This window comes from Orcinus orca, chromosome 5 (genome assembly GCF_937001465.1).
Source record: "Orcinus orca chromosome 5, mOrcOrc1.1, whole genome shotgun sequence".
NCBI classification, from domain to species: domain Eukaryota; kingdom Metazoa; phylum Chordata; class Mammalia; order Artiodactyla; family Delphinidae; genus Orcinus; species Orcinus orca.
Window position 1 is genome coordinate 33,457,815 of NC_064563.1, and position 576,716 is coordinate 34,034,530.

Genomic DNA, 576,716 nt, shown 5'->3' on the forward strand with positions numbered 1-576,716 from the left:
CTCTCTTTTTTTCTTGATGAGTCTGGCTAATGGTTTATCAATTTTGTTTATCTTCTCAAAGAAAAAGGTTTTAGTTTTATTGATCGTTGCTATCATTTCCTTCTTTTCTTTTTCATTTATTTCTGATCTGATATTTATGATTTCTTTCCTTCTGCTAACTTTGGGGTTTCTTTGTTCTTCTTAATTGCACTAGGTGTAATGTTAGGTTGTTTATTCGAGATGTCTCCTGTTTCTTAAGGTAGGATTGTATTGCTATAAACTTCCCTCTTAGAACTGCTTTTGCTGCATCCCATAGGTTTTGGGTCATCGTGTCTCCATTGTCATTTGTTTCTAGGTATTTTTTGATTTCCTCTTTGATTTCTTCAGTGATCACTTCGTTATTAAGTAGTGTATTGTTTAGCCTCCATGTGTTTGTATTTTTTACAGGTCTTTTCCGGTAATTGATATCTAGTCTCATAGCGTTGTGGTCGGAAAAGATACTTGGTACAATTTCAATTTTCTTAAATTTATCAAGTCTTGATTTGTGACCCAAGATATGATCTATCCTGGAGAATATTCCATGAGCACTTGAGAAAAAATATGTATTCTGTTGTTTTTGGATGGAATGTCCTATAAATATCAATTAAGTCCATCTTGTTTAATGGGTTATTTAAAGCTTGTGTTCCTTATTTACTTTCATTTTAGATGATCTGTCCATTGGTTTAAGTGGGGTGTTAAAGTCCCCTACTATGATTGTGTTACTGTCTTTTCCCCTTTTATGGTTGTTAGTATTTGCCTTATGTATTGAGGTGCTCCTAGGTTGGGTGCATAAATATTTACAATTGTTATATCTTCTTGGATTGATGCCTTGATCATTATGTAGTGTCCTTCTTTGTCTCTTCTAATAGTCTTTATTTTAAAGTCTATTTTGTCTGATATGTGGATTGCTACTCCAGCTTTCTTTTGATTTCCATTTGCATGGAATATCTTTTTACATCACCTCACTTTCAGTCTGTATGTGTCCCTAGGTCTGTAGTGGGTCTCTTGTAGACAGCATATATATGGGTCTTGTTTTTGTATCCACTCAGCCAGTCTGTGTCTTTTGGTGGGAGCATTTAATCCATTTACATTTAAGGTAATTATTGATATGTATGTTCCTATTCCCATTTTCTTAATTGTTTTGGGTTTGTTATTGTAGGTCTTTTCCTTCTCTTGTGTTTCTTGCCTAGAGAAGTTCCTTTAGCATTTGTTGTAAAGCTGGTTTGGTGGTGCTCAACTCTCTCTGCTTTTGCTTGTCTGTAAAGGTTTTAATTTCTCCACCAAATCTGAATGAGATCCTTGCTGGGTAGAATAATCTTGGTTGTAGGTTTTTCTCCTTCATCACTTTAAATATGTCTTGCCAGTCCCTTCTGGCTTGCAGAGTTTCTGCTGAAAGATCACCTGTTAACCTTATGGGGATTCCCTTGTGTGTTTCTTGTTGTTTTTCCCTTGCTGCTTTTAATATGTTTTCTTTGTATTTAATTTTTGATAGTTTGCTTAATATGTGTCTTGGCATGTTTCTCCTTGGATTTATCCTGTATGGGACTCTCTGTGCTTCCTGGAGTTGATTAACTATTTCCTTTCCCATATTAGGGAAGTTTTCAACTATAATCTCTTCAAATATTTTCTCAGTCCCTTTCTTTTCCTCTTCTTCTTCTGGAGCCCCTATAATTCGAATGTTGGTTTATTTAATGTTGTCCCAGAGGTCTCTGAGACTGTCCTCAGTTCTTTTCATTCTTTTTTCTTTATTCTGCTCTGCTGTAGTTCTTGCCACTATTTTATCTTCCAGGCCACTTATCCATTCTTCTACCTCAATTATTCTGCTATTGATCCTTTCTAGAGTATTTTTAATTTCATTTATTGTGTTGTTCCTCGTTGCTTATTTCCTCTTTAGTTCTTCTAGGTCCTTGTTAAATGTTTCTTGCATTTTGTCTATTCTATTTCCAAGATTTTGGATCATCTTTACTATCATTATTCTGAATTTTTTTTCAGGTAGATGCCTATTTCCTCTTCCTTTGTTAGGTCTGGTGGGTTTTTACCTTGCTCCTTCATCTGCTGTGTGTTTTTCTGTCTTCTAATTTTGCTTATCTTACTGTGTTTGGGGTCTCCTTTTTGCAGGCTGCAGGTTCATAGTTCCTGTTGTTTTTGGTGTCTGTCCCCAGTGGCTAAAGTTGGTTCAGTGGGTTATGTAGGCTTTCTGGTGGAGGGGACTAGTGCCTGTGTTCTGGTGGATGAGGCTGGAGCTTGTCTCTCTGTTGGGCAGGTCCACGTCTGGTGGTGTGTTTTGGGGTGTCTGTGGCCTTATTATGATTTTAGGCAGCCTCTCTTCTAGTGGGTGGTGTTGTGTTCCTGTCTTGCTAGCTGTTTGGCATAGGTGTCGAGCACTGTAGCTTGCTGGTCATTGAGTGAAGATGTTGTTGAGATGGAGATCTGTGGGAGATTTTTGCCGTTTGATATTACATGGTGTTGGGAGGTCTCTTGTGCACCAGTGTCCTGAAGTTGGCTCTCCCACCTCAGAGGCACAGCACTGACTCTGGCTGGAGCACGAAGAGCCTTTCATCCACACGGCTCAGAATTAAAGGGAGAAAAACTAGAAAGAAAGAAAGAAAGAAAGAAAGAAAGAAAGAAAGAAAGAAAGAAAGAAAGAAAGGAAGAAAGAAAGGAAGGGAGGAAGGAAGGAAGGAAGGAAGGAAGGAAGGCAGATAAAATAAAATAAGATAAAGTAAGATAAAATATAATAAAGTTATTAAAATAAATAATAATTATTAAGAAAAAGCTTTTTAAAAAGTAAAAAACAAACAAACAAACAAAACGGACGGACAGAACCCTAGGACAAATGGTGAAAGCAAAGCTATACAGACAGAATCTCACACAGAAGCATACACGTACACACTCACAAAAAGAGGAAAAGGGGAAAAAATAATATGTCTTGCTCTCAAAGTCCACCTCCTCAATTTAGGATGATTCGTTGTCTATTCATGTATTCCACAGATGCAGGGTACATCAAGTTGATTGTGGAGATTTAATCTGCTGCTCCTGAGGTTGCTGGGAGAGATTTCCCTTTCTCTTCTTTGTTCGCACAGCTCCTGGGGTTCAGCTTTGGATTTGGCCCCGCCTCTGCATATAGGTCGTCTGAGGGCGTCTGTTCTTCGCTCAGGATGGGGTTAAAGGAGCCACTGATTCGGGGGCTCTGGCTCACTCAGCCTGGGGGTAGGGAGGGGCACGGAGTGCGGGGTGAGCCTGCGGCGGCAGAGGCCGGCATGACATTGCACCAGCCCTAGGCGCGTCGTGCGTTCTCCCGGGGAAGTTGTCCCTGGATCCCGGAACCCTGGCAGTGGCGGGCTGCACAGACTCCCCGGAAGGGGGGTGTGGATAGTGACCTGTGCTTGCACACAGGCTTCTTGGTGGCGGCAGCAGCAGCCTTAGCATCTCATGCCCGTCTCTGTGGTCCGCGCTTTTAGCCGTGGCTCGCGCCGTCTCTGGAGCTCCTTTAAGCAGCGCGCTCTTAATCCCCTCTCCTCGCACACCAGGAAACAAGGAGGCAAGAAAAAGTCTCTTGCCTCTTCGGCAGCTCCAGACTTTTTCCCGGACTCCCTCCCGGCTAGCCTTGGTGCACTCACCCGCTGCAGGCTGTGTTCACGCCGCCAACCCCAGTCCTCTCCCTGCGCTCCGACCGAAGCCCAAGCCTCAGCTCCCAGGCCTGCCCGCCCCGGCGGGTGAGCAGACAAGCCTCTTGGGCTGGTGAGTGCCGATCGGCACCGATCCTCTGTGCGGGAATCTCTCTGCTTTGCCTTCCGCACGCCTAATTGCTGTGCTCTCCTCCGTGGGTCCGAAGCTTTTCCCCTCCGCCACCCGCAGTCTCCACCCGCCAAGGGGCTTCCTAGTGTGTGGAAACCTTTCCTCCTTCACAGCTGCCTCCCACTGGTGTAGGTCCCGTCCCTATCCTTTTGTCTCTGTTTATTGTTTTTCTTTTGCCCTACCCAGGTACGTGGGGAGTTTCTTGCCTTTTGGGAGGTCTGAGGTCTTATGCCAGCGTTCAGTGGGTGTTCTATAGGAGCAGATCCATGTGTAGATGTATTTCTGGTGTATCTGCGGGGAGGAAGGTGATCTCCGCGTCTTACTCTACCGCCATCTTCCTCAACTCCCTGTAGTATGTATTTTATGCACTATATATTTTTTCTCTAGTATACATTAAGATAAATGTATAACTTTTATGGCTTTAAAGAATTTGGACATGTACATCCTAAAACCCTCTTGCCAATTGATGCATTCTTGGAAACCCAGCAGGTTGACCCCAAGGACAGCATTTCAGTCACAAGAAAATCTCGGAATAGTTATTAGCTGAAGAAAGCCCCTCATATGGACCAATAGGCCCAGAAATTGGGTTTTAATCCAATGAAGAGGTTTGGTTTAGCACCAGAAAGGACGAGAGCAGGCAGCATGCCTAGGCAGCATATTGAAGACGTTTCCAGAATCCAACCCTTGGTCCAGGATGACAGGCAGCCTGGGAACCCACTCAGGAGCAAGGCAAAGCTCAGTTCCAACCTCGGCAAACAGGCAAGGTGAAGGCAGAAATGAGCAAGATGACAGATAACACGCAACTGTGAAGTTCACACAAACCCCACATCCACAGATGTTAAGGATTGACCTTATCAGATGCAAGAAGGCTTTTTACAGCAAACCCCGGGCACTGATTAGCCTTCTATTTTTAGGTCATGTTTCCAAATCTCTAGAAGCAAAACAAACTAACTGATACCAGGCAACATTTATGGAGCACTCCCTATAAACAGAAACTAGCCTGGGTGATATATAAGGGCCCCTCTTTTCCCCTCACAAAAACCTCGTGGGGTAGATAGTATTATCCCCATTTTACAGACACAAAGCCTTGGAGTGTTAATAATGTCACCAGTGCTGAGTGACAGGACTGGGATGGCCAGCAGAAATTCCTGCGAGAGTCCTCGTTCTAGTGACAGTATACTTGGTGATTCAGGGAACACACTTCAGACAAACAAGCTGGGTTCAAATCCTCACTCTTCACTGTGATGTAGAACAAGCTGCTTGAACTTGAGCCTCGCTAGTTAATTCATTTGTGAAATGGGTATACTAATACCAGCTGTATAAATACTCGGCGTGCCTGGCTCATAGCAAGTGCTCAAAAAAAAAAAAAAAAGTAGGAATTGCTATTACCAATTATATAATTGAATTTGTGATTATTATTTTTGAGAACTTCTCAAGTGGCCATAATTCCGACCTCACCCCAGGAATACCTCCTCTAATTAGCTGATAGAAAGACTCACTTTAAATTCTAAATGTAGCATACTCCTAGCTCTTATTCAGACCAAAACCTGGTATAGGAGCCCTAATTAGCTTATCTGCCTTGGAAAATCTCTTGGCTGTGATCAGAGGTCCTGGAGACGTCTGTGGTCACACAGAAAGCCCAGTTGGTGCACCAAACCCCACCAGCCTTAAGTGCTGTGCACTCTACTCCCAGACCTCTCCTAATGCCTCTCCTAATAGGACTTGGCTGTCACCAAGTCCTATTGCCCCAGCAGCATGGAGGGGACTCTGTCAACACAGAACCACAGCAATCCAGCAAAGGTGGGCTAAGTGCTCGGTCGGACTTGGAAGCAGCATCTTCTATTTGTACAGCTTAGACACTGGACAGTTTCTGAGGAGGTCTTCATTTCCTGCCGCCGCCCCTGACATGGGCAGATAGAGCCCTGAGCTCACACATCACCGCCCACCTGTTCATTCAACAGAAGCCACAGCACCTGGACAGGGAAACATCGCTGTGCACACTCAGGATCGTGTTCCACAGCAGTAAAGCTCCTGGGAGAACAGCCCCGCCCCACCCCGCCCCCCCCAGTTTTGTTGTGTTCCTCCTGTGTGAGCGCTGGGGAAGCCACAGTTGAGGAGGCTGGTGACCTGCCCAAACACACACCAAGCTTGAGCGAAAAAGCCAAGGGTCCTCCCCGATCCGTCTGACCTGAGGTCCTGGCCTGTCTGTGGATGGTCAGTGCTGTCTCCTACCTTCCCTTGTCTGCTGGCTGCCTGGCTCTCCCTGTGGCTGAAGCCTTGGTCCCCAAGCAGGTTTCTCCTTGCCCTGAGCTGTAGTTTTCCCTTTACATAGCTCACAAGGCTATGCTAACTTTATGACTTCATGGTATCCACCCACCACTCTGCAAAGCCCCCAGAGCCCAGCAGCAGTCTCATGCATGTTGGTTGAATAAATGAGCAGAATCCTTGCTTTGCTATTACCAGTTTCTACTCTCCAACCCCCCCCCCCACCCTAGTTCCTGGAAGTCTGGGGTCCTGACCCTGGACTCTGCCCTCTGGTGAAGACCGTCTAACCCTGAAGCATAGATAGCCCAACCCCACTGCCTGCCTGTTGTTCAGCCCTTCCACTCATTAGGATGTCCATGAACTTCTCCTGGACTTCCGAGTCCTGACCCGATGTGCCAGAGTGACCACCTGTGGCCTCTTACTACCATCCTAGCTGAGCCTGTTCCCCTGGACAGTTCCCCTGTTCCCCTAGGCCTGTTCCCCTTCCATTCTCTGTGTCTGATGCTCTCTTGTCCAATGCCCAGAGGTTATCTATTTCTTGACCCCAGGGCACCCAGACAGCCCCTTCCTCCTGGGCTTAGTTTCCCTGAGCCTGGCCATGCCTCTCCTCCCATAAGTATTTATTATACGTGGTCCCTGGGCAGGATGCTGGAGACACACAGATGAATACAGTCCATTCCCTGCCCTCAGGGAGATCACAGACTAGAAGGTGAGCCATAGGAGATGAGAAGGAGGCTAGTGACCAGGCAGATGGGGCCACCCTCACAAGACCTGTGATGTTTGAGCTGGGGCCTGGTGGGCTTACAGGCAAGGAAGTGGAAGGGATCCTAGCACAAGGACAGCCATGAGTACAGAAACAGAGGTGGAAAGGGCAAGGCAGGCAGCAGGTGCTGTGGTGGGAAGTTTGGACTTTATACCTTTGGTGGTGAGTGGCCACTGAATCGGAGTGGGAGAGGGGCCTGGGAGGCTCCACATGCATTCCTCACCATCCTCTCACTGTCCGCTTATCCATTTCATCACAAATGGGCCTGCTTACCTGTTGCTCTAGCATTGTGGTGGCGAGGCCCATGGGTTCAGTCACGGCTCTGGAGGTCTGCACAAGGGGCTGTGGGAGCCATGTGATTAAGTTGGGAGGAGCTGGGAAGGTGAGCTCAAGGAGTTCTGCTAGGAACTCATGTCATTCTTCATTTCACCCTCCAAACCAATTACAGTGATTGCATTTTCAGCCATAGCACCCATCCGGCCACACCCCTTGCCTTCTCGGGGCTTGACCCTCTCCATGAGCCTCCTCCTCTACTTCTCTCCCCATGGACTCCTTTACATTGGCCTTTTTTTTTTTTTTTTTTTCTGGCAACACTGAACTAAGATGCGAGATCTTAGTTCTCTGACCAGGGATCAAACCCATGCCCCCTGCAGTGGAAGCGGGGAGTCTTAACCACTGGACCGCCAGGGAAGTCCCGATTCCTTTTCATCAGCTTTTAACATGCTCAAGTCTTTCCCACTAAAAAATAACGACCAAAGGAAGACTCATCCAGCTACTTCCTTCTTTTTCTTCTTCCCTTAGAAGTCGAGCTTCTTGAAAGATTGTGATGGCCTCCCTGTCGTCAATCCAGCCAGTGTCTTCTGCTACCACTTCTGCTGAAACTGCCCTTACCAAGGTCACCCACGGCCTCCTGTGGCCAAGCCCATGGGCGGTTTTCAACCCTTGCCTCGTATTAGCCCTGCTTGGTGGCACTGAACCCTGGTGCTGCTGCTCTCTCCCTGAAAGGCTTTCCTTTGGCTCCACAGACACAGCACACTCTGGCTTTTCCTTGTTCCCTGCAGTGGCCCCATCCCCACTCTTCTGTGGGTCTCCCTTTGCTGGGGCATCTTTTAAATATGGCTGCTCTTAGGATTCTGTGTCCTCTCTCCACCCTCACATTCTCATGCAGGACACTATTCCACTCCTGTGGCTTTGATGACCACGGAAGTGGAAGAGTGTCATGACGAAAAAGATGGCTCCCAAGTCTATATCATCAGCCCAAATCTCTTTGCTGAATTATGAACTTCTGTGTCCAATGGGCCATGGGCAAATCAAATTCATATTGTTACCCCCCTCCCCCATTTCTTCCTCCTTTTGTATCCCTTTTTTTCAGTGAATGGTATCAAAACCCACTCAGTTGCCCAAGCCAGAAATGGAGTGTCATCCTCAACTCCTCCCTCCCTCACCCCTGTCAGCGAATCCACCTCTGCCTTCTGCTGGTCTTACCTCCTTCATGTTTCTTGAATGGGTCCACTTTTCTCCATTCCCAATGTTACTTCACACCCCCACCCAGGCCACCATCATCTCTTGCCTACTTTATGGCCTACTAGCCTTTTAACCAGGCTCCCAGACTTGAGTCTAGTTCCTCCACTCCATTTTCAATTTTGCGGCCAGAGTGATTTATAGAAAATATAATTCCCTTGCTTCAACCCACTTTCCACCAATTGCATTCAGAATAGTATCCAGATTACTTATGCCATATAAGACCCTTCATGATCTAGCCACTGCCTCCCCCTCCGGGTATCCATATCCAGAATCTTATTTTACAGCCTTGCTGAATAGCCCATGATCCCACACACATGCCACCTACTCTATGGTTTTTGAACTTTTGTCCATGCTGCTGCGTCCTCCTCCTACAATACAAGTTCCATCACTAACATCTTCCTCGTCCCAATTTGATAAGTCCTTTCACTCCTCAGTGAACTCCCTCAAGAATGCCTTCTTTGACCCCCTAGGACAATGACAGTGCCCTTCTCTGGCTCCTATGGCCATGTTTATTTCCCCATTGAAGTTATTTACGAAGTTGAGTTGTGCAATAAAGAAGGTAGCTGAGACTTGCCATCGTATTCTGCGTCTGAAAGCCATTTCCAGAGCTACATTTGTTCATAATGTACTTGCCAATATGAATTTAAAGATCAGAAAAGGAAATTGAAGTCTTACTGGAGTGAAGAGAACCTCTCTCTTTTAGGAGAACAGCATAGCATGGGCTCAGCATCTCAGTAGCTTAGAAGTGGCTTATTTGCCCATCATTTTGTTTGCTTATTTTAACTTCTTCTGGTGAATGTGTGGCTACAGGAAATCTACAGGAGTAAGGGTGTCTTTAGAAAGGTAAAACAACTCTTAGAAGAAAGTCTTACTGGACAGGGAGTGGCAAAGATGCAAATAAAGTTTCCCTGGCCAGGAAAGTCCTGCCTATCCTCTTTGCCCAGCTGGACATCTTCCTGGAGGGACAAGGGCCTGGTTCTGCTTTCAGAAGGCTGGGCCACTCACTGTGCTTAATTGCCCTTCCAGTTTGCCTCTATTGTCCCAGGGATGGTGCCGATTTCATTTCTGCATCTCAGGAACTTTGCACAGTGACTGACACTCAGTGGGAGGCTGCTCTCCCAGGCTGGTGCTCTGGGGAAGTTCATGACATTGTATCAAAGATGCAGGGTTGAAAAGGAGTGTGTTTAACTTCACAAAACTAAAATTAGAATAGCCTACAATTGATTGTAGTTAAGAGTAATGAGAAAGATTCCAACGAAATACCTAGGGATTCACTTCTTTAAAAGCCTGTTGTTAAGGTCATGGACCAATGCAGGTGATGTAGGACATGTTAGACTTTCTCAACTCAAACTTGTTTAAGCCACCAAATATGTATGGAGCACCTTCCTTGTGGCAGGCGGTGTGCCAGGTACAGAAGTGAATAGGACGTGCCCTGTGTCCACTCTCACTCTGGGGATCACCAGAAGGTTCTGTCTGGGAACGCTGTGTGCCAATCATGACTCCCAGCAACATGAGACCCATCAAGGGCCTGTGATAACATGGTCAGCCCAGGAGGGATGCAAGCATGGAGAGAAAGGCGTGGAGGGCTCTTCTTTTCTCTCAGGTGGGTGATACAGGTCCATCTACCACTGCCCGTGGGTCTGTCCAGCCCATCCACCCTGAAGTGGGGTCTGCAGAGTGCATTGTCCCCCATCCTTACCCCCACCCCCAGGACTGTTGCTCTCTGAGAGGGACAGAGAGTTTGTCCTCAGACCTCTGTGCTCCTGTTCTATTCTCAATTGGAAATTGCTGATCTCAAAAGACTCCCAGTGGTGAATAATTCACCTTTTGACCCCAATCAGCTTGAATGACCTTCCTCCATTTGATAACCTTTCTGTGACCTCAGTGACTGCCCTGTATAGCCCGCAGCCCTCAGGCCCATTGATAATTTGGACGATACAAAACCTCTGGCTACTTTTGAAAATGACCCTGTGACTTCTATATGAACTTCAAGGTGTGGCCATGAACACGGAGCTCACTCTGAGGGATCTTAAGTGTCCTTTGAGCCTTCCTGGTGGCAGTGAACCCTGGATGGTGCCTGTCTGCTGCTGGTACCCCATCACGCTGTGCTTCTCCCTTGCTTCACTTTCTGGGGGAGGAACTCATCATGCTTAATCAGTTGGTGCCAGAGCCACCATTGTTTCAGAAATGATAATGAAAGTTCCAGGCCAGCCCACAAAGGCTTTCCTGGAATGAAACATAGCTGGTGGCATCTTTGTTAACTGATGTGTTGAAGATTCTCACCTTCCTTCCTGTCTCATCCTTCCTGCCCTCCAGTGTTCTTGGAGTCCTATAGGCTTCAGTCCTCACTGGTTTCTGTTCCTGCTCGCAAATGGATGGTCAAGGGTAACTTCTAATCCTCATTGGATTTAAATTATCCTAGGGGTCCTCGGTGTGAGCCCAGTGACCTGGTTCTACACATAACTTGGGGAGGGGGTTACAGGGAGGTGGAAGGAGACACATGATCTTAGAAGTACGTATACCTATTCAACATCTAAGAACTTCAATGCTTTTCAGATGATGCAATAAACACGTGTCTGTAGATTTATCTACTCTATTCTTCATTCCTATCTTCGAGTATTAGAGAGGGGCAGGGAGGGGCCACAAGGAGGTGAGTCATAATCTCCAAGGCTTTCCCACAAATTGCCTCCATTCCCATAACTCCTGACCCAGGAACATTAATTAAGCATCTCCCACCTGCCTCCTATGTCGTCCCCACCCCTGTGACTCCTGGTGGCTGCAGGTGGTTCCCCTGGGAGCCATACCCTGGGCTGCACTGCATGGCTGTAGGTTCCATTTCTAACCTGGCTCTCAGGGCCACAGGCCACTGACCACTGTGCAAAGTGTGTTTTTAAGAAAGGATCTGAATTAGAATTAATTCTCTACCACATGGTGAGGCAGCCTGTCTAACTGAAATTCAGAGGACTGGGGTCTTGCTGCCACTAGCCTTCTCCCCAGGGAATTCTTTTCATGGTGTGAGTAAAGTCCCTTGGTGCTAAAGTGCAGGTGGGCACTGAAATCTGGTGCAGGAGACCAGCCTCTCCCATCCTCACGCCCAAGAGTGTGAGGGTTCATTTCCCTCTTCCTGGGCAGCCCAAGAACCTCGATGCCTATCATTGCCTGAGTCAAGGGCTTTATGTCTATTATTACTAATTGTTAGGAAGGTAGGTTTGTGCAGTGCAGTGCTTCTCCAAGTGTGATCCCCGGACCAGCAGCATCAGTACCACCTGACAACTTGTGAGAAATGCACATTCTTGGGTTTCCCTCCTGAGATCTACCGAATCAGAAAACTCGGAGGTGGGGCCCAGTGACTTGTGTTTTATTTAACACACCCTCCAGGTGACGCTGATGCAGACTTAGGGGTAAGCTCTGCTGGGACGGAGAGTAAGAGCACGGAGTCAGACAGCCTGAGCCACATCCTGGCTCCACCATTGTGTGATCTAAGATAGGTCTTTGTATTTCAGTGTCCTCACCTGAAAATGGGGAACAATAAAGCATCTGCTGAGAGTTAATACATGTAAAGTCCTTAGAAACGTGCCTGGCACGGAGGGCCTGCCCCGGAGTGTTAGCTAGGCTTCCTCCAAGGTAGTTATCACCAGCTGACTATGCACCTGAGGAAACTGATGTCAGAGAGGTTAGAGACCTGCCCTTGCCCAGAGGGAGTACACAGGGTTTCACTCTCCGGAGAGACACTGCCTTTCGGGCTATGGAGGGGGCGATCTTGGCCTGTGAAGCCGTGCTGGGCATCTACAGGGAGGGGCCGTGTCCAGACTTGGTGACAATCTTCCCACTGGGAACTATGCCTTGAGGTGCCCAGGCCTTGGCTCTGCTGACCCCTCATGCTTTCCCCTTGTGTATGTTGGGTTCTTTCTCTTTCTCTCTTTTGTGGGATCTTATAGACAAAACTAACTAAAGGGCATGACATGACCTTCACCTTGACCTTGCTTTGTCCACAGCCAGGAGATGGGCTGGCCTTGGTGGAGGCACAGTGAGGATTTCAGGCTCAGGAGGCTGCCTGAGGAATTTGGTGACAAATTAGAATTCATTCCTGTGGAGAACTGAGAGTAGATTAGCTGAATTGCTTAGGCTTGTAAGACATGGCATGGATTGAGGTCATGGGGGTAATTAGCAAATTGTGCATGGAATTGGTAAGCTATTAATAAGGGAAGTTTTCTCTTCTACCGGCTATATGGCTGGATGGGGGCCCCTTGCAGCCATATGCCAATCTGCTGAGACAGTTCTCTCCATCTTCTCCCAGCCCACTAAGCAAAGGGTGGAGCTTTAAGATGGGGCTTCTCTGCATCAGAGCTGTACCCCCAGGCCTAAGAGCCTCTTTGAAGGGGCCTCAGAAGGTAAGGATCTCTCCAAGTACAAAGTTACCTCGGAATAGGGAAAAAGGCTCATCTCACCTTAAATATGTTTGAAACAAGCTACGTGGGAAACCTAGCTGCTTTCGCTGCCGCATCCCCCCACCCCCGTAACTGTACATTCACGGACCCCACAAGGAAGCAGTCTGGAATAGTCTTCAGTGGCTTTTACAAATTTGGCCTGGATGTGAACTTCTCAAATGCAGTGTGTAAACCGAGCTCAGGGCAGATCGTGCGTTATCGCTGATTGTTTATGTTTATTTGCCAGTGACTTCTTACGCTGCATATTTGAGGCTTCAGAGCCTCCTATTTATTTAGTTCTTCCTTTGGGTCACTCCCGTGAGAGTGATTCTCACAAACTCTGCTTCTCGGGAGTCCCTGTGTCCGGTATGTGTTTCCCTCCCTCCCTCCCCTATTAGGAGAAGAAGGGCAGTTATAAAGGATTCTCCTATAACATGGCGTCTGGGAACACACACTCCGACACCATTCTATGTAAACCCAGACATGCTTCTGCTCATTTTAATTAGACAGATAAAATTAGCAAGGAGATTAAGGTAGAAGGAGAAATTAAAAATATTTAAATGTTAGGTGGAATTTACAAAAGTGAATTGAACACTGTGGTACAGGAAGGAATACAGAGAAACACAGACACATCTGAAACATTCCTCGGATGTCACACAGCTTAAGCCAGTCCCCAGACAAGGGAAGAAGGACTTGCCCTCGCCATCTTGAATTGTAGATTCCAGGGATGTGGAAGAACATTCTCCAGAAACACCTTCCTTCTCCTTCTCTTCAGATGTCACCAAGAATAGTGAATCAGTCAGTCTCATGCTCGAATGTCCCACACTGCATCCAATTCAAACCCACTCACCTGTTTCCTGTCTGAATTTGCAAACCCTCTGGAGTCTTTTTTCCCCCTTTTCATTTTATTTTTCTCCCTACCCTGTCTCCTCATTGAGCCAATAGGCCAATGGAGCCAATCAGAAAACCAGACCAACAGCATGCCCTGGCCCCTTTGGATCTTCCAGGGTCGAAGACTTCCCAGTTCTTTCTTGTTTGCATCTGTTACGAACAAGCGGTCATTTTATAACACAGACATACATAGGCGTGCCCTTGAACACGGAAACAGGTTTTTCTTTTTTTTTTTCTTTTTCCAATTTGTGGTTTCTTTTTTCCTTTTTGCAGAAAATGCAAACAAAAGAAAAACAAGGTTTCAATTGAAGGTACATCTCTTCTTCAATATGAAGACATTAATTGAATTGGTTGGATTCCCCATGCAGTGGTCAGCAAGGTCCTTTGGCAACTGACAGAACATCTGGAGACTCAGGAGCTGGGGTTTGTTTGAAGAAACTTCCCTACACGAGTCATGAGCAAAGGGAGATGGATGTGGGGGGAGGGTGAGGACTCAGGGAGGAGGACAAAAGGAGAAAAGAAAAGAATGTCATTGGTGAGGAAGAAAATGGGAAATTGCTTCTGTTTCTTCCCTCTACCTCCTTCCCTTTCTTGTTGTAGATGGATGACTCCAGCCCACCCAGGGTGGGAGCTGTGTTCACACTTGGTGCCCCAGACACATATTGTTTTGTCTTCACTTCCGTCGAACATCACCTTTGTGTATTTTTATTCTTACATATTTGGTTTCCCACAGCATCTTAAACCTGCGTCTGTCACTGAGAAATGAAGGTTGCCTATTAGGAATAGGTCCAGTTTATTCTTCGTTGATGAGAATGCATTTCTCAGCTGAAAAGCCAGTCTCTCCAGGACATTCCACAGTGGTCAACCTCTGGTTCCCCCCGAGCCTGGTCCTTTTCCTTCCTCTCCTCCCCACAGAAAACGAGAGTTCTCATGCCATTGCCGTTGGTGATTGACTCATCTGGACTCTCATAGACAGAATGCTGTTCAGGATCTTCTTCTGATGACCTGCCAAGGTGACGCCTATTCTCAGGAGGTCTCTAGGTGGGAAAAAGCCACAAAAGAAGGCACGTTAGTGCTTTTCACAGATCAAAACTCATCACGGAAGGCAAGCTCCTGGTAATAGTGGGGTAGGCAAATAAAAGTGTTTAAACTCTAATGAGCCCAAGTTTACCCGAGTCTGAAAAACACCTAACTAGATATTCTCTTGCTCTATCTCACTTCCTCCAAGCAGTGGTCCCCACCTCCAATGCCCCCTCCAACTTAGATGACCCTGGAAGTGCTGTGCTTTGTTGCTTGCCTGCGGGTTCTGGAGCAGCCCTTCCTTGTGTCCAGGACCCTAGGTGGGCTAGAACTTTCCTCTGCTATTTTTTTTTTTAACAATGCAAGCACACACTGTATGGGGCTTCAGTTATTCTGTGAGGTTTCTGCCTAAATTAGTGATCGCCCACTGTGATTGAAAAGATGTGAGGCTTGCCTGGTTTTCTGATGTTTTCCCCTGAGTTTCCATTTTCTGCCTCTGTTTGAATTTTAACGTCATGAATTTTTAAGAAGGGTGATCTCAAAATAACTTTCAAATATCTGCCCGAGCAGGAATCCAAGGAAGATGTTTAGGGTAGGGATTTGCACTGGATTCATCTCTGAACTGTGAATCTTAATGTGAACAAGTTCATGGCTTATATTTGTCTTTGGGGAGACCCATACATCTTTTTTTAGTTAATAATATTACAGTACTTGAGTGCTTCCCATGTGCCATATACTAACTTATTTATACCTATGGAAGCATTTCATAAAAACTGTCAAACCACTCAGAGTCAATGATAATAATTTACCAGCCATCATTTCTCATGTGTGTCCTGCAGGCAGACAATAGGCCAGTTGCCTTGTATGTACTATTCCACTTACCTCTTAGCACAAACCAAGAGGTGGGCACTATTATTATTTGCCCCTTTCTAGAGTAGGGCTCAGAGAAGTTAAGTAACATGCTCAAGATCACACAGCAGGTAAGCAGTGGAGGAGCTGGGCTTCAAATTCAGGATGACCTGGCTCTCAGCCACCCTGCAGGGCTGCTCTCAGAATTCTTCTAACGTCCTGACTGTATTCCCTGAGGACCCCCCCTGCCGCAGCCGAGCAGATCGCTCTGTGCACTGTGCACAAGGTGTATGAGGAGGCCCCTGTGCTGGGCCCCCGTCCACAATGCCTGGGCTCTCCTGACCCCTCCTTTCAGCTGGCTCTCAGTCCCCCGAGGGCTGTCACTGGTCTAGATTGTCAAATTGCCCACGTCTTTTCAGCACACAAGTTTGAGAGGTATGCTTGGATTTTGAATTCACAAATGGTCCCTCAATCTACTTTATTTACGTACACATATTCTTTTCCTGCCTTTTTTCTCTCAAGTAGCAAACGAGAGTGCTCCAATAGTGTGTGGACATTTTTTACTTTGAAGTAAATCCCTTACTTTTCAGTTTCACTTTCCTTTTATTTTTCCTCTAGCTCTTCTTCATGTGGCTATTCCCAGATTGAGGGAATTACTCCATTTGACTCCTTCAGTTTGTGGGGGATCGGGTGATGATGGTCCCCGTACGCAGCCCCATGACAGTGGGAAAGCAGGCGCAGCCCTGCCTTCATGGACGCCCACTCTGCCCCTGAGCCCAGGCATGCTTTTCAGCTCTGTGGGCTGGGAAAGCTGGTTTTCCACTGGGAAGGGGTTAGTGTTTATTTTTGGTGTCTGACGATAACTCATAATGGTAAGGACGTTTTTAGGCATCACCAGGAAATGAACTCAGGTTTGAAAAAGTGAATTCTGGTGTTGAGTGGATCCAAGGCTAGAGGCACATCCAAGTCATTTCCTGGGAGAAACTGGAGGTTCCATCATTTCAGGCAAGAATAAGCTTGAGAGACATGAAGCTGGACTCTATGAAGACTGACTGCAGAGCAGGAATCTGGGTTGGAAGGCTGAGTTTCAATAAGCCATCCCCCTGGGGCTCAACTGCTCAGGATGGATGACCCCCGCCTCTCCCCTGGGACTCAGCAACGGGCCTGCCCCAGCAGGGAATCCCAGCACACAGCACTGAACGTGACACAGAACAGGTGATCAATAAGTGTTTCTCAACTGCCTGGCGGACTGATTTATCCTCTGTCAGGGAAAATGTGTGTCATAGGCTACCAACCCTGGTGCTGTTAGTGCACGTCACAGCCGGGCAGCTGGTGAGGTGCCTGCTCTGTGTGTGTGTGTGTGTGTGTGTGTGTGTGTGTGTGTATTCAAAATTCGACTTGCCCACTCTAGTCCAGTGGTTCCCAAGCTTTGCTGCACATTAGAATCACCTGGGGAGTTTTAACATCCTGATGCCCAGGTCTCACCATGTACCAAATGAATCAGAAGATCTACATTGGGTGTAGGAATCAGACATCAGTAGTTAAAGACGCCCAGGTGACTCCAGGGTGTGTAGAGCCAAGTATGGCCCCATGTGGCCCTGGATGGACAGGCTGGAACATATGGACCCGGCAGTCAGGAAAGCAGGCTTCTGTTCCCGCTTTGTCACTCCTGATGGCCGAGTCTTCAGGCACTAACATCACCTCCTTTCTGAATCGCTGAATAGAAGGGGTGGAACTAGATAGAGATTTCCCAAAATGCAGGCCCAGAAAACCCCACCCCTCCGAAATACGCTTCCATGGTATTTAATAATTTTACGTGGGTTTCTTTACTTCGGGGTTTCTTATGGCCTTTACAATGCTAATATGTGGAGTGACTCTCCAAGAGAGTGCTAAAGTGCTCAGTATTTCCCAAATTTATTTGACCATGGGACCTTTTTTCCAAGGAGAACCTATTAACATTTCCCAGAGCGGGTACCGCTCAGAACATTCTTGGGGAAATGATGGACTCCGTGGGCCTTTAAGACCCTTTCTGGCTCTCACCTGATTTGAATAATTTTAGTTTTTGTATTCTTCCACACTCTTATGGGGGTTGCAGCCTAGAAAATAACTAGTGGGGGATGGAAACGTCGGCTTATTTACAAGCGCTGTCTAAGCACGAAGACAGGCTCCCAGTACATCGGAGATTGCTGCTGAATCAGGCTCTGCCTCTTCCTGCTATGCTGTTTAAAGTGCTGGCTGGCTGTGTTCTTTCCAGCTGGATGCTCTCTTTGATGGGCTGAGTTTAAAAACTTAAACAGAGGAGAGACTCTCAGTGATTAGGCAAATGACATATGGCTGTGACTTTGAAGAACTCTCATTTGGGACCCAGAATAGATCTGGGCCTCCCCACCCCAGCCCTCCGTCTTCCCAAGGAGCTTCCCCACCAGGTCCGATTCTGCACTGAGGTGGAGCCCTGAGGATGAGGCCAGAAGGCATGACTTGCACCACGGGTGATTGCAGGCAGGGAGCCTTGACCCCACCCACGGGCCGGACAGAGGTGATTCCCGTCACTCACTCCGACGTCATCTGGGTGACCAGCTGGAGGGAGGTGAAGCCGGCGGTGAGGAAGCTGTCCCTGTACTGGACCATTTTGATGGCACTGAGCCAGTCATCCACGGTGGTAAAGGCAGTGAAGTCTGGGATGGAACGGTCGAGCAGGGGCTGGGAAGGCCTGGAAGACAGAGGGGAGCAGGTGACCCCACAGCTGCAGGGGCGCATGGGCAGAGGCACACTCTGGGTGGACGGCAGACTTCATGGAGGTTCAGCACCCCTGGTGGGATGAGGATTATGCAGGAAACCCAGGCTGACCCTTCCTTCCCTACACAATCCTGAGCTTGCATGGTTTCTCAAGGCCGGGTGGCCAGTCCCCCTGGCTCTGGGCTCTGTCCCATGCCGGTCAGCCCAGACGGGCAGACTGGCACAGCAGGCAGTCTGAGGGGAAGAGAAGGACCATAACTCCTTTGTAAACTGAAATCTAAGAGCTTCACCAACCAAAGATATGCTCCTTTAACAAATATATAAAGTTCACTGCAACCTCTCCAAATCTATCAGTAACATTTTTTCCTCCGGGTTCCATCCTCAGCTAACTGAAAGAAATGGAACAGAGCAGCCCACCACTGACCTTCTCGGGCATGTTCTCAAAGCAGAACCCCCCACCCCAGGTACCCAGTCCAGAAATCAGGGTACCATCTTCACATCGCCCTCACTTTCAGCACCCATGCCCAACCCTTCACCAAGTCATAAAGATTTGACCTTCAAAATCTCTCAAACTCAACGCTTCTTTCCACATCATTAGCCTGACTTAAGATGCTCTCTTCTCTACCATGGTTACTACTGCCATGTCCTCCTACCAACTCTGTCTTCATGGTCACCTCAACAACAGGTCCATGTTATAGCCTGGTGCTCTTTAAAATATGGAGATGTGATTCTGACAATAACCCAACTCCTGACCTGATTCATGTCAAACCCTTCAGTGGGTGATCATGGCTCTGAAAACCAAGCTCCGAAGTCTTAGCAGGGCCTAAAGGCTCCGAGTGTCTGGCTCTCGCCCAACTCACCAGCCCCAGTCCCCACCTGGTCCCCCCACAAACTGCACTCCCAACACACTGGCCCTGTCCTTCGCACACTCGGGCCTCTGCACATGCTGTACCCTTGATCTGGAACCCTGACTCTCTACTCCCATCTTCCTTTCATTCAGTTAACGCACCCTCCCTCCTCAGCTTGCAACCAAAATAACAGGCATCAGGGTCGCCTCCCTGACGCCAGACCAAGGTGTATGCTCTCCAAGCATCAGGCACTTCCCTGCCGCACTGGCCAGTGAAGTCTCAATTTGTATTTCTTTGGGCAATCATCTGATTAATGTTCGCTGCTCCTAAATGATTCTAAGCTCCATGAGGGCATGTCTATCTTGCTTATTCTATACAGCCAGCAAGGGCACAGTGCTCAGCACATAAGCACCCAATAAACTCTGGTCGAAAGGATGAATTAATAAATGAGTTCACTCTGCAAATGTAAAGGAGTGATGTACAGCTGACTGTGGCTGACAGCTGACAGTTCCGTGCATTTGCTTATAACAAATCCAACTGCTCTGAATTTCTTTGTCCCACATCAATCAGGGCCTTTACCTGTTAATAGGTTGGCCAAGGTTCCAAGTCTGCAGCTCCACCTGCCTCATGCGCTGGTGTGGTTAACAGAAAGGGTGCCTTCCTGAAACAGGATTGCCCACAAGTGGGGTCTCATACCAGTCAGACCAGATACACTCAACTACTACAGAGCCCAGTGCCCAGCCCATCTGAGGCCAATGGAAGGTAGAGATACAGATATGTTATCTTTTCATCTGTCTACAGCCCATGCTGGAGGCAGGGAATATTTCAGAGAGATAGAAGAGAAAAAGGAAGGGAAGAGTCTTGGAACTTCTTCCATCCGCGGATAAGCTCAGCTGTCTCCCCCTTGCTCTCAGTAGACTGAAGGCTAGGAGCCTCGCTCTGGGCCCTGCCTGACTGTGAGACCACTCACCCCTAGGAGCCACCCGGTTCCACTAGACTCACACGGCGGTGATGGTTGCCACAGTCTTGAGACTTGCTGGGTTCCGGATCATCTTGTCCAGGGTGTTGACAATCTCTGCAAATCGGGGCCGGCTGTTACGGTCTTTTTGCCAGCAGTCCAGCATGAGCTGGTGTAGAGCAGCTGGGCAGTCCATGGGTGGGGGCAGCCTGTAGTCCTGCTCAATGGCATTGATGACCTGCAGTGACACACATGGGAACAAGTGTGATTGGGGATGAGCCACCAGCCAGCCATTCACAAATTAGCTTCCGAGGATGGAGCCTCCTTACCCCAGGTGCCCCGCCTTCTGTGCTCCTATACCTCCCACAGTAAGAGATCTTACATGTACTTGGCTTTTCCCCCTACACTGTGAGTTCCCAGAAAGCAGGGCCCACCTCTTCTTGTGCCTTTGTGTCCCCAGCACCTGGCACAGGGCCTGACACGCACTAGATGGCTGTAAATGTTTACTGAAGAATGGTTTGAGCTTCTCCCTGAGAGGACGTCAGGCCCAATTCTGCCTTATTGGCAGCTGGTGGCACCAGGACAGATGAAACAATGGCACATGGGAAACGTGCCAACTATTTGCAAAGGACACCCACCAAAGCCCATCGTGACCTCATCCTTTCACTGCTACGGGAAAAGAAAGTGGGAGAAGGGATCACAATTTGATCGAGAGCCTACTCCATGCCAGGGACCCTCTAGATGCTTCCTAGGCACTTTCTGCCTTAACCTTCATGAGGCAGCGACAGGAATTGGGCAGAAGATAATCTAGTTAAACAAATTGGTTCGGTACAATGACAACAGTGGAAATAACAAGGTGATCCAACATGAATATCTCCAATCAGGTTTTGTTAATTTTCGCAGACTCCAGGGGACAGTTTTGCAAAGATTTTAGGATCTTTAAGTCCTTTTTCTGTCCTTCAGATTGTTGTGTTTTTCACCCTTTACTTCTTAATTTCCAATTCATTTAAAACAATTATGCCTGCTCTGTAATTTATTATAACACAATGGAAGGCCAGGAATACAATGCAGCCTTAAGATGTTACAAAAATGTGCCTATTGAAATGGAAATATACTCACATTGTAATATTAGGCAAAACAGCAGGCTGCGTAAGTGCAGGTATGGTATAAAGCTGGTATGGTATAAGCTTGCTTTTGTAAAAAAGCAAGAATCAAAACAAAACAAAAACTAATAATTACACACATGCATAGAAAAGTCCTTGGAAGGATCTGTATCATGGAACTAACGGTGGTTGCCTCTGGGCAGGTAGAAACATTAATGCCCTTTGTGTTTTTCTTTTTGTTTCTTTGTATGTTTATTTTCTATAATAATTAGGCATTGACTTTACATTAATATAAACAGTTAAAGCACCTTTAACAACATAGGGAATAATTTGGAGTTCAGGGATTTTCAGGTATTTTTGCCTCTACTTTAAAAAATGTCAGATTCATTTCAACTGATTATTCTTTTTTTTTTACTTTGTAAATTGGTCAGAAAGTGAACATTCTCAATCAGTTTATAGTTTTACAAATTCTATGCACAGGATACAGGGCATGAGACGGGGCATGAGATAATATAATAACCTGAAGTCATTAGAGATAATCAAGGTGTATTATTCCTTCTATTCGATGTGGCAGAAAAACAAACAAGCATACAAGCCACACCAATGTGACCACTTTATAAAAAAACAGCAACTGGGAATATGCACTTTTGAATAATATTTTATACCACTAACAAATGTTTATCTTAGCCAGACTGTTGTCAGTCAAATTACCTGTTATCCTCTGAGGAGGGCATTTTAGCCCTATTTTCCCCATGAGGAAATGAATGCACAAAGAGGGAAGTCATTTGCCTGAGGGCACGAAGCTAGTAAGGGATAGGGTTGGGAAAAAATCACAGGGGTATCTGAGTTTAATTTTTTTTAATATTTATTTATTTATTTATCTGTGCCGAGTCTTAGTTGCAGTATGCAGGAGGATCTTTGTTGTGACATGTTTAGTTGCAGCGTGTGGGCTCTTAGTTGCGGCATGCTGACTCTTAGTTGCAGCATGCATGTGGGATCTAGTTCCCCGACCAGGGATTGAACCTGGGCCCCTTGCATTGGGAGCGTGGAGTCTTACCCACTGGACCACCAGGGAAGTCCCTGAGTTTAAGTTTTGAATACCTTGAAACCAACTCTTCCTAGGCTCTGTGGGGATGCCACAGGAATCTCAGCCTGGAGAACAGTCCTTGGAGCTATTTGATGTCTTCACGGTAGGAAACAGGGGTATGGAGCTAAACCAAGTAATCCATGAGGATGAATAGCCTTGCTTAAAACTGGCATCCTTTCCAGCTCCTTCCAAGCAGCCAGATTAAGGGGCCCTGTCACAGAGTCCCCACTCACCAAGGGGACAAGTGGGATTACCCACTGAATGGCCCCACGAGCTCTTTCTGGGCTGCCTAAGGACAAGCTAGGTGGGACCAGCAGGAAGGGCTGGTGTCCAAATTCAACTTCTTTGGGGGGTTAGGGGCCCCCAAAGTCTTCCAGTGTAGGGCAGCTCCTGTTCCCCTTAAACCGCTGGCATTGCTGCCCAAATTATTTGATGACCAGATTCCCAAACACAGATGTTCCCCCCAACAAGATTACTCTCCCATCTGCCCGTAAGAGGAAGGAGCCCGCTAAGGGGGCGCAACTCAGAGGTGTGACCAGCTGACCCGAGCACTCCTGGCAGAGCATCGAGAGACTGGGAACCCAGGCACGTGCTGACTCTTCCGTCTGTGAGCTTTCGACTGGACGCCACTAAGCTGCTTTTCCCCCAGCTCTTCTGCAGGTCACCTTGGTGGAATTTTTGGAATACCATCCTGGCGTGTGTCTTTGTACTTCCTCTGTTTGTTTGATGTGCTGACTTTCCTTTTAAGAGGACATCAGAGAGTCACTGATTCCTCCTCCCTGCAGGTCCACAGGAGTGTAGCCCCACGCACTGTGTTAGTGATGCTGTGGCATTGCCATCAGGGGCATAGACCTTGGAGGTCTGGGTTCAGATCCTAATTCCATTTCTTATTAGCTCCAGAAACTTGGGAGAGTCAGTTGACTTCCTGAAACTGCACAGATGGGGGTGTTAGAAGGATTAAATGACACAGTGAGGTGATGCGCATTGAGCACCACACATATGAGTAGAAAGAATCCCATCATCACATGGAGGCTGTCACTGCAGCCACGTCTATTACAGTGGAGGTCTTCTCTTCAAAGAGGGTTGCTGTTCTGCTGCCGGCCAACTGGAGGTCCAGGAAGATGGTGTTTGGGAAGCACCAAGCATGTAGTGTGGACTTGGTAAATTCCACCTCCCTCTCTGTATCTCACCTTTCAGGACAGAGGATAGAGGAGCCCCCTTCCCATGCTCTTGTTTACAAATGGGACTTTATTCCATTTGCTATTTCTTTTTTTTTTTAATGTTTGGCCCCGCCTCGCAGCTTGAGGGATGTTAGTTCCTGACCAGGGATCGAACCCATGCCCTTGGGAGTGAAAAATCGGAAAGCACAGAGTCCTAACCACTGGACCACCAGGGAATTCCTATTTGCTATTTCTTCTAGATAACTTTGTTGTTATTACTCGAATAGATGCTCTGGGAGCATTGACGCTTCTTGCACATACGAAAAAAATAAAAGCTTTACCTTCCACTCCAAAGAAAAAGTACTACGTCATTAATTGCTGTATGGGTAATATTTATCTAGTCAAGTCTTTCTTTGAAGCACTATGCCTTTGGAGATTTTTGTTCTTTTTAAGGATCTGGGTGTTTTCTAAATTTTCCAAATACATATAACTTACAATCGAATTAAAACATCGTTATTTTGAAAAAGGAATTGTAGTCCTCTAATGGGGCTTTGGGATCACTCCCTGTCATGCCTGCTTCACTGGCAGGTATGGAGAAAACAGGTAGGAGGCAGGAGAACCACTTTCAGTCCAAACGCCAGTGACTGCGTCTGCATTGTGAAGAAAGATATGGCCCAAGCTTGGGGGCAGAGGGGGTCCTGCTGAGCAGAATAGAAAAATCAGAGCGAGTCCTGGGCCCCTTTCCTTGGTCCACAACAGGATGAGATAAATGGATGCTGAAAAGACTGGAGATTGAAATGAGATCAGATGGCGTCTCCAGACAGAAGGTGATGGCGAGTGTGGCAGCGAGAACCAGTCTCGGCAGCTGTCACGGAGCAGGGCTGACTTGCTTTGAATGGTCTGCAGCAACGGGATGGGGTGAGGGCTGCCTTTGCTCACCTGTACCCCGAGATGGCAGGTGCGGGTATTAGGTGGGGACCAGGGACAGGTGGTCTGGACTGGGGACCAGGGCTGGAGCTCCTCTGGGAAAGGAACAGGGCCCCTCCCCTTGCTCTCCTGTCCCCAGAGGGGCTCCTGGCTGCCCCCAGACGTGCACTTTTCATTAGTGAAGTTGGGCGGTGGGCGGGCTTCCTCGACCTTCCATGCGGAGGGAGAAAAGTGGAGGAGCTCAGAGCAGTGGAGGATCCAGGGCAGAGGGGGTTAAGATGAGCTCTGATGTTTCAATAAAACCACAGCTTCTCCCCACAGACACTGCCACTCTCATTATCTCTGTCAATCAGATCCAAGCCGTAGAACTTCCAAGTTCTCTCTCTGGCTGACAAACTCTGTACATGTTCAAAGACCTTCCTGGGCTCCGGAAGCCCAATTACCAGCACTCTGACTTGCCTCTGCAATTCTCTTTCGTAAAGCCTTTCAATTGTCATCTGTAAAATCCTTTATTGCCACCACCTCAGTGGTTTCTGATGAGTCGGGCTGCAGCCCGAGCTGCTGGGAGCCCCTCCTGCCTCTCTCCCAGGCTGGGTCAGAAGATACCTTCTGAATGGGCAAAAGTCACCCTCCGCCTTCCACAGAGAGTGGAATGGTACTTGGAACAATGCTGAGAGGCTTTATTTTGGAGAAATACAATAAAATTAGAATAAACAGCTACTTTGTAGATGTCCTTATTCCCTTTGAGGCCCAGCTCAAGTGTCAAATATCTGGAAACCTTCCTTACCTCCCCCCAGAATGTTCCCACAGCCCTGTGTATGTGCCACTGGGCTATAAACCCCCCCAAGAACAGAGCCGACAAGCACAATGCTTAGTCACAGTTAGCATACCCTGAGTGTTCGTTGAATGAATGATTTGGGAATTCTGGAAGTCTACTATCAGAAACTTCACTTGTTTTCAGCAGAGGTGAATGCATTTGCTGAGAATATCTTGAATGTCAAATCTTGCCTGTCAGAGTTTCATAATCCGTTCCATGTGTGCTGAATTGAGCTTAATCGGATTACAGTCTCCGGGCAGGACAAAATGGGTCTGCGTTTTCCGGCTAACGTTTATTACTCATCTAGCTGACAGTATGGACAAAACCAGGGTGCACTTGATTTCATGAAAGCAGCCTTGGCATCAATTCCAACACTTACCGATTTGACATGCTACAGGAGCAGAGACAAAGCATGGATAATCAGAGATAATAGAGGACCTAGATGCCACACATGGTCGGCAGCAGGACCTGGTTAAGGACGCAGCCATTTCACCTGCTCTGGGCTGAAGCCACTCTACCCACTGTCACGGCAGCACCCAGCTCCCATTTTGGCTCATTGGAAAGTGTTTCCTGGACTCCCAGATGGCCACCTTTCTCAACCTTATGAGCGACAGCCATGGCTCGGAACGTCTGTCTGGATAGAGGGCTGGCTGGGGGCAGACTTCTCCAGTTTACGAGTAACGAAGAGCCTACCCACTCTGTAGGTGCTAATGGGGTGGCTGGTTTCCCCATCTGGACTGGGCCAGCTCTGCCTCTTCTTGCTTGGAAGTTGGGAAAGATAATAACTGTCCCCCGAGGTGATGGGAAGAGCAAGCAGAGAACAGAGGTAACACGGACACTGCAGACTCTCCAAGGGGAGGGCATGTATTCAGAACACAAAGGAGGAGTGGCCCTGGGGAACAGCCCAGGGCCCAAGGCAGTGGGGGAATCCAGATAGGATTTTGACTGGGACCTTACCAAAGCAAATCATCCTCAAAGTCTTCCTACCTTTTAGTAATTATGTAGCAAAGGGTCCCCTCTGGAACACCTCCCCAAAATGCCTCTGCTTAAAGCATCTCAGATGGCCCTTTCCTTTCCCCCTGTCCCTTGTGAGTGGCCTGGAGGGTTGTTGCTGACCTCCACTCAGACAGGTCCCCTCCTGAGGCCCATCTGAAGCTGACCAGCCTTGGGACTCTCACTCAGCACCTCCTTCACTGACAGGTGACACAGACTCCCAGAAGAGCGGATTCTCAGGAAAGAAGGGCTTTTACGATTAATTTCTCTCTTTAAAGCGGAGAGGTGTGAGTCCCAGACAGAAGCTGCAGCTGGCTCAACACAGCACATCTGTCAGAGCAGAGCAGCCTGGAAGCCAGGCCCGCCCTCCCACCAGCATGGCTTCCCTTCCTTTACACGTGATGATGGAGCTCTGAAGTGGGGTAGAATTTCCTGATTAACTTGGGGCCTGATCTATTCATGGTTCCTGGCCATTCGGAACCAGCCCATTGTCTCCTGCGTTGCCCTGGGCATCTTTACAGGCTTTGGGGTCATGCTGGGCTCTTTGATTAGTTCAAATATTGGTGCCAAGGGGATCCAATATCCCCTGCCCTGGACACCTCACGTTCACGTTCTGAGGCCCCAAGCAGAAAACAGATAGGTGGGCTTGGCATGCCATGGCCTGTGGGACCCCTGGGTAAGGGTTGTAGCAGCCAGGTGCCACTGACACTCACATCTTGGTTGGACATATCCCAGTAGGGTCTCTCTCCAAACGACATGACTTCCCACATGACGATCCCGTAGCTCCAGACGTCGCTGGCAGACGTGAACTTGCGGTAGGCGATGGCCTCTGGAGCCGTCCATCTCACGGGGATCTTGCCTCCCTGTGGGAAGAAGAAACCTGGTCAGCCCAACCGTAGGGTTCCTAGCTGAAGGTGCGTGAGAATAAAGTGGGCACACGTGTCCTCCATTCCACCCCCGCCCCGACATTTTGTGAATTAGGATAGCTGGTGCCCCCAGGCAGGGGGACCTGCGGGGCTGGGCCATCTCACGCTGCATGTGGGCACATCGCACCACACGAGAGGTGGTAACTGGGGCTGCGGCTGCACTTACCTCCCCATTCCCTATGTCCTGACTCTAACGTCACCGTGGGTGGGAGGAGCGAGTGAAACTGGCAGAAAAGCACTACCGCACGATACTGCGTGAGATGGGCCACGTGAGCCGTGACAGGCAGGTGATGCTCTGCTGTCCCACAGCATGTATGAGTCACAACACTTGGGCCAGAAGGAAGCAAAACAAGCAAACGCGAAGGTAGTGATTGGTAATACCTCCTGGGACACCCCTGACTACAAGATCACGCTGCGCCGCCCCTCTGCCCCACTTGCCTTGTGCTCCAGCCCTGGGGGACAGGTTTTCCTCACTCTGCAGCCTGCAGGCAGCCCCAGCTGCACTGGGTTTACCGGGCCCAGGGCGGATAGATGCTGGCTCTCCTCCCTGCCCTTCTGTGCAGGTCGACATGCAGAGCTGCAGACACATTTTTCTAAAGGGCCACTCTTAGGTTTGTTTCTCCATTTTACCCTCCGATCCCACCCTGGGAGTTTCCACTTTGGCTCTCTGCTTGGCCCTTGGTTTGTCCACCAGAACTTGGTCTGTTTTGTTTACCTAAGGCGTTGCTATCCATCCATCCATCCATGCACCCCGTCAACAAATAGGCAAGAAGCACTGCTTTGTGCCAGGCCCTTTCTGAGGAGCTGGTGTCCCAGGGCTGAGCCAGCCAGGGGCCCTGCCCTCAAGCTGGGCAGGCATGGGGAGGCAGACAAGAAAACAGAAACTTAATACATATTGTTAACAAGGTGGAAAGTGATGAGGGTGAGGCCGAGGCAGATACGGGGTGTTCTGAGAACCAGAGGAAACTCCCTAACATAGGAAGCGGTCAGGGAAGGTGGACAGGAGCAGTCAGAAGGGCAGTTTCCTGAAGCCTTTGGCCAGGTGTGGATACCAGTATTGTCCCTTTCTACCTGTGTGACCTAGGGCAAGTTACCTAACCTCTCTGTGCCTCTGTATCTCATTGCCAAAATGGGGGTAGTGATCACACTTACACAGTCAGGTCATCGTGAGGATAAGTGGATTACGCTCCATCTAGTGCTGGGGCAGGGCCTGGCATAGAGGGTCCACGCTATACACGTGGTAACTAGTTAATCAGGCAGAGTGTGGGGAGGAGGGAAGTCCAGGCAGAGAGCAGCCTGTGCAGATGCTGGGGTAACAGAGAAGATGGTAACTGCCAGCAATGCAGGATGGCTAGAGCACGGAACTCTCACGGGGGAAATAGAGGGGAGCAGAGAGCAGAGCAGCTCTGTAGGGCACTGATACCACTTACGAGGGTGGAGTTCATCATTCTCTAGAGCAAATGGTCCTCATTTTCAATTCTCCAGGCCAAATATTGGACTTCACTCCCACGGCCCCGTTGCGATGCCTGGGCTATGAGACCTGAAGCTCCCTATCTCCTCCCCCTTCTCATCTGCCTCCTGCCTCGGCTGAAGGAGGTTATTTTTATACTGACCATTCCCCACAATCTGTTCAAATCACCAGAAACATGTGTTGGACTTTAGCAAAAATACCTTAAAAATGTATAAGTGGAGGGCTTCCCTGGTGGCGCAGTGGTTGAGAGTCTGCCTGCCAATGCAGGGGACACGGGTTCGTGCCCCAGTCTGGGAAGATCCCACATGCCGTGGAGCGGCTGGGTCCCTGAGCCATGGCCGCTGAGCCTGCGCGTCCGGAGCCTGTGCTCCGCAACAGGAGAGGCCACAACAGTGAGAGGCCCGCATACCGCAAAAAAAAAAAAAAAAAAAAAAATGTATAAGTGGTTAATCTGAGCACAAGTGAGAGAAAAAGGAGCAAACTGCAAAGTATATTTTTACCTGGTTTCCTACCCGGGGTCTGGGAGGAATAAAGGCTGTCTGGCCCCGACCTCCCCAGGCACACATCCAGCTTTCTGCCAAGAAGACAGCCCTGATTTCCCCCAGGAGATGGCAGGCTTTTGTGGTGGGAGACATTCTCAGCTCAAATGCCAGCAACGTGACAAATGCCTGGAGGGCAGGCTTGGGCTGCGAGGCAACAGGAGGCTCTGTTCTCACCATTCCCCAAAACATGAATGAATTTACTGGCTTTATCTCCTCGGTATGGCTGGGAAGAGAGGTAGAAAACTCAGCCAGCGAACAGGGAGTTGTCAGACACCTGAGGCAGGTGTCTGACAGCGCAGGGACCCCATGCTGTGTGTCCCCATTAGGGGAGGTGGTATTGCCAAACCTGGAGGGCGCCTGGGGCTCCCCCAGAGGGGAGCAGTTTCTGGTCTCTCAATACACCTGGGTTACTTGAGGTAGGAGAGAGCAGTGTGAGTGTGAGTGTGTGTGTGTGTGTGTGTGTGTGTGTGAGAGAGAGAGAGAGAGAGAGAGAGAGAGAGAGGGAGAGAGAGGGAATGAGACTCTGTGAGTGAGAACTTACCAGTGTGTGTGACAGAGAGACAGAGAGAAAACTTGGCCGTGTAGGTCTGTGGGTAAAAGAGAGTTAGGGCTTATCTTTTATGCATCTGTTTGTGTCAGAGAGAGGAGGGAGGGGAGACGAAAGTGTGATTCTTCTGAACTTCAAAGAGGAAATGTGGGAGTCTGAAGGTGTCCTCTCTCCCGAGTCTGGAGCAGACCCCAGGGGCCACCAGTGACAGCTGTTGAGCCCTCCCTCCTGCATGTCAAGTAGCAGTGCCAGGCCCACTGACGCGCCTCAGCCCTCCTGCCACCTTGCGCTGTTGGGCCTCACTGAACACGGAGTTTGGCCTGTCACTACCCCGCCCCATCCCAGCAGGTGGCAGAGGCTTTGAGAAGAGTGGCTGGACAGGCAGGTGACAGTTTGTCACCACCGGCCCTCTGCCACGAGAGCAGGGGGCGCTGACCTCCAAGGCAGCCAGGGGAGCATGGGGATGGGTGTTTTCCTTCTGGGAGTTTTCGATTTCCTCTCAGCCTTTCAAACATCATGTCATCAGCGTTGCCTTCTGATGCTCAGAGGTAATTATGGTGATGATTATTTAACCTATCTTCAATGACATGAAAGGAAATCTATTAATGTAGATGATGGTGACCAGCTCCATGCAGGGGACTAGGAGAAAAGGAAGTGGGATAGTGTTGCAGCCACCAGGGCTTCTGTTAGTGAGGGAAGTCTTCTTGCCTGAAGAGGAGTCTGGACTGGAAAGTCCAAGGCCAAGGCATTCCTGTGACTGCAAAGTTCTCTGAGGGTCCCAGTTATTACCAATGCAGGCATGAGGAAGGAGCATAAGGAAGGAGTGGTTTGCTCTGTTGGATGGGAAGAAGCATGAGGGAAGAATTCTCAGGGGATGGAGAACAGGCGAGACTCTCTGGAAGGAATCTGTGCCCACGTGGGCAAGAGGGGACAACACCGAGCTTGCAGAGAGCATTGTCCCCTGCAGAGGTTCCTCAAAGCACCAGATGACTCGATGCCCCCAGGGATGCTGAAGTCGCAGGTGTGCATTCGGCAGGGACCTGGTTCCCCCAGAGCTGCATCAGGGGGGCACTGTTGGCATGTGGGGGAGGGAGAAGAGGCGTGGAGGGAGAGGCATCTCACCGCTATCAGTGTACTTCCTACACTGAACTTCCAGGTAAAGCTTGGCATTGAATGGTTGTGCTGCCCAGAAATTCTTCAAAAGTTTAACATCTCTAAAAGTTTGCTTCAGGATAATCATGCCTTAATTCAGGTATGAGACAAACTATAAAGATCGTGTGTGTGTTTTGTGTGTGTGTGATTTGATAAAGTAGGAGATGATGTCTGGCAGCAGATGAATTTTAACCTAGCCATCTGCAGGGGCACCTGCTGATAACTTACATCTACACCTGCCACCAGGAGTGACGCCAACAGGTAGAAGTTTCCAGCATAGAGGTACTTTAGTCCCTCAGCCTCAGCCAGCCTGCAACAAGCATCTATGCAGCACCCAATCTGCCTGGCACCCGGCTGGGAACCTGGCAGTGACGAGACTCAACCCTACTCTCAAGGAGTGAAGGATATCTCCAGTGCCACCCAGACAGCTCACTGCCTTGCCACAGTGACATTAGGCACAGCTCGTAGCTTTCATTTCTAGAACCCACCTAATTGTGGAGTTTTCCAGGCTAAAGTCTGAGCATAAGACTGATTTCCCTTGCTAGTTACTTATCCTAGAGATGCCCATAAGGGTAATGCTTCTGTGTGTCTGGGCGTTGCTACAGTACTTTTCTCCCCCATCATGTGTGAGAGGAAGTCTCAGCAGGGATATAACAGGAATCCAGACACTCATGCATATTGAGTATCATGATCATGGAATCATTGGAATCGTGCCTCATGAGGAATCCCCTTGGAGTGATAGGTTTATGACCGAGATCATCACACAATGGTCCTGAATTTCACAATGCTCACTCTTGAATAGGTTTGTAATATATAAAACATATTAGGGTTGTTGTGAAGATCCAACATTGTATATACGTAAATCACCCAGTATATTATTGTTACCATTAAACGAGAATTTATTGAGTGTTGTGAGTAGATTTATGCACCCCCCCTAACAAAGATACGTTCAACTTTTAAACTCCTGACTTTATTTGGAAATCTGGTCTTTGGGGATGTAACTGTAACCAAAGAACCAGCCCCAAACTGGCCCCATTCTGTTTCTAGCAATATACTGAGTTGTTTTTCAGAGACAACAGAACAAAACTGCAACTTGCGCAGCTGAAGCATACACAGAGGAGAAATTTTCGATCTCAAATAACACCCGGAACCGAAGTTTCTCCACCCCACAGAACCAAAGAACTGGGACATGACTGGAACCTGAATGCTGGAACCCTTTCAGATACTAAGGGTGCGCTGTCCATGAAGACCGGTGCTGAAGCCCCTTTACCATACCTTACCATAAATGGCCAAGTTCAAAAGCCCTCCAATCAAAACCTGCCCCACCAGTGCTTCCGTTTACCAACCATCCTCCCCTAATTCGAAGAACTGTGACCCAACCCTGGATCAGGGAGACAGATTTGAGAGCCTTGCCTCCTGTCTCCTTGCTGATCAACCTCACAATAAAGCCTTTTCTTTTCTCAAAGGCTGGTTCCATGGTATTGGCTTCTATGCGTGTCAGGCAGCAAGCCCTTTGCTCGGTAACATAAAGTAAAAGATGAGGTCATACCAGATTCGAGTGGTCCCTAAATCCAGCCAGTGGTGTCCTTATAAGGAGGCCATGTGAAAACACAGAGATGTAGGAGAGAATACCAAGTGAAGATGCAGGCAGTGGTGGGAGTGATGCACCTACAAGCCAAGCAACTGCAAAGACTGATAGTAACAGCCACCACCAGAAACGAGGAGAGAGAGGCAGGGACCAGACTCCTCCCTGCAGAATTTGGAGGGAATATGACCCAGCCAACACCTTGATTTTGGACTTCTAGGCTCCAGAACTGGGAGAGGAAAAAAAAAAAATCCTGCTGCTTAAAGTCACCCAATTTGTGGTACTTTGTTACAGCAGCCCTAGGAATGAATACATTGAGTATATACCATTTTATGAGGCACTAGTTTAAAAATACTGTTGTTAAATTCCCAGGTGGCAGATCCACCATGGGCTACTATTGGGGGTGAGGGAAACCTCTAACCTTTAGGTGGAAGCCCAGAGGACCACAGGGTCCTCTGTAACACTTCCTCAGCGCTGTTGCTCAGACCCGGCCAGTCTACTCCTTGAAGGACTGCCCTTTGCTGAGCAATGTGAGTGCTGTGGGGTGAGGGCTTCGAGGGACAGATCCTTGGCATCTCCACTGATGTGGGCAACAGTCAGAAGGCAGCTCTGGAGCCACATCACTACCCCTACTCACTGGAGAGGCGTGACATGCCTAAGGGAGAACCACCCTCACTCCACCAGCAGTGTCCACAGACCCAGGTGGCCACTCCAGGCCTGGGGAGCTTTACCTTAATTGCACAACAGTAGCTGAAGGCCATGTCAATATCCCTTTTCCTGACATACCCATAAATACTAGCGTGTGCTTCTCAAGCTTGGTTACTCATTGGGAATCACTCTGGGGAAGGTTATTATTATTATTATTATTTAATGCCAGTGGGTGTTCTAATTTCTTCAGAATCTCTGGGAGTGGTGCTCAAGCATTGTTAAGTTTTAACATGCTCCAGGTGATTCTAATGAGCAGTCATTAGTCACAAGCACTGGCCTGCAGCAGTGGTTCTCAAATTTGAGTGTGCATCAGACTCTCCTGGAAGCCTTGTTAAAACACACATCACAAGGGCCCTAACCTGGACTTTCAAATGTACTAGTCCTGGGATTGGCTTTGAGAATTTACATTTCTAACAAATTCTCAGTGTGGTTCCTATACTTTAAGAACCACTGGCATAGATCAATCCAGCATAAGTCATGGACTGAGTGAAGTCTCATCTCATATACCAACTCTGGTCGTTGTTAATGGCTGGGTTGAGAAGGATTCTGAGGCTTCATCTGGGCTCAGCATGGAATGCTGCCATGACTAATGAGTGATGCCTGCTACAGGTGAGAGAATAAGTAGCCTATATTTGGCAAGTATTTGCCTTACTGCGCTGAACTGCAAAAGATCTTAAAATGATGGGGAAAAAGGCAATGAGCTGGCTTCCTCAAAGTTTCTGTCCAGTGTATCTATGACTCAAGGGGAATGGAGGGTGAACTGGGGTGAAGTTCACATCACATAGAGCAAGTGGCCCTCTGGAGTGGCAGGTTGAACACTCCCCCTTGAAGCGGTGACCATCCTGACCATGTGGCTGATCAGCCTTGGCTCTGTGCAGCCCTCTGTACACAGTTCAGACACAGATGGCCCTGCCCTAGGGTGCATCCATGGGACACGCACTCCTCCTGCCCTGCAGTCACTGTGCGCTGCTCCCCAGTCACCGTCCACTGCTACCCAGTCACCGTCCACTGCTTTGGACCCAGAGATCTAACGTGATTCTAAGTGTTAAATTAAGAAGGTATTTTAGAATGAATGTCTCTATTTAAAAGCACTCTGGAAAGTACACTGACCCATTATGCCCAACCTAATGAGCAAAGTGATGTTTCCAGATAAGACCCGTATCAGCCAAGAAGAAAAAGAAGTTTCTGCCAAAAAGGTTATCTTTCTCTAGCATTACCGGCTTCTAAGAGCCAGTGGAAATGGCTTCTGGCTGCTGGATTGCAACTGAGTCTATATAATAAAGAGGCTGTTTCTAGTTCCCCAGGATGCCAGGAATTTGCATGAAAACAGTCTCTCAATCTTCTGAGAGAGTTCATCTGGCCCCGCTGCTTATTTCTTTCCAGAAGCCACGATCTTGATGGTGACACTGTAATTTATTACCATGCTAAGGATTATGATGCAACATACAGAGAATTAGAACTTTAGGTGGGAAACCGGCTGCATGGACAGGTGAGCTTTTGGAGAGAAGATGATCTCATTTGTCATGCAAGTGGCACACAGAACAGAGAAAAGGGCTGGGAGAAAAGACAACCCCAAAAGACACAATGCATTGGCTGCAGACAAAATTGTTTCTAAATAGAATGTTTTTCAAAGCTTTTCTTGAAGCATTAGCTGCTCCTCCAAAATGAATGACACAACGTATTTTGTACTCGTAATAAAATATGTGATTTGAATAGCTACAAATGGAGAGATTTACAGTCGGTGGGGTACGTGCTGCCTCTCCGCTGAGCTTTGTGAGCGCTGAAACCCTTCTGTGTGATGCTGGAAAGGTAATTGCAGCCCAAACATCATTTTCCAGCAGCGAGAGAAAGGCCTATTTGGACATAAATTAACTAAAAATATGCGGATGATAGTGTGTGTTTCATGTGTGAAGAACAGAAAGGCCACTTGGTGACGTTTCCCAGCTGGAAAAAAAAAATAATAAAAAAACCCTGTTCTTCAACCAAACAGACGTTGTTTCTCTGTACTATACTGTCAGGGCAAACAGCTGTCTCTTACTATCCACCCCCAAAATAGCCCCCGATGGCTGAGATGTGGGCATTTCACTATATATTTTTTTATCACACAGCATTTCTCGAGGTTATAATTAAAAAGAAAGGGCGGAGAGACAAGGGCTAAAAATTCACATGCTGCCTTCATTCATTCCACAAGCCTCTCCGGGCAAGGTCAGGGTCAGTAGAGGGAAAGAGAACAAAACCACTTCTGCCCTGAGGAGGGCACTGTGTGGGGAATTCCACAGTGGTAACTGGCAGGGATGATGGGGCTTAGTCTCCCCTGGTGCAACCCCCAAGCCTGGGCCCCAAGAGGGTGGGGTGGGAGGGTGAACCTCTATGTGACCTCGGAATGGCCAGGTTGGCGGGGAGGGCCAGCAAACGGGATGGTCAGGCTTGAGGACGAGGGTGGCCAGTCACCGTGCTCTCTACCCTTCCCCGCCCGGGCTGGTCCAGGGTGTATTGGCTGCTTTTCTGAACATGGAAGGAATTGTGCTTTTCCCTGGAGCTGCCATCGCCACAGCTTCACTGTTGCCTGTCTGCCTCACCCTGAGAGACCACAGTTCTCCTCTCCTTTTCTAGTGCATCTGTTTGCCTCACTAGTGACACCTGGCACCAGGTCTCTGTGGCTCCTGTCTCTGTCAACAGGCCGTGATGGCTTCCCCACCTTTGTCCCAAGTGTCTCCCCTGTGACCCTCAGGCAGGCACCCACTCTTCTCCCATTCTATTCCCACCTCTGTGTATGGAGACACTCGGGGCTTCCTGCCACTCTGAGGTAGTGCTACACCTCCTAGGGCAACGCGGCAGCGCTCCAGATGCTGAGCCGTGAGGGGAGGGCGCCGGTAGGGTGGATGCTCTGTCTACACGCCCATCCTGGGGGCCTCTGTCCAGCTCTGCGGGAAGCTGAGGGGTTTATTCCTTGTCCTCACAGAGCTGACTAAGCCTTCAGTGTTTTCCCTCCTCTTCTGTAAGCATCTGACAGACTGTGGCAACCCATTTTCTCAGGAATACTAGGTCTATTCCTCGTCCGCAGGGTAATTTCTGGTGCCTCCCCGACGTCCACTGGCCATGCCTCTAGCCCCTCTTCCGGCCCCCACCCTCCAGCAGCTATTTTAAAATCATCAGTCACATTAAATAGCTTAAGTTCTTCTAGTTTCCTGAACTGCACTCCCTTCTTGGCACGGCTTCTCCCTCAAACAATCCCGGCAGTTATAACCAAGTCACTGAACCACTGTCTCACTGTCTCCACCTGCCAATAGGGATAATAATGCTTAATTATCTCAGAGGGGCATACGAGGTGCTGCTGGCTGATGCTGGCAGCGTGTGAGATGCGTGAGTGAGGCTGCTCCGCCTGTCTCCCGGCAGGAGCCCTGTTCCCCGGGCTGCCTGTCCTCTCTGGTGGCAGTGAGGGAGGCCAGGGAGGGCAGGGCCAGCCCCAAAGACCATTCGGGGAGGCCAGCTCCTCCTGAGTCCCTTACTCATCAGGTATGTGAACCGGGGGAGGCGAGGAGGGTGGCCATGAGTCCACACCTGATAGAAAGTGGAGGGGACACTTGAAACCGATCCTTCAACTCCCAATCCCATGCTTCCTTTTCCTCATAGCAGATAATAGGAAAGAAGATGGAAGCATAAATGGAGATAAATGTCCCTGCATATGGAGGGCAGGGGCATCTTTTCTCTCCCAAAGTGGGGGATAAAAAGACTCGTTTCTGTTTTGCTTTTACAGAGCGTGGAGCCCCAAACTCTCAGCCAAGGGTCCCATCCCGCCTGTGCCGTCATCACACTCACACTGTCCAAGTCCCAGTGAGTTTGGGGCTACAAAAGACCATGGGAGTCTACTGCATTTCTGATGTTTGGGGAACCTTTGTTGAGGCATAAGAATACTAAAGAGTATCTCAAAATGAAATGAGAAAAAAAAATGTATTGCTTTCTTTTTAAAATAAAGCATTAACAAGCACAGTGTACTGACCGGGGCATATGTTGAGAAGACTGGTGGTGGTGCCTGCGTAAGGAAAGGGATAGGGTTGTGCAGAAATCTCACAAACTGTGGCAGGAGTATACACGGGGAAAAACGTTTTGGGAAATGAACTTTTTTCCTACCAGAATTTAAAATATGCAGTTCTTAACATCACCATGAGGAGCCAATGAACATCACGTGCTTAGATGTGGTACCCTGAGAAGCACACACCATCATTTATGTAATGCATGATGCAGAGCCTGGGTCTAATCGTGAGGAAAGATCAGACAAACCCCCAAAGAGGAAGCTACTATTACAAATAGGGGCAGTATTCTTTAACAATGTCAATATCATAAAAAATAAAGTAAGGCTGTGAAAATGTTCCAGATTAAAAGAGGCTTTAACAACATGACAACGAAATGCAATATCTGATCCTGGACTGGATCTTGTACTAGGAGGAAAAAGTGCTAAAAAGGACTTTTGGGGGTCAGTTAACAGTATTAGAATACAGACAGTAGATTTGATAAAAAGTATTTTATCCATGTTAAATTAAATTAAGTTGACAACTGTACTATTACAGTTATTAAGAGAATATCCTTTTTCTTAGGAAGTACAGAAATACACACTGAAGTATGTGTTACCTTATGGGGATAAAAGCCATGATGCATGTAGCGTGTCTTCCAAGAGTTTAGGAAAAAAAAAAAATTGGTCAGGAGCAGGCAAATAACAAAGAAATGGTGTGAAATGATAAGAATAGGTAAAGAATCTGGGCAAAGGTTATGTGGGTATTGTTTGTATTATTCTTGGAACTTTTCTTTAAGTTTGACGTTACTTTAAATTTTTTTAAATGTGCAAATTCTTTGGCCCAGTAATTTTTTTCTCGAAATTAATTTTATAGAACTATCTATATAAGTGTGCAGAGGCATCTCCTTAAGAATATTCACTGAAGTGTTGTTTGAAATAATACATCAGAAGCTACCTAGATGGCTGTCAAAGAGAGCTTGTTTAAAAAGAGAGCTTGTTAAATAGTTTCTACAGCTCATTCATACAAAGGATGCCTGAGAAAGAATCTAAGAAACCTACAGGAGCAGCAGCAAAATGTTTCCAAAGGCGGGAAGTAAGGTACTAAGAGGGGAAAAGTTCATGTTCATGATGCATTGTTAAGTGACAAAGCAAGGTGATGAATGGATTGGTATGTATATTGAGACCATTTTTGAGACCATTAAAAATATAAGTACACACACACACACACACACACACACACACACACACACACACACACAAGCTGGGAAGGAAACACACCAAACTATTCATGACTGACTTCTGGGGATTGGGAAGGGAAAGTCTTTTTCACTTTTTACTTTAAATATACTTTTTCTTTTGATGTTTTTAAGCATTGCTTTTAAAAATAAAACCATAATATTTTAAAATACAGCATTCTAGAGACTTCTTTGGGTCCCTTTCTTCAGATGGGCTGACGTTTCAAGTTGGACCAATGAGTCCCTTCTCTCTGCCTGGTCTGGGATCAGTCCTCCCCAGATGTGGGGAGAGGGAGTGGGGGTTATGACAGGCGTAAGTCTGGTGAGGGGGGCCAGTGATAACAGCCACTAAGAGCCTCTGGGGAAGCGTCAAGTCCAGCCTGGAAGAGCAGGAACTGAAGGGTATCTTCTTCCCGCTGTGTAGAGCCCAGCTGTCTTGGGACAGCCATCTCTCTCCCTGGGTACACAGGCTTCTGCTCTAGTCAACACTGACCAGTCTCCTGCTTGGTATCTCAGATCTCCAGGCATATGTGTGTCACTCATTAATTAATTTCTTAATTCACTCCACGAACACTTACTGAGCAGCACACGAAAGCTCGGGGATGCTGTGATGAAAGAGGAAGCCAAACCAGCTGCTGGGAGAGAAGGATGCAGGGCTGGGTGACACCACGAGGCATGTGGCAGAGGCTTTGAAGAGCCACTGAACAGCCTGGACAAGGGCACTGATGTGAAAGCTGGTACAGGCTGTACGAGTAGCATTGAGAGCACGGCGGGGGCTGGACCGTGGGCTGAGCTGCCCAAGGTTGTTCCCAAACTCTCATTCTTTTGGCCTCAGATTCTGTTGTCCTACCTCGGCCTGCACTACAGAACTTGCTTGAGGTGTACTGGGACCCCAGCTTGATTTAGACTTTAGCCAATGCTGCTTGCATCTTATCTGTTCCTTCTCTTGACTAATCTGTTTTCTGATCTACTTTAGAATTATGCTGTTTTCCCATTCTTTAGAAAAACCAACTCCTGGAGATCCCCCTGCATTCCCAGACTTAGCTTTCTCCCAACTTGGTGGGTCTAAACCCCTGGTCTGCCTCCCTGCCTGACCTGCTTGGGCCCATGGGAGCCCAGAGATGGGCTGACCATATGGTGGTCCCAAAGGCAGCTGGGTTCTTCACAGTGGGAAGGAGAGACCCATCAGTGTCTGCCCCTCCAACCCTGAACGTGACTTTTTTGCTGTGGCACTTAGTGGCTGTTATCACCAGCCCCGTTCACTAGGGCCTTCCTAATCTCACCATAGCCTTGAAGCTCTGTCTAGAACTGCCAGGCCTCTGTTCCAGAATTTTCTGGAATTGTGAGAGTCATGGAAGCATCCCCTGCTGAAGTCTAAGACTCTCTCTTCAGAGAGTTCAGAACCCATTTTATCTGGGGCTGGTGAACTGTGAGCCCCTCCAAAATAATTCCCATTTCTACCAGATCCATGGTCTCCCAAGGCTTGGGAACCCAGTGTTTTATAGGAGCCTAAAAGTTTCAGGTGATAATCCTCAACCACAAGTCAAGAGAAGCTCTCACAACTTCCCAAGATCTGTGGCCTCTGCACGTGGTAAGCAGAGACTGCTCCTCTGGGCTTGCTGGAGAGCCTCCCAGTGGCTCTATATCCTCTAGGAACATTTCAGTATCTCTTGAGGCCTCTCAGACTTTCACATTTCTGAGCCCTCCAGGTCTGTATTTTACTACCTGTGGCAAAGGATGGGTGAGGTTAGGACACGAGGAGGTAGAGGGCAGGGCATCCTAGCTCTGGAGCAGAGCAGCCACAAGGCAGAGAACCAGGAATTAATGAGCCAGCATATTTGTGCGACAGATTGGAGCTTGTCTGCCTAACTTCCTCATCTGACCTCCCTTCAAGTAAATCAGACTATTTAGATCAAAGGTGTGGGCACAGTGATGGGACAAGACCAGCCTGAAAGGTCATAACCTAAAACAGAGATTGGCAGCCTGGGGACAGATGAGAATCTTAATGTTTTTAGCCAAAGGTCATTCCAAAAGTTCTCAAATAAAAATCATAGAGAGTGTGATCTTCAGAATGTTATTAGGTTGAATTTCCAAGCAAGACAAAAAAACATTTTATTGGGTTATGGAACTACCATCCAAAATATTCTCTTGTCAATGACAAGTGCTGGCCTGCTGGCTGGAGTTGGAAAAGGTCATTTGGCAGCCATGGTAGTACTGACTGGTTCAGATAAGAATCATCAGTGGATGCTAAAACTGGGGAAGGGGGAGGAGGGATTTTGATGAAGAACAGGATATTTACATAGCCTAACTGTCTTCCCAGAGACTGCTTATCAGTTACAAGAGAAAACAATATGTAATATATATTACGTGTAAATATACACTGGAGAAGTTGGAGCAAACCTTGATTGGGTGATCAAGATCAGTACGTCCATTGAGGGGGCATATGGACATCCTGTGTCTTGAGATATGATACCTTAGGAAGGACACATATCACTTAATGTAAGACTGTGGCCAAGAATGTAGAACATGAATCTAATTATGAAGAATACCAGAAAACCTCAAAGGAAGAATGTTCTATTAATGAAAAAAAAAATGTACTCTTAAAAAAAAAAAATGTGAATGTCATCAAAGACAAAGAAAGACAGTGGAAATATTCCAGACTGAAGGAGACTGAAGAGACATGAGGATTAAGACTAGACCCTGGACCGCAGGTCCTGGAAGGCAGTCACTCCTCCTAGAGATTGGTTTGGACAAAATTAAAAATCTTACCATAGTGTAGATGTCTTCATTAACATTTGGGGGGGAAATTTTATCCAAATAAAAAGTTCTTAAAAATCTCCTTTTCAAATGATCAGGTATCTAAAGGAATTCTCTGACCAAGCAATGGCATTTCCTTTTGAAGTTGTTCTTACAGAGAAGCCAGTGAGGAGAGGAGTGCCCCAAGCATTTTTTTTTTTTTTTGGAAAGCATTTTTACCATAACTTCAAATGCAGGCAGTGAAGAAAGTGCAATATGGACAATATCCTAGCTTTGAAGTTCTTGAAATGTAATAAAATTTTTCTGAATCTTCCTTAAAGACCAACATTGGTCATGATCTGTAGAGTCTCTTCTAGGCCTGGATAAAGGACGATTGGTAGGACAGAAATATTGACCGCAAATGACCCACTGTCATCACATTTAATGACTTATAGTCTTCAAAAACCCTTGTCTGAAAGGAAACCTCAGTGTAAGTTCAATCTAAAACAGAGGAGAGAGGAGCTTCTGTGATTGAAGCTGGGTGGTGGTCTGGAGCCTGGCTAGGTTTCCCCATCACCCCAGCAGGGCCCTGACCCAGTTCCTATAAACTCTGGGATGTGAAGTTGACGTTATCAATCACATGAGTTGAAAGGCATTCTAGTGACTCACATTTTTTCCTTTCCTTTGACTCACATATATATTCTAACATAATTGCTTTCATTTTGATCTTATTAAAAATTCTAAAAATATTCCCTGTCTCAAATGGTTAGGCCTAGTGATGGTTCAACTATTTATTATACTTAAATGGAGCATATGCTTCCTGTAGGTGACTGAATGGACTCTAATTTCCTAATACAGGCTTTCTGCTATAATGCTATATATTTTAAAAACCTCACATTCTGCAAAATTGCACAATAAAATAACAGAGACTAAGGGACAAAATTACATTTGGAGAAGACCACTCAAAATGTAACAAAAACACAACAATCCTAATAAAAATAGCAACACAGGTAAATTAAAACCTGCCTTTACGTAAGTCAGTCAATCCTTTGCAACCAAAACCCTGGATTTTGTGCTTCCTCCTTGGAGAAATAGGTCCTGGGTGGGGGTCAGAGGGGGCGGCATTCCCATCTCACAGAGATCAGATTCATTAAAATTAAAAACCTGACCCAGAGTATAGACTTCTTTGTCCAAAAAATTATAATTTAACATAAAGGACATGCTTTCATAGTCTCCTCCATTTTTTATCTCAGCTTTACCAGGTAACAGAGTGGAAAATATAGTGGTTCTGGAAACCACTAAACTAGCCACTACTTGCACTAAAGAAAGGCTTTTCTGTCAATTCCAACTTTTTCCTTAAGGTCTTCTTATGATGCTAAGGCTTTCTCTTTAATTGTAAGAAATCTTGCCCCTTATTGCTTTAGGACATAAATATCCCAGAAAAAGGTTATATGAGAACCATTATACCAATGTCATTCCCCAATTTATCAACCACATATTGAGTGAGTTCACCTTGAAGAAGTAGGCACTGTAAGAGAACAGGCTCTATTTCCATTCCCATTTTTATGAGGAATCTCAGAGAAGGCTAGAGCAAATGGACATTTATCAAGGATCCACTGGGTGCCAGCTGCTCTGCTGGGCACTTGACATATTTAATATCACCTAATTTTCACAGTCATACTAAGAGGTAGGTTCTTATCCCTGTTTTACAGGTTAGAAAACTGAGGCTCACGAAGTAAAGACCTCACCCGGTTTACATAATATATTAGTAGCAGAGCCAGGGTTTGTAGTTCAGTCTCATTGCCATCCAAGTTTGTACTCTTTATATTACATTGGTTAGAGTTCAAAGCAAGCTACTACCACTTGCATTATTAACTGAATGGAATTGTATTGGAACAGATCTTTCCCCCCAAATCAGGTAAAAGTATTTCACTAAGATCCAGAATAATTTATTCTATTGCATCAGCTTTTATAGTAACTTTTATTTTGTTACATTTTACAGGACTTCAGAAATTTATTAAAGCACTTTCAATACAATATTTTTCCTTTGATCTCTACAATAGCCATGTGATACAGACCGAGTATAATATCCTATTCCCATTTGACAAATAATGGAATGGAGCCTCAGAGAGGTAAAGTGACTTTCACCCTAAGTTAATAATTGGCCAGGACTCAAGTCATGTTTTCTGGCTGAAAATCCAGCCTTGTCCTTATAAATGCTGAGGGGACCACCCTTCAGAATTATCTACTGTGAAGTTCTATGCATTGAATTGTTTGTCATTAGAGCTATTGGACCGAGTTTGCTACATTTTTTGAAATGCGATGAAAACATTGAAAAATGAAGGAAAGAATGAGTTTAGTGTGTTTGTCATTGAAGATAATGATTACTGGTAGAATAATGCGTATCAAAAGCCAATACAAATAAACAACAACAAATTGAATAACGGGTTTTAAATGATGTCTTTTTTTTTTTTTTTTTTTTTTCGGTATGTGGGTCTCTCACTGCTGTGGCCTCTCCCGCCGTGGAGCACAGGCCCCGGACACGCAGGCCCAGTGGCCATGGCCCACGGGCCCAGCCGCCCCGTGGCATGCGGGATCCCCCCCGCATTGGGGCACGAACCCGCGTCCCCTGCATCGGCAGGTGGACTCCCAACCACTGCACCACCAGGGAAGCCCTAAATGATGTCTTATTAACTAAAATAATTTTCTAATAGAGAGCTATTGTAGAATACTAATCATTATTTTAGAATAATAGAGCTATAGCTTGTGTAATAGGAAAAAAAGTAATTTAGGAGGAACATAAACTATCTTAAGGTGATGCTAAGGAACCAGCCCCTCCTGTCCAGGCTTTTGCCCCAAACTTTCACCCCATTCTACCCCCTCCTGCCACAGCATTTCCTGACAAAACCTTTGCCCTTCTAATTTCTCCAGGTAGAATATCTAACTACAAAGCTGCTTCATACCGTTTTATCAGTGATGTTGGTTTAAAAGCGTATGAACTTACATTGCTTGGTAACTGGAGACGGAGCCTCCCTGGATTTTCTGTCATCCTCTGCGATCCCTGGAGGATGCCAAATTCCCTTCCAAAGGAGAAGTTTTAAAAAATGATGGGGCCTAAAATCAAGGTCCCATGGCCACTCCTGGCTAAGTCATAGGCCAGAGCCCTGGGGCATGTTCCCAAAATATACACCTCTAACAGACAAGAGGTAAAAAATTGTGCATGGATCGAGGCAGGTGTCTTGTCCCATCTGGCATGGAGTAGCAAGATGTGAAGCTGCTGGGTCAGGCCCAGGCACAAGTGGGCTGAGGCTTTGTATTTCAATAGAAAATTCTCAGAAGGTTAATGAATAGAAGGTCAGCCTTGCTCTTGTCACCTGGGTCACCTCCTCTCGCTTCTCCCCACTGCTCAGCTCCTTGGCCAACAAGAGAAGAAAGGAATGAAAATCTGACAGGTCACTTTGAAAAGCTAGTCATTGCTGACCAAGACAGAAAAGTATCTGCCAGGAGGAGAGGCGAGCAGCTTGCAACTCACAAGCTGAATCCATGGGCTTTGAACTTTTCTTTATGCCTTTTTTTTTCTTTTTATCAAGCACCCAGATGGCATGTGTTCTCTAAGTGAGCAGTATTAGTAGAAGTCTACATGGATCTTTTCACTGAGAATCTTCTCTTCCTGTTTTATACTCTCTCGCTTTCTCACAGGGAAAGGGTTTACTTGAATGCTTTTGTGGGAGGATTAAAATAAAACCTTCCCCTTTAAAGTCCTCCCCGCATATCCCCCCCGCCCCAAGCAGCTAGAGTATCTGCAGAATGAGTGGGAGCAGAGTAGCCTTTGATCAGCTCTCCCCCTGCCTCACTCTGCTCTCTCTTTCTCTCTTGCTTACACTCTGACTCTTTCTTTTACCTCTGGATCTGTAAACTACACTGGAAGAGACTTTCTTGGCTGCCTTCACATTTTTAAATTCAGCTTTCCCAGAGGAGGTGTAATATGCTCAGCCTCGATAGGGCCGGTTTTGAGCTACTGGGGTCTTTAAAAAGTCGCTTTTGTTTCCGTGTGCTCTCGGAGGACTGGATTGAAGGGCCTGGTGTCGCTTCCTTGGATAAACACCTTGCCTTCTAGAGATTTGCTAGACCCAGAGGCCTCTTTTCATGAAGAGGCTCAGCCCTGTGCAGGGCTCACAGGTCAAGCCCTATCAGGTCTTTAAGGCCCTATTAAGCTAGGTGCAGGGGATGAGCACCTCCACCCCCTGGCACCAACTTCTCTAATGATGCAGAGGAGGCCCGCAGAACTAGAGGGAGATTTGCAAAGACTCCAGGATCTCCTTCTTAAAAGGACACCAGTCAATGGATTTAGGGCCCACCTTAATCCACCTCATCTTAACCTGAATTATATCTGCAAAGACCCTATTTCCAAATGAGGTCACACTCACAGATACAGGGGTTAGAACTTCAAGTAAATTTTTTGGGGGGAACACGATGCAGCCGATAACAGGGCCCTTCAAGGGCTAGCACACCTTGATTTTATTGGCCTGTACACCCTCTTCCCAAAACCAGCCAGATGAGCCTGTTTACAACCTGGGAGTGCAGCAGCAAGCACACTACTTTGTGACCTCCTGACCTGTTCCATCCTGATGTTACCTCTTTCTGGAAAACCCTCAGCCTCTGAGCCCTTATAACCTTATTCATTTACCCATCCATCCTATAAACGGTTACTGAGTACCTTTAATGTGCCCAGTTTTACTGCCTAGTTCACCTCCAATTCATCTGGGAATCTACTCCACCCCCTTCTCTCATCTCAGCTGAAAGCCATCTCTCTTTTCTCTAAGCCATGGCTCCAAACTTTTATTTACTAAGCACCCAATCAGGAAAGTGAGCTTAAATCTTAGTGAGTGATTTACAGATACTACTGCCAATCAACATATTAAATAACGACCTTCTCTAGCAGAGGTCTTGCAAGGAATCAATGATCCTTGATTGATTGGTTCACTGACTTCTTGACTGACTCTTTGGGACCTCAGCTAGAAGGTAAAATCTCTCCACCATCTGCTGGGTGTGCTTCAATCCAGGTGCCCTCACAGTTCAAGCCTCCATGTCTGCACAGGGCTCCCAGGCCTATTCCCTGAGGACCTGGGTCAGGGTCTCATTTCTGGTTCTTCCTCTTTTCCTACCTCCCCTGGCCAACAGCCCCCTCCCGCCCCGCCCTCGAAGTTCACAGCTTGGAGCAAAGCTACTGTGAGCCCACGTGGGCTGCTCACACAGTCCTACCCCACGATCCTGACTCATCTCTACTCGCCATTTCCTGCAACTTCTCTTTTGAAAGCCTTTTCCACTGGGCAGCTGCTTCTCCCCAATCTGTGCTTGTGCACAAGTGTCCCCAGCACCCTCCTCTCCTCCACGCCCTGTCCTTGCTGAGGAAGCAGAGTCTGCCTCCAGCTCTGGGACTCTTCCCATGGATTCCTGGCTGTACTCTTGCCCTAATGAACACCTCTGAGTTTCGGCCCAGATGTTCCTTCCTCAGGGTATGCAATACATGCTTGATATATGCTTCTCCATGGCACCTAACAATTGTAATTATAGCACCTAACAATTGTAATTACATAGTTAATTGCATCAGCTGTTTAATGTCCATCTTTTTTGCTAGGAAGGAACTTCAAAGAGCTCAGGAAGCGTCTGTTTTGTTCATTGCTGGGCTTTGCACACAGTAGGTGTTTAATAAATATGCATTGGCTGAGAATGGCTGGTAGAGGCATTGCATGCACTTGCATGCTCCTGCAGGTGGCTGGCCCCTCCTGCATGATGACAGGCACACAGGGAGGAGGGCTTTGCCTGATTGACCCCACACACCACACTCAGAGCAGAGAGATGTGCTGGCCGGGAAAACTGACCCTGATCTTGCGCCAGTCACCAGGGTACGAGCTAGCTCAGGCTCTGAAATCCCATCCGATCCCACTCATGCTAATAATACACTGGCCTCACTAATCATAATTATGCTGAGTCTTTTTCAAAAGGGCGTTTCAGTCAGGGCTTGATATCCCTAACTGAGCATCTGGTGACAAAGTGATCCAGGGAGAGATATCGGTGGAAGGGGAGGGCAGGGCTGCCTGAAGAAGAGTGATGTGAGCGGCAGAGTGGGGTGACTGGAGTGGAATTTGAGTGATTCTGCCCTCAGCTTAATTAATGCTGGGGGAGAATGTCCGGGGGACTGGGCCTCGGTTTTATTCCAGCTGCAGTTAAAGGGGCTCCCCTCTTTTCTTTGCTTGTCTTCATCCCTCTAAACTTTCCCATCCACCCAAGAGAGAACCTGTCACCCTAGCTCAGTGACTGAAAGAAGAGTGAGAAATCACAATTTGAAAACGGCCTCCTGAGGGAAGCCAGGGATCAGACCGGGAGGAGAAGTATGATTTAAACGTAAAAACCGCCAAGAATGGTGGGGAGAAGTGAAACTGGGCCTGGGGTCACTGGACAGAAAGCCAGCAAACCTTTCTCATTTGGAAGGACCAAGTTCCTAGCCTGAGCCCAAACCATCAAGCAGAGGGATGAACCTTCTCAGCAGCGACTTCTGCAAAGTGCAGACAGAGGGGGCTTTTTCCCAAAGGCTTGCAGGAAGGATTATCTCAGATAATGTTCTGCTTTCTTTGCACATTTTAAGCATTAAGTACATTATAAGAAAAACAAAACAAAACAAAACAAAAAAACAGTGCTCTAGCAGTCGAACTCACTTCTCAGTGGTAAGGATAGGAAAAGCCTAGCCCTTGCCCCACAGCAACTGGGAAGGCACGTGCCTGTCTCAAGGTAGCCCCGGGTGCCTGTGTGTTTCTCTGTCCGTCTCTGTGCTTGGGTATCCACGTGTGTGTACTGCACTGTACCTGTGTGTATGCCCGTGCATGCCATGTGTGTGATGCTGGTGGGAGCCACTCACCATAGGCTTTAAAGAAAGTTCACAGAGGCTTCCTACCTTCATCACAGAGTCCCCCTAACCATCTGTCACCCACAAGGGCTAGGGACAGCATTGTTGGCTCCTGGTGGAACAGAAAGTCTGGGCAGCCTGGACGGGGAGATGGTTACGCTCCCTGCTCTGCCCTCGGTCCCCAGCTGGTTCAGAGAACAGGGATGCAGGTCGGCCACTCCTCCGAGACGTGTCAAAGCAAAGGGGTTCTCAGACTGGGGCACCCACTTCCCCTGTGCAGGTCGGGGTCAGGACCTGGCACGGGGAAGGGGGAGGGCCCCTAAGGCTGAGGCTTTGACTCTCTTGGTCTTTTCTCGGTGGATCCCCTCTTTGAGTCACCCAAGTAAAAGTTCCTGGAGAAAAAAGATTCTCCATCCCAAACATGGGTGAGCCCCTCCGGCACCCTGGATGACCTTCCTTCCTTAAGCCCTTATTTACGTGTAGAAGATGGAGGGTAGACAAACACAATGCCAGATACCCTCTCTGAGTTGAACTCCAGTTTACTGGGCAGCCACTTCACTGGTAACCATGTCAATGAAAATGACTGAGGTGTTAATTCATGTGTGTTTGGTGCTATGGCACTGAAGAACCTCAAGACTGAGGATGATCATCGATATGTCCCCAGCTCCTCAAAAAACAACCCTGGGATCTTCAGGGCTGATTTAATCAACTTTGCTTTTTTTTTTACTTTTTCCAAAAGAGCTGATGAATGGGGCAGGACGGGGATTCAGATTCTGAGAAATGGGTTATTGGGGGAGCTAAGTGGCAGGGTCAGATGGACGTTCCAAGACCTGCAGACAGATGCTGGTTTGGGGCTCTGTGGTGGGGACACCTATGGGCGCTGTGCCCTCCCTGCCTCATCAGACACAGGTGATGCTGGGCCAGAGGCGGAGGGGCTCTAGTTCCTGCAAAGACATGGTGCCCCAGTGTGGCCCCAGGACCTGCATAATCCCTCGGGCTTGGGGAGAGAGGAAACGCTCCAGGATGCCTGAAAATCCATTTTCCTTTCTAGTCTGACAGGATGGGGACTCAGTGTCAGATTTACTTTGATTTTTGAAAAATAACTGACCTTTCTTGCAATGCAGGTTTGTGAGTGAATTATGCTCCCTAAAATAGTTTCAGTGCAGTCAAGCTAAAAGTGCAGTCCAGCACTAGTGGTATCAGCATTATCTGGGTTCTTGTATGAAATGCATATTCCTGGGCCCCACCTTAGACCTACTGATCAGAAACTCTGAGGGCAGGGCCCAGAAACCTCCCCTTTCCTAGCTCTCCAGGGGATCCTGGGGCACAGGGAAGTGTGAGAACCACGGGTTTCAGTGGACACAATAATCCTTTATTTTTTTTTTTTTGTCCGTGCCTTGCAGCTTGTGGGATCTTACTTCCCTGGTCCAGGGATCGAACCCGACCCACTGCAGTGAAAGCACTGAATCTTAACCACTGGACCACCAGGGAATTCCCTAGACACAATAATCTTAACTGCCTTTTCCCCTCTTCTCTCCTGAGAAGTCTTCTTCAAAATTCTTCCATGGGGATCCTGTCACGAGGGCCCTGTTCTCCTTTGTGAATATCAAAATATTCACAAAATATCCTGGGCTTCTGGAAGCTCTCTGCTTTATTGTTTTCTGTTTTGGAGTGAGTAGGAAGAGGGAAAGTCACAATCTTTTTTATCAGTTAGCCTTGAAAATGTATACCTGGTGTCTGTCGCCATGGGGTATAGATTCTGAGAGCCCGGGATGCACTGGTGGCAGCACCCACAATAATCACAGACGCTGTGACCAGGGCAGGACCTACATTAGGGGTTGTTTCCAGTTTATCACAGGGGGTCATATGAATCTGACAATTCTTCCAAATCCCATCTTATGGATGAGGAGACCAAAGGACAAATTTATAGAGCATAGTTTGAAACTAAATCCTGCATCTTCCTACCATAGAAGTATTTTGCTACCCCAGAGTGGGAGAGACTTCTAGAAGGGATATTTTGCCACCTTCCCAGCCCACATTGTTGAAGACATGGGCAGCATAATATCATGGAATAAAGGTCAATTTTTTTGTGAAAGGAAAGGCCCTGGAGACTTCAGCAGGGAATCGATTGTGGCTAGAATGGATGCTCCCTCCCAGAAACATGGTGAAATTGGAGGCTGCAGCTGAGACAATAATTCATGGGAATAATGGGGGAGGATGAGACAGGGTCCTGCCTCCATGGTGACAGGGTGACTGAAATTCATCACAGGGGAACAAGAACCTCTGTAGAGCACGTGCGGGGCAGGCCTGGTTTCCCCGGCAGGTTCAGGACGAGCCAGTGGGACAGGTGCTCGCAGAGATGTCCCTGCGGGACAGTCTGACCCTTGTCCCATGGGGAGGATGGACCCTCCGTGTCCAGTGCCCCTGGGGCAGCTCAAGAAATGAGTCTAATGCAGATGGGGCAGCTTCTAGAGGAAAGACCAGCTGAGCTCTCCTGGAGCTGGTCCAGGCAGTCATTGAGGGAAGTGAGGGCAGTATGTGAGGGAGAGCTGGGCAGGCACGGAGATCAAGGCAGGACAAGGAGCGGCTGGTGAATCGCCTGAGAAAATGGCTTCTGCTTCCCGCCAGGAGGGGCAGATGCCCAAGAAGCAGCTCTATTTGAGGTTCCCCAGAGGGAGACAGAGGGGGCAGGGAACATCAGCAGACATTAGAACAGAGAAAGCAAAGAGGAGGGAGGCACAGGCAGGCTTGGAAGGAAGGGAGCCTCAGAAGTGCAAAAACACCGGGTGTGGGAGGAGCCGGGGACTGAGACAGGAGGGCTGAGAGTCAGGAGGAGCAAAGGGGAAGGGGCTGGGGGAGATCAGAGGTGCCTTGAAGACAGAGTGCACTTCAGGATAAAATACGGAGGTCTGCCGGGAGCAGCGTTGAGGGAAGGCATGGGCAAGGCCAGAGACTTCTCAGAGAGACAGCCTGGGGCTTTGAAGGATGGGAAAGTTAACACTACTTTAGCAGAAGGAACCTGGCTGAATAGGAAGAAGCAAAGATTTTGCTCACAAAGGGACCGGATGGGGCCTCTTCCTACTGATCAGAAAAGAAAGCAAGGCATGCTGGAGCAGAGCTTTTGACTTAACCAGCAGAAAGCTGCCATGCAGAGAGGGCTTGTGGGACCCTGTTGGGGCTCTCTCCACCAGTGTGAGCTGAGAAAGGGCTAAGGTCAGTTTTGTGAATGTGTATGTGAGCCCCAAATGCAGAGTTAAACAAAGATGTGAATGTGTATGTGAGCCCCAAATGCAGAGTTAAACAAAGATGTGGCACTTTCCCTGATATGTGTGCCTTTTTTTCCCTTGGTAACAGGAGACAGGACCAGTAATAACCAGAATGTTACCTGTGAAGTCAAACACTGAGCACTGGTCTTTAACACAAGCACGGTGTTATGGATTGAATGAGTGTGTCCTTTCAAAATTCATATGTTGAAGCCCTAACCCCCAGTTTGGAGGTTGGGCCTTTTGGGAGGTAATTGGGTTTAGAGGAGGTCATGAGGGTGGGGCCCCCGTGATGGGATTAGTGTCTTTACAGGAAGAGGAAAAGAGACCAGAGCTGTTGCTCTCTCTGTTTCTGTCTCTGTCTCTATCTCTCTCTGCCATGTGAGCACCCAACAAGAAGGCGACCATCTGCAAGCCAGTAAGAGGGCTCCAACCAGGAACTAAATTTGCCAGCACATTGATCTTGGACTTCCCAGCCTCCAGTTTCTCCAGAACTGTGAGAAAGAAATGTCTGTTATTTAAGCCACGTAGCCTATGATATTTTGTTAGAGCAGCCTGAGCAGACTAAGACACGTAGAAATGTTATTTTGAACACCCATAACAGTATTCAGAAATACACCTGCCAAAAAGAAAGTTATATAAATTGTACAGGTATTAGAGCCCAGCCCAGCTCACTGATCTGTCTCTCTGGAATGTTAGGAGCAGTACAGAACTCCTCCTTATTTTAGTGGGTTTATTCCAGTCATAGAAAAGCACAAAGGAGCAAATTCTATCTGTTCATTATTCCAGGAGCCTGATGGGAAGGAAATGCTCTTGGGGCTAGAAATAGCAATTTAAAATAGAGAAGGAAGACCTGGGGGAAACATGTTGGAGAATTAAGACAGAATAAGAGATGAAAACTGAGGGCCTAGTAGGAAAAACTAGAAAACTTTAATAGCTACGACTGAGGTCTCCACCTATAAAGTAAAACAAGATGTATTAGAAGGTGATGATGATGTTTAAAAGATCTTGAAAGAACTGCATGAATAAGGAACTTAAGATAGAGTAAAGCAGGCTTAAGGGCTGTCTTACAGACCTGCTGATTATGGCAATAAGCTGAAGGTTCCACTTTTGATGTGGAGGAGTATGCTTCTAACAAACAGACTCTCCAGCAAATAACAACAAAGTACAAGAGAAGAGAAAAGGAAAGAAGAAAGAAACGAAAGGAAAGCTACCTGAAGGTTCCAGAAACTGAGCAGCATGAGGTGAGTTTTACTTTTTGCAGTTTTGCCCTGGGGGCAGCTGTCCACCCAATGGCTAAAACTCTAGTGGAAAAACCTACCATCTTTCTGGCTGGAGAAACCAAGTGAAGGAGTCCTGGATAATCAGGGATGCTAGAGAGTTGGGAAAGAATCCCTGGACACAAGAGAACCAGGGAAATGGGATTCCAAGTTCTGGGTATAAACTTTTGCCAGTTCTCTGGCTGACTCCTAAACCATGCAAGTATAAGACAGATTGAAAACCACAGGAACTGAAATCTGAGCTGTTGCCCACTGCAGACATGACAGAGTCTGCAGGTTGAGTATAACATGTTAATTTCCTGCTAAATCAAAAAGAGCAACACTCTTTGGATGAGTGTAATAGAATTCAGAGTCTCTACATCACATATACAACACTCACAACACATGTAATACAAAACTACTAGACATACAAAGAGCCAGAGAAATGTGATCCATTTTCATTGGAAAAAAAAGATGCCAATCCCAGGATGACCCAGACTTACAAGAGCAGCTATTATGGCTATGATCAACGGGGTAAAGAAAAATATGCTTATGATGAATAAAAAAAATTAGACATCTCAGCTGAGAATTGGAAAGTATAAAAGAAAGATTCATAAGAAAGTATAGAGCTAAAAAATACAATATCAAAAAAAAAGTCTCTTGAGGGACTTTTCTTAGAAGAATGGAGATAGCAAATGAAAGAATCAATGAATTTAAAGATAGATCTGAGAAAGGGAGAAGAAAAAATGGGGAAAGTAATGAACAGAGCCTCAGGAACATGTGGGACAATTTCACAAGTTTTACACATAAGTAATTGTAGTCCTAGAAGGAGGGAAAAGGGGACAGGAAATAATATTTGAAGAATTGTGGCTGAAAAATTCCCCAATAATAGTAAAAGACATAAATTTACAGATTTAAGAAGCTGATAGGATTTCAAACAAGATAAATTAGGGGAGAAAAGTATGACCAGCTTGACCATAGTCGAGCTAAAAACCAAAGATAATGAGAAAATCTTGAAAGCAAACAGAGAAAAAGTCACTATTTATATTTATATTTGTGTTTATATATATAAATCCTAGAGTAACCATAAAAAAAATGTAAAGAAGTAGAGCTGAAAAGAAATCAATAGATAAATGAAAGTTAACAGACATCCACCTCTGCCTGAAGGTGGGGTGAGGGCAATGCAATATGGCCTGACCTCTGTGTGTATTGCCAAAAGGCCAGCAGAGCCATTTGGCAAAGATGACAATCCTTTGCTGGAGTTTTGGGAAGAAAAGGGGAAAGAAAGAAAGAGAAATAGGCTTTCTGGGATATCACAAATGACCCAAGTTGAGCAGGGAGTCTGGCACACTGTGGGGCCAGAGAGGAAGCCATGGTGTCCCAAGCACTGGATTCAGAGTCCGGAAACTGAACTGAAGGGCCAAAGCTGCACTGACAACCTATGTGACTGAGTAACTCATTTGACCACTCTGGGCCTCGATCCCTCCTCTGCAAAGTGAGGGGGTAGGATTTACAGCAAATTCTTAGTAATTGCCTCTCTGGAGGAAAGGGACAGTTGGACATCCATGTTTCCTGCTTTACAGACATCTGTATTGGTCAATGTTGGGCTTCTTCATGCTCAGAATGAGGTCCTTTGCCCACTCTATCTCTTCCAAGTCAAGTGCATTTACACCCCCTATTTTGATTCTTGTCTTTATGCTGATGACTCCTAAATACACATCGTCATTTGGACTTCTCCTCCATGTTCCAAACCCAGATTTCCAGCTGCCTGTTCAGCAGCTCTACTTAGATATCCTACCAGCACATAAAAGTCAAAATATTCTAAACAAGTGTCTTACAAATTTTGTAACAGAATCATCTGGGAAATATTGGTGAAAATGCCAAGGCCCAGACTCTATTCAACTTCATGAGTCTGTTCCTCTGCTTTCCTTATTAGCTCTCCAGGTAAACCTGATACTCACCAAAATTTGAGAGACTCTGCTTTAAACTAAACCCACAATTTACTCTCAATCCTTCTATTCCTCCAACCAGTTCCTTTCCAGAATCCCCATTCTCAGGGAATGGCACCATCATCCATCCAAAGACACAGTCCAGATACCAGGTATCATCCTTGGACCTCTGTTACCCTCACCCCTAAGCATCACCCACTCTCAAGTCTTTTCCATGTTTCTCCCCTGATCTCCCTGAGCTTCATTCACTCCACTGACCATCTTGCTTCTACTGTTGCCTCCCCCATCTGTCCTCTACACTTCAGCCAGGGTAAATGTTTTTAAAAAATATTTTATTCTGAGACAGTTTCAATGTCTAGAAAAGTTTCAAGAATACTACAAAGAATGCCTATACACTCCTCATCCAGATACTCCATTCAAATTCTTAACAACTGTCACAGAAATGCCCTCTTAGGGATCATATGTAAATATTACCTGCTTATCATACCTCTCTAATGCCCTTCAATCTGGAACAGTTGGTAGTCTGCTTAACTTTCATGACCTTGAAATTTTAAGATCATAGGTTAGACATTTAATAGAATGTATCTCAATTTTAATTAGTCTGATTTTTCCTTATGATAAGATCCAAGTTATACATTTTGAACAGAGTATCTGAAATGCTATATTCTTTCACTGCATACTCTCAGTGGCACACAATGTCTGTTATTGGTGGTGTGAACTCTAATCTTTGATTCAGATGGTATTACCAGACTTCTCTATAAACTTACTTTCTCCCTTTATGTTATTAATATTTGGGGGGAAATACTTTGCGGCTATGTAAAGTCCCCATTCTCTCTCGTTTCACCCCATGTATCAACATGTTTCTTAACTATTAATCTTATGGTCACCAAATAGTGATTTTTCTAATAACACCATTCTTTCCACTATTGGGAAAAGCTTTATCTTCTCTTATTTACTCATTCATATTCATATCAGTGTGGACTCCATAGTTACTATCTTATTCAATAGGTTATAATCTGTTACCATCAGTATATATTTTGAAGTTCATTTTATACTATATTTGGATATTGAAGCCCTTTAAGCTGGGTATTGTGTACTTTTGACATATTCCCATCATTCTTTGAGTACTTTCTTACTTTCTGGCACATAAAGACGTACTGGGCTCATCTAATACTCCTACCCAGGCCCTTGGAAGGGACCATTTCTCTAATGAGTCCTGGGTGCTTTTAGTATAGAAGAGAATACAGAATCCAAGATATGAGTGCCAGGTGTACTTTTTGCTCCACAGGTACCATTGTGTACAGGCACTCTCAGCTCTTATTTATTTCTCTATCTCCTTATATATTGAAAACCACAAGTTCTCACAGATACCTCCAATTCCAATTCAACATCACATAATTCATTCTAGCTTTCATGCTTTCCATATTTGTACCTCCTTTACCAAAAGGTCCCATTGTCTCCAATATATTTCTCAATATCCCTGTCTATAGCTAATCTTCCAATAGTGCTGGCCTTCTAGCCCCCTCACCCGTGGGTCCTGATCCCTGCTAGGGCTTGCCTCTCTAGATCAGTACATCTACCTTGACTGGGCTTGCCAAATGACTTTTAGATGAAAGAAAGAAGGAAGAAAGCCAAGAAAGTTTTTTTGTTTGTTTTGTTTATAAAGAAGGGAGGGAAAATATTGGAAAGGAAAAGCAAGAGAAAAACCAGGTTATTTTTCTAAAATGCAAATTCATCACCTTTGGGTCATGTGTGTGCATCTGTGTACACCCCTCCCACCACCCACCCCCACCCCACACAGAGCCCTTGAATGAATTCTCATTGCTCTAAGGAGGTAAATTCCATCACAAGCGTCTAGGAGACCCTGTCCTATGTAACTACTGCTGACCTCCTTGGTCACTTTCCCTTCTTTCTCCAAATGCCAAGCACAGGAGTCCTCTCTCAGCTCCTCTAAAATTCCACCTTCCCTCTTGACACAGAGCCTTGACACATACACAGAGCCTGTGTATGTTTCTCAGTGCTCTAACCTGCCCCATTCATTTGGGTGACTTATTCTTCAAATCTCTGCTGGAGCACCATCTCCTCCTCTGGAAGCCCTTAATTCCCCTAGATCTAGTCAGGCTATTTTTCTTATTTATTATTTTCTTCATGCTCTCACAGAACACAGTGGCTCTTATCTCAACTGGCAATTATGCACTTATTTGTGTATGTGTCTGATTAATCTTCCTTTTCCTCATTCGAATGTGGGAATAGTAATGCTGCCTCTTTTCAATCCTAATTGTGCCTCTAGCTTGTAGCCCAGGATTGGCACATAGCAGATGATCAATAAATATTTTTCATGTGAATAAATTGCATATTTAGAAATTTTAGAAATATCAGTAGTTTAATCAGCAAACGTGATAATTTTCTCTATTTTGAATAAAAGGCAAAACATGGAAGAATAATATGATAAAATGTGAAGGATCCTGAAAGCTGTTAGGTTTAGTTTATAAGCTTCATCATTTAGAAGAAACACAAAATCACAGCAAATGATCTAAATAATGTGTGCAGGAAAGTAATGTGGAGAATATTTCACTTAAGAAACTTTCAATGTAAGACATATAGAGATTGTATGTTTGACTCACATTATAATTTAGGTGACTCAGGGTCATTAAAATGTTAGTCCTTCCAAATGTAGAGTAGAATTGCATTCAAAATCCATATGTGAGTGTACATGTAACACTGCATGTTTTGGAACCAGACAGAGTGATCTTAAATTGAAAAAAAAAAAAAGATATTTGAAAAGAGCCAAGAATTTTTATTAAAAGAAGAATGAAGAATAACTTACTTTATCTAAACAGTAAAACTCTTGCTAAAATTCTTGTAATCATATAGTAAAACTTCTGATAAAGTTACTATAATTAGAACAATATGGTTGGGAATAAGAATTTAAGTTGATTAATGGAGCAGATTTGAGAATCAAAACATAGTTTATGTAAGGAACTTAACATATGACAAGGATGACATGTGATTCAATAAAATATGGAAAATATCTTCAATAAATGGTGTTGGTATAATTATCTATCCACCTGTATGAAAACAGGGTAAGAATATACGTCCTAACACATATTCAGAAACATATTTGAGAATAGCCCTGGTGTCTATCAACAAGAGAATGGATAAATAAACAGTGGAATGCTACAGTAAATAAGAACAAACTACTTCTGCACACAACAATAGGAATGAATCGTATACACAGAATGCTAAGAGAAAGCAGCCAGACACAAAGAACATCCTGATTCCACTTATGTGAAGTTCAAGAACAGGCAAAACAAACCTATGGTAGAAAAAAAATCAGAACAGTGGGTGCCTCTGGGTGTGGGGCAGGGGAGGGACATGAGGAAACTTCCTGGTATGATGACAATGTTCTTTATCTTGATAGGATTTTGGGTCACACAGTTGCATGCATTTGTTAAAACTCTGTAAGTATACACTTATGATTTGTGTACTTCTTTATATGCAAATTTTACCCTAATTAAGGAAAGAACTATAAACAAATATTTAACTCTTATTAAAGATGTGTATGCTGAAGCATTTAGGGGTGATGTGTACTAATATCTGCAACTTATCTGGAAATGCATCAACAAAATAGGATGGAGTGATGAATAGACAGAGGGATGGATTAAATAGTTATATGATAAAGCAAACATAGCAAGATAATAATTCTAGAATCTATGTGGTGAGAATATGGCTGTCTTTTGCAAAATTCTATCAAGTTCTCTGTACACTTGAAATTTTTCAAACTAAAAACTTGGGAAAAATAAATACATTTCAGATGTACTAACTATTTAGATATAGGACAACCCACTTCAAAAGGCATTTTATAACCCTGAGAACTTTAAGAATAAACCAGAAAATCCAATTAGTAGAGGAAAAGATCGATATTTTTGACTAAATGAATATGAACCACTTTTGCAAGCCAAAGCATATCATAAACACTATCAAAAGGACAATTGTATTCTTTTGAATAAAAAAAAAAAGAACTGTATTTTTTTGTACAGAAAAAGGTGAAGGAACTAATTGTATCATATATGGCAGAAAAGGGGTTAACATCTCTTACATAAAAAGAATTCTTATAAATTTCTAAGAAACAAGAAAATAACCCAATAGAAAAATAGGTAAATACATGTACAGATAATTAACAAAAGAAGAAACATGAATCCCAGTCACTGTGCAAAAAGACAGTAATGTCTCCAGCAGTCAGTTGAAAATGCAAATTAAAACAAAATGAGGTGTGATTTTTCACCTTTGGATTAGCAACTTTTAAAATATTGATTACTTTCAATGCTGGTGAGGATGTTGGAAGATGGGCACTGTATATCCCTAATGGAGTGTGAATGTTTACAGACTTTCAAAGCAGCAACCTGTTGTAAGAATCCCCAAGAGACAAACAAGACACAGAGAAATAGGCATAGTATGATCCCATTTTTATAAAATAAAAGTTTTCAAATTTTTGAACAAAGAGAAAAGTGTGAAAGCAGGCACACCCAATTGTTGGAACTGATGCTTCAGGACAGGGCTTGGTAAACTATGGCCTAAGTACCAAATCTGGCAGGTCACCCGGTTTCTTACAGCCCATGGGCTAAAGGTGGTGTTCATACATTTTTAAAGGGTTACATTTTAAATGGTTATATAATCATGTGCATAATATACTCATTTGGCCTCTTGGCCAACAAAGTCTAAAATATTTACTATATGGCCCTTTAGGAAAAATTTACCAACCCTTGCTTCAAGGAAATTGTAGGTTCTGAGTTAGTCTTTCCTCTCCTCTGTCTTGTTTTGATTTTTATGATAATTATGTATTGCTTCTGCAAGCTTAAGGAATATAGGTAGGTAGTTAAGTAGGAAGATCTATCACTTTGGATGTTGCTGGGAATAGATGTAAGAAGACAAAAGGAAACCAGGGAGACTAACTAGGAAGCCACTGTAACAGTCCAGGTGAAAGAGAATGGTGCTTAGAAACAGGGTGGGTGCACAGCAAAGGTGGGAAGAAAGGGACAGACTTTATAGAAACCTATAGGAGTAGCTGAGGGATTGGACACGGATGGGGAGGCACAGAGAGAACTCAAGACTGATTCCTAGGTTTCAGTCATTAGTTGAATGGTGCAACCACTGAGTTGAAGAGATGGGGGAGGGGAAATTAGAGAGTAAATCAAGAGCTCTATTTTGGACCTGTGAAAGTTCTAAAGGGAATTGTGTGAGCTAGGCAGCTGGACACAGATGATTAAGCTGCTTGGGCTGTAGAGAGGGAGGCTGAGCAAGAAATACAAATTTGAGAGTACTCATCATGTAGATGGTACTTAAGGCTTTCTGGAAGTGATAGGGAAAGAGAAGAGGGCCAGGAGTCTACCTGGTATCACAGTGCTCAACACAACTGCAGCCCACTCCCTGCTGACAGCTGTCTCCAATGCCACTGTCCAAATGTTTGGATTCCCTCAAATTGTCCTTTCCAAAATGTCCTCTTCATGGGCCAGGAACAGCATGGCTTCAGAGGAGACACCGACCCTTTCTCACAGCCTATGCCCCAATGCTTGCCTGGACAAACAGCTACTGTAATTTCTCCTGGTTGAATGGTTCGCCCAGCACCTGGCTCCCCTCAGTGGATAGATGAGTTCTGGTCCCAGTCCCTCCCAGTATGGTCCGTCATGGGTCCCTGCCATGAGCAGCCACATTTCACCCCTGTCGTACTTTGACCTGAGAAGACACAGAAGGACTCACCAAGGAGCTGGTGTAGGTGGGGTCTGAGGTGTCATCCTGGAGGTAGCGGGAAAGGCCAAAGTCAGACACCTTGCACACCAGGTTACTGTTGACCAGAATGTTCCTCGCAGCCAGATCCCGGTGCACGTAGTTCATCTCGGCCAGGTACTTCATGCCGGCGGCAATGCCCCTCAGCATCCCCACCAGCTGGATCACCGTGAACTGTCCATCATTTTGCTGTAATAAGACACCAAGGGCAACCAGATCAAGATGGGCTTCAGTGGTCAAGCAGAAGCTGAGGTGCCAGGGCCCCACTGCCTTCTCCCTTCCGACTCCCATTCTCCTCCCTCTCCTTGAACACTCTGCCTTCTCCTTGCCGTCTTGCGGATTTCATCTTCAAATTACATCTCAGAGCCATCCGGTCCTCTCCACCTTCACTGACACCATTCTAACCAACTCATCATCATCCATCACCTGTAACAGCCTCCCTACACCTTCCCCCGTCCCAATCCATTCTCTAAGGGCAGCTAGAGCCATCCTCGTAAGACAGAAATCAGATCACGTCACCGAAGCGCTCTAATGGCCTCCCACTGTGTTAAGGGAAAGTGCCAAACTCTTCAGCGTGGCCCACGGGGCTCCATGGGATCAGCTACTGCCTCACCTTATGTCACTTTGTCCTGCACTCCTGTGCTAAAGACAGAGTGACTGGTGACTTTTCAATCCTCTCCCTGGCCAAGCCCTTCCTGCCTCAGGGCCCTTACACATGCTGTTCCCTCTGTCTTTTCCCCACAATCAACACCTACTTGCTTCAGGTCTCCACTTAAATGTCACTCCCTCAGAGAGGATGTCTCTCTAGCCAGTCCCCTCCCCCACACATAAGTAGCACTTTCTTACTACTATCCTTCAGTGTATGCTCTTATTTTCCTTCTTAGCATGTTTCACAAGGTTTAGTTGTGTGTGTGTGTGTGTGCCTGTCTGTCTGTCTCTGCTACTTGACTCTAAGCTCTTTGAGACAAGAACCCTCCCTCTTGCAGTCACCATAGCATTCCCAGTGCTGAGAACGTTTGAGTAGACAGATGTAGCTCGATAAACATATGCTGAATGAATGGCTGGTACATCTCTTCTTGTCTCCAGAATTAAATGTTTATGGTGTCTTGGTCGACAGTGGATAACACACCTGCCTCAGAGGGCTGGATGGTCAGCAGGAGCACACACACCGTGTCTGGCTCGTGGACTCTCCCAGTGAATGGGAACTGTTGCTGCCCCTCCTCCTGCCAACCTGAAGTGCTGCCTTCTCTCCAATCACAGTTTCTTACCTGGGTGGCCTCCCTCCTCCATGGTTAGAGGACAGGCTCTTCTGTGAGTGAATGTATGCCTTCCTCCACCTCCCCAAAGCCCCTGAGTCTGGGCTCTGCACACACTGGTTACATCAGTGGACCTTGGGCCATGCTGCCAAGAACACATTTTCCCAACTAGTCCAGCCCCAGCTGCTCCCTAAAGGGTTATGAGTTGTATTGTGTAAGCAGAGCATGGCCCAGACATTGAGATGCTCTGAGTGGGGGAGAGGGAGGAGGAGGCGGGGCACCCTGGGCTAGTCCAGTTACTGCTGAACACAGACCTTGGGCAAGGCAGTCCCTCCCTCTGCCCCAGGATCCTCCTGTGAAAGGCAGGAAGCATAAACAGTGTGAGGAGTTCCCATTTATTGAGCACCTACTGTCTGTGAGATGGTGCCCAATGCACTCACATGCATTATCTCACTAATATGTATGGACACATCATTTATGCATGAGCTCCTGCAAAAGTAATTTTCTATGCAAAAATAAGTAAAGAAAAATAAAAGAGTTGTTGTAAAAATACACTATTTATTAGGGAAAATATTCCAACAATTGAAAAGTCTAACAACGGTAGCATGAATTGTTGAAGACTTTGTTCCTCATGAGAGATTGCAAGCCCGAGGGTTGGTTATACCCCTCGCTCAGTTGAAGGACTGGAGCAAACTGGCACTCCTTGCACTCCTTCCTGAGCCCCCAACCCCCACCAGAAGGAGGACCCCCCAAACACACTGAGTTTGACATACTCCAAGTTCCAAGTTCTCACTCAAACCTTAACCACCTCCCAATCTGCCCAGAATGCTTCCTCTGCAATATTTGCTTCTAACCAACTCCAAAATAAAGTGCAGAGCTGCTTTTTGGAAACTGATTGGTTTTCAGCACATGGTGCCCATCTGCCAGAGCTGGATGTGCCGTGAGTGATGCAAATCTTGCTCACTAATGAACTTCACTCCACACTTCCTTGAGAAGCTAGCCCAGATTTCCCCAGCACCATCATTTCTCTAAGTAGGTCTCTGGGGATCTGCCTCTCCAGAAAGTTGTCATGCGACTTCCGCATATTAGAAAATATATTTCAGCCACAAGTCCCAAGGGTCAGATTTTTTCAATTCAGTTTGTTTCTTCTCCTCTGTAAGTGGAGACAACAATGTGGTTAAAAATAAATGTCTCCCTACAGAAGCCCACTTGTAGACAGATGTTGGGAAGGGCACCGGTGCTGGTTGGAAGCAGCTTTGCCAAGAGCAGTGTTGAAATCTTTTGCAGATTTGTGTCTATGTTTCTACTTTAAGTCATTAAAGACTTCACTGAGCTGCTTCATTTTCTGATTTGTTTAAATGTTTAGATCAGTCATCTTATAGATTCTGGTGTTGACAAAGGGCAAAAAGTGATTAAAAGTTCAGGCTTTGGAGCCAGACAGACCATGGTGGGTCCGGGCTCTCTCTCTCACTGGCTGCATGCTCTTGGGCAAGTTATTTAACCTCCAGAGCAGTGATTCCCACATCTGTAAAATAAGAAGAGAGTGCCCATTCTTCCTGAGATTTGAGATTCAAGGTTAAATGAGACAATACATGTGGAGGGCTCAGCTCAGTGCCCCATGAATACTAAGACAGCAGCAATGACTGCTGGAATTATCAGCAAGGCCATAATGTCTCACAAATCCTCTCTCCCATGACCCCCAGATGCCTGGTGAGAGAGACTGAGGACACCTTGGATGAGGACTGCAGGTTCCTTCTGGCTTCCTGGGCGTGTGGGGCAGACATCCTAGGATCAGTGCCCTCAGAGAGCCTAGTTCACAGCGCATTCTGAGCTCAGCAGTTTGGCATCTGTAATAATCATTCCCACCCTAACTGTAGTAGGAACTAATAATGTAGGCCTGAAATTAGGATCAATTAATCTACAAACTCTGATTTCTTCCCTTCTTAGCCTTTGAATGGCAAGTCATACTTCATGGAATATGTTTTCATCCTTAACTCCAGTCCTGTGGAGTAGGCAAGGCAGGCAATATTACATTGTTTTTATAGAGAAGATAAAGGAAGTCCAGAAAGTTTAAGTGATCAGCCTTAAATCACTCTGTGTGATTTTGACTTATAACAAGAATCTAAGCCCAAACAGCAAATTGCTTCTCCATTTACATTTCATCTTTTATCAGTTGGTAATGGCTGCCTCCAATGTTGTGTGGAGAAGTCTGTGTATAAGCTTTGTAGGAAGAAGATCTATGATTGATTAATGATGTCTGCCATGGCCATAGAAAGAGAAAGTAGAAACATGTACCACAAATATGCTACTTTATCTGAATCTTTTATAATTCCTGTCCAGTGCCTTTTCCACTGGAAAATGCTGACTCTACACACATTTTCTTTAGAATCTGCAGGAGAATCAGGTATCATGATAAGACAGTCATACCTGTTGTGTCCATAATCTTGGAAACTTAGAGACATAAACATATTAAGATTTTCTGACATGTCCAGCTGTTTTATGTTCACTTCATTGATATAAACTCCCAAAAAAGAACTTTCAGAGATATGAGCATCAGCATACAAAGATAAACAAGACAGAAAAAGAAAAACAGATTTCTTAGAACTTTGGGAAAGATGTGATTCTGTGCTGAGCACATGGTAAAAACACAGTTTGTAGTAGAAATACAGGCTGGGTGAAGTGATTTAAACTTTCTTCCTTTCATGAAGTGCTTTCTGCTGAAATTGCTTTTCTGCAAATTCACTGAAGCCACTTGCTGGCCCTTTTATTAGCCAGGAAGGATTTAGGTATTTCAACTTACATTGACAAACCCACTTCAGGAAATGAAACCTTTATTTGATTTGTTTGAAGAAAATGAATCATAGATTTTTTTTTTTTTAACCTGAAAGAGCCCTTTCAAGATCATCCAGCTCAATGCCTTTAGTTTATAGATTGGGAAATTGAGTTAACGGATTTGCTCAAGGCCACAGGGTGACTCATAGCAGAGCCCAAAGCTGGGCCTCAGTCTCAGAACTTGCAACCTGGTGTTCTCTTTCTGACAACTGGCTTGCTGTCCTCTAGCTCCAGGCCATGAATGAGCACCCCATGAATGATAAATGTCCCCATTTGACATTGCTCAGTGACTTCCAAGAGTCTTCCAGTTACAACCATCTGTGAATGAACCAGCAGTAACCACAAGGCCAAGCTTTAGCCACGAAGGCCGTATGGAGCAGGTCGACCCTCTTGGCTGAGGCATGAGGCATTGAGGAGGGCTTCAGGGCTTGTGCCTAAGATTATGGAAGAGCTACCAGGTTGAATCCCCTGAATCTGAGTGCCAAGAAGGAAATATTTAATTATGGATTTGCAGTCTACCTAACCCATGGCACAGACATTTTTTTAAAAAATGGATAATTATGAACCTACAGAATGTGTGGTTAAAGAATAATGGTGTTTCTAATCCCTCCAGAATGTGAAGAATCCTGAGTCCTGAAATGAGTGGGGAGCAGTGAGCAGACTGTGAGAAGCCCTTTCCGATGTGCTCCCTGGACCCTCGATGCCCAGAGCCTCTGAGACACCCATCCAGAGCTGGAGTTGTGGTCACTCTCCAAAGCCACCACGTCTGGTATGAAAGGACCAGTGGGGGGTTGGGGAGGAAGCAGGTGCACAAATTGAAGACTAACCCTTTTCCTTTCTTCTCTGAATGGTGATCTTAAAAGTATACTACCTCCCAGAAGATGGACCCTGCAGGACGGAACTGATGACCGACTATTCAATTTTATCAAGCAGCAAATACATCAATTAATGCTGCTATGCTCCAGGGTTTGGTAGTGAGGCTGAAATTAGATTTATAGATTACCTGTCTCTGTGCCGGGTGGGGAGTCGGACATGCTTCATTTCCCGCAGCTCCCAGCACCGCCTGCTCTGGCCGCTCCCTTCTGGCCATCCTTTCCCCTCTTTTTCCCTGTGCTCCTCTCTCGCCCCTAGCTTTTCTCCCACTGCCTGGGCCACATTGTCATGAAAAATAACTGGCATCCAACCTGCCCCCATGTCCTGCACCCCCAAAATGGAACAGGTGTGTGCAGAGCAGTGGTGCAGGGTTCTGATTTTCCGCAGGCTCCTGAGAAGGAACCTTCCTGTTCGCCTGTGCGTTCCAGGGAAAGAGTCTCATCACAGTCTCCAGATCGCGTTGAGAGTCTCTGTGAAGCACAGACAGGTGACTTGCAGGAAGTAAATGACTCCTGATAGGTCCAGAGGCTGGTTCCGGAAAATACTTTTTCTCCTAACATTACCTCCTATTCACGTTTCTTTGGCTGACACGAGAGGTCTGGCTACAAGGACAAGAGACCGTGTACACTCAGCAAGCTCCATCTCTCCTGACCAAACTCTTTTGCTCCAGAAACTGTTCTTCATTCAACTAGCCTCGATCCGGTGCTCAGTGTGCTAGGCACTGGGGTTTCAAAATACAAAGCATAACCCACACCCTCAAGGAGGCTGTACCAGGCAAAGTATGTGGGGCCCATCACCTACATCAGCTGTCCCCCACCCCACCAAACAAAAGCCACTACTGCCTAATGACTCAGACGAGGCATAAAGTGTGTGCTTCCCCTGCAAAGGTAGGTTCAGTATGTACAAATGCAGCTTCTAGACAAGTCCTCAGCTCCCTTTCCACACTGCAGCCCCTAAGCTCTGCTTCTGAGCTTTGGAGCCACCAGGCCGCTGATGACAGATTACCAAATAGGCCACGCTGACTTTGACCTATGAACACACAGCTCCACTGTTCTGTGAGCCTACCTGCCCATTCCTGACCTGTCTGGCAAATTCCTCCTTCTCCCATATCAGAGAAATTCTCTCTCTTCCTTGAAGCCTTCCCTGGCTTCCTCAGGAAGGTTTCAGTTCTTCTTTATGTGATACCTCTGTACTTCATGTACGGAAACAAAAAGTATAATCCAGGCAGATGATTGCTGGAAGCTTTGGGCACTAAGGTCCTGGGGGGTCAGAGGCATTTATGCAGGTTGTATTCTCTAAAATGGATATAACAGGACCTCCCATCCCTTATGTGTAAGAAGGCTGCTGTCCCCCATCAAGATGTGGGACATGTTTCTTCCCCTTGAATCTGGGTGGGTCCATCAATGTGGTTGAAGGATGCTTTGTGACATTTCAGGCTAGGTTTCAAAACTGATACAGCCTCTGCCTTCTACTCTTGGGTTGCTTGTTCTTGGGACCCAGCTTGCTGTGAGGAAGCCCTAGTCAGCCAGGTGGAGAGATGCCGGCTGATACCCAGCATCAACCCTGGGACAGATGAATGAATGAGGCTTCTGACGATTCCAGGCCTTAACCCTTGAGCTTCTCCTGCTGACAACACATGAAACAGAGAGGTCTCCACCGAGGCCTACCCAAATTGCAGATTTGTGAGGAAACCAAATTGTTGTTGGGCTAAGTCACTAAAATCTTGGGGTGATTTGTTCCACAGCATTAGAGCAATGTCTTTCTCATCCCAGCACAGGGCACCTCATGACTGTTTCAATGAGACTCTACGAATGGTCCTTTGATCTTCAGCCATAGCTACTGTTTGGTAGCTTTGGTGACATGCATAGCTGGCTACTTAGTATTACTCTGAAGCCCTTGCTCAGAAGGTCCTGCCCCATTCTTTGATGCCACTCCCTGCACTCTCTTGCTCCCAGGCTGCCCAGCTGTCCCTTTGGTCCGAGGCAGGCCTTGCTCCGTGGCCTGTGGTCAGACAGCTTCTACCTTCCAGACATGAGCACCTCGGCCATGCTCACTCGCCCCTTCTCTGAATAGCTCTGGAATACCCCACAGTAGTGAAAATGCTTCCTTTGTGGCTGCGTGGGCATGCTCTGACAACGGTCCTTTGCAGATCTCCTGGCCATAGGCCTTCAGGGACCCGCACCTCTGCTGCAGGTGGTTGGGAGCCACAGTTCTCCATCAACTCCAGGAAAGACTTGTGGACGCCTGCAACACATTCTTCCCCTGACCTGCCCAGAAGCGCCTCCTCAGAGGCCGGGATGCCCAGGCATCAGAAAAGGGCAACCTGTTTTATCTCTGAACTGTGAACAAAGGGAGCTGTCTGGGAGGGCGGCTATGCTGGGTAAGAGGCAGAGATAGCCACTGGCATCTGTGTGAATCACGCAGGACAGCATAGCGGCTGGAAGTCTCTTCAGTCTCTTCAGTGACACCGACGGCCATTCTCCATCCTCCTCTACTCACTCTTACTCATCCAGCAAGCACTTATCCAGGCCTGGCTCGATGCTGTCCTCCTACAGAGGGGTCCACATGCTCTGCTTTGTTCTTTCCTTTCAGCAGCAAATCTGTTAACCTCACTAACATCTTCAACGCCCACCCGCATTTCATCAGGGATTCCTGAGCGACAGGCTGTCCTCACACGGACACTTCTCCCCAGCCCACGACGGTCTGCCAGCGTCCACCAGCGCCAGCATCATCCATGCTTTTGCCCTGAGGAGTAAAGGTGAGCTGAGCTGCTCTTACCCTGAGGAAAGAATCCAAAGCGCCATTCTCCATGAACTCCGTGATGATCATGACCGGCCGACTCTTGGTGACCACGCCCTCCAGGCGAATGATGTTGGGATGGTCGAACTGGCCCATGATGCTCGCCTCGCTCAGAAAGTCCCGTCGCTGCTTCTCCGAGTACCCAGCCTTCAGTGTCTTGATGGCCACATTGATTTCCCTCTTGCCTGGAAGTTTCAAACGCCCCTTGTACACCTCTCCAAACTCTCCTGCAACAAGAATGCAATTATTACTCACTTCCTTCTGTCTGTGGAACCACGAGGGGAGGCAGCTTATCAAGAACAATGGTGCTCCAAGTGGAACGGAGATTAAGGTGGCAGAAAGGAAATAGTGTCCTCTCACTGTAATTGTGACATCCCAGCACTATGCAGTTCACGGCAAACACAGAAGGAATACCCAAATATGTTCTTTACCTCGGATCTCTTGGGTAACTAAAGTGAAATTTCAGACTCTGTATGGGTTTGTTTTTCCTCATTTGTTTTTTCATTTGTATCCCAGATGAACAATTGAAATGGAATGGTCAGTTTCACTGTGGCAGAATCATAATTCATTTTTAGCAGAGCCTAGTGCAAGAATGTCCAGGGGTTATGGGATACGTTCAGGTACTTTAGTCCTCTGAATGAGATGTATAGTGTTTATGTTCCTACCTTGCCCTGAAAGTGTTTGTGTCTATTGGGTCCCTCAGAAAACAGAAACTGAGGAATAAGGAAGGTAAGTTAGCAGACACTGCAGGATAAAGGGGAGAGAGGTAGGATTGCCAGAGTCCCAGATCATGGTGCAGACCTGACTTTATGAAAAGAGGGGGGAAGCGGGAGTGGGCAAGGAGAGGCCCAGATTGCAGTGCAGACCTGGTTGATGCAGACCTGACAGTCTCATCTAACCCAATGAGGAGCTTCAGAATAAAGAGTGCCCATTCCAGAAAGGCCCAGGCCCTAGCATCCCACTGTGCTCAGTCACTGACTGGGGCTGCCAGAAAGAGCTGGGTCCCTGCGAGAAAGCCGAGGCAGATCTTGAAGGCGCTGCAGCAGGAGGCTGGCAGCTACCTGCACTCCTGGCAGCTGAACAGTGGCTTTTTCAAGCAGACACGAGCTGCACACCTCCATGGGTGCCACAGCATTTAAACATTTTTGCAGTAAAATCACCAAGAGTAAAAACAATTCTGGTGACACTATTTCACAGCTGCTTAAAAAATCTGTTGAATCCCATTCAACGTGCTTTCAAAAGTTATCCTATGATTTAACTTGGTTTTGTAACTTCAGTTCTTTCATGTGAAGCAATTTAGAATCTACTTGTAAGTGCATCGCAGAAACGGGTGTCAAAGGCCTGATAGGAGAAACATGGATTTCTGCTGGCAAAACTTTCTTTCTCACTTTCAGCTTCTGCAAGGCGATGATGGAGCAAACTGTGAGCAATCAGATACGTTACTGGCCGAATTAGAAAAGCAAGTTAACATCTGTGATTTAGTTGGGAACTTCTTATATTTTCTGCTGCATAGGTTGGAAGGAAGCTGCATGAAAGGCCTGTGGATGCAGAACTGCTCCAGAGTCTATGCAACTTGTTAGAATCTAAGGCTGGAGTAGAGGTTGGCTTAAGCACCATTAGGAAGGTTTCAGCATGGACCTAAGATAGACAGCATGTGTAATACTGGTTTTGACATGAGATCACAACTGTTTGAGGTCAGACCAAGTCTCATTCATGTCCGTAACTTGTGCACACCACTGAGGTGTCTGGTACGTGGTAGGTATGCCAATAAAAGTTGGGCTATCTTATTTATTATTATTTGTTTGGCTTTGCCCATTCTTGGGTTACAAACTGCTGGAGGCTCCAAAAGAAGTGGAGGTACCACTATTTACATTTTTACAAAAGGCTGTTTATGGCAGCATCTCCTTCAACAGCCAAATACCATATGACCATAACCAGGGGGATGGCTGGAAAGGGACAGCCATCCTGCAGAATGCTATGAGCTTCTGAAAACTAATAGAGGAGTGAGATGTATTGGCTTCAAAAATGTCTGCATTACATTGCTAAGTGAAGCAGAAAAGAAGAGAAAGTTATATTAATAGAATGTGGTCTGTAGAATATGCCTGTAGGGGGGTGGTGAATGCCCAAAAAAAACATTATGGAAAAAATTCATAGCAAATTTACTTTCAACTTCAAATTATTTTAAAAATTGGTTACACTAGAATGGTGGGAATAAGAGTGGGGAAGTATGGATTAGTAAACTTTAGTTACTTTTTCGTTTAAATTGTTACAATAAGCATTGTCTTTGCAGTTCAAATGAGTAAAATTTAAAGAAAAGTACTGAATAACAACCACCTGTCATATATGTGTGCTTCTCTATGTATATATATTTGTGTAGAGTATGTATATGTATGTATGTATACATACTTGTGTATATATGTGCATATATGTATGTGTCGGTACGCATTTGTGCATATATTGTATATATGGATGTGTCTCTATACATTTTTGTAAGTATATATATGTGTCTGTGTATAGAGATATATGGAATCCATCTCTCTGACACCTGCACCTAGTAGTTATTCAATAACTATGAGCTGAATGAATACAGCTTGCATATTTAATAAGCATACTAATTGAAGAATATCAGTATTTTTTCCCTATTTTCATACTAATGAGTTCTATTTTCTTTCAGTAAAAAGACACAGTTGAGAGTGAGGGGAAGTATGCTAATATTTCTTCTTGGGGGAGATAGCACACCAAAACGTCTTGACTACCTGCTCTGTGCCAGGTACCGTGCTGGGCTCTTTGCATGTCTTAATTCTCACAGCACCTTCATGAGCTGGGTATTATTATGCCCATTTTACTAATAAGGAAACTGAGGCACGAGGAAAACATGCCTCAAACCCCACATCTGTGAGGCAGAGCCAGGGATGCTCCCTGGGCCTATCCCTTTTCCTGCCATACCGCCTCTCAGAAGGTGTGTTCGGTTAGCAGTGCCACAGGGAAGAGAGCTGGGTGGATGTGAAGTCGCAATGCAGGGCCCACTGTGCTCCAACTGTGCAAGTCCTAACCATTCATATGCAGTTACTGTTATAGTGACTCAGTAACCAGGGAACAGCAAACACAGTGTGACTGAGACAGGCTGGGATCTGGGACCCTTTGCTGCAGTGCTGCAGTGCTTGCACCTGGACACACCTCTCCTCAAGCAACAAAATACAAAGAAACTGTATGGGACTAAAAATAACTGCATGCATGCGCAGTTTGGGCAAAATTATAGACAAAAGATACAAAGAGACCAAGAAACCCAACTGCCACTTTTGCAGAGCCCGGAGCAAGAGCAAGGAGTCAGGAGCAAAAGCAGGGCACTGCGCATGCCCCCTGCACACCACACCTCCTAAGGGGTGGGCAAAACACCAAAGCCACCCCTTCAGACTGACCCCTGCACACACACCATATAAGAAGCAAGCTCGTCCCTCCTGAGGGAGCTAGCAAGCAGGGAAACTGTTGTTTGTTCCCACTCCCCTCTGCTGTAGCAGGGGTCACAGTAAAGCCTTGCCTGAATTTCTCGTCTGACCTCTAGTCAATTTTTATTGATTGGGGAAGGCCAAGAACCCTGGTTGGCATCAGGACTACCTTATAGACAAATATCATATTCATGGAAAGTTCCTGCCCGGCTAGTCAGATGAGATCAGAATATTTAGGAATCAGAATATTTATGAATTTCTACACATCAGTCTGGGGAGTGTGTAAAAGTGCCCCAGGTGAATCTGCTATTCCCCACAACATACACATAAACTCCCCAGTTGAGGACTTCTGTTATATACCAGCGTTCCCAAAGTTGGCTGCCCACTGCAATCCCCTGGGAAGCTTACAAAGCACAGAGGCCTGGGTCCCACCTCCAGGAATTCTGTTTAGTTGGTCTGGGTGCAGCCTGGGCACGGACATAGTTAAAAGCTGCTCGCAGGAGCAGCTACATAATTTGCAGGGCCTGGTACAAAATGAAAATGCAGGACTCCCTGTTCAAAATTTATTAAGAATTTCAACACGGTGACAGCAGAGCATTAAACTAAGTGTGGGCCCTGCTGAGCATGGGACTCCGTGCGACCATACAGGTCCCATGAGGCCAGGCCTAGCTGCCCAGGTGGTTCTGAGGAACAGCCAACGTTGAGAGCCAGGGGTCTAAACCACCCAAGCATATTTCAAACGGATTAGGGAACTGCTAAAGGCCCTGGAGTACCGGGAATTCATCCCTACACCTTTGAATTCATTTGAAAGCAGTGCTTGCCTACAAGCTGCCTTTCACTGTACAGGGCCTGACACATAGTGTGGGCTTTGTAGCTGTGAGCGGAGAGAAAGAAGAGAAGGAAGCAAGAAATCAATGAAGGTGTGGCTTTGCAAAGTCCTATCTGTATAGAGCAGTGTGGGCTACGTATATTCGTTTCCTAATTGACAAATGTCATGTCATTGTTTAATCTTTGTGGCTGACTGGTCTTCAGGTTCAGTGTTCCTAATACTTTAGCTCCAAATTATATTCTCTGTAGGGGTCTCATCATATAGATTTTTGAAATTATAAAATAAAAACGTGCTCTCCTGAGAGGATTTTTAGGGCAGTGAAATTACTCTATATGAAATTAAATGGTGGATACACGTCATTATACATTTGTTTAAATCCATAGAATGTACAACATCAAGAGTGAACCTTGGGCTTCCCTGGTGGCGCAGCGGTTGGGAGTCCGCCTGCCGATGCAGGGGACACGGGTTCGTGCCCCGGTCCGGAAAGATCCCACATGCCGCGGAGCGGCTGGGCCCGTGAGCCATGGCCGCTAAGCCTGCGCGTCCGGAGCCTGTGCTCCGCAACAGAAGAGGCCACAACAGTGAGAGGCCCGCATACCGCAAAAAAAAACCAACAATAAAAGAGTGAACCTTCACTGTGGACCTTGGGTGATAATGATGTATCAGTGTAGGTTTATCAATTGTAACCAATGTACCACTCTGCGGGGGGATGTTGATAATGGAAGAGGCTATGCATGTGTGGGGCAGGGCGTATATGGGAAATCTCTGTACCTTCCACTCAATTTTGCTGTGAACCTAAAACTGCTCCAGAAAATAAAGTCTTTTTTTTTTTTTTTTTTTTTTTTTGTGGTACACGGGCCTCTCACTGTTGTGGCCTCTCCCATTGTGGAGCACAGGCTCCAGACGCGCAGGCTCAGCAGCCATGACTCACGGGCCCAGCCGCTCCGTGGCATGTGGGATCTTCCCGGACCGGGGCACGAACCCGTGTCCCCTGCATCGGCAGGCGGACTCTCAACCACTGCGCCACCAGGGAAGCCCATAAAGTCTTTTTAAAAAAAGAAAGTGCTCTCCTTGGGTTGGGAGAGATGGGTTCTGTATCGTTACTGCTCTTGGAAATCTGCTCTATAATCACTGGAAAGCAGTGGCTTAAAGGATGGTGATTCTGTAAAAATAGCTCTTTTTCTGTGTCTGACAAAGAAATGACTTCATGTTCCCCAAGCCCGGAGGTTTTCCAACCACCAACTGCAAAGGAAGTCACTTAATCCACAGTCCTTACGCAGAGGCTGTGCTCCACCCTGTAATTAAGTGGCCCTCATTGCAGCTGGGGCAAACTCTGGCCAGAAGAAGAAACTCTGGGGGAAGAAGCTTGAGTCTACACCATCCTCCCTTCCTTCCCCGCCCACTGGACCTGGGGCAGGGTGCTTCCCTTGTTCAGCCTCAGCTTTCTCAGCTCTGTTGGACAAAAGGACCTGATCAACTGTGGGGCCTTCCTAACAGGGCGTGGGGTCTCTGAAAAAGTGCTTTGTAAACTACACACTGTTGGAGACACAGGAAAAGACAATCCAGGGGTAGAGAGTGGGGTGGGAAGTGAGGGTAGGGTCATGGGGTAGGGAGTGGGGATGGGTAGTGGAAGAGAAAAGGTAGCAAACATAGGTTTCTGTAGCCTAGCGGGACTTGAAGGAGGCTGATCCAAGACACAGCAGAGCATCTTGCCAGGGGTGCTGGGAAGTCCCCCTGCCAGGTATCTGGGCATGGAGGGTGTCTTCAGGTAAGCCCGGGGCGTTAAAGTCTGGGGTCTCTGGCCCCCTAGCACCGCCACAGACTCCTAGGGAGTGGGAGTCGACGGGCCCTTTTTAGTAGCAAACAGAAAACCAAGACCTTGTGTCACTTGCAATCTGACTGCTGTCACCTGTGATCTTTGACATCAGGTTCACACACTTTGCTCAGGGAACTATTTTTGCTTTTGGGACACCTTTCCTGTCATTAGGGCCAGAACTTGAGGTCTGTGGTGCTTCGATTTGCCATGATCTGAACTCTATAGAGCTTGCTTTCATATGAGCTCCAAAACATGGCCATCCATTTTCCATCTTTTCAAGAAAAATTCTTAATGCCTAAAAAATATTTTCAACAAATGAAGCATTAGTATTATATTTATTTATTTTTATTTTGGCCGCACTGTGAGGCTTGTGGGATCTTAGTTCCCCAACCGGGGATTGAACCCAGGGCCACGACAGTAAAAGCACTGAGTCCTAACCACTGGACCACCAGGGAACTCCCCAGCATTATATTTAAAATAGATACTCACAGGAAATGACTGGGTAGTGGTTATGGTTAGTTCTTTCTGTACAGCTTGCTTACTGATAGTAATTGCAGCCAACCTAACTTTGGTCTGGCTGGACTCTGATTGGCACACATCTTTGCAGCTGACCTTGGACCCTCTCCTACAGCCAAACAACCTCTTGGCTAGGACTGGCACTAAACTAGCTCCAGCTTCGTGCCAGTGATTCTTAGCAGTTGTTCTCAAAGTGTGGCTCCTGTCCAACAGCATCAGCATCACCTGGAAACCTGTTAGGAAATGCAGACTTTCAAGCCCCATTTATATCCAACGGGATCAAAAGTTTAGTACAGGACCCTGTGACTTGGGTTTCAACTTGCCTCCAGGCGATTCTGATGCCTGGCTCCGGTTTGAGAACCGTGGCCCTCAGGGCTGTCAGCTGAGTGTCATTTTGCCAGTTCCTGTCACTGCCCTCCCAGACAGCTGCTGAAATTATTCCCTAGAAGTTTCAGCTCCTTGACAAAGTGAGGAAGAGAGAAAAAGTGGCTCAGCAGCGTTAAATGCCTCAACTATTATATGTAAAATCAGAAGGAAAGAATTTTCAATTTTTGAAAATGAAACATCCAACCTGCCAGCAGACATTTCAAGCACTAGCTGTTGGCTATGTGTCATGTGGCTCTACACACAATTTCAGTCTTTTTTTTTTTTTTTTTTTTTTAGCAGCATTGTGAAGTCACACACTGCCTTAGGGAGGGAAAAAGGAAAGCAGAGCTTCTCACTACTAGTTCAAGCTTCCACCGGAAAAGAAACTTTTAAAGAATTAATTTAAACTAGGTTTTTAAAGTATGATTTCCAGCAAGTTTTCACACTGTCCTGTGCAAGATAGGTTATGCTAAACCAGGGATAGTAAAACCATGACAGGCATTCCACCACCTCCTGTCCTTGCACCCAGGACAGACATTACTAATTGATCACAACCCTATTTCTCCTCAGCAGAGTTCCCCAGGTACCCATTACCAGGCTACTGGGGTTGGCAAATGAGATGGAATCTAATTAATAGCCACGGTGCCCACAATACCTAATATGTAGATGGCGAGAGTAAACCTAGCTTTCTCTTTTCTCATAGCTTCTTGTATTCATTAGACAACCACATACTTAGATATTACTTATTTTCTTAATATAAGCAAGCACACATAATTAAAAATGGTAAATATCTTGGCCCTCATTGTTATCCTTCTTAAGGAAATAACTGATCATACTAGAATAGGAGGACCAGAGGATGGGACAAGGATATTCTAGGAAGAACATGCTCTCCCCAGGGCATCTTTGTGGCACCACCATATGGGAATACTGAATTCTAGGAGAGTCCCGTCATTTCCAGCCAAGAGGCTTGGGTATTCCAAACTGCTAGCTAGAGTTTGCCATCAGAAACAATGTCTCTATACTTAGCTGCCATTTTCCAGAACAGTGACAAAAGTGGCAGGTAGTGTGGGAGTTACGTTCACCAGACTAAGATCAACCTTATCTGGGTTTCAGTTTTTGCTCTACCGTTAACTCAGTCCAACCAGTAGCATGGCCTTTGGCAAGCTGTTCACTGAATGTGGATATCCTTACCAGCCTACAAATGCATGCATGCACACAGATGTGCACGCACACACACACACACACACACACACACACACACACACACTAACACACAGGGCTAACAGGGCCATTATGAGAGTTGAATGAGACAATGCTTGTAAAGTATGTACATGTTGAGTGCATGCCAGTTATATTAATCATATTTACAGGCAATATCTATTTGATTTGCTCCTCTGGAAACCCTTCCTGCTGTGATTCTTATCCAGTATGAGGCTACCCTCATCCTGCCCATCCTCGGTCTGAGTGAGCCCACGAGAGTCAGGCTGGCAGGTGACTTTCTACCAAATCATCCCCAAGAAACACATCCTCTTCTTCAAAGAGAAATGGTGGGCCTTGCTGGCCCCATTCCATCCATATACATCACAAATTCCCTCTCCCCAGCTCTCCTTACCCAGCCCTCTCACCTCAAGCCTCTTTCTCCTTCACAGTAAGCCATCCATGGACATGCTGGATCAGCAGCTGCTGCGTCAGGGGAGGATGTGTTTACTAATTAAAATACAACTGGCATGTCTCCCCTTGGATGACCCCTTATGGTGACACCTCTATTTTCATGCATTTGTCATGCTCAGGGCTGCTACATACAGTTATGCAGGTTGCACACTGCATGACCCAGGAGCACCATTCATGCTATGGAGCCCAATTAGACATGGCAGCTCTGCTTTATGCTCTGGGCATGTCTGCAGATCAAACCGATCAGAATTAAGCATTGGGGCTTCCCTGGTGGTGCAGTGGTTGGGAGTCCACCTGCCGATTCAGGGGACGTGGGTTCGTGCCCCAGTCCGGGAGGATCCCACCCGCGGCTGGGCCCATGAGCCATGGCCGCTGAGCCTGCGTGTCCGGAGCCTGTGCAACGGGAGAGGCCACAACAGTGAGAGGCTTGCGTACCGCAAAAAAACAAACAAAAAAAGAATTAAGCATTGGATCAGAACTCCACAGGTCAATTGAAGCTGACCTGTGAGTGACTCCTATGAGTCAGATTCATGGTTATAAAAAGCTGACATTCTCCAAAGATACCAGATGGCCATCTGCCCTCTCTAAAGGGACTTCAATCATTCCCATCATCTGCAGGGAAAAGAGGAAGGATCAGCCTTCCTCATTCCAGTAGGCTTCTTTCAGAGCACTGAACGACTCATAACCTCACTCAACCTCTCTCTAGTCTCTCTGCATTCTCCCAAACTCCACCCAGTTCTCCAAATTCTTATCCCTGTTATGGTTTTCCCCCAAAGACATTCAACCCTACACAACAAATGTTTAACTGAGTACCTGAGTGCCACACCAGGCCAAGCATGGGACTCACAGAAGTACTTAAGTTTCATCACTCCCATGGAATTTTAAGCACGGTGATAAAAGAAGGTCACTAAACAAATAATTACATAATGATTAATGAGCTAATTATACAGTTGGCCCTTGAGCAACATGGGTTTGAACTGCACAGGTCCACTTATACGCAGAATTCTTTTCAATAGGTACTACAGTACTAGGCTATCCACAGCTGGTTGATTCCAGGGATGTGGACCCATGGATACAGAGGGCTGCCTGTCAAGTTATACACGCGGATTTTCAACAGCTCATGGGGGTCGATGCGCCTAACCCCTGTGTTGTTCTAGGGTCAAATGTAATTCAGTCCTCTTGACTGGTGTCACACCTGGCTCACAGTGATTTGTTATTTATTCCTTTGTTCAATATCCTCAACAACTGTAGAAGAAACTTTGGAGGTTGGTGCCATTCTTCAACCTTATGGTTTTTAGATTTTACTCTATCGGCCTTTACTTGCAAGCACAACCTCCAGTCCCACACCCTGGGGGCCAGGCAGCCCCCCTCTCCCTTCAAGGTGTTTAACCTGATGGCCCTCGCTTCTGGTCACAACCTCCATGCCACCAAGCCCACTGGTCACTCCGTTTGCCGTGTGTGGGTACATTCCGGTTTAGATGAGTTTACTCACTGCAAAGCAGCCTTCCTTACCACCCTTGATCCCAGCACCGGCCATCTCAAAACTTCTCCACGTTTCCAAGCCCCATAACTGGTCTGCATGCCTCTGAGTCCTTACCTACCATTTCTCAGCACCCCTTCCAGTCCATTCGAAACACATGTTCCTCAGGTTCTTCTCCCCCCTCACTCCTACCACCCACCCTGCTCAGAAAGCACCCTACTCGCCATTTTCTACAGGATAAAATCCATACTGCAGTCTCTGGATTGCTAAGCCTCAGCCTGATTCCAGACTTAATGCTTGATTCCTACCTTCAGGAACCCCCTCCCTAGCAGCCTCCTCTCAGCCTTGTTCTCAGAATGTGCCGCACAGAGTGTCAGCCCATCCACAGCCTCCAAGCCCTCGGGGGACTCTTCCCTGAGTCCTCTCCGGCCATCAAGCCTCTCCTCCTCCCACCTCCGGGGCTGCGTGTTCTCTGGTCCCTTGTCTTAGCTCTCAGTCTCCTCCCCTCCTCTCGTGGAGCGGGACTGCATCTGTGTTAGACACTAACATATCAGCTGGGATTATTAGGCACTGAGTGTGTTTTCCAGAATCCACCACAGTCACAGGCTGTGATCTTTTGAATTCTCAACCTAATCCCTCCTGCAACAAACATAGCCCTCTCCTCTGGATCTGTTCTCAGCAGGAATGGTCCAGTTTTTCTGCAACCTCTTTGAAATTATCTTGCACCTTCTGGAAGGCCGGAGTGTGCTGGTAAGCATTCAACTACCAGCTCTCCAGAAAACGAAGAAACAAAGACCCCTGATTTGTAGCATTTGCTAATTCTCACGGTGTAAATATTCCTTCCATGGCTAATGTCAAACTACCAACATGATGCCACCAAACACAGGGCTGGAAAAAGATGCACACAGTTGGCTCCTGCGAAGTAGTGCAAGCTGGCTCCAGCACACCACTGCTGGAAAGTCATGGTCATTCCCCTCCTTTTGTCATTTAATTTTCCTCTTCTGTCTCATCCTCTCATGAGTTTCACAGAAACTTACTTTCTCTACTAGCTTCCATGCTTGAAAGCTCAGGCCACAGGTGATCTCCTTTGTGAAGTCTTCCTGATGCCCCAACTCACTCCCAGAACAGGGAGCTAAACACTCCTCTATGTTGGTCACAACCTTTGCACATACCTGTGTTGTGGGTTGTGTGAAATAGTGAGCATGTTACTGGCCTGTTTCTCCCCAAGACTGTCAGACCTCTGAACAGGAGAGTGTCTGTTCTTCTCCACACCCACATGCAAAAATTATTCAATAAGAGCTTATTGAGGGAAGGTGGGAAAGAATAGAAGGAAGGAAGGAGAAATGATTTCTGATTCTTCTTCTCATGTTGTGTTACCATTTTGCATCCCAGATTTGGTCCCCCGAGCCGAATCTGCCAGGTGGCTAAGGGAAATATTGCCAATTACACTGCATAAATGTTACCTTACAAATCTTTTTTTTTAAACTCAACCTTCACACCAGCTCTTTTAGCACAATGTGAAGTCAGTCTCAGTAAGGCAGGGCGTGGGAGAAGCAGGGGTGGTGACAGAGAGAAAGAACCGGAGAGTGGAGAGAGGTTGACACCAGCCAGGAGTGTCTCCTGTTGAAACTGCATCAAGTTACACATAGTGAATTCATATCCGCAGGGATTAGCTCTGTGATTTCTGAATCGTGAGCAGATGGGTGTCAGGTAGAGGGCAGTCAGCAGCACCTGGGTGGAAGTCTTTATCCCAAGCTGCTGGCCATCTTATAAACTGCTGCATGTATCAACCCTCCCCGGGATCAGGTGAGCCATGGCGGGGACTGAGCCTTCTTTGAGCAGAATGCACAAAAACGGCAGCATCAGCAAATGCTACCCAGCATCCAGCAGTTGGTGGGCTCACTCCAAGTTGCCACTCCCCAGCAGGGTCATAAAGTGAGAAGGCTCTTTACTCCTCCCCTGACAAAGTCGGGAGGGGGGCTGACATGTGCTCTCTGGGATGAAATGCAGTCCAGAACACATTGCTCTAAGCACATGACATAAATAACAACATTAAAATTGTTATCACCATTGCCACATAACAACAATGAACAACGTGGAGGAATAGCATGTCAGACTGAACGCCTTCCCACCCTGCCCAACGCTCTTTCAAGTTTACTGGAGAAGTCTGAGCCCCTATGAGTCATCAAATTTAGCTGGGATCCAGCCTTCCAAGGCATGATCCTTAGGTCTGTCAGTGTCTAAGGGGGAATAGAAAATTATCTGCACAGAAGTGAATGTCGTGGTTCAGTATTTAATGAAAGTCAATGGGAAATATATATAGACTCATGTGGATCAGATTATGGTCAGCCGGCTGGAACATGTGAGGGGTTGGTAGGAAGAGAGTTGTGTGTCCTGATAGGGAGAGTCCCAGCACCCACCACAGGGATGCCATGAGTTTGGAGCTCTTTAAGAGGGAAATCAGAGCATGAGAATGGTGGCTTAATGAGGCAAGCTTTCAAATGTGACTTTCAATTTCACAGATGGATTTTTGAACCCTCAGTGCATTAAGAGAGGCAATGAATGGAAAGAGTGTGACTTTCCCCCTAAAGACAATATATGGAGTGGCTGTCTGGAAGACTTTGACTAAACATATTTTATGGAGTTTAAAATATTATTCGGAGAGACAACCCCATGGCTCTCCAAATACTGACGTGAGAAAAAGCACTTCCATACATATGAACTACAAAGAAGAATACAACATATGAGTGAAGAGAGATTGAATAGTGGCTAATACAATTTAAAGAAGAAGAGAAGACAAAGAATGTCGTAGAAACAAAAGTAGGAAAGAAGACACAAAGCAAACACATCTTTGAGAAGATTCAGAAAAGATAGCAGAGGGGGCAGTAAAGAGATTACTTCCAAAGGAATGATATTTTGGGATATTTTACTCATTTATATCAATAAGGCTGTATCCATTGCCCAACTGACTCAACTACTGATCCATTAAAGGAAGATGAAAGTTTTAGATCAGTCTTTAGGTAGAATTTCCTAAGAGCATCTCAGGCAGTTAGTTCTCTGCGGGCTGGGTTTCTGTTCCAATGCAGGGAGCTGGATGAGAGCACACGTTTTGGGGACAGAAATTTGTCTTGTATTACCATCCATATCATAGATCTTTTGTTTAAAAATACGGATATGGGTTCGCGTTCTTCTGGAAATAGTGGTCCCTCTTCAGTTTATCATGGTCTGCCTCCAAATCCATGTACATCAGAAAAGGAGAACTGAAAGTGTGGGAAGAAATCTTGGCCCAAAGCCATGGAGATATGAGAGTCAGTGAAGGGGATACTAGGTCCAGCTTCTAGAAGTGTATATTTCTCAGTTGGTTACCCTATTTCTCTCTCTTTATCTGCATTTGGTGGTCCATTTCCAAAGCTATTTCTGAATCTTTTTAGACTAGAGTTGACTTCTCTGCAATACCAAATAAGCTTGGACACCACAAACAAGCTCCCCAAACAATTCTTAGACACACATTGTAGATGGCTTAGACGTATCTTCTGGGGAAAAAGATGGTAAAGAACACCCAGAGCGGTGGGAAGAGGTTGTTTGGACACCAAGAGAAAAGAAAGGAGGGGAGGGGAGAGCCATACCTGCTCCGATGACCTCTTCGATTTTCACAAAAGAGACATCAATCTCCTTGGCAAACTCCCGGACAGCTTCGTTGGGGTCCTCATAAGTGAAGGGGTCAATGTAGATCTTCATCCCTGGGGAGCCTTTTTAGAGGAGATAAGCAGGGTTAACATCCCAAAGAGGACACGGTTGTCATTAAGCACTGGCTGATGTCCCCAGCTGTAAGGGTATGATCGGGACAGGGGTGTCTCTCCTACACATAGGGCTGCCTCTCTTTTCCTTGCTGGGCCTCCCCATCTCCCTTCCCTCTGGGCCACGCTAGCCTGGTTCTCTGTCCTCTACTTCTCCTCTGTATTTTCTTCTGTTTTTGAGCTCTTGATGAAATGTGGAGCAGATTACTTATAAATGACAGATTGGGACCAGTTCCCACACCGGGCACTCACAGAAGGCAAAGAAGCTGATTGATGCCAACCAAATGCATTAGCAGAAAAGTGGTGATAAAATGGTAGGGCAGATATCAATATTATCAACTTGACAACTTTCCTGAGTGGAGGCTGCCATTAAGGTTATAACTGACGGCTGTGTCCAGGGCTGGAAGAGGGATGAGGATGGATTTAAAAAAAAAAAAAGGAAGAAATTGTTATTAGAAAAACCTCAAGATAGGAGTGCTAAGCCAGTATACCAGAAGAGAAAATGGGAAGAGAAAAGCATAGAAAACACTGGGAGAGGAAAGAGCAAAGTCTACATAGAAAAAAATGAGGTGGAATGAAAGAAAAATGGTGATTGAACCCCCATGCCCTCAGACACAGTGAAGTATGAAAAGTGAATAAAATGGTGAATGAGAAATACATAAAGGAATATGGACTTTGTCACTGATGTTTACAGTGGCAAGATAAATAGGTGTGCACGGGGACAAAATAGAGAATCGTCATTGCAGGAAAAATACATTCAAAAAGTGGAGGAGAGGGGACAAAAGAAAGGAAATGGAACCCAAAAACAAATGGATTCATCACAATGTCGTTTTTCACCGTGTTGGATGTGTCATTAGGCAAGAATGGAGATGGTTTTCCTGGCGGTGATGTAGTGGGAGCTGAGCTTCGAAAGCTGCTCAGCACGGTCTGGCATCGCATTCTTGGGAAGAGCAGCCATTTTCCCTGCCCGTCGCTGCTGTCTGGTTCGTGGAAGAGTCAGGTCAGCAGGGCAGGCAGGTGTGCAAAAGCCCAAGTGCTGTGCCCGCGGTGGAGGCTGGATCTCAGGTTCCCCGAGCTGAGCTCCTCTCAGCGCACACTTCCCACCCGGCCACCGTGGCTTCTTCTCAGTGAGTCCCAGCCCTGAGCGCGTGGTCTAATTTTGACATCTTTCATCCAAAAAACTTCTGGTGACTCTACAGATCCCCCAGATTAATGTTGCCCTGATCACCAGTTCAGGCCAGAGTACAATCCAGAGGGAGGAGGAAGATGCAGCAAACAATTAAAGGGGGATATGTTTTGAAAGCCAAAGAGAGCCAGGTGCTCTGACCAGAGGAACTGCTTCTTTTGAAAGCTGGGTTATTCCCAGTCATGAAATGAAAGCACTCCAAGCACGCTAGGCGGCTTGCTTTAGGGTGGTCGACGTCACTCTAGAATGCTCTTTGAAAACTTGGGGATGACAACATTGACTTTGGAATCTGCTGATTGAACTTTGGACAAAGCAAATCCTCATCTTTATAATAGAGCGTTCTAATCCCTCGGGGGATGGAGGGAGGGAGAGAGGGGAGAGAGAGAGAGAGAGAGAGAGAGAGAGAGAGAGAGAGAGAGAGAGAGAGAGAGTTTACTTTAATAACAGTGGACAAAGGGGAAAACAGAATCGGAGGTTCATCCCTTTCTCCTTTGGTGTGGAGAACAAGTGAAGTGCAGGAAGGATTGAAACCACACAGAAAGTCTAACAACCCAGACAAGTATCTCCAGGCAGTCTCACTTTGGGTTTCTCCAGAAGCAACAACTTGAGACAAAGTTTCGAAAGCAAGTGGCTCATCTGGGAGGTGATCCGAAGAAGTAGCCGTAGGCAAGTGTGACAGGTAGGTAGGAAAGGAAGGCAGCCTATGAAAGGTGTGCTCTCAAGGCACTTACTGCCTTGGGACTGTGAGTAACTGACACAGGCTTAACTCCCCAGCCCCTAGGAATCTCTGAGACCATATGCTTCAGAGTTGGCCCACCCTAGGGTGGAGGGAGCTGGCGAAGCTCCACAGGACTCCCGTCAGTCATTGGTTGAGGGCTGGCTGCCCTGCTGGGCAGGTGGGCGGGGAGACTCCAGGGCCTGAGAGGCGCTTAGGTGAAGAAACACAGATGCTTCAGGTGGAAGCTGGCTAGTGTGCGCTGGAGGGGTGAGCTCAGGAGACGAGGTCACCACAAAAGACCCACTCAAAATGCCACAGGGGCAGCAGGCCAGTGTCAACAACCTGTGACTTCTTCCCAGTTCTGGGCTGAAATGAGAGAAGGCTCAGAGCCCAGAAGCTGGGCTCTAGAGGTGAGGTCACAACACCAAAGCCTCTCACTAGCTGGGCATTCTGAGCCAAGACCACATACATCTCTTATAACGTCGTTTTCCTCTGCTGACGGAGGAGGGAACACCTTCCTCCTGGGGTGGCTGTGATATTAAGGACCATGTTGCAAGTAATATGCCTAACACGGTGCCTGATGTACAGGGAGGGCTCACAAGCTGATATGCTCGTGATTATTACCAGTAAATTGTTCTAGGAAGTGTTTGGGGCGGTAGGAAGAGGAAGCGGGGGGTGGGGCGGGCATGGGAGCTGAGCATTGGGGGGCTGTAAACCGCATAGGGTTATATTAGTTACTTTAAAAATACCACCTTGTTATTTTGGATCAAGGGCTTTTAAACGATGTATGCTAAGCTGTCCTACAGGAACTCTTCCATGGAAACTAATTAAATAATCTAGAATGTGCTGTAATGAATGGTTTGCAAGTAAAGACATATGTAAGGATGAATGAGAGAGGGTTATGAGTTAATGAGCTCCACAGATACTGGCCCCAATCAATTCTGGGAAGGAGCTATTCCAAGAAGGTAGAGCTCATCTCTTGATGGTGCCAGGATTCATTTAGGCCAGTGGCGTCCAAGCAAGGGCATCTGCATGGGAGAAAGTTCACATTCTAATCACTGTGTGGTTTATTCACGGGCAGCTGTGCTACCGCACTGGCTTGTGGAATTAAGGAGTGTGTGTGTGTGAGTGCGTGTGTGTGTATGTATGTATGTGAGTGTGTGTGAGTGTACAAATGTGCGTGTATATGAGTATGTGCGTGTGTGAGCACACACGATGTCTCAGCTGCTGCTCTGGGCCAGGCAGAGGCTTTGGTCACCACTGAAGCTTTTCACAAGAAGCCGAGGAGGTGGCACGGAGCCTAGACCTGGTGATGCAAAGTCAATTTAGAGCATCCTGCACCTATGCAGGGTAGGAATCAGTTCTTGTTTTCCCTGAAATTGAGGATACCTTTGTTAGACTGAAGAAGGAAAACTGAAATCAGAAGTCTAACAAATGGTTCAAACTCAGTGCTTTTCCTCTGATGAGGGTCAGATAGGGCCAGTCTAGGAATGGCTGTGGGCAGGGTCCCTAGGTCCTAAGTCTGAAGAGTGCTTTGGCGGAACACGTGCACTAATGACTCTCCCTGCATCCACCTCGTCTCGGGATGACACATCTCTCCAGACCTCTTTCCCACATCACAGCTAACCTTTTTCTAGTCCCAGAAGATGATGAGGAAAAGTAAAATGTCTTCAGCTAGGCAGAACCGGTCATTTGTCTTTTGGCTCATTTTGTGTTTCTGCATAAATCCTGCATCAGCCTGTTTCTGCTCCCACTTGCCAGTGAGCAGTTTTTAATTATCAGGGAAATGGTATTTAGTGCAATGAATCACCAGACAGTGAACAAGGAATTCGAGTCAGCTGTGGAGTCGGGCACAGCCAAACGTTTAGAGACAGGGCTCAGAAAATATTCTCAGATGGTGACTGTTGGGGAAATATTATTAATGGCAGTTATAATAATATCAGATGTAATATAGCTCTATAATGTAAGACATTTTAGAATGCTCTGTCCAATGCTTCATATTATTGTTAGTGTTAGTATTTATAATATCTTATAGTTTCTGATTATTTTCATCATTTTTAACATAGGTTACATACCTTTGGCACAAAAGTGGTATGTACAGATCTAAACTGGTTGATGGTGTCGAGAGAGAGAAAAGAAAAACTTCAATTTTATGATCTTCTAGTTTACTAATCTCTATTAAAGATCTGATTTGCAGATATGTTTATTCTTTGATCTCAAAACCCATTTATGCTATGAGTGGGGTCACAGCCTGGACTGTTAAAGCTTTAAAGGACCATAGTCCCAGGAGATCTGCAAAATCTCAAACATGAACCAAGGCTTTAAAGATATTAACTTTGGGGAGAAATGACTTCGCCATTATCCAGAGCCTTCCTGCATGGCAGGGAGCAGTCCCTGAAGCACAAGAAACTCCTGAGTATTGTTGGAGATCCTGTAGCAGGAGATTAGTGTGCTCTCAAAAGGGAAGAGGCTGGGATAAATTTGGGGGATGCTGGCAGATTGTGGGGTGTAGCTAAAAAGTCAGCTCGAAGTGTTTACAACTGCCAGGGTCTCAGGGCAGGATAGCGTGGGCTGGTAAAGGGCCAGTTCTAAACAGTAAGTGACATTTAGGTATTAAAAGTGGAAGAAGAAGATGGAATACTGCCATTCAGCCCTCTTGCGCATTCAGAAAGGACAAAATCAGTACCACGGACAGCTTGCGGGTCCCATGAGGGAGGCTTCAGGGTGCCAGGAAGAGCCCAGTGCCCTCCTGCTAGTGGAGGATTCCTAGAATCCCACAGTAGAGTCCGGAAAGCTAGTGCATAAATTAGGTTGTTTTCAGTCGTTGATATCTTGTGTCCCAGCAGGTTTGATGGAGCCATAGGAAAGGGGAACATCTGCCTCCTCATTCCCCATTCTGGATCCAAGGCAGACTTTGTCATATTCATGACTCACCTAAATTTGGTCCAGATATCTAAGCACAAGAGGGAAGCTGTTTAGGGATCTGCACGTAAACTCCGGTTCCTGGGAGGGACCTCGTCCAGTCCTCTGCCTCAGAACGTTGATTGCCCCTCTTTTTCTCAATGCTGACCAGACACGCAACTAGCCCTGTGCCAGGGACTGTGGGATCTACAGGGAAAACAGAGCTCGTGGAGTTCTCAGGTCACTGAGATGTGAACAAACTGGGGAGCAGTGCCAGAGAGTCTAAAATCAGGATCCCACACCCGGAAACAAGCTGTAAGTGCTGCAGAAACCAGAGAAGGTGGAGGACTGTGGATGCTAGCCTTCAAGGTCAGAGTTCTAGAAGGACAGGTCATGTGGTCCTTCACTGAAGAGGGAGAAGCTTGAAGTGTCATGAGGCACAGCTCAGAGAGAGACCTGCCATTGCGTGAGCAGGGACAGTGTGGTCAGCTTGAGTGTGGAAGGAAGGGGGTGTCTGAGGCGGAACAGTGTTAATGCACTAGTGGGAGGGCCTTGACTACCATCAAAGGCATCTGGATTGCTGCCATTGGACACACAGAGCTGACAACTGTACCAGCAGCAGGGAAGGGATGTACTGAGAGCAAGGCATCAGGGAGTTCACTTTACTGACAGCCCGCAGCATTCCCTTGCATTGTTGCGGGGAAGGGGCTGGAGGCTGAGAAAACAGCTCTGAGGTTGCTGCTGTAATTACGGTACAAGATAACAGTTTTTAAGCAGAGCATCGCAATGACAACAGCAGAAGAGGCAAAAGAAATTTCAAAGGAATAACTGACAGCACTTGGTGAGCAATTAAAGATGAGGAAGGAAGGAAGGACCAGAAGAATGCGAATCAATGCCAAGGCTTCCAGAATCAAGTGGTCCTATTAACCAGGTGATGGACTTTGGGAAGGAAACCCTATTGTTAGGGAAGTTTGCACACGTGGCTTTAGACTTTGAATGCATGGATGAAATATGCAAGGCCTAGAAGTCAGTCAGAAAACTCAGAATGGAAACAGAGCTGAAAGGCTGGATGTGGAGTGGTGGATGTGGTGGACACATGAGTTACCCAGAGCTTCACACAGTTGAAGCTGTTCATGTGAAAGGCTGAGGACGGGTAGTTTCTCAGAGCAAATCTACCAGGAAAGGTTGATGGACACTAGAAACACTTTGCTCCGCCTGCTTGGGGTCAAGACCAGGATGATGGGTGGTTGTCTTTTTCCCTGAAAGAGTGGAGGTCATGGGTGTCCAGCCAAGGCTAGAGGGAGAATCCAAGAGAGGGAGCCCCAGGGTGGGCAACAAGGCTGGTGGAAAAGCACCGAATCTGAGGAAGCTCTTCCTTCCACCTTCTGTTTGGGGGTTTCACCACATTTCAAGATTTGTTCTTAAAACCACAGTTATTGCCTAATATGTGTCTCCAAGAGAAGGAAAGTGGACCACAGGCTACTTGCTATTGAGGAAGGTATTTCAGGAAAAATAGTTTCAGGAAAAAACATCTCCCTGCTTCTTGGGTATCAATGACCAGGACAGGCAGGTCCTTCCAGGCAAGGCCCACTGTCTCTGGGCCACTGAAGTCCTGCCAGGAACCTGAGGGCAACAGCCCAGGAGCTGGGGACTCAAAGGGTTACCCTGGTTTCTAGAGGCTCTGGCTTTGAGCCAGCAGCAGACAAATGGGTGAAGCTAGCTCGTTAAATTTATTTGACATTTAATAAACACTCACTGAACACTCAGCCACCTTTTGCACCTGGGGGCCTTTCCTCCTCTTCCCATAGGCCCTCATTTACTCATGTTCAGGTGCTAATGCTCCTGTTAGCTTCAGGAGAGGCAGCCAAAATATCCATGGTCTGTGTCCCTCCTCCAGCTACACCTGACCTTCACCCTGGTGTCCAAAGGCGATTTCCAGTGCGCTGGATGCTGTGTCCTGAACGGTTCAGATACGTCCCTCCCACCCAGAGTCAAGAAAGCTGGGTGCAGAATCTTGGGTCGAATCAAGTCCAGTGTCCTACCTAAAGCAGGAATCCTCTCTACAACATCCTCTACAGCAGCCTTTACTGATATCTGTCTCTGCAAGACCAGAGAGCTTACCTCCCTCCCCACAAAGCAGCCTGGCTCTGTGTGTACACTTCCAGTTTGGGGGGCTGTTCATATATTGAATCAAAGTCTGCCTACTTGGATCTCTCACCGATGGTTCCATTTAACACAACAGAGCACAACAGTATCACCTTTCTTTTGCTGTGATAGTGTCATGCTTTTGACCCCCAGGTTCCTGCCTGCACTTCTCCAGCACCAAATCAGTTGGTGTCTCTGAGGTGACAGGTCAGGACTTGGCACCCTCCATGGGTCAGCTGCTTTGTTGACAAAGTCCTTCTTGACACATGGGGCCCCCAGAACCAAGAACGTCCTTCTAGATGTGTTCTCACCAGCACAGAGGACAGCATTTCTGTGTATCACCTCCTCTGATCCCAACTTTAATTGTGACCACAGAGTCATAAAACTCTGGACAGGCTACTTGACTTCTCTGAGGCTCTGTTTCTTCACATGCCAAATCTACCTCATGGGACGGTTATGAGGCTGAAATTAGTTAATTTAAAGTTACTGTGCTCAACATAGTAAGTGCTCAAATTGGAGGCTTTTAGTAGTAGTATTCTGCATTAGTAACAGTGCTTAGCCTTTTTTATTAGCTTTTTCTCACTCCTATTAGGCATGTGATCAACTAAGTACTGAAACTTTTCCATACAAACAGATAGCAAGTCAGGTCTCCTCCTTTTTGTAGTGCTTTATTTTTGTTTTAACCAACACTAGCTTCTAGATTTATCCCTCTAACATTTTGTCTTGCAGATTTCAAATTAGCATTCAAAGCTGTTGTGTAGTTCTGAATTATGATTCTGTCTTCTGTGGAGTTCCTTGAGCCACCCGACTGTTACCTACAGACTTGATAAGCATCCCTAGGCTTGCACCTGACTCATTAATTTAAAAAACAATCAAACAAACAAGAGATTGAATAGGACGAGAACTAGAATAAAACTGGTGACTTCCTTCCTGGCTGACAGACTCACTAACCCACTATCTTTTCGTATGATGACCAGCTCTGTACCCACTTTACAATGCTTTCCCATGGGAGATCATAAAATATTTTTGCCAAAATAAAAATCCACTACGTATACAATTCCTCTTGAATTTACTAAATGCGTAACCCTAGTAAATGAGATGAGGTCCCCATAACTTTTCTTAACAATCCTGTGTTCGTTCCCAATGATTTAGTTTTAGAACCCATCTGCTTCCCAGTCTCTGGAGCATTTGGCAGGGATCAAGCTCACCCTCCTGTTCTGTGGTCCCTGTGTTCTGTCCTCTTGTCCTGTGTGAAAATTAGTGTGTTTGCCAGTCTTATGGTCTTTAGACACATATCTTATCTGTTTTTGCTTTTCTCAAAGCTTAACAAAAGTAGCTCGGTGATTATATCTGCAGTTGCCTGTAACAAGGAGATGATTCTGTTAGGGTTGCTTTCTGAAAGCCCTTGACCCCTTACCAAGCCCTTACCTTCTTCTCTCCCCACCCCTGCACACTCCATCCATCTCAGAAATCAGTGCAGTGTCAATCACCATCAAGTGTATAGTTGTCCATCCAAGCCCCATAAGTACCTGGTAACACTTCCAAAATGTAGCAACAACTGGAAGTTTTCTAAAGATAGATTACCCAGCCTACCCTAGCCCACCTGGATCATCCCAGCCAGGTAATTTTTAGGCAGCCAGCACCTTCTGCGGACTGGCCCACGGAAACCACGAGAACACTCCGTCTGTCTGCCTCTTCCCCGACATGGGAAACCCACACTCCCACCCACCCTTGAACATGAACCACAGGTTCCCAGGCTCTTCAGTCCAGCATCCATGCACTTTCACTTCCCTACCTGCCTTCCCTCTAGTCTCTTTCACCCAAATCAAATCCCCCCTTACAAGTCTGTTCTCTGTGCTGCAGGCTCAGAGCGGGGATGTAAGCCAGTGCCTTAGGGAGCACTTGGCATTCTCAAATTGACCAGATCTGCCAGGGCTTCACGGACTAGAGAAGGTATTATGTTTGCCAACATTTTTGTTATGTCTCCTTCAGCCTTTGCATCAGCTTGAAAGGTAGGTCTGGCAAGGCAGGGGCCGCTGACCTCTGTATGTGGCCCTATGCCCTCCCTGCCTGCGGGGAAGAGAGGCAGGGGCCCTCTCGGGTACTGATGAGTGAGGCTGGGGAACTGCTGCAGGTTTTCTGTCCCTCTCAGGGCAGGAAGCACTTAGATGTCCAGGTTACCATCCGCGTCCCACAGTGAGGTACGTGCATGTGGATGGCCCAGGAATGGTTATGTGCACACATTCACATCAGGTGCGTCCACCTTTCTGCCTCCTGCAGTGGGACCCAGAGAGAGGACCAACAAGCCACCAACCAGGGCTTCTGAGATTAGTCCTCACCCCATTTTGACTTGCTTCTGACCTCCAGCCGCCTTGCACCTCTGCAATATGGTAAGATCATGGGCTCTGCAGCCAGGTTTAGAGGGTGTGCAGTCCACCTTGGCCACCCATGAGTGGTGAGACCAGGCAAAGTCATGTCATTAATGTCTGCCACCTAGAGTGGTTGTCAGAGTCAGAGGGATGGACACGAGCCTCCAGAATAAAGTTCCCAACGCACCGAGTAGGCTTTCCATAACTAATTACTCCTACCCTCCCCCGTCTCGGGCCAGGCCTATTCTCCACCAGAGCCTCGAGTTTCCTCTTCTGCTATATGTGTGCTGAGTTTTCTCCCAGCTCCACAGCTCTTAGACTGTCATTCTCCAACAGTAATAGCTTTAGTCAGAATGATGGATGTCCGTGGGAGAAAATGCACTAATGCAGCTCAAAGCATGAGGCTATGAGTTTAGAGAACCAGAGTGCAAAGAGGAGCCAGGTTTCGGGGACTGGATAAAAAGAGAACAGTTATGAATAGGAGGAAAGAGCATTTATAAAAAGGAGAATGGATTTTAAAAGAAGACAGACTTCTAAGGCCAAGGAGGGAGCGAACTCTGGTCCGTGAAGAACTCTGCGTTCCCGGGTCCCACCCTCACTGGTTGCAGCAAGGCCTCTGCTACTGCAGACTGGGTGGTGGGTTTTCTGTGGACCCTGAGAACCAGGGAAGCCTCCTTCTGTTGGTCTTAGAGGGGACAGAGTTCCCCAGAAGCGGGCTGTGAGCACTTTGGGAGCAGACCTCTGTGCACGTGGGTGCCATGTGGCGGCCCGGCCAAGCCGGCCACTTCAGAGCAGAATGGTCAGGTCTGAGGTTGAAGTGCCCAAAAAGGCAGCAAGATGCACCCCAGCTTGATGCTTAGGGACTTTCTGTACCCCGACTAAGGGGTGGTGACAAGACTTAACTTACATGCCTTTAAAAAGGGACATTCTCACCTTTGGGCGTCTCTAGTCTTCAAAATGGCACTCTTCCTTTTGAACCCAATTTTGTGTCCTCTGCTTTCAAGCCCACATGGCCATCTTTAAATGTTTCATCCAGAGTTCAAAGGATGCCAAATCTGAAATAGACTTTATAGTGGCTCTCAACATGGCCAGGAGTCAGCCCAGAGCAGGGAGGCGGGGCGATGTCAGAATCCCGAGAGGCAGAGGTAGGGAGGCAGGGCAGTGGAGAAAGCCCTCCAGGTAATTCTGAGGCACCCTGGAAGGGGGCACGTTAACTTAAGAATCACAGATAAATCAAAGTCTCTGTTCTTAGGAAGGTAAGGCCCTTCCTAGAAGGGAAATGCCCCGGTTACTATAAGAAAAATCATCTGTAGATTTTGCCGTGAGGTGCAGAGTCAGGATGTGAGGAAAGGAGAGAGAACACATTCTAGTTTCCCCTCTAAAACCAGTGATGTCTGGTTAAAATGGAGGCCCAACTGGCCTGCTGGGGGAAAGAAAGAGGGGTAAATGGGACTCTGAGTGTTGCAGGAGCTGTGCCTATCGCCTTAGAAGGGGGTTGCTCTCCCAAACCCTCACTCCCCATTTGTGCTCCTGGTCATGGGGGCTGCCTGGACCACCGTGGGAGCCTCAGCCGGTGCCCAGCCCACAGACCTCTCCCAGCCATGACTGTGGAACAGCAGCCCAGCTGCCAGGGGTTTGGTCCTCTACAGACCCTTGGCAGGTTCTTGTTCTTGGATTGAAAGCCCTCCGGGAAACAAAGCCATATCTACAGAGTGGCCTTTGTGCAGCTCCAGCCAGCATCGACCTTGGCCACGCCCGAACACGAGCCCCTCCGCAGTGAAGCTGCCATGGGAGCAACCTGGCATCACTCTCCTGCCTTGGGTGACCTCAGGTGAAAACTTTTGCCTTGGAGCCCATTTCCACTCCCAGAACCGCCCAGTGAAAGCCAGCTTAGGATGTGTGTAGACGGAGCCTGTTTTGCATGCTCACTGCCCAGCAGGACTCAGGTGAGATGCAGCTCACAGCAGAAGCCTGGGACAGAGAGTGCACAGCACACAGTGCTGGGGCAGGTTTCTGAGGGTGTCTGTGGAATTCAAAAGGAGTTATTTAGAATCAGAGCTTGTCTGCTGTAAAGATCTAAGCATTCTGCTTTCTGGACTGAGTGGGACTTGTGCAGATCCTGCAACGTTGTCATTACACAGATCAAAGAATAATCCTGACACAGGCCTTTACGTTGCACGCTGGCGAGGGGAAATTTTAGTTATAAAATATTACATTTAGGTTTTGAAAAAAAAGAGAGTAGATAATGAGTGAGAAAAACTTTTAAAGGCACTGCTTAAAAGAAAACACTTGGGAGATATCCCAACACTTTGGCCTCTTGGGCTCTGCTATCTTTTTAATTCCCTACATTCGTGTTCTCTGACTTATCTGTGAATTTGGTTAACACATTCCCCAGCCGCTCCATTGGATAAGATAAGGCAGAAGATGTTAATAGAGAACCCTCTGTCTTTTCCCACTGGGTCTGATTTCAGGATTCACTGGCTTGCTAAACCCAATCTTCTCCCTGCATCCCATGTCCTCTATGGGCTTGTCAATGCAGAAGATAATCTACCCACCAGGCATCCAATGAGTGCCCATGAAGGGTGGACACAGATGGGGTGGGCAGCCTCAGTCCCTGGGGACCCAGCCGCTGGGCGCTGGGGGCCGGGAGGGGGCTTGTGATTGGGACCGGCCAGTCTGGCTATAAGGAGCCCTCCAAGCACTCGCCTGTTCGACTCAGTGGTTTTCCGGGGCTCAGGTGGTAGGTGTCTACTTTCTACTCACCTCGGCCTGTACTGTAATGCTGGAGCTTATCACTGTACACAGCTTCTTTGCTGTAAGCCCGTTTCCTGTGGACACAAGGGAGAGGAGCGCTCTCAGCTGGGGTGCACCCCGACCACCCTGCTCCCGGGCCTCCTGTCCTGATGGGGGCTCACCCAGGCATCTCGTGGGATTGGGTACTGCAACTCTCACTTTAAGTGGAGCTACAGTCGTGGCCAGCATTCTGGCTTGACCACCACCTTGGGCAGCTGGGTGGAGGTCTTTCAAGTCAACGTCTGTCAGAGGCCGGGCAGGGCTGTGCGTCTCCATCAGAGCTTGGTGCAGAGGCTCTGGATGATGCCTATTAGCACTCTGGCCGCACTGCAGAACTTCTCGGGAGGGGCCAGCTGAATCTGGGCTAACCACCCAAGGCAGCAGCAACAGTATTAAAAATTCACAAGGCCTTCGGGGCCTGCCCTCCTGAAGGACACAGAGCTCCTCGTTTCCTCCTTGGCTCCCCTACTGCCCCACTGTGCCCTGTGCCGAGGGCCCTATAGCTCTGTAGCCAGAGGATGGGCTGCTGCACATGGTGTGATGCTCCAGTGGGTCAAGTGCAATTTTGTAACTGTCACTCCAGGAAAACCATGTGTGTAGGTGGGCTAAGCGTCTTGGCTAAAATGAGGTTTGAGGATGAATGCTCAGAGGCTGGCCCAGCTCTTAACAGAAGATTTTATCCCAGGCACAGAGAAAATAAATAATCTGGAGAATTCTAGGCTGCCTGTGGATGGAGATGGGATGATGACTGTGGTGAGTTTGGCCCTGTCCAGTCTGCATGGCATGGGAGGGGTCCACAAGCGGGGCTTCCTGGGTCTAAGGAGAGCAGGTGAGGGCAGGAGCGGGGGGCCTACCTGCTGCAGACGATGGAGATGGCCACCAAGGACACGACGAACACGACCCCAGCTGCCGCCGAGCCAGCGATCAGGGGCAGCTGCTCACGCAGCTCAGACTTGTAATCGTCTAGGTGAGAAAGAGGCATTAGAAGCTTCCTGTATGCCCTTTGCATAGGGCTGGTACTCAGTGATGACAACAAAGACATTAGACGATAGATAGATAGATAGATAGATAGATAGATAGATAGATGATAGGTTCTATGCTTCAGAGCTGTAAGCCTGACCCAAACCAAGAGTAATCTTTGTCCCAAATAAACAAAAACAACGAAAACCAAATCACAGTGTCAACAATAAAGGCAAAACAGCAGTGACAGAGGACCTCAGAACTAAATTGATGACACTGGTCCCAGAGCAGAGGTGACTCCGATCTACACGCCCTCATTCGGAAGGTCTCTCAAAGGTCTGTCAGCCACCTTAAGGGTACGTCTAATGGGGGGAATGGGAAGCACTGCTGAAGTACCTTCTAAAACACAAAGTCGCTGAGATGCAGCCCAGTCAACAGCTTCGCTGAGCAGAGATTTAAGAGTATCTGCAGCCAGCCAGCACCGCACCCAGTACTGCAGAGGATGGAGGAAATGCCAAGAAAACAGCCCAGCACTCTCAAGCTCACACTCAAGAGAATGGGTCCAGGCTTCCGCTGGTGTTAGAACCAGGCTGTATCACGCGGGGGAGCGGTTGCCCGCCAGTCACAGAGACAGACAGAGCTCGCCCAAACCCTGGCTTTACCACGGGGAAGCTTGGTGATCTCGGACAAAGCATTTAGCCTCTCTGACCCTCAGACTTCTTATCTGTTAAAATAAATTTTTTAATCAGATCATGTGACATATTTCACAGTGTGTGATCTATCACAGATGTCCTTAATACGAATTCTCTTTTCCTTAAGCCATATAGACCACTTGGCCCAGTGGGCTATTATTATTATTGTGGTTATTCTCTCACTTGGTGTCAAGTAGCCATTATCGAATGTTCGGGACTGAGGCAGACGGAGGTCAACCTAAGTATGTGCTATTACAAGTAGGGTAGGCGGATATAGTGAATAAAAGTATGTGCTGGCCGGTTAAATGTGAATTTCAGATAAACAACAAATAATGTTTTAGTCTAAGTAGGACCCAAATATTACATGGGAGATACTTAGACTAAAACATTATTTGTTGTTTATCTGAAATTCACAACATTTAACTGACCATCCTGTATTTTATCTGGCCCCCCTAACAATAATTCCTCTTGAAGTGGGGTTCTCAGGCCCTGCATCAGAATCACCCGAGCCCGACTGTTAGACCTATTTCCAGGCCCCTCAGACCTACTGAATCAGAACCTGTGAGTGAAAGGCAGGGTATCTGCGTGTTTACCAAGCACTCCAGGTGGTTCTTATGAACCCTGACGTTTGGGAACCATGCTTCAACTCTGCGGGTGGAGGATGAGATTTCAAAAGACAAGGATGGGGCTTCCCTGGTGGCTCAGTGGTTGCGAGTCTGCCTGCCGATGCAGGGGACACGGGTTCGTGCCCTGGTCTGGGAAGATCCCACATGCCGCGGAGCGGCTGGGCCCGTGAGCCATGGCCGCTGGGCCTGCGCGTCCGGAGCCTGTGCTCCACAATGGGATGAGGCCATAACAGTGAGAGGCCTGCGTGCCCTAAAAAAAAAAAAAAAAAAAGACAAGGATGTTGTTCTTGAAGTCTCCCACTCTCTAGAAATCAATTTAAAAGACTGAAGGTAGAGTTTGTTTCCCTCTGCTGCGAGCTTTTTGTAATATGTGTGTTTAAAGAAAAAATAATTTGGCAAAAAATAAAATAAAATTCATGTTAATTAAAAAATTCCTAAGCCATGTGACCTTCACCCTTTCCCACTAATTTCTAGAGAGTCAGAGGCTTCGAGAACCAATATCCTTGGGTTTAGAAGTCTCCTTCGCCACGCACAGAGCTGAAGGATGGTTCTCAAACACTGGGGTGCATAAGAATCACCCAGAATACGTGGTAAACATGTAGATACCCTGCTGTATAAATGGGTTTAAAAAAAAAAATGAGGTGAGCAAGTAAAAAGTTAGCAGGCTGTAGCTAAGAGCAGCCAGGACCACAGCGGCTCTGCCCCACGTGGACATCACCTGCCCAAAGCAGGGTCACTGACCCTGGGCGGGATCCCACAGGTCCTGCCCGCCCCAGTGACCCTATCACTGACAACCTTCAGACTCACCTTTGTGCTGCAGGGAGGCCTGAAGCCTCAGTGAACATAATTACTACCGATGTGTGAACCTCAGTCATTACGATAAATACTCTCGAATTTGGCCACTTACCAGAACTCTCCTACATCCAACCTCTGTTGGGTTTACAAAACTTAACTGCCAAATGTAAAAGGAATAGCCTTCTTGGGAGAAATTTTTACTTCTTGATTTGTCTAGCAGAACTGCCAAGGGACCAGTACTCAGAGCATTTTGAGTTTGGGCTTTTAATCCTGTGTACCTCCTGATGCCAAAGTGCCCATAAATCTAGATGGTAAGTGAGGTGCAAAGAGGGGAACAGAATCCTTAAGGAACCGAAGACAGCCTGTGTTCTTTCATACCAGCAGTATTATTCATCTGGATAAAGTGGCTCACCTTTCTACCCTAGCTCACTATCCTCAAAATATGAACCAAAACTCACCTAAAATAAACTCAGAGCTGGCTGCAAACTCTCATCCTACAAAGGCCAGACAGCTCACATCAAAGCATCCAAGTACAGATCACTGGGAAGTGGGGGGAAAGCCCCCAGCTCAAGGCAGAGTCCTCACACTAGGATGCCCACCAGCATTGGCTTCTCTTACAATTTTTCATAAGAAAATGGATAGTATAATTTTTATATAAAATCATTTGATTTTTAAATCTTTCTGATGACTCTTTAAATTGTTTCAAAATATAATATGGGTCAGTAGAAAACCTCAAGCCCTCTTAAGGGCCTCATCAGAGAGTGCTGGCCTAAAATAAAATGTTATGTAAGGGCAGAGTGTTTTCTATATAATTTAAGTAATGAAGGAAAAATTAAAGGCTTTCAATTTGTGACGCTGGGAATAGAGTGACACCTGGGAAACTATCAGGAAACAGCTCATCAGTGAATAAATAAATAGAGAGAGATAGGTGGAGAGATAGTAGATAGGTAAATGAATACATACACTACAGTAAGTGGCTAATGTAGAGACAGACACCCATACACAAGGCTGAGGTTACAGGGAATTGGATTTTCATAACAATTAAATGAGGAGATCTCAGAGGACTAGGGGCAATTGTTAAAACAGAGAACTAATAAAGCTCAAAGGTGAAAGTATTTTTGGTGACAGATTGTGTGGCCTTGGGGACATTTCGGAAACCAGTGGCCATGCTCTCTGGAGACGCCTCAGCAGGACCTACTGAGGGCCACACATGAAGCTGCTTCAAATGGTCTAAGACACGTGGGACAGCCACTTCCCAAATTGTGTCCCTCTGTTTTCTTTCTGGAGTCCTCAGCTCATACAAGGAGGCTGCGCGTTCAGCTCCCAGCCTCCAGAACAGAGGAGTGAAGTGGGAGTGAGGGTGAAACAACACAGGCACCAACAGAGGCATATTCTTGAGTTCTGTGTGTGTCTCACTGCTGTGCAAACACAGGCCAACACGTGGGGGCCTCTGCGCATGTGGGGTACATAGACATTTCCAAGGCAAATCCACTAGATATTGAGAAACGGGCCAGACTCAGACAGATGCCCTGCCTAGTGAATCGAGGCGTCTACACGGCCCTACTGGGGACAAACACTTCCTTGGGGATTCCACTGGAATCCAGTTAGCAGTTAGCATTTTGGCTGCGAGTACAGCCTTGCGGGGGGCTCTTCCCTCCTCCAGCGGCCTGCCCTGTCTCCAGGTCACCGGCCTGCTTCTTACCATCCGTCAGAGTCTGGAAGCACATCTTGCCACTGAACTTGCCATAGCCGGCCACGGTGCGGGCGCGCACCTGGACCACGTACACCATGCCGGGCCGCAGGCCATCGATCCGTGCAGTGTTGGTCTGGCTCCTGGCCATGGAGGAGTTGAACTCGTTGTGTTCCTGCAGAAAAGCAAGGGGAAGAGGTGGGCAGCCTGCTCCTAAGCATGCGGGCCCCTCAGTTCTTGGTCCTGCAGACCTGCTAGAAGTTGTCCCCAGCCCCAAGCCATCCCTCGAAACAGGGACAGGCTGGCCTGGACCTAAAGAATGCCAAATCAGCTCTGGACCATGTGGTGGTGATGCTCTGAAGAGAGGGGTCTGAGCAAATGGCTGAGCTCTCATGGACTGGCAAGGGGGACACAGCCATTTTCTACTCCTTCCCCTCCGGGGTTCAGAGACAGAATCACAAAGCACATCCAGGTTTGCAAACCCACTCTGGTCTCTGACCTCAGCCGAAGCAAACTGGGTCACGTTCACACCTTACCTGCCTCTCTCTGTGTTGCTTCTGCTGAGTCCTGGTCTTTCCTCTCCTCACTCAAGATCTTCTAAGTCACCCCGCACAGTGGCTATTCTAGATCACTCCGTAAGGGCCCTCAAGTCCTTAGACAAATGGATTTGTGTCCACTCACTCCACTGAAAACTTGAGGCCGTTCTGGACTACCTGCTTCTGCCTTCGCTTTGGTGTGTGTCCATCTGGGTCCCCATAGTCTGAGTTCCTCTCCACCAGCATCTAGGGAGGACATGTCCCTTCTCCTGGAGAGCAGGGCCTGTGTCCTCACCTCTCCCACTATCCAGGGGGTCAGCCCCATCCTCCTGTGTGTCACTGTCTCCAGCACCTTCTGCCCTGCCCTCTGCAGTCCCTGTTACCTGCACACGTGTGTCCTCTGGCGTGCACAGACCTTGCTTGGGTCTCTTCCTTCTGACCCTCCCATCCACCGTGAGTGCCCTTAAAGGGTCCTTGCTTTTGCTCTCCTTGCTGCTGATCTTGTGTAATATATGGTTTGCACCTGGACTTTTGTAGCCTCCCATCTTTTCTGCCACTCCCTCCCCACCCAAACTAAACTTCGTTTGTAAAAAAGATCTCTGGGGCTTCCCTGGTGGCACAGTGGTTGAGAATCTGCCTGCCAATGCAGGGGACATGGGTTCGAGCCCTGGTCTGGGAGGATCCCACATGCCTCAGAGCAACTAGGCCCGTGAGCCACAACTACTGAGCCTGCGCATCTGGAGCCTGTGCTCCGCAACAAGGGAGGCCGCAATAGTGAGAGGCCCACGCACCACGATGAAGAGTGGCCCCCGCTTGCCACAACTGGAGAAAGCCCTCACACAGAAACGAAGACCCAACACAGCAAAAATAAATTAATTAATTAATAAACTCCTACCCCCAACATCTAAAAAAAAACTCTAAGGGATACACATTAATTAAAAAAAAAAAAAAAAAAAGAAAAAAAGATCTCTGACTCCCTAAAGCTATTATCAGATAAAGACAAAACTCCTCAATCTCAGTCCACGGGTCTTTCATAACAAAGTCAATTCCAATCTCTCACATCCCCCTAAATCGCCAGCTTGCTGCCCCTCCAGGTACCACAGCCCTGGCCCCCAGGCCTTCGCTTAGGCTGTTTTCCCAGTTTGAAATGCCTCTCTCCAGGCCTCCTCTGCAGTCTCCAGCTTCCTTACGCCTATACCCCTCAAGTCCTCCTCTCCTAGGAAAGCACCCCTCACTATTCCAGCCCATGGACTCTCTTCACTGCTGCCCTTCATCCTTCCACCTAACCCTCAGCACTTTCGTGAACACCATTCCTGGTCTCTAATCATTCCCACGTGAGCATTGTGAAGATGGTGGCTTATCCTCCAGTGTGCAGGCACAGAAGTCTAGAGTCTGGGTCTGCCCCTGTTTTGCACCATGAATCTTAGAGCAAAATGGCAACGTTAGTGAAAATGAAGATCTTGGGTCACTGAGAAGGAGGTCCCGAGTCCCACATACAGATGTAGGGCACTGTGACGAGTTCTAGGCACAGCAGTCCAAGAGGCATGATGACAAATGAGAGGAAAGCTGATGACCAGAGGTCTGTAAGCCACATCCTTAGTCAAAGGACAGAAGAAACATGGGGAGTTGAACCAGGACAAGAGAATACAGCCCCATGATAAGAAATTACCGTGGTCTTAAAATATGAAGAAATTCTACTTTGCAGAGGCAGAGATGACTGGATGTGTAATCATTCATTCATTTGTCCAGGCAGTCATATTAATGACACACTACCATGTGCTGGGCACAATACAAGGGCTGCAGGAACCAAGGCATGGTCCCTGCCCTTGGGTATGTGACATCGTGTGGTATGGGGCCAAAAGCAAACAGAAGATGACAGCAGTGCTGAGTGAGTGACTTGGCAGAGGGCAGCTCAGGAGGTCCCCCAGCCTAGAGTGACAAGGCGGTTGAGAGGGGCTCCGAGAAAGGGTGACATGAGTAAGTCATGGAAGAGGAAAGAAATTAGCCCCATGGATGAGTGAGGAGAGTGAGAACTGAATAGAATATCCCCTGAGAACAGGATAAAACAGGATTGAAAAAAAAAGCCTTAAAGGGCTTCAGGAGCCTGCAAGTGAGTGGGCATCTCTGGAGCATAAGTGGCATGGGGGTGGTGATGAGTGGCTTGGGAGCAGTTGTAAGGGACTCCAGGTTAGAGGCCAGAGCAAAGAGACATGTGAACGTTACAAAGAGGCCCACGCTCACACTAAGTGAGGTGATATCCATTGGCCTCTGGGAGAGACGGCCTGGGGAGGGACCACCTGTCCATCATTTGATCTACTTAAAAAGTAGGTGGATGCCCCCCCTCCCCAACCCAGCCCCCACCAATCAGGGATTCAGCAGAAAGAAGGTCGTCCACTCTAGAAGGGATGCCATCTAGAACTTTGGTCATTACTATCTTGACACGCTGGAGATCTGAAACTATGAAAATCTTAGTTCACCTTACGAATTAGGACAAAATCCCATTGCTACAAAATCCAGGTGACTGCCTGAATTCTCTGGTTTTACTGGAATCAGATGCAAGTGTGCACTGCTTGAAATAAGTGAAGCATTGGCTGGGCAGCTCTTTTACTGAAAAATGTGTTCTGATATATTGGCATTTGGATTGTGAGGACCAAACATTAACCCATAATCACTTTATCATCTATGCATCCTTCGAGAAGTTCAATGATTAAAATGAGTATCAGTCCTTGTTCTCTCAGAACCATTAATCAACCTCAGGCAAACAAGTGAGAGTGAAGAGCAGGGTTGCTTTTTGTTGTTGTTTTTCTTTCTTTTTTTTTTTTTTTGGTTGCTTATGACTGATTTCACAAGTGTATGGGAGACAGAGGCTGAAGCTGTTGAGGGCAGAGACCACATCTTTCTCCATCCCCAATGCATAGCACAGGGCTTGCCCTGCCTGAGTGCCCAACACCTCAGTGCTAAATGAAGGAATAAACAGCACACTTTGGACCAGTCATTTTAACCTGTCGATGGAGCACAAGACATTGCCAGAGTCTGTAAGAGTTCCTATGAGAAAATGATCTTAAATTTGAAGGGTAGAAATTCCCAAGGCCTAAAGCAGCCCCTTCTCACCTAGACAGTTAATATGAAGGGCGAGTACATGTCTACACACTTAGTCATTAAGACAGCCGAGGGCAGCTGTAGATGCTCCTCCCTTGGTTTGCCTACAAATGCTGATGCCAGGAGTGAAAAGTGCTACAAGACAGTAAACAAGAGGGAATGATGAATGGAAACGTATTAAAATGGGGAAGAAGATGAACATGGGAGAGACCCTGGAAGTGTCATCAGCTCGATGGCATCTGAGCTCTCTATTAACGAGCTGTTGCAGGAGATAAAAACCTCATTGATTCTACTCACAGCACTGAGATTGAAAGGTGTACCAAGCACAAACCATGAGTGTGATATGGAGCAGGAGACCTGGGCTTGGAGAACTACAGCCTATGGCCAGCTACCTGTTTTTGTAAATAAAGTTTTATTGGATCCCAGCCATGCCCATCTATTGACATCTATTGCCCATGGCTGCTTTCCTGCTACAAAGGCAGAGTTGAGTAGTCGGGCTAGAGACTCTATGGCCCACAAGCCTAAAATATTTACTACCTGGTTCTCACAGAAAAATGGTGCTGATTCCTGGTTTAGAAGAAGTAGTGCAGGATGGAGGAATGATGAGTTCAGTTTCTTTGGACTGAACACAGGACATGTACTGGGCTGAGTTCTACTTGTGTTTGCATCTTCTTAAGACCAGGATTCCACAGCCTTGTGGAGCAGGGAGGGAAACCATTCTGGTTACAAGCATTTGGATTGAAAATTAAGATACAATCTCTTATTTCAGGGGGCCATGATAATTTTCAGATCCTCAGCATCAGCACAATTGCATCCAGTCCTACACTGAGCTCAGAAATATACTGAAATATAGTAAAAATATCTATAGTTCTAGTTCTGTGGTTCTCTAGCTGCGACCTGTGAGGTCATGGGTAAGTCATTTAACCTTTCTGTGACTTAGTTCCATCATCCATAAATTGGTTATACCTGGCTTTCAAGTAACTTTATTTCTTTTAAGGATCAGAAGTAATATATTTGGCATATAATAGGCACTCAACATATGATGAATTATTATCATTGGGACTATTATTTCAAAATGCCCTCACAAGGCAATGTCCTTCCTTTAGACATATTAGAAATGGTCAAGGCATGTAATGTATTTTATAGTCAAGCACTTTATAAGTGAGGAAGAGTTCTATCGTAATATACCAAATGGCAACCAGTGCTTAGGTGAAGAATCTTCTGCGTTCCTAAAAAAAGCATTCTATCTTCTGGGACAATGACATCCTTCACTGAGGTGTGGAAGCCCCCTCAGGTCTTGAGCTACTGTGCATGTGTTCTGTTAATAATTGGTATAAATTACTGAGAAGTAGGGACAGGGCCTAAGATGGGAGAATAATCTTCCTTCATAGTGTCAGAAGTTGAGGTCAACTACAGTTTGTACAGGGAAAGGCCATGGAGGACTCGGGTGTGGGCTGGGGAATGAGGAGTCAGGGGACACAGGCATGAGCCTCATGGTTTCGGTTCTGCGCCTTTCACCCCCGTCCCAGGGTGAATGCCCTTGGCACGGCAGGTGAGGAGAAGGGCCGGTGGTTTCCCATGCGTCCAACCCCTTCCCAGCACCGCCCCGGGCTGCAGGGCAAAGAACTCAGGCTATAGACTCCCTTTCTAGCTGTGTGACCTGAGCAACTGGGCTTTGTTTTTTTCAACTTCTTTGTGCATTTGTTTCTTTTACCCAAAACAACGATACTAAGATTTACTACACTGAGTTGTGAAAGGGGAGAGGAGATGATGTTTAGAAAGCCTCTGACACCCAACAGGGGCACGCTAGGGAGAAAGTATTATTATTTATCTGAGATGAGCCATAAGGCTCAAGTTCACGTGTGTGTGGGAAGGGGGGCTGGGTGGGACCTTACTGGTGACTCTGACATCACACCATATATGGCCAAGCATAATATCCTACTGGACTTGGTCAATAGAACTAGGTCTAGGTCAACTTGAACTTGGTCTAGGTCAACTTTGGTGATGAAACGAGGCCATGTAATCAATAGGTCCAAATAGGTCCAAAACATTTTTGGATTGGTCCAACATTTACTTTACTTAATGATAAAAAATATCTAGTAAATAAGGGTCCCCAATTCAAAGTTGAATGGATATAATGGCTGCTTATGAATCCATACCATTTGAGTTACCCCCAACTCCCTGAATTATCAGAATCAACTGTCTACAAAACCCAGTTTCCTCTAAATGAGTAGAAAGCCGCCAAACCCTCACCTTGCTTGCAAGTTCGGCTGTAATGGCTGAAGGGCACACCTCCTTGCAGGCTAGACTGGTGATCCATCTGAGCTTCTGCTTTCAGGGAGGTAAATTGGTACCATTTTACAAGTGTGAAAACCAATCTAGAGTAAGTGGTTCAGTAATGGGACCATGGCTGTGTGTCTGTCAGTTATGGACGGCCCTGGAATCCAGGGCTCCCTTCCCAGTGCAGTCATGCTCCACTTTCAACACTGCCTCCATGTTGGAGGCTGCAGGTCTTCATCCCTGTTCCTCTTCGTATCCCCACTGACGCACTGGATGATCTCACCCATACCATCCACACACTGGCAACTTCCAAATGGTCATCTCCAGCCCGTCCTCTCCCCTGAACTCCAGATGTGCACATTTAGCTGCCTGCTCCACATCTACACTTGGCTATCTCAGGGGAATTTTAGACACGGAGCTGAACTTTGGTCCCTTCCCTCACCCCAGACAGGCTCTGCCTACAGTGATCCTCTTCTCAGCCACTGGTGTTGCCATTTTTCTAGTGACTCAGGCCCAAACCCTCCCACATCCCAAACCCAACCTGTTGGAAATCCCATTGGTTTGTCTTTAGTTTATACCCCTGGAAATCAACTATGTTTCATCAGCCATCTGCTTCCACTTTGATTCAAGCCACCATCATCCTTGTCTTAGATGATTATAATCTAACAGGTCTATTTTCAGTGGAAAAGCCTGAATGACCCTTTTAAAATGTAAGTCAGATTTTGTTTCTCCTCTGCACCAAACCCTGCTATGGATTCCCATCTTATTCAGAGGAAAGGCTCAAGTTCTTAAGGACTAACATGAGCACCTCCTCTGATTACCTCTCCCCTGACTACTATTTTCCCATTGCTCGTATGACTCCAGTCATGCCAGTCTCCTTCCTGCTCCTTGAACCAACAGTCATGATCTCACCTCAGGGCCTTTGCACAGGCTCTTTATTCCCCAGATGCCTGCTTCACAACACCCTTATCTCCTGCAGGTCTTTACTTAGAACTTACCTTCTCCAAGAGGCCCACCTTTACCATTCTATTTATTTCTGCAACCTACTCCTCCCCCAAACCTGACCCTCCTGACCCCATTTACCTTGATCTGCTTCCCCCCCAATTTACACTCATTTTCTAACACACTATATGAGATCTTTATTTGTTATATTCATTATTCATTGTCTCTCTCTTTCTGTTGGAAAGTAAGCTTCTTGAGGGCAGGAATCCTTGTTTTGATCACAAATGTATCTTAGAATAGTAACTGCCAAATAGCAGGCACTCAATAAATAACTTGCCAAATAATAAAGGAATAAATCTGGTATTTGCAAAAATATTGTGTTGGGTCAGTATAGAAAGCACTCTATTTTCCTGGGATTTTGCAAATGCTATAGATCACCATGGTGGAAGGAAAGCCCTGCTTCCCCCACAGATAGGCCAGGGGTCAACTCCACAGGGCACCATTTCCCTCTTCTTGGCAGGGCAGGCCCTGCTGTAGCCCCCAGCAGCAACTGTGAGAGAGCAGTCAAGGGAAATAACATATTATTCAAAATGTATTCGAAATTTCTATCTATCCTTTTACATTTCCATTAAATATTTGAAACCTCCATACATAGATCAGCACAGTAGTATCTGCACATAATTTATAAATAAACAATCTTATATTGGAGGTATATGATGAAAAACTTTAAAAAACACCAGTTTAGGTAATTTCCTGGTGGTACATTGGTTAGGACTCCGTGCTTTCACTGCCATGGGCCCAGGTTCAATCCCTGGTTGGGGAACTAAGATCCTGCAAGCCGTGTGGCACGGCCATAAAAGAAAAAGAAAAAGACTAGTTTTCAAAACCACAGAATCTTCAGAAAGTTCAAGGGACACCTGGTGGGTGTGTAGCATCTGCATTAGTATAGCAAGCATGTGACTGGGAGAATGGGATTGGTCCTGCCCATCCATGACAGCCCAGTGAGTGGTGCAGACAGTGGGGTTGGAAGGTTCTCTCCTGAGTTGGTACAGAAAGTGCCTGGGCTTTGGAGGCCTTTTCTGGGGCAGAGCTGGGAGCACTCTCAGGGAGCCTCTGATCTGCGTTACCAGATTCCTCCCCAACTCAGGACTCCCTCCAACCTGTCTCCCTGGGACCTCAGCTGACCACCACCCATGGAAAAGTGGCTGGCCCTGGGTCTTGCAAGCCTGCAGGCAGGGCTGGCTCACCTTCTCATAGTACCGGATCTCATAGTCCAGGATGATGCCATTGGGCTGCTCCGGCTGCGGCCATGACAAGGTGATGCTCCTCATGGTGGCACTGACCTGGTGCATGATGGGGACAGTGGAAGGGGCTGCAGAGAGAGGAAGAGACAGGGCAGATGAACAGACCCTCGATTGTACGAGAAGTGCTGTCTTTCAGAGACAAAGAGGCAGAGAAATGTCATTGGACATTTCTCATCAACTAAGCTGGATCTATAGAACTTTCTGTGGGTTTTGCAGAACAAATGGAGTTTGGGTACCAAAGGAGAGAACAGGTAACAATTTAGGACAGGAGAACATGTGTGAGGGTAGGGAACAGAGTGGACAGGAAGAAAAAAGGTTTGACCAAAACAAGAGATGGCTGGAGAAATCACAGGAAAACAGTGTGGGTGGGGAAAGTTGGAGACAGGCATGGAGGATGTGACCAGCAGGACAAGTCCAGGCTTCAGGCAGTGGGACAAGAGGTGCGATGGAATGTCTTTGAGCAGATGGTGTTGAAGGAACCTCAGTCTTGCAGGAATGTGCTGAGCCATCACAGAGAAGAGGATCTAGAGGCAAGAACTGACAGAGAGAGAGTCGAGCTGGTCAGTACAGAATTGCTGTGCAGTGAAAAGGAACATTCTAGCAAACATCTCCTTCTGAGACTGCATGGAAGATTTTGCTGCATTTCCAGAGGAAGAGAGGTGGCATCTCTCAAGAAGACATGAACACAGACCAAAAACAGAGTTCTTGTAGACTTCTGTCAGAGTTTTCCAAATGAGGACATTTGCTGTTGAGAGCTCACAAATATAAATGAAGAAATGATACACAAACCAAACATTTGGAAACAGAATAATAATTCCAAAATCTGTGAAGTGCTTCCGAAATCTCTCTTTAAAAAGAATAATATTTATTTCCCAATTCAACATTTTTCACACAGTGTAAGTAAAATGAAAACAGTCTGGAGATAATAAATGAGGGTCGTCTGTCTAGGAGAAGAGGCGGGTGATGGATGAGGCTGCGGTCTGTGCTCTGCTCAGGGGCTGTTCCATTTAGTCCTGGCACTTCTGCAGTGATGAAGGTCGCTTCCTCACACGAACTCCACTTTACAAGGCTTTCTCTGGGGACCATGGCTGAGTGACAGTTACTATCCTGGATTTAAGTTAACAGATTCCCCTGCAAGACCTGAAATTACAGAGCACGGGTACCGGATCACGGGCGGTTCCTCATTCTCCACGATCCACGGACTCTCAGTGAGAACCTATTGCGTGAGGCCCCTGGGTCGGGGTGGAGACGCAGAGCTGTGAAGATACCCACGGTCCAGGGGAGCCGTAAGGAGAGCACAGAGTGAGAGGTGCTGTGATGAGCCCTTAGAATTGCAGTGTCTGCCTGGGACTTTGCCCAGTTCCCATTAGAGACCTCATCATGGCCGTGAAAACGTGCCCCTCAGAGCTCCTACCCCTGGGAGCATAATTGCCTAATGACCCCAGCTGCTGCATTCTGTGATCCATCACTGCATCCACGCAGAGCCCACTTCCCACATGCTGCTCCCAGCCAATGACTGAGAATGGCGGGGATGCTAAGGCAGGTCCGTTTCTGACTCTTCTGATGGGCAACTTCTGCCCACTGGATATGCCCTCTTCTGCCCTCTTCTGATGGGCAACTTCTGCCCACTGGATATCCCAACACTTCCCTGTAACTCGCGGCAGTCTAAGACTCTTCCCACTCAATCCTCCTTCCTTCTCTCTCTCCTTCAGAGGGATCAGACCTTCATTGTGGTCTGATAGCTCTCCCAGCCTCCTCTGGCCTCCACCCCATTTCCCTAGTAAATCTGATCCCATCCGATCCCATCTTGGTGTCTGCTTCGTGGAGGACCTGAGTTGATGCAGTCCTGAATCCCCCTATCAAGTGTTCCCTGCCCCGCCCTGCTGAGTTCCCAGGGATGGGAAGCTCACTGCCTCCAGAAGCTGCCGCTCCATACCTGTATACCTCTCACCAATTTGCATGTCTTCCTTATTCTTATCTGAAATATGTCTTCTTCCTACCGGTCTCAGTTCTGCCAAGTGAAGTAATATAGAATGTTCCCTCTTCCACAGAATGCCTTGTTAAATAGTGAAAGAAACTATTGAGGTCTCCCCTGAGTTTTTCCTGCTGAAAAGAATGGCCAGATACTATGAACATTTCTCCCATGATATGCCGGCACCTGAGGAGGCTTTTTTCCACACGGGGCTCATGTTACCTAAATCTCTTTAGGCATAAGGCCCAGAGGTGAACCCAGTTCTCTCACTGCTGTTTGAACAGCAAAGATTAGAGTAAAACTAATATCCACCATGATCTGTGTACTATACATCTATTAATATTACCATTAGCCTTTGCTTCAAAAACATGTCCCTGCTATTTGATTTTTTTTTTTTTTTTTTTTGCTGTACGCGGGCCTCTCACTGCCGTGGCCTCTCCCGTTGCGGAGCACAGGCTCCGGACGCGCAGGCTCAGCGGCCATGGCTCACGGGTCCAGCCGCTCCGCAGCATGTGGGATCTTCCCAGACCGGGGCACGAACCTGCGTCCCCTGCATCGGCAGGCGGACTCCCAACCACTGCGCCACCAGGGAGGCCCCTGCTACTTGATTTTGAAACCACAGTAAGAATAACCTTTAGGTTTTCCCATGGTATGCTCCTCACCTTTTGTCTGTAGAGCTGGCTTTTAGCTTTGACTACAGGGATTTACATGCGCCTTTATGGTGCTAATTTGGCCTATGAGTCTGGTAAGTTGAAATAATTTTTGATCCTGACTCAACCATCAAATGCATCTTCTCTTCCAACTTAGGATCATGGCCCAGATCCATTAATCAGCTATTTAAACACATATTTATTGAGCATCTGTCATGTGCCAGTAATCGTTCTAGGTTGTAGAGATTCCCTAGTGAACAAATTAACATTTCTTGCCTTCATAGAGCTTCTTTTCTAGTGGAGGGATTCAGAGACTAGACACAATAAATAAATACATGACAAGGTATGTTAAAAATATTAAGTACAATGGGAAAAAATGGAGCAGAGGGGAAGGGATACAGAATGCCAAAATATAGAAGGCCGGCCAGGGGAAGACTGCAATTCTGAATCTTGTGTTCGGCCAGGCCTTGTCTGAGAAGTAGACGCAGGAGCACAGAGATGAAAGAGGGCAAAGAGGGAGCCAGGCGGATGCCTGGGAGAAGAGCATGTGAGAGGGAGAGGCCAGGGCAAAGTTTCTGATCTGGGAGCATCCTGGTGTTTCAGGGAAACAGAAAAGAGCCAGTGGGACTGATGCAGAAATGAGGTCACAGATGGTAGGGCCCCCAGAGACACTAAAAGCGGATGTTGGCTTGTACTGAGAGACATGGGGACCCATGGGAGGGTCGCAAACAGGGGAATGACATCATGTGAGTTACATGTTACCAGTATCACCCTGTGCTATATTGCTAATGGAGTGCAGGGGCCGTGTGAAAGCTGAAAGAATAATCCAGTTGGAAGATCATGGTGACTTGGACCAGGCTTGGAGTGGTGGAGGTGGTGAGAGAGGAGATGGTCAGATTCTGAATATATTTAGAATATATCTCAATGGCTGTGTTTCTGGTCTGAGCAGCTGGAAAAGTGGGGCAGCCATCGACTGAGATCAGGGACGACATCGGTACAAACAGTTTGGGAGGAAAGCACAGGTGATCCACTTCGGACCTGCTGGCTTTAAGACATCCAGGATGTCCCAGAGGAGATGCTGAGTAGGCAAATGCATGTCGAAGAGGTCCAGACTGAAGTTATAAATGTGAAGTCATCATATTTCAAAGATATTGAAAGCACTGGAAATGACAGAAATCACCAAGAGAAGGAGCAGAAGAGGATATATAGTCTAAGATTCAGGAGGTGATGGGAAAGCCATCAAGGGGCCTGAGAAAGAAGACCAGTGATGTGGAAGGAGAACCAGAGAGTGTGATCACCTAGAAATCAAGTGACAGCCAGCCTTCCCCGGAGGACAGGATGTGTGAGATGCCACTGCCGAGTCACCACAGTGAAACTAGGCAGTGAGTGTGGATTTACAGGCTGAATGGTTAACGGGGTGCTTGGGATTTCTCTTCCCAAGGCCTGTGTGCGCTGTGCAGAGCCCCAGGAGAGGATGAAGGAGCTTCAGGAAAGTGAGACAGTGTTCTGGAGTCAGTCTGGATGGTTTGGGATCCTGCTGGGCCCACCAGGATGGATGGGAACGGCCCCTATTAATCCTCCCCTCTCTACACTATCCCCGGCCACTGCCCACCACACTGAAAGGGCTGCCCTTTCAGGCCTCTGTGGAAACACGATTCAGTTGACATGTTTTTTATCATGTCAGTGTCATGTAGGTTTTCAGGATCCTTCTGCCTCAAAAGCTGAAGCGTCCTGAATTAAAAATTAGAAAGTTTAATCCCAGTGGCCTGAGGATTTTTGATGGGCTTGGTTCTTTATTTTGCTCCTAATCCCTGGAAAGCCATCATTCAAAACTCAGCATATATGCCAACCATTGTGCCACGCCCCTGCTCTAATCACTCAAGACAGAAGGACAAGTAAGAAAGTCACAGCCCTGCTTGAAGGTCCCATTTGGGGTCAAATGGCAAAGAGGTAAGGTGATCCAGACGCAATGGATAGTCAAATCCACTGAGAGGAGTGTCCCTGTTATACAGGTGGCAAGGACCTCCCAGCAGGCCAGCAGCAGCACACAGATCCAGGAGAAGCTGCCGGAGGGTGACAGTCACCTCCGCCAGCATTTCTCAGATTTATGGTGATGATACCACCGTCACAGGCCCCCTGGCAGGCCATCTATTCTCATACAGGTCACTCTAAATGTCTTACCTTTTAACTGAGATGGGATTTTGCACAGGGGAGAAAGTAAGAAAGTATCACGCCTCCTCCCTGAAGATCAGAACAGCTTACATTTAGTACTCTGCCATCAGTGATCACCTACGGTGACAAATGCTTTTTTCCAAGTGCAAATGCCACCTCTAAATCTGGTGTTTCACATGCAATAAAACCTTCAGACAAAACAAAATAAAAAAGAGCTCAGGTATCCACTCAAACACCAACTTCTTTTAGCAAAATGAAGGCAGACTAAGACAGGAAGGGAAAATTAATTCAAAGCAGCAGCTCCTGGGACCCCTGAATACAGTAGTTTGAACAGTATGTCCTGGCCAGCTGTCTTTTCTCCATAAACCAACCTGCGTCCTAAGATGAAGGGACAGTTTCACTGAATGCTTGAAAGAGTCTCTCCCTCACAAGCACACAGAATGTTTTTGACTAAATTAAACATTTTACAGAGAGAAGGAAATGAAAATTATTAAACTTTAGCAAATAAGCAGATATAGACCTTTCTTTAGAAAAAGTACGGACAAAGGATTAGTTTAGGGGCTATTTGGAAAGAAGGTACTGAAGGATCAAGAAAGATGTGTTTGCAGACATAGAGACCACACTGGTGGTTGCCAAGGGAGAGGGAGGGGAGGGGAGGGTTGGACTGGGAGTTTGGGATTAGCAAAGTATTCACATAGGATGGATAAACAACAAGGTTCTACTGTATAGCACAGGGCAACTATATTTAATATCCTGTGATAAACCATAATGGAAAAGAATATGAAAAAGAATATATATATGAAAAGAATATGTAAGAAATATAGATATGAATATGAAAGAATATATATGAAAATAATATATATATGTATAACTGAGTCACTTTGCTGTACAGCAGAAATTAATGCAACATTGTAAATCAACTGTACTTCAAAAACTTTTTAAAATGAAAGAAAGAAAGATTTGTTTGGCCTAAAGAGGCAGTGCTCAAAAAATCCAAACATAATCAAAATTGCCCTGCACTTCTTTTCAGCAAAATAAAGAGGCTGGCCCAACAGGAAGCCAGAATCCAAAGAGGACAGTGGAGAAGCAATGACAAGTGTCCTGTCAGGCACTGAGGAAAATCTGTTTGAGCGTTCAACCAGAATCAAAACCAGGAGTGTGTAAAAGTCACACACCTGTATTGTTCACAGCCAATAATAAGAAGCCCTTTAAATGTGTCAGAAGCAGAAAGAGACTTAAACGCCATTGGTCAAAGGGCTTAGGGATGAAGAAACTGCAAATGCAGGTGGAGTGAGTCCTTTGTCTCTGTTTTTACCAAGGAAGACTTTGGGGAGAACTTCCTCCCAAAGTGCTTTTTTTTTTTAACATCTTTATTGGAGTATAATTGCTTTACAATGGTGTGTTAACTTCTGCTTTATAACAAAGTGAATCAGTTATATATATACATATGTTCCCATATCTCTTCCCTCTTGCGTCTCCCTCCCTCCCACCCTCCCTATCCCACCCCTCTAGGTGGTCACAAAGCACAGAGCTGATCTCCCTGTGCTATGCGGCTGCTTCCCACTAGCTATCTACCTTACGTTTGGTAGTGTATATATGTCCATGCCACTCTCTCACTTTGTTCCATCTTACCCTTCCCCCTCCCCATATCCTCAAGTCCATTGTTTTGAAGCAGACAGATCTAAGATAGTATATCACATACAGCAGCGAGAGTGCACAGAACGTTCTTGTCTGAACTGACAAGGGAGATGTGGATAAATTGCAGGGACGGGATGGCCCCAGCTGTAAGTTATGAAACAACTCACCAGTGACATGGGACAAGTATCAGCCCAAACTAGTCACAGGTCACTGCCAGTGGCATCACGGATGCAGCCTGGTGGACCACGATCAGCCCTCCATTTGTAAGAAGGGCTCCAAAAGAGATCATAGGGCCTGCACTCCTGTCAGAGTCAGGCTGGGTCTTGGGAGGGTGGCATGAATCTGTCTGCAAGTTAATAACCCCAAATCTGGACCCTGGCTTTTAATGTGTGGAGGCTTGATTTCCTATCTCAGGTTCTCCTGGACCATACAGTTTATGTTTATGACATTCCTTGACCTTTTAATTTAGTTACTGACTCAGTCATATTCAAAGTTTTCTCTTACTCATTTTGTTTTCCTTATCTGATAGGGGCATTTTCCCCCAGTGATTAAGCATCTCAGATTCCAAAATGTGAGAACGAACTGATGCTTTTTTCCTAGGACAATTACTAAGTTCTAAAGCATTATCTTTGCTTATTCAAAATTACTTCCTAATGTCTTCGTTGATTTTTGTGTCAAAAGAATTCTTGCAACAGTTATCACCATAATCCATTTTGGGATATAATAAATGATGTTAAAATATTTTATTTAAGACGTCAAAAGTATTATCAGTAGTTTTGAAGAAAAATAATAGCAAAACACACATACATTCAAAATTAAGTTGACCTATTGGAGAAAAAAGTTTGAAGAGGCTATAAAAATATGGAACTTGGATTTTCAGAGTTCAGAAAATCTCATCTAAAGGGGAAAACAGTGTTGCTTCTGCAGGTGGAAATCATGCCAGGGACAGCCTTGCTGTGAGGCTACCCCTTACCTGCCCTAGAGCAGGGGTGAGAGTCACAGCTGAGTCCCCTCTGCCTGGGCTCAGGTAACAAGCCTAGCAAGTGTCCTGGAAGACAAACGGTGTCTCCACTTAGGAAGCTTTCCTGTCTGAACTTCCCTAGGAGGCCCATGGAAAGGGCAGCCCACTGCCTCCCTCACAATAACTCATGCTGGGTCGGGTTGGGGAGCTTTCCCCTGTCCTTCCATGGGGAAAGGTTTGTGGGGTGGGGGGAGGTCCCCACAGTGACCCCTCAGAGTGATACAGCTGCCCCAGCCAGAACAGTGAGCATCTGAGTGTTATCGTCACTTCCGCCATCTGGGGCATTGCTGTTTCTCGGACAAACATCCATCATTTGATGAACATTTGGGATGTTTCCACATTTTGACTATTGTGAATAATGCAGCTAAGAACATTCATGTACAAGTTTCTGCATGGACCTATATTTGCATTTCTCTTGGGTATATACTGAGGAGTGGAATTGCTGGATCATATGGTAATGCTAACCTCTCTTACTCTTTCTAGAATAGCATTTCCCAGCTAAATCATCCTTGGACTAACCACCTGCAATCTACACCATAGATCCCAGCTGTGAGGAAAACAAGGTGGGTGGTAAGGAATAGTAAGGAGCCAAGGGCCCCAGTCTAGGGAAGTAGAAATTAGCAAAAATAGAGACGGACTGTGCTCAGGGCTCTAGAGATGTTGCAGAGAGAGGAGGGCTCCTATTCTGGCTCTGCCATCTGCTTACTCTGTGATCTTGGGTTAAGGTTACTTAACTACTTTGGGCCTCAAATTCTTCAACTGTAAAACAAGAATATTAACCCTGATGTCATGAGGTTTTCAAATGTTCTGAGGATGTGCCCTGTGGGGTCCATTGTTTCTTCCAACTAGATCCAGTCTGCTAGCCCAGGGGACTTGGCAACCAGCCCAAAGTCTCCTTCTGGGTCCACCAGTGTTCACAGATGCAAATCAATCCCTGGGCATCCTTCCCCCAGGTAAATGTGAAGAGCACAATCCAGTGACAAGCCTTGGGTATTCGTATGATAAACAGCTTTGAGGAGATAAATAAACATGTCAACCCAGTCAGAGTGGAGTGATGAATAAGAACGGGCTTGGAGAAAGGGAAGGCTAACAGCGGGTTTCCCGGAGGTGGGTGTGATAAATGCTCCAGAAGGAAGATGGTTTCCTGTAACATCTGGAGATGACCTGAAGTTTCTCTGGGACGTAATCTAGGAAGTAAACAATGGGGTGCCTTGTCCTTGAGGACAAGGAAAGCTTGTGACTGTGGGGAGGGGCTGAGGCATGGCCCACCCATCCCATGGTGTGACTCAGGTCCAGGAGTCACAATGTTCCCTCGGCTCTGTGCCCACCTTTCTCTTGGTCTGGTCACTGGCATTGCCTTACACCTAATATCCTGTCCCAGATCCCTTGTCCACCTCTGGGCTTCTTCAGTTTAAAGTATAATGCAGCCAGATTAACTGTCCCAAAGCTCATTCTACTCACTTCCTCTGATGCTCAAAAATGGCATCCCCATTGGAAAAAAATCTCAACTCCTTCTCTAACATTTTACGATGTGGCAGCCGCTGGCCAGTCCAGGTGCCTCCCATGGTTCCCTCTAAGGAGCCCGCTGCTCTCATCTCACTGTTCCACTCATTGAGTCTCAGCAGAGCTCAGCTTCAGGGATCTCCCACTACGGCCACCTCTCTTCATAACCCCACCAGCCTTAAAGGTCCTGATCAGTCCACACACTGCCCTGGCTTAGCCACGCCAGACCATGCCCACCAAAGTGTCCCTTCTCTCCTCCCAACTCAAAGTCCTTACTTTTAATAACTCTCATGGGGCTCTAATTACCACCTTGGGACACAGCGCACTGGGATCTAACTTTCCAGGTGATCATCTCTGGTCTCCATCACTGGAATAAACTCTTTAGGGCACAAGTCCTATTTTTAGCTTCTTCCCACTGTGTTAGCCCCTAATCGATGTTCAGTAAAAGTTTGCCTTTACTGGAATGGCTGTGGGCTCTTCCCCAAAGGCGCTGGAAGTAAGAGGGGTCGGAAAATTACACAGTTGCACCAAACATGGACATAGGCCTTTAAAGGAGAAGGGTGTTGGGGGAGGGGAGGCAGTGTTGTGATTCTGCAGCCTGTACCTGGGAAGGAACACGGAGTGGGTCTGAACACAGCGGTCCCAGGGCAGTGGGGACAGGAGTGCTTCTAGATAGCAGAGGCAGAAACTGGGGAGGCTGGGGCCATTCCCATCTCACTGAGATGTTTCAACTGAAAGGTTACCTTAACGTGAGTGGTTTTCTAACTTTTCTTTTTAAGCTGTAAAATCCTTTCTACCAAGAAAAGATTCCCTGAAGTATAAAGTGTGAAGCAGAACAATGCAATGTTGCTCTGGATGAATCAGAAGCAGGGGTCCCAGAGTCCCGAGGCTGGTCCATTTCCTATCTCCCCAGCCCAGACTCTGAAGGTTTCATGGAAAAATCCAAAACTGCTAGGCAGCCTCCAAAAGTCCCCTTGAGACCTCAGATTAAATTACGTGAGTTCCTAAAAGGCATGGGTCTCGAGGTTGGATATGAGGAGTTAAGGGCTGTGGGTTATCTTTTTCCTTATATGAAATACACCCTTAGGAAAAAACTAAAATCTGTATTTAAATGTCAGGTAAAGACATCAGGCCCAATAGTACTGATGACAAAGAAGAATAATTTGCACACAGATGAATTGTGCAAATGATGAACTGTGCATAGAAGAATCTTGTCTCTTCTGACATCCGTATTCTAGGAGAGAACTTTGTTGAGAAGGTACTGCTTAGATAACAGGTTCCGCCTCTGTTGATGGAAACTCATTTCATTGCACAAATATGCTTGAATTTTACATCAGGAAGCCTGACTCATTAAATATTTTTGGTGCAGTAACACTTCTGGTCAAAGTAGATTAAACAAATAAGTAATTAGTTTGGAGACTGGGTATGACTACAAAAGCAGAATTCATTATTTTTCTAATTGTTTTCCCCTAGTGTGGACATTGGCTTCTTTGCTTTTGCTCTGGGCTGTGCCTTGAGATGGCCCTGACAAGCCTTTCCAATCTCCTTCTCTACCTTGAGTCCCCTGGGGACAGAGGACTGCTCTGGGTGGGCGGCATCAGTTCGATGCTGTTGTAGAATATTGGCTGAGTCTCGTCACGGGCTCAACCAAGTGTGAGTGGGAGAGAAAGTGAGGGCTTCCAGCCTGGGTGGCTGAGTCAACCCCACCCCCCCAGAGGGGCTCCTCCCTCACTGGTCCATCCACTAAGGGTTTTGTTCTAAAAGCCAAGCTGTGACATTGGGCGTTGGGGGCTGGGGGCTGCTCTGGGTTTGTGGGTTTACAGCAGAGGCCCTCGTTTTTGATATTGTCTCTGATTGGGCGTGGGTTCTTTCTTGGGATCATCTATCTGACGCTGCTAGTTCTTAAAACATACTCCCAGATCAACATCACCTGAGAACTGATAAGAAAGGCAGAACCTTCCCACTACCTTGAGCCCCATCTCAGATCTCCTGAATCAGAAACCCTGGAGGTGTGGCCCAACCATCTGAGTTTTAACAAGCCCTCCAGGGGATTCTGAGGCAAGTTCAAGTTTGAAAACTTTGTCTAGAAATCAGAACGTTACATTTTATTTTTTAATTTAATTTTATTTAATTAATTTTATTTCTTTTTTTATAAATTTTAACTTTATTTCTTTTTAATTTCGTTGCTGCATGCAAGCTTTCTCTAGGTGCGGTGATTGGGGGCTACTCTTCATAGTGGTGCGTGGGCTTCTCACTGCGGTGGCTTCTCTTTTTGCGGAGCACGGGCTCTAGGCGCACGGGCTTCAGTAGTTGTGGTATGCGGGTTCAGTTGTTGTGGCTCGTGGGCTTAGTCTCTCTGCGGCATGTGGGATCTTCCCGGACCAAGGCTCGAACCCGTGTCCCCTGCATTGGCAGGTGGATTCTTAACCACTGCGCCACCAGGGAAGTCCAGAATGTTACATTTTAAAAGGACATCTGATGTTATTCAGTTTTCTGTCAGTTCTTACTATCTATGGATTACAGTACTGAGGGTAAGAGAGAGAAACTGTTTCCCTATGTCCCCAGCAGGCTAGAGCAGAGCCCAAATCAACCTGGCTCCTGTCCCTGAGATGGACGCTGGCTCTCTCTCCCTTCCCCCTACACTCAAACACCCTGCATTTTCAGAGCCCCTGGAGGATGCCCAGCATGTGGAGGGGTGTGGTCAGGGTCACATCGTTCACGGGTGGGTGCTGCCCTCTGGGACCCTTGATCCCTTGGAGAGATCAGGGGTCCCAGCAGAGGTGGATGTGAGCAGAGCTCTGTGCCAGGAGGATGAGGCATCCTCAGTAGTGTGTTCCTAGGGCCCCTCTGCCCCCGAGTCACCCCTGCCTGGCACTTTTCCTCTGTTCCTTCTTCTTCCTGGGGAAACCAGAAGATGCGCCAGTTAAAGGGAGCAAACCTGAATGCTGTGCCCTGTGGCAGCAGGAGGCTATGCAGGGGTGTGTGAGAGACGGGAATTCTTGTCAGGTGATGCCAGTCCTAGGCAGGCACCCCAGAGTGGCTTTGAGGGTGCCTGGGGCAGGCCCGTCAGACTTCCTTGTGTGGGACCAGAGCAATGGCAGCTCTGGTTTATTGAGTGTTTGAGCACAGAAGGCAGTACTGGGGAAGCCACAGGAGTGAGCAGAGGACACCCTGTGTGCCCCATTACTCCTGGCTCTCACCCACAGGGGTTCAGTAGGGCACCCACCACCACCTAAAGCCTGACATCACTGCCACTGCCACCAGGCAGGGGAGCCGCGCCTGCAGCCACTGTGACTGTCCTCCCTGGGCCCGGAGGTCAAAGTCTTCTGGCCTCAGGGACGAGAGCCCGCCTCCTGCAGGGCACTGCCCAGCTGGAGCCCTCCCTGCACCCCCGTCCCCACTACGTCCGGGGCCTCCTTCTTCCTCCACCACCCCACACACCGCTGCCCCAGGCCCTCCAAAACGGCTGCTCAGGAGCCCAAAACTCCCCCATGGCCTCCACCTGGCTCTTCCCAGAACACTCCCTCCATGCCCTCCGCCCTGCAGCTCTCTCCAGCGTGGCAGTGTATGACTTTACGCCCGGCACATCTCAGGATCAGGAGGCGGGCTGTGTTCTCCACTGTTGCTCACCACCTCCCCCTCTGTCCACATGCCGGCCGGGCTGCTGCTCCCTGAGCCTGGGACCGCGGGGCACTCCTTCCCACATCACTCCCTGACTCACTGAAGCCTTGGGCTTCCACCTCTATCTTCTTCTCAATCCCAGCCTCGCCCTCCTGTGGGTGATTCTGACGCCCACCTGAACAGCACACGCTCACAGCCCCACTACTCCTCCATGTCTGACCCTCCCCACCGGACAGTTGGACTTGGCCTCATCTGAAGGTGCTCCAGTTTCAAAGCCACACGTTCAAGTATTCTTGAATGCAAGCATCCTGCCTGGGGCAACCTCTGATAACTCCCCCCAGCCGCTGCAGCCTCATCTGGCTCTCTCTGCCTTTGTCTCTGCATAGCCCTCTCCCAATTCATACCCCGCATCATCCAGCTTGGGTTCCATTTTGCAATAGTGTAATTGACGATACTCCCCAAAGCCTCAGGCGTGAGTTGCCTTTATCTTTCCATAGGATACAAGCAGCAAAACTCAACCCGCGAGAGACCCACCATCCTCTTCCTGTAGGGTCTGCTCTGAGCAGCCAGGCACTGCTGAGAAAGCCACAAAACAGGGCAAATGGGCAGCTTTGTAAATAAAAGATCACCAACTTCAAATAAGCCTTCAAAACACTTTCTGGAAATGTGAATTTCTCTGGTCAATTCCATCTCCCATTCTCTGGAGTGGACTGCCTAACTTTTTTCATTCTCCTTAACCCTTCAACCCCAGTGTCTCCTCTTTCACTCTCAGCAACCAAGCTTACCACCCACCTACAGAGAAAATAGATGCCTGAACGTCCAACTGCATCAATAATATCGCGGCTCGGGTACTCAAAGTCTCCTCAAATTGCGCATGCGCAAAACCGAACCCACGGTCCCTGTGCACTTCTGGGAGCCCGCGGCACATCTCCCACGTATCTGCAAACCATCCGCTTATTCTCCTGCTTTGGTTTCTTTGTTTTCCATGTCGGCTGCCTGCAAGAACCCCCTGGGAAACCTGCTCCCTGAGCCAGACTTCCAGGGCCCTCCCTGGGGAGCTGTGGGCCTGTGGGGACACGGTTCCCCTGTGCTCCCTGAGGCAGCACCCACTCAGCCTCCCAAGCCCACCTCCCCGCTGAGCTGCAGCTCCTCCTCAGGAGCCTGGGGGCTGCCTATTTGGGCCTCAAACCTCGGCGACCCTCCTGCAAAGCCTCCTTCCTTGCCCTCGTCCTCACTCCTTCTAGGGCATCAGATGAGAAAACAGACACCAGGAGGCCCTGTTTCCAACCAGCCCTCCACATACACACCTCCTCACAAGCTTCCCTACCCACATGCAAACCCGTTCCTGCGAACAAATGCCAGCCCACTGGGTTATGAGGTGCCACCAGACTGTGAACATTATGTCAGGCCTAACAGAACTTCCTGGGACACATAGGACACCGCACTGAGGTGCAAGGGTTACTGGAGCAGTGAGACCTGGTGTTTTCCCTCGGGAGCCCTCAGTCTATCAGGAGACATATGGCCCATGCACACAAAAAACTCCTACACATTCAAGAACTCATGCGCCATCCTTATAACTAGTACCACTCAGAGAAGGACAAGAAACACATCAGGGGTTTCTATGGGGCAGACGGGCTCACAGAGGCATGCTTCTTCCCCTGAGGTCTTCTGGATACATAAAGCATTTGTTCTGTCCAGAAAAAAAGAAAGAAAGAAAGAAAGAAAGAAAAAAAGAAAGAAAGAAAGAAAGAAAGAAAGAAAGAAAGAAAGAAAGAAAAAAAAAAGAAAGGAAGGAAGGAAGGAAGGAAGGAAGGAAGGAAAGAAAGAAAAGAAAAGAAAAGAAAAGAAAAAGAAAGGAAGCAAAAGAGACACACACACACTTCAAATTCCCAGGGCTCATTCCTATAGCTGAGGTTGTGCTGCGGCTCGGCTCTCAGAAGGAAACTGATCCCAGGGCCTGGAGGGTTGGCAAAAAGTCCCTCTTGCACTGGAAAATATTTGTAGTCCGGCTTTGCCTTTATTTACCCAGAACATTTAATGTGCCTTTTTTCCTCATCTTTCACATCCGCTCAGAGAAGATGTTAATTTTCTGAAATTAAACACTTAGCTTGATTACTGTTTTGTTAATTGCTGCATTCAAAAACCTCTGGTGCTCCTGCCTGTTTAACATGGATGGTGCTGTGAAAATGATAGGCGCAGAGTTGGCGTGCAGGTGGATGGACAGCAGCGTCGGAATTGCCAACCCGACACCCCCACTGGTGCCTGCTGGAGCAGCTGGGGCCCTGCCTATGCGGGAGGGGGCAGCCCAGCCTGGGCATAGCAGAGTGTCTCCCGCAGGGCCGTGTTTTGGGAGGACAGTGCACCCGGGAAGTCCAGGTCTCACCAACATCTGGGAGAATGTGGGGTCTTAACTGCAATCACAGTGCCCGCACAGAGATGCCAGAGGAAGGAAAGATCACAGAGAAAGCTCAAGCCACACCATTTGCTGATGTCTGTGATGAGTTTAAGAAGGATCGAGGCATCCATTCATACATTTATTTGATAATTTATTAAATCATTCAATGAACATTTCTCAAATGCTGTCATTAGAGGAATAATAGCACCTAGCTAGACACTGGGGAACAGTAGCCACTCAGGAACTGACATTTGCCAGAGGAGCGAGGACAGACCCATCACCAGTCTCCTCCTCCCTCCTGCCCCCTGTGCCTTGGCCACAAGGCGAACAGAAGCTATCTCGTAATCCAACTAGAGGCTCCCTCTGTAATGAGGGTGATGACAATCTCATTTGGACTTTGAACAGGGGAAGGAACTTAATACATCTCACTGCCTGGCAGTCCCATTTTCACTGAACAAGCCGTGTATTTAGAGCGCCCAAGAGGTAGTAAAATGAGCAAATAGTTCCCTGGGGCCCGTGGGGCCCTCTAGTCATCCTCAGAGCCACACAGCTGTTCTCCAGCTTTTAGCAGCATCTTAGGCACTGCTCAGGACCTGGAACAGGGAGCTTTCCTATGCCCAACCACCGCGTGGCCCAGCATGTGAAATCTGTCCGCAAGAAGTTCAAATTGGTCAGATAGTAAGTAATAAAATATCCCACCCTGTACTGTCACTGTATAGCAACAACCTCCTCGGATTGAAATGCTTTCTAGCAATGGCATGTGATCACATCCTCACTTTTGCAAAGTGAGAGCTGGCACCTCAGTGGGCTGTGGTACCCATAGCCCGGCTGAGATCCCCCTTGGTGACTTTCTAGGCATCTGAGCCCAGTCTCAACGAGTGCTGGGGATCAGAATGGGAGCTCCCCAAGGCACAGACGCTTGTCTGTGCTGTTTGCTCCTGTGTTCCTCAGGCCTGGAGCCGTGAATGACACACAGAAGACATCAATAAATATCTGTTGAGTAAGTGAATGGGAGCCCCTAGAAGCAGAAGCCAAGGAGTCAGCATGTGGAAGGCAGTCACAAAGATTGTGGTGAATGAATGAATGCATTTCCAAAGTTAATGCGCTTAAACAAACCCCCCTTTGAATCTCACTGTTTTCCTCTGAGTACATCAGGGCTTCTGGTAACATCCTAAGGTCATTCCCCTTAAGTTTTCCTTCTAAGAGCCAAAGGAGAGGAAGATACCTTGTCCCCTGGCTGACCTGGAGGGAGCACCTGCCCACCCGTGGACTACCAGGATATATTCTGATCACTACACATCAACCAAACATTTATATACCAAAGCTCATATGTAGGGATTAAAGGAGCCTGGCAAATATTTATCAAGGTTCTATGCCTAGTGCTGTGGGTCCCTCCCTCATGACAGTGGGGTAGGTTGGAAAGTCTGATTCTCTGCGGAGCTCACCACCTAGTGGAGAACCCAAGGCTGCTGGGAGTGGAAGGCCATGACTTTGGTCAAGGGCAATGCTATGTGGCGACCTGTTCCACTCAAGAGACAACAACCCCTGTTTGCAGAGGGCAGGACCTTTCTGAGGCCACTTGGAAGTTCCTCCTCAATGCCAGGCCTTAAGAAACAATAAAAACAGCCTTTTGGAGATTAACAATGAGAAGAAAGCAATAAAATGAACTATGAAATTGAATTAAGAACAGTGAAATTGTCATCAACTTAAGTTTGTTTTTAACTTTTCCTTATTAAGTTCAATGAAAGTTTTCCTTAAAGTCATTCCCATCTTTTTGATGTTCTGACTCAATCTTTTTCTCTGCTCTGGAACAAATTTCACCTGTTAATTTCCAGGGAAACCAGCCCTTAAAAATGGACTAGATTCAGCATATGGACCTTAACACTCTAAATTTTTACAGGCAGCAGTATAATATTGTTTTAATATTTAATTTTGAGATTTACATAATATCTTCCCTCCAAAGAGCTCAATATATTGCAATATCATAAAAGTCCTTTTCATATTCAAAGATTATTCTTTATGCATGCAAATACTATACTTAACCAAGGAATAATGCAAATTAGGTGATGTGTTCAGAGAAATTGGTGGGCTGGGTAATTCATGTGTGGGAAAAGTAGCATCTCTGAGTGAGTTTAATTGTCTAGGAACTTTGAAAATGCCTTAAAAATGGGCAAACTATAGGGGCTTGTGATGACTGACAGAGTAGTGTAGTATTTTTTAAATAAAATTAAGTAACGGCTTGTGTCTGTGTTGTGGGCACAGTGTATATGTTAGTGTTTCACATGCAGTTGGCACCACAGGCCATACATGAACTGTGCGCAATATAAATGCTGCTGATGCATCATACAGGGAAGGGAAAAGTGCTGCATCTCCAAACACATGATGAGGAAAGACAGTCAGGCTCCTCTGAGCGGCAGGTTGATCCTATGTCAGGTATACAGGTTCTGTTCCTTCCCTGCCGTCTTCATTAACCCCTGGAACACAGATTTCACTGCTCCCCTTTCTGGTGCCTACTCCTTCCTTGAAGAGTGGCCAAACCAATATCTGTCATTTATCTGATCTAGATGACATCAGTCCCAAACAAAGGGACCAGGGGCCTTGGAAGGAAACAGCCTAGGGGGGGAAAAAAAAAGCCCAGCAAATTGCTGTCTGGCTCAGGACATATTCTCAGAAATTATGCTCATCTCCCAGTCCATCACATGGTTTGCAAAGTGATTTTCTCTCCTCTGTCTCATTTGCTTGTCACACAGCACTAGGAAGCAGGTGCCAGTCCTCCCATCTTACTGTGGAGAAAGGAGGGATCACGGCAATTCAATGAACTTGCATGAGTCATGTGAGGAGCAGAGAGAGGGGTCAACCCCACATCTCCCCTCCCCACTGCACAGCTGCCACCATGAGCCCAGGGGTCAGGGAAGGTGACTGCCCCGAGGGGGGATGAGATGGTACCACACAGCACACTCACCCTTCAAGCTGGGTAAGTCAGATTAGCCCTCTGAATCAGAGGCTGCAAGCCACAGCCAAAAGGCCAAATCCAGAATTGGATTTGTTTGCCTCTCAAGTGTTTTAAAATTTTCTAATTAGTTGTCAACATTTTTAATCTGGATTTTCAGCTTATAACATCTGGCAGCGCTGGGTATGACGCCACTTGCTGGAGCTGAGTAGGGGCTGCCCCTGTTCTTCTCTTCAACTCCCTATATAGTCCCCACCACTCCCTCTTGTGTGACTCCTGGCTCCGTGTCGCTCCTGCCATTACCTGCCTGGCCTCATGGGTCTTTGAGTGTGTTCTCTCTGGCTCAGAGGCTCCCAAATTTACTGACTTTATTTGACCACACTACAAGTTGATTTTATAGATGTGCTGGTCTGATTTGTCTTATGTATTTTTTCCAAGATTTCCTCTGAGGTTGTCTTCCCCAACTCTGACACTCAGAGTCTAGTTGGCAGAAAAGAGAAGTAAAGTTTGTCATTCACTTTAATTCTCTCTGACAGCCAGATGATCCGGCCATCAGTCTGAACCTGGGGCCAGGTGCCGGAGAGTGATCGCAGAAGTTACTGGTGATAACAACCTCTCTGCAGATCGCTTGGCCACTGGAACAGAGAGAGTTCCACCTGATCTGGCCTAGTTTAAACTCAAGGCAGCTGTATTCAGCGCAAGGCTGCACCCCTAAAGACCTCACGTAAATCTGAGCTTGCATAATTCATGACCAACCCTGACCAAAGGTGATGGACATTTTTTTGACACCTAAAGTGGCCCAGCTACGTGGCAATAGCTTAGAGGGAGCTTACAACCTACACAGCTCACCATAATGCAACTTTTGATCAGTCTGAGGATAAAATGGCCACAAAACTGAGTATGAAACCCAGAAACATCATTTGCTGGCTGTGAGATGCTGAGCAAATTCCAAAAGCATTCTGACCTCGGTTTCTTCATATGACCCACATCAGTTTTGTAAAGAACTTGGTAGGGGCTTGGCACACTGGAGGTGCTCAAAAATGGTAGTCCTCTGCCTCAGCCTATGGGCTGCATGAGAATCCCATCCTGATACTCTCCGAGTGATACAAGATCCTTGAGTAGTCTGACTATATACTTGACTGGGGTCATCACAGAAGGAAATGAAGGCTTGTTGGATCTCAGGATGCAATAGACCCTGTGGTGTCCCCCAGTCATGCTGGTTCCGAGGGAAGAACTGTACCTAATATGTATCCAATGGACAAAAAGATGACTACAAAATCTCCTTAGATCAAAACCCTAGGGTCAAGAGAAGCCTACTGGCTTTGTGACCACCTAGAGGGCTGGGATAGGGAGAGTGGGAGGGAAATGCAAGAGGGAGGGGATATGGGGATATATGTATACATATAGCTGATACACTTTGTTATAAAGCAGAAACTAACACAACATTGTAAAGCAATTGTACTCCAATAAAGATGTTAAAAAAAAAAAAAAAGAAAGAGAAGCCTACTGGTGACTTTCTCTGATAGACTGATACCAACCATGACTCTTTTTGTCGGGTAGCTAAATCAGCTAAGATGAGCTGCCTGCCTCCGCTGGGCAGGGCTTATGAGAGCAACACGATGCAGCACCAACGTGGCACATCTGGGCAGCCCCAAGGAAGGAGAGCATGACAATCCTGCCTCTACTGGACAGTAAGAATGGCACACACAGCCACAGATGCTGTCCACAGCTCCTAAACAAAGGAGGAACCAGCCCAGAGCAGTGAGCAGCCTCCCAAAATAGAGTCTCACATTCAGATCAAGCCCAAAACCCTTGGCAGACAACTTGTCCAAACCCTTCTCTCATGTGACCCTGATATCCATCATCAGGATCCAATTCACCTTGGAACAACTTGTACCCCTCAACAAACACACGCCTATCTCCCATTTTCACCCAGAGGCAGGGGGAAGCCTTTCATGGCTCAGCGTCACAGAGAAAATTGTGGAAGGGTAATCAGCCTGAACACTGAGATGCCATCCACTCAGCCGGATGGCACTGGCTGTCTCTGAAGAACCCCTCTGTGCTTGGAGGCTATGATATGGGGAGCCCAGAGGGACTGCCCACCTTTTAGGGCAGGAAACAGAATGGATGCCCTGCTGACCCTCCTTCTAATCCCAGATTTCCCAAGCCCCTCAAGTCTCTGCTTCCTTATAGGAAAAATGGGAACAATAATGTACGAGTCACAGGATAATTATGAAGATCAAATGAGTCTGTATATTCCAAAATTGTCAACTCAAAAGAGACACAAACTATGAATAATAACTATTACTCAATCAGGACCCACTCAATAGTCCCCCCACCATTTCAGTTTGGGCTGTTCCAGGCAGGGAATATATACGCAGTAAACACTTAACAGTTGATTTAATGATTGATTCCAGGACGGCTCTTGGTCAACTTCTTTACCTGCCGTCATGACCCAAACAGTAGGACAAACTCATGACCCAAACAGTAGGACAAATGTGGCCACAGGTACTGACAAGGGTCGCACCATACCTGGAGGTCCAAGGGGGAAGGCTGACCTGGATCTTGCCCAGAGTGGAAGAGCCCAGGGCTGCTCTGGAAAGGGGACAGGCATATCATGACTTCTTGGTGATACAGGGGTTCATCCACCTTGTCTCTTAATGGATCTGAGTGAGTCACTAGGGATTTTATGATGCCTGTTATTTAGTCTCTCTTTCATCCCTTATAAAATCTGGGGCTTCCATTCATGTTTCTAAACTCTTCTTGCAGAGGTACAGGCTCGAGTGTTTATTTTGAAATTTCTCATCTTTTTAAACAAATATCTGTTTGTGGAAAGTAACTTGCATTCACATGTGGACTCACCAAACAGCACCGTGCTCCTCAGAGCCCCACAGCCCACGGATGAGAAACCACTGGTTAACTTGACCTTTATTTTATAATAACCATATGCCACCAAGAAGCACTTGCAACCTTACCTTGTTGATTGTAAACTTTTCTGACACCCAAATTCCAGAATTTCCAAAGAGAAATCATAGATTGGACAGTGACAATGGGGCTGGGACTACAAAATCAGGGAAGGTTAAGAATAAAGGGCCCATGAGAGGGCGAACAAAGGGCATGAGAAATGCTCCTGGAGGGGCCAACGGGTAAGGACAGAAATAAATATTTTGAATATTGGTAACACAGGGTCCCTTGTAGAAGCCCTGGTCCCTCAGCTCCACGGCAGCCTGAGAAGGTGCAGATGGCAAGACAAGCAGATGGGCAGGTTCGGGAATAGCAGGGGAAGGGAAGGGAGGGGCAGAAATCAAAGCAAACCAATATAAGTGGCAGGTTTGTTCACACATGCTTAGAGAGAGGGAAAAGACAGCCAAGCCCAGCGTAACATGACAGACTGGAAGGATTATTATTCCCAGAAGCTGGGACACTAAAATATTTCAGCCAGTTTTCTGCCTTAAACTCTCCAAGGGAAATACTGCTAACAAAGGCTGCTCATGTTATGTGCTCATCATGATGCAGAAATTACCGTTCTCTTCTCTTTGAGTAAGACGGGCTGTCACAACCTTTGTCTCCATGGCACTGGGGCTGTGGTCACCAGCTGGAGGCTTCCACACTTTCACTCTTATTTTCTCACTACACACGTATGCATGTAAACACGTGACCATACGCATACATACAAACACGCACACACGAACACACACACGCTCACAGCAACAACGCAGCCATCTGGATAGCCATGCTCTCCGACGACACCTTTTTTTCTTCTCAGTTCTGACAGCTTAAACCCAAGAATCATCTGTCATCAAAGATGCCTGGTGTTAAAAGAGGTAGAATGAGTCTCGGGATGGGGAGAGGAGGAGTAGGAAAAGATGGAGAAGAATAGAAGAGGTCAAGAATTGGGGGCTATGTGGAGGGAGAGGGAGCAAAAAGAAATGCTCGGGTCCTGCTATTCCGCTAACAAGCTGTCCTTTTAGAATTTGTTGATTGAGAAAAATCCATAATCCCAAGGAAGATCATGGTCCACTGCCCACGACCCCCATCGTTGCCTGTAGACGTGATCTTCATGTCCCCTCTGCAGCCTTGCACCTTCCCTTCAAGGGGGAGATTGCTCATTTCTCTCTAGCTCCTTTGGTATTTACTGCATGTTTACAGCACACAATACTTAGCTCTGTACTTTGTGTCTATGTCCTGGAAATTCTTCAGTGATTGAGTTTCACGGGAGGAACGATGGTGTCCGAGTATCATTGTATCCCTCACAGTGTCTAATCCATAGCTTGGCACACAGTAAATGCTGAATAACTGTCTCAATAATTGAGTGAATAAATAAACAAATGCGTGAGTGCATGAATGGACTGGTTAAATGGATATAAAAAGAAATGGATTATTGCAAGGGGTGTGAAAAGTAATAAAAGGAAAAGGTCAGAAGAGCAAAAGATACAGAAATAAAGAGAAGAGAAGAAAATGTGTTCTGAGCTATGCATGCCACAGGGATGTACCAGCCATCAGGAGTGATCTACTGCCAACTATCTGAAGTCTCTATAACAGTTTAGCATTCATCTGACCAAGTTGTAAAGGAGAACGTACTGCTGAATTACATGGGTTTAATTGAAAAATAATCTATGAAGGCAGCACTGACTATCACATGATTTCTGGGAAGTTTCTTTCGCCGGGCTGGCTAATAAAGCCACACTGGCGTTCTCAAGATCGTTCAGTGTTTCTGCCCATCCACCCACCTACCCATCCATCCATCTGTCCATCCACCCTTCCAAGGACATTCGTTGAGCCCCAGCTGGTTGCAGAGCACTGGGTCGTACTCTGGCTTGGATGTACATCTTTGCTTTTGAACTGGGCACAAGAAAACCCCTCAGAATCCAGTTCATTCTCAGAGGTGAAACACTACAGCCTTTTCCTCCATGGCCACAAATGCCCATCGCCTAATACTTTCACTCCTGGGAGGAGGCCTGAGGGCAGACAAACGGGATATGTGTGGCCGAAGCTTTGTTCCTGCACAGAAGTGGCAAAGAGCCAGCCCCGCAGACAGACAGACAGGAGCACAGATGCCTGCAGACTTACCAGCTTGGTTTGTGGTGATGTTGACGGAGACGTGCTGGGGGGGGAAGGGACTTTTGCTGGAGACCCCATTGACGGCCTGGATGTCAAAGGTGTAGGGGGTGTGGGCCCACAGGCTGCTGATGGAGACACGGCACTCAGTCAGGCCCAGCTGCCTGGGCACGAACTCTACGTTGTCATCGCAGCGGGAGCAGCTCCGGCGGTCTGCCCGGCACTTCTTACAGATGATGTTGTAGGTGACATCATCCCGCCCACCCGTCTCCCGAGGAGGGTGCCACTCCAAAATGATGGATGTCTCATTGACGATGGATATGACATTGCGGGGACCTGATGGCACACCTATAGGGAGACAACGAAAGGACAGTGAGGTTGGATAGAAGTTTCCCCAGCATCTCTCCATTTGTCTTTGGTGTGTTCCTACTCTCATCACATACACACATCCCTTCTCCTCCCTCAGCCCCCAATCTCCATGCCTCAATCCATTCTGAGAAAAAATGACAGAGATGACAATCTGTCTCCCACTCCCCTTTTAGTCATCCCCACTGGGGTTTTCCTTCTTTGAATCATGTGTGCCAAGGGAGAGGAGGATGGAGGACTTGGGTACAAGCCCTTCTGTTCGAAGGACCAAGCTACATCCTCCAGGCAACTTTAGTATCAATAACATGTATGTATATTGGACTCTTATTGGATTCCTTGTCTTTTCTTAATTGGTGTAGAACTCAAGGGTTGAGGGATAGGAGTGACCCCTCATAAGACCCAACATATCCAGGCATCCTGCATAAAATCTCATACAATCTGGGATCTATGTGGCGTGTGCATGGCATTGGGAGTGTTTTTCTGTAGGATGGGCTGTCAGAAGACCTGGAGAGGTGAATATTCACATTGCACAAGTTTTGGTGCATGAAGTCAGGAAATTCACGCAGCCACCATTTTTGACTCCATGACACTAGAAGAACACAGGGGTTTGTCCCAGACCCTCTGCTAGCTACTTTGCATGCATTTAACATGCCCCCCCACCCCAAGAACGCTATTGGGAAGGTACAATAATTAATTCAATTTTATTGAAAGGGAAACTAATGCTGAGAATGGGGACTGGCTATAGATCATTTGGTCTATGAGAACTAAAATTGGCATGGACACCACATCTGCCTGATTCCAAAGCTCACGTTCTTAGCTATAGCCCTGTGCTGCCTGTTAGTGAAACTATCTTTTCCTACTAAGGGAAGAGCTGGCCTTACTCTGATATGACACTCCAAGAGTTGGCAGTCAAATCTATAAACGGACAACAGGACATTTGAACAGACTGCCTCTCCTACAAATCAGCCTGGCTCACAGGGACTCAAGGAGGGCAGCCTCTTCCCTCTGGGAAGTTCTGCCCATGGCTGCTGGTCACACTCTGGCAAAGGCGGAAATGCCTTGTTGCAAAACTCTAGAAAGCCTGGTCCCTAGTAGGAGGGCAAAAATGCTGCCGAATTAATGGCCGGCCGCAGTCCTGAGCATTTGGAGATTAAGTTGGAGAATCTCCTGCCCAAGAACAGAGCAGATCACAGCCTCTGGCTCCCAGGCTGAGCTCTGCTTATCTTCAGTATCCACCTGATGGAAATGGATTCCTCCTGGAAGCACGCCCCCCCGCCCCTGCCACGAATGGTGGGCCGGCTGGAGCCACCGCTCTGGATAGTAATGCTTTCAGAATTCACGCACGTGACTGTCGCCAGCTGAACGAAGACTTGTAGGGCAATTCATGCTGGAGACAGGAATCAAATGCCAACACACAGAATGAGGAAATAACAACAAGGTCAGGGGGCATCAGGGAAGGATTCTGTGTTGAATCAGTCAACAGCAAGCAGCTAGAGCAGAAAGCAAATATTAAATCGGATTGTATGAAAACATGAAAGAAAATCAGTACTGTACTATATAAAGCCCATTAGGCCTGAGCTAAAGCACGACTTTCATGCATGCTTGTGACAGGGCAGGATTCATGAAGCATTTTTACTAAAGTCTTGCAAATAGTGTCCAAGAATTCCCCACCCATGTGCCCAGGGATGAACATCCACCTCTTTGGGAATCAGCACACAACTAGTACTGGGCGGGCAGTTGGGACCACGCTAGGTGGGCTTCTACAGGTCGTGGCCAGCCTCATCTCACACTGCACTAGTCACTAAATGGCCATATCGGCGGGTGCCTGTCTTAGACATGTCTGTTTGCTTGCACCGATGACACTCAGACCACAAGCTCCCAGTGGTCAGTGGCATCCCTGCCTGTCTCATTGTTACAGCAGACAGCCTAGCTTCAGCCACAGGCCACTGTTTCTCATGATCATAATAATTACGTTCACCAAGCGCGTGCTCTATGCCAGGCATGGGGTAAATCCTTTAACCATGTTATCTTGCTGCATCCTTAGGATATCTTGAGGCTATCACTCAGAAAGCAGCCTTGGGCGGAGGAGCAGAGACAGGTACCGACAGGGAGAGTGACCACTCACCCTTGCCACCCTTTGGAGACCTCCCCACTTCAGTTACCTCCTCTCTCCCTTGAACTTCAACTTCACCCTCTCCCCTAACTCCACCTTATCCCCTTAAATGTGAATAAGTCATTGCCATTTTTTTTTTTTTTTTTTTTTTTTTTGTGGTACGCTGGCCTCTCACTGTTGTGGCCTCTCCCGTTGCAGAGCACAGGCTCCGGACGCGCAGGCCCAGCAGCCATGGCTCACGGGCCCAGCCACTCCGCGGCATGTGGGATCTTCCCAGACCGGGGCACAAACCCACGTCCCCTGCACTGGCAGGCAGACTCTCAACCACTGTGCCACCAGGGAAGCCCAGTCATTGCCATTTTAAAACCAAAATATGGTCACCTGGCGTTTCTTTCTCTATATTACATGTCCTCTATCTACTCTCCAGCCAATCTTTCCCAAAGCGGAGTCACCCTTTTGGGCCTCCCTCTCTCCCTGCTCAGCCAGCTGCAGCCTGGTTGCTCTCCCACCCCACCACCATGCCTGCCTTTTTTGGCAGGGGGGCCCCTACTTGAAAAATCCAGGGAACACAATTCAGTCCTTACCTTCCTGACAACTCCCTGTGTGGTCACCACATGTGGGAGCCCAACACACAGTCTGTCCGCTTATCTCTTTTCCTCTGATCTTTCCCTTCCTCTATAGCTCCACTGCCTCACAGTGATGGGCCTCGTCAATTTTCCTGCCCTATTGCAAAGACTCCTAACAATTCTTTAACATCACTTTCCATCTCTCCTATCCATTCTCTCCTGCCAGGGTGTAAGTTCCAAACGTACATGGGATCATACTGTTTTCTACTCAAACCCCAATTATTCAAAAGTTCAGCCTCCTTTCCAAGTCCTTCAGGTCCCCATGTGGTCTTGCTGTTTTTGATCTCATCTCTGGCCCCTTGGACCTTAACCCTCATATTGTAACGAACAGGAAGATTCCTGTGATGTCCTGTGCACACTAAGCTCTCTTTACTTCCGCCAAGCCTTTGCACTGTGCTTTCTCCTCTGTCTGGAATTCTTTTCCTCCTATCTACTTGAAGAACTCCTGCTCACCCTCCAGATCCAGCACATTCCACCAGGAGTCATGCATCTCCACGCTGGGCTTCCATAAGCCCATTTCTGGATGCCTAACTCAGAATCCACCATTGCACTGTGATGGGCTCTTCTTATATGTCCTCACCATGCTGTGGCCTCCTGGTGAGCAGGGGCTGGTGGCTGGTTAGTCTCCATGATTCTTACGCTCAGCATTTTGCCTGGGAGAGGCCCCATTCCACCAGTCTTCAACCTCTACGCAGTGTGCAAGGCTTCAGGTCACACGTGTGCACCCCTCTCCAGCATGAGACATGATGCCCTGTGGTGGGGCCGAGAGAGGATGCAGCAGCAGCAGCAGGGAGGACCCCGCTTGTGCCCCTGAATGGTAGAGGCTTTGGTGAGATAAAGTGGCAGGTAAGGAGCTGCCCCGTCCCTGATCCATTGGTGCCCATGGCAGCTGGGGGAGAACAACCCTGGTCAATACTTTCTCCATGTCTGTTCATTTGCTTCCCACTCAAGAAGAAAAGCAGTGGGTTTCCAAGAAGAATTTTTCAAGTTTATTTAAAAACAGGCTTCATATGAAGCAACCACCCCTCATTCATGGCTGCACTCCAGAGCAAATGCATCTGTGGGGCATGAACAGGGCTCTGTGGGAGCCGTGGTTGCCGAGTCCAAGGCTGCATAAATCTGAATCCTTTCCTTCCAAGGAGCAGGAACAGACATTAAGAGCCTTCCCTGGAGAGCAGACTCAGAGAGCTCGGAGAACCTGCACGGTGCCTGGGCTCCCAGCACATACTTGTGGAAGTGACCCAAGTCTGGGCCACAAACGATGGCTAGAACCCAATTCATTATTCATTTGTTCACTCACTCACTCTTTTAATAAATACTCTTGCATTGTTCCGGGCACTTGGGAAATAGGAAAAAGCAAGCCAGACAAGCTCCTACTCCCATGGAGCTTACATGGAGAGGGAAAACTGACAGGAAAAAAGGAAACACAGAGATAAAGGAGATGGTTCCAGATGAGAATAAGTGTCAGGAAATAAAGCCATCCCCAGGCTCAGATTGCCTCCCCACAATGCTTGCTCCTGTCCCTTTTCCCACGAGGCTTCTTCCAGGCCAGGCAAGCCAGGCCCAGTGTCTGGGCAGCTAAAACAATGATTGTCCTCAAGTTTGTGCTCCATTGTCCTGATGACAAGGATGCATTCCTGCAAGTAGGCAGCCTAGTCTCTCCTGTGCCTGAACAAAGAGTCTAACCAGAGAGCAGATCTGGCCTCCAAATAAATCTCCCTAGAGGAAGTGCTAGGGCCATTTCCTACCCATCTAGGCTGCATCCCCTGGGTTTGGGGCCCTCCCCCTGCAGAGAGTATTTGGCCAGCACTGGGGTCCCCAGCAACATCCTCAGGAAGGAGGCCAATTGAGACCAGCAAACCAAAACTTTAAAGGGGGAGTGGAGAAGGAGGCCAGAGGGAGAAGAAAATCTGCTTTCTCTGTCCTCAGAAGCCCTCGGGAAGTACACTGGCAGGGCTCAGAGCCAGGGTCTCCTTGTCTAAACTCCCTGCTCTCTCGTCCGTGTCCTCGTTTTTCTTAATTACATACAGACAGGCTTTTTGAAGCCTCTCTGATCTGTTGCCACGGTTACTACTGATGAAAGCTTCCTGATGAAAGGGCTAGGAAAACTCAGTCCTTTTAAAGGATGGGAAAACTGCTGAGCTGTGATCCTCTGTCTGGGTGGAAGGAACAGGGTGGATTCTGGGTTGTAGGGATGGGTCTCCAGGGTCTTCCAGGATGTGCCTGAGAGGTTGGCTCAGACTGCATGGAGCATGGATGGCATTGGGACTTCAAAGAGTTAAGCAGAAATGATCCTTCTAGAGCCATAGGGCTAGCCCAAGTGTTGTCACATTGAGATAGAATCTCCTGCTTCTTAATGTGCTTTGGGCCAGATGATTTTCTTTTAAAGAATCGAGAGACAGGGTGGGTGGGAGAGAGTAGTTGAGTTTATTTGTAGGCATAAAGCTGGAAATAAGAGCACTCTTGAGTAATCAAAGGGAAAATCTGCTGAAGACAGGGAAGCCCCAGAAGCCAATTTCTTTATTAGGAATCTTAATAAAGCCAACATCCTGGTTTGAGAATTTAGATGTGAATTTCTGGCTGGTCCGAGGTATAGAGCAGGCAGTGTCCAGCTAACTGTGCATTGCTGCTGCCAGGGTCTGTGTCCTTGTACCCCTCCCCATGGGGAGCAGGTGAGGGTGACAATCACAGCGAGGCAATGCTCTCCTGGGAGGCTCCTCGTGCAGGCTGGAATTGAACTGCTCTGCATAAGGCCACAGATGAGGCCATCCCTTTTGTGTGCATGACCCATTGAAGAATCTGATGAGAGCAACAAAGATTTTCCTGAGAAAAATGAACATGTACTTGAACATATACTTGTTTCCAGAGACTCTGAGAGGTCTCTGAAACCAACCAACGAACCTCCTAAGTGTTCACAGCAACAAAGTTAAAAAAATATTCTCTTGTTGGCAAAACTTAGGGATGTGAACTTCTAAGCCTTAATTTTCTCATCTGAAAAATGGTAGTTTTGAGGATTTAATGAGATAGTAAGTCCAAGGAGTTTAGCTATATGGTTGGTACCCAGAAAAACTCAGTTAATGTCAGCTGCTATTATTATTAGTATTGTCATTATTGGATGATCTGGTTGACCCACTCGTTGAACTAAGATTAATCTAATTCAGCCACTTGTTCCTTGAGCAGAAACCCTGATGCCCAGACCTATGCTGACATCCATGAAGGTAAGAGGAACCCATATGTTTATTAATGAGGCAAGAACCCTTACCTACAGAGTACTGGGAATTGTGGGCACATACAGTTAAGTGTCAAAGCAAAGTGATACAGACACAAAGAGTTACAAACGGATGTTTGAGGAATGATAAGATCAATGAAGAAAAAAATTTTTAGAGATGGTGTCTGGGCATCCTGCCTACAAGATTGGAGTTGTACTTGGGGAGAAACACCCTGAAGGCTTTCCGCTCTAGTCTATACCCTCTGGGACACCTAACCCTTGCAAGCACATCCTAGGTAGAGCCCTAGTCTTGAGTATAGGGCTGTGTCTCCAGAATGGTTCCAGCTCTTTTTACCTCCTGGGCTCAGAACCTCTGTGTACATCTATACATCTGCTTTCTGGCCTTCTGAGAGGCTGTCTGGCTTTGACCAGTATCCGGTCTTGCTTATTCTCCTTCCTCCTGGCAGGGAAACCCCACCTTTATACTCCTACAGCAAACTGTGTTCTCTATGCAATCTTCCTTTAGGAGAAAGGGTTGAGATAGGATTTGTGAATGAGCCAAAAAGGACATTTGATACTCAAGACTCTTGAATGCAGAAACAGTGTTCTCATGGCTGAGAAGAGTCAAGATTTTAGTTTGGAAATATGTGGTTTGCATATTTTAATGTGGGCTGAGGATTAAGAAGGGAGAGAAAGGGAGATCAGAAAATAATATCAGGGATAGGGATGGCAAAAAAAAGTGTGTTGTGAGGGGCAAGGAAGACATGTGAGGAGTGGTCCAGGACTGGTTATCAAAAGTGATAGTACTATCAGGACATCTCTTTACTCACTGCTCACTGTGACATAGCTACTTTAAGGAACCATGTCTGAGTGATTGGAAGTCTTCCTAGGGAAGAATAAAGGTCTTTGAGATTTTATAGAGAAATAGATAGGAATCAGGGAGAAGAGGCAGACATGGAAATGGGGGCTATGAAGGTCTGAAGAGGTTTTATATATAGGCAAAGTATGCAGGAAACTAAGTCAGGCTGGTGGTTACACCTTTGCCCTCAATACAGCATACAGGGCTGAAAGCAGGATGGGTTGGAGGGTAACATAAGCCAAAAAGGGGAAAGTTTGTGAATGTCAGAAAGGCGTAGAGTTACCAAATAAACATGAGGTCAACTTCATGTTCAGCTGTGGTTCCTTCTTTGGTAACTTGTTTATTGAAAACAATGTCAAAACAAAGAACGTCTCTTTATTCTCTCTGGCTGCCACGTGTAGCTTTGACACTCTTCAGACTAAGTTCAGCTCTCTCTCTCTCTCTCTCTCTCTCTCTGTCTCTCTCTCCATTTCTCTTTCCCTCCTGAGACACCAATTCCTCTTCCACCATTCCTTCACTTGCTGTAGACTTCCTGGGAGAGATTCGACAAGAGTGACCGCTATGCTAGTGGAAAGGTTTGTGACGTGGTGTGTCATGCAGGTTCAGCACCTTGGAGAGGAGCATATGAGCCTGAGCACCCCCACTTTCACTGGGGTTCCCTGGATGGCAGTGGGCAGTTCCCAAAGGTTCTCTGTCAGGCACCAATAACACCACAATAACAAGGGTGTTCGACAGCAGGGGTTGTAAAGTTTTGTCATTAAGGGGGTGGGGTGTATACTTGCCATATCAGGAAACCAAGAGTAAGTTATCAGGGACCTGGTGGAAAGCAGTGGCATCAAATGAACAGACCGCTGAGGTACCCTCCATTCACTAGTGGAAGCTTGGAGGGGCTTGGGATCTTTGGGAAAAACTGATCAAGGATTATCTATAATTTGTGAGGGATGAGCACCAGACAATTAGAACACTGTTTTGCTCAATGTGAAAATGGTAGTGTCTGAAGTCCTGAGGTGTCTTTTCCAAAGAAGGAGCTGTGCTGGGGGCCTGAGGCACAGGACCGGAAAACTGAGTCATGTCTGTCCCTTTGTAAGCTCAGGTACGCCGGTTACGCCTCTCAAAATGTAGGCTGTCCCCCCCTGGAGAGAGGAGGAGAGGACATTGAAACCTGGAGCAGTCATGTTGCTTTACTTTTCCTAACTGCCCTCAGATCTCAATGTTCCCAGAGACAACTTTATGTCACCTTTTGAACCAGTTTAAAATGAACCCCAGGGACATAGTCTTCCTGGGGGTAGACACCTGTGCCATCTGCATGGATGTCAGGAGGACAAGGCTTTGACTGGGTGGAACTCGTTTGCTTCATGCCACTGAGTGAGTGAGTAATTTTGGTAGTTTGCCTAGAATAGATTTCTACAAAGATCATCTAAAAGATCAGAGAGATGGCTGTGGTTTCCTTTTCAGTGGAGATCTAGATGGAATTGTGAATTTCATTTTAACAACAAACCCTCTATGCAAAGTACTATCATAGGCATTTTGTTACATAACTTAATGAAATCTCATTTTCCCAACATCCCATGGTGTAGGAACTATTATCCCCATTTTACATATAAGGAAACTGTAGCTCAGAGCCATTAAATAACTTGCCTAAATCATGTGGTGGGTGAATGCTGGAATCAAGACTTGAGTACAGGCTTGAATGGTTCCAAAGTGCACTCTTAATAACTCTTCCCCCTAGGGTGGAGGCACCTAAGGGTGCAAGGTGCAAGTGTGATGCAAATGTAGCCAGGTGCTGGGGGGTAGGGGGTAGGTCCCTTGTGGAGGCAGGAAGCTCTTGTTCCTGAACCGTTTCAGTAGTTTCCCTATAGAAACAGGGCAACCGTGGTTCCAGGGCCTTGCTGAGCACGTCTGAGTCTGTTGCTCTTTAGGGTCTTGGAAACACTGGTCTTGTACTCAGGCAATTCTCCTAATCATAACAGTTAGTAATAAGAAGAAATGACTAGTCAAAACAAGGAGAGACCCCGCTGAGAGGGATTTCAGGAGCATCAAAGAACCCAGTGTTACACATTTCACCAAACACCAATGTTTGTAGAAAATAATTCTTGTTTCTCCTGCTTCTATGGAGCTAATTGCCTGGGAGAGAAGGGGGTGAGTTTCACTTTGTGGGAAAAGAGACAGCCCCTCTACCTGGCCTAAGCCAAAGCCTGAGCATGTAGGTTTCCCCAGGGCTGCAGGAGCCCTTGGAGGATGGCTGAGGGCCCTGCACCCCAAGAGGCAGTGTATCTCAGCAGGAATGGCTGACAGCCATCTTGCGTCACTGTCTGTGTGAGGGAGGGATAGAAGGTGGAATCTTCTATTTGTGGCCCAAAGTGAAGCCAGAGAGAGGGGAGCTTGGACATGACACCCCCTGCAGATTCCTTGGGGACACATCAAGTCAAGGAAAGCTAGAGGTCATGTCCTCTTAAAGACCTGCCCATCAAGACCTCCTTCCTGGCCCTGAAATGTGGCCTCCAGGGCTTTCAGAAGTGGTGAAATATCCACTGGACTCACAAAGAAAATCGGGCTGAGTGCCAGTTTTGTGACTTTAGGCAGGTCACTCATGCTCTCTGAGCCTAATCTTTCATGGATTCTTGACTGATCAATCCATCTGTGTTGCTGAGACCCTACAGTGTGCTAAGCCCCGTATGTAAGATTATGGTATGAAAAATTCCCTGGCGTCTACCCTGAGGAGCTCAAAGTCTGCAGGGGAGGTGGGCACCTGCACAGCTGTCACACAAGCCACTGACTGACAAGACTGGTGGAGACGCATCCCCGGGCCCTGAGCAGGCCAGGCACCATGCTGCAGGGACATGCAGGGTCTCTGCCTTCTTCCTACTTATGGGAGAATCAAATGGCAGAATATACGTTGAAGCCTTAGTGTATCTTAGTATGATCCACATGCATTAAAGACTATTCAGTATAGTTACCCAGGAATCCCTGCCCATCCATGCACCTTCCAGCAGAGAAAGAATGACCACGTGCACACCTGTACAGTGAATAAAAGACACTGTCCAGAACATTTGACCTGAAGGCCCTCTGACGACATCTTCCTGCCTAAGGCTTTTGAGGCCCCAGGCAGATCTTCTCTATGGGATCTACCAGGCTTCTACACAGGGCTCCCACCCCAGACTGGGATTCTTTCTCTGCGGGATTCAGGTAGTCCCTGAGAGAAAGAATCCCCATAGATCATCCTGCTGAAAGATCCATACACTAGGTCACAACCTGCCAGGCAGGCTCTAAGGTGTTTGCTGCCACCAGAGGCAACAGTATAAGCCAGTCAGATTCTTCTTGAAGTCAAAGGACTTTGGGACACACTTCAGTCTTTGGCACAACAGAAGGATAGACCGTTCTTGGGCAGGGTCTCCCACAGAGCAACTTGTTTTGGAATATCATTCTTACTTGATGCAAACTCAAACGCTGAATCACCCCAAACAACTCATTTGATTTAGCATGTCCTGACTCAACCCAGAGCTTGGTAATTTCCCCCAGGCTGGTGCCAGTGTGGAGACTGAGATCAGGAAAGAAATCTAGAACAAGGAAACTGATCCTATGTGTCTTGAGGTACAGTTGGCAGTCACTGGGCCAAGGCCTGTCAAGGATGAGGGTCACACACTTGATGGAAGCTTTGCAGGTAAAGCATCTCAACTCCTCTGAACTCCTCTCGGCACACAGCCTACTCTGAACTCTCAGATACTAGGTACTAAAGAGAGAAGGGCAAGGATCTTCCAAGGTAGTTTTTAAAAGAAAATAACCATCTGGGCCAGACTGGAGAAGCCCCTACAGCATGCAGGGGTGGTAGCTGGGATAAGGCCTCAAGGCTACTGCAGGATAAGCAGTCCTCTTTCCACCATCCACAGAGAGAGTGTGGTGCCCATAAAGGACTCCTGCATCTCCACAGTTCTTCACAAATGACAAAACGCCCCTCACCGTGTGGCAGAATTTTTCCAGTTGTCATAATTCTCCATCTTTTTTAGAGGCTGTATAACAGAATGGCATCAAGAAAACAGCTGGGAAGAGACTATGGGTTACATAGTCATGGATTATTCATTTAATTTTCCCTGGGAATACACAGAAGAGTCTCCCAGCACTGCTGTATGTGGTTCTAAAAGAGACTTGTACTGTCTTTTTCCAGGTGTACAGAAAAGGCCCAGAATCCAAAGATAACAATTTAAGGTTAAGGGAACAAAAAGAGAAATTGAAAAGGCAGGTATACCTCCCAGAAAGGTTTGGGTCATCAAAAGCAAGTCCTGATTCTGACACTTCATAGACACACTCATTCTTGGCACGGGAAGGAACCTTGGAGGTCAGAGTGTGTCCCTGGTGGTGAATGCCCTCTACAGTCCCTACCTGGTTGGCCAGCCTCTGTTTGATTCCTCCAGTGATGGGAAGCTCACTACTCCCACCACCAGGAAGTCATCTGCTAACAATAATCATAACCTCTTTGAAAATACAATGAAAAAAGTTACCTATTCTCAATACCACAAAACCCATAAAATAGGTAGAATTAAATCTCACCAGACCTGCGTAACACTTGTATGGAGACAACTATAAAACTTTACTTAAGGTCACAAAAGAAGACTTGAACACATGCTCCTGGATGAAGAGGTGCACATCATAAATATGATAGTCATCTCCAAAGTAATCTCTCTAGTCAATGCTATCCCAATCCCAATGTAGTAGGATTGATTAATGAGCTGTGCCAAGCTGATTTCAAAGCTCATCTTGAAGATAAAAATGTTTCAGAATTGGCAAGATATTTTGACAATGAATAATATGTACAGACTTGGTTTACAGTTATTGAAACATACAATAAAGCTACTATCTTTAGAACAGCTTAGAACTGGTGCCAGTAAAGACTAAACAATCAATGGGAAAGAATAAAGATAAGTCTGTACAGTCACTTAGTAGGTAATAAAAGAGATATCTCACTAACATTTTGGACAATTCAGATGGAGCTCACAGGATGTTAATTTTTTAATATATTTATTTATTTATTTTTGGCTGCGCTGGGTCTTCATTGCTGTGTGTGGACTTTCTCTAGTTGTGGTGAGTGGGGGCTACTCTTCGTTGTGTGCAGGCTTCTCATTGCGGTGGCTTCTCTTGTTGCGGAACACGGGCCCTAGGCACACAGGCTTCAGTAGTTGACGCACGCGGGGTCAGTAGTTGTGGCGCATGGGCTTAGTTACTCCATGGCGTGTGGGATCTTCCCAGACCAGGGCTCAAACCCATGTCCCCTGCATTGGCAGGCAGATTCTTAACTACTGCGCCACCAGGGAAGCCCCGGGATGTTATTTTTAATAAGAGAAATAAGAATACCAATATCACATCTTACACAAAAATAAATTTTAGATGGAGGAAGGGGCTAAAAATAAACTCTATATAAAGATTTAAAATAAAATATGAGAGTGTTTTTATACCTTAGAGTGGGGAGGACATATACAAAACCCAGGCAAAAAGTCAAGACACAAATCCTCGAAACCAGAAAGAGAAAGATGGTCAGGTATGAGCTCAAAAATTAAAAACCTCGATAATGCCAACAAATACACTTATAAATAGAGTTAAAAATAAGTACAGGGCTGGGGGGCAAGATGTCACATATAATGAATAGGCATCTAGAAATCAATTTTTAAAAATAGAAAAAGGGCAAATGTTATGAACAGTCAATTCCCAGAAGACAAAATAAATTGGTCAATATATGAAAAACACTAATTTATAATGAGGGAAATACCAGTCAAATGAGGTCAGTCAAATGGGCAAAAGCCAGAAGTCTTGATAACATCCAGCTGGGCCTGCCAGTGGGGAAGCAAGATGTACACCACTGGTAGGCGTGTCACTTGGTCGAGTCTTCTGGGGAAGCACTTTGGTGGTATTGATTGGCTTTCTGAGTGTATGTGCCCAGTAACCCAGCAATTCTATTTCTAGGTGAATTTCCTCCACAAATACAGGCTTATGTGCCCCCAAGGTATGTCTGAGCGTTTTCATGGCAGTATTGTTCGTATTAGTGAAACACTGTGTTGGCCCAAATGCCCACCTATGGGGAACTGTATAACACAGCAGAGGTTGCTCTTCCCCTCCCTGCCCCCATCCCCCTGCTCCCCCCTCTGCCATCTCCCCTCCACCACCACACCAACTCTCCTCTCTTCCCCAGTCTCACTGAAGACACATTTCCCAACCACTTCCACAGAGATCACATGAGGAATCTTGACCAATGAAATGCAATCCTTCACTGTCTCAAGCAGACATCAGCATTACTGTGCTGTCGGGCCAGCTCAGAGGCAACCGTACTCCTTCCTGAGGGATACAGTCCAGCACTGCGGGTAGGGAGCCCTGAACCCATCAGTTCTGGGCAGAAATCGGGCCCTGACACTCTCGAATGTGTGAGCTAGGGTACTAGCCCTGCCGGGCCTCAGTTCTCTCATCTATAAATTAGGAATAACAGAGGTAGCTATCTTATATTCTGTGAGGTTAACTGAGAAACTCCATGTCAGGGGCTTAATCAACATCAGCTATTATGTTAGGCGCTTATGTTCCTGTTCCAGTTGGTTGTGGGCTGTATCGGGGAGCACCAGGCACACAGCACTTGGGGTTCACTCGGAAGAGGCCTCTGCCCTAGGCCGTGGTGGTGCACAGCCTTCCCCATGCTGGGGGTACAGGTACGGGCATGGCTAACCTCATCAGAGCTGCCTACAGCCCTGGAAGGACCAGGAAGCCCTTGTCCTTCCACAGTTGACAGGCACTGGCACAAAGCCTGCCCTTTGCTCACAGGGAGAGTGAATTCTCACCTCATAAGCAAGTTCCCCTGTGCTGGCCAGCAAACAGCACCCTCTCTGGAGTAACAGAGTTGCTCTCCATCTCTGCTCACTGAGCACTGTTAGGGCTTGGTGGTGACCATGGCTTTCCATGGCCCACCTGCCCCCCCGGCCCCCAATCACCCACCAACAGAGACAGCCTGCACCAAGGCGCATCTCACTGCACAGCTGTCATGCTGGCCTCACTTCACACTGCAATGTGGAGCTTCCTTTATTGCCATTTCCAAGATGAACAGAGCTTGTGAGATGAGCCCCAGAGGGGCTGCTCAAAAGGCCACCTTGGGCATCTCTTGGCAAGTCTAAGCCCTCAGTCACGAGAGGCGGGTAGGAAGACACACACCAAGACTACCATTACGCCAACCTTCTCTCTACAGAATGGGGAGGGAGGACAGAGCCACCTCTGTGTCCAAGTGGCTTCTGGCCCTCTACCCATCAACCCCTGAGACAAGCCCCCCTTCTTAATGTGGTTTCAGGGTCAGAGCACCTTGATTGAGTGGGGCAGAGGTGGTCTCTGGCACAAGCTGGAGGGAATCCTGGTCCTTCCACAGTTGACTTCAGACTGCAGCCTGCTCTCTCTCTGCAAAGTCATCCGTGATCTTTTACCCATTGGGGAGTTGAGACTTTAAGCCCACAGCCAACCCCCTGTCATAACAGTTCTCAGTTGTCTGGCTCCAGCTGGACACTTTACAGTCAATTGTGTGGAAAGTTTCTCAGAAGACCAACACAGAGTTTCAAAATAAATTACTCTAAAATGCTATTGTCCTGGGGCTTCCCTGGTGGCGCAGTGGTTGAGAGTCCGCCTGCCGATGCAGGGGACACGGGTTCGTGCCCCGGTCTGGGAAGAACACACATGCCGTGGAGCGGCTGGGCCCGTGAGCCATGGCCACTGAGCCTGCGCGTCTGGAGCCTGTGCTCTGCAACAGGAGAGGCCACAGCAGCGAGAGCCCCGCGTACCGGAAAAATAAATAAATAAATAAATAAAATAAAATGCTATTGTCCTGGTCCGATGCCACACATAATTCAGACAGCATGGACATGCCCAACACTGACTATGAGACTCATTTCTTTCCACTTCACCCAACCTCCCGCACAATTCAGAAGGCATCACCAGTACCTCTTTGTACACTTCCAGTTGGGAGTAGATCACTAATCACTCAGGGGGCTTCACTCTCTTGGACGGTGTTCAGAATCTACCCTTAGACTAAGTTGAAAGTGGCTTCCTTCTAAATCTCTGATGAGAGTCAAAGATACCTGGGGCTCTTGGTCTTTGTCACACCCAAGTGAAGCCATCAGGGACATCTGTGGGTCTCTGGCTCTAACTGCCTTGCTGCATTCACATGTTTTAGCCAACTGGGGCATACAGAAGATCACAGTCCTGGTCTGGGAAAGGGTTGGCTAGTGCCACGTTTCCAATATGGCAGCTGGAGGTCCAGAGAATGAAAACAGGGGTGGAGCCAGTGATTCCACCCAGTGTAATATAGTTTGAGGGTAGGTTCTGAACTCGTTCCCTGGACAGGGTCAATGATCAGTAACAGAGGGGTGCAGTGGGTCCATATCGGTTCCAGGACTGATTGGCAGTGGTGACTTTGAAAGGTGATTGCAAAGAAGAAACTGGTTGGAGGTCTAGGAGGGAGTCCCAGACCTGACCCCCTCCCCATGGGACTTGGGCTTGGCCTCTGGTGTCAGAACTGGATCAGGATCTGATTCTGGGTTACATGGATGGAAGAAGGCGGACTTGGGGAACCAGGACCTTAGTCACAGCTGGGGACCACCTATGAGGAGCTGGGGACCAAGGTGGTCTGCACACATAACACACAGATCTGTGATCACATCGTGATAGGGTGGAGATAGGGGTGATGGTGTAAGATTCCCGCCAACCTAGGATGACTCTCCAGAAGCAACTGCCCTAAAATGCCCATTTTCCCCACACTTTTTTTTCTGTTCTTATTTTGGACCGTGCAATTCAGATTTGACTCAAACCTTATTCATAACAACCAAAACAAAGACAATTTTTGAGCCCTTACCATACGTCTGACACTGAGTTAGGTATACACATCATCACAACTTGGCACAATAATAAACAATATCCTCATTTTATGGAAAAGAACAGAGGTTCAGAGAGGTTAAGTAACCATGGCAAAGGAGCCAAGAGTCCAGTCTGGTCTACCTGATCCCAAGAGCAGGGCTCTTACCACCTGGCTATGTTGGGCACCTACCACGTAAGGCCACAGAGGGGATAAAAAATCAGATCAGCATGTCGACAGCTTCCAGTCCAGTGGACAGAGAAAGCCCTGCACCTGAATAGATCTGAATAGAATATTCAGAGCGTGCATCTCCTTTCCTGGGGATGAGGTAAGATGCTGGCAGAACACAGAGGTTGCACAGCCACCTGCCTCCGACCGTCTCCTCCTTTGAGGAGGAGAATTGGAGCAGAGAAGATTTAAGGACCCTGAGCTACAGCTGCCATCAAATTCCAGCATCCCTCCGAGACCAGCCCACCTGGGATCAGAGCCTGCAAATTAGACATCAGAGCCATTGCCTGAAGGCCAGCAAGGAACATTCAGGACAACAGAGGGTCCTAGAGCCATGGGGTAGACAGTTTTGTTCCGATTTTCAAAATAGAGAAGAAAGTAGATTAAATAAATAAATTTTACCTCAATCCCCTCCTACTTCTGAAACTTCATAGTTAAATCAGTGCATGGTGAGCCTCGAGGAAACAATGACAAAAACCAGCACGGGTCTCTAAATATGGCCACATGACACTGTTTCTTTTTAAAATGTATGAGCCTTTAGAGAAAAATAATATAAAGAGTATACCTAGGTTTTAAGAATGGAAACTGAAAAAAGTACACAGATACTTGTGTACTGAAGGAAGAAATGTTAGCAAAATGTTAATTCCAGCGCTTGGATTTTAGCTGCTTTGAAAATAGCACAAAAGTAGGGTAAGCAACTCCAATAATAGTAGTAAAATAAAATATCTTACTTTCATTGAATGCTTCCTGTTTGAACAATGCCAAACACTGTTCTAAATAGCATTACTCCATTTATACCCTTGACGACACAGTGAGGCAGACACTAATACTATACCCACTTTTTGAATGAGAAAGTAGAGGCACATAGCCCTGTCACTTGCCCCTCATCACACAGCTGGCAAACGTCAGAGCAGTGTTTGAACCCAGACACCAGAGCGCACACTCCTAACAATTGTGTTAATACTTGTCCATTGAAATCAGTTTTCAAAATGGTCTACACTTGAAAGAGCATGGTGCCCAAATCCACAAGGCAAAATGTCTGAAGTTACATGTGTAAGTGCAGAAAAGGGGAGACCCAAATGGGCAGCATTTCCTATAGGGACAAACAAAAACTTTGAATGTTCAGTGGTCAAAAAGTATGGTCGGAGCCCACGATGCGAGAGGCTGCAACCAAAGTGGACAATCACCGGTATCCCAGTCACAGGAGAAAATCCACCAAGTTTCCACTGGATTTTCGGGAGCGAGGGTCATATGTTTCAATCTGGCTGCCATGTTTTAAGAGTTGTATTGATAAATGTGAGATTCAGAAAAGGCTGCCAGGACACTGGGGTTCAGGAGATCATACGTGTGGGGGAGTAGATAACTTAACCAATGCTTTGCCTACAGTAGGTGATTAAGGAAGGATAAGGAAATTCTTCGTAAGCACTGGAACCACTGGTTCCACCTGCAGGACTCTGGTCCTCAAAGGTGGACCAGTGGTGAGGCTGGGAGGAAGGCAGTGCCTGATCCAAGGTCCAGAAAATCTCTCTTACAGTGATGGGTGATGGGTGCCTAACAGTGGAGTGGAGCTGCCCTGCAAAATATATCAGCTGTCCGTCACCACAAATATTCAGAAAACTAAAAATGGAATGACTACCTCTCAGGGTTGTTGGAGAGACAAGGCTGGCACTCGGGAGGGGTTTGGGTGGCAGGGCCTAGAAGGCTGCTCAGAGTGTTAATAATCTGTGACTCCAAATGCCCATTAGATGAAATGCTCTTAAGAGGAAACGCTGAAGCAGAAACAGCGGAGCCTGTGCCCGGCTATGAGCTTAAAACTTAGAGCTATAGGATGCCTCCTAAGAGTTATACCCACTTGGGTCCACCAACTGTGAAAAGAAATTGTAGATGATAGGAGTGTGAAAGTCCATGTACACAGGTAGTGCTGACCCTTCTTGAAACAGCACTGACAGTTCTAAATAGCTTTCAGATTGCTGTCACACTCCCTCAATTCTGCATCTACATGTATACACTACCCAGATCCAGGCGCTCCGAGAAGCAGCTTACCCTATGACTCTTGCTTATCTGTGACCCCTGTTGGAATCTCATCTCAAGGAACACACAGATTACCTCCCCCTCAAAAACACAAATGATGTATTTTTATACTCAGTGTGGATCACAAACCAGGGTAAAATCAAGCAGCACCTTTGCCTATAGAAAGGGGCACATGGTGGACATATTACTAAAACCCTGATCAGCAATGAATGAGTGAAACTAACCTTGACTAAAGCAGCCCTCTTTTAATAGGTTGCAACTCCTAGATGAGGAGGTAAGTGCTTTTGAAAAGGCTGGGTTTTGAAAAGTATTTAAAATCATCCCTAATGTGAAGGCATGTGGACTAACGAGCAAACAGTCCTCAATTTATAACACTGGATTCCTGTGTCCTGTGGAGTGTTTGTCGCCTTGGGGGAACCTTCCTGCCCTACTGGACTGAAGGGCCCCTCCCTGAAGCAGTGGCCCCCAGAGGTCACCTGAGGGGTGAGGCCCATCACCCATCACCCTGCTCACCTGATCCTCCATCTGAGCTCAGGACAACGGTCCCCACCAGTCACTTTGTTTCTGCTTTAGTTTCCCCCCCAGCTCTCCCTGAGCCCACTCCAGCCAGGTCGTGCTCTATGGTCTCCACTCTCTCTCCCACCACTGCTCCCACCACCCAAGACTGAGAATGAAATGGAAACTGGGCCAGAGAAGATGGGTGGTTCTGAGAACTAGTGAGAGCCTCCCTGAAACACTCAAACACAGACACACACTCACATCACAACATACACCTCTTCTCTTCGTCCTCAGGCATGTATTCATAGCCTCTCTCTCTCTCTCTCTCTCTCTCTCTCTCTCTCTCTCTCTCCCTCTCTCTCTCTCTGTCTCTCCAGCCTGCTACACAAGACATTGACGGGGAGGGGCAGACCTGTGGTTCCAGTCTGCAGGAATTCACTCAATGGCCTTTCTCCCCAGGAGTCATAAGGCAAAGGACAGAGAAATATGACCTAATTCTAAAGCAACGTTCTCAAATTTAGCGAGCTTCAGAATCAACTGGAGGTTTTGTTAAAACTCAGATCTCTGCCCCCTCCCCTCCCCACTCCCCATCCCCAGAGTACATCATCCAGGAGGTCTAGAGAGGGGCTGAGAATTTGTATTCCCACCAAGTTCCCTGGTGACACTGAGGCTGTTCGTCCAAGCACTGCATCTAAAAACCACTGCTGCAAAGGAAACCATCACTGGCCAACTTGTCAAGCATAAGCCATCAGGACCCAGGACTGGCAGGAGGAGGTTATGATCTGATGTCCTTACAGACTTTTCACAACACCACGAAGGCCATGAGACCTGGCTGCAGAGGACTCCCTTCTTTCTCTGTCATCCCAAGGTTCTTTCCATCTTCTGGGCCCTCTTCTCCATTCCACCCACCCTGCCTGCAAAGACCAGGTTCTGGGCAGTGCCACACTCCTGGGCAGTCCATCCAAGGAGTGTGTTCCCTGAATCATAGGGACCACCCTGCTGCCCTGGGGCAATTGGGATGAATGAGGGAAACAGCTGCCAGCCCCATAAAGGATGAAACATGAGCTTAAAAGAGAGAAACGGGAGTAGGCAGAGATGGGGGAGGGAAGTTTGGATTCTTATCCTTCTCTGTGGGAGGTGCAGATTCAAGAGTGAGAGTAACAGCAAATCCCTATCCCTGCCATGACCATCTACAACATGCTCCTAAGAGCTACCAAACTGTAGCTCTAACTGTGTATGAGGTCGTGGCATTGGAAGCAGACAGGCCTGAGTTTCCATCCTGGGGCTTGCCTGACATCCTGTCATTTAATTCCCACGACCTCCTAATTTGAGTTCCATCATGCCCAATTCTGCTGATGAGAAGCCCCTGCTCACAGAGGCAGTCCCATGCCCCAGGTCACACACCTTTGGGATCCACACCCAAAGTGCCTGCCTTGCTACTTAGCTTCCCAGCCACTTCTCTGAATCAGCAGGGAGGTCAGGGGTGGTCTCTGGGGGACCCTGGAGGGCTGGCCGCCAATGTGCCCCCCATGGGAGGGGATGGCAGGCGGGGCCAGGGGACAAGACAATGATCTCTGGAGCCCCTTTTCACTCCACCTCTATAATCAAAACTGCAGAGGGAAACCCATTGTATTTGAAGAAGAAATAAAGAAACAAGACAAGCACTAGCTTGTCTCTGTGATCCGTCAAAGTTTCTCCCATGTGGATGCAGAAAAAAGGGTTTCTGTGGTCGGAAACATAACAAGGTAATTATTTTTACACCAGTCCTTTTGCATAGTTTTTCACAGACAGCAATTTTATAAGGCATAATTATCTATTTTCACCTGCTTCATAAATTCCTCCTTTCCATTTCTTCCCCCCGTAAATAGAAATTACTTAAAACTGAAGACATGCATTTCAGTGCTTGGTTTCACATTGTCATGCACTTCCTCATATGTTCCTGGCTGCCACTTCTCTCCTGATGTCCCGCCCGTCACGCTTCCAGGGCCATCAGACCCTCCTGTGAAAGTAGCGGGTCTAAGCCTGAGGAGTCACTGAGCCCCTGCTCCCTGAGAACTGAGAGCCCACCTCCTCAGTGGCCACTCCTGCCCAGCTTCTCAGCACATCTCAGTCGTGGAGGAGAGGGCTCAGCAGTGTCTGCAGTTCTCTGATGCTCTATCTGCACCTCCCCCCCCCACAGCCCGTCAGCTCCCAGTGGCTGTCACCTTCTGGCTGGTTTTCATCAGGATCTCCAGGCTAAGGTGAATAGTGACTGTGATCTGAGCCACACGATGGATTCTGCTGTGACACGTGGGGCTGGCGTCAAACCTGTACTCTCCCTAAGGACGTCACTTTTATATTTAGATCTCCTATCATGCTGGAAGCTTCCATATCTGCTGCAATCTTCACACTTTCCAGGGATATAACCAAAGCAAGTTCTACCACTGACTGAGAGTTTACTATGCACCAGGCACTGCGCCAAAGACTCCATAATATGATTTTGCTTAATCCTCATAACAACCAGAAAGGCATACATTATTATGAGGTCATGAGAAGAAAATGACAGAATGTAAAAAAGTTAAGACATTAGCTCAAGGTCACGGAGATGGTAAGAGACAGAGTCAGGATTCAAACTTTTGTCTGTGAAGTGCCAAGCCTACCTTCTCAGTGCTACGTGCAAATCGATGATTCAATACGCTTTCCTAGGACCCACTCAAAGTTGGGGCTGTTTGGGGTGCCAGGACTCCCCAGGGGGCCTCAGGGCCTCTTGTGCAGTGGCCCAGGGAGACAGCAGGAGGAGGAAAGCTGCAACTTCCTCAGCTGAAGCTCAGAAAACCTTCAGGGTCTCAGCTCCCCAGCCTACAACCTCTGCAACCCCTCTGGCGGGTGGGGCTGCACCTTCCCCTTGACGTCTCCCCCTGCCCCCTGCTGTAAGTGGCCCTTTGGTAACTCCTCATTAAAGCTGGTCCCCACTGTCCACTCTGTGTAGCCTGGCTTCTTTCAGAGGGTTTTGCTAGCGGGGAGGGGTGAGGTCGCCTGTGACCTGCCTCTAGCCATCCCCGAAGCTCCCACCTCATCCCATCCATGGCTTAGGTTGTCCGTCTGTCTCTGAGGGCAGCCCTGACATGATGCAGCGTGCACCCTAAACCCTGACATCAGCCTCCCGGTACTCCCTTCCCTCCCTCCAGAGCCTGTCAGGGACAAGGCCTCCTCCTGAACATGAGCACATGGGACCATGGCTGTACCAGGAGGCAGTCGGCCAGATACTGATGCAACAGATCCAGAATGCCAGGCCTGGCAGAGGTGCAAGGAGGATGAGGAAGGAAGAAGAAGGGAGCTGGGGGTCCAAGACCAGCAGAAATACATCATCACAGACTCATTCTCCGAGTTCCCTAAGGCCCCTCGTCTCACTTCACTTGAAGCCCACACCAGCCCTTTTGACACCTTAGCTTGGGGTGTACTCAAATCCCTGCTGAATCTATGAACATTGTCAAGGACAGGGCTGGACACACAGGGATGCCAGAGCCTCTCAGAAGTCAAGGAGATGACAGGCTCTCCCAGGAGATTAAAAAGAAAATGAAGAAATGTCCACACAGGGCTACAAAAGTTGTCATGCATTCTAAATGTTTAGATTAATTTAGAATAAATTAACACTTTGAACACAATAAAAAAATACAATGAATATATATGTGCTCATTTCATGAGAGTAACATGATTCATTAAAAACATTCATTTTTAGCACACTATAGATATTTTTAGCCTTGTAAAAGAGTACATTTTAAATCATAGGATTCTCTGTAACCTTTTCAATATTGTCAGTGAATGACTCTTGATACAACCTCATTTAAAGACGGTGGCAACAGGTGACACCTGAGGCCTAGGATCTTGGAAGCTTCTGACACTGTGTCCCCTTTCCCTGACACCCACGGGACCTGAACACTGTAGATGCCCGCTGTCCTGTATATTTTAGAACAGACCTTTGCCTGGGTCCTCCCAGCGTCTGACCGGGCCATCACCGTCTCCTGCTTGGATGGACAGAGGGATGCACTTGCAATGTGAGCAAGCACCTGGGCTCTTTCTGCCCCCCCTCCCACCCTCTGTCAGATGGCTGGGCCCATGCTGGCCACCTTGCTCCACCTGCAGAACCAACTGAGCCCCAGGCCATGGTGCAGGGCTGTGCCTGACCTCCACAGCTCCAGATATGCTCCTTGTATCTGAAAAATTATTTACTGTGGTGATGTGTGATGCCTTTTTAAGAGAACAGATGGCACCTCCAAATAGAATGCTTTAAAAGGAAAGCCTAATGAGATTATAAAAGCCAACAAATTGACTTTTTCATACAGTACTTCCCTGGCACACAATAAATCAAATATATAATGAGTCTCAATAAAGTAATAGGTTTATTTACACTTGTTTTGCCTAGCATTGTGCTGCTGCCCAGCCTGGCCTCTGTGTCCTCTCACCCAGTACTGGCCCCTGCTGGCCAGGGCAGGGAGCCAGACAATGTGTCCCTGATCAGCTCTTGGCCTGACCTTCACAGGCAAGTGTGGCTCTGATTTGGTGATTTCTGGTCTGACCCTAGAGCTCTCCTCTGGGGGGAAAAGAGCACAGGGCTGTGTACAGCATGTGGTGACACCCCCAGGCATGTCCAGCATTCACCCCCACTCTGGGAAAGATGCGGAGATTTTGGTGGGACATAGTGGGTGGGAAGGTGTCCCTAACTCAGTGTTGGCTGGACCAGGACAGGAGAGAAAAGCCTGGGAGGTCTGATTTTAATGAGCTGGACTCAGAATATGGGTAAGCAGCACAGAGTAAGGTTCTGCAATGTGCAGAGTGAAGGCTCTGGGATGCTCCTGTTTATACCAGGAATCAGTCCTGTTGGTTCAAGCACATCAAGTCAGGTGATAGAAGGTAGATGGGAGATGTCAGGTGAGAGGTAGATGGGAGAGGCATTGTATAGCAAGGAGCTCCACATCAGTATTCTGCCTCTGGTTATTGGTCTACCTTCTCTCTAGGTGACCTTGTCCAGGGGCTGGATGCGTTTACAGGGTGTGTCTGCTGAACTTCCTTAGGTGGGAAGCTGGGGACCCAGAATTTTATTTGCATGAATTTATCTGCAGGAGCCTGGCCAATCAGAGAGGGTCCATGAGCAGAGTGGAGGGGAATGTTTCCAGAAGGGAAGATGTGAGACCTGGGCTTTGGCAATCATGGGGACTGGTCCTTGGTCTGGACATCCAGGCAGCAGAGATTCAGCATCCTTAAGTGGCTTCTAAAGAAGTACATTAAACAATGCTTCTCAAGCCTACAGAGACACACAGGGGAACCTCCGAAATCAGTAGATGGGATAACACAACAGAAAGACAGGGACTCCAGTCAGCAGAAATGGAATCATTTTTGTTCATACCAACCCAGGGAGGTCTGGGGAAAAATCAGTTTATAAGAGGATGCGCTTTTCCTCAGTTCAAATCTATAAGCATTGATTGACCTTAGGACCTTGATCTAGAAGACACTTTCATTCTTCTTTTTTATCCAGCCAAGATTATGTAAACTGCAAGGCCAGAATTAAGAAATTATTCTACTTGGAGCTCAGTCATATCTTTTCTGTTCATCAAACTGCAAATAGGCATGAAATGCTCTGTCTGTGCCTTTCTATGCTGGGGGTGGGCGGAAGGAGTTTGGTCAGAGGAGGCGAAGGGAAGATTCTTGCTCAGAGGGATCCAGGCAACAGCATCCAACCCAGAAGAAAGTTCTAGAATAATTAGAGGTTAACCTGGAGCACTGACTTCTGAACGCAACAGGAATACCGAGAAGAAAAAGCGTCCCTATTTCAGGGCTGCTACACTTAGGAGAGGAGGAACAAGTTCTTGAAAGTGTTGTGCAGGGAGAGTAGTGCTTCCTGACTCCCCACGATTGTGGATCATACAGGAGAAGATTGTGAGGAAATTCTCCCCTCATCCATCCCTCCCCAGGGAGTGGAGTTGCTGCCTCCACTTTGGGCAGGATGACTGCCTTTCCCTCTACAGCAGAGAGTGGGAGAGTGGTGGAGCTCACGCTCTGGACCCAGCCCCTAGAAGTTCTGCCTCAGTGCACACAGGCCAGAACTCTGGTCTTGTCATTTGGCAGAGGCATGGATGCACCACACTAGGCACTGGAAGGGACACAGGGAGATGAATACATGGAGCTGGCACACAAGGACCTTCATTGGGTAACCAAGAAGGCAAGTGCAGAATGATTGGACAAGTAATGAAAGCAGGAGAGTTTTGAGGGAGGCTGGTCACAGAGATACAGGAAGCCCAGTGAAAAGAGAGGATATTCTCATCTGTCAAGACCAAGGGGGCTTCTTGGAGGAGGTGACTGGAAGAGTTACTAGGAATTGTTGCAACATCCTGGTGCATCTTGATTTTGCACTCAAAGAACTCTCCAGTTGAGATTTTTTAACCATCTGGTGGGCATAAGTTGTCTTCTTTGGGTGGGAGGAAGGCCCTCCCATCTGAGAGGAGGGGGCCAAGAAAAAAGTCTTGACCCGGTACTACTGAAAGAGGGGCGCTGCTTGCCCAGCGAGGAGCTGTCCGTTTCAGCACCACAGCCAACGTCTCCGCTTTGTACTATGCAATTGGAGGATGATGTCTTAAGTCTTCCCTGCCCTAGGCCCACCACTTGCACTATTAGACAACCAAACTCCCCACCCCAGAGCCCCGGCTAGATACTTACTAGTGCATGCCACTTCTGGGGGGTCAAAATCTGCCCGGTAATAGCCAGTCCGGCAGGTGCAGATGGGAGATGCCTCTGAAGGGGATCTGCTGTTGGAGGGACAGTGGGAGCAGCCCTCAGCTTCCTGGTTGGCCTTGAACATCCCGGCAGGGCAGGCTGTAACACAAAGAGACCATCTTAGAATTAATGGAAGAGTGGCAGTCAGAGGCCCTTCCCTGGAACTGGAAAATGAAACATTCTGTCACCTTAAAAAGGACATTGAGATACCCCCCTTGCACAAAGTGAGCATTTCGGATTGAGGCAACCCCTACTTAACACTTCCAAGCCTTCAAACATCCTTAGTGAAATATACCTTCCTGGTACCAATGGCTTCTCTCACTTGAACAATATGAATAATGATTCTTCCCTTTCAGGTGCGTCAAGAGATTTAATTGAGAAAATGATTTAATGTGTAGCGCAGTGTCTGAGGCATAAGTGCTCTATAAATGGTTATTCCCTCCCTCTTCCACCTGTTAACAGTCATGGCCTTAACCTGATTCACTCAGTGAAGAAATTTCACCTGGGCCTCGGATGGAAAGAGGTCCTGGTTGACAATGAACTGGACCCATGGTTCTTAAATCCCATGTTTCAACACACATGAGGGAAACTGTGAGCTGTGTTAACACTTATTATGAATGGTGGTAAAGGGCTGAAATTCATGAGTGATTCTTTAAGAAGAAATTAAAGTGATTTCAAGGTTACTGGCTTAACAACAACATTCTCCCTTAATTGCATTTTGAAATGCTTTGGGGGGGGGCAAAGCAGGATGCCTTTGTAGGCAGTGCACCAGGGAATGTGTCATGCACTTGGTGTCATCTATCATGTACATGTCAGTGGGGAAGATTGGGAACACCTGGTATAACCTGATGCCCACTGGAGCTTTTCTCAGATATGAAGCACTTATTCTCCTTGCTCCATGGGTCAGCCTGTGAAGAGCCATGCCCCAAAATGTCTGGCTCTAGGCCATCCCTCAAGCTTTTACCATGCCTCATCTACAGAGACCTTTGACTCCAGACATCTGGTCTCTGCCTTGCTGATTCCACAGAAAATTGCCCCTGCCTGCCCTGCTTCCCTGAGGCCCTTCCTCACTATCTCAGCTCCTGACTCTTCTGGTCCCCAAGAAACCTGCTCTGGCTTATCCTCCTTTGAGACCAGGTAAAACTAATTTCATGGTCAACTCATTTGGCTTTCTTACATACTTCACTAATTCATTCAACAGACATTTACTGTGACCCTGCTGAGAACCTGATCCAGGGAATTTTGAGAACAGAGCCTGCCCTCAAGGAGTTCTTGATCCAATGAGGTCATACAGTTGCAATACAATGTGATCGTTGCCATAGTAGACGTACCATTATAAAGGTTTCTACTTATACAAAGCTCATCTTCCCAAATATACTGTTCCCTCCTGGAAAGTGCAGAGTATTCTTTAACAGGAGCAGTAGTCACCATCTGTTAACATTCTTGTTAAGTGCTTTGCATGCATTCCTCTATGGGGTAGCTATGATTAGCTCCATTTTGGGACACTGAAAGGTTAAAAGAGTTGCCCAGAATCACACAGTGGGAGAAGTAATAGCGATGATATACATATAAACTATGTGAATAATATCCACAGCTTTTCTACTAAGACAAGAAAGAAGAACCGTTTCCTATGCTGGGTAAGTTTTCTCACTCCTTTGCTCACTTGACGTGAGGTATAGGGTTTCAGTCACTCTGGAAGCATGAGCAGAAGCTCATCTTGAATGGGAAGGAATTTCTGAAATGGAATGTCCTGGAATGGCATAACCCAAGAGTGTTCAACGGAGTCCATGTCCTTAGGATTGTTAACACCTGTTACTTACAAAAGGGGTCTGTGGTCAGATATTTTGAATCTGTGGGTTTAAAAAGTTCATCTCATCTTTTATTACAGAATTTTTCAGAATTTCCCCAAATGGGATACAGAATGCTGTGTTTTCTCACCAAGAAGCCCTATACTGTAGAGCATCTCCTGGGATTCAAGTTCCATGGAACGTACTGGGGTAAATGTTGTCTAGGCGCTACAATAAGGTTCTTAAGGATTTCTGTTGTAACCCATGTAAAAATGGGCCACTTGCTACCCATCTCAGTACATTCAAATAAACTTCTTAGTAGAAAGAAAAAAAAAATTCAATCTCTACGAAAGGCTCAACAAATAAAACACCAAAAGGAAAACTCTGAATGGTACACCTAGTATCCTAGAATTTGGCTTGCTGATCTATCTTTCCAAGACCACTCAGTAAAGTCTCTCCCCCTATTTCTTTCCTCCTCTCTCCCTTTCTTCTTTCTACATCTCTTCCTTATCACCCATGAGAAGCACTTGGTCCTTTCTATTGTAAATCTCCCGGCGTTTCTGCACCCCATTCAGTTCTGGAGCTGGAGAACACAGAGAAATCCCAGGCCTGTGCTGCCCAAACCCAGTGGAAGCTCTTTCCCTGGAAAGTGGGGGAGAGGAATGTGGAGACTCATGCATTCACTGGAGCCCTGCCACATGTAATTTTCTTAATGTATCAATCCAAGAGACACAAGGTGTTTTCACTTTCTTTCCAGCATTTAAAAGCCTCCTTGCTTTACATTTAATAAGTTAACAGCATAAACAACCATCCTGATGTCCACAAGTAGCAGAGGGATTTAGAAAGTGTCTTCCTCTGAGATTCCTGATGAAGGAAGGCAGAACTGGGTGGCTCTAGACTCTGACAGCCACAGAGGGAGGCAATGAAGGAGAGGGAGGCCAAGCTGAGCTTTAAGAGAGAGAAGCTCAGAGAAGGGTTAGGGTGAAAGGCCCTGGGAGGGGGTATGACTCCATCTTCCCCAGGGCAGTGAGCACCAGGTAGTGATCAAACAGTCCCGGGTCCAATTCCTGGCTCTGCTGGATCCTAGCTGGGTGATCACTGGCAAGCTATGTAATCCTCACTTCCTCATCTGTATAAAGTATCCATAAAAAAGAAATTTAACACTTCTCACAACAACTCCCACAGGTCATTAGAATTTATTAAACTCAAATATGAAAATTTACCTATGCGCAGTAAGTGTTAAATAGTGCTAATTCCTCTTTACCTCCATTTATCCAGTCCCTTTTGAAAAACAAGTTTTCTTTCAACAAACTTTTAGAATTGAGGGTTAGAATATAAACTTAGAGTCCCAAAGTCGGCAAATAAATCCTGGAACCAAATGGAAGAATGTGTTTCTATACAGATTATTTTTGTTTGGTATAATGGGAGGATCATTATATCTGTAAAATATATTTGATCGATAATTACAAAATGGATGAAACTCATTAATATTCACATTTCATAAGTTAATATTTTATTAAAATCTATGTGTAGGCATTCCCTAATTTATAAAGAAACAGTATGCCTAGGTTCATTTATTGAACATTTGGCCTATAACTCTTTTTTTAACATCTTTATTGGAGTATAATTGCTTTACAATCGTGTTTTAATTTCTGCTTTATAATAAAGTGAATCAGTTATACACATACATATGTTCCCATATCTCCTCCCTCTTGCATCTCCCTCCCTCCCACCCTCCCTATCCCACCCCCTAGGTGGTCACAAAGCACCGAGCTGATCTCCCTGTGCTATGCGGCTGCTTCCCACTAGCTGTCTATTTTACGTTTGGTAGTGTATATATGTCCATGCCACTCTCTCGCTTTGTGGCACATATATATGATGGAATATTACTCAGCCATAAAAAGAAATGAAATTGAGTTATTTGTAGTGAGGTGGATGTACCCAGAGTCTGTCATACAGAGTGAAGTAAGTCAGAAACAGAAAAACAAATACCGTATGCTCACACATATATATGGAATTTAAGAAAAAAAAAAAGGTCATGAAAAACATAGGGACAAGATGGGAATAAAGACACAGACCCGACTAGAGAATGGACTTGAGGATATGGGGAGGGGGAAGGGGAAGCTGTGACAAAGTGAGAGAGTGACAAAGTGGACTGTAAGTTGTAAGCACACCTGGACTATATTTTCTCATAGAATTAATGCTTTAAATAATGCTTAAAGTGCCAGGCTAGTCCACAAAGCCTTTTTTAACTCACCTTGTACCAGACGCCACTAATGAGAAATAGAAGTGAATAAGATTGTTATTTTACTACAAATTTGCATAGAAAAATAAATAAGAAAATTGTGCTGCTCCTTGAGGAAAAGCAGCTTTAATTAGAGGTGATACGTGGAGCTGCTGGGTAGAGTGTAACAAAGAATATTTAGACCAAGGGAGGTAAAAGCAATCACCTCAGCCCAGAGAAATCACCTGAATATATAAAGTGGTTGGGAGTAACACAGCGGAGAATGGTGGGGACCCCAGCAGCCTGCAGACCTCACATCTGCCTGCAGGCTCAAAAAATAACAATTAAATACTGTGATCATCTAATCAAGCACATATCGACACTGTCAAGAAATTTCGAAGTGGATAGCACAGCTACTTGCTTTAATATCATTTCAAAACTCAGGGGTTGCCTTTCTCTTGATTTAAAATTATGGTCAGCATTGTCACTACAGTCATGAACCTCTCATTTAACTAAATTTTACAGAAGATCTAGGTGAGCTTGGCACCTTGCTAGAGGAAAAGAGCAGAGCACAGAGGGTGAGGGACAGACCCTGGGAAGTGCCCCCCTTCCTTGGGGGGTGAGGAAGGAGGCAGACGATAGAACGCTGGCTGATTCCCACACAGCGTCGTCTGTGTTATGCTTATGTGTGCACAGGGTTGGGGTGGGGGACCCGTCAGGCAGGAAGTGGCTGACTTGGAGGCTCCATCGCTATGAGACGAGGATCAGAAAAAGCATTTTCTTGTGGGGACTACGAGGTGAGATTCAAGAGAGGCAAAGACAAAGCTAGAAAGAAAGAGGTGGAAGAACAGGAGAGGTAGGAAGGGGAATTAGGTCAGACAGTGCTCAGCTCCATCTCAGCCAGGAGGGTTTCATCACTGTTCCAGGAGGTGGGTGGGAAAGGAAGAGTCGCTGTGTAGTCCCACAAGACCTTTGTCCATGGAACACCTGTGAGTTGGAGGGCTGTACATTTCTGACACCAGCGCAGCCCGGATGGCTTCGTTTCCTTAAGAAAAGGGGGTTGACTTCCCTCCATTGTAGGGGATCACAGTTCTGACAAGGTGATAGATGCAGCTTTTAGGTGGCACCCCACATACACACCTCTTTCCCCACCTCTGACTTTGGCAGAGAGGAAGAGATAAGACGTGAGGTCCCTAAGCATGTGTGCATTTTCCATTCCCCAAGCAAAACATGCAGCACTTCCCTCCCCCTTCAAGCAAGAAGGGACTGGTATGCGTGACCTCCAGCTGATATCCAGAAGATCACCTTGAAACGCCCACCCAACTTCTCAGAGTCTCGAGATGTAACAAATTACCTAGTGTTTACGGTGCTCTTGAGAACCCCGTCCCCTGCCATCCCTGCACACAGCCTTCCAGTGACACTAAATCCATCACCTACAGTACTATTACTTTATAAAGAAACAGATTGTCTCATAAACAGTGCAGTGATTGAGATAATGGAAAGCACCTCTCGTCCCCATCTGCAACATCAGGTTATGAAGCATTTCCAAGCAGCCAGGAAGAGGAAATTAATAGAAGCAAGAGGGAATAACCACTTTTATGCAATTTCCTCAGGAGATAGTGGACCATCTAATCTTTATTGGAGCCCTTTAACCTGTCACTCAGCACTCGCCAGAGCCTCTTTAGCTCTCACAATTTTTCCTGATATCCAAGGAAGATAAAATGAAAACCTCATAACATTATTTTATAATTTTTGTACGTGGAGGGTGCACACTGCCTCTGCCCCTGCCCCCTCCACAGAAGCCTCGCAAAACAACATTTTTATGCAGCAGGAATGCGGGAGAGCTTAACTATTCCCGGTGCATGGTCCAGGGGTGGGTCCCAGCTTCTCTGCAGGAAGGAAGTCTCTCCTTGCATTTTAAATGTGATGCTTCCCTCCACCGCTGTCTTCTGTCCTTGCTTTTTCTTTTTAATAATCTGATTACTGCTCCTGATCTAATTTTTTTTTCCCCAAATGAGTTTGCAAAGGTTCATGCCAATGAATATTCATCCCCTGCTTAAGAACCGGGTGCCTTTTTCTCAAGGCAGGTGCAGCCTAGCAGCTGGCTCGGGCGGTGTGCCTGCCTCGAGAGGTGACAGTGAGAGGGGCAAGGCTCGTGTTCCTGGTGGGGGAGAAAGAGGTAAACAGCCCTGAGCTCACTGTCTCTCAAGCTCCCCTTGGTCTCCAGGCTCTGCTGCTGCTCTGGAAGACAAGCAAAGAGCCAGCCGCTCTGGGCAGATGCTGAGATCCCTGGGATGGGCGTGGCGGGTGGGGCAGGGGATGGGGACAAGAGCTTCCTGCAGAGCATGCGCACAGCTCTGCAGGGCTCTACTCACAGGTCTTGTGACCTCTCATTGGGCCCCGTACAGTATTTAGAGTCACACCTGCAGCTCAATGCCTCCCTCATCTTCACATTATGGGGGCTGACCCCAGGGGTTCTTGACTCTGGAACTCCAGGTGTGAAACTCCAGGGAAGGATGTGTGCCGGGGTTCCTTGTCTATGCTTATAAACAGTCTTTGCGTTTCCCAGAAATGGGTCTCCCTGAAGAACCCCAGGCCATCCCAGTGGGACCCAGGATCTGGTGAAACCCCCATTTCCCCTTATAGTCAGGGCAATGTGTTGAGAAAACCACTAGCACAGAAGTAGTTCCCAGGCATCCAGCCAGCCAGCCAGCCAGCACTCCAGCTACTGCCCTAGATTGAAAGTTCTCTGAAGGCTGATGCTAGGTGTCGCCATCTTTGTATTGTCCTCTCCCTGGTACTGAGCACAGGCCTTACACGTAGGCACATGCATTCTGCGGCTGGTTGAACTGTAAGTTCACTGAAGGCCTGCTGTGATAAGACCCCAAGATAAAAGCTGTGATTAAAAAAATAATAACAACAACAATAATGACAAGATCTTAACATTACAGGGTAAGAGGTGACTGGCACTCTCCTACAAAGTGTGGATTCTTAAAACTTTTCTCCATTAAGACCTTCAAAATGTCCAGAGTTTTGATCCAACAATTCTACTTCTGAAGAAAAAGCAAGGAGATGTGGAAAAAGATTTATGTTAACGGATGCTTACGCCACTGCTATTTATAATGCAGAAGAAAGGAAGGAGGGAAAAAAAGAACTTAAAAGTCAAATAATAGGGTATTCACTAAATAAATTATGGAACATCTGTATAGTGTGATACTACACAGTCATTAAAATTATGTCATGGAAAAATTTTTTAAGTCATTTTAAACTATAGAGTATGAACATCATTATACATACACACACAAGCATATACATATATATGCAAACATATATATATATAAACCATAAGCAGTAAAATAAAAACTGGGAGTGGTAGCAATGGTGATGATTTTGTGCTTTTCCATAATTTCCCAGTGTTTTGCATTGTATACACAGGACTCAAGTAATCAAAGAAAATCTCAATCACTACATTTTTAAATTTGGCCGAGGACACAAAAGTATGGACAGCAACCTCCAACCCCAAGGAGCTGAGATGAGCAGGGCAGGTCAGAGTGGGCTGCTTACCGAGGAAAGCTCTACACCAGAGGCGGAGGTGCCCTGTGCCAGAGGTCTTTGGAGGAAGGGGAAAGTAAAGGAGAGCTGGGAAAGCTGCCTGGAGATGGTGGCACATGCACAGGCCTTGAAGGACAGGTAAAAGTTGATGCAGAAATGGGAGGGTGAGGCCAAGGGAAAAGAGTGCCCCAAGCATCAGAGAGAACAGGACCCACACTTGCCTGTAGGGAGAGGGAACCTGTAGGGAGAGGGAACCTGGCAGTAGAGACTGCCAGGCACACACAGCATTCAAGGGGCCACAGCAGGAGGTGACCCGTGGCGCTCGTGTCTATGTCAGCCTGCACACACGAGGCCAAATTGGTCTCCAGTCCCTGTCTCCATGGGCCCACTTCCAACTGTAATGGCCTGCGCAGAGGGAACACTTAGCTGTGTCATACACTCGTATCACTCTCGGTGACGCTTGCTGAAATTGACGAATGCTGCAGGCACCTTGACACAGATGAGACTGTAACTTCCCGTGCTATTAAGCTGCTCCAGCAGCAGCAGCAGCGAGCCTAGCATGCATCAATCAGCATGGAAGTTGTTAAAGACGTGGGGTCAGGGTCAGGGGCACTTAGCCTTGGTGGAATGGGGAGATCACTGGTCAGGACTGAAACACGACCAACAGAAGGGCAGTGTCCCAAGGGGGAGGGGCAGGCCCTTAAGTCCTGATGGCGCCTGTCCCTAGGGAACAGCTGGGCACAGCACAGCCAAGGCCAGGTTCAGGGAGGGAGGCTGGGCTGGGCATCAGAGCCTCTCAGCAGGGAATTCAGGGCTGCATCCTGCAATCCTGGCCCAAGGTCAGTGTGGTTGGGTAGTGGGATAGCATAAAGCAAACCCAGGGGTTTTCTGTGACCTACGCCAGAGATTCTCAAACTGTGGTCTCCAGACCGACAGCAGAAGCAGTATCACCTGGGAAGTTGTAGAAACTCAGAATCTGAGACCCCACTCCAAACCTACTGAACCAGAAACTCGGGGGTGAGGCCCAGAAATCTGAGTGTCTGCAAGCCCTCCAGGAGATTCTGATGCAGCTCCGGTTTGAGAACCGCTGCTCTAGACCTCCAGGTAGAGAGGAAACATCCTGGCCTTGGTGTCCGTGAAAACTGCCACTTACTGGTTATGTGATCTTATGAAAGTTACTTAACCCTCAACCTCAGCCCCGTCCTCTGTAAAAAGGGGTACTAGGGTAACTTCCTTCTTATTGCTTTGTGAAGGTCAGTACAAACTTTCTGGAATGTAGCATCTCCTCAGTAAATAGCAGCTGGGTGTTTCCCGCAAGGAGCCAGGCTGAATGTTTTCATCAATTATTCATTTTAAAGTATTTAAATTGGCCACTTAATGTCAACTTGGAGCTGTGCTCGGCACTGGGATCCACCAATGGATGAAACACGCAAAGAGCTCTCCCCCATGGAGCTGACATCCTAGTGGAGGGAGACAGACTCTAAACTGGAAATTCCAGCAGAGGTAATCAGTGTAGGAGGCCGGATCAGAGACCTCTCTGAGTCTGGGAGGGTCTTGGGCAAGTGAGGTCTAAGTCAAGTCATACAGAATGAGTAGGAGCCATATGGGTTGGCAGAGGTAAGGTGGGTGAGTGAGGGGAAACAGAGAACCCTCCATGTGGAGAGAGAAGCATGTGCAAAGGCCCTGGAGAAAAAGTACGACTCAGTCAATAAACTGAGAGCAGTGTTTCCATGATCGATCAACGTGTAGTGTGAGTGCCACGGGCTCAGGCAGACAGTTGTTCGAGGGCTGGGCAGGGGTCAGTTGGCAAGGGGGAGGCTGAGTCTGGAGAGGTAACCTGAGCTCATGGCAGCCCCTGGACTTTATCCTTAGGTCATGAAAGCCACAGTTGGGTTTAACATGGGGAAAACACACGCATCAGATTTTTGTGTCTGAAAGATCACACTGGCTTCTGGGAAGACAAGGGAGCAGAGGAGTGGGGACAGCTAGGGGGAGACACAGGAGTCCAGAAAGAGTGATAATCACCAGGGTAGTGGGAACAGTCCAGAGTCATTTAGAAGAAGAGGATCTGGTGATTACTGGGGATCACTCATTCATTCAGCAGAGCCCCTACTGGGTGCCAGGCACTGGGCCAGGTGACCCCTTGTCTGGCTTGTACCCCTACTTTCCTACCAATGCCAGAAAGCCCTCCCTCCACACTTCAACCACTTGGGCCAGGCATTTTTCTCTTCCTGGAGCTCTCTTTTAAAAATCCTATACCCTGGCAGTGGGTTCACTGTCCCGATGACTTTGAGGGGGTTGAGAGTGACATTAGGAGAGGGGAGAGTAGGGAAGGTGGGGGGCGGCTCCTCTGGGAACTGGCTAGGTCTGCTCCCCAAGTCTGCCCCCTCCCCACCAGCCTGCAAATGGGGCTGGAGGAGCCCACCCACCGAGGAGGGTCCTTCAGACTCAGGAACCCTTCGGGACTTTGGTAGGGGAGGGGCCTCTAGCTGAGACCCACCCCCGACATCTACTTGAGGTCACTGGACCTTGAAGGTGCAGTGCTACCAGCGCGCCTTCCCAGCGGGCCACCTGGACAGCCTTGGAGCCGCTTCCTAACCTTTAGCCCAGCAGAGCCCTTTCCCTTTTATACACTTGTCTTATTTGGGGAACATTTCCTACGTGCCCTGAGTTCGATATAAGAGAGTCACTTTCTTTACCTTGGGAAAGAAGAAGGCTATTGTTGAGGAGTGAGGGCAGATGTGCAGGGAATCAGAAGTGGAAGGGGGCCTGGAGGAGCCCTCAATCCAGAGGGAGCAGTTGGCCAGGGAGGGTGGAATTCTTTAGATGTGGGGCTCCAGGGGCAGAGGAAAGCCTCCTGGAGAAGAGCTGATGTCACAGCCAGGTGGTGAAGGAGGTGGGTGAACCCATGCTGGGGGGACACTGCGAGAGGGGTCTGTCCTTGAGAAGAGAGCAGAAGCACCCTGCCAGCAGCAGGACAGATTCCTTTAAGGGAATATGGGCTTCCCGTTTCCTTCTCCACCACCAGAGAGATGCTTCCCGGGGACCCTGGGACTCAGCAAAGAGGAAGTGAGGGTCAGATCGCTTTGGCTACTCCAAAGGGCCCCAAGGTTCTCTATCTTGATCCGACCCATTAGGTCACAGGGCTGCCGGGCCTAGACCCCCCACTGCTATGCCAGGGGAAGGGGAGGGCAGGGAATCCCCACATGTCCCCTCCCCAGGCCCTGTCTCCACCCACGTCAGAGCCCGGCTGCCAGCGTTCTAAAAGCGCCGTCAATCTGGTAGCTCTGGGCAGCAGGCAAGGGGACATATGCTGGCAGTCAGGCTGCTTCCCACATTTTCGAACTGAAGTGCTTATTTTACCCTTTGAGAAAAGCCTTATTTTTAAGTATTCCCCTGACACAGACCTTGATGGATTCCCTTTAAAATATAGTTTATAGCAAGTCTTTAAGATAAATGAAGGTGACTTCTTACTGCATTTCTCAAGGCTAGACAATGACGAAAAGCCACCCAGGGCTCCTCGCTCTTTCCTGTGGCCGGGGCAGGGCCGGCCACCTGCACGCACATAGACAGCCAGGTCTGGGGAGTCATCACACCCGGAGAAAGCACTGCTGTCCCCTAGTCTCTCCGCTTCTCACAGAGCCGATGTGAAAAATACTAAAAAAAGAACCGTGTTTGGATGCATCACACAAATCTCATTTCCGCTCCAAAATCTGACAAGGCAAATAGTACTCTTCTCTCAGGGAAGGTTGTTACTGTTTCCCCTTTTCTAAGCTTCCTCACCCCAGGGCTTTGGTGAGTCCACAAATCACATGCGGTCAGGCTGGAAAAAGACTTAAGAAACACCCTAGAACAGGGTTAGCCCATGTAGCTATGATCACCAAGCCTCAACGCTGCCCATGACAGACATCACTAATCAATCATGGCACTCATTCCCACTCAACCCGGACCAGAGCTTAGAACCTTTAACACAATGTCCCAGGCAGCCACTACCCACAGATCAAAGCTGGCACATCCCAGATCTATGATGGGGAAACTAACGACCAGAGAAGGCAATGAATATCTTGGCCAGAGATGCACAGTCAGTGGGGGAACCAGAAAAAGCCACAGAGTCCGCTCCACTTGCCTCATCAGGACAAGCCCGCTGCAGCCCTGGGGTGCTCACTCCATCCCTGTCCCTACCTACCTCGACTCCTTTTCCTTTTCATCTTTGAGGTCAGCCCCACAGCACAGACTCCTCTCCAGCCGGAATGCCATGGCACCTAATTATTCTCTCTGTGTGCATCCGGGGAAGAGCTGCATTATGTTTAAGTAAGTGTAGCTAAGAGGTGCCACATCTCAAGAGAAGGTCAAGTGCTGCATATGTATAATATAAGATTAAGATTTTCCCCTTCTGCGGTGTACTTGATAGAATAATTTCACTGTGACCTTTACAGAAACCCAGGAGTAGAAATGGGCACAGTGGAATTTCCAGCTTCTCCCTAGGTCACAAAGTCATAAACACCATCAATCTATGGCACTATTACACACCATTCAAGTGGGATAAGTGAGCAAAATAGATGATTTTTATTTTTTGGTAATGACAAAGCAAAAGCATTGAGGCTGAGATTCTCAAGCTGGATTACCAGAGCTGTCTTGACAGATAAAGGACAGGAATCCTTCCCTCATGCTGCCCTGGCCTGGCCTGGTGGCACAAAGAGTGTGGCATGGGCCTTCCTGCAGAGTGTCAGAGAAAAGGGGCCTGTCCAAGGTCACAGAGGAAACAGTTGGGTCCCCTGCCAGGAGGGTGTGTTGGGCCCTGTCTCAGCTCCTCAACTGCAGTGGCAGTGGGTGTACCACTCAGCAAGTCCCAGTGTCAACTCCAAAAAACAGGAAATAGCTGTGAGTAATAATCAGTATTGAAATAATAAGGTTATACTCATCCCAAAAGATTCTCCAAGTAGGAGTGAACATGACATTTATCCAAAAGGCTGAAGGACGACAAAGTTGGAGGAATATGTTTTGTCTGACCCATGACTTTGCTCAGGAACCTCACCAAATCTGAACAGGGAAACAGGGCTCATGGATTCTGGAATAGAGAGGATGCCATCCTTGGGCGCAGCTGAGCAGGGCCGCCCAAGGCACTGGACCCCTGGAGGCCGTGTGAGTGGCCCAGCAGCTGTTGTAAATCAGAGCAGTTGGGAGAGGGCTCCTGCTGCAGGAAGGGCAGAAAAGGGTTGAAGAGTTGTAGTCTCTCGAGTGACCATTTATTCCCAGGTGCTGAGAGGTAATTTCCAAAGTGCTCTGCGTCCTCCCTATTTGCAGTTCCTGGATATACATTAGCATCACCGGCTGCCTTCAGATTTGTCAGTTAAACATGATTAAGGGGGAAGCTTCCAGCAAAGATCAGAGGTGTGAAGGGTGCACTTAGCACTTAGATCTTGGTGCATACCTAGGGGAGGCCAAGAGAACCATCCCTCTGAAGACACCACATGAGGGAGGGCCTAAGGAAGGAGCGGCAGGTGCAGACCTCCAGGAGAGCCAGGAGGAAGGAGTGCGGAGAGCGGGCACAGGCCCTCCTGGGCAGCTTGGGAGAGTACCTCCCCAAACAAAACAAGTCTGGGGCTGAAGGGCTCACAGGAGCCTAGCTGGACAGGAGACTACTACCCTAACCCTCCACTGCAGAGGAAGGGGCCTGCTTTTCCTTGCCCACCCACTCCCCGCCAGCCTTTGGGTCAGGCCAGCAGAGGCCTCTTATTAAATGAGAGACTAGCCTTTCCTGCAGAGCACAGTTGGGGCGTAATGCTGGGCCCTCTCCTCCCACCCTCAGGAGCCTTCGAAGGCAAGTTCTGTGGGTTGCCAAGCTGACCTCCACTGGCTAAAATTGGTTACAAAATTGTGTCAATATTATTAATAATAACAACAATCGGTATTTAAATAGCACTTATCAAGGGCCAGGTACTCGGGTGCTCAGCATGACCTCACTTCATACTCATAACAGCCCTAAGAGACATATGCTACAATTATTCCCATTTTGCACATCAGGAAACTGAGGCTCAAACAAGATCAGCAGCTTGTCTGAGGCTCCACAGTCAGTGGTGGAGCCAGGAATTGAACACAGCCTGCCTGACTCATTGGTTGGAATGTTTTAAAATCAAATAAATTTCCTTGCAACCAATAAAAACTAGTGTATATCATGTTAAATGCAAACTATGCCAACATAACTTCATGGGGAAGGAATACCAGCTTCTGAGTTACAGACTCCACTACTCCAGAGCCATAGGAAGCAAGTTCTGTCATCTTTTTGAGCCTTGGTTTCCTCATCTGTAAAAATGGAATAACTGTCCCTATCTAATAAGAGTTGTTTTGATCATTGAATGAGATAATAAATATAAAATGTTGGGTGCAGTTCCTGGCATGTATTAACTACTCAATTAAAAGTAGCTGTTAATATTATTCTGTTATAAAATTGTAATGTGTTCACTATAGGCAGTGTGTTATCACCTTGCTAATGTTCTACATTTTTTATAGTCAACATTTGTCCCACCACATGGAACATTCTCATCAAGGTTTAATAATGCATGAGCCTCGGCTTGAATTGCTAAGATTTAGGGATGTAAACAGAAGCATATGTGACTTCTGGGCAGTGACTGTCAAGAGAGAAAGCTAGTTGGAAAGTAGACATGATGGCTGACACTCAGGCAGCCATCTTGGGCTGTGAAGATATCAGAGCAACAAGTTTGAATATACTTGGGTCTCTAACACCAGGCTATGGAGTGCTCTACCAGCCTGTATATATTTTCCATGACAGAAAACAAATCTCTATATTTTAAAAACCGAATTATCTTACATGTTTTCCCTTTCTCATAGACAACTGTAATCCTAACATACCATTTCTTTTCAATGAAACTTTGTAAGAAAGATAGTATCATTCCCATTTCACTGGCAACGACATTAAGGCTCAGAGAGGTAAAACAACTTGCCTGGTATTTCACAGCTAATCTGTGGCAGAGGCAGAATTCAAAACCAGATCTGCTTGGCTTCAAAGCTGATACCCTTCCCGGTTATATTTACTAAGATAACTTATTCATGGGGGTGGCAGCATTCTGTATTTATGGGCCTGTGCACTTAGGCTTGAGAGTGACGTGTTCAAATGCACATGAGTTTGGATGAGAGGCTTGGGAAAGGGACAAGATGTATTGCTTTCCTGCTCACTGAAGTTATCTTGCCCTACTTTCCCTGCTTCCAAGGGGAGGGAGGAAAACCAGCTATGGTCTATGTCATATACTGGCTCTGAGCCCTCTGAGTCCCCCTGCCTGCCTGGACTCCTGACCACGTGTAAAAAGGTGATGTCTGGTTGCTGGGCATTCTGCACAGGCCTGCTCTGAAAGGCAAATTCATCCTCCCTGTGGCTTCCGGTGGGCAGAGGGAAAGGAAGGCAGCGTCAATGGTGAGACAGGCTGATTTTCCAGAGGACACGTGGGCAGCCCAGCAGCAGGTGGGGGCTGAGTATTCACTGGCAGTCACTGCTCCCACCTCCAGTGGGTGCCAGCTTCCTAGAACATAAGATGTTTGCTATAGACATGACATATGGGCACTTGAATTATTATTGTTTACTACATCTCAGTCCAAATATGCCAGAAGAGGCTATTACCTTTATGCCAACTTCCCAGATAACTTCAGAATGGAACAGAGGACAGCCTGCTGTCCTCCAGCATCGGGGGCACAGAGCAGTGAGGGCCAAGGAAACCACATGCATTGAAGTCTGGATTTCCTCGTCATCAGACTAATAATCATTATAATCCTATGAAACTTCATTACTGAATTCCCCCTTCACCATTTCTACACGTAACACTCATTTGTTAATAACCAAGATAAAGGTCCATAAAACAATATTGCTCCCGTGTAACATGTCTTTCTCCTTGCTCTCAATAAGATTCCAGAATTTCATCAGAGGAATATAAGCGCTTCACCAAGATGTGTCAATTATTTCAAGATGACAGGTATTCGATTCCCAAATTCATCAGTGGGGGCTGAGAATGTATTGGTTCATCAAGCAAAGCACATCTCTGGAAGCACTCTCACCATTTGGGAATCAAATAATAATTGCAATACGAACACCTTGACTTCTTAATGGATTTTTTCGAGCTAAAGGGTTCCGACACATTCCCCACCAACCCGCTCTCAGATTCATCTTCTTTGCAGACTTCTGAAATAGTGAAGCCACTGGTTTTATCCCTCCCATTTTGCAGAGGAAGAAACTTGGATTTTCAACTCAGAAGCTGAGTGACTTACATAAACAAACCATATTGGAGGCAAAGGAAAGATAGGCAGCAGCTCTTTCAATTTGAGGCTCCAATCACTTGACTACACAGCTCAAGAAATATCATTCCTTGGATCCAGGCGCTAGGCAGGCTGCCGGAGATACAGAGCAGAGTAAGCTAAGGTCCCCATTCTCAAGGAACACAGGCCTAATGAAAGAACAACATACTAACAGTAATTACAAAATAGCATGATTAATGGGAAAAGAGAACCATGTATAAGAGTGGGGAGAAAAGAGGCAATCCCCTCTCTGTATTAGTTGGGAGAGAGGAGAACTCTCTTGGAGAAGACAGCTGATCTGGGTTTTGAAGCATGAATAGGAGTTTACTAAGTAGATAAAATGAAGGAAGGCATTCAGGCAAAGAAAATGGCATGTGCAAAGGCAAGGTGATTGGGAAAGAGTCAAGGATGTTTAGTAGTTTGCTAGTGTCCTTGCTGTAAGCCCATCACCAACCTAATCAACGAGAAGACTTTGTCTTCATGGGGAGAGATATCAGCTGTTTCAAATAGGCTGGAATTAGTCTTGAATGGAGGCAGAATGTTGCACTGAGTCTTGAAATAAGTAGGAATCATGGATGTTTCAGGAACACACACTGGCATCTCCCAATGCTGAGTCTCTCTTGATGAGCGCCTGCCTCACTCTCCCACCTCCTTCCAACCTCCCAGAGCTAATTAAAGAAACTCTTGGACCTGGCTGATTCCGAATAGCAGGATATGGGTGTCTCAGCCCTGGATGGGGCTGCCCAGCCTTCCTAACCCTGAGATAAGCACATTTCTAATGCCCTGAACCCACTTGTCTGCATTCTCTGGGACCTCTTTTGTCCAGAGCAGAATAACAGAAGTACAAAAGGGCCCTTCTGAAGAAGGAGAGTTAGTAGGTGCAATGGACTGAATGTTTGTCCCTAACCTACCCCATCAAATTCATATGTTGAAGTCCTAACCGCCAATGTGATAGGTATTTGGAGGTGGTGCCTTTCAGAGGTAATGGAGGTTAGACTACATCATGAGAGTGGGGCCCCCATGATGGGATTCATGCCCTTATTTTAAAAAAAAGAGACATGAGACCCACCTCCCACCCCACCCCCGCAAGCAACAAAGAAAGGGCATGTGAGGATTTAATGGGAAAACGGCCTACAAGCCAGGAAGCGGGCCCTCACCAGACACCGAATCTGCTGGCGCCTTGATCTTGGACTTCCCAGCCTCCAGAACTGAGAGAAATACATGTGTGTTGTTTAAACCCCTCAGTCTGGGGTATTTTGTTAGAGCAGTTCCCGCTCAGTTGGTAGGACGTGTCTTCCTTTTCTCCCAGGCCCTGGCCTTCCCTCCAGGCGCAGGCTGATTCCTGTCTCCTACGGAGGCCTCCTCCCTGCTCCAAATCAGGCTGTACTTCCGTCCTTCTCAGGCAGGGCCCCGTGTGGATTTATGATTTAATTTGTGTGTATGGCACTAAGAAATGATTTCTGGGCTGGTCACTTAAGAAATGATTAAAGACCATCATTTCAAACCCACAGCACTCCCTGGGGGAAGGGAAGCGGCATGAGGCAGAGGAGGTGTCGGTAAAGCACGGAGATGGACGCGTGAGAGGGGAGGCCGGTTGCCTGGGGGAGACGGATGCAGGAAGGCAGTGCCTGGATGCCTTGTTTCTGCTGCTGGGAGGGATGTGCTGGGGACCTCTGACCCACGCCCTCAGGACAGGGCGAGCTCTGTCCCCCGTCAGACATCCGTGATGCTATCTTTGTCCAGGCCAGCAGGTGCCTTCTGAGGCAGTCGCGGGCAAAATCAGGCCCAGGCTCCCTTCCTCGGCATCTTTACAACCTCAGAGCAGTAAACCTGGGCCTGAAAGTGGCTGAGCGTGAAGGCAAAAAACAATTCATAAAGGCCTCCGTCCTCCAGAAGCTTTCCGTGCGCTGACACAGCACAGAAACCCGCATGCAGGAGCTCTAAATCACCCTGCCATCTCTTCCCTGGAAACAGCCACATGTTACACTGTAGCAATTTATGAGGTGTGGCTGTAAAGTTCTGAGACCAGGTAATAAGCTTGGGAAGATGCAGTCAGCTCCCCTCGAGGAATTCCTCAAAGTCAGGGCTGTTCTCAGCACCTCCTGTGTTAATCAACCGGCTCAGCCGCCAGAAGACCCAGCTGAGCCCTGGCCCCGACTGCTCATGGCTGCACATTCAACACGTGGCCCAGCATGTCACAGGACGTGGCAACGGACGAGCAAAATTCACCCTGAGTGTTGATTCCAGACGCCGGGGCTCCAGAACCAGTTCCTAAGCCTTTGCTGCCTGTGAGGTCCTGGGTAAGACCCATTGTCGCCTCTCTGAGCCATAGTGGGCTCATCTGTGAGATGGGAATGGGGGGAGTAAGACCAGTTCTGCACCTTTGCTGTTGACTGGTGGACACACACAAGGCTTGATTTTCATGTGAATTACAGCTCCCACGGTTGCTAACCTGAGCCTCTGAGACATCCGTCATGGTAAATGACACTTTGATTGTTGTAAACTCCTTTTATTCTGAGTAGCAAAAATAGCTGCAAGAGCACGTTCTCATTTATATCTTACAACATCTCTCAGCAGAAGGGACAGGGACAGAGAAGTCCCTGGGAAGGAAGGGGCTCAACCTCAGTTCAGCTGTGCCGCTGATGGGTGTGAGCCCCCTCTCTGGACCACGCTGACCCCTTTGATGAAATGAATGGTTAAACTGGATTCAGTGACCCGCCTATCCCTTTAGCACACGCTCGCTCTCACGGTCATCCATCCATCCTCCAGCCATTCAGTACACACCTTTATTAAGCAGGGGCCCCGCATAATACAAAGGCAAGCAAGAAGCAGTCCCAGCCACAAGGAGCTCACTCCCTGATATGGAGGACCTCTCCCACTTCTATGCGGCTAACCCAACCACGAGCACTGTCCTTTCCGGCTGTACCCGTGGGTCAGCTGGGGGCACCCAGAAATTAAAGGCCGTGCTCAGCCAGAATGTTGAAGGCAAGGTGAAGACTCAGCTCATCTGGATTCAGGCCTCCTACAGAGATTTCCCCACTAGTCTGTAGGGCTTCTCCATCAATAATGATACCAGCCGTGATGAAGATAAATATTTTGCAATGAACTGTCGCTTTTTCACATGGGAAAAAGCTATTCAAATTGAAAGCACTTTGGTCTCTCTCTCCCTCCTTTACTTTATTTCATTTTCTTGGCATATCTCTGAGCTAAAAAAGAAAGAAAGAAAGAGAGGGAGGGAGGGAGGGAGGGAGGGAGGAAGGAAGGAAGGAAGGAAGGAAGGAAGGAAGGAAGGAAGGAAGGAAGAAAGAAAGAAGAAAGAAAGAAAGAAAGAAAGAAAGAAAGAAAGAAAGAAAGAAAGAAAGAAAGAAAGAAAGGGAAAAATCTGTCCTGAAAAGGAGAGAGTAAAATCCAGCAAAGATTTTACTCACCTCCTAGATTCACTATTTCACGGTTCTGCTGCCACAAATGTGCCCTGTGCAGGTGCTCATTGAACTGCTATCATCACCTGCTCTTCAGAGGTGAGGGGCCCCAGGATGGGACTAGGGACCATGGAGACCAGGTCTACACGGGCTACTCCAGGCTTCCCAGGAAGCTGGGGATGGAGCCAGCGGGACAGATGTGATGAACGCACTTGGCCTTTATTATCATTTCTCATTTTTCAATGTGCAGGCTTTAATTAAGTTGACCCACACAGCACTAACTTGCCTACTACACACAATTAAAAGCTCCAGTTAGATTCCTTCTCTCTTTTTTTTTTTTTTGGCACATATATACAATGGAATATTACTCAGCCATAAAAAGAAACGAAACTGAGCTATTTGTAATGAGGTGGATGGACCTAGAGTCTGTCATACAGAGTGAAGTAAGTCAGCGAGAGAAAGACAAATACCATATGCTAACACATATATATGGAATTAAAGAAAAAAAATGTCATGAAGAACCTAGGGGTAAGACAGGAATAAAGACACAGACCTACTAGAGAATGGACTTGAGGATATGGGGAGGGGGAAGGGTAAGCTGTGACAAAGTGAGAGAGTGGCATGGACATATATACACTACCAAACATAAAATAGATAGCTAGTGGGAAGCAGCTGCATAGCACAGGGAGATCAGCTCTGTGCTTTGTGACCACCTAGAGGGGTGGGATAGGGAGGGTGGGAGGGAGGGAGACACAAGAGGGAAGAGATATGGGAACATATGTATATGTTTAACTGATTCACTTTGTTATAAAGCAGAAACTAACACCACTGTAAAGCAATTATACTCCAATAAAGATGTAAAAAAAAATCTCCAGTTAGAGACACAGGAGAACAGCAGGAGAGAGGCTCACCACCTCCCCCCTGCCCCTCCCCAGGCTCCAGAGAAGATGTTCCTTGTGATGGAGATGAACCCCACGCCACCCCCACTCACTCTCAGCCCCATTTCTGCTGGGATTGGAGCCTTGCCCTAATGGTCTCATCCTCTCTTCTGTATTTTCGGCCTCTGCCTCTAGGACGCATCCTGTGGATGGTCCACCAGCAGATGTCCCACACCTGTTACTTCCCTAACCTCCCCCCCACTCCCCGCATCCACTTGTCTCCACATCCTGTCATCTGTCCGCGCTGTTGTCAAATCTCCTGATTTCTGTCTCTACCTTGGTTCAGGCCCTTGTCTTGTCACCAGCTCCCTGATTTCCCTGACTGCTTCTTGCCTCCCCTGTACACCTGCCAGAGAAATCTTCCAATAACAGGGATCTGAATCGATGCCACTTTCCTGTCTAAAGGCTCCGAAGGCGCCTCTGACTTGGCAATGAAGTCCTATGCCTGGTTTGTGTCTTTTCCAAGCCCCTTGGGATCAGTGGTCCTACTCACCCTTCCAGCCTCTTCATCAGCCTCTCCCTGCCCCTAAACACCCATGTCCGGCTGCCTGAGGCGCTCCATCCATGTGTCAGAACCGCTCAGGGCCCCCTCATCCTGGAGGCACTGCGGCTTCTGTACCTGTTCTAGACTTCTGTGTGCCCACACCGGGTGTGACTGTTTACCGGCCTGCCTCCCCCCTAAGCTGCTCCCAGTACCCTGTGCGCCTCTGCCAGCACTCATGTACTCGTGTTGAATGGGCAAAAGAATGGGTACAAGCCAGATAAACATTGAAGAGCTCAGACCTCTTGTTTACTTTTCCGTACTATATGACTTGTCACCTTCTAAGACGTCGCTAACATGAATCCCACTCTCTGCAGGCCCTTCTCACCCAGCTCTGCACCTGAAATGTGCCCATTCCCTCCAGCTTAGCTCATGCCACCCTACCCATGCCAGTGCCCCTCAATTCCCGGCTGGTGAGAATGTCTCCTCCCTGAATTCCCCCTTAGCACACTGCCCATGCATTTGTGTCCTGTCTGCCTGCGTTACAGTGCAGCCTATGGAGTCAGGGGGCCCAGGGAGGGAAAGTGGACCCACCTCCTATAAGCTGTGTGACCAGAGTCACTAGCTTCTCGAAGCCTCAGGCTCCCCACCTGTAAACTAGGAATACAGTAGTTCCTACCTGCTAGAAGAATAATAGTACATAAGGACAGTGCATAACATTAATAGTGCCTACCTGTACTGTTGGAGAGTAGATGTGACAATCAATGTAAAACAACTGTTTGTATACTAAGTAGTCAACAGTTAGTTAGTTAGTTAGCTCATCACCATCAACCTCACCAGAATCTTCACCACCACCGTCACCATCATCGTTCGGCCTCTTTCACGAAACAGTACATTGCTGAGGCTGTATCCAGGTCACGTTTGTACCCTTCTATGTCAAAGTCCTGTAAAGCCCAGACGGTGGCTTCAGGTACTTGTTGAATTAAATTCACTACAATACTGTCCTTATATCCCCATTGGCTCTTGGGCTCTCGTGTTTGTCCACGGTGGTCCTGCAGTCTTTCCACGGAAACCCCTGGCTTTCCCCAAGCTCTTGTCTTGGCCCTGACCCAGTTTTAGGGGGCCTCTGGGGCGATACAGGATTTGCTGTAGCTCTGAGTTTATCCCTCCTACACTGCCCATCACCTGTGCTAGGGAGAGCCTTAATTTAGCACCTCCTAGACTGGGCATCCTGCTCCGATCACCCCACTCCTGCTGCTGCTTCATCCGCCTCACGGGGAGGCGCCCAGGCCTCACCTCTCCTTCCCCTCCCTCCCCCAGAAGTTGTGCAGCTCTGAGCTCTCTGCGCACACCCACCCTGTTGGTGCCTTCTGTGCTCTCCTGCCTCCCTGATGTGGGTCCCACCTCTGCACATGTGACCGCTGCCTTCTCAACGCATTGTCTGTTAGACAATCAGCCCCCATCCACCTCCTACCTTTTCTGCTCCCCTCAGGCTCCCCTCAGGGGCTGGAAGCAGGAGAACTACATTTCCCAGAATGCTGTCCTGTGGGGTCTGGACTAGAGCCCACCAAGGAGAGGCCCTCCCACCAGAGGGGGAGGGGGACAGGAGGCAGCAGCTGGGATGCCTCTTGGGCAGGCGTGGGAAGCAGCCACCCTTTGTTTAGGCAGATGTGAAGCGTCACGGTGACCTCCACGTGTTGTCCCTGCATTTGCCTCTGTGCTGGGGGCAGCTATGACCATTGGAACACCACCTTCCGGCTACTGAGCCCCTGGATATTAGTGTCCAACCTGAGAGCGCTCAGGGGCCTGACTGACCTCTGTCTCCTGTCTCTTTCAAGGGTTTTGTAGGCATCTAAGTTCCTATATCTAGTATAGGAATATACCTAATCTGATTCCACTTGAAATACTGGGATATTTCTATATCAACTCCCTTCTCCTCTCCATACACAGCTTTTTTTTCTAAAATATGCTGAAATAATTCTTCCCAAAGCCCTAGTTTTATGCTACACACTCTGAGAACTTGTGAGAAGGTATTCAAAGGTACCAGGAATATGAAATTCCTCAAGGACTTCGTGTGCTTTGCTGATGATGGAGGAGGGGGTGGGGCGGAACCCTGGGCACTCCCCCGCCCCTCTCCCCTCCACCTGATACTTCCCCTCACTTCTCTGGAGGGAGAGAGGATGGAGATTTGGAGCGGGAGATGTCTGACTGAACTGAAAGAGGTTGGATGTAAAGGCAATAGTCAACACAATAAACAGTGGTTACGTACCAGGCACTGTGCTGATGCTGTACAGAAATTACATAATTATGACAGTTAATCCTCAAAACAGCACAACCACCATGCACAATAACAACAGCAAATGGCCATTGCAGGCAAGGACTCCCTCTGGGAGAGTGTTGCACTCAGGGCTCAGCTACCTTGTCATGTTCACTTCTCCCCCCAGCTCACAAAGGAGGTGCTGTCATTACACCTTTTAATAGATGTGGAAACCAAGGTACAGAGAGATTAAGTAGCTCCACCCAGGTCCTACAGCTGCAAGAGACAGAATCAAAATTCAACCCAGGTCTGTGTCACTCCTGCACCTGATTGAAGTTGAGGCAAGGTGAAATTTGAAGCTTCAGACCACGACCTACAGCCATTTTCACTGGCCCTCGAATCCTAGAGATGCCAAGTTGTCCTGCCAGTGCTCACCTCTTTGAGTCCTTCTCACACTTGCTGCCCCTTCCCCTTCCCCAGAACCACACTCTCCTCAAACAGTTCAAGCAGGGTGGGTGTTCTGAAGGCTCTGCCCCAGGCCAAATGTTCCCAGGGGTAATTTGATGAAAGCAATTTACCTTTTCTTGCAAAGAAAGTTTGAGTTTCCCCAGAAACAATTTCCTTTAGAAAGAATCTGATTAAGCTTGTAAGTACAAGCAACAGGAGTTTGGGGTTTGGGGCAGGTTGTTTCTGCTCACCTCTCGCCCTGCCGCCCTCTCTGCTCTCTTCCTTGGCCCTAGCTTGCCCTTCTGAAATCCAACTGAGGGCCACTCCTCCTCCATGAAGCCCTCCTCTGAGCCCAAGATCTCTCCTGCTCAGGGCACCACGCCTGGACCAGGATTTGCAGTAACACCCCCATCTGCCATGAGCTTCCTCTCTCCCACCCTTCCCTTTCCCAACCCTGCAAGTAACTTCCCAACCTGCAAGGATTGTGCAAACCAGGAGGCGGGGCTGCCACAGTGACAGTGCCAAGGGACAGTGTGCCTCATTATCTCTACCAGCCCCCCAGAGTCACCCCCAAATCAACAGGATCTCTGTTAAAACAGTGGGCATGCTTCATAGATCTTGAAGCCAGGAGGCATCTCTACATCCCTTGTGTGCCCTGGACCCCTTTAGATATATGTAGGTGGGCTTGGGGTGGCCATTTCTACCCAGACACTCACTTTATCCCGGCACCCTGGAGAAAGGAGATAGCTGGGGTGACAGGTGACAGGAGTGGGAGGCAAAGCTGCAGTGAAGAGTGATTCGCGTCGGTTGCTGCTGCAGTGCCTCCTAGAGAGGGTACACAGGGATGGCAATTACTGTGCACATAGCCATACAGGCACAAATTGCAGAACCATTATTTTGTAATTTCCATAACGAGGCCTTTGGAATAACAATCAAAGTGAAGGGAAAGGGAAGAAGAACCGCCCTGAGGGAGCTCAGGACTGCTCTGCCAAGGGCCTCCCCGCCCAGCTCCCCAGCATTACTATCTAAATGAATGGCTGGGCTCCGGGAGCTGGGAAGCAGATTGAGGCCTGCTCTCTCTCATGGGCTTTGTGGAGTACTTGCTCTAATGGAATTAGGGAATTTGTGGCAGCAGCAGCAGCAGCAGACAGAAGTCTCACCTAGCACCGATTAATTGGAGGCAGAGGCCCATTATGATGGAGACATGGGTGCCCTTTGGAGAGAGACATAGGCTTTGGGATGGAAGTTTGGGTGCCAACTGAACGGAGGAGCATGAGTTTCATTTGGATGGAGGCATGGATCCCAAGTGGATGGAAGCATGGGTCCCAACTGGTTGGAGGGGCATGAGTTTCATTTGGATGGAGGCATGGGTTCCGATTGGATGGAAGCATGGGTCGCAAATGGATGGAGGCCTGGGTCCCATGGAAGTATGGGTCCCAGTTGGATGGAGGGGCATGAGTTTCATTTGAATGGAGGCATGGGTCCCAGTTGGATGGAGGGAAAGGTCCCAGCTGGTTGGAGGCATGGGTCCATACGCAGGTTACCACCGTTCTGTAGGCTGAGAGCTCTATGATCAACTCATTCTAGCCTTCTGAGCCCAAGCCCAAGAGAGGCATCGATTTTCTAAGAAGATGTTGTGGAGGGTAAGTCTTTAGTGGTTGGTTGGTTGGTTGGTTTTTAAATTTATGTCTATAGCTCCCCACCCACTTCCTAACCCAGGCACTGTTTTGGGCTCAGCATTGTGGTGTTGGATATCTGTGGCACCTGCTCACAAATACTGTTACCCCAAGGACCCTCTCTGTGAGTACAGAAATCAAAGAAAAGGAAAAAGGATGCAAAGAAGGGAATGAGCCTGCCCAGATCTATGAGAAGGCCTCTATCCTAGAAGCCAAGCACATAGTAAGGCTCAGAAAGTACAGGTTGAATCTAGAAGCCACGATTCAACATGTACTTAGATTCAATCTAGGTTGAATCTCCTAGAAGCCACGCTAGGAGAAGGTAAAAATTCTCTTGAATTTCAAGACTCTTCTGTCACTGGGTTCTTCGAGGCTTAGCCCCTTGCTGCTGTGAGCCCCTACTCTCCCTAAGAAAGATGCAAGATCAGGTTTCTCTTGGCACAACACATCCCAGCTCCCCAAACTCCCTCTGCTTCCCTCTGCCTTCCTCTCATGCAGGCAGTGCCATCTCTGCCCACACTGGCCTTATGGGCTGCTCTTTTGGAAGACCTCAGCTGGCTGTGGCCAGAGAAGGTGCTGGTTTTGCGGTGCCCAGGCCACAGGGTTCTACTTTTCTGTACCTTACAGATGTAAGAGCTGGTCTTGTGTGTGGCTGGTCTTTCCTGCCACCTTGAGCCAGGGAGCTGGGCTTAGGGTGCCTTGCCCAACCAGCTCCTCTCCCCCCAGGAGACAGGCAGCCTCAGGCCCCTTGGGTTCCCAGGACACCTCCCTGGGGGGACCCGTGCTATCCTCCAACCCAGAGCATGTCAGCTTCTTCTCTTACTTCTTTCCTTCTTCCCTGTCTTGCTGGGCCCAGTAGATGAACTTGTCCTGAAGGCCTCCAGCCTTCTCATACTGGGCCTTTAAGAGTCTGGCTTCTTACCCCATCAAACCCACTCTTGGCAGGGACCTGGTGGGATGCAGGAATTAGAGACCCATTGTTTGGGCTCCAATCCAGGCTCTGCTGCTCATTGCTTTCCAAAGCTTGGACCTCAGTTCCATTCATTTGCAAAATGGAGTGATAATAATAGCACCTACTTCAAAGAGTTTTGTGAGGATTAAATAAATTGATGCTGACTACATACTTTCAATAGAATCTACCAGGTATTAAGGGCTCCAAAACTGGGCTTAAAGTTCTGAGGGGCTGGTTCATACTCTGAAGTAAGTGACTAAACCAGTGGCAAGGGCTGACCTTCCAGGGGGCCTCAATTCTTGAAATTCAGCAAAGTCAACCCCAGAAGGCCTTAGCTGCTCCAAAGCATCCTACCTCGAGTTGTCCCGCCCCTCCTGTGTGCAGACATCCGATGCTCTTTATGTTTGCCCACATCCCATGCGATGTTCCTTCAGCTCCCTCTCAATCCAGTCTGCTTCTTCTACTATGTCTTCCCCTTCCCTAGATTTGGGACCATTTCCCAGCAAGTCTACACCCAGCCATCTCATGACCCAGTGACGTACACTAGAAAACAAGCATGCCCGTTAGAGGAAACTTTTTGCAGGACAATGGAGAAGGTGGAAGGAATGGCAGACTCCAGAAGTGGGACGGGGCAGGACCGTGATGGCTGAGCGGGTGCAGAGAGCAGGAAGGCACCCATGCTGTCTGCTGGAGGAAGGGAGAACAAGCTTGGGAGACGGGGTGGTGAGCTGAGGCCTCACGGTTGAGCTGCAGAGCCGCCAATGGCTGCCCCTCCTGCAGGGGGCAGTAGAAGGTCCTCAGGACTCAGCTCAGTGGGCTGGACCGGGTGGGGTCTGCACCCTACCTGGAGGCTGGGGCTTGTTTATGAGGTCCTGCACCCACTCTCCCCTTCTCTCCCTGGATGAGGTGGTCCCTTTGGCAAAGCACATTTTGGAGTCTACCTCTCTCCCTTCTTCCTTTTTTTTTCCTTAAGCAGTTTTATGGAGGTATAATTAACATACCATAAAAAATTAATTGTAAGTGTACATTTCAATGATTTTTAGTGAATTTATAGAGTTGTGCAACAATTACCCCAATCCAATTTTACAACATGTCCATCACCCCCTGAAAGTTCCCTCATGCCCTATAGCCAATAACTGCTGTCACCCCCCAACCCCAGGCAACGACTGATCTACTTTCTGTCTACAGATTCCCTTTTCCAGATATTTCATGGACTTGTTCTATATTTTCTTTGGATCTGGCTTCTTTCACTTAGCATAATGGTTTTGAATTTCATCCATATTGTAGCATATGTGAGTACTTCATTCCCTTTTATTGATGAATAATATTCCACTGTATGGATATATCACATTTTGTTTACCCACTCACCAGTTAATAGACATTTGTATAATTTCCACTTTTTGGCTGTTATAAATAATGCTGCTGTGAACATGTACATACAAGTCATTGTGTGGACATATGTTTCCATTCTCTTGGGTAGAAACCTAGGAATGGAATTTTGGGGTCGTATGGTAAATTTACGTTTAACTTAAGAGAATGAGGAAATTGTTCTCCAAAGGGGCTGTGTAATTTATATTTCCACCATTTGTAATGTACAAGGGACACATTCTTTAAATTTAAATTTTAGAATTATAGCCATGCTAGTGGGCGTGAAGTGGTAGCCCATTGTGGGTTTTTTTTTTTTTTTTTTGCGGTACGTGGGCCTCTCACTGTTGTGGCCTCTCCTGTTGCGGAGCACAGGCTCCGGACGCACAGGCTCAGCGGCCATGGCTCACGGGCCCAGGTGCTCCGTGGCACGTGGGATCCTCCCGGACTGGGGCACGAACCCGTGTCCCCTGCATAGGCAGGCGGATTCTCAACCACTGCGTTACCAGGGAAGCCCCTCATTGTGGTTTTGATTTGTATTTCCCTGCTGACTGATGATGTTGGGCATATTTTCATGTACATATTAGTCATTTTTATATCTTTTTTTGCTGAAATGCCTATTCAAATCTTTTGCTCATTTTTAACTGAGTTGCTTTACTCTTTACTATTGAGTTTTAAGAGTTCTATATATTCTGAATATAAGTCCCTTATCAGATATATGATATACATATATTTTCTCCCAGTCTGTGCCATGTCTTCTAATTTTCTTAATGGTATCTTCTGAAGAGCAAAAGTTTGAATTTTGATGAAATCCAATTTATTGATTTTCTCTCCTATGGATTGTGTTTTTAGAATCATATCAAAGAAATATTTGCCCTAAGGTCACAAAATATTTTCCTAGAAGTTTTATACTTTTGGTTTATCCATTTAGGTCTATGATGCATTTTGAGTTGATATTTGTGTATGGGGTGATAAGAGTCTGTGTTTGTTTCTCTTGAGTATGGATATCCAACTGTCCCAACCACTGTGCCTTCTTTCTAAACGAACACCAGGAACCCACCTCTTGGGATGCTTTCCAGCCACCAATGTGACTCTGACCATCCAATCATCCCCAGATGCCTCAAATAGAAAGTAACACTGCCTACAAGGTGCTGAGGAGAAAGGCCCAGGAGCTCCTCCTTGCAGGGTGCAGAGCTTACCTCTCCCCTCTTAGGGTGACCTGCCCACTGTTCACACTCAGGCTGATGGCAGTGATGGAGGAGAACTGTGAAGGTGATGGGGGCGGGGGCAGGATAGCAGCCTTCCTACCACAGAGGGCAGGAAGCCACCATATGCCCTTATCAGCCAAATGTTTGTCCTTGGTTAATAAAAAAAACCCTCACCAGCCCCTGGCTATTGCAGCTAGTATCAGGAAGCAGGAGAGAGAGACAGTGCATCATCTCTAGATACCTTGTCAGGTCCACGTGAGCATCAGATAAACTGATCTCTATGGGGGCCTGTGTTGCACATCGCTGATGGAGATGGGGAAATGTGGGCCCTGTGACTGGAGGGTGGGGACACAGACAACAACTCAGCAGCAGGCCTGCTCCTCAGAAAGCTCCCAGAATGCAGGCTATCGAGGCCCACGCAACGCAAACCTGTGGCAGACAAAAGGAAAATGCCAGCAGACCCTCTGGCACTCCAAATGTCTGAATTCCCAGACGGGCAGAGCTGCCAGGGCAGCTGGCAAGGCTGCCTCTGCCTCCAGGAGGGCGGCAGGGACAGCGGGAGATGGGCTGAGGGTTTGGAGCAGCTCCAGCAGGAAATGTGGGGCGGAGCAGGGGGATGGCTCAGGCCTCAGATCCCGTGCTCCAGGGACCATACTACGAAAACAGCTTTCTGCATCCAGCACCTAGCTTCTCTTCCTCCAGAGGCCACCAAACACTTTCAGAAATCTTTCCTAACCTGGTAGGCACCTGCTGCTCCCACCACATGCCAGAAAGCTTTTAAAGACAGCACGCAGAATTGCACATGTATTTCAGCCATGGCGCCTTCTAAGCCGCTGGTTGAATTGTGTGTGGGAGGCTCTCCCTCCTGGCCGGTGGGTCCCATTCCTCCCTCCCCACCCCCACTCCACTGCTGCCTCGCTCACCCCATCTGACGCCATTCACATGGCCTCTACCAAGAGGTCACACACACTGAGGAGGAGGGGCCTTGGTAATGACTTGGTACCTTCCCTACATGTTCCGATGCAGAAGCTGAGATCCAAAGGGGAGGTGATTGGTCCAAGCCCACAGCAGAGGAGCCTGGACCAGGCCTGATCAGTGCCACTGCCTCTGGGTCAGTGACCAGTACTTTCCCAAGTGGGAAGCACATCAGTGAGTTTTGATAATGAACTGATTCAGGATCTAACTGAAGGCATTTTGTCTAGTAGCAGATGGATCAACATATTTCTAAAAACAGGGACTGTGTGGTACCTACTCAATTAAACCCTAGAGGACTAAGTAAACAGTTAAGGAACAGAATTAACCCTAAAGGAAAATCACCCAGTGGCTTTGCATATAAAATCTAGGACTATAAAGTCTGGAAAGAAAGAACTGAAAGCCTACAGAAAGTTCTAAACTTGCATTTGCTCAATTATTCATGCATCAATTCAACAAATATCTATTGATTGAAATGCATCACTTTTGTTTAAGTTTATGAACTCATGATGATACTTAAAATGAAAATCCTCACTGGTAAACTTTGGAGGATGTAGGGACCAACTCATTATTTTGGAAATGGACAAAGAGAGAGGATCAAGCATTTATCTGCCTTTCCTATATAAACTATATCTCAAGGTAACCAAATCATAATCAGGGTAAGTTTCTCCTTATAAAAGTATTTCAGCTAATATATGTAGAAGGAAAGACAGAAGAATATTAACATTTTGTCAAGTCTAATGAAATACTGGATCTGGGCAATGATAACCAACCCCTCTGACATCACCGGGAGACAAGCAGACATGATGTGCCTCCTGATGGAAGAATATGAGGCAGAAGCATTCTTTCCAAAGAAACAAACCTGAATCTTATCAAGCCTCTTAAGTCCAATTTACAGAAAATGCAGGGAACAGAGGAACCGTGTTAAACAACATCACTGGAATGCAATTAGCAAACCTAGATTATGGGATACTCTGCTGGACAAATTATCTAGTTTCTTCAATAAATAGATTGCAAGAACAAAGCAAGAGAGTTGGAGGGATTAAAACAGACTGAAAGACATTATAAACAATTGCAATTTAAAGACCTTCTTTAGAGCCTAATTCAAACAACAACAACCTGTAAAAAAAAAAGTGAGACATTCAGAGAACTTTGAAAACTCACTGGATATTTGATGATATTAAGGGATTATTGTAAATTTGTGTAGATATGATAATGGCATTTTTTTTTCTGAAGAACTCTTATCTTTTGGAGATACACACTGAAATATTTATAGATGAACTTACATGATATCTTGGATTTGCTTCAATATAGGGGGATAGATGAAAACAGATTGGCCTTGGGCTGATAATTGTTGAAGCTGAGTGATGAGAAGTGGGTTCATTATCCTATTGTCTCTACTTCTGTGCATGTAGGAAACTTTTCATTATAAATAAGTTAAAAATATATCTTTGAGCTTCTAGGTGACAGTGCAGAGGATGCAACAGTGAATTAGACGGGAAATATAAACATTCTCATGGCACTCATGGGGCTTCCATTCTACTGAGGGTAGAGCAGGAGGAAGAGACAGATAATAAATAAACTAATGCGTAAGACAAGGTCATACAATGATAAATGCCTTGAAGACAATAGAACAGGGAAAATGTGAGTGATAGGGATGGGGCATGAAGGATCTCTTAGACTTTAAAGTCAGGGAAGGTCAGAGTCAGCCACACACAAGATCAGGGAAGTAACTTTCTAGGCAGAAGTGGCAAGTACCAAAAGCCTCAGAATGATCATGGGCTGTTTGGGTCTGACGTGGCTGCATCTCAGTGGACCTGGGCGGGGCGGAAGGAGACATGTCAGAGAGTAGAGAGGGGTCATGTCACAGAAGGCTGGTAAGGAATTTAGTTTTATTGAGAAAGACAATGATGGTTTTATTAAGGGAAAGACAATGGCAGTCTGGGCTGGACTCTACAGCTGAGATGAAGCAAAGGCTGGAACATATCCTCGAGGTAGAGCTGATAGAACTTACTGGTGGACTGCAAGCAGGGTTGGGAAAGCTTCTGAGAAGCAGAATCAAGAATGTCCTAACTTATTCAATTCAACAGCTGGATCTGTGCTCATGCCATTTATTGAGATGTTGAAAAGTGGGGAGCAGCTGATGTGAAAGAGAAACGCGGGAGTTCTGTGTGGGTGGCATTGAGTTTGAAATGCCTATTAGCCATCCAGGGGGAGATGTCAAGTCAGCAGGTGAATATATGACTCTGGAGCTCAGGTCTGGCTGGAGATGTAAATTTTGGAGTCATTAGCATATAGATGGTATTTAGAGCTATGAGCTTTTGCACTCATTACCAAAATAAAACACTAAGGGGAGGCCCCACTTCATTTCCCAAGACATCTCTAACTTCAAATGAAATGGTGCTGGAAGAGAAAGAGGGGTCAAACAGCTTTAAATTGTCAACCTCCAGAGCCCAGCATGTAAGACTCCACACATTCTGGTCCAGCACATTCTCTCTTCGTATCCGTGTAGTTCCTCTGCATGAACTCTTGGAAGAAGCCACAAAAACCCTTCCTCTGACTCGGCATATGCAACTCCAACCCTCTTTGAGGACTCTTAAAAAGTCATGTTATTCTCATGAAGGCTTCCTGTCCCTCAGGCTGGGTGGAAATGATCTTTCTTTCTCTGACTCCCATTGACCTGCATCTGCCTTTCTCTGAGATTGCCTGCTGTCAGCCTAGTGCTGTGAATACGTGGGCACCGTCAGCCTCAGCCAGACTGTGATGTCCCCAGGAGCAGAGGCTGTGTCAGCCTCACCTATGCATCCCAGCACAAAGTGGATGGATGTTTGGAACCAGGGTCTCCTTAGTGGTTCTTTCAGTGAAGGATCATCTATTGTTGAAGGTTTACAAAATCTTGTGCCAAGGCAGAGCCAGGTCAGGTCAACAGAGGAAGTGCAGCTGGGAGCAGGTCTCCTTGGCCCTTGAGGAGGACTATATACAAGGAAGTGGCCTTGCTCACTCCCCAAGCTCCCAGCTGTGTGGAAGGAAAGAAGACATGGACCAGACACACCACCCTCTGACCCTACAGGCCACACTTCTGGGATACAATGAACACCTGGCCACGTGCATCATTTTTGATTACGTGCAGAATCAGAGCTTACAGCCTGGTGTCCCTGTCTACCTGTCTCAGGTGTAGAACTCCCTCTCCCATGTCCCAATCCCACCTCCCACCCTGCCATCCATCCTGCAACTCTCAATGTGTACTTTAGGGGTGCAAAATAATGCAAACATTTGTCTAAAACTGCAAAACCATGGAGTTAAATTGAATACAAAAAGGATCTAACATCAAATTATTATTGAATAAATTAATCAATTACATTCCTGTGTAGAGTTTTTCCTTCATTACTATCTCCACCCACCCCACCCCAAACTCCTCACAGTAACAATAAGCAAATGACCTGGGCTGATGAAAAGAGGGAAGTCACCTGGGACATTGGCCTTGTCAGACCCTTCTTCTCCTCCCTGGGCCTGGGACTCTTTCCCAAATTCTAGGGCTCAGCGTCTTGGTGGCCTGGCCAGTTCTACTGCCAGTAATGCTTGTGGATGAGCCCAAGACACCTGGCTTTCCATCTCGGACATAATCAAAGGTCAAAGCCTCACTGGTCCAGGACAGCTCAGGTGAATTATGGGGTTCCTTGGCTGCCAATTCCAAGAGGAATGCAGGCAGCCCTGAATGTCAGACCAGCTGGGAGTGAAGACCAGCCTTTACAGGCTACCCAGAGTCCCTCTCCATAACCAGTCCAGCTTGATGGATTGTTTTCGGTACCCCAGAGGGGAAAGCGTACTCTGGGTGGCAAAAATATGCTGTGCTAGGTTGGACAGAGTGGCACCTGACCCAACAGCATCACATACAGGCAGACGTCCAGCTCCATGACTGTCGTTTCATTTACATGATGTGAAACAGGCAGCGTTCACTTTTTTTCAATAGCCTTTTCATAGTTAAACTAATTTGGGAAATCCTGCATGGCACACCTCCCTCCTACAGATTCAGGCTCGATGTTCCCAGAAAAACTCTGGAAAGTGCCATGGTAAAGAGACTTATTTGTGTTTAATTTAGTGTTTCTCAGTCATTTGTGCACACAGCCATTGTCTCTCACATTTCTGTGGTATGCCCTTCAGGAAACGCTACTCAGCATCTACACGATCAAACCTTTCTGTTTTGAAAACATCATATGTCAGTGGGACTCAAGCAGCCATCAGAATCTTTAATACAAGGTCACCAATGTCATGTTTCAAGCAAAAACTGGAGGCTCAGAGTGGTTCAGTGAGTGGCCTAGGAACACGCAGCAGGTTGTAGGAGAAATAGTAAGGGGACCCAGAGCTCCAGAAACCAGGCCAGTGCTTGAGCTCTGTGAGGACACGTATAAGCAAGCACACCAGGCCTAAGCCAACGGAACTTGGGTCAGCCTCAATCTAACCTGGCAAGGCCTTACCCAGCTCTGGGGCCCGCTGAGCAGCACATCTGTGTCCATCTGGCCTTCCTCGTCAGAAGACCCGATACACTTCCCTGTCCCAGGACGGCCCCATTGGCCTCTACTGCTGCTGGAGATCCTGCTCTAAACTGTCTTCCCTGGGGTTCTAGGTTCTTCCCCAGTAACTCATTAAAGGAGGGCAGCCTGACAGAGAAGTAGCAGAGATCCCTTAGAAAACCCTTGCTCAGAACTTGCAAAACTAGTGACCCACAGGAAGGCTTGGCTTGGCCCAACAAAACACAAGAAGGTTTTGTTTGTTTTCAATTGCATAGATTGTCTTAAAATAGGGTGCTACAAAAATTAACTCAAATGAATAAAAGACCTAAATTAAGAGCTAAAACTATAAAATTCTTAGAAGAAAGCATAGATATAAATCTTTATGATCTTGAATTTAGGTAATGGTTTCTTAACTGTGACACCAAACACACAAGCAGCAAAAAAGAAATAATAGGGAAATTGAATTTCACCAAAATTAAACTTCTGTGCTTCAAAGGATACTATTAAAAAAGTAAAGGACAACCAACAGAATGGGAGGAAGTATTTGCAAATCATATATCTGAGAAGGGACTAGTATCCAGAATATATAAAAACTCTTATGACTCAACAATAAAAAGGCAAATAACTCAATTTAAAAATGGGCAAATGAGTTGAACAGATATTTGTCTGAAAATGTACCAATGGCCCCAATGAGCATATGAAAAGGTACTCAACAACATTAGTCATTAGGGAAATGCAAATTAAAACTACAATGAGGTACCACTTCATACCCACTAGGATGGCTATAGTCAAAAAGATGGACAATAACAAGTATTGGTGAGGACGCGGGGAAGTTGGAATGCTCACACGTTGTTGGTGGGAACGTAAAATGGTGCAACTACTTTGTAAAACAGTTCTGCAGTTCTTCTAAAAGTTAAACATAGAGTTAGCATATGATCCAGAATTTCTAATCCCAAACCCAGGAGAATCGAAAACATATGTCCATGCAAAAGCTTGTACACAAATCTTATTATTATTCGTAATAGCTAAAAGTAGAAACAATCCAATGTTCATCAACTGATGAATAGAGAAAGAAAATGTGGGATATCTATACAATGGTATATTATTCAGTCATAAAGAGGAAAGATACAAGCTGGAGAACTTTGAAAACATTAAGCTGAGTGAAATAAGCCAGTTACAAAAGACCACATATTACATGATTCCATTCACGTGAAATGTCCAGAATAGGCAAACCCACAGAGATAGCAAGTAGATGAGTGGTTGCCTCACTCCTGATGGACTTATTTCTAGGGTGATGAAAATCCTATGGAATAAGATAGTGGTGATGGTTGCACAACTTTGTGAATATACTAAAAGCCATTTTAAAGGGTGAATTTTATGATACGGGAACTATCTCAATATTGAAAGAGAGAGAGAGAACACATGCACACTGGCGCTCCCGTCCCTGCCTGTGGCCTTGTCCCTGGATTGGCCCTTCTAGACACTGCCTCTGGGAACTGTGGCCCAAAATGATTCTCATCTTATGCATGAGCATACTTAGGCCACAGGGACCTGTCCAAAGTCACATGTTAGCAGTGGCGGAGCTGGAACCAGAGCCCATGTCCCCATACCTCAGAGCCTCTAAGGACCTACTCAGCTGCCCTAGGAATTTGAGGCCTTGTGGGATGTTATTTGGAGTAAAATATATACTTTGCTTTTTTATGTCTATGTTATCACCACCCCCATCCACTCCCATTAGGAAGCAAATATCCATCACACCTAAAACAGATAAAAACCCCATGCCTCTCACCTAACAGACACTGACAGTGAATCCGGGAGGCTTGGCAACTTTTGCTCCCCCAAAACCCCCACTGGCTGGGCCTCACCTCCTTCTCTGCCACAAACCTCCACCTTTCCTCCCCTCTCCGCCCCCCTTTTCGAGTTGTTTCAAGCAGGTGGGAGTTCGCGCCTCAAGTAATGGCAAATTGGAAGACCTCCCTGTAATGGGGTGAGCTGTCAAGGATCAGCCTATAGAGGAAGAGTGACCCATGTCATAATATCTAGATAACCTGCTAGTTCAGACACTCTCGGGTGACACCTGAATTCTAAATGTCAAATTAGGAGCTGTGAAGCAGAAAATGATTGTGTTCACTCCGAGAGGGCTCCTTCTGTAATAAAATTCTTCCTGCTTCAGAAGTAAACCTTGTAGAGAAGCTGAGCCTAAGCCCCCCAGTTTTATCACAGAACGGAATTTGGACAGAAGAATCTGCTGCTGTAGGGACCAACTTGATACACTGCACGTAGAAGGGGCATGAAAAATCTTTGTTGATACGATTTGTTTGATATTATCCATTAAGGATCACTTCAGGAACTTGAACGAGGAGTCAACCTTAAAAATAAATTGCTTCTCCCAAACTGTATTCTGGGAGGTATCATAAGGTGTTCTGAGAAGAGAAGTTTCCTGTGCTCAAATAAGTTTAGTAGAAGGTTCATACTATACCTCCCTGTGGAGTCTTAAGAAGCACCCCAGAATATGAGAGATCTAGGGGGTCTGCAGAGAAGAGCCCTCCCATGTGCCCCGCATCCTTCTGACTGTGGACCCTTTTCCACAGACCCCCATGTTAGCTGAAGGAACAGGAGCTCTGTGGACGTAGGTAGGAGATGCCATGGTTGAGCCAAGGATGCTGCAGGACAGCCAGGGCTGAAGGAGCAGATTGAGCTTCCGATGCTGGGTATGGGCGAGCAGCAGAAGCAGGTAAGGTGTTTTGGAGCCTGGGTTGATACTAAGGATGGGATGAGTGGGTTGGTGTGAGGACCCTCCGGGCTATGGACTAATGCATTCCTCCAGGAGCTTTATGCGGGCAGATGCCCAGAGATGCTGCTCGGACTATGTTTATACATCAGCAGGAGAGCTTTGCCCACGAGATCTGGAATAGCGGTGAAGACAGGCCTGCAAGGAAGCCCCTATTGTGGCTGGCCCTCTTCCTCTCCGGGGCATGGAGTGGCCACAGGCAGCGGGGGAAGGGATGGGGAGCAGAGGAGGGCTGAGCCCACTGTCTTGCCAGGTGCCCACCCCACCATTCCTATGCACGGAATGTCCCAGCAGCAGAGGAGTGGACATAGGTGCTGCCACGAAGTCACTTCATTCACCTTTTGTCACGTTCATCAAGTGAGATTAAGAGCAGAAGCATGAGAGCGAGAGCGAGGCTGACAGAAGGCACCAGCCCAAACTCAGAAGCTTGGGGCTCCAGAGCTCAGCACAGTATAGCTTTTTGGCTGCTTCATTTCTGTCTCTCTCAGTCTGCACCCATCCGCCGTCTGCCTGACTCCCTGTTCCTGAAGCTTGGGTGTGTTTCCCATGAGTCCCATCTCACCCCAGAGAATGCATACCAGCTTTGGAGGAGCCACCTCCTGGGCAAAATCCCAACGTTTCGGTATCTGATTGCTCTCTACAGCTGATTGGATGTGATTTTCCAGTTGAGAGAGAAAAATAAACCCACTAAAGCAAGGGAGCTAGACGTGAAGCAACCTGAAAGACAAAGCCCGAGCACAACGCCCGAGCAGGTAGAGGCTCAGCACCACAGCCAAGCCTGTCCCGGGCTTTCAGTAAAGGCAGAAAAGCACAGGATTTGGAGCATCCCTACCGACATGTGTATACTGACAAATACAGTATGTGTGTGTGTACAGACACACGCATACGTATGACATGGTGTACATATGTCAAGGAGTCTGATTAGATTGGAAAATGTGGTCACTACACTCAGAAAACCTGCAAGGAAGAAAGAGTGACCAAAGCCTTGGGAAGTTGGGAGCAGAACACCTCTGAAGAGCTGGACAAGGGATCCAGCCCATGCCCAGACTGCCCAGTCCTGTGGACAGAAGGCAGGACAGGGGGCGCTGGTAAGCATCACGGATGGAATGACACAGCAGGGACCGCAGTCCTCCGTGGGTCCAGGAGGGTGGTTTAAGGAACGCGTGGGGCTGGGGTTTGGGGGATTTGGGGTCTGGAGGACTTGATAACCCCATTAGTAGGCCATACAAGAACCTGCCCAAAGGGGAAGAGAATAATAGAGCGGGAAGAGAAGGAACAGAGGAAGAGGACGGGAGAGACAAGTGGTACTGTCCCCGGGGCAGGATGGGAATGAGCCCAGTGGCCTCAGCACCGGACGCTAGGGGTTCACAGGCAGCCCCTACGTTTCCTGTTCTCCATCCCTTTCATCTGCCCCCAAAGCCCTCCAGCCTGTGACTTCCTGCTTTTTGGCCCCCCTCTCATATAAGCCTTCCTTATCCAGGGACTCCTGCCGGGAAGGGCTCTCCCAAGATAATCTGGGTGGCATGTGGTCCCTGGAGCCCGTCTGTGTAGGCAGGACACCTCTGAGCCTGTGTCTGATCGTTCCCCCACCCCTGCCTCACCTGCTCCTGGATCAGAGGCAGCAGGAGGGATGTGGTTGTGATGTGCGTGGGGTCTGATGGTTTCTCCAGGGTACCCAGTAACTGCTATCCTGGGGGTCACTGAGCCGGCCCAGAGGGGACTCCCAATCTCAGTGCTCTGCATACATGGATGTCCTCTCAGCCCATGCAGGAGGGGCAGGTCACCCTGAGTGACTTTGGCAGGAATCTTCTCCCACCCTGGTCACAGCTCTTGGGGCTCATGTCCTCTAGCCCCGCCCATACTCCTCAGGCCCCCTGCTTGTCAGCAGCCCTGCCCCCGGGGCCGAGCTTCCTCTCTCCCCACCTGCCTGTCTGCAAAGCCTCCGAGAAACCTCAAGCACCTCTGTGTGGCAAATGCATTTGGAAGCATGAAATCCGTTGGGAAACTAATGAGACCAGAGGATAATAGAAAAACAGAATTTAACTTCTCTCTCCCAGTCCTGGATTTGATGTTGTCATCTCATGTGTCCCTGGATGTGGCCCTGCCTTTGTTCAGAAGCGCCCTGGGATACCATCAGCACACCTGAGTTAGTCTCCATGACAGCTCTGGCCCTTCTGGGGAAATCTGCTGCTTCTGGGGTAGAACACAGAGTATCAAATTGGCTCTGCCTATGACAGGCCCTTCCAGAGACTCCAGGGAGTCCATAAGCCTGCTGACGCGGTGCATTCTGGGAAGAGCAGGGCTCCTAGCAGTGCTGCTCCATCTAAAGAGAAGGAGGGGTGTGTGAAATGTCTGCGGAGCCTCTGCAGCCTGGGGGTGAGCATCCCTGCAGGACAGAGCCTTGCCCCTACTGTGTTCAGTGTGCCCTGTATGAGCTTTAGAGGCAGAAGGCTCCAGACCAATGCTCCACAGTGATGTGCAGGTTTCCGGGTACCACGGTCACCAGGCCAGGGCTTGGATGTGAAGAGCACTCTTTCTCCAGGGAATGAGCATCTGACGGGTGGGCTATCAGTGCTAGGACACAGGACACAGGGAAGAGTGCTGTCCAGGGAGACGCCGGGTGGAAGAGCTCTGGGGGAATGCTGTGTTTCCTGCTTCTCTGTCTTCTAGGCCACAGGTCAGGAAGATGCATGGATGGAGAGAGTAGGAGCCTCCCCACAGGTGGGGAAGAAGGGCCCATTCATAGACCTATGCTATGGAGGTCTCACCATAGAGATGACGCAGCCATCCCTCTGGGCACCGACCAAGTGTGGGCTGGTGCCAGGCCTTGGCTGCATGACCCCATTCACCTTCAAAGGGGGCTCTGCCGCTTGCTGACTGAGCAGTGATCGTGGACAAGTCCCAGTCACCTCATCTCCTTACACTTTGGTGTTCTCCTCCTTAAAAAATGGGAGTAGTGGTAGCAATTCCATAAGGCTGCTTCACAAGCAACCAGGCAGCACCCGCAGGAGTGCACGGTAGGTGGGAGCCAGCAGTATGATGGGATCTTCCCTAAATATGTACCCCCAAAGACAGAGAGCTAGGTACAATATGTTCTTTGAAGTGTTATGCATCATCATTTTATGAAAAGCAGATACAAACCAAATATCCAACATTATAGGAATTGTTTTCTAGATGATATTATACCTAAAGGTAGACAGCCAAATGGACAGCCATTAAAAAGGAGGTTCATGATGTTTTATATCAAATATTTGGACTAGACTGTTAGGTACCAAATGATAATAAAGCAGGTAATGAGGCTACAAGTTAAAGTAAACATACCAAAATATTAATAGAATTATGGGTACTGTGTTGCCTACTTCTTTATTATGTTCAACTTCTCCACTTTTTGACAGTAGGCATCTGTTAATTATATAGTCATCCTTCAGTATCTGCAAGGGATTGGTTCCCCCTGCAGAATCTAAAATCTTCAGATTTTCAAGTTCCTTATATAAAATGATGTAGTATTCACATATAACCAACGCACATCTTCCCATACAGTTTAAATCATCTCCAGATTACATGTAACACTTAGTACAATGTAAATGCTATGTAAATACAATGCAAATTCTATGTAAATAGTTGTAAATACAATGTAAATGCTATGTAAATATCTGCCAGTGCGTGGCAAATTCAAGTTTTGCCTTTTGAAACTTTCTGGAATTTTTTTTTCCGGATATTTTTGATCCATGGTTGATTGAATCCATGGATGTGGAACCTGCAGATACAAAGGGCCAACTGTGTATTAAAATATTTAATTTACTTGAACAAAAATGAAAAATGAGAGCCAGAGGAATATAATGTAGGATGTAAGGCATCAAGAGGCATAAGGGAATGAGATGCATCAGGACAAATGGACGCCTTTGGAAGAAGCAGCTCTAAAATCAGGAAAACACCCAGAAAGGGAAGGATGAAACCCATGCCGAGAAAAAGAAAATTGAATCTATCATAAATTCGAGTTTATAAGGAATAAACATGCAGTGTTTGTGGAAATTGTGTTGTGGTTGGAAAAAAGATATGTATATAATGTAAATGTATATAATGTAATATGTATATAATGTAAATCTTTTATAATAAATCTGTGAAGATCCGTTGAGCTAATGTCCATGCCAGCTAGCACTGTGAGAAGTCTCAGGCTCCCCACAGACGACTGGGGGCCTTGGTACAACAATGGTGGGTTTAGCTGGCTATGCTCTGAGGCCGTCGCCCTCCCTCACCTGTGTGGGATGCCATCTGATGCCCTCCAGGACAGGGTAAAGCAAGACGTGCAGCATATATCACGCCCATCCAGACCCTTTCTAGCATCTACCCGGAGCTCCCTGAATTTTCCTCTCTGCACCTGGCTTCCCAGGGCTCTGAAGACGTTGTATCCCATCTTTCAATCCACTTTCTTCTGCTCCAGTTCCAAGCCAAGCCCCACTCCTCTGGATCAGACCCCAAATTTAAGGGCCCAAAAAGAAAAAGAATGATCATTTGATAGGAATACATTGTGTGCTAAGTGCTGTGCAGGGAACTTGGAGCCTAGAGGTGAATGAGTCAGTTGTGGTCTCCTAGAGGTTAAATTATTGTCAAGGTACCTTGTGCTGGGTCAGACCCAGAGTAGATGCCTCAAGCCTTGAATGAGTAAGTGGGATAACTTAAAAATAATTTTATCCACTGTACTAGTCAGAGTTGTCCAGAGAAACAGAACAAATAAGAGGTGTGTGTGTGTGTGTGTGTGTGTGTGTGTGTGTGTGTGTGTGTGTTTGGAGAGAGAGAGAGAAAGACAGAGATTTTAAGGAATTGGCTGACACAACTATGGGATCTGGCAAGTCCAAATTATGCAGGTCATATTTTAGGTCAGCTGTCTGAGCACCCAGGGAGGAGCTACAGTTCAAGTCCAAGGGAGTCTACTGGCAAAATTCCCTCTTTCTTGGGGGATGTCCATCTTTTTTTTTTCTTTTTTTTAATGTAGGCCTTCAGCTGATTAGATGAGGCCTACCCATGTGTGGAGAGTAATCTGCCGTACTCAAAGTCTACCGATTTACATGTTAATCTCATCTAAAACAAATCTTCACAGAGACATCTCGAATACTGTTTAACCAACTATCTGGATACCATGGCCCAGCCAAGTTGACATAGTAAATTAACCATCACACTAATCTTATAGTTTTATAGATGAGAAAAAAGCCAATCCTTGGAGACACCATGACTTGGCCACAGAGCTGACAGAGCTTAAACTCATAGTCAATCTGGTGTCTATGCAACTTCCCTCCTCCACTCTACACCTCTTAAATCAATAGCAAACATATTTTTTTCCTTTGCTATTTTCTATTCAGCCTTTTCCTTAAACCCAGAAGCCTGATTTCCAGAGCTTATTCAAACTCAGAGGCCATCTTAAAGGTACTATCATTCTGATCAATTTTCCAGAACTTCCAAAAATATTCAATCAGCACACACCAGAGATGCATGCACTGTCCAATTGGGCTCATCCCGTGGGTCCAGTTCAGCCTCTGACCTGCCATCTTTTTACATAACCTCAGTTTGATGTCTGCCGTGACCAGGGCTGAATACTGACCAGCTCTCTCGGCAAGGATTGGGAATTTTTTCCTAAATGCTCACATAGGACCTATTCCTCCCTTCCCAGTACAGATGAACTCTATCCTGGCAAAGGCATGTGTTAAACTATTAGGTCGATCCATAGGAAATTGCTGATATTTGACCTAGGAAACAGCATTTTCATGGAGTTCAAGGAAAAATGAGCTCATCTTTTCCTGGTCGGACCTCACCTTCCTCAGCATCCTGTTCTCTGTTCAGAGAGAATCTCCACTCCCTCCATGGACCGGAATGAAAGATGCTGTTATTAAAAACAATCTAAAGTGATTTACGAAGTGACAGCATCTCTTAGAGCAATGAGGTAATGCATCCAGCCTGCCTTCTCTGCTGTTTAACTTCCTGACAGGAGGCACAGAATGTGAACAAATTGATTGTCCTGTACAAAGTCAAGTAAATAAATAGCAGTGCTTAATGCAATCATTTTCCATATTGCCTCATCAAAACCCACGCAGTCAAAGCCATTTATGGATTACGTAGGTCCCTACCGTTGTCGTCTTTTCAGTGTGTTGCTCTCAAAAATGCCTGCAGGTGGGGAGAAATAGGAGAGCAGGTGCTAATCAATCTTGAAGCTCTGATCAGAAATGATTTAGAAAGATGAAGGCTTTTGCTCGAGCCATCCCTAAATTTCCAAGAGGAAACCTCCAAGGGACTAAGTCATTAATGGAATGATAGAAAAGAGGCTGGTGGTGGAGGTGGGCAGTTATTGTTAGAGAATAACCACCTCGGTGCCTTTGTCTATCTTAGTTTTCAAAGCAAAATAAATTAACTTTGGGAAGAAGTAAAGGTGGTTAGTATCCAAGCCCAGAGTAAGGGTGGGCTAGAATAAAATAAACTTCCACATACACACTCTAGTTTGTTGGATTTCTTATTTCCTGTCCTTTTGTCCATTCTCAAAGTTAACAAAGGCCCAGAAAATCAAGGATAAAAAGACCCAACTATGACTGGTGGTTGGATATTGGAGTTATTCCATCAGCAACTGCAAGTGGATCAGAGGTTCTGAGGCAAATACTCATGAATGAGGTGAGGCCCAAAGCTACAAGAAGCAGAAACCATGCCTAGTAATCAAAAGTCACTCACTTTCCCATGCAGAAAGAATGGGCCCCAGGAAGACAACGCCCACAACATTGATTATTAATCTGCAGTATGATGACAAAAATATGAAAAATGCAATATGCTTTCATAAAGATAAATTCATTTTAATTGAAAGCACTGCCCTTTATTATTATGTGTTTGCCACTTTGGGGGTTGGGTTAAGGTGTCTTCTCTTTTATGGAATTAACAATGGCTGTAGGTGGTCATTACATTTTCGGTGGTTTCACAGAAGAAGCGCATACCAACTCAAAGGTTAGGCTATAAAGTCAGCACATAAGACAAAAGCCTTAAAGTCTAATCCCCAAAAAGCCTCTCCATTAGCCTTCCATGGCAGTCATACATACTTGATGGCATGCATGCATCCCTGTATCATTCCCCCTAATTCATTCTTAGTCAATGCTCTATATCAGTTTGAATGCAAGTAACAGAATACCCATTGCACATGAGCTTAAACTCCAAAGGGAACACACTGGCTGTGAAGGTTAAAATGGAAGAGGGAAGCAGGCTTCACTCCCCGAGGTGAGTCTCCTTGGAGTGCTTCTCCTGGGAGACCAATGGAAGCTCACAGAAGAAAGACATTGTGAACTCAGGGACCAGCCAGCTTTTGTCCCATCTCAGGTCACCAAGCAGGAAGAACACTCAGAGCACAGAGTTCAAAAGTCCAGAAGTTAAGCCCGAGAGCCCTGAATTCCTCACAGGCAGGAGGCATGGCTTGCCTCTTTCCCCACAGAGAACTTGGCACAAAGCTGGCGCTCAGGACCATTTGGTCAGTGAATGAATGCATAAAGAGCCTATTCACTCCTCTCTAATCACACACTGTGAAGGGTTTTAAAACATGGTCCCCAAAGTACCTGACACTCCTCTGATTCAGAGGTGGGGTCTATGTCTCCACCCTTAAATCTGGACTCTTGTGACTGAGGAGTTGACAATGATGGAAGCTCTGCCAGTTTCCATGCAGAGGCATTAAGAAACTCCTGGCAGCTTTCAATTCCTATCTCTTGGGACACTCCCTCTTAGAACCCAGCCACCATGCTGTGTGGAAGCCCAAGGCACATGAGGAGGAAAGGTGTTTTCTGGACCACAGCTGCAGATGAGTTCTCAGTGACAGCTACCATCAACCATCAAACCTGTAAGAGCAGAAGCCTTTTCAATGATCCCAGCCCAGCATCATCTGATTGCAAACGCACAAGAGAAGATGAGGAAGATGTGTCCAGCTAAGCCCAGCAAAGTCTTAGAACTGTGAGAAATGGTAGTAAAATGGTGGTTGTTGTTTTTAGCCAATACATTTGTTACACAATAGACAAAACCACATTAAGTGGCTTAAAGATGTAGTCTGAGCCAAATACTTAAGCAAGGAGATACTTTTCAAGATATGCAAAGATATCAGTGAGGAGGATCCTCTCTCGCTCAGCTGCCGAAAGCTGAGTGCAGTCCAGTGGTGGAGCAGGAGGAACCAGAAGGAGGTGCTTATAGATCAGACTGCTCCATTTAGATCCCAGAAGAGCCAGTGGACCACGATGGCCAGAGGCACCTTCTCCAGAGTAGTAGAAGATGGCCCACTTCCGAGCCTGTAAGGATGCATCCACAGGGGTGGAACTCTAGCTTGACTGGTCCCCACACCTTCTAGAAATGTGTGCTTAGCAACCAAGCCCACAGAGGAAGGAAGCAGGAGTGAACTGGCTATTGGTTGGGCATTTGAGCTATTCTACCATCTCCTGAGACAGACACTCATGTGAGGAGACACAAAGTTGGAAGGAGCAGAAGCAACAGTGGCCTCATGTTCAAGAGCCCTGCAGTCCTGGTATGGAGGCCCAGGTGTGCAGAAACACAGTGTTTGCTGTCCAGCAGGTGTGACTAGCCCCCTCTGTGTGCAGGGAGTGGTGGATGCGGTGACAGCTTAGCTACTCTGCTCCCCTATGTTCCATGACACCAGCTTCAAACCTAAGGTCATGGGCCCTTGGCAAGAGGAGAGACTTGCTGAGACTCAGAGGACAGACTAAAGGAGGCTTCTTTCCCTCCCTCCCTGAGACCTCAATCTGTAGTCATGCCACTCTGCCCAGCACCCTTGCCCTTGTCCTCTACTGACCCATTTAGAGAGAAAAATCTTCAGCTTCCCCAGGCTCCCTCTTCAAGCCATCACTCCACAGTCTCGTTCTTCACCTTGACAACGTGGTTGCTATCTGCTCTCTCCATTGCCTGTTCACTCCCTGGATAACCCTCAAATATTCATCTTCCATCTAGCACAGGGTTCTCCATCTCAGCACTATGGACATGGGGTGCCAAATAATTCTTTTTTGTGCGGGGAGCTGCCCTGTGCATTACAGCATCATCTTTACCTACTGTTTGTCCAATACACCCTCCAGCTTTGAAAGTCAAAAGCCAAATATTCTACAGAAGGGAAGAGGGGAAAAAAATGCCTCTTCTGTTTAAGAACCCCTGAGTCTAGAGTAAAGAGGGGCTGCCAGAAGGGTGTGAATAAATGTTTGTTAAGGGAAGGAACAAGAGAAATGAATGAATGAATGAATGAGTTAGTGAATCAGTGTACTGGAGAGGAAGCATTCTGCCCCTGGAGAGTCCTGGGTACAGAAAGCTGAGAGCTGTAGGCAGAGAAGAGTTAAAGAGTCAGCGGGTCCTACTGAGGCCCTGCATCCTCAATGGGCTTTTGCTGGCTATGCAGTTCAATGCGTTTTCAATTAACGAGAAGACTTGCAGATGCCAATGGCTTTAATAGGGCCACAGGAATGGGGCCTCTGATAAGCCAGGCTGAATTCAGAGAGTGACACGGGAAGCTCAGGTACCTGTCTGCCGAGGAGCTGATTCATCCCTTTGTCAAGCTGTAGTTTGGAATGACAGCTTCTCACCTTCTGCTTCCCCAACTGCCATCTGCAAAGGTTACCTGCTCTAATTTGCCTGGCATTTCTCCTCCCTTAACCTCTCTCTGAGCTGTCACTTCTCTCCCTCCATCAGGGCCTCTTTTGCGGTTCACTGGACTGCTGTGTGCTGTCCCTCATTGCAGGGTTAAAAGTCGGCACACTTTCATCAGGAAGGAGAAGGAGACAGAGGGCTCAGGGGCTGGGCTGCATGCCATCCTTCCTCAGCCTCCTGGGCCTCTCTTCTCGCTCTCCAACTCAGCCACACTCCTTATCCTTACCCCGAGCTCGGGGCCCCAGAATGTGAGCGAGGGCTGGGCTGTGGGCAAGGAAACAGTCCAGTAGGGTATAAAATAGTCTAGGCATCCTTGGCCTTTTTTGGGGTTTTTTTGTTTTTTTTGTTTTGTTTTTTTTTGCGTTACGCGGGCCTCTCACTGTTGTGGCCTCTGCCGTTGTGGAGCACAGGCTCCGGACGCGCAGGCTCAGCGGCCATGGCTCACGGGCCCAGCCGCTCCGCGGCATGTGGGATCCTCCTGGACCGGGGCACGAACCCGTGTCCCCTGCATCGGCAGGTGGACTCTCAACCACTGCGCCACCAGGGAAGCCCTTTGTTCCTTTAATACATTTATTTATTCTTTTTTTTTTGGCTGTGTTGGGTCTTCATTGCTGTGCATGGGCTTTCTCTGGTTGAGGCAAGCAGTGGCTACTCTTCATGCGGTGCACAGGTTTCTCATTGTCATGGCTTCTCTTGTTGCAGAGCACGGGCTCTAGAGCGCAGGCTCAGTGGTTGTGGCGCACGGGCTTAGTTGATCCGCAGCATGTGGGATCTTCCCGGGCCAGGGATTGAACCCGTGTCCCCTCCATTGGCAGGCAGATTCTTAACCACTGCGCCACCAGGGAAGCCCCATCTTTGGGCCTTTAAAATGAGAATAAGTCCTTTTTTTCACTCACTGTAATTCTCTGAAGATTCATCCAAGTCCTTCTCTCTAAAGAGAGATGATAGATAGATAGATAGATGATAGATAGATAGAATATATAATACAATTTGTTCCTTTTTGATGCATTCCTGGAATAAACCCTATGTGGTTGCTCTTTTTTTTATTAATTTTTATTGTAGTGGTCATTCTTCTTATAGACTGCTGAATTTATTTGTTAAATTTTGTTAGGGATTTTTGCCTGTATATTCATTATGGATATTGATCTCTAGTTTATTTTTGTACTGTTTTTGGTTTTTGTGTCAGTGTAATAGTAGCTTCATAAAGTAAATTGAGAAGTGTTACATCCTATATCTCTTGGAAGAGATTGTTTAGGCTTCTTCTTTATATATTTTGTAGAAAGCCAGTCCCATGTTCCATTTGTTGAACATGACTGAAATGACAAGATTATTGAAATAGAGAACAGATTATTGGTTGTTAGGGGTTAAGGTGGGAGAGAAGTGAATGTGGCTATAAAGGGCAACATAAGGGTTCCTTGTGATGATGGAAATGTTTTGTATCTTAATCGTTTCAATGTCAATATGCTGGTTGTGATATTGCATTGCAGTTTTGCAAGATGTTACCATTGGGGTAAAAGTTACCTGGGATCTCTCTGGCTTATTTCTTATAACTGCATATAAATCTATAATTATCTTAAAATCAAAAGTTTAACAATAAAAATAATAAAGTCCATGGAAATGGAAGACATGGATGCACGAAAAAGTGGATATAGCCCAGGAATACAATAAAAAGGAATCCCGGGATGATTAAAAAAAAATGAGACTAGGTCCTGCTTATCGAGTATCTAGGCATTGCTGCTAAGAGTCTTAGGACTATCACCTCATGGAATCTGTCAGCAAGCCCCAGGAGTGAGACTCCTTGTCTCCATTTTACAGGAAAATAAAAGGTGTTTAGAAGTCCTCAAATTTTAAGGTACATCAGAATCACCTGGAGGGCCTGTTAAAACCCAGATGGCTGGGCCCCATTTCCAGAGTTTCTATTCAGTAGGTCTGGACTGGGGCCAGGGAATTTGTATTTCTCAACTAGAGTATGAATGCCTTAGACTAGAAACCAAATAACTTACTCAAGTTACTACACAGATGCCGAGGCGGCAGGTATGGATGGGAACCAGGTCTCTTGGATAGTAGAGTCTGAAGTCATAACTTGACATCACTTCAGGTAACTCTGTGGACCAACAGATCCCATTTTTATAGATGGAGAGACAATCCAACAGCCATTATCCCACTCTTCAGATATTTACCAAACATCTGCCATGCGCTAGTTGCTGGGGATGCAAACAAAAATAGTAAGTTGTTCTCCGTGAGCTTATACCACCATTGAGGGAGAGAGAGGCACACATACCAATAATTACAATAAAATGCCAGTAGAACTACGGTTCAGAAAGAACAAAGCATTTGCTAGAGCAGCAGTCCTTAAATTTTTTTGGTCTTGGTGTCCTTTTATAATCTTAAAAATTATTGAGAACGCCAATAATAGAATCGTTACATTGTAAACACAAATACCATATTTTATGAAAAATAACTATACGTTTAACAAAAGTGATATTAGCATTGCTTTACAGTTTTTCAAATCTCTTTATATTTGGTTCAATACAAGACAAATGGACCCACACTTGTGCTTCTGCATTCAACCAGATGTTATATGTTACTTTGGTTGAAGTATACGAAGAAAAGCCATCTCACGCAGATATGTAGTTGGAAAAGAGAAAGGCATTGTAGTAGCCTTTTCAGATGACTGAGGCTATTCTTCTCTAATACTACACCAAAACTCAGTAGACTTGGTTGCAATGTGGAAACTTAAACCTAAACAATGAAAATGTTGCATTCATGTTGCTTTACAAATGTATTCATCTATTTTGAATTTTTCATGGAACTTTTACTTATGTTTGATTTAGTCACATCATGCAGAGGTCGTGTGGCAAATATCAATAAAATGAGTTATGCAGGACTTCCAGATGTTGGCACATCATACAGTACCAAAAAAAACCGATATTCATTAAAATATAATCTCTAAAATAATGGGAAACTTTCAAATGTCCCAAAGCTCTAATTTTCACTTGAAACCTCACATTTTATCATCATCATTAGCAACCAAAATTTTCAGGTGTTTTCCTTCGAATGATAAGCTCACTCCTTGTATTTTCAAGAAAACATCTGCCAAATATCCAAGTCTGAGTAGCCATAATTTGTATGTCTGCTGTTCTTTCAAGTAAAAAATGATGTTCCATTTAAAAAATGGCTAGTTCAGCTTGCAACTCAAACAATCACAAGCGTGCTTTTCCTTGAGACAACCATGACACATCAGCGTGCAGCAGAAGTTTTTTATCTGAACCTGGCATTTCATCACATGTTAAAAGGACATGTACTCAAGGATCAAGACTTTTAAAAATATTGTTAACTTGTGCTGCTTCATCAAGGACATTCTTAAGTGAAAATGACATATTCTGTTTGTTTTTTTGACTCTTAGTAAAGGACAGAATGACAACTAGTACACTTTGGTGCTTTAATCTTAGATAAGGTAAGAATTAAGAATACCAGCTTCAAAGTCAGGTAGATCCAAGTTTTACCCACCATCTGTGCAAATATCAACACAGGGAAATAGGCAAATGGCATATAAGTTTTATTATGAAAACAGTTCTGACCTTGAAGACCCCATAAAAGGAACACTCAGGGGTCCATGGAGCACACATTAAGAACCCCTGTGCTACAGTAGCACTAAATTCCATTTCTGAGGCACCTCCTGAACAACTAACTATCCAGTTCATACTCAGCCTTGCTTCTGAGATGCCTTAAGAGATTAGACACATCAAGAAAAGAAAACACAAAAGGTGAAAATGTAAGGAGGAAACATTTCAGGAAAGTTAATAGTCTCTACTGCAGTGCATGAGCTAATATAGTTGAATTAAGCAGGCAGCTTAATTTAGCTTAAAAGGCATCACTTTAAAAACAACCAAATGTGTTAAGATACTACAGACCTAATTAATAAGTTTTCTAATAATAATCAGTACCATTTATTAAACATTTACTAAGGGATAGACATTGTGCTGAGACTTTTGCCTATGTTATCTTGTTTGCTCTTTCCAACAACCTATGTAACAAATATAATTACCTCCATTTACAGGCCAGGAAACTAAGACTCAGAGAGGTGAAGTAATGTGCCCCATATCAAAGAACAGTAAAGAAGTAAGCAGAACTGTGATCACAAACTTGGTTCCGTCTGACCAGGAAGCTGGTGGTCTCAGCCTCTCTGCTCTGCAGCACCTTGAGCATGGCTGCCCATAGGCTGGGCTGACGTTACTCTGCTGCTTGCCGAGGGCTCGATGCTGACCTGCATCCATGGGGACTGGTCCCTCAGGGCAGATGCAGGCACAGCTGCTGTCCTCCAGGAGAGCGTGTCTCTGCCACATTTGCAAACCTTCAAGAGGTGTGGTCTTGCCTTCCCATCATTTCCATCGTCTTCATTACAGTGGCCATGGCAGCACCAAACTGCCCACACATACTTGTGACATATACAGAAACATCCACCCCCTCCCCGACATCCTGGGGAGCTGCCATAACTATAGGCAGAACACGCTTTTTTTTAAAAAAAATTAGTGGTTTGAAAGTGAGATAGATTCCGTTTTAATTAGAATCCATTTCCTGATAAATTCACTACTCAGGACATTCATTTTACAATCTACCTTGTGAATCTGTGACTGTCCTACCTGCTCTAGGACAAGCCCAGCCCTGACAGTCAGCCTGGGAAGAGTGGAGTGCTGGGGAGACTCCAGAGCAGAGCTGGAGTGGTATCATCAGGCGGCCAGCCGACAAGCCACGTCCTCGATGCTCCCTCCTCACTGGCCCCCTCCCACCACCGGCTTTGGGGACTTATGCAGGTCAGCCTCTCCCACTTCTTCTTCTCCAGGCACTAACTCAGGAAAGGACCTGTGTAGCACAATCTGAGGTATTAGGGACCAATCAGCCTCAAGGCACCATGGGCGCCGGAAGCAGCTGCATCTCTATGGATGCAAAAGGCTTCCACCCAAGGAATGCATCTTGAGAATTCTTAGTAGGGAGCCGGAGCAGGACCTTACATGGGAGAGGGCAGGGAGGCGGACACGGGACATGGAAAAGATGCCTCCCCTGACGGGGAGGTCAGCGAGACCCTCTCCTAACAGGCAAGTCAGGGGAACTGGTGTGGAGGGGGAGGGGGAGGCGGAGGGGAGGGACGATGGGAGAACTGTTGCTGGGGAGAGTCTTTACTCCCAGCTTTGGCCTCATGGAGGGGTTTACTTTCTGAGATGGATATTTGGGCACAAGACAGCCCCGTTCTCGCCTTGATTAAGCCTGAACCTGGTTGACTAACAGTTAAAAGATTAGAGAGAAAAGTTTAGGGGCTCAGATACTCCACATTATTTTTGATACGAGAATAGGAGGTAAACAAGAATGTAATTTCCTAGCAGTTACCCTCTTTAATTCAATGGTCTACCATTTGCTGTTTGGTGTGGGGAGATGGTCATATGCTTAAAGAAGGGGCATGAGGGGATGAGTCATGAGGTCTCTCTAGATCAGATGAAGAATGCACTTGCTGTTTGGACAGACCAGATAACAAAGCAGCATCTTGCCTACCTGGGGCCACCGACCTTGGAGCAAGTGAATTCCTTGAGAGGAAATAATCAGCTGAGGCTGCCTTGCAAACTCAGCGTACTCAGCAAAGACTCAGCTCAGTACGCAAGACCCAACCACCACCGAAGGAGAGCAGCCTCCTGAGGCAGGCTCGGGGGATTTAGCAAATGAAACGCAAGATGCCCACCCAGCGGGCTCTGAATTTCAGACAAACAACAAGTCATTTTCTTTTAGCATAAGTGGGTCCCAAATATTGCATGGGATATACTTATACTGAAAACTCATTCTTTGTGAGAAGTCCATTTGGGGCATACTAAAAAGTTATTTACTGTTTCTCTGAAATTCGAACGTAACTGGGCCTTCTATATTTTATCTGGCCACCCCATCCTCATGGTCTCAAATCTTGGGCTTCACATTTTCACCTCCTTGCCCAGGGACTGTGGACCTTTCTTAATCTTTTCAGGGCATAGGCCTGCTCGGGCTATCATGGTGGGGGGGATAAGACCATAGGATTCCTTATGAAAGACTAGTTGGAATGCATTTGAGAAACCCCACTTGAGGAAGTAGCTCTACAGGAAGGCCAAGAACCCCAGCATCACAGCTAGCACTTCTGCAGCCACAGAAGTCTCCCCAGGCATTTCGTGGGAACAAGCCAGCAGTTCTGGCCCACACAAGTAAACTCCAGGGGGACCACATTATGGTGTGTGGGGAATGAGGAATGATAGGTCTGGGAGCTATTCTCTCCAGGGCAGAGACAAGGAGGGAGGAAATTAGAATGGCTATGGAGTTCTAAGTAGTTCAACCAACGCACCCACCACTACATCCTGGAGAGTGGGCTCATCCCTGCCCTCCTGGATTACAGAGACCCAAGGAACGGGCCCCAGGCTGTGGAAAACATCCCTTACCAGCAGGGAATATATCCACACAATAGAAAATCTCTTCTGAGGGGATTCATTAAATAAAGTCCTAGCTGAGCCTTTCCTAAGAGGCTTCGGCCCTTCTTCAGCTGGATGCTCACTAATCCCATAAAATTCCAATGTAAAATTGTTATCAGGAGGACACAGGTGGATTTCTACTTGTCCACTTCTTCTAACTTCTCTTCCTCCTTGTCATGCTATTAAGAATAGTGCCTTGTGCACAGAGAGCGCTTTACAGTTTAGGAAGAGCTTTCCGTGCATTGTCTTTGAGCCAAGCAGACCGGTGACCCTCCCGGGCTGGGACATTTGCTCTGAGCCTTCGCAGCTCCTGCTTCAGCGGTTCTCACAGCCACGCTCACTGGACTGAACACCTTCAACCTCAGTTCCTTCTCCCCTTTGACACACGCACATGTGTGCACAGGCACATAGACATGCCTTGTAGATACAGGTGTGTCTCAACCATAAACCCAACTCCTGCATTCCTGGCAAGTTGGGACATGGGCCTCCAGCTCACCAAATGCCCCCAGACCCAGGGCTCAGCATCTTTGGGTGGCCCTTCCCTATCAATACCTCAGGTCCCCAAGAGGACAAGCAGGGAAGCTCTTGGGACATCACACTGCATGTGGGGAGCTATTCCCAAGATCCCACTGCCTGAGGGAATTCTGATTTGCTGACAAAATGTTCAAAGGATAGCTTGGACTTATTGTACACCTACTATATGCCAAGCCCTTCACACCATACTATGGTGTATACTATTCCTCTGAAAGGAAAGTAGTGTTATCCAATTTTATAGGTACTGGAACTAAGGTTTCAGAGAGGATCAGTATTTGCTTCTAGTCACACAGCCAGAAACTGGCAGAACTGGGATTCAAGCCCAGGAAGTCAGACTCCAAACTCGTATTTTTATTATCTGTAGAGTTTGTGTGGGTCAGGAATTCAAACAGAGGTTGATGGGGTAATTCTCGGGCTCCAAGTGGCATTAAGCTGTGTCCCTCAGTTGGTGGCTGAACTGGGCAAGAGGGTCCAAGATGGCCTCACTTACCTGCCTGGAACCATGGCAGGGCCAGCGGGGCTGAGCTGGGCCCATCTCCCTCACCCTCACCCTGCAGTGTCCTCTCTCTAGCAGGGCACCAAGAGACCAGGGAAAGAGCAGCACACATGCTTATAGGCAAGGCCTGGAAGTGGCAAAGTGTCACTCTTACCACACTCTGTTTGTCAAAGTAGTCACAGGCCAGAGCAGATTCAGGGGGAGAGTAAATGGATCCCATCTCTCCATGGGATGAGTGTCAAAGAATTTGCTGTCGTCTCTATTCCCCCGCAGGGGATAAGTAACCCCACAGACAGACTTGGCCAGGCTGCCCCACTGGAGCTACACATGGCCAACTTGCCCCTCACACCTTATTCTGCTAAAGGTGTTGGGAGTAGCATGCTTGCAGCCAGGGGGACACCAGAGCCCTGTGGCAGGAGCAACGGTTCTGGGGCTTGTAGACTGGGAGATCTTAGGCTGCTGGGTGTAAACAATGATCATAATTTAAAAAAAAAAAGAAGGATAGGGACTGACAAAGGGCATACCAGAAAAGTATTCTAACACTAACTGCAGAATTCCTGTAACTTTTCTTCATAAATCGCTGCAATAGTCAAAGGCCAAGGAGGCAGAGCACATGTGGCCTGATGAAATCCACCATTCAAGCAACACAGATGAATTAGTACCCACTCCAGGCAGACATGGTGGAACCTCCAGGACATATGAAATCCACACTGCAACTTTGTACCTCTTGGCTTGCTCTGTAATGAGACTGTAATCCCAAATGGACCTGAGGTACAATGCAAATTTTTAGCTTGTTCATTCACTCTTTTTCAACCATCAAGTGCGACACCCACCCCCTCGCCCCCCTGCTATTTTAGATGGGGGTTGGGCATAGAATAGAAATAGATGCTGTGCCTGGCCACAGGCAAGTCACCTAAGCTCTCTGAACCTCAGTCTCCCCTTATGTAAAAGGGACTTGGTCTACTTGATTTCTAAATCTCTTCCAATATTTTTATGTCGGGAACTACTGCCAATGACCTTTAAAAGCCAAATCCACGCAAAACTAGTCATTTTCTCCCTCACATACCTAACGAGTGCTTTTCTTCACAGAACATTTATCCTCAAGGGACACCACCCTGAGGGTTTGAACTCTCTCCAGTTTTCAAGGCCAAGACCACAGAAAATTCTATCAAATCCTTCCCAGAGGCCAGAGACTCATCCCATTAGGACTTCTGTCTCATGGAGATTTGAAACAAAGAGTAGACTTTTCATTTTCAGTGTGCATCTGGGGTGAGGAGATTGATTGAGTTCGGAGTGATTCCCTGCACTGAAAACCCTCATCTCGCTTCCGGACCTGAGCAGCGACTTGGGGTCCTCGGCACACGCTAATTCTCTTATTACCGGGCCTGGTGTGACGGTGGCAGCATCCTAGGTCAGGATGCTGCCCACGTCTCAGAAAGTCTGATTCCAGAATAGCAACCCATTCATTTCTCCGTGGTCCAGTTACCAACCCAGAGCCCTGGTCCCGCCCACTTCACCTGACGTTCCACTCCCCAAATCAACCAGGGCAGCAGAACGCTGTCCTTATGGTTACTGCTTGTCAAGCCCCAATGCTCACCCTGTAAACCTCTACAGCCCTGGATCCTGGCCACTCCAGCCCATTGCTGGGTAGATCCTAACTGTGGCTTCCAAATTTTGGTTTCCTAACCTGGCTGCCTGTCGTCTACACAACCTGCTATTTTAGAAGTTTCCTAAATAGGCACAAGGACCCTACTGACCAGAGAAGTGAAGGCACCAATCCCAAGTTCAGACAGCTCTTCAGGGTAAGGCGAGGGCTGGGACACCCCCCCAGTTACACTGTCACGGTGGCTGAGCTGAAAGGACCCCACATAGGTCTGAAGGTGAAAAGAATGGTGAAGATAGCACTGTGAAAGGCTGCAGGGCACACACCTCTCTCCATCTCAGGGTGTGGTAATCTGTGCACTGCAGGGTCCCCATGCGGTAGAGACGGCACAGAACGGTAAAGTAGTGAGGGGCCTTCTGACCCATCGAGGCCTGCCCCCTGCATCCTGGCCAGTTTGGACAGGTGTGTGCCAATTCCACCACTGCCTTGATGAAGTCTCTCCCTGTCCAATTCAAGCACAGTCTAGCATCTTGGTCAGACTGGCCCCAGCCCTCCCTTGAACTACCTGTCCCCTTTAGGTATGATGTGAGTCTGAGGCTCTGGTCCTCCAGAGGCCGTGCTACATCAGCCTTGCCGTGCTGTTTATGCTGTTGGCCTTGTCAGCCTTCCCCACCCAACCATGGACTCCCAGGGATCAGAAGTAGCTTCTCACCTGTCCTCAGCCTTTATCCCAGAGCCTGGCAGCCACTCTGTGGGTGTACGTGGCATCCGTGAATGGGTGGAGACATGGGTGGATGGAAGGGAGGATGGATGGAGGGAGAAGTAAATGAACGTTAGCACCTAAAGGGATTCCCAAGCCCTCATGCCCCTCCTTTCCTCATACCTGTGGACCTGCCCAGACCAGAAACTTTGACAAGTCCCATGAGCCGACCTCCCTAGGGACCAATCTTCTCTTCTTGGTGGTACAGCAGACGGCTGGCATATTACACACAGGCCTCCAGTGGGCCAGTCATCTGACACCTGCCACAGGCTCAAAAGCTTTGGATAGGCCTATGCCTCATGTATCAGGCAAGGATGTCTGTGGTGGCAGGAGACGCTGAAATAGTGACTCAAGGCCAACAGACTCCAGGTCTCCAGCCAGCCCAGCTTCCCCCAGCAATAGGAACCAGATCCATGCAAATGGTGTGAGAGGGGTTGTGCTGGTGAGCAGCGGGGTTGTCCTGAGCGGTGAGGCCATGCCCCAAACACAGAAACTGCTGGATTTCAACCTCCTTCTCTAATTACCCAAGGAAGTGCTCTCTAGGATGTACTTTAAGAATAAAAGACCCTCTAATTAAAGCTAATTCACTTTTCCCAATTCCATTTATCACTGCGTGTAATTATTGTAAATAGTGGCCTGGAATAAGAAAGTTAGTTTTTCCCTGTGCGATTCTAGCTTCAGCATCTGTGGAACTGGGTGGCAAAATTCCCACTTGGCGGGTAAGAAGCCAGGCCCTGTCAGTGGGAAAGGGCAGCAGACAAGGCCTGTGGATAAGACACCCCTGCCAAGGATGACGGCGGGTATCTCTGCAGCCTCCCCGAGGGGAGATGGATGCAGGAGGGCAGGGGCTAGATGCAATCGGGGCTGTTGGCACAGCGCATGCCCACTCCATGTGAACAGCAGAAGCCACGTGGCTCCAAACCCCAGTGGGATTAGAAGAATGAGCTCCGAACGTGGCCATGGCAATGGTTGTGAGCCGGCAGCAGGCGGGCGTGTGCCCGCAGAAGATTGCTCCAGCCGGAAGAGTGTGTGAGCGCTTGGCCTCCTCAGCCTCCGATATGCAGGGGGCCTCTCTGTCCCTCCTCAGCTCCACTCGGCAGCCTCCCCGTCCGTTGTCCCCCTTCCTTCTGGCTCTACGTCCTACTCAGGTCATCCAGGCAGGGTCCATCCTGCAGGGCTCCCTGCAGGAGGGGTTCCAAAGGCTCCCAGGCGACGAGAGGTTGCACTTACACACCAGCTACAGGGCTGGGGTCCCCCACCTGCTTAAATAGTCACCAGCCCCCTCTAGTGACCTTCAAAAGCGCGCGCTGTCAGGACCTCCGACAGTTGCTTTGACAGGATCACCTGAGCTCACATGCAGGGATTTTCTGGGGAAAGCCACCTGGCAGGACCTGCCCAGGGCCTCCGTGGCTGTGACTGGGGCCGAGCCTTGTCCAGGCAGTAGAGCTATCACTTCAGCACAGCCCACCTCCACCAGGGTCCCACATGGGGTTCCAGCCTCCAGCTCTCCCCTAAGCAGACAGTGCCTGCCTCTCACGGCCCCTGACCTGGCTGCAAACGCACAGTCAGGAGCCTGCGGCCAACACCAGCCCCACAACCACCACACATACAGGATTCCCAGGCTGAGCTTCTGGGCCACACAGGAGCCTCCCGTGTGAGACCCTTCCAGGCAGACGTGGCCGTACTTCCCAGCCTGCCTGCCCCCTGCCCCTCCCCAGACAGGAGGTGCATATTTTATGTCCAGTGGACCATGAAGGTCTGCAGGTGGCAGGCTGATTTATCAAAGACATAACCATACAGTGGAAATTGTGTCAGTATGTCTTTGCATAATGGATTCTGAAGGATGCCCCCTATTTCTCTGGTAAATCATATACATTTAAAGTTCCCAAATGCCTAAATATATATTTATCCAGTAAATCAACTCAGCTTTGAAGTGGCTCATTTCTTTCCTGCAGAAATACAGGATATAGTTGCTAACCTTGTTTTTCTTTCCTTCTCCAAATTAAAAAAAAAAAAAATGAGGAGCGGAGAAATGAAATTCTGAATAATGAATGTTTAAATATTGACGAGGGTTTGACACTAATGGTGTGAGGGAGAGCGTGCAGCACAACAGCTTTGCCGCAGCAGGATCTACAAAAGGGAAGCATTTTGCTAGAACCTTTCAGGCCCCTTCCAGCAACTTAACTCTCTGAATCTGTGACACATTATTGAGCACACTCAGGGGGCCAAGGCAGAGCACACTGGACTTGGATAGAACCTTCCTGATGCAACAGGAGAGGGCTGGTGATTTATTCACCTTCATATCCTGATTCCCATTCTCAACATATTTGCAAACAATTATTCAGAAACAGCGATTTCTTGTTTTTTTAAGGATACTACCCCGACTCTAGCTATCTTCCATCTTCCTAGGAGGACGTGTGTAAAATCCCTAACGCTGGCTCTGGTGTAAAGCAAGCTCTCAATCAATGGTGGTTCCCTTCCTAGAGCCTCCAGACCCTTGTGTAGATTGTGATTTCACAGCTACATGCCCCAGGAGGTTAGAAACAATCTCTTCACTTTAGAGTCAGGAGGGAGGAGGCCTAGTGAGTCAATGTAACAGAGAGAGCAGCTGTCCTGCGTGATTCCTGCAGGCTTAGGTTGGCCTTGATTCTAGGGACTCCAGTGGCTGTAACGATGGAAGGTCCCAAGGGGAGCTGACCTTCCCTGCAGGACACATGCTGCCTTGTCCTCAAGATGAGCTTTGGCCTTGAGTTCTCTGAGTCTATCCCTCTGTCTTTAAGCTAAAGACAGTAAACGATTTAAGCTAAATCAACAGTAAACAATTCCAGAATCTACCCTGATTGTCACATTGTAGGAAAGGAATTCCCCTGCAATACCCTATCCCAACACAGACTGAATCCTGTATCAAAGCCCAGGGGCTCTTATTCCCGCCTGGTGATCCCTTCAGGTTCTTCTTCCCTGCCCCATTGTGCTAGACAGTCACATGGACTTTACTACTAATGTCATCCACAGTCAAACCTCTAATTTAAACACATGCTTCTCTTTGCTACCTCTTGCAACCCGGGAAATGACAATAAACAGTAGAAAATGTGTAAACTCCCAAAGAACAGGGAGACTCAGCACACAAAGGTCTGTGTATTTTTTTTTTAATTTTAATTATTTTTTTATTTTTTGCGGTATGCGGGCCTCTCACTGTTGTGACCTCTCGTGTTGCAGAGCACAGGCTCAGGATGCGCAGGCTCAGCGGCCATGGCTCACGGGCCCAGCCGCTCCGCAGCATGTGGGATCTTCCTGGACCAGGGCACGAACCCGTGTCCCCTGCATTGGCAGGCGGACTCTCAACCACTGCGCCACCAGGGAAGTCCAGGACTGTGTATATTTTTGAAGAGAGGAGTTGACACTGACTTTGAGGAATGGCCACAGTGTCCAGGCCTCGAGTGGGGCCATATGAGCTATTGGGTCACTGGAACTCCTCAGAGGCACAGGCCTCAGAGGGTAAGAGTGGGACATGCAGGCAGAGATGTCTCTGCTGCAAACAAACAGATAAATAACAGATCAGGGTACTGGAGAAACCATCTCTTGAGAAATTGGAGGGCATCTGGGAAAAGATCTCTGGATACTGACCCCAGTGAATTGGTCACCTTTGCCATCTGACTACCTGACAGTTTTATCCATCCACCAACAAGCCCCAGCCACTCATGTGGAATGTCTGACCATCTTTCAGTGCCATACATTAAAATACGAACAGATTGCCTGAATACTCAGATATGATTTTTAAGCCTGCAACATGAGAAAGCAAAACCTACAAACAGAAAGTGCATCCAGAAGAAAAAGAAGGAAAGCAGAGAATTGAAGAAAATGCCTAAGATTAATGTAAATATCCTCAGAGAGATGGAAAGGTATTACACTCGTGAAAAAAGAATAGGATGCTATGAAAAGAAACAGGTCTTAGAAAATAAAAGTAAAAGAAAAAAATCAGTAAAATGATGGCATGATGAAATTAAGGAAATCACCTACACAGGAGAACAAAAAAATTAGAGATGAAAAATAGGAAAAAGATTTAGAAAAAAAAATCAAGCTAGTAAGTCTCATTCATATCTGACTAATGAGAGTTTAGGAAAAAGATAACTGATAAAATGGACAGAAAGAAATGATTTTTAAAAAATAGTAGCATAAATTTTACCAGAACAAAAAGCAGCAGACTCCAGATTAAAATATTCATGGAGTGCCCGGCAATGAGTGTTTACAAAATAAAAAAAAAAAAGGTTGAAATGTCAGAATCCCAAGGATACAAGAAGATATTAAAAACTTCCAATGAAGAAAAGCAAACAAAATACCAAATATAAAATAAGGAAAATCAGAATGTCACTGGACATCCCAACAGCAGCACTGACATGTAGAAGAAGCCAATTAAGTGTCTTCAAATGATTTTTTAACCTAGAATTCATACCCAGCCAATCAATCAAGTACAAGAGTAAAATAATCTTCTCAGACATGGTGAGAATACAAAACATTTATCTCCCAAGCACACTTTTTTTTTAACAAAATTTCCAAAAGATGCGCTCAAGCTAAACAAGAGAGTAAACCAATACAGGTGAAGACATAAGACTCAGGAAACACAAGAAGCAATGTATGAAAGTAGCAAAGAAAAGTCCTAAAATGCCAAGTGGGCAGCAGGACTGGAGAGCAAGGTTTAAGCAGGTTGATAGAGGATTTCAGGAAGGACTTGGGAGATCATTTGAATTTTCTGAGCTTTGGGAAAATAATATTGATTATTATTGGATCGATTTGATTTTTTGAAAAACATAGATACTATATAGAAAATTAAATAAGTGAAAAAATTATTAACTTTTATTAATTCCAAATTTTATAAAAAGAATACAAGAAAGAAAATAACCATGTAACTCGACTCAGCACTGAAAAATGGTTGCATAGATATAATAATGTAAACGTGATATGGATTTAACCAAAAAGTTATCAGTATAAATTAACAAAATATATAAATGTATTCTGCATTACACACAGGTGGGTATCCCAAAGTCAGATATATATAACCAAAACATTATATAATTATATATAAGCGATAAAAGTGATGGATATTAACAAACTGAGGGAAGAGGAGGGCTGTGGAGAAGGACGAAATAGGAGAGGTAAATCCTCAGCAACCATGGGGAGGAGTCAAAAGACAATGTCTAAACTGATATCAATAAATAGCATTAGGAGTATATAATTCAAAAAATGGAAGTAAATATAAGAAACAGATCAAAGTGTTAGGGAACAGGATGGGGTGCGGGGGAGGTAGATGGTCAGGAAACTGATATTTTTTCGCTTTGGTACTAATTGAACTTTTTAATCCATTTACTTTGATAAAAATTAAAATTAATTGAAAAAATGAAAAGCTGCTTTTTCCACAGGTGGGCCCACTACAACGAGGGGGAGAAGGTGCTGGTCCCCCCCCCTGGTGTGGGGTAGGGAGGGGGCAAATGACAAGGGAGTCCCCGAAACACGTGTTCCACTCTGAATGGGACTGACACTCTTCTTAAATTCTGGTGACATCCAGCTTTGTTTCTAAACCATGAGTTGAAAGGTTTCAAAGAAGGTGGCTTTAGCAGATTAGTTGGAATTTTCCCTTTGCAGGATTAAAATAGAAGTAAAACTCGAATTTTCACAACTAGAGCCACACTAGGGCACTGTTTTCATTCCACCGCACAGTGTGTGACATGAAAATAAACAATCCTGGAAAGGAGGTGCTTCTGTGTTTCTCCCGAGTCTCTTGAGATGAAGCTGGGCAGAGGGGGCGCAGCCAAACTATTTTCACACCAAGCCTCGACTGAGTCTCACACATCTTTGCATTTAGAGGGGATTTTCATCACTGCCTGGTTTCAGAACCGACTAGGTGTAGACCGCAAGCTGATAGCTCAGCCCAGCAATCCCAGCCAGCACGTGTGGTCTGAACCAAGCTGTCTGCGGGTCTGGAATCGCTGATCGAGGTCTGAAGCTTGCAGAGGGGCCGTTTTTCAGTGTGGCCCAGAATAAACGACTTCACTGGGCATCCCAAATTACAACCTGAACCAGTGACATAGTCACCCGAAACACCAACATATGTATTCAAAACAATTCCTCTAAGAAACAAAAATTATTTTTTAAAGTCTGAGTATAAAAATGCAGAGTGAGAAAATTCACAAGGGAGAATGGTGTTAAATAGTCACTGGCCAGAAATGCCTGACAGTTTCTCTCAAATTCCCACTAAAACACCGGTAAAAACTAGACAAGTAAAAACTCAAAAGCCACTACATAAACTACATTTGATCTGGTGCTAAAACCTTGAGGGATTTCCACCAATTATAAAGCCATGGGAGCAGGACTGAAAAACACAAACACAATATATATATATTTGCTTGACTTACAGACCAATTAAAGTAAGATGGGGAAGACGTTCTGTTCCTGAACCCAAGTTCAAAACACAAGTTCATGCCACCCTCTCTCCAGAGATTCTCCACAGGGGTGACTTTGCCCCCTAGGAAACATTTCACAACGTTTGGGGACATTTGGAGCTGTTGCAACTTGAAGAGAGGGGATGCTCCTGGCCTCTAGTGGGCAGAGGCCAAGAAGGCTGCTCAACATCTTACAGATGGCTCCCCAAACAATGATCTGAACCACAATGTCAGTAGTTTCAATGATGAGAAAAACTGCTGTACCTTGTGGAGTGTGTATATATATATATATATATATATATATATATATATATATATATATATATGTTTTTGGTAGCACCACACGGCTTGTGGGATCTTAGTTCCCCGACCAGGGATGGAACCCGGGCCCACGGCAGTGAAAGCAACAAGTCTTAACCACTGTACCACCAGGGAATACCCATGTGGGGTATATATTTTAAGGCAATGAGAATATCTATTTTCCCATCATAACACACACACACACACACACACACATACACACACACACACACACATGCTCACACTCTCTCTCTCTCTCTCTCTCTCACAATACACCATAATACATTAGGCTTGAAGCCCCTAATATTGTTATCTAAAAGGACTTTTTAAAAATATACAAGTATTCAGGCAGGAGAAAAAGCAAAACAAAACAAAACAAAAATGAAATAACAATAAAGGACTAGCCTCAGATCACCTCTGCAATATCACAAAGGCAAGAACAGAAGACTTCAGACAACAACACCCATTGAGTTTTGCAGAAAATGGTTGTGACCATGAAATTTTATACTCAACCAATACATTGTCTAAATGTGGAGCAACAGACATTTCAAGATAAAGCATGAACTCTGAAATTTTAACATGTATTGTGTAGAAAAGAAAATATTACTTGAAAATACACTTCACCCGACTGAGTGATGAATCAAAATGAAGAATTCAAGAATGGGAAAGCTGGAAGTAAGCGATAAACCCATTCAAATGTAAACTTCTGTATATTATTATTGTAAATGAGAATGAGAGGAAACAAATAGCATAACTAATAAGGGACAGACACAGTGGTTTCTTGTAGTTCAAAAAAATCTGTGTATAGCACTGTGCTAATGAATTGAAAAATCTCAACGAATTGAATAGTTTTCCTGAAAAATGTTAATTATCAAAATATGATACAGGAAAAAATAAAAACCTTAAGCGATCGGTTAGTTATCAGGGTAGAATGAAAAAACTACCAATGTTTACATCAGAGAAATATTCCAAGACTAAATACTTTTACAAGGGGGGGGGTTCTTTCAAACTTTTAAGAAAAAGATAACTGCATGCTGTATTACCTGTCCCATGCATTAAAAATATATAAAGCTCTATCTAGCTCATTTTATGAAGTTAGTAAAACCTTGTATCCAAATGTGCCAATATAACTAAAAAAAATAAAGAATAATTCACTGAATTGGTTCAGCCACTATGGAGAACAGTATGGAGGTTCCTTAAAAAACTACAAATAGAACTACCATATGACCCAGCAATCCCACTACTGGGCATATACCCTGAGAAAACCAAAATTCAAAAAGAGTCATGTACCAAAATGTTCATCGCAGCTCTATTTACAATAGCCCGGAGATGGAAACAACCTAAGTGCCCATCATCGGATGAATGGATAAAGAAGATGTGGCACATATATACAATGGAATATTACTCAGCCATAAAAAGAAACGAAATTGAGCTATTTGTAATGAGGTGGATAGACCTAGAGTCTGTCATACACAGTGAAGTAAGTCAGAAAGAAAAAGACAAATACAGTATGCTAACACATATATATGGAATTTAAGAAAAAAAAATGTCATGAAGAACCTAGGGGTAAGGCAGGAATAAAGACTCAGACCTCCTAGAGAACGGACTTGAGGTTATGGGGAGGGGGAAGGGTGAGCTGTGACGGGGCGAGAGAGAGTCATGGACATATACACACTAACAAACGTAGTAAGGTAGATAGCTAGTGGGAAGCAGCCGCATGGCACAGGGATATTGGCTTGGTGCTTTGTGACAGCCTGGAGGGGTGGGATAGGGAGGGTGGGAGGGAGGGAGACGCAAGAGGGAGGAGATATGGGAACATATGTATATGTATAACTGATTCACTTTGTTATAAAGCAGAAACTAACACACCATTGTAAAGTAATTATACCCCAATAAAGATGTTTAAAAAAAAAAAAAAAAGAATAATTCACTTATGAATACAGATGCGAGCATCCAAATAAAAGCACTATAAATCAAATACAACATTCACCATGGCCAACTAAGTTTTATTTTAAAAAATGAAAATATAGTTTTATATATTTTTATTAATATTAATCAAAACCCCATGTCAACTGAGCAACAGAGAAAACAATATGCTTATCTCAAAACATACTGACTATATTCTTTATTATTTTTTCAAATAAATGTACTCTATTTTTCTCCCTAGCTTTCTACTTTAAACCTACATTATTTTAATAATGAAACAACTAAAGTCAGTTCCAGTAAAGAAAATGAGCTTGTTCCCTCTCACTAATGCTTTACACTTTTCTGGAAGATCAAGCCAAGACAATAAGAAATGAAACAGAAATAGAGATGTAACTATTAGAAAGGAAGAAAGAAACCATCGTGGCTTTGGACAGTATGATTAGAGACAGAGAAATTGCAAAAGAAACAACTGGAAAATATCCTATAATTAGAAAAGAGAGTTCAGAAAAGTAGACCATTACAAACAGGGGGAAAAAAGAGCCTCCTTTAATAAAAGAAATAACCAGTTTTAAAAATCCACTCACAAGAGCAATAAAAAATATCAAAAGCAATCAAAGAGATCAGAATAGCCCTAAATTGTGACACCAAAATGAGGAAAATTAAAAGCATTACTAAAATATATAAAATAAGATTCGACAAAATGGGGAGACGTGCTCCTGGATAAAAGACTGAATATAATCAATTCTCAAAATAACATGGAAGTTTAAAGCATGACCAATGAAATTACCAGCAGCTGTTTGGTGGGGAGAAGGCATTGTTCCAGAGAAGGGAAGGAAATTTGACCAAAAAAATTCTCAGATCTTTGGGTGAAATGAATGGGCAAAGGAATTAAGAAAGTCCGTAAAAAGAAGAATAAAGAGAGGTGTACAAGTCTAACCAGACTGTACTTTATTTTACAACTGTTAGAATTAGAAAGCCCAGCTCTGGTGCAGTGGTGGATAAACAGAGCACTGCCACAGTACTAAAATAAACCAAAGTACATTTGAGAACTTAATAAATTACAAAGGAAGCAGCACAAGTAAATGGGGTAGAAATGCACTGGGACAATTGACTATTGGAAAAAAAAAAATTAAATTAGACTCTCACCCTATTACTATTTACTAAAATACATGCCAGGTGGATTGAAGAGTGCATATAAAAATTAAAGCCATTTAAAACAGGGCTATATCCGTGTATTACGTTGAGATTAATCATTCTAATGTGTTTTTTTTTTTGTTTTTTTGGCGGTATGCAGGCCTCTCACCATTGTGGCCTCTCCTGTTGCGGAGCACAGGCTCTGGACGCGCAGGCTCAGTGGCCATGGCTCACGGGCCCAGCCGCTCTGCAGCATGTGAGATCTTCCCGGACCGGGGCACAAACCTGTGAGCCCTGCATCGGCAGGTGGACTCTCAACCACCGCGCCACCAGGGAAGCCCTCATTCTAATGTTTTAATGAAGCAGTTAAAAAAAAAAAACCTAACAGAAAATACAGTTGTAAATTTAACTGAAGGACATTTTAAGCATAAAAGCCTTGAGAGAGAGAAGGTAGACCACAGAAAGAAAGCTCAAAACATTCACTACATAAAAATTTAGAACTTGTACTATTAAAAATCATAAGCAAAATTTAATGGCACATTGAGGTACTGAGACATGATGCAACCTTGAAAACATCCTGTTAAATGAAAGAAGCTGGTTACAAAAGCCCATGTATTGTATGCTTCCCATTATATGGAATGTCCAGAATAGGCAAGTCCATAGAAACAGAAAGTAGATTAGTGGTCGCCAGGAGCTGGGGGCAAGGGGAGGGGAGGTGAAATGGGGAGTGACTGCTGGTGGGTATGGGGTTTCTTTTTAGGATGTTAAAAATGTTCTAAAATTGATCGTGGTGATGGTTGCACAATTCTATGAATATTCTAAAGACCAGTGAATCGTACACTTTAATGGGGTGAATTATATGGTATGTGAATTGTATCTCAGTAAAGCTGTTATGAAAAACGCAATGGCAAATAACCAACTGGGAGAAAGATTTGTAACATATTTGAGAAAAGATTAATAATCTTGAGATAATATATGGGGGACTCTTTAATAAGTAAAAGACCCTATTGGAAAACTGGACAAAATCGATGAACAGACGGTAAATGACTAAGAAACCAATGTATCTATTCCACCAAGTTAGCAGAGATTTGAGGAACAGTAATGCTCAATGCAGAAGAAGGTGCCAGAGCAAGGACATTCTCATCTATTGTGGCAAAGCCTTCATCTGGAGACCTTGCTGGAAAGCAACTTGTAAGTAAGCACCCAGACCCATCACCAAATCACACACCTTTTATTCCATGTCTAGAATTCTGTCCTCCGTCCTTAAGCACAGTGTCCAAGGATTCATGTATGAGGATGTTCACAGCATCATTATTTTGTGGGTATTCATAATATCCACAAATTAGAATGAGCATAAGTGTTCAGGAAAAAAAAGGGAGAAATGGTTAAATAAATTATGTATCAGCCACAAGACTGAATATTATGCAGCCATTAAAAATAATGTTTTCAAATAAATTTAATGACAGGGAAAATGATCACAGTGTAATGTTCAGTGGATGAAAGATATAAAATTGCTTACAATATGACCCCATACACACAAAATGCTGGGATGAAATACACCAAAAGGCTGCAGAAATGATCTCTAGGTGGTATTTTGGGTGATTTTCATTTTTCTTTTTATTTCCCATATCTGCCACATTTCCTACAATAGGCATATTTTATTACTGTAATTCAAAAACAAAAAATTGATATTTTTCTGGAATATTCATCTACAGACAAGTATTTGGACAGAAGTATGAAAAACCAATTTCTTTGAAATCTGGTACCTGCTTTGCACACCCCCCGCCCCCGGCTGCCCTCCCTCCTCCCAGAGTCCTGGGGTGGAGTCCGTTTTAAAGGCCCACCCACTCTCCTGGGGGCAGCTCCATCCTGCTAGACCTGCCTGGCCGTCTTAGACTATACAGGCTGCTATAACAAAATGCCACACACTGAGTGGCTTATAAACAACAGAAATTTATTTGTCACAGTTCTGGAGCCTAGAATTCTGAGATTAGGGTGCCAGCATGGTCGGGTAAAAGCTCTCTTCCAGGTTGCAGACTTCTCAGTGTATGCTCACATGGCCAAAAGGGCAAAGGAACTTTCTGGACCCACTTTTATAAAGCCACTAATCCCATTTGTGAGGGTCCCACCCTTGTGATCTAATCACCTCCCAAAGGCGCCACCTCCTAATTCCATCCCCTTAGGGGTTAGGATTTCAACATATGAACTTGGTTGGGGTGGGGGGGACACAAACATTCAGACCACAGCACTGACTGTGAAGCACTCCTATGCTCCAGCTCACCTAGGCTCTTATCTCTGGGAGCTGAGAACCTCAGAGAATAATAAAGCTGGCAATATTGATGCATCTAAAGGTCTTTTCCCCCAAAGTAGTATTTATTCTAACAAAGAACATATTAAAGGCTAAAGAACCTTTAAAACTCAGTGAAAAGTATGTCTCATAAGTAAATAAAATGTGGTATATATGTACTCATATATATGTATATATTCCATTGTGTACTGTGATATGTGTGTATACATGAGTGTGTGTGTTTGTGTGTGTGTGTGTATATATATTCTATCATATAATGGAATATTATTCAGCCTTAAAAAAGAAGGAAATTCTGCCATTTGGGACAACATGGATGAACCTGGAGGACATTGTGCTAAGTGAAGTAAGCCAGACACAGAAAGACAAAGAGTGAATAATCTCACTTACCTATAAGTGGAATATAGATTAAAAGCCAAACTCATAGTAACAGAGAGTAGAATGGTAGTCACCAGAGGCTGAGGTATGGGGGAAATAGGGAGATAAAAGATAAAAGTAAGATGGTAGTTGCCAACGGCTGGGGGCAGGGGTTCATGGGGAGCTATTGCTCAACCGGCAAGATGTTAACTGTGCAAAATGAAAAGAGTCCTGGAGATGGAGGGTGGTGATGGCTGCACCACAATATGAATGAACTTAGTACCAATGAACTTTATACTTCAAAATGGTTTAGACAGTAAGATGTGTTTCAATATTTTACCACAGTTTATCCAAAGGATGTCTCATGGTGGAAACTCGGGCCTGTGGAAGAGATGAGGAAGAGTCTCCACTCAGCCCCCAAGGCTGTCGCTGTGGGCAGCCCCTCCTGTGTTGGAGCCGAAGGCTGGAGCACGGGGCACGCCAGATGGGGCCTCTAGGTATTTTGCAGCATGGCACACAGAGCTCGGCTGGGCCGTCTGTTGTGGTTAAACCTTGGTAGAAAGGCAAGAGCACTCTGAACACACAGGTTCTCAGGCAGACTTTACCCCAAACGGTCTCGGTCCCCCGTCCCCATAGTCCTCTCCAAGGCATAGCCCCAGCCCAGAATTTCTATCCCTCGGTCCCCGTCAGCTGGCAAGACTCACTCCTGCTCAGTGTTGAGGAGGAAATGAGAGCACCACCAAAGCCCATGGATAATCCCTGTCATACAGTGTCACTCAAAAAGCATTAGGAAATTGGTCTGTCAAGGAAACAAGCCCTGCATTTATTCAGCAGCTACCAAGCCAACTGAACGGGATGCTATTCGTGTCCTGTGCAGCTCGTGGACGGGCACATCACAGGAAAAGACAGCGCGGCAGCAGCCAAGACACAGGGCTGACAGTGGTCACAGTGTAAGCAGAGGTTTCAAGAATCTACTAAGGGGAAGAAGGTGACACCTGAGCTGCTCATTGAGGAAGGGGAAGAAGGCCACAACAGAGGGAACTCACAGCATCAGCAAGGTCCCCTAGGTGGGAGGCGTGTCAGATGGCCTGTGTAGACTACACCCCCAGTGAGCCTCCCCAGGAGGTTGGTCCTTGCTCAGCATCCCATCAAAGCAGCTGAAAGGCCTTGCTGGCCACTCACCAGCACTGTTTCTCAGAGGACCCATGTCCACGGGTCTAAGTTGAGCAGAGTGTGGGGAGGATGAGGGAGACTGCTGCTTGCCTGGAAGTACCAGCATCCCTTATGATGGGGGCTTCACAGAACCTGTCCATCTGTCCAGGCCCAGTTTAAGCACCACCTCCTACCTCATAGCTTCTCCTCCCTCCTCTGTCCCCCCCGGGAGTCCCGTCACACCCCACCTCACAGCTCAGGCACGGTGGATGCACCTGTCAAAGATGGCAGCGAGATGACCTCAATGTGTCTGAAATGTCTGCAGGTCCCTTCTGTGCCCAGTCATCCATTCATTCATTTATTCATTCAACAAACACATACAGACTGACCACAGTAAGCCAGGCCCTGCGGTGGACTCCTGGGAATGCCACAATAAAAGACCATGAAAGACTCAGTCTTTGACCCCAAACTATTCAGCTTCTAGTAGATGACACAGACAAGAGAAAAGTCCAAGGTCCCTGAGCTCAGACAGGGAAGGTCAGTTCTGCAGGACAGTGAGAGCAGAAGGCTGCCAGGAAAGGCAGTGGCTGGTTTTCCACCTGAGGTTCTGTGGGGTGCCCCGGGGCACTGACGGCATCTGTGCAGGTGCTGGGACACCTGAGCGGGTGGCCTCTCTGGCTGACGCCACCTCAGAGACGCCTGAACCTAAGATTAATCAGAAGGCTCTGGCTGTCTGGGAAATAATGATTCATTCTCTTACTCTTACACACAGACACACATGCACACTATTTGCAATCCTTTGTTCTGGGTTTTCTACACATTTAATTACCTCAGGATAAATCTGATTTCTCCTCTTGGAAAATCTCTCTTTTGTTTCCTTTTACTTTCACGTTACATTTGACAAAGTTGGGAGAGACACCGAAACGGATGAGCAATGGTAGGGGGTGGGAAAGATGCTGTGAAGGCAGCATGGCCATAAAGGGGGCACCCGGTGACGCAGGCCACCTCAGCTCTGTACCCACAGCCGTAAATTAGGAGAAGTGCCCTGGACTTATATTTAATTCAATAACAAATACTTACTCACATAAAAATAACTTATTTTCATTCTGGGAGGAGAGGGCCTAAATTTAAACAATCTTTCCCAGACTGCCTGAGGAAAATGTCTGCCAATTCTGCATCCTCTGCCCCCTCAGGCTCCAGGCCTTCGGCCACCGCTTGGAGAGGAGGGAAGGGAGTCGTGTGCTGGCCACAGCCCAGGCCGGGGAGGGCCGTCTGGGCATCTCTGCAGTGAGAACACACTCCTGGCCAGCGTCCTGAGAAGTAAGCACGGCAGACATTCTGAAGGGAAACACATCAAGTGGATGGGATGACGGCCATGCTTCTCTGGTGAAGTTCCTATTCTAATCTTGAGAGAAGAGGAGAAAATCTCTTAGTTTTCCTGGAAGGGAGGACACTGCCCCCCCAGGATTCTGGGTCTGGGCCTGAGCGGGAGGGCAGGGCCCCCGCCTGGCTGCCAGACCCTGGGCAGGGCAGGACTGGGCTTGGTTCCCCCTTGAAGGCTTATCCCACAACAAAGGACCTCAAACAGTGCTTTTAAACACTGGCACCTCGTGGAATCACCTGGGAAGATTTTAAAGATACTACAGCCCATCCCCATGGGGGCCAATTCAGTCAGATGGCAGGGGAGGGGCAGGGACTGGTATCAGTGTTGCTTTAAAAGTTCCCCAGGCCTTTCTTAAGTTCAGCCAGGTTAAGAAGCCCTGGATCAGCGCTTAGGGACGTGTGCTACCTGCCCCTGGAGGTATGCAAAGGCCACTGGGTCAGTGGTGAGCAGCCAGAAGTCCAAGGCTCCAGCTGATGGGCACTGAGATGCCCAGTGACTCCAGGAATGAGGAAGCAGGCAGAGGGCAGCAGCAAGAACAGCATAGAAACTGGCGGACGGGAGCCACGACCCTGCTTGCAGAAGGCTGCAGTCAGGCTCTGGGCCCAAATGGGATGGCTGTGCAAAGTAAGAGTCAGGACCGGAGCCTGGGGTGCCGCATGGGAGCTCCTAACACCCCCAAACATATAAGCACCTGGTAGTCCAGTGTCCCTTCAACCCTAAAGACAGAGGGTAAATCTGGATTGGTTGTGACCAGTAATTCTCTCCCTCTTGAAGTCTAAATAAGAAGAAAGAAAAATAAAACCAGAAAGAAAAACTAGAAGAAATAGCTATAACAACCCATGAAAGACTGGGCGATTTGTGCGTGCATGAACACTGGGCTCTAGGCGACTTGCCACGGATGAACGCCAGGACCTTACCTGACCCTCCACACAGGCCTGCTGGGCACCTGCTGTGCGAGTGGATGGCACAGCCTCCCACCAGGCAGGCAGCCTTCCAGACGGGGCCCACCTGGGGCCGTGATCCGGAAGCTGGACAGGCACGTCTCCTCCACTCATGCGAAAGCTCCATGAAGGCATGCTTCCTACTGTTGAGCACAGTGCCTGCCACCGGCACCCACTCGATAGCCCTTTACTAAATTAGGAATGGGCATTCCTGCATCTCCTCCACAGGTACGGTCTTCCTGCTAGGCGCAGCCTTCCTCTAAGAAATAACTGGCAAACTCAAAACTCGGCACCACTCTTGTATCAGTGAGGATTCCTGGTTTCAAGCAATGGAAATTGACTGTGGTTAAACGAAAGAAACAGAAAAGGGAGGCAGCCTTTTGGAAAGCAATGGAGCAGTGCTCAGAATCATTGGAGAAGCTGGGTAGCAGACAAAGCAGCCTGGGCTGCACCTAGACCCTAGAGGGTCTGGACCTGCCTAGACACTCCTGATGGCCCCTCTGCCCTGCCCACCCTCCAAACACCCGATGCAGATGCAGCTGCTGGGACTTAATGCTGCTGCAAATGTCCCAAGTCTCCTAAACCTTCGAGTCGCTCCCTCAAAAGTCAAAGCCTGGGCTTCCCTGGTGGCGCAGTGGTTGAGAGTCCACCTGCCGATGCAGGGGACACGGGTTCGTGCCCTGGTCCGGGAAGATCCCACATGCCGCGGAGTGGCTAGGCCCGTGAGCCATGGCCGCTGAGCCTGCGCGTCCAGGGCCTGTGCTCCGCAACGGGAGAGGCCACAACAGTGAGAGGCCCACGTACCGCAAAAACAAACAAACAAAAAAGTCAAAGCCTTAGTGAGGCGCATCCAGGTGTCTGAGCCGAGGCCCAGTGCCCAGGCCCTAGCTCCCTGAGGTGGGAGGAATACCATCTGGGCCCCCCAGAGCTCCTGAGGCTTTCCAGGTAGACGCCCCCAGCCCCGTTCAAGCAGGAAGGAGTGTTCTAAGTGGTGCCCCTAGCCCACCAGACATGTGTCCACTACAACATGGAATCCCATCTTCAATTTCCAGAATGACTTCATTCCAGCAGACTTTTAAAACTAGCTGAATTGAAGCAGCTCTCTTGCTTGATGTGTAATGGACTCAGTTTTACAATCTAGTGTTTACAACACGCTTAAGCCACAGCCACGGGGAAAAGGTGGCAGTTGTAACTTTAGCCTCTGGTTACAAAAGGAGGCTCGGAACACTGTCTGGGGTAGACACTTGGGAAGAAGATAATGTTCCCTTAGAGAACTAGGTTGTTTTCAAGCTATGGGCTGGGGCTGGGGGGAGGAGGGGTCGCAACCTTGGCAGGAAGCAGAGGTCTGAACAAAACTACTTTTCTCTCTTAGTGGAGCTTAGCCCCAGGATTTTCAGCCTGACGGCTGACACCTCCTCCTTTTCCCCTGCCCGATCTTACCCTAAAAGCATCTCTCCATCCGCTGCCAGCTCTCCCAGATGTGTCCTCTGACACATGGCACGCTGTGGTGAGGCGGTGGGTCGGGCTGCCCCTCCCAGTGCCTGCAATCTGCTTCGTTGTCCATCCTCCCCGAAGGCAGCTGACTTCTCAGCTGTCCCAATAAGGAGGGTGAGCATCCCTAGGTGTGGGAGCAGTGGGGGAACCACAGGAATGGACCACACGTGAGTTTGCATCAGGGGTAAACTTTTGCACCTTCCTCAATTCCCTAATAACTGTCACTAAGGTCCTGAGGTGGGGGGCTATCGTCATCTGTTTCATCGTTTTAGGTAGAAACAAGGTTGGGTCTGTGACTCCCACTTCTGTTCCCTCAACTTTCCTTTCTCGAAAGTGGAGATGATGGCCCTCCTGTTTGGCACCATCCTAAATGGGTAAAGGTGGGGATGATTTGAGAGACTGCAGGGCCTTCACTCTGAAGTGGTCAGGTGCCACATCTTTTAGGTTTTGGTCACCCTGAAGTACCTCCAGTCAGCCTTCCCTGTTTCCCAGTAAAGCCTAGATATGCAAATAATAGCACAAGTAATGATGGTGCAAGTGTCTTTCAACCAAGGAGCTGGGTCAGTGGGTTCGGTGGTTTCAGACTTTCTCCTGGTTCACCATTTGCCAATAAAACAGGCCTTGCAGGGCTTCCCTGGTGGCACAGTGGTTGAGATTCTGCCTGCCGATGCAGGGGACACGGGTTCGTGCCACGGTCCGGGAAGATCCCACATGTCGCAGAGCGGCTGGGCCCGTGAGCCATGGACGCTGAGCCTGTGCGTCCAGAGCCTGTGCTCCGCAATGGGAGAGGCCACAACAGTGAGAGGCCCGCGTACCAAAAAAAAACAGGCCTTGCAGAGAAAAGAGCTGAGGATACACCTGGGCTGAAGTATATTCCCCTTGAGAGGGAGTTGGCTTGGGGCTGCCCCAGCACTGAGCAGCTTCAGAGGCAGGAACCCCGGCAGCAGGGACAGAGGGCCAGGCCCCTGTTGGTCAGGTGTCCCGCCATTAGCCATTGCAAGATCCAATTGCAAAAAAAGCAAAAAACAAAAAAAGGAGAAGAAAAAACCCAGTTAAATGTGAAACAGGTTGAACCTCATCCTGGCCTTGGCTTAGAAAGGTGGAGGAAAGCAAAGTTGGAAAGCTGAAGCCTTCTATCTCCTCCCATGTATCTCTAGCTAAATGCACAAAGGAAAAGGGTTTTTTCTTATAGGAAGGGAAGAAAGACCAACCTTTACTAAAAGAAACAGCCACTACTACAAACTGCATAGTAGAAAATGCAGAGAAATTTGGAAGAATATTGAAAGCTGGCCCAAATCTCCTCAGACTTTGGGCAAGATTTGTATTTCTCCAAAGGAAATGTTGCATCCTGAAAGGCCCTCCAGCGATATGAGAGCCAAGGTGCAGGGGAGGTGTGGGAATCTGTGAAATAGCCCGAGGGTGTTCCTCTCTCTCTCCTGTGTCTCTGCCTCTTCCTGTCCCCAACTCCAGCGCTACCAGGACAAGGATTCCTGGCCGAGAGCAGCTTCCAGAGAGAGTGTGGAGGAGGCAGGGAAACAGCCTCAGTGGGTCCCAGCCCACAGCCCCAGTGACAAACGGCACACCCCGGTGCATCCACCGACAGTGCTTCATCAGTGTTCTGCGTAAGACTCCAGAAGCACAGTGCAGATGGTTCGAGGGCAGATGGGGCAAAGGCTTCCTGAATTAAAGGCTTGACACTGCCCTCTGAAAAAGTCAAAATACATCCCAAGATCAAATCAAGACACATCCTTGTGAATTACCAAACCTCAAGGATAAAGAAGGAATCCTCTGGCTATCCAAGTGGAAAAAGGCAAATCATCTTAAAAAGGTAAAAATCAGGCTTGTCCTAAACTGACCACAGCAATGTTCAATGCCAGAAGACACTGAAAAATGTCCACAATTCTGAGCAAAGGAATGTATGTCACCCAGGTATTTTAAAGCCAGGCAGGTTGCTCCCCACCCCATGCATACAAACAGGCAAGAAGATCCAAGCATTCTAAAGAATGCCACATTTCAGGGAACACAGCACCAATGAGCTATGGGGAGAGGGGTGGGTGGGTAGGGGTCAGAGGATAGAGTCTGATCATCTAAGAAGTAAAACATTTTAGAACCTGTCATCAAAGTGTGGTTCTTGCAGCAGCAGCGTGAGTATCGTAAGGGAGACTGTAAGAAATACAGACCCCCACCTCAGACCTAGGGCACCAAAATCCGCATTTTAACCAGATCCCCGAGTGATTCATATACACTTTAAAGTTTGAGAATCATTGCCCTGGAATACAGAAGTGCTGGTGAAGGTCAGGCAAACAGCAGGTGAGCAGAGGGGAGTACGGTAAACACCTGGGCGTGACAGCAGACAACAGAATGCAAATGCTGCAAACCTTGTTGATGTAAAAATAGTAGCAAGAGAAATCCAGAGTTGGAGGGATGGTGGAAAGTGGCAGGAGTCACTGTGCCATTTTAAAACTGGGACTAAAACTCTTCTTCCTTCCCCAAAATAAATAACTTCAGAAAATTCTTTCCGAAATTGAAATAACTTGGAAGGAACTTCAGCAATTTTTGAAGTTTCATTTTAATTTATTTGGCTATTAAATTTGAATCAAACTAAACATAATGCTTTTAATTTAAAAATGTGTACAGTAAGATTCTATTTTTGTAAAAGTGTTTCAATTTACCTAATTAGCTATCACTCTATCAGAGAGAGAGAGCTGTGATAATGTTCACCAAATGTTAATTTCTTCTCCATGGCAGAATTTGAAGTAATTTCTTCTGTTTCTCTTTTTGGGTACTTTTGTATATTAGTTGATTGAAAAAACAAATAATGGGTTTGTATCAATTTCACAAAAAAAAAATTCTTAAAAAACATGATCAGAAAGATCTGTCTTTGTTTTAAATAACAGATTTATGTGATGTTCTAATTAGAACTTGTATAAATCCTAAGGGAAAATAATTAAAATGAGGCTAAAAGAAGTCAAATTGGGAGATAAGCTGGCTAAAAATTTAATTACCCTAGGTCCACTAAACACTGTTTTTCCATTATGTTCCAGGACGTTAGAAAAACCTCGCAGTGCTTTCTGTTTTAAGAAGCTTCTCCGGCAGTTTGCAAATGCACTGGATCTCTCCAGGGCTCTGTCCCTCTCCAGGGCTCTGTCCCTCCATGCCATGCCGGTGCCTGCAGCTTCAGCTGTGGCCTGTCCTGGTGTCACCAGTCCCTGATTGAGCTCACTGAGGTCTGCCTTTGCTTTCCTGCCCTCTGCTGCTCTCTGCACCTCTCACAGCCAAATACAGGAGAGCCCCACAGACTGTATCACCTTACCTGCACAATAGAACACCCAGGACTTTAAGCAATGACTGTGAGCCACACCCCAGACCACTAGTTCTCAAATTTTGATGATGATCAGAATCCGTCCAGGAAAACTTGGTAAAAATGTAACAGCCTGGGCTCTATCCTCCCTCACGGCTCCCATGTGTGCTTCAGCATCTCTGCAGGTGATCCAACGGCAGCCAGGGCTGAGAACCACTGCCCTCACATCTGTTCTGGGATCTAATGAAGGATGTGGGTTTATTCTGCTTCCCTTCCCCAGGCAACACAGGACTCTGTCACTTCCGAGCGTGACAGAAGGCAAGTCTATCCCTGTGTTGACCACACCTGTCCAGTGAAGAGGCTGCCTGCACTGAATGCACTCATCCAGGTATATAACTAAAGTTCCCCCATCTTAAGACATACTAAACTTTTACATAAGAAAGTAACTACACTAAAGTTATCTTTTAGCTCAGCTTTGTTTATTCACAGAAGAGACAACTGGGGACCAAGGAGTCAGGTGATGGCAAAGCCCTACCTTGACCCAGACCTTCTCCCACTGGCCCTGTACCATTCCCACTCAGCTAGGAAATGCCACCGCACATTCAGAACATGATAAGACATCTTCTGAGGCAGATTATTTAACAACTCCTCACAGCAGTCACTTTCACCTCTCCCACTTGGTTGAGAGAAGATTCCTCAGGGACTGCTGGCCCTGGAGAGACTGCCCTGAGGTCTGGAGTCCCTGGGGTTAGCCACGTCCTCTTTCTAGAAGCTGAACATGCCAGCAGACTCTGAAATCCATTCAGTAATATGATGGAGGCTGAGCTTTCCAAGGCCATAGAGTGAAGTGGTTAAGAGCACACACCCTGGAGCCAGCAGGCTTGGCTTTAAACCCTGCAGGTATGATTCAGGGTAAATTATTTAACCATTCTCTGTGCTTCCGTGTCCTCATCTGTAAAATGGAGATAATAACTGCACCTGCCTCCTAGGATGTGTAAGAATGAAATGGGTTCGTATGTGCATAGGACAGTGTCTGACACACAGTAAGCCCTACGCATAGATTTGTTATTCCGAGGCTCGAATTATACCTACGCGTCTGAATGCAAGCACCCTACTCTCCTCCCGCAGTTCCACATACCAAGCCAATGATCTGGTCCAAGTTCCCTGCCCCCACCCCACCCCCACTTCCACTGCACAACCTGCTTGTTCCTTGGTAGTCAGAACTCAAGCACTAACAGTAACTTTCCTGTTTTGTCTCCCACCTCTTCCCACTGTCCCCAGCATCCTGATATCAGCAGAGCGTCTGAGCCCCTCATGATTTCACCATAAATGTGATAGTTGGCTGAGACCTCAGCCATCCCATTAGGAATAGTTCTGTTAAATAACTGTATCCCGTCAGGCTTGAGAAATGGGATGTCATTACCTGACACTGCCCTTGGTCCTGACCTAATCAACATTGTAATCCATAGAGTGGAGGAAGAATATTTAACGGAATATATATCAAATCAGGAAGTGACAAAAAGCTGGAAGAAATTACTAAAATGCTGGTGAGTGAGTTAAGATTCACTCAGACTGATCATGGGGGTTTGGAATTCTGGATTGAAGCCAAGAGAAGGTGGTCCTTAGACAGGACACATGTACATTATAAATCAAGGTGCCTTGGCTCTGTAGCTCACTATGTGAAGGAGGCCAAAGCATGCCAGGTGGCTACATGCTTCCTGCATTGACTCAGCGCAGGCTGTACCCCAGACAGGGCCAGCCCACTGTCCTCTGAATTGAGGAAGTTCCTTTCTAAGAACTCTATACTGTTATGGAAGCCGCAGGATAATAATATTAGTGATTGAAATTTGCAGATAATGCATGTATTCAGGGATCCATTCACCATCATTTATTTCAGGCTTTATCTTTGCAAGTGACTGGCCCAAGAGCTGCTCAGAGAAGGACTACACTTGTTCTGGTTCTTCAGAGGGTCTACGATCATGGGGTGGAAAACCAGGAGGAGGTACATTTGATGGAGAATAACCTTCCTAGGAATCAGGAAGAAGTGAGGTTGCTGTCACGAGCAGTGTGCAGAGACTCTCAAAGCTGGGAAGGGAGCACACCAAGGACTCGCTGTGCTGGGCATCTGGACCTGTTAGGTCCTCTTCCAAGGTGCCATTCTGCGGTTCCATGAACCACATAATAAAGCTGAGGCAGCCAGTAGAGGGAGGCTGCAGAGGGGGTAAAGGAGCCAGAAATTCTTCTTTCACGCCCAGCCAGCCAGCCCGCCCTTGTGCCTCCAGGCTGCTCCTGACCTATTTCCATCTTGACCTGGCCCCAAGGTGACTCCTGATCAGGGGAGTCTGTGACACTCACCACATATATGGCTTAACCCCCTCAGAGAAATGTGAATTAAATCGACAAGGGGTCCATGTTTCAGCTGTCAGGGTGGCAAAGATCAAACTGTTTGATGTGAGACTGTGGTTGGTATCAAACCAACCTCATATCTCATGAGTCAGAGCATTACCTAGTCCAATATTCTGAAGAAAATTTGGCATTGTATATCAAAATTTAAAATGTACACACTCCTTCTCCATTTCTGGGAATGTATCATACAGATACACTTGTGTTCCTACAGAGCGCCCTATTGTACAAGGATGTTCCCTGCAGCATTCTTTTCTTTCTAAGGCTTCAGCAGCATATTATTATCTTTCCTATCTTTCTATCGTCATCTCTTTTTATTGTGATAAAATGTACATGGCATGATAATTTTCATTTTTAACTATTTGCAAGTGTATAATTCAGTGACATTAAATACATTCACACGCACAAAAAGAAAACAAATACCTTTGCAATATTGCACAACCATCACTACTATCTATACCTAAAACATTTTCATCATCCCCAACATAAAACTTTGTATCCATTAAACAATAACTCCCCATTCCCCTTCGCCTCCACCCCAAAACCTCCATTTACTTTTATCTCTATGAATTTGCCTATTCTATGTACCTCATACATATAAATAGAATCATAAACATTTGTCCTTCTGTGTGCTACTCCTTTCACTTGGCATACTGTTTTCATGTTGTCCTATATATCAGCATTTCATTCCTTTCTGTGCCTGGACAATAGTCCATTGTATGGATATACCACATTTTGTTTATCCATTCGTCTCCTGATGGACAGTTGGGTTGTTTCTGCTTTTTAGCTACTGTGGCCGTGAACAATACTGCTATAAACATCTTCGTACAAATATCACTTTGAGTCCCTGCTTTCAATTCTTTTGTGCGGCATTCTTTTTAATGGTTAAAAAAAAAATGAGTGGAAACAACCAAAATAACTGTTACTAGGGGATTAGATAAAAAACTTATTATATTTCCACACGGTAGAATACTATGCAACCCTTTAGAATGAGGCAGGTTTATGAGTCTTGGTATGGAACCATCTACAAGATAAATTATTATATCAAAGAAGGAAAAGAAGTGGGGGGGAAGGAGAGGGAGGAGAGAGCGGAAGAGGAGGAAAGGAAATGAAGCAGAAAAGGACAGCAGAAGCGTGGACAGTGATGTGGCAGGAGGAATTGAGGGCATGCCTTATTTATAGACTGTCCCTGGAAGGTTCCACGGAGCCACTAAGAGCAGTACTCTGGGAGGCCACTGGGCCCAGGGTTAGCAGTGAAGGAAGACTTACTCTTTCTTATATGCCCTCAGCCCTGTTAGAAATATCTTAATGAACTGAATGGTTTGCCTTCTGAAAATTAATCAGTACGTTTTTTAATTGGCGCGTGATCTCTTCAGATCCTGAGTGTGGTCCCGGGTCCAGCAGAAGGTGGGGATGTGTGACAGCCGGGAGGCTGCAGAACAGCCCTGGGAAACGGAAGGAAAGGGCCACCTGACATCTATCACTTCAAACCCTGGGAACATGGCGGCAGCTGCCCTAACTTCCAACACTGAGCTCACTATCAAAACCCTCCCCAGTGCCTGTAGCCTCTCAATTCCACTCCCCGTTTCTTCTTTTCTTCCTCCTCTCCCTAGAAAAGTAACTTTGAGAGCTACAAGGTGAAGGTTGTGGGCTCACCCGGCCAGAAGGGGAGGCCATGGGGTGAGGCTTCAAAGCTGCAGGGACACCCTGCCCTGAGGAGGGTCACCCTCACCAAGAGAGGCCCCTGTCACCCTCCTGCAAGCTGCATATGGCGAAAAGGTGTCTGCTCAGAGCCAGCGGAACAGACCTCACGGGATGATAATCAAATCATACTTGAAAATGAGATGTGAGGAGGGGAGTCAGAACAAAAGCCCATGAAAAGAAAATTAAGGTGAAAGTTGCCGAAATTGGCGCTCTGAATTCTAAGGCCTTCCTGGCTCCTAGCAGGGTTTGAGATTAGTGTTGGTAATAGCCTCACCATAGGACCACAGGAAAATCAATGGAACTGGGACTGAGGCAGGATCCATTTATCTTCTTGGGGTGAAATAGAAGGTGTGATTTTAAAAAGACAAATTATCCTGAATGCATGTAATTGATGTGCGTACACAGAACCACGCAAGGAAGGCCAACCGCACACAATTGCACAGTATCAGGCATTATTCTCATCAAGAGTTCCTTGTAACAATGCCAGCTTCGGGGCACGGTTCAAGTGCTCTGGAGAGTAGTACTAGGAATTGAGTTCTAGAATTTTTGCATGGTTAATTATTTGTTTCAAAGGGTGTTGAAGAATACCAAAAGGAAAAGTTAATTTGCAAGTCCTGCTTTAAAATGAAACGGTTTGGTTGAGACGGGACTCCAGACTCACTTCATCCACCCCTCTGCCTCTCCTTTAAATGGACTGTCTACCCCTCAGACCTCAGATGAATTGTCCCCCTTAGTTTAAAGGCTTTTATTTCTGTGACTTTCTTTCACTGAGGTACGTGTACACTCTCATGGGCATGGATGATGGCCTGATTGCCTCTAGGGTATCAGACGTACACAAGGCTCTTGGACATGTTTTATTTATTAATTGATGAATTCGTTAATTGAGATCTTGTTTTTCAACCCAAGAAGGCTATCTTAAGCACAAGTTCAGAGCTGCGTATTTCACAACCAGCTTTCTGGTCCAGCTGACAGTGCTAAGCCAGACCACTTGAGGGGCTCAGGTTAGTCCTCGGAGAGGTAAATTAGCAGAGAGGGGGTGGGCAGGGGCACAGAGGGTGTGAGGGGAGCCACTGCCGGTGTCTGGAGATCAGAGGATCCAGGACAGGGACATCTCTACAGAGGTTTACTGTGTGTCCTCAGCCCATGTATTTCATATCTCTGGAGACAAGTATGAAGCAATCCCCCAAAACATCTGAAAGGTGAGGAAAAAAGGGCTGTAGTCCAGGGAGTGCCTCCCTGCTGGCTTGAAGCCACTTCCTAAAACCTTTCCTCAAGCCTCCTAGAAAGGCAATCAATGTTAGCACAGTGCACAAGGCCACCTGAAGCGAGAGGCTTTCAGGTCTCTTGTGGTGCCACCCAACATCAGATCTAGAGGCTTCTTCTGCCCCTAGGCTGGACCTGCAGGCTGCCGGGTAACCCTTTCATCTTTCCGCATTTTGCTACACCAGGCCTTCTGTGCCTCTCGTCCTCCCCTCCCCCGCCCAACCCCTACCCTTGTACTAGGAGCAGGGAGAAGAGGGCGCCCCTCCCCTCTGTCCTTGCCACCTAAGGTATCTCCACCACCGCCCTGGGCTGCCTTCCCCACCCAACAAGCCCCGCACCTCTCTCGCCCAGGGACCTCCTGCACAGGGAGCTCAGCCCTCATCATCCAGTTCTCAGACCAGCCTTCCCTCCACTCGTTCACTCCTTTGATTCCTTCCTCCTCAGATCAGACTCAGACTGGCTTTGGCCCATATTCCTCCTCTGTCTTGCAAATTGCTCTTTCTAGTCACAATCTCCTTCCCTCTGGATATTAAGCTGATCAGATCTTCCCCATTCCAACAACAGCAACAGCAGTAACCAAAACAAAAATCCCTTCTGGCATGCCGATTTCCCCTCAAGACCTCTTTTTTCTCTGTTTCACTTTTTCTTTTAAAATCTGTTCTGAACTCCTTCCTCAACCTACACAGCCTTTCAACTAGGGAGGGAATTGTCTCCATCATGTTTTGGAAACTAAAGGTCACCAGAGACTGACCGGGCATCACCTCTTCACTCATCGCCCTTCTCAGCCACACGGCCGACCCTGTCAGCCCTGACCAGTCCACCTGCCCAGCCCCCTCCCACCCACACTCCTGCCTGCTCTGCTGTCTCCTTTGCTGGTGTATCTTCCCCCTGCTGCTGCCTTGTCTCTCAAAGGCCAGTGTTGTCTCTCTCCCCAGTCTCTTCCTTGGCAATCATATCCCAGTTTAATTCAAAAAAAAAATTCTATTAAACACTACGCACAAGACTCTGTTAGATACTGTTGATGTAGTGGTGAATTATAATTCTTACCAAAAGCTGACAGACAAATGAGGGGAGGAAGGTGTAGACAGATAAATAAATGATTGAACACACTATATTAAGAAGACGTTCTGGTTCAAAATGGGGAGAGCAGCCCAAGGCATGCCCAATTTTTCAGTAAAATTATTATCATGTCAGAGGAATGTTGAAAGCTCACAACAACATTTCTTCATTCTAATACTGACAGATAATCAGATAATCCGGTGTCAGGATGGGGGAAGGGAGGCTCTGCATCAGGGCTGGGTTGAGAAAATGCGCTGGGGCTTGGGACAGGCACACCCTGACTCTGCTGCCTGAAACAGAGGACTGCCTGAGAAAAAAAGTAATAAGATCCACTCGCTGTTCCTGCCCCAGAGATCCAAGGCTACTTACTACTGGTGAGAAACTGGGCTATGCTGGGAGTCAAGGAAGTTTCCATTTCACCACCCTGCTCCCCACACTCTCTTCTCTTCCCAGAAAACAGCCAGATACAACATAGCTATCCAAGGTCTACAAGTAACATCATGCATCTAAGTGCTGTGGTCTGAGGGGAAGAGCACTTTGGGGAAAGGGTAAGGAGAGTAATGCCCAGAAGCGATGCAGGCAGGAAATCATACTTTTCACCTATCACATCAGACTAGAACAACCAAAGAACCAGATGCTGCAGGCCAAAGGAATGTGCCAGCTGAGCAGGGGAGAAATGCATCATGGAAGAATTTTAGATGTGAGAAAGTGGACACATCCATCTCCCCAGCTGGTGCTGAGAGGGGAATGAAGTCACCCTGGAAGTGGGCAGACACGGAGTCCCAGAGCAGGCCTCCCCCAGAATCGAATGGATATAGGTTTTCAGGACAGGCCTCTCACCCAGTTTGTGGAACCTCACCAAGTTTCACCAAAGTCTATCATGCTTTCAATTACAAGGGAAAACACCACATACCACAAGAATGGGAATATCATTCTGTGCAGCCAGAGGAAGAGCATGCCTCTAAAAGTGAGATACTGCAGAATTCAGAAGAAAAGTTCAGGAAACTGTTTACTTTTTTCAGGAGTGTACAAGAAGCTTGGCTTCTAAGACAGAGGAACAGAAAGTCACAAGATGGGGCTATCAGCACGATGAGATGAAAAGGAGGATGCATTCAAAATGAGAGGATAGCAAGGAAACTGAAAATGCAATAGCGGAAACACAGCCACTTTGTAGGCAGGGAAGAGTAGCAGTCAAGCTTCAGGATATCAAGTCAATAACACAGAAAACAAATGTGAAAGAAATTCAGACAATATGGCCGAAGGTGAAAGATTTGGCAAATAGAAAATGAAGAACACATGTAGATAATGAGGATTCTTAAAATAGAATCCACAACAAATGACGCAGAAGAGAAATGAAAGATATAATGCAATAAAATGTTACCGAGCTGAAGATAAAGACCTGTGTGTACAGACCGATGGGCTCAACAGGTAAAGTCAGCAAAAAGAGACCCTAGATGCATCATGGAAAATAATAAAGATAATGTTGAAGAGAGGTTGCTCGCAGGTTGAATAAGGTGGCTTCAGACATCTTGGTGACACAGAACAGACCTGAGGGCAGAGAAGGATGTGGGCCATGATGAAGATGACCTTTCCAGTTGGGGGAAAGAGTGAATTACTCAGGGAACCAGGCAGAGACACAAGTTAGCTACAGGAAAACAAGTTAAATCCCTACTTTATACCAAATCCTCCAAATGAATCCCTGCTGGATTCAATATTTAAATGAAAAATTGAGCCATAGGGCTTCCCTGGTGGTGCAGTGGTTGAGAGTCCACCTGCTGATGCAGGGGACACGGGTTCGTGCCACGGTCTGGGAAGATCCCACGTGCCGTGGAGCGGCTGGGCCCGTGAGCCATGGCCACTGAGCCTACGCGTCCGGAGCCTGTGCTCTGCAACGGAAGAAGCCACAACAGTGAGAGGCCCGCGTACTGAAAAAAAAAAAAAAAAAAAAAATGAGCCATAAAAGTGATTTGGTAAAGCACAGATGAATATTTATATAACTTTAGAGTGAGGAAGAACTTTCAAAGAAGGAACCGAAGGGAAAAGCACTTAGAAGAAAAACTGATAGACTGAACTACATAAAATTTTTAAGGTTTGCTGAAAATATACTGTTCTAAATCTAATTACAAATTTAGGAAAAATGAAATACAGATGACCAAGGTCATATCCTTCCAATCAATAGATAAATGGATAAAAAATAAAAGCGGGCGATTCACAATAGAAGAAATCTAAGCAAAAATTTAGTCCTTCTGGCAGTCAAATTTAAAAATCTAAAATAAAATAGCTAAGACATCATTTTCAGCTGTCAGACTAACATAGAATAAGAAAAATTACAATGGCCGTTGCTGGAGACAGTCAGGGCTCACTCATGAGCAGCTAGGATATGAAGGGTACATCAGTGCAGCCTGCCTGAATGGCAGTTGGGAATTTTATCAAAAACCTTAGGGCTTCCCTGGTGGCTCAGTGGTTGAGAGTCCGCCTGCTGATGCAGGGGACACGAGTTCGTGCACCCGTCTGGGAAGATCCTACATGCCACAGAGCGGCTGAGCCCGTGAGCCATGACCGCTGAGCCTGCGCGTCTGGAGTCTGTGCTCCACAGCGGGAGAGGCCACAACAGTGAGAGACCCGCATACCTCAAAAAAAAAAAAAACACTTAAAAATGGGAAAAAGTTTGATCCAAAAATTCTACATATTGAAACTTATCTTGAGAATATCATCTATTAAGTTATCAAAAATATGTGAATAAGGAATTTCATTAGGTATTGTTTATAACAGCAGGAGAAAAAAATTAAAATAACCTAGATGTCTCAGTTTAGTGAAATAAGTCACCAAACTTAATATAAGGCAAGTGTTAACATGATAACATAGGCATCCATTGATATGGGGGGGGGGAAACACTATATTGTTAAAAAAAAAAAAAAGAAGTCAGAAAAGTGTACACCACCATTTTTGATGAAAGAACTACACACATACACAGAGTACATCAAAATATTATCAGTAGGGCTTCCCTGGTGGCGCAGTGATTGAGAGTCTGCCTGCCGATGCAGGGGACACGGGTTCGTGCCCCAGTCTGGGAAGATCCCACATGCCGCGGAGCGGCTGGGCCCGTGAGCCATGGCCGCTGAGCCTGCGCGTCTGGAGCTGCAACGGGAGAGGCCACAGCAGTGAGAGGACCGCATACCGCAAAAAAAAAAAAAAAAAAAAAAAAAAAAAAATATTATCAGTAAATATGTCAAGTAGTTACGGCAAGATTACAGGAGATTATTTCCTTTATGTTTATTCATATTTCTACTTTTTTTATTATGGATATGAATTATGTATTTTTTCAAACTTGCTTTAATATACAGTTAAAATGCCCAAGAGTGCAATTGCTGGGTCATATGATAAGCACATGCACAGTTTTGTAAGAACCTGTGATATTCTTTGCCAGAGTGACTGTACCATTTTACATTCCCACTGGCAATGTATGATGCAGTTTCTCCACGTCCTTGCCAGCATTTGGTGTTGTCACTATTTTTTTATTTTAGCCATTTTGAGAGGTGTATAGTGGTATCTCATTGTGGTTTTTATTGGTATGTCCCTAATGGCTAATGATGTCAAACACCTTTTCATGTGCTTGTCAGCCATCTGTAGAAAAATGAAAACTTATGGTTACACAAAAACCTGTACATGAATGTTCACAGCAGCTTTATTCATAATTGCCCCAAACTGGAAAAAACCCAGATCTCTCTCAATGGGTGAATGGTTAAACAAACTACAGTGTGGTCAACCCTCAGAGGATTGGTTCCAGGACCCCCAAGGATAGAAAAATGTGTGGATGCTCAAGTCCCTTATATAAAATGGCCTAGTATTTGCATATAACCTACATACATCCTCTTATATACTTTAAATTATCTCTAGTTACTTATAATACCTAATACGATGTAAATGTTATGTAAATAGTTGCTGGTACATGGAAAATTCAAGTTTTTCTTTTGGGAACTTCCTGGAATTTTTTTCCAAATATTTTTGATCCATAATTGGTTGAACCTGCATATGTGGAATCCATAGATACGGAGAGCTGACTGTACATCAACACCATGGAACACTAATCAGCAATAAAAAGAAATATCTGATACACAAAACTTGGATGAATCTCAATGGAATAATGCTGAGTGAAAAAAAAGCCAGTCTCTAAAGGTTACATACTACATAATTCCATTTATATGGCATTCTTGAAAAGACAAAATTATAAGGATGGAGAACAGGTTGGTTGCCAATGATGCAGGAAGAAGAGAAAAGGAGTTGGCTACGGTTCCAAAAGGGTATCTCTAGGGACGCCTGTGATAAACTATCCACATATTGACTATGGTGATGGTCATACAATTCTATACGTGTGATTAAAATGAATAGATCTAATCACACACACACACACAGTGAGTGCGTGTAAAACTGGTGAAATCTGAATAAAGTCAATGGACTGTATCAGTGTCGACCTCCTCATTGTGATATTGCACTATAGTTATGCATATAACTATACCATAACTATACCATATAACTATACCATAACTATACCCCTTGGCGGAACTGGATGAAGGGCACATGGGTCTCTCTGTATCATTTCTTACAAGTGCCTAAGAATCTGTAATTATCTCAAAATTAAAAAAAAATTAAATATGGGACAAAAAAATATATGAAAATGCAACAAGATACAGGCTAAGACAGAACTATGCAAAGAGCAATGTGAACACCAGAGGTTGGGGGAGGCCCACGAGAGATTCAGCGAGGCCTTCCTGGAGGAAGGTGACTGAGAAGTCTGAAAGGACTGTAAGCAGCAAGCACATTCCCAGGCATGAAACAGCAGTAGTTGAAGACGCAGCTTAAGATCCTGTGATGACCGTATCTCTGAAGCCTCAGAAGCCTGCTGTAGAGGCGTAAGAAGCAGGGCAGACAGGGAGAGAGGATGTCCCAGGAGGGCCAACATTTTTCCCCCCTTTGTCATGTTATTTCATTTATTTGTATATCTTTCATTTATTTATTCATTCATTCATTTGTTCAACAAATATCCTCCATGTGCTAGACACTGCACCATGCCCTAGGGATAAAATGATAAATAAGAAACTATCCTTGTCCAACCCCCCCACCCCCAGCCAAGGTTTTGGTGGGGATATGGACAAGCAAACAGAGAAAAATGCAAAAACGTTATTCTTTGAAAAGTCCTATGACAGAGTATGCACAGACTGCATATGGAAGGGCCACCTAAACCTGGAGGGCTTCATGGAAGAGGTGGCATCTGGACTAAAACCTGAAGCATCAGTGACAGAAATCCAAATGAGCAGAAGGTGGGGAAGGATGGCCTTCAAGGTAAAAGGAATCAATGGCTTGTACAAAGGCCCAGAGATGAAAATGTGTGTCACAGCTGGGGGGACCCAAGACATCAAATGTGGCTGGAAAGGTAATCAAACCCAGGATCTCACAGCACCCTGAACGGCGGGGTGTGGAGGAGTCCCTGAAGTCTTTTATTTTACAGGAGAGTCTCATGATCAGAACTTAGCTGGAGGGAGATCACGCTGTGAGCAATGAGGGAAATCAACTGGGGCGATGCAGGGAACCCAGCCCCATCTGTGCTCTAGGTTCCCACCACACAGCCCTTCAGAGCCCTCTCACAGCTCCCCAGGCCCCCTGTGCTGTGGTCAGTGCACGTCCCCTCGGGAAGCACTGAGCTCCGTGGTTTATGGAGTTCCAAGCTCCCAGGCCAAGCTCTCTCCCATTCCCAATCAATTGCTCCCTGTCACGAGCTGATCTTGTCCTAGTTCTTTATTTTCTGGATCATAAAGTTGTCCTCTGTGTGACTTAGGAGGCTCTCTGGTGATGGGCATTTATAACCCAGAGATACCTGTGCAGTCAGCAGTCCCCATTAGTGTGCTGCTTGACAATTTAGCTGTCCCCTCCCAGGCCAGGATTAGATCTATCTGTTTCCTCAGGTCTTACTCGCCTGGCATCCGGATGAGGCTGGATGGCTTCCCAGCAAGTGCTTTGGCAGCAAGGGCAGCCAGTAGCCTATGCTGCTGTAGCTTCCAAAGAGTCAGAGCAAGAACTGCAGATAGGCACCCTGGCCGTGGAGGGCAGGGGACAGCACCCTTCTGGCCAGGCAGGCATCGTTCTGGACCTCGAGATGCCTGTCAGAAACAAGTACAATCTGGGGAAAGGCTTTCAGGAAAGGACATGGGGCCAAGGGCTAGGGGAACAAGGGAGGGGGGACCCCACCGGTCAGCTCCAAATCCGGGTGAGAAACAAGAGGCAGAAATCCCCAGATAGGGCCGGAAGCACACCTCTCAACAGTGGTACTCAGGGGCCACAACAGCAGGGCCAGGGTGATGTAGGTGAGGAGGGATGGGATTGGAGTGTTCGGGGAAGAGAAGGGAAGAAGAAGTTCTGTGAGATTCCCTTCCATCCGCTGTCTCATTGCAGGTGGGGGTGAAAAGACAGGTCTTTCCTCCAGGAGCTCCCAGTGCAGACAGGGAGGGACAAGGCTCCACATTGTCCCCACCTGACCCTAGACACTGTTTCCTATAGGAAGCGACTGCGGAGGGCATTTACTTGGCAGCCCTAGTGCGACTAAAGATCCCTCCACTGGGGCAGGACCATTCTGTGCTTGTGCTCAAAGCCTCAGACACTGCCTGGCACCAAGTAGATGCTCAGTCAACACTTGAGGGATGTCTGTCTTGATTTAACTAAGAACACAAACAAACTTTCATCCAGAACACTGGTCAGAAGTTTGGGCAACGTAGTCCTGGAACCAAAGGGAAGTTTGGAGCCCAGCGTGCTTCATGGGGCTGCCTCTCTCAAAGGCATTACCAAGCTCCCACAAGCTTACAGCTCAAAAAGAGAGATTCCGTGGAGCCCGGGCCCGAGAGCAGCTTCCAACCTTCATTTTCACTGCGGGGCCGCCCCTCATCCCCCAGACCAGCCCTCTGGTGCTGCGCTAATGTCCCGGCACCATAAATCACAGGTTTCTAAAGCCACAGTATCTCATGTGAGGTCCCAACATTGAGCTCATTTATTGTGTGACCTTTAAAAAAAACAAATGAAAAAGGACAGGCGGTTTTCTCTCACAGGTGACCTGAGATTAAAGTTTCCAAAATGCAGCTAGAAAAAGTGGAGGCTGAGGGAATCATGGGGAGAAATGGATAACTAAGATAAACAGCCCTGGAAAGGGGCCATCTTCCAGACTTACCCACCAGTAGAAGTCCTGAGGGAGTTTAACCTCTTGACTCAGAGAAGAAGAGGGATTCTCACCAATGGGAATGGAGAACTGTGTGAACAACAGAAGCATGGCCTGTGTGAGAGGTCCCTGAGGGCTCCTTGAGGTTGGGACATCTGAGCTGAGGTCTGACTTAGAGAATGAGGCAGGGCAAGGAACAAAAGCAGGCCAGCAGGAGGGGTGGTCGGCAAGGGTGAAGTTGGTTTGCACAGGGGTGAGGGGTGAGTCAGGCAGACCACGCAGGTCTCTGGGGCCAGTTCAGTACAACTGGTGAGTTAGAGTTCTGAGAATTCTCTCCAGACCTCCTCATGTGTAGAGTTGGAAAGGAACAGTCTAAAAGGGTATTTAATTTTTTTTTTTCTTTTCAGGGCTTATACCCTTACAGAAGGAGAAACTTCAGGGCTCCACCCTGAAACAGGGTGCCAAGGCTCTACCCACCACCCCAAAGCTGAGGAAGACCAACCCTAGTTAGAAGCACTGATAGAGAGTAGATATTGTGCCTCTATCAAAGATGGTGCACAGACCTGGCTGAGCTTTCCTCCTCCCACAGGGACAGAAAGGTGGAGGGAGGAATAACCAGGCACTTAAACTGTGGCTCAGGTGTGAAGACAAACGGGCCTAAAGCCAAGGGCGCAGAAAGTCAAGTGGGGAAGAGAAACAGGAGGTCCGCCCAGAGCTGCCCTTGGGGACTGTGAACAATATGAAAAGAAATGAAGGGCAAGGCAAATATGCAAACTCATTACCAACTGTATAAAAAATACGAAATAAATATAGAAACACAGCATGAAAAGAAAACAGGAATAGAACTCAGTATGGAAGAAAATACAGTCCAAGAACTAGAAGAAAAGTATCCATAAGGATTCATTTCCAGAAGAACTCAGTAACACAAAGCTCAAAACCAGACGATAAAACAACTGAAAACAATTAGAAAGGGAGATGGCAGAATGAAAGACACAAGTTATGGATGAAAGTAACATTATAAAGCAAATAAATAAAGCAGAAAAGGCTACAGAACTGATATAGTTTAAGACTGAACTACTGACAGAGTAAATACATAAAAAATAAGTGCTGAGCAAAAAAAAGGCTCAAAATAATCTATGGAGGATAATTGGTATTCCTAAATTAGAAGCCTGAGACAAAAAAAAAGAAAAAAAGAAAAAGGTATTCAGTATTCAGAGACCCAACAGAAAGAAATTTCCTAAAAGTGAAGGAATTATCAGCAGAGTCAAAGGCATAGTCTGGTGAAGTTGCTGAACTTCAAAGGGAAGGAAATGCTCAGCAGGTCACCTCTCAGGGGAGGCCTAGGTGAGCCCCAGGCCTGTCTATAGAGACCTTCCATTTGCAGGCAGATGTTCTCAGAGATGTAGAACCTCAGGTAACAGACAGTCCTTCTAGGGGGAAAAGCTACTTGGTAATGAAATTCGATCAACCAAGAGATAAACCAAAATGATAAATTCAGTACAGAGTAATTGTGATGAAGCAACTGGGAGTTGTTATAGTCTTTTAAATATAGAATAAAATGAAAACATTCTGAAGTTGTTATAAACCCTAATATTAAAAAAAATTAATTAATGAAAATTAGGAGGCAGGGAAAGGGAAAGAAATACTATATATACAATATATATACCAACCTTATAACAGAACGAGGTTAATAGTTACTATTTAAAATTGAAATATGAAGTTTAGAATAATGAGTCAAATCACATTTTTTTGATAATATTCTTTCTTGATCTTAAGAGAATATTTCAGGAAATATATTTTCTGGTGAAGAAACATTTATCAAATGTAGCAATTTCCTCCATTTTACATGAGTTTCTTTTTCTTCAGTTACATTTAAACAAAATTAATGTTTTCAAGATTACCATTATCACATTTTTCTAAAATTAGTTCTGACTCTTCATCTATCTTTCTAGCTATAGTGAAGATAGATTATAGAGGTATGTCTAAAGTGCTGTTGACCTAACGTTAGCAATTATAGTTTCTGACTTTTTTGAGTCATTTTTTCTTTCCTCATTATACTTTTTTTTCTTCTGTGAAATGTTAGTAGAAATGTGTACCTTTAATAAAAACAAAAAGTCACTTTTCTTAAAATAAAAATGTCAGACACAAAAAGAATATCAATAACCTGCTGTATAAATTAAAGTAATAATTTATGATTTCCATGTTAGTAATTCCCATTTACTAGCTCCCATTTGCTAAAAACACTTTCAGAATCTCCCTCTCCACAGTTTTGAAAAGGCATTTGTAATTTTCTCACTCTGGGGCAGTAAATGCACACACTGATTCACTTTTATGGCCCTATCTTGTCCTCTAATCAAATATTCAGAGCCTTTCTGATTTATGTGATTTATGTCACCTGCTACTTGGACCCTGACTCAGAAGACCTCCGTAGGTGTCTAATTCCTCAGCCTGCCTGCAAACATGGTGGGAGAGACAGCCAGAGCTCCTCAGCCCCCGGCCTCAAACTCTGATCCAAGGGAAGGCACATCACAATACCCTTCCCAGAGCAGACTGGGACATAGGAGGGCACCCAGGTCTGCCTCCAAGACAGCTTTGTGAGCACTGCCCACTGCTCTGCCTTGCACTCAGCCTCTTTTCTCCTACCGCCAATTCCTCTATTTCTAAAGTATTCCCAACAGCAGTGACTCAAAACCTGAGTAGCCTGGAACAGAAATTCTCAAAGTATACAGAAGTAAATCCAGGGATACCAGAATTCCATAAAAAGAGAATCTGTGTTTGGGGAGGGATTATTGTACACACAAAACCCTGTAAAGTACAAATCACATGAATCTGGACACCTGACCCCTTGTACCACGTATCTGTCATGGTCACCCCAGCCAGTATCCATTAGCAATAAGGGGGGTGGGGGCAGGCGTCTTCTGGTATGAACAGTTCTGTTTTCAGCCTAATGGTACATTCATTTACTGTGGTTGCTCTTGTTAGGGCTGTTAGCACTTTAAGACGCAATTTATAGAAACTCACAGTGATTCATTCTGCTCATGTTTACTCATTTGATTAGGCTAACTGCTCCTCTTTGAAAAAAAATATACTTAAGCTGTTCTAGGAACATGGTTACACACATTAAGCTGAAGACAAAGAGATGCCAATGTGCTCTTTGTGTGTTTGTTCATCAGATCCCATTAGCATCTCTTGAGCTCTTGCCTACTTTGTGCCCAGAGCTGAGCCCAGGACTTTATATTCATTCTCTTTCTACCATAACAGCCCCACTGGGCTGTCGGGCATTTCTCAACACAGACCCTTGTGCCCTGGCTCAGAGGGACAGACTGACTGGTTTAGATTGAAGAGCAGCGACTTGGGCCTCCCTCCATTCTCAGTGTAAGACAGGTGCCTTAATGGATACCAGCTTGGACTCTGGAACAAGGCCAAGCGCCACAATTTCTGCTCCACCTTGGACAAGCTGGTCACAATTCCGGGATTTAAGGTCTTCCTTGGCAAAAAGGAGCTGACAAAAGTACATACCCCAAAGGGTTGCTGTTGTATTCATGTGCCTGGGCTGACATAACAGAATACCACAGACTGGTCACCTAAACATCAAACATTTGATCTCTCACAGTTCTGGAGGCTGGAAGTCTAAGTTAAGGTGCCAGCAGGGCTGGTTTCTGGTGAGAGATCAGCTTGCCAATGGCACCTTCGTACTGTGTCCTCAGGCGGCCTTTTCTCTGTGCATATGTGGAGCGAGAGCTCTGGTGTTCCTTCCTCTTCTTTTGAGAGCCCCACCCTTATGACTTATTTAACCTTCCTCACCTTGTTAAAGGCCCTTCCTCCAAATACTGTCACAATGGAGGTTAGAGCTTCAACACTAGAATTTTGTGGGGATACAATCCAGTCCCTAACAGTTGTGGGGATGATTAGATGAGTTAATGCATGTGAAGCACTTAGGTAGGACAGTGCCTGTATGTACTACATGCTTAATAAATGTTAGCAATTATTATTGATATAGTTATCAAAAGATTGAGTCATCATAGACTAATGTTTGAAAAATAGTGAGTGTCCAATCTTTCACAGTTCTCTCTAGGTGAGTGTCTTGATGAGTTGTACAAGATAAGAAGGGGAATGTCCTTCACCTTTAGAGCAGATTAGATCAGTTATTCCCACACCTGGATCAGGCAAAGGTGAAAGAGCTGTGTGAACATGAGAGAGATAAATGTAATGTAGTGAGATTTTCACAAAGATGAAATTTTCATAAAGATTAAATTCTTAAGTGTTTAAATTCTGAGATTATGTCCCCCTCCCCTTTTTGGAAAACATATAATTACACTGTTCCAGGACTGTGATGACAAACACATTATGCTGAAAAGAAAGGGATCCCTTTTTATCCCTTTTCTGGTGTTAAACTGACCTTCTTTAAGAAATGATGCTCCTGTGATGGAAAGCGGCTCTCTTGCTTTTGTTCAGGCAGTGTGTGTGTGTGTGTGTGTGTGTGTGTGTGTGTGTGTGCGCGTGTGTGTTTTAATATCCTTAATGGGGAGCTTATATTAGTAACCTGTATTTTGGGGATCATTTTTGGTCCAAAAGTCTGGAATCCATGGACTGGACTGTGGTACAACATGAACTGAAAAATCAGAGCTCTCTGTCCCAGGCCCCCACTTTCCAGATGGATAAGTTGGATCATGACCTCACTTGGTTTCCAAGTGCCCTGGCTGATGCTGAACCTCAGCCGGCCCCTCAGGCTAACGTCCAGAATCAGCCCCACATTGGCCAGGATGATAACTGCCAGGCACACAGACACTTATCAATGCACATGCTTCTTGGTGAGTACTGGCAATTAAGAAAGCCTCATTTAAGCTGCACTGCATCTGACAGGAATGAGTTAAAAGGAACCAACTGAAAGATAAAGCACCCCAAGTCAGCTGAACTCTGGCTAAATTTACTGAACACTCTGTCACCACTTTTCTCAAAGGAAAAAGATGGTTTTGTGGAATAATCATGCAGGATCCTCCCAGCACTCACATTCTTTAATTATCTAGAATACGGTCACTCCCCAGGATCTTGGGATGAAGCTGAGGAGTCGGCATTTGAATGATCACATCCTGAACTGATTGTGTTAAGTTTGAGTTTATGATCTAAAGCAATGGGTGAAATAAAATCTTTATTTGTGCCTCACCCCCGAGTTGTTGCGAATGAAATCCCTTGTCCAAGGGCCATGATCTGGGCAAGCACATCTTCTTCTTGGCTGGAACCATTCATGACTCCTAGCCAGACATTGCCCAGCGACCACACGGCCATTGGCTCTCATGACTGGGCCAATAACTCAGGCTCAGACCACACTGATCTCAGAATTATGGGGTCTTGGCAGCCAAAGCCAACAGGCAACACTGACTAAGCCATCCTGGGTGAGGGGCAGGTGTTCTGGGAAGGAAGTAGTCTCAGTAAAGTAAAAGTAAGAACAGTAATAACAACGTGAGTAACCTGAGTACTAACATTTAGTGTGGGTTTGCTCTGTTCTACCTAAAATGAACATTTTACTCATCTCATTTAATCCTCCCTACAACCCTAACAAATAGGTTCTAATATTATCCCATTTTAAGAATGAAATAGTGCCATTTGCAGCAACATGGATGGACCTGGAGATGATCATACTAAGTGAAGTAAGTCAGTCAGAGAAAGACAAATAACATATGATACTGCTTATATGTGGAATCTGAAAAAAAAAATGAAACAAATGAACTTATTTACAAAATAGAAACAGACTCACAGACATAGAAAACAAACTTAAGGTAACCGAAGGGGAAAGTTGGGGGGAGGGATAAATTAGGAGATTGGGATTGACATGTACACACTACTATATTTAAAATAGATAACCAGCAAGGACCTACTGTATAGCACAGGGAACTCTGCTCGATATTCTGTAATAACCTAAATGGGAGAAGAATTTGAAAAAGAATAGATACATGTATATGTATAACTGAATCACTTTGCTGGACACCTGAAACTAACATGACTTGTTAATCAACTATGCTCCAATATAAAATAAAAATTAAAAAAATATATATTATCACATTTTATAGACAAGAAATCTGAGGCACAAGTAGCAAGTGGTAAAGTAGATGGAAAAGTCCTCATCTCTGTTCCAAGGAATCAGAATCTCTGCAGAAATAAGGCAAAACGAACCAGTCAACTCAATCCCAACTGAAAGCCATCTTTAATTGCTCCAGCGCACACCATTGAATCCCTCCAAGGGGCAGGCCGAGGGTCGCAGGGTCGAGCTAAGTCCTGTAGGGTAGTTACTAAAAGTGGCCCAGAGTGGAAACCCAAGGCTCAGGACTGGGAAGCCAGGTTTAATCCTGCAATAAAAAGGACTCAGCTGGGGCTTCCCTGGTGGTGCAGTGGTTAAGAGTCCGCCTGCCGATGCAGGGGACATGGGTTCGTGCCCCGGTCTAGGAAGATCCCACATGCCGCGGATCAGCTGGGCCCGTGAGCCATGGCCGCTGAGCCTGCGCGTCTGGAGCCTGTGCTCCGCAACGGGAGAGGCCACAACAGTGAGAGGCCCGCATACCGCAAAAAAAAAAAAAAAAAAAAAAAAAAAAGGACTCTGTGGAGTAAACTCTGGGAATCACAAATTCCACGAGGTCTCTGCCAGGCTCCATGCTCTTCCGTTGAGGCCACCCTAGCTCCCCGACCCTGGCCACAAGGTAGAGTATGACATGACTGTTCTCGCCCTGTGCCACCCCATCTCCCCTGGCCTCAGGCCCCACCCTTGCACACTCCTCTTTGGCCTCTTCTAGCACATCTCACCCCATAGGACACTGAGCTGTCACTCTCTGAGGCTTTCTCCCCACGACTCCCTGAGTCTCCCTTCACCCCGGGAATGCATGTCTGGACCTTAACATGGCAAGAGGGGCTCCATGCACGCCCTTAGTCTGGGCACTCCGAACTCTCTGGAGCTCCCAGGGCGACGGCTCTTCCCTCTCCAATCCAATCAGCCAATCCCCCCAGACTTTCCAGAGAGTCCTCTTGGAGAGCTTAATACTCCACCTTGTGCTTGCTCGCCACATGGCACTGTCCTGGCCACCTCCTGGCCTTCATTCTTCCCTGGGGCTCTGCCTCATCCCATTTCTCCACTCCCTGAAGCCCCATGCCACCCAGGCCTGAGCTGTGCAGAGGAGCTCTCTGAAGGCCATGGTCAGGGCCACTGTCATCAAGGTAGGTGTGCCTCGGTGGGTAGGGGAAGGAGGCCCAGCTGCAGGGCGCTCACAGGGCCCCCACTGGGAGGACCACCCATGTCCTGAGGAGGGTCATCTCAGGCTGCTCTCAGGCCCTCACTTTCAACTGGTGGTGAGACAGGGGCTCAGATGCAGGGCGGAGAGCTCAGGGCCAAGAGTTCTGCTCTCACTCCTGCTTCTTCAGCCCCTTGACCCCTTTGGAGATTTTTACCATGAACACATTACAGGTAAGAAACTGCCCATGGCCACCCAAGAGTCACCTGCTCCCTTGCAGGGCACAGAATGTATTCTTCACCAGGCAAGTCCACAACTGAAATCACAGTCGCCTAACCCTCAGGACACCCTGGGGGCCCACCAGGAAGGTGAGGGAGGGGGTCACTCCCACTTTGCAGATGAGCTGCTAAGGCCAAGGGTGCAGCTGTCACACAGTGCGGGGGGTGATACTGTGGAAGGGCCCCAGCTTCCGGAACACTTGTCCAGACTTCCACCCACCACCTCTGTCCCTGAGGGTTTGGGTCACTGCCTGGGTCCAGGAGAGGGAGCCACCCTCTGCAGGCCATTCAGAAAACCAAAGTCCTTCACAGAGGAGATGCAAGGCCCTGGTTGTGGAGGTTCTGCCATCCAGACAGAGTTAATCCTCTGCGTGGCATGGGTGGCACGGCAGAGAAGCAGCTCACCGGCTAAGCTTCCGACTCCCTGCAGAGGCTCCCAGGAACTCTGCCCTTCACCTCCCTTCCCCTTCTTGCTCTGAAGCAGCTATCCCACCTCTCCCCTTGGGCCCCTCTCCCAAGGAGATGCTCTGGCCAGAGGAGGTGCCTGAACCCAGATGGTGAGGGGGATTTAGCGCTGAGCCCCACTGAGCCATGAAGGGAACTCAAGAGGTGAGCACTTGACACCTGCAATTAGTCACACACACAGAACTGTGCTCATAACTAGTTGCACCTGCAAGTGGTTAATTGCTAAAGAGCAAATGAAATTAGTGCCTACACATCATCTCCAATCCACAAGCTGCCAACACAGTAGTCACTAGTGTATGCATGGTCACACATGGGCGTGCGTGCACACGCACAGTATACAAAGGGGTGCACACACTTATACAGGGGCACACCCACATGCACAGGGGTACACACACACGAAGGAGTGAACACAGAAGAAAGAAATTTGACCCTCGAGGTTGGAGTCTGAAAGACACTAAGGGGGGCCTTTTTATTAAATGCCAACAAGCTGCATTAGAAAAATCTAGGTTAACTCAAGCCTTGTATCGATATATAGGACACAGTCTAAGGCTCCGGCACCAGATGAGAGCAGCCCAGGACTGCAGATTGTTCTTTTGATAACGCCTGAGCAATCGTGGAAAACAAATTGGACCTAGCACACAGTGCCAAGCTGCAGAAAGGCCGATGCTTTCAGGCCTCACCAACCGCTGTTGATTCCCATGTAAACTATTATTTAACTGCAGAGGATGGAGGAGAGCCATATTGTTATAGTCGCAGGTTTGTTTTTCTTTTTTAATCTCAAAATATCACTTTGGAAAGTAACACACAAAATCAGAGTGACCTTTAAAAATTCTGTTTAATGCCTCCTTTGTAGCCTTTTCTTCCTTCCTCCAGTTTCTCCAAGCTGTGATACTGAGTTTCATGTTTTTCAAAAATATTTCCTTTTCAGGATCTGAGTGAGGAGGGATACATCTGTGTATTTAATTGTAGTCAGTTTAGACGTAGTAGACGGATGATCCTCTTCAGCGGTAATGAGACGCGCCAAGGCACGGAACTGGGAGGCTGATGGACAGAGCTGTTGATCAGTGATGATCCGGTTATAAAAGCAGCACTGCCGACTTACAGGACACCTTCCGAAAGGGTCCGTGCTGCCCTCGCCTGCCTGCAGCCCGGAGAGCCACGCCACCTCACAGGCAAGACTTTCACTCTATGTCAAGAGCATCAACCCCTCTCCCTCCTCCCCCTCCTTTGTTCCTTTCTTCCCTCTTTCCTTCTTCCCTTCCTTTCTTCTTTCCCTCCCTCTCTTTCTCCCTCCTTCATTCGTTCATCAAAAAGGACTCGAATGATCAGAAATCACTGGAAATGATCCTTTTTAAGTGCTCCTAGTACAACGGCAGGAAAATAATCTTTGTTGTTTCCAGGTCTCTGATTCAGAGAAAAAGATTGCATGAGCATTAAAAATAAGTGTGATGTAGCCATCAAAGAGTAAGAATTTGGACTTGGCCCAGATTTAAACCTCAACTCTGCTACAGCCTGAAAAAGTTGGATAGATTTTGAACAACCCCAGTTAAGACTAGGAACTTCTCCAGGGAACCTTTTCATCTCCATATGCTTAGAGCCATAGCTGGCACAGGACAGGTGCTCACTAAACATTAGATGGGCAGATGGATGGTTGCATGCAGGAATGTAGGCATGAATGCAAATGTGAAGAAGAGGGAAAGGATATTGTGAAGAGAGAGCAAAGATAATGATTTGAGGAGACCATTGTTGTATTTACGTTGCAATCAATGCAATTTGCCATGTTTTCCAGCTCCCTGTGTTGCAGGTACATGGTAAGATTGTGCTTCCTGGCCCTTTTGGGGGCAGAGTGGTGGTGGTGAGGCCACGGATGTAGTTCTGGTCACTGAGTTGTAAATGGAAGTGACGTGTGTCACTTCTAAGCCAGGGCATGATTGTCAATGCAAGACCCACCAGAGTCCCCTTTCCCTCTCACAGATGACTTTTGATGGCATGAAACACAGCCCTTGCCAACCCATGATGAACATACACTATGAAGGGGGAATAAACAGGTGTTGTTTTAAGCCACTAAGACTTGGGGGGGGGTGGTATTTGTTACTGCAATATAACCCAGCCTATGCTGACTGGTACAGGCATGATGGCTCCTGAAAATTTAATGCAAAATCTGGTGTGACTGGAGTGCTGGTGAGGGGACCACCATGTGGGAAATAAGGTAAGAAGGCTCACTTGGGCCCACCTTTGACTACCAAGAATGAAGCAGTTGGTCAACATGTGTTCCAGGAAACCCTAATGTGCCGGGCATGCCTCGGCAGGACAAGGATGACCCTGTGAGGTCCCATATCCTGCAGGTCCTGTGCTTATCTCCTTGCTCCAGTGTTGAGGGGGGGAACCCTTGGAGCTCATGGATAAAGTGCTTTGAATTTCCAGGAAGACATCTCTTTGTCTGCTCCTCTCTTTGAAAGGTTCTCAATCCCTTCACCCCCGAGGACTTTGCCAGATGAAATATCTTCCCTCCAAGATGATACAGGGTTATGGCTTAGCAGCAGCAGGCAGAAAAACCACAAACCACACAATACTTAAGCCCCTGGCCTAGCATGGTGCCCAGTGATCCACCTGACATGCACTGAGCATCTATCCCAGCAGAGTGTGGCAGGGTCCACCTCTTCTCTGACCTGGTCCTGCCCAGGAGAACCAACTGGGACAATCTGGAAGGCCTGTCTTCTCATGTGGTTGGAGAAATCTAAGGTATCACTAAAGGTCCACTGCTAGCAAATCTCTCTAGAGGCGACCTTCTTCCTCCCCTTCCTTCCAGATAACACTGAATCCAGATCAATTCAGGCAGAAGAGAAATGATCTGTTGTGGTTTTAAAAACATGGCTGTGAATTCTTGACAACCCTCCCACTGAGATCTACATTCATTGGGATCTATGTTGCCTCTTCTTACATCTGGGTGAGCGTACCACTACTTTGACCAGTGGGGTAGAGCAGAAGCAATGATGTGTGACTCCTGAGACTAGGTCCTGAAAGCCAAGGAGCTTCTGCCTTCTTCACTCAAATACTCTCTCTAATAACCTTGAACCACCTTGTAAAATGTCTAATTGCCTTGAGGCCGCCATGCTATGAGGAAGCCCAAGCCATATGCAGAGGGCACCTGTAAGGGTCCAGTCCAGTTCTAGAAGCTGAGTTCTGCCTTTTAGTCACCCCAGCCCAGGTGCCAGACATGTGAGTGAAGAAGCCTCTAGAAGATTCCATCTCTCAGCTGCTCAAGTCTCCCAGCTGAGGCCCCAGCCATGGTGGAGCAGAGGCAACCCATCCCTGTTGTGCTCTGTCCACATTTCCGATCCAGAGGATCTGAGAACATAATAAAATTGGTCACTGTTTTACCCAACCATTGAGGTTGGTTAGTTATGTAGTAAGATGTAAGCAAAACAAAATTCTGCACATTAAGTTTCCAGCAATGCAATGTGGGGATAACCCAAATAACTTCTGCATTCAGACATCAAAATAACTGTGAAAAAATACATGATTTAGGGAAAGAGGGTCTGGGCTCAAACACCATCTATAACCATGTGTTGACAGAATGGTCTCGTGTGGGTCATTCAAACACCCTTGTTTGCACCTTTTTCCTTCTACAAAATGGGAATAATAATGATCACAGTAATAACCTCTTCACAAGCACTCACTGTTGCTGTTAACAAAGTGAAAAAGGCCCCTTCTAAAATGTTTTCTTGAGGGAAGAATGTAATCTTAAGCTATTTATGGAGAATGATGTGAATACACACACACACACACACACACACACACACACACACACACACACTCACACACTGCTAGTTGCCCCTTTCTGAAGAAAATGGATGCCTTTCAAACAAAAGTCTAAAGTTACGGAGAGAACTAAACCACATCAATCTGGTTGGGTTGTTTTTTTGTTTTTTTGTTTTTTTTCTCTCTCTTTTTTAAACATACTCCTTTACCAAAGTTTTAAAATTATACAATAGCTTCCAAAGATCTAATCACTAGATTTCTTCTTCAGATTCCAGGTTAAAAATACCTTTAAACACACTTCTTCTGTCAGTCAAATCACCATGCAGAAGATACTGTACCATTCTAAATATAAGTTGAGAATATTTATTTCCCTAAGGAAAAATCCTCCAACATCTTGATTTTGTTTCCTTGGTGGCTTCAACAAGTTACATCGTGGGGCCAGAAATCCTGAGTGTTTGTCTAGCTTCCAGATCCATGACCAAGGCCCACAGCCCTGCCCTCCATGGGGACAGCACATTGTGGGAGGAAGCCCAAGAAGGCTGGTTCTATTTTACTCCTCCGAAGCCAGGTGGCAGCGGCATCCACCAACTGGCACATCACTGTGTAGATCCCACACTATTCTCTCATTCATTCATTCATGCACTCATTCAACACATGTACAATGAGTCCTTATAATACCTGCACTGGGCCAGGTGAGGAGCCACAGAAGTGACCTGGAGGTTGTCCTGCCCTCAGGGAGCTCACAATCTCCTGGGAGGACCAGGAGAGAGCACACGCTGTGGTACCGTGTGATGCATGCCACCAGAGTCAATGCTTACAACGCACTGGGGACACAGAAGCAAGAGCTGCTGACAAGCTTTTGTGGGGGAGACAGGGGAGGCTTACTAAGGAGGAGCCATCTGAGCAGACTTAAGCTGTACCAATCGAAGAGAGAGAAGGGAAATCCAGGAAGAAGAAAGAGCATGTAAGTTACACTGAAAACCAGACTCAATGCTGGGCACCCCTGAGCACTGTTCGGCCAGAAGCTTGAGGTGGGGTCACGGGAGATAGTCTGGAGATAAGTCAGGGGTCAAATTACTAAATGCCCAGGTGCTAAGGGGTTGGGGTGCATCAGATTTTATCCAACAGAAGTCATGGAGAGATCTAAAGAGTTTTGCATAGGTGGTCAAGACCAGCTTTACCTTTTGGGAAGACCCTTGGGGCAGCTGTGTGGAAGATGCACTAAGGGGCCAGGACAAGAGTCAGGATGAGCAGAGAGGGCCCAAATGCAGTAGAATAGGAGCAACAGACGGAAAGGGAAGGTTCCAGAGAGCTTTAGTAGTAGAATGGACAGAACTTGGTAACTCAATGGCTTGGGGAGATGGGAAGATTCTGTGGGAGGAGGAGGGAAAAGCTTGGACCTCCAATTTTTGAAGTTCTAGAAGCAAGCCCCTGCCTCCTCAGAGGGGGTTTAAGTCAGCCACGGGCCAATGTGTAAGTATGGCAGAGACAGCAGTTTCCTTCATTATCCATCACACTGTCTGCGGATCGTCTAAACAGGCCTGGACACTGCAGAAAGTAAAACGGAGGATGGAGAAGATGTGGGAAAGTCTCTTTTGATTCCTTTCTCCACAAGTAAAGCCTTCCCACCAGCCTGCCCTGGGGAGGCCAGAGGCTCGGTTCCCGTCCTGAAGATTTCCCGTGTTCAGTGGGGTTAGGCCTCTATCCTTACACCTCCTGTGGATGACCCAGGGAGCATCTTGGGAGAGTGGAAAACTCATCCCGCCCATGGTGGGGATGGGAGGGGAAGCAGCTGAGGTGAAGTTGGGGGGTGTAGAGCGAGCAGGGGGAGTCACAGAGAATGACTCTGGTGGGGAGCACCCCCGACTCTAAACAAACCAGGGCATCTCACCCCAAGAGCAAATTGGGGGCCTCTAACTCTAGGAAGACTGAATGTGCCAAGGGTGATGATGAGAAACTGGGGTGGGGGACATAGGAGGGAAAGGGACCAGAGGGTGTCTGGTCACAGAGGGAGAGATTTTGAGCCTCACTATCTTTCTTGAAAGGAAAGCCTAAAAATGAAGGAACAGGTATTTGGGGGTGTCAGCATGGTATGGGCCCCGGAGGGATGATGGACAGGACACGGACCCCGGGCATCCGCTGGGCCCAGGATGAATTTCCAGCAGCTCCCGCCCCTCCTCCTGTCCAGGAGCTGGGGATTTTCTGAGTCTCTCTCCTCCACACCCCAGACCACTATGTGGCAGTGCCTGTGACACTCGGCACAAGCTGAAAGTCTACACACGTGCTTCCTTTAGTGTAAGTTGTGGCCGTTTAGTGGCTTCAAGCACCTCCCCTCCTGCCCTCCGTTAAGCCATGAAGGTGGGAATGCAGATGCAACAGCCTCAAAGACATGGCTGTCTGTCTTGAAACACCCACAAGGAAGCTTCTGATTTTTAATTTTGACAAATTGGGTCTCAACTAGAAGTGAACATCCTCCAGGGACCTACATTTCCAAGAAGAAGGCAGGGCGCCAGCCTTCAAGGCTACAAAGCCTCTACCTATGGGGAGGAAGAGATTTACCTGGGCTGCTGTTTCCTTAGGGCTTTGGCTACAGAGTTCCAACATGTTGAAGGACAAGCCCCAGCCTTTCTTTCCCCAGAAGCCATGGCACTGTAGGGTGCAAATTTAGGGAATTATGTGCTGCGTTACAGAAGAATGCCTGGGCCATGGAGAGTATCCTAGGCATCCGGGAGGAGATGGCACGAATTCTGGATAAAGTGACCCCTAAGCTGAAATCCAAAACCTGGGGAGAAGTTAGCCTGGTGAAAAAAAGGGCAAAATTGTTCCACAACGAAATCTAGACAATATCTAAAAGTTGGCAAACAGGCTAAAATTCTGTATCATCTCAGGATGATTTGATCACCTTTCAACGTCCCTGTGAATTGTTCCTGTGCCATGTTTACTGAGCCAGGTGGGGAAGCTGTTCTGCATTTGCCAGGGGCTGCCAGGCTGCAGTGCCCAGAGGGGCTGTTGCATGGACCCGGCCATGCCCTTGACCCTTCCTCCCTGCGCCTGCCCAGGAGCCCGGGTCAGATGAGATGTGGTTAGGCTACTGCTCTTCTGGCTGCTTCCATAGAGCTTTGAAGTCACATGGGGAGGGGTGGTCACAGCTCATGGCTGCAGAACCCAAGCCAGGGGATAGGAGGGAGAAGCAGCACAAATCTGGTGACAAGCAAGCAGTCCATCCAGAGGACCCACCTCTGACCATGGGCGTCAGGACTTTCAGCTACAGATCATCTTCCTTCCCTGCCTTTATTTTCCCTTCATCCAATATCTTCACTATTCTCTTGATTCTGTTTGTGTATATGTATATATATATATATATATATATATATATACATAATATATATATGTATATATATATATGTGTGTGTATATATATATATATATACAGCGTCATTCCCAAAAAGATGTATTGCAGCCTGCATGTGTGAACATACACGTCCGCCAGGAGGTAGGATGCTGCCATTCCCCCCCTCACAGCCCACTTAGCTGTTTCGATTACTTCATCTTTACAGATCGTGTTTTCGAACCCACTGCCCTTCCCTAGCTTTATTCCTGTAATGTCGTCTTACCCATAAAGCAAGATGTAAATAATGTGACCTGCCCCTAAGGTTACTGAAGGATTAGATGGGATGAGGCAGGTGGGGGCCCTCAGCACAGGGGCTGGATCACTACATGCTTTGTGTGGGAAGAGATGAAACCAGCCTGTCTCTGATGCCAAAGCAGTGGGAGCCGGGGCCTCACCAACGAATCCCCACCACGGTCCCCCTCTCCTCCGCCCTCACCCCAGCGGCCGACAGTCCGTCGGCTTGGTCTTCATCCAGCTCTACACCTGCCCTTTACCCTTATCCTCAAGTCCAGGCCAGTGTGCAAGGCCTCCCCTGCCCAAGGCTCTCTGCCCCCAGACTCGGGCCCCAGCTCATGAGATGTGGCGTCTGAGGTCCCCGAGTTCTCAGAGTCTCCAGAAAAGAGTTTCCAACCTCAACTCCTAACTCAACAGAACAAAGTCAATGGCTTTTGAAATAGCTTTCTTCCTACATTTAAAAGTAAGATCATGAAAAGTGCCCCAGGAAAATCGAAGCTGGCTTTTTAAAACTCCAAATCAATATGACGTGTGAAAGTTCTCATTAAGAGAGAGGTGCGGGAGGTCAGAGAAACAAGGAGAATCAAGAAGGAAGAGATGGCAAGAGGGGAGGACTAAAAGAAACAGAGGGAGGTGGGTGGGGTCCAGGGAGAGGAGGAAGACGGGCAAGGAGGTGCCAGTGCTGAAGCAGCTCAGCCAGAAGAAACAGTGAGAGCCCGTCCCCTGCAAGAAACAGGGACATGAGGACAAGAAACGGGACCCCTCAGGGGCTTACAGTCTGCCTCTGGCACTTGGGGGACAAAGGGGCAAATAGGCAATGTGCTGGCAGATACGTATGGACAGAAAAGTCAATTATTATGTCCAGCTGACAATTGGAGCAAGAAATCAAAAACTGTTTAAGAAGAGGCAGAAGTTCAGTCAGGCCTTGGGGGGGGTTGATGAGATTTAAAATGTGAACTCTTGGAATTGAATGGGGAGGGGTGCCAGCAGGCTACCTGTGAGAGTTGGAAAACAATAACAATGATTCATATATACTGAATGCTCTCTGAGAGCCACCCTAGGAAGTAGGTTACTATTATGCCCATTTTACAGCTGAGAAAACCAAGGCATGGAGAAGTAAAGTAACCTACCCAAGGTCATACAGCTAGTAGGTGGTGGAGACAGAGTTAAGCCAGGCAGTCTGATCCCAGAGTCTACACTCTTAACCAGGCTTTGGGGCCTGCAGTATTTGTGGGTATGTGTGCACTTTTGAATGCTTGCCTGAGACGTGCTCTTAGAGCAATGAGGAGCTGTAAGAGTTTGTGAGCAGATGGATGACAGCCAGTCTGGGATTTAGGAAGATGAATCTGGAGATGGGGTGAACGTGGAGTACTGGGGCAGGGTTTGGTTAGAGGCCATTGCATTAGGCAGGGTCTCCAACAAGAAGGCAGAGGATTGGGATACACCCTCCATCCCAGGGGCAGCTCTAAATCACTCCACCGTACTCTCTGAAGACTATCCCCTCAGCCAAATCACCAACTTCCCACTGGCCTTGGGATCATCCCTCCTGCAGACATGTGTCTCTGTGTTGTTCCAGGTCAGATAACACTTCTCAGGGTCGCCCTGAAGAGATAAGGCACACCCTTCCACTCAGGCCTTGGAGCCAGGAACCAGCCTCAGTGTTTTCCTCTAAGATTAAGCATTCCACAAATGTTTTCTCCCCAGGTCCTTTGACCACCCCTACACCAACCCACCCCATCATTCCTGGGCATTTTAATTCTACTTAGTTGATTCCTTTTGAAAGACCAGAATACAGACAAGGAGAGCTTCTTCTTGGCTTTTCCCCTACTGCCAGACCTACAGTGGGATCCCCCAGAATAAAGAAGCAGGGAGCATTCCCATCAGGCTCCCCTGCCTGGCTCCCCAGGAAAGACAGAGGGCCCATCAAGATAGCCAGAGAAGCAGTCCCTTTGGGCACCTGCCCTTGGAACGGGCTGCAGACCTGGGTGTCAGGGCACACAGATGCCCACATACATCTAGACCACAGGGGGAGCCACAGGGCGGGGCTCCTGCAGGATGATGCGTGCCCCACATCCAAGGAAGGAGAGTGACTGCACCGGCAACCCCCAGCTTGGTCAGCCGTCAGATTTACCTGTCCTCTGAATCAGACTCCAAATGGTTCTGTCCATGGAGCCCCCAGCGGGGCTGTAGAGGGAGGAAGAATAGGGGTCAGACTCCCAGAGACGAGGATGCTGCTGAGGACCGGCTGGGATGCACAGGTGGGCAAGGGACCCATCTCTGTCAGAGCTGCCCATCCCCCAGACTCAGGGGCCAAGCCGGGCTGTCATGGGCAAGGTAGGAGGGCCACCTGGCCTCACTCCCGTTTGGGAAAGGCCTCAAATTCACACTTGATGAGAGAGTCACAGGACTGAGATGAGGAGTCCATCACAACTTCAAACACATCACATTATCCAACCAGCCTGCCTCTAAGGGGCTGCACGTGTACACATCTCATAAACCTGCAAGTATCTTCTTGTAGCATAACATCAAGTATTGCAATTTTTGTGTTCAAAGCATTTATTTGTTGAATGCAAACACTTAAATCATACCACAATTTTTGTAACCCTGTTTTGGCATTACCACACATAGATTCTCAGAGAAAGACCAAAGATCCAGGCACTCTCTATACAGCTAAGGAGCCCTGCACCCAGTGCTGGCTCACAGCAAGGATGCTTCAAAGGGGGAGGAAGGGAAGGGGGCCCAAGGTGGAGAAGCAGCCTCTCCTGGGTGGGTCTTCCCCCTGAGGAGCCACGGGAGACAGGTGTGGCCAAGGGAACAGGCGAGAAGCAAGTCTCAGACACTGCAAGTTTTTGTTTCTGATCTGTAATTAAGACCTCTGTTTAAGCTGGTTACACTTCTTTAAAAACAAAAACCACAAAGGAAGACATTTCAACCAGATCTGCTTGAGCTTCTTTTCTGTGAATTATTACAAGTGTTATTGGGCGTCTTCATTAAAGTGTAATTTAAGAAATATTACAAGTAGGGTTCCCCCATCCTCATAGGTCTGATGACTCAAAAGCAGCAGCGCCTCCCACTGAACTAAAGCAAATTTATCAAAAGGGAAAATTAGCCGACTTGGTGTCTCCAGTGGTGGAAATGAGACAGAAATAGGAGACAACGTGGGTTTGCTTTTCTGGGAACAAATATAGTATGTGACCAGATTCTAAACAGGCCAGGAGCCTTAGCTGTTCAGAGATCATCAGAGAGCAGGGTTCCACCTTGGGGCGGGAGATGGGTGGTATCTATGGGGCAGATTCCTCTGCAGTGAGGCAAAGACCAGCTCCTTCTGCAGCCAGGTCCCCACAGACGCTCCCTCCCTTCCTGTTCCCATCAGCATCCTGCACTCCAAATTAACATTCCCTTTAAGAACAGTGAGACTGCTGTACAAACGCAGCCTTCAAGTGCCCAGCCAGCTCCCTCCCCTCCCATCCAACCAAGCCATGGCCCCAAACCCCTCCTATATAGAAATTCCAGAGCCGACCCCAGGGAGACACAGCATCATACACTCCTTCCACCTGCCAGTGGAGAGAGTGAGTGATGCTGGGACTCAAGGTGAGGACAGCATGGAGAGGGGCTCCATTACGGAGGACAGGAACCCATTAAGTCCCCCACCCCAGTTCATCTAAGCTGCCCTCTTTTCTTCTGCCATCTCCATATCTTCGTACTGTTTGCTTCTCGGATTCCCTGGGCCTCTGCCTTGATAAGTTAAGCCTCTTCGCTGGAACGGAAGACTGTCCGGCCAGGTGAAACCTGCACCTTAGCCGACTCTGCCTCCTATATAGCTTTCCCCGTGCACCCCTGCCCTGCCAACGCCTCATCGCTGAGTGGCTTCCAACCCCCAGGATTGAGGGCTGATTAGAATTTAAGATCACTTTCCCAGGGCATTAGAGCACTTTCTTTTTTTCAAGGGGTATAAGGGTGAAAAAGGGATAAAGCTTAAGTTTCAAGGAACAAATACTTTAAGACATAGAAAAAAATGGTTTAATTGCTTAAGTTCTTGCTGGCCTCAAATAATACACTGGGCGGGTGGGTGAGAGGAGAGCTCAGCGTGGAGTGTTTGACAAACCTGTTTTGCCTGATGAACGTGGGAGGCAGGGCTCCGGACAGCTCACTTGAGATCTGACCTGGCCTGGGAGCTTCCACCAGCCACCCCTGCTCCTTCACCCTCTGCAGCCGTGTGCCCTGAGGGAGCCCAGCCTCTCCATGCATCCAGTTCTTATTAAGCACTCAGGACACATCAGTTAACAAGCAGACCTTCACACACCCTCAAAGTATCCCTGCCCTCATGTGGCCCACGTTCTACTGAGGAGAGACAGATAATACACATAAACAATAAGTTATACACTATTTAGAGATGATGAGTGTGAGGTAGGAGAGACAGAAGGGCTGCTGAGGGTGGTCTACACTGTGAGTAGGGTGGTCAGGGTGGGGGGCACTGAGAAGATAATATTCAAGTAAAGCCTTGGAGGAGGTGAAGGAGTCATCTCTGGTACTGGAACAACTAGACATCACAGGCAAAGTAATAATAAAATGACCTTCAACCTGAACCTCCAACAAATACTTCCAACAAATGCTAACTCAAAACAGATCATAGACCTAAAAACACAAAACTATAAAACTTTCAGAAGATAACATTTGGAGAAAACCTTTGTGAATTGGGGTTGGGCAAAGAATTACAGGACATGACACCAAAAATATGATTCTTGTCCTGGAACAATTGAAAAAATAATTGGTTGGATAAATTGGAAAAAAAGGGATAAATTCTCCAGACAATGGAGTATCACTCAGCTCTCAAAAGAAATGAGCTGTCAAACCATGAAAAGGACCTGGAGAAAACTTAAATGTATATTACTAAGAGAAAGAAGACAATTAAAAAAGGCTATATACTGCATGATTACAACTGTATGACATTCTGGAAAAGGCAAAATTATGGAGACAGTAAAATGATCAGAGGTTGCCAGGGGATGGATGTGGGGAGGGATGAACAGGCAGAGCACAGATGATTTTTAGGGCAGTGAAAGTACTCTGTATGATACTATGATGATGGACATGTCATTATACATTTGTCCAAATCCACAGAATGTACAACACCAAGAGTGAATTTTAATGTAAACTATGGACTTTGAATGAGTATGATGTGTTCGTGTAGATTCATCAGTTGTAACAAATATGCCACTCTGTCGGGGGATGTTGATAATGGGGGAGGCTATGCCCATGTGGGGCAGGGGGTATATGGGAAAAACCTGTACCTTTCTCTCAATTTTGCTCTGAAACTAAAATTGCTCTAAAAATACAATCTTTAATAAAAAAATTTTAATGGATAAATTGGATTTCATCAATATTAAAAATGTTTGCTTTGTAAAAGACATTGTTAAGAGAAAGAAGAGACAAGTTACAAACAAGAAAATATTTTTAAATGGCACTTTCAACAGAACTACTTGTACCCAAAATATACAAAGAAATCTCAAAACTCAATAGTAAGAAAACAAATAACCTACTTAAAACTTGGGCAAAAATGTTGAATAGACACTTCACCAAAGAGTATAAAGAGATCACGAATAAGCACATGACAGATATTCAACATCATTATTCACTAGAGAAATGAAAATTAAAACCACCATGAAATAACCATGACATACCAATTAGAATGACTAAAATAAAAAATACTGATAATACCAAGAGCTGACAAGGATGCAGAGCAATTGTTGGTAATGCAGAATGGTACAGCCACTCTGAAAATCGGCCTGGCAGTAAAACATCCCATTTTAATATGACCTAATAATCCCTCTCCTGGGTATTAACCTTAGAGAAATGAAAATGTATGTCTACACAAAAACGTGTACCTGAACGTTTATAGCAACTATATGTAATCACCAAAAATTGGAAACAATCCAAATGCTCTTCAGCAGGTGAATAGGTACACAAAACTATGGTGCATCCATAAAATGGGCTATTACTCAGCAATGAAAAGGAACAAATTACCGACACAAACAGCAGCTAAGATGAATCTCACAGGCGTTATGCTGAGTGAAAGACGCCAGTCTAAAAAAGTTGGCACAGTGTATCATTCCATTTTAAAAGGCAAAATAATGGTGATGAAGAACAGATCCCTGATTGCCAGGGGTGGGGGATGGGAGGAGGCAATGGAGATAAAGGGAAAGCATAAGGCAGCTCTTCTGTTACCTAATTTTTATGGAGGTTACACAAATCTAAACATGTGTTAAAGTTCATAAAACGGTCCACCAAAATAAGTTAACTTTTCTGTATGATAATTTTTTTAAATAAAATTTAAAGTTACTGAAAAATGAAAAAAAGAATTAAAAAAAATTAATTTTGCAATGAGAAACTGGACAAACTCATGTCCACTTATGACTAGATGGGTGGCTTCCACTATCTCCAGAGACTCTAAACTCGTTTATGTACCCCAGATCATGTTATCTAAGCCTTCTTAATATTTACCAGATCTCTGTAAATGTACCACATGCTTTCCACAATTCTCATACCCCTCAAGAGAACCAACCCCACAGATAGATAGAAAATTATCCTCTGGCTTATTTAATAATAAAATGTTGATAATAATCAGCATCCGTTTCTGAACCCTTGCAACATGCCAAGATCTTGGCTGAACTCTACCCAGGCAGAGATTCTCATGGTGTCTTCACTGCCAGCCCAAGCCCAGTGTTATAAGACCACTTAACACAGTGTTATAAAACCACTTAACACGATACTGAGCCCAGAGAGGTCATTCTGCCCATAAACACAGAGCCAGGACAGAACAACCCAAGCTTTCCTGCCGCCTGCTCTTGACAACTACCCATCGATGGCTGTTTTCTCAACAGCTTTGTGGTCTGGCTAGTTGCATGGGATATGGATTCAAGCCCTTATTTTCCAGAGGAGTCCTTGGGCAGGGTTAAGACGAGCTACACTGAGCTGTGTGCTACAGACAGTCCACTGTGTATGGACTCCGGAAAAGCTCATTTTGAGACCTCATCCCAGAACTGGAGGATGTTCCCAATAGATTCCAGTGGGGTCTCTCTTCTCACACGTAGCCATCACCTGAAACAGCCACCAGTGGAAGAAAATGAGCTAGTTATAGTCTTTGCTTTCCAGGTTCTATTTCCTTTTCCTTTCTTCCTTCCTGACTAGTTAGTACCAATGTGTATCACGATGAGGCTTCCACTGTTCTCCTTTTCAGAAAATTACCTCATTTTTTTTCAACGCACAGGGCACTGACGTCAAAACCTTTATAGATCTGCATCATCAGTTCATTCACCATATGCCTGGAGAAACTGCATCTCTAGACAGGCCGAGTCACCAGGTAACCCTTCCTCCCTGTGACTGCCAGCTCTCCAAAGCCAGTGCCCCCGGGCACCTCCCAGCCTTCAGAGTGATCCTGGCCCCATGAAGCACGGGGTCATTCTAAGCCACATAACTGCCAGGTAGGTGCCCCCAGGCCCTGACTGCTGTGGTATCTGGAACCTTCTGTGAGCCTGCAATGGGTTCAAAGATCTCCGGTCGGAGTCGGTTCCTGTCCTGACACTGGCTGCTGTTCCCCAGCCATCCACCGGGCCTCCAGCCCTTCAGCCCCGGGCATCAGGGCTGCTTTTGCTTTTGGCGAACTTAATGACATGGGGTTGGGAAAAGAAATTGCCTGGCGAACCAAGAATAGGACTGGGTGAGAAAAAAGCCCTGACGGAGAGCCTTGATTTGTCAGAGGATGTTTTCCAAGCGGCACTTCCTGATGCCTCAGCGGCTCCTCCGTAAGGGGGCTCCCCTCTCAGCCAGTGATCCTGCATTCTCTATCAGCCAGAACAAAAATGACCAATAAAAGGATACACTTAAGTGTCCCCCAAATAGATACTATTGTTTACGGGGCTACTGAGAGAGGGACAAAGATGAGAAGGTAGATGGACACCAGCAGTGGGAGTTTACAAGAAACTCTGTCATTTCTGCTTTCCTCCCCTTTTAGGACAGGAGGTTAAGACAAGATCCCTCTTTGCCATTCCGAAGAAGCATTGTTGCTTATTTTGACCAACTATCCCTCCCAAGCCCCACAGGGGCCCCTCTGCCCTTCCTCCCTGGTTGATTTGCACGGGAGCTGGCCCCTCCACTACCTCCCTCTTCCAGGCTCGCTCTCATTCTCTGGCTCTAATTAGCAACTGCTTTTTTTATTTTTGTATGCACGTTCAAAGACAGAGAGCCAGGGGGAGACTGAAAGGGAGAAAGCAAAGGTCTGTGTGAAAAGAGAGAGCAGCTGGCCTCTCCCTCGCCCCCTCTGTGTACCCGGGCCCCCGTGTTGGCAAACAGCACACAATGTCTGTCTAGAGAGCTTTTGTGGCCCAGAAGGAAGGGCCGGCACACAGCTACGGGCGGGAAAGGAGACTGGGGGCATGGGGGGGGGGTGATGGCCAGAAGATACCTGGCCATCAGGGGGAGCCAGGGCAGGGAGAGGACCCGGGGGGTCAGGATGTCCGGCCACCTCTACCTCCTCCTGGTCAGGAAGACGTGGGGGTGTGGATGTCCAACTGGCTAGTGTGCTGATGCTGTCAGCTCTCTGGGGAGACGTCCATTGCCTCCAAGGCTGCAGCAAGTCCTCAGATGGGAGGGGGCTGCTGCCCGCGTTGGGACTGTGAGTTCACATTTAGACTCTACAAATGTGCAAGGAGGGGCGGTAAGTGCCCCCTGATGGGGTTCAGAGCAAAGGGGAGTGGAAAGTCCAATCCCCAAAGATGAAACACTCTCCCAAATAACTGAGTTTGCATGAGGAAATTCTGAGGTAAGTGGGCTAGGTAAGCGGGTTAGAGCTACCTACAAGAGGGGAGGGGAAGCTGTCAGCCTGAAAGGTTGCATCTGTCACTCTGATTGGGTACGCAAGAGGGAAGAGTTATGGGAACATATGTATATATATAACTGATTCATTTTGTTGTAAAGCAGAAACTAACACACCATTGTAAAGCAATTATACTCCAATAAAGATGTTAAAAAAAAAAAACACAAACGTCTGTGGTAACTGGTTCTTAACTAGTAGCTGGACTGAAAGATTTGAAAGATGTTAGGAAAAAAAGGAAGTTTGAAAGAATTCTCATAAGCCAGGAATAATCAAGAATGGGGCTGAAGAAGCTGAAAGCAGTAGAGTATGTTCCAGAAAAATAAAGAAATGAGCATGGAGAAGCAGGGCATTCTACAAAGACATTTTTTTAAAAGCTATGCTCTTTTTAAAAAATAACCTTATTATCAACACGTGTGATTACATATTAATAATTTTGAGAAAAAAGTTACTCGTAATATTTGCAATTGATTTCACTGATGAACATTGATTTCCTATATTTTCCTATGTGAAAAAATGCATTTGTCCTTGCAATTTGCATCTAAACAGTTTCCTAGAGGAAAAAAAAATAAAATGAATGGAATTAGCCATCCATTCATTAAAATTCTACCAGTGGAATGTGTTTTCTCTTTTCTCTCTTTTCGAATCAACTCCAGAGAGAAGACAGACAAAAGAATAGAATAAATGGAGGAAAAAAAAAAAGGAAAACAGAGGAGAGACAAATTTGGCCAAAGATGCAGAGGGGAAGACAAACAGAACCAGTGAGAGAAGAGAAGCCCAAGCCACAAGGGCCTCCACATTCAGATCAACACAGACATGTGTGTGACAGACCCAAAAACCCAACAGAAACCCTCCAATTGCCTAATTCGCAGAACAGGTACATTTTTGCCAAGTTCATGATTTGGCAGAGTTCTTGCATATTCCATACAATTTCAATGAGAAGCTGTATCCATCTTGTGCAAAGAGCAGATTGTCATTTTCTGCTTGAAGCACACACGTTACACTGACCTTATGTCCTCTGTCAAACTGACACATTATCACCAACTTTTAGCAAAAGGGTTTCATGACGTATGGGCTTGCAACCGCTCTGTTGATTTTCTTCTGTGTGTGCCTGTGTGTACAACGTGTCACTCTATTGGACAACAGACAAGGCCTCTGTCATCACTGGTTACTTCCTCCATCTGGTTCTGCCATCGTCACCTCTCCGAGTGCACGCCTTGTCATCGGACTCGCGCTCTGTTCCTGCCTGGTTTGTTCGGAGTTTACACTGCCTGGTTCAGCTGAGATGTTTTCTTTTTTTTTTTTTTTTTTTTTTTTTTTTAAGCAACAGATATTTATTTCTCACAGTTTTGGATACTGAAGTCCAAGATCAAGGTGCCGGCTGATTCGGTTTCTGGTGAGAGCTCTCTTCCTGACTTGGAGACGGTCACCTTCTTGCTGTGTCCTCACATGGTGTGGAGAGAAAGATCTCTCCTGTTCCTCTTCTTACAAGGCCACAGTCCTATTGGATTGGGGCCCTGCTTATGAACTTATTTAATCTTTTTTTTTTTTTAATATTCATTTATTTTTAATGACTTATTAGAACAAATACCTATAGATATCATTATATATATGATATATAAATTAATTATACAATATATCATGTATTAATTATTAAAACATACTCTGGTAAATATTATATATTCAATATGAAACAGGAGGAAAGGGGGCAGGGCACAACCTTTAAAAGAATTACATAGCCCGAGGACACAACATAAACTGATTAGAACAAAATAGGTCCAAGATGGCGGACGAGTCTACTTCCACTAGACCTTGAGCCTCAGTATACACTCATTGTAACACATCAGCAAGCTAAGCGACACACCCACAGGTGCCACGACAGTTCCAAGGATGACCATAAAGGTCAAAAAGTGGGCGGTGGCTCAATTCCTAGCAATCCCCACCCCTTCCCCAAAATAGCTGGAATACTCCTCCCGCTCATCAGCGTATGAAATTACTCACCCCTATAAAACTAACAACCCCATACCCTGGTGCTGCCCTCGCCTTCTTTTTTTTTTTTTTATTTTTTTATTTTTTTATTTTTTTTTATAGGTATACCTGGATTTAATTCTCACTTCTACCGCTTGGTAGCTGGATAGCCTTAGGCAAGTTTCATACCTCCCTGAAATTCACTTAATTCAGTCTGTAAAATGGCATAATAACTTATTATAGCATCCTTTTAGGAATTTTAAATCAGTTCTTGAAATAAAAGTACACAATATATAGACAAGTATGGATTCCTCAATAGATGTTTGACCTTTCATTTCTCCAGTATCCCACCCGCATCAAATAAAGAAAAATACTTTTTAAAATTTACGAATATTTCATTGTTGTAAAGTTAAAGCCATAAAAATAATCAAATGGCCTACTATCATACCGTTAGAAGAAAAAAAAAGGTGTTCATGAGAGTTCCATATTAGAATACAAGTTTTCCTTAGGCACCTGTTTATGTATGCTATTCTGCTCTTTACAATAAATAATTAAATTTAAAAGACTTAATTCCTCACTTTTAAGACCTTATTAGTTTACAAATTACATATTGACCTATGCTAAATTTTATACCGACCCATGCTAATGAATTCAGTACAGAAAACAAAAAACACTGCACTCAAGCAAACTACATATATATATATATATATATATATATATATAACTTATATGAGAATTGCTACTCCAGCTTTCTTTTGGTTTCCATTTGCATGAAATACCTTTTTCCATCCCCTTACTTTCAGTCTGTATGTGTCTCTAGGTCTGAAGTGGGTCTCTTGTAGACAGCAAATATATGGGTCTTGTTTTTGTATCCATTCAGCCAATCTGTGTCTTTTGGTGGGAGCATTTAGTCCATTTACATTTAAGGTAATTATCGATATGTGTGTTCCCATTCCCATTTTCTTAATTGTCTGGGGTTTGTTATTGTAGGTCTTTTCCTTCTTTTGTGTTTCTTGCCTAGAGAAGTTCCTTTAGCAGTTGTTGTGGAGCTGGTTTGGTGGTGCTGAACTCTCTCAGCTTTTGCTTGTCTGTAAAGGTTTTAATTTCTCCATCAAATCTGAATGAGATCCTTGCTGGGTAGAGTAATCTTGGTTGCAGGTTTTTCTCCTTCAACACTTTCAATATGTCCTGCCACTCCCTTCTGGCTTGCAGAGTTTCTGCTGAAAGATCAGCTGTTAACCTTATGGGGATTCCCTTGTGTGTTATTTGTTGTTTTTCCCTTGCTGCTTTTAATATGTTTTCTTTGTATTTAACTTTTGACAGTTTGATTAATATGTGTCTTGGCGTATTTCTCCTTGGATTTATCCTGTATGGGACTCTCTGTGCTTCCTGGACTTGATTAACTATTTCCTTTCCCATATTAGGGAAGTTTTCAACTATAATCTCTTCAAATATTTTCTCAGTCCCTTTCTTTTTCTCTTCTTCTTCTGGAACCCCTATAATTCGAATGTTGGTGCGTTTAATGTTGTCCCAGAGGTCTCTGAGACTGTCCTCAGTTCTTTTCATTCTTTTTTCTTTATTCTGCTCTGCAGTAGTTATTTCCACTATTTTATCTTCCAGGTCACTTATCCGTTCTTCTGCCTCAGTTATTCTGCTATTGATCCCATCTAGAGTACTTTTAATTTCATTTATTGTGTTGTTCATCGTTGCCTGTTTCATCTTTAGTTCTTCTAGGTCCTTGTTAACTGATTCTTGCATTTTGTCCATTCTATTGTCCATTCTATCTCCAAGATTTCGGATCAACCTTACTATCATTATTCTGAATTCTTTTTCCGGTAGACTGCCTATTTCCTCTTCATTTGTTAGGTCTGGTGGGTTTTTATCTTGCTCCTTCATCTGCTGTGTGTTTTTCTGTCTTTTCATTTTGCTTATCTTACTGTGTTTGTGGTCTCCTTTTTTGCAGGCTGAAGGTTCGTAGTTCCTGTTGTTTTTTGTGTCTGTCCCCAGTGGCTAAGGTTGGTTCAGTGGGTTGTGTCGGTTTCCTGGTGGAGGGTACTAGTGCCTGTGTTCTGGTGGATGAGGCTGGATCTTGTCTTTCTGGTGGGCAGGTCCACGTCTGGTGGTGTGTTTTGGGGTGTCTGTAGACTTATTATGATTTTGGGCAGCCTCTCTGCTAATGGGTGGGGTTGTGTTCCTGTCTTGCTAGTTGTTTGGCATAGGATGTCCAGCACTGTAGCTTGCTGGTCGTTGAGTGAAGCTGGGTGCTGGCGTTGAGATGGAGATCTCTCGGAGATTTTTGCTGTTTGATATTATGTGCAGCTGGGAGGCCTCTTGTGGACCAGTGTCCTGAAGTTGGCTCTCCCACCTCAGAGGCACAGCACTGAGTCCTGGCTGCAGCACCAAGAGCCTTTCATCCACAGGGCTCCTTAATTTGGGATGATTCGTTGACTATTCAGGTATTCCACAGATGCAGGGTATATCAAGTTGATTGTGGAGCTTTAATCCGCTGCTTCTGAGGCTGCTGGGAGAGATTTCCCTTTCTCTTCTTTGTTCTCACAGCTCCCAGGGGCTCAGCTTTGGATTTGGCCCCGCCTGTGCATGTAGGTCGCCGGAGGGCGTCTGTTCTTTGCTCAGACAGGACGGGGTTAAAGGAGCCGCTGATTCGGAGGCTCTGGCTCACTCAGGCCGGGGGGTAGGGAGGGTCACGGAGTGTGGGGTGGGCCTGCAGCGGCAGAGGCCGGCGTGACGTTGCAGCCTGAGGCGCGCCGTGCGAGTTCCCGGGCGAGTTGTCCCTGGATCCTGGGACCCTGGCAATGGCGGGCTGCACAGGCTCCCCGGAAGGGCGTGTGGCTAGTGACCTGTGTTCGCACACAGGCCTCCTGGTGGCGGCAGCAGCGGCCTTAGCGTCCCATGTCCGTCTCTGGGCTCCGCACTTCCAGCCGCGGCCCGCGCCCGTCCCTGGAGCTCCCCCAAGCAGCGTTCCCAATCCCCTCTCCTCGTGCACCAGGAAACAAAGAGGGACGTAAAAGTCTCTTGCCTCTTCGGCAGGTCCAGACTTTTCCCCGGACTCTCTCCCGGCTAGCCGCGGTGCACTAACGCCCTGCAGGCTGTGTTCACGCCGCCAACCTCAGTCCTCTCCCGGCGCTCCGACAAAAGCCGGAGCCTCAGCTCCCAGTCCCGCCCGCCCCGGCGGGCGAGCAGAAAAGCCTCTCGGCTGGTGAGTTCCGGTCGGCCCGATCCTCTGCGCTGGAATCTGTCCGCTTTGCCCTCCGCACCCCTGTTGCTGTGCTCTCCTCCGCGGCTCCCAAGCTCCCCCACTCCGCCTCCCGAAGTCTCCACCCGCGAAGGGGCTTCCTAGTGTGTGGACACTTTTCCTCCTTCACAGCTCTCTCCCGCTGGTGCAGGACCCGTCCCTATCCTTTTGTCTCTGTTTAGTTTTTTCTTTTGCCCTAACCAGGTACGTGGGGGGTTCCTTGCCTTTTGGGAGGTCTGAGGTCTTCTGCCAGCGTTCAGTAGGTGCTCCGTAGGAGTTGTTCCACGCGTAGATGTATTTCTGGTGTATCTGTGGGGAGAAAGGTGATCTCCGCGTCTTACTCTTCCGCCATCTTCCCGGAAGTCCACCGAACTTCGAGATGTTTTCTTAAACATCTTTTTTTTTTTTTAATTTTTATTTTATATTGGAGTAGAGTCGATTAACAATGTTGTGTTAGTTTCAGCGTCCAGCAAAGTGATTCAGTTATACATATACATGTATCTATTCTTTTTCAAGTTCTTTTCCCATTTAGGTTCTTACACAATATTGAGCCCTGTGCTATACAGTAGGTCCTTGTTGGTTATCTCTTTTAAATGTAGTAGTGTGTACATGTCAATTCCAAACTCCCAATTTATCTCTGCCCACTCCGCCCAGTATCTTTCCCCTTTGTATCCATACGTTTGTTTTCTAAGTCTGTGAGTCTGCTTTTGTTTTGTAAAGAAGTTCATTTGTATCACTTTTTTTTTTTTTAGATTCCACATATAAGCGCTATCATATGATATTTGTCTTTCTCTGTCTGACTTACTTGCAAAGCTTTTCTTCCTCCTCAGCTCACATCCTGTTTCCACCAATTTTGTTTTCAATGTGTTTTGTTTGGTTCTCATTTCACAGATGGCACAGTGTAGGCATTTGGGACACAGAGGCTCATCAGGGGTGGCCCTGCCCGTAGGGAGCTTGGGGAGGAGAAGGGTGAGAGCTGGGCTGACCATGGAGCCGGAGGGGTGTGTCTTTGATTCATTCTTGCCATGAGCATGGTCCCTCCATGAACCTCCTGGTTCATCCCTAGCCAATGGAAAATGCTGATTAAACTCTGATGGCTTTTCTTTGGGTACCTTAAGGAAGGCTTATATCTCAGTCCACGTGGGACACTGAAGCCCTAGCTCCCCTCACAAAACACAGGTCTGCCCCTAAGCAAATCTTGCCCTTCTCCAGCTGTCAGAGGAATATAGAATAAGAGTTATCAGCCAGGCCTCAGAGTCCTATGTTGCATGACCTCGGCAAAGCTACTTAGCTTCTCTGGGCCTCAGTATCTTCAACTGAAAAGCGAGCATGATGATTGTATGTACTTCATAGGGCTACAGTGAGGATTTATGAGATAATGCAGGAGAGGAATTTGGCAGAGCAGTCGGTACATATGAGTGCTCTATAAAGGATAGCCACGCTGCACTAGTGCCTCAATGCAAGCTGAAAGCCAGTCCAGAGAAGTTTGCTCTGTACCCGAATCAGAGCCGTCAGCATGATCTGACAATGGAGTGTGGGACTGCCCTGCAGAGCACACAGGCTGCTTTCTTAACCTAGGTAAACGGGGCAAGTCAGCAGTTTTTTTGTTGTTGTTGTTTTCGTTTTTGTTTTTGTTTTTTTGCAGTACGCAGGCCTCTCACTGTTGTGGCCTCTCCCGTTGCGGAGCACAGGCTCCGGACGCGCAGGCTCAGCGGCCATGGCTCACGGGCCCAGCCGCTCCGCGGCATGTGGGATCCTCCCGGACCGGGGCATGAACCCATGTCCCCTGCATCGGCAGGCGGACTCTCAACAACTGCGCCACCAGGGAAGCCCAAGTCAGCAGTTTTTTAAACATCAGTCACTTGCATATTATCTTGATTGCTTTTTGCCATATCTACATGCCAGATTTTAAAATTTATTATTTAACTTATTATTTTTAAGCTGACTCACCTTTTAACCTGAATATATTTAAACAGAAAAGTAGTGAAGGAAGGGAGGGAGGAAGATGGAAAGGAGGGGGAGAGGGGAGAGGAGTGGAGAGGAGAGGAGAGGGGAGAGGGAGGCTGAGGCTAGTAAGAGAGGTGGGAAGTCCATGGCCCCAGAGAGAAAGAACTGCTGCAGAGTTGAAGACAAAACCAAGAAGAGAATGAGGCAGTGAGCCGCAGGCCAGGGCTAAGACAACGCCCACTGGCAGAAGTAGACCTGGGGCTTCTGCAGGCTGGGCAAGGATACCTGGTCAGGGATGGGACTGAGCCAGATTCAGGGCTGCCGCGGAAGGGGTGGCAGGTCTAGTGAGGGTGAGAGGCTGCAGAAGAAATGTAGAGGAGGCTGGAGGAGGCACCGGCTGAGGGCTGGTGATTTAGGAAGGGGCAGTGGAGTGGGAGTCACCAGGGTGAGCTGAGCCCCGAGGCCCCAGAGGTAAGCTGAGAGAGTAAAAGGAAGCGATGCCAGGTGGAGGCACTGGGCAAAGGGTGAGAGCTGAGGGATGCGTGGGGCAGAGCAGGACTGCAAGAAGGGGAGCATGGAGCCCAGAACAGGCCCTGGGCAGGAGAAGGATGGGAAAAATGAGGTGTGTTTCCCCCCAAACCGGGCTTGGCCAGCCTTCCTGAGACTGGCCAGAAGGGTGGCATGGCGCTTTTGCAACAGCACCGGCTCTTGTCCTGTCCCACCTGTTCTCCTTTTCTTTACCACAGTCGGGAAACACTGAAATAGGTGCACAGCACGTGCCCAAATGTCCTGAGGCTAGAGATGGGCGAAGAATGCATGAAGGGTGGGATGAAGGGCAGGAGGGAAGGGACCAGAGGAGAGTGAAGGGTAGACTACATCGTGGAGTGAGCACACTCCAAACTGACTGCCAAGTGCAAACCCACCTAATGTAATGATGCATTACATAGGAACACTTGCGTCTCGACCCACAAACAGGGCAATTTATGGATCTTTGCCATGTTTAGTGCCCCTCATGGCAAGACAAATGGAAACTGAAACCACAGTGGGAGGCCAGTTTTCATCTCTCAGATTGGCAAAGCTAAAAACAATTGATATTTTATTATCTTGGCAAAGGTATGGGGAAGAGGAACCCTCATACATTGTTGGTGGGAGCAAAAGTTGGAAGAAAATGTCCTTTTTTTGGAGGACTATTTGGGAATATCTATCAAAATTAAAAATTTATATTCTGATTCAGCAATTTTACTTCTAAGAACTTGCTACATCTTAGCTCTTAGAAAAGTCCATGGCACACCAGAAAGTCCTCAATAAATATTCATTGAATAAATTAATTAATTAATTAATCTCACAGATATGCTCACTCCTAAGTGCAAAGATGAAGCACAAGGATGTTTGCTGAAATGGTTTAGAAATAGCAAAACACAAGATGCAACCTACATGTATATAAATGAAGGACCAATTAAATAAAGGTACAACCATCCAGTGGAATATTACACAATCATTGGAAGGAAAAAGGCCAGATTTCTAGGTAACACAACCAACCAAACTACTGCTAACTTTCCTTGTTAAGCAAGAAAGTGGGGGGGTGTGGAACTAGGTGAAAAACCTTGTGCAGTAAGCCCTGTGTAGATGAGGAAAGGGCTTGTCTACATTCTGGGTGTGCAAATGCATGGATCCTATTGGCAAGAGAATATCAGAAACTAAAACAGTGAGGGACCTGATCAGGACCAGAGTCAAAGGGAAACTTCATTTCATATGTCCTACCTGTTCAAAGCATTTAAAAAATAACAACAACAAAAGGTAACTTGGGATAAGGGAGATTTGCTTAAAAGTTCCAACCCAGGAACAACAGCAGTGGGCCCCTAATTCATTTCAGTCCTAAAAAGAAGGGCTCCGTGATGAACCAGGCTGCCTCAGGAAGTCAGAGTGTCCCACCCCTGGTGGTGTGTAAGAGCAGGCTGGGGGACCACTGTGGGAAAGCAAAGTATGTGTCATCTGGTGGGCTTAGAGGCCTTACCTAGCTGGGAGGGGCCACCCTCCATAGGCCACTTGTGGTCCCCTTGCCCTCTGGTTATTGCAAGTGCTTTCTAAGAGCTAAGAATCTAGCAGATTCTCAGAAGCATAATCGCTTCATCTGAGTGTATAAGTGTAAAGGGCCTGGCAACAGTAGGTGTCCAATAAGAACCTAGAGAAAGAATGAGCATAGAGACACTCCATCCACGGGAACTCACAAGTGGAATCCAGCTATACTGAGGGATGGGAGGCCAGAAGTGCCAAGGCCTGCAAGGAGGTGACCCGAGCAGGCCCCAGGGTCATACCTGAAGACCAAGTAACTCCAGCCCCCACTAGGGGCACTATGTGCCCACGGCATTGGTGGGCTATTCCAGACAGACGCCAGGGACAAGCTAGAAGCTGAAGGGCCTGGTCCAGCCCTCCTCCTGAACCGGTCCCACCCTCAATAAAAACCCTTGTCAGAGCTGCTCCTGGCCCTCCCTGGCCCTAAATTTCTGTCCTGTGATTCCAAGAAGCCTCCTGAGGTTTCCCACAGTGCCTCCTAACCCTCACCAACCTCTCCAGGGCCTGACGCAGCCGAGCTGATTTCCTCCCGACCTCTTGGGCCATGAGTGTGCCCGCGCGCATGCACACACACACACACAAACACACACGAGAGGGTGAACCCAGTACACCTGCAGCTGCACAGACTCCTCGTGCAGCAGGCTGGGTGGGCACACTAGAAGGCAAGATGCTCTCTGTCATACAGGATAGCTCTCGGGGCCCCAAGCAGATCGAGACATACTCCTCTGTCCTAAGCCACATCTCCCTGGGGTTTTCCTGCCCTGCCTCATTAACTGACCGTTAAAACAAAAGTGGAAGGCTCAGCTGCAGCTGCCTGACCAGGTAACTGGTACTCCAGCTCTTAGCCAGCAAGGACAGTACAGACAGGACATCTGCAGACAGAGACCCCACCCCTAGGGAAAGGCCAGGGTGTCCCTCTCTCAGTGTCCCTGCCATGGCCCTGTTGGCAAAATAAGGCTTGCTCCTGGCGGTGTGCAAACAGGATGCATTCCTTCACCATTTGCAGCTGCCCTGAGCTGACTCTTCTCGGGATCTTCACCCCGCTGCCTTGAGAGAGAACTGAGGCCCAGAAGCATCAGGGCACTGTCAGCACAGCTTGTCAACGGGCCAAAGCAGTGGAAACAGAGCTCAGATCATCAGAGCTCCTGTGGTCCAGAACGGAGGGTCCCAGCTCCAGGCAAGCTCAGATCCAGTGGGAGTTTTCATCTCCATGCTTCAAACTCAAAAGTGGTGATTCACCCTCCAGGCAAGGAAGTTTGTGCAGATGGGTGTGCTCAAGTTCTGCATATACAGGGGCTGTCCGGCTCCAGAGAGAGAGTTGGGGACAGGAAGCAAAGGGGGTAAGTCTGACCCCAGCCCTGCCTGAGCCCGGGTTCAGCCCTCGGGACCCATGCTGTTCCTTGATGCCGATTACAGAGCCACAATCAGGCCTCCAGCCCACAGCCCTGCCATTCCCCCTGTCCTCTTCTGAAAGCACAAAGCCTTAGACCTCACCTTTTTCAGGGAGCTTGGTGTCACCACCCTCCCACCCCACCCCCACCCAGATGCCATGCCCCTCTGGATGGCTCACAGGCACGTCAACATGTCAGAACATCTGGAGGGATGGTACTGCTCCCAGAAAGATTAAAAAGAAGATGGGGGTAGTCAACGTGGAGCCCTGTGCTGTATGGTGCGGAAATGTATGACTGTAGAGCACAGCTCCACGGAGCGCCTGGACCCAAGATAAAACAAGGGACAACACAGACACAGAGAAAGTGTTCATGGGAAAACAGCTGAGAGGGGGTGGATATTCCTGGAAACAGATGTTGTGTGTCCAAGGACGGTTAATTTCAACAAAAACCAGACTCAGAAGCAGAGGCAGATGGTGGCCTCCCAGACCTGGGTCCTGATCCCAGCTCTGACATTACCCAACAGGGCTCCCTGGATTGGTATCCAGAGATGCTCTCTGGCCGCCCTCTCTCCATGGATAAATGAGGCAGTCAGAATAGATGGTCTCTCCATATCCTGCCCACTCCCACCCCCACCCTCACCGCCACCCACCCGCTTGGGCTGTTTCAGGCTCAATGGTTCTTCATGGTGCAATAGTGGTGGGCCCAGAGCCCCAGCTCAACTGCTCACCCCATGATGTCTCCACTGCCCACACCGACTCAGTAATGACCGTATGGTGCCTTCATCATCATCTTTGATAATATTTACTAAGTCATGGACTTCTACCCAGGACAGCTATCATGCCCAGAACATTCTCTTTACACTAGCACTGACCTGGAAGAATCATGATTGCTTGTATTGGGTGCTTCTACCCCTGTCCTTCAAAGGCAGAAGGGGCGATGCAGAGCACAAGGGGGTTTGGAACCCAGAGCTGCCCCTCTCCCCTGTTCTCCTTGCTGTCCCCTGCCACCACCAGAGTCTGGGACCATGCACCCTGCCCAGCGTGCTGGAGTCGGTGAGGCAGGGGGCATCCTTCCAGCTCTGTTTCCTGCTGCTTATGCGGGTGTCCATTACATCCAGCCAATTACATAGGAGGCCTCTCTGGAGGGAGCTGGGCAGGGCCACCGTGGAGGCCCGAGAGGTTTCTCAATGAAGTAGCCCGTTGGGCAATCCCATTATGAAGCTCATCTTACCAGGCTGCGGTGTTAATGACCCTGGCCTCCACAGAGCAGGTCTCCCTGGGGCTTGAGAGGAGGCGTCTAGGTTGTGGCCTTCCTCTCAGTCACCAGCCAACAGCTGATGGGCCAGAGAGCAGAGCAGAAAAGGTTCCTCAGTGCCCCTGAATGCAGCCACCAGCACAGCACCATACACACACACACACACACACACACACACACACACACACACACACACGCTCTGTCAGGCCCCCAGTTTCTCTTTCAACATCCAGGATGAAGGGAGGTGGAAATAGGTCCCAGAAACTTCTTTTTTTCCAAGAGGAGCTAAATTAAACACATTTTTCTCCTCCTTCGAATCCTGCAGATTTTTTGTCTCAACTCCCCCAGGCTTATAGATTGGCTCATCTCGGCTGCTCAGGTTGACAAAGGTGCTGAAACTGTTGAAAGCTTCAAAATGTCCCTTGGGTTTCCAGGCATGAAGGAATTTACATGTAGGTGGAAAATTACCAAGGAAAACAGTCCCCGTTTGGAGGGAGGGAAGGAGGGAAGAAGAGACCTTGGGGAGGAGCGGGGCAGCGGGGGGCGGGGGCAAAGGGCTGCACAGACAGTGCCCATGAGGTTGTAGGGCCCAAGGCAGGCCTTTGATGGATGCTAAGGAGCAGAAGAGACACAAAACGAGGGACAGAGAACAGCTGAGAACAGCTCTGTTCTTCCTCAGGAGCTGCCAAGGCCCTGCTAACATCCAGAGCTGGAATGATCTTAGCTGACCCCTGAGACCAACTTTAGCTGATGCAACATTTTAGGCGTCACAGCACAGAGGGAGCTTGCCAAGCACCAGCTCTTGGCCTCCCTGGCCCAGGGACAGTTAGGCTACAGGGACTCACAAAGAGAATGGACTTAGCCATCAACCTGAGCAGGGAAGGCATGCAGGTGGGGAAAGACAAAGCCATGATTTCTCATTAATCTGCTAAACTAAGAGCATAAAACTTGAAAGTGGGGCATATAGGTCGTTTTCCTAGTAATTAACAATTTCACAGAGATAAATGCATGATGGGGTCAGAGTCACTGGTGGGGTCAACAGGCTGCTGTGATTCTGCCTGATCAATCCAACCTACGTGTGCAGAAAGGATGAGTCCGGAACAGGCCTTGGGCCATGGAGACCTCTAGAGAGTGTGCTCGCTGCACAGCCTGATGTGCAAGCTCCTCCCACGGCTTCCTCTGCTTGCCACCCCTTCCTTCCAGCACCCTCCCTCCTCACAACAGGAACAGCTCTAGGCCAGGACCACTCTTTGCTGGTTGAGCTACCTAATTGGTCCCCAAATGCTTCTGCAAACCAAGAAATTGGTCACCATGTCTTTGACAGGAGAGGGTTTAGCAGATGCAAAGGCAAAAGTCAGAATAAGATTCTTGTCTGTGATGAAAGTCTGAACTGCCAGAAAAACAATATAAAAGATATTCTTTCTGTCAGCCCATAGATTCGACACATGCAGAGGCTCAGATTCAAATATCTGGAAAAGAAAGTTAATCAGATCAACATAACCATGAATCACAGAACCATCCAGGTTTCTCCCAGCCGGGCTCCAAGACATCAGTTCTCAGGGCTGTACTGAGAGAGAGCAGCTTGCCTTCATTCTCCAGTCCTACCGGGACAGCTGATGGAGACTCGCAAGACTTTCTCACCTACAGGTCTCTATTGCATCCACCAATCTCCATGCTTCTTGCCTCAGGAGAATTGCCTGTACTAGGCAGGCCACCCCAGAACTGCTGTGAAGGGCCACAGTGCCCACCTGACACCCCCCCAGCATGAGCATCCAAAATGAATTGAGCACCTTCTCTTGAAGAAACACCCCAAGGACTAGTTACAAGTACCTTTCCATGCACTGCCCATCCCTATGCAAAGGGTGCAGAATCCTCCTAAGATCACCATCTATGCCCCAGGCCCCTTTACCTCCCCGGGCAGTCCCTTGCTATGAGCCCTGGGAAGGGAGGTCAGGCTCAGCCATCAAGCCCGGGTTACTAGCAGAGCCAAGGTCAAAGAATTTGGAAGATTCAGCTTAAAGTTCTTGAGACAGAGGAAAGGTGCTTTTCTGCCTTTCTAGGGCACTGAGCTCAGCCAGGCCGCTGGGCTGCAGGACCCATGATGCCACCTGGCTTGCCACTCTCTGCTCTTAGAGATGCCACCAAAATGTGGCTGCCTGTGCCTCTGAAATGGCAAAGTGATGATGTCCTGGTCTCCCCATCTCCTCCAGCTTCCAGTGAGTTTGCAACAAGTAGTTTGTGAAGTCAGGTCAGGTTCATGACAGCCCTAGATCAGGAACATCCACCAAAAGTCAGGAGGAGGGTGGGGCTGAGTAGGGAGGATGGAAAGTAACCACTTGGATTTACATATTTGTCTCCATAGGCCCTCCCATGACAACCACAGGAGGTGACGGACAAGCAACAGGGACACAAGAACCCCCCAAAAGAGAACATTTCCAGTTAGCCCAGAGAAATGAGAGCCTGTTCCCAGAGTCCCAATTAAATCAGAACCAATCAATGCTTGCTCTGGTTCCTGCCGTTCTGCTCAGGAAATAATGGGAAACAAGAGGACCCCAGCCAGCAAGTGCAGTGTGGCCACCCTTTGAAGCCTGGAGAAATCACCCATGCTATTGCAAGCATGCCTGGCAGCTGCCGCACCTGCGCCTTTAAGAACTCAGCCTGGGGCCTGGGTCTCCACTCAGACCCTGACACATGCCCAAGAGGGCACCTCCCTCCCACCCCCAAACAATGGGACAAAGAGGAGCGCTGTGGGACCAGGCTGGGTTGGTTTTAAACCTGTCTGCGTTGATTCATCACTTGATCTGGCACTCTCTCCCTCCAGTTTCCACATCATCCATCATGGGTACCATAACTAAGAAACCCAATCAAGACACAAAGGCACAGCTCTCTGCTCTCAGCAGGCCTCAGAAAGGCTGTGTGTGTGCCCCAGCCCAGGCAATTAGCTGAGTCCAGAGGATCGCAGAGCAGGTGGGCATCAGCAATCCTGTGCCTGGTGCTTTGTGCAGGTGTTTGGTGAGCAAGGTAAGTGGGGAAGGAGACACGCAAGGGATGTTCTGATGCTCAGGCAGGGTGGGGATGATGACGGGGGACAGCTGGAATGAAGCTTATGATGGAGAAGAAGGAGCAACCACAGCCCCCTCCACCTCCAACTCGTCCCCAAAGGACTGGGGCAACCCTAGTAAGGAGTCAGGGTCAAGGTGGTTTCTGAGGTCCATATGGGAAGCCTTGCTCTTGAAAGAATCTGAAACTTTGAAAGCCACAAGCAAAAGATAAAGGAAAACAGTCTTCTCTTCCCCAACTTTGGATTCCCTTCTGTTCAGCTTCCACGTACTCAGGCAACAGATGAGCCATGGACCCTCTAGACCCCTCTATTAACTCCCAGAGAAGATGGAGTCTCAAGCCAGTTCAGCACGTTTATTGCCATGTATTGCACACGTGCTCTCCTGGACTGAGGAGGGTCAGTGTGAGCACAGGGTACCCTGATGCCCCCATCTGCACAGTCACCATCACACTGTATCATCCCAAAGCACAGGTAGTAGAACACACAGTACTGTCCCACCCCGATTCCAACAGCTTCACCTCCTTTCAGGACCTACTAATGCTAGACCCCATTCCTACCCCAGGGCCTGGCACTGAGACCCTGGAGGAAGACAGCCAAGCCAGGGGGTTTTGAGTTAATGAGCTACATGAGTTCGGTACCAAGCTAAGTGCTGTGGGAGCTGTACTGAAATGAACAAAAATATTTTCCAACTTCAGTCATTTCTCAGTTATCTTTGAGTGACTTGTCTATGACAACCCAAATAGTCCACACCTCAGAGCACGGGGCTGGACTGGATGCAGGTGTGTGGGTCTCTGTGTGTGTGTGTGTCTGAAAGAGGGAGAAAGAGAGAGAGAAGGAGAATATGAGTGCCAGTGTCCCCAAAACTAAATATACCTGAGTGGTTATTAAGTTATTATCCACCGTTTGGAATTCTCCCCATCTCTTCCCCCCACCATAATACAGATATCCAGTTGAACACAACTGGAAAATCATCAGGCCTAGCACTGGAGATGGAGGTTCCCCCCAGAAATTTAGAAGAAGCCATTAGGCTCTTCTGTTCCTTTATGATCCCGAGCTAGAGGCAGGGACCTTTGCTGACTCGGCCCTGCCCCAGAAGGGCAGGAAGTAGAGGCCTCAAGAGCCTCAGGGCTTACCCTTGCAGGCCACGCTGTTCTCAGGCTCATAGCCAGGCTTACAGGTGCAGCGCCCGATGGGCACCATCCACTCCCCGTCCCCGTTGCAGTAGAGTTTGATGGGCACGTCCACTTCCTCTGCATTGGGGATGCATATGCCCCGAGCAATCACCAAAGATGTGCTTTCCGCCCCAGTCATGGTCTCTGGGAACACTGCAAAATTTTGCACAATGCTAGGACACTTTTTGAAGAAGACACGGACAGAAAGGAGAGACATACAGGCTCCATAATCCTGGAAAGCAAGATAAAAACCATTCCGCGTAAGAGGCCCAAAGCTCCTGACTTCTGTGTTGACCTTCATCAACCTTCCCCCGAAGTCCACCTGGGAGAAGCTCTCATCTGCAGCAATGGTGTCCACTTTGAGGTAAGGGGCTTCGGACCAGAAGGCCGACTTCTTGGTGGCAATGACAGAGTCAGTCTCGTAGTAGTACAAGTTGAAGGTCTCCTTGCAGGAGCCTGGAACGTTGGGGAGGCTGCTGCAGTCCCTCACAGTGAAGCGCATCTCCGTGTAGATGCGATGGGCCCCCCGCCGGTTGATGAAGGTGGTGAGCAGCCAGTTGTTCTGGTTGGGCTCGAAGACATTGCACACCTGGTAGGTTCGGATGGTGTTCAGGTTTTCATCATAGCCACTGACTTCTTCCCACTGTACCAAGCAGGCCAGGCACACACATGAAAAACACAAAATAGAGAGTAAGAAGACAAGGAGAGGCAGAGCAGAGGAGAAGCCTGGCACTGGAGGGGGCCTTACGAGCTCACCAGTCTGGCTGCTTGACTTGAGAAATGAACGCACCTAATTTGAACTTGCTTTTAAAGGTCTCCTTATAAGCAGACTTCGGAAGACTTCTCTGCAGCCCATCCCAAAATACAACAGACTTCACCCTAGAAAGCCTCCCTTCATCTAACCCACAGCTCTCATTGTGACAATGACTCATCACATCCAAGGGACCACCTGCAGCTCTTAGCCCCGTGCAATGGTAGGCACTTTCATCTTCAATGCCACTGCCTCTGCTCTCAGCAGTCACTCTGTGTATTATGGGTCTGACCACATGACACCCCCACCTGGGAAATTCTCATTTCTGAACCTAATTTCTTTATTGTGGTGAAACTCTTTTATATCTCCAAAAAGCATATGAGTATAAAGCTTTTCAGAATTGTTCAATAAACTTAGATTCGCATAAACTTTTGTTTTATAACATCAATCTCTGAAAAAGTTAGACTGAAGTGGATAAGAGTAGAGATACTAAGAGAGATCCTTAATGAAGCAAATTAAGCATCATCTGCACACACGTCAAACAAAGATGTGATGGAAGAGAATGTTGGAGGGGGTTACTTAGGGAATAAGGAAAGCTTCTTAATAAGGGAGAGACTATTGTGATTCATGTTGGAAAAGAGAGCTCTCACTTTTAGCAGTCCTGTAGATTGGAAGGAGAGGAGGAAAAATGTATTTAGTAAGTGATGTCTCTCAATAGTCTCAACAGTTCCCCATACAACTAGATTATCATCCTCAATTTACATGTGAAAAGACATCATGCAATTTCATCCATGGTCCCATGGCCATAAAGGAGATGGGAAAGAGAGGAAATAGAAACAAGTGCTTTGAATGGCCAAAGAAATTCACCTAGTAACTTATTTCAGTAACAGGCAATAAGGGGAGGGGCTCCATAAAGACACAGCTTCCTTAATGAGCCACTCTTGGGCAGGGGTCAAAGAAGAGTTGCTGGGTCATTCTTTCTTCCTTATGCCGGGAGAGGAAGCAGCTGCCCATACCGAGGAGCTCTCAGGACGCTGACCTCAAGAACTGGGGGTCTTCCCAGGAGGTTCCAATGTGTTTGCTAAAGAAGTAAATAAGGGGTAGAAGAAATCCAACTTCTAAAGTGAAAAGAGAAAATAGATCAAGGTCCTTGACTATTTAGCAGTGGTGACAAAAAAACCCCAAACAACTGCCATTTCTTTAAATATTGTATTAATTGCTGGGCTTCCCTGGTGGCGCAGTGGTTGAGAGTCCGCCTGCCGATGCAGGGGACGCAGGTTCGTGCCCCGGTCCGGGAAGATCCCGTGTGCTGTGGAGCGGCTGGGACCGTGAGCCATGGACGCTGGGCCTGCGCGTCTGGAGCCTGTGCTCCGCAACGGGAGAGGCCACAACAGTGAGAGGCCCGCGTACCGCAAAAAAAAGAGCTAAAAGCTAATCAAGTGTACATGGAAAATATACCAGAATTTCTTCTTGCACAGAATTAATTATCTGTAGGAGCAGGAGGGCAAAGCAAGGCTGTCCTTTAAACTTGTACCAGGGCTTCTGATGACTAGGCATGGTGCAGAGGAAAGATGGGTACGTGGAGAGCGGGCCCCACCCACCCAGGCCTGTACAGTGACCCCCATGGCCACTCCTTCTCCCCAGGCCCCTTCCACACTCTCAGGGGGCCCCGTTCCCTCTCTAGCTGGTGGCCTCCTTCTAGGATCCTCGCACACAGCCAACTGCACCTAGATCTTGCTTCATTTCTTATTGAATCTCTAGATGTTGAGGAACTGCTTTTTATTCCTTCTTTAGATTGTGTTATGTTCTATTTAAACGTGTTCATTATAGTTATGTTCTGCTTGCCTGGTTTTTTGGAACCAGAAAGCAAATACATTAGGGAGAAGTCATCGCTGACAGTTGTTTCAGTTCAAATTTTCAGGCCTCTCTCCCATGGCTGTTTTGAAATTACATTTTCCCAGTTGACCCTACATGACTTCTGAGGGAAGGAAAGGATTTTTCTTTTGCTGTTCTGCAACTGTTTAAACTCACGATCCATCATTTCATTGGGCTGTATGAGGTCTCAGCACAAACATGGGGCTCCTTTGTCAAAGCACAGGTGAAGCTTGAGGCTCCAATTAGGGTGGGGACCTTGACCCACCCAAGACTAATGCAGCTTTGCTGTGTGGGAGCAGGACAGGAAGCCCACCTTTGGGGGCTCACCTTAGCACTGAGACTATCACCACCAGTACACCCTTAAACAGACAGAATGAGGATTTACGCTCCTGTGGAGCTGGGATATTGAGAACATTTGTCTTAGAAAATGACACTGATTGGTATTTTAAGACCCAACAGAAGTAACTGTTTCAAACATTAACCTCTCTGAGCCTCAGTTTTCTCATCTGTAAAATGAGGAATCATACTGGGTGACCTGGAGTCATAAAAATCTACGGGTCTAATTGATTCCATGACAACTCCTAAGGGAGTGATCAAAGCAAATTAGGGGGAATACAGCTGTATATTCAAAGGGAAAGAGTAGAGAGAAATTGAGAGAAGGGAAAATAACTCCTCGTTGTTCCGGAAAAGGCCATGACGGAGTCTTTTTCTTTCCTTTTTTCATTCTTCTCCTGCCCGCGGGTGGTACGGGGGTTGGAAATATAGCAATCAGAGGGGGCTGGAGGAGGCACAAATGCTCTCCAAATTAGTGGCAATTAGGATTGGGGGCCTGGAAAGAGAAGGTTTGGGGAAATTGAGATGAGGGTAGAATAGCATTCCCAGCAGCGAGGACAGACATTATTATTTGTTTATGATACTTGGAATCAGTGTCATTGCTTTATAGTTCTACCTTATTCATCCATCAATGAAAAAATAATTACTGAATGCCAACTTTATGCCAGACATTCTGTTAGCCACTGGGGATGCAGAAATATGAAGCTTATAATCTAGTGAGAGAAACAGAAATTAGACAAATGGTTATTAAAATAACTAAATTATTACAATTGTGCTAACTGCTGTGAGGAAAAATTTCAGGATGACAAGTGACGGGGGGTGTACTTGATATACAGAGGTCTGGCAGAGAAGACCCTCCAAGCTGAGAGGGACGGATGGATAGAAGTTAGCCAGGAAAAGTGTGCATCTGCTGGGGGCAGAGAGGGGCAGAGAAGGGGCAGAGCATCGAGGCCCAGGAACAGCAAGTGCAAAGGCCCTGTGGTGGGGAAAAGTGTCCTGGCACCATTGAGGAATGAAGAGTCATAAAAAGCTGGAGGTGGCAGGAAGAAGACTGGGGAGAGGATGAGTCTGGTAGAGAACTTCGAATTTCATCCTGAGGGTAACTAGAAGGTATTGATGAGTTTTAAGGAGGAAAATCAGGTGATCAGAGCTGAGTTTTTAAAAGATTTCTCTGATGCAAAGTAGAAACTGGGTTGGACGAGTGTACAGCGGGACATGTACATCACTGTCCTAATCCAGGTGAGAGATGATGGTGGGTTGGACCAGACCAGTGGACACTGAAAATATATCTTGGTGTAGCAGAAGCTCTAGGCTCTCATCAGCCGAGGTGGGCAGGGTGGGGGTGGGGGCGGAGGGACAGAGAGAGGCTGCTTTAACCAGACCCAACGGGCAGTGTGCTCCCTTAACACCCTTTCATGCATCAGGCCTGCTTCCCCAGCCAGGCTTTGAGGTACCCTGTGTCCCCGGGCACACCGCTTCCCAGATCCTTAAAAAGGGGGAGTTTCACCAGTAATGGATATATGACCCCAGTGATATTCAGACCCAATTTCTTCTACCCAAGACCTGTGCTGGCTCCAGTCTCTGTGACGCATTCTCACCGCCTGTTCCAAAGCTAATTTCCTACTAAAGGTCTCCGTTCAGTGGCAGCTTCTCAGCCTCCACTTCTAGGCATTTGACACACTGCCTCCTGTGTTCCTTTCTATAATTATCTCCTCCCAGTAAAACAACAAAACACAGTGATTTGCTTATCAGATTGGCACAAAATTAAAAAGATAAAATATCAAGTCTCCGTAAGAATGAAGAGAAAAGGCCACTCCCAAGCCTATTGGTGGCAGTGTAACTGGTGGAATTTTTTAGATGTCAAATCAATAGTTTCTCTCAACATTTAAAAGGTTGGCCACAACTCAAATCAGTGGGGAAAAGGTGAATCATTTTTTAAAATCGTTGTAATAGCTGGGTAGCCATCTGGAAAAGAACACATAATTTTCATCCATATTTCCCACCTTACTCCAGAAAAGAATTCTCAGTGAATCAAAGATTTAAACATTAAAAATGAAACCATAAAAATACTAAAAGAAACTATGGAGACAATGTAAGCACAGTAATTATGACATGAAACTCAGGAGCCATAAATGAACACATTGATCAATTCAGCTCCATACATTTTTAATTGGCATGACAGAAATGACGTGATGTAGCCATACGATGGAGTACTATTTGGAAATAAAAAAGAAGGAAGCACTGGTACATGCAACAACCTCTAAAACGTGATGCCCAGTGAAAGAAACCAGACACAAAAGACCGCATATTGCAGGGTCCCATTTACATGAAATGTCCCGAAAAGGCAAATCTATAGACAGAAAAGTGTTAGTATTTCCCTGAGATCGTGGATGGGAAAGGAGAGTGATTGCAAATAGGCATGAAAAATCTTTTTGGGGGTGATGGAAATGTTCTAAAATGGGATTGTGGTGATGATTACACAATTCTGTAAATGTACTGAAAATCACTGAATTGTACCCTTAAAATGAGTAAATTTTATGACATGTAACTAATAACTAACATAGCTTTTTCTGAAAAACACTCTTTGTTTTCTGGTCCAGCCTACACCTCAACACCCAACAATGCTGGCCTGGTCTCTATTATACACAAACAGTATGCCCCTGGCAACTTCATGCCCAATTTGTCACCACAATTTGCCATTTCTTCCAGAACAAAGTTCTTCCTATCTGGCTTCTTTCTTGCTTTCCGTGGCCATGCCCTAGGGCTAGCATTACCTCACGCCTGGATTCATGCCCTGGCTTGCTGTTTGGTCAAAGAGTAATGACAGCAGACCAGGCAAGAGACAGCCAGGGCTCAAGCTAGGGCCACATCCTCTCCCATCACTCAGAGACGGTGCCCATTTTTGTCTCCTGATAATGTTGCTAATGTTCTGAAGCTTTTCTTCTACCCCATCCTCATCCCATCTCAACTCCTCCATGACACAGAACCGGAGAATAACAGCCTGGCTGGAAACCACTCTAGGTCGTGTTGACCAAGACCTTTTGTTGACAAATGGGCATACTGAGGCGCAGAGACACAATAGTGGCCCGGAGTCAGGCAGCTGGTGGGTGGCAGAGCCTAGCTCTCTCAGCAGCCTTTCCTTTGAGGGGCCTCAAGTCTTATTTCTCCCATGAGGCCTTCCCAGCTTATATTCAGCTACCATCTTCCCAAATGCTTAGAGTATGGTTGAGCTATTCCACACAATTTAGCATTTGATAATACACTGCTTTGAACGATTCGTTAATTGCTTTTGTTTCCGCTACCAGGATGTGAGCTCCTTGAGGACAGGGAATTATGTTTTGACTAAGTTATTAGTTCTGTCGACAGCGAAATAATTCTGTGCATTTAGCTTTGCAACACTGGTATTACATGATGACGTTGTTATTCAGCGATGTCTGGGACCAGTGAAATCCACAGGTTTCTTAGGGCTCTACCCTTACTCCCTTCTCCTCTCACCTTTTATCCTGGGTGATCTCAGCCACACACAAGGCCGCAACCACCATGCGCTACATCACCGACCTCTTCCCAGTGCCCAGACTTGTTTATCCAGCTGCCTGCTGGATATCTCCTGGTAACCTCCTGGAACTCACCTCCTTGCTCTCTGCAGTCCTGCTGCAGTCTCAAAAATCCAACCTCCACCCACCCTCCCCAATGTGGACTTGCCCCCTAGAAGGTTGGACTGTGTTAGGGACCTCCTGATATACCCAGTGCCTAACCCTCCATACATACTGACAAATTGAGGGAATGAGCAAGTTCCTGGTCTGTTCCTCAGCCCCTGGTCCTTGCCTGGGGACTTATAGCAGGTGCCACCAGGCTAACTTGTCCCTGGGAGAAGAAGAAGCAAAGCAGCCTTGCACAACCAGCAGAATATTAACAACCTCTGAAAGGGCATTATTATTGATGCCAATGGACCACCTGTCCTTGAGATAAACATAATGAAGAAAACAATGACACCCACTAGAAAGTACTTGTTCAGGCTTTCAGATCAGGACTTTGATGTATGATAAAGACCCCTGTAGGTTCCTCCAAGATCTCGGTTTCTCAGACTGGCTTGTTGGAATCAGAACCTGCAGGTCTGTTGCTCTGGAGTAGCCCCCGAGTGCCTGCTGGCATTTGCTGTCTCGCCGATTGTGTCCGTATGTGTGTATAGAACACACTGTTCTCCTTCAAAACCACTGCCATGAACTCTACCCACTGGTCCATCGACACTGCCCTTCTAGAACAACCTTCAGAAACACTAACACATTCTTTATCCTCCAAGGGTGGGTTTGGATTTCGGAAACAGGCAAAGGTCCTCTGGAGCCCAGTCTGATGAGTCAGATGGATGAGCAAGCTAAGAAACACTAGTTCTTGGTCGAAAATGAAGAACCACTATAAAATGAAGTTAAGAAGAGGGAGCTGATGCTACTTATGCCTCTGAAGACAGTTCCAAGCATGGAGTTCTGCAAAGATCTATGATCGCTGGCCCTTCCTTGGACTGCTGCACCTCCCTGGGCCGGCCCTGCCCGCCCCAGAGTGCCCAGTGGCTGCCGTGGTGCTGCATCATAGCAATTGCCGAGAATAAGCCGCCTCTACAGGGCCCGTCCAGGAAGGGGTGCTCCTCTGGACACTGCTATTTAAGATGAGGACAGAAATCATCAAAATTGGCATTTTGGCCTCTATTAGTCTAACAAGAGGCTATTCTGATTTGTTTCCAACCCAGTTTATTTAACTCATTTTTAAAATAAAGAATTGAGCACCTACTACATCCCCAAGTAGTGGTCTTAGGTGTTGGTGACACAGCAGTGACTAAGAGACAAAGCCCTGCTCCCATGGGCCTGATAACCTAAGGGAACAAACCAGTAGATGAACAAGCAAACAAATTAATAACATAAAGTTGAACAGTGTTAAATACTACTGAGGAGCAGGTAAGGGGTTAGCAAGTGACAGCTGGCAGTGGGGTCGTCAGAGGTCTCCTTTTGGGTAGAGATGGGAATGACACTCAGGGGCCCCCAGCCTGGAGGGCACATGTGGGAGCAGCACCCCAGGCTCAGGGAAGAAGAACAGACTTCTCTGGAGCAAGAGTGTTGCTGGCATGTTGCCGAGAAAGCCAGGGTGCCGGGCTGGCTGCCAAGTGGCATAGGGCAGGGGGAAAGTGGGAGGAGGGGAGGCAGGAGAGGTTGCCGGGCGCAGGCGGACCCCACCCTTGCCAGTTACAGCTCTGCAACCACACACAGCTTTCTGAGCTTCAGTTTCCTCATCTGCAAAACACTCTTTACCCTGCAGGGTGTCACAAGGACTCAAAGATCATCACCTAGGTAAGAAATCACCTAGCACTGAGCCTACAAGTAACTACCATTCACTAAGTACCAACTATTATCATTACTATCCACAGCAGCATCGCTGTTATGTTAACCTGAGCATCAGGGTGTGGAAATCATCTCCTCCATTTTAGATAAATAATCCTACCCTTCCGTCAGCAGAAAATGCAGGGACTAAAGGGCTGAACTCAGTCTCCTTACGGACCCAGAGGGACAGCCAGCAGCCTTCTCCCCATGCCTCCCGGGATCTCCAGGGCTGCCTCTGGGCAGATTTCAGCATGGGCCCCCTTCCCTCAGCCAGGCAATCCCTGGGCCACTGTCAGCCACCAGACCACAAGGAGACAAGATTGGACACACATCACAGGCTTTGCTCCCATTCAGCTTGCATTTGGGCGCAAACCTTTGTTTGGAGGAACCTGCTATTCTGCAAACAGTTGCCATCACCACACCCCGTTAGGACCCTGACTCCCATGGCACTGCTCAATCAGGGGAAATCCAAAGACCTGCTTTCAGGCTCCCAGTAAGAGATGGCTGCTCTCTGAACAGGAAGAGAAGCCCACTGAGGCCTGAGCCACACGCAACTTCACAGAGCCCACAGGAAGCCAGAGGTTCTTCAGGACAGCAGATGGCTCGGGCAGGGCTGGAGACACCACCGCCAATCAACCTGGATCCCAAGAACACAGCTCCAGTGTAGACAGTAAACTAAGCCTGAAAGAGTTTGGATATTAGACAAGCTTGAGGGCTAATTAAAATGTAAAATGTGGTCCGTGGGGCATAAATTCCTACAAGCCCATAGGGATCTACCATTTAGTACACCAACCAAGCAAGGCAGCCACGTAGTCAGTGGCTCCCCCGAGGGCTGCGAGCCCCAGCTCACCTCCCGATATGCTTCATTTACCTCCCTGATGGACTGGGCTGGGAGGACCCTTTGGCCCCTGTTCATTACCATGGCCCTATGCGGTGTGCCAAGGAGCTGGGCCCCTGGCTTGGGGCAGCCACTGCTTCTGAGAGTCCAGAGCCTTGAAAGGGCACAAAGCGATGCATTTTCCAAAGGGTGCGTAAGATGCAGAAGAGCAGGGGATAGGGGTGGCAGACACAATTAGAATATGGAAAGAATTAGAGTATGGAAAACATACTTATTATTTCCTAAGGCAGTCTCTATAAATCTCCACAGAATCCTTCTGAAAACTTGGATGGTGGAAAAATGCAAGAAATACTGTGTCGAGGTGGGAGTGAGAGAAATGGCCCCAAGCATAACATACCCAGGTTGTTCGGAAGGAGATTTTTGTGCTGAGCAACAAAGGGTTGGGATGAAGAAGCACTGCTGTCACCCTGCCTAACCCTGAACCCCAGAGGTCATGGTGACCCCTGGCTTTTAGCTCAGGAGTTCAGTGCACAGACTCTGGAGTCAGCCAGACCCAGCCCCGTGACCATGGACATGTCTTTAAACCTCCCTGAGCCTCGGTTTCCTTCTCTAACACAGGGATACTCAGGGTACCCACCTCACCAGATGGCTGTGAGGATTAAACGTGGTGATGCGCCTGAAGTACTTCAGCCTGAATAAGAGGCCCCTGCGAGTCGCGGCTATCAGCCCTCTGAGCACCTCTCTCTCAGCACCAGGCATTTTCCCTTGAAAGTCTTGCTCTCCCTCCGTGATGTGTATGAACTCTGACTCTCTCCTGTCTGTCTAGTTGTCTGCACCTGTGCATCATCTCTGGCATGTGCTCGGGTGCATATGTGTGCATGCATATGTACATGTGTGCATGCATGCCTGGGTGTGCATGTGTGTGTGTGTGTAGTTGGGGGTGCTGGCTGTGGCCCAGGTGGGGCCCGTGTGCCCTCCCTCGGGTATAGGCCCACCCATCAAATGCCGTATAAGCATTTGTGAGTGAGTGGGTCAGCCCACTCCCAGCCAGGGAGCGCCCCTCGCTACACAGAGACGCCATGGCTATGGGTCATGGGAGCCGCACTAACAGAGGGCAAGGCCAGCCGGCCTGAGGTCCAGATGGCTTGCATCTCGGCATCCTGGCACATTTCACAGCCCAGTCTCTGTCAGCACGCCAGGAGAAACACTGAAGGCTTGTGCCTCGGGTGGGGGCTCCCTGTCCACAGCACCGGGGCCGCTGTAACTTCCAGCAGGAAGCAGCATTTGGTACCAGGCCCTGCCTGGAGTGGGGTCCTCGGCCATTATGACAGCTGCTGCTGCTGTTGACACTGAAACAGTGACAAATTCATCCTTCTGACAAGATCCCTTTTAAATAATTCACAGGGAGCTGGGGATTAAGACACTGTTTCTCTCTGTCTCTGTTGAGATTTAAAACACCTCCAGCTGGGGTATTTAAAGAGCATATAATGGGCTGCCCCTCTTGGGTCTCCCCTCCCCCTTTCCTCCTCTTTCCCATTTCCCAAACTCACCCCCCCCCGCCCACCAGCCAGCACTATAACAAGGAGGCCCAGAAAATAAGAAAGAAAAAAAAAGGAGGGAACCAGTGCTTGGCTGGTCACTATGGCAACGGTGGCAGGGTATTCAGCTGTCATTATCCCAGCGCCTCACACATGTGATTATCTTAAGCTGTCGGTTGAATGCAGTCCCCACTGCTGTCCAACAAGGCCTTGTCGAACAAGGCAGGGGCGGGAGATGCGGGCCCCAGGCCCTAGTGGCCTGGAACTGCTCTGCCGGGCCTGGGCTCCATTGATGAAGAGCAGTTACCCCTGGGAGAGACTGATGGCATTTTCCTTCAGCCTGGAGGGATTTCCGCTCAGCACGCGTAGCCAAGGCCAGCACGCTGGGTTACAGGCCAGGGAGATGGGCTCCTCATTCCATGAGTGCAGAGAGTTTTGACTGAGTGTGGGCAGGCTGGCCGTAGCAAGCTGGAGCTGTCCTGGAGACAAGGCAGCAAGCCACGGGGGAGGAAGAGACTGGCCTTCCTGGAGGAGCTCCTGGCATCATTCCCATTCTCAGGGTGCAGGAAAATCAAATCTGACCTGGGAAGGGGACACACTCCCCTCCATCCTGTCCCCTCCCCAACTCTGGGAATGTGGTCACTGTGTGTGATCCACTTTGAGGGACTGTGGCTGCTGGAGCTTGGTCCTGGGAAGCCTGGGGAGGACTTTGATCTCGTGCTTCTGCCTTCTGGACTTTGCTTCAGACTGCTTCTGGGCTGAGGTTCCCAGGTCCACCAACATTCTCTGAATGACACGATCACTGGTCACCCCCCACTAGGCATCACCCCCCACTAGGTACCACCCTCCTCTAGGCCATACCCCCAATAGGATCCCCCACTAGGTATCACCCCCCACTCGGCACCACCCCCGACTAGGCACCACTTCGGGTCCATTGTCCCTTTCAAAACTCTGCTCCCAGAATAAGCCAATTTCTGAAGATGTCCTCAGGCCGGCACAGCATACAATGGGACCACCATCACCTGTGACTTGCAGCTGCCTTTCCTGCACCCGCGTCTTGCAGTCAGTCCCTGTGAATATGTGGCCAGCCACACGGAAGTTCCCACCACATGAGGCACTGCCCACCTGGGTCACCCCTGGCTTGTTTCTCACAGTGGCCCATTTACACCTAAACGCAAGTGTGGACCATTACCACTGACCATGTCAGTTTGAAGACAGAGCTCTCACTGAGAAGATAAGGCTGAATCTTGACTGTGACATCTTTCATGTGGTTGTCCTTTGTGACACTGGGAAATGTGTTGGGCATGCCTCTCTCCACCAGGAAGAGTGGTGAGTGGGACAGTACGTATGGAGATGAGGGTGTGCCACGACTAGACGCCCCCCCCCCCCCATTCTATTAGCAGAGGAGCACCTCAAATGCAGGAGGGGCTGGTTCAGCTGAACTGACACGGGGGCCACTGGATGGGAAACAGCAGCTCACGGAGACCCCTCACCTCTCTCCCTTCCCAGGAGTCCTCACTTCCTGAGCATTTGCCAAGGCCTGGGGGCGGGAGCTGACCACACGCTCCTCCATCACTATCTGGAACCAGCCATCCCCAGGGACCACCTGTGTCCTCCTCTGGCTCCCTGGCCAGGCCTCACCTGCCCTGGGAACAGGGCTGCTCCCTCAAGGCTCTTCCTGGACTTGCTACTCTACCCCCAAACCCCACACATCACACAGCGCTTGCGCCACCCCTCCCCAAACAGCTTGCCTTAAAAAGCGATTCATGGGTGTTTAACATGTGTACGTTTCACTCTCAAACCTACCCTTTCCCTTTGTAGAAAACTGGGAAACTTTTCCTCTCCTTGCCCCCCTGTTCTCTGGTTTCTCAACAATGTATGACTCACCCTTCCTCACTCTCATCCAGGGGCAGAAGTACAAGTACAGGAGTGAGCTCTGTGGCCAGACAGGCCTGGGGTCAGTCTCGGCAAAACCCCTAAGCAGTCCTGTGACTTTGGACCATTGCCCCGAGCCTCAGTGTCTGCTCTGTAAAATGGGAGAAATACCCCCCTGGCTTGCGGGGTCCTGGTGAGAATTCAGCGAAGTGATACAAGTGATGTTCAGTGCCTGGTACACAGCTGGTAGTTAATTCACAGTAACTAGTGGTAGCAGTAGTTATCACTATTCCTAATAAAAGTGCTATGAGTAATAACAGGGTGCACCCTCTGATGGTATTCTCACAACAGCCACAACCTGACAGAAAGGCTGGAAATCTGATCTTGCATCTCAGGGCCCCCTCACCCATCAATTCCTACCCTCATCCCATGCAAGTTAAGTCCCTCAGACAAGAATCACTGAGACCACTAGCACTAGTCAGGGCAAGTGGTACTGACTAAGCTTTGGTGTTTCCAAAGAAGGTAAAGCCAATTTATACTGTCAACCACTCTGTAAATAAGATCTTACATTACCCATGTGACAGAGGGGGAAGATGGGCTCAGAGGAGTGAAAGAACTCAGAGGAAAATGGAAATAAACCCAGAATATTAGATTGCAAATCCTGGGTTTGCTCCTTGATGCTACGGGAAGTACAGTGGGATTCAGGCCAAAGGATTCTTCTCCCTCGGGCCGTAGCTGGAGGTAAGGCCAAGGGTGCACCCCCAGGGCTTCCCTGTTCCCGCATAAGCTCGGCTTGTCCTTCCAGAGCCAGAAGATCCATGTCTTTTGCCCACCCTGACGCCCCTTCTCCATCCGTTTTCCTCCTGTCCATCTTCTCCAGGCCTCTTAACTCTGCCTCACCTTCCTTCTAATGCTTCATCCTCCCCTGTAATATATTTCTTTCCTTCACCTATGAGACCAGTGAGGAGCTGCGAGTTCAGGCTGTCAGGGCAATGAGCCCCTGCGGAACCCCTTCAGCTGCATCCTAGTGCCTGTGTCAGGAGCCCCATTTCCTTCCAGGGCCCTGAGGGCTGCTCCAGCCTTCAACCTGAGAAAAGCTGTCACCAGGCAGCTGGTCCTAAGCCTCACATGTTGGTGGGAGAAAGGTTTCCAGGGTTGGGACAAGGGGTGTGCCAGGGATTTGCCGTTCTAGGGAAGGTTTTAGAGAAAAGACCCCTATCTGTCCGGACAAATGAGGGTTAAGCCTGCCTCTGAGAGGGGGAGGGGGGCTGGGTGACCTCTGTGGTTCCCTCCCAGAGTTTGCGGACAGAGATATCTCCTGCTCTGCTGATGAATGAGTCTGCAAGGCATTTCCAAGAGCAAGAAAATCAATCTGCCAGACAGTAAGGTTCTGGTAAACCACCACAACTCCCAAAGTTCTTTAACACGGCAAGTTGGAGAAGCATCTCTCCCTCAGTCAGTCTCTCTCTCCACTCCACCCACACACACATATACGCAGTCATATCCGATGTATTTCTGTTGCAGGAAGGGGGACCCCTTCCAGGGCCCAAGAGTGGGCTCTTGTCTAACACTCGTAAATGAATTGTCCAAGGAGACACACGTACTGACAAAGCAAAAGACTTTATTGGGAATGGGCGCCTGGGCTGAGAGCAGCAGGGTAAGGGAAGCCAGAACTGCTCTGCCACGTGGCTGGCTGTCTCCAGTTCTATGGTAATGGGGTTAGTTTCCAGCTTGTCTCTGGCCAGTCATCTTGCGTGGCCCATATTTGGTCTGACTCAGTGTCCTTCCCCTGGTGCGCACATCTCTCAGACAAGATAGATTCCAAAGCGAAGGATTCTGGGAGGTTAGAGCAGGACATAGGGACTGGCGTCTCCTCCCTCCTTTCGGCCCCTCCCAAATTATCATCATGCCTGGCCAAGGCAGGCAGTTTCGGTCAACGGTTCCCTAGCATTTCTGCAACCAGTTGCAATGATTAATATTCTACTCAATGTAATCATTCATATTCTAACCAATGACACTGGTCATCTGTAACATTCTAGTCACCTCTCTGTCAAAGGCACACACGTGCCCACAGAAAAGAGCTCATATAAAAGCCCTGTGACAGACAGCAACCACGCAAGATGAAACAGAGCAGAACTGTGCCCTTGTCCAGCCCACCTCTCCTCCCCTGGGATCCACCAGCCTCGGCCAACCCACCCCAGGGCTGTCACACTTCCCAGGGCAGCGTCTGAACCCCGTGGAGCACCTTCCACCTCCCCAGGGTCCCGCCCCCGTGGCTCTGTCCTGAGCCCCCAGGCCTTTTCTATCACTCTCTCTGTCAAGCAGGTGATTTTAAACTTCCATTCCTAAAAGACACATATTATATAAAAAAAAAATGTTTTAAGTGCCTTGGGGTGTTTTGTTCCTCATTGTTTCATAAAAGTGACATTAATAGCCAGAGAAGAGCACTGCTGAGTGCAATTACAGAGGACGTTTCAGGTATGAAAGCTGTTTTGAGCCTGCTAATGTTTCCTAATTACAGGCCTTTTGGTAGCGAGAGAAAAAGATAAAGAGTGGGTGGGAGGCCCAGGGTGGGAGCTCTGACTTATCTCAGGGGGTTACCTGAAGAGGGCAGGGGAGGGGTGGGAAGGGGAGAGGGAGTAGGGAGGGCAGAGGCCCACCTGCTGGGAGGCAGGGCCCCTCCCAGAGGAGAAAGCGGTACTAATTCCTGGGTAACAGCTCAGGGAAAGGATACCACCCATGTCCCGAACTGTGAGAAAAACCTTTTGGATACTGAACCTGAATTCAAGGAACCCCCAGCAACTCGAGCTGGGAGTTCCTTTGGAAGCCACCCTCTGGAGACACTGTAGCATTTCACTGGGAAAGAGGGTACAGCCTGGTTGTCAGCAGGAGAGCAGGCTGGATGTTATTAGCACTGGTGCTTTCTAGCCATGTGACCAGAGGCAATTTAACAGCTGTTCCGTGCCTCAGTCTCCTCATCTGTAAAACGGGGCTGTTGTGACGATTAATGCACGCCTGGCTGTAAAGCACATGGGGCCTGTGATACAGTGTTAGGTTTCCTCTTTCTCTGCTGAGCACCTACCCAGTTCTTGGGTACCCACATCCCGATTCCTTCTGGGGAATTACTCCCGCCAGCCTGTCAGTCCAAGGCTTCCGGTGGGCTCAGCACAACACGGGGTTGGAACACAAGACCTGGGAGTACCACTCAGTACTTCCTGAATGAAGGGACTGGATCAGGGCAGGCACGGGAGTCAAACTGATCCAGTCAGGCCCATTCAGGGCTAATTCCAGGGCTTCTGCTGGGGGGACCAGGAGGAAGTGCTTGCGCTTCCCCACGGGACATGGATGGATATGGTTGTAGGGGCGGGAGCCTCTGCAGACTTCTTATTACCAAGAGGAGGCCCAGCATGGAGCCAACACCAGGGGAGTAGAGAGAGGAAAAAGTGGGTGGGAAGAGAGAGAGAGATTGATCTAAGGAAGTGGACCAGCCACCCATGAAGCCACATCAGCCACTGGACCATTCATTTACATGAGCCAAGATACCTTCCTTAAGACTGACTTACTCTTTGCTGTTCCTGGCCACCAGGAAGCCCTGACTGACACAAAAGTGTGGCTCTCAGCAGTCAGCAACCAGGTCCAACACCCCCAAGTCCCAGGCAGGGGTACCAGTCTGAGAAAGGATGACCAACTCTGTCCAGCTCTGCCTGCCTGCCACTGGCATGGCTGGAAATTCAAAAACCGTACAACTCCATTCACAGAATCATTTTGCCCAGAGTTAAATGTCTCTTGGATTTGCCTAATTTAGCTCAGACTTTTCTGTCTTAATTAGCATGATTGAGTCATCAGAGGAAGAAAAGAGAAAATCCAGACCTCCAGAGGGTGCGTACTATGCTAACACTTCCTGAGTGTTTACCCAGGAAAACTTTTTACCGACATGGTTTCATATATGGAACATTTCCCATCCTCACTCTGCTGAGCAGAGGAGGAAACCAGGACTGAAGGAGTCTGCATGACGGGCCCAAGATCACACAGCCAGGGAGCTGCCGAGTGGGAAGGGGAGCCGGATTATTTGATGTCAAGGCCTGATGCCTTCACTGCTGCTCCATAAACTTCCCACCCATCAGACCAGCTAAATTTCAACTGATTTTGCTTGGCCTTGGAACGAATGGGATGTTATTAGGGTGGATTTCTCTCCAGTGCGTGCTGTCCTTATTCCCAGGATGTGGGCAGCTGGTGAGGGTGCCTGGATCTGACAGACAAGGAGACGGGAGGCTGCCAGGAGGGTCCCCATGTGAACAAGGAGGGCTGTGAGGGAGGAAGATCCCAATGCACTGCTCTCATGGGCATGCATCCTGTGTGGGGAGTTAATTTATCAAACACAGGCATTCAAATGAAGGTTGTTCCCTTCACACTGGCCTCCCTGGAAGCTCTCTGCTTAGTCCAATAAGCCTCCCATCATTTAAGGTTTTTCTGGAACTCTGGGAACTGCTTGCAGAGGCATAAGGTGAAATAAGCTCATTTAACTTCATACACACACACACACACACACACACACACACACACACACATCATGTCACATAGAAATACACACATATATCACATAGAAATACTCAGAAGCACATATATACACATACACACATATATACGTACATGTACCTGGATACACACACGTGCAAACACATATATCATATATATATATACACACAGATGCACAGACACATACCTATACACACATGCACACACACATGGAGCACAGGCACGCACACACCCAGCCTGCTCGTCCTGAAGGCTCATCAGGCTTGGCTCCAGATTCCTTTTCCATCTTTCTTCTATCAACCTCCCCCACTTCCCATTGGCTGTCCTCCTTTGCCAATATTAAAGTAGAGAACAGAGCATGTCATGGGCCAGGAAGGTGGTTTCAAAGGGCAGCACAGATGGAGTTGGAGTCTGAAAGCCCGTGGAGTGTTCTTTGAAGATAACTCACGATCTGTAGATGGTCACACGGGGGCCACACATCCCAGAGACACAGAAACCTACACATGCAGAGGCCACTGGCCGCCCACATGCAAATAGCCAGTGAGCCCTGGCAAAACTGTGAAAGGAAAAGGGCCTGCTTGGCTTTCCAGCAAGCAAGCCGAAGAAGCCTCACTATCAGAGGGACCCAGGCTCACCTTCCTAATCCATCCCAGCCAGTGTCTGAAGGCAACTGGGACCTTCCGGTGGGTGTCCTCGTCTCCTCTCTCATGCTCATCTCAGGAGAGGTGGCTCCATCTGCATCACTAACTAACGTCTTTAAAAAGATATGGACAATCAATTGGGTATTGAGAGGCCTACAACAAGCATTTTATTGGGCTACAATAAACGTAAATTGAGCATCTCCTAAATTCAGAACCCTGGGTTGAAGATGCAGGGAAGTATCATGAATGCTTCAGTCCTTCCTCATTTATTTGGCCAACAGACATTTACTGGAGTCTGTCCTCTGCTGGACCAGTGCTGGGCACCGGGGACAGAGATGAAGCCACTCCATTCTCTGGCCGGTGGGAGAAAGCACACATCAACACAGGTTTATGGACAGTACATTAGAAGTCAGCACCAAGCCCTCTGCTTTAAGAAGAGGGCCCCTACCACAGAGTCCTGGTGGGGAGGGGCGTCCAGGAGGGCTCCCTGAGGGGAGGAGAACGGAACTGATACTTGAGAGACAGAGAGTGATGCAAGGAGGGAGGGCAGTGGAAAAGGAAAATGGGGAGAGGGCCAGGCAGCCTCTAGGAACTGGCGCGGACTGCTAAGATGGACCATGCAACCACAGAGACTAGCACTTACTGAGCTCTGCCGGTGGCTCAGCACAGCACCGAGTGCTTGACCACGGGACCTCTCGGAGCTCCCCCACTGTCCAGAGCTCCTGAAATTGAAGGTCAGGACCCTTCTGGAGCAGGGCTGGAAACAAGGGTTTGGGAGAGGTAACTGAAGGCAGCCTGAGGGAGGAGGGTGAGGTCAGCAGGGTCGTGGGTGAGGGTCCCAGGATGCCCTTTGATGGTACCTCAGCCCCTCCCTGGCATTTGTTACTTTAGAAATGTATTTGTTACTTTCTCCCTCTGCTCACCAGGTGGCCTCTGATTCCGGTTAAAACTAAAGGCTTTAAATTAAAGCTGCAATTAGATTATAAAGCAACATTTTGCCATTTGAGCAGAAATACTTTCTGCTTTTGACACGTAATATTATAATCCACTTTCCAGCAATATAGCTGAAAACAATTTGCGGGCTATGTGTGGGTGGGCAGTCCAACTCCTTCCCACATCTGGCAGTCCTCAAGTACAGGGGTGAAGATACCTACTGACCCCATAAAAGGAAGTCTCTTGGTCTCTCTCTGGGGAGCCCACAGAGCCCAGTGCACTGTGGATAGGGTTCATTGAAATGCCAGCTGTGCCCCCTGGCAGAATCATGGTGCCTCTTCTGGATGAGGCCAACCCAGTTCCCTGGAGACCCACAGGCTACCAGAACAATGTCCGCCCACCCTTCAACATCTTACGCATGCATGGTATCCTGACTGCAGGGACCACCTGAGGCCTTTGTCCGCTTTCTGGGGTTGGCGGGGCGATTTCCTTCCCCACTGGATCCCAAGAAGATGTGGACCACCCACCCAGCCTCCTGGCTTCTCAAATGCCCGGCCCTGGCCCCACTCTCTGGACCCCTTCATCACCCAAAAGTACTCTGTTTGTCTTAAATCTAAGCCCTGACTCAAGGCCACAGCCTCTGGTCCTCCTCCAGTCTCACCAAGACCCTCAACTGGGCCCCCCATACTTTGTTACATGGTCAGTCTGTCCTGGCTTCACTCTTCTTCTCGTGGGGTCGATGCCACATTGCAAGAGCCCACCCCCTGCTGCCAACGCCCTCAGCTCCTGACCCTCCGGACCCACCATTCTTTTTTTTTTTGCGGTACGCGGGCCTCTCGCTGTTGTGGCCTCTCCCGCTGCGAAGCACAGGCTCCGGACGCGCAGGCTCAGCGGCCATGGCTCACGGGCCCAGCCGCTCCGCGGCATGTGGGATCTTCCCGGACCGGAGCACGAACCCGTGTCCCCTGCATCGGCAGGCGGAATCTCAACCACCGTGCCACCAGGGAAGCCCCGGACCCACCATTCTTGCACAAACATAACTCAGGATGACTCCGCCGCCAGGTACACCTGATCAGGGCCGTCACAGACACACGGTCTCGACCTCAGCTAGGCCCTTATTCCAGCCACATTCCTTCCAGACAAGTCCAGCCTCTCTCCAAGTCACCAGCAGTGGCACTTACTTCACACCTTTTCCTCCCTCCTAAAACCTGCTACTCAAGACTCCCTAACTCATAACTTGCGTAAAGCTATCAACAATGCCTGAACTTGTATGGTACTCAGTTCACAAGTGGGAAAATGAAGCTTCAGTGAAGTGGAGTAACTCACCCAACATCACACAGCTAGTAAACATCAGAGCTGGGATTCAAGCCTGGCTGTCCTACTCTGGATTTAAGCATTCTCCCTTCTCCGACTCCCTGGCTCTCAATCCACTCTGTAGTGGTAGTGGCATGTGGGCAGGGGAAAGTATTTTATCACACACATTGTTTAAAATTTCTGGCCAATGCTTGTTGATAATAAAAATGAAAAAAGAAAAGAAAGAAAAGAAAAAGACTCCCCACCTCCACTCTCCAAACCTCCCCTCCAGCCTCAGAGAGAAGATAGGAAGTTGAAAGACTTTTCCCTTTGATGGCTTCTGTCTCCAATCCTGAGCATGCCCATCTCTGAAGGCACCCGGTCACTGCACTGCCATTTCAACAGCAAAGGAGTCCCGGGCCCTGAAAGGCACCCACGCCCACAGCCCCCCGTTCCCTCCGCCCCCCACGCTCTGTATTCTCTCTCCTCATGAGCTGCTGCTTCCATATCCTCACCTCCCCCTGACCCTTCAACACCCTGATTTCTGGCTTCTGACCCCGGTCCCCTCTGAAGCCATCAGCACAGGTCACCAGTAGGGTCCCTGTAACCAAGCCCAGTGGAAACCTTCAACACCTAGCAGCACTTTTGCCCCACTTCCTCCTTGATGCCTCCTCCCGTGAGAAGACCACCTCTTGGTTTTCTCCTGCCTCCCAGGCCACTCCTTCTCATGCCCTTTTCAGGCTCCTCTTTCTCTATTTCACACTTCAGTCAGGTCACCCATCCCAAGTTCTCACCTCTTCTCCCTCCAGACACTCTCCCTGGGAGACTGCAGCCACCCCCTGGGCTCGCCTCCCTCACGTGAGGCTGCATTCTCATTCCCCTGCCCTGGAGTCACATGCTAATGGGCCCCTCCCCAGGGGTGCCCAGGGGCACTTCAGATTCATGAGCTCGGCCTCCTTCCACCAAGCGTGCCCCTCCTCCTTTGTCCTCATCTCCAAGAACGACACCATCAGCCCCCCACTCGCCCAAGTCAAGAACTGTCAACAAATAATACATTGAAATATACGTAGTGAACTAGGCGCCAGTGTCCAATGGTGAACGAATAGAGTCCAGGCCACCATGGAGACCACACTATGGCCAAAGTGGGGGAAGGGCGGAGATGGGTCCAATACTAACACAGAGAGATGTAAAATTTGCAGACGTGAAAAGTGCTGTGAAGTAACGCTCCCCGGCCCTGAGACGACCTGTGATGGAGGACCTAACATGGCTGGGGATGCAGGGAAGGTATCCCGAGGATGGGCCGAGTGAGCTGAGGCCTGAAGATGAAAGAGGAAAGTCAAGAATGGCTCTGGTTTCTGGCCTTCACACTGCGCTAAGACGGCGCCCGCGTGTGCCAGTGGGGGAAGGAAAGGATGGTGAATTCTGCTCAGGCCACGCTGAGCAGCCAATGAAAGACAGGGCAGGTGGATATGTGAGCTGGGCCAGGGACAAACTTGGGAGTCACTGGTGTGTTCACGGAATCAGAGGCAACTCTCCAGGGACGGGAACACAGGGAGGCAGGGCAAGAGCTTGGGTGGAAGTGTAGCCCTCGATCCACCCTCTCGCCCAGGCCAAGGGCCTGCCTGACCCTCCGGCTCCTCGCCCTAAACCAGACAGGCTCAGAAGCTGCTTAGGGTGCCAGGAGAACTATCTGGATGTGTGTCCCTGGGAGGAGAGCAATAAGGTCAAGGCCGCCGAGCGTGGCTGGTAACCAGGGAAGGGTAAGCAGAGAGCAGCCCAGCCAGCTGCTGTCTCTACAGGGCATCTCTTGACTTTGAATGTTTCCCTAAAGGACGATCTTCCTCGGGAAAGGAGATGAGAAGTTTAAAGAAGACAGGTGGTGTGTACAAAAATCAATGGAAAAATGAACCATAAACCACATCCTTGCCTCGTGAGGAAACATGCAAACCTTCAAGCAACAACATCACTTGTAAAAGAGTGGCAAGTTCTCAATGTCCAGGCCACCTGAAGAGCTGCCACCTCGTCGGCTTTGCATAAAGTCCCTACTGGGAGCGGGAAGTGTTCCCCAGTGGCCCACAGTGTTCCCAGCAGGATTTGGACTTCGTCAGAGTGGGCAAGATGTGCCCCTGCTCCCACCCCTGCTTTGGGAAACACAGCTCACGCCAGACTTTGCCCTCCTGCCCCAAGGCTTGATGCCTGCACCTAGGGCAGTGAAAGTGAGAAACCAGGGGAGAGGGTGCGGGTGAAGCCACAGCCTGCCTCGGGCCCGAATCCCAGTGTCCCTAAGGCAGAAGTGGGTGTGTTAAGACTGGCTGTGACGTGCACCCCAGGGTGCAGAGAGGCCCTGGGCTGGAGGTGACCAAAGGCAGGGAGGAGAGAGGAGGTGTGGGGCAGCTAAGGGGGCCTAGCCCACCCCACCCCTGCCAGCTTCACCCCCTTGCTGGGATGAAGTGTTCACGCACTCCTCCTGCCATCTCCCTTCGTGATTAGGCCCCTCAGAGAGCCCATCACTGAAGCCAGGGATGCGAATCTCCTCCCTACTCTTCTCTCTGCCTCTCTTCTCCGCAGTCCATCCATTGCCAAACGCTGCCAATACCTCCTGCTTAGCTTTGCTCCAACTGTCCTAAGTATCCCGTTTTGATTTGACGCTTCCAACCCATCTGAGACAGCTCAAAGAACCTCTTAAAGGTCTTTCTCTCAACTGTTCCCTACAATCCTGTCAGCAAGCATGACAAGATCCGTCCATTACCTATAGGATAAATGCAAACTGCTAGCTCAGCACGGCAGTCCCAGTTCCCCACCCTGTGCCCCAGCCAATCCACACCCCAGCCCAACCTCAGCACTGCCCACACCCTGCCTGGTCCAGACACACAGACTCTTGCTCTTACATCTTTTCGTGACCCCATCCCTTTTAACCAGCTATTCCTCGTACTTGGAATATCTTTCCAGTTCCCCATTCACTACCTGTCGAACTCCTACTCCCTCTCCAAAACCCAGCTCGCGTGCACCTTCTCTATAAAGGCTTCACGTCTCCCTCTGAAGTGCCTCACTCCCAGCGCTGTGCCCACAGCTGCCTGTCGACCTCTCCACTGCCACAAAGGAGACATGCATTTCAGCTCATTCATGAACATGGTGGATCCCACAGGAGGCCATGAGCTCCTCAAGGCTGTTTCATCTTTGTAGCTACAGGGTCTGGCCAGCTGCATGAGCACTGAACAAATGAATACAGAACATCTCTCTAAGGAAATGTCAGGTGAAAGAGAACCTCGGCCCTTCTGAACTCCAGCTCCCCCTCATGCCCTTGCCTTTCTGCAGCCCCATGGGTGGCACGGATGTCTGCCCCATCACCACTGGCTTGAGAGCCCAGCTATTGGCAGCCACTGGCCCCAGTCCCACACAGGCCCTGGTCACCTGATGGTCTGCAACTCCACACCAGGGAGCAGCTCAGGTCTGAAGGCCCTGCTCCTGCCTCTCTGTGGATGGACCATGGACACAGCCATTCACGCCTATACTCCACGTCCCAAACGGGCAAGTCAGGCTCTGCTCCCACGACTACTCATCAGGATTGAAGGATGGATGGTCTGAAACTCACCCCTGATGCGGGATTGGCGGTCCAGCCCAGCTCTGCAGTAGCCGTCCTGGTGTCCATTAAAGTTTCTGCAGATCAAAAAAAGAAAAAAATGGTGAATCAGAAGGGTGACTGGACAGTGGCCCTTATGTTCTTGAAGTTACTTATGACTGTAAATATCAGTGATAGGAGCCCGGGGCTCCTTTGCCAAGCCCACGGCTCGGAGAAGGAAGAGGTCTGCTAGGAGGACGCAACTCGTGGCAGAGCTAGGCGCAGACCTCAGGTGTCCTGATGCTAAGTCTCTACCTGAATGACACCAAGCCATCTGGGTGGGGTGAAGTCATCTGCCTACTCATCACTTTAACCCTGAGACGCAGCTTCTTCCCATAGCACTCTACCTCCAGGGTCTTCCCAGGCCATGTTGACCCAGTAGCCAAACCTAATCCCTTCCTCAAGTCTTCCCCGGCCACCTCCTTCTTCCCTCTTCCTCCGTGCTCCTTCCCCACCCTCCAACCTCATCTGCCTGCCTTCCTTTCTCCCCACCCTTCTTCTCCGCCTCCCCTCAGGCCTCCGTGTTGACACTCTTGGCCGATTTCCCTTCAACCCCTCTGGCCCCAATACTCAGCCCTCCTGCAGGTCCCTTTGCCCCTGGGCCCAGATACATGGCCAGCCCCTTTCCCAAGACTCTGCTGCGGGCTCACATAGCTTTGGCAAAGCCCTTACCCCAAACATAAATGCACATCTCAGACCCCAAGGGCCTGCTTCCTGGTCACCAATCCCTCTGGCCAGTAAGGGAAAGACAGACACCCTGACTTGGCTGTGAGCTCCCAGGGGCCACGACGGTGGCTACAGTACACACGCTGAGATCACCAGGCACCATGTAGTGATCACAGAGCTGGTGTTTATTAGACCTGTTTTCTGGCAGTTAGTAGTAAAGTGTCCTGAAAACGGGGCAGCTTTTTCTTTTTCCTCTCTTTCCTTTTCAATCTATTATTGACTTCTGGCAGCCCCACCTCTCAAGGGAAACACCTCCCCAAAGGCTGATAAGAGCTCTGATCAGCAAATCCAAAAGCCCCTTTGTTTTGTTTGTTTTGTTTTTTTAACAGTTTTATCGAGGTAGAAATCACATGCAATAAACTGCGCATAACTAAAGCATACAATTTGTAAGTTTTGACATATATTTATAACCATCACCACAATCAAGATAATAAACATATCTGTCATTCCCAGAAGTTCCTGTCCCTCTGTAATCCCTCCTTCCCTCCTACCCCTGCCCCACCCTGTCACTGTGCCCGGGCAATGACTGATCCGCTTTCTGTCACTATAGGTTAACTGGCATTCTCTAGAATTTTACATCAATGGAATCATATAGTATATACTGTTTTCTTAACCTGGCTTCTTTCACTCAGCACAGTTGTTTTTAAGATTCATCATGTTTGTGTGTAACAATAGTTCATTCTTTTTTATCACCGAGTAATATTCCATTGTATGGAGAGACTGCATTTTGTCTACTGTTCACCTGTCATTTCCAGTTTAGGGCTATTACATGCGAGTTCCAGTTCCTCCACATCCTCACCAACACTTGGCAGCGTCAGTCATTTTTAATTTTAGCCATTTTAACAGATGTGCAGTGGTATCTCATTGTGGTTTTAATTTTCATTTCCTTAATAAAGAATGATGTTAAGCAGCTTTTCACATGATTTTTTGTCATCTGTATATCTTTCTTAGTGAAGCATCTGTTTAATCTTTCCATTTTTAAATTGGGTTGCTTGTTTCCTTATTGTTGAGTTTGGTAACTTTTTTTTTTTTTTTAATTTATTTGGCTACGTCGGGTCTTAGTTGTGGCACACGGGATCTTCGTTGCAGCATGCAGGATCTTTCACTGCAGCAGGAGGGCTCTTTGTTGTGGTGCGTGGTCTTAGTTGCCCCGCAGCATGTGGGATCTTAGTTCCCCAGCCAGGGATCGAACCCGCGTCACTTGCATTGGAAGGCAGATTCTTAACCACTGGACCACCAGGGAATGCCTGGTAACTTCTTTATATCCTCTGGATACAAGTCCTTTATCAGATGTACGCTCTGCAAATATTTTCTCCCACTTTATGGCTTATCTTTTCGTCCCTTTAACAGCGTCTCTCAAAAAGCAAAAGTTTTAAATTTTGGAGAAGTCTAATTTTTCAATTTTCTCTTTTATGGTTTGGCGTCATATCTAAGAAATCTTTGCCTAACCCAAGACCACAAAGACTTTTCTCCTACTTAGGTCTATGATCTATTTTGAGTTAATTTTTGCATAAGGTGGGAGCTCTGAGTCAAATATACATTTTTTTTTTCTTTTCACATGGGTATCCAGTGTTCCAGAGGGGCACCTTTTAAAATCACACAATGGGGCTGTTTAGGCTAGTGGAGGTGTCTTATGCACTTGAATTTCCCAGGGCATGTATCAAAGGACCAGGCACAGCACGCCCTAGCTGCACAGGTGCTCAACAAACACAGGCACAGGAAATAGACATGACGGGTTGTTTTGGTTTCTCCCTCTTCTGTTTCCTTTTCTCCTGAACATCCTTCCCGCTGTGAACATCCATTCACTGCTCAGTGCTTCAGGCAGGAGATGGGAGGTACGAAGGCAGAAGGCAGAGTCTTGGTTGGGCCCCTTGGAAAACAGAAGGACTCCTGGGATAAACCAAAGGTTTGGGAAGAAACCCACCCTATGGGCAGGATGGAAGGGGTGAAAATAGAGTGATAAACGAGGAGCTGTGCTGAGCAAAAGGGTCCCCTACACTCTCGTCTCCAAGTGCTCAATCCCAGAAAAGGGATAGAGGAAGTCTGTCCAGGTGACAGGGCCTTGGACACCCAGCATCCCAGCCTGGAGTGACACCACCAGGCTGACATGGCACAGACGGAGCAGAGGAAGCCTTTGAGCCAGAACAGGTCTAATGAAGGGAGCCCAGAACCACCCAGTGGTGACCTGCCTAGACTATACACAAGGGTCAGATGGAGTCCAGGGTGTCCCAATGCATGCCGGGGTGGATGGGCGCTAACAGTCAGTGAGGTACCTCCCGCACAACCTGACGCTATACAGCCCTCCTGCAACCTAGACAGCTTTTCTGCCACCCCAGTGGAAGGGGGTCTCACACTGCAAACGGAGGGGAGTAAAGCAAATAAAGTGAGCTGGATTTTCTTGCCCATTTGAGTTTGGAACTGGATTGAGAGCCATGCCCCGTGCATATCTGAAGGAAGGGAAGCACTGTAGCAGACTTCTCCAGTTTGTTCTCTCCTCCGATTCTTCCAACAGCTGGGGAGGCAGATCCCTGCATGGAGCAGCCCTCCCTCTCTCCACTTCACAGCACTAATAATGATCATAATGACACACCAAATTTACATAATACACCTCTCAGAAGGCACTCCATGATGCCCTGTAGAAATTCATCTCCATGATTAAAATGTCTTCGCCAGGTGGGCCTGAAGCAGGAGTCACTGAACCCATTTGGCAGGGTTGGGGACTAGGGCACAGAAAGGTGCAGTGCCTCCCGCTGGGTCACACAGCCTCCCATCCTGATGCCAACAGCCCCAAATCTCAGCTTGCTGCTCACCAGGCAGACCTGGGCGTCCAGTGGCTCTGCTGTGGCCCTGGAATGGAAGTCCTTGCTCGTAAAGCCAAGAAGCCACAAAAGCCCCCAGGATAAGGCATAATGCGATAATAATGTATATCATGGCACTCCCCAAACTCAGGATCATGTTGGAGTGCAGTAAACAGGCAGAGGACATGGGCGGGGAGGAAACTAGAGTCCAGAATCAAAAGTAAGAATCCTCCTTCACTCCTCAATCTTCCAAGGACGGGTTTGTTCTGTTAACCCCAGGAATACAATCTAAGAGTTCATGATATTCATAGTTACCTGCTCAAGGGCTGTAATTGAATCTGTTTCTAAATAATGTTTTCCATCCACCCTCTTGGACAGAAGTTGCAGCAAGAGGAATCCATTTCTCTGCATCCTGCCCGCGTGGAGACAAAAGACCACAAGACCGTAAACCATCCGCTTGATATGATTAAGGGCAGTTTCTTTTCTGGCACAGAGCGCTCCTGATTATGGCATTACACTCTGGTGGGGGCTGAATTAAAGTGATTTGAGGAGGTTTACATCTCCCTGGAGAAGAAGAGAGTACTCATTTGCATTTATAAAGCATATTGAGAGTTCTGGCAGAAAGTTATGATGGAAGCACAATTAAATATTTACCATCACTTCTACTCTCAAACAGTGGCATGGGGACCAAACCAGCTGGAGGTGCACGTGCTGCTGTCAGATCCGATGCCTTCAGGGGACATGACTCTGGGACTCCCACCCACCGCCAGCCTCTGCTCTCTGGGAGCGCGTGCTCACTGCCCACGGGAGGAAAGCTGGGGAGGGCACACAGAAGGCAGAGAGGGCGCTGGTATGGGCAGACAGACAGGGTCCGGGTCCCACTTCCACCGCTTAGTGGCCATCTCTCTCTCCCCCTCCCTCTCTCTCTCCTCCTACCTCCATCCTCACCTGCAGAACGGGGCTAGGGCCAGTTAGTGCTCAGGACCATGGATGGACTGCATGACACAAAGCACCGCAAAACAAATGCTTTTATTGTTATAACTTAATCACTCCAAGCTTCTGTTTCTTAGCTATGAAAAGAATCTAACGATCGTTACCTGTAAAATACGTATAAGATATATGGAAGAATCAACGATCGTGGATATCTACGGATATCTCATCTACCTCCTTCCTTGTAAAGACCAAGGAGTAACACGTGGAGGATACAGCAGTGAATCAGAGCAGTGGATCCCCTGGAGGGACTCATGGCCCAGTTCAGGGAGAGATAAGAAACAAATTTCCACTAGACATCCTATTCTGGCTGAGGCCATGAGAAGAAGACTGAGAAACTCAAGAGAATGGACACAATTCTCCATGTGGGGAGTCAGTGGACCCGTCCCAAAAGGGAGACTCACACTGTGTATGGGCAAAAGCAATGCTGTGGTCTCCTGGATAAGGGTGGGCCATGGTGGGAGGCAAGAATGGAGAGGTCCACCTGGCGCCTGGGCAGAGATGGCAGAGTGACTGCCAGAGCAACCAGGAGGGAGCAGAGACAGGTCAATTGGAACGAAGTGGGAGCTGTCCCAAGCCTAAGGGGCGGGGGTGAGGAAGACTGAGCCAGAGGGGAGGGGAGGCCCCGTGGGGAGACAGAAGGGGGTCTCTGGCAAGAGCTGGCCAGACTGGCAAGACGCCGGAAAGGCTGGGGCACACGAGCAGCCTGGCAGACAGACCCCATTTTCCCAGGGAACGATTTCCCTACAGGGGTTTCAATATGGAAACCAGCCACACGGGGCCGCCGCCCGAGGGTCCAGGTGGAGGGGGCAGGTCTGAGCCCCCTGCTAGGGGGAAGAGGCAGCTGCCTCCCGACTCTCAGACGGCTCCTGTTTCTGTGTGGATTGGCACGTTGGGATGTACTGACATTTGGGGTGAATTAGATGTCCATCACGGTGAAAGAGAGCTAAATGAATCCTCTCCTTTCCGTTCTGTCACTGTTTTGGGAGAGACATTAATCAGACATTCAGCTGAAAATATTTACAATGTCCTTCCATGGTGGTCACAATACACAACAACATACACAGATGGAATGGGGCCTTCCAGGCCTTCTCTGAGCAGTGCCTCATGTGTATTTGATAAGGCAAATCCATGGACCTTCCAAGCAGGGAAGGACCAGCGCAGCTGTTCTGTCATTGCCCTGTTCAGCCCTCCGTGACCCACAGAGCTCCTGAAACCCAGGAGCCACAGCACAGAGTTGCTTCATGAGTCCAGGTCCTATCAGGTAAATGCCAGAAGTTGGGTGTCAGCCCCCTGCAGCCCACCCTCTCCCTCAGCCTTCACAGTGCAGTCGGGATCATTGGAAGAGGGCTGAAACGCAGTGGCATAAAGGGGTGATGGTACCCATTCAACAAAGGTTGTCCAAGTCACTCCCACAGGCCAGGTGGGCACTGTGTGGGCACCAGAGACAAAGCAGAGAAAGACAGACACCCCAGGGAGCTTGCAGGCAAGTGCGAAAACAGAAATTAATCCAGTAAGCACACAGCCAAACCTGCAATTACAGCCTTGGTGAATGGCAGGAAGAGTGATCCCAGGGACAGTTGTGAAGACTGAATAAAATGACAGGTGTATGGAGCCTGGCACACAGCTGGCGCTTCCTCCTTCCTTCCCCAGCCCCCGGCTGATGGAAGCACAGGGACTGCCCCCTTTACACGCATGTACACACACACACACACACACACACACGCTCACGCTCATGCACACATGCACACTCCTGTCCCAGGATTGAGCTCATACTTGCAGGAATAGGACATGTAGTAGGTAGTCTCCCCCACCCCAAATCCAGAGTGTGCCGCTACCCACGATGTTCTGAGCAGCCCTGACCACGGTGTGGCACTCAGCCTTTCCATGGGATCCCCATGCTGCCCTCCAGACCTGGACTCATCACAGAGAACCTGAGCACTTCTTGGAGCTCACATCCTCCAGCTACCACCCCAGGCTTCTCAGTGGCCCCCACTCCTGGCCCTGCTCCATCCATCACCACAGCCTGCCAAGGACTCCAGCCCAGCCTTGCTGCAGAGGCCTCGTGGGGCTCTTTCCCCAGCCCTTCCCTGGGGCTGTGTCCTGTCTTCACACGCCCCGCTCACTGGGCACAGACTCCTCAGGTGGTCTGCTGCCCCCGCAATCTTCAGCCCCTGACACTTGGTCCCAGAACCAATAGCTGCTAAGCCCCAACTTCACACCTGCCCAGACCTCCTACTGCCAGTTCAGGCCAGCCTCCCTGTAATCTCAGCCCCATCCTTCTGAATAGGCCTCAAATCATCTCCCTGGACCAGAGGAGGGAAAGCCTTGCTGGCTCTGGGTCTGGGGATGATTCCGGTTGAGTGTGAACTGTGAAGGGCACCAGCTAGCCTCAGGGGCTTATGTTCTGGCACAATTGGGCCCCGGGCCCTGCACAGCTATGAAAGACTGAAGTGATAAAGTATTCCAAGCAAGACTTTCACATCCCATTCCACGTGTCCACCCATCCAAAGCTTCTTCACACTTGCCCCCCTCCACACTTTCCCACTGCCCTTCCCTGGAGCCCATATGTGAAACCTCAGAGGCATTTAGCTTTGATTCCTTGTTCTCCCTCAGTCCATCATCAAATCACTAACCATGCCACAGTGACTCTTGCATCTTCTTCACTGAGTATTCCTTTCCAGTCTCGGCAACGTATCTGAGTCTAGGGCATCAGCCCTGCACAGTGGGACCACAGCAACCACCTCCTAGCTGGTGTCTCAGCAGAAGCCCCCAGCTGCACCACTTTCCACACAGCTGCCCAGTTCAGCTCTTGCTGTCAATGTAAATGGTTCAAAGGCAATATGGCCACACTAAGCAAGGGCCTAGAGAATCTCAGGTCCTCTGATCACCCAGTGATGTCACCCCCAAGAATTAGTCCAAAGGAAATAATCCCAAAGGAAAAGAAAACAAAAGGTTCTATTTCGTGAAGATGTTCATTACAGCATTATTTAGAATACGAGAACACTAGAAGCAGCATAGGGGAAGGAGGTGAAGGATGGCGTGCTCATATTCATGCTCCTGGAGTGTTATGAGGATAATGTCACAGCATCAGGATGCCGGCAATTAAACACAGAGCTGTGTCTGCACCACAGATGCAACTCTGGAAACAGTGCTTCAATAGAGTAAAATGGCACCATGAGTACAAAGACCAGAAAGCAAAGTACAAGGGCTGATGGGTCAGGGATGTCGGTTTTACTATTACTTACATCCTTACTACTACTGTGCTGTTTTAGAAGACACATGTTCAGAAATAGAAATTTAACCCACCTTCTAAAAATACCTCTTTCATCCCACCTCACTCCCCTACTTTATGATTTTCAAAATCTCTCCACTATTCCAAGATATGCCACAAACTTCTGGCCTGCATGAACCTTCTGTTCCAAGCCCGTCTTTTCCAAATTGATCTTCAATTTCCCAAAGGAGACCCATCACCTCTCATCCCTGCACTTGCGCTCAGGCAGGTCCTCCTGCCTGGAATGGCTTCTTCCTCTTCTCTACCTGAAATCTGGTTTGCATCTTTCCTCCCCAAGTACTTTGTAAGTACCGTGAGAAGGTAGAGCTGTGACTTATATCCCACAGAGTTTGATCAGATGTCTCATACAGCAGAAATGCTCCATCAGCTCTGGAGACCTGGGTTCAAGTCCCAGCTGCAGGACTGACAAGCAAATCAAGTCACCTCTGAGCATCAAAGTCTGATTTTCACAGAGAGGGGCGTCTCCCCTGCATCCACGAGCCAGGGAGACCAGACCCAGAAAGATGCTCTGTATCTTCTTAAGAACACTCATTGGAATAACATTTATTTACTGTCTCTGCCAAGTGTAAAATGCTAGGTCAAGAGAAGCTGTTATTACATAAGTCTCCATTGACTCACGTGTAATAGTGGCCAGCAAGGAAGAGCAACAAGCCTGAGTAAATGAATGAGCCAGTCCAGCCCATCTGCTGAATGACTGACTGAATGAGTAGGAACAGGCACTTAAATTATAAATACAAACTGTGAAATTTGCTCTTTTAAAGAACACACATTAGCCCAGTCCTCCCCACCACACCCTTTTCCTTCTGTTGCTTTTATTTTCCAAGGTGCAGTTCATTATCATAAATAGAAAGAAGCCACAGCTTAGATGGATCACAGCATAGAAATATGCTTGCAGGAGCCGGCAGGGGCTCCGGTTCCCACATGGCAGAGCCCATGAACAAGCCTGCAAGGCCCAGACGCACAGCCCTGCTTTCTCTCCCTCCCAGGGCTCGGGCGAGCGAGGCTCCCGGGGAGCAGACCACAGCATGGAGACGTGACACGGTCTGTTTAGCTAGGGAGCTGGAAGGGGTTGGGGACAAGCCTCAGAAGGGCTTCTTTCTCTGCCCAGCCCAGCTCAGACTTGGTACCTGCCTTGGGAGGGTCCCTGTCCTCTCTGGCCTCAGCGGGTCACTTCTGGCCCCCTGTCCCTAGGGTGATCTCTAAGAAACATGGCAAGAAACCGAAATGAACCTCTGGAGCCTGGGTGGACCCCTCTGCCTCCTGAATCCCCAGGTCTGGCTTGGTCTTTTGGTGACTTAGCAGAGCATACACCTGTCCCCTGCAAATGCTTTTCACTTATAAAATATAAAAATTGCTTCGGGAGGTGTATTAGTTTCCCAGCGCTGCTATAGCAAAAGTACACAATTTGGGTGGCTTTGGAAACAGAAATGTTTTGTCTCACAGGTCTGGAGGCTGAGTCCAAAATCAGGGTGTCGGCAGGGCCATGCTCCCTCTGGAGCCTGTAGGGGAGAATCCTTCCTTGCCTCTTCTAGTTTCTGGGGTCCTAATGGCGATCTTTGGCGTTCCTGCCTTGCAGCTGCATCATTCCAATCTGTGCCTTCAGGGTCACAGGGTGTCCCCCGTGTGTCTCTGTCTTCACATGGCCATCTTATAAGACATCCGTCCTATGGGGTTAGGGGCCCACCCTGCTTCAGTATGTATGACCTCATCTTAACTAATTATATCCACAATGACCCTATTTCCATGTAAGGTCATATGGTAAAGCACTGGGGGTTAGGGCCTCCGTATATCTTTTTTTCTGAGGGGACACAAGTGAACCCATAACAGGAGGGTAGGATGCCAGGAAATACGGCTGTCGGGTTTCCTCCAGCAAATACCCGGCCTTGCGCTGGGAGCTTAGGAGACTCAGACACAAAGAAGGCCAGGTGCCTCCTTGGAAGACCCCATTCTAGCAGGCGATGGGAGGTCTTCATTAGCTGCTCCAGGTCCGCTCACCCACCCCCCACTGCTTACCTGGAGGCAGGCCTTCATAGACACATGGACTGGGCCCCCTGCCATAGAGCCTGGGGGGGGTGGGAGGGAAAGGCTTCGGGGGGGGGGCAGTATCCCCAGCTGCCCCCTGCTGAGCTGCAGAGGGGGCTGGTCCTCTCCTACTGCCTGATCTTGTTCACAGGGCCCCTCCACTCATCCTTCAGGCCTAGGCTGGTACAAGCTCCCCACTGCTGCGAGTCCCTAAGTGTTTTGCCATCCTTGTCGCCTTTCTTTAACTCTGTGCAAACCTTTGCAAACAGTCCTCTCGTTCATCTCCACCCATCACCTCTTTGGACTGCGTCACATCTGTTTCTCCAGGTCCCTGGGGATACGCAGGGCCTCGGTCCATAGCCCCCGGTTGGCAGCACCTCGTCTCCTGTGCCCTCCCCGCGTCGCACACGGGAGGCAGCCACCCGCCAGCCTGCCCTGTCCTGACCGCACTGAGCTCGGATCAGACCGACCTGGGTGTGAGTCCCAGCCCCACGCTCTCCAGCTGTACGACCTTGAGCAAGTCACCTAGACCCCTAAACCTCAGGCTCAGCACCCTCATTAAATGAGGGTAGTAATGCGCACGTCACAAGGCAGTCAGTGGAGCCAGGGAAGTAAGTGTCACCAGACACATACTGCACAAGTGCTTGACAAGCAGAAGTTGGTCCGCTAGCAGTAGGCACTGTCATGCCCCGTGTCTGGTCCTGGTGTGGGCAGTAGACTCTCTCACAGGCCTAAGGTCCCTAGCTGTGCCCTATGAGATGGTCCAGCTACTGGATCTCGGACCCTGAGGCCCACGCTGGAGGGTGGGTTTTGGTCCCCCCTCACCCCGGCCCACCGTGGCAGCCTGGGTTGATTGAAAAGCCTCGGCCCTCCAGCCACACTCTAATTCCTCCTCAGGCCCCCACCCAGCCACCCAGGGACACTTGCTGCAGCCTTCACCCCACGGACCCCTGGCACGGGGGACCTGGCGCCCAATGCCGCTCCTGCAGGCTGCCTCTGAAGACCAGGGCCCCAGCGCCCTGGTGTTCGTGCAGAACTGGCGAGGCTGGCGTGTGCAGGCTCCAGCCACGGTTCTGCTCTGGGTGAACGGGCCACACTCCAGACCCAGTGCCCCCGACACTGCCCTCTTCTGCACACAGCTCCCCATCCCAAGGTGGGGCATGGGCTCTGCAGCCAGGGGTCAGCTGGTTGTCTGCAGCCTCCAGCAGCCAGGCTTGGGGGGCCACAGCCTCTCTCTTGGGCTGGACGCAGAAACATTCTGGATTAACCAAAGATGAATGTCCGTGTAAGGGCCCTGGACTGGGATAGGGACCCATCATGGCCTGTGGAGGGCGGGTGGGAGAGAGTAGTGGATTTATACATCACACACGCCCCACAGCCTGTCTTGTTCGTGAGGCAGTGGGCTCCAGCAGCCCTGGCTCCAGAGAGCATGGGTCCCCTCAGTCAGGTGCTTTGTGGCTTCCTTCTTCAAAACTATGGTTGAAGAATCACTGGTTTGAGAATGATGGTACTAGGCAGTGGTTTTCTTGCCCACCTACTGTCATAGGTGCCACCTTGGGAGGTCACCAAGAACTGAAGGCAAGAGTCTCTCCTTGCATCCAGAGAACTTTGGGAAGAGACCAGCAAGCAGCTCAACTACTCTTCGCCCACCCCCTCACGCCCCTGCACGGCTTCCCGCCTCCATAGGGCTCCCCGATGGAGGAGGCGGCCTGGGGTGCAAGGGCTGATAGCTGTTCTCCAACAAAGGAGAAGCCCTGAGAAGTGAGACTAAACACAGGAGCCAGGAAAACGAGAGACTGAAAGCCTTCATTTTAGGCCCTAAATGCCAAACAGCCTGTCTTTCTTCTGCCTGATTCCTTCGTCTGCCTTCTGTTCCTTCTATCTAAGCTCCCTTTCCCATTCTGACACCTGTATTCCCTGATCCTTCAAGATGACCAGACACCCTCTCAAATCCAAGTGCACCCCTCTTACGTCTGAAAGTACCACACAGCCAGAGAGCCAAGAAGAAAAGTGAGTCTCACCACTCCTGGCTGGGGATCTCCGGTCCTCTCCAGCACCGAACACCTGAAGGCAGAAGCCAAACCGGCCAGATCGTGTTGGTGGGCACAGGCAAGGAGGGCCTCCGAGGCTGCCCTCCAGCCCAGGCATGACCTCCGGCAGCACCGGCTACGCCCAGGCCATCAGGCATCAGGGGGGCCCTCAACCAGCCCTGCAGCAGAGCTTTTGCCCAAAGCCCTCACCTCCTCCTGACCCAGCTTCTTCCCCAAAACCATCTAGCAGCAAGGAGAGAGAAGAACCGCATAGGAGTTCTCTGGTCCAGGGACATCCTTTAAATCATCGTCCCGGCATGTTGATGACGCAGGCCTGGCTGGAATCCCACTGCTCCGTGCTCCACCTATTTGCATTTTTGTGGGGAGAGTCAAAGACCAGTTAAGATTGAGGAGTCTGGCATTTTCCCGTCTCCCAGCACCGTGAATTCTAAGGGAGATTAAATCCTTTTGCCCCGCCCACTCTGACAGACCTGTGAGTTGGCGCCAGTGGCACACAGGTAAGAATCATGCACAGTAAGCGCGGCGCTCTGATCCTCATGGGCGCGAGGAGAGAGAGCCTCTCACTTTCCGGGGGATGCCGGCACCCAAGGGGCATCAATCACCCTGGAGAACAGCGGGGAGGAGAGGCCGCACGCCCATGCAAAATGACTCTCTGCAGCCCTAATGAAGGCCGGCGATGGATGGCCACCCGGGCTCGTTAATCAGAAGAAGCACGCTGCCGCCTGCCCACCCCCACCCCCCCGCGCCCCGCCGCCAGGCCCTCCTGCGCCCTCATCCTGGATTGATCTGTGGCACAGTGACTTTCAGATGTCTCTGCACCTAGGGCCCCTGCAGGCACCAGCAGCAGCCACAGAGCCAGGGGGCCCCCGGGGGAGGGCTGTGGTAGGGGCTTGAGGATGTGCAAAGGGGCGGGGCAACCAGCCAGAGCAGGAAGGAGCAGCGGCTAGCAGGCAGGCCCTGGCCTTCTCGTGGACACATCCTGGACCAGACTGGGGCTGCGGAGTCCCAAGGGGCCACCAGAGCTGAAACGACCCCTTGGACCCGCTCCGCAGCGCACCTCCCACCAGATGCAGACATCTCCTTCCAGCGGTGTGCAATCCTCGGCACGGCCCTGCGGAGGCTGCTGCTGTCTCATGGCACCGTTCTCCTGGCATCCAGCCTTCACGCCCAGCGCCCCCCCACCCCCTCCAGAGAGCCAGGCGCCATCCAGAAAGGCCCAGAGTGATCAGCCAGCCACCCCATCGTTGTCCACCCAAGGAGACCAGGCGGAGAGGGTCCAGGCTCACATCACATGCTGATGGCAGAGCCAGGCCTACTCCCCAGGTCCGCCGTCTCCTGGTCTGTTCCCTCTGACAAGCTTACGCGGAGACAGCCTCCCTTCTCCACGTCTCACTTTAGCTGCTTGTTAAGTGGCAACAATTGCATAAAATGTCTCCTCTGTAGCTGAGGGTGCTGTCCTAAGGCTTGGTGTGGATGGGTGTCTTCTGGGTTGTGATGTGGCATTTATCCAGCCCCCAGAGCCTCACAGCTCTGGGAGTGTGACAGTTCCGGCCCTGGGGGCTTTTAGGCACCAGACGGCCCCCTGCCCTCCCTTTCTGTGGCAGAGGGCAGGTGAGGTACTCCCGGCCAGGGCGGGAGGGAAGCAGGACTCTGCGGCCACCAGGCCTGCCAGCCCCCAGCTGTGGAAACCCAGCAGGACCCCTCGAAGGCTAACAAGGGAACTTTGCTTGGGGCCTCAATATCTCTGGAGACATTTCTGCACAAAGGCATGCATTGCAGGTGTTTGCCAGGCTTGGGGAGGACACTAATGGCATCGAGGTGTTCTGGGGTCTTAGGAAACGCAGGATGCCAGGAGCCAGTCAGTGCTACTGATTGGGAAACACAAATAGAAGTCTTCCCGGGGCGCTCTCCAGGTGTCTTGGTGATGCTGGAGCATTCTCAGGAGCAGGAATGACAGGCTGGCCCTGACAAGGAGAGGCACAATGGCCAAAGGTCCATTCCTGGGGTAGGAGGCATCCGTGGAGTTACAAGAGCTGCACTGGAGGGGCCTTGGGCATCACGCCATTGGCCACCACCACCGCTCAGCTAGAGGAGGCCAGAACTGTGACCTCGCAGACAGGAGGGAGCCATTCCCCTGGCAGGTTCCTCTCATGGGCTCTGCTACCGGGGGCCTGTTCGCTCCCTCTACCACCATGCAGATGACAGCGGTCATGGGGTTCAGGAGGGCAGGATCACAGCCAGGACAGACAGGCCACCACAAGCAGTTCAAGATCCACCCCACAGAACAGGGGGAAGGACGAAAGGCAGAGAGTGACTGAGGCTGCCCTGAGGGAACAAGGTGAGGCATGGGATAGAATGGGTGGCTTCAACCAGCAGGGAGGCTCCTGGAGGAGGAGTGATGGGGCCTCCGCCTCGCAGCCTGCAGCCTTTGAATCTGGGCCCTGATTCACATAGCCGGGCTGGCCACATCAGTGGGTTCCCTATCTGTCTGTGGCCACAGGCGAGGCAGAGAGGATCCACGGAGGAGACTGACATCACTCACACAGCCTACAAGCCACTGCGGCCAGGGAACCACCAGAGGAGCAGCCCAGAGCTCAGGCCCTACAGAGCTGGAGCGCCAGTGAGGGGTGGCCTACATCCTCGGGTGCAGGAGGAGAGCAAGGGCTGTGCGGCCAGGCAGGCTTCCTGAGAGGATGAGAGGGACTGTGGCCGGGCCTCAGAGAGCTGGAGGGATGTGGTGGGGTGGAGGGTCAGGTGTGATGAGAATAGATTCTCTATCAGAGGCTCTTGTGTGAGAGGAAGCAGAAGCACAGCTCCCGGTCTCTGACAACAGGCAGTTGGGGCCCCTGGAAATCTCCTCCTCCTGTTAGGGGCTAGAAGCTCATGGGAAGGGTCGCTCGTTTACCTGGCCTTGCATTCTCCCCACTGGGGTGGGGCAAAAGTTTTCTTGAGGGGCTGGAACCTCAAGACTCTCCATTGTGGTTTTCTGGCCAAGAGAACAGACTTCTAGAAAAATCAGGCCTGCATTTCTCCTCCTTTTGAACTGAGAAAAGATTAAGCTCAGTGGCCCGGGATCTGGAGCTCTGTTCCCTGCCCTCCAGCTTGGACCTGATGATCAGTCCAGACCTCAACTGCCCACGCCACTTCCTGCCTATCCAAACGCAGTCAGGGACTGGGTCCAAATCCGGGCACTGCTCTCAATTCAGAACCTCTCAAGGAGTAAAAAGCTGCAGAGACTTGGTGCACTCCTCCTCCCCAAGCTTCAGCCACTGATCCAGCACCCTCACCAATCGGCCATTCAATGTCTGCTTGCATACCACCCAAGACGAGGCACTCACTACCTGTCCAGATGGGCCGTTTTCTTGTCAGGTAGTCCAAACTGTCAGAGGCTTGGCTCCTGGGATTTCCTTCTTTGGCCCCTGCTGTGCCCCGAAAGGGTCCCCACAGAACCAACTGCTCCCCTTTCTTCACGGCAGCACTTCCAGTCCCACACTCCTGGCTCCATTAGCTGTCCTTCCAGCCCTACCTCCTCTGACAGTTTCCCAGCATCACAGGAGAGAGAAGGGGGCTGTCACCGCCCCAGTGGGCACATTCTACTTCTCTCCTCATCTCCCTGTAGATCCCCTTAAGAATCCCACCAAGCATGCCAGGGTCTCCCTGGGAGAAAGGAGTCTCCTCAGAGCTCTGAATCCATCGCCAGCTCCCCTTCCTCCCTGCCCTGTCCCCCCTCTTCCCTCTTTGTGCTGTTGTTGCTGCTTAACAGGATATCTCTGGGATGAATAGTGTGTTCAGCTCTGGCCTTTCCCAGCCCCGCCCTTGTCCTCACGGAGCTGGTGGAAGTCTAGGGAGAACTGGGCCCAGACAATGGGTCAGTGGATTCACTTGAGAACTCACAAAAGCCCTCCACGTAGTGCAGAGTGACAGGCACAGAGAAGAAACCCCTGCCCTGCGTGCTGCCCACATGGGATGCTGTGGGGGCCTGGGAGCCCTGAGCATAGAGGCTGGAGCCCTGGGCCCTGGGCCTGAGAGAGCCAATGGGAAGGGTCGGAGGTCACAGAGCTGCAGAGTCCCAGGGGCTTGATGTGGTCCCCGCCTCACGCAGTCACTGGGGGTATCAGCACCTCCATCCCTGACACACTGGGGCCTCTGGATGGGTATACAGAAGACCCCACATCCTGTGTTTAGATTCTAAGAGATGAGGGCTTGCCAACAGGAAGACACTCCAGGCTTCCTAAGGGTGGGAAATGTGCCTGGAGGGTCAGACACCGAACACGGGCCCCTTCGTGTCTGCTGTGAGGACGGGGGAATGGATCAGCGACCAAATCAGTGAGGGAACGAGACCCTAGTGGGGCCACCAGCTCTGGCCTACAGCATCTCAGGGGAGATGGCCTACAGCATCTCAGCTTATCTGGAACACACTGGTCCCTAACTCTGGAGGGGGAGACCCTGACTTTAAGGGCAGCAACACGTTGGATGCCTGCAGAAGGAGGCCAAATTCTGGCACACGGGAGGGGAGAGCGCAGGTGAGGTAGGTGTGGGCATGGATGACAACCATTCTTCGCTTTCCCAACTGGTGAAATGTGGACAGGTTCCAAGACTTCTATTAATTTTCAAATTGAATAATACAACCAAGGGTATAATCTTTCTTGTAAAATGTCTATTCTCTTTACCTTCTCATTAGTACTACTGGCTGGCTTTCTTGGGAAGGAGGGTGCCACCTTTTCCCCACTTCATAAGAGTTACTCTAATGGACATACACAATATAATGATGATAAATGGCAAATAGCAAAGCAACTGTGTCCCTCCCGGCAGGTCCCCTGGTCAAGTTCACATCTCAGCAAAATGACATGGAACTTCTACAACAGTCAAAACTCAGCGTTAAATTTGGGAATGGTCAGAGACAATGAGCTGTGTTTTCTTTATGTTTCACTAAGGTCCTTGGGCCCGCCTACCCTTCCTTTAGAAAAACGATGCCCAGCTTTACTTACCAGCAGAGGTAAACACACACCTGCCTCCTTCAGAGGACCCCGACCTTGTCAGCCATGCTGTAGCTAGGAGAGCACTGGAGTTGAAGTCGCAAGACATGGGTTCTAACTAGGCTGTGTACTAAGAGCAGTGTGGCCTGGGCAACCCACACAAACTCGCTGAGCCCCAGATTTTTCACAGGTAACATGGGTGCAATATACCTGCTTTTTAAGGAAATATGAAGATCAAATGAAATGCTATTTGTAGAGTGTCTATTACTATTCCTAGCCCATAATAACAACTCATCAATATTATCTATTATTATTTCTAAACAGTTGGATTAAAAAATTATGCTTTTTATGAAGGGTGTAGGTCTGTGTCTAGACTATTTTTTTTTTTTTTTTGGCATGTGGATGTCTGGTTTTTCCAGCATCATGTTTTGAAGAGACTATCTGTGCTCCATTTTATTACCTTTGTTCCTTCATCAAAGATCAGTTGACTATCTTTATGTGGGTCTATTCCTGGGCTCTCTGTTATGTTCCATTGATCTATGTCTCTATTCTTTTTGTCAATATCACACTGTCTCGATAACTGTAGCTTTATAGTAAGTCTTGAAGCTGGGTAATGTCAATCCTCCAATTTTGTTCTTCTCCTTCAACACTGTGTTGGCTATTCTGGGTGTTTTGCCTCTCCATATAAATATTAGCATCTGTTTGTCAATATCCACAAAGTACTTGCTGGGATTTTGATTGGGATTACATTGAATCTATGATCAAGTTGGGAAGAACAGACATCTTGGCAATATTGAGTCTTCCTATCCATGAACACGGAACATCTCTCCATTTATTTAGTTCTTCTTTGACTTCATTCATCAGTTTTATAGTTTTTCCTTCTATAGTTCTTGTACATATTTTGTTAGATTTATACATAACTATTTCATTTTGGGGAGTGCCAACGTATGCTTTTTATAAATAGTCCTTTTCTAGCCCTTAGAATCTATAAATGTCTTCACAAACATCATCACATTTCAGAAGACCATTATGAGATAAGCATTAGCCCTACACAAACTCTCTGAGCCCCAGCTTGAGATCTTATTACACAAACTGGACATAAGACCATCAGTTGAATGGGTCTTAGCTTGCATTCCCCTAGATCTATACAGGTGATACACCGTCTTGGCTGGGGAGAAACATAGCTCTAGGGGAAGTCCTCCAGCCCAGCCCAGGAGAACACCCTCCCGGGTGGTCTTAGTTTACCACTGGCCCTCAGGAGCTGGGCTGCTAGGATGTGCACTACAATCACCTACGCTGGCAGCTGGCCAACTTTCTATAAAGGTCCAGATAGTAATTATTTTAGGATTCGTGGGCTATAAGGCTCTGTTGCAGCTATTCAACTTTGCCATTGCCACTGCAGCCTGAAAACAGCCTGCAGGCCACTGTTTGCACATCCCTTGTCCAGACAGGCGAGGGTTCTGGCATGGACAAATGTGCTGACAAAATTTGTTCAGCGATATTTAAATGTTTTCTTGTAATTTTTGATCAACTAACTCATTATTTTAGCATACAATAATAACATATCTTTCTAGCCATTACTATAACTACAGACTTCCGCAGAAGGCTTTGTGACCTGCAGAACACCAGAAAGACACCAGCGGGGACCATGGGAATATTTGTGAAAGAAAACAAGCTTAAATAAGGTTTATATTCACAGGTAATCTTAGCAAAGTGTACCTACAGAAGACAACTGGCCCAATTCTGGCCTGTGATGCTGTCCTCTTGGGGCAACTGGTTTCTCCCAGATTTGGGAGGGAATTTGAGTCCTTCCTAGAGGATCTGAAGGGAAACAGGAGAATCATGGGGAGCATAAGCCTCATTCACTACTAACGAATTTGCAGAGGAACATGTACAATTAGGGTGTTTGTCAGCGGGGAGTCTGTGGACCTGGCACATAACGGAAACGTGTCATCACAGGGTCACTCAGAAGGGCCCTGGGCTCAGGGAAGAGTCCCCTCTGATCTGCTGGGACCACAATCAGAGGCATGATGAAGGAGATGAGAGAAAATGCGGCACAGCCAAACCAGGTGGCAGAAGCAGAGAAGTGAGCAGACGGGCCAAGAGGGCTCCAGAAGGGAAGCCAACAGCAAGAGGCTCAATCGTTACAGGCCAAGACCTGCCCAGGAACGATGGGGAGATGGCAGGGCTCTGTCCGCCTCAGCCTAGAGGGCAGCTGGGGGAAACGGACACCCCAAGGCCCCTGTCACCACCCGGCAGAAAACGTAGCTGAGGCTCAGTCCAGGTTTGGCCAGACCTCACAAGCAAAGGAGGGCTGGGGTCAACAGGGTTACTCCGTGGAGCCTCCAGCATGAGAGACAGCTCTAAGCAGCGCTGTGATGGCAGGTTCCCGTGGCTGTCTCCAAAACTCCTCCCACAGTGAAGGGGAAACCGGTGGGTCCACGAAGCCCAGACAACAGCCAGCGAGATGGTGAGGCCGAGGGTGAGCCCTCTCCAGACCTGGCTCGTGTTACCGTGCATGGCTGTAATGGGTGATGGCTGGGGCTCCTGGGTGAGGGGGCTGGAACCCACCACACCTCCAGCGGGGAGAAGCAAGGGCCAGCATAGTGAGTTGAGTTGTGTGTCCCCCGAAAGATGAGCCCGGGTCCTATCCCACGGACCTGTGAATGGGACCTTTGAGGACCTCGAGCTGAGATCAGCCTGGATTTAGGGTGGGCCTTATATCCGATGACAGGTGCTCTTAGAAGAGCAAGGAGAGAAAGAGATCTGACACACAGAGATGCACAGAGGGGAAGGCCGCATGAGGACAGACGCAGACACTGAATTTCTGCACTTATAACTAAGGAACACCAAGCATCAGTACCACCAGAAGCTGGGGGCGTGACGGCTTCTCCCTCAGAACCTGAAGAAGGAAGCACCCTGCTGACACCTTGGTTCCAGACTTCTGGTCTCCAGAACAGCGAGAGAATAAATGTCTGTTGTTTTAAGCCCCCAATTTGTGGTGGTGGCTTTTGTATGTTTGTTTGTTTTTTCTTTCACAGCAACCCTAGGAAGCTAATTCAGCTGGGAATGGCGTGTCCCTTCCATGATCCCAGGGGCATGGTCTGCCTTGTCTGCCCTCTGTCCTCAGCCCCAGGCTGCTCTGGGCTTGGATAGTCAGGACCACCTGAGGCCCTGAGCTGGCTGACAGGTGGTCCCTGGGCCTGAGGGTGAGACAAGAAGTGAGTGGTCAGCTGGCCGAGGCACTGGCCTGAAGGCTGTGGGCTCCTCTGGCTTGGCTCAGGAGGTCCTGAGCTCAGGGGAACTGGGGCAGTGGAGTGAGGAAGTGCGGCAGGGGTTCAAGGGTCCACTGGAAGCAGAAGCTGGGTTCTTGGCAAGCCATGACCCTGGGGCTTGAGGCTGTCCTGAGAAATGCCCTCATCACTGCAGTGTCCAAAAGAATCCTTGGAGCCAACTGGTATAGACTATCAGGGCTCGGGGGAGGAGAGAAGAGCCTGGGGTGGTCAGGGAAGGCTTCCTGCAAGAGGCAGACAATAGGCACAGCTTGGATTATGCAAAGGATTTGTGTGAGAAGAGAAATGAGAGGCTGGAGGGTTTGGAGCAGTGTTTCCCAAAGGGTAATTTGTGGAACTGGGGAAAGAGAACATGTGTTTCAAGGGGGAAATAAGTAGTCGGTCAAATCAGTTAGGGAAGTTAGTTAAGCCAGTGTCATTACTGCAAGACTCTTCAGAGTGAGGGTGAAGGGGTGAGCTGAGAAGTGGGGCTTCAGGGAAAAAGACAGTTCTCAGTAGCTGCCACTGGACAAGCTCTCTGGCTGCCAAGAAGAGGGACGGTAAATGGACAGGGGAGTGTGGCCATGGCAGGCCAGGCTGGTGTCAGCTGGTTGGACCATCCTCACCACCCTCAGCCATCCTTCCACATCACTCAGGAGCTGGGCGTGACGCCGGAGGTGAGGGGGGTCCACATCTGGGTTGGAGGCATCTCTGATAAGAACCTGGTGGGCAAAGGTCCCCTCCCACACAAGCAACTCCATCTTTTCTAGTGAGGAGGAAAACTTCCTAATTAAAAAAGAAGGCAAGATGACGGGCACAGACTGTGTTTATCTTCATTTTATATCCTTTATGATGAACTTAACGACAATGTTCCACTTTGGTAGAACTACAGTGCCCCTGAACAGCACATCGATCCTGATTTGGTTCATTCGCAGCTCACTCCTGTGTAGGAATCCCTGCCCCAGTTCCCCAAATGGTGCTCATTTCAAGGAGGGGCAGCGGGAAGTGGAGAGGGTGGGAAGCAGCCTTGTGCCTGGGGTAGCCCCTTCACTACCCCTGAGCCCAGCCCAACCCAGCTCATCCCTTCACCCCATTCTCAGGGCGGCACCTGCTCCCAAGATCCCTGCCTCCCAGCATCCCTGGTCTCTGGAGTTCTCTCCCTGCTCCTAGCCTGGGCAGTGCCCCAAGCAGTACACAGCAGAGTGCCCCCAGGCCATACTGACTGGTCCTGTAAAGCCACCCACCACACTCTGCCTTTGTCCTGCTCCCTTCCCTTTGCACCCACCTAAGCATCTTTACCCAGCAGGCGGTCTCTACAGATGTGCTGAACTGATGGATAAAGCTTGTGTGCTTTCCAAAGTAGAACTTCGCCCTCCTGCCTAGGTCCACAGTGGCTGGGTGGTCAGGAACCCCAGGGTGACAACAGGAATGTTAGACACCACGGAGGGCGACTGGAGGGCCGTATGGAGGTGAGGCAGGGCGGTGCCTGCCATGGGCACAGTCAGTCTGGGAAGCCCGCAGATGGTGCAAACTCACAGATCAAAAGTGCTGGCTTCCAGAGAGGCTCCTGGGCCCCTTCCACCAGCACTTTCCATGGCTCCAAGGAGGAAGCTGACCCCGGGGCGGCAACTGAACCTCTCCATCTGCAACTTACCAGGGTATCTGAAAAGGTACGCTGCCGAGGGAGGGGTCTTTCTGCAGTTATTGGAGGGCGAGGCAGACCCTTCTGATGGACCGGCCCTACCCATCCACCACCCAGCCGCCTCCACCCACCTCCACGTGGCCTGAGGGACGGCCTGGTGACCAAGAGACACAGCTGCTGCCCCCTCACCCCGACATTGCTTTTGCAGATTCAGCTGCTGTGGACATCATCTGTCTCTCAAAATGCAGCCCTGTGACTGGGGATCGAGCATCTGCCACCAGGTGCAAAGCCCCTCCCTCCCTCCAAAGGCCCGGGTTAAAACACAGAGGTGCGAAAGAGAGGCTCAGTTAACCAAAACAAGCAACTTTCAAAAATAAATCTCCTTCGGACCAGCTAAGCTTGAGAAAATTGTACAATCACTATATTTAGACGCTTTGAGGCAACTTTTCAAGTTTGTGTTCCCTAAATCACATCCGATGTCTTCCCTGACTACCTCACAACTGGTGATCCGCCACAGAATTCATTTCCTCACTCCCACGCTGGGGACCCACAGACACTAGCTTCGGTTTGCACCCTCAAATCTCCCTGCCAAAGCCCCTCCAGCCCCTCCATCTGGAGGAATTTCTCCAACCTGAACTCCCCCCTACCCCCCACCCTCTGCAAAGAGAGTCCGACCAACCCCTAGCTCCGCAAGTGTAAGGGCCCGACAACCCCGGACCCTCCTCCCCACAGGTTCTGAGGGGAGGATGTCTTCCCCGCGGAGCTCACCCACTTCCTGAAGACTCCGCCCTCCCCGCCCCCTCCCCACCCCCGCAGCTGCCTGCGTCCCTGAAACAGAAGGGAATATTCTGAACAGAGAATTAACAGCAAATTAAACGGGTTTCATTGTACCCATTCATGCACGAAATGACTGTGGGAGGTAAACCGAGAAAAACCAAACAGACCATGCACTGCGACAATCAGAGGGCAGAATCCCGCCGAAGAAGGCAGTGATAGTCAGAGGACGAAGGCGCCAGGCAGTAGGGCTCCTAATGGGTCAGAGCCCAGCAGTCTCTCTTCCCACGCTGGGATTCTTCCTCTCCTCGGGGCGTGGAGCGGGGGGGGACGCTGGGACGTAGCAGAGGCTCCTTCCAGCGGCGGCCCATCCCACTACGGGTGGACACGCCCTCCTGAAAATGGCCCAGGGGGCGGCCCCTCTCTGGAGAACTGGCCTGGCTCCTCGCTCAAGCAGGAGCAGCTGCTCGCACTGCCTCTGCACTCAATCAAAAATGGTCCGGCGGCAGCCAATTAGGGCCCACAGTCCTCCGGACTTTCCCTTCACAGGCACATCTGGCCGCCCTGGGGTCGAGGCAGAACTGCTCAGCACAGGTGTAACGTGTGAGCCCATCAGTCTCCTGGGGATTCTTCAGAACCCGGGATGTACAGCAACAGAATGATAACCGGCTTTAGAACACCGGATAATTTTTTTTTTTTTTTTTTTTTTTTTTTTTTTTGCTGTACAAGGGCCTCCGACTTCTGTGGCCTCTCCCGTTGCGGAGCACAGGCTCCGGATGCGCAGGCTCAGCGGCCATGGCTCACGGGCCCAGCCGCTCCGCGGCATGTGTGATCCTCCCGGACCGGGGCACGAACCCGTGTCCCCTGCAACGGCAGGCGGGCTCTCAACCACTGCGCCACCAGGGAAGCCCCCATGAACACCGGATAATTTTAAACAACCCCACAAATCTCTTTTCTGTCAGCTCTACCTGGTTAATCTATTATGATTCCCATCTCTGGAGGGTGCCCGGGCCCCTCCCCTTGCAGAGGCCTCATCAGCCTCCTCCCTGGAAATAAACCTGGTACAGGTGGGTGCAGCCCGGGCTGGGTGGGAGGGGAGTGCCCAGGGGCAGCGGTGGGAGGACTCCGACCTCCAGCCCCCAGGACCTTCTGAGAAGGGGATTCTCAGAAAGGGCAGCATAGTCCCAGGCAAATTCATTTTTAAGCGCAAGGGATGCTGCTAAATGTGCCAGTATTAACATGCATGCCGACACACGCCAGGCCCTGGGGTGAGCTGCGGCTTCTCCCCTGGCCTGACGGATGAAGAAGCCAGAGAGGGGGTACAAGGAGCCCCACCCCTCCCTTCCCCCACACACCCGTCCTAGCTCTTCCAGCACCAATAGGAGCTACCTCGACAACCAGACCCATGAGCTGCAGGTGTACCTGGGATGCAGGAGCCCAGACTAGAGCCCCGGGCAGCTGCTCAGAGCCTCACCTGCCTTAAGCACCTCCCACAAGGCATATCGTTCCCCCAACTTGGCAAAGAGCAGCCCAGAGCTCAAGTGGGGTGCCTGAACTTCTATTTCTTTTTTTTTAATACACAAAAGAAGATGAAAGAAAAAGTTAAGCTTTAGTCCTACGGAACATACAGATGGACCCTGATGCTCTCGCTTGGGCTATGGTCATGGTCCCATGTCGGGTGCAGCTTCCGAGGTGTCCTGGGAGCCGAATGGGAGGCAGCACGAGGGAGGGGAGCCCAGGTGTCCTAACTCTGTTCATTTCCAGGGTGATGTACTGGCAAAGAGCACTTACAGCTTCTATGATCTGGTTTAGACAAAACCAATCCTTACAAAGGTGGAAGAAGTGGTTTTAAAAGATTCTGGCAAAGAACGCACAAGTTGAACCATTCCAACACTGCACGCGGTCGTAAGCCCACGAGCCTGAGGGAGCGGACGCTCACCCCACCCCTACTAATAGCTCTTTATCAGCCACACGAAGAGCTAAAAGCCATGACAGTCTAATCAGATCTGACAAGAAATTGGCCAAAAACATCAAATAATCAGGACGACTATTTGAAATATGGATATACATCTACTACTGTGAAGGATGAATCTCTCCCTGAGTGTATATTTTGCCTTGCTGTACCAGCTAATGAGATTAAGAAGCCATTTTCATCATAGTAAGAGAGTTTAAAATATTGCTTATTTCATCTTTATCTGATTTTTAATAATTTTTATTTTATTGAATATATTAAAATGCACAGAATATATAAGCACACACGCATTCACTAAATACATAAATATACAAGTACTGGGGTGGTGTTTGGCCTGGGGTCCTGGAGGTGTGGAGATTCCCCACCGTCTCAGTGGGTGGCATCAGCCTCCTGCTAGAGACCCAAGCCGAAACCCCGACCCCCTCCTGGCTCCCCTCTCTCACCTGTGTTGTCTGTCATCTCGTTTCCGTGTTTATTCTCTGGATACCTCCCAATAAGTCCATTCACGTCCATTCCCACTGCCATCACCCCACCCAGGCCAGCCCCCTCTCTTCTGGACAACTACATCAGCCCCTAACTGCCGTCTCACTCCTTTTCTTGCACCTCCCAAATTCATTCTCCATCTTGCAGACAAGTCAGGCTTCCTGAAAGGCAAATCTGATCATATCACTCTGACCCAGAAGCTTTCAATCACTTCCCATGGATCTCAGGGAAAAGTCCCAGCTCCCTTCCCTCCTTCTTCACATTGCTGTCACCCTCATCATCCTCGTCACCACCAGCATCCATTGATTCCTTTCTATTTGCCAGATGCTGGTGCTAAAGGTTTTTCATCTGCTGTCTCTTTTAATCTCCACAGTCCCTTTAGGAGGTAATCACAGGGATTGTGTCCATTCTACGGATGATGCTTAAAGAGGCTGAGAGACCGCCCAAGTTCCCACAGCACTGCTCTGCCTCTGCTTCCAGCCCAGCCCTCTTTTACCACGGTGCTGACCTTGCCACCCACCGCCCAGCTCCTCCGAGCTGCTCAATTCTGACACGTCCTCTCAGACGCCCAAGCCTCGATTCATGATCCCCTCCCTTCCCTTCTCCTGGTGACTCTTCTCGCCCAGCTGGCTTCAGCTTAGATGCTGTAATCAATGAGATGTCCTCCCCCGGGAGGCCACAGCCACCAGTGGCTGCCAAACCACCCGGGAAAAGCCTGTGTGGGAACCAAATCGAACCTGAACCTGTCCAGGTCAATAGGTCTGACTCTCAGCTTACAGGACGTCCGGGGCACCAAGGAACATACTAACCAACACCACGGGGTTGGATCAGCAAAATCCAGACTCTGCAGAACTCTACAGGACATGTAATCTGGTTCATTCAACAAATACATTACATGGGAAAATAAAAAGGGTGGGGGAAGCTATGGATTAGAAGAGGCTTGAGAGACAAGTCAACCAGACATAACGTGTGGATCTTGTTTGGATCCCGATTTGAATAAACCAGCTGTAAAAACGTTCATGAGACACGCAGGGTAATCTGAACACCGACCGGCTATTTGATAACACTAAGGACTCAGTGCTGATGTTTTCAGATGTGATAATGGTGCTGTGGTTATGTTACACAAGGAAAACGTGCACGTATTTATGTAAAATATAAATTATGTTTATTAAAATTATGATAAATAAGTTGAAAAGATGAAAGCTTTTTAAAAAGCAGATTGTCTTCCAAGCCCCCAGTTATGAATGAGGTACTTGTATGAACTTTCAAAGAATTCCGGAAATTTCCCATCAGACCTGTCATCACACTTTTGAGTAATGATTTCATTAAGTCATTACAGTCCTTCTTCCCCGTGTCACTACAGTCACAAGCTTTGTGAGGGCGGATATGTGTCTTTTGGTTAGTGTTGGGTGGACACATGTGAGTGCACACACACACACGCACACACATCCCCCACCCCCTACACACACCGACAAGCACCTCTACTCGCACACAAGCACGCCCGCCCTCACGTTCGCACATGTTCTGCCCAAGTCCACCTCTCACTGGGCCCATGAGCCCAAGCTCTTCCTCAAGAGGCTCCAGGACTTCCTGGAAGCGCTCAGTCCAGGTCACTTCAGAGTGTGCTTGAAAGGTCCTGATCTCTCAGGCTCCCCTCCACCTCTGCTGCCTATAACCCACCCTACACACACCCCTGCCAAAGTCTTCCTTCACGACCACTTTCACCCTGCCTCTCGCTGGTTCAAAATCCTTCTCAGGGCATTATCTTCACTCAGACTGCTTTAAAGAGTGAGCGGCCAGTAAGCACCTGCACTGTGCGAGGCCCACTGGCAGATCTAAAGACGGAAAAGGCACCACCCCTGCACCCAAAGGCCTCAGCTTCTCAGCCAGAATGAGTTCAGTTATGACCACCGTGTCTGAGCACCTACTTCGCCCTTTACCTGCATCACCCGACATGATTCTCACAGCAGCCTCTGCAATAGGCTCTACTATCACATTTCCACAGAAAAAGGAACTGAGGCTCAAAGGAGATGGAACCTCAGAATACACTGCACCCAGAACCTAATTCCAACCAAGGTCCTGTCTAACTCCCAAGTCCATTCACCTCGGACGGTTTCATCAGCTTAGACACCAACCACCTCCACCACCCACCCGGCCCGGGTCCTGCCACTCCTGGCCTGGGGGCACCAAGCCCCGGGGCCATCAGTCTCCCCACCACCTTGCAAACTCACCAGGTGTGGTCCATTGTCCCGCTGTGCCATTCCCTAGAAAGCCCTTCCCCTCAATTAGCTCAAAGTCTTAGTGTGTGCTTTGGATGGTTGAAATATAGGGAAGAGATGAACTTTAGGATGTGATCAACACTATCCCTGCAAAGATATTTATTCTGCCTGACAGAAGCGGGGCTTAAGCTGGGGCTTAGTGCATGAGTAGGAATATACTAGTCAAAGGAGCATGTAAGGGCATTCTAGGCAAAGGGAAGAGCAAGGGCAAAGGCACTGAAGCATTCAACAGCGAAATGCTGGGCGGGGGTTGGGGGGAAGTGTTAGCAACCTGCCTAGTACAGAATCTCAGATACATTGGCAAGAGTGAATGAACACTCCAGGCCAACCTCAGTTAGGAGCAGTTTTACTCTCTGCCTAGAACATCCAGCAAAAAATGTTCCATAAAAAGAATCTGAAAAAGAATTGTGTGTGTGTGTGTGTGTGTGTGTGTGTGTGTGTATAACTGAATCACTTTGCTGTACACATAAAACTGACACAACATTGTAAATCAACTATACTATAATTTTTTAAAAGTTCCATAATCCCTAGGCCCCCATGGCTGAGGATGATGGTAACAATGGTGATGAAGATGATGATGATGAGTGATGGAACTCATGCATCACGGGTCTGCAGTGCCTTTTCTACTCCTAACCCCTGGGAAGCATCCTGTATGCATCTCAGGTGATGTGAAGAACACACGGCCTGCCTCTTGTCCTCCACTCCACTGACCAGCACCGTGGAAATTAAGAAAACCGCTGCCCCACACAGTACTCCCTCCGCCCCACTCCCTCGGGGTGCCGGCCCGAATCAGAATCCTGTGCACTGCTAGGCCTGAGCCCCTAGCCCATGTGCAGCATACCCAGTGCTGCACAGGTTCATTCCAGCAAGGAAGGGAATCACCAAGGTGCTCCCAGGCCTGCAGGCAGAGCTCCCGAGGGCCGGAGCCCCTCCCCAGAGAAGCCCGGGACTTCTCAGCTTGGAAACGAAATGGCACACATAAGGGGGCGGACACGTCCAGTCCTGAGCGGCAGTTGTTTCCTCAACAAGCAAGCGGACCCCGCACAGACCCCGCTCTCCTCCACAGATGGGCGCCTGGAAAACACAGAGTTGCTTCCAAACTGCAGATTGTGCCGAAGCCCCATATCACCTGCTACACGCAGGCTCCGCCGCCGCTCGTCTGAAGCCTCCTGGGAGTCGGAGCATCAGGGGCTGTCCCCCCACCAACTACACAGAGGAGCTGAATCAGTGCCATTAAGCGGGGTTGATGGTTAGATCGACCAGGGGGAAGGGGGGACCTGCAGAGGTGGGGCTACAAATTCCACCAGCCCGGCTTCTCCCCCAGCCCTGCCATCAGCACTGCTGCCACGTGATCAAGTCATTTTCTCCCATCTGAAGATGGGGCTGTGAACGAAGCCCACTTATAGGATGATGCTTGGAGTCATGAGGTGATGACTGTAAAGTGTAACTGAGATGAGCTGGACATGAAGTTGATGAGCTGGGATGACAAATATGCAGGCTGTGTGCAGCCACACCTCTCCTCTCACCCACGATAGGCATGGCCGGCGACCCAGGCACGTTCATCCACCAAGTCACCCCCCTCCTCACCCACCCCGCTGTGGCCCCACTGGATGCCAGCTGGCACACGAGATAACATCGATTTGCCTTCTTGGCAAATTAATTCCTTCGCTGATTAATCCATCAACGAAGCCCCAAGCCACAAATCCCTGAGGGACATTTAATGGTGACATACAGGAGGGCCACAGCCTCAGGCCACGGTCCACATGCAGTTTGGGCTCTATGAGAAGAGGAGCTGCCAGTGGAAGGGTCTCTAAAACCCCTCCCTTCATCACAGCACTGAGACCCAGCTGCCTGAGCAGAAAGAGGCTTCTCCCCAGGGAGGATGTGCAGACATACACACACTCAGGCTGGGGCCCAAACCAGCACCAGGCTTTCACAGCCGACCACTCAGTGCATCAGTCAACAGTGCAACAGAAGGATCAGGGCTGGAAACTTCAGAGCAGGTGGTCAGGGGAGGCTGCCCAGAGGAAATGCCCCTCTGAGCTCTGGATGAGTTGTGGCCCTGAAGAGACTGGTGGGGAAGGAATTCCAGGCAAAGGAAACCGACGGTGCCCGAAGATTGGCACCCCTGTGAATGAGGACCACTCGGGAAGTGCTGCTTTGCTGGTCTGCACTCCCAGGGTGGCCACGCTCTCCCATGGGACTGCTGCTGCTCTGACCCGCCTCCCTTTGCCCTTGGACTGAGTCCCAGGCGGTTAGGGAGTGGCTGGGATTGGGGCACCTTCCCTTCAAGATGGTGCGGCCCCTCACCACTCCCCAGGCCAAAGAGAGGTTGGGACCTTTCAGACTCCTAAGGTTGATGAACTGAACTGACCAAGAAGAAAACTATTCTTTAGGGATAAATATGGTGATGGGGCTGAGTGTGCCCTGGGTCTCCCACTCAAACCTGGTTGTGAGAAAGGATCAGGGAGAACCTCTGCCCTCACCCTTTCAGGGAAGCTCTCCGGGGCACAGCCATCTCAGCGAAGGGCCAGAGCCCTCCTCCCACCACCCCCCTGGTGGCCTCCTCGTGTCCCGTCTAGCACAGCCCAGATGTGTCCCAGGGGACGGAAGAGGTGCCAGGGGAGGAAGGTGACATTCACCCAGAGGGAGCTTCCCATCAGGGCTAAGCCTTCACCCACCTCCATGCCCTTGAATCAGGACAGCAGGGGCTCTGCCTCCCTCAGGACACGGTCCTGCACTCAGATTGCCCCCTCTGCCAACACCAAACCCATGGTGCTTTCTATCTCTGGCAAGTCTTCCCAAGTGGGGCTTCCCTCTGAGCCTGACACCCCAGGGAATTACTCCCAGCGAGCAAAGCACTCAAAATACTTGAGAGCAGAGGGTGTGGGGTGGAGGAGGTCGACCCCACAAAGATCTACAGTGGAGACCAGCCCACACAGGCTTTGACAGGAGGAAACCAGCAAGTCAACTGGCAGGAAAGTGAGCAATGGGAGTGGAAATAATGTCTGTTATAATAATAATAATAATAATATCCAGGACTTCCCTGGTGGCGCAGTGGTTGAGAGTCCGCCTGCCGATGCAGGGGACACGGGTTCGTGCCCCGGTCCGGGAAGATCCCACATGCCGCGGAGCGGCTGGGCCCGTGAGCCATGGCCGCTGAGCCTGCGCATCCGGAGCCTGTGCTCCGCAACGGGAGAGGCCGCAACAGTGAGAGGCCCACGTACCGCAAATAATAATAATAATAATAATATCCACCACAACAGCATCAACTATTATTGGGTGCTTATGATACGCCAGGTATGGTCTCAGCGCCTCTGTTGGTCCCTGATGACTTTGAGGTAGGTTCTATGATTGTCTCCCTTTACTGACAGACAGCTCTCATCCAATGGGCCAGGTTACAGGAGGGAGGATGCCAGGACTAAAGAGAACTGGTTGGGGAAGAAGCTCAGCATCCGTCAGATGCCAAGCAAACCCAGACTGGGCATCTCTGAGATGAGCTCTGCAGGGGGTGGTATGGAGGACCCTTTGAGGTTTGGGCGCTCTGCCTGGCACCTCAGAGCTTCTTCCCCGTCCTCAACACGCCATGTGCCTGACCTGATGAGCCATTCAAATGTTGCTCTTTCCACATCTCCCCAGTGATCCCAGAAAGATTCCAGAAAGCCTACAACTCCCTGTTACTGGCGACATGGAAGAAAGCTGGCAAAGGAGCCAAAGAGAAGATTCCAGTTCCTTGTTTGTTCTCAACCCCACCTCATCTTCAAGCCTTGTTTGCCTCTCTTGAAGATGGTTGGCAAAGGCTGCAGAAGTTGGGACCAAAATCGAAAGGTAGAGGGTGACCTTATGGACAGACCCGTGTGCCTTACATTTGGGGTTTGAACTGCACCCAGGTCCCCAGGCCAGCCCATCTGTTTCACAATGCAGAAGATAAACCTGGCGTGCTTTTCTGTTATCATCCATCTTCTCTAGCAGTTTCAACTTCAAAAGAAACTTCAGCTGCCCTTCTTAGCATTCGGTGGATTTTCCTCTTAGAGCTTAAAACGGTGAATTCACGTTTCCTTACAAGAGAACTAGAAAGATATTTGAGCATGTTGGATAGGAAAAGTGCATGTTTTTGGATTCCGTATCTGCACACAAAAGGTCCGAGCACCATATTTTACTTTTCAGCTTCTTCCAAGCCTAGAAAATTTCCACTTCAAAACTGTGGCTTTCTTATTTTCTTTGTGGAAAAAAAATGCATTGGTAACAAAGATTATTCTCTCCAAGCTCCCCCTCTGCCCGTGGGTGATCACAGGCCCTCACTCTCCAACACACCCCTTCTGCGCTGGGCACCAAGGCCACACCTCTGTCCATCTGAACCCTGATTCTGTCATTGGGTAAAAGGTTTAATTCACCGGGCATCCAACGAGCCACCAAATGCAGAGTGAGAAGGCAAGATAGAGGCAGTTTTGATGTCTGTGGATGTCGATTCCTGGGAGCCAAGCTTGGCAGGAAAAGCAAGGCAGCCCACAGGGCCACAGGGAGGGAGCAGGGCAAGCAGAGGGCGTTAGGGCTCTCTCACAACACAGACCCCTATTTTGCATTAATTTATTTTAAATGACACCTTTTAAGCTGCAAATACCCAGAAGAAAGGGGAGTGATTATTAACGCAGAAGATCTGGCTATACGTTAAGGAGTGAAGAGCCTGTTTCCCCTGCAGAAACCCAAGGCAGGAGGCTGTCACTCCTTTCAGATGCTGGAGATTTACTGAACTCGAACAAGAAAAAGAGAGGCCTTTGCGGTTCCTCATTCCCAGAGACAAAGAGAAAATGAAAAAACAAGACAGAAAAATACCAGTTAGGGGAATAAAATCATCAGAAGGGGACATCTTCCAAGAACAAAGCACTTGGCTTGTCAACATACCTCTGCAGATGGGAAGTGACCGCAGGAGAAGGCAGGGGAAATGTCCCTTCTACGACTGGTGTATCCTCAAACGCTGAACGAAGGCGTGAGTCTCCAAGAGCCCAGGGCAGAGGGTTTGGGGACAGAGGCCGCTTGTTCTGACATCAGAGCCCTCGTTCCAAACAGAACTCTCCATCATTCTTCCAGAACATTATTTCATTTGCCAGAACCCAAGGAAAGACCCAAACCAACAATCCTAGGCTTCACAAACGGTAGGTAGACAGGTAGAAGGACAATAGAGAAAAACAGACCCTCAGAGAGGAAATGCTAGCTTTCCTGGAGGCTAGCAGTGGCTTAGACAGCCTCCTGGAAGGCTTCTAGGCTGAGAAGCTTTGGTCTTTGCATTTCTGCTTCAAAACGTTCAAACTGTATTAATAGAAGTGTCCTCATATCACCTCACACCTGTCAGAATGGCCATCATCAAAAATCTACAAACAATAAATGCTGGAGAGGGTGTGGAGAAAAGGGAACCCTCTTGCACTGTTGGTGGGAATGTAATTGGTACAGCCACTATGGAAAACAGTATGGAGGTTCCTTAAAAAACTAAAAATAGAACTATCGTATGACCCAGCAATCCCACTACTGGTCATTTACCCTGAGAAAACCATAATTCGAAACGAGACATGTACCACAATATTCATTGCAGCTCTATTTACAATTGCCAGGACATGGAAGCAACCTAAGTGTCCATCATTGGATGAATGGATAAAGAAGATGTGGCACATATATACAATGGAATATTGCTCAGCCATAAAAAGAAATGAAATTGAGCTATTTGTAATGAGGTAGATGGACCTAGAGTCTGTCATACAGAGTGAAGTAAGTCAGAAAGAGAAAGACAAATACCATATGCTAACACATATATATGGAATTTAAGGAAAAAAAAATGTCATGAAGAACCTAGGAGTAAGACAGGAATAAAGACACAGACCTACTAGAGAATGGACTTGAGGACATGGGGAGGGGGAAGGGTAAGCTGGGACCAAGTGAGAGAGTGGCATGGACATATATACACTACCAAACGTAAAATCGATAGCTAGTGGGAAGCAGCTGCATAGCACAGGGAGATCAGCTCGGTGCTTTGTGACCGCCTAAAGGGGTGGGATAGGGAGGGTGGGAGGGAGACGCAAGAGGGAGGAGATATGGGGACATATGTATAGGTATAGCTGATTCACTTTGTTATAAAGCGGAAACTAGCACACCATTGTAAAGCAATTATACTCCAATAAAGGTGTTAAAAAAGAAAAATAGAAGAGTCCTCAGATGAAGAAACTGAGATCGGGAGTGTGGTCTCAAGGCAGCACGGTGAGTCGGGTCCTCCTGAAGCTGAGGCCTCGCTGCCAGTCCCTCCCTCCTTCCACCAGCCACACCATGCTCATCTCGGACATAGTGACAAGGGGCGACCCCGGGAAGGGACACCTCTGGATGAAATTACTAAACAGTTCAACAAGTACAGAGTGAACCCCATGTGCACTGGCTGCAGGAGTACCACTAGGGAGGAAGCTTAGCCCTTCCTCCCCGATGCCCTGGCTTTGGTGGGGAGAAACCAGCATGGGCTCAACGCAGAGAAAAACAGGAATAAAGGAGGGTGGGCTGAGGGTGGGAAGCAGAGGAAGCACATACAGGAGAAAATGCACACTTCAATGCCAACATCTCCCAACAGCAGAGGGAAGAAAGATGCTGTTACTCTTGGCATTCCTTCCTCCCCTCCCCGCCTCCATCCTCCCTTCCTTTCTTCCTTCCTTGCTTGCTTCCTTCCTTCCTCAGTTCACCCACAGGTACTTAGGGGGCAGCACCTGGTCTGCGGATAAAGCCCAGAAAGTAACAGGCAGGAGCCCAACTCTCAGGCAGTCTATGGTCTAGGGGGACAGACAGACATCCCGCAAGGAATGGCCCAAATACTGATATCATGACCTTTGCACTGACTGACACGGAGGACGCCACCAGTGGGTGGAGTAGATAAGGGGACCTCACTCAACATAAGGGGGCTGGGGGATGTGAACATTTTCTGGAAGAAGCAGCTTTGAGACTGAGACAGAGGGATGGCTAGAAGGGGCCTGATGAAGGAGGCAGGGCTGGGGCCTGGTAGGATGCAGCAGGCAGAGCAAGGGTGGGTCCAGGGCCCTCGCAAGTGCTTGCAGGTCCAGAACTTCTGAGCAAGTGAAAGGTTCCCGTGGGCATCTGCATGGGTGTGCGTGTGGCCGGGGTGGGGGGAGTGTGCACTTGCATTAGAGAGATTTGGGGGGAGACAGGGCAGGCTGGGCCTCCTAGGCCACATTAAGATGTTCTTTGTTTGGATTTATGGTTTGTTTGCTTGTTTTTCTACTGTATTCTCAGTGCCGGGAGAAACCGCTGAAGTGTGTTTGAGGCCAAGCAGCCCATGAATGGATTTCGTTGCTCCTCGTTTCAGGCAACACAGTTTAAGTTTACACTTTTTATATGCATTCTGGATGCAAACAACAAAGATTTTACAGGCTTACACTTGCTAATTACACAGCTAATTAAGTCTGCAATCAGGACAATCTCTAGGCTCCTGAGGCCATCGGCACCCAGGACCACACTATGCGGAGGTGGACCACCCCGGGGACATCTCTTCCTATATTCTTGCAACTTAATTGGGTCTCAGATGGATGACTTGAGATTTTTCATTACATCTGGCTAGAAAAAGATACAGGGGGCTGATATGGTATGTGTGAGCACGTGCCTTTGTGCAGGCCGCAAGCATCCTCTGTTTGCAAGGGGCTTGACCCAGGCTGCGCAAGGGTGGTGAGCCAGCCGGGGCGCAGCAAAGCAATCCATTTATTATACTTCTGCTGAGAAGAGGCCCAGTAAATCAAAGAGACAACCTGACTGCAAACGAATTATACACCAAGAGATAGAATGGAGAGAGGGAGGGAGGGAAGGCAGAGTAGAGTGGTAACCAATTGGAAAAAGTGAGTATAAAAAGGAAGGGGAGAGGGAAAACCAGGGAACAGAGACCTACAGGGATGCGGGGAGTCTGAAAGAAATAAAAATGGAGCCTAATTTGTCCATCAGCAGAAAAAGAAAAAGAAAAGTAAAAGCATCCTACCAAGAGAGATCCCATTTGCTGGTTACCTCTAACTTAGAAATACTTGACTTAAAAAACCAACTGCCCTTTGTTCTCCCAAGAGGTCACCTAGGGAGTGATTGATGGGCAGTTACTTTCTCTGGAGAAAGTGTACTGAGTTCTCTTTTCTCATGCAGATAGAGAGGGACCTTCTCTCAAAACAGAGTTAACCTCTTCCTGGTACTCCTGTTGCAAGTAGGCAGCCCAGTCTAAGCATCCTCCAGAAGCAATTGGCCTTTTGGAGGTGGAGATGCTCTTGCTGGGCCAAGGTTGGAAAGGATGTTTCTCTGGGGAGGGTCCCAGCACAGAACTCAGCCCACGTTCCTGTCCCCAGAATATGACAACTGGTGAGCAGCTGTAGCTGGGACACCCCTGGTAGGGACGAGAAACAGTAAGTGGGCTTCAAGACCAGGAAGAAGTAGTAGTTCATCTACAACTTAAAACATCCTTTCTCTGGGAAAGTATACTCCTAGATCTAAATGCCTCCCTTACAAATTCAACTCTGAGAAAAGAACCTGCTTGGAAACTGCGAAGTGCTTCTACTGAAGCAGTAAACAGAGAGGACAGAAGGCTGGGAGAAGATCTGCTTAGACAATGAGTTACACCTCGTTCCCAAAATGCATTTCTATGGAAAAAAGCCAGACTAGAGAGAGAATAATACGAGCAGAAATAGGAGGCTGTGGGAATCTGAACAGACCCCTCCTACCTGAGAGGCCATCCTCCTCTGTGACAAGATTGTGAAGGAGATCATCTCTAGAAGGCTGGAGGTCCGTGGACATTTGGGGACCCAAATAATCATGAGAACTGGCTCATGGTATAAATGTTGAGGCTGTAAGGGGGACTCCAACACCCAGATTCCGCAGGGTGCTTCCCACACGGCTCCCCACCATCCAGACAGGCCTTTGAAATCAATCTTGCTTATGAATAGCAGTGTAAAAGTCCTAAATAAATTATTAGCTGAAAATCCAGCAATACCCTGAAGGACTAAGTGGGGTTGACTACAAAACAAGAATCATTCAATATTAGAGAATCCATAAAATAATTTAACCAGTTTACTAGATCCAGACATTATCTAAGCATCTCAATGGATACTGAAGAGGCAATAAATAATACTCAACACTCATTCTTGGTTTTTAAAAAACTCATAAGAAAACAGAGATAGATGGATATTTTCTGCCACGATGATATATGTCTTTCTCAACACAAAATGTTTAATGGAAAAACAACAGATTTTCCCCACGAAAATTAAAAACAAGGCAAAATGTCCAGATTTACCATATTATTGAGCAGTGTTGTGGAGCAGTAGGCAAAACAATTAATACCTAATTAGGAAATCAGGTGTATAAATTGGAAAGGAGGAGACAAAAACAGTCAACGTTAGTAGATATTATGATTGTACGCCCGGCAAACCCAAGACAATCAACTTGCACTCTGCTCTAAATGGTAAAAGGACAGGTGACAAAGTAATATCTAGACAGCCATGGCTTTTATATTTACCAACAGCCAACTGGAAGATACAATAGGAGAGAAAATTCTCATGTATAATAGGACCAAAAAGGACAAAATATCTGGAGATATACTTTATAAGAAAAAAGTTGAATTCCATATTCTTGGATAAGAATTCTAAACATCATAAAATGTTAATTATTCCTGAATTAATCTATAAATGTAATCTGCTGAAACTGTTATTTATTTATATGCTCATTTGCAGATAGTTGAGCTAATTCTAAAGTTAAAACAGGAAAACCAACAGGTACACACACTTCAAAGATCAGTTTGACTCTATCAAGGAGGCCTGAACAAGTGTATATCTGATGAACAATTTATTCCATTCCTGAGTATAGATGCAAAAGATCCACGGGAAATTCTTAGAAATGCACAAGAATGTCAGTAGAAGTACTGTTTATAATGGCATAAAATTGTATACAAGCTAAATGCCCATTAACAGGAAAATGAATAAATTGTGGTATTTTCATACAACAAAATAGCACACAGCTGTGGTAATAATGGACTAGAGCAAATCATCTCAATTTGGAAGAGTCTCTCAAGCTTAATGTTGAGTTGGGGGAAAAAAAGCACAATTCAGAAGGACACAAAGTATAATACTGTTCATATAAAATTTAGAAACATCTAGATTACTGTTGTATTTAGGCCCACGTACATAGACATTAAAAGTGAATAAAATTCATGGGACCAAAATCCACCAAATTCATTGGCCACCCTGGTGGGAGGAGGGGCAGGGACCGAGGTGGGATGGATGGGGTTTCTCTGCATTTGTAGAGGAAATTGGAAGAGATTTCAGAAGCTAGGTGGTAAGTAGACCTGTGTCTAGAACATGGTCTTTTTTTTTAAATGTTGCATTATTCTTTCTACTCTTTATAGATGTGAAACATTTTAAAAACATTTCACTACAAGATAAACAAACAAGAAAAACCAGGAAAACTTTAATAAAAGAACAAGAAGTGTTCTAATTTCATTCTTTTACATGGCTGTTCAGTTTTCCCAGCACCATTTATTGAAGAGGCTGTCTTTTCTCCATTGTATATTCTTGCCTCCTTTATCAAAGATAAAGTGACCATAAGTGTGTGGGTTTACCTCTGGGCTTTCTATCCTGTTCCATTGATCTATATTTCAGCTTTTCTGCCAGTACCATACTGTCTTGATTACTGTAGCTTTGTAATATAGGCTGAAGTCAGGGAGCCTGATTCCTCCAGCTCCGTTTTTCTTTCTCAAGATTGCTTTGGCTATTCGGGGTCTTTTGTGTTTCCATACAAGTTGTAAAATTTTTTGTTATAGTTCTGTGAAAAATGCCATTGGTAGTTTGATAGGGATTGCAATGAATCTGTAGATTGCTTTGGGTAGTAGAGTAATTTTCACAATGTTGATTTTTCCAATCCAAGAACATGGTATATCTCTCCATCTATTTGTATCATCTTTAATTTCTTTCATCAGTGTCTTATAGTTTTCTTCATACAGGTCTTTTGTCCCCTTAAGTAGGTTTATTCCTAGGTATTTTATTCTTTTTGTTGCAATGGTAAATGGGAGTGTTTCCCTAATTTCTCTTTCAGATGTTTCATTGTTAGTGTATAGGGATGCAAGACATTTCTGTGCATCAATTTTGTATCCCACTACTTTACCAAATTCATTGATTAGCTCTAATAGTTTTCTGGTAGCAGCTTAGAATTCTCTATGTATAGTATCATGTCATCTGCAGCTGTTGGTGGGAATGTAAATTGATACAGCCACTATGGAGAACAGCTTGGAGGTTCCTTAAAAAACTAAAAATAGAACTACCATATGACCCAGCAATCCCACTACTGGGCATATACCCTGAGAAAACCATAATTCAAAAAGAGACATGTACCACAATGTTCATTGCAGCTCTATTTACAATAGCCAGGACATGGAAGCAACCTAAGTGTCCACCAACAGACAAATGGATAAAGAAGATGTGGCACATATATACAGTGGAATATTACTCAGCCATAAAAAGAAACGAAATTGAGCTATTTGTAGTGAGGTGGATGGACCTAGAGTCTGTCATACAGAGTGAAGTATGAAAAACAAATACCGTATGCTAACACATATATATGCAATCTAAAAAAAATGGTTCTGATGAACCTATACACAGGATAGGAATAAAGATGCAGACAGATGTAGAGAATGGATTTGAGGACATGAGGTGGGGGAAGAGTAAGCTGGGATGAAGTGAGAGAGTGGCATGGACATATATACACTACCAAATGTAAAACAGATAGCTAGTGGGAAGCAGCCGCATAGCACAGGGAGATCAGCTTGGTGCTTTGTGACCACCTAGAGGGGTGGGATAGGGAGGGTGGGAGGGAGATGCAAGAGGGAGGTGATATGGGGATATATGTATATGTATAGCTGATTCACTTTGTTATACAGCAGAAACTAACACACCATTGTAAAGCAATTATACTCCAATAAAGATGTTAAAAAAAAAAGAACAAGCAACAGTCCTACTAGATATTAAAACATATTATCATTCCACAGCCAGTAAAAACAGTGTGGTACTGGCATCAAAACAGGTAGATTAATGAAATAAAATACAGTTTCGAAATATCCCTGCCTTTCCTTTTCAGGAAGGCTCCCTACTTGTTCTAACACAATAGTTTCTGTGTGGTAATGCTTTGCACAGTATTTTTTTTTTTTTTTTTTTCGCTGTGTTGGGTCTTCATTGTTGTGCACGGACTTTCTCTAGTTGTGGTGAGTGGGGGCTACTCTTCATTGTAGTGCACAGGCTTCTCACTGTGGTGGCTTCTCTCGTTGTGGAACACGGGCTCTGGGCATGCAGGCTTTTGTAGATGCAGCTCGCGGGCTCAGTAGTTGCAGTGCATGGGCTCTAGGGCTCTCAGGCTTCAGTAGTTGAGGTACATGGGCTCAGTAGTTGTGGCGCACGGGCTTAGTTGCTCTGCAGCATGTGGGATCTTCCCGGACCAGGGATTGAACCCGTGTCTCCTGCATTGGCAGGCGGATTCTTAACCACTGTGCCACCAGGGAAGTCCCCTTTGCACAGTTTTTCACCCAAGAATCCCTCATGATAGGATGGTGGTGAACAAGGGACCTGGGGGTCTGGGACCACAGCCCAAAGTGACCCACGATGGGGACAAAACTTCTTTGAAGGCTCAATCTTTATTGCTGCAGCAAAGGCAGAATTGCAATCTACTCAAAAATACATTCTTATGCATAATTCCCCAGCCCAGGCCACCATCTCCTCAAGCCTGGCCTCCTGGACCTGCCCCTCACTGGTCCCCTCCCCGCAGTTTCCTCTCTTGCCTCCCTACTCAACAGCTCATGGGATCTTTTAAACATGTACCACCTCCATTCACCCTCCTGCATAGAACCCTTCCACAGCACCCCACTGCACACAGCAGAATTCTAAATTCCTCACCAGGACCTATGAATGGCTTTCAAGGGGTCTACCTTGGCCCACCTCTGAGCATCCAGGCCCTACAGTCAGTCCCTGCCAACTAACATTTCTCTCGGCTACTGGAATCTGCCAGGCTCCTCCCCTCAGAACCTCTGCACTGTCCTCTTTCTCCTTCTGGAACATTCTTTGAAGCTCCAGGAGAGCAGCAATTTTGTCTGCCTTGTTCATTGCTGTGTCTCCCTTGCTAGAACACTGCCCAGGATGCACTGCCACTCAGAATATTTGATGGATAAACAAATTACATGTGGGTAAGACTGACACTCTCAGAAGATATGTTTTATTTCCAGAAAAGAGGTATCTTTTCCTAGAAGGGACTGGGGATATAGGCCACATCAGAGCATAGAATGCTTTGACCGTAGGGCCTTAGGGTCCCTAAAGAATCCCTCTCCCTCATGGCATGGAGCTCGGTGGTGAGACCTTCCTTCCAGGTTGGTGTGGAGCTGAGACTGTCCTAGTCCAGTCCTGTCATGGGAAGGCCCCTGGGGCTCTGGCTGGCTGCCCCTGTGTGAAACCACGGATGCCGCCTGTGGGGATGGGGAGGAAATTCCTTCCCCTCCCCAGAAAGGATTTCCCGTGCTGAGCAGCTGCCCCGTGGGCTGTGCTCAGGCTGTCCACAGGGAAGGGCTGTCCTCCAGGACACATTGGAGGTGGGCCCTTCCACACTACCCCTCCCCCAGTGCTCCCCGCTAGAGGAGCTCGAGTCCTCCCCTGGCCCCAAATCCTCTCCTTAGAAAAGTAGTCACCCTACCCTTTGCCAAGAGGAGTAGGTGAACTAAGTCAACACAAATCCAGGCAGGGAGGCCCCTGAAAGTCAGATGCCAACTCTCACAGGTGGAAAATATGACCTGTCCTCTCTTAAATGGCATTTTGGACAGCTGTTTGATGAATCTTCCACTCTCCTTAAAAGGAGTTCTAAATACTCCATGGATATGGTCTCATTAATCTTCAACTTTTTATTAACTTACAAAATGGATCATCCTGCAGAGTTAAAACAACAAAAACCTGATTTTCCTTTGGCATCACTCCCCAAACAACTTCTTTACATTATTCAGGTTGATAAAGAGTTGTTTTGGTAGCCTTTGAGCTAACATCAAAAGACATAAACGAAAATAAATACTTCCTATTCTTTCCTAGGCAAATGTCATTCCTTGTTTCTGGCGCCCTTTGTCCCAAACCCAGTGTGGCAGACACTTATAATAATGGTTCCCAGTGAATCTTGCCTCCCTCCCTGTGTTCATGCCTCTTGTAATGTGACTTGGCCACACCTTCCCTCAACAGATGGCGTCTGTTTCTCCACTTTCTTGAAGTCAGGTTGTCTCCGTGGCTTGCTCTGACCGACAGCATGTGTGGAAGTGATGTGTGAGTTCAGGAGCTCAGGAGGTCTGACAACTTCCACTCCACTGTCCCCAAGCCCACCGTGCCACAAAGAAGCCCAGTTGGAGCCAGACGAGAAGCCACATGGAGGAGAACGAGGCCGCCAGCCAACAGCCTACACCAAATTCCAGACACAAGAGTGATGCCACTTTAGAACACACCACCCTCCAGCCAAAGTCAGCTGCAGGAGTGAGCCCAGGTAAAACCAGAAGAGAAAGGACCCAGCTGATCCTGAGAACTCTGAGAAGTCATTCACTGTTAGTGTCTTAAGCCATTACATGTGGGGGAATGGAGGCAGGGAGGGGTGTGGTTTGCTGTGCAACAATGGATAACTGTTGTCCTATGTCTGTTGCCCCATGAGTCTGTATCTCTAATTTTTTTTTTCCTATTTCCCAATCTCCTCCCAGGTGAGCTCACTTTTTGGAAAGGAGCATCACTTCCAAGCTGTGTGACTTTTGTCTCTCTCATGCCACCCACACACAACCACCCCATAGATTCAGTTGGTTTCCAGTCAAGCCACCGTCTCCCATTTGTTGGCAGAGCAGCATCTCCCAAAAGATCCCTGAAGCACCAAGGTCATGCTTAGGACACACCCTTCCCTGAACGAGTTCCTGGATCCAAGACTGAGAAACAATCTCTCCTTCACCAGGAGTCTGAAGCTCTGCTAAGTCAGCAATAGCTAGGCCTGCTCACTTGACTTTGTTGTCCCCAAGGTTTCCCAAACTTTCTAAGCCATGGAACCCTCCTTTCTCACACTATCAATTATGTTGCACAAAATTCCCTGGAGGCATGTAAGTAAGCGTGGTTAGGGGGTCCTAGAGGTACAGAACTGGAGAAGATGATCTGCCTGTTGCTGGCTAGTTAACTGTCCTCAAACCCGGGACTGCTTCTCAGATGTATAAATACAAATAGGTGGCTATGGGTGTATTTATTTTTCTGAAAGGAATCACAAGAAACTGTTACCAGTGATTATTGCTGGAGAATGACATGGGAGTGCAGATTGGAGCAAGAGGCTATCACTTTCATTCTGCACTTTTTCTGTTGTTTATATTTTCTAACATTATACATGGCACTACATTTGGTTTTTTAATACCAGTTCACTGATTCTCTGTTCATTATTCTTCAATCATTTATCCCTCTGTGTTTCATCTTGGATTGTCTTCAAGTTCACTAATCTTTCTTGCAGTGCCTCATCTTCCTTCAATCCCATCCTGTGTATTTCTCATCTCAGATGTTCATCTCTAGATGTTCAACTTGGACATTTTTTACATCTTCTTTGTCTCTCCGTATCATGCTCATGTATTCCTCTACCTCCTCCAAAAGCAGAGATAACTCTGCACCATTAGAATCCAAACTTTTTCTTCAATTACTTGGGGGAATACCAAACAAAGTCACCCTTTCAGACCTGCAGCATGAGAATCATTGCATCCACTCCTTGTGTTTCCTCCAAGGGCTGATGTCAATTCCAGCATGCCTTTATTTATATGTGTTCAATAAATGCATGCTGATTGATTGACTGCAGTTCCAGAGATCAGGTCTAAATAGATGGATTGCTCAATTTCTGGTCATTGGTTCAGTGCCTCCCTTGTGCCTGCACATGTCAGCTGTGGGTATCGCACAGCTCAACCCACACAGCAGAGTAAACTGAGAGGCTTTCTCACTTATGTTATTCCAGTGCCCCAGTACCTTGGCCTCTTAAAATGCTAAGATTCAAATTAGCCAAAGGAAATATGGTCTGGGTCATTCGGGTGTTTTGAAAGAAAATGGTATTATTAACTCATATCCTATTGCTTGTTTATGCTGATTTTTGATATTGTCTTTAACTAACAGAACGGTAGCCAGTGCTCTCTCAGGCTTTGAACCTGAGCTAATTAGAACCCACTGTACTCTCTGGCAAGAACAGACCACCTTCTGATCAAATGAACTTCTGAATCCCCAGGAACAACATCTGAGCAGCTTTGGCTTCAAACATGTATTTTAGAGTGGAAAGAAAGCTTACACTCATTTATTTATAATAAGCTTATGCATACAAAAGGCTTCTTTAAGGCTTCAGGATTGTGATTGCTCACGAACTCAGAATTCTTCCAGCTGTGCCCTACCCAAAAAGGAAATTTCAGCTCTCGGCTTCTCCACACCAACACTGCTCTCTGACATGCTGGGGGGGACCAGAGCCTCTGAGGCGTGGAGTTCAGCCAATGGAACACCACTCAGACATTCAGATATCATGGCCCAGAAGTCCTGCCATGGCCACAGGGCCTGACACATAGAGGCCAAAATGGAAGGCAGCATAGGGCAGTGCACCCATCTCTAGAATGGATAGACCTGGGCTCAAAACCCATCCTCCCACCACCTACCAACAGTGTAACCTTTATATTCATGGAGACTACATTTCTCCACCTCTTAAACCAGGGGAAACAGTTTGTGATTCATAGAGTTGCCGTGAGATGATGCATAAAATGCATTTAGCACAGTGCCCAGCACAGGGAAGGTCCCTAAGGGCTACTCTCCCTGACCCGTGCCCTGATTCCCCAAGGCAGGGCAACACCTGCCCTATGAGCATCTCAGCCCTGATGGGAGCTGCTATGGAGGCTCCATGGTAACCAGAGGTTTCTCAGGAAGGTCCAATCTCAGAACAGGCAGTGATCCCCTTGTCCACACCCCACCCAATTCCTCTCCACGAGAGAAGTAACGCCCTTTATTTTTTCATGGGTAACTCAGAGTTCATGGCCAGCTGTTAAAAGCTAGCCAAGGTACACTCACTCTCCTCCTCCCAAACTCTTAAATCTATCACTTGTCCTTTCTAGGAGAGTTTAAAGTTGGTCCAGCTTGCAATCTCAGAATTAAACAACGTAAGGATAAAAAGGCCCTTTCAAACTCAGTACTTGAATCGCTCTCAACATTTCTGACAGGAGGTTGTACAACCTCTGCTTGGGATGGAGAGCTCACTGTCCCCCAAGGCAGGATATTTCTTTTTAAGACAGCTAGGGCCCAAGTCAGACACTCAGTGTAAACTTTGTGTTAGGGGGACCTTTTCCTTGCAGCAACTCTCACATCTACCTCTGAGGTTTTCCCCTCTCCAGCCTGTCCTCATTGCTTCAATGGTTCTTCTCAGGACAGATTTCCAGAGTCTGCTCCTCAGAGCAGACCATGGCTTGTCTCTCCTCCTTCTGAGTGAAGTACCATCATGGTGGAATATTCCCTTCCAGTCCTAAGAAGTCCTAATTTCAGGGGGAAAGAAGAGTTCTAACAGCACGTCCTTCTCCAGGTCTCCAACTCCATCATGTTAGAGATGCCCCCCGATCACACACACACACAAGTTGATTCTTCATGGTGAGTCTGTGTCACAGCCATCTGGAATCTGATGCTTTATAATTGGGAATTTTTTTATAGCTTTAATTATTTCCTATGTTCTCTTTTCCTTTTTATATACAATGAATCATTCTGCTCCTGAGAGAGGAAAAATAGAAAGATTTTGGAAAGTTATGCCTGTAATTTCAATAGAAAGAGATGGGACTTTGAGGAATATGAGCATTTGTTGTATTTTCTGAGTCTACTTTTCATCCCCATGGGTCAATGAAGATGTTATTTCTCTCTTGCATTTCACTTGTTAATTTCTGACAAGCGTTCTTTTTTTGTTTGTTTGTTTGTTTTAGTTATGGCTGGTTATATTCCTCTTGGTTCATCCCTTTTCTGTATACTTTCAGTTCTTCAGTTCTTCTTCAGAACTGAAATATTCAGTTCTTCTTGATAGGATGAGGTTTGATTCTCCCCTGGCTGCAATTTATTGTGCTAGTATTTGGGGACCTAATTTATGTTTATAGGATTCCTCTAGTGTTCCCATTTTCTTCTCTAATTATCCATTTTTTCCCCATCTTTTCCCCTGAAATTAGTACTGCATTAGCTTGCCTCTGATTACAGTCTTGGACACATCCCAAAGAATATTGTTGGACAGCTCCCCATTATCATTTCATTCCATGAATTCTTTGTTTGATTTTTTCAATAAAGCTTTATTAACCCCCTGTGAACACTTCTTTTCATTTACTCAGTTATCTTTGATGGGAAGCCGCGCTAGGCTATGGCCAGGCGTTAAGGCAGTCACTCCCACGTTCTCTGCTGCTGCCTGCCAAGTCAAGCTCTTTTCAAAAAAGTCAGAATTCCAGGGATTAAAAATAAGATCTATGCCTGTGTTGGGGGGCTGATTTCAATTATTCATTTATTTACCATTCTGGTGCTGACGTCTGTTGAGGCAGCTCTGCTGGTGGACATGAACCCGTCATTGTCCTTTGCCAGGCCTCCTGCCCCTGTAGATCTTTCCTAGTTTATAAAGAGAGGTCCCTTCTGACCTGGCCCCACAGGTGGCTGGCACTCAGTCTCTGCCAGCTGGTCTCTCCAGTGGCCTAATAGATCTGAGGCAGATGGGACCCCAGGTGAACCTGCTCTGGAATGGGGGGGTGCATCTTATCCATCATCCACCAAAACACCTTTATCTCAAGTCAGCCTAGGGTCTGTATTTTGTTTGTTTGTTTGTTTGTTTGTTTGTTTTTTTTTGCGGTACGCAGGCCTTTCACTGCTGTGGCCTCTCCCGGACGCGCAGGCTCAGTGGCCATGGCTCACAGGCGCAGCCGCTCCGCGGCATGTGGGATCTTCCCCAACCGGGGCACGAACCCGTGTCTCCTGCATCGGCAGGCGGACTCTCAACCACTGCGCCACCAGGGAAGCCCTGTATTTTGCTTCTTGATGGGCTTTCCTTTCTGACAATTCCCTGCCCCTACCTGCCTGCACACACATATATGTCCCATCCCACAACATACACAGCATACATTCTACATACTACTGTAACATACTACTATAACATACTACTATATACTTGCTACACACCCGATACACCTATGCACATGTGAAACACACATCCACCCGTCGCTTCCCATGGAGCCTTTGGGGCCTCTGCCTCCCTGGGAGATGCTATTTCCTGCATTAGGGATGTTAGTACAAAGGCTCTGAGCCACTGCTAACCACAGGTACTCCCACAACCAGCAAAGGCTCGGCTACCCAGAATCCCCCACGAGAACAGAGTGCTCAGACTGTTTTGACCAGGGCCCCTCTGCTACCCTTGATCTGCCAACATGAGCGTAGAAATGGCGCTGTTCCAATGATGAACAAATTTACTCCGCTTAACTGCACCACAATTCTCAGAACCCTTGGCCATGTAATTCTCACACCACCCCTTCCTCTCACAGATAAAGCAATAACATCTCTTCCTTCTTGAAGGAAGGACCCAGAAGCCCAATTCCAAGCTGCCTAACCTTCCTGAGAGGACACATCAGGGATTCTCATCAGTGTTGAGAGCCTCACCGCTCGGCCCTGCAGCCCAGATGCTCATCCCTGTAGCCTCGCCCTGCCAAGCACTGGCTGGGTGCTCTGAGGGGGGCCCAGGGAGACGAATCTTGGCTGAGCAGTGATGTGGGGCTAGCTGTCTGGCCTTGTGGTCCCTGGTGATGGGCCCTCAATGCCGTGTCCTCTGAAGTGATGGAGACCATCTCCTGGCTGTGTGGAGGGCTACTGCAGTCTCCAGGAAGAACCCCTGAATAGGTGGACCGCATGTTGCCACCACCAGTAGGCCTGCCCGGGAAACTTTCAAGCCTGTGGTGAGAGGAATGGACAAAGAAGAAAGAGCAGAGCCAGCCTTTACCTCCCATGGGCAGCATGCAGCCCACGGCCGTTGCCAAGTGGACAAACCAGCCCTGCAGGCCTCCTTAGCAAAGCCCCCTTGTTGGCCTAAGAGACTGTTCACAATCCTAAAATGCCACTGAGGTGTCTTGAAGAAGCACGCTTCCACAGAAGTCCCAGAGCAAAGCAGCCCGGGTCTGTCCACCCAACCCCTCCACTTTTCCCAGTTAGTCCTTCAATGGCTGGAGGGCAGCAGCGTCCTTGTCACCTTTGCTTCGGTGTTTACTCTCTGGCCAGCTGCACATTGGCCAATTCAGACCCAGGCAGAGTGTTTCCTCTCACAAGGCCTCTTCCAGCAAAAGGCACAGCTGCAAAATGCTGAGAACAGAGTGAAGCATGGTGGGAGGGAAGGCCCAGTGTTTGGGGTGGATATAAAGGAACAGGAGCCCAGGATGCTCAGAGACGTCCTCTGGGGTGTGCTGACTTTTTCCAGCCTCATTTATATCACTTCTCTATCAATCGTACCCTACCAATGTCCATTTTGGATTTGATCTTGCCTGTTATGATGGCATCAGGCTAGGTCAACTCGGCAGACCTATCTTATCTCTTTCACAGCTTTGTCCAATCTCGATTCCCTTCCTCTAAAGCTCAGGAAATGGGACCGATTTCCCTCATTGAATCTCCATCCTTTGCACTTCTTGATGGAATCTGTGCTTGGTAAATGCTGTTGGCTTGGAATTGGGACCAGCTGTTGGTTTTCCAGCCTTAGCAGTGATCCGAAGATTCCAGTTCCCCAGACAGTCTTGAGACCTGGACTCTGCTCTCTGGCCAGCTCTGGGCACCTTGGATATATTACTCTATTTATGAGCCTCAGTAAAGCTTTCTGCAAAATGGGTGAGAGGATTGAGGGGGAGCAGGGTTTTCTAAGTGAGAAGGCAGAGGCAGGCACCATTGTGACACTCAAAGCAATTTCAGGGTGGCGCCAGACACCACGCTCAATCGTACTGCATGACTTTGGGAGAAATGCATGCCCCTTCTAACTTCCTTTCCATCCTTCTGACTACCCTAAGGAAGAAAGTCTTAGTTTGGGTGTGGCCTTTCTTTAACACCTCTTGAAAACTTGATACTCAAAAACAAGAAAACCGGCTTATGTTTTAGCTAAAGCTTAATGTTTTTTTCATTCGATTCATTTTGACAGTTGTCTTCCATTGGTTGCGTATTTGCCATGTACTAGATTGATTTAAACTTTCTTTTACAAATGAATGCTCTTAGATTTTTGAAAAGTGAATCAACAATGGTACAATAGCGAATCAACAATAGTAAACTCATGGCAAAAATTCATCAGTGTGGTCATTGTGTGAACAACAGAAATGGAGGAAATGCTGGGCAAATGGCCCTGGGGGTCCCTTCTGCCCTGTGCATCTGGACTCCTGACTGGGGAAACCAATCATCCCTGTAATCACAGTCATCACAAAGAGACCAAATCCTCCCCTCCCACCAGCTCTGTGGAAGCCAGAGGAAGTCACAGCAGCGAGAGCCCTGTCCCCACAGTGCTCAGCCCCCCAGCGCTGTGGACTCACCTGGTGCATGGCAAGCAGACCGCCTCATGATGGCCAGGAATAACCATGCCAACCCCCAGGGGCAATTCCTTCTACCGACACAGTGGTTTTTAATTCCTAGGGTTTCCAGCCTCTCTCTGTTCTTTAATACGAACAACCAATTACCCCTGCCCCTCATCTAGCTGATTCACCATTAAGGGAAGAGCAAATTTAAATTTGGAAGAAGGAAAATGAATTATTCAGAATAGTTAATTTCACCTGGGCCATTTGCTTAAGAAATTGGTTGAAGAACAGCCTGAAACTCCTTCTTAATTCATGATATACAAATATCCCTCAGAAAGATCAATGGAGACAGAGCCAGAAGGTTCTCCAGGAAGCCCCAGCCTTCCCCAGACCACCTCAGCTGGGATGTGAAGAGCTGACACACTCAGTGCCGCCATCACCTTCGCTGGGAGGGCTGGTGGGCATCTCCACGCAGGGGCATGGCGGGGGCTGGCCTTCCCTCAGCTGCCACCCTGCCCCGTGGCGACTGCACCCCAACTTGACCTGGCAGTGCTGAGGGCTGAGGCAGTGGGGGAGGGGCACTCCTATTGCTGAAGGGAAGGAGGAAAGCCTAGAGCAGTGGGTCTTGCCTGAACCCCTGCCTGGCTGGGAGACACTGTCAGGCCGGGCACAGCCTTCCCAGGGTCCCCAGGTAAGGGGGCTGCACCATGGGTATGAGAGGCTGCAGGTGACACTCAGCCCCCAACCCCCTACAGTGGAGCCACCCTCCCCTTCCACACAGGAAAGCACACGTGAGTGAGGGGAATGTTGTTACATGGAGGAACCTTGGACCCCTACAACTTGCTAAAGAAGCAAACAGATTATTCACAAACTTGGGTTTTTTGTCATCAGTTACAATTTTCTTATGGTCTATCTCCTGACTGATGGTGACCCTGTTTCTGGAGTTGGTGCCTTTGGGAGGGTAACATCCTGGGTGTGCTCAGCCCACCATCAAAGGGGCTGGCGGGATGTGAAGGCCTGAGGGTCAGAGGAGGATTAGGAGAGGTTCTCAATGAGGAAGGAGCACAGTTTCGGGGCCAGCACTGCTCCCTGGGGGCTATGGTGCTGGCGGCTGGGTGGGTTCCTCCCCCACAAGGAGAGGACCAGCTCTGATGATGCTGCACCGCTCATCTCCATTTGTGCTGGGCAGCATCTCCATCCGAAGCTAAGGTTCTCCAGGCATCCTGTCCGTGACAGGGCATTCTCAGCTCACGAAGGAACGGCCCCCAATGGTGGCTCTTATCAGACCACAGGACCCACAGGATCTGGACCAGTGTGCTTGGCAAGGGTCCACACCCAGGGCCATGACCCCAGCTCTGCCATCTGACTCCAGACTTCTCCAATTTGTGTGTGAGCCTGAGGCTGGGCCTCAGTGGACTCACAGGTACCAAACCCCCATGGGGTTCAGGCCCGGGGTCAGGTGGTGAGGGGTCAGTGCTGAAGGGGACAAACGCCCTGGCCTCAGGCAGCTCACAGTGCAGTGGGAGAAACAGGCGCAAAAATTCCTCCCACTCTATTGACAGCAGCAAGGCACGTGGGCAGCACACCCCCACCCCGGGGTGGTGGGAACAGTCACGGGAGGTGTGCTGGGATCTTCTGTGTGTGCTGCCCAGCATTTACGCCCTCTTCTTTACTAAGAGCCCCTGATTCTGCTCCAGTAAACTACTCCCTCCCACTCTCCGTCCATGGGATTCATGGACTCCCCATCCCGCCCCAACTATCCACCCCATCTTAGCCCGTTACCCCAGCCACATGACCCATACCAGCCGAGTGAGCCTCTGCCTAGGCCCTTCTCTGGCACCACCATGCATATGCACACTGCCCACATTCTAAGCCTAAACTGGCGGCTGGTCATCTGTGCCACCCCTTTGGGGGCCTAAGCATGAAGCTTCCAGGGCAGACAGCAGAGCCAGGAGATGGGAGAGATCGGGTCCTGATGTTGCATCCGGAAAGCATGGAACTCTTCACCGTGAATCAATAAATTTCCTTTTCCTTGAAGCTATTTTGAGTGGAATTTCCATCCCTTGCAACACTCCAAAGGCTGAGTCGTGAAGGCTGGTCAGGTAACTGGCACATGAAGAGGAAAGGAGGAAGAAGAAAGGGCGAGGGGCCCAGCACCAGCCTGGGTGTGTCGGAGAACAGCACTGGGGCTGTTTCACCTGGGGCTTGGGAGGAGGGGGCAAGGAGGATGGGTTGGAGAGGTGGGCAGGGGACAGTGCCAGAAGCCTTGGGAGCCAGGACTCTTACCCAGCAGGGGCAGAGAAGCCCCAGGCCATGAGCCCGGAGACAGGACGGTGCTGCAGCTCACTCCCGCCCAGCTCTGCCTAGCACAGAACTCAGCATACATCACTTATGTGAGAGCTGAGTTATGGACTGAAGTTTGTGGAGTATGAAGACGACAAGACCAGGGGTGCAGTTTCCAAAAGCTCCCTCCACAGGCCGTGTGTAGGAGGAAGCAGAGGAGGCCAGGTGGGGTGCTGGGAGGCAAGTTAGGGGGCGGAGGCAACAGTCTCCTTTGCAGCAGGAGATGACAAAGGCTCAAAAGAGGCCCTGTGGCCACTTCCCTGATCTGTTCCATTTGGATGTCTTTAAAATTTTTGCTTTAAAGACCTGGACGAAAAATAAGTACTCGAGAAGTGGAATAAAAATAGGTAAACATAATAATCATCTCACTTAGGTGTAGCGATCTATGGTGTTTCAAGCCCTCTCGCAAACATTAGCTCATCAGAACGGTTATTACCCACACTTTATAGATGTGGAAACGAGAGCTCAGAGGTGCTGAGGAACTTCCTGTGACTGTGGCAGCAGCAGCTTGAAGGCTCAGGGAAGAACAGGCATGCAGGGCTGTGCTACCCGGGCCTCCCGGGGTCCCCTGAAGGCCACCAGCCCCCCACACTCCGTGCAGCTCCGCAAGTGAGACCTGGGGCAAGGCCTCTCCACACTGCCCATGTGCGCCCTCCCCACTGCCAGCAGCACCTCCATCTGCCCAAACTCGCCCTCCCAGCCGGCCTTCTGCTCCCCTCTGCCCGCCAACACAAGCCCTGGTGAAGGACCAGGTGGGGAGGTCAGCTGTTCCCGGACGATTCAGATTGAAAGGCATCAGGACAAGGCCCGGCGTCTTCCTAGGAGCCACCTGCCAGCCGATGAGCTGAGCCGCCCTGCTTCCTCGCCTGTTGTAACTAGGCAGGGCCTTCACCCCTGAAAACTCTGTCCAGGTGCCACAAGCCCCATGGGAGGCCAATCCCTTTGGGAATGAGTTCCTAAGGACGCCAGGAGCCAAGGTCTGGGCAGGACCCCGGAAATGATGCAAAAACCTGGCCCGCTGGCTGCCCGGATCAGACAACAATGAGGAAATGGAGGGAAGTGGACTGTCCCCCTTCCAGGGACCCCAAGCTCTCAGGAGGGCACATCAATGCATTCTCATCTCTCTGCAACAGAGCAAGGAAGGGGCTCCGGTGACAGCAGAGTGGGGGCCCACGCTCTATAAATAGGCCACCAGGTAACACTATGATGAACGCAGCCCCCAGGCTGGGGGCCTCCTTCTGGATACTCTCCAGCAAGAAGAAGGAGGAACGTGTCTCCACATTAGGAGTATTTCTGTCTGTGCTTTCAGATGGGGCTTGGAGAATCACACGGGCCCGTGAGGTAGTCAACACCAAGTGCCGCCAGGCCATCCGGGCCAGTCTGTTGCCTCCGGAAGCCAACGACTATGCTGGCCACAGACCTTCTGGGAAGGTGAGAGGGGGGAACAGTGTATAGTGTTTTAAAAATCTGTTGGTAATGTTTAAAAAGTGCAACTTTCACACAAAAATGCCAATTTCTGGATTGCATTAAAGAACATGTGAAGATCTGGCCATGCCTGCTCTGCTACAGGCGAGGGCAGGGCTGGAGCAATGAGCCTGCCATCACAGGCTGCCCACGTGCCTGCCAGCATCACCGGCCAGGCCCCACGGAGTTCAGGTTTCCACCCAGAACCAACCCGTGGAAGCAGCTGAATTTCTGCGCTGATCAAAGTGTCTCTGGAAACAAACAACCCAATCTAAAAATGAGCAGAAGACCTAAATAGACATTTCTCCAATGAAGATATATAGATTGTCAACAAACACATGAAAAGATGCTTGACATCACTAATCATTTGAGAAATGTAAATCAAAACTACAATGACGGGCTTCCCTGGTGGCGCAGTGGTTGAGAGTCCGCCTGCTGATGCAGGGGACATGGGTTTGTGCCCCGGTCTGGGAAGATCCCACAGGCCGCGGAGCGGCTAGGCCTGTGAGCCATGGCCGCTGAGCCTGCGCTCGGCAATGGGAGAGGCCACAACAGTGAGAGGCCGGCGTACTGCAAAAAAAAAACAACGACAGTGATGTATCACCTCACACCTGTCAGAATGGCCATCATCAAAAAATCTACAAACAATAAATGCTGGAGAGCGTGTGGAGAAAAGGGAACCCTCTTGCACTGTTGGTGGGAATATAAATTGATACAGCCACTATGGAGAACAGCATGGAGATTCCTTAAAAAACTACAAATAGAACTACCACATGACCCAGCAATCCCACTACTGGGCATATACCCTGAGAAAACCATAATTCAAAAAGAGTCATGTACCACAATGTTCATTGCAGCTCTATTTACAATAGCCAGGACATGGAAGCAACCTAAGTGTCCATCGACAGGTGAATGGATAAAGAAGATGTGGCACATATATACAATGGAGTATTACTCAGCCATAAAAAGAAACAAAATTGAGTTATTTGTAGTGATGTGTATGGACCTAGAGTCTGTCATACAGAGTGAAGTAAGTCAGAAAGAGAAAGACAAATACCGTATGCTAACACATATATATATGGAATCTAAAAAAAAGAAAAAATGGTTCTGAAGAAGCTAGGGGCAGGATGGGAATAAAGACGCAAACCTACTAGAGAATGAATTTGAGGATGTGGGGAGGGGGAAGGGTAAGCTGTGACAAAGCGAGAGAGTGGCATGGACATATATACACTACCAAACGTAAGGTAGATAGCTAGTGGGAAGCAGCCGCATAGCACAGGGAGATCAGCTCGGTGCTTTGTGACCACCTAGAGGGTGGGATAGGGAAGGTGGAAGGGAGATGCAAGAGGGAGGAGATATGGGGATATATGTATATGTACAGCTGATTCACTTTGTTATACAGCAGAAACTACACACCATTGTAAAGTAATTATACTCCAATAAAGATGTTAAAAAAAGGAAAAGTTTCTCTGGAGAGGAGGGTGCACCATTCTCCTTGCTCAGTCTCCCCTTGAAACCTCTCAGGCCAAGCTGAGTGCCAAACCACTGCCCACCGATGTCCTAAGGAAGGCTACCCTGCCAAAGCTGGGATCTGAGGTTGAGAGACTGCCTTCTTGTTCTTGTTTACTTCTGTTCTTCAGCCCACACTGGAGGCCCCGCCAGTGCCCTTAAACCCACCCGACCAGCCCTCGTCAGGGCTGTCAAGAGACAGTCTGCCACCACCTGCTGGCCCAGACGCATGAAAGGGTCATCATTTAACGGCCATCCCCACGCCAGTCTGGTTTCTCCAGAAGGGCAGCAGGCGGGGATGGGGCAGGACCATCTCCTGGGTGCAGGACAGGCAGCTCTGAGCAGACCTTGTGAACTAACAACAGCAGGTAATGAGTCCCCACTGCCATTCCTCAATAAATATATACACTCTTAATTGATGCAGTGCAGACTAAGTGAAAAGACAGTTACTGTGGTTGATTATTAGAATACGGATACATTCAGTATGAATCCCCAAGCCATCTGAGTGGCTCAGATGTGGCAAATACACCCCAGAACAGTTTTCTCTGACTTGGGGTAAGAGTGGGGTGAATTAGGTTTAAAGGCCAAATCCTTTATCACACTCAGAGCAGCAAGATGTCGGGTCACAAGGAGCACAAGGGAGCCAGGAGAGAGGAGAAAGCATTGCCTGGCCCCCACTCACTCTGGGGCATGCGTTCATCTCTCTCCCTCTCCCTCTCTCTCCAAGAGGGCATCAGTTGGCTCATGAATTCTAACTTAATGGTTCAGGTTAGGCTGAGATAGAAAATTCCAGGTGATGTGTCAAATATCCAGAAATGTTACTTTGTGAATTATGGCTGAACACGAGCTATGTCAGGTCTGTGAGATGTCCCCCCATCCATCCCCACCAGCCAAGGTCCACAGTATCTCGGGTGGGTCATTCGGTCATCCATCACTCCGCCAACCTCTGCTGGGCTCTCTCTGGAGGCTGGGATATGGAAAATAGTGTGGTCCCTGCCTCACGGACACCCAGTCTGATGGAGTAGGCCCATGGACTATTCTCATATCATGCTCTGGTGCCAGGATGGAGGGGAGTTGTGCGGTACTCACCGTCCCTCTAATTGATGGAAAGACATTGAAGGAGCTTAAGCGGGGAGCGACACGATCACTCGCGTAACTGAGCAAATTAGATGTCAAGAAAGCACTGCTCTGCCCACGATATTGTTAGCTGGATTGTAATACAACCGGCAGGCCCCGTTCTAGCTTTCCTTTATTTATTGGAAGTCTGTGGTGTGTAATGTGATAGGTTGGCCATAAAAACATCCAATCACTGCATGTGAAATAGCCACATCTTTCAGCTTTGCATGAAAATGGCAAATTCCGCTTAATGTTCCTGGACTCTTACAGTCTGATTAATCGTACTGGATCCAAATTATAAGGATTAGAAGAGGCGATGGGAGAGAGAACTAAGACACTGTGAGCACAAGGCCTCTCCCTCGAGTGGGAATCACCTTTCCGATGTGCTTATAAGGGCCCAGGTAAACCACGTCAAGGCTCCTTTGGGAGGGATCCCAGAGCCCCCTCAGTGGGGGATTCATCGGTTCCCTCCTGGAGGAGGCAGAGCTGTTACCCCAGATCTAGCCACCCTTTGTCAATGTGTTGTGAGAAGTCGTCCTTTATTCTATGGGACCAGGTGAGACTCAGAACAAACAGAATGAACCCACGGAGACACAGAGTGGTGGGAAAGGACCAGAAAGTCAAGGATTTTGCAGCAGAAGGGGGGTCACCTCCACATGGGGGACAGGAGCAGATGCAGCCATCAGAGCTGAGTGGAAGGGCAATTTGGCAGCCCCTGTGTCACCCCGTGGTGACACAGCATCCAGCGCTTGCTGTCCAATGGCCACCCACGTAGCTCCACTCTGGTCTGGACCTTTTGCAGATACTGCCCTTGGCTGCATTAATAGCTTGGTGCCATTAACTGTATTAACTCCCCTCAGCAGGCCAGCTGCTGGCCATCAAAGGGACACACCGATGTGGTCCCTGTGAGGAAAACCCAGAGCTTTAGGGCAGCCACTGCTCATTCCACCCGTTCCCCCGAACACACTCATACTTGCTGTCTCACCTGCAGCTTCTAGGCTGATGGGGATGGTAACTGCAAAGACCCCAGGGTCCAGATACAGTAACAGCTCTGTAGGAGTGATCATGAGCCCGCTCAGGAACATCTTCCCAGGGGATCCTCACACTTTCTTTTGGGAGCAGCACCCAAACAGGTTTGTCTTGGCAAAAGGTAGTATGGTTTCGGAGAAGAGTGTTAAGGCAGACAAAACTGGGCATGAACTTCATCTCTGCCACGTACAAGCTTGGATGACCTTAGGCAAGCTTTGTGACTTCTTTGAACTTCAGCTTCCTATAAAACTGAGCGAATGAAACCCACTTGCTAGGTTATTATTGAAATTAGAAAAACACTTGTTCATGAATTCACTCGGTAAATATTTGAGAGCCTATGATGTCCCACGTCCTATACTAGGCCCTGTTCAGAGCAGAACCCGCAACCAAAGCTTCCTGCTCCATTGCATGCAGACTCCAGTGCATGCAGACTGTAAATTAGTAAACAAATAAGTAAGCTTATTTCAGATAATTACAAGTGCTGCATATATGATGAAGCAAGATGGTAAGATAAGAGGGGTATTATTAAACTAAGGTGGTCTGGGAAGGCCTCTCTGGGACCTGCCCGGAGAAAGAGCCAGTCCAGGAAACCCTGAGGGAAACCATGCCAGGCAGAGGGAACAGCAACTGCAAAGACCCCGAGATGGAAACAAGCCTGCTCTGTTAAAGGGTCAGAGAGGTCACTGCAGCCTGAGGAATATTTCCGAGTAAGGGGTGGGGTTGCAGAGGTGGGCAAGGGTCAGAGCACGTGGGGACCTGAGGGCCATGGCACCAAGTTGGGGTCTTATTCTAAGTGTGCTGGGAACACGCCAGGAGGTTTGAGGTGGAGAGGGTGATCACCTGACTCAGACTTAGAACCGGGGCAAAGCAATCTGGAGGCAAAAGATGCTGGGGGCTTAGGACCAGGTGGAGAGAAGAGGACAGATCCAGGAGGCACTTTGGAAGGAGAACCAGCAGGGTATGTGGGTGACTGGCTGAGGGCTATGAGGGAAAGGAAGGATTAAAGGGGACCCATGCTTTGGGGCTATGACAACCAGACAGATCACAATGCCATTCGCTGGGGTGTAAAGGCTAGTGGAGGAACAGTTCCATTTTGGACTTGCTATGGTTCAGGAGGCTGTGAGACATCCCAGTGGACAGATCCAGGGACAGAGGGAATCATGTGTTTGCAGTGAGTAGAGAGACTGGGCTGGAAATAAGTTTGGGGGTCGTCAGCATCTAGGTGGTATTGAAAGTCCCAGGTTTGGTTGAGCTCACCTAGGGAGCCCTGGATTACAAAGTGCAGTGCACTCGATAAAGGCAATGATAATAATGATCATAAATAATGAACACGGCGAAGTGGCAGATCAACAACCCTACATCGACTTGATTTGTCCCCAGCAAATGAATCCACTTTGAACAATAGACTCTGAGAACTGCAGAGCTTTGCACCCCTGCCCCCCAACCCCAGGACCAGTGTGTGAGGACCTCACCTGCTGAATTCCTCACCCCTCATCCCAGCCAATCCCCCAGCCCAGAGAATTGGCCAAATTGACTCATTTGTTGCTCAGATTATGAAAGGTAACCCCTGCCTAGACCCAGGGGCACGCGTGCAGTAACAGCCAGAAAGCGGCAGTGTTATAAATAAGAGATGGGCTCCTTGTTAGGCCCCTTAGGCCCGGAGCTGTAATCATTACTCTGCTCCGCTCCTTCTCTGAGCTGCAGCTGGTTTGAAAGGTCGTTATCTGATACTGTTTTAGTAACTAGGTATTTCTATGGCCTCCCTCTGGCCTACGCTTTTCTAATCTCTGTTACATTATTAAGCTGAGGTCCTTCTCACTCTGCAGGAATCCATGATAAAGGCCACCCATCCCAGGGCCGGGAGCGGGGAGTCCAAGCTATTAGAGAGGCAGCAGCCTGCCTGGTGTATGGACCACGTATGGTTTGGGGGAAAAAGAGGAAGCTTCGGTGGCCCCTGCTTGACCCCTCTTGTACCGTATAAGCCAGGCAAGTTGCATAACTTCTGTGAGATCAGTTTCCACAGTGGAAAACCAGGGAGACATGGCTAAGGGGTAACTGAGACTTACTATGTACTTATTCTGTACTGGGAACTCAGCGATTCTCATTTCATTTAATCCTCGCACCATCTGTGAGGTCTGTCCCCTTGTCCCATCTTATTGATGAGGCTCCCGAGACCAGCTCTGTGTGTGGCTGGGGTTTTCTGAGGCTGGGTCGTCCTAGCACAATGCAGCTGATGTCAGGCTGTCCAGGGCAGCATTAGATGATGCCAATCTCTGCCCAGGAGCCTGAATCCAGTGGGACTCGAAATTTGTTGTGACTCCCTGGCAAAGGGTCCGTGCCCTCCTGGCCGTCCTGGGCCGGTAGCCCCTTCTGAATACTCCTCAACTGACCCAAGGAGAACACTCCCGACTGTGAGCTAGGCTACGCCCTGCTTTGCTCTGCCACCTGGGACCACCCTGAGGGGATACACTTAGAGTGGGCAGGATGCTCCTAACACCTCCACCCTGCCCCCACCAACCCTGCCCTGGGTATCTTCCTTGCTCAGATTGGATGCCCACAGACTCTGGACATCAGGTCTGCATGTGACTGAAGTCATTATGTCTCTCTCTGGACCGTTGGCTTTCCTTAAGGAGGCCAGAGCTCCCTTCCTCTCTTGCCCATCCCATGTGGGTTCAGCTCACTTTCTCAACATCCTCTGCAACTGGCCCAGCCTTGGAGTCATCCAAGAGCAAACCTGGGCAGTGGAAACTCTCTTTAATGACCTTATGTGATTGCCTGCTTTACCTACTCTTTCTATGCGCTCTGTCAACTGCATGGACCCAATGCCCTCAGTCCTGTGACAGCTCAAGGAGACTTGTGCACTTGTGCCCATGAGTTAACCAGAATGCTTGCCCAGAGTCTGTGTTTGTCCCCATACATGTTTGCCAGCTGTATTTGTGGTTATAAATACTTAATTTAATCAAATATTAATAAATCTATGAAGTATAAATGTGAAGAAGAAGAGCTTCGATTCTATGGCATTAAGTTGAATGCTTTGGAAAGCCACAACGAGTTGCTAAAAAAGTTCATTTTTTGGACAGGGTAACACAAAGTTAAAAGATCAGAAACAGAATATCACTAACAATCTAGCAGATTCTGTACTCAACATGCTTTAGGGTCTTAAAGTTCTTGTTCCGTTACAAGAAGCCAGAATTGGACATTGCAAAGGGTGTATCTTAAATGGAGAGAGCGGAACGGTCTCTGAGCACTCAGCCGACCTCAGCGAGTGGTTCAAGGTCGGGCACAGGCTTAATCCCCTCAGAGTCCATCCAAGGGCTCTTGCTAGAAATGCAGGAACAAAGACTCTTGCTATTTCTTCCCACTAAATTCATCCTGGAGGGCTATAGTCCCAGCAGCTGCCTGCAACCAGCTTGATAAGGTTGTGCTGAGAGTCTGTGAGAATGACATCAGCCCAGAGGGCGTGGCCAATGAGGGGAGAGAGAAACCAGGTCCACAGCACTGCTTCACCTTCCTGGTCCACTGAGAAAGTCAATAAATTCCCCATTCACTTAAGCCAAGCTGGGCTGGGATTTCTATACCTGCTTAGCTTTTGTTCCTCTGAGAATGCCCTTCCAGATCTGCTTCCTAGACCTCCCCTCCCACTTCTCCATCATTAAGCTAACACTATGTAACACATCTAATCCTTCTGAAAACCCTGTGAAGTAAGTACCACTGTGAGGAAACTGAGGCAGGGGGTTGTTAAGTGACTCACTCAAGGCTACACAACTTGTAAGAGGCAGAGGCAAGACCTGAACCCACGTAATCATCCCTTCAGTGAGAGTTTATCAAACCCTGGAGGCCCATGGCCTCTAACGAACCAAGTGGCCACCCAGTGGCACATGATGGCTGAGGGTCCAGCATGACGGCAGGCCTGCACTGCAGATTCATTATTTTCTCATCAGGAGATCTGATACAAACGTCTATTATTGAACAAGCCACAGGTTTATCACATCCAATGTTTAGCAGTCCATTTTCCTCACTACCTGGGAAATATTTAAAGCCAAGAATGTATCCTATTCCTATTTGTATCCCCAGAACCTGTCACATAGTAGGTGCTCAATAAATGTCTAGTGAACTAAACTGTGCAAGTCAGGCCCATCCTGGGTACTTCACTTCCCAAGCTCTGAACAGTAGACCAAGGACCAAGGACCTACAAGGACCAAGTCTCCATGGACTCTGCCTGGTGTGTCTGGAGATGAGACTGCCCCTGCCCTGGCATCCGCACTGTGCTCTTCCCCTCTCACCCTCTACATCCATTTCCCTTCCTGGTGCAACACAGAACCTCTGCATTCCTAGTGACCTTCATCTCACATTACTGCTGCAACATTCAGGAGTCAGTTTACTTTCTCCAAAATATTCTGCCCCGTAATGAGGGTGATACCACCCAGTGGGCGCGGCTGCCTTTGCATATGGCCTTAGGGTCCGAACAGCTGAGCTTCAAACGCAGGTGATTAATTGACGAAAAATGGTAAGAGTCTCCACTCAGTTATGTTTTTAAGTTAAAATGTAAGTCTTTGTTAAGACAGCCAAGCCGGAGATCCTAATAGCATTAATCATGTCCACATTTAAAAATCTGATAAATAATTTAAGAACAAGAGGCACAGAAAGATAAGCACTTAAGTACAATTTGATATCTTTTCATTAAACCTTAACTCATCAATCAATGACTCGCCTAACCCTACTCTTCTCCCCTGGCTAAAGCAGAACCCCTCCTTCAAATCTCCCTGAATTTCACATTTAGAGATGAGGTCTTTACTTACTGTCCTCAGGGTATACCCTCTGCTGGTTTCAATTCTGTGCCAGTGCCCCCAGTTCCATTTCCACTACAGGCTGAAGGGACTGTTGGGGACAGAGCCCACAGGAAGGGGCCTCCAACACGTGTTGCCCACAGCATTTCCTTCAGAAGCCCTGGGAGACCAGCCTCGTCTCCATTCAACTCCCCCCGCCACCCCCATCACTCTCAGCCCAGGACCCAATGAGAAGCAACATGGTACAGCACTCCCCAATGGAGCAGTCCCCAAGAGCTGGTCTTTGGTCACCTACATCCTCTGTACCCCCTCTTAAATGATTTCATTCATGCCTTCATGTGAGTGAGTCACCACCTTTCACTTCTATGAAGTTTAGGCCAAAATCTTGAACTGAGTCCCAAGCTTGAAATTAACTACCGGGGAACCGGGGCCAAGGGAGATGGGACTCTCCATCCCCATCAGCAACTCAAATCTGAAAGTCCAATTAAGCATCTAATTAAGCATCTTTCCCGAAGGACTCCTCTCCATCACACTTCCCACCCCCAGGCTCGATCTAGAGGAGCCATGCCATGTCTGTCCTCTTACCTCTGATACTGAGTCAGCTTCCAAAGCCTGTTTCTTCGCCTTCCCAAGGCCGCTGGTACCACTCACCTTCCTGCTTTCACCTGCCTGCTCCCCCCAGCCCAGGCCCTTCCTTGGGCTGCTCACTGGAGCTTCTGCAGTAGCTTTCTAGCTGGCCCTGCCCAGTCCCTGCTCACTCTGTCTGCCTGGTACTTCCTGATTAATTTCACAGACCCCCACTGGGGTCCCACAATTCTCTCTACTAAACACTGTCCAAGGCTGTTTCTGTTATCTGAGCACTGGCGTTTTGGGTAAAATGTAGGCAGGAAATGAGAGGGAGTGTAAGATCCTCTCCTGCCAAAATACATACATACATATATAACTTGGATAAACGTCCAGGCATGGAGTCCTCCAAGGGGGACCGAAGAGATCTGTCCAGATAGAATCAACTATAATTGAATTAAAGGTATATAAAGCTGATGAAGGAATGTGTCCTACAAGGGAGACTCCTCACACATAGAGAATAAAAAGAAACTTCTAAGAGGTGATTAAGCCATGGCCCTGCCAGCATTGCCTCCCACGCCAGTACCTAACACACATTCATCTCATACATTTTCAATGGAAAGGATCAGTCCCCAGGTATCCATCAGGGCTTCTGCTCCATAGCCCCAGGGTGGCCTGTATAGCTCAGATTCCTGCCTACGAAAGGCCTTCTGATGATAGTTTTCTGCCCCTTTGGAGCTGCCTAAAGGAGAAGGTATACTGATCAGAGGGCCTGGGTATCCACTCCCCTTGGTGGTTCTGTTCCCAGGGTAATGAATACACAGGGCAGGGTCTACATATGAGTCTCTGAGAGCCTGAACAGCATCCACATGCTAATGAAAACAAACCTCCAAGTCTGTAGCACTAAGATCATGGTGGTGAGGTGCCAGGTAAATGTTGCCCTATGAGGTCCTAGCTGAATACCTTGCCAGCTGCCCAGCAATCCTCCTCAGTCCCGGAAACCTGAACAGAATCAGCATGGGCTTTGAGGTAAACAGACCAGGTCCCACCTCCATCCTCAACTGTACCCCCACCCACACCTCAACAGTGTCCAACCCCTCGAGACACCTGCCCAGATAACCCTAGGGTCCCAGAAACCTCACTGAGCTTGAGCAGCAGGCTGGGCAGCAGGCAGCAGGTACTGGGCATGAGAAAAATGTTCTGTGCCTGCGGGCAGCTCTCCTGAGTCCTCAGCCCTCTCCAGCCCAGCCCTGAGAAGTCAAAAGCCCTACTTGGTCCGGTCTGCAGGTATCAACATTCCTTGGGTGATGCTTTTTTTGACACATGCAATTACGTTCAAAATTTTAAATTTTGAAAGTTAAATTTCTATCTCATCCCCACCATACCATTCACACTTGATATCTAGAAAGAGGGAGGGATAAAGTAGGGAGACAGAGGGATTCTCCAGCTGCCCACTCCATCCCAGCCTCTTGCCCCGTCTGGGGCTCGTCTTGCCTCGGTCTCGGGCACGAGGACAGGGACCAGCGGCCTCTGCTTATTCTCCACTTGGCCATGGGACTGCCCTCAGTTCTGCCTTAGCTCAGAGTGAGCCCCTTTCCTGTCCCATTAACCAATGGGATTCCTTATTTTAACAGGTCCCAGCAAGAATTCTCCCACCCGTTCTTACCTTATACTTCTTTTATGCACATTATATTGAACCATGTGAAACTGCCAATATTCAATTATTTTGATCTTTAAAAAATTGGAATTTCAGGGCTTCCCTGGTGGCGCAGTGGTTGAGAGTCCGCCTGCCAACGCAGGGGACACAGGTTCGTGCCCCGGTCCAGGAGGATCCCACATGCCGCAGAGCGGCTGGGCCCTGAGCCTGTGTGTCCAGAGCCTGTGCTCCGCAACGGGAGAGGCCATAACAGTGAGAGGCCTGAGTACAGCAAAAAAAAAAAAAAAGGGGGAATTTCATATGGTCCAACCCAATATAAGCAGGTATGAATATAGAATCTAATTGCCCCCTTTTTCACTCCAGAGGTAACAGATTAAACATGCTGTTTTGCATCTTGTTGTTTGAATTAATATATCTTGGCAATCTTTCCAACTTAGGTCATTGAGAGCTTCCCTTTCTTCTTTAACACCTGCAGAGTATTCTTCCATTGTGTGGATGTTCCATTAGTTATTCAACCGGTCCCATCATGATGGACATTTGAGTTGTCTCCAGTCTTTTGCTATTATAAACAACAAAGCAAAGAATTATCTTGAACATCATTGTGCATAAGTATATCTGTAAGAGAAATTCCTAGTAATGGGATTTCTAGAAATTCCTAGAAGTAGAACATCCCTGTAGGAACATCAGGGTCAATGGGTGAATGTATTTGTATATTGATATTGCCAAAAGGCCCTCATCAAGAATGTGCCGGAGTTCCCGGATCAGTGATCCTTAACACTTTCCTTTAGATCAGTGTTTTCCAAAGTTCAGGTTGTGACTCATTACTGGGTTATGAAATCAATTTCGTGGGCTATAATCAGTATTTTTTTAATGAAACAGAATAGAATAGCTTATTATAGAATCAAGAAGAGTAAAATAGAAAATACCACATTGATTTGCATGTAGAAGGGTAAGTAGTGTTTGGGGAACTTGTTTCAGACATGATATAGATAGACATGGATATAGAAATAGATATAGACACCCACAAAACTAACACACTCTCTCTTTCTCTCTCTCTCTCTCACACACACACATACATAGACACACGCACACGCATACACAGATGTGTGAGACAAGGTCTAGACGGGTCTTTTTAACTGCAGGTCATGGTCAAAAACATTTGAAAGTCTTAGATCTTGAACCTTTTCAGGAATCTGAGGAAAACTGTAGAAACTCTCCCCAGAAAAATGCACCTTCACACGCAACATCTCTGATCTCTGACCTCTCAGAGGCCCATGCAGGGACCCCAGGTCTGGAGATACTGGGCTAATGACTGTGGGCCGCTCGAGAACAGGCCAGTGGGTTGTCTTCCCACCCCCGTGGGCAGCCCCTCTGGCAGCGAGGTATTCTGAAAACACATGCTGCCCTGAAGAAATGAACAAACCATGCTTCTTCCTGACACATCCCCTCCTTGTGCCTTCCACCACTCCCTCTTTTTCTCAGCCATGGTGATACTGTCCCTCACCTGCTGTTTTGGTTTTATGAAAAGAGAGGGAAAGGGTTACAGAGAGAGAGAATAATGATTTCTTTCCTTTGAGTCCACTGATTTCTTTTTTACTCTGAGCTTGTGGCTCTCGGGAGAGAAATAGAACATTAGAGGAAGAGGGGAGTGGGGAGGAGAAGGGCGAGAAGGCAAATTATGTCAAAGGAGAGGACCATCAGTGGGGGCCTGAGACAAGGGTTAGAAAAGGCCAGGGGAATAAGGAGGGTGGCGGGGGGGACATTCCAGGACAGGAGCATATGTGCACAGGTCTCCAAACAACCTGAGGAAAGGTGAGCAAGTGGGAGCTCCAGCCGCACTGACAGCTGGGGATGAGGGCCCAGGTCTTTGCAAGCCCTCTCCTGACCCCAGGACTGCCCAGCCCGGTCCAGAACCCACAGATCAGGAGGTTTAAAAGAGGAGGTGAAGGAACCTTATGCAAAAGCAACTAGCTGCAGCGGGGCTCGGAAGAGGGCCAGGTGGAGGTGAATAGACACGAAAAGGTCCAGGGCTGGGGCGCGAGGTCACAGCTGACCCATCTTCTCTGCTGTTCTTGAGACAACAGAGGCCAGGATGCACCACTTTCCTGAAAGCATCTCTCCAGTGAGGAAGCCTTCATCCTGTCCCCAGCAGAGATGCTGTGACCTCCTGCAGTACTGTCCCTGAGCCCCACCTCCCCACCAGCTGCCTCCCCAATGAAAGCTGATGTGGCTGGAGAACGGCAGGCAACAGAGATGCCCACTTCCATCATCTGTTTTCCCTCTCTGGGGATGCGGTCTGGGGATCGGGACACTGGACACGATAGGCTGTCAACACTTGGGCCTGCTTCTCCTGATCTCTGCCTTAAACACGAAGCTGGGTAAAAACATACAATGCTACAGAGAAGGAACAGGGCTCTGCAGGGGTTGCCACACCTGTTCTATTTCCAGGCTCGGAGGTAGACGAGCAAATTCCAAACACGGAGTTTCTTTCCCCAGGCTCGCTCCAGAAGCCCTGCAATAACAGCTACTGTTCCCCGGAACCAAGGCTAGTAACTGACTGTTAAGTCTTTAAAAACCCAACACAAATATTGATTCTCCCTTTACCTAATTTCTTCCTTCTTTTGTTCCTGGTAGAGCTTGCTGCCACTTAAGAGCATTGGGCTTAAAAGACAAGCACCAAAAAAAAAAAAAAAAAAGACAAGCACACATGAGGTTATTGATTTTCTCCTAAGAACTCGCCTGCTCTTGAAGTGAGCTCACATCAGGTAGGTGGCGTTACGGCCCAGTGGTCCAGCCTCTGTAGGTGGGGCAGGCTGGCCAGACACCGGAGGGGCCTTTCCACAGACATTTTGTTCCTGTCAAACTAGAATGCTTCCTTAGATGAGTAAAATAAAATTCTAAAAGTTTGAGTTGATGCCTATAAAAACTAGTGGATAATAAAAAGTTAAGCAAAGGTCAATCGCTACCCTTAAAAACACGCAGTCTCCTATACAAGAAAGATGTAGCTTAATACTATATATTAACATATACCCTGACTTGTACAGAAGGATGGAGGTGGATGTGCACATAATGATGCAAGACAGGCCGGTCAAGGTCAACAGACCGACTTAGAGGAGAAGCAAGAAGACGTGTCTCACTGGGCCTTGAGGAGAGGGTAACCAGGGACAGTTTTAGAGGAACACCTTATTACTTCCAACAGCTTGCCAGTTAGCCAGGGGACCAGAGTGGCCGAAGAGGTCCTCTGTACACACAGGCACGGTGGGAGATGAGGAAGACAGGGCTGAGGGCCCAGGTGGCACACGGCCATGAATGCCAGGCCTGCCAGGTCAGGGGGAGCCTAGGGTTCACCCCACCTGCGCTCCAGGGACCTGTGGAGCAAAGCTACACATACAGAGTGGTTCTCAGAGCCTCACTACCAAGAGGAAGGAAACGAGCACCCGCAAATGTGCATGTGGCTTTGAGGCCAGGTGGCTCTGTCAGTTGTGGCCTGTGAAGCCCTGTGTGTGACCTGCAGCCCTTCCTACTCTGGGCCCCATGGGGACAGGCTCTGCTCCACTCCGTATGGAGCCAGCAGCAGCTGTGAGCCCCTCTGCCTCCAGGAAAAGGAGCAACAGGGTCACCAACTGTGCCACAGGTAGAAGGACTCAACAAGAGGGATGTCCTGTTCCCAGGGCCCAAAGTCAGCCTTCCGTTTCCTACTCCCCAAACCAGCAGTATGTCTGGCTGGCCCTCCAGCCGTCCCATGACCAAGGCTGGGGCTTCCAGGCCACAGGGCCATTATTGGCTGCTGCCTGTTGGAAGCACTTTAATTAGTGCTCTATTTTAATTGATGATATGTTTTCATTGGTGTTTCAATTTAAGTTTTATTCTAATTGGGTGTCTTTTTTTCGAGTTCACAAGGTTTGAACAAAAGAAAGAATAAGAGCTTGTCCACAAAAATAAATCTAAGACCAAACAGGCCAGTATCCCCAGGGGAAGAACTGTGGTCAAGACAGGTTTAAGTCTGTTTTAGGGTTCCAGGGGGACAGACTAAGGACATCCATGGAGTACACACCTCTGACCTCTTTGGGCCCAACTTAAAGCCCTCCCCCCCTGCTGGCCCCACCTGCAATCCAGAACCAACCCCTCCTCCCCCAGAGAGCCAGGTGCCTCTCCCGGACATCAGCCCCAAGCTAGACACCCAGGTGGCTTTGCCCATGAGCCCCACCACCCTCTGCACTAGACCTCATGCTCCCAGCAGGCAGGGAAGGCCCAGGGCAAGGCCCGTGATTCCTTGCTCTCCGCAGCATCTCATCCTCACCCAGGCTGCTCAGGGGAAGCTGAGAATCTGGGAACGGACTCTGCGCCGGGGCAGCAGTGAGGCCGCGATGGACGCTCCAAAGAACCCCCGCAGAGTGGAGCTCCCACCCCAGGAGTGGTGGGAGGCTGCCAAGTTCATATTTCTTCACTCCTCCAAAACGAACACCCAAGTGAGACACAGGGCAGAAGCCCAGGGACTATATTACACACGGGCTATTCTCTTAGCCCAACAGGGTTTGTATACAGCTTTCCTACCTCTGGGAGGATGGTTCTCCTCTTATTTCCCTCCACCCCCGTCCCTTCCCTAACTCTTTCACAAACCTTCTTTCCAGGGCAGCTTCCCTTTCTGGAAGCTGCCATGACTCTCCTTACTCTGAAATCTCCTTGCCTCTTCCAGCTGGTATTACAGGTTCTCTAATCTTGGTTGCTGAAACTCTCAGGTAAGTGGTCTATACCCGGAGGCTCACTACCTCCCATCCCCTCCTTACCCGCCCACGTGAGCTCCTCCCACTATGCCAGAAAGCAAGCTTGCCAAGGTCTGCTCTTCTATCCATGCCCTTGGCTGGCTGTCTTGGCCACATCCCACGCACTCCACTTGACTGCTTTCTTCTTAAACGCCCTGGCCCTCGACAAGTCTAGCATGACATTATCATCCTTCTGTTCTATTTCTTTTTCCTGGTCTCAGGGGCTCCCTCTGCTCCTGGGACCCTAATGGGTTCTGCATGTATGTGTCTCCCCCACTTCTGCCCCATTCCCCACCGCATTCACTCCCTGTAGCCCCAAAATTCCAACATCTGCAAACCTGGCCCGGCCCTCTCATGGCCTTCCAAGCCACCAATTTCCTCCATGCACTGTCCTACTCATCCTGTCCATAGCCAGGGAAGTGCCTCTTGGGGGAACACAAAAAGTAAAAAGAAACACGGAGCAAACACAGGCAAATTGGGCAGCGAGCCCTGAAGTACTGCTTTTCATTTATTTAATCTGGGAATGAGCTGGGATGCATGGGGTGTGCAATGACTGGTGAGAGGATCTAGTGTCACTCACAGTGACACTGCCAAGCAACCTTTTGGAAAGTATTAAGTGGGCTTGCCTCTTACACCAGGGTGAGTTTGAAAGTCTATATAGTCAAAACTGCCCTTGAGAGTCCCTGGGGAAGGCACCACGCTGGACGCTGCCACGTCATCTTTCCCGGGAACAGATGGCCCTTCCTTTGGCTGGGTACCAGACGAAGCAGTTGGTGGACCCTAAGGTGCCAGAGAACACGAAAGCTACGCATCTTTAACATCAGAGTCTTTAATGAGGGTGTGGCTACCAGAATGGGAGGCTTGAGGGAGGGAAGCTGGCTTAGGGGTCAGCAGAGCTCTGTGTGTGTGTGTGTGTGTGTGTGTGTGTGTGTGTGTGTGTGTCTCCACCCCTTCTCTTTTGTTAGAGCTCAAGTCTGGTCACTTAAATGTGCATATGATTCAACTCTGCACTTTAAACAGCTAAAAGTGTTCAAAATAATCCCCTCCTCAGAATTTACCAAAGGGGGAAAAAAAGCAGTATAAAAAAGCTAAACACACAATATACTTTTGCTGTACACCTGAAAATAACACAACAGTGTAAATCAACTATACTCCCATATAAAATAAAAATTAAAAAATACAAATACATGACTTACTTATTCCCAGTTTCACAAAGCAGGGGAATGATTAAACACTATACAGCCATTTGACAGACTCTTACAAAGCCATTGAAAAGTGACAATTATAGAGATTATGTAAAGCAGGGAAGATAAACAGTAAATTTGTATGCTTCTGGACACAGATTCGAAGAGGTATCACCAAAAAAAAAAATGTACTCAGTGTTTTGGTAACATAAAGCATTATTTCAAAAAAGGGAAAGTTTGCAAATAAATGCTTGTTAATTGAATGAATGATTGCATTTGGGTAGCAGAAATTTAAAGTCCTAATGGTGGCAGACTCCACGGAGACCGAAGTCAGGGTCTTGACGGTCAGAGGAAGATGCTTTAAAAGCTGTGATGGCCACTGCAGCCTCTAGCAGAAGGCTCCGTGGGGGCTCCGCCAGGGGCTTGGGGGCACCAGGCTTCCCAGAGCAGCACCCTGGGATGGGTCCTCTAGAGATCCCAAGTCTGGGACCACTGGACCAGATCAGGGCCCAGACCTGCCATACACCTTGACCAGAATGGCCTAGAATGGGCTGGACACCTCCTCCCACCCTCCAAGTTAACTCCCCACAGGAAGACTGGGTGGAGAGTGCAGCCCACGGTGAGCTTCTGCTACACCTTCCAGTTGCCACCACTGCGAGGCTGTGTTGGAATAGAATTTTCTCTGCTGGTTGGCGACCACCCACCGTTTGATGAGGCCTAGGGAGGGGCGATTAGGGAGCGAGGGTGGAGAGAAGATGTTACACCACACATCCCAGGGCAGAGCCTAAAACAGTTAACTAGTAGTCAATGAAGAGAGAGGCACCGGAGCCAGGAGATCCAGGGTGCTCTGCCCTCAGGCGTGGACGGGAAAAAGAAAAAGCCCTCCAAACCAGACGGGAGACCTCCCCAGATTCCTCTTGCCCTTCGTCTGTGGGTCTCAGCCCATGTGACCATTCGGCAGGGAGGACGTGGGGTGAGCAGCGTGCCCCCTATGTGGCCAGGCGGCAGGATGAGCTGAAGGCCACCCCAGGATTGCCACTCGCCCGGTGGGCAGGGGCCCAGGGTTTCCGTTAAGTGCCTCCAAGGGATCTGTCAGGGCAGGCTGGGCTTTGGGGTCCCCATGGGGGGATGTCCTGGGCGGAAGGTGTGGCCAGCCGGTCCTGGCTCTGTCACCGACCCTGTGGTCCCTTCCCTTCCCTGCGCTGCCTCAGTTTCCTCAACAGTCAGACACGTGAGCTTGACCAACTCCCAGGGGTCCTTTCTCAGTCAAGAGTCGATCATTTCATGCTGTTATTTCTAGCAGCCTTTCCGGAGCAGAGGAGCTTTCCTGTGCCCCTTTCTGGAAGTGATTTTTGGGTCAGGTTACATAAGCTCCAGGCTTCCTTAATTTATGTTGGGGCTGCTCCAGGGGCCGCTGATGGGAACAGATTTTAAATCATCCCTTTGCCATGTGGAGTGCAAACACACCAGCCCTCTTGTGCCTAACAACGCCAGCCATCAATGAAACTCTGTATTTAGCAGATGCTCAGCAGTAATTACCTGGACATCAGACACATTCTCCTGTTTAATTACTCGGCTATAGGAGCCCCAGTCGCCCTCCCACATGCCACCCCAAGTGCTCACATAAACACACTCAAAGCATCGTCTTTGATTCTGGCCCATCAGGGGACCTAATAAGCATCTGGGAAGGTAACAGGACAGGTTTCAGGGGTCCCAAGCAAGGAGAACATGTCACCCCATCTACAGTGAGACCTGGTGATGACAACAATGATGAAATTTTTTTAAAATTATTAATTAATTTATTTATTTTGGCTGTGTTGGGTCTTCGTTTCTGTGCGAGGGCTTTCTCTAGTTGTGGCGAGCGGGGGCCACTCTTCATCGCAGTGCACGGGCCTCTCACTATCGCGGCCTCTCTTGTTGCGGAGCACAGGCTCCAGACGCGCAGGCTCAGTAGTTGTGGCTCACGGGCCTAGGTGCTCCGCGGCATGTGGGATCTTCCCAGACCAGGGCTCGAACCCGTGTCCCCTGTATTAGCAGGCAGATTCTCAACCACCGCGCCACCAGGGAAGCCCAACAATGATGACAATTTTGATGGGACCAAATGCTTGCCATTGAGAGCAAGAGAAAGTTGTCAGCCTGAAGCCATTCTGTAAAAGTTAGGTGGAGGGATGGCACAAGCTAAGGCCCCCAGATGGCTTCCAGGAAGTTTGTCTAAGTGGTACCATCTTTCGCGAAATCACGGCACACCAGGTCAGACCCATAACTGTGATAACAGGGGACTGACTCATGCAACCAGCTTCACAGAGAGGAATGCATAACCAGGATGCCAATGTGTCGCTTTCAAATGAAATAAGTACCTCTCCAGGTAGCCAGGGTACCTATTACGGTTCACCAGTGCACTCCTGCCTGTGGACAAGCTACATGGAGAGTCACATGATCCAACAGGCACAGAGGAACTGATAATAGATCTTAAATACTCAGTAGCATCAAGCTCACAGGCTCTGCCTTCACCTCCACCTGGGGATGTACAGACATCGCTCCTGGACAGGTGCTTGGGGCCGACACTGCCCCTAAGCGTGGTGCTGGGATGGACACTGACGGTCTTTGCTTCTGTTCTCCTGACTGACCCCCATTATCATAGTGCCTGTCAGGCCCAACTTCCCTGCCCTGTGCTCAGGGACACACGTCAAGTTGGCATCCACATAGAGGCAGTCACTGAGGGGATCGAGGTCGGCACCCAGCCCAGGACTGACATCCTCAGGTGGTCAGTGGCCAGGACATGGCCTGGTGTGAAAAGGTGAATCTCACTGACCAGAATGCCTGCATCAGGAGGAGCCGGGGCTGAGAGGCGGACAGGAGGCAGGTCTGGGCAAGCCCGGAGGAAGCAGGGCAAAGTACCGATAGAAGAGGGAGAACATATGCCGGCAGGAAGCAGACAAGGGGACGGGTGCCCAGAAACTCAGAGCTGCTGCTGGCTCTCCCAGGAGCCGCCCCCCTCTTGGAGCTCACCACCCCTCCACCACCCTCCCAGGGCTGGCTCCCTGGGCTTCCCCTGGTTTCCTGTCATCAGATCCCACTAAGGCACTCTGCCCAGGAACCCGACCTAACGCTACCTCTGAAAGGGTACATTCCTTCTTCAGATGCATCTTATGCCACAGAAATACAGTGTCATAAAATGTGCAAAAAATCACAAACTTCCTTCCTTTTTTTTTTTTTTTACGATTTTCCACCTTGTCTAAAACAGTGCTATCCAGCAGAAATATAATAAGTCACACATGTAATTTTAAATTTCACATTAATAAAAGTAGAATTAACTTTAATAATTTACTTATCCCTAATATGTCCAAAATAGTACCATTAAACTTATCAATACACAAATTCGTGAGATAGTTTATTCTTTCTGTCATACAAAGTCTTCAAAATCCAGGGTATCTTTGAGATTGATAGCACCTCTCAGGAAGGACTGGCCACATTCCATCTGCTCAGTAGCCACAGGTGGTTAGTAGCTACCATACCGAACAAAACAGGTCTAAAATTTGATCTCTTGCTCATCAGCCCCAAGTGCTGATGACAGCAGACAAAAATGCACTGTAAACTTAAAGAAAACTCCATTTCTTCCAGCTTAAAAGAATCTCTTTTCAGATATACTCAGGCTCATCTGCCCCATCCCACAATGGGGTGGGGTGCCAGGAAGCTCAGCTATCCTCACATACAGGGGCATGAGATGTGGCCGTCTGCTCCTGTCCCCACCCACGCCGAGCGCCCGGCCTGTCCCCCGAAGGAAGGCAGAACTGCCTGGCTTATCGTGGAGGCCCTGGGTGCCTGCATGGGTCACTCCCATGGTGCTGCAGCCCCTCTCCAGGCCTGCTCCCATCTGCTTGTCCTCTCCACACATCCACCCCTCCTCCAAACCTGCCTAAGGGTCTCCAAGCCCACAGTGCCCCCCACCAGCACCCTCACCCCAAAGTGGGGCGCTGGGGCACCAGCTCTCAGTTCCACCCTCACCTTCCTCTCCTGCTTTCTGTCTTCCTCCAGGAACCAGAAGGCTGTTCTTATATGTATTCCTGTGCGGACCCTGGAGCCTCGTGCATTAAGTGTGACATCCGTAGTCAGGCCCCTTGACTTTGGACCTGGCTCCACCCCTTAGTAGCTACATGACCTTGAGTAAGTTGCTTGACTCCTCTCTTCCTCTTATTTCGTCATCTGTAAAATGGGTATAATCCTATTACTACCATCTAATCGAGTTGCTTTGTGGATTCAATGCCGAACACACATAAAACACTCAGAAGAGTGCCCGGTACCAGGTCAGGGCTCAGTAACAAGAGTTATTCCAGTGGAGTAGAAACATCTCTAGGTCCTGGCTTCCTTCTTCCCTACTCTGTGGTATATTCCCTCTCTCCTTCCCCCAGCATCACTGGTGGAAAGTCTACAGGGAAATAAAGCAGCCTGCTGATACAGAAAAACGTATCAGGAGCTATCTCCACATATCAGCACCGTCATAGTCTGTACACTCAGGTTACAGCCCAGTCTGTAACCAGGAGACATCCTGTTGCTTTAAGGTGAGGTCTGCTGTCTCCTCAGATGAGTGGTAGGGCATTCAGATGGTGTGCATTCCCCCCATTCCAACACTTCATAGCAGCCCCAGTGTTCTGTCTGCAGGTTCCATAGGTAAGTTTCTTCCAGTCTGACTGTGGGATCCAATGGGCACATGTGAATTTCTTCCAGTATGTTCAAAATTCTATCAAGAAACTCAGGCAACCTTCCCAGAGCAATTCCACCCACAGGGCAGCTCTCGCACCCCTATCCAGGGCCTCCGGCTGCTGGGGAGCACCTCCACCCCGAGCACTTGACTTGCCTCAGGCCTAAGCTTCCCTGGAAGTCTCTGCCTTAACTCTTACATTTATTTTATTTATAACGCACTCTATTTTAGAAGCTTTAAGATGGCTTACAAGGATTATGTAAAATACTCTAAGATATATAAGTAACCAAGTAAAAAACATATTATGTATTACATATTATGTATTACTATTTTTAAAGTTACCAAACACTATGTATAATATGGTGAAATTGTTATCTGAATATTGTGCACCTATGTGTCATGCGCTCATGTGCGTATAGGACAGAGACAGGTAAGCTGAACACAAAATTTAACAGATTGCCACAAAGAGCGGGTTGGGATTACAACTGACTTGGTTTTCTTCTTTATAGTTTTTTATGTTTTCTTAACTTTTGTAGAGCATCTATATTTGTTTCATATTAAGAAAAAAGCAATAGAAAATCTCTAAAGAAAAATAGGTGAGAAGAAAAAGCCAAACCAAGAGTAAAGGCATAAATTGGAGCCCACGGTGAGGCTGAAACAACTCATTTTCTTTGGCCAAGCCACACATTAAAGCTGGATTTTCTAGCAGTAGATGGATGAGGAAAACCTGACCAGTTACACTGGTCATGGGGTTCATAGGACATAAATAAAATGATTGCTCAGAAAAGCCCACTGTTCTGGATATGGAAGCCTGAAGCCAATGCCTCCCACTGGCCCCCACAAGGACACTGTGTAATGCAAGGAACACTGCCAATGACACCCTCGTGATAAACACCACCAAGATTTCCCAGGGCTGTTCTTCCAAAGCCTCTCGGTGCAGACTGATAGCATTGCGCCAAAGTGCACTGCAGTAAAGGCACTTCCTCGAGGAGCGGAAACCAAGAGGCCAGGTTCATGGTAGGTCTGAGAACAGAGGGAGACGTCAGTAGACCACAGTGAGTACACAGATCACCGTTCATGGAACACCTCCCAGACTCGGCTTAGCTCAGCTCAGTCCTGAGGTCATCAGACAGATTCCTTACGCCTCTGCCCCCACGAGGCTTCAGGCACCCACTCAGCTGGACATTTGTTCATCCCACATGTCTTCACTGAGCACCTACTGGGCACTCCTACTGCACGATTCCTCCCAATAATCCCAGATCCGTCACACACCCGGAGCCCCAAGCCAGCCCCACCTGCCATCAGCTCCAGGCTTGCAGCAAGACAAGCACCATTTCTGTGAACAGGAGCCTTGGGTAAACCTCCAGGGCAGGAGAGGAACAGGTGTGCCTGCTTGTATACGGAGAGGATTCAGAGCGGGTAGGAGCCACTGGAAGAAAGGATCCTGAGGCTGAGCATGGGCTCATAGGCAAGAACTCTGTGATGGAGGGGTTCTGGGTCCTGGTCGAGGGGAACAGGCTTTGCTGAGGTGTGTTGTCGTTCTTGTAAGGAACCCATCCATGTCTCATATTTTCCAGGGAACCCATGTCTTATACTCTCCACCCTGCTTGAGCTCTGAGCGGGGCATGGGTCCAAAGCCTTCTCTTCCTCCCCGAAGCCTTCTCTTTCTCTACTCCTATGAAAGAGTCCAAGAACACTGCTGGGCCACGATGCTTCTGGTGGGGAATTAACCACCTGTATACGCATGGCTACCAACTTTCTACCTCCATCTCAGCCCACCGACCTCTCCTTGGAGCTCCAGATCCATCCAATCTCCTTCACCACGTCCACTTGGAATTCTTATGGGCATCTCCAAGTCAGCACAGCCCAGTCCCCCAAACGTGGTCGGCTTCCCATCTTTCCCATCTCAACAAGTGGCCCCATCATCCGTTGACTGTGAAAGCCAGAAACCTGGATGCCGCCTTTGGCCACGTCTCCCCCCCGCTAATTCCCACAGCCAACCCATCACTAAAATCTGTGATTTTATCACCAAAACATGTCTGCCATTTCTTCCCTTGTCTAGCTCCATTGTGAGAGACTGCCCAAGCCCATCACAGGTCCAGGGGGTCCTTCAGGGGCACTATGGCCCCCCTTGGTTTTTTTCAGGCTGGCGCCATGAGTCACATGGGGACTCGAGCACACACTGCCTCTGGGGTCTGTGATGTGCTTCCTTCCTCTCTCTTCCTCCGACAATGCCAGCTCTCAGGTAAGTGCTCACCTGTTCTTTCTCTCCCCTTCTCTCCTCTTGCTTCTGTTACCTTCGATTCTGCTTCATTCACGTCCACTCCTTGGCTTTGTCTATTTCTTTCCTTTCTCTCCCTCTTTCCTCCTTCTCCATCCCTCTCGCTCTCCACCCCACCCCAGCCCTACTCTCTTCCCCTTTTCAGATGGGACAGTCATAGGAAATCAGAGGTGGCAGCGACCTCACTGGCCCTCCCCACTTTATAGGGGGGGAACGTGGGGCTCAGATGGTAGAGCCACACGCCCACATCTTCAGAGCGGCTGGCCACAGGGTCAGCCCTATAGGACTCGGATGTCCTGGCTCCAGTCCAGCTCTCTGCCCCACTCACACTCCCTATTTCACTGATTCCCCTGGTCCCTGTCCCTTTGCCTAGGACTCTGGCTAAAGACAGGGCTGGTCATCCTTTGCACAACACAAATCAATAACCAGGGTGCTTGGGTATGTCTCTTTGTATGCCTCTCTCTCCGTATTTACCGCACATCCTGACACCTGCACCCACAGTCTCCGAGGAGACGGGTTTCAGCCTCCCCACATGTTACTCTGTGGCTTTTCAGGCCTTCAGTTCTCCTCCTGATGAGGCTGATGCGTTCTGTTGCACTTGGAGGCACCTACAAAAATCCTCTTCAAAATCCCATCATTTCACCACAAAGGACTGAGTAAAGTACCATGAAGAAGGTGCCCGAAGGACATACAGGGGATGGGGGTGGGAGATTAAGTGCCTCTGACCCTCTGCCCTCTTCTCCTGTAGCCCCATATGGTCTCGCACAAGAGGGCTGCAGAAGTCAGATAACGTCTTCGGAACCCATCCGGGGTGAACAGAGCCATCTGCGAAAATGCTGCTCACCAGGGTGGGAGTGGCAGGGTGCACGCTACGGCTGCAGATTTAGGGTGGAGGCAGACTGCCAGAGGGGTGGGGTCACCAAAACAAGGGGACCGCTGAGGCGGACAGTGGTAAGAGGTGGGGGGAGGTGGATGACACCAGACGGCAGTGCACTGTCCTTAAAATGGGTAGGAAAACACCCCCGAGGCGGGTTAAGTACACAGCCACCCGTGCAGCATGGAGGCCGCGCGCATAATCTGAACTTGGACAGACCCTTGTAGCCCTGGGGTTCTATTGAAAATCCACCCTGCGGCAGAATTTCAAGACAAACATTGGACAGAGAAGGATGGTTAAGATTCAGGCTCATCCTGAGGTCCACAGAAGCACGTCAGGCCTCCAGAGCCTGGCAAAGGACGATGGCTCAGCTCCGAGCATGGACATAGCTACCAAAAGGCAAACAAGGCGACAATTTGTTTTCCAGACTGTCAAGATTTTCACTATTTTATGATTTTCAGCCAACATAATTCATTAAATGTGTAACAAAGGGGATTCAATATTTATACCTTCCTTTGTAAGGCTTAACGTGTAAATAAACCTCAGATTCGTAACAAACTACCGTTTGTCAGGCAGGGAAAAGTGACCACAGTGCCCATGGGTCACCAGGTGTGTAACTTGCCATGCAAACAAATGTACACAGAGTTCTTCCAGCAGGGAGGGGAGCATGCGGTCGGCAGGAGAAAGGGGGTTTACAGGAGAAGGTGCCGAGGGACTGAAGAAGGTGGAGGGGCAGAGAAAGGGAAGGGAAATGAGAGAAGAGGAAATAACCAATGTGGGGGGAGGAAGGAAGCTCAGGGGAGCAAAGGGGCAGTAGGGAGAGGAAAGGGGGTGCCAGGAGGAGAAGCAGGAACGCAGGGTACCAGGGACCTGTGGGAAACAGGTGTGAGGACTGGACAGTGGAGGGGAGTGTCTCCAGAGACCTTAACCACCCTTGGAAACCTGTCGTTGAGAAGCTGCTTTAAGGAGCCATGTGTGGCCCCTGCTGGGCCGTCTCCCTGAAGCCTGGATTCTCCCTTCCAGACAAGGCCTGTCCAGCCCTGGGGGCCCCAGCACCCGCTTCTCTCTTCACTGGACGCAGCCTGACCGTGGAAGGACACAGAACCAGCACCTTTCCTCACAAACACATTTGGGCCTTTGGCCGTGAGGAAACAGGGCAATGATCCAACAGGGAAGAAGGGAGAAAGACGATTCCTGATCCAGGCACAGGCCAAGGCCCATCCTTCCACTGTGATGCAATTTCCCTCCCAGCTGCTTCTGCTGGGCTTTCCCAGGAGGAAGGGCACAAACACCCTCCTAGCTCTGCACCAACCAGCCAGAGGGTCTGCTGCATCCACAGGGAGACTGTCTGCGCCACCCTCATGCCCACAGGGCAGCCATGGGAGCACCTAGGGAATGGGAAGTGGGATGGATCATGACCCCCAACGCCATTAGACAAGTCAAGAATCCCAGCTGGGTGGGCACAGCAATGTGGGCAGCCCTTCCCTGCTCAGGCACAACTCCTTGACTCCTCAGTCAGCCTCCAGACCCCATCGGCCCTTCTCACCTCTGTGCCTGGGACACAAGCCTTTCACTGCCCCACACTCCCCTCTTCCCACCCCTGGAGAGTGGTCAGTGAGGGCAAGCCCAGAGGACCCCCAAGAGGGTTGAGGGGCCCTCACCCTTCGAGGTCTCCCAGCCTCGTTTCTCCAGGCCCCAAACTGGGGTGGTCTCCCCAGGGGCCAAAGTGGAGGGCACCCCTCTTAAAAAGAAGGTCTCAGCCAGAGAGCTGGTCCCCGAGGTCCTGGAAGCCAGGCTCTCGTTGCTGCTCTCCCGGGAGCTCCACGCTGCTTTGATGTGGAACAGAGGTGACAACGGCAACTAGGGAGAAGGAGATTTAATGCTGCTGTTTTAAATAAGCATCATTGTTCCCTGGCAATTTTATGATCAAGGCAAAGAAAGAGGCCTTTTAAGAAATATGTAGCACATTTAAGAAGCCCTAGAGGATTGGGAAGGTGGAAGAATGAAGTGGTTCCACAGGGGAGGCTCCACACTGGAGTCTTCGGCCCTGTCCCCTCCCCAGCACCCCAGGGCACAGCCCACCAGGAGCAGCCTCCCCAGAGGCCAAGGCCACCTGCTGCTGGGCGATGCCCAAAACCGGGCCCAGCAGACCTAATGCAGCAGGTGGCCAGCCTCTTCCCAAGGTGGTGGTCCTTTTCCCCACAATAGGGGCTCCATGGAGCAGAGCTCCAGGGGCACATCCCTCCCTTTCCCCTCCCCCATCCAGCAAAGGCAGCAATAATAACTCCACCAGGAGGCCTGGGGTGATGGGCCATGAACCACAGGTCTCTTTGGTGTGGTCTGGCTGGGCTGCATCGCAGGAGGGAGCTGTCCAGCTGGCGTGAATGGCTTCTGATCCCAGATCTCCTAGCTCTGCCCTCATGGTCCTCCTGCATTCTCACAGCTCTCCCTGCACCACTTACCCCTCTGCGGAGATGGAGAGAGAGAGTTCTCCATCTCCAACCCCCAGATGCACCTGCTGTCCACCTCCACGTCAACTGCAAAGGCTCTGCAGCTTTCTTCCTGGGCCGGCTGCCCTCGAACTTCCCACCTCCGACTCTGGCCCTGTCACCTTCCGGGACTTCTCTTCCTTTCTGCTTGGTGAGGTTCTAGGCCTCCAGCAGAGGCCAAAAGGACCCTTATCCATGAAGCCCTCCTGGTTTGTTCATAGCAGTCTTAGTCTAAATCAGTGGTTCTCCAAGTGTGGTCATCAGGCCATCTCCGTTTACCCTCTGGGTGCTTCTGTCTGCACCGTTCATGAGACTCACGTCTCCAGCCTTGTGCGTGTTGTGGCCTCCACAGGGCAGGGCTGAGTCTCGCCTCTTTTGGCCTCTGCCCAGTACCTTGCAGATAGATACTCAACAGCTACCTCTTGCATTGGATTGAAAAACTGAGGCCTGTGACTCCTGGACACGCTTCTACCATGAAGAGACAACCTCAAGCCACCAAAGGCTTTCTGCTTTCTCAAGGAAGAACACACAAGACTTGGGGGGTCACGGATCGTGGAGGAGTTTCCCGCGAGAAAAGCCTCCCTGCCGAGTGGCTGGTGCCTTGAGGTTTGGGTTGGAGAGTGGCAGCTGACTGCAGCAGGGAAGGAAAGCACGACAGCTTGTGACCGTTTCCTCAAAGTCTCCAGCACCATTATCGTATCAGCATCATAATGGCAAGAAAAAGTTATTTCTGTTTTAAATTGTCAATATTAATCTAATGCTGGTGATGAATGGAGTAGTGATGATAAATGGGGAGTTTAATAAAGATGGAAGCTCCAGCAGCCTAGGAGAAAACCTCCTTTGACTTAAAGTTATTGTCTTGATTAAAATTTCCACTTTATTATCCTAATCAGCAATCTTTGTTCAATACGCTACAGTTTCTATTTTCTCCACTTAGAGAGATAATTAACAACAGTGTAAACATACTAAAAGAAAAAGGAAAATGTTTATTAAAATCGCTCTGTTATTCATATTTAACTTACGTTTAGTAATGCTTTGTCGAGACACGCCCCTGCCTTCAGGAAGACTTCCAGGAACCACCCGCTGCTGGGAGCCTCATCCTGTTCCCAAGGCCCCCTGGGAACAGACAACCCCTCGTCCTGGTCACACATTCTTGTGTTCAACAGCTCTGTCAATTGAACTCAGCTTAATTTCATGTCATTCAATCTGACATCTCTTTATGCAGAGACGAAGAAACTCACTATCCTCCATGACAGGTGTGCTACCGGGGTTGAGTGCAGACATAGATGGGAAACTGAGGGAAGGAAAAAACACAAATTTCTCCAAATAAATCACCTCTGCATCTCTCCGGAAAGCAAAAGTTTCGTTTAATGAAAGGTACTTAACGAGCAAACAGCTAAGCTCAGTGGGAGGGGCCCCAGTGCCTCACAAGCCAGAGCCTGACAGCAATCTTTGCTCAGTGTGGTACAATGTCTCCAGGCCACAGTGGAAAATGTTTGTTTTTTTTTAAACACAACACTGATCCTTATCCAGACACAGAATCTGACTCCCCATATGGGATGTCTGCTACACACAATATGAAACACTGGGGCCAGGTTGCAATGGCCACCTGGGTCACCCAGGGACACCTCTGGGAGGAGCGCCCAGGCGAGGTCCTTCTGGTTCCCTCGTCCTGCCTTCTACTCAACCTCCTCGTCTCAGGGCAGACCACCAGCCTCGGTCCACCCACCTCATCTCATCCTCTAGATAAGGCAGATTCGGCATCAGGAGTGGTCCTCCCTGCAGCCATCAGGAGTCCAGAGGGGCCCCAGGAGGCCACCCCTCCCGCGAAGGACTCTGGTTTTAAAGCACTTTGGCACAGCTCTCATTTAATGTCCCAAGCAAGGCCTGGTGATGTAAGTGTAATCTCCACATTTTACAGATGAGGAAGCCGGGCTCGGTGAGGTTGGGTACCTTGCTCCCAGTCACACAGCTAACGGGCGAGTGGCAGCGCTGGTGGGGTCCTGGTCCCAGCTGTCTCCTGGGCAGTTACCACTCTAGCCCGCTCGTAGGATGAGTGGCTACATCCAAAGCAGGACGGGACCCAGCCTCCTGCCACTTCTGGTGGCAGCTCACAGAGGCTCCAGGGACAGCCTCTCTCTGTCTGGGATGTGTTTTTCCATGATGTGTGTGTTTTAACCTGGGTCACCTCCGGGTATCCTGGAGCCTTCCACAGGGAAGGCCACGTTCCCTTAATCAGCGTGAACTGGCACATGCCCCCTGACCCCAGCAAACTGGAGCTGACAACACCCGGGGAAATGCAGGAAACAGCAATCCACACGGGCCCGGGAAGGGCCATTAATCTCCCTCCCCTGAAGGAAATGAAATCATTATGTCTGCAGCTCCAGAATCCAAAAGAACAAATTTCCTGCCAGGATAATAAATGGATTCTTTTGTGCTCGCCTCAACTCCCGTCACATGACCCTCCTGGCCCGTTCCTCATCCAGGTGACTTGGCTGGGTAAATACCCAGAGGTTTCAGTTTCAACTTCCAAAACGAACTGGGGAGTGGCCCCCCAGAGCCCTCAGCCTGCCTCCCCTGTCTGCCCTTAACCTTTCCTTCCCCAAACACCGCCCGCAAAGGTAAGCATCCTCTCCACAAACAGGAAAGCCCCTGCCCTCAGCCAGGAGCAGGTTTTGAAGTAACTCCATGGAGAAGACAGGGAAAGAACCATTTTTCACTGAACAGGCATCACACAAGATGTACTGTGGAAACAAGAATGAATAGTAAACATGGGCTATAAAGTTCCCAGGGCCGGCAAGGAGCGCTGGGGCGATGCTCCCGATGCCGTACGTGCAGGCAGCAGTGCAGGGCTCGGGAGGGCTCTCAAAGGCAGTGTGATGGGCAGGCGGAGCAGCGCTGGGCTGCACTAACATTCCCCTGAACGGGGCCCCGGAGCCCTGCCCTGGCAGGTCGCGACATGCAAGCAGTGAACCACTTCATAATGGCCTTCTATTCAGACGCAATACTCAGCACTGAGCTTCTAAAATGGGTCTGTGTTTGCAGAGAAAAACTGTTGCTGGCTTAACATGGCAGGGGCCACAGTGCCTGGTGAACAGACCCAGGGAAAACCTGTCCGCTGCTCCTTGCCGTCCTGCCTGTGGGCCCCCGAGAAGAGGCAATGCCTGAAGCAGAGAAGGAAATGCTAGTCTGGGGTGCAGGTTGGCAGTCCCACTTCCCCAAGGATGTGCCCACCTCAGAAGACCCTCTGCAGATGTGAAATGACCACAGTCTTCTCTCCGACCTGTGCACAAAAGCCTCCATCTCCTAAGTATGGGCATGCTTGGGGGGGAGGGCGGGGGAGGGGGAAATAGTCCCATTCACCTAACAGAGGCAAGGGTGCCTCCTCTGTGACAAAAAGAGTGAGAGCTTGCTAGGCACTCCTGGACTCCACGAAGAACCACGATACATTAGTGGTTTGCAGTAAAACAGTGGATAGAAATGATGAGTGTCTTGGCAGGAAAAGTAAAATTGTACCTCCTACAGAGGCAGTGTGAGCATATATAAGACTGCTGCAGCCTGAGGTCTGCTGGGTTATCTCCCTTGGAATGGTATGGGATGAAGAAAGTGCTAGGTGGTCTTGTCTCTACCCACCTCAGCTCCCTGCCCCTAACCAGAGAGCCTCAAAGCCACAGCAAAAGGGCATGGACACGAGATTGCCACCCCAATGTCACTCCTTTGACCTCTTTACCTGAAGCTCTTCACTCATACCTGCCTTAGCTCTTGTCCACAGGTTTGTAGATTATCTATTTATGTGTCTGTCTTCTCCATTAGAGGCGTTTCTCCAGAGCACATCCCCTGTCTCATTTATCTCTGCATCTGTAGAAAGATGGATGGACAGCTGGATGGATGAATGGATGGATGGATAGATGAATAAGCCAGATTACTGAAGGCATATTATCTTCATCAACCCCATATCTTAGGAGAAGAAATGAAATTAATAGTCACAAAGCACTACTCCAGGCTGGGATTGTTCTAGATGACTTCTACGCTCTCTCTTATTTAATTCACACAACTACCACAAGAAGTGTTTTATTTTTGACATTTTACAGATGAGAAACTAAGGAGCAGTAAAGTTCTCAGTTTCTTACTTGAGAACCAAAGCCAGGTCTGTCTGAGTCCACATCCAACGTTCACATGGATCATCCCGTCTATCAGCCATCTTTAGGATCATAAGAGCAACAAACATGGGCCAGGCACCTGCTGTGTGCCAGGTATGATGCCACCCATTGAGGATCCACCGACGAACCCAAAGTGGATTCAGACGGAGCTCTTGGGTAAGTAGGGAAGGTGACCCAAGCTCTCCAGTGACTCTGAAGCCAGGAAAAGGCTGATTACATTTTAAAAAATATGCAACCTAGTAGAGACTCATGGCTGAGCAGAGAAAGGAGGTCAGCAAAACCTCTTTTTTAAAAAGAAACTATAAAGCTGGGCAAAAGTGACAAAAACAACAATCTCAGCACTCTGAAAATTTACCAAAGACAACCTGAGAAGTGTTTATGTCTCAGAGGCTGAACTTTGGGTAAGAACTTTGTGGTATTCTTGCCTGGAGCTGCACCCTCCTCTCCCACCCTCCCCCCAGCTGGGTTGATAAGGAGGTTCTGCCAGGGGAGGAAATGACATGAGAAGAGCAGAGCTGTGGGGTCAAAGAGGACTTGGGATTTGGGGTGTTTGGTGATGCCCAGGTCCAGCAGCATTGTCAGTAGAAGTGAGGATCTCAGCAGGCAAGGCTGTGGTCATGGTTGGGGCAAGCATACCCCTGGCTTAGGTTGCACACATGTCCAGTGGAGATCAGAGAGAACCCAAGATATCTACACACTAGCCCTAAGACTGTGCTTGTTCAGAGGAGAAACAAAAGGTCCCACTGAAAATTCAAAGCTGGAGTAGGTTTCAAAATGGCCTGAACTTTGAGCATTTTTACCCACACACAGATCAGTCAGCAGAGAATGGAAGATGGACTGGCTCAACGCATTTGAGCACAACTTCTGTCTAATCACTGGAAGACCACTAAGCTACACAGACAGAGGGGTTATGCCTAGGAAGCAAGACATAAACATAAAAACAAAAATTTAAAAATAAAAACTAAACTAACACATCAGTGGCCACACACCCCAGGGGAGACAGATTTCACAGATTTAACCCAGGCAAGTTACAAAACAAATACAAAATCAAAAACAGCCTTTAGGGGAAAAGAAAGAAGAACCAGAGATACTACAATATATTATCTTAAATGTCCAGTTTTCAATAAAAAAATTATGACACATCCCAAAAAAATAGGAAAGTGTAACCCAGAGTCAAGAAAAAAGTAGTCCCCCAATGGCTTCAGCAGACAAAGACTTCAAAGTAGTTATTATAAATATGTTCAAAAATAAAGGAAATCATGTTTAAACATTTAGAGAAGTGTGAAAACAATGAACCAACAAACAGGTATTTTCACTAAGGAGACAGAAATTATAAAGAATGAATCAAATGGAAATTCTGGAGATGAAAAATGTAATAACTGAAATGAGAAACTTCCTAGAGGAGCTTGACAGAAGATTCTTCAAGTTGGAAAAAGGAAGAAAATCAGTGAACTTGAAGATAGATCAGTGGAAATTATAATATCTGAAGAACACAGAAAGAAGATTAAAGTAAAAAAGCAACAAAACCTCAGAAATCTGTTAGATAACATCAAGCACACAAATATGCATTTGATGAGCATTCCAGAGGAAGAGGAGAAAAAAGAACAGAAAAAATTTGAAAAATAATGGCTTAAAACTTTTTGAATTTGAAGCAAAACATCGATCTATACACAGTCAGGAAGCTCAATGAACCCAAAGTAGGATAAGTATAGAGACTCACATATATTGGACTTCCCTGGTGGCACAGTGGTTGGGAGTCCGCCTGCTGATGCAGGGGACACGGGTTTGTGCCCCGGTCTGGGAAGATCCCACATGCCGCGGAGTGGCTGGGCCCGTGAGCCATGGCTTCTGAGCCTGCATGTCCGGAGCCTGTGCTCCGCAACGGGAGAGGCTGCAGCAGTGAGAGGCCCGCATACCGCAAAAAAAAAAAAAAAAAAAAAAAAAAGAGAGACACATATAGATACATCATAGTCAAACATTTAAAAGGCAAAAAGAACATTTTGAATATAGCAAAAGAAAAATTATTTATCACGTACAGAGGAACATCGATATGGTTAACTCCTGATTCTTTTCTGAAACAATGGAGTCCCAAAGGCAGTGGAATGATATATTCAAAGCGTCAAAAGGAAAAAAAAAAACTGTCAGACTTCCCTGGCGGTCCAGGGGTTAAGACTCTGTGTTTCCAAAACAGGGGTTGTGGGTTTAATTCCTGATTGGGGAACTAAGATCCCACACTCCGGCCAAAAAAAAAAAAAAAAAAAAAAAAACTGTCAAGTAAGAATTCTATATCCAGCCAAACTATCCTACAAAAGCAAAGGCAAAATAAAGACATTCCCAGACAAAGACAGAGAGAATTCATTGCTGGAAAATCTGACTCACAAAAAAATAGTAAAGGATGTCATTCAGGATTGAAGGAAATGGCACCAGAAGTAACATGGAAACAGAAGAAAACATAGAAAGTACTGGAAATGGTAAATATGTGGGTTAATATAAAAGACTCTATAAATATATTTTCCTTGTGTCTTCTCTTAGCATCTTTAAAAAGCATAAGATTATATAATCATTGTAACACTGTGTTGTTGAGTTTATAACATCTATAGCTATAACAGATACAACATTAGCATAAAGGAGAGGATCAGGGCACCACTTCAAGCAGGCTGTTAAGGGTGTGTGGGATAGTAAAAGGTGGAGACAGTGAGGAAGGCCCTACAGGCAGAGAGAACTGAACAGCCAAAAGTGTCCAGCCAGGAAAGCCATGTCTAAGGAAGAGTCAGCTGTCTGACTGGAGGACCTAGAGGGTGAGGTTGGAAGAGTCAGCTGCAGGTAACAACTAAGGAGTCCCATGAAAAGCAAGCAGCTTGCGGGATCTTAGTTCCCTGACTGGGGATTGAACTCAGGCCACGGCAGTAAAAGTATCCATTCCTAACCACTGGACTGCCAGGGAACTCCCAGATTTTGTTTTTAAATTAGAATAACTGATCTTTCCAATCAGTGCCTTCAGAAGGGTCTTCTGGCACAGAGGTGGCGCGGGTCCTGGATGGAGTGAGCCATGATGGGGTGGGCTCCGGATGGTGTGGTGTGGGAGAGTGGGGCTCAGATCACAGAGGTCACTTAGGAGCCCACCCTAATGGTATGTGGTGATGTCCATGACATCCTCTTATTTTATTCTCGCCCCAGGTCTCAAAATCCCTGCAGATAAGCTCAGTAAGGTATAAAGAATGAGGGAGACCCTGAGAGGTGGACAGCCCAAATAAATAAGCAAATAAGAGAATTTAAATCAATCCATACACAATGCCAGACACTCTGATAAGCATCTCAAATTCCCTCATTTAAGCCTAAAAAGAAGATTTTATTAAGCCCATGTTATAGAGGAGGAGACTGAGGACTCATTGGCCCAAGGCCACACAGAAAGCTTGCAGCAGAGCAGGATTCAGATGCACGAGTGCCCAACACCCCACACACGCTCCTCCCAGACTCAGTCACTCTTTCCAGTGAGGAGGTGCCCACTCCAGAGTCAGCTTTTTCAATCAATCAAATGGAGAAATAAGGAGAGGAGAGCTCTTTAAGCTAGAGTTGCCCCTGCCTCCTTTCAGGAATATCTCCTCCCACTGCCTGCAAGCCTGTCCAGGTTCCCTAGGAAGCAAAACACCTGGGCTTAGCATTGCCCCCAGCCACGCCCCCAGCCCCACCCCCACACATTGACATATGCCTAAAAAGCAGCCTCCATCAAAAGGCAGCCCAAGGGACCAGCAGTGCTAGGAGCAAGTAGGAGAAGGCTGCTGGGATGGGCCGCCCACTCCTCCAAGGTGGCCAGGCTGGATCTGAACACAGCCAAGGTGGCAGAGCACCTAGTGGGGTTTTAGAGACATCCTGATCCCTGCTCGCATCAGAGATCTTCCCAGAAACCATGAAAAGGCCCCAGGAGGGGCAGAAACCCCAGTCACACCGCAGCACCAGTGAGTTCTGCCCCTTCTTGGCACACACGTCCTCTCCTGGCCAGGTGAAGGGAGATGCAGCCAGAGGAGGGGGCTCTGAGAGCATGGGAGATCAGGGAGGGGGCCTGTGTCCTGGAGGGAGCCCCAAGATGGGGCAGCTCATTGCAGTTTGAACTCCACCCCCCAGTCTTCCTAATAACACCTGCAGTCACCAGCCTGGTGACTGTCACCACAATGAGTTGATCAGAAGTGGGCCTGAGGGCCATAAGCTACCAGGGCCATTAAAGCCCATACCTGTGCCGGAAGCTTTGAGGGGGGCTCTTAAAGGGAAGGAGGGGGCTTCACATCTGTCACCAAAGGAGTGGCCGAGGGGGCGGTCAGGGAACTGGTATTTACAACGCGTATCAGTTCTACACACTGTAAAAGAGCATCCAGATTACAACTTTCTCACCAACTTCATAAAATACATTTTATTGGTATTGTTATGGTTCTGACCCAAACAACTTCATAAAGTTTTTCCTTCTCATGAAGTGGATGTCCTTACACACTCACCTGAAAGAAAGAAGTTCAATTGCCAAGGCCCATTTAATTAGGCATGAGCACTGAGAAACTAGTTTTTAAAGGACAAGGGCTTTTTGTGGTGCTTTAACTTAGAGGTTTTTAACGCTTCTGAGAGCCAGACTGATTTTATTTGGCCTGCACACCAATGTAGAAAGAAAAAAGTACATTTTTGCCAACATTTAAAAATTGGGGATTATCCCATGAAAATCCAGAAGACAGGCAATGGCCATATAGTCAGATGGGTCGTGGGCTCCTCTGTTCACATGGCCCCCACCAGGCAACCTCAGCTGGCTCTGAACCCTGCAAGTCCCCGGCTGGCTTCTGGATTTGGGGTCCCTGATTTTAGATGAACCACAAACACTCACGGCATAGTCTACGATAGGCAAAGCCCTGTTCCAGGCACCATGGGGAAACAGTAAGACCTGGTCCCTGTGCCCTAGTGACTCATGCTGCCTGGGAGACAGACACACAGACGCACAGAAATAACTGATCCAGAAAAGAATGAGTTTCAAGCAATAAGGGAGGCACCAAGTGGAGTTAAAGAGATTTCTTAGGGAGAGACAGAGGAGTATAAAGAAAGAAATAGAACTCCTTGCCATTGCCCCAGGACCTCCTGGTAGGATGCCCTGGGGTCCCCAATGAGCTGTCAGTCCAAACCCACCCCAAGTGAATCCTCAACAAAGCAGAAGCACATTCAACCTTTCACTTATTTGGTCACCAAAGGGTGGCCCAAGACATACAGCAGACTCATCTAGAAGCTTCTTCACCCCCATGCAAACAGGTCCCACCATCAGTGGAGCTGAGCTCCCTTTTTGGGTGGTGTCTGGTCGTCGCCACATGGAAAAATACCGGATCGATCCCATTACTCATCACCATCCCACCTATGCCAGGCCCCATCCCAGGACACAGCCTCTCCCTCTGGGGCTGCCCACTGCATTGGTCATCCTACTCAGGCCAGCCTGGCATAAGGTCACAATTCAGTCAGGGGCCCAGGATCAAGCACCCTGAGACTTGTGCCTGGGTGTCCACGGGCTGAGCCGTTCTCAGGACACGCCCGCCCCTCTGCCTTGTAACCTAGCACAACTTAGAACCTGTCACATCCCCAGAACTCAGTCCCATCCACTTCTGCCTCATAGCAGCAGAAGCTGGTAACACAGCCAGAACAGCCAACAACAAAGGAACAGACTCTAGAATGCTAGGTGAAACTCAAATCAGTAATTATATCTACAACAGGGAAATAGTCACTAGCCAATAGCAACATGGTGAGGGCAGGAATGTGCCCACTGAGCATTGATGCCATCAGCACACAGCAGGCTGCAGAATCAGGAATCAGTGAGGCAAGGAACACAAGTATGGTCTTGGGCCTGAAAAATCGAGTTCACATCGTAACCCTGTGAGTTCCAGAGTGTGTGGATTTGCCTGTTAACTTCAAGGCATCTGTTAAAAAAGAATAATATTTGGGGGTTTTATATTGAGAAGCAAATGAGGTAACATATGTAAAGCACTTAATACAGTGCCTGGCATACAGTAGGCACTACATAAATATTTCTTCTCTTTCACCCAAACATTAATTGATGAATTAATGGATGAATATGCAGTAAAAAAAAAAAAAAAAGAACTCATTTACTTGAACATGTTCCAGACTGCATCTAATTATTTTACTCTTATTGTTTTTAATAGAATCTGCCTGCCTAGGGGTACAATGTTCGCTTTTTTCCTAGCTTCAAAGTCGCACACAAGAAAGCTGCCCTCTTTTTATATACTTCTCTTGTAATTAGGCAACATTGCCACCAGGTGGCAGTGGTTGCTCAGAGCTCCTCATCAAGCTGAAAGACACCTGATTTGCCTTAGATCCAGCTACAACCATGAATTTTCCATATATTAATTTTCAAAGAACAAGAAAGGCTACATGTGATAGATTAGTAGATTCTATTTTTTTACATCTTTAGTGGAGTATAATTGCTTTACAATGGTGTGCTAGTTTCTGCTTCATAACAAAGTGAATCAGTCACACACACACACATATATTTCCATATCCCTTCCCCGTCGCGTCTCCCTCCCTCACACCCTCCCTATCCCACCCCTCTGGTGGTCACAAAGCACCGAGCTGATCTCCCCATGCCAGGCGGCTGCTTCCCACTAGCTACCTATTTTACGTTTGGTAGTGTATATATGTCCATGCCACTCTCTCACTTTGTCACAGCTTACCCAGCCCCAGCCCATATCCTCAAGTCCATTCTCTAGTAGGTCTGTGTCTTTATTTCTGTCTTACCCCTGGGTTCTACATTACATTTTTATTCTCCTTAGATTCCATATATATGTGTTAGCATACGGTATTTGTCTTTCTCTTTCTGACTTACTTCACTCTGTATGACAGACTCTAGGTCCATCCACCGCACTACAAATAACTCAATTTTGTTTCTTTTTATGGCTGAGTAATATTCCATTGTATATATGTGCCACATCTTCTTTATCCATTCATCTGATGTTGGACACTTAGGTAGTTTCCATCTCCTGGCTATTGTAAATAGAGCTGCAATTAACATTTTGCTACATGACTCTTTTTGAATTATGGTTTTATCAGGGTATATGCCCAGTAGTGGGATTGCTGGGTCATATGGTAGTTCTATTTGTAGTTTTTTAAGGAACCTCCACTATTCTCCATAGTGGCTGTACCAATTCACATTCCCACCAGCAGTGCAAGAGTGTTCCCTTTTCTCCACACCCTCTCCAGCATTTATTGTTTCTACGTTTTTTGATGATGGCCATTCTGACTGGTGTGAGATGATATCTCATTGTAGTTTTGATTTGCATTTCTCTAATGATTAGTGATGTTGAGCATTCTTTCATGTGTTTGTTGGCAGTCTGTATATCTTCTTTGGAGAAATGTCTATTTAGGTCTTCTGCCCATTTTTGGATTGGGTTGTTTGTTTTTTTGTTATTGAGCTGCATGAGCTGCTTGTAAATTTTGGAGATTAATCCTTTGTTGCTTCATTTGCAAATATTTTCTCCCATTCTGAGGGTTGTCTTTTGGTCTTGTTTATGGTTTCCTTTGCTGTACAAAATCTTTGAAGTTTCATTAGGTCTCATTTGTTTATTTTTGTTTTTATTTCCATTTCTCTAGAAGGTGGGTCAAAAAGGATCTTGCTGTGATTTATCTCATAGAGTGTTCTGCCTATGTTTTTCTCTAAGAGTTTGATAGTGTCTGAACTTACATTTAGGTCTTTAATCCATTTTGAGCTTATTTTTGTGTATGGTGTTAGGGAGTGTTCTAATCTCATACTTTTACATGTACCTGTCCAAATTTTCCAGCACCACTTATTGAAGAGGCTGTCCTTTCTCCACTGTACATTCCTGCCTCCTTTATCAAAGATAAGGTGACCATATGTGCGTAGGTTTATCTCTGGGCTTTCTATCCTGCTCCATTGATCTATCTTTCTGTTTTTGTGCCAGTACCATACTGCCTTGATTACTGTAGCTTTGTAGTATAGTCTGAAGGCAGGGAGCCTGATTCCTCCAGCAACGTTTTTTGTTCTCAAGATTGCTTTGGCTATTCGGGGTCTTTTGTGTTTCCATACAAATTGTGAATTTTTTTATTCTAGTTCGGAGAAAAATGCCAGTGGTAGTTTGATACGGATTGCATTGATTCTGTAGATTGCTTTGGGTAGTAGAGTCATTTTCATAATGTTGATTCTTCCAATCCAAGAACATGGTATATCTCTCCATCTATTTGTATCATCTTTAATTTCTTTCATCAGTGTCTTATAATTTTCTGCATACAGGTCTTTTGTCTCCTTACGTAGGTTTATTCCTAGATATTTTATTCTTTTTGCTGCAATGGTAAATGGGAGTGTTTTCTTGATTTCCCTTTCAGATTCTTCATTATTAGTGTATAGGAATGCCAGAGATTTCTGTGCATTAATTTTGTATGCTGCTACCTAACCAAATTCATTGATTAGCTCTAGTAGTTTTCTAGTAGCATCTTTAGGATTCTCTATGTATAGTATCATGTCATCTGCAAACAGTGACAGCTTTACTGCTTCTTTTCCGATTTGGATTCCTTTTATTTCCTTTTCTTCTCTGATCGCTGTGGCTAAAATTTCCAAAACTATGTTGAATAAGAGTGGTGAGAGTGGGCAACCTTGTCTCGTTCCTGATCTTAGTGGAAATGCTTTCAGTTTTTCACCATTAGGACAATGTTGGCTGATTTTTTTATATATGGCCTTTATTATGTTGAGGAAAGTTCCCTCTATGCCTACTTTCTGCAGGATTTTTATCATAAATGGGTGGTGAATTTTGTCGAAAGCTTTCTGTGCATCTATTGAGATGACGATATGGTTTTTCTCCTTCAATTTGTTAATGTGGTGTATCACATTGATTGATTTGCATATGTTGAAGAATCCTTGCATGCCTGGAATAAACCCCATTTGATCATGGTGTATCATCCTCTTAATGTGCTGTTGGATTCTGTTTGCTAGTATTTCGTTGAGGATTTTTGCATCTATGTTCATCAGTAATATTGGCCTTCTTTGTGACATCCTTGTGTGGTTTTGGTATAAGGGTGATGGTGGCCTCGTAGAATGAGTTTGGGAGTGTTCCTCCCTCTGCTATATTTTGGAACAGTTTGAGAGTGATAGGTGTTAGTTCTTCCCTAAATGTTTGATAGAATTCTCCTGTGCAGCCATCTGTTCCTGGGCTTTTGTTTGTTGGAAGATTTTTAATCACAGTTTCAATTTCAGTGCTTGTGATTGGTCTGTTCATATTTTCTATTTCTTCCTGACTCAGTCTTGGCAGGTTGTGCATTTTTAAGAATTTGTCCATTTCTTCCAGGTTGTCCATTTCATTGCTATAGAGTTGCTTGCAGTAATCTCTCATGATCTTTTGTATTTCTGCAGTGTCAGTTGTTACTTCTCCTTTTACATTTCTAATTCTATTGATTTGAGTCCTCTCCCTTTTTTTCTTGATGAGTCTGGCTAATGGTTTATCAATTTTGTTTATCTTCTCAAAGAACCAGCTTTTAGTTTTATTGATCTTTGCTATCATTTCCTTTATTTCTTTTTCATTTATTTCTGACCTGATCTTTATTATTTCTTTTCTTTTACTAACTTTGGGGTCTTTTTGGTTCTTCTTTCTCTAATTGCTTTAGGTGCAAGGTTAAGTTGTTTATTCGAGATGTTTCCTGTTTCTTAAGGTAGGATGGTATACCTATAAACTTCCCTCTTAGAACTGCTTTTCCTGCATCTCATAGGTGTTGGGTCGTTGTGTCTCCATTGTCATTTGTTTCTAGGTTTTTTTTTTTTTTTGATTTCCTCTTTGATTTGTTCAGTGATCACTTCGTTATTAAGTAGTGTATTGTTTATCCTGCATGTGTCTGTATTTTTTACAGATCTTTTCCTGTAATTGATATCTAGTCTCATAGCGTTGTGGTCAGAAAAGATACTTGATGCAATTTCAATTTTCTTAAATTTACCAAGGCTTGTTTTGTGACCCAAGATATGATCTATCCTGGAGAATGTTCCATGAGCACTTGAGAAAAATGTGTATTCTGTTGTTTTTGGATGGAATGTCCTATAAATATCAATTAAGTCCATCTTGTTTAATATATCATTTAAAGCTTGTGTTTCCTTATTTATTTTCATTTTGGATGATCTGTCCATTGGTGAAAGTGGGGTGTCAATGTCCCCTGCTATGACTATGTTACTGTTGATTTCCCCTTTTATGGCTGTTAGTATTTGCCTGATGTATTGAGGTGCTCCTAGGTTGGGTGCATAAATATTTACAGTTGTTATATCTTCTTCTTGGATTGATGCCTTGATCATTATGTAGTGTCCTTCTTTGTCTCTTGTAATAGTCTGTATTTTAAAGTCTATTTTGTCTGATATGAGAATTGCTACTCCAGCTTTCTTCTGATTTCCACTTGCATGGAATATCTTTTTCCATCCCTTCACTTTCAGTCTGTATGTGTCCCTAGGTCTGAAGTGGGTCTCTTGTAGACAGCATATATATGGGTCTTGTTTTTGTATCCATTCAGCCAGTCTGTGTCTTTTGGTGGGAGCATTTAATCCATTTACATTTAAGGTAATTATCGATATGTATGTTCCTATTCCCATTTTATTAATTGTTTTGGGTTTGTTATTGTAGGTCTTTTCCTTCTCTTGTGTTTCTTGCCTAGAGAAGTTCATTTAGCATTTGTTGTAAAGCTGGTTTGGTGGTGCTGAACTCTTTCAGCTTTTGCTTGTCTGTAAAGGTTTTAAGTTCTCCATCAAATCTGAATGAGATCCTTGCTGGGTAGAGTAATCTTGGTTGCAGGTTTGTCTCCTTCATGACTTTAAATATGTCCTGCCAGTTCCTTCTGGCTTGCAGAGTTTCTGCTGAAAGATCAGCGGTTAACCTTATGGGCATTCCCTTGTGTGTTATTTGTTGTTTTTCCCTTGCTGCTTTTAATATGTTTTCTTTGTATTTAATTTTTGACAGTTTGACTAATATGTGTCTTGGCATGTTTCTCCTTGGATTTATCCTGTATGGGACTCTCTGTGCTTCCTGGACTTGATTAACTATTTCCTTTCCCATATTAGTGAAGTTTTCAACTACAATCTCTTCAAATATTTTCTCAGTCCCTTTCTTTTTCTCTTCTTCTTCTGGAACCCCTATAATTTGAATGTTTGTGTGTTTAATGTTGTCCCAGAGGTCTCTGAAATTGTCCTCAGTTCTTTTCATTCTTTATTCTTTATTCTGCTCTGCAGTAGTTATTTCCACTCTTTTATCTTCCGGGTCACTTATCCGTCCTTCTGCCTCAGTTATTCTGCTATTGGTCCCATCTAGAGTATTTTTTATTTCATTTATTGTGTTGTTCATCATTGCTTGTTTCTTCTTTAGTTCTTCTAGGTCCCTGTTAAATGTTTCTTGCATTTTGTCTATTCTATTTCCAAGATTTTGGATCATCTTTACTATCATTATTCTGAATTTTTTTCAGGTAGACTGCCTATTTCCTCTTCATTTGTTAGGTCTGGTGGGTTTTTATCTTGCTCCTTCATCTGCGGTGTGTTTTTCTGTCTTCTCATTTTGCTTATCTTACTGTGTTTGGGGTCTCATTTTTGCAGGCTTCAGGTCCGTAGTTCCCATTGTTTCTGGTGTCTGTCCCCAGTGGCTAAAGTTGGTTCAGTGGGTTATGTAGGCTTCCTGGTGGAGGGGACTAGTGCCTGTGTTCTGGTGGATGAGGCTGGATCTTGTCTTTCTGGTGGGTAGGTCCACATCTGGTGGTGTGTTTTGGGGTGTCTGTGGACTTTTTATGATTTTAGGCAGCCTCTCTGCTGATGGCTGGGGTTGTGTTCCTGTCTTGCTAGTTGTTTGGCATAGGGTGTCCAACACTGTAGCTTGCTGGTCGTTGAGTGAAGCTGGGTGTTGGTGTTGAGATGGAGATCTCTGGGAGATTTTCACCGTTTGATATTCCATGGAGCTTGGAGGTCTCTTGTGGACCAGTGTCCTGAAATTGGCTCTCCCACCTCAGAGGCAGAGCAATGACTCTTGGCTGCAGCACCAAGAGCCTTTCAGCCGCACAGCTCAGAATAAAAGGGAGAAAAAGTAGAAAGAAAGAAAGAAAGAAAGAGGATAAAAAAAGATAAAATAAAGTAAGAAAAAATAAAATAAAGTTATTAAAATAAAAAATAATTATTCAGAAAAAAATGTTTTTAAAAAGGAAAAACAACAAAACAAACAACAACAAAAAAAACGGACGGATAGAACCCTAGGACAAATGGTGAAAGCAAAGCTATACAGACAAAATCTCACACAGAAGCATACACATACACACTCACAAAAAGAGGAAAAGGGGCAAAAATAATAAATCTTGCTCTCAAAGTCCACCTCCTCAATTTGGGATGTTTCGTTGTCTATTCATGTGTTCCACAGATGCAGGGTACATCAAGTTGATTGTGGAGATTTAATCTGATGCTCCTGAGGCTGCTGGGAGAGATTTCCCTTTCTCTTCTTTGTTCGCACAGCTCCTGGGGTTCCGCTTTGGATTTGGCCCCGCCTCTGTGTGTAGGTCGCCTGAGGGCGTCTGTTCTTTGCTCAGACAGGACGGGGTTAAAGGAGCCGCTGATTCGGGGACTCTGGCTCCCTCAGGCCGGGGGGGGGAGGGGCACGGAGTTCGGGGCGAGTCTGCTGCGGCAGAGGCCGGCGTGACGTTGCACCGGCCTGAGGCGCACCGTGCATTCTCCTGGGGAAGTTGTCCCTGGATCCCGGGATCCTGGCAGTGGTGGGCTGCACAGGCTCCCCGGAGAGGAGGTGTGGATAGTGACCTGTGCTCGCACACAGGCTTCTGGGTGGCGGCAGCAGCAGCCTTAGCATCTCATGCCCGTATCTGGGGTCCGCGCTGTTAGCCGCGGCTCGCGCCCGTCTCTGGAGCTCCTTTAAGCAGCGCTCTTAATCCCCTCTCCTTGCGCACCAGGAAACAAAGAGGGAAGAAAAAGTCTCTTGCCTCTTCGGCAGGTCCAGACTTTTCCCCGGACTCCCTCCCGGCTAGCCGTGGTGCACTAACCCCCTGCAGGCTGTGTTCACGCCGCCAACCCCCTAGAAGATTCTATTAAGTGAAGCATTTTCTTTTAGAGGAGAGCGCTAAGCAATTATTTTCTTATGATTTCAAGTATAGCAATGAGAGGATAAGGTTTTAACTTTGGGCAACACAGATGACAGACACTAGGAAGAACTGATTGACTAACAGGGCAACAACATTTCAGCATGAACTTCTAGGAGACTCTGAGGAGGAGGCATCCAGGAGGCTTCCCCAGGAGCTGAAAGAAGCCCAGGAGAACTGTGAGAGGGCAAAAAGGCTGGGGCAGGAAGGAAGCCACAGTTTCCTTTTGGGTCTGCTTCTAACCCTCTCAAAACTCTGGAAATGAGCAAGTAAATGACCTCCTATGGCTTCCCAGACCTCAGGCCCCATGAATCTTCCACCTTTTTGTGCAGCATCTCCCTGTTCCAAGCCTGGGCCTCCAAGGTGATAACAATTCCCCCACCACCTGAAGACAGAGCTCAGACCAGAATGTCAGGAGGCCAGTGGCATTCCCAAGGTATAAGAAACCTGACCATCAGGCGTGAGGATTCTGGGAAAAAGAGCAGAGCAGAAGCACGGTCCAGGACCAAAGATTCCCTAAAGCCTGAAGGGAAATCCCGGTCAATCAAAGCCCCTATTCTGTGCTCTCCATTGCGTAAATGAGCTACTCTCATGTTCCCCATTTTCTAAATTTTCCTTGTATGGAAACTGTTAAAAATTCCACCAAATACCCCTAAATACTTAAGTCATATTGGCTAATTCTCAATCTTTGGGGGCCAGAGGAGAGCTTTCTTTGGTATTTTGTTCCTTTGATAAAGCCATGCTTTTATAGATTCAAGCTAGCAAGGCCTAAAGAAACCCCAGGCTAAAATACCCTCTCTGTTCCCCATGAGGGTCCAGCCCTGTGGGCATCACATCCCACCAGCCCCACCTCTTCCCAGCTCTGGCAAGGTCTGCAGGAGAGGACTGGTTGCCCTCTCCCCTGTCATGCCCCAGGACAGCAGGAGTCATTTTGCAAAGCAGCCTGAGGCCATGGGAACCATTTGGTGTTCATCCTTGAGTTTATATCAACAACATCTGCATCCGTGTGAACCAAGAAGGATGAGAATCAGAGATCCTTTAGAAGTAAATCAGATGTTTAAAACATCTAGTTTTGATAGAAATTAACCCCAATCATTTGCTTTCCATAGCCAAAAAGATATACTAAAGCTCAAAGACGTAATCATGGAATAGATAACGTACCTTTTAGTTATGGGGTGTTTGAGAGAATAGATTATTTTAATCTTTTAAAGAAACATTTTACAAATAAATCCCAATGTGCCCCTAACACACCGGTTGCTAGTATTCCCATAGGTGGGCTGGGGTCACTCTTTCTTTGCAGGGACACCTTGGCATCCAGCCACATGGACAACTAGCTACCATCCTTTTGCAATATCAGCTTTATGAGACGGAGCTAAGGGTGGACACATTAAGAGAGAGATTTGCCGATGAGTAATTTCAAATAAAGTTGTTTACCTGCATTGAGCAGACTATTAAAATGATAAACCAAGCTTTTAATAACTGTACCGTCTTCTACAGATGAAGAAACAATGTCTTCTTTCTTTAGACAAATCTATTTGAGATTAGTCACTTGGGAATTGGAAAAGCAGGCGAGCTCCTATTTCTTTTTCGGTCAATGAATTAACAGGAAGAAGGTAAGCGGCTGCATAATGAAGACATTAACTTTCTTATCTTGATTAAACTTAGGCTGATTCATATTTACAGTTTTTTTTTTAAGTCCATGTTTCATATTTATAACCAAAATACGAACAATGCATGGTACATGTTTTTGTTAAAATGTGCTTCTGTCGAATGTAAATAAATATTCATAATATATAAATATACAGTTTTAATCAAAGAAAATAGTTTCACTGCCTGTTATTTCAGTTGTACTTTATTTGCCTAATAAAGTATAATTTTTAAAAATTCACCAAATACATATCATACCTCTGTTAGATTGCAGATGGTTTGCCTCTTAATTTACAAAGATCTGCTTCGATTTGTGTTCGATGAAATTCCTGAAAGATGACTACATTTTCAGATGCAAAATTAAAAATAGACAAATGAAGTAATTCTTTAAATGCACATTTTGAAAAAACTGTGTCTGAGTTATGAGAGATAAGGAGCTAAAATCCATTATTAAAATTTACTTTTTAATTGAAAAAGTGAGTATAATAGATGTTGAAATCATACTTTGCATTGACCATTGCTGTCAGATAACCCTGAGAATGAAGGGAGTCTGTGCTTTAGGGGGTGCTTGGTGTGGCCAGAAGGACTGGGATGGCTGTGCAGGGCAGGTGCCTCGTGGACCACTCTCCCTGAGGGGGGACGCACCCTCCCCCTCTCCAGACACCCTCTGCATCAGCTTCTGCTTTCAGATGAAACGTCCACAGAAGCTCCAAACTGCTGACTCTGACCCAACCTTTCACTAAACCCTATTTGCAAAGGAGCTTGCTGACTCTTGGCGGAGGGCCGATCACTTCTGAGTTTGGACCAAAACAGCTACCAGGCAACAGCCTCCAACTTGCGGCCAAAGAGCCCACAGGACAGGCGACAGGAACCTCAGGGCTCTTATGAGAAGGGTGAAGATGTGGGGCTAAGAATGGGTGGAGCCCTGAGGAGCCCGGGAAAACCTGATGCCCCTTTGCCGTCCTTCTTCCGCAGTCGGGCCCTTCCCTTTACAGAGCCACGCTCAAGGCTCAGGGGCCCGTCACCTCTGGCCCCGTGGTCTGCCCCACCTGGCTAGATGAATCAGGTGCAGGGACAGGAAGAACCCAGGCTTTGGAGCCAGACTGTCCAGGGCTGGACTCAGCTCCTGCCATTTCTACTCACCTTGGACATGTTGCCTCACCTCTCTGGGCCTCTAGGTCCTCATCTATAAAGAGTTGTGGTCAAGATTCAAGGCAATGAAGGTAAAGACACCAGCCCAATGCCTGGCTGCACTGTCTGCGTCAATAATGTCAAGTTCACGCACACATTCAGCTGTTCTCCGAGCAACCCCTCTGCAGGGCTGCAAGTGGCAATCACAGGGCCTGGAATCTGAAATCTACCACCATTCAGGGCTGTTCAGCCCGGGGAAGGGGAGGGGTCTCCAGTGTTCTGAACCCAGTCCCACGGGGATGGACCTAGTTTCTCCAGGGTCCCCAACACCACATGCCAGCTCCTCTCAGCTCAGGCAAGGGCTCTGCCAAGGCACTGCCATCAGGAGCGACACCCCTGCACAGATGTTAGCACGACTTCTCCCACAGTCATCTGGCCTCTGACAGAAGCGAGAACCTGAAGCCCAGACACCTTGTGGAAGCCAAGACAGGAGGCTGCCAACCCATTCCGTATGTGTCCAGCCAACCGTGAGAAAGCACCTCTAAACTGCCCCCTGCTCACTTGACTGAGGAAGTAGCATTTGTTTTTATTTTCTAGGACAGACAGTCAATCAGTCGTATGTGACAGAAATAAAGATAAATACCACCCCCTGAACTTTAAATCAAAATGCTAATCCCAAGCTGACTTCTCTGTCAAGGTCTGACACTGAAGTAATTCAGCGGGCTTTGATTATGCCCCAAATTAATGCTCTGGTGGAGATTATGTCCATTAATCACGGATTTTGATGGCGTGGCTGTTCATGTTCCTCCACCAGGTGACATCCCAAACTGTCCCAATGGCCAGGAGACCTTCCCCTGGTGTCCTCAGCTCACAGATTATAAGGCAACCTCCAAATGGGAGAATTTGGAAAGACCACTTGATGTTTACATAGTAAAAAGGCTCAAAGGGTAGGGTTATCCCTAAGAAGAAGCTAGAAGGTGACATGTTCTGAACATAAAACGAGGGCAAAGCATTATTCCGTCTCCACTAAGGACCAAGCTAGAGAGGCCTGGGCTGGCCAAACTGAGTCCAGCAGAAAAGACCCCATCCACACTTCTTATCAGGCTCTGGGGGGGCCTCCATAAAACCCCTCTGCTTATCCCTCCAAACTCAACTTACTTTAGAAATACGGGCAGATGGGAGAAGCTCAGCACACACCATGCAGGTCAGCCCCCTGGCCCCACTGCTAGCTGTCCACCCTGTTGGGTATGCCCCCCATCCCTGCTCGTCACCATCAAACACCTCTTCCCCCTTCAAGACTCAGCTTCAGGGCAGCTCCTCCTGACGCTCTCAGGTTTAGCCGGGCCCACTGCTGGACCCCGACAGCACACTGGGCCTCCATCCTTCCTGTGGCACCCATTGCCCCAAGCAGCGAATGCCCGTTGGTCTGTTCTCTGCCCATCTCTCCCACAGGACTGAACTCCATTTAGCCCAAAACAGTGCTTTCTACACTTTGTAGTCCCAGCACAGTGTCTGGAATATATTAGAAGCTCAAAGAAAATTTACTATCCTGAACCAATCATACCATAAAACCTAACCACCCTTTAGTACATTGTTTCCATGGAAAAATTGTGTTCCAAGTCCTGCCTGGCCTGTCGGGGACGAGGCTTGCCCACTCACAGTCCCAACGACAAGGATATCGGTCCATTCAGCACACTCTATCTTGTCCTGGCCTTGCCATCAAACCAGAGGGCCTGAGGGTCACAGGGGCAGAGTGGGACCTCTTCAGATCAAAGCTGGAGAGTCTAGTTGTGTTTACCTCTGTAGCCTCACTCACAGTGGAACGAGAGCCCCAAAGGACCCCAAGGTGATTTCTGCTGGATGTTGGCTGGTGGCCCCAGCACAGAGGATGTGGGATCAGGTCACCACAAGCATGCACTGTGGAAACTTGACTCCCACTTGCAAAAATTCAAACTTCTCTCCAAAGAAAGAAGAAATTCATTTATAAAGGACTTTTTAAAAAAACAAAGCAAACTAGCATTACCGGCCATTACTAAGACATACCCAACACCAGTACTTTCTAGAAACAAGAGTCACATTAACCATTAAATATGCTGGCCTGCAGGGTTAGAAAGTTGTGTCCCCTGCAATTCTTCTTTGGCCCTTGTGATTATGTCAAGAAGAAAATTTCAAGCAGGGACTGGTGTGTCATTAGCACCTCTCCACCACTTACTAAGTTCACTTTTTTTTTTTTTTTTTTTTTTTTGTGGTACGCAGGCCTCTCACTGTTGTGGCCTCTCCCATTGCAGAGCACAGGCTCTGGACACGCAGGCCCAGCGGCCACGTTTCACGGGCCCAGCCACTCTGTGGCACGTGGGATCCTCCCGGACCGGGGCACGAACCTGCGTCCCCCGCATCGGCAGGTGGACTCTCAACCACTGCGCCACCAGGGAAGCCCTAAGTTCACTTAAGGAATTAAGCAGGCTTCAGACTCAGAGTCAAAGGTTAGAGTTCAATAACATCAATGTCATTGTCCTTACATTGAAAGTCACCTGCACTTTGTGAAAAGTGAGACTGCTTTTCCCCTGAGAACGATGGTATTCCTTTTTGAAATACATTCATTCAAGGTTTTAAGTGAATTGATTTAGGGGAAAATATTAGGTCTCTACTAGTACATAGGGGGTGAGGGGGGAGTCATGGCAGTGATCTCAGAGGGATGGAGCTGGGGACAGAAGAGGGCCTCAGATTAACAGGGCAAATTCTCGGGAGCTACGATGACTCACACTTCACTTGAAGGTCTGAAGTTCAGTTGTCTCACGACCTGTCCCAGATTTCCTTTCAGCTTCATTCTGTCTTGGTTTGCTCCCAGCCTGGCCTTTATGTTATATTCACGAATGCCCTTGTTTACCTCAGATGAAGGCCGTCCACAGGTTGCCTAGCTCCATCCCACCTGTCCATATAGGGTTCCAGCCTCAGCAAACCAACAAACAGCAGGATACCCAGTTAAATGTGAATTCCAGATAAATAATAAATCATTTTTAGTATTAAGTATATCCCCAATGTCACATGCAATATGTCAGTGCACGTCCCACAGTATTTGGGACACATTTATACTAAAAATGGTGTACTGTTTCTCTGGACTCCAAATTTAACTGGGCATCCTGTATTTTATCTGGTGACCCTACCCAGCCAGCATGCTGCCCTCACAGTATGTTGGCACATTGGACAATTTCAGAAAGCATCACTTGACATTTTCCTTTTCAGAGTAACAGCCCCGAATTCTCCCAAGCAGATCGCACGAGCATTCAAAGAGGTAAGTTCTCCCACAATGCAGTTGAACCAAGGAAGACTACAGGAAGTCCTCTTTGGAAAATGAGGAGAGCTCAGAGCATGCATTTCTTTTGAAATCAGGGGGAAAGCCAATAAATGTTACAAAGTGTGAAAAAGCGCTGGGCCAAGTCACAGCGGCCTGAAGGTGGGGAAGGTGGGAGATGATTTTCCATTTGTGTAGAGGCAACATTTAGGAAAGCACGGGAATGAAGAGTCAATTCAACTGCAGGGGAAAAGTCTTTACAGAGGTGGAAGCAGCCCGTGGGAACTACTTTGGAGACACTGGAAGGGAAAGTGGAAGCATCAGAGGGGTAGGATAGGCCAGAAGCAAACTTCTGTTCCTTGTTTGGAGGGACCTGAGCAAGTCTGTAAACTTGGGGAAGGAAAACTGGAGAAAAGGAGGGCGTGACACGGTGGGAAGACATGGTCCCAGAGCGTCTGCTGGATCCTGAATCTGCTCAGCTATGGGGCAGGCAGCTGGTCTAGAACTGTGGGGCGAGGGTCCAGCTCCACAGGCCAGAGCTTCCCTCATTAGAGCCTAAAACTCTGCGGGCCCACTCTTGGCCTCCCAGCTGCTCTCGAAAGCTCCAAGGAAGATTGGAGGCCACGCTGGCCAGTGTTTTCAGAGCTCTGAAAAGCTATCTGCCTGGACAGGACACTGGATCTCAATTACCCCAATGAGGAGCCCTCTTATGACACGTCTCCTCCCCAGAGGCCACTCTGGAATTTCTCGATTAGAAGGGTTTAAGAGCAATACTCTGGTTGGGGATGCCATGCAGTTGACGTGAGAGCAGGAAATCACTCTCCATTTCAAGAAAGCAGGGAGAGTTAATGGAAGTTATGAGGATCTATGCCCCTGCCCCCCACCCCACCCCCGGCCTCTGCCTTCTTGTTGAGTCCTTGCTGACTTCTGTGAGTAGGGAGAAAGGATGTATTTCCATACCTTTCTCCTAGCTTCTGGTGGTTTGCTGGCAATCTTTGGCATTGCTTGGTTCATGGATGCATCACCCTGATCCCTGCCCTTGTGTTCACACGACATTCTCTCTGTGCACATGTATCATACAAATTTCCCCTCTTGATAAGGACACCAGTCATATTGGATTAGGGCCCCACCCTACTCCAATATGACCTCATCATATATATAATTTATCTAATTATATCTGCAACTACCCATTTCCAAATAAGGTCACACTCTGGGGTATTGGGGGTTAGGATTTCAGTGAGGGTGGGGGACATAGTTCAACCCATACAAGAGTATAATAGAATTCTTTGTACTAAAAATTTTTTCCGTAGGTCTGAAATCATTTCAAAATAAGTTCTTTTTTTTTAAGATAAATGAAAAGGGGCTCTGAGAAGGACTGAAGGGAGGGTGTGGCCGGGGAGGGCAGCATTACTGAGTGGCCCTCTCAGAGCCGCAGGGTTCTAACAGCCCCCCAGGGAGGCCACTGCCAAGAGGCACCTGGGGAGGCGATCTCCCCAAGTCCCAGTGTCCCCCAGACAAAGAGAGCCTCCTACTACTCACCCCCGAGGTGACTGTCTCAGGTCCTTGGAGGGGAGGCTCACTCAGGACTGGGGTCAAGGATACAAACTAATTTTTTTCCCCATCGAAACAAGCACATAGCAGGCATGCTTGCCCAACATCTCAATAGATGCTAGTGGCCATTAATTAGAAGAATGTTCCTGAACAAAAGACAGCTAAATAATTGTGTGTTTCACAGAATTTTATTCTGTAGCTAGTATCTCTTAAAAATAGCACCCTCCCATATGAGAGTTTTCCATTTATCCAAATCATGTCTAAGAAGGCACATCTCTACCGCAATACTTCACTGACTGTGGGAAGGAAAGGGAGATGGTAGGTGCTCCCCAAACAGAGTACAAGCTGGGTGATGGAGGGCCCCACCTTGCCAGCCTCAGGCAGCTCCTGTCTAAGCCACTCAGACCTCCTGCTCTAATACCTCCAGAGACGGGACCCAGTGGCCATCCTGTGTGGCCCACCCCAGCATTCTGTCGCCCTGACAGGCACATTCCTCTGCAGTATAGAAAATATTGGGGCAGTACCTTCCTAACCAGAATCTTCCCAACCCTGAGAAGTATAATCAGCCAATTTGGTGCCCACACACTGGCTCAGTGTCCACATGTGCCCAGGACTATGCTGACCAGTCTCCAGGAAGCACCATCAGACCCCGTCCATGGCCCTCAGCCTCCTTCTGTCTGGGCACAGCCTGCAGTCCCCAAGCCTCCCGCACAGAGTCATTCCCCAGCGTAAATGCTTTGCTGAGCCGCCCTGGAAAACCACAGAGACTGGAAACAGCACTAGAGGGGGCATCAGAAGTAATCTCCACTTCTAGCTATGCCCTAACCCACTGCATGACCCTAGGGAATTAATTCAGCCTCTCAGGATCTCAGATTCCTGATCTAGAAAATGATCAGATTGAGTCAGATGCTTGGAATTAACACGTTTTCAGGTATAATGGGCCCAACTGGGGATGAGGCTCGGAGAAGGTTCTAACTGACCAGGAACAGAGCAAGAGGATGACGTGACCTTCCGGGCCAAAATGCCCCATTCGTTTGAATCCCATTTGGTGCCCAGGAGGATCCTGCCAGACTTTTCATTATGGCACTGTATTCAGAGTCAGAGTCTTCATCGGTCTATTAAGACCCCAGGATCTTTTTTGTTCCCATTCATACACACTTGGTTTTGCCTCCATCCTTGGCTGTAGTGACTTTCACCAACTATTCACCAAAAGTCCCAAATAGTATGGAGATGTGAATTTTGCACATTTATTCCAACTTGGACATAATCTATTTCTCGCAAACCGTCCAAGGTGGCGAGCAGATGTCTTTCCTCAATGGGGTACCAAGGAAAAGAAAGCAGGAATCCAGATCACAGGTCCTCAAGGGAGGAAGCTTTCAGGTGCCAAGCAGACAAGAAGGTTTCCTCGGTCCAGGGAGGCATGAAACAGACGAAAGTGTACGGGGGATTCACATGGGAAGGGTGAAAAATAGGACCAGGAAACAAAAATTAGCAAAGAGATGCTGGTGGGACAGGCAATGTCCATCTGAGGAGCAGCCCAGCCTGAGCACGAGGTCTCAGGGTGGATGCCCAGGGAAGGCACCTATTTTCTGCCAGCCGGCGCCCACTCATCCTCCTTATCATAACTGTCCACGGTCTTGGTTTGCAATTTCACCCACCCTTTAGAGTACCCAAACCCCCACCCCCTCAGTTGCCCAAGAGAAACAGTAATCTAGGCCCATCAGCGAATTCCAGTCCCTGGGCGTGGTGACTGGTTCAGGGATGAGCACATGACCTAGGTTGGCATCAACCAGAATGACTGCCAGGACTTGTGCAGGAACTGCCAAGAAGTGCATCTCCCTGTTTGTATTGTATCAGGACAACGGACCTGCTGACCATGATGGGAGGGCGTCAGACCAACTCACAGGAAGTGGGGCCACAAGACAGAAACTGAGTCATGACAGCATACTGCACCCAGCCAAGCCTGAAACCAGCATCACACTGTACTTTGGATTACATGGGCCAATAAGGTGTATGTATGTGTGTCCACGTGTATAGATTTTGCTTACTGTCACTCAAAACCTAAATAACTAGAATGGATGTAGCCATAAGCTCAGGCTAGAGAGGAGAAAGTACTAGACTAGGTTGTTAGATTAACCTGGCCTCAGATCCCAGCACTGCCACATGCTAGCTGTGTGGGTTTGAATAAGCCACTGAGGGTCCACAAGCCACAGTTTCCTCATCTACAAAATGGACATAATAATTCATGAGCTGATGTATGTGAAATCGCATGCTCCTTGAATATTGGTAGAATCTGTGGTGTTTGTACTAGATGCAGTGGGAGACACTGCAGCAGTCTGGACAGAGAATTTGCTCTAAGGAAAAAGTGCTTTATGGTCATTATCCTGGGCTCTGTACAGGCTGATGTACAGAGGGAATGGGCCCAGGAAGCCCACCGTGTGATGGTGGAGCAGAGACAGCACAACCCACAGGTGCAGGATACTGAGAGCAGAGGCCTCTTTACACCATGGACTGCACTGGCTAGAGGTGCCAACAAAGAAGTCGCCTGCACCTCCATGGCCTTTCCCCCAGTAAAATAAATGGTCCCTACCCACTTTCTTCAGGAAGGGGTCGAGGATTAACGATGAGCTCTACAAACTACTTGGTACGCCCTGTGGAAAGCCACTCTGTGGCTATAAGGGGGTGATTAATTTTCTCTCTCTAAATGTCTCAGTATCATTTGCCAAAATGATGATGCATTATTTAGAGAACCTTTATATTTCCAAGGGACTTTAAAATCATTTATAGTGGAGAATGAAATAAAAATGATTAGGGCCCTGAAGAACAGGGGTAGTGAAGAAACACACAAGGAAGTGGGGATTATTTATCCAGAAGCAGAGAAGGCAGATGAAGGGCACAGCAAGAACCGTCAATTACATGGAGAGCAGCTCTGCTGAGGAGAGGCCTGATTCTTCCCCTTACATGATGAGGGGGAAAGAAATGGGAAGAGAGATGGCACTGCACCCCAGTTGACATGGGCTAGACATCAAGGTGACTACAGGAGGCTGGAGAGGGTGTGGAGAAAAGGGAATCCTCCTATACTGTTGGTCGGAATGTATATTGGTGCAGCCACTATGGAGAACAGTACGGAGGTTCCTCAGAAAACTAAAACTAGAATTACCATATGATCCAGCAATCCCACTCCTGGGCATATATACAGACAAAACTTTAATTCAAAAAGATATGTGTACCCTATGTTCATAGCAGCATTGTTCACAATAGCCAAGACATGGAAACAACCTAAATGTCCATCGACAGATGAATGGATAAAGAAGATGTGGCACATATATACAGTGGAATACTACTCAGCCATAAAAAAGAATGAAATAATACCATTTGCAGCAACATGGATGCAACTAGAGATTATCATACTAAGTGAAGTCAGAAAGAGAAAGACAAATGCCATATGATATCGCTTGTATGTGGGATCTAAAATATGATGCAGGGACTTCCCTGGTGGTCCAGTGGTAAAGAATCTGCCTTTACAATGCAGGGGACACGGGTTCAATCCCTGGTCAGGGAGCTAAGACCCCACCTGCCATGGGGCAAGTAAGCCCACGCGCCCCAACTACTGAGCTCACATGTCCCAACTAGAGAGCCCGCATGCCTCAAACTACAGAGCCCATGAGCCCTGAAGCCCACACGCCACAACTAGAGAGAAGCTCGTGCGCCACAAATGAGATCCCACATGCCTCAACAAAGATCCTGCGTGCTGCAACTAAAGACCTGACGCAGCCAAAAAATAAATATAAATAAATAAATAATAAATAAATCTTTAAAAAATTAAATAAGTAAAATAAAATATGATGCAAATGAACTTATCTATGAAATAGAAACAGACTCACAGACATAGAGAACAGACTGGTGGTTGCCAAGGGGGAGGGGGTTGGGGGAGGGATGGAGGGGGAGGTTGGGGTCAGCAGATGTAAGCTTTTATACAGAGAATGGATAAACAACAGGTCCTACTGTAAAGCACAGAGAACTATATTCAGTATCCTATGATAAACCATAATGGAAAAGACTATAAAAAAAGAATGTATATATGTATGTATAACTGATTCGCTTTGCTGTACAGCAGAAATTAACACAACATTGTAAATCAACTATACTTCAATAAAAAAAATATTGGAAGATGACAACAGGAAGAACTTCCTAAATGTATACTGGTTCTAAGCTCTACATCTAAAAATGTTTTCATTGCCTTTTATGGTATAATACTATCTGGTGGGAAATACAATATAGAAAGACAATGCAGATACGGTCAAAGAAAGGCATCTTCAGGAAATGAGAGGATGAATAAAGTGGGAGAAAACTGAGAGGGCAAATGTAATATTTCTTTAAGGAAAAGAATGTAAATGGTGAACACTGTATCCCATGAGCCAACCCATGGGGGAAGGTGGGGACCAGAGGATACTTACACACAGAGGAAACACGGAAGTCTCTGGGAGGATGACGGGTTAGTAATAACCACCAACTCGAACTCCTTTCCTGCTTGGAAGTTTTCCTAGGCCACTAAATCATTCTGTACTAGATTTCAGTAAAGCACTTCATGAAATGGTGGATCAGATAGAAAAGCATAGGCCGAGATAAGTACAAATTGGTGGATTCACAGCTGGCAGAATAACAGTACCCAAAGAGGGCCCCGTGGAAGCAGCATCTTCTGTAAGATTTCACAGACTCGGCGCTCTCCGGCATTTTTATCAACCGCTTGGATGAAACTCTGCAAAGGGACATTCATCCAATCTCAATTGCTGGGAGACTCGGCCAAAACCAACCAGATAAAATGAACGGTCCTGCACGCTGAGGTTCCAAACCACCCCATCAGAGCTGGAGCAGATCTGGCCTGATTGGCATTTATGTTGCCAAACTGCAGACCAACAGCCAGGCTCCTGGAGCGGACGGACAGCTGATCCCCACGCTTCCCACACGCCCTCCTTACGGCAGGATTCACCCACAGGCAGGCCACTGACTGTCTCCTGGTTCTGAAGGTCAGAGGCCTTGGACCTCAGGGCCCACCACAGGGCCAGTAATCCGCCATGACTGTGGTCTCTGACCTTGGGCCTGTCTGGGTTTTGTTTCACACAACAACTTCAAGTCATTGCTTGTGTTCCTGTTACCATTAGTCGCCCTGGACATGTAGTGGCTTGAGATGATGATGTCTCATTTTATGTCACAGTTCTGCCGGTCGGCTGGGCTCAGCTGGGTAGTTCTCACTGAGGGTCACTCAGGAGGCTGCAGTCAGATGTTGGCAGGGACTTGCAGTCACTGGAACCTCTAGCAAGCTTGATGCCCAAATGGCTGGGAGCACACCTGGGGTCGTCCCTGGAGCCCCTCCACGTGGCATCTCCACGTGGCCTGGGCATCTTACAACATGGCCTCTGGGTTCCCAGCATGAGCATCCTAACAGCTGAGTTCCCAGACATCCAGGTGGAAGCTGCAAGATACTGATTACCTAACTTTGGAAGGCCCATCACTTCTGCCACATTTTATTGGTGGAGCAATTCACCAAGACCAGTCCAGGCTCCAGGGAAGGGGAATTCAATTCTACGCTGGCACAGTCCCTTTGCCAAAGAGCGTGTGGGATGGAAGATGTCGTTGTGGCCCTCTTTGAACAACATAATCAGTCACAGCTTTTAACAACATGGAGCACTTCGATGAGAATGATTCCAACTGGCAAGAGGACCCGGTGCTGCCGTGTCACACGGTGAGAACCCCAGAACTAGTGCCTTTCAGCCCCAGCATATTCAGCATCTGGGCTCAACCTCCCAGTCTCCTTCCAGAAACTCACTTGCCTCCCAGTACTTGACCCCCTACTGGCCCTTTCTCACTGTCATCCCCACCCTGCTCTGCCATGTCGACAGGAATTAATAGCTTCCCCTGCTGGGCACACAAGAAACCAACTACCACTTAGCCAACTGCAAGATCCCAGGGGTACAAAAACAAAACAAAAAATAAGAAAAGAAAAGAAAGAAAAAAGTAGAAAAAAGTATTGTCCTTTTAGGAAATAGTCAAAGAAAACTTTTAGGGAAATCATATTTGTTTTTGATTAATTGTGTGAGTTTGCAAGCAGAAGCATTCAATGGTTCATCAAGCCCATGTATTTGCTCCGAAATGTCAGTGTGTCTCCCTTTGAGAAAGCAGCAGCCGATGCTGGGACAGGGTGGGTGGAAGGCTTTCAGCATCTATGCTAATGGATTGTGTCTTATACCCTCTCTGCCATGGTTCCCCATGTTCCTGCCTGCTTGTGTCTCTGCTGTGCCAGGCAACTGTCTGTGACATCATAGCCTGTTGTCACGAAAACTGATGCTATCACCAACTTCTGATGACAATAAAATGTCTTTGTATTTACAGTGTCCTGAGAGGACCTCAGCTTGATGGTCGATGGGAAACATCAGCTTCCAGAATATTCATCAACTTCCAGAATATTCATCAGATTCCCTCAGGGGAATGGGAGAAAGAACCCTGTCTGGGGCCCAGAAGCAGCTCTGGTGTTACCTGGGCCAAGCTGAGCCTTAGTTTCCCTATCTGTAAAATGGAAAGGCCTTTGGGGTTACCTGTCACAGAGCCTGCGGGAAGGCAGGCACTCAACAGGCAACAAGACCCCTAGAGTTCTGACTTAAAGAGCCTGTGCAGCCTGATTCAGTGGGGAACCTGGCAGAGGTAGGGGGCTGGCCATGGGAGCTGGAAATTCTGAGCTACTCAGAGGACCAGGATGCCACCAACCCCACTGCCCCTTTGTTCCCTCCCACTCTCTCTCCGTTCTTTCTCTGTCCTCACTCTCCGCTTCCCCTGGGTTCTGCAGGTGGTTCTGCACAGAAGGGGCCAAGTGAAGCAGGAGAAACTTAACCTGAGCCCCACCTACCTCCTCCCCTTCCTCTCTACTTTCTTCCTTGCTCCCCACTTTCTTCCTTCCCACACTCCATAATCCAAGACCTGACCCTCCGTTCGTCCAGAAAGATCTCCCTCCCACCATCCCAGGGCACTCATCTGTCAGCCTGGGTAGCCCCATGGGAAGAATCCACCAGCTGGCGGCTCTGAATGGAGGTGCAGGCTCTTGCACGGGGCTTCCTTCACGCGCCAGCAGTAACAGCTTGCTCTTCCCCAGGACACCGTGCTCCTTCCAAGCCCCAAGTCCAGGGTGACCTCCGGCCCCCTTTTGATTCTCCACTGTGCAAGCTCCGCCCCACTCCCTTCATCAAACCCACTGCCCACAGAAGACACCTCCCTTCTGGGAGAGCTTGGCCTGTAGTTGTTTTCTGGAAGCCTCTCTCTGAATTTACTTCATCCATTAAGAAGGCAGGTGATGTTTGCAATGAATAATTTTTCAAGAAATGCAATAGGCAGACATTCTAATTTATACTGTTATATTTGATGTAGTTTCATAATTTTTTATGTTTTTCCATAGTTTCAATAATTATTTTATGAGGAGCTTCAGAATATTATTTCATTTATTCAAATTTACCAACTCATTTCTACTATTTTGGATAAAAAAAGTTAAATAGAAATAAGAAATTAAGAAGTGTTCTCTCCGTTGAAATTAAAGATTGTACTGTAATGAAAATCCATCAAATATTATTTTGTTTTTTTAAAATTATATTAATAATGGTTAGAATTACTACTCATTCAGTAGTTATGCCTACGTTTATGGTTCATGCTATCTATTATATTGCTTTCCAAAAGATTGTCAACTATAATACCATTAGCACTATAAATTATATCCATTAATTGCAAACTGGATATGTACTTCATAACAGGTTTTTTTAAGAAAAGATTTTTTATAATTTAATGTGATTAAAATTGTAATTTAATTCAGTTATTTGATTACTAAAGAGAATGAACATTTCCTGTTTCTTTACTTTTTCTTCTACAAATCTTTTTCAGAATAAGGTAGGATAAAAATAAAAGTACATAATGAACAAAAAACAGAAGGCAGGTGAGTCACTTACAACAGTTCACACCTTCTCCTGAGAGATTTAATGGCAAAAGCAATTATCTGAGAGGCCACAGGCCCAGGGGCAAGCCAGTGGAGCCTTTCAACCCCGTGCTGGGTGCTTGGGGGTGCAGGGAACTGGTAAGCTGGGTGGTCCCGCTGCAGGTGAGGGGCGGTCCAGTGCACCCCATCAAGGGCACTTCTGCTTCCCCCTTGGCGGGATCTGAGGCCAGGGTGCAGGGTGCACGTCTTGCTGAGTCTGACCCCAGGCTGGATGGTCTGGGTGCATGTTTGCCAAGCCAACCCTCCTATCAGCACGCCAACTCCCGGAAACTATGCCAACACTTCTGAGAAGGACACAAATTTCTTCCAAGGTGATTGGAAAAAAATCTTTTAACAGCAAAAGTATGCTATTTAAAAGCAGAAGGGTCCCTGATGTAACTTAGACCTGTCACCTTTGCAAAATGAGACAAAATGGAAAAGGAACGTGCTTTGGCAAGGGATGGCTCACTAGAGCAAGGCGGGAGAGGGTGGCAGTACAGGATAATATCCTACGATTTTAAATAAGAATCATGGGCATTCCTGGAGCGTCAGGGCAAGGCCCTGACTTTAGGGGGCCAATTCTTTTGCAAGAGGAATGAGAAAGGAAAACACATATGCTGGTTAGCGCCCCACCCTCACTGGCCTGCACACACCATCAGCCTGCGACATCGCAGCTCACCTGCAGCCAGGTAGGAGTGAAGGATGGCCAGCGTCATCGGTCAGAGATGCCAATGGTCTGGGAAGCCTCGGCTAGCGGGTGTCTGTGGGGTTTGCGCATGTCTGGGGACAGCCCTGAAGCCGCCTGTGTGGTGATGTGGCTGGTGGGAACCGAGAGGTGTGGAGCCCAGAGGCTGGGTTCCAGGCCGGAGGGCAGTGGGAGGGAAAGGGGATGTCTCTGACAGCTGAAGCAATCCTTTATACCGGGACCCAACTCCCCAGCAAAGCAGAAGACCTCCCAGCTCCTACACCAGTTCCCAGACAGCACAAGGCCCCTGGTGACACCCTCTAAGCCCCTACCTGCCCCACTTTAACACTGTCTTTACCTTTCCATTTAGCCAATGTTCTCCTGGAGTTGCTGCCTGGGAAGGGCCGCTCTGCTCTTCGCGTGTGGCCCCCAATTCTGACCTCCCAACCTCCTTGCCTCCAGCTGTCCCAAACACAGGGAGAAAAGGGCAAGAGGACGCTCCCAGAAGGGAGGTGTCTTCTGTGGGCAGTGGGCAAGACAAATGGCACCAGCCGCCCCAGGCCCCCAGCCCCACCATCCCTCCCCGCCTCCAGCTTCTTTCTCATAAAGAGAAGCGTTGTTTCTTTCTACCTACGTTAGAACTTCTCACACCCAAGAACCCTCAGAGAAAGAGGCACAGAAACGGTCCCAGAGCCAGGCTGTGCGCCCATCACCTATGGTTTGGGACTGTCTGCTTTCTTCCAAATTTAGTCTTCTTGGGGTACGTAATCCAGCCTTCCAGTATTTTAGGTGTTTGGATTTCACATTTCATCTTGCCCTTTTGGGCTTTCACCCTCTTTTCACCATAACCTGTGTCCCTGTCTTTTATCTTTAGTCAAACCTTTTTCACTTCCACTAATTCTTTCAAGCAATTATTTCCCTGGTTGTATGACTTTATTAGCATTTTTAAATGTCCGTATCCTCTTAATTCTAATACTTTTTCTTCATTTTAAAAAGCAGTCGTCCCTCTTAAAGCTTATGTGACCTTTGCTCCTTTTTCCCAGCCAAGGCAGCAGTGTGGGGAGTGCCAGGAGGAGAGAAGCCGGCGTCGGAGCACACACTGCAGGTGGTCAGACAAACCCAAATAAATAAAAAGCAACTACGAAGAACTTGCTGTTGAGGAAGCGTTTGGTAAGTGGAATAACCTGTATTATTATTTACCTGTGATCGAGAGCCCAGCCCTCATGAACTGAAAAGTTACCCTCCACTGCATGAAGGCAGCCAGTTTCTCGTCTAAGGGGCTGCTCTGTAAACGTGGAAGGACGGAGGGAGGGAAGGAAAGGAAGGGGGAATGGGGGAAGGCAGGAAGGGAGGGAGGAATGTTCTGAGCCCTCCTGGCGGACAGGCCTCCCCGGGCCACAGGGAGGCATTTGCCCCATTCCCAGACTCAGAGAGGCCGTGGTGCAGCAGCAGGGACATTGCCAGCTGCTCCCTAAACCTGCGCCCTCTTCCCAGTTGGATGCTCACTCCATTTCCCAGCTCATGTCTAGCCGGGACCGCAAGAGGAGAGGAAGTGGGGTGTCATCTCCAGGGTGGGGTAGGTAGGAGTGCCGGCCTTCTCCACCAGCACGGGTCATCGCCGCTGGCCTCCGTGGACTGTGATATGAGGAGGAAATAAACTTTTATCTCGTCGGGTAACAGATTTGGAGTCTGTTGTTACAGCAATTAGCTGACACTGGCCAAACTGGAAATCGGCACCAAGGGTGTCCATCTGTCCTCTGAGCGAGGCTCAGAGCAGGAGGGTGGGGAAGGCAAGGCTGGGCTAGGGAAGGAGGCAAGAATGTCACAGGGAAGCCCCCAGCAGGGCAGAGAGGAGGGAAGCGGGGATGCAGGAGCTCGGGGCAGGGCAGCCACCTTGCCCACAAGGAGAAGTGTCTGAGCAGCCTGTGGGAAGCAGGGTGTGGGCTCGAGGTGGAGACCCAGATTCTCCAAGCAAACCCCCCAGGCTACAGCCCCGAAGGAGGAGGGAAAGAAGATGGAAGGACGCATTCATTGAGTGCCCACTATACACTCAGCACTGCAACAGGCACCGGACTTGTGTTAGCTCACTTTCTCCCTACAGAAGCCCCTATGAGGGGGTATTATTCATTCCCACTTTACAGAGGAGATGACTGTCCAAGGCCACACGTCGAGAGTGGCCAAATGAAGACAGGCACCTGGTCTCAGAGACCACCCAACATGTACCACCGCACCTCCCGGGGGACGTGCATCCTGCCTGCTGGCCACCTGTGCAGGGCAACGACACACAAATAGGAGGTCCCAGACCTCAAGGCACAGGAAAGGGAGAGGCACATACCAAATGGAAAACCCCAGTTTATCACGGCAATGGGAAAACAGAGGGGTGTTTCTGCCTGCCCACCTTCCATTTCTCTGTGTTCAGTTAGGAGCTCACCTCTGCCGCCTCTCCTGTTTGGTACCCCAGGTATAGACCCATTTCTATCCTATTCAAACAGCCCTCTCTGCTCATAAGCTGGCCCCTAAGCATCCCTTGGTCATCCAAAGATTAAATCTGCTCCCATCTACCACCCCCACTCCATTTCCAGCCAGGCTACCTGTTCACCCTAAAACACAGTCCTGTGAGAGGAGAGGCCAGCTGTGCGGAAGGCTCCCAGGGGAGCATATTATTGTCCCCAGGAGTAGGGACACACCAGAGCCAGGTCGAATGTCGGAAACCAAAGGTGCCTTACCCCCCACCCGGCTGTCGCCTGTCAGATTCTTAGGGCGCCAGGGACTTCCGATCTCGTTACCCCAGAGCTGAACACCACTCTGGGCTGGGTGGTGGGGTCTTAGACTTGATCCCCTCTATGGGGATCCTCTATGGGGATGACCACTTAGCCACTGGAATCAACTGCACTCACCGTTACGGGAGAGGAGGCTTGACAGCTCCAGAGCAAGGGCCAGCTCTGGGACAAAGCATCTCACACACCGCAGCTCTAATTCCTACTCAACAGCCTCTTACTGGAGAGCCCAGAGGGGAGGGGACTGGACCCCATCACCTCCATTACATAGGTGACAAGGTGACTTTCCAAGATCACGGCAGCCAGTCTTCTGACCCCAGCACTGCACCTCTGCCATGGAGGCACTCCTTCCGCTTAAGGCCAAGGAGGGGCCCCGTGGGGACTCCTCCACCACGACAGGGAAACCAGTGCCACCCGCACCATGTGAACCCACCACACACATCCGCCTCCAGCCCAGTGTTCCCTCCAGCCGAGCCATGAGCCCCGCTGGCCATGGGCCTGGGGACACAGGTGCTAAGAGCATCAGGGCGTCCGGCCTTTAGGGCATGAAAGAGCTGTATAAACTCCAGAGCCACGGGTCTGATGGATATTCCACATTGAGGACAGCAAGTGCAGGAGAGTTCCTGGGGCCGCAGAGGGGCGTGTGGGCAGACGGAGGCCCTCAAACTTTATTTTAAAACTCTATTTTCTGTTTACAAAAACAGGCAGCCAGCCCACAGGCTAGAGTTTGAAGATTTTTTTTTTAATATTCCATTAAAATATTTATCTTGGTTACTGAGTTTTGGGGTGCCCCCTTAAATTTTGCATGCCTCAGTCCTCTGACCCTAGCCCCAGCCCTGTGCTTCCCTGTCCCCACAAACTTAAACCCTGGCCTAGTGAAAAGAATCTGAAGACACGGTGGGAAAGGGAGCAGTGGGCCACAGGCCCTCTCCTTACTCTGCTAGGGCTGTGGGGACTTCACCCTGACCTACGCAGCTGGGGGTTAGTGACATGGGAGGCCCACGGTCTGGGATTCCTGGTCATGCTGTCCAGCTACCAAGCGTCACCCCAGCACACACGCCTGAGTATCAACTTTCCAGAGACTACTGGAGCAGACAAGACAACCACACACCAGCAACATAAAGTCTAGACAAGGTCTTGGTAGGCAGGGTAAAGACTTGGGGATCAGCCTTCCTGGAGGAGATGGCCTGGAGGTCTGTGCTAAATGAAAAGAGACATTAGAAGAAATGACAAGAATAATGGCTAAGCAGGTTATCCCATTTATCTTTTACTACAATCTGAAGAGGTAAGTAGTGCCATCTCCACTTATCAGATGAATAAACTGAGGCATAGAGAGGTTAAGGAGCCCAAGGTCAGAGATGGAGTTCCAATTCAGGCTTATCTGACTCCAACACTCTCCTAAAGTGCTTCAGAAAAAAAAAAAAAAATACAATTCTATCTGTTCAGGAAGCAATTCGGGAAAATCCGGGAGACAGGAGATAAAGCACCAGGTACAGAGGATATGGTGGTGGGCTCCATCACTTACCTCTGGCTGTTACTGAATTTTGCTGTGCCTCAATTCCTAACCTTCCCTGAAAAATGCATACTGATAAATAAACAGGGTGAAATATGAACAGTTCTTGAATCTGGGTGGTCAGCTATGGATGTTTGCGGCACTATGAATTTTCTTTACTTTTAGAAATATTCATAATAAATTGGGAAAAAGCAAAATATCCCCAGGTCAAAACTGATCTATGACCCCATCCAAAAAAAGTCCCTGGCATGAAAATAGCCAGATAAAAATAGCTACATCAAACAGCTGCACCAACCCTCCCACGGTGTTGTGAGAATATAAATTGGTTCACCATTTTGGGAGGGTAACAACATCCATCAAACTTTTAAACATGACGCATTTTTAAAAACTTTTTATTTTCAAAATAATAGCAATCACACAAGAAAGTTGCGTGAATAGAACAAAACAAACACCATATACCCTTACCCTGAGTCAACAATTTTTCACATTTTGCCACATTTGCTTTTTTATTCTCTCTTTCTACAAGTATATTTTAGTGTATAAGAGAATATACATATACATTTGTGTATTATGTATACATTTATTATAGGATATGCACACACTTGTTCGCTTCTTTTCCTCCCCAAGACCTCTGAGGACAGAGTACATACATTAAGAGAACAAGGAGATTCTCTTACTTGACCACAAGTTGTTAAATTTGGAAATTTTAACATTGTGATGATACTTTCATCTAATGGGACCCTTTCCCTTAATTGGGGGTGTTTATTGTCAATTGTCCAAATACTGTCCTTTAGAAAAAATTTTTTTCCAGTACAAGATCTAGTAAAGGAGCATGTGTTACATTTACTTGTCATGTCTCTTTGGTCTTCATTAATCTGGAGCAATTCCTTTTTTAAAAAAAATGCTCAAAAAAGGTTTGTTAAATTGTTTAAAAAGGGTACGTCCCTGATGCAAAAGTTTTAGAGCCTGGGACTCCTGATCGAGGCAGATCTGAATTCGGTCATTGCGAGGCAGGGCCTGAGATTCTGCATTTTGGGCGAGCTCCCAGGTAAAGCCCAGGCCCTGGCTCACACACCACAGCCCGAGTGTGAGACCAGAGAAAACAGCTGTGAGAGCTGGTCCAGACCATTGCAAAAAGCATCTTGCTTTCCTCTAGGTGAACCCATGTTGGCAGTGTCAGCTGCACCCTGGGACTCAGGATGCAACAGTGCTGCTGAGCCCTGCCCCACAGGAACACCTCCTGGGCTTTCCGGAGCCAGGAGATCCAAGACAGAGGCGCAGAGGTCACAGAAACAGGCTTCTCTGCAGGTTCTCCACCCCCGATGATTCTGGCCCAGGGCAGGGCAAGCTTCGCTGGAAGAGAATCCTATGCTGTGCCTCTTCTACCAGCAAGAACCCTCTATTTCGTGCAAGAGGTACCCCTCCTTCAGGAAGCCATCCTGGCTACCCTGGCCATTCCGTCTCTCCGTCCTCTGACCTCCTACAGCCCCGGCCACCTGGCTGAGCCACTGAGCACTCACTTGACTGTATTGCTATTCCACGTGCTTGCCTTTCCTTTCCCATTGCCATACTTCCGCTTCTGCTACTTCTCCCATGACACGTGCCCCGCCACTCTCCGTCTCCACATGTTCAAGGTACAGTTTACCCCTAAGCTTCCCCATAAAACAGGTCCTTTCAATGGTGTCTCCTGGTCTGAACCATCTTCAGGTCTCTCCATCCAGCTCCAGGTGTGTTGGTCTTGTCTTCACAGTTCGATCTGGGTTTCCTATGCTGCTGTTGTTTTGTTTGATATGAGTCCCTGGTTTTATGCCATGGTGGCCCCAGCGCCAGCTTCTCCCTGAGTGGCCCTGTGCAGTGTGATAGGGATCCAGTCCATCCATCCGGGCACCCGTCACTTACCAAGTACCTCCTCTGTGTCCGGGTTAGGGTCAGGGTGGATTCTGGCTAGGGTGCCTGCCCTGCCCTGCCCAGAGCCAGAAGCGATGCAGAGTCAGCTGCATCTTTGCTCGTGGGCACAAGAAGTGCTTGTGAGCTGTGACGCAGGGCCCAGCTGAGCCCATCAATTCTTGATGACACCACGGCAGGCCTCCACGTGCTTGTTATGTGTCACCTCCCCCATGATCACTATGATCACTGATCATCATCGTGCAAATAACAGCAAACGTGGTCGAAGCACCTACATCATCCCTGGCGTTGAGAAGCCTGTGGAATCCTGCATCTGTCACCTGAAGTTCAGAAATGAGCCAAAGTCATTCTCCACGGCTTCAATGCAGCACAGACTGGTGGGGCTGGGAAACCCCTCAGGAGTCGGAGCAGCAGAAAGGTGATAAGCCACCTGGGCGCCCTATCAAATGGGCCCAGCCTGAGACCAGGCATCCCAAGCAGTGCCAGACCAACCTTCACAGGGCAGCCTGTGAAGAGGAATCGCCTTCCTCCTTAAGAAGGAAACCCCAAACCAAAAGATACCTGTAATAAGACCACCTGGAGAAGTAGGATGTGTGGGGATCACTGCCTGATTTCTGTTGCCACCACCATGGAGGTCCAGCTCCCCCCATAATGCTGGGCCGGGGCAGGGCACAGGCCCTCCCTTCATACCCAGGAGTATGGTGGAGGGATAACACATGGGAAGTAAACACAGGGTGACACAATGCTGGATCACCTGAATTATGGCTTCCTGCGGAGGCTTACACATTCCCACAGCAAGAGCCCACTTTCCAAGGTTCTGGCTCCGATCTGGGGATGCACTTCTTACCTGATAACTGACAATCATCCTTGTTGAGGAGATCATGGCCCATCCCTACCCCACCTCCAGGAATGAGACCCAGCAGGTACCAACCTATGGTCTTCTCAGCACAACACAGCAACCCCAACAGAGAGGCGGGAGTGGGGGTGAGGTTTCCCTGTTACCTCCAAACAACCGTACAAGTGGAAATGGACCCAGAACAGACAATCCAATTAAAAAAAAAAAATTGGACAAAAGATCTGAACATCCATTTCATCAAAGACTATGTATGAATGGCTAAGAAGCACGTGATAAGCACAACACTGTCAATGCAAATGAAAACCACGGGATGCCCTTATACACACCCCAGAATGGCTAAAACTAAAAAGACTGAAGATAACAATTGCTGGTGAGGATGTGGGGCCACAGGGACTCTCACACACAGCTGACGGGAATGCAAAATGTTTGAAAAACAAATTGGCAGTCTCTTATAAAGACACTTCACACTAACCGTATTATCCAGCAACGCCACGCTTAGGTATTTACCCAGTACCTAAGAAAAACCTATTTTTCGTTCTGTGTCTTCACGAAGAAACATAACTCAAATGTTCACAGTAGCTTTATTCATGAAAGCCAAAAACTAGAAACTAGAAGGAAATGGTCATCAACTGTTGAATGGATAAACCACGTATGTATGTCTATGCAATGGAACACTCCTCAGCAATAAAAGGAAGGGTCCACAATTGTGGGATGACATGGATGAATCTGAAATGCATTGTGCTGAGTGAAAGAAGCCAAACAGAAAGACTACATGCTCTGTGATTCCATTTGTACGAACTTCTAGAAAAGGCAAAACTGTAGAGGCAGAAATCAGATCAGTGGTTACCAAACGTCAAGGGGAGAGGGATAGAGGCAGGGGGTGGCAGCAAAGGGACATGGGAGTGATGAAAACGTTCTGTATCATGTTTGTATGGGGGCTACACACCCACATTCGTTGGTCAAGTCTCATGGAATTGTACAGTTAAACTTGGTGAATGTTACTGTATGGAAAGTATACCTCAAGAAAGCTTATTTATTTAAAAAATGGACCCAGACTCAAGAAACTATTTCCAAATCTGGGGAACTCAGGACTGACATTGACTAAGTATGGGTTGGCACAGCCATGCTTGTTCAAATACTGAAATCCTTCCGCACTTACTGGTAAATCACCACGGCCCAAGGCTTCTGGTTACCCCTGTGCCCCAGGCCTTCAATGGACACCACTCCCCGGACCACCCCAGGACCTGACAACTAAAGGTCAATACCAGCCTGCAGGGGACATCCTGGACTAGCTAAGGTGGACATCCTTTCAACCAGCCGGTGCCACTCTTAGCAAAACTTATACGGAAAATCAGAAGATGCCAAGCTGTGCTCTAACCCAGTGGAGGGCTGGCTAATTTGCTGCCGGACTTACTTGATTTAGATCATGCTTTCTGCACAGGGGTGCAAGGTGATTCTTGGGGGAAGGTGGGGAGTGAAAAATCTTAGATATTACAATGGTTTGTGGCCCCAAAGGGCCTCAGTCCATAAAGAGATGTACAGTATATCCAGGTATTAACATTTCATAGGGTGTGGTAGGGGGTGGTCAGGAAAAATGTCTACAAAGGCTCCTGGGAGGTGAGGGGGTGGGGTGAGGGGCAATGAAAATAAGGTTGAGAGACACTGGTTTAGATGCAGAACAGAGAGAGCCGTGACACCGCAGAGCCAGCCCCCAGTGCACGTGTGCAACTCCCACCTGATCGTTTTCCCTGTGATATGGGTCCCCATCCTTACCACAGGGAGGTGGCATCATGAGCTGGAGGATGTGTGAAGGAGGGAGTGACCACATGAGCCCCTGTGATCCTTCTTCACAGGACGCCCCGTCATGGCAAAGCCAGTCACTCACTCTCCATCCTATGAAAGCCTTTAAACCAACTCAACTCAGCAAACTGTCACTAGAACCCCAGCGGCCAGCACCCATTGAAGCCCAGGCCATCAGGACGGCTACAATCAGGGCTCCACGTGGAGTTCTACAGGGAGCCAAGTACAAATCCAAGGACTTCCACCCCTCTCCTCTGGACGCCTGTGCTTCCGGAGCTCCTGATGGTAGAACCGCATGCAGCACATTGGTGGGTTTCCGCCCGTGTGAAATAATGAAAACAACCTCCCAGTGAGAAGAAATTAAGCGCTGTCGCTGAGTCCCCTGCTTTGTCAAGCTCAGCCGAGTCCCAGCCTCCCTGCGCAAGGATTGCTTCGTGCACTTACACGTTATGACAATACTATAATTGTTCTTTCAGTCCCTTCTGGATATTTAATAACAACGTGAAGTGGGAGTCGCGAAGGTCAGCCCTACTGTAGAATGAGCTTTGTTCTTATTGTCCTTTTCTGAATAGCGTCTTCCCTTTGCCAGCTGTTGCATGCCAGTGAGCCCTGGTGGTGGAGGCCTGGCGCTGCTACAAAAGTAGCACCACCTACTCTGGGCGGAATATTCTAATTTCCTAACCAGTCTCTGTGCCGCTGTCTATCCTCACCATCTGCATAAATACACACACAAGCGCACACACTCACAGACACACGCACACACCGGGCTTCCCCTCACTCCTCCAGTGCTACCCACAGCTACAAGCCCAAGGATGGAAAGAATACCAACCACCAAGAGCAGAGAAACGAGGTGATGTACATATTTGGCATATTCATTTGGGCAATTACTCTCTCTGGTTAGGTGAGAAGAGAAATCTCCTAGGATCTCAGAAGAAGAGTAGCATACCTATGTTTAAAAAAAAAAAAACAAAAACACCTTTCTTTAAGTTTATTCCTGAAATTCACAATAGTTGGCAGATGGAAGTCACTCTTATCAGGATGCAGCATGTGAGTGGAGCAAGCACTAGGAAACCTGCAGCAGAGCCCTGAGCTCCCATCCTACCTCGGCATGTCACGGTACCTGCCCCACCTTGCCATTTCACTTCTCTAAGCCTCAGCTGCCAGATCTATAAAAAGGACCAAATCCACTGCCCATCTGAAGACAGGACTCACTTCCAATGCTGAGATCTGTGATTCTCTTCCTGAAGATGTATTATCAGAGGGCAGTTTGCAGGCACCAATAGGCTATTGGGAGCATTTCAAAAACAAGGGTCTTCTGAGAAGTCTGCGTGCTCAGATAGGGTAAGGAGGAACCGCATTGTAATTCAGAACCTGTGTGATGTTGTCAGTGAGTGTGCCTTGTGTCTGGGCAGGGCTCGGTTTGGCAACTCAGGTACCATAAAAGAGGGCGATGTAGCCCCAGCAGTCTGTGTCAGAGAGCAGCTTTGTACCTAATCCTGAGGGTATGATAGTTGCTAAGGAACCATTGAGATGCAAATGAATTGGCAAATACTTAGCAGCAAGATATCAGACAAGGGTGGGGAGGGGATGCTTTAAACAAGTTAGTCAGGTGAGTGAAAGGAAAATAACTTTCTTCTGATTGGAAAAAGAAAACCACGGGTTTTCATGCAGAATGGCAGCATTGTGTTACTGTGTTAAAAAAAAAAAATTGTTCTTTTTCTGCTTGGCTGGGAGTAGAGGAAAGTTGGAGCCAAGAGCAGGGAACTTGAAAGGGCAAATGGAGTCTTCCTCTGATGAACTTTAGCAGATTTTAGATGCCTCTCTCTCAAAAGAGAAAGAGACATCTAAGGTGTGAAGAAAGAAGTCTGCAAAGGACATTGAAGACCTGCCATCTTTACACAAGTCTCAAAACCTAGACAAAAAGTACACAGAAAACTGACTAAATATTCTGCTGACACACAATGGAAATTCCTGGTGAGACTAAGCCATGATTGAGAATGGAGGACAATAAGAGGAAATAAGCCATCTCATTGTACCTATGAGTTTGCATTTCTTTCATTCTTGTTCTCCTCTGAGCATCCAATTTAAATGCAATGGTTAGGTTAAGATGTTGTGGTATCTGTGTTGGAGAGAGTTACAGTGAGAAGCATAGCCCCTCACTCATTGTTTTTTCATCTTGTCCCAAATAGGAACCCTCCCTTTTTCAGAGTCTAGTTGAGATATCCTAGTCTTAAAATCATTTTGCCTTCAGCCAAACACCCCTGCTGTCTTGCTGTTCATCACTTTGAGTTTGATCATGCTGCTCAGGAATACAGAAAATATCTTTCTCAAGAAAGAAGCTGTTTGCCCAGCCATCTCTAGGTCTCCCTTCCTGGATTTTCACTTTTCTATCACCTTCACTTTCCCCTGCTTTTCCCACATCTTCATCCAGGACCATCACAGGCGCAGCCTCCTACTGCTGCCCCCAGAGTCCATGTTCTTTCCTTTCCTGCACACTAGCCCTCTGTAATGTTCCAGTGATGCAGGAAGGTTGAATGGGTGTGGAAGACTGTTGCCCTGTCCAGCACCCACTCCTGCTTCTTCTGGTAACGGCATCCTGATATTTCTGTGGAGAGTCAGCCATCCCCCATCTCAGGCCTGGTGGTTCAGGTGGGTCTGGGCTAACTCTCACCCCCCTCTCCCAGCTCTGGGGATGGGTAGTCATGCATCCCAAGCCTGGCCAATGAGTGCATTTCAACAAGCTGGTGACAGAGCCTGGCTCATGGAGAGGCTTAGAACCCAATGAAACCAAGGAGACAAAACTTCCAGGGCTTTTGCTGGAGCCACTGGGAGTGAGAATTCATCTCTCTGATGAAATTTCAAGAGGATGTGAGTTTGAGCTGTCACTGGCCACATGACCGATCTGGCAGGAGAACCTGCTGGGGGATAAAGTCAACATAAATGACTGGGCTGATTATTCTCCATTGTCCCTCCAGACCCATTTCTTTGCCCTCTTCTGAGCCTCAGGAAACTGACTTCCATGGACCAGGTTTCCACGTCCACTGCCTTCCTGTTGGGTTCACCCAACAGGAGGTACTGGCAGGTGATGAAATAGTGGAGGAGAAAGAGTTCAAAGAATATGATGCCCCTCTCCCCATCCCCATGCACGGTTTGGGCAGCAGCTGCATTCCTCTATCTACGTCTACAGCTCCCATCAGGGAGCCCTCTCCAAGTACAGCTCTTGCCAGGTCCTGGTGGCACCAGTCCCTCCCCTTCCCATTTCTGGCCTTGGGGAGCTATGGCTTCCCACTATTGCCAGACCCTGGGTGCATCCCACACTTTTTGGTTCCCTTAACCCTGTTCATACCTCTGGAAAGTGTCTCTTCACTAAACTCTCCTCTATTAACCCTTTGAGAATGCCACGGGTTTTCTGTCAGGACCTGGGTTGACACAGACACAAAGCTAAGGAATGAAGAAAGGGAGACTGAGTCCTAAGACAGCCTTGGTGCCCCAAATATAATCACAACCTAAGGCCCAAACTGTCCAGGAACAACAAGGGCCAGTAATCACTCCTTACCCTTTGCTTTTCTCCAGCTTGAGCTGTACATCTGTCCCTACAACCAAAGATATGGCTAATAAAATAGGTAAAGCCCTTCATGGAGAGCTCCTGAAGTCCACCTTCATAAGACAGAGAATAGGAATGACTATCAGTCTTGGTTTCTCATCCCTACCCACTCCTATCTCTGTCTGACAAATTTCTACCCACCCTCCAAGGAGCTTTCCCCATGTCTCTGTGTTTCTCTCTCTTGCACACACACTCTTGCTTCAAATCCTTCCCACTGGAAGTATGACCCTCTCCTTTGGTTTCTCCTAGCAGCTGATGTGTAACTGTTATACCCCACAGCTAGCATATGCCATCATACATCCTGTTACAGCTTGTAGTTTGCATGGCTCTGTCTCCCCCACCAGTCTGTTAATTGGTGAGCTCCTGGAAGGAAAGCCTGTGTCTTCCTGACCTTCATGTTTTCAGCTTCAAGTACAAAGTTTCTCATGTAGATGCTCAATAAATGTGCTCTGTATGAGTATTCATGAACCTGACGGCTCCCAGGCCAAGCTGTCAGTTCTGCCCCTCTGTTCCCACTCCCCATTTGCCTTTTGTAGAATTTGGGCTCTTACCTCTGGGAGTGACTCAGCCCTCCTTGGATACCCTGGAATGGGGCTGTATCATCCCTCAAGGCAGCCTATCCCAGCTTGGTTCAGTTTGTCTGGAAAGAATTTAATAATCATGCCAAAATCCATCTCCCATGCTGAGTAAAGCTAAGCCTGCTTGGCAAAATGACCCTTCATGTATTCACAGAGAGAGGTGTTCCCTTCCCCACACTCTCCCCTCATTTTCAGGTGCCCAAGCCTGCACCCATCACCCTCAATCACATCACCCTGTTTACTCCGTTTATAGTACTTTCCTAAAATTATGTTCTACATTATTTGTCTGCTTAATAACTGTCTGTCCTACCACTAAGATGCTCACAAAGGCTGAGCTCCCTTTCCACCACTCCCTGTTTTGCACATACTGCCTGGCACACAGTAGGAGGTTGACAAATATTTGTTAGATGTTGAATGAATGAGATACCATTTCTCTTCCCTCTCCCCGGCCTCTCCTTAAGTCCTCTCTAATCTTCTCTAAACCATTTTACTTCTACTACTTCTCCTAGGATATTTTGGTTATCAATTGCTACATAACAGACCAATCCAAAACCTAGTGGTTTTCAACTATGACAAGATTTATTTTGTTCACAAATCTATAATTTGGACAGGGCTCAGGGAGGAAATCCTGTCTCTTCCCACTTAGAGTCAGCAGACATGGCTGGAAAGATGGAGGCTGCAGCCATCTGAAGACTCACTCACTCAGATGTCTGGCATTTGGTGCTGGCAGTGGGCTGGGATTGAAGCTAGGGCTGTGGCTAGAACATCTCCACGTGGTCTCTCCAAGTTGCTCGGGCTTCCTCACAATATGGTGGCAGGGTCACAAGGTCTCACATCCCTTGTGAGAGAGAGCCAGGCAGAAGCTGTAGTATCTTCTCTGATCTCACCTCCAAAGTTAGGCAAGATCACTTCTGCCATGTTCTATTCATCAGAGTGAGCAGAAGGCCAGCCCATATTTAAATGGAGAAGAGCTAGGTTTCATATTTTGATGAAAAGAATATCAAAAAATTTGCAGACATGTTTTAAACTACCACAGAAGAAATGATTTCAGGTTTTTGTGTGTTCTACTGACCTTTTCTTTCTTTGTATTCATTAATACAACATACACATTGCCGCTACCTATATGTCACATGCTGGGGATACCATGACAATTAAGACAGAGCCCCATCCTTCAATGGCTCACAGAGCTGTGGAGTCTCCAGTGAAATAAACACGCAATTACAGACCAGTGTGGACTGTGCTCCCACAGAGGGAGGCAGAAGCAGCTGTGGTGGGGACCAGCAGGCCACTTGGTCCAGCCTGGGGCTAGGAGGAAGGCTTCCAAGAGGAGGCAACCACTATAGCAAATTCTAAAGACTAAGTTAGAGCTAGCCAAGGAAAGATCAGTGACAAATGCAACACAGGCAGAGCAAGCAGGTGCAGACCTGGAGGCACGTGGCAACAGAACACTCAGTTGGGCCCCTGCACAGATGGGGAAAAAGAAAAGGGGATGCCCGGGGGGTGTGTACCTGTGCAGCGTGTGTGCATCTGTGCCCGTGCGGAGCAGGGGAAGATGGAGCAGCAGAAGGTGCTGCTGGCAGGACCAGAGTGGGGGAAAGGGGGACCCAGATTGTGAAGGGTCTCGCATCAGTCCTGAAGGTGCTGGAAGAGATTCACACACGCCCCAGCCAGGGTAAACCTAAGTAGCACAGTGTGGTCTGACACCTAAAGTATGGTCTGACCAGTGCCCAACACAGGCCCCTGGGCACCCACCTACAGCTCCGTGGATGGTCTGATACTAAGACCCTCTTCCTTGCCCTGAAGCGTACAACCTGCACTCCACCCCATCCCCAATGCATCCAGACCTCTTTGATGCATTGCCAAAGGTCCTGAGAGCACCCCTCTTTGGGCTCCCTTCCCAGCCCTCCTGAGCGAGGGTCCTCCCTTCTTTCGCCCCTTCCAAGCTCACCACACAGCTCAAGGCCTCAGCATCAATGAGAAAGCCAAGGGCAAAGGTCCCACCTTGACGTACTGAAAAAATAGCAAGAGGAAAACAACAGAACAATGAACTGCAGGCCCCGTCTGCCTCTCACAGATAAGGCGTTTTCTCTGCCGCCCCTGTCGATGAAGCTGCCTGCCCTTATTGCGGGCCCTTCTGCTCAGCACCGTCCACAGGCACGGCCCCAGGGGGACCGGGCCCTGTCCAATGACACTAGGATGCTGCGGGGGTTCTCTCCCCCCTCTTCCTACAGGCCCTTCCACACTCAAACCTGATGCTAAATCCCCGGGTCCTCCCCTGATGTTGTGGGTCTGCACCTGTCCCAACGGACAGGAGCTGCCAGAGCTCTGGGAGTAACATGGCCCCGGACAGGGCAGGGTGCACACGGCAGACGTCAGGGCGGTCCCCAAAGGAGAACACGGGCAACTGGCCCTCCCTCTGGAAGGCGGGCCTGTGGTGGGAGCTCTAGGAGGCCCACAGCAACCTGCTCCCCACACGCCCCCACCATCACGAGCCCGGCCCCGATGCCGAGCCACCACCGTCTAAGCAACACATCAAAGACAGAGCCAGATGGACACGTGGCAGAAAGAAAACCACTAATGATCGCAGTGGGGGTCTGACTGGTGGGACAACATGGGAAAGGCCACGTGCAAACAGGAAAATGCAAACGGAGGAGGAAAAAGCTCTTCCTCCAGCTGGGGGCACAGGTGGGGCAGTTCCAGAGAGCAGGAGCCTGGCCACAGGGACTTGGGCACAGAGGCCAGGATATTGTCTGGTACCTTTGACAGCACCTGGCAGGACAGTGAATAAACAGCTGGTGCTTAATAAGTGCTCCCTGATTTCATTCATGAATAAGCAATGTTCAATAGAAAAGGCACTGAACTGGGAGGCAGAGGCTGAGGAGCTGTCCAACTTCAATTTGTCAAGACTTCGCTTTGAATCTTAGCTCTTGTGCCAGGAGTGCCTCAGCTTCCTCACCTGTAAAATGGGAGAACACATGCTTGGATATTAAGGGTATGGGATCAGCACACGGTAAATGGGCAAGAGAAGCTTAGTCTAGTCCTGGCTCTAGTGCTGCTAGGCTGTAAGATCTCTGCAAAGTCTCTTCCCTTCCCTACAACTTGTCTCCAGTCCTTCTCCTGACATGTCGGGGCCCCGGGAACAAGCCTGACTCCCTGTTGGCCCCCACGAGCTGAAGCGGGCCCAGGATCAGTCCCAGGGACTTCAGAAGCTAGTGCTAGGCTGCAGCCTGGGGCCCCTGTTCCCTCACTTGCCCCTCCCCTCCTGGCCACCTGCCTCTGCCCATTTCTCTGTTCATTATCACCTCCACTGGGGGGATGGAGAAGCAGAACAAGGAGGTTAAATTCAAATCAGTCATTTTGTCACTTGCTGCCAGGAAACGGGGAGGGACGAGAGGAGAGACTCCAGGCCTCAGGTGCAACGTGTGGGCAGAAATGAGTCCTGGTAATTCTCAGGAAATTTCCTATATGTTTCCACGTTGGCCCAGATCTGCTCCAGCGAATTCTGGGAACCTTCCATGAGGGGACAGAGCAGCCTCCTTCAGAAGCTGCTAATGGTTTGTCTGCAGGCGCTGGGGTTTCCCTGCCCTGGAGGAACACCTCTGCTGGGGGCAGAGTGGGAGACGGCCTTTTTCATCACTTTTTCAGCCTCTCTAGCAGATGAGCATCCTGAAGACCCCATTAAGGGGGTCGTTATGATGTCGTGAAGGGCCCCAGATTTTCGGCTCCCATGCTGCCCGGGGAATGAGGGAGCAGGTGGGTAAGATATTCTTCCTAGGCTGTGGAAGTGAAACCTTCTCTTTCACAAAGTTAGTGGCAAACGTAAAAGCCAGTTGCACCGAGAGACACCTGGCGGATGATTCTGCGTGAGACCAGGGAAGACTGTGGCCCCAGTGCTGGACCAGGTCAGCCACAAGAGGTCCCGGGAGCGAGGTCTCCTCGTGGAGCGCACCAGGCTAAGACCCTTCTTAACGTCGGCCCAGCTCACCCTCACTCACCTCTGAGGTGCTGCTGCAGAACCCCTGCCAGCCGAAGAGGATCCACACCTCACCCACAACTAGTCAGAGGGTCACCATGCCCCAGACTGCATTTTACCCACAGCTGTCACCCCCAAACCTCCTACTTCTACCACTGCTTCTACCCTGGGGTTTGCGCCCAGCCCAAGCCCCTGCTACCCTCTCCATCATAACGGCCCCTCCGTTAGCCTTTCAACAATGAGGAACCTGGGGCACAGGGAGGGAGAGAGCAAACTGTACATCCAGTTGCTTCCTGTGTCTTAGGTCAGATGGAAAGCAGTGTTGCATTAGCAAAGAAGAATGAAGCCCACCACCCTCCAGGCCTCCCTGCACAGTGTGTTCCGTCTCTCTAACCCCCAGAGGAGTGATCAACAAAAGCCAGTGAGGTGACTCAGACGTCAGGCTTGAGGGCCTTTGATGGAGCAGGTGGCCCTGACCTGGCCACTCAATGCCTCCCTTCTGAGCACAAACACACACCTGGGGACCCTGACTATTGTTACAATTGAAATGCAATCCACAGAAGGGGCTGAGAAATTTCTCATGCAAAATTGTGCTTTTAAATATGGAATCTCTCCCAGGGCGTTACTTTATTATTATAGTAATTTCCTCAGAAGGGCAGGCATCCAATGCTGTTTCTCCACCACCTTTGGTGACATGGAAATCTGATGGAAATATTCAGGTTGCTTAAGTGGTTAATGCAGAAGAGGGAGACATAAAGGCAGCTCTTCCAAGGAATGTGAACTCCTAGAATCCAGGTACAGGGATGTGCTCTAGACTATTGGTGAGGGGGGTGGAACAGGTAAGGATCCAGTGTGCTCCCTCCACTGCCCCCAGGATGCACAGGGTGCCCAGGCCCACCTCCTTTAGGGACCTTTGTCTGCAATCATTTCTTCCTTGGGAGAGCAGCCAGGGCAAGAAGAGGAACAAAGATGCTCCCAGTCTTTCTACTAGATTCCTTATCAGAAGCCTCACCACGGTACAGGTCCCTAGCCCTGCGTCTGCCTGTGCACAGGATGGAAATAGAGTGGGAGGTGGGAAAGAAGGGGTAAGAAACTGCTGCTTCAGCTGAAGTGCTGGGATTATCCGAAACTTTCACTCATCTCTTCTCCCATGGCCAAGAAAACATGGAGTCCCCAGGAATCAATGGAGTACCCAACGGCCAGTGGCTGAATCAGCATTAGAATTCTTCCCGCCCATGGATTCAGGTGGATCTGAACCTTTCTTCATGCAAAGCCTACAAAAGTGATGCAGTGAGGTGGAGTGGTTAAGAACACAAACCCCAGAACCTGACTGCCTAGGTTCCAGTGCAAGCCCCTCACTAGCTATGTGGCCTTATCAAATTACTGAACCACCCTGTACCTCAGTCTTCTCATCTGAAAAATGGGAGAGGAGGGTTAATAATAATACCTACCTGATAGAGTTGTCTAAAGATTAAATGAATTAATTTACATAAAGCACCTAGCGTTAAGTGTTAGCTATTATCAGCAGTTCCCAAATATACCGGTGCCAGACTGCCTGCATCTGAATCACTGGGGCCCTTTATTAAAAATGAAGATCCCAGGCCATTCAGTAAGTGCAAAGTGGAGCAAGACCTGCCCAGGATTTGTGACCGCAGCCTATTTTAGAACCATTCCCCTGGGCAGAATTTCAGGAAGCACCTACAACAGGATTTTCTGGGAGGCAGACTCTCAGGATCTATCCAAACCTGCTGAACTTTTGTGGGAAGAGTCCAGGAGTCTATAGCAAATTGCCCAGGTGCCATGAGGCTGCCTAAAGCCTAAAAATCCCTGCCTGAAATGACTGACTTCCAAAACTGCCTCCACCCTTTGCCCACGCTGGAAACCCTACACTCCTGAACCTTAGGGTTTCTAAGAACTCTTGAGGATTAGCTAAGATGATTGTTTTAGTTTAATAATATGAATGCATCTTTGACTTTAATAGCATCTTTATTTTTAAACCAGTACAGGGATATCCTCATAACGTATGTTACTGAAGGTTCAGGCCTGCGTCCTACCTCTGGAGCTGTCTACACTGCCAAGACTTTTCTCAAGCAATGGCCTAGGGCTGAGTTACCTTTCCTCGCCAGCATTCCACTCACTGGCTTCGGGGTCCCTCCACAAACACTGAGTAATGGTAACTGTTTCATAACACACAGAAAATATAATCAACTAATGGATAGAATCCTCTCAAATTTACTTTTCTCTCCCAGACATTTTTTTTAATCTTTGGCGCCTGCTACCGCTTGCCGGCTCACGCACGCTCATGGGTACCCAAAACAGAGGCACATATAGCAAATGAATATTAACAGAAAATGCAGAAACTGCCAATTACCCCCTGGCCTGGTGGCCTGTTGTAGGCACACAGGCTGCGGTTGGGGTTTTTCGCCACAATCTGTGAACGGTGAGATTCAGTGCCCTTGCATGTCCAGGTGGGGTACCCCACGAAGGGGTGCAGTAACTCAGGGGTGTATGTATTCATACATCAGCCATTCCTTCGAGAACTCACTATTTGTTAAGCCCTACCACCAAATCAAACGTGTGCACGTACAAGAGTGGCAAGCCCAGGATTTCACCCTGGGCCACATCAAAGAGCAGTTCTCCCGGGAGTGCTCTGGTCAGCGAGCGTGGAACACGGAGGCCACCTGCATGTCTAGGGTCATTCGTGGACGCCCATGAGTGCTCGGGCTGGAAGGATGCTATGAGCTGCCAGTGATTCCAGGGCACTGCCTCCCAGAAGGGCCAATACTCTTAGCTCAGAAATACTCCACTCTGAGGGAGAACTGTCTGCGGCCAGCCCAACACCTGAGAAGCACCTCAAGAGAAGCCCAGGTCTCCAGACCCCGACGCAAAGGGTATGGGCCAAAGGGCAGCTCAGAGAATGCAGCCCGCAGACACCAGCAGCCTGTTCTCAACAAGCTCTCAGGCCCAGTGTGAAAAGACATGGACTTGAAGAGGCAGTTGTTTTTCTGGAGACAGAGAAAAGAGCCCTGGTTCTGTGTATAGAAGTCCAGAGTATGTGAGCATCCCTGCCTCCCAGCCTGCCTGCTCCCCTCTGAAAATAGCCTTTAAAAGCCCATGCCTCTGCCCTGCATGCCATCTCTCTCCCCACACAGCAGAGCGGGCTGCAAGCGGGGAGGGAAGGGAGGAGGGAAGGGGCCGTCTCCTTCAGTGTGGGCCTCTCACTCCCCAGGTCAGCCAGCCCCTTCCCTCCTTCCAGCCAGGCAGAGGGTCTCCTAGGGCCCCTCCTGCTTCTGGCTAAGTGTCCCCACCACCTGGCCCGTGGCTGCCGTTATCCCTCTGTCCCTGCCCTGGCCTGGGCTGAGGACCTGACTGCTCTTAGAGTTCCTTGCCCTGGGTGACAAGGGCCCACTGAAATTCCAACAGAGACCCACGAGGGAAAGAAGACAGACAGACACAAAAGTGGCCAAACCAGCAAGGGAAGGCGCCGCCTGGCCACGGCAGTGTAAGAGGGATCTGCTCTCTGTGTAGGCAGCTCATTGATCCACTTTTCTGATAATTATTCCTCACTCATCGCAAACCGAATGACGCTGGCCCCAGCCCAGCCAGGCAGGCGGGAAGGCAGCTCCGCGTGTGAGGAGGAGAAAATGAGCCTGCCTGTGTTCATCGGGGAGAGGAAGGAGTGAATGGTGTGTACTATCACTGTGCACTGAGCAGGGACGCCAGGGCTGCTTTAATATTCTGCTGAACGTGGCATTTCTTTTAACCCTTACTGGAGAGACAGACGTTCAGCCCAGAAAGCCGGGCTCTTCTGGCCAGGCTAACGGGAAAGTTTCCGAGCTGCGAGGAGGGAAGGGCTCCGGACGACCTGGGTGACAGGACCGGTACGCGCGCGGCTGGGCGCCCGCACCACGGCACCCTCCCTGGGGCCTCTCCAGCCCAGCAGATAGGGAGGGCTAGCCAAGAGGGGATCTAGGGTAGAAACCGCGCGCCGCCAGACGCCCAGTGAGTTCCCACACATTTGCTCTCCAATTTCGCTCGAATGCATATGCCCTCCTTCAACGATGGAGACCCAACGCCAAGACCAGGCTCCCCAAGTAGGCACCTATCTGCTCTCCGAGACCGAGCCGCTGACCCTCCAAGGGGCGCGAAGATCGGCAGGCAGGACGCTCCGCCCCAGCGTTAGAAAGTCCCGTGTGGCCTCGCCCATTGCAAATGCCCGCTCTCCCGGGTCGTCCCGACTGGTTTGGAGGTGTGCCTCGCCTGGCTTGTCCTAATTCAACCGCTCCCGCGCTTGCCTCTCAATAAGCCAAATCCAAGCATCCCTTCTGCGGGGTGTTGATCGCGCTCCCCAACGTTCCAGTCCCTGTACGTTCCCAAAAGCAACCCCCTCGGCACAAAGACCCAGCAGCCAGAGAGGGCAGCGGCAGGCGGAGGGCAGACAAAAAGCCACCTTCAGAAAAGCAAAAGCGAGCTTTCTAGGCATTAATCGCCGCACCCCCGCGCCGCCACCAGAACGAACGCGGGATATGGTGGTCTTCGCTACCAGGCCGGGTAATCTCAGCCCCGCCTCGGGGCCACAAGGCCCCAGCTTCGCTTCGAGAAGGGCAGCACTTTCCGGAGGGGTCGGGGCGCTGAACCACGGGGTTTGGGGCCGGGCGGAGGGTTCCACTGGGCAACCAGTAGCAGTTGGACGAGGACCTGGGCGGCCCAGCGGAGCGAGCTCCCACCTCGGAGGGCGGCGCGGGTACCGGGGGCTGCGTGCGGAGTCCCTCGGTGGAGTTTCACCCACGCCGGACACCAGGGCTGCGGGGCTGAGGCGCGTATCTCCCCCCAGAATTGCTTCCATCCCGACACTAAACTCCGCTCTAGGCCGGCTGCGTTTCGGGAGGGGGCTGCGGCCGCCGCTCTGCTTCGGGGAAGGGGGCGGGGGAAGGGGGCGGGAGGCGGGAGAGGGGCAGGGATTTCCCACAGGGATTCGCGGGCGCCGCCGAGCGCGGGTCTCCCTGCTGCGCCAGGCGCTGTGCCCGCGGAGCGCGCTTTCCGGGCCACGGCGGCAGAGGCACAGCCGAGGCTGAAGTAGCAGGGAGAGCGTCGCTGCGCGTCGGCTACCTTCCCAGGCCGGAGGGATACTGGGCGAGTTTCGTCAGAACTGATCACGCACCCCACCCCACCCCCGTTTTCAGGAGCAAGAGGCGACAAACGTGTCCACCCCGCCCCGACCGACCCGGGAAAGATGCAGCCCGCAGGCTCCGGTACCACCAGCTGTCCCCCGAGGGTCGGGCCAATGAACTCAGCTCCTCTCATTCGGCAGCCACTTGCGAGGTACCGGGGCAGAGCTTCTCCGGTCCCGGCGCGCAGCGCTAGCCCGCTGGGCCGAGTCCTGGAGCCCGCGGATCCCGAGCGGAGGAAAAGGAGAGGTGGCGCGCGGCTGCCTAAGAGCATCCTTACCCGGGATAGGAAGCGAGCAGACTGACGCCCGTACTCCAGGGGCCGGACCGCCCGAGACGCCCCTTCCTCCCCAACGCCGGTCTCCCGGGAGCTAAGGAGCCTGCACCGCAATGCAGCGGGCTCCGTGCTCTCTGAGCCGAGCTGCGGGAGACCGGGGCTGCTAAGGAGCGCCCGGGCGCGGGAGCCAGAGGGCTCCGCGAACCAGCTGCGGGCGCCGAAAGCCAGCCGGGGGCGCGCGGGTGGGTGCCGCCCCAGCCCCGCGCTCGGCCGCGGCCGATGCTCCCCAACAACCTGGCTCTCGGGTCGCGGGATGCAGGCGACGCGTAGCAGCCACAGAAGCCCCGGGGATACAGCCGCCAACTTGCTCCGCGGTGGGTACGTTACCTTCCATCGCGGCCACTGCTGATGCCAGGAGGAGCAGTAGCAGGCAGTCCAGGGCCATCGCCGGCCGGCGGTCCCCAGGCCGAGCCCGAGCCGAGGCGGCCGCGGGGGGAGGGCACCGTGTCTCGGGGTGCCGCTGCGCTCCCCGCCGGTGGCTTCTCGGTATCCTTTCGCGCTCTGGCTGGGACCGGACTCCCCGGAGCGCGGCGTGGGCGTGGGCGGGATTGTGCGCGCGTGGGGCGGTGCGGGCGCGCGTGGGTGTGGGTGTGCATGTGTGTGTGTGTGTTTATGGGAGAGGTGGGTGTGTGCGTGCGTGTGTGAGAGAGCGGGCGAGGGAGTGCGAGCCGGGGAGAGCGCGCGAGTGCGTGTTCGTCCTGGTGTCACATTGCGAGCTACAGCCGAGCCTACTGGAGGACTGAGCCGGCCAGACTGACGGGGGAGGGTGCGGGATCCCCCACCATCAGCTCTCTCCCCACCCCTAACACCTCCTGTCCAATCAAGGAATCAAACCTGCAAAATTCCCCCGTCCAATCAGGCGCGAGCACCTCCTTACACTGGCATTGTTAGTTTAAGAAAAACTTTTGCTTGCAAGGCTGTGCGGGAGGGCTGGGAAGGCGCTAGGAGGGGTCCGGGCTCCCCCTGGTGGTGCTCTCGGAGAACCGCACCGGCCGGCCCCAGCTCTCCATGCCCTAACCTAGGGGGCCGAGGGAAGGGGCTGCCCACCAGGACTAGGTGAACTATAAATAATCAAATTTGTCTTCTTTCATCTTCTCAGCGAGACTACCCTGACTACTCTATTTAGTGCAGCCCCCATGGCACACCCTATCCCTCCTGTCCGTAGCACTTCACCTAACACACTGTGGTTTTACTGATCAATTTTGTTTATTGTGGGTCTCTCCTTACCAGAACGGGATTCGTGTGTGCTTTGTTCACTACGGAATGGCCAGTGCCTAGAACAATGCCCGGCCCGTAGAAGGTGATGGCATGTATCCGCTGACTGAATGAATGAGGTTCAGAGAATCTGGGGGCAGTAGCCCCAGGGTGCAGGGCAGTGGATATGCTTCCTGTCCAGCACCCTGCTGCTCTTGTCCCCCAGAAATCTCTGGCTGCCTTTAGTTTTCACTTCCCCATGTGTTCTGTGACCATCCACCGAGGGCCCCAACCCCAGAGGACAGGTCAGGCGGGAGGGACCAGTGGTCACACAGCCCCTTAGAGGGGCAGAATGCAATAGGGGCAGCGAGAGCTCTGCAAGGTGGCAGGTGGGGCAAGGCACCAAAACTGTGGGGGAGGGGCTGGAAGGACTTGCAGAGACAGCAACAGGAGGACAGGGCATTGGAGGCAGGAGCGATTCTCCCGGGCTCAGCACCCCCAGGTCTGCTTTCTTTTCCTGTCTCTAGGGATAGCCGGAGCATTCAAGATCTGCCTTGAGTCTGTAAAGCTATGCTGGAGAAATGTCCTCATCCCATCACTCCCACCCCAGACCTGATGATGGTCTGGTCCTACAGGGTCAGGGAGGACCTGTTAGGTCAACCCCCCAACAGTCACCTCTTCCCCACCAAGCCTTTCCCAGATTTGTCAATGATTTAACTGTGGGCAGATGTGATGACCCCTCCCATGCTCTACGTCCTCCTCTTCCAGCTTTGCCAAATCAGCTTCCCACCCTGAATGTTTAGTCTCTCCTTTGCCTCAGTCATAGCCAGACTCCTCTCCCCATCCTGACACTGTTTTGCTTCCCGCACTCTGACTCAGGCTGCCTCCCTCCCCACTACCTTCCATCCCACCCTGCCTCGGCACCAGCCTTCATTCCCTCATCCTCCTTCTTTACGGCATGCCAGCTGCCCTCTGTCCTGCCTCACCCCACCAACTACATCCCAACATCTCTGGAGCCATCATCCCGGGGATGACCCAGTTACCCACAGTCCTCCTAAGCCCTCAGCACCCTTGACATCAGGGAGCTCTTGCCTCAGTTTCCATGGTGCCCGCTCTCCTCCTACCTATCTTAGCACTTCTTACTGCTCCCTCTTCAACTCTTACTGGGTCCATGGACAATTCCTCAGCAGCTTCACCTGCTCTTCTGCCTCCAGCCCTTCCCCCATGGATGGATAGATGGATGAGTCTCAGACTCCTTTCTGTCCTTTGCTATATCACAGTCTTTTTTTTTTTTAAGAAATATTGCTTTATTTGAAAAACTTACTTCTAAATTACTTTTTTAAAATATTTTTAAAAGTCATAAAGAGCACCCAAGAAGAAAATGTATACAGTTTCCATAGGAATAAGGACCAAAAAAATGGTGTTGGTAATTGTCCCAAATTACATTTCCTAAAGGAAAAAATGTAATATTTAACCTGCTTTTTTTTTGAGGCAGGGTAAGTAAACTACACACATCATAAATAAAATTTTCTTACTTTACAAGGAGGAAGGACTGTGGTCCTGTTTTTGATGCATATTGAATACAAAACACAAAATCCACTGTATGAACATCATAGTCGTTTGAGAGGTACATTAGGCAGAGTCCCCTGTGCCACAGCTTGCTTCTGATGCCCTTGACCCATGACCGTGAGCCTGTCCCAGTGCCAGCCCGCTGCTTGGGTCACCCAGCTTCCATCCCCTCCCGTCTCCAATCCTTCGGCACTCTGCTGCCAAACCAATCCTCCTCAAGCCAAGCTTGATCTTATCTCTTCCCAGCACAGAAACCTAATGGCTCCTCATTGTGTGCTAAAGAAAGACCAACCACTTCAGCGTGGCATCCAGATTCCTCTACAAGCTCCCTGGAACATGCCTTCTCAACCCAGACTTTGCCAGCCTCCCTCTGTGCTGGGCTGCTCAGCCAGCTTGATCCCCTCACCATCCCCACACCTAACCCAGGCTCTCCTTCCCTTGCACCCGGCTAGCCATGCATTCACCCATTTATTCCACAAATATTTATGGGGTACCTACTATGAGCCAGGCAGGGCTTGCTCGAGGCTGGGGAGACGCAGACACAGACCCTGCTCTGAGGCAGCTTACGGTGTAGTGGAGAAGGATGACAATAACCAGGAAATAGGTGTCAGGTGATGGGAAGGACTGGAAAATAAGCAAGGTTAACAGCTAAAGGATGATGGTGGGTAGTGAGACACGAGGGGAATGACTTCTGTTTATTGCGCACCTGCTGCATACAAGCACTGCACCAGATGTTTTCATGCAAACTGAAATGAAATGAATTGAATTTCTTGCCCTCAACTTCTACCCATAGCCCACCTCTCCCAGGAAGCCTTGGTGTCCCTTAACTGGTCCCTCTCACCCACAGTCTTGTGCTACAGCTCCTTGTGTGGGTACAGAGCAGCAGTTCCAGACTTGGCTGAAGGCATTATCCAACTGCAAACCTCACTCCTGGGAGGACCCTGGAACACCACAATTACAGGGGTCCCAAGAACTCTGCCAGGGTCTCTGAACCTGTGCCAGGAAAATTACACAAGAATCAGCCACTTAATATCTTCTGACCTGCAAGGCTCACCCAAGGCTCACGAGGATTTTAAGTTGGTAAGGATGTGGTAGGGCCACAGGTGTGTTTTATAGTCCTCACGCCAGTGGATTCTGCTGCACAGTGAGGCTCTGGAGCCACTGCCTAGGAGTTTCAAACTGTTCTCTGAGGTCCTCTCAGGGGACATGCAGATAGGGAAGTGGTCAGTGGATGGGGCTGCAGACCTCACCTCTGTTCTGTCAGCTTTTCATTTTACTCTATTGACTATATCAGGTTTTGTTTGAAGGAAGTGTTCTGTGGCAAGAAGAGAAAGAGGTAGGGGGAAAATTAGAGGGGTTAGAGGAGGGAGTTGGATCGGGTTGGGGACGGGGCACAACAGCTTGAAAGGGTATGAGGGAACGGCACTGATGACTTTTAGCCCATGCTGATGGCTCAGGTAAGAATAGCATCAGTTTAGGGCTTTTGTTAATTTCTCTAATAACCCAGGGGATTGACTTATCCTGAGCAAGTTAAATATTAATTTAGCCGTGCAGCAGATTGATCTCTCTCTTGCAATGATTTATGCTCTGTAAAGATCCCTGAAAGCACCATTGGTTTGGGATTCCAAGGCTGGGTGCCCATTTTCCCCAAAGCAACTCCTTGGCTGTTTTTTCTTCTCTCTGAAGTCAAATGCTCACTTGTTTTCTTGATTAATCACCCAGCTATTGGATATCACTAAATCATTCCTTCAAAGTGACAGATGCTTACCTCCAAGCCAGCAGCTGAGGGCCCTCAGGCACCCAAGGGTGACTTGACCCTTTTTCTAGGTCTCAGAGGCCCTTCTGGCTGGAAGGTTTGGGGGCAGCTAACCAGGTCACCCCCACCTCTAAACAGTTTTGTGTCTAAAAGATTGAAAAGCATTTCTAGTGAAAGCAATTGCCCAGCTTCCATTCTACACATTATGAAGCTAATCTATTAGAAAGTTCCTGGTCACCGCTAACCTGCATCCCTTTTGTTGTAGTGTAAGCCTGTTTTCTTCATTCTACTTAGTAGTGGGAGCATAGACAAATAGTAACCACCCTGAGGATGATCATATGGGTGTCTTGTACCTGAGATATTAAGTTGCTCTCTTATCCCATCTTTTTCTTTCTAAACATTATTTAACTGCATAAATGAAAGGTTTAGTCATGCACTCCATGACCCAAGCTACCTTTAATTAGATTCTTAAGCTGCAAGACACATTTTCATCTGTTCTTTTTGGAGAGGCAGGTGGATCATTTATGAGTTATTTAAAACATTTTAACAATGGATAATAGACAAATAACAAAAGTTTCCTCTCCCTCTTTTGTTCTTTCAATGTTTATTGATCAGAAATTCAGTGTTGGTTGCCTGCAAAGTGCTGGGGACCCAGTGATGTCTGTGACCCAAACTCTCCGTTTAAGGATCTCAAGGTCTTCTTGGGAAGACAGACACTGAAATGCATTGTGGGACTTTCTGTACAAAATGGTCTCTGGCTAGAGGCTTCTAACAAAGCCTCTCCCTATTTCTCAGGAAAACACCCCAGCAAATACAGACAAATATGAAGACTCAGAGTAACAAGGTGAATGAACACTGACAGACAACCTAATTGCCAGGATGTGGAAGGAACTAACAACCCTTATAAGGCAGATGAAGCTGGATGGAGAAAATCCTATCAAACACATGTGTGACATATGCCAAGTTCTCTTCCATAAAGAGAACTTGCTTTAAAGAAATAAGAAGATACATGGTAATTCCCACTCTGTCAATACTTGACTCAGACACCCAGGATCTCTACTAACCAGAGAATGGAGTAAATATCCATCACCATTATTGCTTCAACTCTGAACCAAATGAAGAACAGTTTCCCCAAGTCAACTTCCTCCCTTCCCCGAGGTCTTCTTATACCCAGAAGAGCCTGAAAATGAGCAAGACAACTGGACAGATGATGGGCTAATGGAGACACAATGCATTCTGGAGGGGAAGAAAGGTCAAGAGGCTGGAGCAGATATGGTAATAATTGTGGGAGCAGTACAACTGCGGAGTGTAGTTTTTCCTGTGACACATCTGGTCAGAGCATCAGAGAATCAACATGGTAGTTGGAGAAAGATGCCACCTCAGTGGAGCAGATATACTAGATGAAGGCTACACTGGCTGGTCCTCCAGCTGTAGGTCTAAAAAGATGATTCAGCTATCAAGCAAGCAGGGAGATGGGGGGCCCAAGGCCAATCCACTAGCATAAAACAGGACTATGAGTCCCTCCCTTCTCAAGAAGGAGTGAAAAGGGGTCAAGAGAGTCCAGGGACCTGTTGGAAATACTGCAAGACAAAGAGCAGGGACAGTACCTCCAAGACCCTGAGGGGGAGCATCCCTTTAAAAATGATGCTCTGCCCAGTCAAGAGACATTTTCAACAAGCTTCTTGGTATGCATAAAGACAAATTCCATGACAAAGGAAGAAGCTGACAAGAAAACAGGCTAAGAGGAAAAGGCAACAGAATGAGAGAAGGGAGGAGAAAAAGAGAGAGAGAGGATTTTAAGGAAATAAAAATGCAGGGCAGAATTAAACTCTACACTGGTGTGGCAGGAAAGAGCAGATTTGTTGCTGCTGAGCATTGAATGAGTGGTGTTGAAGACAAGCTGGGGAATCTTTCCAAAAATGCATGCAAAATGGACAGAAAAGGAAAAACATTGAGAGAGAATACGAACATATGGAAGACACAAGATGGAGGACCAACATACGTAAAATTGTGTTCATGCTTGCCAGGGGCTGGGGACTCCAAAGAATTCCCAGAAGCATTCCTGAAAGAGTTTAGAGTTCCTAAAAGAGGCAGCAGTATAAATGTCATGAAATAATGGCAAAGCTATCAATATTAAAAAAAAAAAAAAAAAAAAACACTTTACTTAGCTGAGTAAAGGCCTAATAGTCCCATCTTGGTGATGTTTTTGAAGATATTTTAAAGAAATCTTACATCTACCCAAGGGCACACACAAACAGACACATAGAAAAACAGATTAGATTACCTACAGTTAGACTAAATATCATTAACTTCATAACACTAAATTCCAAAAGAAAATGGAGCCCAAGCTGTAGACTTTGATGAGTGAAAAATTTGTGACACAAATAATATATTTGAGCAGGCTAAAAAGCAACAGACATTTTCAGTTAAATTTTCCAGTCTCAGAAAATTTGCAGCAGTTTTAAAAATAAAGTTACTTGAAAATATATCCAAATGATAGAGATGAAGTTTGGTGACAAGCATAAAATCAATTAAAATAGAAGTCTAAATGTTTGTAAACCACTTTTAAATTGAAAAAAATATCAAAAGTAGTCTCAATAAAGAATATACATGTTGTTAAAATTCAAATTACAAAAACCTAAATCTAATAGCTCAAATTATATTAAGACCAAAGAGAAGGGGGATGTTAGGTGGGGGAACAAAGCTTTGTGAAATTCCTTATTCACATAGGAGGGATTCAGAAGCTTTTTTTCTTAAATGCTTCTTTCTTACAAATACTGAAATTTGTTTAAAATAGTTAAAATTAGTTTAAAAACAGTTTTAAATAGTTGAAGCTTTCCACAAATACAATTTAAAGAAGTATATATACCTTTGAAAACACTGGAGAAGATAAAAATAAAATATAACTTGTATATTTTTTTAAAAGAAATTGAAAAATTATTAAACAGAAGATAAATCATTGTTAAACAAAAAGAATGCATAAGAAATGACAGAAATCACTTCCAATAACAAATATGAATAAACAGAATATTGATAAACAAGACTTTTTAGCTAAAAAGTATTATCGTTTTACATATCATACCTAAAACAAAGGGGAAAATAAATAGTAAAAGAATAACTTTCATTCATGATAATACTATAGGTTAAGCCACAAAACTCTTGCTAAACATATCCAGAGAAAAACTCAATAATATGTAAAGTATCTTTTTTTCAATACATTGCAGGGCCCATAATTATCCCTAAGAGTCTAGAAAGAAAGTACTAAAATCCAGAATGATAAATGTGGGAGCTTATGCTGCAGTGTGAGCAGGGACTAGTCCCTGGTCCGGAAATCTAATGGCTTGAATTTTAATGTATATCACTTGGAAACAAGGCTTTGAATGAATGCAAGACAGAAAGTTGGAACTGAGACCACTGCATAAAGTTGAGGCCTCAAACTGCAACATCTTCATTGAAATACTGGACTGAGAAAAATGTTTACCCACTGTCAGAGAGGAGGACTAGGAAGCTTGCATCTCAACCTGGGCTTGACTTGGGTGTGAGAGACAGTAACCTCCCCACAAAACTCCTGTGATAGGCCTTCACTTACCACGGGCTTGAGTTCAGATTTATACTACTTAATTTCAAATCTCCAAAGCCGAGAACTCAATTGAAAATAATTTGTTGTAAATGGGTTGGTAGAAGGAAATGCAAAAAGGACACACACCCCCATAAGATTCCCACAGATAAAGCCCTACCAAATATGAACTCACAATCCAAAATCACAGAACACATGAATAAATCTACCACAAGCAAAATTCAGCAGACTAAACAGAGTAGACACATTATTATAGAACTATCAGAGAAAGACTTAAATATCAATATTTAAAATAAGACACACAAAAAATTAAACATTTGTGAGAGAACAACATAAAATAGGAAAAAACTTAAAGACACTGAAACTAAAAACTAAATGGATAGTCTTAAGACATTAAATATGCTTAAAGAGAAGTTTACTGAATTTCACGTTAAATCTGAGAAAATTGGCTATAATGCAACACAGAAAAGTAAAGACATGTAAAACATTAAAAGAGGTTGAGGTATATGGGTGATGCAAAGAGAAGGCTATCATAATTTTTTAAATACTTAAGAGGAAATAATTGAAGTAATTGGAGTGGGGGGTGGTTAAGCAATATTAAGAGAAAATGGCAGAAAGTTTTCCAGAACTGATGGAAGAAATGGATTGTTCAGGTTTAGGAAGCACAGATTTAGGAAGTCCTGAGCAGAATAAACAAAAACTATTCATGCCTAGACAAATCATAATGAAACTGCAGGACACCAAAAACAGAAAAAACCTTAAAAGTGATCAGAAATAAATGACAGTAGCACAGGGAACTCTGCTCAATGTTATGTGGCAGCCTGGATGGGAGGGGAGTTTGGGAGAGAATGGATACATGTGTATGTATGGCTGAGTCACTTTGCTGTGCACCTGAGACTATCACAACATTGTTAATCAGCTATACTCCAATATAAAATAAAAAGTAAAAAGGAGAAAATATTAAATATTAAAAATCTATGAAACTCAAAAAAAGAAAAACAGAAAGAAAAGAAATGATGGTTACTTTTAAGAAATGAAAATTAGTCTTCCCAGCAGCAAAATGTTAAGTGCAGAAGGAAAATAACTATGAATCTAAACTTTTGTATAACCTAAAATCCTATATCCAGCTAAATTTGTATTCAGGACTGAGTGCAAAATAAAGGCTTTATCAAGCAAGACTTAGGGCATTTACCACCAAGATACTGTCTCTGAGATCTACTAAAAGAAATCATTCATGAATAAGAGAAATGAAATCAAAAAAGCAAAGTAAGATGAAAGACGCAATAATGTGAGCAAATCTTTGGCATTTGTAAAAGCACTAAATACTAAATAACAATAAAATACTGAATATGAACAGCATCTAAGATAGGAGTTAAAAAGCTAAATGTTTTTAAAAATGCTGGTGCCATTCTGGAGGTAGGCAGAGGTATTGAAAAAATTTAGATCTTGTCTATCTAGTCAGTCATGCTTTAAAATGTTAAGGGTAACCACTTCCCAGATAAGCAGTGGGGGAAAAAGGGAATAATGAAACTTTATCAATACAATGGTAAGTAGGAAAGGAGTAAAACTAAGGAAAGAAAAGCACAGCATACATACACAAAGCACAAAATAAGATGATGGAAATAAATCCAAGTATATTAGCAATCACAATAAATGTATCTGCAACATAGTAAATATAAATGAAATAAAGTTATTTTTTAAAAATTTTATTTTATTTTACTTAGATCTTTATTGGAGTATAATTGCTTTACAATGGTGTGTTAGTTTCTGCTTTATAACAAAGTGAATCAGTTATACATATACATATGTTCCCATATCTCCTCCCTCTTGCATCTCCCTCCCTCCCACCCTCCCTATCCCACCCATCCAGGTGGTCACAAAGCACCGAGCTGATCTCCCTGTGCTATGTGGCTGCTTCCCACTAGCTATCTATTTTACGTTTGGTAGTGTATATATGTCCATGCCACTCTCTCACTTTGTCACAGCTTACCCTTCCCCATCCCCATATCCTCAAGTCCATTCTCTAGTAGGTCTGTGTCTTCATTCCCGTCTTACCCCTAGGTTCTTCATGACATTTTCTTTTCTTATATTCCATATATATGTGTTAGCATATGGTATTTATCTTTCTCTTTCTGACTTACTTCACTTTGTATGACAGACTCTAGGTCCATCCACCTCACTACAAATAACTCAATTTCATTTCTTTTATGGCTGAGTAATATTCCATTGTATATATGTGCCACATCTTTATCCACTCATTTGTCGATGGACACTTAGTTTGCTTCCATGTCCTGGCTATTGTAAATAGAGCTGCAATTAACATTTTGGTACATGACTCTTTTTGAATTATGGCTTTCTCAGGGTATATGCCCAGTAGTGGGATTGCTGGGTCATATGGTAGTTTTATTTTTAGTTTTTTAAGGAACCTCCACTGTTCTCCATAGTGGCTGAACCAATTCACGTTCCCACCAGCAGTGCAAGAGTGTTCCCTTTTCTCCACACCCTCTCCAGCATTTATTGTTTCTACGTTTTTTGATGATGGCCATTCTGACTGGTGTGAGATGATATCTCATTGTAGTTTTGATTTGCATTTCTCTAATGATTAATGATGTTGAGCATTCTTTCATGTGTTTGTTGGCAATCTGTATATCTTCTTTGGAAAAATATCTATTTAGGTCTTCTGCCCATTTTTGGATTGGGTTTTTTGTCTTTTTGTTATTGAGCTGCATGAGCTGCTTATAAATTTTGAAGATTAATCCTTTGTCAGTTGCTTCATTTGCAAATATTTTCTCCCATTCTGAGGGTTGTCTTTTGGTCTTGTTTATGGTTTCCTTTGCTGTGCAAAAGCTTTGAAGTTTCATTAGGTCTCATTTGTTTATTTTTGTTTTTATTTCCATTTCTCTAGGAGGTGGGTCAAAAAGGATCTTGCTGAGATTTATGTCATAGAGTGTCCTGCCTATGTTTTCCTCTAAGAATTTGATAGTTTCTGGCCATACATTTACGTATTTAATCCATTTTGAGCATATTTTGGTGTATGGTGTTAGGGAGTGATCTAATCTCATACTTTTACATGTACCTGTCCAGTTTTCCAAGCACCACTTATTGAAGAGGCTGTCCTTTCTCCACTGTACATTCCTACCTCCTTTATCAAAGATAAGGTGACCATACGTGCGTGGGTTTATCTCTGGGCTTTCTATCCTGTTCCATTGATCTATCTTTCTGTTTTTGTGCCAGTACCATACTATCTTGATTACTGTAGCTTTGTAGTATAGTCTGAAGTCAGGGAGCCTGATTCCTCCAGCTCCGTTTTTTGTTCTCAAGATTGCTTTGGCTATTCGGGGTATTTTGTGTTTCCATACAAATTGTGAAATTTTTGACCTAGTTCTGTGAAAAATGCCAGTGGTAGTTTGATATGGATTGCATTGAATCTGTAGATTGCTTTGGGTTGTAGAGTCATTTTCACAATGTTGATTCTTCCATTCCAAGAACATGGTATATCTCTCCATCTATTTGTATCATCTTTAATTTCTTTCATCAGTGTCTTATAATTTTCTACATACAGGTCTTTTGTCTCCTTAGGTAGGTTTATTCCCAGATATTTTATTCTTTTTGTTGCAATGGTAAATGGGAGTGTTTTCTTGATTTCACTTTGAGATTTTTCATCATTAGTGTATAGTAATACCAGAGATTTCTGTGCATTAATTTTGTATCCTGCTACTTTACCAAATTCATTGACTAGCTCTAGTAGTTTTCTGGTAGTATCTTTAGGATTCTCTATGTAGAGTATCATATCATCTGCAAAGAGTGACAGTTTATTTCTTCTTTTCCGATTTGTATTCCTTTTATTCCCTTTTCTTCTCTGATTGCTGTGGCTAAAACTTCCTAAACTATATTGAATAAGAGTGGTGAGAGTGGGCAACCTTGTCTCGTTCCTGACCTTAGTGGAAATGCATTCAGTTTTTCATCACTGAGGATGATGTTTGCTGTGGATTTGTCATATATGGCCTTTATTATGTTGAGGAAAGTTCCCTCTATGCCTACTTTCTGCAGGATTTTTATCATAAATGGGTGGTGAATTTTGTCAAAAGCTTTCTGTGCATCTATTGAGATGACTATATGGTTTTTCTCCTTCAATTTGTTAATATGGTGTATCACGTTGATTGATTTGCATATGTTGAAGAATCCTTGCATGCCTGGAATAAACCCCACTTGATCATGGTGTATCATCCTCTTAATGTGCTGTTGGATTCTGTTTGCTAGTATTTTGTTGAGGATTTTTGCATCTATGTTCATCAGTGATATTGGCCTGTAGTTTTCCTTCTTTGTGACATCCTTGTCTGGTTTTGGTATCAGGGTGATGGTGGCCTTGTAGAATGAGCTGGGGAGTGTTCCTCCCTCTGCTATATTTTGGAACAGTTTGAGAGGGATAGGTGTTAGCTCTTCCCTAAATGTTTGATAGAATTCTCCTGTGCAGCCATCTGTTCCTGGGCTTTTGTTTGTTGGAAGATTTTTGATCACAGTTTCAATTTCAGTGCTTGTGATTGGTCTGTTCATATTTTCTATTTCTTCCTGACTCAGTCTTGGCAGGTTGTGCATTTTTAAGAATTTGTCCATTTCTTCCAGGTTGTCCATTTTATTGGCATAGAGTTGTTTTAGTAATCTCTCATGATCTTTTGTATTTCTGTAGTGTCAGTTGTTACTTCTCCTTTTTCATTTCTAATTCTATTGATTTCAGTCTTCTCCCTTTTTTTCTTGATGTGTCTGGCTAATGGTTTATAAATTTTGTTTAACTTCTCAAAGAACCAGCTTTTAGTTTTATTGATCTTTGCTATTGTTTTCTTCATTTCTTTTTCATTTATTTCTGATCTGATCTTTATGATTTCTTTCCTTCTGCTAACTTTGGGGTTTTTTGTTCTTCTTTCTCTAATTGCTTTAGGTGCAAGGTTAGGTTGTTTATTCGAGATGTTTCCTGTTTCTTAAGGTAGGATTGTATTGCTATAAACTTCCCTCTTAGAACTGCTTTTGCTGCATACCATAGGTTTTGGGTCGTCGTGTCTCCATTGTCATTTATTTCTAGGTATTTTTTGATTTCTTCTTTGATTTCTTCAGTGATCACTTTGTTATTAAGTATTGTATTGTTTAGCCTCCAAGTGTTTGTATTTTTTACAGATCTTTTCCTGTAATTAATATCTAGTCTCATAGCATTGTGGTCAGAAAAGATACTTGATATGATTTCAATTTTCTTAAATTTAGCAAGGCTTGTTTTGTGACCCAAGATATGATCTCTCCTGGAGAATGTTCCATGAGAACTTGAGAAAAATGTGTATTCTGTTGTTTTTGGATGAAATATCCTATAAATATCAAGTCCATCTTGTTTAATGTATCATTTAAAGCTTGTGTTTCCTTATTTATTTTCATTTTGGATGATCTGTCAATTGCTGAAAGTGGGATGTTAAAGTCCCCTACTCTGGTAGTGTTACTGTCGATTTCCCCTTTTATGGCTGTCAGTATTTGCCTTATGTATTGAGGTGCTTCTATTTTGGGTGCATAAATATTTACAATTGTTATATCTTCTTCTTGGATCGATCCCTTGATCATTATAGTGTCCTTCTTTGTCTCTTCTAATAGTCTTTATTTTAAAGTCTATTTTATCTGATATGAGAATTGCTACTCCAGCTTCTTTTGGTTTCCATTTGCATGGAAAATCTTTTTCCATCGCTTTACTTTCAGTCTGTATGTGTCCCTAGGTCTGAAGTGGGTCTCTTGTAGACAGCATATATATGTGTCTTGTGTTGTATCCATTCACCCAGTCTGTGTCTTTTGGTGAGAGCATTTAATCCATTTACATTTAAGGTAATTATCGATATGTATGTTCCTATTCCCATTTTCTTGTTTTGGGTTTGTTATTGTAGATATTTTCCTTCTCTTGTATTTCTTGCCTTGAGAAGTTCCTTTAGCATTTGTTGTAAAGCTGGTTTTGTGGTGCTGAACTCTTTCAGCTTTTGCTTGTCTGTAAAGGTTTTAAGTTCTCCACCAAATCTGAATGAGACCCTTGCTGGGTAGAGTAATATTGGTTGTAGGTTTCTATCCTTCATCACTTTAAATATGTCCTGCCAGTCCCTTCTGGCTTGCAGAGTTTCTGCTGAAAGATCAGCGGTTAACCTTATGGGGATTCACTTGTGTGCTATTTGTTGTTTTTCCCTTGCTGCTTTTAATATGTTTTCTTTGTATTTAATTTTTGACAGTTTTGATTAACATGTGTCTTGGTGTGTTTCTCCTTGGATTTATCCTGTATGGGACTCTCTGTGCTTCCTGGACTTGATTAACTATTTCCTTTCCCATATTAAGGAAGTTTTCAACTATAATCTCTTCAAATATTTTCTCAGTCCCTTTCTTTTTCTCTTCTTCTTCTGGAGCCCCTATAATTTGAATGTTGGTGTGTTTAACGTTGTCCCAGAGGTCTCTGAGACTGTCCTCAGTTCTTTTCATCCTTTTTTCTTTATTCTGCTCTGCAGTAGTTATTTCCACTCTTTTATCTTCCAGGTCACTTATCCGTCCTTCTGCCTCAGTTATTCTGCTATTGATCCCATCTAGAGTATTTTTTATTTCATTTATTGTGTTGTTCATCATTGCTTGTTTCATCTTTAGTTCTTCTAGGTTCTTGTTAAATGTTTCTTGCATTTTCTCTATTCTGTTTCCAAGATTTTGGATCATCTTTACTATCATTATTCTGAATTCTTTTTCAGGTAGACTGCCTATATCCTCTTCATTTGTTAGGTCTGGTGGGTTTTTATCTTGCTCCTTCATCTGCTGTGTGTTTTTCTGTCTTCTCATTTTGCTTATCTTACTGTTTTTGGGGTCTCCTTTTTGCAGGCTTCAGGTTCATAGTTTCCATTGTTTTTGGTGTCTGTCCCCAGTGGCTAAAGTTGGTTCAGTGGGTTGTGTAGGCTTCATGGTAAGAGGGGACTAGTGCCTGTGTTCTGGTGGATGAGCCTGGATCTTGTCTTTCTGGTGGGCAGGTCCACATCTGGTGGTGTGTTTTGGGGTGTCTGTGGACTTATTACGATTTTAGGCAGCCTCTCTGTTAATGTGTGGGGTTGTGTTCCTGTCCTGCTAGCTGTTTGGCATAGGGTGTCCAGCACTGAAACTTGCTGGTCGTTGAGTGAAGCTGGATGCTGCTGCTGACATGGAGATCTCTGTGAGATTTTCACCATTTGATATTATGTGGACCTAGGAGGTCTGTTGTGGACCATTGTCCCGAAGTTGGCTCTCCAACCTCAGAGGCACAGCACTGACTTCTGGCTGCAGCACCAAGAGCATTTCATCTGCACAGCTCAGAATAAAAGGGAGAAAAAGAAGAAAGAAAGAAAGAAAGAAAGAAAGAAAGAAAGAAAGAAAGAAAGAAAGAAAGAAAGAAAGAAAGGATAAAATAAAATAAAGTTATTAAAATAAAAAATTATTATTAAGAAAAAAAAGGATGGATAGAACCCTAGAGCAAATGGTGAAATCAAAGCTATACAGACAAATCTTTCACAGAAGCATCCACATACACACTCACAAAAAGAGGAAACGGGGAAAAAATAATAAATCTTGCTCTCAAAGACCACCTCCTCAATTTGGGATGATTCGTTGTATATTCAGGTATTCCACAGATGCAGGGTACATCAAGTTGATTATGGAGCTTTAATCCGCTGCTTCTGAGGCTGCTGGGAGAGATTTCCCTTTCTCTTCTTTGTTCGCACAGCTCCCGGGGCTCAGCTTTGGATTTGGCCCTGCCTCTGCGTTTAGGTCACCGGAGGGCCTCTGCTCTTCGCTCAGACAGGACGGGGTTAAAGGAGCAGCTGCTTCGGGGGCTCTGGCTCACTCAGGTCTGGGGGAGGGAGGGGTGCGGATGTGGGGCAAACCTGTGGTGGCAGAGGCCGGTGCGATGTTGCACCAGCCTGAGACGCGCTGTGCGTTCTCCCATGGAAGTTGTCCCTGGATCCTGGGACCATGGCGGTGGTGGGCTGCACAGGCTCCCCGGAAGGGAGGTGTGGATAGTGACCTGTGCTCGCACACAGGCTTCTTGGTGGCGACAGCAGCAGCCTTAGCATCTCATGCCCGTATCTGGGGTCCGCGCTGTTAGCCGTGGCTCGCGCCCGTCTCTGGAGCTCCTTTAAGCAGTGCTCTTAATCCCCTCTCCTCGCACACCAGGAAACAGAGGGAAGAAAAAGTCTCTTGCCTCTTCGGCAGGTCCAAACTTTTCCCCGGACTCCCTCCTGGATAGCCATGGTGCACTAACCCCCTGCAGGCTGTGTTCACACTGCCAACCCCAGTCCTCTCCCTGTGCTCCAACCGAAGCCCAAGCCTCAGCTCCCAGCTCCGCCCACCTCAGCGGGTGAGCAGACAAGACTTTCGGTCTGGTGAGTGCCTGTCGGCACCAATCCTCTGTGCGGGAATCTCTCCGCTTTGCCCTCCACACCCCTTTTGCTGTGGTCTCCTCCACGGCTCCAAAGCTCCCCCCCCTCCGCCACCCGCAGTCTCTGCCCGTGAAGGGGCTTCTAGTGTGTGGAAATCGTTCCTCCTCACGGCTCCCTTCCACTGGTGCAGGTCCCGTCCTTATACTTTGTCTCTGTTTATTCTTTTTTCTTTTGCCGTACCCAGGTACGTGGGGAGTTTCTTGCCTTTTGGGAGTTCTGAGGTCTTCTGCCAGCGTTCAGTAGGTGTTCTGTAGGAGTTGTTCCACGTGTAGATGTATTTCTGGTGTATCTGTGGGGAGGAAGGTGATCTCTGCGTCTTACTCTTCCTGCATCTTCCCCCTCACTTTGAAATAATTTTTTTTTTAAAGGTGAACATCATACTGGTTAAGAAGAAAATCCAGTTATATATTGTTGGAAGAAACACACTTGAAAATAAGGATTCAAAAATGTTCAAAGTAAATGGACACGAAAAATATATTCCAGAAAATGCCAGGAAAATATTGATTTTAGAAATCTGTTATAGCTAGATTAACACAAAAAATTAAGGAAAAGGCATTATTAGTACTGAAAGAAGCAATACACAATAATAAAATGAATAATTTTTTTAGGAAGACACATGGATTCTGAATTTCTATGCACCTAAGGCATGGACTCAAATGTATAAAGAAAAAAGAAGGGCAGAATTTCAAACAGAAGTTGACAAATATACCATTATAGAGAGAGATTTTAACATACCTCATTTGTTTATTATAGATCAAGCAGATGAAAATTGGTACTGGAAGACTGTAACAACATAACTACCCTACTTAATTTAAGAGGTATATGCAGAGCCCTATCCAATCACTAGTGATTGCCTATTATTCTCAAGTATATGTAGAACAATTGCAAAAATTGACTACTTACCGGGCCACAAAGTAAGTCTCAACAAAGGCCAAATAATTGGTCATACAAATAACAGCATCTAACCTCAAAGTAATTCAATTAGAAATCAATAACAAAAGAAACTTTGAAACACACTTTAACAACCTTTAAATAAAAAATCTTAATGGAAAATGAAAAAAATTTCAAATAGAACAATAATTAAAACTCAACCTCTCAGAATTTTGACATGCAGCTAAAATGATATTTAAAGGTAATTTTGTGTCTTATATTGGAATATTAGAAAGTTTATAAGAATAGAAGAAATCACTAAGTTAAAAAGAGCAATAAAACTGAGAATAATTCAAAGGAAAACAATATAATATAACGATAAATACATAAAAATACAGGAATGGAAAATACAGAAATTATTAACAAGACCTCATCTCAAAACTCACTGTCTGAAAAATAAGAAACTAATAAAATGGAAAAAGCTTCTAACAAGATTGAGTTGGTTTGCAAGAAATCTGTAATGAGACAAAGTGTTAGGGATGAAAAGAGGGACATAGGTATAGAATAAAACTCTGAAAGTTTAGAGAATACTATGAACCACTTGAATGAAATAGAAAAATATAACATAAACAATCTAATTCATAAAAAATTAGAATATTTGAATAGACTCATTACCATGAAATAATTTGAATCAGTAATTAACAATCTATGCACCAAAAAGGAAACAACATTAAGTCCAGATGGTTTTGCAGGTGAGTTCTCTTCCAAGGATATGTTTCCCAAATCATGTTAGGAAGCTAATTTAACCTTGATATCAAAACCTGAGAGAAACTTTACAAGAAAATAAAGGACCAAATAAATGCCCAAATATATAACAAAATATATTCAAACTGAACCGAGCAATGTACTGTATACCTTCCTTTTTTTTAAGGGGACCAATTTGAGATTGTACTAGGATTGTAAGGATAGTCTAATTTTAGAGAAACCTATTCACTTCATTAACTGATTAAAGGAAAAATGTATATACTCATCTCCATAGACACATAAAATATTTGATAAAAATTCATAAATTTTCACAATTTAAAAAGTATTTAAAAAGAGGATAGGAAGAAACTTTCTAATCTTGAGACATGGTATATACCAAAACCCCAGAGCAGATAAGACATCAGATGGTCAAACATCAGAAGCATTCCCTTTGAAGGTGGGGAAAAGGATGCCTGCTGTCTTTGTTTCTAACAGACATTTTACTGCAGGTCCTAGCCAGTACTCATAAGACATGAAAAAGAAATAAAAGCTATAAAGAATGGAAAGGAAGAAAGAAAACCATATTGAGTCATAAATAGTAAGATTATCTATCCAGAAAACCCAAGAGACTATACAGACAAGTCATTAGACCAAACATGCGAGATGAGCAAGTTTGCTGGTTACAAAGTCAATATATAAAATTCTACTGCTTTCCTAAACATCAACAAAAAAAATAAGTAATTTTTAATAGTATAGCATTTTAATAGCAGCAAATATTGAAGTATCTTGGAACTAATCTAAAGAAAGTTTTAAAAGGCCTGTATGGAAAAAAGTATAAAACTCTATTAAAGAAAACCTAAATAACAGGGGAGATATACCACGTTAATTGGTGAGAAAAGTGATGGCAATTATCCCCAATTTTAACTATAAATTTAATACAAACACAATAAAAGTATCCACAATATTTTTGAAGAATTTGACAATTTGACCCCGAATTCAGGCAAAAGACAAAACAATCAAGACAATTTTTAAAACAAATAGAATGGAGGACCTTGCCTGATCAGCTATCCATACGTATTATAAAGCTATCATAAATAAAACAATATGGAATTGATGTAGTGGTTTAGGACCAATGTATAGATGGAAAATCCATGTCAAAAAAAGAATTACAAAGTACTGGGGAAGGGATAAATCAAGCAATAAATGTTGCTGAGACAATTTGAAAAAAATAAAATTAGATATTTTTCTCACACCAAATATAATCAATTCCAAGTAGATTAAAAATAAATATGAGAGAGACCTTCAAGATGGCAGAGGAGTAAGACGTGGAGATCACCTTCCTCCCCACAAATACATCAGAAATACATCTAAATATGGAACAACTCCTACAGAACACCTACTGGAAGCTGGCAGAAGACCTCAGACCTCCCAAAAGGCAAGAAACTCCCCATGTACCTGGCTGTGTGGCTGACAGGGTCTTGGTGCTCTGGTCAGGTGTCAGACCTGTGCCTCTGATGTGGGAGAGCCGAGTTCAGGACATTGGTCCACCAGAGACCTCCTAGCTCCACATAATATGAAACAGCAAAAACTCTCCAAGAGATCTCCATCTCAACGCCAAGACCCAGCTTCACTCAAAATCCAGCAAGATACAGTGCTGGACACCCTATGACAAACAAATAGCAAGACAGGAACACAACCCCACCCATTAGAAGAGAGGCTCCCTAAAATCATAATAGGGTCACAGACACCCCAAAACATACCACCGGATGTGGTCCTGCCCACCAGAAAGACAAGATCCAGTCTCATTAACCAGAACACAGGCAGCAGTCCCCTCCACCAGGAAGCCTACACAACCCACTGAACCAACCTGAGCCACTGGGGGCAGACACCAAAAACAACGGAAACTACAAACCTGTAACCTGCGAAAAAGAGACTCCAAACACAGTAAGTTAAGCAAAATGAGAAGACAGAGGAACACACAGAACATGAAGGGGCAAGGTAAAAAACCAACAGACCAAACAAATGAAGAAGAAATAGGCAGTCTACCTGAAAAAGAATTCAGAGTAATGATAGTAAACATGATCCTAAATCTTGGAAATAGAATGGAGAAAATACAAGAAACGTTTAACAATGACCTAGAAGAAGTAAAGAGCAAACAAACAAAGATGAACAACAAAATAAATGAAATTAAAAATTCCCTAGAAGGAATCAATAGCAGAATAACTGAGGCAGAAGAACGGATAAGTGACTTGGAAGATAAAATAGTAGAAATAACTACTACAGAGCAGAATAAAGAAAAAAGAATGAAAACAATTGAGGACAGTCTTAGAGACCTCTGGGACAACATTAAATGCACCAACAGACCAGTCCCTTCCATCCGGAAATGTGCACAAGCCTCTTAGATAGCTTCATCCACCAGAGGGCAGACAGCAGAAGCAAGAACTACAATCCTGCAGCCTGTAGAACAAACACCACATTCACAGAAAGAGAGACAAGATGAAAAGGCAGAGATCTATGTACCAGATGAAGGAACAAGATAAAACCCCAGAAAAACAACTAAATGAAGTGGAGATAGGCAACCTCCCAGAGGAAGAATTCAGAATGATAGTGAAGATGATCCAGGACCTCAGAAAAAGAATGGAGGCAAGGATTGAGAAGATGCAAGAAATGTTTAACAAAGACCTAGAAGAATTAAAGAACAAACAAACAGAGATGAACAACAAAATAACTAAAATGAAAACTACACTAGAAGGAATCAATAGCACATAACTGAGGCAGTAGAACGGATAAGTGACCTGGAAGACAGAATGGTGGAATTCACTGCTGAGGAACAGAATAAAGAGAAAAGAATGAAAAGAAATGAAGACAGCTTAAGAGACCTCTGGGACAACATTAAATGCAGCAACATTCACATTATAGGGGTCTCAGAAGGAGAAGAGACAGAGGAAGGACTAGAGAAAATATTTGAAGAGATTATAGTCGAAAACTTCCCTAACATGGGAAAGGAAATAGACACCCAAGTCCAGGAAGGGCAGAGAGTCCCTCAAAGGATAAACTCAAGGAGAAACATGCTGAGACACATAGTAAGCAAATTGGCAAAAATTAAAGACAAGGAAAAATTATTGAAAGCAGCAAGGGAAAAACAGCAAATAACATACAAGGGAACTCCCATAAAGTTAACAGCTGATGTCTCTGCAGAAACTCTACAAGCCAGAAGGGAGTGGCATGATATACTTAAAGTGATGGAAAGGAAGAACCTACAACAAAGATTACCCTACCCAGCAAGGATCTCATTCAGATTCGATGGAGAAATCAAAAGCTTTACAGACAAGCAAAAGCTAAGAGAATTCAGCACCAGCTCCACAAAACCAGCTCTACAACAAATGCTAAAGGAACTTCTCTAAGTGGGAAACACAAGAGAAGAAAAGGACCTGCAAAAACAAACCCAAAACAATTAATAAAATAGTCATAGGAAAATACATATACATAATTACCTTAAACATGAATGGATTAAATGCTCCAATCAAAAGACACAGGCATGCTGAATGGATACAAAAACAAGACTCATATATATGCTCTCTACAGGAGAACCACTTAAGACCTTCAGATCATTCAGACTGAAAGTGAGAGAATAGAAAAAGATATTCCATGCAAATGGAAATAGAAAGAAAGCTGGAGTAGCAATACTCATATCAGATAAAATAGACTTTAAAATAAAGAATGTTACAAGAGACAAGGAAGGACACTACATAATGATCAAGGGATCAATCCAAGAAGAAGATATAACAATTATAAATATATATGCACCCAATATAGGAGCACCTCAATACATAAGGCAACTGCTAACAGCTCTAAAAGAGGAAATCAACAGTAACACAATAATAGTGAGGGACTTTAACACCTCACTCACACCAATGGACAGATCATTCAACCAGAAAATTAATAAGGAAACACAAGTTTAAATGACACAATAGACCAGATTTAATTGATATTTATGGGACATTCCACACAAACACCACAGATTACACTTTCTTCTCAAGTGTGCACAGAACATCCTCAAGGATAGAGCACATCCTGGGTCACAAATCAAGCCTCAGTAAATTTAAGAAAATTGAAATCATATCAAGCATCTTTTCTGACCACAATGCTATGAGATTAGAAATCAATTACAGGGAAAAAAACGTAAAAAGCACAAACATATGGAGGCTAAACAATACGTTATTAAATAACCAAGAGATCACTGCAGACATCAAAGAGGAAATCAAAAAATACTGGGAGACAAATGACAATGAAAATATGAAGATCAAAAACCTATGGGATGCAGCAAAAGCAGTTCTTAGAGGAAAGTTTATAGCTATACAAGCATACCTCAACAAACAAGAAAAATCTCAAATAAACAATCTAATGTTACACCTAAGGGAAGTAGAGAAAGAAAAACAAACAAAACCTATAGTTAGCAGAAGGAAAGAAATGATAAACTTCAGAGCAGAAATAAATGAAATAGTAGCAAAGAAAGCAATAGAGCAATAAAACTAAAAGTGGTTCTTTGAGAAAATAAACAAAATTGATAAACCATTAGCCAGACCCATCAAGAAAAAGAGGGAGAGGACTCAAATCAATAAAATTAAAAGTGAAAAAGAAGAAATCACAACTGACACTGCAGAAATACAAAGGATTATAAAACATTACTACAAACAACAATATACCAATAAAATGGACAACCTGGAAGAAATGGACAAATTCACAGAAAGGTATAACCTTCCAAGACTGAACCAGGAAGAAATATAAAATATGAACAGACCACTCGCAAGTAATGAAATTGAAACTGTGGTTAAAAATCTTCCAAGAAACAAAAGTCCAGGACCAGATGGCTTCACAGGTGAATTCTATGAAACATTTAAAGAAGAGCTAACACTCATCCTTCTCAAACTCTTCCAAAAAGTTGCAGAGGAAGGAACAATTCCAAACTCATTCTATGGAGCCACTGTCACACTAATACCAAAACCAGACAAAGATACTACAAGAAAAGAAAATTACAGACCAATATCACTGATGAATATGGATGCAAAAATCCTTAACAAAATACTAGCAAACAGAATCCAACAACACATTAAAAGGATCATACACCATGATCAAGTGGGATTTATCCCAGGGATGCAAGGATTTTTCAATATACACAGATCAATCAATGTGATACACCATATTAACAAATTGAAGAATAAAAACTCTATGATCATCTCAATAGATGCAGAAACAGCTTTTGACAAAATTCAACACCGATTTATAATAAAAACTCACCAGAAAGTGGGCATAGAGGGAACCTACCACAACATAATAAACACCATATATGACAAACCCACAGCAAACATCATACTCTATGGTGAAAAACTGAAAGCATTTCCTCTAAGATCAGGAACAAGACAAGCATGTCCACTCTCACCACTATTATTCAACATAGTTTTGGGAGTCTTAGCCACGGCAATCAGAGAAGAAAAAGAAATAAAAGGAATACAAATTGGAAAAGAAGAAGTAAAGCTGTCACTGTTTGCAGCTGACATGATACTATACATAGAGAATCCTAAAGATACTACCAGAAAACTACTAGAGCTAACCAATGAATTTGGTAAAGTTGCAGGATACAAAATTAATGCACAGAAATCTCTTGCATTCCTATATACTAATGATGAAAAATCTGAAAGAGAAATTAAGGAAACACACCCATTTACCATTGCAAGAAAAAGAATAAAATACCTAGGAATAAACCTACCTAAGGAGACAAAAGAGCTGTATGCAGAAAACTATAAGACACTGATGAAAGAAATTAAAGATGTTACCAACAAATGGAGAGATATACCATCTTCTTGGATTGGAAGAATCAATATTGTTTAAATGATTATACTACCCAAAGCAATCTACAGACTCAATGCAATCCCTATCAAATTACCAATGGCATTTTTTACAGAACTAGAAAAAAAAATCTTAAAATTTGTATGGAAACACAAAAGACTCAGAATAGCCAAAGCAGTCTTGAGGGAAAAAACAGAGCTGGAGAAATCATACTCCCTGACTTCAGATATACTACAAAGCTACAGTAATCAAGACAACATGATACTGGCACAAAAACAGAAATATAGATCAATGGAACAGGATAGAAAGCCCAGAGATAAAGCCACACACCTATGGTCAAGTAATCTATGACAAAGGAGGCAAGGATATACAATGGAGAAAAGACAGTCTCTTCAATAAGTGGTGCTGGGAAAACTGGATAGCTACATGTAAAAGAATGAAATTAGAACACTCCCTAACACCATACACAAAAATAAACTCAAAATGGATTAGAGACCTAAATGTAAGACTGAGCACTATAAAACTCTTAGAGGAAAACTTAGGAAGAACACTCTTTGACATAAATCACAGCAAGATCTTTTTTGATCTATCTCCTAGAGTAATGGAAATAAAAACAAAAATAAACAAATGGAACCAAATGAAACTTAAAAGCTTTTGCAAAGCAAAGGAAACTACAAACAAGACGAAAAGACAACCCTCAGAATGGGAAAAAATATTTGCAAATGAATCAATGGACAAAGGATTAATCTCCAAAATATATAAACAGCTCGTTCTGCTCAATATTAGAAGAATACAGAACCCAATCAAAAAATGGGCAGAAGACCTAAATAGACATTGCTCTAAAGGGGACATACAGATGGCCAAGATGCACATGAAAAGCTGCTCAACATCACTAATTATTAGAGAAAAGCAAATCAAAACTACAATGAGGTATCACCTCACACCAGTTAGAATGGGCATCATCAGAAAATCTACAAACAACAAATGCTGGGGAGGGTATGGAGAAAAGGGAACCCTCTTGCACTGTTGGTGGGAATGTAAATTGATACAGCCACTCTGGATAACAGTATGGAGGCCCCTTAAAAAATTAAAAATAGAATTACCATATAACTCAGCAATCCCACTACTGGGCATATACCCAGAGAAAACCATAATTCAAAGAGACACATGCACCCCAATGTTCATTGCTGCACTATTTACAATAGCCAGGTCATGGAAGCAACCTAAATGCCCATCGACAGACCAATGGATAAAGATGTGGTACATATATACAATGGAATATTACTCAGCCATAAAAAGGAATGAAACTGGGTCATTTGTAGAGATGTGGATGAAACTAGAGACTGTCATACAGAGTGAAGAAAGTCAGAAAGAGAAAAACAAATATTGTATATTAACGCATATATGTGGAACCTAGAAAAATTGTACAGATGAACTGGTTTGCAGGGCAGAAACAGAGACACAGATGTAGAAAATAAATGTGGACACCAAGTGGGGAAAACAGCGGGTGGTGGTGGTGGTTCTGTGATGAATTGAGAGATTGGGATTGACATGTACACACTGATGTATATAAAATGGATGACTAATAAGAACCTGCTGTATAAAAAATCAATAAAATTAAATTAAAAAAGAAAAAACACACCAACATTCAAAATATAGTGGTCCTAGAAGAAGAAGAGAAAAACAAAGGACTGAGAAAATATTTGAAGATATTAAAGTTGAAAACTTCCCTAATAAGGGAAAGGAAATAGTGAATCAAGTCCAGCAACAACAGAGAGTCCCATACAGGATAAATCCAAGGAAAACATGACAGACACATATTAATCAAACTATCAAAAATTAAATACAAAGTAAAAATATTAAAAGCAGCAAGGGAAAGACAGCAAATAACATACAAGGGAATCCCCATAATGTTAACAGCTGATCTTTCAGCAGAAACTCTGCTTGCCAGAAGGGAGTTGCAGGACATATTTAAAATGATGAAAGGGAAAAACCTACCACCAAGATTACTCTACCCGGTGAGGATCTCATACAGATTCGATGGAGAAATTAAAACATTTACAGACAAGCAACAGCTAAGAGAATTCAGCACCACCAAACCAGCTTTACAACAAATGCTAAAGGAACTCCTCTAGTCAGGAAACATAAGAGAAGGAAAAGACCTACAATGACAAACCAAAAACAATTAAGAAAATGGAAATAGGAACATACATATCGATAATTACCTTCAAAGTAAATGGATTAAATGCTCCCACCAAAAGCCATAGACTGGCTGAATGGATACAAAAACAAGACCTGTATATATGCTGTCTACAAGAGACCAATTTCAGACCTAGGGACACATACAGACTGAAAGGGAGGGAATGGAAAAATATATTCCATGCAAATGGAAACCAAAAGAAAGCTGGAGTAGCAATTCTCACATCAGACAAAATAGACTTTAAAATAAAGGCTATTATGAGAGACAAAGAAGGACACTACATAATGATCAAGGGATCAATCCAAGAAGAAGATATAACAATTGTAAATATTTATGCACCCAACATGAGCACCTCAATACATAAGGCAAATACTGACAGCCATAAAAGGGGAAATCGACAGTAACACTACCAGAGTAGGGGACTTTAACATCCCACTTTCACCAATGGACAGATCATCCAAAATGAAAATAAATAAGGAAACACATGCTTTAAATGATACATTAAACAAGATGGACTTAATTGATATTCATAGGATATTCCATCCAAAGTCAACAGAATACACTTTCTTCTCAAGTGCTCATGGAACATTCTCCAGGATAGATCATATCTTGGGTCACAAATCTAGCCTTGGTAAATTTAAGGACCTTGAAATCATATGAAGTATCTTTTCTGACCACAACGTGATGAGACTAGATATCAATTACAGGAAAAAATCTGTAAAAAATACAAACACATGGAGGCTAAACAATACACTACTTAATAACCAGGAGATCACTGAAGAAATCAAAGAGGAAATCAAAAATTACCTAGAAACAAATGACAATGAAAACTCGATGTCCCAAAACCTATGGGATGCAGCAAAAGCAGTTCTAAGAGGGAAGTTTATAGCAATACAATTGTACCTCAAGAAACAAGAAACATCTCAAAGAAACAACCTAACCTTACACCTAAAGCAATTAGAGAAAAAGAACCCAAAAAAAACCCCCACAAAACCCTAAAGTTAGCAGAAGGAAAGAAATCATAAAAATCAGATAAGAAATAAATGAAAAAGAAATAAAGGAAACAGTAGCAAGATCAACAAAACTAAAAGCTGGTTCTTTGGGAAGATAAACAAAATTGATAAACCATTAGCCAGACTCATTAAGAAAAAAGGGAGAAGACTCAAATCAATAGAATTAGAAATGAAAAAGGAGAAGTAACAACTGACACTGCTGAAATACAAAGGATCGTGAGGGATTACTACAAGCAACTCTATGCCAATAAAATGGACAACCTGGAAGAAATGGACAAATTCTTAGAAATGCACAAACTTCTGAGACTGAACCAAGAAGAAATAGAAAATATAAACAGACCAATTACAAGCACTGAAATTGAGACTGTGATTAAAAATCTTCCAACAAACAAAGGTCCAGGTCCAGATGGCTTCACAGGAGATTTCTATCAAACATTTAGAGAAGAGCTAACATCTATCCTTCTAAAACTCTTCCAAAATATAGCAGAGGGAGGAACACTCCCAAACTCATTCTATGAGGCCAGCATCACCCTGATACCAAAACCAGACAAAGATGCCACAAAAAAAAAAAAAATACAGGCCAATATCACTGATGAACATAGATGCAAAAATCCTCAACAAAATCCCAGCAAAAGGAATCCAAAAGCACATTAAAAGTATCATACACCATGATCAAGTAGGGTTTATCCCAGCAATGCAAGGATTCTTCAATATACGCAAATTAATCAATGTGATAAACCATAATAACAAATTGAAGGAGAAAAACCATATGATCATCTCAATAGATGCAGAAAAAGCTTTTAACGCAATTCAACATCCATTTATGATAAAAAAAAAAAACCCTTCAGAAAGTAGGCATAGAGGGAACTTACCTCAACATAATAAAAGCCATGTATGACAAACTCACAGCCAAGATCATTTTCAATGGTGAATAAGTGAAACCATTTCCACTAAGATCAGGAACAAGACAAGGGTCTCAACTCTCACCACTATTATTCAACATAGTTTTGGAAGTTTTAGCCACAGCAATCAGAGAAGGAAAAGAAATAAAGGGAATCCTAATCAGAAAAGAAGAAGTAAAGTTGTCACTGTTTGCAGATGATAGGATACTATATAGAGAGAATCCTTAAGATGCTACCAGAAAACTACTAGAGCGAATCAATGAATTTGGTAAAGTAGCAGGATACAAAATTAAGGCACAGAAATCTCTTGCATTCCTACACACTAATGATGAAAAATCTGAAAGAGAAATTAAGGAAACCCTCCCATTAAACATTGCAACAAAAGAATAAAATACCTAGGAATATACCTGCCTAAGGAGACAAACGACCTGTATGCAGAAAACTATAAGACACTGATGAAAGAAATTAAAGATGATACCAACAAATGGAGAGATATACCATGTTCTTGGATTGGAAGAATCAACAATGTGAAAATGACTCTACTTCCCAAAGCGATCTACAGATTCGATGCAATCCCTCTCAAAGTATCAATGGCATTTTTCACAGAACTAAAACAAAAAATTTCACAATTTGTATGGAAACACAAAAAACCCTGAATAGCCAAATCAGTCTTGAGAAAGAAAAACGGAGTTGGAGGAATCAGGTTCCTGGACTTCAGACTATATTACAAAGCTACAGTAATCAAGACAGTATGGTACTGGCACAAAAACAGAAATGTAGATCAATGGAATAGGATAGAAAGCCCAGATATAAACCCATGCACATATGGTCACCTTATCTTTGATAAAGGAGGCAAGAATATATAATGGAGAAAAGACAGCCTTTTCAATAAGTGGTGCTGGGAAAACTGGACAGCTACATATAAAAGAATGAAATTAGAACACTCCCTAACACCATACACAAAAATAAACTCAAAATGGATTAAAGACCTAAATGTAAGGCCAGACACTATAAAACTCTTAGAGGAAAATATAGACAGAACACTCTATGACATAAATCAAGCAGGATCCTTTTTGACCCACCTCCTAGAGAAATGGTAATATAAACAAAAGTAAACAAATGTGATCTAATGAAACTTAAAAGCCTTTGCACAGCAAATGAAACCATAAACAAGATGAAATACAACCCTCAGAAAGGGAGAAAATATTTGCAAATGAAGCAACTAACAAAGGACTAATCTCCAAAATTTACAAGCATCTCATGAAGCTCAATATCAAAAAAACAAACAACTCAATCCAAAAATGGGCAGAAGACCTAAATAGACATTTCTCCAAAGAAGATATTCAGATTGACAACAAACACATGAAAGGATGCTCAACATCACTAATCATTAGAGAAATGCAAATGAGATATCACCTCACACCAGTCAGAATGGCCATCATCAAAAATCTAGAAACAATAAATGCTGGAGAGGGTGTGGAGAAAAGGGAACACTCTTGCACTGTTGGTAGGAATGTAAATTGATACAGCCACTATGGAGAACAGTATGGAGCTTCCTTAAAAAACTAAAAATAGAACTACTATATGACCCAGCAATCCCACTACTGGGCATATACCCTGAGAAAATCATAATTCAAAAAGAGACATCTACCACAATGTTCGTTGCAGCACTATTTACAATAGCCAGGACACGGAAGTAACCTAAGTGTCCATAGACAGATGAATGGATAAAGAAGATGTGGCACATATATACAATGGAATATTACTCAGCCATAAAAAGAAATGAAATTGAGTTTTTTGTAGTGTTGTGGATGGACCTAGGGTCTGTCAACCAGAGTGAAGTAAGTCAGAAAGAGAAAAATAAATACCATATGCTAACACATATATATGGAAATTTAAAAAAATCATTGTGAAGAACCTCAGGGCAGAACAGGAATAAAGATGCAGTTGTAGAAAATGGACTTGAGGACACGGGGAAGGGGAAGGATAAGCTGGAACGAAGTGAGAGAATGGCATGGACATATATACACTTCCAAATGTGAAATAGATAGCTAGTGGGAAGCAGCCACATAGCACAGAGAGATCAGCTCGGTGCTTTGTGACCACCTAGAGGGGTGGGATAGGGAGGATGGGAGGGAGATGCAAGAGGGAGGAGAAATGGTGATATATGTATATGTATAACTGATTCACTTTGTTATAAAGCAGAAACTAACACACCATTGTAAAGCAATTATACTCCAATAAAGATGTTAAAAAAATGAATAAATATGAAAGGTAAAACTCTAAAAATGTTTTTGAAGAAAATATAGGAGAATAGCTTAATGAGGAACAGTGGGTGGAGTAGGGTTTCATAAACAAGACACAAAATCCACTAATTACAGAAGAGAATATAGATGCATTTGACTACATAAAATGAGACACATTAGTGCAAAAGGCATCATAAACATAGTTAAGCCAAACACTGGAAGAAAATATTTGCAACCCATTTAATTAAGAAAGAAAGTATTCATATCTTGAGTAGATAAGGAACTTCTACAAACCAAAAATAAACATTTAAAAATGCCCAAGTGCTTGCTTTGACAGCATATTGGAACTAAAATTGGAATGATAACAGAAATTAGCGTAGCCCTTGAAACACAAATTCATGAATTGTTCCATATTTTTCAGCCAGACACAAAAGGGCAAATATTGTATGATTCCATTTTTATGAAATATCTAGAATGGCAAATTCATAAGGACAGCAAGTAAATTAAAGGCTAACAGGGGCTACAGGAAGGAGGTGTGGGGAGTTATTGTTTAATGGGTAGAGTTTCTGTTGGAGGTGATGAAAGGGTTTTGGAAATAGTGGTGATGGTTGCACAACATTGTGAATGTAATTAACACCACTGAATTGTACACTTAAAATGATTAAAATGCAAATTATATATATATTTGACCATAATATTTAAAACCCTCAATATTACAGAGGGCAAAAAATTCAAATAAACATTTCAGGTAAAAGGAAATATGAATGAGCTAGCAATATCTAAAAAGATGAACAACCTCATTTGCAAGTGAAACAACACCAAGATAATACTCCTCACATACCAATAGGCAAAAATAATACAGTCAGACAATAGCAGGGTTGGTTTGATGTGGAGCAACAGGAACTTTCATACATTGCTAATGGGAGTACCAATTGGTTCAAACCCTTTGGGTAGGGGTATGGCATCAGTGAGGTTTAACATGTGCTTCCTTATGTATTAATTAAAGTACAGGCTGCCATAATAAAGACACTAACAATAAAATAGTAATAGTAAAATGGCTTAAAGGTAAATAAGTTTATATTTCTCACACATAGAGTTCCTGGAGTTTACAGTCCTGATCAGTGGGACAACTCTGATCCTCATGATCATTTAGGTCCTTGGTCCTTTTCAAGTCATTGCTCTTCCATCCTCCAGGATTCTGCCCTTTTCCACAAAGTTGAAGTTGGGTTATCACCACATTTGGATTTTGGCTACTGGGAAGAGAGATAAGAGCATGGAAGAGGTGTACCCATTGCCTTAAATCTTTGACCCCAAAGTAGCAAAATAGAAAGTTGCTTAGATTGCATTCATGAAAACTTAGTCATATAGCTACATCCAACTAAAAGGGAAGCTGGGAAAGATGTCTAGCTGGATACCTTGTGTGAAAGTGGGGAGAATGGATTTGGGTGGACAACTGGTAGTCTCCACTGTACCCTAGGACTCAGCAAGTTCATAGCTAGGTATATCTTAGCAAAGCTGGCGCACATATAAGCCAGGAGACATATGCAAGAAAGCTCAGAGATGCACAATTCACCGCAGGAAAAATCAGGAAATAGCCCAAATGTCCATCATTGTAGCACAGAAAGATAAAATTATGTATACTCATATACAGGAGCAAAAAGGAATGAATTACTGCTGCATAATTAAAAAGATGCTCCTAAGGCAATATTAATATTCAGCTGAGTGGTAGGCATTAATATTTAAATTGTATGTGTATACATACACATATACACACATATGTACATATACTCATTACATGTAAGTATATATGTGTGTATTTATAATAACTCATTATATATAAGTATATATGTATGTATTTATAATAACAAAGTTACTTCCTCAAAATGAACTAGATATTACCAACACTGGCTGGTACAAACCAGTGTTTGTTTATACTGAATGTAGGCAAGGGTGTGTGAGCAGATAGACAGTAAAAGTATAAATTGAAGTTTTACTCTTTAGGGCATTTTGGCAGTATCTAAAAGCCTTAAACTGGGCGTTTCTATGAACTCCAGTTTCACTACTCAACACTAACGTAGAGAAATAGTCATGGAGGCACATAAGGACTCAATGTGCTGAAATGTTTGATGCATCAAATTTTAAAATAGGAAAAAATTAAGAATAACCTAAATGCCGTTAATTAAGGAAATGACCAAGTAGACTATGATCCAGTCATACTACTAATGCCAGAGTTAAAAGAGTGATGTGGAACTATCTGTCCTTAATGTACATAGATCTTCAAGACCCAGTGTTCTGTGAAAAGGCAAGTTGCAAAACAAGTGAGAGAAAACAGTATTATATCTCCCAAAAGGGTGTGTATATGTATTTTTTATTTGTTCTGAATTATCTCCAGAAAGAATTTGCTGTTTATAAAAAGCCTGAATGAGTAACTATTTGAAAATATTAAGTTTAAAAAATGTTTTAAAACCAATAAAAGATACTTGACCATCTAAATAAAACTAAATGAAGAGATGATGCAACTCATCCATTCATTCAAAAATATTTATTGAGTGCACGCAGTGCATCAGAATCTGGGCTACAGCAGTGAATTACAAAGTCCCTTCTTTGCAAAAGTCAATCATTTGAAGGATTGAATCTCACCAAAAGTAAAACTTAGAGACCCCAATTACTAATCATTTCCATGTATTTTCATTAAGCAAACTCTCCAGGTTTAATTTTTTTTTTTAAGTGAGTCAATTGGACAAGTCCAGTAATTGTTCAAAGCCTCGGTTTACCCATCTAAAAACTGAGGTGAGTATATATCCTGCTCAAAAGTCAATTAAAAGACACTTGAGAGTGTAAAATCTGATCATTCTCTGTGGTTGATCAAGAAGAAGAAATGAAGGCAATTTATCCTGCTCTTCACAGAGTCTAAGGTATGAAATGCTAATCATTATAACAAGAAATACAGTCCAGATCAAAATGCTGTTAGGTGATCTCACAATTAATTGGAGAGTGAGAACCAAAGGGAACTTATTAATGATAAAATCCACACATATTTTTCAAGGAGGTCAATGTGAAACGTGTGCCTTTTTTAACACCTACACCAAGGACTCACTAATGCAATAGAAAACAAGCTGGTTAAATTTGTGTTTGTCACTTCTCGCCTTTGGAAATCTTCCTTTTGAAAAATTAGAATTAAGAACAGTTGACTTTTCTCACGAAATAGATGAGCCTCAGATTCACACAGTTGGCTCTGATCTCAACCCATCTGAATGAGGTGGTCCTGGTGCCCCAAATAACATCAGCATTGACATCATAGCCTGTCCATCTGCTCCTCTTGCTAGCAGTACTATGGATAGTTTCAAAGACCTTAAAAGCATTGGCCTGAAAGTTCCTCCAGCACCTCAAGCAAGTGGTCCCTATCTCCACCTCCTCTTTACAACAACCAGCATTGGCCACTGCCCCACCTCCATCATCTCCAACTCTGGAAATTCCCCTCTTAGACCAGGACTTCCCAGGCTTCCAGAACCATCTCTCCTCTTCCCCCACTCATCATTACCCTTCATCTTCGTCGTGAATCTCAGACCTCAAACCCAAACCAGCCGCACCACACCATCAAAAGCATCAGGCCCTCCTGGCTTCACTTGCCCCCTAGTCCAGCCTAGACACCATAGTTTGGCCATTTCAGCAAAGCCAGGCTTACTACCAGACACTCTAGAATCAGTCTCTCCAGTATGGTACCCTTTAGCCACAAGTGGCTATTGAGCACTTGGTATGTGGCTAGTCCAAATTGAATGTACTTTCAGCATAAAATATACTGTAATTTATACCATCTTTCAAGGATTAAGGATAAAAAAATGTAAAATGTCTCATAATTTTTATATCAATTACATGTTGAAATAATTGTTTGATATATTGTGTTAAATTATATTAAAATGAATTTCACCTGTTCCTTTTACCATTTTAATGTGTGTATTAGAAAATGCATAGCTTATATTATATTTCTACCTTAACCAGCTGATGAGTGGAACTATGGGAAATGGAACCTGGCTCTCTAGGGCCAGAGGTTAGCAAGGATTAGGTGGGTGTCAAGGCCACCCAGAGATGGGCTGTGGTACAGGGCATCCAGAGGGACTAGGCTACCACACAGGGGAGGAGTCCTACAACCCACAGATATCTCTACCCACAGACAAATGGACAGGAAGGTGGTTTGCTGAGGAAGCAGCTGGTCACGTCGGTAATCCCTGGTATTTTTGCCATTTCAGCTGTTAGTGCTCATGGTGTAGATCTGATGCAGAGAAGAGGGGTTTGGGCAGTCAGAAAGCCCCACATTCACAGCTGAATGACAGGAAGAAGACTGAAAAAGAGGGGCCAGGTCACTCCAGGAGGAGAGGTACAATTCCACACAGAATGAAGATGGAGAGAGAAGAGGTCACTGTCTAATTAACTCCACAAATTATCCAAAGTATCCTCCAGAACCAGATGGACTGATGGGTACTTGAATACACTATCAAGAGATTTGATGCCTCCCCTCTCCTGGAGATCACAGTAAATCTGTCTCTCATTCCATACCCAGAATCAGACCCTGAGACAGATTAGAACGCCAGCCTATACGGAGGTGCCCTGGCTGCTCCCCTCCACTGGCCGGTGCACCCCTCCTCCAGCTGTGATCACTGGCTGCTAACAGCTCACGGGTGGGCCCTTTTCTGGAGCATTGCCTTTGGCCAAATGGGCACCGCCTCAGCTAGGAGGATATGCCTACCCACCCTCACCATTCAGGGTGATCTTCAGGAAGTAACTAACTGAAGTGGAGGTTCAAAAGGCCAGTTCCCTTGACTCCATGGAGGGACGAATTCTGCAGTAGAGTCTGTGCTCCAGAGCTCCCCAAGGGATCAGGCTGAAGCCAGTCTCCAGCCAAGACCACAGCTTTGCTCAGCTCTTTTCCCTGGCCCAGGACAGCCTTCTTGCCTCTTCCCTGAGAGCACCTCCCCCTAAGTCCTGCTTCAGGCTCTGCTTCTAGGGACCTCACTTAGAGACGAGGGGAAGGAAACATGGAGAGGTGAGTGGGGAAGTGAGATAACAGAGGAGAAGCAGACATACGGTATATTACCAAGCCAGCACTACCAGTGGGTGCCTGGAGAGTAACCCTGTGGGGAAATTCTGGATGCCAGCATAGGACAAAGGCCTACGAGTTATCCCACCCAAGGGCAAGGAAGTGGGGGTATTTATACACCAATTCTCAGCAGACATTTGTTCAGGCTGCCAAGGTGGAGAGCATCGACTCCACAGCGCTTCCAGCTGTGTCAATACAGGCAGGCAGCCCTCCAAGGTCCAGAGAAAGGCCTTGGGCCCCAAAGCTGGTAGCTGGAAACCAGGCCACTGTGACTGAAGTGCTAGGGCTGAGGGAATGTGGTCTGGGCATAAGAGTTTTCAACACTAGTCCCAAACTTGTCTCTGCTTCCTGAGTTCAATGCATGGACGTCCTCAGCCTCTCCACCAGGCACCAAACTGACTCAAACACACACTCACCACTCTCACACAGCTTGTGTGTGTGAGGTAGACTTCACTGAGGACTGACGGGGATATTTACTTTGCAGAACTGCACATGGACTCAGACAACATTACACATTCCTGTTCTTCAAAGTCCTTCAGCTGCCCCACCCATGGGACCCTCACTGCTGCCTTGGCTCTAGGCTATCCATGTGGACAAGAGCCTCTTAGGGGATTCAGTGGAACAAAAGAGTTATTCATTTTATAGGACTCACTCTCCTGACAAGGTATTTGTAGATTAATACAGTAATTTTCCTCTCTATTGCATTAGTATTGTGGCATGTTATTACACTGCCTCAAGTTAAGGATTAAGTTTTAAGTTTGTGTGCTAAACTGGAGAGTAAATTGTTACGGTCATTTCTTGGTTATGTGACTTAGCACAAGGGAAGAAACAGGAATGCATATACCGGCATCTCCCAGACAGCCTGCAGAATAGAACAGAGTAAAGGTGAGGAAGACAACAGCAGCCTGTTGTAGGAGGTCCTCGAGAGGATGTGACCACCGGCTGACCCCTGAGCTGACCCCGGCAGTCAGAGGCTACTCATCCTCATCCCCTGCCCTTGGAATGTATGTTCTGCCCACTGTTCCCACACTAGGAGCCATTCAAGAATGCAGTCTTGAGACAGCAGTGTGTTACCCTCCTGTGTGTGTGAACCAACACACCCACATGGCAGGGAGGAGGTGTCAATCAGGAAATGATACCCCAGGCTATGCCAGTGGGAACTGTTTCCTTCCTCCTGGTGCCCAGAGGACAGTGTTTACTCGCCTGGACCCAGGAAGCCTCTGCAGCAGCAGGGCAAGGCTCTCTGTTCCTGCTGTCAGTCAGTGATGTACTCAGCATGTATTTTCTGAGCACCTGTTGCATCCTGGGCACCAGGCTGGGTGCCGGGGAAACAATGACAGGACAGAAAGTCCCTGTTCTCATGGGTGTGGAATTATAAAAGAGACAGGCCCTCGCCTCAAAAAACTAAGCAAATACAATAAGATCATCTCAGAGGGTGTCAACCAAGAACCATGTAGAAAGTAAAACACCTTGTGACAGAGGGTGACTCTTGGTGGGATGAGGACCATGCTTCACCCAGGGCCATTTGGAAGAGCATCCCCTAACACTTAATTAGGGGAAGGAAACAGAAATGTCAGGGACAAGGGAGGGCAGTGGGGCTGAAGCCTGCAGAGGAACCAATAGCTGAAAGTGTAGGGCATGAGGTTGGGAAGATGGGCAGAGTTCATTTATGTGGAGCCCTGTTTGTTCTGAGTTACGATTTTAAGTATCACGTTCACGGAGATGTGTGCTGAGGGATACACCTGCGACCAGGGGTACCAGGGTGCACTTGGCTTTTCTCCCACCCCTACCGGCTAATAACAGCAGCACCTGGAATTTAATGATCAAAATAGACTTGGACTCTATGGGTGCCGCTGCCTAGGCTAAGGGAGTGGCTTAAGTGGCCTCCAAAGGTCGCTCCCAGCCACGCCATGTAGAGAGGGCTCTACCTGCTCTAAGAGTAACTGTCTCCTGCAGGAAGGGAGCCCCCCGGACTGCCCATCTGTCTGGGATGTCTGGGTCCCCTGTCTTTTCTGAGGCCTTGGTCTCACCGCTGAGTGTAGGTGGCAGCAAACAGGAACAGGATCTTGCAGCCAGGGAGGAGAGTGAGGAAGCTGCGCAGTGTCTCTCCACCCGGCCAGCCCATGGCTTCCTGAAGCCCTGCTGTCTCTACGAGTGCATGGGTACTGGTGGGAGACTGGGACTGGTAATCACACTCCAAGGGGCTGCGGGCACCTCTGGGCAGACCCTAGGGTATATGAAAGAGGAGGCAGTAGCTGCCACCCATGCTTTGGAATCTGGAGATCCCTTCCCAGGAGAGGTTCACTGACCACAGGGCCTTGGCAGCACCAGCCTGGATAGCTGTCTCCACCCACCAGAAGCCAAATTCCCTTCCCCTCACCCTGGAAGGCTGCAAGGGGCATAAACTGAGTCACAGGCAAGCTGAGGTCCTGGAAATGACCCTTCAGTGCCTGAGATGGTCTAGCTCTCGGTTCCCTCTTGGGAGCGGTCAGACTTCACAAGGCAACGCTTACACTCTGCCGATGAGACCGAGGGCTGTCTGGGAACATCATGGGGCAATGGTGGGAGCCCGTCACTGTGACAACGCAGGGGCCCCACCCCAGGTGTACCCTTGTCAGGGATACAAAGGGGAGAATCTAGGTGGGCGAGCCCCCTGCAAGCAAAGCCAAGAGTGGCTCTGAGTCCTTCCCACATGGAACATTTCCAGACCACAAGGGAGAGCATGGGGAATGGACAGGGGGAAGAAATGGAGGGTAAGAGAGGAGGGGGGAGGGGAGAAAACAGAACAACAAGAAGCTGAAGAGGAGCCTTGTCTGGCTCTCGGTCAAGTGCTCTCTCCCGAAGCGACTGGCATCCATACAAGATGTCCAGAAGCCAAGTGTCTCCCTCTCAGCCATTACAGTCTCCCATTATGGCTGGCTAACAGAAATCAATCTTCTTAATGCTGCCTCAAACAGAGAGGGAGGCCAGCCAAGTCTGGCAAGAGGATCCAGCACCGGGCGTTTAGCATCAGAGGGTCAGGTTTCTCCCATCCACCTCCTCTTCTGGCACTAAAAGAGCACAATGCCCGCAGCACCTCTGGGGAGAAGGCAACAGGTGTCCAAGACTGACGTTTCAGACAGGGCTAGTCAGGATGCGATGCCTCTGCACTGTGCCCCCATGTCTGCTTCCGCCCCATCCACCCTGGATGGCTGGATCCACTTTCCCCGTGAAGATATCTGCAACTCGATCTCACCAGCACCTTTGCAAATAACCCCTCATCCCTGAAATCGTTCCCCTTAAGTCAGGGATCCAGAGTGCTCATGGCTTTAAGAGCATTCTGGCTATTTCTCAAGTGTCAGTGGACAAGAACTAGAAGAGAAAAGAGGTCTCCTGGATCTGGTGCCTTCTGAGGGTGGAAATGGGCATAGATTGCTCTGCGCTGGTCCTTCAGTCTGCCCGCCTCACTCAGCCTGGAGAAAGGACAGTAAAGCCTCTCTTGGCTGGACTCAGGAAGCTGGCAGAGTTGATGGTGTGGAAATGGGAGGCTGGGTGACTCTGACTTCAGCACCTGACACCTCTGTGAGGGTCAGCATCCAGGAGTGGAAGTGAGGATGTGGACTCCCCTTGTTAGCATCTGTCCAATGTATTCTTACGGTTAACTTCTGGCCAAAACGGGTTGATAATTTTGCACTGAGTTTGGGGATGGTTGCTAAGGGAATCAGGAGAAAAGTGTTTGGTATGTAAATCTTATCACCGTTTTCCAAATTAGCATCCATACAATCTGTAACTTTGAAAGACTTGGAAGCTAATTAGTCCATGTACTAATGATTAAGACAAAACAGACACAAGAGGAGAACTCAGGAGTGGGCCTGATGATGCTATTAACTATTTATAGTTTTCCTTTGCCGCTTGACAAGAATAAGGTGGAAGCTAAGAGGGAAAATGGCAAAGACCCCGTGGCTAGGGAGATAAATTCTATCACCCCTGATCAATTATGATACAGTTAACCAATGATTGCAGCTGGGAAGGGGGAGAAGTAAAAGCATCCTGAATGGTGTTTGATGACAAACTAGTTTGATAGCACGGGGAGCTCAGCTCTGTGATGGCCTAGCTGGGTGGGATGGGAGGGAGGGAGGTCCAAGAGGGAGGGGATGTGTGTATGCATATGGCTGATTCACTTCGCTGTGTGGCAGAAACTAACACAACATTGTAAAGCAATTATAGCACAACAAAAAAAATATCACAAGAGGAAGATTAAATTCAGAAATCAGGTTAGAATGAGAAGTATCTGTAAATTCCAAGAAAAGAATCAGGTTGGTGAAAAAGAAAAGGAAGATAAGTAGAAGGAATTGTAACTGTTGCAAAATATTGGCAATTCTTAAAATTTTACTCTAATGTATTGATACTTTTATCGATGCAATCTTTTTCCTAAAGTTAGTTTATATTTAACAATGTTGAGACCTTCTTATAGAAAGAACATAGCTTTGTGAAAAGAGTATGTTAGGATGCAGTGATTCCCAAACTCTCATGGCCTGACAACATCAGACTCTCCTGGGGGTTCTAATGAAAGCTCAACTATTGAACTTTGTGATCCAGTGGGTCTACATGGGACCTAGCAGTATGAATCGTCACTTTCCAGGAGATGTTGATGGGCAACCAGATTTGAGAATGATCTGGTATTTCTGCTATCCACCTGCTGGAGAAGACTAACTATTTGGACTGAAAAGCAAGCACACTTGCTTACCTTAATGGAGAAAGTAATTCCATGAGAAGAAAAGTAGCCTTGATCTGCTGGCTCCACATCAGTGAATGGACGGGGAGGAAGCTATGAGGAGCTGGCATAATACAGTTCCCCCATGGCTCAGAAATGAGCCCATTTACACTCCACAGCCTAGGACTGAGGATGTAAGAGGGAATAGAAATAACTACGCTCTCATCCTACACCTGCATCTCATCTCTATCCTTTTTGGATAAACTTAAGTAGGATGGATTAGAGGTCAGGAAAGTGCTCAGTGAAGATGGCAACCAGGACCGAGGCTTGTTGGTCACTTCCTCCCCCACAGCTCCCAAGGCACTTAGGGTCTGGCTTTGGGGTTACTTCTCTGGTGAAACAATCACTAATACCAAGGATTTTTCAAAGTATATTATTAACCAACCATCCAGTCAGGAAATATTTACCAGGCTTCAACTATGTGCCAGGCATCTGGGTAGCAATTCTTAATGTACATTAGAGTTGCAGGGGAAACTTAATTACAAATGTCCAGCCCAGAAATTTTTAGTAAATTGGTTTGACATAGGGTCTAGGCAGCTGTAAGTTTGAGAGCATCCCAGCTGTTCCTAGTGCACAGCCAAGTTTCAGACTCACTGTACTAGCATTACTCCTGTGGTCCTCAAACAAGAGCCAGAATCAGGACCACCTGGAGCACTTGGTGAAACACAGACTTCCACCTTCACCCCAAGACTTTCTGATTCAGCAAGTCTGAGGTGGGGCCCAAGAATTTGCTTTTCTCTGAGTTCCCAGGTAATGTTGATCCTGCCAGTCCAGGACCGCACTCAAGAGCTACTGAGGTACTTAGTGCCTGCATCTCATGAAACTTACAGTCAATTGAAACTAGGTTCTCATGCCTGTTTCTTAGCCAGCCTCAGAGCCCACCTAAAGTAATACCTCCTTCACCACAGAGTCACCCAAAACTGTTCTACCTTGTGCATCTCCAAGCCCAAGCCCCTGGCCTGCCTTTAGGGCCTGTTTTGATTAGAAAGGCACAGACAGCTGCATTCCTATTGGAGGCTGGGGTGGGGGGGGTGGACACCTGCTTCTAAGCTTAGTCAGGGTGTTACCAGAATCCAGTTCCTTGAGGCTGTAGGACTGATTTCCCCGTGCCTTTGCTGGCTGTCAGCTGGTGCTCCTCTAGTGCCTCGTAACTTCTCTGGTCCTTGCTCCTGGCCCCTCTATCTTAGAGCCAGAAACAGCACATCAAACCCTTCTCCTGCTGGGAATCTCTCCTGGGACCCTCTTCTGCTTTTAAAAGCTCATGTGATTCCACGGGCCTGCCTGGATAACCTGGGATAACCACGCCATCTTAAAGCCAGCTGAATAGCAACCATAATGCCTCTCAAAGTTCCCTCACAGCAGCACTTAAGTTAGTGTTTGATTGAATAATCCGGGACAGGGATTTTGAGAGACGTCTTTAGACTCCTGCCCACCACAGCACCCTACCTGTTTAGCAGTGCTTTCCAATGAGCAGGCACTTGGAGAAGCTATGACTTCCTAGTTTCAGCCATGTAAATAGTCGGCACCTGGACATCCAGAATCCCTGAGTTTCCAGCACCTGGGCTGGCCCACAGTTAGGAAGGGATGCCAGTGCCAACTGAGAAGAGAGAAGGGTTCTCAGCTCCTTCTGGCACCATGTGAAGAGGAAGAGAAGGAAAAATGTCTCTGGTCACTGTTAAAGCCTTTCATGGCCTTAATTAGAGCTCCAGTAACTTTTAAGCAGGGCTTGCAAAATTCAGATCTGTAGGCAAAGTCTGCAGTGGGCCAAATGAATTCCTGTTCCTAGGAAGCTCAAGTCTGACCAGCTAAAGATAACCTTCGGTAATGGGGCAGCTCGTTTCAGACACCCTCCAGGCTCACTTCCTCTAATCCACTGGCCACAGCACAGCCACCTGAAGGTTGTCCCACATGCAAATCTGATTGTGTTCCTGCCTGTTCCTGATCCTTCCATGGCTCCCCATTTGATGCCAAAGATTCCAAGTTCCTTGAGTATATAAAAAGCCCTCTGGTCTTGTTCCTGTCTGTCCCTCAGCCTCTTCTCCTGTCACTCCTGGCCTCACACTGAGTCCTCCCTAAGTGTTTCAAACTCCCTGAACATAGTGTGACCTTCACTTCTCCAGATCTTTGCTCAGACTGAACTGCCTAGAGTGTTTGACTAATCTCTAATCCCCCATCACTCACTACTCTTTCAGGAAGGCTCTTCCCTCTCCATGGCTAGGTTAGATTAGTTGTTCCTGCATGTCGATTTTCCAGCTATGCATCTATCTCCTGCCTGAATGGCGAGCTCCCTGAACAATGCATGGTGCCTGGCACAGCACGGGCTTTCAAAAATATTTGCTTACAAGCAACAAGACCAACACCTGTGGCAAGAACTTAGAGCAATCAGAGCCAGATTTGTGCATGTGAAGAAAAAATCAGTGTGGAGTCAGGAAAGGGCCAGAAGAGGGCCCATTCCACCAGACTTGCTTCTTACCTACAGGGCCCTTTGCGAAATGAAAATGCAGGGTTCCTTGTTAATCAGTTATTAAGAAACTCAAGATGACAGAGCATTAAACTGAGCATGGGATGTTCCTGAGCATGGAGCCCTGTGCGACTTCACAGTTCACATGCCTGTCAGTCAGGTCTGCCAGTCTGGAATCTTGACATGGGCTAAAAGTGTGGAAGCAGCAAGGCCAGAACACTCACCTTCCATTTCCCCAAATCCTCAGGCCTGAGTCGAAGTGTCTATGAAGTTAACCTACTGAACTTGTCCTTATGAAGGGGGGCTGTGGTTCAGCCTCCAGTTGAGACCTCTTTGTCTAAGAGGGAGATACCGCCTGCATGATACCACTGGCCATGTGGTATAAAGCACGGCTGTGTCTCTGCCTGGGACCTGAGTACCCTGCAGCCCATTTCTCCACGTAGTAGTTGCAAAGGCCAAGTCACACCAATGCACACATGTCCGCAGCCAGCCTCTTCCCACCGCTGGGCCCAGAGGGCTCCGGGTAGCAAGATGAAGCCGAATGGGAGGACTGGGCTGCAGATCAGATGGTCCTCCAGAGCACAGCACAGTGTAAGTGAGCGTGCTGGGCATCCACGTGGGAGGGCAACCTCTGGACAGAACCAGTCAGTCCCAGGCACACAGCCAGGGACAGGGAGGCCCACTGAAGGTCAAAGAGCCACAAAGAATACAGACCTTTCAAGCCAGTTTTTAAAATGCCATTGGGTGGCGTGGAGCAGAGCTCTTGCTGGATCTCATGGAGTGAAACTGGGGGACACCAGGCCATGGACAAACTAGAACTTAAAGGCGGCAGGGAGCAAGGAAGCTGTGAGGATGAGTTTCTCCCTGGGTGCCTCTGCTTTCCCGTCCCTGCACTGTCAGGACTCCCCTCTCCTCCGACCAGCACCTGTTAACAGGTGGTTTCTGTCCCCACGTGACTTGGACTGTTCAAGCCCCCGAGCCTGTCCTGGTCTTATCCCCCCTGCACCATGGCTCTGCTCCTTCAGCCCCTATGCTCACGGCTCGATCCGGTCTATTTTCCACATTCTACAGGGAGGAGTCTGAATTGGCCTGACATTAGCCCAGGCACAGTCTCAGATGACCAGGCAGGCAATGATGGTCAGACGATCACCCTTGGTCCAGCTGGTGAGGCTCTGGTTACAGGTCATGTGGTACAGCCTCCAACTAGCCCACTTAGCCTCCACTGGGGGAGTGTGGTCAGGGCAGGTGGGAAGGGCCCTTTCTAGTTAGAGCATTCCCTGCAGGGTAGCCTTGGTGGTAAAAGATCCAGGCAGACAGGCAAGGGGCACAGGGGGGCACTGCGCTGGCATTTGTGCTGAGAAGGCAGGGTCCTAAGAATCTGGGTCCCCAAATCAGGAGGCAGGCACCAGAAGTGGGTACAGGACAAGGTAGAGCAACACCTGGCTCAGAGCCACAGAGACACTGCTGGATCCCGGAGGCTGCTCAGATCGGCATCTCTGAGCCTCCACCATCAGAGCAGTCAACAGCAGAAAACCATGGGAGAGGCAGATCCTAACACCACACACACACACACACACACACACACACACACACACACACACATACACACACAGCAGGGCCCTGAGCCCAAGGACTTTCATAGTATGAGCCTGTCCAACCTCAGCTCTCAGGAACATTTCCCAAACCAGAACATCCTTTCTTCCCACACAATGATTGAGTTGATTCTATTGTAGATGTATGGTACATTAATAAATATATTTGAAAGTTGTGGGGAGCCAGGCTCAGCCAATACCTCCACCTTTTGACCCCTGTGAATATAACCCCAAGGGCTTACTTCAGTGAAGAGATAACTAACCCTGAGAATAAAGGTATGCACAGAAATGATGTTGTAGACAATCTCCACACTGGCCAAAGAGATCCCTTGAAAATGCAAGTAAGCCACGTTACCATTTTGTTTAAAATCTTTCACTTGTTCAATCAAGCAGCAAATATGTGTTACTGAGAAATGATTCTGCGCTGTGGTTGCTGTGGGATCAAATCCAGACGCCCTACTAGGACCTGCATGGCCTCTCTCCAGCCTCTGCCCACTTCTCTAGTCAAGTAACTCTCAAACTTGAGCTGCATCAGATTCCCTGGAGGGCTTGTGGAAACATAGATGGCTGGGCCCCACGCCCAGAGTTTCTGACTCAGTAGGTCTATATGGGGCCCAAGTACTGGCATTTCCAAGAAGTTCCCAAGTGATGCAGATGCTGCTGGTCCAAGGACTACTTGAAGAGCGCCTGCCCCAGTATCACCTGTTACCATGGTCAGCTCCAGCCTCCAGTCCCTCTCTCTACTCCCCATCCTCCTCTCACATACAGACACCCTCCCCGCTACCTGAACTTTCAGGTTCCACATCATGCCATGCCATAACTCTCCCCAGATCTTTATACCTGCTCTCTCCTTTACCTGGAACACAGCCCATTCCTGACTTCCTCTGGCTCACTCCTATTTCTGTTTGAAGATCCAGCTTAGATGCCACTTCTTTCAGGAAGCCTTACAAGAGTTCTCCCTTCTCCCTTATTCTCTCATTCACACATCAGACTGGTCTGGGACTCCTGCTCCGAGCTTCAGGAGAAGCCTGTACCTCCCTTCCTGTCATTCTGAGCCCACCATATCATCGGAGCTGGTCTGCAAAGAGACTTTGCATTTCTAAGATGTTCCCAGGTGATGCTGGTGTTACTAGTCCAAGAATCATACCTTGAGAACCACTGTGGTAGTGTATGCATAAGGTACTAAACTCATGCCTGATTTAGATGTAGGATAATATCCTAATAAGACAATGATCAAGTTCATGTTGTTCATTCATTCATTCAGCAAATATTTTCTGAGCGGCTACTGGTCACTAGCCAGGCCTTGAGGATGACATGGTGACTAGGATGGCTCTGACTCCTGTCCTCACAAAGGATGAGACACACCAGTTCTGATGCATTATTTATAATAGCCAAGATATAGAAGCAACCCCAGTGTCCATCAACAGATGAATGGATAAAGATGTGAGATATATATAGATATATATATAGATATATATATATAGATATATATATACGCGCACACACACACACACACACAATGGAATATTAGTCATACAAAGAATGAAATTTTGCCATTTGCAGCAACATGGATGGTCTTGGAGGGCATTATGGTAAGTGAAATAAGTCAGATGGAGAAAGACAAATACCATATGATATTACTTATAGGTGGAATCTAAAAACTACAACAAACTAGTGAAAAAAGAAGCAGACTCACAGACATAGAGAACAAACTAGTGGTTATTAGTGGGGAGAGGGAAGGAGGAGGGGCAAGTAGGGGCAGGGGATTAAGAGGAATAAACTACTATGTATAAAATAAATAAGCTACAAGGATATATTGTATAGCACAAGGAATACAGCCAGTATTTTATAATAACTATAAATGGGGTACAACCTTTAAAAACTGTGAATTACTATGTTGTACATCTGAAACTTATACGATATTGTACATCAACTATACCTTAATAAGAAAAATAAAAAAGAAATGTAATTTCTCCAAAGAAGACATACAGATTGCCAACAAACACATGAAAATATGCTCAACATCTCTAATCATTAGAGAAATACAAATCAAAACCACAATGAGACATCACCTCACGCCAGTCAGAATGGCCATTCATCAAAAAATCTAGAAACAAGAATGCTGGAGAGGGTGTGGAGAAAAGGAACACTCCTGCACTGTTGGTGGGAATGTAAACTGATACAGCCCCTATGGAGAATGGTACGGAGGTTCCTTAAAAATCTAAAAATAGAACTACCGTATGACCCAGCAATCCCAGTCCTGGGTATATACCCTGAGAAAACCATAATTCAAAAAATACATGTACCACAATGTTCATTGCAGCACTATATACAATAGCCAGGACATGGAAGCAACCTAAGTGTCCATCGACGGATGAATGGATAAAGAAGATGTGGCACACATATACAGTGGAATACTACTCAGCCATAAAAAGAAACAAAATTGAGTAATTTGTAGTGAGGTGGATGGACCTAGGGTCTGTCAACTAGAGTGAAGTAAGTCAGAAAGAGAAAAACAAATACTGTATGCTAATGTATATATATGGAATCTAGAAAAGTGGTACTGATGAACCTAGTGGCAGGGCAGGAATAAAGATGCAGAGGTAGAGATCAGACTTGAGGACACATGGGAGGAAGGGGAAGCTGGGACGAAGTGAGGGAGTAGTATTGACATATATACACTACCAAATGTAAACTAGATAGCTAGTGGGAAGCTGCCGCATGGCACAGGGAGATCAGCTCGGTGCTTTGTGATGACCTAGAGGGGTGGGATAGGGAGGGTGGGAGGGAGGCTCAAGAGGGAGGGGATGGGGGATATATGTATATATATAGCTGATTCACTTTGATGTACCGCAGAAACTAACACAACATTGTAAAGCAATTATACCCAAATAAAGATGTAAAAAAAAAAAAAAAAGAAGCATAAATTCTCAGGCCCCACCCCAGACCTGTTCATCAGAAGATCTGGCGGTGGGGCCCAGTCATTTGGTTTTAATAAGCCTCCAAGTGGCTCCCTCAAGTTTGAGAGCCACTGCCATCACATAATGAGTCCTCAAAGGAGTAGAAACACTAGAGTATTCTGAAGGTGGTAGCACTCTCAGGTATGATGAAGTCAGCCGTATGTGAACACTGCTTAGAGGATGCTGGACACAAGGCTTGGGAGTGGTTTGCAGTCAGCAGAGCTATACCCTTGGAGCAGCCAAGGTCAGTTTATTCTCCAAGTTATTGGTCTGTATGAAGCAATAACTCCAGGGTTGGAGGTGTCACTGCAGATGAACAGAGTTTGGAGGGGAGATCGTTTCTCTGTCGGGTGACTAATTTGGAAGCTAAATAGAAAAGTGACAACAAGGAATATCCGGAGAGCTGAAAGCTAATTTCGTGGCTGAAGTAAGGAGCATTGGGATGGGGGAGGTGTTCCATTCATGGCAGGTTCCAGGGAGGAAGCCCTTTCCAAATCCACGTGCTGCCCCTTTGTGAGAAATGAAACACAGCCCGGGTGCAAAAGGCAAATGCCACAGAAGTGACAACCAGGTGGCTGTGGGCACCTTGGGGCTCAGGAGGAGGCTCCAGGACAGGAATGGGATCATAACAGAGGTCAGGGAGGTGAAGAGAGCCTGGACCAAAGAAGTAAGTTAGTACTATGCAGTGATGCAGGTATCATCATGTACTCACTATAAGGGCAAGTAAAAGGAGCCAGGGCTGTGCTCAAGGGGAGAGCAGACCAAGGTGGCTCAGAAGGCTTTGGAAAGAGGAACCAGATCTCGGGTCCCTGAACTTGTCCCTGAAGGCCCACCAGAAAGAGCTCATTTTCCTTTAAAGACTAGGAATGTGGGAACTCATGCATTGAAGCCAACTTAAACTTGGCATTGAAGTCACTGGAAATAGTGCTGACTTGCTTGTTGAACTGTGCCTGCGGCAGGCTGAAGTCCTACCATATGCTTCTAGATGGCCCGTCTCTGTGCAGTATGCTCTCAGATGGTCTTCACATGCGTGCAGAATATAATCTACACAGTAATGAAACTGGTCTTGGGCCACCCTGATGATCCAGAGAATACAAAGGGGGGTTCTCAATCTGCAGCCCTTGTCACTCTACCTAGTACCCTGTGACATGGGACCCTAAGAAATGAGGAGTGAGTGGTGGAGACCCCAGATTTGCCACATGGAGCTAGAAAAGCATTCACTGGGTTACTAAGAATGGGGCATTATTTCAGGGCTAAGGACACCAAGGTCATCATCTCAGAAAACCTAAGGGAGACACTTGATCCACAAGAAATTGATTGTTTTGAAAAGAATATGTGATTTGGAGGTAAATACTCCTCCAATACACAGCTAACTGTGTGAGCTTGAGCAAGTAACTTAGTCCTTCTGATTCTTAGTGTTATCTCAAAACAGGGGTACAGCACAGGGAACTACATTCAACATCTTATAACTATAGTGGAAAAGAATCTGAAGAAAAAAAATATATATATATACACACATATATTATGTAGAACTGAATCAATTTGTTGAACATCTGAATCATTGTAAGTCAACTATACTTCAATTAAAAAAAACAGGGATGAAAATATCTACTAGGCAGGATTGTTTGGAGAATAAAACAAGATCTCACATTTCTCTCATACACACCTAATAAATGTTAGAGGTACTGATCTCAGACTTCTAGATTTTGGAGTCCTGGTCTGTCTGACTCCTGGTTCATCAAAGGAAAGCAGATAAGGGACTCCATAACACAGCCCTGAACTATAGAAAAGCCGTGATTTTTAACGAGCCTTGTAAATTACTTTCAAAAATTCATGATGAAGCTGCTGCTGCCCTACCCCTCACCCCCACCTCTGCACACCCGTCTCCATTTGGTTCTGCAAACTGTCTCTCCCTTCTTATTCACAGTGAGAAGATTCGCCAGCACAGACCCTAGAAGTTGCATAGTGAGTTTCTGGGACCCCATGGGGGAACTTCTTTTACCCTCTTATTCCCTAAGTCCTGCATTTGTAGCTAGAGGTGTTTTTTGTTTATGTCTGTTTTGTTTTGGCTGGTAAAGCCCCCTGTACAAGTTTGCGAGAGCTGCCCACAGCAAACTGGGTGCTTAATCAATGGAAATGTGTTGTCTCACTGTTCTCTGAAATCCAGGTGCTGGCAGGATCTCACATGCAGCTGGGGGCTGTGAGGAAAGGATCTGCCCAGGCCTCGCTCCGCGGCTTGTCGTCGGCCATTTTCTCCCTGCGCTTTCACGCTGTCTTCCTCTTTTCAGGATGCCAGTCCTGTTGCATCAGGAACCACCCTGATCACTTCACGTTCACTTGATGACCTCCATGAATCCCTGTCTCCAAATAAGGTCACATTCTGGAGAACTAGGGGGTAAAACTCAACATAGGGATTTGGTTGGGGGACACAGTTCAACCCACAACCCCGCTTACATGCACTTGTGCCAAATGGGGGATGTGAGTGCAAAGTCACCTGGTCCAGTTCCCCAGAACATGACATGTTTCCACAGTGCAGGGGAGAAATCGATGTATTGATAATAATCACCCTCCGCAGAGCCCACCCGGGGTAGGTAACCAGCCAGATGTGCACTGGGCCTGGCTCAGGCTGACTTCCTGTAGGCCTGCCAGTCTTTTCAGAGTCTGGACCTATAGGCTAGGCCTATTTTCATGGCATCCTCAGACAAGGACCTTCGCTGCAGTGTCAGCCATGCATCTGCGGGCCTCACATGTGGGAAACTCTATATAACCAAGGGGTCAGTATCAAGGTTTCTCACCTCTCCTCCTGCTCAGCTAGCTACAAAATGTGGCAACTCCGTTAAATCTCAGGAGAAGAACTGCTGGAAGGTTCTCCTCCTGCAGGAGGAATCGGGAGCAGCTGGAGAGGTAAAGGAAATTCAGCGTCATATGTAGAATGTGGAGAGAGGATCCCCAGGCTCCTTCCGCTTACTTTCAGGTTGGGTGACTGGAAGCTTCGGAGGAGCCTCCCCAGGAGCCCCTCCACATCAGGGATAGACGAGGAGGAGAAGTGAGGGGCTCAGGTGTGTTCAAGGGTTACACATAGAGAAAACAAGAAAGCTAAAGAGTCATGAATTGCAAATTCTGCTCGGAGTCTCCTAGGCAAATCTGAAGCACTAATATCAGGGTCGGGTGGACAGCACGCCCAGAAGCCTGCCAGATCCCTGCCCCGAGCATCTCACCACCTTGCTGCCCAGGGTGGAGACGCTGCTTCCGCCAAAGGCCATCTCAGCCACAGCAGGAAGTTTCCCCTTGGCCTTTTTGGACAAAATGAATTTTTCTTGGCTCAGCTTTAAAATGAATCCAGGGGACACCTCCTCAGAGCCATCCTCTCTGAAGGCTCAGCTCAAGGGCTGCCCGGTGCCCAGGGGGTGTCCGGGGGCCCCCTGGCAGGCACTTTTCACCTGGAAGAGCCCTGACCTTCCCCGTCTGGGCAGCAGTGGGCCTCTCTCCATAACTTTCCCGGCCCCCTTCATTTTCCATATTCACGTTTATGAAAATTAAAAGTCCTGAAGATTTGATTAGGGGGCCAATTTGGAGAACGAATGGCAGAGCTTGGTGGGCAGCCAAAGGAAGCTGGCAGGCTCTGGGCGGGGTCTGTCTGAGCATTTAAACAAAAGAGCTCAGTGGATGAGCTGAGGAGTCACCCCAGCAAAAATCTGAAGTACTTTAAGAGCAAAAAAGACCCCTCAGCCTTTTTTTTTTTAATTTATTTATTTTACTTATTTATTTTGGGCTGTGTTGGATCTTCCTTGTTGCGTGTGGGCTTTCTCTAGTCGCGACGAGCGGGGGTTACTCTGTTGCAGTGCACGGGCTTCTCATTGCGGTGGCTTCTCTTGTTGTGGAGCACAGGCTCTAGGTGCGTGGGCTTCAGTAGTTGTGGCATCCAGGCTCAGTAGTTGTGGCTCATGGGCTTAGTTGCTCTGCGGCATGTGGGATCTTCCCAGACCAGGGCTCAGACCAGGGCTCAAACCAGTGTCCCCTGCATTGGTAGGTGGATTCTTAACCGCTGCACCACCAGGAAAGCCCCCCTCAGCCTTATCTTACAACAGCCTTCTGAGCAACGGGCTTAGTCATTCCAAAGAATTAAAACTCCAAATACCTGGAAGGGTCCCGGTACGAGAATTCAGTGGAGCGGTGCAGAGAAAGCATTCTGTGGGCACTGAGAAACGAAGCAGGCATGATCCCTTGTTACCTTGCAGAAGTGCCCTCCAACGAGAAAGACCCCGGGACCCGGGACCCGGGACCCATCGAGTTCTGTAAGTAATGGTGAGGAAGCTGTTTGCATTGGACTCTGAGCTCCCCTCACAGCAAGAGCATGTGAGCGTTTCTAGCTTGACCACTGGCTATTAGCTGTGTGACCACTGACTATTAGCTGTGTGACCTCAAAAAAGTTCCTTAACCTCTCTGGTCTCTACCTCATGGGACTATTATGAGATTGAATGTGCACATGATAATGGATTAACACCATTCCTGGCAGCCATGTAGTAATTGCTCAATAACTATTAACCCTTCCAATTATCCTATGGGGAAAGTGGCTTGGTCTCCCTTCTTCCTGTCAGACACCTCTGTAACTAGGTTCTTTCCACCCACAGCCCTACAAGTCAGGCTTTACTGGTTTCCAGTTTTAAAATCCAGGTGCTGTGAGTCAAAGTCAGCACCCACCTGTTTCCGGCTCATTTGGATTGATTTCCTGCTGTGGGGTTGCTGGATGGTCTGCTGTAGGCAGCCTGGAAGGAGGGGAAGGTTTCCCTTGTCAGGAAAATCCAGGGGGTGATGATGCCAGAGGCGAAGTTGTGGCCTCTGTACAGGACCAGTTTGTGGGAAACGGCAACGAGCTGGCAAGTAAAGGCCTGATTCCTAGGAGTCCTGGGCCGTGGCCATGACAGGCTGCTCCTATAAAGGGGGAGAAAGACCCATTTGGCCACAGACTGTATTTGTTTGCTATGGCTGCTGTAAGCAATGACCACAAACTTAGCGGCTTGAAAGCACACAAATTGATTATATCTTATGGTTCTGCAGGTCAGAAGTCTACAATGAAGGTGTCAGCAGGGCTGCATTCCTTCTGGAAGTTCTAGGAAAGAGTCTCTTCCCTTGCCTCTTCCAGCTGCTAGTGGCTCCAGGCATTGCTTGGCTTGTGGCAGAATCTCTCCAACCTCTGACTCACCTTCACATGGCCTTCCCTTCTTCTCCCTGTGTCCTTTCCTCTTCTGTCTCTTAGGAGGACATTTGTCATTGGATTTAGGGCCTACCTGGTTAATCCAGAATGATCTCATCTCTAGATTCATAACAATTACATCTGCAAAAACCCTTTTAATAAATAAGGTCACTATCACAGGTACTGGGGGTTAGGACCCCCTCTTTTTTGGGAGGTCACTAACCCACTGTGGAAGGAAGTGTTGGATAAATGAATTAATGAATGGGGTACTTGCCTGCTCCTTAATTACCAGAATCCCATTCTGTGGGGAGGTATGTACAGGGATGGTCCTTGGGCCTGAGGGACCCCAGGGCATCCCCAGCTCAGTCCTAAAGTTGAAGCTGAGCCCCCAGAGGAATGGGTGATCCCTTGGGTGTCAAAAGAACACACACCATGGAAAGCCCTGGGTTTGGGTGTGGGTGACAATTCAAGGGAAATGGAGCTGCCATTGACTGGGGCAGCCCAAAGTTTGGGTGACAAAAAGCAGTAAGAGAATAATGCTGAGGGAGTGTCCCAGCCTTGGGAGCTGGCTCACAGCGACCAGGGAGGCTAGGGTGGCAGTGTCTAGGGGACTAGGGTGTGGTTACACTGGGACAAACGGGGCCAGAGCCAGGCAGAGATAGGCCCAGGAAGCGAGGACAGGAAGGGGCAGTCGGCATCCCCTAGAGCTGCTGTTCAGATCGGCCACTGGGGAGAAATACCCTGTCAGGGTTCCTGGACCAGCTTCACCTTACAGGTGAGGAAACAAGGCCCCGGGAAAAGGAACCTCCCCCATGATGATCAGTGGTACAGCCACAGCTAAAGCCCAGGCTTGGCTCCTGGCCCGGTGCCTCTCCTCTGTGTAGACAGCTAGAAAGCATGGCTGTGTCCTATTTGGGGAGTCGAGCCCACGTGACCACCCAGAGAGTCGTCAGGCCCGTGATGGTAGAGAACAGACGTGATCGGAGTTCAGTACAGAACTGGAGGGCCGCCTAAACTAAAGCAAACCTGAAACGTGAATAATAAGTGGGTGGTGAAAAACATTCCGTGTAACCTTCTGATAGAACAGGCTGCCCTTTTCGGGGAAAGGTTGCTTGCTGCATGTCTGTCGCAGCCAAGGCTTCAGAGCAGGGGGACCTGCCTGGGGAGACTGTAAAAGGCAGAAAAGGAGGAAGAGGGGAGAGGTAGGGGCCAGCGGATGAGCTGAGGAGGGGCCAGAGACGGAGCGGGTGGGCGTGACACGCCCTCGGGGGACAAGGAATGCTGTGAGAGAAGAGGTGACCGCTGGCTGCCCTGATGCATGCCCAGCCCAGCCCGTCTCCTCTACGACCCTTCAGAGAAGCCTACACTGCCTGGGGGTGGACGAAGGGGGCGTGGGGTGTCTCTGAGGAGCCCCAAGGGGAGGCTTATTTTGTGTGGTTGCAGAGACCAGCAGTGTCGGGAGCAGAGAAGGCGTGAACAGCCCATGTCCGTACGTCTGCAGACAGACGGGAGAGCCTTTGGACTCCCACAGACCATGCAGGTGGGGTGGGCTTGAGCCCATCTCACCCAGCTGACCCTTGGGTTACATCTTTTTATAGCAGTCCATAAATGGTCGATAATCGTCATAACAGCTGTGATCAGGGGCAACTTTGTCTCAAACAAGGTGTGATTTGAATTGCTTTTCCATTTTTCATCTCATCTCTGCACAATGCCCCGGCCAACCCCATTTAGGCTTAGCCTCTGCCAGCTCACGGTCACACACGAGGGGCACACAGGTGCTCACAACCAGGTTCACCCCCAGACCCAGCACACTGAGTCCCCACTCTCCTGGCCCCTCACCTGGGCCCGGGGCTGGAGCCACCACACCAACTCCTCCCCCCACCAGTGTTGGGGCCACCGGAGCCACCCCCTACCCCCGCCCAGTCCCTCTGCTCACTTTTTTTTTTTTTTTTTTTTTTTTTTTTGCGGTACGCGAGCCTCTCCCTGCTGTGGCCTCTCCCGTTGTGGAGCACAGGCTCCAGACACACAGGCTCAGCGGCCATGGCTCACGGGCCCAGCCGCTCCACGGCATGTGGGATCTTCCCAGACCGGGGCACGAACCCACGTCCCCTGCGTCCGCAGGCAGACTCTCAACCACTGCGTCACCAGGGAAGCCCCCCCTCTGCTCACTTTTGCACCCCAAATCCCTGCTTCCTATGACTCCTCCACCAAAGCCCACAGTTCTATCGAGTTCTCCTCAGCCTTGGAAACTGGTCCTTCCCTGACCCTCCTGCAGCTCACATCACCATCCTGCTTCCCTCCTTCCCTTCCCTCCCCAGGGGTCTTCATGTCCTCAGCACCCACTCCGGGTGTCCCGCAGACTGCATCGGCTCCCCTCCAGGGGCACCTCTCCTGTCCTGGGTGGTGATATGTTCGGCCACAAACCCAGCTTCTCTGCGGGTGGCCAGTTCTGGCCTACGCTGACATCTGCTGCATCCTGGGGGTCCTCCCAGTCTCAGACTTTTCACCAGCCAAGTAAGCAATCAGTCTTCCATACAAGAGATGCAAAAGGAAAGGCATCTTCTTGCTGATGTCTCCATGGGAATAAAGTGGCCTATGTTAGAGGGATGTCTCCATGGGAATAAAGTGGCCTATGTTAGAGGCTCAGAACCTGGGAAATAGACAGAAACCGAACAGGACTGGTTTCTAAACCCCACACCATACTGGTCCCTGAAAGGTACCAGACATCACAGCCCTCCATCCTGCACACAGTTGGACCTGACTTCCCTTGCGAGGCTCTTGATAAGGGGCCTCCCGACACTTTGCCATATGTTCAGTGCTGGGATGAGGATTCCCCAGCTGTCCATGGATGGTCCCCTTGGGAATGCTCTCCACACAGAAGAATGGGCCTTCCTCTCCTCTGATCTGAACATGAACTCAGGAAAGCTGGAATGTATAAGTGAGAAAGTACTGCTAAGAGATGCCACCCAGACCAGGAACACTTGAAACTGTCCTGGGGGTGCCAAGTGGAGACTGTCCCACTGGGCTAGGCAAGTGCCCCAGCACAAAGGGCTCGGTGACCATCAGTGACCATCCTGCCCCTGCACGGGGCTCAGGCCACCCGTGGACTACACGTGCAAGCCTTCCTCCAGAGCAGGGGCAATTACCCCTGCACTGTCCCTCAGAGGCAAAGCGGGAACTCACTTTGTGCTATTTCTCTAAACGTTGCATTTGGGGACACGCGAAGCACCAACCCCATTCTCATCTAAAACTCAGACAGCCAGGTGAGCTTTCAACATACAGCTCCTTAGCCACAAGTATCGGCTGTACGGGGAAGTTACCAAAGCTGGGGTTCCTCTCAGGATCTTCTCCACAAAGGGAGCCAGGATGAAGGGGGGGGGCAGAAGCTGAGATGTGGCCCCAGCCACCGAAGAGGCACCTTGAGTGGGGCTGGGGGAAACTCTGCCGCGTGGAGAGGTCCCAGCCCCAAGCAGCCTGCACCAGAGACTGAAGAAAGGGGCAATCTCTCTCCGCTTAGAGGTCGAGTCAGCTTGGAGCAGCCCTGCAGCTGCCCTCAAGCCCGATTGTTCTGTGCATACACTATGGAGGACACCACCCTTCATCTCCAGCCTCCTAGAGATGCCCTCTGGGAGCTGAGTTGCTGACCACCTGAGGGCCTCCATTCACAGACTCTCCACTAGAGGGCAGCCCTGGGTGAGGGCTAGGCTCTGCCCCTTCTGGGAGCTGTCGGGCCTCCTGGGCTCAGGGCTGACCAGAGGTCCCAGCTGGTAGAGGATGAGACACTCCCCTCCCCTCCCCCTTTGTACCTGCTGGGTCCTCCATAAATCAGCTCTCACAGTCCACATGGCCCAGTACCCTTCCTCTGAGCTCAGAATAAGCTGACCTCACACCCAGCTGCCCAACAGGCCCCATGATACCCGCGGTGAAGAGGGAGCCAGGGTGCAGCGGAGATCTGGGGAGGAGTGTCAGAGTCACACATACAACCCGCTCGTGGTCTGTTTTCCCCAGACCCACAGGGCAGGCAGGGAGGATTTGAGGGGCTGAAAGCTTGCCTGTCCCTAGTTAAGAGTCAAGGGGGAGGGTGGCCTATAGCCTTTTTTAAGAAGACAAATAAAAATGTGTGCTGCCTAGCCAAGCTCTTAGAAGGAAACCCAGTTTGCAGAACATAAAACCAGGGCTGCCCTGGTCAGAGGAGGATAAACAGACTCCCATCCCCTGAGTATCCATAACTACCCCCACCCTCCACCCCCGAGTTGAGCAGTCACTGAAGCACCTCATGCAGAGGCTAAAAGTCTCGAGGACACAGTTTGAAAATGGCCAAGCTAGGCATCACGAGGCCTCGGGATGGCCAGAAGCCCCAGGTCGGTGCACCTGGGAGAGCGACCAGATAGAGGGGAAGGGCTAGGACGCAGGAGGAGACCCTCCTCACGCTGGGGCAGCCCTTCCGTTGACAAGATGAGCTGTGTCCTTCACCAAAACACTGGAAGAAAACTCTGACCTTCTGAGTACATTCCCAATGGGCCAAATGGGTGGCCCCGGGTCTCTGCGCATGAGCCCCGCTTCTCCCGTGGCGGTCACAGGGTCACAGGCCCAGCAGGGGCAGCCCCGGGACACCAGAGGACCAGGCCTCGAGGAGTCCTTGAGGCTAAGACACAACGTTGCCCACCCGGCCCGGCCCCGGTCGCCATGCAGTGTGGTGCAGAACGCCAAGGCAGGCAGGGGTGTGATCCAGCCCGGAAGGGGCCTTGCTCCTGGCAAGTCCTTTGGGCTCAGAGGTGCTATTTTGTCACATTTTCAGTTAAGCCTAAAAGGGGTGCATGAGCAGCACACATAAAAACACCCCCCACACGTGTGCACATACAACCTTGCAGATACTCAGCTCTGAGCGTGCACACCAGTGTGAGGTTTGCACACGTTTGTGGCTCACACCACAGTGCCCCGAGGCAGTATTGCAAAGTGGTTGGGAGAGAGGACCCTGGGCCAAGAGCGCTGCTGTCTAGCTCTGTGTCCACAGGTCAGTTACCCTACCTCTCTGAGCCTTTGTTTTCTCATTTGTAAAAGCACATGTGTCAGAACCATCTGCCCCCAGGGCTCACTCTGCGGGCAGAATGGGGAACTGAATGGGGATCTCAGCCCTGGCCTGAGATCCGTCCCGTAACCCTGAGATGCCGGCTGTGTGTGGGAATCCAGGATGACAGTGCTGAGTGGGTGCTCTCAAAGCCAAGAGGACTGGCTCCCTGCCCACCGGGTATCACTGGCTTTAGGGCAGTTTTCCATCTCCTGTGGTCCATGGGGAATGAGGGTCCCTAGCCAGCATCAGAAGACTTACAGCCTGTGGACTGTCGGAGGGGTGGAGTTTGGGGACTTTCAGCCTGCTAGCTGCTTTTCTGGAAGACCCAGCTGTTAATAAGTCCCCATGGAGGGAAGCTCGGACCGCAGGGAGACAATGAGGGGAAAGAGAGCTGGGATAAATATAGAGAAAGAGAAACTGTAAATAGAGCAGTGACAGATGCAAAGGGAACGAGCAGAGAGGGCCTGTATACAGAGCTCAGCTTAGGAAGACCACACAGAGACAGCCAGCCAGAGACCCACCGACAGAAGGACAGACAGACAGAAGGACCGATATCTAGGATCACAGGCTTCAGTAATCACGTATGCCCAGACCCCACCGCTGAGGACTGAGGACAAAGGATGGAACACAGAGCCCTGTCTGCTGGTGACCTTGGCGCCCAGTTCGTGCCTGGACTCCCCAGAGGCCCTTCCCTCCCAGCAGCTGAGTCCCTGCCAGGCCGCTGGCCACCAGGCCCGTGTCGTGCCTGGGCAGCGGTAGAGCCTGTGGGGCGGGCGGCAGGGGGGCAGCGCAGGTCACCGGTGAGCCCAGGCAGCAGGAGGAAACAGCTCCTGCAGCCACAGGCAATCGCCAAGGACCTTCACTGTCAGTCCTGCATTTTAATGGCATTAATGAAACCTCCTGCAATTTTCTCTCCTAAGAAGGTGCCATCCTTCTATGTGTCCTGGCCCTGTGAAGCTGCCCCTCTCCCCTGTCCTAGCTTCACCCGCTCTGTGGAGGAGTGTGGCAGAAATTCTGTCTTCTTTTTATGACTGTAATTAATTCTTTCCAAGGGAAATAAATGAACATGCTGTCCATGTACCTAATCATCTGTCATCCCTCCAGTAGTTTGCCCAGAAGGGGAGGTGGCTGCTGTCCCACCACTATGGAATGTGGGGGGAGGGAGGGGCTGGGCCATGCCTGCGGGGCAGAGCAGGAGATCCCAGGTTAGAGGGTGCTGGGCAGGATCCACCTTCCTTCTTCAGGCTTCCCTCCCCTTGATGGGAGGACATGGGTCACATCTCAGGCTTACAGCCCCTATGTGTTTTGTTTTTTGTAATAGATCTTCATTGGAGCATAATTGCTTCACAATACTGTGCTAGTTTCTGTTGTATAACAAAGTGAATCAGCCATATGCATACACATGTCCCCATATCCCCTCCCTCTTGAGCCTCCCTCCCACCCTCCCTATCCCACCCCTCTAGGTGGTCACAAAGCATGGAGCTGATCTCCCTGTGCTATGCGGCTGCTTCCCACTAGCTATCTATTTTATGTTTTGTAGTGTATATATATCCATGCCACTCTCTCACTTTGTCACAGCTTACCCTTTCCCCGCCCCATATCCTCAAGTCCATGCTCTAGTAGGTCTCTGTCTTTATTCCCGTTATTCCCGTCTTACCCCTAGGTACTTCATGACCTTTTTTTTTTTCTTAGATTCCATATATATGTGTCAGCATATGGTATTTGTTTTTCTCTTTCTGACTTACTTCACTCTGTATGACAGACTCTAGGTCCATCCACCTCACTACAAATAACTCAATTTCGTTTCTTTTATGGCTGAGTAATATTTCATTGTATATATGTGCCACATCTTCTTTATCCATTCACCTGTCGATGGACACTTAGGTTGCTTCCATGTCCTGGCTATTGTAAATAGAGCTGCAATGAACATTTTGGTACATGACTCTTTTTGAATTACAGTTTTCTCAGGGTATATACCCAGTAGTGGGATTGCTGGGTCATATGGTAGTTCTATTTTTGGTTTTTTAAGGAACCTCCATACTGTTCTCCATAGTGGCTGTATCAATTTACATTCCCACCAACAGTGCAAGAGTGTTCCCTTTTCTCCACACCCTCTCCAGCATTTAGTGTTTCTAGATCACCATATTAACAAAATGAAGGAGAAGAACCATATGATCATCTCAATAGATGCAGAGAAAGCTTTTGACAAAATCCAACACCCATATATGATAAAAACCCTGCAGAAAGTAGGCATAGAGGGAACTTTCCTCAACATAATGAAGGCCATATATGACAAATCCACAGCCAACATCGTCTTAAATGGTGAAAAGCTGAAACCATTTCCACTAAGATCAGGAACAAGACAAGGTTGCCCACTCTCACCACTCTTATTCAACAGAGTTTTGGAAGTTTTAGCCACAGCAATCAGAGAAGGAAAAGAAATAAAGGAAATCCTAATCAGAAAAGAAGAAGTAAAGCTGTCACTGTTTGCAGATGACATGATACTATACATAGAGAATCCTAAAGATGCTACCAGAAAACTACTAGAGCTAATCAATGAACTTGGTAAAGTAGCAGGATACAAAATTAATGCACAGAAATCTCTTGCATTCCTATACACTAATGATGAAAAATCAAAGTGAAATCAAGAAAACACTCCCAATTACCATTGCAACAAAAAGAATAAAATATCTAGGAATAAACCTACCTAAGGAGACAAAAGACCTGTATGCAGAAAATTATAAGACACTGATGAAAGAAATTAAAGATGATACAAATAGATGGAGAGATATACCATGTTCTTGGATTGGAAGAATCAACATTGTGGAAATGACTCTACTACCCAAAGCAATCTACAGATTCAATGCAATCCATATCAAACTACCACTGGCATTTTTCACAGAACTAGGTCAAAAATTTCACAATTTGTATGGAAACACAAAAGACCCTGAATAGCCAAAGCAATCTTGAGAACGAAAAATGGAGCTGGAGGAATCAGGCTCCCTGACTTCAGACTATACTACAAAGCTACAATAATCAAGACACTATGGTACTGGCCATTTGTTTATTTTTGTTTTTATTTTCATTCCTCAAGAGGTGGGTCAAAAAAGATCTTGCTGTGGTTTATGTCAAAGAGTGTTTTCCTATGTTTTCCTCTAAGAGTTTTATAGTGTCTGGTCTTACATTTAGGTCATTAATCCATTTGGAGTTTGTTTCTGTGTATGGTGTTATGTAGTGTTCTAATTTCATTCTTTTATATGTAGCTGTCCAGTTTTCCCAGCACCACTTATTGTAGAGGCTGTCTTTTCTCTATTGTGTGTTCTTGCCTCTTTTGTCATAAATTAGGTGACCATATGTGTGTGGGTCTATTTCTGGGCTTTCTATACTGTACCATTGATCTATATTTCTGTTTTTGTTCCAGTACCATACTGTCTTGATTACTGTAGCTTTGTAGTGCAGTTTGAAGTTGGGGAGCCTGATTCCTCCAGCTCTGTTTTTCTTTCTTAAGATTGCTTTGGCTATTTGGGTACTTTTGTGTTTCCATATGAATTGTCAAAATTTTTGTTCTAATTCTGTGAAGAATGCCATTGGTAGTTCGAAAGGGATTGCACTGAATCTGTAGATCGCTTTGAGTAGTATTGTCATTTTCACAATATTGATTCTTCCAATCCAAGAACCTGATATATCTCTCCATCTGATTATGTCATCTTTGAATTCTTTCATCAGTGTTTTATAGTTTTCTGAGTCTTTCACCTCATTAGGTAGGTTAATTCCTAGGTATTTTTTGTTGCTGTGGTAAATGGGATTGTTTCCTTAATTTCTCTTTTTGATTTTTCATTGTTAGTGTATAGGAATGCCAGAGATTTCTGTGCATTAATTTCATATATGAAACCTTACCAAATTCACTGATTAGTTCTAGTAGTTTTCTGGTGGCATCTTTAAGATTTTCTGTGTATAGTATCATGTAGTATCATGTCAGCTGCAAACAGTGACTGTTTTATTTCTTCTTTTCCAATTTGTATTCATTTTATTTCTTTTTCTTGTCTGATTGTCATGGCTAGGACTTCCAAAACTATGTTGAATAAGAGTGGCAAGAGTGGACATCCTTGTCTTGTTCCTGATCTTAGAGGAAATGCTTTCAGTTTTTCACCATTGAGTATGATGTTTGCTGTGGGTTTGTCATATATGGCCTTTATTATGTTGAGGTAGGTTCCCTCTATGCCCATTTTCTGGAGAGTTTTTATCATAAGTTGGTGTTGAATTTTGTCAAAAGCTTTTTCTGCATCTATTGAGATGATCATATGGTTTTTCTCCTTCAGTTTGTTAATATGGTGTATCACATTGACTTTTTTGTGTATATTGAAGAATCTTTGCATCCCTGCGATAAATTCCACTTGATCATGATGTATGATCCTTTTAATATGTTGTTGGATTCTGTTTGCTAGTATTTTGTTTGGGATTTTGGCATCTATGTTCATCAGTGATATTGGTCTATAATTTTCTTTTTTTGTGATATCTTTTTCTGGTTTTGGTGGCTTTGTAGAATGAATTTGGGAGTGTTCCTCCTTCTGCAGTTTTTTGGAAGAGTTTGAGAAGGATTGGTGTTAGCTTGTCTCGAAATGTTTCGTAGAATTCACCTGTGAAGCCATCTGGTCCTGGACCTTTGTTTGTTGGAAGATTTTTTTTTTTTTTTTTTTTTTTTATGGTACACGGGCCTATCACTGTTGTGGCCTCTCCCGTTGCGGAGCACAGGCTCTGGACATGCAGGCTCAGCAGCCATGCTCACAGGCCCAGCCGCTCTGTGGCATGTGGGATCTTTCCGGACCGGGACACGAACCTGTGTCCCTTGCATTGGCAGGCAGACCCTCAACTACTGCACCACCAGGGAAGCCCTGTTGGAAGATTTTTAATCACAGTTTCAATTTCATTTCTTGTGATAGGTCTGTTTATATTTTCTAATTCTTCCTGATTCAGTCTTGGAAAATTGTACCTTCCCAAGAATTTGTCCATTTCTTCATGGTTGTCCATTTTATTGGTGTATAGTTGTTTGTAGTAGTCTCTTATAATCCTTTGTATTTCTGTGGTGTCAGTTGTGATTTATCCTTTTTCATTTCTAAATTTATTGATTTGCGTCTTCTCCCTTTTTTTTCTTGATGAGTCTGGTTAAAGGTTTACCAATTTTGTTTATCTTCTCAAAGAACCAGCTTTTAGTTGGTTGCTATTGATTTCTTCATTTCTATTTCATTTATTTCTGCTCTGATCTTTATGATTTCTTTCCTTCTACTTACTTTGTGTTTTCTTTGCTCTTCTTTCTCTAGTTGCTTTAGGTGTAGGGTTAGATTGTTTATTTGAGATTTTTCTTGTTTCTTGAGGTGCAATTGAATTGCTGTAGGCTTCCCTCTTAGAACTGGTTTTGCTGCATCCCATAGGATTTGGGTCATTGTATTTTCGTTGTCATTTGTTTCTATGTATTTTTTAATTTCTTCTTTGATTTCTTCAGTGATCTCTTGGTTATTTAGCAGCACACTGTTTAGCCTCCATGTATTTGTGTTTTTCTCAGTTTTTTTTTTCCTGTAATTGATTTCCAATCTCATAGCATTGTGGTCGGAAAAGATGCTTGATGCAATTTCAATTTTCTTAAATTTTCTGAGGTTTGATTTGTGATCCAAGATGTGATCTATTCTGGAGAATGTTCTGTGTGCACTTGAGAAGAAAATGTATGCTGACACTTTCAGGTAGAATGTTCTATAAATATGAGTTAAATCTATATGGTCTATTGTGTCACTTAAAGCTTGTGTTTCCTTATTTATTTTCTGTTTGGATGATCTGTCCATTGGTGTAAGTGGGATGTTAAAGTCCCCTACTATTATTGTGTTGCTGTTGATTTCCCCTTTCATGGTTGTTAGCATTTGCCTTATGTATTGAGGTGCTCCTATGTTGGGTGCATAAACATTTATAATTGTTATATCTTCTTCTTGGATTGATCCCTTGATCATTATGTAGTGTCCTTTCTTATCTCTTTTAACATTCTTTATTTTAAAGTCTACTTTATCTGATACGAGTATTGTTACTCCAGCGTTCTTTAGATTTCCATTTGCATGGAATATCTTTTTCCATCCCTTCACTTTCAGTCTGTATGTGTCCCTAGTTCTGAAATGGTCTCTTGCAGACAGCATATATATGGGCCTTGTTTTTTAATCCATTCAGCCAGTCTGTGTCTTTTGGTTGGGGCATTTAATCCATTTACATTCAAGGTTATTTTCAATATGTATGTTCCTATTACCATTTTCTTAATTGTTTTGGGATTGTTTTTGTGGGTCGTTTTCTTCTCTTGTGTGTCCTGCCTAAAGAAGCTTCTTTCGCATTTGTTGCAAAGGTGGTTTGGTGGTGCTGAGTTCTCTTGGCTTTTGTTTGTCTGAAAAACTTTTGATTTCTCTAGCGAATCTGAATGAGATCCTTACTGGATAGAGCAATCTGGTTTTTCTCTTTCATCACTTTAAGTATATCTTGCCACTGCCTTCTGGCCTGAAGAGTTTCTGCTGAAAAATCAGCTGATAACCTTATGGGGATTCCTTTGTATGTTATTGTTTCTTTTTCCCTTGCTGCTTTTAATATTTTTTCTTTGAATTTAATTTTTGTTAGTTTCATTAATATGTGTCTTGGTGTGTTTCTTCTAGGGTTTATCGTGTATGGGACTCTCTGTGTTTCCTGGACTTGGGTGACTATTTCCTTTCCCATGTTAGGGAAGTTTTCCACTCTAATCTCTTCAAATATTTTCTCAGACCCTTTCTTCTTCTCTTCTTCTTCTGGGACCCCTATAATTCAAATGTTGGTGTATTTAGTGTTGTCTCAGATGTCTCTGAGATTGTCTTCAATTATATTCATTCTTTTTTCTTTATTCTGCTCCTCAGCAGTTATTTCCACCATTCTGTCTTCCAGCTCACTTATTCACTCTTCTGCCTCAGTTATTCTGTTATATATTCTTTCTAGTATATTTTTCATTTCAGTTATTGTGTTGTTCATCTCTGTTTGTTCTTTAGTTCTTCTAGATCTTTGTTAAACATTCCTTGAATTTTCTCAATCTGTTCCTCCATTCTGTTTCTGAGATTCTGGATCATCTTTACTATCATTACTCTGAATTCTTTTTCAAGTAGATTGCCTATTTCCTCTTCATTTATTTGGTTTTGTAGGATTTTACCTTTCTCCTTCATCTGTGACATATATATATATATATATATATATATATATATATTTTTTTTTTTTTTTTTTTTTTTAATGAGTGGGACTGTGTTCCTGTCTTACTCGTTGTTTGGTCTGAGGCTTCCAATACTGGAGCCGGTAGGCTGTTGCGTAGTCCTGGGTCTTGGTGCTGAGATGAGGACTTCCAGGAGACCTCACTGCAATGAATATTCCCTGGGGTCTGAGGGTTTCTGTTAGTCCAGTGGTTCAGACTCAGAGCTCCCACCACAGGAGCTGTGGCCTGACCTCCAGCTCATGAACCAAGATCTTGCAAGCCATGTGGGGTGGAAAAAAGAAAAGAACAATAACAACGTAAAATATAAAATTAGACTAGGAAACTAACAGGTATGTTAGAAAGAATATAAAAATTAAAATATAGATGAAACAACAACTAGAAGGTAAAACAGAACCACAATAGTAAAAAAGAGGAGGAGAAAAAAAAAAAAACAGTGGAAAAGGCCTTGGCTGTGGAGGGTGGGCCCTAAGCAGGGGCACGGTTTGGGCGGTGGGTGGGACCTATGCTTAGGACAGGGCTGGAAAAGGCCCTGGGAGGTGTGGGGGAGTGGGACTTAAGCTCAATGGAACAGAAGGGGTCCAGGCATGCTTCCAGCCTCTGGTCTCAGAAGACAGGGGACCCCATTGGGAGCTCAGCAGGCTTCCTGGGCCCAAGTGGGTGGGACCAATGCTCTCCGTTCCTTCTCCTGGTCCTCCGGTCCTGGACAGCCCCTCTTGCTTGCCTCTCCTGTTCTCCCTCCACCTCCCTTCTAGGCCCCCAGGACCAACATGGCCCAGAGGGGGCCTCTGAGGGCGTAGGACCTATCAGACTTCCCAAGCCGATTGGTCAGGGGAAACACTGGGCAAGCTATCCTCTGATCCAAGCCCCCAAGGGTCCCTCCAGGCATGGGAACTCCTCCCCCCTCTCAGCCACCCCTCAGGTGCGCCAGTCCTGTCTGGCCTCTATTTCTCCTCCTGCCTCAGTCCCCCCATGTCCTACCGGTTTACTTGGGGGTTCCTCCCATCTCCTTGGGCATCAAGGACCCCCACCAGCATCCGGCAGGGGCCCTAGTTGTGGGGGGATGGGAACTCTGTGTCTTTCCACACTGCCATCTTGACTCTGCTCCCCCCATGTGTTGAGCACTTACCTTGAGCATAGGGCTGGTTGCAGTGATGGTTACATCTGATATGGCCTCTGCCCTAGGGACTTGTGCTCAAATGTCCACAGGCAAGGTGTTCTTGGGATGAATTGCCTCATCTTAAAATACCTCCCTTGTGGGTTCCCTTTGGTTCCTCCCTACCTCTCAGCGATTTTCTTCATCTATTTTCTTGATTACCATTTTTCCACCTGCCCTTAATTGTCATGTTCCCCAGGTACCACTCTGGGCCCTCTTCTCATCTCACTCACAGAGTCTGTCACCCTCAGGACCCACTGGACAAGTGTGCCAAGTCCTGTGCCAGGCCCAGGGAAACAGAGCAGGAAGAGCAACTGCTGCCTTCAGGAGCCCAGTCTTCCAGGACAGTGGCCAGAAACAAGCAACAACAATATCAAGGAGCCTTGTGCCTAGGGGATATAGATGTGCCAAGGGAGCCCAGCACATTTTTCCTTATATGGATAATGAGGATTTTCATAGAACCTCAGAGGGTTGTTGGGATGATGGAATAGTGGAAAGTGCTCAGAACAGTGTCCAGGGAGATGACAAGTTAAGTTAAGATGCATGTGATGGCCTGAGACGCTGATGAGGCCCGCTTCAGCCTCTAGCCTAGACCTTTCCCTGTGGATACAGGTGAGAACACTTAGCCCTTCCCCCAGGCATGTCCACGTGGGCATCCAACAGGCAGTTCAAATCCAACAGGTCTCAGTGGAACTCATCTCCCACCATTGGTTCACAATCTCAGGAGTTCCCCAGGTGAAATCTGAAACTGGCCCCCATACATGGAGTGCAAGGAGAAACAGAGGAAAGAGGCAGCCACTCCAGTTTTGCAGGCAGCAGGTTTAACCAGCAAGGGAACTCACATAAGAGGCTTGTCTTGGACAGTAGACAAGTAGATCACCATACCCTCCAGCCAGAATCTTAAAAGTTTATGTAGAGGCCCTAAGGGTGTTCAGTCCAGATGGTCTCAGCATCACATTGCTCTCTGAGGGTTGTGTCCTTGAAACACATCCTAGCGTAGGAACAGTGGACAGAACATACATCCCAAGGACAGGGGAAGGAGAAGGAGCCTCTTGTTGTCTGGGTCCAGCTCTCTGGTCAACCAGCAATAGTCATGTCCTCTTGATGACCTCCTCCAACAATGTGCTCCCAATAATGAGGGCACCACCATTCACCCATTGGTCCAGTTGCCCGAGGTAGACCCTGGGAGCCACCTCCCACCCACACCACAACAATCCCAGTATCCTAGGAACTGTGAGGTATGGGTCCAGATGAGGTAGGAAAACCCCTGAACTACAAATATGGCTCCTCAAAAGTTAAACAACGAATTATCACATAACCCATTCCCATATAAGTCAATCCAACTCATAGGTACATACCCAAATAATTGAAAACAGGTCTTTGGACCCAAATATTGGTTACAGCACTATTCACAATAGCCAAAATGTGGTAACAACCCAGAAGTCCATCGATGGATGAATAGATAAATGAAATGTGGTATATCCACACAATGCAAAACTAATCAGCCATAACATAGAAGTACTGATCCATGTGGATGAACCTTGAAATAACTATGCTAAGTAAAAGAAACCAGACACGGAAGGTCATATATTGTGTGATTCCTCTGATTCTAACTCAGTTCCAACATGTGAGGGTTTTTCCCCCTGTTCCACTGTGCAATTCTCTGACATCAGCTGGGTGTCCTAGAATTCAAATCAATTCTAATGCTATCTACCCAGAGATAGGATCAGATTCCACAGGTTAAAGGCTCAGTCCCACCAGACTGCCCTCCACTTCAGATGTCAATCGCAAGTCCAGAGGGTTACTTGTACTTCTGACCGACTGGCTATAAATTAGATGTTCCCATGACTCCCTCCTTGGGTTGGATTAATTTGCTAGGGTGGCTCATGGAATTCAGGAAACCAATTTACTCACTAGATTAACAGTTTATTCCAAAGGATACCAAAGGGTGAAAATCAATAGCCAGAGGAAGAGATACATATGATGAGGTCCCGAACAAAGGAGCTTCTGTCCCCATGGAGTTTGGGGTCTTGCAAAGTGGCATGTGGAAGAGTTCTGATTCACCAACCTGGAAGCTCTCTGAACCCCTTCGTTTGGGGTTTTTATGGAGGCTACTTTACATAGGCATGAGTGATTAAATTATTAGCCATTGGTGATTGAACTCAACCTCTAGTCCCTTTCCCCTCCCCAGAGGTGGGGGGTTGGGGGTGAGACTGAAAGTTCCAACCTTCTGATCCTGTGGTTGGGTCCCCTGGTCCTTAGGTAACCTAGGAGCTTTCCAAAAGTCATCTCATTAATATAACAAAAGACACGTTTATCACTCTCATCACTAAGGAAATTCCAAAAGTTTTAGGAGCTCTGTGCCAGGAACAGGGGAATCCTGCTGCCCTGGACTCAGCAGCATCTACCCGGACTGCTGGGTAGCCCTGCTCTGGAAGTTCCCAGGTCAGGAGCAGGAAGGATGGACTCTGTGGGGCCACTCCTCCAGGAGGTGCCTACAGGGGCGGGGACATTTATTAGCAGAGAGGGAGGGGCTCTGTCCAAAACCACAGCAGAGGCCCCACCCCATCACATCATACAGCCTTGGTCAATATCTGGCCTGGTCTTGGATAAAAATGCTGTGCTTGAAGGTGCCCGGAAGAGCTCACAGTGGGACTGCTATCCAGGGGCTGCTAATGGTGATTTAGTCTCCAGAGCCTTGCAAGCTGCAGGATCTGGGGAGAGCAACCCAGCTAAAACAGGTGAGATAGTAAAGTGTTATCTGGCTGAGTGGAGCCCTTGCTTATGTGTCCCCTCCTTCCAATGCCAAGCTAGCGTCCTGCAGCTAATGGGAGCAAGGGCTTAATGAACCACTGGGAGACTGGACCTGCCACAGAGCACCTTGACCTTAGCATCTCGGGGCACACACCCCTCCTCCAGCGGGGCCCAGGGCTGGAAGCTCTGGTCCGTCTGTCCATCCTCTCCCCTCCACCCCTCCGTCTGCCTGGCTCTCCTGGTCTCTGGCTTGCAGCTGGCAATCGATTCGCTGCTCATCTCTCCTTTTGTTTTATCATCCCACTTTATCTTCCTTGTGGCATTTTTTTCCTTTCTTTGTACAGTTTCTGTTGCTCTTCTAACTAAGAGGGGAAGGAGGTGGAAGAAATAAAGGGAAGGGAGGGTCTGTCTGCCTCGCTATACAGTTCTCTCAGCTGGACACCCTGACTCCTGGTCTGGAGATTTTGAAATGGTGATAAGAGCCACTTGGATTTTATATTATCCTTTCCCCAAACCACAGAAGTTCTGTTGATTCTTCTTAACATTTCTGCTTCCCATCCTGCTGTCTCCATCCCCACACGCCTGGCTCAGGCCCTTTCAGCTCCCTGTTGAATCACTGCATCAGCCAACAGCCTTCTAACCCACTTCGCCCAGCTAGTCCCTCTGCAGTCCATCTCAGTGAAAATCTGAGCACTTCACTTCCCTACTTCAGTGCTTCTCAAAGTGTGGCTCCCAGACCACCAGCATCAGCATCCCCTGGGAACTAGATAAAAATGCAAATTCTTAGGACACATCCCAGACCCACTGATTCAGCAACTCTGGTGCAGGGCCCAACGTTTTGTGGGTTGTTTTTTTTTTTAACATCTTTATTGGAGTATAATTGCTTTACAAAGGTGTGTTAGTTTCTGCTTTACAACGAAGTGAATCAGCCATATGCACACACATGTCCCCATATCCCCTCCCTCTTGCATCTCCCTCCCATCCTCCCTATCCCACCCCTCTATGTGGTCACAAAGCACCGAGCTGATCTCCCTGTGCTATGCGGCTGCTTCCCACTAGCTATCTGTTTTACGTTTGGTAGTGTATATATGTCCATGCCACTCTCTCACTTCGTCTCAGCTTACCCTTCCCCCTCCCCATATCCTCAAGTCCATTCTCTAGTAGGTCTGTGTCTTTATTCCCGTCTTGCCCCTAGGTTCTTTATGACCTTTTTTTTTTTCATATATTTGTGTTTTAACAAGCTCTCCAAGTGATTATGATGCCTGCTAAAGCTGAAAACCACTGACCTACTTAAAAGCCCTCCGTGGCTCCCGCTGCCAGGCCTGGATTCCTCGGCTCGGCCTGCAGGACCTCTGGGACCTGCTCTCTGCCTCTCCCGCGTCCAGCCTCCTCCCGACACACCTGCTTCAACTCCTCTCGCCTGCCAATGGTGCCTTCAGCAGCGCTGTCCCAGGCCTCTGTGCAGTAGACTCCTCCCCTCAGAGCACACTGCCACTCCCTCTTGGGGTGTCCCCTCTGGCCCTGACTAGCCTACGTCCCTCTTGTCGTTAGCTGACAGCCTGTTGCTGTCACCCTCCGTAGACTAGGAACTCTTGGAGGGCACGGCCATGCCTTGGCACACGTGAACCCCAGCACCCTGCACATATGTGGCACCTGATTCAAAGCCACGACTTAAGTACTGTCCCCTGGGTCGTCACAAGATCCCTGGACACACGTTGGCACAGAGTCATGGTTATTTCATTTACTATTGAGTTTACTATTAACTACAGAGGGGTTGGTGGGCTCCTGGAGGATGCACAGCAAGCCCCCTGCAGCTCTCCCAGACCCCCTGCTCTTGAAACATAGCTTCTGGAGGTACCTAGAGTGTGTGGGAAGAACAAGGGAGCTGGGGTCCAGTAAGCTGTGCTTGTACCCTGGCTCTGCCTCTTTCCAGCCCTATGACCTCAGGAAAAGCTCCAAGACTCATTCTTCTCATCTGTAAAATGGGATTGTTGTATTAAAATTAGACACGCTATGTCCAAATCTGAGTCCCTGTGAAAGCAGAGTATGAGACAAAGCCTTGGATGCAGGGAATTTATTTAGGAAGTGATCCCAGAGAGTGAGCTTGAAAATTTGGGAAGGGCAAGGAAAGAGGAAACACTATGTAACTATTGCCGCAGGTGGTGAGAGGCTTCATCCTGTCGGGACCTCTGAGGAGCACACAGAATGTGCCCCCAGAACAGTCCATCCAGAGGACAGGAAGTGGGTCATTTAGCAAAGCTCTCATGTCCCATGGTTCAGGGCTGACAAGGCCCTCCCTCTTCCATACTGTTGCTGAGGTGCTCCTGTCTGCAGCTGTGTGGGTTATGAAGCTTGAGGGAAGGTGGGAGGCAGAGAAGCACAGAGGTGGGACTGGCTCATGTGGAACTTTCTACCACGGCTGCCGGTGAAGGCAGCGGTAGGCCAAGGGGATGCGCAAGGGGCCCTGAGAGCGTTCGATCCAGTCTGTGAACACGCCTGCCGCATCTGCAGAGACTGTCTCTCACGCGGCCCTGTTGCTCTGATCTGAGATGGCCTGTTTAGCCGTCTGTGTCCCTCCCTTGACAAGGGTTTCCTGGAGGGCAGGGAAGATGTCTGTCTCGCCCATCACTGTACCCCCAGTGCCAAAGTGAGAGCACTGCACAGAGCACATCCTCAGGAATATTTGTTGAGTGACTGGATGAACGGAAGCACCCCTCACATAATGGATACTCAGGACCATCCACCATGGCACTGCTCAGACTTCTGAACTGAGGGAGAGAATGCACTGCTTTCTGACCAAATTGCAGAGAATCATCCAATATGAATGGGTTGGAATTCCTTTCTATTCAAGATGGAATAACAGAGACCAGGTCTACCCTCTGACCTGAAACTACTACAGGCCCAGACAAAACATACTAAACAATGGTGCTCAAGACATTGGGCATGGGGCAAAAAAGAAGGCTCGTCCCTGAGAGACAGGAAATGAATGAGGTGAGCCTTATGACTGCCCCAGCTTAATGCTTAGAGGCAGTTTCCAGGCAGCCTTGGGAAGCAGGGGTCGGGGGGTACAGGATGGAGGGACAGATTACAAAGGGGCACGAGAAAGTATGTTGGGGTGATGATAGGTTCGCTATCTTGATTGCAGAGATGATCTCACAGGTGTATAGAAAACATACCAAAACCTAACAAATTGTACACTTTATGCCATTTTATTGCATGTAATTATATACTTGGATAAAGCTGTTTTTTTAAAAAAAATAAATGAGAGGACTAGTATTTCTGCTAGGTAATGGAGAATAATCTACATTAGGAAAACACATGCAGAAACTCATTAAAGTGTGTATAAGTAGTCAATATCTTTCTGGTAAGATCCTTATCTCTCTGCCTTTTGACAAATAATCTTTGTCTAAAATCTGGATCCAGTTTCCAGTGGGTGTTCAGAATTTTGTCCAGCAGGAACACAGATTGAAAACACGTTTCTAAATTTCACATGAGTCGCTTCTCCCATCCAGATCAGAGCCAGTTGCCATGGGAGGGGCATGCCTAGTTCACTAGGCCATATGCCAGGCTGTTTCCTCTGGGGGATTCAGACTTGTCCCCCACATTCCACTGCTTCCACCAGAGAAGCCCCAGGAGGCTCCCTCCTGAAGCTTCCCTGACACACCTGGATCACTCTCACCACCTTTGAGAGCTCTATCCTTTGATGCCATCTGCACTTGCCTACTATCCTGCTCAGAGCACATCCTCAGAGGTCTGGCTCAGAGCCAGACCTCTCAGGCTCCCAGTTGGAGGTTGGACCTGCTGGCTCCTCCACTGACCACTCCCCACCCCTCTTCCTTCCCACTGCTCTGCTCTGGGTGAGGAGAAGGGGGCCTGCAGAATGATTCCTCCCTCTCGATTCACCACCCATTTCCCTAGCAGAATAGCTTCAGTTCTTAAAGACACAGTGCTTTCACTTTGAGCTCATAAGCACCTCCTCCCAAGAATCGAAGTGTGCCCCCAGGGGACTATGCTGGGGTGTATTCAAAGGGTTCCCCTTTCTCTTTGGGACCTGAGGCTAAGTCTGGACACTGTACCAGACCAATCTGTATTAATGTGATCTTTTCTTTTCCCTTAGGTCCCGTGGTCCTTCTTGACAACCTGGTGTCAGTCTACACAATACATTCCTCTTCCACACACCCAACCTGCCATCAAGCTGTATGCAACTGAATCTCCAATGTGGACAGGGCTCTGGTTATTTCCCATTGGGATGCTGAGCCCAGGTAAAGTCAGCCCAGGTAGCTGGGGTGACCATCACACTCCCCGAGGACCCCCAGGATTGTCCACATAAAGCTCTGCAAGAGGACTCTGCAGGGGCTTATCTTAGAAAGTCTTGGACCCTGGAAAAGGAGAACGTGCTGCGTTACGGCTGGCATTGTTGATGCAAGTGTGTCAGGAGGAAAGGAGAGTTTGGGAGGACAAGGTTGTAATGGGGAAAGCAGGCTTCGCCAGGTTCCTACTGAGGCAGATATGCCCAGCTTTTGAGATGCGTGTCAGGAGCGAGTAAAGGAAGAGGTCTGGTCTAATGTCATAGCTGGCACCCTGTTGCCAACTGCTGTCGCATCCTGTGACACTCCAGGTGGGACGCGAAGTCTCAGGTCCTCCCCAGGGGCTCAAGGAAGTAAGCCCAGCAGTATATAGTGTTCACAGTGGAGAGAATCCTAACTCAGATCGTTCTAGGAGCTCCAGCATCTCCCTTATCTCTGTCTAATGGCCTGGCCCAACCCCATCTCTCACTTGGTTTCCTGCAGCAAGATTTCTGTCTCCAGTCCTGGGCCCTCCCAGCCAGCCTTTTCCACTACGCTACCCGGGGAGGATTTTCTAAAACAATTGTGCCCACATTTCCCTCTGCTCACTGGTCCCTGCCGGCTCCCATCCACCTCTTGGTTGCATCTCCTGGTATCTCCCACCCACCCAGCCCCACGTGTCTGCCACTCTGGACTTGTAGCCATCCACCCTATGTACTTGACCCTTCCATCTTCTTTGGAGGACAGGATTCAAAGGGACAGGGAGAAGGTGGAGATGCAGGAGAGAGGGACAATGGCAGACAGAAGGAGACCCAGCGGGTGATGAGAGGTGAGGAGGTGGGGGACAGAGCATGGTACTGACCGGCCAGAGAGAGACATGCTCATGGGTGAGAAGGGAGAGGATGGAAGTTGAAGGAGGTCATGTCTTAAGACCCATGATCTAAGTTAAGTAGGACATGGAATCAAGTTAAAACTGCAACTGCAACCCAATGGGCCACAGCTCCTCAGAACACACACACAGGCACACATACACACGCACTCTCCACGGGCAACGTGCTCACTGTCCCCCACCCCTCCTTGGAGTATTTGGCTTGTCCCCATTACAAGCCAAATACTTGGGCAGAAGCACAGATTTCCTGAGGGTCCCTTCAGAGAGGCGAGGCCAAGCCCCCGAGGGTCTAGGGAATGCATGGCAGAAGGGAGCAAACAGTCCCAGAAATAGACACAAACACTCATAAGTATTTAGTTTATGATAAAGTTTGTGTTCCAAAACAATAGAGGAAATAATAGGCTATTTAATAAACTGCCTTGAAACAATTAGAAAAAAGATACTCACATGACACACCAAAACCCATCCAGATGGGTTTAGTGGAAACAAAAACCATGATACAACTGGAAAAAATAAACATGTTTTTAAAAAATCATTTGGTGATGAAGCCTTTCCAAGCAAAGGCAGAAACCATAAAGGAAATGATTGTCAGATTTGACTAAGTGAAAAATGATTCTAATCCCCATTTTGCACACAAAGAAGCTGAGGCCTAAAAAAATCAGAGGACCAGCAAGTATGGATAGTGACAGCCACCAACACCTGGGACACATTTTCCTAAGAGATGAAAGTCTTCCAAGGCCATTGGATCAGAGTCTCAGTGCCAGTGTCCACCAGGCTAGGCTGCAAGGAGGGAAGCAGAAGGGGCCGTGTGTAGGCGTGTGAGGGAGACACCCTGGAGAAGGGGTGAGATAATGTCCCAGCCAAAGGGGACAGAGTACCCCTGCCTCCCCAAGCACTGTGAACTGAGGCTGGGAGAAAAGGAGGACCTAGCTGTCAGATCTTCAGAGGCTCAGAACTGAGCATTAAACCTCCTGTTTTATATTTTCAGAGAGGGAAGGAAACAATGTGTAGGACACACTGTCCGCACATATCTTCAGGCCAGACTGAGGGCCTGTTTCCTCTGGGTTAGAGATACAGAAAGTCTTGACCTGCAGGGCAGAGAGGGTGAAGGAGGGCAGGGGGCAGAAGTGGAGACCTCTAAAACTGAGGGGAGACACAGGAGCACACAGCTACCACACATCAGTTGAGAGGTCTTTGATGTTACAATATGTGAACTGAAACTGGAAACTGACCTCCTTTTTTTTTTTTTTTTTTTTTGCAAAGCATTGTATTACCCGGGCTCTGGTAGCCTGTATACAGCAGGTACCCAATGCTCTCAACAGACGCAGCCTTTTATCCCACAAATTTATCTTACAGATATTCTCAAAGGAGTAGGTGGAGAGGCATATAAAGTTTGTGAGCTTGGTGGTGGAGACAGTGGCTGAACAGCCAGAGAGATGAAAGAGCTTAGGGCTGGCTAAGTGGGGAAGCAAGAAGGGAGTGATGAGGGTGTTCATTTAATGAGTTTCCCCTCCACTCCGCCAACATCCCATCCCCTCCCAAACAAGTCATTCAATAGTAATCATGCACTCATTTCTCCGGGGAATAAGGTAAACTTCAGATTACAGAACCAAGGTAAACAATGTTGCAGAATTAAAATGTGTTCAAGAAACCAGTCACAATTCAATGCCCCCCCCCACCATTCTTCCCCAGCCAGCAGAGACGGTTGATGAGTAACACCCAAATAGGAACCAGTGTGGGTCCTCAGCAGAGTCCTCCAAAACCTGGGTGAAAGGTATGAAAAGTGCCACGAAGGTGATGTCAAATGTTAAATTATGTATGCACCCCTTCCCTTCTCTGGTCTACCCACTGGGCCTCTTCCCTAAGGCCAACCCTCAGCTCTTGAGGGGAGCTAGCTTGGAGGGACCAGAGGACAAAGGAGACAAAGTGTCAGCTTGTGCTCTAGGACACCGTTACTCAACTTGCATGTGCAAAGGAATTACCTAGGGTCTTGTTAAAAGGAAGATTCTGGTTTGGTAGCTCTGGGGTAGAGCTGAGCCTCTGCATTTCTCACAGGCTTCCAGGCTGCTGCTGGTCGACACACCACATGTTGAGTAGTAAGGATCTAAGGTCCAGATGTAAGGCAGGAAAGGGGAGTAAGAATGCGTAATCCACACTGACCTCTCAAGAAAACAGATACAGGAGAGAGGGGAAAGCAAGATAAACACTGGTCTCTGCAAGGGGGCATTGGGCTGTGCACCCTCAGCGCCCAGAATGTGGAAGAGATTAGAGACCCCTAGAGAGTAACTTGGAGAGCTAAGCATTAGATATTTATAGGTTTTTGTAATATGAGGATGATGATCATATGCTCCCCCCTTAATCTGTTAATGTAGTGATTTTGTAAATAGTTTTATAACATTAAGTCAGTCGTGCACTCCTAGGGTAACAACAACCTGATCATATGTTTTTTTCCCTACTTGCTGTTGGATTCAAATTTCTAGTATTTTGTTTAAATGCTTAATCTATTTTCCTGAGTATGATTGTCTAATCATTCACCTGTTGAAGGACGTTTTGGTCATTCCCAGTTTGGGGCTATTACAAATAAAGCTGCTATGAATAGCCACATGTAGGTTTTTGCGTGAACGTAAGTTTTCATTTCTCTGAGATAAATGTCCAGGAGTGTGATCGCTAAGTCTTGTGGTAAGTGTACATAGAGATAGTTTTACCTCTTTTCCAATTCTTATACCTTTAAATGTCTATTCTTATCCAGTTGCATTGGTTAATACCTCAAAGGCAATGTTAAAGCATACTAAAGATAATGAGCATCTTTGCCTTCGTCAGAAGAGCTCTAGTGTTTCCCCATCAGGTAGGACTCTGGCTTTAGGATTTGAGGTTTATATATTTTGTCATGTTAAGGACGTATCCATCTGTATTAGTTTCCTAGGGCTGCTATGACAAAGTACCACAAACTGGCTGGCTTCAAGCAACAGAATTTGTTCTGGAGGCTAGAAGCCTGAAATCAAATTGTTAGCAGGGCCACTCTCCCTCTGAAACCTGTAGGCGAGAACACGTCCTTGCCTCTTGATAGCTTCTGGTGCTTTGCTCACAATCCTTGACATTCCTCGGCTGACAGCTGCAGCACTTCAATATTTGCCTCCATTGTCACATGATGGTCTTCCCTCCTGTGTCTGTGTGTCTTCTTATAGGGACACTGGTCATAGTACTCCAGTATTACATCTTCTTAACTTTACTAATTATATCTGCAATGACTCTTTTTCCACCCCTGCATGCAAAAAAATCATTCCATTGCTACCTTCCTTTGTATGTTGTTCTGGAGAAGACTGATGCAAGCTTAATTTTCTTATGCATTTAAGTAATTTCATAGTTGTGCCTGGAATCCCTGAGGATTTTTCTTTGTCTTTAAAGTCTAGTAGTTTACATCTCAGATTTGAGCATTCTGAGACAATTTTCAAAGTATATGTGTTGGGAGACAACTCTCTGAGTCACTTATATTTCTGTATATATTGCAAATATATACAGAATATGTATACAGTATATACATATATATATATTAGTATATGCAGTATATACAGAATATACACTCATTGTCTGGTTCCAGACTATATTTTTAAGGGAGCTTATATAGCAAACAGTCTCAGAAGATAGAGATAGAAGATAGAGATAGTTTTGTCCTCCAGGACAAAAAGAAGACATGCTTGGTGTTCAGCATAATAAAGCAAAAGGAAGGGATGTTATCTACCCATTATGAAACACTCAGGTTCCCTAAGCTCAGAGTACCTCTCCTGTTACACTGTATGTGCAGATATTGTCTAGCCCTCTGCACATCCCCCGTGAATATTGGGGCTGAGAGAATCAACATGAAAAGGACATGTAGGCTGAACCTTCTTTGCCCATCTTCCATTTCAACCATTTTCAGAACCATTTTACTTCTTTCATTTTTATTACTTTTGTTGGTTTCATTGTTTTCTGCCTTTCTTCAGTGTTCCTTTTCAAATTTTCACTTCAATATATTCCTCCTTGTACAGCTTGTTATTTATTCTGTATTTCTGAAATTGTTTTGCCTTTTTCTTCAATTTCCTTCCTGAGTTTGGTCAACTCTCATCGCATTTCTTCTCAATGCATTTCAAAACAAAATGTTTTGTTCATTTTTGTTTTTAGATTTTTAATTTCTGATTCTAATTTTTTAATCTCCAAATGCTTTTTTCAGTGTATTCAATTCATATCGCAACATGTGTTATCAGTTTCTTCCATTTTGGGGATGTTTGCTAGGGGAGAGTTTTGATTAGCTACTAGTCTTATATGGACTTGGTTTGATTTATTTTTTATTTTTCGTATTCCTGAGCACTGTGTGCACAGAGTTCATAGTTTAAGAGTACCCTCTTCTGCAGTTTTTTTATGGATAACAATGAGGGGAATGAAAAGCATTGGCATATCTTATCCCTTTTTCATTTCTGCAGAATCAATATTTTTCCTCTCTTACTTACAACTTTCCCTTCACTGTCAGTCCACGAAGGACATAATTTATCTCTATTTATTTTATTATCTCCTAGAAGCTATGCTTTTCTGAGGCTGCCAATTCCAGTCCTGTTCACTTTCAAGCCATTTTCCCTTTGGTTGATGCTGTGAGCTACCACGTCCCAGACCTGTGTTCAGTATGTTGACGCTTACTGTTGCACTTTCTTTTTCTGGGTGTGATTTTGTACGGGTTTTGTCTATGCCCTCTTCTCCTAATTTCCTTTTTCACAGATTCTCATAAGCCTCTACTCTCCTACCAGCAACAGCAGCAGAAGCTCTGTTGAAACATGGTGTTTATTTCTCAACTTGTAGTTAGTTTAAAGTTTGTGGTGGTCTCTGTATCCTAGTGATGTGAAGGTGTGGATCAGGGGTGATTTTATTGCTCTTCCTCTTGACTTAATTGATTTTGGAAATGATGTATAGAACTAAATAGATGCAGGAAGCTGCCATTATTTTTCAGACCATTCCAAGTATTGTAAATGTCTGCTTTTATTTCTCTTTTGATCTATAGTTATTTAGAGTTTGTTTTTAAATTTCATAATGCATGGATTTTTAAATTATTTTTATCTATTTGTTTCTTCCTTAATTGCACTGGAATTAGATATGTGGTCTCTATGTTATTAATTCTTTAAAATGTACAGAGACCTAATTAACAGCCTACTTTTGGGTTAGTTATTATACATGATCCTTATGTTCTTGAGAACAATGTATATGCTCCAATTTCTTTGTATAGGGGTATATATATATATATATATATATATATATATATATATATATATTCATTGGATCAATTTTGTTAATTATATTGTTCAAATACCATGAAAGATTTGTTGTCTGCTTGATCTACTAATTACTGAGAGAAGTATATCAAAAATTTCCCAGTGTGATGTGTGCTTATCAATGTATCCTTATTGGTCTGTCAAGTTTTGCTTTATATATTTTGAGACTATGTTATTAAGTATATTTAAGTTTATAATGAATTGAAGATTTAATCAGCATATCTTGACTGGCCCTCTTCATCTTTTTAAAAAATCTGATATTAATATAGCTATGCAAGCTTTGTTTTGGCAAATATACATTTTCCATCCCTTTATTTTCAGCCTTTTCATGTCCCTTTGCTTTCATGTGGCTCTTGCAAGCAGAATATGTTTGGATTTTTCAATTTAATCTGATAATTCTATATTTTAACTAGAGAGTCTGGTACATTTATATCATGATTATAGACATGTAAAATAATTTTCCTATGTTATTTCATTTTTTATATTTACCCTGCTTTTACTTATTTTTTTAATTTAGAGTTTTTATAAGGAACTGATTTATCTTTCTGTAAAAAACGTGTTTATCTAGAGTTTAGTAATTCTATCATTTACACCTTGATATTCTTCTGTCAAATTCAAGTAAAATTAAATGTATTGTTACATACTTGTGTATATGTATACATACACACATATCTATTTATATCTATTTTCCTACAATGAATATATCTTGTTTTTGTAATCCAAAAATTATTTAGGTATAGCTTAATACATAAATGGATAGATAAATAAAATATTTGTTTGTTTGTCTGTTTTATAGGGAAATGGTATTGTTACAACCAGGTAGACTTACCAACAGCCATAAAATGGAAGTCATCTGAAGGCAGAATCTCTTCAACACTGCCTGCCCTAAATAGTCTCACCTGAGATTAGTAAATACCTGCAGAAAAAGAATGGATGCTGTCAGAAAGGTGTGAGCTGAGCCCCTATGGTGGGGTTACCAGATTTAGCAAATAAAAACCTTACATGGGATGTACTTATACTAAAAATTTACACAATGTTTATCTGATAGTCAGATATAACAAGGTGTCCTATATTTTATCTGGCAACCCTACCCTATGGGTCACCCTCACCCATGTATTACACTGGGGAGTGGAGGAAAGCGAGACGGCTCTTCTTTGTAAGCCCATGACCTGTCTCTGCTGAACAGAGCTAAGAAGAGTTAGAAATGTCTGCTCTCTATTCGGACACCCAGACTCATTGTCTCTTATTTGCTAGCAGTCTTTCAGGGGCCCCTTTAGCACTTAATCTAAGGAATAAGGACACTATTAACATTAGTTTTCAGCTTGCTAGAACTCCCATCTCGCCCCTCGCCAACAACTCCAACACCCGCCCCACCACACACATACACACACACAAGCTTTTTGCCAAGGTCAGACCTCAGAAGCTAGAACAGACCAGGGAAACCCCACACTGAAGGATTATGGCCAGGCACTGCATCCTCCCGAGCTCGAGCAAAGACTGCTAACCAATTGCCCACTCAGAACTTCCTTTATTGAAAACCAACAAATTTCTTGATTCCAATGGGTATGGATCCCTCAAAATCACTGCAAAGTCCTCCTGGATCTTTTGATCATCCCCTCCCCAATCCTCACCCATGAGTTTTCCTGCTCACAATTATTCAGAAGTTTCCACTCTTTCTTCTGCTATGCCTAAATAATTATAATAAGCTAATCATTGACCTTTTATACAAAATTCTAAGTTCCCTGTATATTCTTATAATAAATCTGTGATGGTTAGTTCTCAGTCCAGCTCTGACTGAAAAAGCATGGGCTCTGACCCTGACAGGCTTGAGTTTGAGGCCTAGATCACTCATTTACTAGCTTGTAACTTTGGCCAATTCACTGAGCCTCTCTGAGGCTTCTATTCCTCATCTATAAAATGGGACTAGGACAAGTGACTCTGAACAAAATCTTACTCTGTTGAGTTGGCCAAAATGTTCATTTGTTTTTTTGTTCTGTAAGATGGCTGTAGTAGCACTTAGTTATCTTTAACTTCATTTGAAACAATTCTGTTAGATTGTATGTGACAGCTGTCCTATCAGCGTGCATTTAAAAAAAAGACATCAAAATTGGTGAATTTTTGTGTGGACATTTTACTATTGAAGATGCAAGAAAAAAGCAACATTTTTGTCATATTATGTTTCATTATTTCAAGAAAGGTAAAAACGCAAAAAAAAAAAAAGATTTGTGCAGTGTAAGGAGAAGGTACTGTGACTGATCAAACGTGTCAAAAGTGGTTTGCGAAGTTTCATGCTGGAGATTTCTCGCTGGACGATGCTCCACAGTTGGGTAGAACAGTTGAAGTTGATAGCGATCAAATTGAGACATTAATTGAGAACAATCAACATTATACCACGTGGGAGATAGCCGACACACTCAAAATATCCAAATCAAGCACTGAAAATCATTTGCACCAGCTTGGTTATGTTAATCACTTTGATACTTGGGTTCCACATAAGTTAAGATAAAAAAAACCTTCTTGACCATATTTCCACATGCGATTCTCTACTTAAACGTAATGAAAACGTTCCATTTTTAAAACAAATTGTGACAGGCGCTGAAAAGTGAATAATGTACAATAATGCGGAACAGAAGAGATCGTGGAGCAAGCAAAATGAACCACCACTGACCACACCGAAGGTCAGTCTTCATCCAAAAAAGGTGATGTTGTGTATATGGTAAGACTGGAAAGGAGTCCTCTGTTATGAGCTCCTTCTGAAAAACCAAACAATTAATTCCAACAAGTACTGCTCCCAATTAGACCAACTGAAAGCAGCACTCAACGAAAAGCATCCAGAATTTGTCAACAGAAAATGCATAATCTTCCATCAAGATAACTCAAGACTGCATGTTTCTTTGATGACCAGGCAAAAACTGTTATAGCTTGATTGGTAAGTTCTGATTCATCTGCCATATTCACCAGACATTGCACCTTTGGATTTCCATTTATTTAGGTCTTAAAATTCTTTTAATGGAAGAAATTTCAAGTCCCTGGAAGACTGTAAAAGGCACCTGGAACAGTTCTTTCCTCAAAAAGATAAAAAGTTTTGGGAAGGGACTTCCCTGGTGGCACAGTGGTTGGGAATCCACCTGCCAGTGCAGGGGACACAGGTTCGATCCCTGGTCCAGGAAGATCCCACATGTCTCGGAGCAACTCAGCGCATATGCCATAACTACTGAATCTGCTCTCTAGAGCCCATGTGACACAACTGCTGAGCCCATGTGCCACAACTACTGAAGCCTGCACACCTACAGCCCATGCTCTGCAACAAGAGTAGCCCCGGCAGAGAAGCCACCACAATGAGAAGCCCATGCACCTCAATGAAGAGTAGCCCTCACTCGCCACAACTAGAGAAACCCCGCACGCAGCAATGAAGACCCAGTGGATCCAAAAATAAAACAAAATTAAATCTTTAAAAAAAAAAGTTTTGGAAAGATGGAATTATGAAGTTCCCTGAAAAATGGCAGAAGGTAGTGGAACAACAGGGTGAATATGTTGTTCAATAAAGTTCTGGGTGAAAATGAAAAATGTGTCTTTTATTTTTACTTAAAAACTGAAGGCACTTTTTGACCAACCCCAAATTAGACACCATTCAGACTCATAAGGGAAAAAAATTTTGCAAACTCCTCATTTGAACTAGATCTTATCCTTTTAGAAGCACACAGATTAATAGGAAAAAATGCAAACTTCATTTGCAGCAGAACTAATTAGTCAGATTTCAGTGTATCCACACAGTGGAATATTTTGCAGGCATTAAAAATGAGGAAGTTCTTTAATCCTCACAACAATAACAGGTAGACTTTATTTTAGTGAGAAAAGCAAGATGGGAAATAGTATGTATAACGTGCTGTGTTTTGTATAAGAAAAGAGGAATATAAAAATATGTTTGTTGTATTTGCTTATTTTACATAAATAATACACAGAACTTAGTAAAAGTGGTTAAATCCGGTGTGAAGACCCATCTTCACACCAGCTAAATCCGGTGTGAAAATGGTGGTGCAAAACACAGTGGTTCAGGGCAGGGATATTTTTTCACTATATATCATTTTATATTTTTTGCATTTTGGAACCATGTGATTTGTATTTTGGAACTTATTCAAAAATAAAAACAGGAAGTTGAACATTTTTAAAAATTAAAAATAAAGTCTACCACTAAAAGTTGTCAGTTAAATGAAACTATGTATGTAGCATGTGTGTGTGTGTGTGTGTGTGTGTGTGTGTGTGTAGTGCCCAGAAATTTACATGGCATATAATAGGCATTCATTAAATGTAGCACGCTTCCCTTTTTATTGTTATTTTTTCTAATTATAGACATGTATTTTGATAGAGAAAATTTTGCAAGTTAGAGAAAAGTCTAAGGAAAAAATAATCATGCATTATCCCAATGCTCAGAGATAAATCTGTTAATATTTTGCATATTGTTTATCAATATTTATATTGTTATTTAAATATTTTTACTTAGGGCAGTATGTACAATTTTTTTTTTTTTTTTTTGCGGTACGCGGGCCTCTCACTGCTGTGGCCTCTCCCATTGCGTAGCACAGGCTCCGGACGCGCAGGCTCAGCGGCCATGGCTCACGGGCCCAGCCGCTCCGCGGCACGTGTGACCTTCCCGGACCGGGGCACAAACCTGTGTCCCCTGCATCGGCAGGCAGACTCTCAACCACTGCGCCACCAGGGAAGCCTGCAACTTCTGTTTTTAATACCTGCAGTATAGTCCATTATATAAATGGCCTTTGTCACCTGTTTACTTTTCCATGTTCCCATGGCCCTATCAACTCCCTGAAGACAAGGGCTGTGTCTTATTCATCTTTGTGTCCCCTCGGTGTGACTTGTAGAGGGATGTTGATAAGTATCTGTTGAATAAATGCAGAAATTAATTATCCAAAGTTATCTAAGGAGTCACTTATTGTTGGATGTTTGGGTCATTACCAATTGTTTTCACTCCTCTAAATAATGCTAGCACAGTCATCTGCATACATGAATCACAGATCACTGTGCATATCTTTACTTGTTTCCTTAGGCAGAATTCCTAGAAATGGAATTACTGGCTCAATGAATAGGAAAAACTTAAGGTTGTTGAAATCACACTGCTAATTTGCCTCCAAAGAGTTGTCCCAGTATGCACTCTCTGCAGCTGGCCCTGACATTCACTGAAATTAGAGGCTCCTACTCCTGAAATCTTTGCTCATTGCAAGGGAAGAGAAAAGGCATCCTATTGCTTGCATTTAAATTTCTTCAATTGTTTTAGTGAGTTTGAAAAGGTTTTCAAATTTCCTTAGACATGATTTTTTTTTTTAACCAGTTGCCGGCTCATACACTTTGTCCATCTATCTGCTTGGGCCTTCATGTTTTTCTTCTATATCTTCTCTTTTTAAATTGTGAATCTCTCTGCTAGTCTCTTGCCTCAAAGTTTACCTAATTGTTTCCAGGGAATTTTTTAGGGGTTTAGGGGAGATTTATATTGTGGAAAATTTCCAACATACATAACAGTAGAGAGAACAGTGCAATAAACTCCCATGTCCCCATCACCCAACTTCAACAATTCTAAATACTTTGACAATTTTATCTGTTTATATGTTTCTTCGCCAACACACACATACAGACATTTGAAAAACATTTTTTTCCTAGAGTATTTTAGGCAAATCCTAGACATCACAGCATTTTACCCATAAATAGCCAAAGCATTTTTAAGCTGCCATATGAGTATTTCTATTTCAGAAGTACACGTATTGACTTCCACAGTAAGGAATTTATTTATAACAGTTCAGAATCCTGCCCTCTGTTGTTTCTCCAAATTCAGTGACTCTTTCTTTACATAAAATATGGCCTTTGTCCTTCTTCAGCCTACCTGCACGTACTCCATGGGAGATCATGAAATATTGCAGCCACACACTTAGCCAAATGAATGGCCAAGGTCAAAGTCACACAGGTCCGCAGGAGAAGAGAACCATCGATTTGCATTTGCTGAGCATGTAAACAACTCATCTTCAGTGTTTGCTAACTAATCACCCACCTTAATCAAACTCATAATTCAACAGCATTAACACTGTTAAATCTTAATTCATCTTCATTAAATAGTAGCTCATGTTGAGAGGGGAAATGGGTTGATTCCTCTCCCTGAAACAGGAGGGAAGTGGGCAGGGCACAACCTTTGAAAGAATGACATAGCCTGAGGACATGACATAAATGGATTAGAACTAAATGGGTCCAAGATGGTGGACAAGTCGACTTTCACTAGACACTGAGCCTCAGTATGTGTTCACTGTAACACATCGGCAAGCTAAATGACACACCCACAGGCGCCATGACAGTTCTAAGGCCACAATAAGGATCAAAAAGTGGGCAGTGGCCCAATTCCTGGAAATCCCCACCCCTTCCTGAAATAGCTGGAATACTCCTCCCACTCATTAGTCTATGAAATTACCCACCCCTATAAAAACTGACAACCCCATACCCTGGTGCCTTTCTCACCTTCTGAGATGGCCCACACTCTGTCTGTGGAGTGTGTTTCTCTCTAAATAAATCCACTTTTTACCTATCACTTTGTCTCTCACTGAATTCTTTCTGCAATGAGACCTCAAGAACCTGAGCTTCATAAAGTCCTGAAATCATGTGTGTGATCTCGGTTGGAAGACTGTGGGTTTTGGCTGGGTTCAAGTCCCAGCTGCGTGGGTTCAAGTCCCAGTCTGAGGTGCACGGTTTCATCCCCTCCCCTCCCCACTAAACGGTGGCTTCTTTGCCAGGCTGGAAGCAACAAATCCCTCTGCAGACTGGGCTTCCTGTTTTAAGGAGAACTCAAGATGGTGGCAGTATCTTTATTTCCTCTGTTGGAACCATTTTATCCAACTGCAAAAATCTGTAGAAATCAGAGTCCAAGGAAGCTGCCTCAAATGTGAGGACTATAGGTGTGCAGGGTGGAAGGGGAGAGGGAGAGAGGGCATGAGAGCATGCCTGCAAGACAGCAAAAGTCGTTTTTAAAAAATAAGTGCTTGCAAAGACAGAACTGCAGCCAGGCTGGAAGAGGAGAAGGCCACGCACCCCCGTGCTCCGGCCTGCCGTTCCCTGTGCTAATCCCGGTGACAGCAACAGGAGCCGCTGGAATCTGAGCCGCCAGCCTGACTTCAGCATCTGGCGCTGGAGGCCGGGACTGTAGATCTGGGGAAGTTATGCTGTGGGAGTGAAGAAATCCCAGCTTGTCAAGGCCGGACCCACCATGGCCGGGATCCCGAGGCTGCTCCTAAGAAGTCTAAATGCCCTTTATAAACCAGCGCTTGCATGTGGCTCAAGATTTCGTTCTGTGCCAGCCCTTTCGCATCTCCTGGCCTGGTGTGCTGTAGGGAGGGGAGCCTGCCCCTAAGATCAGGGAACATTCTTGCTGTGTGTGCACGTGCTTGTGTATGTATGCACATGCTTGTGCATGTGCATGAGTGTGTGCAGGCGTGTGTGTGTGTGTGTGTGTGTGTGTGCGCCTGTGTGTGCCTGTGTGTTGCTCTTGCTTCAGGAGCTGGAAGTTACAAAGCACCGCCCTCAAAATGAAGCCTGCTTTCAAGTGGTAAACAAGGCAGATTCTGGGGATTAGAATGTCAAGCCCGACCCAAAGCCAGGTCTTTGCTAACATGCACGGTGGCCGGGTGGTGCCCAGAAAGGTTTCTAAAGGCTGGAGGCCGGCACGAGGTGTGTGAAACCAGAGCTTTGGCTTTCCGTGGAAAAAGCGAGGGGAGAACGGGAGGAGACAGGCTCTCTCACACTGAAACGTGTTTAAAGAAAAATCTTTTGAATTAAAATAGATGCAGTCCCAAAATAATCTTGTTTTGAAACCTCAGAAATCTTAGGAAGAGAAAAAAGCTATCAATACACTTACCCTTTGAATCTGTTATGGCCCTTGCTATTTATAATTTATTTTTCCTCCATGTGGCTTAAAATAATCGACAGACATTATCACATTAACTCTTAGATTCCCCCTGCCCTTCCACAAACTCCTGTCCTTCAGGGCCACAGAGGACACAGCCCCAGCTCTGTAGATGTGGTCTCTGCTGCCCTGGCTCCTCTGAGACCCCTGGCCTGCCCGGGCCTTGGAGAGCATCCTGGCCACCACGGTTCACAGTCTTTCCTCATCTGCACCGATGCCAGGTAGTGGGGAACCTGCTGGAGGGAGACGCCGGAGCATCAGAACCGGCAAGACCCTAGAGACTCCCTAGGCCCTGTGCCCGCTGCAGTGTCCTGACCTACCCGTGCCACCACAAGGCCCATGGCAAGTTATTGTTGCAACAGTAAAGCTCTGGCGTTTACAAGTGGTTTACTTTTTAAAAAGCAAATTAGAGAAGGGCAAAGTTATCTCAGGAGAGGGTGAAAAATAGCAGCTCACATAGTATGTATGTGTTAACTTTAAAGAATTCACATAAAAATTCATATTATCAGCTTCTCTTGGAAAACCCAGGGCTGGTGTCAGCCCTCAATGGGAGCTGAGTGTCCTCATCCCTTCAGCAGGGGGCAGGGCTCTCTCTTCAACTGACACTGTGAGTCCCTGAGTGCGCACACCACTTCTCCAGTGAAAGTACTGTTGGCCCCTTGCAGGCATTTGGGGTGTGACCTCTGGAAGCTAGGAGTGCAAACAGGTTTCCTAGGGGCCAAAACATGTAAAATTTGGGGGGCATATTTTAAGAAAAACATAACAAAATTACAGATACAAAGTTAAATGCAAAACAAATATTTATTTAGAATGAGAAAAGAAATGATAGCAAATTACAAATTTGATGACAAATATCAGTGATGACAATTACAGCTTACACAGTGACGACAATACACACACACCACAAGATCCAGAAAAATGATATAATTTTAAAAAGTAATACTTCACAGCATGACATACCTCTATAATACTCTTTTTTATATAGTTTTTGGCTGCATACTCTTTGATTAAGCCTCCATATGAAAATGATTGTATAATATTTTCTCTAGAGACAATAAGTAGAAATTTACTCTTTCCCTTAGATCAGTTTGTTGAAATTTGGTTTAAGTTATTGATGGTTTAGAAGAGTTTCTTCTAGCTTCACCACTTGTTATTGGTAATGTCGCATGAAATTTTAGGATTGTTGTCAAATTTAAGCAAACTTTTATCAAATTTCTTTCACATATGAGCTGCTGCAATTGTACTTGAGGTGTGAAATACTGCTATAGGCCTGTGCCTGTAACATAGCAATTCTAATCAGTTCTATTTTACATGATTCCCATTGAAAAAGGATATATAGTACAACTATATTTGTCTGTTCTGCCTCATTGAGTATATTCTTGTGTAAGTGGACTTCCGTTTTGACTAGGCATTGATGAGAATTGAATCCATTGCTTACAATTTTATATGCCTAATAATCAGAAGATTATCCTACCGTAGCCTCTGTACATTTCAAGCCTCATGTCTCCTGCATCACCCACATATTTTAGGAGCTGGATACCTGGGGTGTATTCATGTCATGATGCTGAGAGAGTTTGCAGAATGGGCAGTAGGCACATTCTTGGAAGTCATTCCTGTACCAGCATGGTCAACAATGAGACTGATGCAAACCACAGAAGTACATTCCACTAAACCCAAACTCAACACATCCCAATTCAAACCCCTGTAGCAGATACCAGAAAGGTCCTTGGCCACTTCAATGCCACCAATGATACAAAGAGAAGCTTAACAGAGCAGAAGAGAGAATGGACAGTGATAGTGGTTTCACTATTGCAGTTCAAACCCTTCAGCTTTGCAAATTTTACAGAAATGTAGAACCATATACATACATTGTGAAGGCCCCTCCCAGGATTCTTGAAAGGGGCCTGGAAAGTGAGGGCCCTGAAGTCCGAAGCTTCACTCATTTACAGGCAAATTGGTCTCTGGTGGATAATAACAACCTCACTCTCCCACTTTCTTCAATGGAAAACAAAGAGGTTAAGTAACCTGTAGAGACACTGGACTTTCGCTTCACCCACAGCCCCTGAGACCTGAGCCAGAACCTTGTGTGAGTGCCCTTTACTGCCTTCCCATGAGTTGTCATGATGCTTGTCAATTGTTGAAGTGACTTACTTCTCCAAAACTATCTTTTAGAGTTTTATCAAAATCTGGATCCTGTGGAGGAGATGCATCTTACAGATGGCCTTGCCCACCATAGAAAAATGGGACTGAAAAATGGCAGAGGACTGCTGTGCTGGTGGGAGGCCTATGCTGCAGGTAGACAGACGTAAGTGTTGCCCGAGGGTGCTGGGACTAGGATGAGATGCCTCCAGAACCATCCTTAGCCCAAAGCTCTTTCCACTGAGACTCAGCTTTAAGGTAGCTCTACCATCCCTCGTCACACCTACTGAAGCACTACACGCACGGATGGGTTTTTCTTAGTGTATTGGACAGGTACTGTGCCAATGTTGTGTAACCATCCACCTCAAAACCCTATGCCTTGAAACAACCATCATGTATTCTCAGAGATCTGTGGGTTGGCTGGAGAGGCTCTGCTTCCGGCCATAGGACTGTGAGCCTAGGTTTGTCCCACACATTTCTCATCCTCCTTGGGCCAGAGGACTAGCCTAGGCATGTTCTTCTCAAGGTGAGGGCAGAGGTAAAATATGGTGAGCAGAAACATGTGAGGCCTCTTAAGACTTAGGCTTGGAACTGGCACACTGTGGCTTTCATCCACATGCCATTGGCCAAAGCAAATCCTATGGTCAAAGTCGAAGTGCAGGATGTAAAGGGTACTCAACTCCTAAGGCTGAGGCAAGGGTGTGAATGCAGCGAGGGGTGAAAACTGGGGCCAATAATTCAATTCACCACACCTAGAAAGGAGCACAGATGACAGATGGGCAAAGCCAGCAGCCCACTGCAGAGATGAGAGAATCGGGGAGTGCCACAGGCAACACAGCTTTAGCAGGGCATTTGGCAGGGGCCAACGTGGACAGCTGGGTAGATTTACTGCTGAACCACTGTGCCCAGAGAGCATTGACTAATGGATTGATGTCCATCTGGAAGAGGTTTGCAGTGGCATACCATTAGCTTCTGCCCTGCTCCACTGTTTTCATCTACATCTTGGATATAGGCATTGGAATCGTGTTTTACCAGATTTGCCAGTGATACCCAGCTGAGAAGCATGACTCATATGTTTTGATGGCAATTTCAAAATTCAAATTTGTATTAACAGGCTGGATTTATGGGTCCAAAACAAGAAGGATGAATTAAAAAAAGGGAACTAACATTTATTGAACACTTACTTACATGTTTCAACACTTACATGTTGAAAACATGCCAGGGACATGTTTTATTTAATCCTTGCAACAACACTTTGAAGCAAATATTATGCTTTTTTTTTAGATTAAAAAACTATATCCTAGAAAAAGAAGAACAAACTACATCCAAATCAAGCAAAAAGAAGGAAACAAAAAGTAGTATGGAAATTAATAAAACAGAGAATAGAAAAACAATAGAGAAAAATCAACAAAACCAAAGTTGGTTCTTTAAAACATCAACAAAACTGACAAAAGTTTAGCTAGGCTGGTCAAGGAAAAAAGGGAGAAGACTTAAGTCATTAAAATCATGAATGAGAGGACATTGCTACTGACTTTACAGAAATAAAAAGTATTATAAGGGAACACTATAAACAACTTTACATCAACAAGTTAGATAACTTAGGTGAAATGGACAAATTTCTAGAAAGACAAAAATTACTAAAATTGTCTCAAGAAGAAACAGAAAATCTGAATAAGCCTATAACAAATAAAGAGATCAAACTAGTAATTTAAAAATTTCCCAGGGGACTTCCCTGGTGGTCCAGTGGTTAAGACTCTGAGCTCCCAATGCAGAGGGCCCAGGTTCGATCTCTGGTGAGGGAACTAGATCCCGCATGTCACAACAAAAAGATCCCACGTGCCACAACTAAGACCCGGCACAGCCAAATAAATAAATAAATATTTTAAAGAATTTTTCCCATAAAGATAAGCAGATCAGGCCCAGAAGAATTCACTGGTGAATTGTACTAAACATTAAAGAATTAATACCAATCCTTCACAAATTCTTAGGAAAATTAGAAGAGGAGGAAATATTTCTCAACTCATTTTATTAAGCCAGTATTACCCTGATATCAAAACCAGATAAGGACATCACACTCACACACACACAAAATCCCTACAGAATTTCATGACTAAAGATACAAAAATCCTCAACAAGATACTAGCAAACCAAAAACAGCAACATATAAAAAGAAGCATATGCCATGAAAAAATGCATTGTCCCAAGAATGTCAAGTTGGTTTAACCTTCAAAAATCAATTAATACAATATACTATATTAATGGAATATAGACAGAAAACATAAGATCATTTCAACAAATGCAGAAAAAGCACCTGACAAAAATCATTACACTTTCATAATAAAATCACTGAACAAACTAGGAACAGAAGGGAACTTTTTCTGTCTGCTAAAGGGCATCTATGGAAAACCCACAACTAGCATCATACTAAAGGGTGAAAGACTAAATGCTTTCCCCTAAGATTAAGAACAAGATAAGGGTATCCATTCTCACCAATTTTTTAAAACATGTACAGGAAGTTCTAGTCAAGACAATTAGGTAAGAGGAAGAAAGAAAAGGCATGAAGATTGGAAGGGAAGAAGTAAAAGTCTATTTTCAGAAGCCATGGTCTTGTTTACAGAAATGCTAAAGAATCCACTAAAATACTGTTAGAACTAATAAATGAATTCAGCAATGTGGCAGGATACAATATCAATATATAAAAATCAGCTGTGGGCTTCCCTGGTGGCACGGTGGTTGAGGGTCCGCCTGCCGATGCAGGGGACGCGTTTTCGAGCCCCGGTCCGTGAGGATCCCACATGCAGCGGAGCAGCTGGGCCCGTGAGCCATGGCCGCTGAGCCTGTGCGTCCGGAGCCTGTGCTCCACAACGGGAGAGGCCACAACAGTGAGAGGCCCACGTACCACAAAAAAAAAAAAAAAAATCAGCTGTATTTTTATACTCCAGCAATTCAAAATTAAACATTTTAAAATTGGAATTAAGAAAACAATTCCATTTACAATAGCATCAAAAAAATAAATAGTTATAAATTTAACAAAAGAAATACAAGACTTAACTTGTTGAAAGAAAGTAAAGAAGAGCTAAATAAATGGAAAGACATATCATGTTCATTTTTTGGAAAACTTAATATTGTTAAGATGGCAATACCCCCAAAATTAATCTACAGATTCGATGCAATCCCTATTAAACTGTCAACTGCCAGTTTCTGCATAAATTGAAGAACTGATCCTAAAAATCATGTAGAAATTTAAGAGATCCAGAATAGTCAAAACAATCTTAAAAACAAAGAACAAAGTTGAAAGACCCACACTTCCCAATTTCAAAACTGACTACAATACTACAGTAATAAATATTGTGTGGTACTGGCATAAGTACAGACATATAGATCAATGGAATAGAATTGAGAGTCCAGAAATAAACTCTTAGGTTATGGTCAGTTGATTTTTATTTTTAACAAGGGTGCCAAGTCCATTCAATGGGAAAAGAAGAGTCTCTTCAATAAATAGTGCTAGGACCACTGAATACCCATACCTCACCTCACTCCACAGACAGAAATTAATTAAAAATGATCATAGGCTTAAATGTATGAGCAAAAACTATAAAACTCTTAAAATAAAGCATAAGAGTAAATCTTCATGACCTAAGATTTGGCAACAGACTCTTAGCTATGACACCAAAAGCATGAGCAACAAAAGAGAAAATAGATGTCAGATTTTAGCAAAATTAAAAACTTTTGTCCTTTCAAGGATATTATCAATAAAGTAAAAATACAATGCACAATGGAAGAAAATATTTTCAAATCATATATCTGATATGAGACTTGTATCTATAATCAATAATGAGCTCTTAGAACTCAATGGTAAAAAAATAAATAAAAATAACCCAATTTAAACATGGGCAAGGATTTGAATAGACATTTCTCCACAGAAGATACATGGCCAATAGGTACATGAAAAGATGTTCAAAATCATTAATCATTAGGAAAATGCAAATCAAAACTATAGTGAGATACTACTTCACACCCACTAAGAAGGTATAATTTAAAAAGACAGACAATTTGTGTTTGTGAGGAACTGAAGAAAGTGGAACTCTCATACACTGTTGGTGAGAATATAAAATGTAAAAGACATACACAAACGTTCATAGCAGCATTATTCATAATACCTAAAAAATGAGAACAACCCAAATGTTTGTCAACTGATGAATGGATACACAAGAATGATACTTCCATACAATGGAATATTATTTGGCAATAAGAAGGAACGGAGTGCTGACACGTGCTAAAACATAATGAACTTTGAAAACATTACACTAAGTGAAAGAAGTCAGACACAGAAGACCACATATTGTATGATTCTACTTATAGGAAACGTCCAGAATAAGCAAATACATAGAAAGGAGGTTAGTCATTGCTCAGGTCTAGGGCTTGGGCGTAGGAGGGGAATGCAAATTGACTGTTAATAGGTATGGGACTTTTTTTATTAAGGGGGGACGAAAGTTGTCTAAAATTATGTTGTGGTAATTGTTGCACAACCCTGTGAATATACTAAAAAGCAGTGAATTGTGCACTTAGATGGGTGAATTATGTGATATGTAACATATCACAATAAAGCTCTTTTTGAAAAAATCGACTGCACAGGTGAAAAAAAATCTGTATCCTAGAAAAGTGCTTCTTATACTTTAGTGTGTATGTAATTCCCCTGGGGATTTGTTAAGATACAGGTTCTGAATCATAGGTCTAGATTCAATGTTTCTAAAAGCTTCCTGTAACACACCTTGAAGAGCAAGACCCTAAGGTAGTTAAAAAAGTTTTCTCAGTGTTAGACAGCTAGTAAATGGGGAAAGCCAGGATTCAAGTTTGTGTGAGAGCAGAGTCCATAACTAGTAGTTAAGTGAAGAGTGGGTTAGGCCCAGCTTCTCACCAACTGTTGTAAAATACCGTCAGAGGCTTTATAACCACAACTAGCCACTGAAAATCTGATCAGAGTCTTAAACTGAATTAATTGAAGTAGAGGGTCCATCCCAGTACGGAAAGGGTAGCCTTGTGTACTCTGATCTGATCAGACCACCTCAGGAATCCCAGGTTCAGATGTGAGAGCCACATTTAAGAGGATCATTGGAAAGCCATAGTTGGTCTAGAGAAAGGTAACCTGCATAGTGAGGGGATTAAAAAACTTGTCATAAGGACAATAGATAAAATGATTGATGAGGTTTATACTCCAGAAGTAAAGATTCAGGCAAGTTATAGTATCTTTAAATAAGAGCTAGTTTAAAAGAGGAAATGGATGTTTTCTATGTAATGCAGAGAGCAGAACAAAGGTTAAGAAAGGAAGAGTGTAGGGAAGTCACTCCAATAAATTTAAAAAGTAATAAAATTCTAGTAATTAAAAGCTTTCTATATCATTCAGGACTCAGAAACCAAACACAAATTGGCTTAAGCCAAATGGAAAGTTTATTTTTCATGTAACGTAAAGTCTAGAAATAGGTTTCAGGCACTCCATCATTCCACACTGTTTTTCTCTATGTTGGCTTAATTTTTGGACATATTCTCTTTCAATGGTGGCAAAATGGTCACTAGAAGCACCAGACTTAGATCCTATCAGTTTAACAACCAAGAGAATGAATATAGCTCCTTCCTGAAGGCTCCATCAAAACTCTCAGGGCTGACGTTCATTGGATAGCTTGGGTCACATGCTCATTTCTGAAACAATCATTATGGCCATAGTGTGAAACAGGATGATTCACCAGGCTTGGATCATTTGCCCACCACTAACACTGAGAGCTGGGCTAAGTCCTGCCCAAACCACAAGGACTGAAACTCGAGGAGGGGTGGTTCTCCAAAGGAAAAATAGCCTGAGTGCTCCCTGCAAAAGGGAGAATAGAAGTCTGTCAGGGAAACCAACAGATTTCCACAAACTGCCTGCAGATTAGAGGCTGCAGGACAGAGGGAGAGGGCTCCTCACCTCTGGAGGCATTCAAGCAGAGGCTGAATGACCCCCATCTCCCCTGCCCAGGAGGGAGCAGTGGATGGGAGTCAACCACTCTTCCAAGGACAGTGGTTCTCCAGTGCATGCATTCTTGCTCTCAGGTACTCGCTTCTGCCTCAAAATACCTTTCATTGTAAAAAAGCCTCTAATTCATAGCACATAGACTTTTTCAGGCTCTTTTGGAAACAGACTTATTTCCTTTTGTCTTCCCACCTAAACAAACCTTGTAGCCTGTATGTATGCTCACTCTCTGTCACTGGCCTTGGCCTTCTGTCTTTGCCCTTATTAAAGATGCTCTTTCCAAGGACACATTGGTGCATTATCATGTCTCCTATAGACAGTACTCTTTGGCAAGTCACCCCTTATTCAAGGCGAAGTATTTTGTTTTGCAAGAAAATAAGATCACTCGAGCTAACTAAAGAACGGGGTGTGTGTGTGTGTGTGTGTGTGTGTGTGTGTGAAGCAGGACTGACACTGTGAGGATACGGCAGTGCTCGGGGGCATCTGGGACAGGAATCACTGCCATCCCTCAGGCCTCACAGAAGCTGGAAACCTTCTGAGTTCCGGCCATCCGGATGGCTGGGGACTTGGGCAGCAAGTGTTCACACCGCTTCACCCAGCACTCCACCATATTCACCTGATTAGCCACTGGCCACGTGTTTGGATCTTCACACTCCACCAACCAACTTACCTTTCACTGTCCGTTCTCGAGTCCTGGAAGAGGAAAATCACTGGACCAGCTCTCATTTAGCCTCAGACAATAGGCCAGCCCTTGTCTAAATCTCATCAGTTTTCCAAATACTCATAGCCAGGAGGGGAGTCACAGCCATGGCAGGCTGCTTTCAGTAAGTCTGCAGAAGGCACCTTAGGGACATTGTACTCATCTAACCCACACCCCGAATTTGTCATGTCTGAGTATCGCAGAGAAGATTTGGGTGCCCAGCCTCATGTTCTCCTATAAATAAGCGACCAGCTGGATGTAAAGCAACCAGACCATCAGGCAACAGCATAAGTGTCTCTCCAAATGGTAGAGGCAGCGGAGGTTGGAGGCTATCACCCATGGCTCTGAAGACAGTGTCATATGACAGTGCCAGGAGATGGGTTCAGATTAAGGAAAAGGAAGGAATTCGCTAAAGCTCAGGTGTCATCCCCACCTCTGGTTTATGTCAGGGGGAGGTAGGCTCCTGCATGTGTGCCAGTGCTCTACGCAGGGCTGCGACCACATGGATGGCAGACGGGACCGACCCTAGCAAATCCCAGCTACGCACAAAAGGAATTGTCACATGAGTCCCACGTGCCCCTACGCAGAGACTGATCCTCCTCTGAGCCTCACATCCCCTTCCATGCAGGGTTTTCAGGGGATTCACCAGGGGAGGGGCCAGACCTAGAGGACTAAGGTTTCAGGAAGGCCCTCTGTGACTCAGCCCCTGCTCCTTGCCGGATATAAGGCTGAAAACATCTGATAGCATAAGCATCTGAGGGCTCACCAGCCTAACCTGAAGACACCGTTGCCATGAAGATCTGCAGCCACAGAGCCTGGAGGGAATTCAAAGAGACTGAAGGGATGTGCAAGTTGCAGACACTGCAAAGGAATTGGACACAGTAATTAATGGAATCTTATAAAACAAATTCAAATTGATGGCTCAGTAAATGAGAGTATTGCCACCCAGACTGAAACCGATTTAAAGGAACATAAACTGAGTCAATAATAAATGTGGAAGGAGATAGGAGTCAGGGGAAGTATCTAGTGTAGCATTATTGGAGTTGATGTTATTTATTATAGGGGACTAATACTAATAAAAAAAAAGGTCCCATGACAAAGCCTTTGAAAGAACCTACAATATAAAACTTAGACCTATAAGTAAGATCTGGCTTTAGGAGCTTAGTTGAAAATATTAAATAGGGGACAGCAATTTAATTAAATATAAAAATGATGATACGTTGCTGGGATTGTATCTAATCATGGGAGGAGGGATCTTGAAAAGAGGGCCCTGGTGGGATCATAGGTTGGGAAACAGAGACATTTTTGTAAAGAGGAAATTTGCAGAGCATCGATTGTGAGTTTCCTTCCACCCATCCCCACAGGGCTCCCTGCAGGATTCTGTACCAGGACCCCTTTAAGTGGCCAAGGACCTCTGGGGTCTGCCTGTTTCCCATACCCTCCAGAGAGAGAGACCCCCCTTTCCTGGCTGCTCAGCCCTCCTGGCATCAACACCAACGCTGAATATGTACACGGGCAGCCCTACCCCATGTCTATCATACACAGAGCAGACAATCCCAGGATCACCCGTGTTCTACACATAAACCAGGAGAAGGGGGAACTCCTGGAGCCGAAGGAGTGTGATCCATCACCAATGACTCTGATTTATAGGGAGGAAATTCAGGATGGAGAGTTGTAATGCTGCTTAATCCCAGAGCAGCTGCCTCTAACGCCTCCCAGAGCACTCCCCCAGCCCCACACGGGCTCACACGAGAGAGGCCGCAGCTGGGCTCAGGCTCCGTGTGGAGGGGGAAGGACCCCGGCGCCCTCACGACTGGACTTGGAGTTTGCACACAGATTACAGGAAGGAAGCATGGGCTGACTCTAACAGCGAGAGACAGACAGCCCACCAACGGAGTGGCCAGGCCTTCTCCACAGCTCTTGAAGACCTGCTCCAGCATCAGCAAGTCAGGAGGGCCTCCCTAGATTTCCTGCCTCCCCATAGGGTTGGGACATCCTCTTCTGTGCTCCCAGGACAGTTTTTGCAGAGGCGTCTTCCCCGGCACTTAGCCTGTTGTCTGTGGTCACCAGTTTAGTGACCCCTCTCCCCACTGGAGTGGGTCCTGTTCACTGCAGCCTCCCAAGCACCCAACAGAACCAGGCACAGTGTGGTGGATGGAATGATTGGCAGGGGACCGGCGTTTTCGGAGGAGAGCTAGTCTTCAGACTGGCGATTACAGCCCCCTGAGGCCTTATCCATCCAGCTGAGCCGCTGGCCGGGGACCGTCTTCGGGGACCGCCTCAGATGCCCACCCGTGGTGGGGATGGAAAACGTTTGAGGGTGACGGGGGGGATATCAAGAAATGCCCAGCCACGGCATTTCTCCTCAGAGGCAATCTGACTTAGTCATCCCTCCATGCAGCTAGGCCCCAAAGATGTGGCCTCTTTCTGAGCCCTGGGAGGCAGGCCAAGATGGGGCCAAGGCCCCTGCTGGTGCTGTGGGGAGAGAAAGGGAGCCCATTCAAAAGACATCTGTGAACTTAAGATGGGACACGAGTATATGTTGAAGTTGAGTGATGGGTACATGAGGGCTCACTATACGACTCTCATTTCTCCATAATAACATAATTTTTAATAAAATAGATTTTAAAAAGACATCAACCTCACATGATTTTCCCTCATGATGTTGCTCTCTCCCCGCCTCCTCTAACACACCGGTCCTCAGACTGTGGTCCCCAGACTAGCAGTACTGGTATCATCCAGGGACTTCCTAGAAACACAAGCCCACCCAAACCTACTGAATCAGAAACTCTGGGGTGGGGCCTGGCAAACTATGCTTAACAAGCCTTCTAGATAATTCTGATACACATTTTTGAGAACCACTGGGCTAATGTATTTTATTGATAATCTTCAAAATCATGCCTTCCACAGTGGTGGTATTTCAAATTGTTGGAAGACCCCTTCCCACTGCCTTTGGGAGAAGGTATCCTCTCCACAGCTGGCATCCTCTTGGTCCCACACCAACTACACCCTGGAGCTGGGACTCAGCATCCCTTATGCAGAGGATGTGATGGTGCCCTGGCTCCGCACTCAAGGGGTCCAGCCTCTGACAGTCATGGGCACAGTTCTGAGCTCATAATAGATATTATCTCATTTGACAATCTCAACAACCTTAGAAGGAAGTTACTATGATCACTTTCATTTCATAAATGAGGAAACCAGGTTTAGGGACATGAAGTAGTTCACCAAGTTCACCTAGCAAGTAAGTGGCAAAGCTGGGATTCCAGAGCCTGAGCCCTAACCATTAGGCATCACCACCTTACATTCCTGTCCCTTATCTGGCTCTGACTGTGTGGCCCAGGACATCTCACTCCCTAGATCAAGCCTGTACTCGGCTTGGACCCTGAGCATAACTCCCTGTTTTAATTACATATCCAGGACCTGGAGGCTGGGGCTACAATTTACTCACCCCCAAGGATGCTCACTTGGTCAGTTAGGAAGCTTCTGGATGCAAGGAACAAATTAATGGCCCTAGACAACAGGTAAAATCTATCACTTCATCTCAAAAGGGGCTCCCAGGTAAGGTGGCTGTCTGGTGGGTTAATGCAGTAGTTCCGTGGTGACATCAAGGACCCAGGCCCTTTCCTTCTTTCCTCTCAGCCATTCTCAGCATATACCTCTCTCCTCAGAGATCAGCTCACCTCATGGTCACAAATTAACAGCTGTAGTTCCTAGCTTCATGATCAGACAAGAAGAAGAGGGGCTATTTCTTCCAGGTATCTCCTACTTCAGAGAGAGGAGTCCTTTTCCAGCAGACCTCCCCTCATGTCTCATTAGCTGAAAACAGGTGACATGCCCATCCCTAAACCAACTGCTGGCAAGGGGAAAGGAGCATTACTTGATGAGATCAGCTTAGGTGGGTGAATGCCTGAGTTACCCAGTACAGGTGTGGACACCCCAATACAACTGGGACTCTACAAAGGGGAAGAGAAAGGAATGGCTGCTCTAAGTCCTTCCCCAGGAGCCCATGCCTGGACCTTGTGGGAGAAGGAACTCTCTTAGTAGGCAGCCCCAGAGGGGATTTTGGTATTGTTACCAAAACCTACCCTGACTGAGAGTGACACAAAATCCCTCCCCGTGCTACACAGACATGAAACTAGAGGTGTTTGCTTCAGAGATATTGAATCAGACATGCTTTGGATGAGAAGACACCAGGGGTGATGATGAGTAGGGGAGAGGCATCATTCTGAAAGTCCCAGCCCTCTCCCTACCTCACAGGCTGCTGATGGCCAGGTTATATCCAGGCAGGAAACTGGAGAATATTGTGGAAACTGGAAAACTGCCCCAAGAGAAAACACTCTATAATTTGAGTTCCCCCAACAAGACATCCCAGTCTCTGCCTGACCTCCTTAGAGTAAAGCCCAAGCCCCAAGCCTTATGTAGCCTCTTAAATGTGAGCAGACAGCCAAGGATGCCCAGAATGGCAAAAGTCAAGATGGGGTCAAATAACCACAAACAAACTAAAGCAGAAAAGATTTAAAAACTTGGGAGAAACAGAATTCAGGGGGAAGAAAAAAATTTTAAATAAATATTTAGAGAGTTAAGAGAAAATACTTCACACAGTACAAGAATATGAGAAAATAATGACATATTTGAAGAAGGAAGAGAGAATAAGAGTTTTATGAAATTTTTAAAAGTTGAAATTTAAAACTCGATTTAAAAAAATAGAAGATAATTTACCAAAAGTTAGAAATTTTAGAAAGATGACAATTAGGGAGAACAGTTAAGGAATAAAATAATCAATTCAGGAGTTCCAAAGTCCAACAGAAGAGTTGCAGAAAGATCAGAGGAAATAGAGGAGAGGGAATTACCGAAGAAATAACACAAGAAAATTTCCTGGGACTGAAGGACATGAGTTTCTCCACAGAAAGGGCCCATCAAGTGTCCACCACAATGGAAAGATGAAAAAAAAAGGCACATGATCGTGAAGGTTCCTAACACTGGGGCAAAAATTTCCAGACAGAAACAAATCAAAGTCACATATAAATGATCAGAAGTGAGAGTGGCATCAGACCTCCGAACAGAAACTTCTAAGTGCAGCAGAAGACAAGAGCGCAGTTCCTTCAAAATGATGAGGAAAAATGATGTTTAAATGAGAACTCCAAAAATATTCAAATTATTAATCAGGTGCCAATAAAGACATTTCTGAAATTCAACAAATATTCAAGGTCCTGGAATCATGCACCCTTTGTCGGGAAGCCACAGGAGATCATGATTCACCAAACCAGGGAATAAACTAGGAAAGAGAAAGAAATGGGACCCAGGACTTGGGAGCTGCTGGGATAACAGTGAAGGGAGGTCATAGAGTGACAGTCACAGGTATGCGGAAGGCCTGGAGAGGAACCAGGAAGGATGGAGAAACCAGGTTTGATGTCCCCAAGCAAATGTGAAGCCGGTAGATACCAGCTGGTTTGGAAAAGAGCTCTGGGAAATTGAGTGATAAAGACATGAAGTGAAAGCAAATTAAAAAATGAGGCAATTAACCCACTTCCCCACCCTCACGGAAAATGATAAACAATAAGTTGTTAAAGAAAGGAAATGTAATCTTAGAATAATAGGCTGCTTAATGGGCAATTATTTTTATAGGCATAGTATGGCAAACGCTGAACATTTATTTAATCAAATCTTGTGGCATAAACAGTTTGGGAGAAGGGAGGTGTAAAAGTGTGTGTGTGTGTGTGTGTGTGTGTGTGTGTGTGTGTGTGTAAAAGGGCTAAATCCTAACCTTGAAATAACATGTTAATAGATAATATTAAAGCTGGAGAATCAAGAAATTGAAGTACAATTATGTATCACTGAGAGATGGAGATAAACAGAAGAAACAGGTGAAAGGGTCTCTTGAGAATGGTACCCGGGTGGTCAGGAGGAAGACAGGCACCACTGTTGTCCACATCAACCTAACTGCACTGTTTGAATTATTATTAAACTCTGGTCATGTTATTTTTGCAAAAATGTCTTTTGAAAATGTAAATGATTCTCACCTGCTCCAAGAGAACGCCCCACAGCCTGGGCTTCTCACTGCGACCCTGCCGGTGACCCTGCATATTTCCAGGTCAAGAGTGGACGTGTCCTTGTTAGAAACGGCACGTGGCCTCACCTTGGTTGCTACAGAACTCTTCATTTTTAACAAACAACATGACTTAAGCCTTTGAAAATGTCCAGGGAGAAACCAACCAGCCGTTTTCCGAGTTGGTCTCAAACCTCCAGTGTGAATTTTCTGCATCCCTGAGACCAATGGCAGCAGCGAGCCCATTGGGACGGGCTTCAGTGTTGTGAGGCCAATCCTAGGACTTCACAGCAGCTCTGGGGCCTTCAGACTGATGCTAGACGGCATGGTTCCCACCATCCCGTCCAGCCCCAGACGCCCTCACCCCACCACTACATGGGTTTCAGCATCATGCCTTCTTCTCCCAACCATACTTCTCAGAATCACCTGCAGCCGGGGCAGTAGAGTGGAACAAAAAAGAATTTAGACAGAAAAGACCCCGTGTTCAAATTCATACCCAAACCCAACTAGATGTATCTAATATTTATTTCTCTGCCATCAATTGATCACCAATCATAGTCCAATAATGCTGGTACAACATGCTAAATACCTTACCTTTCTTAGTCAGGGAGGCTAAATGACTCGACCAAGGCCACACAAGGTAGTAACTCAGCTCTGTGGGCTCCAAAGTCTGAATTCTTTCCGTTATTCCAGACTATCTCTATAAGTGAGGTGGGATACATTTTATCCCCTGAAGGGGTGTAAAGTCTCACTGGGAGAGTATTTATAAACAAGTAAAGCACTACACAAATGTCATTTGTTAATTTGAGAATTGTTTATGCAAGGGCAGTCCAGAGTGGGAGGAAGACACCAGAACAAATAGCCACAGCTCTGTGATGAGAGTTTCCCCCCTTCACCCCCCATTTCCCCCCTTCACCACTCCCATTTCTGGGAGCTCTCAGATACCTGTCGCGTGCCTCTGGATGGGTCCCCTGACTGGCCGTTTCACAGCAGTCCTTGTCCTTCACTCTAGCCCTTCTCTTCCAGGGCTACGTGCTGCTGAGGCCTCGGGTATCTCCAGGCACCCCAGTGCCCACATCACAGCCACCCTCACCATGCACTACCTCCACGACCACAGCAAGAAGGCTCCAGAGCCCTGAGCTGCCAAAATGGGGCTGTGGCTTCTGGAGCCACAAGGCTGAGGCCTGAAGCAAGAGGATGCTTTCCTTCCCCTGCCCCGCTTCCTGTGGGAAGCTCTGCCACTCGGTGCCAAAGCAAGGTTGCTCCTGAACCCAAAGTCTTTCAAGGTCGCCACTGAAAAATCTCCTTTCATCTGTACCCTGGGTCTTACACGTGTCCCAGGGACAATGCTGGGCCCAGATCCAAGTGACAGCTCCTCTAAAGACAGAGGGTTTGTTCCTGAGCCTAACTGCTGCCTGACTCCCTCTTCCCAGGAGGCTCCCCAATCCCTCATGAAAATAGCCTACCCCACCTCAGCTACTCTTCCAGGCACACGCTGACATGGCTGAGGGCCTACGGTGGGCTGGCTCCCCAGCACACACGTATGCACACACACGTACAGCTACTCCCCAGCCCACCCTGGATCATCTGCCTGGGCACCCTTCCATGGTCGAGGTCCAACACTCTTGAACCTCGTCATTTGGGGACAGAAGGCAGCAGGAGGACATGTGTCTCCCCACATTTCACAGCACTGCCCTGAAATTTCAAGGGATACATATATTTAGCAATTGATGGCTATGTAATAGAGCATAGGACCTGATCATCTGGGAGTAAAATGTACAAACGGGAGAGATTTGCCAGAACTTTGCGCTGTGATGGGGTAAAAGGCACAAAGTTTTCAACCAGCCAGACATTGCCGAACAGGGAAAAGAGGAGGGCCACCCCAAGCCTGGAGCGGTCTCACTCATGCAGCTCTCCACACCCACTTAACTCACACTGAGCCTCAAAGTCCCCAGACTGCTTGATCATTCCCTCAATGACCCATCAAGATAATGAAAACCTCCCTTTTTGTGACCTATTCCCTTGGGGCCTGGGCCCCTGCAGGCCAAGCTTTGTTGTTGTTGGAAATCCCTGACCAATCGGGCAAATTAATCTCGGATAAAAGATTAATGCAAGGATGGCAAATGGATTTCATTTCTGCTGCCAACCGTGATTGATTGGTAGCACTACCTAGAGTGCTCATTTCATGAGGACCGTGGCCAGAGCTTAGCTCAGCGAGCAAGAGTGCCGGGATCAATTCAGGATGTCTGCCCTGAGCCCTCTAGGGACAAGGGCATCATAAGTGCTGCTTGTCTGCCATCCAGGTGTCAGTGGCTGCCCTAGGTGACCCTGTCCCTTTCTCTCTGGGTACATGTCTGCATTTTGGCATGGTCCCTGAGGGAAGGAAGACTTATTCCAGATAGTGAAAGACCTTGAGCCCATGAAGAGGTCTAAAGAGCAGGGGGACCCCGCCAGTCCTCTTGTGACAGCCCTTTTCATGTGCCAGGAGGACCTGACCTCACCAGCAGCATCTCAGAGGGCCCTCAGCACTGCTCCAGCCCATGGTGAAAAGATGACTGAACAGCCATCTATTCCAGCTCATGTCCCCTCCAGGGCAGTGTCAACCACCGTGTGTGACTATCGTGAGCTGCCCATCAGTGGTCAGGCCCAGGCACAGGTGAGCAGCCACCTGCTCTAGAGACTCAGGTCCCCAGGAGGTGGGTTGGAGTCTGGTCAGGCTCTTCCAAGGTGAAGAGACAGTGGATCAATCTTGTAAATAAACCCTGGGTGCAATGAGACCCTGCACATTTAGGCCTCACAGTTGATCCAAAAGGAATGAGAGAGGCCCTGCCTCTGAGAGGTTATTTTTGTTTGAATTTGTTTGCTTTTCCAGGGCTGCATATACACTGGCTAAAGTGTTAAATATAAAGGAGTCTGAAAAGTTAGGCAAACCCTGGAGATGTTGTGTGGGACCCCTGCTCCTCAGAGACTGGATATGAGACCTAGGATGTCAGAGGAGAAGCAAGCTGATTCTGCTCTGTTTCTGTGTGTCTGGCAGACCCTGGGCTGTCTCCCTCCAAAGAGAGTCTAGAAACTCCAGCCAGGCCCCACCTCTCCAGCGAGCCATGGCCCTTCCATTCTGGGATCCACACACTATTTGCAGAAGTTTCCAGCTCACCAACAAGTCCCAGCTTGTCCAGCTCGTCCAAATAAAGCTCATCAGGACCATGATGGCAGATTGGCTCATCAGAGAGTTGCACTGGGAACAGATGCCTGCAAATAGCAGGTGTGCACTAGCCTTGGCTCCAGAGGAGAGAGGCTTCCAGTAAAAATGTCTTCCTATGGGCAGAGTTTGGGTTAGAAGGACTCATAATCACGATGTTCTGTGGATTCAACAGGAACACACTTCTTAGTTGAGCTTCCATCATTTTCTCTCTCTCTTTATTCTCGTTTTTCTTTTTCTTTCTCTATGTAATTCTTTCTGTCTTCTTCTTTTTCTCTTTCTGTTTTCATTCTCCTCTCATTCTACAAGTGTAGATGTCTACCGGATGTCAGGTGTGGTCCCAGGTGCCGGGGACACAGACACGAACAAAGCTCAATCCTTCTTCCAGGAGTTCCCAGACTGGAAAGGAAGATTTTAAAGCTACCTATGCAGAAGTACATGGTGGCATGGAAGCACAGGAGAAATTCTTTGCAAACCTGCAAAGAATTTAGCATTTGAGTTGGAATTTGCAGGATTAATTGATGTTAAGTGGAATGTCAGGTAAGGACACTTCAAAGACACTCCAAGAGGCAAAAGCACCCAGGTCTGAAAGAGTATGCAGTGTTTGGGAAAGTGCAGACAGCAAGGTGTTGCCATGCCAGTGAATAGCAACTTCAGACCCATGGCTAGACGCAAATGCAACAGCCTTCCATGGTCTTCCCCACCAGCTGCCACAACTGCATAAGGTCTAATCCAAATAATAATTATTCCAGGTCATTCATACTTGTTCTGCTGCTCTGATCAAACTCTAACTGATACACCAGAGGTCAGCAAACGTTTTATGTAAATATTTTATTTAACATTTTAAAATAACTATATGTATTAATTTTTATATTAAATATTTATATACTTGCCTTGCAGACTAAAATGCAAACTGAGGATATTATAAAGGTACTTAAATTAAAAAAGAGAAAATAAATTTTCACAATTTTTTTAATAAATTCAAAACATAATAATATTAATTGAATACAATTTTTTTTGGTAATACAAGTCTACTTATGAGAAAAACAGAATTATTTCAGACAAGATAACATTTCACTTAATAGCAATTCAAAATTAGTGCTCCCAATCATCAAATACATTTCAAATTTTCATTTGCAAAACGATTCTTGGCTTGTGGGTCACACAAAAACATGCAACAGGCAAGATTTGGCCTGGGAGCTGTCATGTGCTGTTCCTGTGATACACCCTCCAAACAGGAAGAACTTTCAGGCCTGAGGAGATAGAGAAATTGCAAGCTCTTAATCAAAACTTCAGAAAGATTTCACCCAAGGAATTAAAGATGAGCTAAGTCTTTTTATTTATTTATTTATTTATTTAAAACATTTTATCAAGAAGGCACTTTTTTTTTTATACAGCAGGTTCTTAGTAGTCATCAATTTTATTCACATCAGTGTATACATGTCAATCCCAATCGCCCAATTCATCACACCCCCACCCCCCACACACAGCTTTCCCCCCTTGGTGTCCATAGGTTTGTTCTCTACATCTGTGTCTCAATTTCTGCCCTGCAAACCAGTTCATCTGTACCATTTTTCTAGGTTCCACATATATGCGTTAATATACGATATATGTTTTTCTCTTTCTGACTTACTTCACTCTGTATGACAGCCTCTAGATCCATCCACGTCTCAGCAAAGGATGCAATTTCATTCCTTTTTATGGCTGAGTAATATTCCATTGTATATATGTACCACATCTTCTTTATCCATTCGTCTGTCGATGGGCATTTAGGTTGCTTCCATGACCTGGCTATTGTAAAGAGTGCTGCAATGAACATTGGGGTGCATGTGTCTTTTTGAATTATGGTTTTCTCTGGGTATATGACCAGTAGTGGGATTGCTCCTTCATATGGTAATTCTATTTTTAGGTTTTCTATACTGTTCTCCATAGTGGCTGTATCAATTTACATTCCCACCAACAGTGTAAGAGGGCTCCCTTTTCTCCACACCCTCTCCAGCATTTGTTGTTTGTAGATTTTCTGATGATGCCCATTCTAACTGGTGTGAGGTGATACCTCACTGTAGTTTTGATTTGCATTTCTCTAATAATTAGTGATGTTGAGCAGCTTTTCTTGTGCTTCTTGGCCATCTGTATGTCTTCTTTGGAGAAATGTCTATTTAGGTCTTCTGCCCATTTTTGGATGGGCTGTTTGTTTTTTTTAATATTGAGCTGCATGAGCTGTTTATATATTTTGGAGATTAATCCTTTGTCTGTTGATTCATTTGCAAATATTTTCTCTCATTTTAAGAGCTATCTTTTCGTCTTGTTTATGGTTTCCTTTGCTGTGAAAAAGCTTTGAAGTTTCATTAGATCCCAGTTGTTTATTTTTGTTTTTATTTCCATTACTCTAAGAGGTGGATCAAAAAAGATCTTGCTGTGATTTATCTCAAAGAGTGTTCTTCCTATGTTTTCCTCTAAGAGTTTTACAGTGTCTGGTCTTACACTTAGGTGTGTAATCCATTTTGAGTTTATTTTTGTGCATGGTGTTAAGGAGTGTTCTAATTTCATTCTTTTACATGTAGCTGTCCAGTTTTCACAGCACCACTTATTAAAGAGACTGTCATTTCTCCATTGTATATCCTTGCCTCCTTTGTCATAGGTTAGTTGACCATAGGTGCGTGGGTTTACCTCTGAGCTTTCGATCTTGGTACATTGATCTATGTTTCTGTTTTTGTGCCAGTACCATATTGTCTTGATTACTGTAGCTTTGTAGTATAGTCTGAAGTCAAGGAGTCTGATTCCTCCAGCTCCATTTCTTTTCCCTCAAGACTGCTTTGGCTATTCAAGGTCTTTTGTGTCTCCATACAAATACCATGTCCAAGAACATGGTATATCTGTCCATCTGTTGGTGTCATCTTTAATTTCTTTCATCAGTGTCTTATAGTTTTCTGCATACAGGTCTTTTGTCTCCCTAGGTATGTTTATTCCTAGGTATTTTATTCTTTTTGTTGCAGTGGTAAATGGGAGCGTTTCCCTAATTTCTCATTCAGATTTTTCATCATTAGTGTATAGGAATGCAAGAGATTTCTGTGCATTAATTTTGTATCCTGCAACTTTACCAAATTTGTTAATTAGCTCTAGTAGTTTTCTGGTAGCATCTTTAGGATTCTCTATGTATAGTATCATGTCATCTGCAAACAGTGACAGATTTACTTCTTCTTTTCCGATTTGGATTCCTTTTATTTCTTTTTCTTGTCTGATTGCCGTGGCTAAAACTTCCAAAACTATGTTGAATAAGAGTGGTGAGAGTGAGCAACCTTGTCTTGTTCCTGATCTTAGTGGAAACGGTTTCAGTTTTTCACCATTGAGGACGATGTTGGCTGTGGGTTTGTCATATATGGCCTTTATTATATTGAGGAAAGTTCCCTCTATGCCTACTTTCTGCAGGGTTTTTATCATAAATGGGTGTTGAATTTTGTCAAAAGCTTTCTCTGCATCTATTGAGATGACCATATGGTTTTTATCCTTCAATTTATTAATAGGATGTATCACATTGATTGATTGCGTATATTGAAGAATCCTTGCATTCCTGGAATAAACCCCACTTAATCATGGTGTATCATCCTTTTAATGTGCTGTTGGATTCTGTTTGCTAGTATTTTGTTGAGGAGTTTTGCATCTATGTTCATCAGTGATATTGGCCTGTAGTTTTCTTTCTTTGTGACATCCTTGTCTGGTTTTGGTATCGAGGTGATGGTGGCCTCGTAGAATGAATTTGGGAGTGTTCCTCCCTCTGCTATATTTTGGAAAAGTTTGAGAGGGATAGGTGTTAGCTCTTCTCTAAATGTTTGATAGAATTCGCCTGTGAAGCCATCTGGTCCTGGGCTTTTGTTTGTTGGAAGATTTTTAATCACAGTTTCAATTTCAGTGCTTGTGATTGGTCTGTTCATATTTTCTATTTCTTCCTGATCCAGTCTTGGCAGGTGGTGCATTTGTACGAATTTGTCCATTTCTTCCAGGTTGTCCATTTTATTGGCATAGAGTTGCTTGTAGTAATCTCTCATGATCTTTTGTATTTCTGCTGTGTCAGTTATTACTTCTCCTTTTTCATTTCTAATTCTATTAATTTGAGTCTTCTCCCTTTTTTTCTTGATGAGTCTGGCTAATGGTTTATCTATTTTTTTTATCTTCTCAAAGAACCTGCTTTTAGTTTTATTGATCTTTGCTATCGTTTCCTTCATTTCTTTTTCATTTATTTCTGATCTGATTTTTATGATTTCTTTCCTTCTGTTAACTTTGGGTTTTTTTTGTTCTTCTTTCTCTAATTGCTTTAGGTGCAAGGTTAGGTTGTTTATTCGAGATGTTTCCTGTTTCTTAAGGTGGGCTTTTATTGCTATAAACTTCCCTCTTAGAACTGCTTTTGCTGCATCCCATGGGTTTTGGGTCGTCGTGTCTCCATTGTCATTTGTTTCTAGGTATGTTTTGATTTCCCCTTTGATTTCTTCAGTGATCACTTCGTTATTAAGTAGTGTATTGTTTAGCCTCCATGTGTTTGTATTTTTTACAGATCTTTTCCTGTAATTGATATCTAGTCTCATAGCGTTGTGGTCGGAAAAGATACTTGATACAATTTCAATTTTCTTAAATTTACCAAGGCTTGATTTGTGACCCAAGATATAATCTATCCTGGAGAATGTTCCATGAGCACTTGAGAAAAATGTGTATTTTGTTGTTTTTGGATGGAATGTCCTATAAATATCAATTAACTCCATCTTGTTTAATGTATCATTTAAAGCTTGTGTTTCCATATTTATTTTCATTTTGGATGATCTGTCCATTAGTGAAAGTGGGGTGTTAAATTCCCCTACTATGAATGTGTTACTGTCGATTTCCCCTTTTATGGCTGTTAGTATTTGCCTTATGTATTGAGGTGCTGGGTGTGTGGGTGTATAAATATTTACAATTATTATATCTTCTTCTTGGATCTATCCCTTGATCATTATGTAGTGTTCTTCTTTGTCTCTTGTAATAGTCTTTATTTTAAAGTCTATTTTGTCTGATATGAGAATTGTTACTCCAGCTTTCTTTTGGTTTCCATTTGCATGGAATATATTTTTCCATCCCCTTACTTTCAGCCTGTATGTTTCTCTAGGTCTGAAGTGGGTCTCTTGTAGACAGCAAATATATGGGTCTTGTTTCTGTATCCATTCAGCCAATCTCTGTCTTTTGGTGGGAGCATTTAGTCCATTTACATTTAAGGTAATTATTGATATGTATGTTCCTAGTCCCATTTTCTTAATTGTTTTTGGTTCGTTATTGTAGGTCTTTTCCTTCTCTTGTGTTTCTTGCCTAGGGAAGTTCCTTTAGCAGTTGTTGTAAAGCTGGTTTGGTGGTGCTGAACTCTGTCAACTCTTGCTTGTCTGTAAAGGTTTTAAGTTCTCCATCAAATCTGAATGAGATACTTGCTGGGTAGAGTAATCTGGGTTGCAGGTTTTTCTCCTTCAACACTTTAAATATGTCCTGCCAGTCCCTTCTGGCTTGCAGAGTTTCTGCTGAAAGATCAGCGGTTAACCTTATGGGGATTCCCTTGTGTGCTATTTGTTGTTTTTCCCTTGCTGCTTTTAATATGTTTTCTTTGTATTTAATTTTTGACAGTTTGATTAATATGTGTCTTGGCATGTTTCTCCATGGGTTTATCCTCTATGGGACTCTCTGTGCTTCCTGGACTTGATTAACTATTTCCTTTCTCATATTAGGGAAGTTTTCAACTACAATCTCTTCAAATATTTTCTCAGTCCCTTTCTTTTTCTCTTCTTCTTCTGGAACCCCTATAATTCAAATGTTGGTGCATTTAATGTTGTCCCAGAGATCTCTGAGACTGTCCTCAGTTCTTTTCATTCTTTTTTCTTTATTCTGCTCTGCAGTAGTTATTTCCACTCTTTTATCTTCCAGGTCACTTATCCATTCTTCTGCCTCAGTTATTCTGCTATTGATCCCTTCTAGAGTATTTTTCATTTCATTTATTGTGTTGTTCATCATTGTTTGTTTCATCTTTAGTTCTTCTAGGTCCTTGTTAACTGTTTCTTGCATTTTGTCTATTCTATTTCCAAGATTTTGGATCATTTTTACTATCATTATTCTGAATTCTTTTTCAGGTAGACTGCTTATTTCCTCTTCATTTGTTAGGTCTGGTGGGTTTTTATCTTGCTCCTTCATCTGCTGTGTGTTTTTCTGTCTTCTCATTTTGCTTATCTTACTGTGTTTGGGGTCTCCTTTTGGCAGGCTGCAGGTTTGTAGTTCCTGTTGTTTTTGGTGTCAGTCCCCAGTGGCTAAGGTTGGTTCAGTGGGTTGTGTAGGCTTCCTGGTGGAGGGGACTAGTGCCTGTATTCTGGTGGATGAGGCTGGATCTTGTCTTTCTAGTGGGCAGGTGCACGTCTTGTGTTGTGTTTTGGGGTGTCTGTGGACTTATTATGATTTTAGGCAGCCTCTCAGCTAATGGGTGGGTGTGTGTTCCTGTTTTGCTAGTTGTTTGGCATGGGGTGTCCAGCACTGTAGCTTGCTGGTTGTTGAGTGAAGCTGGGTGCTGGCATTGAGATGGAGATCTCTGGGAGATTTTCACCATTTGATATTATGTGGAGCGGGGAAGTCTCTTGTGGACCAGTGTCCTGAAGTTGGCTCTCCCACCTCAGAGGCACAGCACTGACTCCTGGCTGCAGCACCAAGAGCCCTTCATCCACACGGCTCAGAATAAAAGGGAGAAAAAGCAGAAAGAAATAATTAGTAGAAGTAGAAAGAAAGGAAGGAAGGAAGAAAGAGAGAAAGAAAGAAAGAAAGAAAGAGAAAAAGAAAGAAAGAAAGAATGAATGAAAGAAAGAAGAAAAGAAGGAAAGAAAGAAAGGAGGAAGGGAAGGAGGGATGGAGGGAGGAAGGAAGGAAGGAGGGAAGGAAGGAAAAAAGAATAAAAGAAAGAAAATAAAGTAAAATAAAATAAAGTAAAATATAATAAAGTTATTAAAATAAAAAATAATTATTAAGAAAAAAATTAAAAAACAAAAATACAGACAGATAGAACCCTAGGACAAATGGTGCAAGCAAAGCTATACAGACAAAATCTCACACAGAAGCATACACATACACACTCACAAAAACAGGAAAAGGGGAAAAAATCATAAATCTTGCTCTCAGAGTCCACCTCCTCAATTTGGGATGATTCGTTGTCTATTCATGTAGTCCACAGATGCAGGGTACATCACGTTGATTGTGGAGCTTTAATCTGCTGCTTCTGAGGCTCCTGGGAGAGATTTCCCTTTCTCTTCTTTGTGCTAACAGCTCCCAGGGGCTCAGCTTTGGATTTGGCCCCGCCTCTGCGTGTAGGTCACCGGAAGGCGTCTGTTTTTCGCTCAGACAGGACGGAGTTAAAGAGCCGCTGATTCGGGGACTCTGGCTCACTCAGGTCGGGAGGGAGGGGCACGGAGTTCGGGGCGAGCCTGCTGTGGCAGAGGCCGGCGTGACGTTGCACCAGCCTGAGGCGCGCCGTGCGTTCCCCCAGGGAAGTTGTCCCTGGATCCCGGGACCCTGGCAGTGGCGGGCTGCCCAGGCTCCCCGGAAGGGAGGTGTGGATAGTGACCTGTGCCCGCACACAGGCTTCTTGGTGGTGGCAGCAGCAGCCTTAGCGTCTCATGCCAGCCTCTGGGGTCCGCACTCTTAGCCGTGTCTCGCGCCCGTCTCTGGAGCTCCTTTAAGCAGTGCTCTTAATCCCCTCTCCTCGCGCACCAGGAAACAGAGGGAAGAAAAAGTATCTTGCCTCTTCGGCAGGTCCAGACTTTTCCCGGACTCCCTCCTGGCCAGCCGTGGTGCACTAACCCCCTGCAGGCTGTGTTCTCGCCACCAACCCCAGTCCTCTCCCTGTGATCCGACCGAAGCCGGAGCCTCAGCTCCCAGCCCCGCCCGCCCCGTCGGGTGAGCAGACAAGCCTCTCGGGCTGGTGAGTGCCTGTTGGCACCGATCCTCTGTGCAGGAATCTCCCCGCTTTGGCCTCCGCACCCCTGTTGCTGCACTCTCCTCTGTGGCTCTGAAGCTCCCCACCTCCGCCACCCACAGTATCCTCCCACGAAGTGGCTTCCTAGTGTGTGGAAACCTTTCCTCCTTCACAGCTCCCTCCCACTGGTGCAGGTCCCGTTCCTATTCTTTTGTCTCTTTTTTTTCTTTTTTCTTTTGCCCTACCCAGGTACGTGGGGAGTTTCTTGCCTTTTGGGAGGTCTGAGGTCTTCTGCCAGCGTTCAGTAGGTGTTCTGTAGGAGTTGTTCCACGTGTAGATGTATTTCTGGTGTATCTGTGGGGAGGAAGGTCATCTCCATGTCTTACTCTTCCACCGTCTTCCCCCAGTCCTGTTTGTTGGAAGATTTTTAATGACAGTTTCAATTTCATTACTTGTGATTGGTCTGTTCATATTTTCTATTTCTTCCTGGTTTAGTCTTGGAAGGTTATACCTTTCTAAGAATTTGTCCTTTTCTTCCAGGTTGTCCATTTTATTGGCATAGAGGTCCTTTTAGTAGTCTCTTAGGATGCTTTATATTTCTGAGGTGTCTGTTGTAACTTCTCCTTTTCCATTTCTAATTTTATTGATTTGAGTCCTCTCCCTCTTTTTCTTGATGAGTCTGGTTAATGGTTTATCAATTTTGTTTATCTTCTAAAAGTACCAGCTTTTAGTTTTGTTGATCTTTGCTATTGTTTTCTTTGTTTCTATGTCATTTATTTCTGCTCTGATGTTTATGATTTCTTTCCTTCTGCTAACTTTGGGTTTTGTTTGTTCTTCTTTCTCTAGTTCCTTTAGGTGTAAGTTTAGATTGTTTATTTGAGATTTTTCTTGTTTCTTGAGGTAGGCTTGTATAGCTATAAACTTCCCTCTTAGAACTGCTTTTGCTGCACCGCATAGGTTTTGGATCATCGTGTTTTCATTGTCATTTGTCTCTAGGTATTTTTTGATTTCCTCTTTGATTTCTTCAGTGATCTCTTGGTTATTTAGTAACGTATTGTTTAGCCTCCATGTGTTTGTGTTTTTTACACTTTTTTCCCTGTAATTCATTTCTAATCTCCTAGAGTTGTGGTCAGAAAAGATGCTTGATAGGAATTCAATTTTCTTAAATTTACGGAGGCTTGATTTGTGACCCAAGATGTTCTGGAGAATATCCTGGAGAATGTTCTGTGCGCACTTGAGAAGAAAGTGTAATCTGCAGTTTTTGGGTGGAATGTCTTATAAATATCAATTAAATCTATCTGGTCTATTGTGTCACTTAAAGCTTGTGTTTCCTTATTTATTTTCATTTTGGATGATCTGTCCATTGGTGTTAGTGGGGTGTTAAAATTCCCCCACTGTTATTGTGTTACTGTTGATTTCCTCTTTTAGAGCTGTCAGCAGTTGCCTTATATATTGAGGTGCTCCTATATTGGGTGCATATATATTTATAATTGTTATATCATCTTCTTGGATTGATTCATTGATCATTATGTAGTGTCCTTCCTTGTCTCTTGTTACAGTCTTTATTTTAAAGTCTATTTTATTTGATATGAGTATTGCTACTCCAGCTTTCTTTTAATTTCCATTTGCATGGAATATCTCTTTCCATCCCCTCACTTTCAGTCTGTATGTGTCCCTAGGTCTGAAGTGGGTCTCTTGTAGACAGCATATATATGGGTCTTGTTTTTGTATCCATTCAGTAAGTCTGTGTCTTTTGGTTGGAAGTTTAATCCATTCACGTTTAAGGTAATTATCGATATATATGTTCCTATGACCATTTTCTTAATTGTTTTGGGTTTGTTTTTGTAGGTCCTTTTATTCTCTTGTGTTTCCCACTTAGAGAAGTTCTGTTAGCCTTTGTTGTAGAGCTGGTTTGGTGGTGCTGAATTCTCTTAGCTTTTGCTTGTCTGTAAAGCTTTTGATTTCTCCATCAAATCTGAATGAGATCCTTGCCAGGTAGAGTAATCTTGGTTGTACATTCTTCCCTTTCATCACTTTAAGTATATTATGCCACTCCCTTCTGGCTTTTAGAGTTTCTGCTGAGAAATCAGCTGTTAACCCTATGGGAGTTCCCTTTTATGTTACTTGTCATTTTTCCCTCGTTGCTTTCAATAATTTTTCTTTGTCTTTAATTTTTGCCAATTTGATTACTATGTGTCTTGGCATGTTTCTCCTTGGGTTTATCCTGTATGGGACTCTCTGCACTTCCTGGACTTGGGTGGCTATTTCCTTTCCCATGTTAGGGAAGTTTTCAACTATAATCTCTTCAAATATTTTCTCTTGTCCTTTCTCTCTCTCTTCTCCTTCTGGGACCCCTACAATGCAAATGTTGTTGTGTTTAATGTTGCCCCAGAGGTCTCTGAGGCTGTCTTCATTTCTTTTCATTCTTTTCTCTTTATTCTGTTCTGCAGCAGTGAATTCCACCATTCTGCCCTCAGGTCACTTAACCATTCTTCTGCCTCAGTTATTCTGTTATTAATCCCTTATAGTGTAGTTTTCACTTCAGTTATTGTATTGTTCATCTCTGTTTGTTTGTTCTTTAATTCTTCTAGGTCTTTGTTAAACATTTCTCGCATCTTCTCAGTCTTTGCCTCCATTCTTTTTCCAAGGTCTTGGATCATCTTCACTCTTATTATTCTGAATTCTTTTTCTGGGAGGTTGCCTATCTCCACTTCATTTAGTTGTTTTTCTGGGGGTTTATCTTGTTCCTTCATCTGGTAGATAGCTCTCTGCCTTTTCATCTTGTCTATCTTTCTGTGAATGTGGTTTTTGTTCTACAGGCTGCAGGATTGTAGTTCTTCTTGCTTCTGCTGTCTGCCCTCTGGTGAAAGATGAGCTAAATCTTATTAAAACTACAACCCATCTCTAACCTAGCTCAATCCCTGGTTGGATTTAGATGATAGTCTTACCTAACAAAGAAAAGAAGGAATCCTGGCTGATTTAAGATATCACCCAAAGCCTCTACAGTTCTGTTACACACAATGACAAACATGTAATGAAAAATTACTAGACATGCAAAGAAACAAGAAAATGTGACTGATAATAAAAGGAAAAACAAATAATGGAAATAAGTTAGAAGACTTTAAAATAGCTGTGTCTAATACATTAAAGTGGACACAGCTGAAGAAAGGATTAGTGAACCCAAAGACAATTCAATAGAAAATATCCAAAGTAAAGCACAGAAAGATTTATCTGAGAAAAAGATCATTCTGCCTGCAGAGTACAGGATTGCTGGAAACAAAAATTAAAGTCAAAATACCTTGAGGGGAAGAGTAGAGATCTTTCAAATCATCTAAAAGCAGCCAGGGTGAGGTGCAAATAACACCCAAAGCATTCTTCTCCACCCCCTTAAGGAAAAAGGGACCTTATTCAAATTTCTTTTCCCCTGTATAGCCTTACTCAGCTGAATTTAAGTAAGATCAGAAGTCTCTTGAAGAAGCATCCCCATCATAGCGTCAAACTAGGTCTCTTCATTTCCCTTCAATGATGGCTGAAGCTGGAGGAAGAGAAAAGGAATAAAACCTTAAGATTCCCCAGATTCCTGGCTTTTCCTTGGGTAGGGGAGGGAAAGAGTCCAGGCTCTAAGCCAGCCTGCCAACTGTCTCCTCTCTGACTGGTTCCCAGAAGGTTAGCAGAGATTCTTCACCATCTACAACCCTCCTTGGAAACCAGAAGTTTCTATCTGATCAGAAGTTATCACATACAACCAATCCAGATCTTGTCAGCAAACCAGTTTACATGAAAATCAAATAGTGAGCTGGGAGTAAAGGTTGGGGAGTGGGCAGGCAAATTCCCTTTCAGAGGGAAAGCTCTATGTGATGTTCATTCATTCAGTAACAGGAAAGCTCTACTGTGTGCCAGGTGCAGGTCTAGGCCTGGGAACACAGCAGTAAACAAGACAGGCAAGGTTACTGCTCACAGAGCTATAACCTTCTAATATATCAAAGGCACCTTAATAAGTGGAAATTAAAAGCAGGAAACTAAAACAGGATGATGTAATATAAAGTGGTAATTTGGGTGGTCAGGGAAGGCTTCTCTGAGTTGGTGACATTTAAACTGAAATCTGAATAATAAGAAGGAGCCAGCCCTGTGGAAATCTGGGTTAAGAGCATTTCCGGCAGAAGGAACAGCTCCAGCAAATGTCCCGAAGGCTAGTGCAGCTGGAGGGCCCTGGGTGCTGGGGAGACTGATGAACAGTGAGGCGGGGAAAGCGGGAGGAAGCCAGTATGTAGATTCTTCATCATTCTGACACGGAGCTTTGTGGGAAGAAATTGCAATGGAAAGTCACTGGGGATTTAAACTGCACCAAAGGGTCTTCTGGGTCTTCTGTGTGTTTCCTGCTACCCTTAGGCTTGATTTCCTGGCTCCATTTCTCTGGCTCTTCATGAATCTCCCCCCAAATTCCTCTACTCCTCAGCCTTTGGCAAAAGGCTCAGGCCAAAACTCTTAGAGTCATTCTTGACTCTCCTATTTCTCTCACACTCTACTTGAAACCTGAAGAAAATTCTACAGGTTTTAGCTTCGGTGTATGTCCAGTATCTGACACTTCTCGCCACCCCTCTGCTGCCACCCTCATCTAAGCCCCTGTCATCTCACGCTGGGTGGTTGAAAGTGTCTGTTTCTCCTCTCGCCCCTACAATCTATCTGCTGCCCACAATAGCCTCTTAAAGAGCCAACCACATAAGATCGCATCTCAGCTCAGAGCCTCCACCTCACTCAGGGTAAAATCCAAAGTTCTTACAGGTGCTTGTAAGGTCTCTATGGCATCTGCCCCTCATCATTTCTCTGCCTTCACCACCTCCCACTGCCCTAACTCCCTCCCTCCCTGGGACACCGGTGTCCCGGCCACCAGCATGCTTACTCCTTCTCCTCCAGTGGGTCGCGGCTCAAAGGCCACCTCCCCGTGAAGTCCTGCCTGCCTACGCCATTGAGTAAAGCAAGCTGCCCTTACCCCGGCACTCTGCATCCTCTTTACCCAGCTTTACTTTGCATTTTTTGTAGGTCTCATCACCTTCTAAAACATTCTATAATTTACCCATTTATTACAGTAACTGTTTAGCATCTGACTTCTCCCCCAACATGGATGAATTTCCTGAGGGTAGGCATCAAGTTTGTGTTTTTCCCTTTATGTCAAACTCCTAAAGCAGTGCTTAACATGTAGTCAGTGCTCAATATTTTTGAATAAATATTGTTGGATGTATCAATAATTTGTAAAATTTTATACAAGGCCCTAGACCAGCACAGATCATGACAATTTTTATATCTGTAGTATTTCACTCAATCATTCAAGAAAGAAATAGCTTTATGAAAAGAAAAAAATTGAGCACTGTATGCGGAGCACAAATGTACTACTTTGGCTTCAGCTGGACATGGTGGATTGAATACACATGTCCTCTCCAGACCCCAGCAAAATAATAAAAAAGAGGTAAAACAGAATTAACCAATAAAAACAAAAAGAATACAAGGCAGATGACTACAGACAAGATACCAACAGAGCACAATGTGGAAAGCCGATGGACAAGGGCAACCATGTTGGCAGGCTAGCTGAGGGTGAAGGATGCTTGTCTGAAGGGAGTGAGCCAGGAGGCAAGCTGGTTCCTGCTCTACCATCTGGAACTGCAAGAAGGGAGGCTGCTCTGAAGTCTTGGGGGCAGGCACGCTGAACACAGGAGAATGGGTTGAAGAGCAGTGTAAGAGAGAGTGAGACCCCCATACCCCTTCCCTCCACGTGAACAGCAACTGCACATGTACTGCTGATTTAACCCAACTTGTGATATAAAGAAATTGGAAAGATGTTATCGGGAAATGTTTGTGTGATGGGTGGAGGGGCAGGAGATGAGAGGGATAAGTTTTATTCCATGTTTGAAATTCAGTAGAAAATAAGTAAAGGCTAAAACTCAAAAGCCAGCAGCCTAAGGATGGTGGAAACTGCCAAAAGAGTTGAAAGTGGTCACCTCTGGGGAGTGTGAATTGTGACCGAAGAGGGACGGGACAGGAGCCCGCTGTTTCTCATTATAAGCCTTATAGGATGATTTGTCTTTTTAAACTATGTCTATGTGTTACTTTTATAAAAATAAAATTGAATTTCTGGCTGCTGTGTGGAGAATAGATTGGTGGAGGGCAAGAATGGCAGCAGGGAAACCCATTAAGTGGTCCAGGAGAGAGATGATGATGTCCAGGACTGACATGGCAGGAATTGAAGAGGAGAGAACAGGATGCATTTGCAAAGTTTCGGAGACAGAGTCCACAGGACTTCCTGAAGGACTGAATATAGGCAGTGAAAAAATGAGAGGAACCAAATGTAATTTCTAGGCACGTGGCTGGAGCGACTTGGTACAGGCAGGGTAGAGAACAGGGTGAGACCTGCGAGCCCCAGGGGGTCAACATCCAAGGAGGTCCTGGAGCTTGGGGCCATGCAGGTGCAGGTGGGGCCCTGAGAGCGGGGCCCCTGGAAGGCTGTGCTGGAGCCACCCTCATCCCAGCCTCGACGTGTCAGGTTCTGGTGCTATTTACTTACGTGGAGAAATTAGTGGCAAAAGCATAGGGGTCACAGTGGAGGACAGAAATTAAAAACATTTTATTTTGGACAAGTCATGACTGAGTCATCTATTCGTGGTCTAGTAAAGTTGTCAAGCGGTTCAAGTCTGCAGCTGGGGGCAGTCACAAGTGAGAGAGAAATTCGGATGCCTCAGCATAGAGATGGTGCTTAAAGCCATGTTTGGGACGGGGGAACCCAGAAAGAATTGTGTGAAAGTACAGGAGGGCCCAGGTCGCAGACATTCAGGCATGTAACAAGGAAGGGCAGAGGGACCATCAGGGTAGACAGAGAGGGAGCTGCCGGGCAGGTAGAAGGGAACCTGGGAGAGGCTGGTTTTCCAGAAACCAAGAAGAGAGCCTTTGCAGAGGACACTGTCCTGAATGCCTCACACCCACAACCTTCACAGAAATGGTGCTGCGAAGAGGCCAGAATGCTTTTTGTCCTCTGTCTTGCCTCAGGCCAGCCCCTTGTGTGACCACCTGAGACTCCATATTGCCCCTGCTCTTCCCCGCCTGTGCTGTTGTTTTATTCACTGTCCATTCTGCTCCCTCCCACCCCCAGGCTACCACCGCCCCTGCAGCCTGCGCCTCTCCCTGCTTCCCAGGACCTCACAAGCCAGGCAGTGATTCTGGTCTTGCCCCTCACGGCTTTCCAGGGACTGGGCTTGAGCCATTCTTTTTTTTAACCATCTGATATCGCAACAAAATCTGAGTCCTGTTTGCAAGGCCGAAGTTGGGATGGTGATAGCGGGGCCAGGGTAGGATTCCCCACCCCTACTGGGTCTACATGGTACTCCTTGGAATCACCCCTTAGATTTGCCTAGCATTTCACAATTTACTTAGTGCTTTTAACTTGTGCATTATCTCATCTGGTCTCAGCACCACCCTCTAAGCAGTGTGGACTCTTGTTATCCCCTTTTATAGATGGGGAAACAGGTTCCCAGAGTTGAGGTACTTGCCTGGTCCTAGCACTCAAGTCGAGGTCTTCAGATGCAAAACTCTGCCCCTTTATTCCTCTTCCATGAATTCCCAATTGTCTGTAATTTACATGTCACCCTCACAACTGCCACATCCATGTGTCTCCTTTGCTATTGTCTACTTAATATTTTCAAAGTGAAAATTTGTCATTAAATAAATGTACCTTAAAAGGAAGCTTGATAAAGCCCCAGGTTTGATGTTCTGGTACACATGCAACTTTAAAATGAGCACAAAACTGTTAAAAATATTTATTTGGGAATAGAACTCATGCTCCGGCACCTGGCTGGGTCCAAGTCCCAGCTTTGATGCGGTAGCATGTGCAGCTGTCTCCATCCAGATGCCCCCGGACCTCACATTCCAGGGTGCAGCAGTCCCCCTCCCAAGCTTTGCCTGATGGCTGTTCTCCAGCCATTCTCTTAACAACTGTTTCTGAAGCTTCCAGTGCCAGGAATGGTGCTAGGCACAGTGGATACAAGGGTGATTAGGACAAATGCTGTTACCCAGAGGGACCCACACCCCCCTGTGATACTTCCTGCTCTGGGCCCTGTCAGATAAAAAATCCTACCTGCCCAAGTCTGAATTCTGGTCCCAAGCCCACTGGCCAGACCTCCAGGCAAGCCCACTGAGCCTCCATGGGAAGTGAGGGGCCTAAACAGTTCCTCTCCTGTGCGGTGCAGCCTCATTAGAGCATAGAAGCATCCACTTTGGAGAAAAGTGTACCCAAGATGGGCTAATGAAGAGCTTGCTGGTGACTGTCTTACTATATGAACAAGGTGGAAAGCAATGCCAGGAGGGCCAGGGAGGAGAGCAGTGAGGTAGGAAAAGTCCCAGAGGCACTTACTAGCTATGCGACCTTAGGCAAGTTTCTTAGCCTCTTTGAGCCTCAGCCTCTACCAGTATAAAATGGGCATATGGGCTTCCCTGATGGCACAGTGGTTGAGAGTCTGCCTGCCGATGCAGGGGACACGGGTTCGTGCCCCAGTCCGGGAAGATCCCACATGCCGTGGAGCGGCGGGGCCCGTGAGCCATGGCCGCCGAGCCTGCGCGTCCGGAGCCTGTGCTCCGCAACGGGAGAGGCCACAGCAGTGAGAGGCCCGCGTACCGCAAAAAAAAAAAAAAAAAAAAAGGGCATAGTACTAGAACTCCGTCCCCTGGTTGTTGTGAGGATTCACTGAGTTTAATACTCAGAAATGCTTAGCACAGAAACTATCAGTCATCAGTGGTCGCAGGTCAGACGTGGCACACCAGGGAGGAGACCTGGGCCGCCTGACCCTGTGTCAAGTGCTCAGGCCATCAGGCCTGCCGCCTTCTCTTTCTCTATACTTTAATGTTCCCTATGTGTGGACGAGGTGCAACAATACAAGGACAAGCGCATTGGCCTCTGCAGTGCTCTCTGGGAGGGGTCCAGAGCCCCTTCTTTCCCTCAGGACTCCTCTGCGGTGCAGTAACTTGTGCCCAGATTCACCACCTGCCAGGATCCATGTCCGTCTGTTCACAAGGACCAGATGGGCCCCAGCCTCCTCCTGTGAGCTGAGTGTCTGGTCCATGGAAGCACGAAAGGTCACCTCCACGTGTGAGCAGGACCCCTCTCTCTATAAACTCAACTGTCAGTAAACAATGAGTTTTGCCACCTCTCACTCAAGAAGCCGGACCAATGTATGCTCAACTCTTTCCAGTCAGAGCTGTTTCCACAAGCCGTTGGCTTCTGTGGGGGACATTTGGTTTAAAAGGAAATGGGGGCCTTCCCTGGTGGCGCAGTGGTTGAGAGTCCGCCTGCTGATGCAGGGGACACGGGTTCGTGCCCTGGTCTGGGAGGATCCCACATGCCGCGGAGCGGCTGGGCCCGTGAGCCATGGCCGCTGAGCCCGCGTGTCCGGAGCCTGTGCTCCACAATGGGAGAGACCACAGCAGTGAGAGGCTCGCGTACCGCAAAACAAAAGGAAATGGAATTTCCCCTTCAATATTTTTCTTGGATGAAAGGTCTGTGATTGGAATCAGGGCATGAAAAATCATGCCCTGGTGGTTATTTGTATTAGTGGCTTTTGACTTTGCAGGGACACCTGGAGCACAAAGGGGCCAGCCTCTCCCACCTAATAACACATCCCACCCCTACAGCTCAGGCAGGTCCTGGCCGGCTGCCCCGGAGCATCCTGGTGCCTCAGAGCCCTGTGCTGCCTGGTCAGGAGCTTGGCTAACTCATCTTTGCAAGAACCTGCTCCGTGGTCTTTCCTCACATCATTGTCCCGCAAGCCCGTGATTTGGTCCAGCCTCCTTCCACTCCACAGCATGATGAGACATGCCCACACACAAATGTGCACACGCACAGCACGTGCTTGCTTCTCTGCCTGTGATAAACCATCCCAGGTAAGTACTAATTGTTATACATGGTAAGAAGGAAAAAAATTGTTCACTGCCTAGACCGCAAGGTACCAAAACCCAGGGGAGCCCCAGTGAAAGAAACGGAGACGGGGCCTGGAAACGCAAGAGTAAAGTACAGTGAGACCACACTCAGGGAGTCCTTGAGGGAGACGCAGTGAGAAATAGCGCAGCAGAGGAAGCAGGTGCGTCACCTTGTGGGCTTGTGTGTCTATCCTGCCCTGGGGGCAGCCACACGTCTGGGTGTCCCTCACACCTAGCACAGGTCCAGGCACAAACAGGCACTCAGGAAATGTTTGTTGATGATGGAAGGAAGGAAGACACAAGAGGAGCAGGAAGACAGATTCCGCTCAGAGACTGGGTGCCACTTTACTTCACTTGGGTCAGTATCTGCAGAACAACAGTGTTGGCTGAGTGGGACGGAAGCTCTAAGGATCAGGGTCGTCTGCACCCAGAGGAGGAGCTAATCTGAGGACTGGGCGGGGCGGGGCTGATTGCACAGTTCTCCCAGGCTTGCTCATGCAGCAGGAGGGCAGGTGTGCAGATGCGGCAGGGTGCACAGGACAACTGCACCTGCCTGCCATCTGAATGGAGCCCACCCTGACCGCAGCCACGTCGGGGAGACATCAAGAATCCCATGCCTCCCATAGCACACGATGGCCATGCTCAGGAGCCTGGGATTTGCCTCCTGGAGAGGGGGCCAGAAGCCAGTGGACAGATGGAGAAGGTTAACCTCTGGGCCTGGGCGAGGAGTGCTACCCATGTGTCTGAGGGGCGGCTGCCAACATTCCTGCCGGGTGCTGTTGCCTTCCTCCCAGAGCCCTGAGCCTGAGCTCCTGCCTCCAGGGCACAGCAGCTAGCAGCCATCGGTGGGGGATGCTTCAGACCCACTGCCACGAGCACAAGGACTATGAACTCAGCTCCAGGGCCCTGGAAATCAGGCCGGTGTTTGTGCGAGGCAAGAGCACCTGCAGAGAGCCACGAGAAGGGAATCCTCTCCCTGGTCCTAGTCCTGCCGGCTCAGTTTCCCTCCGGTCTTGAGTGGTGAAGCTTCCAGGAATCTGCTGACTGTGGGCAGAGATCAATAGCCAATGAATCCAGCCCAGAGATGAGGAATCGTTTCTCCACAGAGGCTCCTGCCTCCTAGGAATGTCTGAGTCCCAAGTGCAGCTGTAAACTAGCCATTATTTAGCCCAGTTTTTCCTGCTTCCTGCTATTTTATGTAAAGAATCTTTCTACCCTGTAAAGAAAACAACACCTTGCATTGTTTAAGAATTGTGTTTGGCAACAGAAATCTAGAAAACAGTGACTTAAACCCAATTGGGGTTTTAGTTACCTAGTTAGTTAGTTTCACTTACAAAAGGACTCTGGGAATAATTAACCCCAGGTTCTTTCAGCAGCTGCATGAAGCCGTTTAGGGAGCCAGGCTCCTTCTGACCCTCAGCCTTGCTGCCTCCAAGTGTCGCCCTGGTCCTCACATCTGCAAGCTGACTCTGGAGCTCCAGCCATCCCAGCTGAGTTCCAGGCAGGAAGATGAAAAAGGGCAAGGGCAAAACATGTGTTATCAATCTACTGTGTTTTAAATAACTTTTTCTGGAGGCCCCATCTGACAATTTTCTTGAACATCTTGTATTCCAGAACTATATCACATGACCATTCCATCCACAAGGCAGGCTGCTTTTTTTTCCCCCCCTGGGCGCATTGCTATTCCAACAAAATGGGATTTCTGATAATAAGGAGGGAGGGAAGAAAGGCCGTGGAGTGGGCACCTGGCGGTCTCCACCACACAGCTCTGTGTTTGCCCTTGTCTCAGCCAACTCATTGAAGGCTCTGGGAAATGGATTAGAGAGAGGTGGAGGAGGAAGAGAGAAGGAGAAGAGAAGGGAAAGGGGCAGAGCCCACAACCAGAGCCTAGAGCCGACGCCCAGGTGTGTGTGCATGTGCGCTAGGGTGGCAACAGACACAGTTTGCCCAGCACACAGGATGTTGAGTGTTAAAACCGGGACAGTCCTAGGCAAAGAGGGACAGCTGGTCACCTTGAATGTGCACACATATATGTGTGTGTGAACCGGGTGTTGTTAGACTAGAGATCCCAGCCCAGTGCTCCTTAAGAGCTCCTTAAGATGTTGTCCAAGGACCCCTGGAGGTCCTCAAGACCTTTTACGGGATCTGTGAGGTCGGGCTATTTTTCCAGCAGATTAAAGTGTTATTTGCCTATTTCACTCTTTCTCTCACAGATATACAGAGGAGCTTTCCAGAGGTTATATTATCTGTGATACTGCAACAGATTGGATGCAAAAGCAGATATGAGAATCCAACCGTCTTCTATTCTGTTAGAAAGAAATAGAGACACCAGACACCAAAGAGATTTTCAACAAATGTAAAAGAATGCCACTCTTCTCAAAATGTCTTCACAAATTTACTTCTGTTTTCAAGAATAGAGTCATTTTCCTTAAAAATATGTTATGTTAATATATAATGATTTATTACAGTTATTTTTAAATGAATGAATGAATGATTTTTAATTCCTTGGTCTTAATTTCTAATATGATAAATATTGATAACCATACCTACACTTTAAAAAAGATTTTTGGCATCCTCAATAATTCTTAAGAGTGTGAAGGGGTCCTGAGACAGAAGAGTTGGAAACCTGTTGTCCTAGACGAGACTAGTAAGGTTCTCCTGGGAATTCAGTAGGGAGGGAACAGGATGAAGGCTGGACCTCGAGGCCCTGGTGTCAGAAGGCAGCAGCTCCGGGAGCCTCCACAGGAATAAGTATCCTAGTGCAGTGCTGCTCAAGATGTGCTCCACAGATAGGGGCCAGGCTGAGAACTATTCACCATTAGTCACTGTTGACATAAGTACAGAAATCGAGGGAAGCTTCTAGAAACTTCCATAACAATTTGATAGAGTAGCTTTACGTCTATTGAAACTAATAATAGGAAAAGCTGGGCTTGTATTTTGTAGGTCCTCTCTCTTTCATTTTATTTTTCCAGAAATTTATTTTTACTGTACTTGGCAAAAGTATTCCATGATGCATTGGAAATTTTCAAAATATGGCCCTTTCATGCCTGAGATGAATCTTAAAGGATAAATACTGGTTATCCAAGCAAAAAAGGGGACAAAGTATTCCATAGAAAATTTTGTACTTCAAGGGCAAACTGTGCATGGTTGAGAGCACACATTTCCTGCCTACCTGATTGTAGCCTTTCACTGAGCTATTTTACAATTTTATATACTGCAGATAACTAATAGTAATACAAAATAATTTCTGCCTATAGACACGCAAAACTCCTGTCATGCAACTGGCTTCCTCCCTCACTGCGGCTGAGGACCGTTTAGCCTCCATTTATTCATTCGTTGCCATATTCCTACTCTAATTATGTCTGTTCTTTGGATTTCCCTTTGAACTTGTTGTAACATCTCACTGGTATCCTCATTAGTGAGTTACATAAAATCATTATTAAGTGTTCATTAAAAGTAATATGGTCCTTCACATTATTCACAAACACAGGGTTTGCAAAGCTCTGCTCTTGGACCCCGCCATTGATGTGATTCAATTGCCTTCTGGAAGTCACTTCCATTCTCATCCTGCTGTCTGAAAAAGTCTGTACCCTCTCCTCTGTCTACTTTGTCTAGCTTACAGCTGTTCTTTCTTTCTAGTTTGGGCTTCCTCATTATCTTGTTTATGAGGTAGAAAGGAGCCTGAGAGAGAGAGACAGAGAGAGAGAATGAAACCAATAGGAGATTGAATAGATGGGGGCAGGGGGTCCATGTGCACAGTCCATGTGCACTTTCGTGTATGTATAGCTGGAGATAACTGCGTCCTGCCCAGCAATCACTACATACCTATTTTGTTTTTGTGAGCAAAACCACACCTCTGTGAGCTCCTGGCTTAAGACTTGTCCTTGGAAGCCATCCTCAAGATCTCCATGCCAGAACCCAATCCCAGCCTCAGTTGCTAAGCCCCTGGCAGAAGAAGACCTTTGTCAAGAGGACCTGGATGCTGGGGGAGGGTGTCATAAGCCCGACCTCAGCTGCAGAGGAGTGCAGTTCAAGGACCAGTGACTCTGACACTTGAGGAAGCCAAAATGCTGGTCCCAGCCACCACCTGCCACCCTGAGGGCAGGAAGGGGTGTCTGAGGTTCCTGTCAGCAACCCTTCTTCCCACTTCAGCTGCTAATAGAGCAACAGCCTGATTGTCTCCAGTTCCCTGTCATCTCCTTGATGGGTCTTTTGGGGGTAAGGTGGCCAAGGGGCAGCACACGAGTGATGCAGACTCTCTACTAGAAATCCAAATCTTTTTCTTGTAACAGTTTCACTGAGGTATAGTTTGCATACCATAAAATTCACTTGGTTTAAAGATACAATTTGGTTAACTTTCAGAAATGTATAGAGTTGTGCTACCATCACCACAATCTAATTTTAAAACCTTTCCATCACCCGAAAAGTAACCTTGTGTCCATGTGCAGGCACTCCCTATGCTCAAGGCAACCATTGCTCTACTTTCTGTCTATAGATTTGCTATTTCTGGACATTTCATATAAATGGAATCATAAAATACACATCATGTTTTTGGGTTTCATCCATCACAGCATGCATCAGTACTTCATTCCTTTTTATAGCCAACTTGTACTCAATTGTGTGGATATGTCATATTTCGTTTATCCATTCACCAATTGACAGCTGTTTGGTTGTTTCCACCTTTTGGCTATCAAGGTCGCTAGGAACCTTTTTGTACAAGTCTTTGCATGGATTTACATTTTCATTTCTATTGGGTGAACACATAGGAGCGGAATTTCTGGGTCACATGGTAAATTTATGTTTAGCTTTTTGAGAAAGTATCCAATTGTTTTCCAAAGTAGCTGTACCATTTTACATTCCCACTAGCAATGTAGGAGAGTTACAGTTGCTCCACACCCTTGTCAACACTTGTTGTTGTCTGACTTTTTGATTATAGGCATTTGCGGGTTGGGAATTTGAATCTTGAGCCACATGAAGTGAGGGCGGGCCACAGCTGCGGCTGACCCATCCTTGGCCGTGCACCGAGAAAGCTGCCTCTCCTCCTGCATCAGGTCCTTGGATTCCTACCTTTCTTGAGGCCTGATTATTCTACTCCCTTTGGGGTCTGTATATTACCCCCATGTCTTTTCAATACAATGTTTTTTTTAAAAAAACTTAAGTGAGATTGCGTGGGGTTCTGTCACTTGCAACAACACCCATTTGAATTTCATACTTCCCATGGTGCCCCATTCCTGACCCTAGCTGGAGCTGACATCGCCTATTGGAATAAGACCAGCAGGCATCAGGTGGGTCAGGATTTGTTCTTAGTGCAGATAACACAGGGAAATGCCTTCAGCAATAAGGAGGATGGTGCCATCTCCCAGCTCTCCAGGCACCTGGGTGACAAGCAGCACATTCATTCAGGCTGCAGCTCACCTTTCCAGACCTGCCACAGGCTCAGGTGAGTTAAAGTTAGAGTCTCACCAGAGGATCACATCAAGCGGTGAGAAGGGCCAAATTTTTGAGAAATTTAATGAAGATGGAGGGTATCAGAAAATGTGTCCTCCTGCACTTTGAGAACATCTCCTGGGTGACCAAAGTTGGTTCTATGAAAGCATAGAGAGCTCTGTGACCTGGGGTGAGTCACCCGACCTCTCTGAGCTGTAGTCTGCAGGACCTTTGTGAGGATTCGTGATAAGGAGAGTACCAGAATGGCGTCTGGTTGGTTGCTCGTGGTTGACACTTTCCCCAACTTTGGCATTATGCCAACGTTTACTGAGGGGAAGTGAGATAAAACAGCCTTGCCCCAATCTTTTGCTTTGGAGGAGACACTTCGGTATCATGGTTAAGAAAGTAAACTTCCATGCTAGACATAGCAAGCAAGTCATACTGTGCCTGCTGTGTTCGGTTAGGCAAGTCACCACATCTCACTCAGCTTCAGTTTTTCCGGCCCTAAAGTGATACCCATGACAGTGCTTCACTCATTTCAGTGTGTTGGGAGGTCACATCAGACAGTGAAGAGGGAGCCCTGAGCCTGGATCCTGGTGCCTATGAAGCATTCACCAGCGTTGATAATTTTCGTAGCTGCTGTTCCTTGCATTTCTCTGAACTTTCCCAGGGGCTGGGAGCTGCCCTCACTGCTGCTGATGGGGAGCTGCCTCGGGGAGAAGCCTGTGCTCTGTCTGGGGTGGGCATGGGGGCCAGGAGGCCATAAGGGGAAGCTTGAGGGCCCAGAGCCGCCCCCACTGCCCCCGTCAGGTCTCTGGCCATGAGATCCTGCTGCCACCCCCAGCTGGAAGGCTCCCGGCAGGCCAGCCCCTCATCCTGCCAAGGACACTGCTGACCCCAGCCCAGATCAGACGTGTGCTGTGTCACCTGAGCTCTCCAGCCCCTCCTGGCCCAGGACAACAGGTGGATGTGCTCAGTAACTTGAGTCTACCTTCTGAGAGCCTGAGAGATTGAGAGCAGGCAGGCAACTCTTTCCTCAGACAACCACATGGGCAATAAACAAGTTTTCAAGGAGACCATGCCCAGCTCAAGCTTCTGCAGGGCCGGATGTCATGCTGGGGATTGTCCAGGACCTTGGCTTTTCATAACAACTATGGCATCAGCAAAACCCGGCCTCATTTGTGAACATCCCATGGATGGGTGTGGATCCTGGACCACTGTCTTTCCGTGCTCTTTCCCATTTCTCCACGTCTATAGCCGGTGGGGGAGTGAGTCATAAGAGCAGAGGCACTGCAGTCAGACCAGGCCCTGAGCTCCAGAATCTTGATCTTGAGGAAGTCAGTTAACCTCCTGGAGCCTCAGTTTTTTCATTGGTAAAATATGGATGATAATATCTGCTTGCTGTGGTTTGGGGGAATTAGATGAGGTGATGTAAGGAAGCTTGGGAGCTCAGATCCCAGCACAGGGTAAGCCCTCAGTGTACGGCAGCCAAATAGATTATAGGAAGCAGTGTCCCCTCTTTAAGTATGAGGACAGAGAAGTCCATCTGGCCAGAATCTGAAGACATCTGACAAGTTTGTGCTCCCACCCAGCGTGTACTTGCAGTACCTCCTGCGTGTTTGTCCGCACCCTGTAACTGCTGGAGGACAGACTGGCGGGCAGGAAGCCCCCGGGCACAGGGGTCCAGTTGGAAGAGGGTGGGAAACACCAGTTAAGCTGGGGGTAGCATCATTTACAGCTTCTTATTACCCAAACTCTTCTGCCCCCCAACCAGAATACTCTTCAGAAAGGGCTAAAGATGGGCACCCAGAGATGACACCCCAAGTTACCTTGTTCCAAACACAGACTCTAATCAATACACAGAGGGCCACAGACCACTTGTCTACACCCAGACTCTGGGAGAAAGGGCAAAGGATAAACGCAGGTGAGCATCTTCATACGAGGGGGTGTGACGAGCTTCCCCAGAGAGAAGCACGTCTGTGTGTACGTGTGCCTGACACGGGTCCTGTGGTGGGGCGGACAGGGCATCCCCAAAGTTCTAGAAGGTGTCCGAGTGACCTCAGTTCCCCAAACAAAGACCTAATTATTCTGATCAATGCTTCATCCCAACAGAGTTTAAATTGGTATAAATGCATTTGTAAATAAGATGTTTGGCATGAGGTTATATATTTTTTCCAAACAAACAATCTTATACGTGATGCTTAGGTTATAAGTTTAAATCTGTAAAGGTCTGTTTAAATCATAACATGTCAGCAATACTGTTTTTTAAT

At 46.9% G+C, this 576,716-nt stretch overlaps 1 protein-coding gene and 1 non-coding gene across 2 annotated transcripts; both read right to left on the minus strand.

Annotated features, from left to right (window-relative positions):
• Positions 1 to 13,904: 13,904 nt before the first annotated feature.
• On the minus strand, positions 13,905 to 446,684 carry EPHB1 (EPH receptor B1). The gene is made up of 16 exons (XM_033404128.2): positions 446,257 to 446,684; positions 310,159 to 310,223; positions 286,549 to 287,230; positions 155,437 to 155,592; positions 129,967 to 130,302; positions 106,918 to 107,042; positions 98,826 to 98,988; positions 94,905 to 95,013; positions 94,021 to 94,085; positions 81,768 to 81,890; positions 67,997 to 68,244; positions 60,231 to 60,446; positions 26,898 to 27,047; positions 20,142 to 20,335; positions 18,110 to 18,265; positions 13,905 to 14,723 (listed from the first exon to the last, which is right to left on the minus strand). Exons 1-16 carry the CDS (start codon positions 446,312 to 446,314, stop codon positions 14,615 to 14,617), a joined length of 2,955 nt encoding a protein of 984 aa, XP_033260019.2. The 5' UTR covers positions 446,315 to 446,684; the 3' UTR covers positions 13,905 to 14,614.
• TRNAK-UUU (transfer RNA lysine (anticodon UUU)) lies at positions 74,491 to 74,563 on the minus strand. Its single transcript has one exon. It is a non-coding gene; the product is annotated as a tRNA-Lys (tRNA).
• Positions 446,685 to 576,716: the final 130,032 nt, after the last annotated feature.

Excerpts from the sequence above, each read along its gene's own strand:
- EPHB1 (XM_033404128.2), bottom strand. The coding sequence starts at position 446,314 with ATGGCCCTGGACTGCCTGCTACTGCTCCTCCTGGCATCAGCAGTGGCC. Across the intron at positions 107,043-129,966 it reads CATCACCACAAACCAAGCTG|CCCCTTCCACTGTCCCCATC; the intron begins GTAAGTCTGCAG and ends CTCTCTCTGCAG. Across the intron at positions 20,336-26,897 it reads GGGATATGTCCAACCAAGAT|GTCATCAATGCCATTGAGCA; the intron begins GTGAGTGTCAGT and ends GTGTCACTGCAG.